Source organism: Poecilia mexicana, unplaced genomic scaffold, assembly GCF_051168715.1.
Source record: "Poecilia mexicana isolate PSO_F unplaced genomic scaffold, ASM5116871v1 scaffold_11, whole genome shotgun sequence".
NCBI classification, from domain to species: Eukaryota; Metazoa; Chordata; class Actinopteri; order Cyprinodontiformes; family Poeciliidae; genus Poecilia; species Poecilia mexicana.
In genome coordinates, this window is record NW_028263380.1 from 18183989 (window position 1) to 18641474 (window position 457486).

General features: G+C 39.8%; 3 protein-coding genes and 1 long non-coding RNA gene across 13 annotated transcripts in view; 2 read left to right on the plus strand and 2 right to left on the minus strand.

Moving 5' to 3' along the window:
• eomesa (eomesodermin homolog a) overlaps positions 1-97 on the minus strand; it is a 7433-nt gene extending 7336 nt beyond the window's left edge. Inside the window, exon 1 of the mRNA XM_015013305.2 lies at positions 1-97. This exon is cut by the window's left edge and continues 393 nt beyond it. The gene's annotated coding sequence lies outside the window, so the exon portion shown is untranslated.
• A 60715-nt stretch (positions 98-60812) lies between these two features.
• Positions 60813-381870, plus strand: rbms3 (RNA binding motif, single stranded interacting protein). 10 transcript variants are annotated; one of them, XM_088010349.1, is made up of 17 exons: positions 61202-61805; positions 62408-62519; positions 63931-64110; positions 117975-118184; positions 189041-189198; positions 205585-205643; positions 223739-223830; positions 282165-282322; positions 290206-290285; positions 328299-328405; positions 337759-337802; positions 341439-341535; positions 346581-346631; positions 361608-361718; positions 368619-368711; positions 371452-371597; positions 372991-381870. In XM_088010349.1, the coding sequence occupies exons 3-17, from the start codon at positions 63937-63939 to the stop codon at positions 373052-373054; spliced, it is 1644 nt and encodes a 547-aa protein (XP_087866475.1). In that variant the 5' UTR covers positions 61202-61805; positions 62408-62519; positions 63931-63936; the 3' UTR covers positions 373055-381870. The 10 variants fall into 10 exon arrangements, with proteins under 10 accessions (XP_087866478.1, XP_087866474.1, XP_087866477.1 ...); XM_088010352.1 differs by lacking the exons at positions 61202-61805; positions 62408-62519 and adding an exon at positions 60813-61151 and having other exon boundaries at positions 371452-371601; positions 372987-381870; XM_088010348.1 differs by lacking the exons at positions 61202-61805; positions 62408-62519 and adding an exon at positions 60818-61151.
• A 13022-nt stretch (positions 381871-394892) lies between these two features.
• Positions 394893-397505, minus strand: LOC148156450 (uncharacterized). The gene is made up of 2 exons (XR_015764563.1): positions 396927-397505; positions 394893-396743 (listed from the first exon to the last, which is right to left on the minus strand). It is a non-coding gene; the product is annotated as an uncharacterized LOC148156450 (long non-coding RNA).
• A 7667-nt stretch (positions 397506-405172) lies between these two features.
• LOC106915864 (TGF-beta receptor type-2) lies at positions 405173-437017 on the plus strand. The gene is made up of 7 exons (XM_014983797.2): positions 405173-405450; positions 413768-413909; positions 415883-416076; positions 423178-423938; positions 425241-425382; positions 433618-433742; positions 434747-437017. The coding sequence occupies exons 1-7, from the start codon at positions 405375-405377 to the stop codon at positions 434924-434926; spliced, it is 1620 nt and encodes a 539-aa protein (XP_014839283.2). The 5' UTR covers positions 405173-405374; the 3' UTR covers positions 434927-437017.
• The last annotated feature ends 20469 nt before the right edge of the window (positions 437018-457486 follow it).

The following is a 457486-nucleotide window of genomic DNA, read 5'->3' on the forward strand; positions in this document are numbered from 1 at the left end:
TAACCCTAACCCCCCCTTTTTTTTAATTCAACAGCAACAATAAATAAAATGGAGGCAAATATATCACGTAAGAATCTTAAAAATCTCGAACAATTTTTTTAAAATCCATAATTGAAATAGGTTTACTCATTTCGTTTAGCAAAAATAATACATTGTAATCAAATAAGAGTGAAGCAGATTTATGTCCATGTGGAATTTTGTGCTTTTGTCGTATGACTCCCATACTTACGAGCAAACGGAAAAAAAAAGTACTTACTGAAAAAAATGGGGTTTTAATATATTAAATATCGGGAAATGATACCTAATTGTAAAAATCTGTACATAATTTGGACTACAATAATGTGGCAAAAGCAAAATTAATTTGCTTGATAAATATTGAAAAACAACAACAATAATTTATTATTATTATTATTATTATTATTATTATTATTATTATTATTATTATTATTATTTCATTATTATTATTATTATTATTATTATTATTATTTCTTCAGTACAAACACCTCCAGGTTATAAATACACACTTTCACACACTAACACTAAAATAATGGAAACGGAATTCAAACACTCTCCTATCTAGATGGGGGGGGGGGGAAATAACCAAAAAAAAAAAAACAAAGGAGGAGAAAATATTCCGTTTTCAGGCTTCATGGTGAGGGGGATTTCACAGGATTTGTAGAGACAGCGCTCTCTAGTGACCGAGCAGGACACTGGGTAATATTTCCCCCTTTACTGGTTATACTAAAAAAAAAAAAAAAAAAAAAACCCAAAGCTGTAAGAAGTCATATACTCTCACGTCTTAAAGTTGTTTCTCACTTTACATAATCCTCAGCTCAATTTACTGTTTGCATCCTTGTGTTTTAGAGTGTATGTGTATGTGAGGGTGAAGGGTGTGTGTGGGTGGAGGGGGGGGGAGGGGGGAGTTTGTGCATGTGTGAGCTTTAAAGAAAGCGAGGGAGGGGGAAGGATGAGGGAGCAGTATAAGGGGAGGTGAGATGAATTTGGGGAAAATGGGGATACAAATCTGTGAAAAGCTAAGGGAGAGTCTCGGCTGGAGGCAGATTGGCTGGTGTCATAAATGGGACAGAAAAGCTGGGCGACTGGGCCATCAGGGGACCGGAGCAACAAGCATACAGCACACGGCCTGTCAATCAGGGAAGAAGACCTCCTCAGCAGACACACAGTCCAACATCAGACAGCTGACAACTGAGATCAAGTGTATTTTCCAAAATAAACCGCAGGTTGTTCATCGAGTACTGGCAAATGGTTTTCATGCCTGTGTCATTTTGCAAAATAAATATCCAAACTGTAATCAGTTGCAGACAAAGTGCATGCACAGTCCACATTACAGGGATCCTCACAGGCTTGTGAAGTTGATTTAAATTTCGACATAACAAGAACCTGTACCTGTGTATTTATGTCCACTCTGTTTCACCCAATTCTCTGTAGAGGCGTGGCTCCTGCTATAGTAAGCGAGTAAATCTTTAGTTCAAAGAAACCGCATTTGTATTCAAACCACATTTCAGTATTTCACACCTGAGCTGTCAACACCTTATTAGTACAATCATCCCTTATAGGTTTGTTTGCTCTCTCATCTTTTTTTTTTTTTTTTAAATAATCAGCAAATTTATCGGCTAGAGTTGGTGAAGGTAGTTTTATTTAGGAGATTTTGCTCTTCTCACCCCTGCCCACTGTCAGGTTCCTCGTCCTTTACATGAGATTTCCTCGTGAGACTTTTTTACAGCTGATTGTTGTACATTACTGCTTTTATTTCATGAGCTACTTGACAGATAATCCTGCTAAAACAACCACACTGTTATTGCTTTAATGACTGCGGTCTGAAACATGTAGGTCCCCCTTATGCCTGTAAAGACCTGAAAACTAGAAAACAAAATAAAGCTGATTTATGGGCCACCTATAAATAAACTAAATCCAAATGAGGTGGATGTATAGATCTTACTCATAAAGGAGCTCCCACTTGTGACCTGTCAGCGTGTTCCTTGACCACCTATAAAAGTCCAAGTGTTTCTGAGATGACCCCGCTTGGCCCCAGGCCAGGGCCTGCGCGACAGGGGAAGGGAAGTCCCACCATATTGTTGTCAGAGTAGATCATCAACACGTCACATGAAAGGCACGCATTCCCGGTTTTATGGGCCAGGGTGGCTGCAGAAGCCTTTGCTCGGGAGTGAATTCATGTACCCCATTGCAAGGATTAATAACGCGAGTCTCATTAGAGATCCTCGCCACCGAGACCCCTGGAGGGAGGGGTGCTGGGAAAGGGACTAAGAGCAGTGTGCACCACGCCTGTGCCACGCTCCTTCGCAAATCATCATCCTCAACAAAGTTTTTATTGGAAAGAATTTATTTCACCAGCTTATCAACAATGTCCCCCATATATATTTTCCAGTGTGCAGAGATCGCCAACATTTAATCAAAGTCGTAGTCTTTAAACACGGAAAGCTTGTGTTACAGACATGCTGCTGTCTTCAAAGATACAACGGTGACAGCTTCATGAATTTCCGCTTAAGTACATCGTATTTGCCTCTACAATTTATTTTGTGATTCAAAACATGTACTCGCTTCAGTAAATAATAGCCGGGTTTTTTTTTTTTTGTATCTATTCAGGAAACATTAGATTGAACGTGTAAAGAATAACTCGTAGTGTTGCAGCAGAGAAAAATAATGTCAGAATGTTGAATTGTCTCCATCTGCAACCAGTCATAGAGCGACACCTTTGGGATTTCTCTCCGTACACATGCGTGATATTTGGATTAAAAAAAAAACAAACAAAACATTCAAATACGGCAGATTGCTTAAGCCCGTCCATTGCTATTTTTGCGTAAATCAGCCTGTCTCCCTGTCAGATGCTGCTGTGATGCATGCATGTATGCCTGTTTTGGTTGTCTTTCCTGCGGAAGAGCCAGCGGTGGATTACTGTAGAAATGTATCTGGGGGATATGTGAGCCTGATGCACAGGTTGATAATCCACTGCATTAAGACCCGTCCTACAAAAATCAAGCACACTGGTTGCATTCAGGAAAATAGGATTGAAGTTGCTTTGCTGTGTTTGATTCCCTTGACGTTAGACAACAAGATTGTTGGATTACTGCATTAAATAACCACACCAACGGCCTATTGGGAAAAAGACAACATGTACGATTATGGTAGCAGGAATCTGTCTTTTTAATCTTCCTCAGGCATTTGTAGCAGAGACAAGCAGACTAATAAGAGACATTTTCTAAACTATTTTATTTTGAATAAACATATAGTTACAGTGTCTTCCAAAAGTATTTACTAAAATGAAAAATCTTCAATTTCTTCATTTTACAGTGACAAATTTCAGGACATTGGGCATTATATATAAAAACAGCACAAAGTAGAGCATAATTATGAAGTGGGAGGGAAATAATTCATAGTTCTTAATTATTTAGGGTTGTTTCCCCGCTGGAAGGTAACCACTGCAAGATTTCCTCCAGAATGTCCCTATATTAAGATCCTTGTAAGAACTATTTGGGTGATTTACAGTGTTTTAATTTTGCACCACAAAAATGGTTTTGCCTTTAGGCCAAAAGGTGTAATTTTGCTCTCATCTGACCAGAACACCTTCTTCCACTCATTTTATGTCCCATTCAGGACACGTGTCAAACCAAGACAATTTTATGTCCAATCAATGGATACGTTTGATGGCTCCTCTAAATTTTCCAGTGGTATCTTGTCCTTTTGCTTGCCCGGCCTATCAGTTGAGGTTGATGGCCAAGTACCGGTAGGTTTAATGTTGTGTCAGACCTTTTTATTTCTGGATAGTGTTTGAGATGTTTAATGCTTTTGATATCATTTTATAACCTATTCCTGATTGCACTGGATTATAGGAGTGATGGAGTAAAGACGACGTTTCTTTTGAATTGTTAAAATGGTGGTAAACCATTTATCCTCTTCATTAAACTTCAAAGTTATGTGATACTGTGTTGATGTGTGACATACAGTCTTAATAATACATTGAAATTCGTGGTTGTAACGTCACAAAGTAAAATAAAGAGTTAAAAAAGGGGTGTGGAAAGTTTTGTAAAGAACCGCATGCTTAATTGTTTCAAACCTACACTGGTTAATTTCCCAAGTGCTATTTTAGCAAATTACAAGCAGCACAGAGTTAACTACAAACCAGTGAACTGAAAATGACACATCCACACTTTTGCTTTTACTGTTGCTCAGAGTGTCGTCACAGAACATGTGGCCAACAATGCCAAAAGGGGATGGTTGTCCATTGGCCCTTGCCTCACCCTCATCCCCATTTTAGCATCAACCTTTGTTGACCCACTTCTCCGTGCTCATCCTACTGAAACACCAGAGGAATTGACATAGCCTAAGGGACCAAAGCAAAATAGCAGGTGCTAAAAGTTTGACAGCGTAGACTGGATATATGTGTTCCCTGAAACGTGAGGTGTAAGGGAGGGTGGTGGAGTTGTATCGACTCGGCATTAAGCCTTCCAAGATAACACGACCTCTTTAACAGGCTCATGGTCGGGGACGGCTGGATTGAGCTGCTGAGGGAAGGGGATGTCTGTTCCCCACCACTCCAGCTTGTCAAGTAACTGGCAATCAGTGACATTGTCCATCAAGACGCACAAGCTCTACTCAACTCACCCCTGGATCCCCGTCCTTTCCCATAGCACTATTACTGCCAAACAAGCTGGGCTTTTATCACATTCCTAACCCTGACTCAGAAACTGCATTTCAGGAGGGCTGTGTATTTTTTGTTTTTGTCTTGCCTTTTTTTTTTTTTTTTTTTTTTTTGGACAGGGAACACAAACAGATTTACACCACAGGAGTATTCTGCTGCTGGTCCTGCCTCAATGTGGTTAAATCAGTGAGTCAGAAGTGAGAATGTAGAGTTTTAACACTTCTCTCTCCTGGTATGAAAGCTTCTAGATCGACACAGAGGAAAGCCCTAACTGACTTACTATCTTCCAGCCACAGGCATATGCTAGTGGGAGGGAGGCTATGCAGAAATGAATTACGGTTAAAGGCTGACCCCCCACACCCCCTCCAGTGAAATAAGGATGTTGCTTGAGCATCTTTGGGTGCCTCCGGGGAGAAGGAACTACATTCACAGTGTCATGAGGCCCTCAGATGTTCCAGACAAACAAAAGTAATTCTTAAACCTGCGAATCCGATTATGGTGATTTCAGAAAATTCAAGTTAGGATCCAGATGTCTTTATTTCATCATATACCAAACTAGGTGTTAAAATCCCAAGGTGCTCACATGAAAGGCTCCTATTTGTGCAGTAGAGAAATGCATCCAGCAGCCATTAGATATAATTAGAGACCACAGAATGGGCTTGTATTAAAACATTTGCAGCAATTTGGCAGCTGTATAATTTAGATGTACTGGATCATGCCATGGACATACATGGAAACACACACAAATGTGTGCGTGCGCACTCACACACAATCGTATACCCTCGTCGGCACGTGCGCTCACATGCTCATATATGCACACACACAGGGACCTCAGTGCAGCGGACACCTTCAATATTGAACCCAGACCCAGGCCTGGGCTCTGTATTTACATGTAAATGGTATACAACAATCTGTGGCCCTTTTTGTCTGCTCTGTCCCTCCAGCCGTCTGGGCCCGGGAAGGAGAGCTGGTAGTCAGATGGGGAGGGGGGGGGGACCACATCAGATGGGCTCCCATGCTTATGGAGCCAAACGCTTGGAAGAAAGAGGGACGAGGCTGACTGACTGGCAGCAACTGAAACAGCAGGGACTCCCACATAGCATGGAAAAAATCCATGGACTTGTGTCCTTCTCTGACAGGAGAGCAGGAGAGAGATGAAAAGGACAAAGGAAAAGGCCTTCCTGTCTAACAACTGAAGACCAAAACAGATGTCTCGTAAGGAGAGGTCCACTCGACGCGCTTTCTGAAAACGAGAAACTCTAGCTGAGACGGTTAAGTCTGGTTTTCTGGAGGAGGACTAAGAACCTGGTCCTTTCCTTGTGGGTAGAGGTGTCATTTTTGACAAGTGTATATGTGGATGTGGAGGGGTGGGTGTCAATGATAAGAAATTATGAACAGCAGTTAGCGTGCATATCCAAGTCACATGGTGGTGGGAAGAAGCCTGTCTGTATTTGTTCCTCATGATCGTCTGTCGAGTGTTTGTGTATCCTTCTGTGCTGGCGGGTCAGACGTGGTGGAGGTCTAGACACATGGACCAAACGCTGTGTCTGAGGAAGGACGCTTGTTTCGAGGTTCCTCTGATAGTTGTAGACCTTGATACAACAGACCAGCCGAGACGGGCTGGACCCATACTTACTGTTAATGGTCCAGACTTTGTTTTTTTTTTTTTTTCTTTTAGAAGGTCTGGTGTCTGTTGAGCTACTGAACCTCCTGAAATGTTACGTGAACAGTGTGCAGAGGCAGAGCAAAACGTTTTTTTTGTGGTTTTTTTTGGAACAATTGAAGCACAAAATGTTTCGCTGGCTATGTGAATTTGCCCCTTTTCACAATTCACACACCTGTTTTGTACCTGAACGTTGCCATTTTACACACAAATCATTTTAACAAATAGTAAAGAATTGAATAGTATTGATCTAAAAAGTGATTAAAAAGTTCAAATGGTTTGTATAATATAATTTAATTGTGAACTGTTTATGAAAACTTTAAATTGCACCGTTTCACACCTTTGTAGTTTTTCTCGTATCTCACCAAGCCTTTTCAGGCTCAAGAGACATTTTGTACAGATCATTTTAAGTATTTATTCTTTACTTTCTTCTCATACTCTAATCTCAAGATATGGTTTTGTAAGTCCAATAAGTATAATATCTAACAACAGGAGATCGTTGAGATATTCAAGTGGGATCATAACATAACATATAATCTGTCATTTCATCAGCGTTTGCTAGAAATAGAGTACGTTACTCTACAGGTGAGATTTAACATGATTGTCTATTCATCCCTATATTACATGAAAATAGTTAAACATGTATGCACTGTTGGGTACAGACCAGAATTAGGAATAGACCTTATGGCAAAGTGAAAACACTCTAACCTGCTAAACGTAGCTTAGCATAAAGAGTCACATAGAAATGAGTCGGGTTTGTCAACTTACATTTATATGAGCTTTAATATGCCACCAAAATATCTCTCTGAGAAGCAATGCTTGATGAGTTATACTTGGGCAGACCGTTTGTTTAAAAAAAAAAGCCTGAGTCAAGCTAAGGTTTATTTTACCTAAGATGTTTTTTATGATCTGAGATCACTGACCTTTTGTTGCTCTGAAGAATGGCCCCTTCTTTCAGTAACTAAACACCATTGGTATCAAGTGTTTGAGCAAATCTTCATCTCAACATTTCTGAAATGCTATTTCACTGCAAGCGTGCATCAGGTGCCTTTCTGTTACCTGGAGCAAACTGGCCTGCATGGTGTCGTCAGCAGGTGGTGGCAAAAGCTGTGTTGTACATGCTAGTAACAAACTGAGGAATTGCCAGCCACATTTTGAAGAGGAGAGAAAAAATTAGTTGTACATTTCAGAAATTTGAATCCCTTGCAACACATTAAAAGTTCCTCGAAGCTTGAAGAGTTTTTATTTCTTCCTTGTCGTGAAATCAAAAAGTTGTGAAATCGTGAACTCAACTGCAATAAGCAGTTTCATCTGCTGTAACATCGTTTCGCACATTACAGAAAAAAAAAGTTAAAAACTCTCATTGTGACATTTCAACATTTTTTAATCAAGCATTTTACGTATGTATTTTCCAGTAGATGGCTTTTTTTTGTATCTCGAGTCTTTTGCAAGACTTGAGATATGTTTTATCTCGATGAAGAGATAGCACAAATAAGCAGATGTGGGCATTTACTCAGTTACCTGTACTTGAGCAACTTTTGTTAGTTACTTAGGAGTAGTTTTAATAAAACTTTGTCTTGCTTTTGTTTGAGCATCGTCAAATATTGCTATTTACTTGAAGAACATTTTTGGATACTTTACCAACAGAGAAAAACTTTACTGAATGTAGAACAAACACGTTTCAATAGAAAATACCTCTGCAATTAAGAACAATGTAAGGGTCAATGAATGGCTACTTGCTGAGTCAAAACAGCAATTCCTTGGTGTTAATATATTTTTTCTGCTTCTCAAAGAATGCCATAAATAAGCTTTGTTGATATAGATGATATAGATATATAGATATAGATATAGCATTACTAAGAAGTGGGATTTTTTTTTCAATTGTTATAGGATGATATGAACTCTTGGCTTATAAGACTTCATTAAATATTAGATGATTCAAGATGCTTTAGGGCCTTTAACCTGCATGTTTGATCAAAAAGTATATTTCATTTGGGTCTCATCTTCTGCAAGTGTACTTTTAAACATTTTTGTAACCACAAACAGGCCATTCAGAGAGATAAGATATTTATCATCATGCACAATAAAAGAAAGTTCTTTTTTGATTATTTTTATCGATTGCATTGAATTAATTTTCTAGTTTTTATTTAATTTGTCTCTCTCGATTTGAATAAGTCATTCAGGCAAACATTTCGTATTAAAAAGTAGAGCTGCAAACCATCGGCCCTCAGAGATATTTGTCAGTGGCAGCTGATTTTATCAGTATTGACCTTCCTTGCCCTAACTGTATTTTATTTGGTTTTAAAAGTGACATAAACGAGGGCCTGCACTGTCTATTAGAATGGTGTTGTAACGAAATATAATAACATGACAGCTCGCTTTATTGGAAAATATTAAAGTTACAAAAATACATTTTAACTTATTTATTTTTATGGTTTCGAATTGAACTGTGGACTGCAATTAGCTTAAACTAGTGCTAAGTTTTTTTTTGTTTTTTTTTTTGTTTTAATTGAAACAGTTTTTACAGAAAGCAAGCTACGGATTTGCTCGACGCGTTTTGTCTTGTTCCGATTTCTAATTCCCGAAATAGAAAATAATAATAATGGAACATCCACTTAATAAGAAACCTTACAGGGAGCTACAAGTTCACTTACTAACAATAAGGACCCGTCAGTGCTTTTATTAATGCGTCAAGGGGATCCCCATGAGATGGCAAAACCTCTATTAAGATATAATTCGCAAGAGGAGGATGCACCTAATTCCTTCCACCTCTACGCTGAAGAATGTCCCCCACCTCCTCATGGGCACAACGAGCGATAACACCTTCAGTGCAGAGTCAGACAGAAAGGGGAGCCCCAGGCTGATGTGGTCTTCGTATACAAGTGTGAGCGCGTGTGGGTCTCTATGTGTTTCTTGCCATGTGCCTGTGTACGTGAATAGCTGTGTGGGGGACAATGCGACACGTTAAACCAATGTGGGAGGTGTGAAGACAGGGGATCTGCTGCAGTCAAAATGAACAAAGAGGAGAAGTGCTTCTGCTTTGTTTTCTCCTCTTGCGAAGCTGCAGCTAATTATGTTTATTTGCTAGTTTTGTCCTTTTTGGAGGGTTTGTTATTTTTGTTCAGAGCTGTTAATTGTCAAATGCCTAGAATAATAGTCCACTGAGAAAACAATCGCAGTCACATGGAGCAGTCAAAACAGGGGAGCAGGGAGAAATCAGTGCTTAACCCCACAAAAAAAAAAAAAGAATTTTTTTTTTTTTGTTTCTTTTGAAGCAGATCGTGTAGGCGTTTGGGACGGAGCTACGGTATTACCTTTGTGGTTACTTGGCAGTGACTCACCCGGAGCTGCAGAGGATGTGAGTGGGTGGTCTCGTACGATGGCAGAGCTATTTTCTCTTTCACTTTTTCAACTGGGTTTCACTGAATCTGGTCCAACATCAGCAGGGAGGGAGTTGTGTTTCAAACTCGGATGATAGTGACAGTTGACCGTCGCAGTTAACAGCTGTATTTTAAACATTTCAAGAACAGATTGCTCTGCTTCAGTGCGACTGCCGTGAAAACAGTTGTGTGAAATTGGCAATGAGATCTTCATCCTTCTGTTATTGGCAGAGATGTTCACAAGTCTTTTTTTTTTTTTCCCAAGTCCAAGTCAAGTCTCAAGTCCCGAAGGGTCTGAAATTAAAATCCTCTCACTGTGTGCGTGCTGTAGATCTCCAAAGTGCAAACACCCCTGTAAATTGTTGCTTTTTTATATAAAAAAAAAGATTTTGAGCTTTTGATGTAACTCATGTCTTGTATAATTCTACTGAAAAACTGAAATCCAGGAAAAGTCACCCTTTGTTCAATATGTTATTTAAAATTATCAATCAATTTTCAATAAAAAAAAGACTACATTAATTTTCTAGTCTGCATTTAGGAAGTTATGGTCAACTGTGTCAAACACAGCACAGAAATGCATTTCTTAGCCATTGCTTTTGAGACAAAACCATTCAAAACCTTTATAAATATGGAGTTGTTTTATGTTATTCTATTTTAATTTTCTTTTATAATTTCTCGATAACGTTTATATGGATCGGCAGTTGCTTATTTCTCTAGTTTCTTCTTTAACCCAAAAAACTGAGTCAGAATGTTTGGTTAAAAGTACCAAACATCCGTCCTAGAAGCATTAAACCAATATTTGCACCAAAAAAAAAAAAAAAAAAAAAGAAGAAAGAAATAAAACAGTTAAATAAAACAAGACTGCATGTAGACAGAGACAAGATCAAATGAAACTATAAAGACTTTCCATTTCCATCTTTTCCGTTTTCTTTTCACTGAGACGTGCGTTTAATCCAACTGAACCAGTCATGGTTTCACAAACTAAAAGTTGAACCCAGCTAGCATGAGCCACAACATTCTGCAGTCATGAGTCAGTGCTCAGCATACGGATAAACAAGTATCAGACAATTTGTGCCAATTTAACAGCATTCCACTCCTCTCACTGCTCTTTGATTCCCACTGTAAGGTGGGTAACTGGCTGTGCTACCTCCCACCTTTAACCCTGCCAACATGTGAGCAAACTTAGCCATGACTCTGATTGTAGGATGGCGTGTGTGTGCGTGCGTGCGTGCGTGTGTGCGTGCGTGCGTGTGTGCGTGTGTGTGTGTGTGCGTAGTGCTTCGGCCTGCTGGCCCTCCTCCCTGCCGAGGCCAGAAGGCACGGTCCCAAAGTCCTGCCAGCTACTCCGCAGTCTTAGGCCACTGATGTCAGAGTGGCAGGAGCTTGTAGGCGGCTGCTAATAGTGAGTCCTCTTCACGCCGGATTCTGGACTTCCATCAGCTGCTTGTGTAACTTGTTTCTTTTGGGACAGAGAGGGTGGAAAATGTCTGCATTGCGAAGAATCTTTAGGAAAAAGGGGAGCTGTGATGAGTCTGGGGGGGGGGGCGTGCGGGGACTCTTGGCTCCAACTGGTGGCGACGTGAGTCGACGTTAACGTGAAGCGAAGTGATTCAGTGATTTCTGTGCTGGTGGTGCTGGCAAATTGAAAGCCCTGAAATAAAATAAAAAGCAGTGGCGATTTCTTTTTTTTTTTTTTTTTTTGATGAGAACACCTCTGAACAGCTGTCCTCCCTGTGTCTGTGTTTATGGTTCGGTCCCGTCTCCAGTACAGAGCAGCAGCAGGGGCGAACCATCACATTTGGTGCCCAGCGTGGGGGCGGTTGGTGAGCTGTCGAGCTCCAACTATCCCATGGAGCTTTTCCTCCGTCTTTTCAGTGCAATTTTGACTAACCTCATTTGCATCTGCTAATTAGATCCTGTTAGCATAATTCATACACATGACACCCTTTTGAAGCTAATGAATAGATACATCTCTAGACAACTCACAAAGAGCATATAATGAGACTCAACTTACGCAAGAGTGCCTTATATCCAGAGAAAGAAAGTTGAGGTGGAAATTCAGACGTTGCAGTCTCTACCTTTAAAATCAGGTGGGAGTTTGGCATGAAAACCCGCTAATGCAGTAACATTTCCAGCCTAATAAATCTCCTGAAACGAGCCGTACATACATAAAGCTGCGTGTTCACTTCATTACAACGTGCTCCCTCCATTTCACACTGAATATGATTTCAAACAGAAATTGATTTTGTACTTACATGAAGCGCTCCGCAGATGGAAGGCCATCCAAATGGCTTGAGTCTTCGAGCGGCCATTTCTATTTATAAACTATATGCAAAACATTTAAGTTATGAATATGCATTGGCTAAAATGTAAAAGATGTGATTCATCTTATACAGCTGGCTATTATTCACAGACAAAATGTGTAGAAAAAGAGCAGAGCCTTCCTGTCAGGTTGTCAATAACAGGAAAAAAAAAAAAAAACTGGCACAAGCGTTAGCATATCTAATGTTTGGATCGTTTTATTTCTTTAAGCGTTTTTAATCATTTAATCAAAGTGCTTTTCGTGTCAGAGCTTTGCCGTGACACACAATATCTGTTCCTCAGAGAAACATTTTAAATCCACTCATTCACAAATATATTTTTAATGTGCATCACGTTTGTCTGAGAATGTTCTCATCCTATATTTACCTATAAGTTTTACAATCGTACACACATTTATGGTTTTGGTTGGGAATATGTGAGCTTCTCGGGAGTTTGCTAAAAGTCTCCATTTGAATACTCTCATGTTCCATTTGACTCCAACAGAAAGCCAAAGTTAAAACACTTTACTGCGCATTTTGAGAGAGCTACTCAGTGAGAGCGACTCTGCTAAACGAGACAAGCTTCTCTTTGGAAAGAAATGTGATGGTGTTCTGATATTACAAGACCTCGTGCTCTTCAAAAAATACTAGAAATGGGGAAAGAACGTTTATAGACGGTCTTTAAACTTCCAAGAACACAAAACGCTCTTGGCTCCCATGCAGGTGCTCGGCTACCGGAGGCACGTGGGATGCTTAGCACACTGGGAAAATGACAGATCGCAGAGGGTATGTCAGCAGGCAGCCCACACCGCCTGCGTGTCGCTGTCTTCAGGGCCTCGGCACATTGTTACACATACAGGGAGATTGATTAGAAATGCTCCAGCGCCGCGCTAATCAATCACACCTAATACTGTTCCCTGAACTACTCTGATCCAACTGCCCTCCTGACAGAGAGCCAGATCTCACCGAAAACAGCTTCGCTTTTAAGCAGAAACTTTCTCATAAATCACATTTCACGTTTTCTGGTGAAGGGAATTTTTTTTTTTTTTTTTTTTATATAAATAGAACTTAAAAATAAATTCTGCTCATATCGTTTGAATTCATTTCCACACTCAGCAGCTTTAGCAGGGAGTGTTGGAGTTGTGCTGCCACTCTGCTACTGCGGAGCTCCACCTGGCTGATGGAGTGAGGACTCAGCGGGGAGCCTTGAATCATCTCAGCTGAGGCCTCATGGCTTGGCCTGGCTGGAGCCCTCATGATGTGATAGGACGATGAGCCAGGCCTCAGTGTGTGTGTGTCGGTGTGGGGAGTGCGTCTGAGTTGAGTGTGGGTGCGTTTGCCTGTTTCTGAGAGGTGCCGCGCGGATGAATTCGGTCTCGGCGAGTCAGTGTGTACGCACGTGTGTGTGTGTGTGTCATTGAGCGGTTGAACAAGCGTGCGTGCACTTGAGTGTGTGTGATTGCTCCCGTCTGCTCCCTCCAACCGGTTGATCTTTCACATTTTGCACGGGCAGGAGGGACAGGAGGCTGCCAGGCTGCGCCCGGAGCCTGGGTACAGTACAGTTAGCAATGCCCGGCATTCATTAGCACCTCCCAAGCTGTCTGCACTTTTACCAAACGTTCTAGCTAGCTAACACGCACTGGCTCCCTGCACCCTGCTCTTGTCACCCCGGCGAAGGCCTTCACCAAGCATTGGCTCCACTCAGCCACAGCTGAGGCCTCCGCTCTTGGCTCGGGCCACTTCAACTTTGTAACAGTTCAGCGTTGTGACACAACAGCAGCTACGTCCGCGTTCCTAAAACTTGACAATATCGTTATAGATGCTAAATATCTTTATTATTTTCTTATAGAAACATATCCGCAAGAATAACTTCACAAATTCAGTCGGAACTGCATTCATTGGAAACGCACAAATCGAGGGGTCGAATCTGCAGTAAGTGAGGTAAAATAGCAAAGTTGGAGCTAAAATTGATTTCGGCCTCCTGCAGCAGAAAAATGTATTTCAGAGAAAATGAGCTTCGTTTAAATACAAAAAAACCGCAAGAGTTTGTCTCCAGAGTTACAACCGTTTTCTGCTCTTTCCAACTGTAGAGCAAAACGTCCTTTTTAGACCAAAAGTGTCTCTGAGATCTGCGCAGGCAGTGCACAGTTTCAATTGTCAGAATACTATTTCTTATTTTTTTCCCCCCCAGACTTTATATCAATTAGTTGCAATACTGATTTGCTGTTAAAAGTGATGTTTGCTGGTGACAAATGATCAAGATAAACAGTCCAGAAAAAATAAGCTAATTTAGATTGCCAGTATTTTAAAAACTTGTAACAATTGCAACTCAGTTGGTGGAAATGGAACACAGACTAGTTATATGACTCAAGGAGCAAAATGCTCATAGTCTGAGTAAATTGTAACATGGAAACAAAACTTAGAAATAACAATTCTGACTAATTCTTCATACTGAAAGCGTTTATTCAGCGCGTGCAAGTATGATATGTGGACATTGACCAAATTATAAATCTGCAAATGATACCAAGTGATTATTTGTGCGAGTGAATTCGTCTCGTTACTTGCCGCATACAATTTGCTTGCAGATCTGAAGGTGTTGTTTTTTTTTTTTTTTTAATCAGATTTAAAAAATTGTTCTAAACTTTGATTGGACTGTTATCCACCAATGTGTACAAAATCTTAGAAATCTACTCTGTGTACAAAAAGCGGGCTTGCTGTGTGTAAACCTTTCATCCGGCTCCTTGCCTCTTTCACTCCATGACGCTTTTCTGAGGATCTTTCTGCTGTTTTCACATCACTTGTTCCTCAATGAGTGGATAAAATCAGATATTTCAATGTGCCTTAGTGTTTGCATTCTACCTTTTCTGGTCTTTAATGTTTTTACCAGGGAACTTTATCAACACCTCAAATTTTGCACAGTTGTAAGAGGGACTTACTTTGCATTGTTGCTTGTACATATTAACATCATCTATAAAAAGATTTGCAAATATTTAAAAAAGAGAAATTAAGCAAAATGTGTTCTCAATTTAACGCAGGACATCTCTTATAAGTGTGAAACACAGGATGCTTACGCATTTTAAGGAACAGTCGATGATCCTACTTGCATCCCATTAGCCTACACTCCTTAAAAAAAGCTAATAGATTTGCACCGTAACAACCTGCATGAAAGATGTAAACACACGATAACCTGAATTTTTCACATTTGACAAAATTAGCTACAAAGTACAAAAATAAATCATGCAAAAACAACGTAATAATCTTTTTTTTTTTTAATTAAACATTTACCATGGGGTTTGACTTATTCCTGAGGTATAAAAGGAATTAAAGGAACAATCCAGGATTTTGAGTTGAAGTTCTGTTAAAAGGCTATCAGATTAACATCTCACTGTGGCTGTGGATTAACTCACTCGGTGAGCTTTCTTCCACAAGTTCCTGACTTGTGGAAGAAAGCTGGAGTGCCTGGAGAGAACCCACTCATGCACAGGGAGAACATGCAGATTCCTCAGGCCGGGATTCAAACCCAAGCTCGTCTTGTTGCAAGGCATCAGTGCTGCCAACTGTTCCGCTGTGCAGCTGCTTGTGTGCAACATTAAAATGACACAAGAAAAAACCCAACACACAAACACCCAAAGATCATGACAAGTGAATACGAACATTGTTTTATGCACCTTTAAACCACCGTCACATTTGCATTGGGTGGTTATTTTGCAGAGATGGCAAAGATAATTGAAATGGGAAATGGAGGTAAGAGAAGGTTTGCCACCAAGTGATCTTCCTGTGTGAAACGTACCGCTCACTAGACATGTAAACTGTTTCCTGTCACAGAAACTGTCTGGTATAAAACTAAAGTAGTGTAAAATCTAATAGAATAACATTCTCTTTGAGCTGCTGGAACATTTTAAATTCCAACAGCCAATCGCACAAGCACATCTGTTGTTATTGTACGTTTCTCTTAGAAGAGACTGAGCAAAGTGCTTTATAAAGTTTATATTATTTTGTTCATTTGAAAGCTTACTTGAAATCTTTAGCCTTTGGGATCATCTAATCTGGAACTGAATGAAGATGATGGAATAATTATCAACTGCAGTAATACTAAGTAATTGCTGATATGGAGAAGAACTCTTTCATTCTTAGCACTTGTTTCACACAGGAATATAATTGGTGCTGCACCTCCCTCTGCTTCAGTTGTCATGTTAATTATCAGCTTCGCTGTAAGTAATGAAATGGGAGTCCGCTTCAGTTTTGACCTCTCTCAGGCTTGCTGTTAAATTCAGAAAATCTCCTGTAACTTTAACCGACCCATAACGCAACAATTGGTATCTAATAAAGTAGTAATTAATAGACTCAACATGCAAAAAATGAGAGCTATTATCTTCACATTTACATCATTGCCGTTACCTTTGGGTTTTAGGAAGTGAAATTGAAATGATCTAACTTTTCACTGCAAAATAAATAGAAAACTTTTTTTTTTTTTTTTTTTTACAAACACTGTTATTAATCGATATTATTTCAGAAAACTGTATCCTGGCTGGGTGCAAGCACTGCTCAGAAGTTAAGTGACAAACCCCAAGGAAAGTGTTTTAAAAAAAAAAAAAAAAAAACCTTTATAAAGCCAAGAAAACAAATATTAACACAGCTTACAACAAATGTGTTTTCTTAAAAAAAAAAAAAAAAAGAAAAAAAAATTAAGAGTCTGCTTTTCTTACAAATTGGTTCTCATTTGCACGCGGTCACTGTTGGCATGTTGGCATGCTGCTGAGTGGGTCACTGCATCCCTCTCCCCGTCCCCACCGTCCCTCTTTACACTTTACACAGTAATGTGCCTTAATGACAGTTCTCAGAGAAGGAGCGAAAAAGCAGGACAGGAGTTCAAAATTCAGAGCTGAGGGCTGAAACGACAGCAGAAAACATACAAGGTGTGTCTTACTTCATCAAACTCAGCTGTTTCTTTTTACACTTGTGCTGCTTTTACCCGCACTCTCTGGCACATCATATTATCTCTCTCTCTCTCTCTCTCTCTCTCTCTCTCTCTCTCTCTCTCTCTCTCTCTCTCTCTCTCTCTCTCTCTTTCTCTCCTTTGGTCCTCACTTCTTTGCTCACAAGTTCAACAGGCTGGGAATACCTCTGAGAGCTGTGACCGGAGTGCAAAGAACACAGCAGGAGTGGTATTCACTGATCCTCACAGTTTTCCATGAAGCATGAATATGCTCATTATGAAATTATATATATATATATATATATAAATGTTACAAACTCTTTAACGCTTCGATGTAGATATTATTGAGTACGGTGATAAAATGAATATTCTGATCTGACTCATTTAAGAATAGACTTTGGCAAATACACTCCTTATTGAACGATAATGATAAGTATGTCGTAGAAGTTCTGTTCATTGTTGTGGCTGTGAAAGGCTTTTTGTCAAGAACAATAAGGCACATCCAGGCTATACATCTCTTAAATTTCCTGGACAAATTCAGCAGTCTAGCTACTTAAACATTTTTGTTGCTAGATTGTGCTGCTGTAATGAGGATGTGTTGCACATAAAAAGCTTTCATATAAATTAATCATTAATGTAGCACCATAATCTCCCAATTAAACAATTAGACAATTTAATTTGGGTGTGTTCTTTCAGTGGCGAAAGCTCTTTACAATAAATCACTCTTGATGACAAAACCACACAACTGTCAGGAGAAACGTTTCAACTTTTGCTTTACATTTTTTATTTATCAGAAAGACCTTTCAATTCGTTTTTCTTCAAGGATGAATAAAGCATCTTTCTACTCTTCGCTACGAGGAGAACTATTTGTTTGTGAATGTTGAATAGTTCATGTTTTTATTTCAGAGAAAGCCTTATCTTACTGCTGACAATCCACCAGCATAAAAAGCCAAAATACAAGGCACTTAATATGACTTTGCTCATCCGTAACGCTTGTAATTCACTCTCAACTGCTTGTCGTCGGTGTCCTTCTCTGCGTCACAGCGTGCGCCTGCAGGCTGACGTAAATGTCGCGTTCATAATAATATGGACTGAAGGTTTTTGCCGTGGGACCAGGGAGCTGCCAGTGATCAGTCTGCTCCCTCATGAACAAATCCATCTGTTACTCAGAGTCTCTGCAGAACGCCAGTCGGCCTGACAAACACTTTTAAAATGTAGTTTGAAGCTAATCATTTCCAACGGAAGACAACCCGAGAAAAGCTGCTCCACCACATCCTGCAGCAGCAGGACAGGGGGGATAATGACATATGAAAGGGAATGTATTTAACTAGTGAGCGCCGTCAGTCTCTATATACTCACGACGAATGGGGAGGGAGGCACGCAATCTGAAAACTAATTAACACTTAAGTGTGTAACAAGACTGTCACGTCTCCAATGTTGGAGAATTTAACAGATCAGCTCCGATTCGATTTTTTTTTTGTAATTTTATTTTGTTTACTGAATTAATTCTCCAGATTTCTCTGCTGAAATTTGCAACTTATCTCCATAATTCTTAGGCCTCCACAAAGGCATCCCATGAATAAACCATAAAAATCAGAAAATCTGTTTGAACATCAACAGTGGCATAATCTGCAAGAAAAAAAAAGGAAAAAAAAAAGAAAAGAGAGAGAAAGCACCAATAACTTGAACTAATTTTAGGTCGATGCCATGCGCAGCACAGGACAACCTGCTGGGCCCAAAAATGGGCCTTCGCCATCCCCCGTGACAAACAAGTGGTAGGCGGAAAAAAGAGAAAGGGAAAATTGATAAATGCAGCAGCCCACGCCAGGTTTTTTCTTTTCCAAGTGAACAATACCAACATTGTTCAGCAGGGGCTCTGGCACGACTCTGCACGGTGGCGGCTGATTGTTTTGTAAAATCAACAACTTGGAAAATAGATTTCTAAGATTTCTGGCTCCGGTCTTCAAGTGTGGGAAGAGCGCATACATCTTTATAAAACTGTGTCACCTCACCACACAAGCTGAAGGCTGCTTATGGTTCAAACAAAAATAAGGTTCGGTTTGAACAGAGAGGCGTCTCTGGGAAGCGCAGGGCCTTCGGTAAGCTGGATCTACACGTCTACAGGCCACGTCGAATCAATTGTTCTCCTCCTTCGGCTCCCCGTGAGCTTTTTGGGCAGATGCCAAACGTGATCCACCCCTTCGCTCCGCATTGAGCCCATCGGCTTTTGTGTGCTTTAACTAAACCCCTCCACTCCATTTAATGGCCTGTTTAGTACTTATTGAAACAGAGCTAGTGCTGGAGGTTAAATACATCTTAATGCGCTGCATTAATCCTTTCATTAAAAAGAAATGTAAGGCTGGTTGAAAGCTGCAAGATTGCCTCTATTAATTAGGGGGTCTGTATGCCCTGTAGCGATGCCCGCCAAGCCGTGTGTCACCACCTTAGATGGTGGGAGTAGGGTTGTGGAACAAGGGGGCTGTTGGTCGTGCAAACTGCTAATACAACTGGCAAGAACGGATGAAAGAGGAGCCAGTTTTATTTAGTGAGGCATCAAAAGAAGCGCTGCTCACAGTTGTTAGTAGGAATGAAGGAGGAGAAAACAAATAGGAGAGGATTAAGCTTACGCTTCTTTTCCTTTTGCAAAATTTCAAACAAATTCACACACCGGTTCTGCTCCCAGCGAAAAGGCTTCGTATTCCTTCAAGTTTCTCACAGTTTGTCAAATAACAACAACAAACTTCATTGAATGTTAAAGGGATTTTACGTGCTAGAACCAACATAGAGCTGTGCTGTGGCTTTATGTTGATGTGGCTGCACGATGAGTCGTTGCAAAGTGAACATCTGTCAAGTCTTTTGCAGCCTTTAAACAGGTATTCTTGCAGGACTGGCTTTTATTTAGTCCCGTCCTTCTCATCAACTATGTCATGTCTGTCATGTCTCGTTGTACCAGAGCTCCGTCTCTTGCATGTTTTCTTTGCTCCATCACGCTTTAAACCAGACTTCTTTCAACTTTCTTTTCCTACTCTAGCTTAGAGGCCAGATTTCTAAAGTGTGCAGTAATGGACAGTTGTTCTGCCACCAAATCCTCCCAACTGAGGTGTTGATCTCTGCACCTCCTCCAAAGTTGTAATGAGCCTCTTGGCTGCTTCTCTAATTGATCTTTTCTCCTGCCCAGCCAGACTGTTTAGGTGAACAGGCGTGTCTTGGTAGGCTTCGAGTTGCGCTATACTCTTTCAGTTTTCAAGATGACGGATTGAAGAGATCCGTGAGATGGTCAAAGATTCGGAAATTGCTTGTAACCTTACTCCGGTTTAAGCTTTTACACGGCTTCCAGTGCAATCAGGTGACTGATAGCACAAAATACCAATAAAATCCATTTGCATGGAGAAACAAAATGCAGAAAAGGGGTGTAGATTTTTTGCAAGGTTCTGTATGTCTAACTACTTGTCCATAAAAGTACCAGCCAGGATATTTTGTCTGAGTTGGCAAATGCAGCTTTTCTTTTTTGACCTCACCCTGCTGTTCATGACTCTTGCACAGAGCGGCCCCTTTCTCCATAGCCCGGCACAGCCTCATCTGGGCTGCAAGCCATGCTCGACGGGTGAGGGCGTGTGGTCGCAGCGCTCCTTCCACCCACTCTGCTCCCTTACCCCAAAACCGACCTCATCTCCCTCAACCTCCCACCCTTTTTCCTTCCGCCGTGGTTTGGACAGCCTGAGTGCTTCCCCTCCTCACTTTTTTTTTCTTATTTTCATTTGCCGTTCATGAGGCCTCAAGAGACAGCCTCCTGCTGCAGAAGAAGACGTTACAAATCCCGTCTGAGGTCCTACTCGAAGACTTGTCGAACGACCGCGAACCTGATGCATCAGGAGCATCTTGAGACCGCCGAGGACGACTCCTCTCCAGAGTCAGCCACAAGCAGATTGCAGTCATCTTGAGCACCGCTCTACCACCACCCACCGACAACCAACCAACCACCCCACCGCCACCCCTCCACCCGCGTCCCCCGCCCTGCTGCTGCACTCCGCTTTAATTTCCCAACACTTTGAAAGCTTTTCTCACTGTATATTTTATCACTTTTTCTTAAGACTTGCGCTCAGCTACGCCTCAGCTCCTTTTAAAATACAGAGCCAAAAAAACAAGACAATTCGCCTCTTGGATTCTCTCTCTCTCTCTCCCTCTCTCTCTATGTTCATCTCCCTCATCTCATTGTGAACAGGCTTACTGGAAAGAGCACACTTAACAGAAGAATTTCACACTGTATTAGAAAAATGCATCTTTTCACACCTGTAAATATCTTGTCTGATCTGCTTGGTTACCAGCCCCTCTGAAGGAGGGCCACATGCTGTACAGCAGAGGGGGAGATGGCGGAATTTGCTTTCACTGCCAGCAAACAGAAAAACAGAGCAGACAATAATATTGCGCATTGTAATTCTTAAACTATTTGGACCAACATTCAGATTCATAAAACACTTCCAGGGTACTCTAAAAAAGAAAAAGCCGAACAAATAACAGCAAGGACCATCTATTAATTCCCAACATGCGGTCGAGTAATGTTATGTGATTGAAGTGTGACAAAAAGTTGTGAGGTTTATTTACTTTGTGTGTGTGTGTGTGCGCGTGTGTGTGTGTGTTGTTGCTGCGATGGAGCTGGTAGATCTGTGGGCGTGTAATCGCACCGAGGTAGAAAACACTCGGAGAGAGACACACATTGCATCTCTCCGTGCCAACAAGTTCAGGAGTGAAATCCTGTGGATGTGAGCACATGTAAAGTCATCATAACATTGGAACAAGGTTATCTGAGAAATGGCAGTTTATGTGGCAGTTTATGTTTTACCTTCATGAATAGAAAATATGCTGACTGATTTGGATGATTTTGCACTCACACACTCGCCGCACACGCACATGTGTGCAAGTAAACAAAGCTCGTCGTGTCGCAGGCAGAGACTGTCGAGCACATCCTAAGAGCCGGCAGTGTCCATAGCCCCCACGCCCCACACTGGATTCCCCTTTTGGACGAGCCGCGGTGTCACAAAATCAAAGTTTATTACAAGCGCAAACAGTCCCAGATTCAATTTTGAGTCGATCGTCAGCACAAGTTTTAACTTGAAGCCGATCGATTGTTGTCTTGATCAATGCAACGTTTGCTATGATGCTGATGAACAGGTGAAGTCTCAAGTGGACAAGTGTCAGCATGCCCCGCACAGAAAGCTAGCGCCTCAAAGCTGCCTCTTTGCTAACGAACCCACCTTATGGCTCTCACATCCCCCTAATTGCCAACAGGCTGCACTCCCCCCCCCCACCACTCCTCCTAACTCAACCTTCCACCCTCTTCCCGGCCAGAGCAGGGCCACGGCCAGCGGCCGGCGGACCTCGGGAGAGAGTGGTCTCGGCTGGGGCCCCCTCACTAACACTCAGGCCGATGTGTTAATAGATCCAATGCCATCTTATTTTCGCACTTCTGCGAGACGGCAAGGGGCGGCCAGGCGGGATCAGCAATCTGCCTCGCTGAAAGAGCTTGAACAAGAGAGAAGGAGGCGGTGGAGTGGAGGGAACGATGGCAGGTTCACAGCACTCCACCAAGGAGGTCAGCGAGAAGGCAGGGGGCACAAGTTCAACTGAGCAGCACAGAAAGATCGGATCAGGAGGGGGGTGGGGGGGGGGTGCGCATAAACGAACCCGCATCGGTGTGGATGGGTGGATGCACGGGGACTGTGCTACATCTGCAAGGTGTTTGGTAAATGTACATCCGATAAAAAAAAGATTAGTCGAAGCATATAACTTCAACCAATGTGTTTGCTTCACATCCGTGCGACGTTTTTATCATAGATGATGTAATAAAAAAACACGTCATGTAGTCTCTTTTATTAAATATTCAGATGAAATCATAAGGTTGCAACTAGCTCCCTTGAAAGAGAATTTCAGTATTTCCAGCATTTGTCATTTTTTTAGTCAAAGTGCTCAAAATTATTGCTTTTGAAAATCATTTTATTTTGAGAAAATGTTTATGATTTTCTTTGTCGTGAAAACTAAGGAAATGGAAACAACTTTTTGTGCTTTAATTGTTCTATGATTGGGGTACGACAGCTGTGACTATTACGCAGCTCACACCATCTGAGTGTAAATGAATGGGTGAATGACTGAATATGGTGTGAAGTGCTTTGGAGTACTCTAGACTTGATGAAGTGCTATACAAGAACAGGTCATTTTCTATCTCCAGAACATCCATCTTGACTTCCATCAGATGTAATGCCCCTTTTCTTGAAATGCGGTCAGTTTGAAACCAAATGTAACGGGACATCAAATTTAAATCTACAGAATATTTCACAAAATATTTATTAATTAATTGTTTTCATGTTGCATTTTGCATCAAATCAGGTTCAGATTAAATTTTAATCTGAAGTATCTTAAGTCTGACATAATGATAATGGAGCAAATCCTTGATTTTTCCCCAATCTCTCCATATTTTTTCTTTTTTTTTGTCTTTTCGACATGTGTCATACAACATCATAAGCAATAGGACGTAAAATTAAAACATGGATAATTAGGTATAACTAATGGATGGTTGAATATGTTTTTGTTTTTTTTTATTCTGTGTTGGTGTCATGAAACAGTTTATTTTGGTAAAGTATTTTCAACATTCAAACTCTTTTCCTGATGGATGATACACTATTTTATCTCACAAGGAACCTTTTACTGCTTAAAGAGGATGTCAGTGTTTTGCCAACTAATCATATTATTTTCACATATATATTTTTCAAGAATTTCAATTGAAAGTCATGTTTTTTGTTTTTTTGGTTTTTTTTTTATCTTTGCCTGAGCAACACCAAACATGTAATGTGTTGTACTTTCAGCAGCAAGTCATATCTCAACCAAAAACGACCACACACACTCTTTGATGATCCACCTACAGAGTTCTGAGTGTTTTTGATGAAGATGTGGAAGCCCTCAGGCAGTTAGAAACACCCACACAGTACGAAAACATTAGTCACTGTCACAGGTTTTGGTCCTGGGGGCGTCGCTTGTTGTGATGTTACAGGTGACTTCATTCTGGTTTTTCACGTGATTTCTTATAAGTCACATGCTGCCAGAGGTGTGTTTCTGAGTGCAGATTGCCTAAAGTGCGCATGTTAATCTATTTGAAATTATTTATTTTCATATCTGCGATAAGACAAGACTGATTGTCTACTGAAATTTTTGGTTACTCACAAAATAGTTGTACTTGCAAGAATTAAACAAAATGTTTGAGGACTGAACACTGCACCACTTTAGGCAGCTATTTACGAGTAGATCAATTAAATTCATTTTTATTGGGATTTTATGTGAGCAAATGTGAAGAAGAAGGAAGTTTAGGCTTTTCATGTGTCTTAAAAATATGTAGAAAAAAAAAACCCTTTACTTTGATGCCCCTAAATAAAAGCAGCCAGTTGCTTTCATAATTTACACAACTGGCAAATAGATTTGAGGTGTGTGTGATTTTATCTGATTATGAATCCAGGCGTTCTGGATGATTGGTGACTCTTGAACAACAACATCATAAAGACCAAGACACACCGACTACAGGTCAGGAAAATAGTTCTAAAGAGATGAAATTATAGGACAAAATGTCAAAGTTTGAGCATTCACAGATCAATCTTCCATCTGAAAATTACAAACTTACCCAGACATGACCATTCATCTAAACTGGCAGGCCAGGTGAGGTGAGAAATGCAGCCGGGAGGTCCAGTGGTAAATGCAGGAGCTGCTGAAAACCACAGCCCACGTTAGAGCATGCATGGACCAAGTAACAATGAGTAATAACACAATTCTGGCTTTTATGAAGACGTCACTGTTTCCTGAGAGCTACTCACAGGAAGTATTAGGGCATCTTACATGTGGGAGAAGGTACAACCATGGTTAAATTATTTAATCTGTATTTGTGTACAGAAAACTAATCCTGCACATCACACTGGAACATGGTGGTGGCAGCATTATGCTGTCAGGATGCTTGTTTTTAGCACATACTTTGAAACTGGTTGGAGTTGATGGATGGAGGTAAATAGAGGGGAGTTCTGGAAGAAAGCTGCTAGTCTGCAAAAGACTCAAAGCTGATTCAGCTTGTTGCAGAACAAAGATCCTAAACATAATTTATAATTATTTGATGGACATATCAATACATTGAGCTGCATACAATTGCATGCAAACTAAACTGATTAGTTTAGTTTTTAAAAAACTCTTATTTTTGTTTCCTTCCGCCTCACAATGAGCACAATATCGTGCTAACTTGTGTGGGCCTGTTACATTACTTTCCAATGTATTACATTTTTATCTGACAGTATTTATGTTTTTTTTTAATTTTTTTTAGTGGATATACCATTCAGAATAAGACTCTTTTTTTGGGGGCTTTGAAAGATGAATCCAATTTTAATCCCATCATGTAAAGGCCAGAAAGATCACGAAGTAAAAAAGTTCATAAGGATACTCGGAGGTGTCAGAGAGGGTGGCAGTAGAGGAGGCGGGGGTTGGGGGGTGAAAGTGAAGGAGGAGCAGAGTTTGGCTCTGAGCCAAGTGTGTCTCAAGCATTTTGGCTCCTCACCTTCTGCTGCCCCTGTCAGCCTGCTCATGGTCTCCCTCTCTAGGCGTCAGAGATGTAAAGTGACAGCCGGGGTGGCTTCCATGTCAGTGAGGTGAGACCAGGCTCTCCGGCGAGATGCCCTGACCAGGACCACCCCTTTGGGTCCACATCGTGTGAAAAGAGGAAAAAAAAAAAAAAAAAAAAAATCCCCCCTTCTCCAGTGTCTGACCATGATCATACTGTCAGTGCCCCAGTCCTAACCTGTAAGATACCCTAACCACTCCCCCCCCCCCACCCCCGCTTCCCCCTCTTCTTTCGGTGATCCAACACAGGCAGATTAGGATGCTGTCATCGAAGTGGCAGAGTGCTAAAACATCCATTAAGCTTTTAATTGAAGAGACGGAGTATTGGGCGGGGGAGAGGAAAAGGAGCACGTGATGTTGTGTGCGCTGGTATGACAGAGCTTGTTTTGGAGAGGTGAGAAGTAACAGAGACTTGTCAAAGGTCAGAGCCGGCCAGAGGCCTGCCCTGCCACGCTGTCAATCTGTGCTGCTCTTTTCAGGCAGCGTTCATTGATGCAAAACATATCAACACACAGATATAATGCACTCATGCTTCTCTCGCGCCTTGCAATTGTCACCACACCTTTTATTTACACCTCGCCCTGCGTCCATCTATTTTGGTTTATATGCATCCGTGATATGCATCACTTCTAACCGCGTCGAGGTTAGAAGTGATCTTGATTAGTATTTGCGATTAATTTTTGTTTAAGTGCGGGAAAGGGTGAGTGTTATTTACTGGCGTTCATCCAAAACGATCTTTGAGGACATCGAGGTCCTTCTTAATGACGGTTTGCCGTTTGCTCACGTTTACCCAACCGACTGAAAAAAGGGGTTGCATCTGCATTTACGATGTTATTCCGGAGGCTTTGGAGACTTGGAACAAAATGTTCCTAAATTATGTCAGCTCTTGGATCAGCTGTGTTAAATGTGGAATAAAAATTTATCAATTTCGACGTCCGTTTAAAAATGGAGGAGTTTAATTTTTGTCTCCAACATGAAAGTACAACTTAAACAGATGACTATGTTTGGTTTTCTTGACTTTTGTTTGAGCAAGGGTATGATTTTTTTTTTGTTCAACAATTACATCAAGAAAATGGGATAAGCAGTTACTTGTTTGTTCTTGGAAGCGAAATTCCTTGGAAGCGACTACAAATCTAGCGCTTAGACGCATCCCTTCTCCGTTACACCCAAAGCAGGGATGCTTCCACATGTTGTAAGATTGTAGCTCTTGAGGACTGCAGTTGTTTTGAGGGAAATAAATAAAAACAAAAACTGGTCAAAACTGGCAAAATCTGCAAGAGAAAAGTCACACAAGGTGTTGCAATGACCCAGTTAAAGTCCAGACCCAAACCAGGTTCTGGAACATTTCACGAGATGTGCATGAACAACAACCAAAATATCAATGGCAGTGAAGAAGAGAAGGTAAACATTCCTCCACAAGATCATAAAGTCATACAGAATAGGGATGCTTGAAGTAAACGCTGCTGAAGTTTAGCGCTCATCGTATGGGACGTCTAGGGTCTGATCCTGCGACATCCTGACGCACTCTTCAGTTTCTGACACATGTATACATCCATGACACACACCCACCCACGCACTGCCCTTCAGAGTTTTGTCTCCCTGCTGAGAGGCAGTAATGTCACTGTTTGTGTTGGTCAGCAGGGTTTCTGTCCACACAGTCAGTGGGGTCAGTGGCCTCCCAGCATGACCTGGACGCTGGGATGGGTTTTTGGTTTCTGAGGGGTCCAGTCGTCTTCAGATCCAAGCCGTAGTCTCCAATGCCAAGCCAGTCTGTCAGGCCCCACCTCCCACCGCAACTCTAACCTCAACACCTTGCAATCATAGAGGCATGAACTGGCATAGCGTACCAGAAGCTTCCTCGTGGCGCTGCATATGATTAACTGGACCATTGGGCAACTTGGCCTTGGAGAGGTCCAGGTCCTGGGCATGGGTCCACAGGGCATGGACAAGGACAAGTGAGGTTTTGGCAGCACAGAAGAAGATATGTGCCTCTGTTTATGTTTCACTGGGATTTTGTGCTGACTTTGAGCAAAGAGTACTTTCCTCTGATCTGAATCAGACGGAGCCCTTTGCCAGTATCAGTGTCTCACACTTTGAAAGACTCGTGCATGTATGTGTAAATTTCTTCAGATGCTAGCTAGTCAGGTTTTTACAAGTAGAGAAGGTGCCAGTGAGTCAGAGAATGTGCCATTAGTGATGGTTAAGGTGTTTTCGGTGTCTAAACAAAATCAGCATTTGCAAAAAATGGACTTATGATAAAAGAAATATATTTTTCTGCTTTTCTGATTGGTTACTGTAGTTTTGCACAACATGAAGGAAATGCAAACTTTAATGTTTTTTTTTAAAACAGGTGTACACAAATGTTTGATTAATACTAAAAAATTAAATATTCCTTACATTTATTTATTGTATTTAAGTCAAAATATAAAAATTGCACTGTTTCTGATTCTATTTCAAACACGAGTCCATAAAGCTGCCTTTTAAACGTGATCAAGACCTCACACCTTCGCAAGTGTGACTTCCGTCTGTTGCATCTCTCTCCTTCCATCTTTTTTCTCCACCCCTCCTCCCTCTCTTCTCAGTTCACCAATGTTTTCTTTCTATCACCAGCACTTTCACTTGCAACACTGGAAATCTCTAATTTCCTCTAATACCCTCTACTATCTCAACATCCATCCTACAACTCCTTGGGATGTAGACCAAGATCACCTGAAATAAACCTGAGAAATCTGTTTATTTAAACCTACAAGTGATGCTCCTCGTGGATAACTGAAATGATTTACTTGGATTCTGATCTGACACAGTACTGGAACAATAATGGATGGTTCTTATGACGAGATATTTAGTTGCTTTTTTTTTTTTTTTTTTTACATCTTACTGATGACTAACTTTTGTCAAACGAAACACGCTCTCAGTCCCATCCCTTCCCCCGCACCCTTCTCGCTCCTCCACCTCCCTCGCTCCTTTCCCTGAGGGCGATGTGGCATTTCGCCCCTCAGCCGGCCGCCTCCTTGGTCCTGTGCTGTCACTCTGGATGGCTCCTAGCATGCTGTGCCCTACTGTGATTGAGCATTACGATGTGTTTCACGCCTCTGTGCATTAGGCAAGACAGCTGGAAGGGCAGTGGGTAAATGATACATATGGATTGCAAGGGCAACGAAGTTCACGACTAGGTCAGGCCGGAGCAAGCGACACGTCTTCCCATTGGTGGACCCTCGCTTCCACCTCATCATGATTACCTGTTCTCAATGAGATATCCACGTGAGGTCCAAATGAAGGTTCAAATGTCGAGACTTGAACATGCACGTTTGCGCAAGAAGTCTGCCACATGGATGAATTGTTATTTGGAAAAACTCACTGACATTTTCCTTTAGCTCACACCACCCACAGCACTAGTATTCAAAGTATTTAACACCAACAACCAACACATAACCCCACTGTGAACGTTGGGTCTTCTTTACTAATAGCTATGACGACGTTCACGGAAATATAACAACATTTCATATCAACACTTCACCTTCCTTTCATTGGACCATTACAATGTGACTGATATGATAGAAAGGTCGTCCTGCTGTAAAAAGATCAGTTCTTTAACATCATATTTCTAAGGGTGTATTATTTTTTACAGCTTTCTCTGAGTATTTGCTAAAAATCAGAGTACAGTCAGAGTGCCATAGCCTGCTGGGGCATCGTCTAAGTATGCGGTAACGGTGAAGGGCTCCGCCAAGTTTAGGGTTAGTCTTTGTCGCAAGCAATGGAGTTTAACCGTCTTGATGTATTGTTTATGAGTGATTGTTTAATGGAGCTGGTTATGAATAGAGGAACTGACGCCTTGTCTGCAGACAAAGCGCAGTCCTGATCTGCTGCTGTGATGGAAAATAAAAAAAGAAAAACAAGAAAGTTGAACCAAGAAACAAAGCTCTTGATTTAGTGATGCATCAACTTTTGCATCAACTTTCCCCAATCATCAGCCACGATTGTGAGATGTGGGTGATGACAAAAGCACATGATCTCAGCTACAAGCAGCTGAAATTAGCCTCTTCTTTGAAACAGTATGACTCAGTCTTAGTGATATGGTGTGAAGTCACTTCTCTCCTCTCAGGAGTCAGCTGAGGTGGTTTGGGCGTCTGATCAAGATGCTATCCGGAGATGCCTGGTCCAGAATTTCCAGGCTCATCCCACAGTGAGGTGACACCAGGGAAATCCCAGGGATGTCTAGGGACGTCAAGAAGACACTCGGAATTGTAGTAGTAACGGTCAACGGTTTTCAGAGTCAGATCAAAGTTGTGGTTTGTGGCTTGTTGATTTTTTTTATTATTATTATTTTATATGTTTCAGTAGTATACTTAATAAAATAAGGAACGTTTCCTAATTCATAATCAATTTTGTGCAACGAGTCAATATCGACTTCTTCTATCTTCTGACTATCTGCCTCTACACCTTTCAACTTCTGCTTTCAATCACACTTATATTGACATAATCTTGCGGTTTTAATCCAAGACGGTTCGTACGAAGAGCTGATAGGAGAAAATAATCTTGCACTGTCGAGTTATCGATGCATTCCTGCAGAGTTGTAGTCTGTCATTGGTGATGAACACATACTTCATTTGCTGGCTTTCTTGTCATAAGATATGGTCTAAATGTTTTCTGACCCAAAGAGGCTGCAAGCTGAAGTGATCTGGAAATAGTCAAGTGAAAAACATTTATAAAATATTTCTATTTAACCCAAATAAAGTAAAAAGATGTTGGTGGGGCCTTTTTACTGTTAACATCCCACGGATCTATTAACTCAACCTTTACCAAAATGTATCCACTTCCATTAGTGCTAACTAACTCATGTGTAAACAGGACAATATATATATATATATATATATATATATATATATATATATATATATATATATATATATATATATTTTTTTTTTTTTTTTTTTTTTTTTTTTTGAGAATGTTTGGGTGTAATTAATGTGTTGTGACTTGAGGCTTCTGCCCACTGACAGTAAAAAGACCACCTACTGGCTTTTAATACTGCCTGTCAATGCGGATGCAAGGAACTCAACACAAGCCTCCGAGGGGAAACCGTCACAGAGACAGACAGGCAGAAAAAATGAAAACAGCTGGACAGGAATGACAAACAACGCTACCAGAGCAAAATACAAGTTGCGTAAAATGAAAACTGAAATAAAAGACTTTGAAATTAGAGTTTTCAAGTCGAGCAGCTTCCATTTACTTTTACAGAAATACTAAGCAGTATGGAGTGCAATTGTACTTCAGACCCAGTCATACTTATAAGTTAGATGTCAAAATTTGTGGGAGAAATACATTTTAAAACTTTAAATGCTTTATAGAACTTTAGGTGTAATTGGCATGCTTTTTGTGGGGGTCTTGCTGGAAACAGGCTTTATCAGCTGAAATAGTTTAATTATTTACCAATAAGTATTGAGGCTCAAGTGAACATTTGAAGCCATTTAAACTCATTTCAAAAAGATAAAATACTCTAAGAGGTGCCCTGAAGCATGACCAATGTATGGAGGCCTTGCTGCATGTCTCTCATAACCCATCTTCCTGTCTGACAACTGTTAAATAAAGGCCACTAGAGCTGACAAAACCATAAAATAAAACAAAGAATAATAATTTGAGAGGTTTTAAGACAATCTATTTATTGTTATTTTGCAATCGACCTCCATTCTGTGGATGTGTATCTAGAAACTCCAGAAAAGCAGCACGTCTGATAGCATTTGTTGTCATGTTATGTAGAATTTTCAGTTTACTTCTTTAGAGTAAAGTTATATAAAAGCACAATTGTTACTAAAACTATAAAATCATATTTTTATTGTGTGTAATGACTTGAGAGTCATTTGGCATGCGGTTCAAAGCTAACCTCAACATTTCCTGTATAATTCCCCTACATGTCTTGGCATTAGTCATGGGGTCGCAAAGCGGTCTGTCTGTATCAGGCCCTCTACAGTTTTCTCTGCAGTTTTATGAATTTGTCCATTTTGTTGTTGTTGTTATTATTATTATTTATTATTATTATTGTTATCATCACAGATATTTATTTTACTTCTGTCTGTGTGATTTACGGGCGTAATTGTCACGATCTTAGTTTTTGCCGTTTGTGAGCCTTTGTTGGTTGCTACGCCTGTGTTTTCTGTTCTTTTGGTAAATCCTCTGTTTAGTTTGGCTGTCGCTGCTCTTTGTGGCCTTCCTGAGAGGCTCTTTGGGTTTTTGACCACATTCAATTATTCCTTTATCACCGGTTCTGGGTCTTCACTGTGACGCCTCCTCGTCACCGAACAGTGATGGTGTTTCTCTGTTGGACTCGGTGATTAACTGCAGCAACGAAGCAAATCTTGAAGTGTTTTTTTTTTTTTTTAACCAGATTCCTTAATGTGAAAACCACATCATAGTCGACACTAAATCAGCCCTTTTCCATTTGAAGAATTTTAATGAGACCAGATCCTGTCCCCTAAGGATTTCATCTTCTTATCTTCTTATCTTATCCCTTTGTTTCATCACAGACTATTGTAACGATCCTCCATCAGGTTTATCTACGAAGAGTTTGCGATGTCTTCAAGTGGTACAAAATGCAGTAGTTTGAGTTTTGGCAGTTAAAAGTGAATGTGTATGAAATTACTAAAATACTGACCTCTGTTCCTGGCCTCTAATAGAGACGGAGCAAGTTTTAAGGTGTTGGTTTCAACATATAAAAATAAAATGCACCATTTTATTTTTAAAGCTGGTGATACTTTTGGGGGCATTTTAAGTGTTGAGATATTAATCTGTTGTGATGTGACTCTACTTTGTTTTCTATTTTAACTGAAAAAAATGTCTTTCTCATCATTTGGATTATTTTTGTTTATCCTGTTTTTGTTGGGTTTTTTTTTTTTTTTTTTTTTTTTTTTTTTTTGATCGCATATTTTTTCAGTGCAGCCCTTAAAGGAAGTGCCCCTTTAGTATAAGTATTGTATTTCATGTCCGCAGCCATCTTGAAGAGCCTGTTCTCGCTGCTTCGGGAGTGGAATGCATGTTCTCTGCAGATCAATATGTCCGTCCAACATCTCTGCCTGTCAGTCTGCCTCTTGGCTTGTCACTGGCTCTGGAGGGGGATTTTAAAAATCTCTGCTTGTCACTCATTTCTATTTTTTTCCTAATTTTCTTTTCTTGTTACACGCACGATCTTGTTAGACCCTCACTCTCATTGCCATGTTCTTTTTCTATCTTCTCCTTCTGTTCTTTCTGGATTTTTTTTTTTTTTTTTTACCATTCACTCCCTTTTTCTGTCACTCTCTTTGAGTCTCCCAAGCCGAGACTGCAACCCTGGGGCTTGACAAGCTGGCCAGTCCGCCGCATCTGCCAGCACATCTTTAGCAGCTTGGCAGTGAGGAACGTCCGTCACAGGTTGTAATCAAACCTGCCTGGAGACCGAACGAGGAAGAGAGAGCAGGGGGAGGAGGAGGAGGAGGGGAGTGAAAGTGAGGGGGAGGGCCCCTCCTTCTGCCTGATTAATCATAATGTAATTTTAATTAAAAAGCACAGTGTCAAAGGGTTTAGCTGCCTGAGAAGTGAGCCCAGATTGCCACGCAGCAGCAGCCCCCTCAGTCTGCAGGCAGGAAATGCGTCCTGACAAATCCAGGCACCCGGGCCAAGAAAAACAAAGGCCACCATTACCAGGATATTGTCGCTGAGAGGAGGGCAGGGGAGCGGGTGAGAGTTGGGGTGGGGGTGACATGGATGGAGGCGGAGGACAGGGAAAGCGAGGAGGGGATTGGGATGAGGGGACAAGTGGAAACAAAGGTTGGGGGTCAGACTGTCATGCCAATTGGCGCTCGGCGCAAACACCCGTGTCACGCAATAAGAGAGAGCGGAGGCAAAGGAGAGGTGCGAGAGATCCTGGCATCGTCTTTAGTCAGGGGTGGATACCGTAAGCTTTTCTGAGCGATGCTGCGGGGCGAGGGCTTTTTCATGCTTTACCGTGTTTACATCTCAGGTGCACAAAGTGTCCTCTCAGTGTCAGGCCCCACTATATTTACTCCACCTGAATCGGGGTTGCAGCGTGCCGTGGTGTCGGCTCCGGGCCAAACTGTGCCTGAGACAATGTAGCTGCTTGAGACAGGCCAGAAGGAGCCGCCGCGTCACCGAGCGAAGGCCAGAGGGCGGCAGCCGGGGTCAGGCAGAGTTTCTGTGGAGACGTGGCATGTCAACATGGCTGAGCTGAAAGCAGAGCCAGGCACATGTGGTGACACGGCATCACCCTGGGTCATGAAGACAGGTTAGGAGGGTTTCAGACGCGGAGAAGAAGATCAGGCTGTGGTACGCGTCACCCTGCGTGTTTGGTGCTTTACCAAAGTACTCCAAAACTTTTTCATATATATATATATATATATATATATATATATAAAATAGAAGCTGAACAAAGATGTTTTTTTCTTTCTTTTACAAAAAATGTTTTTAATGCTTTTGTATTCAGGCTCCTTCACTCTAAAACACATAAAATAAATCCTTCAGAATGAATTTAGCATAGAGACCAGAGATTTCTTACAACACAAGACATGGAGCTTCCACCTTCACTGGAAGGCTTTGCAAGGAGAGCTCCAATCAGATAAGTAGCCCAGAGACCTTCTGTGACTTTGGCAGAACCTTGGATACAATGAGAGAGTGGCATCAAGAAAGCCATTGTTGAAAAAAAAGTCATACGAAAACATATTTTCAGTTTGCTACAAACCATTTAGAAGGAAAACATGTGAAAAATGGGTTCCAACTGTTGAATGTGTTTTGAAAAACTTACAGAAAATGGGCTCAGACTGTTTGAAACTTTAAAGGGAAGGGAAAAAAAAGTCTTACGTGAGTTAAGTTTTCAAAGTTCATATAATTTGTTGTGATGCTTGTCGTTGCTTTTGTAGGAGATGGAGGAGGATCAACCCTGGATGACCTTTTAAGAAGCTAGGAGGGAAGGAGGCGACCGGGTGGGGAGGGGTCGGTGTCATCAGGGTGGGGCTGGTGGGTCTCCGGCTGAGGTTTTTGGAGGTGAGAGACCATGAAGGACCCTTGACCCAGACCTAACAAGCATTTGATTTCTCCCTCCAGGTTTACACTGCTCAGATGAGTGGTTTCTAAGCAGCATGAACTACTCCGGGGCGATCCCTCAGTGGGTCGCCGGCGCTCAGGCGGAGCTACGGCAAATCTGCCGCAGTCCGAGTTTAAATTCAGATTTTTACAAAGCAATGAGGTCTGGCAAAGAAATCACAATGGGTTTTGTATAAATGACCACTAAAAAGTTTAAAACACTTTCCAACCTTAATATTAATATTACAAACTATTTTTTAATCTGGTGTAAAACCAGTAAAGGTCTTTATAAAAAGGAAAATTCAGGTTTTAACGTGGATTTGTGTGCAGATTAAACACTTTGGCCTGACGTTAAAAATGACCATTTATGTTTAAAAATCCTCCATTGGGATTTAAAAGACTCAATGCTTGATGGCAGCTGTGTCCAGGCGTTTGGTCTCTTTTCACACAAGGTTAGGTTGGTTTGGATAGTGTGTGTGTGTGTGTGTGGGGGTGTGTGCGTGTGTGTGTGTGTGTGTGTGTGTGTGTTTCTTTTTTTATCTCTTAATGAATTAAACTGTACATTTTTGGTAGTTTCTCAAGTATATTAGTCTGATGTAAAACCTTACATAACAATCTGAACTATTAAAATGTGGGGGGGAAACAACAATAAAAACTGAAGAAATGTGTAAGGCGATAAGCTGATTATTATCGCAGCACTGTATGTGGCTGTGCATGAAAACGCAAAATATTACCAGATAAATATACATTTTTAAATGACTTATCCATATCTGCCATCACACCCAACAATTAATATCCCTCTGCAACAATTATGTCCTCTCATTTTATTAACTAAATCTTCTTCAGAAACCCAGCTGAAGTTCCTCTCTAGTCCTTTAAGATATGTCTCAGTTAAGATCCGGTCTTTGGTTATATTCACTAAACCAACCAAGTCTTACTGATCAGCCAACGCCACCAACGAGTGCAGAACTCACCCAGAAGTGCAGTGAGATTAATGAGGTCTCTGTATGATCTGATGCAGTCCATATTGACCTGTGATCTAGAGACGTGTTCCAGCAGAGCACACACACACACACACACACACACACACACACACACACACCCTGTCTGAGACACTAACGAGGGTTCAAGGAACCTCCTACAACTCCAGGGGCCGCAGATACAAAGCGGTACCACCGACCTCGCTGAATGGAGAGGCAAAATGAGACAGATGACATCTTAAACAAGCTTTAACACGCAGGTAGCTAACAAAGCCAGCTTGCTCTTTATTTACATGTCAAAAGGCGCGTACACGCCTCGGGCGCAGGCATATGCACCGAAATGTACAAAAGCAAAGCATGAATGCGTTACATAATCAGCAGTGCACATATGTGTGGGTGGGATGCAAAAAAAAAAAAAAAAAAAACAACCCTCAAACAAAGACAATCACACTCCGTCGTACAAGTGGAGACCATTATGGTGAAGAGTTTCTGCCATTTGGACCGAGAACTAGAGGCAGGGCTGCATCCTGTCAGCCTGTTTTTTCACCCAGAGCTCCTGGCGCTCCAACTCTGGTTCCCTCTGAACGAACCACCTACTGGCTGCCTTAACCGCCCTCTAATAAACCCATCTGTTGGGTCATTATTGCGTCCGAAGCCATCTGAACAGGGGGAGCAACCCTGCAAAGCAGAGGCTGAGCTCGTGCAGAGAGGGAGAGCGATTTTACTTTCATTGTCCTTTTCATAACAAAAGAAGTGATGTAGTTTACAGCTACAGTGTACGTTTTAGCAATCTGTGCCAAGGCGATAAAAATTAAGGTTAACTTGTTTTTTTTTTTTATGCTACTGTCCCTGGAGCAAATTATGAATTTGAAAATTATTATGATTTTAAGAAGTACTGAAATTCTTTACAGTTTTTTGTTTTTTAAACTGTTGCACCAAATTCAGGGTCTGATAAAAATCTAACATTAAATGTTAAAATTATGAATAAAAATCTTCAAACTTTTGCTTATATTTGCATCACGTCCCCCTTCATCTGACACCCCTAAATACGATCCAGAGCAGCTAAATTACGTTCTCAAATGCTCATTTGGTAAACGGCGCTCCACCTGTTTGCAGTGTAATGCTAACATGTACAGCTGTTGTGTGAGTCCAAGAGGAAACGTCACAAACTTCACTAAGACCAAAGAAACACACCAGACAGCTCAGGGATAAAGGAGCGATCTGTCTAAAATGGTCACAGTGATTTTAACTATAGTTGCAGTGAAAGTGTTGACTCTGTGTGACTGGATAGAAATATAGAACACACTTTTGTCGTTTCTCTTTCATTATAAAAGTTGATTACAATCAACTTTGTGTTGGTTTTCCAGAGGAGAAAAAAAAATGTATTCCTAAATTTAAAAGGTCCAAAGGAGTGTTAATGTTTTTTGCAAAGCACTACATTTTCAAATGAAAGCAGGAAGTTAAATAATATATCTATTGTTTTTTCCTAAAGCTATTCAAAAACCACCTATTGGTTCCTACAAGTCTGCACAAACTCTATTACAAAAAAACGACTAAATAACTGTGATCTCAGGGGTTTTCAGTTATTCCACGGTCAGTAGAGGGGCTGTCACTGGCAGTGCAGCTGAGTGTGTGCAGGTTTCTCCGCCCGTGTGCGTCGTGCGTGTGTGTGTGTGTGTTTCTGTTGGCACACGCAGCCAAGGAGGGCTGGTGAGGCTTTAACTTTGCTAAGCTTTTCTCTGCCAGGTCCCCGGGAGATCCCACTGTTCGTTTATATTGAACTTTGTAGGCTGGCGGCTCTGCCAGGCTCCCCTGCCTGCTGCTGTAATATCGGAGCTGCTGGGGACCTACACAGTGAGCAGGACCTGGAGAGGAAGACACAGCTCACACCGGCCCTGTGGTTATTACGTTTACCTGTGGGCATGTGCCTGTGTGTGTGTGTGTGTGTGTGTGTGTCTTTGTAGAGCACATTGTTTATTGGGGGAATTTTTTTTGCATTGCACTCCAGAGTCCTGCCAATTGGAAGTAGATGCTTGGATGAATTTGGTTCAAATAGGAATATTTTTAGTTCAAGTCAAATTTTTTATTTTTATTGTGTGTGTGTGTGTGTGCGTGTGTGTGTGTGTTTTTTTGCAGCTGGCAGTGCTTCGCTGTGTCCTCTCCAGCTCACACCGCCAGTGTCATAAACAGCCACAGCCTCCGGCAGGTGTTGCCCAGCAGTGCACAGATATGTGTTCCCCCAAAAAGTGACACACACACGCACACACACGCACACACACACCTACACACACACACAGCTGTGTATGTGTGCAGTCACAGACATTAATGAACACAAGTCCAGGTACACACCCCTGGGAATCCCCACAGGTGAGTCTCGGAAGGCACAGTCAACACCTTATTATTAAAACGCATAGACATTCATATGTGCACGCACACACACGCACACACACACCTACACACACACACAGCTGTGTATGTGTGCAGTCACAGACATTAATGAACACAAGTCCAGGTACACACCCCTGGGAATCCCCACAGGTGAGTCTCGGAAGGCACAGTCAACACCTTATTATTAAAACGCATAGACATTCATATGTGCACACACACACACACACACGCACAGAAACAGCTGTTCAGGTCCTCTCACACACACACACACCCATGCTTTTCTATGTTACTAGTTTTAGCTTTAGATTAGTGAGGTTGTACGTCCCTGAAAATATCAGTACTTCACAGGAAATTTGAAATTGGTAGGAGACACTAAAGCAGACAAAGAAGGACAACCTCCTTCCTAGACCATCTAAAATGGTAGAACGGCAAAACTGTTGCGAAATCTTCTCCTCGGCAGTGGAGAAGCATTTGTTTAACCCGTGATTAATGAGCAAGAACTCAATTTCTTCCTTAATCTCATTTTCAGAAAGGGGCGCTGATGTTTTCATTTTAAGATATTCATCGGTTACCTTCTTAATAAAAACTTATGAAGGCTTTTTCCACATCTTTACTGGGAGTGTTATTTGTCTAAACCAATTTTCATCTGAATGTCCACACAATAATTAGTTATCTATGATCATTTTGATTCATGGATTTGGAATTATATATATGCACATATAAAAAAAGCTTTATAAATCTCAGTTTTTCTACCACAGATTGGCGAGATAATCCCTACAAACTACTGTGTTTATCCCCTGTGCAGAAATGGCAATTCATCGGTGACCCTATAGTGCTATTCTCTGTCCAGGCCCAGCAAGACACCACTAAATGTTCAAGTGGAGGTAAGTGCCGGCAAGTCCTCTGACAATACAAGCATGGTTTCAAGCTCCCGCTCAATATTGCGCCGCTCCTTGGAGGGTGCAAGGAGCAGAAAGTGGGGGGTCGAGGGGTGGATTTTGGGGCTGAGTGTGTGGCTGGGGGATTTATGTGTGTGTATATGCAGGATGTTTCCTCTCTGAGCTTCGGCAGAGGAACATGGGACTGTCTGTGCAGGAGGATGTTGTCTCCTTGCTTCAGTGAACCCCGCAGACCTGCAGAGGCCGCGGCTAACGGAGGAAGGTCTCTCTCAAACTGTTGCAGAATTTAAATCCCCTGACGTCAGCCGAGACAATAGGAGCCACCTTTGAAAAAAAAAAAAAAAAAGAAAGAAAAAGTACCACTACAAGTCAAGCTGAAGCAAATATTAGTGTAGTTGTTTGTTATTTTAAAAGACAGTGGCATCATTCATCTGGAGCTTTAGTTCAAATCTCCTTTCTAGTTGATTCTCAGGTGGGCAAACTCTAAAGGACTGTTTGCCTGAATATTAGCCTGATGGATTCATGCTTTTCATGCTCAGTTAAGCAAAAGCAAAGCAAGATGAAGAAATGCAAACAGCGGAGTGAAGTCGTGTCTGTTGGACAGAAAAGAGAAAGATAAAGATAAAGTGCGCTCGCTCAGCCTCAGGAAATAATAGGCAGAGCCGACTACCTACATGGTGCTCTGGCAAAAACGCAGAAGTGAAAAATGAAACTAGATGTCTTAAGAGAGGCTGTGTTCTCAACATAAAAGAGTCGTGTGTGTGTCTCTTGAGCAAGCGGTGTTGACCGATTGAGAGCAATCGGTCACAACACTGCTAGAGGCCGAACACGCAAAGTGTTAGAAAGGGCCTGCCTTCCATGTCATTTTCAATCAGAAATATCACCCACATTATTGAAAAAAACAGTGATGGCAGCGTCATGCTGTGGGGGATGCTTTCCACCAGCAGGAATACAGCAAAGCCTATCAGAGTCGATGGGAAGAAAGGCTAAGCTAAATACAGAGCTATCCTGGAAGAAAACATAGCAGACTTGAAACTGAGGCTGAAATCAGTTCAAAGGCTTGTTTTTTTGTGACTCAGTCATGCGGCTTGGATGGAAGCAGCGTTCACGGTGGAGGGCGCGCACGAGCCAGGCTGCCACTCTGTGCTACGCTAACAAGTGTGCAGCGTCTGCCCTGGTGGAGAAGATATGGGGCGCGGCGCCCGTCTTCTAGTCAAACTTGCCAGCATCCGTTTGGATTGTGGGAAATGTAGAAATGTGGCAAAATTAGAGAAATAGAAACAAAACAATAAAAAATAGTTCCAGAATTAAGATTTCTTTTCTTTTTTTTCCCTCACCATTATAATTTAAAGAAGGTATGCTGGCAAAAATCAACCCAGTATGCACAGGTTTTGCGCTGTGAAATATGTTCCGAGTGCACATGCTGTATACAGTGACTGTGAGTGAGAAGACATATGGAACCGAGAGAAAAGTGGCTGAGCCCGTGCGTCTGCACAGAAACAGATCCTTCCACACCTCTTCTTGTTCTGCCTGGAGGTTTCTCACAGGTATGATTTCTTGCCCCGAACTGAAAATGAAAATCTCCAAATTAGAAGTCAGGGAGTCGTGTCGGAGCCTGACCTTGGATTCTCACCTCCGATGCAGCCGGACCTGTGAATTCTGGATCGTATCTACAATGTGGCTCTGTCATGCCTTTGCACTCTCGTCTGAACACTTGTTGATGATCCCTTTGTGCATTTGTGTCGCGCTCCCGAAGCGTCTTGTCCTCTTTTGACCCCTCTGTGCTCCGATTTGCCTCTTTCAACTACTCAGAATGCAGATTTAGAAAATATTTTAAAAAAGATATATGCAGTTCAGCTTGTTTTGCAGAGATGTGATAATTAGCCCCTGTTGTCTCAATGCGAATTGGATCCAACTTGCAGCTGTGCAGATATTCGTATGTTCTCCTTGTGCTTGCGTGTAAAACGATGTGCAAGCTAAAATTGTTCTCTGTGTGCAAACCTTGGCATAAACATAACCTTGATCATATTTGTCTGACGCGCTTTATAGAAACCCATACCTGGAAAAAAGACAGGCGGGACTGGTCCGTGGTGAAATCGGCACCAAATATGAATAGACGAACAAGATATGATGCAGTTTTGTCTGCATTTTATGAATGCCCTGAGCTATTAAAGTGTTTGCCTGCTTAGAGACCCAGAACACACAGATTTTTACAGCAGATGGAGTTGGGGCACATGTGAACGCACCCTGCAGAGTTACACCGCGACAGGTCTGGGATCTAGCAGCCCATTACCACACATGTCCTGTCAGGGAGGGGGGCTCCAGAGTCCAGCAGCGATCGGCGAGGTTGCAGTCCGAGGCCTTTCATCCCTGCGCTAGAAGAAACTGCCGGGGGACCCTGCGGAACATGTTTTTTTTTTATTTTTGTTTTAATGCTGTTAGCGCAAAGGGATGAGCGCGGAGGCAGTAATGCTCGATAAAGCCTCCGCCGGCCCTTTTGCACCATGCGGAGATTGAGCAGAAGTAGCCCGGAGCTAAACGTAGCACCTCTGACAGTGTTAGGGTGCCACTATGGAGGCAGGACAGCCAGAGGCTTCTTAGTCATCCACAGATTGGATTGGACTCTCGCTGCCTTGAAGAAAACGGGAGAAAATCAATGGCAGCTGTGATCAATATACATGAGGGGAAGAAACAAAAACAAGCAATTTGAAACAGGAAATTAATCATCCCTTATCTTATTTGTGGCTTAAGTTTTATTGTCAGAGCTGAGAAATTGGAAGTCTAAAGGAAAACCAAATAGAAATAAGAACAATGACAATGTTCACCCCAACCCCTAGTTTTCTTTAAGTAAGATGAACTGCTCTCTTTGTTAAACTAAAAAAATCTGGACCATCTGCAAACTTGGGAATAACTTAATTGTAATTTAGTTTTTTTTAAATGTAAAAACATCTTTTTTATTATTTCATTATGTCTTTTATTTTGTTTGTATTACTTTACCACCAATGTTTCCTCCTTCGATATAACATCACAATTTATTGGGTATTTAATTCAGTAAAAACTGGCTCCTATCAGTCGCTCGCCTTTCAATTACACACCAACTCCTGTCTAGTCACTGCTTGACATAAGCTGACTATGACTATAACTATGCAGCACCTTCCATACCTTTTAGCACCTCCGGTGTGTTAAGACTCACACCAGAGTTTCAGCACAAATGAATTTATACTTTTCCTTCGGTAGCAAAAATTTCATTCTAAGAAACAGTCATCTCTTCAATTGCTGTAAACGTCTTAATTATTCTCTCCAGAGTTAATTGCCTGAAGGTTCACCAAACATTGAATGGCATGCTCTCTTGTCTTTCCTACTGCGAAAAGAGGCCATACGACAGATATGACACACATTTGTTGTTATGTGATTTATTTAAATGCCTACATCAGTCCGACTATTATTAAGCACAAAGCAAACTGGCAGCATCCTTCACCGCTGTCACTGACAGACATCTCCTCTGAAAAGCTGCGCGCAGAGGGATTGGAGGACATGAAATCACTTTCTCCGGGACATAAAAAGGCATTGTGTAGCAGTCTGCTGGTAATTACACCACACAGACTCGAACTGAAGGAAGCTATTTAGCAATATGGCCCTGGCCTGGGCCTCTGCTGCTGATCTCATTTGGCTGCATTAATTAGCTCGCTCAGAGCCACAGAGCTGGGGTGTCGATGCTGCAGCCCACTGATTTGCTGGTTGGTTGGTTAGTTGGGATGACTAACACAACAGTCTGTTCGATTTTCTTGTAAATCTACAGACCTCGTGAACTTCCTTACACCTCACCCTCTCCTCCCCCTCCTCCTCCTCCTCCTCCTCCTCCCCCCTCCAGCCTATCAGTCAAAGACAGCTGGGGCTGCGCAGAGGCCACGACTGCTCCCTATTCACCGCATTCAGCCATCGTCGCATAATGGGCCGCGCAGCCTGCTCCGCTTGTGGAGGCAAGAGAGATCCCCTCGTCTTGTTTGTGCGCGCAAAAGACGCGGATGGTTGCACGGCGGAGCGAGTGTGAGAAAGTTCAGGTTGTGTTGTTTTTGGAAAAAAATAAAAAAATATTGGCAATAAATTTTAGACAACAACAGGAGCTCAAGAGGAATCTGGAAAAGTTCAGAAAGGTTTCTGAAGTCTTTACAAAGTGAACAGAGATCCAGTCAAGACTGGGTTATATGAGATGTCTGTTAAAGAAGAGGCAACATCAGTTCAGGCCTTCAGTTTATTAATGCGTGCAAGATTCACAAGTTGAGGTAAAGTGACTCCAAGCGGAGTTGAAAGTGGTCGACCCCTGACCTGAAAACGAATGAACAAACCTGTCAAAGTTCAAAGAAACCCCCCCAAAAAAACACTTTTAGTCTTCTTCTTTTGCATGCTTTTGTTTTAAATGTATTCTTTTCTTGTATAACTTTGTTTATTCATCTGCTAGGCTACGTTCAGTAAAGCCGAACTCAAACTCAAAACACCACAGCCGCTCTCAGAGAACGTTTCAAGTCACTTAAAGCGCTCTGCTCTTTTCACACAAGAGCCTTTCTGAAGAAGGTGTCAGCTTTTCAACTACAGGATGTTTTATTTTTAACTTGACATTCTCCTCTGCTTGTGAGACTTTTATTTTGGTGCTGTAAACTTCTTTGGGTTTATAGTGAAATCACACAGCAGTCACAAGCCAAACACAGGCGCGTTTCTGAGGCGGGCTCGGACTCGAGACTTGAAGAGCAAAACGAAAAGACTCTTCTCACTTTCCACTTTGCTCCTTATGTAGAGGTGCAATAAATGTGCTTACATCAGGTTTTATTAATGAGATTTTGTAAATAGGACGAAATAAAAAAAAAATATATCCCGCTCATTGACCTTTTAAACATTTTGTTATGTTTAAACAACACGTTTCAATGTATTGATTGAGAATTTTTATCCAATAGAACAAAACAAGGTGTCTCATAAATGTGAAGTAGAAAAACATAATGAAGTTTCCGTCTCCAACCCAAAGCTATGAAAGGTATCAGTGGTTTGTAAAATATGTGTAGAGGTCACAGCACACATGTGGACGATTGCGCTCTGGTCAGATGAAACCAAACCTCAAACCTTTTTGTTTACCCTGCATACAAAATGTAACGAGTGGTGAAAAAAAAAACAATCTCATCTTGAACAAGCCATTCCCTGAGTCATGACGGCAGCATCATACTGAAGGAAGGATTTGATTGGATGTGATTGGATGAGATTGGACGCAATTACAGGACATTCTTGGAACAAAAACCTTGCAGAAATCGCTAGAATCCTTTTGATGTTTGCAGCTGTACTTTGACAAAACATGAAAAGCTAAAAAATGAATTGAACACTTTTGCAGGACACTTACACTTAATAAAAAGTGAAACCTATTTGAAGCAACAGCTTTACGTTATTTATCCTGACATGAGACAATGCAGAGGTCATTTCTCCACGTGCAGAGAGCGATGGCCGCCATGTCGGGCTATTGTAGGTAATCCTCATAACTTGCCAGAGGAGCAGGTGATTGTTTGAGCCTTGGCATGACTCGGACAGAGGTAGTGGGGCAGATGGACCTGTCTTGCACTGACCATGTATTCCTGCACCCTGCTGGGGCTCCAGGAGGGCGGTGAGCAGGCTCCCAGAAAGGAGGGTGTCCCACTGACACCCTGGCATCGAGCCCTGCCAAGTCTTGGCCTGCACCCATCTTCAAAGCATGTCCCCCCACCCCCCGCTCTCTCACCCAGCCCTCCCTCTCAAACAAACCCCACCCTCCAAAACACCCTAAACGCTGACCAAGCCCCGAGGGCTCAGGCCTGCCTCCTGGGCTTACAACGGCTCAGACAACAAGCTGGTCCTTGGAAGGACCATGCCAAATGAGAATGCAAGAAAAGGGGAAGACTCTCTCCTTGCTTCATTCTAAGTTGCCGCGCGTTCGGGGTTTCGGATGCAAAGCGGCTTCGTTCTCACCTGCAGGGAACGTTGACGCTCCGCAACGGTTAATCATGCGCAGGACCTACGACAGCCCCCCGCCCCCCACCTCAGTATTTATTTGTTTTTGATGTGAAAAAAGTAATCTGTTTGTGCAGATGTAACTTCTCATCTTTTTTATCTGCCTCTTTGGAGGTCCAGTCATTTTCCGTTATGTGGCAAACACACACAGCTTGAGCTGCGAATTTTCTTTGCAAGGTGATATTTCCTGGCTATGTGCAAATAAAGCACACAGAGAAAAAAAATACAAATACTGTCACAGACAAAGACTGGGGTGGCTCATTAGCATGAGAAAATACATCATGTAATTTTAAAACATGTTTTTTTTATGTAACGTATTGGAAGCAATGCATTATTTAACACATATATAAAAGTATCATTAGGGAAGTGATTAAATTAACCATTTGCTTTTCCTTTTTTTAGTGTAGGCACTTTTGGCAGTGTGCACTAACTTAAATTGCGCAGGTGGGGGGTCTGAGAGCTCAAGTAAAGCTGTTCAAACTATTATTCTCCAACAGAAACTCAATTTGCACCACACCGGATTACAAGTCGTCTTCATCGACCCGCAGCTTCCTCGGCGCGGCTGCATGAGGCCTGGTTAAATCATGAGGGAGGAGGTTGGTAGGGGGTTGCAGAGCAGTAGATTGGCGATAATTGGTTGAAGGACAGTATACAGTGATAAAGGGTCTAAATAGCCGGGCTTGTTCCTGTCATTTTTCACCACTTCTATTTCCATACCAATTAAAGCGTGTTGAAGCCGCCTCGAAGAGAAAAGGGAAAGGTGCAAAGGATGTGGAATAACTGAACACATCAAAGCAATGCTGCAGGATTATTTATACAACTTCCTTTTTAGGATATTTATTGGCAGTGCAACAGCTTTGTAGCCACTGTGTTCAGACTGCCTTTATTTTTGTACCACAGCTGCCTTTTTTCCATTTTTTTTCTTGTCAAACAAGGGCGCCCTGTTCAGAATAACGCCCCAAAGCTTATGGATTTTGTGTGAAATCGTGCTTCTGATTAAAATATGGATTACCGTATTTCATTTACCTCCATAGGACGCCTTCGAATAAAGGGAGCAAGGCATGGACAGGGAGGCGGATGAGGATTTGAACGGAGATGGTTCCTCGGAGACGTCCGCCAGCGCTTTACGTCTCACGATGAGGCGCCGATAATCCACAAAGACGACCAGGCCTCATTTCAAAGTAAGATCCCGGCGTCGCATCGATTCCACTCTACTGAGACGGGATCTGATTTGAGTTTGAATATGTGAACCGGCGCTTCCCAATCTCACCATGGATGAAATTGGCTTTGTGCATTACGTGTCCCTCCGCTGCCCAGCTAAGCGTGTCAGGCTCAGTCACCCCGTGACAGCGACACGGAGCGGACTCGGAAGGCCTTGACTCCCGAAAACTGAACTCACGACAAGCCGAGTCGTAGCCTAAAAGAGGGTTGTTGACGTAGCGACGCAGCTGGATTTACAACAACATCGGAGCTGATTGTACAAAAGGTTGGCAGTGTTGGGTAGTAAGAACACTCCGTTTCCATTTGACATCCTGAAATAACCATTTGGCAATGAAAAAAAAAACACTGAATGTTTGTTTTAAGTTACTTATTACATTCTCTTAAGACTCTTTTACTCTCAGTCCGTCTCTGTTGCCTCAGTTCCAGCTATATATTTTTGAATCTATTCTTCCATTAAACAGTTGATGTCTGTCTGATCACTTTGACTATTTATATGAGGAAGTTAAACAGAGTAGACAACGTTAATGGCAGCTATAACGGTCATTGCTTTCATGCTGGAGAGAGACGCAGCTCGACACCAAATCTCTGAGTAAGGAGAGCATTTTATGGCGAAGGCAAACGTCTGAACACAGAAGCACCGAATAAAGATTATTCTCAACAGAAACGGAAAAAAAAGAGAGAGAAAGAAATTACTTGCAGCCCTGATACAAACGTGGAGGAGGCGGATGAAGGTGTTTTAAAGGCCTCGAACCGTTATCTCAATCCTAGCTTTCATCAAAATGATAGTTTTATGGTTGTGTCCATGAAAGCTTTTTTTTTGGTTACATTTAAGCAACTTGTTGAGCTATTTTTTATTTTTTTTCCACATTTAATTAATCTAGGTCCAAGCAAGATAATGTGAGAACACATGGGAATGAGAGCGGTGGTGTTTAGTTCCCTACTGTGCTCCCTCTGGCCCAATAATCACAAAAATATGTTAATGTTTGTGAAGAGTTATTATTCAAAGTCTTTTGTGTGCATGTATGATTATCAGTTTTTAAAGTGGCAGACCCACGGAGCCTATCTTCCAGGAAGGACTTTCGGGCTGTTCTTTGGTTCAGATGTTGCATCCGATCATTTGGATGATACCTGATCGACAGTATCTGTGATTTCTTGGCAGATTGTCCGTGTGAGGCCTACGTATCATGCTATATGCATCTGTAAACGGTAAATAAGACTGAAAACTGCTGATGTCTTCATCTCGTGTGAGTTGCGTGAGGAGGTGACGCTGCAGAGGAGAACCCGTCTGAGGAGTCCGGTTCCTCCTCTCTGACGAAGCGTTGTCCCTCCTCCGGGTCACTGTTTACGTTTCCCCCTGAGTGTTTCCCCCCACGGCTCTCCATCCAATTCTCCTCAACAAGGGAGCACGAGGGATCGGGGTAAAATGAGAGTGGGCTCATGAATGGAAGAGGACAAATTGACATGTGGCGTTTTGTGAGGTGAGTGCCCAACCTCTCGACCGCTGATTACCATTCGCTAATGAGCGCTCCTGTTTGTGTGTCTCCTCACTCCTCTGTCCTCCGCGTCTTTCTCCTCTCCAGCTTTGTGCAAGCCCGGACCGCTCGGTTGACCATAGGTGTTCTGTTAATAGGGAGGCGCTCTCGTGAGTAATTAAAGCAGCGGGGGGCCTTGTACTATACCAATGGCCTCCAATTCTTTCCCCCAACCTCTTTTTGAAGGCCTGCCCCCCTCCCCCCGTTATAACTCAATCCTGTCTGCCGAATTGATCATTGTTCAAGGCCAGTTTCGCCCCTGGCAGTTCTGTCACTTTCTAATGATGCCTTTCTGAGATGCAAGGCCTGCTTCCTCCAAAAGCCAGGGCCAATTGAGGCCAGTTGTTGTTTTCACGCCAGCCTCACTCCATCCTATGAAAGCTCCCTGCGTTTAGCTGCAAGAAGATCTGCCAATAAGTAGAGAAACACACATTACAGACTAACTATGGTCGTGAAAAATGTACAGCTCTGGAAAAAATGACGAGCCCACTGCACTGAACCTCATTGAAAACCTGAACTCTTCTTGAGTTAAAACATTAGAATTGTTGTTTCTAAATGAATATGAACTTGTTTTCTTTGCAGTATTTGAGGCCTGACAGCACTGCATCTTTTCTGCTATTTTGACCATTTCTCATTTTCTCCAAATAAATACTCAGTTTTGCTTGTCATTTCAGAGACATGTTGTCAGTAGCTCATAGAATAAACGAACAACATTCATTTTACTCAAACATAGACCTATAAAAAAGTAAAATCAGAGAAACTGATTCCAGAGCTGCATATTACCTTGAAAAAGTATACTTCTCATGTTGTTCCTTTCTGCCACCTTACATCCGCAAGCATTCATGTGTTTTATTGAGAACAATGCGAAATCTTGCATATTTATGCAATACCAGAAAAATTATACGTAATTTTATATATTTTTAAATGTAATAATTCTGGAGTGATAAGGGTTTGGATTGCATTTGTGTGGTTTGTTTCCTTGTTCCTTTTTTTCTACTTCTGTTCATCCCTTTGTATTTTGGATCAAAGTTTATTACATTCTTAGTGCATTTGAGTTTTGATCAGTGTTTCCTCCCTGTCACATCAGCCCTGATTTTCTATCTTCTCTTGTCTTTCTCTTGGTCAGTAACGAGTCCCAGCTGTTTCTCATCCCTTTGATTACCCCTGTGTGTGTGTGCATATAAATATTCTCCGTCGGATTCCTGCGCCGACTCCTGCTCTGTCCTTTCGTGTTCGTCACTGTTCCTCTGGTTTGAATATCTTCTGGTCAGAGTTTCTGTCCGGCTCTTACCTTACAAATCATGACGGTAAATGTGGTTTTTAAATGCTCATGAAAACACAGGGGCACAAACATGAAAGCCAAGCAACACAGCAGGACAGATAAGGAACATAGTTGTGGCAAAGTTCAAACAAAAGCATTATTCCACACTTTGAAAAAGGTGCACAATGCAACTCTAGAAATGTGGATGAGTCACAAAAAGAGAAACTCTCAAAGCGTCGCAATTAGTGACACTGCTCATCAACTTGAAGATGTCGTTCATTTGGTGAAGCATGGTGGTGGGAGGGTCATGCTGTGGGGATGGAGAAGCTGTTCTAAGTGGAAGGAATGACTGATGGACCGAAACAAAACCTGCTAGAGGTTTGACACAAGAGGTTCACCCAGCCGCAGGACGACGACTCTAAACATGCAGCCAGAGCTGCACAGAACCATCCAGATCAAAGTTTTTAAAAGTTTGAGTTCCTCAGAAAAGAAGAAAAAAAAACAACTTTGTTTGTAGCAGGACTTCACACATGCCTTTTTTTTTTTTTTTTTTAGCAATCCAAACCTACCAGATTGTCACTGAAGTGACAAGCAAAAATATGGATGTGATTTCCAGCTGTGAGAACAGGTGTTTCCTCCGTAAATCAGCCATGGACAAGAAAATAAAGGAGCATTGTGTACAATAATATTATAAATACCTTTATATTAGAAATAAATGCCAATTTAATTGCATTCGACAAGCAGAAAAAAAACATAGATCTGTTGCTCTTCATGATTACGATCAAAACTGCAGCCGACACATCTTAAACGTTTTTTAGTACGGCAGTCTGTAATGTGTGTGTCAGACACACTGGGACCCCAGGGTGCCCCTCCGTTCTGCCACAGAGTTTGGCCCCAAACTGTTTTACTCTGTTCTCAGCAGGCTATAACAATCAAGTCTCTCACTTTGGCTGGCCATACTCACTCGTAGTGAGCTATGACAGCTGGGGATTACTGTGTCAAAAGTCCTATTTTTGCTGGTAAAATAGAAGACAAAACAATTCATTTTTGTAGGAACAAATGCAGACGATAGTAACCGTATCTGCCTCGTTTACGTTCTGTTTGCCTCCCCTGTTAAAAGACGTGGAAAAAGTTATTGGAGTAAAATATTCCTTTATTTCCACATCATCACCTCCCACTGCATAAGGCATTAAGGCTTTAATCAAAGTGAATTTGTTCAGTGATGGGGGGGGGGACCCCTACTCCGATTCTTAGTGATATGTTCATTTAAAATAATACAATTTTAATCAGAATGTTTTTATTTTCGATTATCTAATTTCTCTCTTGTCTTATCCACTCATCAAAAGGGGGAAAGACGAGACCGTCCAGTTAAGGAATATAATACAAAACAGGAATACTGGAAGTAATACAGATTCACCAGTGAAATAAAAATTTTAAAAATGTAATCATCAATGTCAGACGTGATGCTCAGTAATGGTTACGTGTTGTTTGTGAAGAAGCTTTGATCAGAATTTAGATAAAGATGTTGGTTCAGTCAACTTCTGTTCTCATTAATTTTATGTGGCCTATCGCCTCCATAAAAGTTAAAAATTACTTAACGATTTGCATCACGTAAGAGAGGAATAATGTCTAATCAGTCTTAGCACACCTAAACTGTTAAAAAAAATGCAGTCACCTAACTAAATAAAATAAATTGAACCTAATTAATAATTTGTTGTTCTGCATATTAAAAAGAAACAAAAGCCATAATACATCAACAAACCAGCACAAAACTCCTCCATCCACAGTAAAGTTTTTTTTCCTTTCTGTCTTTTAGCAGTTGCCTTGGGGATAAGAAGTTCAGATTGGAAGTGAGTTTAACTTTAGCAATAGTTATGTTTTTAAACCAGATACAGTTGGATACAAACAACTTTAAAAAAAACAAAAAAAAAACCTTACTGCAGTTCTTAAGGCTCAAGTTCTAATAGTTTGTTGTATCACAACAGATCTGTGTTGGTCACGAAATGGTTAAAAGAGGTGCCTCAAGTTTAGCTGGAAGAAGACGTGCGTTGATCTTCATAGGTCAAGACGTGGAAATAAATGCACAGCTACTCACCTAAACATGTCTTCTTGCCCCTTTTCCTTCAACAGGAAGTTTTGTGGCATAATGTATATTCCTTTCAATCTTGGAATAATGCGGCGTTCTTTGTCTCTATGAGGAAAAGCATTCTGGGTCTGCAGCAAACTGAGAGATTAACGGAAGCATAGCGATAAACTGTGGCAGCTAGATCCAGTTTACCAACTTTCAAAAAAAGGTTATTAACTGTAACCTCTACTGTTTCTGAAGATGCACTTTTGAATTTTCCTCTGAATGGGTTCTGAATTGCCCTCTCCTTATTGGTTTTACACTAATTAAGACAATGAAAATACAGTCATGCTGTTAATCAGTCAAGTTTATTTCCGTAGCACTTTTCAGCAACAAGGCAGTTCAAAGTGCTTTACGTCATAAAAACATTCAAAAACTTACAGAGTTGTAAAACACACACAAGTGCAAGTCGTTACACGTCATAATGCTGATTAATGTTTCGTTTAAAATGTTTCAAAAGCGACTCTAAACAGGTGGACTTTAAGTCTAGATTTAAAGGCACTGCAGTGTTTCGGCCATTTTACAATTTTCTGGAAGTTTGCTCCATGTCTGTGGTGCACAGAAGCTGAATGCTTATCAAAGCCCGTGACTGCGGTATTGCGGTGGCTTGCTTTTCTTAGCATTGGTACCGAGTTTGAAATTTGAACATCATGACAACTTTAATGTCCACAAAGCAATAATTAGAAAGTTTACAACAACCTGCGACTGTGACAACACGGTGAGAACGATGCCAAGGGAGATAAAACATCTGTGATGCCATATTAGTGACGTGAAAAATAAGTTACCCTCAAGGCAAATCTTTTTTTTTTTATGGCATATACGGCACTAGCAGCCATATTCATGTCATCCTGCAGTGTTTTTTCATCTGGCACAGGAGCCACACTGGTAAAAGTGTTTCCTTGTCTTACGTAATTAAAACAACGAAGTCAGTGGGTTTTAATGAGACTTCCTCTGCGAGTCTGAGCTGCGCTTGTTCCGCTTCCTGCCCCTGTGCTTCTCCCCCACCTTATCTCTTGGACCCCCTTGAGCATGGCGTTTTACATTTCTGTTTGTAAAACTGTCAACACATCCACTGGCTGTACTAACGTGTGATTTAGCGCCAGCAGAGACGAGGGATAGAGAGCGAAAGAGAGGCAACTGCATGAGATCTTGCACATTCTTAAAGTGGAAAACATTTTCCGCTGTTATCCTGTTCAACCCCCCCGACTCGCCACGGTCGAATATGCCTGGTGCTTGATGCTTCTTTAGCGCAGCAATAGACACAACTGATTTCCCTTACTGTAGTAGTTTTTAACGTTACTTTGATGTCACTTTCAAAAAAAAAAAAAAAAAATCAAAAAAAAAAAAAAAATCAGGTTGTCAGTAAAAAGTTCATGGTGTGATGGTAAATTTATTACATTATATCATTAGTTTTACATCATCCAACATGTTAATATTGGAGTTATAACAAAGGAATCTAAAGCAATTATGACATATGAGTTTGATATGTAGACTTGAAGTAATAATCCGAAATAACATCTTCCAAAAATGATATTTAACAGCTTATTTTGCGGCATTTTTTTATTACTATTTTGCTCTTAATAGAGAAAAAAAAAAACTGTAGATATAATGAGCTGATACTAGCTGGTAATTAGCCCAGCTGTCAGCTGCTGAACCTGCAGACATGCAGCTTGGAGCTGGACAATGCAAAGCAGTGTTGGCATACAGAAACTAATGATGGGTTTTGGAAGGTCACTTTGCAATAAAAACAGATGCAATGAATCAACCGATAAATGATGAGAACATTTGGTAGGTAAGGAGGAGCAACGCTGTGAATGACCTTGGATGTGTGCAGAAAAGTACTGAGGAATATTCTGAATTTACCAGGTGACCAATGGGTTGAGATCCTAGGAACTGTGGGAGCAGCCCTGGATCCGCACCACAAACGAAGAGAAAAGGAGGATCACAGGTGTGACGCCAATAACTGCAAAGGTACAAGCAGCCAGTCAACTCTGGTGTGAACATCAGCGGATGATTGGGAGGACAGGAGGTGTGCTGAGCAATCTGAGAAGCCGTAACTCCATCAACTCAGGCAAAATCAACGAGTCACCACCATTTCCTTTTTCAAAAGAATTAAAAATCGGCATGCAAAACAGCGCATCATGCACCTACCAGACAGACAGCAGCAGAATCATGACTCTATAAACAATGACACCAGAGAAAACACTTGCGCACTTTCTCTGGCATCTCATTAAAAGCACTTTAGATCGTGTATTTTATTTATTTTTTTGCCCGACACCTAGTCCAGACACTCGGATTGCACCGATAAAATGAAATTATGTTGTTTACAGAGAAGAAGGTAGCAACATCTCGAGGCCTTTTCGACTTTGTTCCACTGGCAACAAAACAGAGAACTGGAAGACGACGCTAAAATTTAATTGGATTAATAATGTGTGGAGCCGAATTGTGTGTGTGAAATTTGCACCCGCCTCACTGCTGTCAAATCAGAAACCGTTCTGTCAATGCTAATAAGTACCTGAGGGAGGTGATTGGAGAACAAAACAAATGAGCGGCTTTGAAATGAACTTCTTCTTTTTTGTTTTTTTTATAAATCACGCAAAGATAAAAGTGCAAAAAAAGGGTTTCGATTTCGGATGGAAACTTTGCACGAACGCCAAAAAATTTGAAGTTTCTAGTTGAAACACGGGAATTTCTCGTTTCAATCACAGAAATACGTGTACGGTTACTCAACTTGATGCTGGTATTTTCCCCCTCTCCCCCCCCCCCTTTTTTTCATTTTTAACTTTAATTTACACCTCTGCTCTGCAGCTGGGGGGGAAGGCAAACTCGGTTGTCGTCCCTTCAGAGAGTTGCACTGGAAGAAGAACATTAGCTCATTTTAACGGCTGCTGTAATACTCTCTTCACCAGAGGGCCTCTGTTGGAAGCGCTTACTTTCCTGCTAAAGCCTTTAGGAGGCTCCCCTGTCGATAACAAGACAGTCACTTCATTATACCCTCACAAGTCACCCACTTATTATCTATTGTCCCCCCAGCAGAGAAGGGAAAAAAAAAAAAAAGTTAAATAAATAACAGCGCGTGGAGTCAGAAGCTACAATTTATTAATCAAAAGACTCACCATTGTGTCAAAATGTAATTTTCTGCTCCAGGACTGCAATGTGTAATTGTTTGATTTGATAACTAGAGGGACGCGACGCACCCAGGGATAACGCCCATCTATCTCCTGCCTCACACAAATAGCCCAAAGCTGGTGCCTCCTCTAAGGTTTAAATTTAAGACGATGAGCGTTTCTTTGAGAAAGACCTGAAAAAGAAAAAGAGAAGTGAGAGTGCAATTGGTTGGTTGTTTAAAAAAAAAAAAAAGAAAGAAAAAAGGGGATGTCAGAGGTGGCAAAAGACACTACCACAACTATTACCAAATGTTTAGGCAGTAAAAGTAAAAAAGCAAAGTGTCCAGTCTGATGTGAATTAAATCCAAACCGGGTTTATTTGTAAAGCACATCAGCCAACCAGCACAGGAAACACACTGCTGTTCGGGTATGTAAGTTAAAAACAACAACGAATTGAAGCGTAATACTTTGGAGCTTTAAAGGATGTTTATGTGCATTCTTTTAGTATTTACTGCTGCGTTTACTGCTTTCATCGTTTCTCATAAATCCAGTTATTAAAAAAGGATTCTGTCCTGCATCTTCCCTGAAACGCTTCTCAATCTGATTTTCTTTGACTTTCGGTTGCTGCATGCTCCCTTCCTCCGACTTACAAGAAAAAAAGAAAAATGTAAAGTTGCAACTTGGGAAAATAAAAAATAAAAAAAGAAATGGCACAACACTTCTGAGGGCCTTCATGTGTGAATCCACAGACACTTCTGCATGAGCGTAGTGGCTTGGTGCCGATTATAGTTGCACCAAATGTTGAATAGGACTTTCAAAAAACACATTCACAAGAAGCTGTGAGAAATTCAATCACACCAGCGAATGCAAAAGGCTGACCACAGCCAACTAAATGAGTGGAGCAGAGAAGCCACACAAGCAAGCGGGCAACGGTAACTTCAGAAGAGGAAGGAGGACGCAGAACAGCCAAACAAAGACAGACAAAAATAAAGATGCATGACTCTCATTGTAGCTTAGCCGCTTTTATAAACAGATTTAAGAAATGAGACGTTTCTGAAAAAAGGAGGGGATGCAATATCGTGAGCATTGAGAATTCCAACATAATAGTAACTCCTTTTTATTTATTTATTTATTTTTTTTAAAAACGTCAACTGGAAAATTTAACACGGTTAGAGGCAAGGAGGCAGAGAGAGAGAGAGAGAAAGAGACAGCACAAGACCCCGGCAACCCCCTTTCACATGTAACGATTACTCCCCTTCATTAAAACTGCTAGTAACCCTGTTAGGCTGGAATAGACTCACTACGGGTAATCGTGAAAACACTTTTAATCAACGCACAGCAACAGTAGAGACCTTGCTAGAATGCATTCACTCCAAATAAAGCAGCCTCTTTATAAACAGGCGCAGCAAAACAGCTAAGACCCTGATAAGACTCCTCACACTCTCCATGGCGAAACCTGCCTGTGAATGTCTCCTGACAGCTCCTTTAGCCCTTGTTAGAGAGAATCACTTCCTAATGATTCAACCCAAGCCTGGAAACATCAACAATCACAAAGTAACACTTGGGCGTTTAGTTTTAGACAGAGATGCTGTGATTAACTGGAGTCACCGATGTGCAGGAGCCAGACTCAAAACATTCAAAGGAAATGTCAGGAGTCTGGGACGTGTAAGATTAAAGCATTGCTAACGGGATACGTTTTATAGACGAATCAGGAGCCAAAAGCTGCAATTATTTTAAAAAATAGGCCTCAAAATGAATAAAACGTGGCTGAGTTTATTAAAACATATTCTGAACATCTGCTTTTATTAGGTTTCAAAATATGACCATGTTTAAAAAAAATGCCTCAAAATATTCAAAGTAATTTAAAAAATAACTTGATGTCATGTCAGAGTTAATGTATCGTTGAGCAGATATGTTTTGCAAATAAAATAGTGCACTAATTGTATATATTTAAAACATAACATAAAGGGGTAAAAAAATACCGCTTTCACAAAAAAAAAACATTCTAAGCATATTTTTCTAATATTTGAAAACCGGCCCAGATAAAGTCATGTTGTTTACCATCCGATACCTCCGCACATCATTTTTAAAAGTCATTGCGCTCAATTCCTTTCTCAGCTCACCCCCGAGAAAAGACAAAAACTGCCACCTCTGCACGCTCGATGGATGACACAAATGTATGCATGTTCTCGCTCATTGGCACCCACACTTATCGTGCACACACACACACACACACACACACACACACACACACACACACACACACACACACGAGCGCACGCCGGCATGCATGCACGCAGACACACACACATCCACGCAGACACAAACAAGGCAGATGACACATGGTATGTCAGCAGGCGCAGTTCTTTTGTCCTCTTGCTAATTTTAGCAAAACAACTACTCTTGGAACACGTTTTGCTTTTGTTCGAAAGATGTATGAAGCCATTGTAAAAATATTGGTAGCATGAGGGTAATATTCTCCACGTTGTTAGCACTGTCTCGTTAAAACAGAGCTTTCTGCTGCGGTTGTACCATCCCAACGACTGAATTTATACACGGGACAAATGTAAAAGCAGAACAGTTGGACGTCGCTGCATTTTCTTGTGAAAATGTAACAATTTTCCAGTGGCCAAGGAAAACTGTGACAAAAATCAACCTGCGATTTAAACTGTTCTGAGTCCCTGTCTGTGACTCAGAGGGGCTTGCTCTTACTCACAGCCGCAGTGGCTGTATTTTGGCAAATATCTGGCTTTGGGTCTTTGAACTTTGCCTGAGCTTTCAATCATTCTCTCAGCAGGCGGAGTTTGAGTCATGGAATTATCATTTTTTAACAGGTATGATTCAGTGGCGATGAGCAGGCATGCATGTGCAAAACAAGCGAGCGCAGAAATGAAAGAAAAATTAAATGTTCTCTTGCATATTTATGCAATAGGCATTCTTTAGCTGCAGAAAAAAAAACATGACATTCTAATCTGCTCTTCTGCTTGTTTAGTGCTGCGTACAAATAGATCTCATCCAGCAAAGTCTGATCCTGCAGTTGCTGTGACTTCTTCATCCTGGGTGTGAGAAATGTGCAGCTGAAGGTGCTACACTGTGACCGGCCCGGACTGTTGTGCAGCTTCCCAGTAACTGCAACAGCTTCACAAAGCGGCCATGTGACCACGTTGCCCATTTGTAGCCACGGCAGTGGTGGAAGATGCAATAACGTGCTGAAAATGAAACATTAAAAAAAATTCTTACTATGTCTGACGTAGATCATGTGCAGAAAAATAAGACATTTTTACCCGGAGGGCAAACAGATCTTTATTCTCTTTATCTTTTGACAGCAAAGAAATGTCACAGAGCAGATTCAGCTTTTATAAATATTCTGGCTCTCAGCAGCACAAGTTGAACGTGAGTTCAGATCTTTAGATATTACCCAAAGAAAGCAGAACAAACTTGCGTAGCTGTTGCATCAGTCTTTAAAACTGTTGACTCTGTTGACTCTATTAGTGAGGAATTTTAGGTTCCCTAGAGTGCAACACGCCATTACAGCAAATAGAAACCCTGGCGTACCTCAAGGACTTTCTGTTTGAATCAACCTTTCTTTCAAGAAACGAATGCGATCAGCCGTAAAGATAGTTCAGATTTAGGTTTAAAATGAACTCTGAAGGTTCTCACTGTAACACTGCCCTGATGTCCAAAAGCATTTAGGTATGATAGAGTGGTAAAGTGCAAAATTGGGACAAAAAGCACCAAAAAGGTTTATAATAATCAACATCAAACTGTTGAACAGTTTGCAAGAACGGCTCTGTTACTCTTACTCTTGATTTAAAGTCTCAAAGTGCCCCCTAGTGGGCGTTTCCTGTCTCTACCCTGTGCTCGAGGCCTGGTGGACGTCTGACCTCACAATAAGGTCTTTTAAGTTCACCGTGCTAATTAAGAGGCCATTTTCATGCTGGTATTACAGGTTAACACTCAGTGCCTAACACAGTTTGAGTGCATTAGTTGTTCTTTGTGCCGTAACAAACAGCTAAGGGTCTGTGTGGGCAAACTGACTTCACAAATAACAAAACGCTCCAAAATCACATTTATTAGCTGCTGCTATGCACGCCAGAGTTAAATTAGGTGGTAAAACTCATACTAAGGTAAAACTAAATAAACAAAATAAAAAATTCCTAGTGGAAGTCTTATTTTAGTTCAGAAAATGCTTTGGGGAATTTAAAGTCTGTTCCCATATTTGAGGCCACAGTGAAGCCATAAATACCTACACAGGACTGCAATGCTAAATGCAAAGTGGATTTGCCATATTCCATTTGGAAAACTGTACTTCAAGCCACGCGGAGCACAAAGAAAGAGTTGGACAGCCCGGGCGAAGCAGCCTGATGAGACAGCGTGTCGCCCCATCTTTCCATAACTCCTTCCCACAACACAACCTGGCACCTTGTTCCACTGGCTGGCCCTGAAGGAAAACAATTACCAGGGAGGCGGAACAACAATAACCAGAAAACATCTGCTGGTGCCGGCGGGGCCCCGTCAGCGTGCCTGATTGTTTGTCCCTGCTGGCTTACACAGAGGACACATGCCTGTCTGGATATGGCTGAAGGGGCCTGAGTCTCCCTGCTTTAACCGGCAGCCTGTCCGCCTGCCGGTGCACCTGCCTCTCCCGCTGCTGGTCTGCCTGCTCTGGCAGCAGCGGCTCTGTCAGAACAGACGAGGATCGGCCTGTTGGAGCAGTTGTTCGTTTGGGTGAGGTCCCTCCTGCTTGGACGAGACGACGCATCAGAATGCTTTCCGCTCTAAGACGAGGCACACAAAGACAATGGAGATGACCAAATGGACCAGCATCCTTATGATACTGTCATCGTGTTATATCTCAGAACAACAGATGGGAATGCTCCATGTTTGGGGTAAACAAAGAGCCAAGTCAGATTATCAAGCAAGGAACAGAGAGCGGTAAATGATCCATTCACCATAAATAAAGGTGGAAACATGAAATAAAACACCAGTATCTCAACTTAAATCTTTAGTCTGCCTTTAAAAAGTACTATCAAGCAGGATTTGTCAGACATACTCTCGACTCTGAGCGTTTAATGAGTTTATGTTGCCACCTGGTGGCCATTACTAAACCCCACTATAAATATCCCACCAGTAAGAACAATAGAAAGCTGCTCCTTATTATTATTTTTTGTTTGTTTGTTTTTGCCAAACATATGCTACGTCTTTTTAAAGTTAAATAAATGCTTTCTTTTTATTCTTGCATCGTCTCGTATCCACCATTTGTCTCCATAAAAACAGGTGGTATTACTGCATTTGTTTTTAGAGGGTGAGAAGGAAAAAAAGTAAACAATTTCTAGTCATTAGTGGATGAACGACATGTCAGTGATTTAAAAAGCAGGAAGTAGACACGATGTACTTTGCAGAACAGCATAACATTAGGAATGTTTTCCTCATTAAATTTTAAAACCAACAACTTTAACTAAAGGAAAGAGTTACATCACTTTAGGCAAGATCATGTTATTGTTGTATTGACCTTTTTTTTCCTTCTTACTTCTGGTTTTACAATGAACAGCAGCATTCGATGAATGCTGCTGTTCATTGTAAAAGTAAAAAAAAAGACTTTTTTACAATTTCTCACATTAAAACCACAACTTCATTGAACCCCATAGGTAAGTAGTGCATAACAGAGAAGCTGAAGGAAAATGATACATACCTTTCAACATTTTTCACAAGTAAAAACTTTAAGTGTGACTTGTATTTGTATTCAGTTCAATTCAGTCCAATCCGCCTAAAAAAACAGAGCACCAGCCACATCCGGAAGATATGATAAAAATCTCTGTTTAAACCATTTTCTGAAAATGAAAAATGTAAGAAACATCAGATAACCTTCAGATATTTAAAGCTCAGGTGGAAAAAAAAATCTGCTGATAAATGTTAGTCGTGTCCTACACAAATATGGCCTCAATGGCACAAAGATACAACAAACATGTGGATAAGAGTGCTCTGGGCAGATAAAATCACAATGCATCTTTTTAGCTAACCAACAAAAAGTCAAAATTTGGTGGCGGCAGCACCTTGACGTGAGAAGGAAGGGACATAAAAGCAGCTCAGAGTTAAAAGAAAGATGGATTTTGCTTAGTACAAGGTAATCCTGGAGGACAATCTGATGAAGTCTGACATTGGTTGACCATCAAGTAGGATGTAAGTGTAAAGAAACAGCTACAATTGGATCAAACAATATTCACTCAAGTCCACACCTGAAACACAGGCATTTCTTTATGTTTACAGAAACCAAACCAACCCTCTTGGTTGAATAACATTTGTAATTTAAATCTTCCAAGGGTATGAATAACTGGATTAACTTTGTACCTGCGCTGTCCTGAGCTTCACCTCAAGCCCCTCCCACTGCCCGGAGCTTTCGCTACCTTTAATCACAAGAACTACAACAGGAAACAATAAAAATACTCGCGCAGAAAGCCGAAAAACACACGAGATTTTGCACTTTTATTTGACGCAAAAAAAAAGAGGGAATAAAAAGTGTTGTAACGCAAACTCATTAAAGACGTGCTCGCTCTGATGGTGGATATTCCAGAGAGCCCCTGAACGCAGCATGCTCGACACCAGCTCGGTGTAACCGGGGAGAAGGAGGGATTGTTTAGTGACAGCTTTCGGGGACACGCCCGCCGTGACAGCGGCGGCAGCGGCGTCGACTTGTGCGGCTCTGACAACTCCCTCCGCTACAAATAACCCCCCCTTCCCGAAGCATAGCCCATTAAAGCCTCCCGGCCCGGCTCTTTTTGACGGAATAACTTCTCACACAACTTAATGAAGTGCTCGCTCATTGTTGTGCCCAGGACTGCTACTGTGGCTTTCCGCGTCAGAGCAACAACAGAGATGTAAACGCCAAATTGCACTACCGCATCTTCCTCTTCATATGCTTCTGACATAACGAGGAGCCGAGAAGTGACAGAGGTATTTTTGGGCGTTCTTTTTGGTGACTTGTTTATGTTGCTGTGCCTTTTGGAGCCATTGTAATAAAACAGAGCTGCGCTTAAAAGCAGCGGCAATGATTTTCATAAAGTCGGTGCAACCTTAGCACCCACATCGAGTCTTCCTTAAATGTCTCGCACTGGGCCTCACCTTTTAAAGACCTAGCAAATGTCCATGTTTTTTATAGGTCACAAAACTTTAAAAGCAGGTCTTTCTGCGTGGCTTTCTACCATTTCTATTTCTACCCCTCTGTAAATTAGCTCATCGCACGTATTGCCTGGCAAGCGCTGATTAAAATGTCCAACAGGTGCGTTAACCTGCGCTGACATAAAGGTTCTCAAGGTGCCGCAATGTTAAAACAGTAAGTTAAAACTCATTTGAGGCCTGTATTTATGAGTCTAAACTGACCTTTTTAGCTAATTAATTGCTCCAGAATGCAGACTGAAGTTTTTTTTTTTTCTTATTTTATCCGGAAAATTTGACCTGAGTATATTTTATAGACCGCTGCTAAAACTTAGAGTTAAATTATAACTAAGCGAATAAAGCTATTTTACTTTTTTATTTAAGAATATGATGTTCCATCTGTGCTGGGACGTTTTGCATTCAACTCTTCAGCTCTAATGCACACATCTTTTGGTAAGGAGTTTCTTAAACATGCTTATCTTTGCTCAAAATGCAGTTTATGCTTCCTGAAGCGATAGTGTGGCATCACATTTAATGCTGCAGCTGCAGCATTGTGCCTTCGAGCTAGTAGTGAATCATTTGGTGCCATGAGTTGAACCTTCTTTTAGGGTAGCGGAGTTAAAAATGAAGCTAATCTAAAAGTGCAATTAGTTGCAGTCCCCTGACTGTCCACTAGAGGCTGATTAAGTGAAGTAAGCCAGTTCTCATGGGTAGCAGTTTGGAGATTTTCTTGATAAAAACATCAAAGGATTCTCGTGCTTCTACTGCAGCCTTGCATCTATTAAGGGCTTGACAAATTAGTAATCTGATCTATGACAAAACATCTACTTCAATTCTGATTGGCTGCTGCAAGAGGACAGAGCAGTTAAGATGGATTTATACAGGACAACATCCATACTAGCTGTTTCCACCCCAAGACAATTAATAGTACACATTTGCACACATTTGTGTGGTGATGTGAATGCTGTTTTTGGACTATTTAACTACTAATAAAAACGAAAGAACATTGCCTAACATTTTTCCTTAATCATGTCAGTTTTATTATTCCCTCTCAGACCTGTCAGCTGCAGCCCTTTGTGCTGATTCGTTTCCCTTGCGGCTGGACGAGACATGAATGGGTTTATTCTGCAACAGACCCTAAAGTAAAGTGAAAACATTTTATGTGCGGTGAGTCTTGCGCCGTTCAAGACCAAAGGTGGATTGTAATGCGTTGGATTTATTACTTTTAAAACGTACTTCTAAAAGTAGTTTAACAGGACCGTACCTCATAATACGACAGTTCTAATTAAAAATAAACATTTTGCAAATTAAAATGAATTTATTTTAGTTACTCCTCTTACCTTTGTTATTATATTAGGTAAAAACAAGCATGTTTGAACCAACATGCACAGAAGGAAATAAACATCAACTTAAATTATGGTACTGATTTGAAAAAATTTATGTGGTGAAAGTTTGTTTCTTGCAATCTAATTTATCTTGTAAGAATGTTATTTATTGTATTATTTAAAAAAATGCCAGATTTTGTTCATTTCATAATTTTGTGTCAAATTATATCTCTTCAAAAAACTAAACCAAGCAAGTCTTTTCATCAAATAGATTTCTTCCTTGTTTACATTTTTTTTTAGATAGCTATTTTTGTAATTCTGCACTCAAGTCAGAAACTTTATTCTCACTCGAGTGCAGTTTTTAGCTACTCGCCACACTTCGGTTCAAGACTTATTATTGCAGAGTTATTATAGAACATTATCCTCTCTCATTCTGAAGATGAAGAATATGGCACAACAAACCTACCAGAACATGACCACAAATCTGACCTTTGTTGAAGAGTGCCAAGACGTTTGTAGGTTTGCCACAAGCTGCTTCAGACTTTATGCTTCCATGCAAAACACTATTTGCTAGCACTTCACATCAACACGCCATCTTTACTTTGAAAGATGGTCATGGCACAATCATGCTGTGGGGATGTTTTTCTTCAGCAGGCCCCAAAGTATTTTGCAAAGGATGGTCTAAATTTCCAGTCTGTAGATGTGCAGAGAAACGTTTAACTTGAAGAGCTGCTGCTCTATTCATCTCTCCCCTTCACCTCACGACTGTTACTCAGGATACATCTTAGGTGTGAAACGAGGTGACCTCTCTCATTTAGGCAAAGGCTCTGCCTTTACTCTCAGGACAAATATCTTTCTGTATCCTGACTGTGAGTGCCACTTTCTTTTCTGCTCTCTTCGTCTTTTCTGATCCCGTTTAAAATTCATGGAAAATATGAATGTGTTGTGCTCTCTAACGATGATGGCCACAACCCTTTATACGAGCACGTTGTCCTTGTTTTCATGCGGAATCTTTCCGAATGCGTCACCCCTTTCTTTGAGTTCTAGCACGGTAAAGGTCAATGAAATGTTTAGTTACTCGGAATAAACAAGCACGAAAGTGGACTAATTTATCCAATCATTGCAACTCGTATACAATTTATAGTTCTTAATAGGAAATGAAAAGTTCTGCTAGAATTCTGGAATAGTGAACAATCTTGTTCGCCTCTTTCATCTGCATGTCTGTAGCATGTCATCTTTTATTGTTTATGCAGAGGAAGATGGAGGTCCAAAGTGGCGTTCAGGAGCCAGAGCCCTGCCCACTGGACTCTCCTCAGTCGGTGGCCAGTCAGCAGAATGAAGCGAAAGACGGACAGATGGATACGAGTGGCCGGACGTCCGCTGACGACCAAAGCAAGGACACACACCCGGCAAGCCAGAGAGATGACAAAAAAGTAAGTTTACGACTCCCCCACCTATGCACATCTGCTGGGCCCTGTGCTGCGTCTGGGTGTGTACGTGCATGCGTGTTGAGTGATTACATCCTGTCTGTCCTCCGCATCCCCACTGACCCATTCAGCATGTTATCTCCTGGAGTGCTGAAAGGCGAAGCTGCAATGAGAGTGGTGTGTTTTGTAGTTTTAAGCGATGTCGAGCATTTTGTGCGAGAGTTACCAAGTGCTGGGAGGACCTGCTTGCACACTGCTGCTGTTACAAGAAAAGTGAAACTGTCGCTCTAGTGGCTCAGCGGTTTCAAAGGAAGTAGGTAATGTGTTTTTATGTTGCTATAAGAACCAATCGGAGCAAACTCAGAACCACAGCCACAGCATGCATCTTTTAAATTGCTTACTTTTACATGCAGACCGAAGTGGCTTTTACAGTTGCCACATGCGAGCACTGACTCACATTCTTAGACGTATCAAGGCTCTGCCATCTTGGAGCCCTCGGCACATCCGAGAGTGACAGTGAAATCCTTGCTGGCTGTGCTCCATCTCAAGGGCATCAATCATGCTTGCCTGGCAAGAGCCAGAACCTCTTTCCGTCAATCAGCCCAAGAGGCTCTGTACGCCTCGGAGCAGAGAAGAGACTGAGGCAGCATAAACACAACAGATGTATGAAAACATTCTTGAAGGCTGGACTGAATGCGTACCAGCGGCTCTGATTGGAAGGCTTGTCATGACTTGCATTCTTTCTGAATCTTTTAGCAGTAATCTGTTTTTTTTTTATTTATATATATATATATATATATATATATATATATATATATATATATATATATATATGTGTAGAAAAGTGTTTAAGAGCTGCAACCTTCATACTGTTGAAGAAACTTTTGGTCTCAGACATTCTCTGGCTTCCCATTCAAAGGACTAAATCATAAGAAAAGTTATATACATGCATACCAGTTATACAACAAATTATGCATTATATTAAATTCTTTTTCTCAGATCCTTCCTTCTGTATTTTCTACCATTAAAGTCTCTTCAATAGGTTGTATCATAAAGGGAAGAGAATTGAATCCTCAACTTTGTAAATACATTTTTTTTCTTTCAGTGCTTATTGCTTGTTGGTTTGAAAGACTCATAGTTTCACTTTTTAAAAAAAAAAGTGACTCTTTGTGTCTGTGTGTGTTCAATGCCAATGCATCCAAACCCAAGAGTGAAGAAGTAAACGATGAAAGCTGTGGTGATTGTTCCAGTAGGAGGTTTTGTGCTTCATCCTGGGTATTTTTCCTTTGGCTGCTGGTGCTGCATTGTGAAGCAATGAGACATAAAGGTGTTGGCCTTTGAAATTTAAGAGTTCCTAACAAGCTCAAGTGGTTCTGCCTCTGTCGTTAAATCCATTTCTGGCTGCGTGAAGCAAAGTGGTAGGGGTGCTTTCTCTCTCTCTTTGTTTATTTACTCATTTTTTTTGTTCTTTTTCTATCTTTGTTGTTAATTAGCAATGCAGCACTTCCTCTAAAGGTTGCCCTGGGAATGCGCTTCCCTCTGTCACTGCCAGGCCAACTGGTTGGCAAGCTGGCTGCTGCCTAATTCATTTCTGTTTTTAGTGTGTTAATTTATCAAGGCATCACCAGTGGAAGTGGATCACTGCTCTTATTGCACTGAAATGTTACCAGCATCTCGTCTGTTTTGCCGTGCATCAGTAATGCATCGTAAAAAATGAGAACAGTTTGACCTGTGGTGGTACAAGGCCGTCCTGTGCTCACTCAGCTGTTGTGTAAAGGTTAGGAAAGTCATCCGGGAAAAGTTAATTTGCTCGTTTAAACCCCCAGGCTGGCTCCTGTGTCTGGTTTACCCAGGGGTAAGAGAAATGAAGTCAAGGCTCAGAATTCATTTTACTCTCAGATATGTGCTGATGAAGTACTCTTCAGTGAGCAGTTAATCAGCTGATGCTCATCGCTATGATGTCTGCTTACAGTAGAAGTCGGGGGGCTGTGCCTGGGCTTCAGCAGTTTTTGAACCAAGTTGGTGTTTTAAAAAAAAATCATATCAGTGACAGTATTGCCGCCCTAATTTCGAATCCACACATTTGAAACCATTCAATCGATTGTGTAGAAAAGTTAGATTAGTTCTTTTTTTCCCCCTCACTTATTAAAGAATTAGTATAAGGCAAATATGGCAACTTTAATTCCTTTTGGCAATGATCCTGCAATCTTAACATAGCTTTGCATCTGAGGTTTTTTCCATATTTTTGGCAGAAACATTTAGGCTCCATTAAGCTGGAGATGGAATGTTAATGCACAGCTATTTTTCTAATTGCAACCTACTCTGAGCCGAAACCACTAAGAAGAGTTGTGCTGTTTGTACAGCTATGCTATTGTATTGCTCTTTATTTTCTTACAATCTTATCTTTTCCTACCTTAAAAATTCTTGCAATCACTGTGTCAATAGACCAGTTTGATAAAATTATTGGTCCTGTACCATTGTAGTTATGATTGTTAATTGGGGATCCACCAGTGTGAACATTTTGGCCGATATTTAATATTAATCATACTATTACAGCCCATAACTGATATTTACTGTATTTATTGTAAATCTCAGTCCGCTTTGAAAAAACAGTCATGCAGCTGAGATTGCGTCTTTGCATTAAGAAATGTTTGTGTTTATAACACAAACATAAATAGCGACAAGATGAAAATAAACATCCAATTTTCATATCAGACTAGTTTTACGTTTATTATGTTAGAAATGACTACAATAAGCTGATGCCAATGCTGCTGTACTGTGCAGTTCTGATTTTAATGGATACTACTTTCATTCACCTGTCATGTATTGTGCCCAAATATTTTATTTCATTTTTTTTTTTTTTATCATGTTGGTCCGAGAAGCAGTTTTAAACTTCCATAGAGTTGAATAGTGACTGAAAAGCTAAATTCTCTAGTATTCCCCATTTAAAAAAAATAATATTTCAAGAAACAATTTCTTTAACTAAATATCCAAAAAGGTGAAATGCGTCCACACATCTCCCCAAAGCTGCAGGTGAGTGACATCAGCTTACAGATAAATGAACGACAGATATTGGGAGTTGCGTTCAATTGGTGATTTCCATGGTGATTGACCTTAAAATGCCTTAATTGGGACCCAGATTCAAAATGTGGAACAAGGTCATGATAGTTCCACTATAATAACCCAAATGAGTTAAATTGTTCTTAATTGATCCATTTTAGTTGTGCTTGCCTCAGTGTTTTATGGAAAATACCTTAAAGGATCAGGTTAACTTGCCCTTTCAAGAACGAAGCTTTGTGAAGATGACCCTGCTTTTAACCCCAACAGGATCTCTGCCACTTCTGACCCCGACCTCGCGCTGATCCATGACACCCGCTGGAGTGCGGTACATAACCTTTACACCAACCCGAGGGAGTGCTTCATGCGTGTGCCTCATCATGATGACATGAGCCTCTGTGCTTATTATTTTGCAATTAGCTTTGCTCAAATCTCCCAACATCAGCCAACCCCCAATGTTGATGAGCTGCACTGCTGATTTGAAGTGTTGCAGTAATTGGTGTTATAGCGGCCCAGTGACCTTTAACTCATTAACTTCACTGAAAGCAGAAATAAGTCAGCGAGGAAAAAGCCTGTGGCTGCATGTAGGAGTTGGCTTGCTGATCCTGCAGTTTTTATAATTATTCGCTGCAGTTCCCTATGAAGAATGTCTTTGTGAGCGTGTTGATGTTGGTGCTTGGATGCACTGTGTTGCTGCAGATGGCTCATTTTTATCTCTCATATGCATGTAAAACAGAATCATCTTTTTTCTCATGGTGGTAAATTGTGTTTTCTGTCCATTAGAAATGAATCACTGAGGACTGAGCCTTTACGCATGCAGCGAAATAGGGGGACTAGTGATTACTGTGGTTATATTTGATTACATAAACGAGAAACATTAAAAAACAGAGAGAGATTATATTGAATTGCTTTGACTATGTGTGGATCTTCAAATGAGTGATCAGAAAACGTAGCTGAATAAAAGTTATTAACCAGTTAAATCAACTGATGTCAGGCTGAATCGATTATAGGGAACTTTGCTGACTCTGCGGTGTCTTGTTGTCCAGATGGTCTTGAATATTTTCTTAACAGCGATATGCTCACCATGATTTTTAAGGCAAGTGTAAAAGCAGATGGTTTCTCACCCTGCTTAGCAATATGGCATCAGCTGCACTGTGGCAGTTTTAGCTCTGATTCACCACAGTTCAATATGTAGCCCATAAAGTCTGAACCTTGTCAGCAGTTTGACCTTTTAAATTTCTTATCCAACTTCCCTACTTAGGATCTTTCAGAAATAATCTGCATGTGCACGAATATAATAAAGATCTCGTTTAAAAAAAATACTAAAAAATTGTCACTGTTTAAAACCAAGACCTGGTCTTGTATGATAATGCAATGATTTGACAAAAATATTGCCCCTTTTTGTCCTACACTTTGCAGATTACCTTTGTGGTAGCTGGCAGGGCCCAGATAATTAACTTTTGTCATTTCTCCTCCCACACTTTGCTTTTGAAGTTGTAGCCGCACGACCGTCTGGCTGCAGGAGCTCAAATAGCATCCCAGCATCCCATCGATTTCAGCCTCCATCTCCGGATATCAGTGCCTTGAAGGAGCAGTCCCAGTCTGCCTCAACTCTCCACAGGTTGATCATTACACCAATATACCTGATCGACAAGTGTCCAGTTGGTTATTAAATTGGAAAAATAAAAACACCCTGTGGACATGTCGGTGACTAATTTTATTGTATATTATATGTAAAGTCCTGGGTCTGTCTCTCCAAGAACTCTAAAATCGGTACTGAAGACACGAAAATGCATAATCAGTGCATGGGGGAAAAATTTGTTTTTTTTTTTTTTTTTACATAAACATGAAGACCAGACTGAAGTTTTCTTAAGAAGAAAAGTCCAAATTGATTTTGACATTATAAGACGTTTCTACAAAATGTTGCTCTGTGGTAAGACCAACAATGCATCTAGCAAAAGCAACATAAAAACATATGCAACACAAAACCTCATCTGAAACTTTGACTTTCTAAGTTTGGGAAAATGCATGTATTAGATTAATTCATTGCATATTGCAAAACGTAGTGCTTAGTAGGTCGTCTTCTTATTGTGGGCTGGAGGATTTGCAAGATACAAAGGAAAGTGAAAGTGAATTTAAAGCTATTTTGATATGAAGGCTGAACAGTAAAATGAAGTCGTCTTGCTCTCCAGACCCAGGAGAGCCATGGTCTGGAAATTAACTACATTTTCTTATGAAAATATTATTTCATAAATAAAATAAATGCTACATATTCCTATCAGAGGCAGTTAATGTTTTGTCTTGAGTGTTGAGAGCAGGGTGTAATTGGGTTAACTCCTTGTTTGGTGACCAAGGTCAAGTCTTAGTGTGAGATCTTATGTATTAGGGACAGACGATCATTAGGGAGGACGTGGAGCAGAACGAACAATTTATGTCACTCCAATTCTGAATATTATGTGCTCTAAACATAAGCTGGCCAGAGACCAATGTTGAAATGCAGCTTTATGTTTTGCATGTAAAAACGATTCCTTTGCAGAAAAAACCCCATACAGAATTCAGCTCTGATGCAGACGGTGAAGAATGCTAATTAGCTATTTGTGGAGACTACTTTTTTTCCCCCAGCTATTTTAGTCTGCTTTCCCTTTAATCTGACACACTAAAGTACAGGTGGTGATCAGACTCTTCAAATGTCTTTTATCAGCAGTTCTATTTTTTCCCCTCATACAGCACATTTACACTACTTCTGTTCAGAGCACACACTTTCAACATAAACATGGACAACACAGAGACCCTCACATACTAACTCGAGCAGATCTACAGTGTCATAGCATCAGCAGATCACGGGACCCTTATTAGCTGCTGTCACAGAACATTTATGCCTCGTCTGTTTCTGAGAGCTGTCATGAGCAAAAGGTTGCTCTTTGCTACAAAGTGGCCACCCGACTGGGTTTTTTTTTTTTTTTTTTTAACTTCGTTCTAATGGAGAGCAGTGGCTTGGGTCATCGCTATCTGTGGCTAGGTATAAAGAAGGGTGATTTCTGTCTGAAAATAGCCCCACTGTCAGCTCGCCTTAGTTGCCGCGGCTGCTGAGAGAATCAGTTAAGTGGATCAGCACTCACTGGAGAGTCTGAGTTTGTGGCAAGACACGGTGCTTTGATGGGATCAACAGCTGCCCCTAATCTCTTCTCAGTACAAATGACCCGAAAGTTACTGGCCACTGCCTGACTCTAGCATCAGATTCAGCCGATTGTCAGTTTTTAAACACATGTCAATCTTTTCTGTTCTTGGTTAGTGTTTTTGTTAGATGTAATACTTGAGATCCATGGATTTAAGTGACTCTTTGACCTGTGTATTTTTTTTTTTTTTGCCGTCGTACGTTACTGGGATCTTGTGTGATGTACTAACATACAGCAGTGTGCATTTGTGAGGAGTAGATGTAATCCATGTTTTCATTCTTTCTTTTTTCTTTTTACAAATTAAAATTTAGTCGTCAAATTTGCCTTTCACTGCAATTAGAGCTGCAAGTAATTTGGAGTATAGTTTTACCAGCTGTATAGAGCCTTATAATTTCCCCATTCTTCTTTCCATTTACATTAACACATTAACATCCTTTCATCTGGGACATTGTAGCTCTAGCTGTTTATTTAGGGTTGTGATGATGCTAGAATTTGCACCTCCAGGCTTTTGCAGCCTCAAACTGATTCCGTGTATTTCCTTATTTTCATGATGGCTTTTCACCGGTGTTTTCTACCAAACCTTTGAGCTACATATCTGCTCATTAATCGATATTGTACAGATTGTTTACAAAGCACTATTGTACAAACTGTACAGATTATTAATTTTCACTGTTCATACTGTACAGAATCTTACATCTTACATTTTATTTTATTTTTTTTTGTCTTTTTATTTTATTTTTTATATTGTAATTTGATCTGTGTGTATGTGAATGCTGCAACTGCACAGTAATTTCCCGGTTGGGATGAATAAAGTACTTCTAACTATCTAACTAACTAACTTACAGAGCAGCTGTAGATTAAATTCCACTCATGTAGAATCTACTAAGCAATTAAGTGACATGTGAGTGCAATTTAAAGTGTTAGATTTTATTTAGGGGTAGTGGAATGAAATGGTAATAACACAAATGTGTGCATCTTTTACGTTTTCGATTGTAGACAAAATAAATCCACGTATCATTTTCTTTTCCCTTTACATTTCTGAACTACTTTGTAATGGTCTATCCCACTAAATCCTGGGTTTGTGGTTGTAATATCACAATATATAAAAAAGCTCCAGGGGTGTAAACATTTTTGCAAGACACATCATGTGTTTAGACAACCATGTGGTGATTAAAAAAAAATTACTCTCTCAAGTACATGGAATGGAGGAACTTCTGAAATATTAAATTAGACATTTATCCCCTTGAGTTAAGACATAAGCTGTATAAATTAAGAAAAAAAGTGGCCATGTTATGAATTTTCTTGGCTCATAATGAAATATTTGTTGGACGTGCATCTTGATTTGTAGGCCAGCAATTTGGCTTGGAAACATAAGCACAAGAATACCCCATTAAGGGGGCCATCTGGAAAAATCCTTTGCTGTGATTAAAAGATAGAGAGAAAAAAAATCATCCTCTTGCATTTTTTAATGAATTGTTCGCCCCATGGATGTTTGTTGGGTGCCTGCCACACCGGAGCTGTGTTAGTGGTTTGTGTGAAGGCTGGAAAGTGTTCCCCATCCTGTTTTTTTTTTTTTTTTTGATGACTTGGCACCAAAGGAAAGGTTAAGGAAGACTTGTGCAGAATTGCCAAATGTGCTACATTAGCAGCAGTCGGTTCTGGTTTTTAAATTCTCCCGAGTTTTATCTATTGCTTGAAAATCTGTTTAATGATATCATCTGTGGAGTCGAGCCAATTCATCATTAGGCAGAATGTTTGACATACACTTTTTGTGTTGAAGATATAAACACAAACTATTGCTATTAAAAATCCCGGAGTCTTACCGGATTATCTTTACAAACTCGGATCGCACGAGGTCTGTTTTTATTACTGCTATGAGTCATTAAAGATGGCATTATTTTGTAGAAGGAAGGTATAAAGGAGATGAACTTTTTTTTACAGTTCATGAGTACATTGCAGAACTTTTGTGTTTCCTCATTTCTGGAAAGAAATCTTCTCGTGATGCACTCTTGGATGGGGATTGCATTCAATCTTTAGGACAAACTGCAATGGTCCAGAAAATAACACTACAAAACAGCAATAGCAGTCTTGAGGTTTAAAATGAGTAAGGGAAAAGACCCTATGAACTCGGAGAGAAAATAGTTTTGAGGGCAATTGTTTTCTTGGACTATCTTCATCAGTAGGTTATTCTTCTATATTACAATTTTGCTTTCCGTACTTCTATAATATTTCCAAAATAATGTTTCAATTTCCGGTAATATTAAGGTATTTCCTCTTTAGTTTTTTTTCCCAGTTAACTAAAATTTTGATAATTCTATGAATTAATTTACTGTTTGGCACTGAGGTGTACACAACTGATTCGGAAGCGTTTACTCACTTTTCTGACAAATTCAGATAAAAAAAAAGAAACCACCATCACTTTTGAAGTGACAAAACTTTGAAAAATCACATTTCACTGAAAGAAAAAAAAAACAATCAAACAAAGCTTCTGTACTTTGTTTGAACTCTTTGTGGTTACAAAAGGTTCTGCCACTTCCTCAGCTTTGCGCCTCGCTCAACTAAAGCTGCACTATATGCAGAAACCAAGGACAGACATGCTCTGACACCATCTGTTGTGCCCTAGTTTTATGAAACATTGTCCATAAAAGCTGTCACTTTAAAATGGTGATTGTCTATGTAAATTTGAGACGTTTACTCTTCAGTGGCTTAACAGACTCAAGAGTTGAACCCTATTGATTATTATTTGTAATGATCTTTATATGAACAATCATAGAGAAGCCTGAAAAAAACTCTCACAGAACTTCACGTAGGTGGGTGTAAGATTGTGAGACCTTGTTTAACTCTGTTTGTATATTTGTTTTTAAGCACTTCTTGCAAAGATTATACTGTTCAGCTCTGTAAAGTAGCACAAGTATAACAAGCTGGTGTTTCTGGTAAATTCACTCGGCTATCAGCTTTGATGGCCAACCTTGAGTTGGCCGCTTGACGAACAGACCACTTGGAGTCTTAAAGCACAGATTTTTAGGCTTGTACCCGTTTAAGAAAATTCCCTTTGGCACTTTGGTATTATTAAATCCACTGGAATGGCATCACGTAAAATATTTGGCAAATTTACCTCAGAAATGGTCACAAGGAAAGGAGCCACAGCCAAATACCTCCAACGAATAAGGCAAGTCCTGAGAAGCCAGCTCAATGGCTCAATATATATATAAAGTGCCTGCATCCATCTAATGTTAGCAGAAGAAGTTTCAAAATTTTTTCCAGTCAAATCTCAAATATTTGAGGATAAATCTAAGTCAAGTCTCTAGTGACTGAAATAAACAAATTTAATGAAATTACATGACATCGAGTGGACCTGAAACCCAGCATCGCCATAATTTAAGATTGTAAACCTGGACTGTTTCTTCTTAGGTCTAAAGTACAACATGAACATTTAACACTTATCTCTAAATATTTTAATGTTTAACAGCTATCTTTTAATCTTTTAGCATTTAATATCCCATCAAAAACTACTAGAAGTTAAACCCTGATAAAATTGGGTTCTGAATAAAACAAAATGCCTTTTTGTCTTGATCAAGTGAACATCTATTTATCCCTATGTTAAAATTGTTAACTCCTTCAATATATATTGTATTAAATATGATTTGGAGGGTTTTTTCTTACGATGGCTACCACAATGGGATTAAAGTGTTTGACTTGAGTTGACTTGGAAAAATGCAAAGCTCATACTTTAATGATGTGACCTACCATAACCCAGAAATACACTGAGCTTCATGCAGCTGGAGAAAAATTTAGTTACTCCAGCGCTTTATCTGACCTCCTGTGAAAAGGGCATCAAGACTGAAAAACTGTATGTTGAAAATTTTTTGTTTGAAACCACAACTTTTTTTATTTACAACCTTATTGCACCTTGGAAATGACATTAGGCATAGTCAGAAAGTGCAAAATACAGTAAAAAAAAAAAAAAGAAGAAACTAATAGTACTGACCTTTAAACTGGCTTTGGGAAATGAAATGCCAGACAAGAATAACCTATTGGACTGGGCTTTGTCTCAACTCCATCATAAATATATTATTGCGTTTAAATCTTTTAGCAAATCTTATTTCAGTGCAAACACACAGGTCAGCAGTCTGCTCTGTGCTGCTGTGTAAATGAAATGGTAATAAAGGGTTTCATCACCGCTACTAATTACTGAATGACAGTTTTCACACCAGCCTTTAAGTCTGCATGTGCATGTGAGCATGGCTGTGTGTGATGGGCCTAATTAAGTAAACTCCCATTACACTTAAAAGTGCATTACTGCGGCTCTGTTGTAAAGGCTATAATTAGAGTGCTGGGGAGAGTGAGCTGTAATTAAGTTATTTCTCAAGTATTATTAGTCCACTTGTTCTCTGAGCTATTTGGATTGATAAGGATAGAATACATATTTGGCCGTGTGCCAGAGCTTTGTTAACTTTATAGTTATTAAAGCAAAAGAGCCATTACACACCGCAAGATTTAAGTGCCGGCATCATCTCGTTCGCTTAAGAAATTGTGGCTGATGAAATTAACGCATCACAATAAATTTGTAGATTTGCAAAGTAGTTGGAGGAAAAAGCAAGTGGCAACATGAATACAAACATTTGCAGGCATTTTCATACTTGCATCAATTGATGTTGGCAGTAGGAGTATTCTGGTCTACAGATTATTTGACTTAACCGACTATTTAGTCCCAAAAACATCATTTCCCAGTAACTGACTGAATTTGATCTATTAAAATACACCCATGCTGGCTAATTGTGCATGCTTCAGCCACATTTCACTCACTTTTTGCTTTATACAGTTTATTAAAGCAAAAAACAAAAAACACTGATTAAAAACATACATACACCTACTTAAAGATTGATCTTTTCATAAGGAGATATGTCATTGTCTGCTATAGGAAAGCTCAAAGGCCTGATCTCTTGGTCACAGTTGCTCTGGTTGCACAAATCCCATCGGACGGGGAGTGGATTGAGAGCACAGGTTCTTTTCCAGGAGAGCTGTGGCACATCCTCAGTTTGAACTGTTCTGAATGGGACTATTTTAAACCTAGTGTGCTTTTCTTAGACTGGCTGATAACTCTCTTTGCTGCACAGTTGTTCTCTGTATTCTTGACATCACACCTGCTGCATTTTGTGTACTGGATGGTGGCTAACTGATAAGATGGACATTGAAAGACGAGTACTGTGAAGCCTAGCTCAGATATAAACTCTGTCAGAGAGGGTGTCCTGAACTTTATATCTTAGCAGCAGAGATCTGTGAACAAGCCAATCAAATAACACCTTCATGACATCAAAACCATCCACGACCACTTTATCTTTCACAACAAAATGTGGAAGAATTGCAGGTAGCGACAGGCCTGGGCAGGTATGGGATTCTCACACTATCATTTTGTGTAAACATGTTACAGTTTGGTGTTACCTCAGTGTCTGCATACAAATATGGAACAGAAATGTCTAATGCAGGGCTCAAAATTCACAGCGAGATCGCAGGTGTTGCACATTATACAACCGATTCCCTCAAATCTAGTTTTTATAATGCCGGAAATTTCCAAACACAATTACGGTGATTTGTTACAGCGTTTGGACGTTTGCATCTCAACCTGAACTAAAACAAAGAGCTCTGTCCTGATTTCTGTAAAGGTTCATATCCCTCTGCTGTGCCAGTATGTCCTTTGTTAGCAAAATCAATAGTTGTCAGTTTCAACACATTTAATTATATGGTACTCAAAACACGGATCGCTCGTTAAAATGTAAATTAAACTATGCATCAGCTATAGGGGGGCCTGCTGCTGAAACACACCACAAGAAGAGTTCATTAAGAGATGACAGTCAGTTTCCAACCTTCACCACATTTTCAACTTATAATGAAAAGTTAGCTTGTTAAAACGGACAGTGGTGCAAAAGCAACAAGAAGCCAAATCAATAACTTATTGATTTGTTAAAAAATTAAGATATTGATACACAGACTGAAATAATTTGCACCAACAGCAGCACTTAACAGCTTTATGTGCCATATAAAGCATAATGCATGAAATGTAGAGTAATTTTTGTGAAAAACAGAAATCTTCTGCGCACACACAAATGTTTTTATATATATATTTTTTTCTTTTATGTTTAGATACATGCACACCACAATGGATGGATGGATAAATTTGTTGTTCCACATAAAACGTCGCTCAAAGGATTCTATTATGTCCACAGACGGGATGTTTGTGTCTTGGTATCTGGCAAGCTTGCAATTTTTCTAAGAATCCATCTGCAGCTTCAGTATAACTAAGGATAAATATGATGTAATTATAGGGAAAAACAAATGATCAGAACATGTATAAAAACCATGTAGGGTTTTGCCCTATTTACCATAGAGCCATTTCATAAATTACTAAAGACTGAAATCAATAGCTTTTAGATTTCATTCAGTTCTGCCTTGCTTTAGTAGAGTTTGCCTGCAGCTTTGCCACTGGTTATATGTAAAATAAGTAATCAGGCTTTATTTCATGTGACATTTGAATTTTATTATTAATGTGCATTTCTCCCTCTGGGTTTTGAGAATAGATGACTAAAAGAACAGAGAGGAATTCTGGGGCAACACCTATCAAGGAGTGTAAATGGTGAATCACCCGCAGGTCCTCAATGAGTGACAGGGCAGCACAGAGGTGGCACCTCATTATCTGCCTTATTTAAAGTGTATGGATTTTAGAGAATTTTAGGAGAAGTAGAGATGGAAATATTTATTTTCCCAAGAGGGGCATTTCAGAATGAATGTCATGCCCGGGGTTAGAAAATCTCATTTACAAATTTAACTGGGAGATGTGGCTTTCTTGCACACAGAGGCTCTCATCTGGCAGAACAGTAAAGGTGAAATCCACAGATGTCACATCCAAAGCTATTGTTCGTCCTTCTACAATAAATGATGGACTCTGTTTAGAAGACCTGAGATGTATTTTTCATTTGTACATGCATATAGATTTGCAGAGCAATGTTTTTGTGCATCAGCTGAGATGATAGGCGCACATTTAAAAGTGATGCATCCAGGTAAAATTAAATTGAAATTAATCGCTTCTCGATAACCCTTGCATACTTCACAATGCACAATACACGAATAAGCGAAAATTTGTCTTGAACCCAAATATTGTCAAATAAGAGGAAAATTAGCTCAAAATTGTACAATGTACGCCCATCTTGTGGTGGTAAGGAAGCCTAGCTTAGTTTAATGTTAACCTTCAGCACTTCTGCATTTTCTTCATCATTTCTCTATGCAGGTTCGCTGGCAAATGCAGCTGCGATCTCTTAGTAATGGCACTTATATTAGTAGCTCTTTATGTACAAGTGCATTGTTTCCTTCACAGTCCTTTCAAGTTATTTCAGTTACTTCTGCTCCTTTTTCTCTCTGTTTCTTCAATTTATCTTTCTAATAATATGCTTCATACCACTCTAAATATTTATCTTCTTTAGTTGCAATCTTTTGTAACTTATCCTCCTTGTTGAGTGTGACGGAGACTAATGGACGAAACTGTTCGACTATCAAAAAATTATGTTCTGTAATTTAGTACGGAAACTAAATTTAGGTGTTTTAGTTGATAATGAATGGATAGTTCTTCAGAAGATGGCTTGTAATTGGTCTTTGTACAGCGCATCTAAATGAAATGATTTGAATTTTTTGAAACTGAATAAGCAAAATAACTTGTTTCAGTGATATTGTAACATTTTGAAATGTGCCTGTAAAGCACCTAAATAAGAATTCCCTGTTAAAAAAAGATGCGTCTACAATATTGTAAAGTATTACATGCATGATAGTCAACATCTGCAGGGCACATACTTATGAGGATGCATCGCTACTAAGCAGGAATGCATCCTGCTTCTGTGTATGCCGTTTATGCAGGGAAATGGAAATGACAAACTGCAATTATCTGCAATTTATAGCTCCCCAACAGCTTTGTTTGGATCCAAGCATTCCTCCATCTTATTTTAAGGCATGTTTGTAACGGAATGAAAGGAGTGTTTTGAGAGATGATCACAGCCCCTCTCCCCAGAGAAATCTTAAGGACAAGAGTGAGCCTATTTTCAGCACTGCAGCAATGGAGAGTGGGATTCATTATGACTCACTCAAAGCTGAAACGCTCTGGATGATGTCTGAGTCAGACGAGAGGGCCAGTGTCCGCTGCCATGGTGATGCATAGCCAAATGTAACTAAAGTTGGTTAACAAGAGAGACGGAAATGGAATGAGGGGAGCTTAGAGTGCCTGCGGCTGCTTCTGTTTTAATTACAAAGGTTTCTAGACTAATATGAAGTAAAGTATTACATCACAGTAGCTCTAATTTCAGTTTATTGTATCATAACTTCCAACCTAAGCCAGCAAATTAAGGGAAGATTTTAAAAGCAGTGTTTCTCACATACCGCCACAAGATATGGCAAAAATATTTAACTGGATTGTAAGAAAGCAAACCTGTCCTTTCTATCCTGACTTTTGGTCAAATAAAACACTTTTGAGGGATTTTTACCATGGGCCTTGCTTGTCCAGATTTACATGCTGCCAGAGTTGGTGATGTATATATTTTTTCATATTTAACACTTTTTTTTTTTTACTTTTTAAAATACAATTTCTGATGTAAATAACAGCTTTAGCACAATCCCACTGTCCCCTGTCTCTCACTTCACAATTCTCATTTTCACACACAGTGTGATGGTATTGCGGGCCTGGATGTAGGTTGGGAAAAAAAACTGGTTTGTTGTATGTTTGCAATGTACATGAGTCTAGAAAGAAACTTAAAGGTTTTCTTCCAACTAATTCATGTTCAGCACAAGGCATATAAAGAGGAATAAATAAAATGATCGCTTATCTAAAATTGTGGCGTTTGTACAAATGTAGGTATGTCAAACATTTTTAAATTGCATAATTAAGTGACATTTTTGACAAAACCAAAGCTATAAGTACAGTGAGATGTTTGAGGGGTTTCTTTCCATTGAGATCTGCACAATTAAAACAAACATTTTTGCTTTTAGTATTATTTTTCCTGTGAAATGACATATTGGTTAAGTTTGCTCAGAATATTAGCGAATACACCATCCAATTCTGTAGCATTAGTTTGAAATCAACGTCCCAAGGACTCAATTAAGGGCCGTGCGAATCGGCACATATTAATCCAACTTGCCTAGCTTGGCCCTGGCACATATAAATACGCTCAGTTTGCTGAACATGCTAATGCAGTTTATTTACCATTTCAACATAAATGTCTCCAGTGATTCCTAGCAAAGAACTGTAAATTCTGCAGATGTCTCAAGATTTTCATGACACATTTACAGGGAAAGCTGATTTCCCTTTAACAGCATTCCCATTTCTTTTTTGCGGTTGTGGTAACATATGCAAACAGTTTTCACTCACAGCAAGGAACTGATATGCATAAAGAATATCTTGTCAGTTAAGTATGAGTTCTTGCGTGGAGGTCATTTGTTTCAAAGGAGCTTGTGCGTTGATTTGAGAATTTGTATCACAGCTATGTCTGTTTTACTGCAAAACCTTGCTTTCTATGTATTCTTTAAATATCAGTGTAGCCCAAAATAGGTTTTTGAAGCTTATGAAAAGAAGGGTTTGCAGTGTATGATTTGTAGAAAATGCATAGTATTTCCCTCAGAATAAGTGCAGTGTTTCATCTTCCTTTGTTGCAAAAACAGTTTTTTGCTCATACTATATAGAAAGTCAAAAAACCTTGTCCAACAGGCAATTTTAAAAGAAAATGACTTCTCACACACTTACAAACACCTCTCTCTGATGTGGTTTTCATCCCTGTCAGTGACATTGATATCATCATCTTGTTGGACAAGTGGAGCGTCTCTCTCTTTAACAGAATTTTTATGAGCTGTTCTCTCTGCATTTCATCATGCGGGTTTCTCACACTTCCCAGAGCATGTTCACATTTCAGATGTAGTAAGATTCCTCTTCTAAGAGTGTTATTCAGAGTATATCATGTGCGGGCCCACATTCGGGTGTTTGCTTGCCTCTGTATATGTGTCAACAGGCTTCAGTGGCCTGTTGAACCACTTAAAGGATTCTATTTAACGGGTCAGCCGAGCAATTAATCAAGGGTTTAATTGGAATCCCGAGTGGAGTGACATGATTTATGCAAATAAGGTCATTAATATGCAGGCCTGCATTTGACGCCGAAATTAAAATGGCTCATCCGCTAGTGCAGGCTAGCACTTTCATTACGGTAAATTAGAGTGTGATAATAACTCCAAATGCACATATTTATTTTCTACAGACAGTTTGAATAAGACATGCCCACAGCAAGAAGAATGTGCAAAAGAAGGAAGTTCTCATAAGGGAGACAGTGGGGAGTAGGCAATGCTAATGCTGTTAATTTTACCTCATTAGAAAAACACTGCTATCTGCAGGGCTCCAGTTTTAATTGGATCACCAAGCAATTTAAACCACATTTGGTTCCTAATCACCCCCCCCCCCCCCACACACACAATGTTTTATAAATGATATTGCAGGGGTAGTTTGAAAAGTGCCAAAATCATTTGCTTGGTCAGTACAGGCCATCTTGATACCAGTGTCTTACCTTTCTTGCTGCACTCGGTGACTGTACTCCAGTGGACATGTGAGGGAGATTACTCACCCTCACTAACTGGAATAAAAATGTATCATTGATTACAGTTCTCTAGAAAAATAAAATAAAAAAATCACTGCTACAGATTTTTTTTTAAATTGAGTTTGTGTCAAAAGCTCAACTGTTAAAGTAATGAACAAGTAATATTTAGTTACTTTTATGAGACTGTATTAGTTGCTATAGTTACGGAGTATTTGTTGTAATAAAAATAATATTCTGTATTAGGGATGTAATGTGATGGCATAATTATTTAGTATAATAGTATATAATGCATGTCATTGCCAGAAGAAGTTTATTAAATTAGCACATTTCTTTTCACAACAGAAAGTCTATCTTGAGGTATGTATGTAAAAATTAAATGAACCCAAATCTGTCTGGTTTAAATTAATATATTTTTTGTTATTGTGATTGATTTCATTGTCATTCATCCAGCATTACGATGGTTTCTCATGGACTGGGAATCGAACCAGGGACAGCTACAATGAGAACTCCAGTCTCTGCATATAGTGTCTGCTCTACCACTGAGCCACAATGTCAATATTTCTAAATCCAAAATATTCTGTGAAAATAGAAGTGTGAAAATGTCATATGAAATGGTTTCCTTTTAAATAGTTTCTGAAATCTCTGTGTTTACTCTGACTTCCATTTGTAAACCGATTGTTAATCATGAAAATAGCTATACAAAGGTATTCTGTATTACAGAATTTTGACCTGGTGGTATTTAACTTTAGTACGTTAATCAGGAAAAGATATGATTTTTGAGTTTCCAACTGGCCCAAAACCAGTGAGGGCTGAGCGAAACCAGACACCAGCTGGTTTCTCTGTGCATTTCTAGTTTCATCCCTTGTCCATATAGTTGTCGATCTTGAATGACTATCAAAGGTGAACGCCTGTTGATTAGTTATTTTGCCCACTATAGTTTGAAATGATGTTCAGAACATCATCACTTGGAGACAAATTAAAGTCACAACTGTATGCAGCACAGAACCCTTCAAAGAAGTTAGTATTTATTAGGTTTTTTTTAACAATTTCAATAATAAGACAAATGCATTAACTCCATTAACATTAAATGCTGCATTTGTAGCACTGCTGGTTTTGCTGTTCTATGATACAATTCATGCAAAATGATTGATCATCAGATATGTCTTTGGTTTTAGGCAATAAATCACATTGTCATGGAAATATAAGCCTCTCTGTTTTGCAAGCTAGGAAAAATGAAGGCTTAGTATGTGATTGTCATGTGGGGGTTGTAGCCGCAAGGTTGAATGCAAACAGCCAGTGAATCATTTTCTTCTTGACGCTGGGTGGAAATGGAGAAATGAAACACTCTTACAGAGTTGTTTGTGCTTTGGTTATCATTATCATCCCTGCAGAAGTCATCTGTATATTTCAACAGTTGTTCTCGCAAGGACAGAACTATCTACGCAGACTGATGTCATTAGCTCAAGGATATAGTTTTTAGTTTTCTTAGAATCTATTTATGTAGCCTGATATGCATGGACTTAAACATACAATGCTACATTTCTTGAATCTGTTGTAAATTAGCGATTGCAATTCAATACCAGGTCTTGCGTTTTACAGCATCTGTAGATCGTTTTATTATAAGGGATACTATGCTGAAAAGTATAATCTCACTACATGAAAAACAGATGAAACCACTTGAAGTGAATAATAAGCCCTCAGTATGATGGAGGGGTTTTTTCTGTGCGTTTTGGTGTCACAACAAAACTGAGACTAATATTTTCTTTGGTTCTCCCTTTAAAAAGTCAAATTAATCACTTTTAGTAATTTACACTGTGTAGGCTCAAATATTCTTTACAATTCTGTAAAATCCATCATGAATATTTCTCACCGTAGTTAAAAAAAATAAATCGGGTACTCATGGCACAACATTTTTAATAATTGTTTATTTGAACATTGCATTTTCAAAAATAAGAAATTCATTCATATGTCTATCCAGTCCACATGAAACTAGATAAAGTTTCAATCATGCCTCCTGTTATACTTATGTTTTCTTTTTATGTAGGTCCCTTACAAAACTCTAAACATAACTGTTTTCTTTAAAAGGAGTCTCTAGCATTTTGTCAAAACATCATCAGTAGTGCCCAGTTGATACTGGGAGAGTGCATATTGCACCATCAGAAGACATTTCAAGTTTGGTGATGCTGCTAGAACGTTCATTGATCAGACTTTTTTATTCATCACGTTCCTCTGTATGCGTCTTAACCATACAGAGGTTAAATGTATTGAATCATTTGGATTCAATATATTTTTGTAAATTTTTAATGCATATTCTCTTCACACAGAGTGATGCACTACCTGTTGTTTCTGAAAATTGACTCTGCCTGGGTTTTGGGAATCCTTTCTGTAAACAAAACCTAATGCCTGCTGTCAGTGTGGATATCATTAGCAGAAACCTTTAGCCACTGTGTATCCATTTGTGTCCTTCATGGTTGGCCTGCTTTGTAACAGAAGAAAAAAAAAAAAAAAAACCTCCAATGGTGTTTCCATAAAGCTCAATAGGCATATTTGGCAGCTGGTTTATGAGGGGCACAATAGGTGACAACAAACACAGATATGACCATGGAACATGCTTTAAGTAGGCAATACTGTGGCAGCATTGAACAGGCTGCACTGATTGGTTGCTGATGTCTTGTCATTAGACATAAACATCACCATTTTGTTTAAAAAGATAGAGGGGCTAATGGTTCAGTTTTTGTTTTATACACAAGCTCTCAGCTATTTCTCCATTTTATTTATTTATTTTTTACACACACACACACACACACGGCTTGTCCTCGTCCTCGTGTGCTAGGGCTCACTGGCTGCGTAGGGTTTCCTGTAATTACAGCAGTGAGCAGGGAGCTGTCTTTTGCATGGCAGATGGTCCAGCACCATGCTGCATCAGGTATCCGTGACAACCGCCTCCCTCCTCGCAGTTAACAGCACCATCATGGCTCTTTAGAGTGACCAAATGTCATTACTGACTCTGTTGAGACAGACAGAGCAGGAACAGGGGCTTGGAAGAGTGGCGGGGGAACAGAGAGGTTATAGTGGGGGTGGAAGGAGGGATTTGTAGCTGTGGTAGAGAAGGAAAAAGATTAAAGCTGATTTTTTTTTTCCCAGTTGAACAAAGTAGCTACAACAGCTGATGAGAAAACACTTTAGTATTTTTTTTAAACTTGCATTTCAATGCAAACTCAAGCCTGTAAGCTTATCCCTACTACATTTTTACTGTTTATTCACTGTGTCCTTTGATCAGTTTTTTGATTGAGATTTTATGAGATGGATATAATAAAGTTGCACATTGTGAAAATGAAAGAAGATATGTTTTTTGTAAACATTCTGCAAATTAAAATTGGTAAATGTCATACTTGCATACTATTGAAATGTATTCAATAGCTAAATCAGTACATTGTAGAATCACCTTTAACTTCTACATTTACAAGATCTTAGGGAAATGTTGTAGAAATACATTTTTGGCCATTCTTCATAAAAGATCTTGAACACGATCTCATTGGATGGAGGCCAGTTGTGAGCATCAGTTTTTAAGTTTGGGTCATTCTAAGACATTATTATGATTTATTTTAGTCACATAAGTTTGGCTTTACATTTAGGGTTTTGGTCGTGGAAGGTAAACCTTTGGGTTTTTCATCCTTTAATATTTTTTCTTACAGTATTACCCTGTATTTAGCTCCTTGTATATTCTCATTAACTCTGACCAGCATGTTCTATGGTGCAAAATGTTTCATGTTTGGTCTTCATGTCTTTGTGCTGGAAAAGAATCAGCTTTATTAACCAAGATGGTTCACACAAACAAATAATTGACTTTGATGTCCAAGTGCTTGCAGCATACAGGCATCATGTGTAGACACATTTTAGGATAAAATGTCCAGTATGTATAGTCATTTTTTTTTGAAAAGAAGAAAAAGGCATGTTGTTGTAGTGCAAATATGCTTATTGTGTTTCAGAAGCTGACTACTCACACCACTGGATGAGTTGATCCATTTCCTGTCAGGTTCATCATTTTCCTGACTCTCAGAACAGTGGGCGTTAGCACTGATGCTTCTTAAACAGGAGAAGATGCTTCCCACTCAGGAAAATGGTTTATCTAAACTTCTGCCATTCTCTGATGTTCAGGTTTGGGTCATTTTGCTTTGACCTTTGAACGACATTTAGATCATAATTCCCATTCAAACAGGTGACACCCTAAGTTAACTGACTGCACAGGTTTTCATTTAGGGGTATCGGCAAAAGCCTGGTGAAATTCTCAGATTTTTATTTATCAAAAAATGTCAAGAACTTCAGGGTGTTTTGGGAAACCTTTTATAAGGTGGAATAGCTCTCTATCCAGTGCGACTCTTGGATCTTGTATGAACAGCTTTTTTTGTGCCTTAAATTCAAAGTCGCTGGTATTATACTTGCAAGATATTGGTACAATGGTAACTAAGAAGGTCCAAATTATGCCTGTCGATTTATCCTAACATAAGGGAAGTGATGTAATGTCTTTTATGTTAACTTTTATAGTTGTAGAAACAAATCTTAAGCCATGGTACTCAAACACAATGGCCAGTTAAGGTTTGTGTGCATATGCTCTGAACTGTGCAGGTGAATATGCATACATTTCTGAGCAGCAAGTCAACAAGTGCAAAAGGCTCCCTTCTCCTTGTCAAGGTGTGTGCTTCCTCGGAGTACCAGAGGGAGGCAGTGACACACCTTGCTGAGGCAGGAGGTGTTTGAGGCATGTTTTGTTCTGAGCACAAAAGTGATTTGTTCATTCAATTAATCACTTATTCACCTGCTCAGATGGGTAATGAACCAAACAAGTCAATCTTGTTTTATGCAAAATATCACTTGATGTTCCTTGTGTTGGCGTTTCAGTTGCTTGAGAGAAAAATAATTTGAGTCGGAGTCATTGCGAGGGCCCTTCATCATTATTGGCATATCTTAAAGGCTACTACAGCCTGGACTTCATTAAATATTAAACTCAAAATGAAATGCCATTCTGAGGGTGCCTTTTAGAGTCCATTTTTCTGTGAAGAGGAGATGCAGTGCAACACTTAAACATTTTGCGCATGTTGTAGAAATCTTAATAAGCCTTTGACTGTTGCTGTATGATTTTATAAAGAGTATGCAGAGTTGACTTTATTGTGTTTCTTTTGAGGAAGCTTCCTTGCACAATGAGCTTTGGAGACTTCAGAATAGAAGCAAGAATTTCTTTTGTCAGCTTGTTGGGTCATTGGTTCTGATGAGAATATACTCTCCACAGCATCTCCAGAACCTGCAAACACTGAATAACCCAAGCTTCTTCAAGAAGCATAATCTGCTCTGTCTTTTTTAGTAGATGGCTTCAATAGCTATGTTTCCATCCAAATGCAAATTTTGAGTGGAGTTTTAAAATATCACTAATGAAAACAAGACGGAAAATGCAAATTAGATGCGTTTTCCTCTACTGGTTTGGAGTAAATCAACCAGGTTGTAATTTGTTGATGCAATACTTCAAAACAGGCATAAAAAAAACATGAACAGAAATTCGATTATGGTTGCCTTTTAGTCAAGGCTGTTCTCCAGGTGAACAGAGAGGTAGTTATACTCCACCACGTCTCCTCCCATAATAGAAATGTCATTTGACATATTCTTTTTTTTTTTTTTCCTAAAAATCTACAGTCGTCTTGTTTATCTTGGTCTGACTCAAAATAATATTTTTGTTTCTGGACCATGATCACAAAGTGATCCATATGTTTGTAAATTGAGCTGAATAGTGTTAAAGACTCTGGGAATCAAAGAACCAGATCCTGTGTAGTCCAGATTACAGTGGGTTTGTTGAGGCAGGTGTATAATTATGTCTTACACTCAAACTCCATGGCGATAAGGCAACAACAGGGCTCCTGAGAGGTGATTGTTTGCTTATTCATATTGGAGTCTGTCCAGGACTTTCATAATGTGGGATCCCAGGGCAACACGTCTGCAGCCATGGAGGACTGCTGAATGACTTTCTTAGGTAGTGGAATAAGGCAAAAAGCCCTTTTTAGGCTAAGGTTGTGCATGTGTAGCAGATTCTTGGATTTCTGTTCTGCAGAGTTTAAGACTGTTGGACATAGAAGTGGGAGAGAGGGACAAGAGAGTGAGGAAGATGGGACATTTACAATATTAGTTAAACTAGGAACTCAGAATGCAAAACTAAGAATTTATAGACCAATAAAAGGAGAGATGGTTACTGTGAATGGTGAGAATTCATCAGAACTGGACTGGTGACCTGTCCAGGTTGAAGCCCACCTGTTGACTAATGACGGCTGGAGATGAGCACTGACCTATGCTGTGGACAGATGGATGGATGTTTCTGAAATGGCTTTAACATCGTCATGTGTTCAGATCATTACATTTAGTGATAAAAGTAAATGGATGATAAATGATTCAGACAATAAAATAAAAAAAACAAACATGCAAGCCACTTGTTTTTGTTTTAATCACTGCTATAGTTATTTATTATTCCTTTAGCTAGTCAGTGGTTATTTTCTGCAAGTGTTTGATTAAAAGGTGTTTTCTAAATGTCATTTATGAAAGCTACATTGGATATAGTGTATTGCAAATAAAATAAAATATAGAATGGTTATTGCCTTATTCGGTACATACAAAAAATCTTCTTTTGAGTTTCAGCTTTTTCCAACGTTACCTGCTGCATGTCCTTCCACTCATCTCTGTCTCTTAGTATTGTTCTTGTTAGCATGTTTACAGCTGCATGCAGATGTTGTGCATCAGTCTCTGCACAGGACTTCCCTCTCAGCGCCCTCAGGTCGTTAGTAAGCACAACTAACAGCTAGATGGTGACTAGAGATGATGATTATGTCAAAAAATATCAGGCTAAATCAGTGCCTCAGTATGAAGTGAGCATAATTTATTTTTATTCCCTATTATTTGAAGGGTTGAGCCTCGGTGGACTCTTATTTTTGTTTCACGTTAAATTCAATTCAACGCTCTTTTCCTTCCTTCCCTTCGTTTTTGCTCTCCACCCAGGATTGCAGAACTGCACACAAAGGTTAGCATTTTTAAGAGTTCACACTGTGCTTTCCAATCAATGGTGGGTTTGTGCTATGGTATAATTTCCTGCACCCTGTCTGATCATAAATGTACCTCTTGATCTGTCACTGCTGAGGAAAATCAATACTAGCTCAGAAGGCCAGCTGTTAGGATTTTATTATTACTTGAATCAGTCAAGTCTGCAGTTCAAAGTTAGTGTAGAGGAGACCTAAGCAACAGCGGAGGTTTTAGTTCATAAAACTAACGTGTCTCTGAAACCTGTATATAGGCGATATTGATCCTGTGCTTTGAAAGCAAAAGGGGTTTTCACCCAGTGTTTCAGTATCCACAACAGTGGTGCTTTGTGTAAAATGGTTAGCACAGTTTCAGTTCCTGGTTTTCTGCAGGATTAAAGGGGGCAAAATGTATGCGTGTTGCTCCCCCCCTTAAAAACACAACGTGGAAAACGAGACGTCAACAAAGATTTATCAGTCTGTTTATATTGAATTAATAATTCTCACGTTTTTCACAGCAGAGATGATGGGATACTGATAACAGCCCTGAAAACTAAACAGGAAACTGGCTTTTAGTGGTTTCTAAGTGATCAGCAGGATGTAAATGCAGGCCTAAAATCCACTGGATATGAATGTGTTGTTTTTTTTTTTTCATTTTAGATCAGATTTAGCTAAAAAAAGATCCTCTTATTTGTCACTAACAATATTCCCATCTATTCCCATTGTGTGGGTTTCAAACAAGCTGATTAATTTGATGCCTACTCTGTCATGTGCACATTTTTTAGCACCCCTGGTAAATGTTTGTAAAAGCTTTAAAGTAACTGTCGTATAAATATAGCCTTTAATTTGACTTCATTTAATAAGTGAGGAAATTTGCTTTTCACTCAATTGTTCATAGGAAACTTACTGGCACAATCCCTGTAGAATAAACACTGAGAGAAATTAAATTAGACTTTTGCTTTTATAACTGGAACTTTGTGATGTGAATGGAGGAACATTTTGGTTTTTAGCCACAAACTGTAGGCTTTGTGGAAATTAAATGAACATAAATTATATAAATTATGATTATTTGATATTTCAACTTTTTTGTTTAATTTTATGGCCCCAATTGATGGGGAATTTAATTTGCCAGCCTAAGAATGTTAAGTACTCCTCCCCAGTATGCCTTAAATGTTAATACGAATCCTCCTCATGATTGGCATATCGTTTTGGTATAGATATTTGTGTTTTCAGTCAAGATGCATCAGCCGTTTAATTAATTTGTCTAGGAAATGTTTTGAGTAACTTATTATTTAACATTTTCTTCAAGTAATCACCACAGAAATTTTTTGCAAACAATACTAACCACAAAATAGGATAAACATAGATCAACTTGAAAATATGTAGCAACATAAATACAACAAAAGGAGCAGTACGTCAAAAGTACTTCACATATCCTGCTGTCTGTAGTTTGCCTTCTGTTCTGACTTGACTGACGAGCCGCAGATCACTCCTTCTTCTGTGTCTTGGCCTGCTCCTGGGGCCATACACCTCCTGAGTTTTTGTCTCAGAAAGCAGTATCTCGGTCTCCTGCGAGATCCCATATAATCCACCAGTCATCCGAGTCCAGACCCTCATCTCGCCAAGGTCGGGATGAAAGAGCATCTCAGCGGAGCCGAGTTCCGTCCGTGCGTGGCAGGAGAAAAGGGAGATGCCTTAGTGCGAAATGTCAGTGCTTTTCCTGTGAAGCTTGACTCATCAAAGGAGGATTAGTGTCAGACCGATGGCCTCGCTGGACGAGGAACCTGTGATGGGGTAATCTAATGCATCAGAACAGATATGAGACCTGGATGACACTTCAACATGTGTACACACACACACTCACACACACATATATACACAGAGCTCTGGAAAAAAATTGAGACCACTTAAAATTATCAGTTTCTCTGATTTTACTTTTTTATAGGTTTATGTTTGAGTAAAATGAACATTGTTCTTTTATTCTCTGAACTACTGACATGTCTATGAAATTCCAAGCAAAAATTTAGTGTTAGCAGAAAATGAGAAATGGTCAAAATAACAAAAAAGATGCAGTGCTTTCAGACCTCAAATAACGCAAAGAAAACGAGTTCATATTCATTTAGAAACAACTTGGAAAGAGTTCAAGAATCAATATTTGGTAGAATTACCATGAGGGTTTCAGTGGGGTTCGGTGCAGTGGGTTCGTATTTTTTTCCAGAGCTGTTCATGTTCTTTGGTTCATACAGAACAGTTAGCCAAATTCCCACATTAAAGTGGTAAAAAAGTTTGTTTCAAATCACCAAATCAATCACTTGTGAGGGCCATAGAAGCTGTTATGATTGGTTCAGGGTCATGATAAAAACGGGAGACCAAGCTGTAGTAAAGGTGCAGGAGAAGTAATTGACAATAACTGCAATGGATGGTGAATGTCTGTATCAGTGGCGTAACGCAAATGCTTGGATGTTTTGCGTGTGTGCACATGGAAATGTTGAGGTGCAAAAGCAAAGACAAACTCAAATGTGCTTGAAGAGGAAAGCTGAGGCAGAGCACCACAAGCGACCGGAGGCAGAGTGGACGCCATGCAGGTGGAGACGGACAGCTTTACATTTTCTGTGCTCTGAATTAACAGACCAGACCTGTAAAGAGGACAACAAAAACCTCTGCAGCCCAGCTCAGAAGGCCCAGGGCCGTAACATAAGTGTCCAGTTATGGACAATTTATGTCCAGTTTATATTAGTTTTGGTCACCAGACCTGTTTGAAATTCATCTGTAATGTATGAAGCAGGACAGGTAATGATGTACCTGAATATTGTTCTTTTAGAAATTTGTTGTTCAGTCATTCTAAAAGAGACTGCCCAATTCTATTACTTTTACGTCAAATACCAAAGGAAGGACATTGTTCAGTGTTTTCCTCATTCTGCCCACCTCGCTCTTATTTCTTTATTTCAAAAGCACCTCTCATCACTGCCTTGGGACTCGTGGGAGGAGCTGCACACACTGTGTTAGTTTGAGCTAAATCAAGCATTTTGCAACAAATAAACTACAAGACAAATAGGAGCATCATTCTTAATTTGGAAAGCCGACAGGCCAAGAAATGAGAACAATATGAAGGCCCTGCCTCGTGCTCTTCATTAAAGTGTCTGCCCTCCACACATGACAAAGCGGATTGTGATTGTGGCACTGATGGGCTGTGGACAATTACAAGTGATGTATTTATGGATTTACAGTGTGATCCACTGTGAAATATAGCTGCTGTCAGTGCTAAAAACTGAAGCATGTAGAAATGAATTACCAGAACTCGACTCGGTCCATATTCTGTTATGAAAACTACAGTCAATGTTCTATAATGAAACGCAGAATCCGTTTGTAAAGATGTAATTTATTTTTATTAGCCCTTCCTGGGTTTGTGTATTATTATTAGTCATTCTGCAGATTTATTGGCATTATCTGAATTTTTTTTTTATTATTCTGCTAAGAAAATTTTGGCTTCAGTGGCGCCAAGGCAGAAATGTGGAATGCGGTTTCTTTGATGTTTAGTTCTTCCTGTTTTGTAAAAGATTAAAGGAAATTGCGAAATGAAAACTTGTGCAGCTGGAAAACAGAAACGGATCCCTAAAGTAAACAGCCATAACTGCGGCTAAGAATGTCTTTTGAGTGTTGGGTCTCACCACTGTTAAATTTTGTTTGGAGGCAGAGTATTGCTAAAATATAGAGCGGAATAAAACGAGTAACACTACGGCTACATTGGTGACCAAAATATAATGGAATCAAATGTATCAGTAAAAATGCCCACCATATTATGTATGCCAAATCTGATATCTGGTTTCCATAAGCATTTTCTGAAATATACTTTTGATGAAAGAGTGCAAGTGAAAAATAGCAACATTGTTTCAATGTTGGCAATTTGTCTCTCCACTCAATGAATTTGACAGGCAGCCAGTCTTCCTAATGTTTGGTATTTAATTCAATTATGAATCAGATTATTATGTTTCTGTACTTAAACTAATTAGGTGTAGCCCACATTTCTTAAGTTCAAATCTAAATTGTGTGTATAATTGGATTTAATTTACTTTTTTTTATTGTAAAATGACCTTAGATGACATCTGTATGAATTGGTGCTATATAGATAACCTGAACTGGACTGAATTAGTTTGATACTACGCTACCTAGATTATTGGTAATGCTGAACAGAGATTCTTAAAAACATAGAGATTTATAAAACCTAATTTTGATTTAAAATACGTTTTCATTTTTTGTCATTAAGACAACCTTGGAGTAATGCAAAAGTTAAAATGGCAATTTATAAACAGATTTAAAAACAAATTAGAGGATTTCTATGTTACATCAGAGAACAATTAAAATCTCCTGCTTAGAGTTGTCTTTATGAAAAATCATTCAAGTTGTAAAATAAGCATCTTTCTGGTATTAATCAATTGTTGGGGACAAGAATCCAACAATAATCCACTTTTTTTTTCTTTTTCAGATTATTTAACCCCTTTAATAAGATTGCAGAGACATGCTGGAATAAACAGATTTTTTTGGCTTCATGAACTATACATTGTCACTTGCTATATATTGTCAGTAAACCCGGTCGTGACGACTCCTATGTGTTTGTCTTACAAAAAGACAAGTTTGATAAAAAAAACAATCATAATTTGTCAAAACGCACGCATATTATGTCTGTTAAGCAATCATCTGTAGCCTGTAACTGAGCATGTAGCAAGAGTAATGAAACGGATATCAGCTCCTTGTAAATGACTAATAATACCTCAATACAACCAATATTAGAATAAATGGTATAGATAACATTACGGCTTTAGTTTTTTCTGTTTAAAGTGATTGATTTTTACCTCAAGATGATCAAACTGCCTTCTAGCAATAAAATACTCCAGACTGACTTGGATATGTGCACAGTGTCCAGTAAAAAAAAACAAAAAACATTTAGTTCTGAATGCATGAGCTATAAACTGAAATTAGAGAGCCATGCGATGGCTCTCTCTGATGGTTCTCGGAGAATGCGCGGGCATGCACAGAATCAGAAATGTTTACGGAGATCACTGAGGAAATGAGGTAATTCTGCAGGGCCACTAATGGCAGAGTCTTGACAGAGGATATGTTTCATTTATCCTATCTGCATCAAGGTCGACATGGCAATTACTGTGGCAGGGGAGAACCTAAAAAAGAAAATCTGCTGGTCCATTGGTGAACATACAACAAATCGCCTCTGGCATAGAGGGCAGGGGATTTCTTTTAAAAGGATGATGTAAAATGCGACTCAAAGACAGACGGTTAGGAAGGGTTTTTAATATCGTCTACATTTACATGGCTACATTATGTCCTTCAGACCATTTTTTTGCCCTATGGGCAAATCGAACGGTAGCATTTAGTTAACAAGCTTGATAACTGCACCTGTGTTGAACACATATTTTAGTATTTTCCACACATTATGTGCAAGATTAGACATACATCAAAGGTAAATGGCAGGAACTATTACCACCCTATTAGTATGGTAAACCCTGGGAGCATTGTCAGTTTTCCAGCAGGCTCTCGTCACCCTCGCCCTACCTTCACCTGAATTGCTGCTCAGTGTCTCATTGTTGTCCCTCTTGATCCTTTTAGCACAGCCTTCCAACTTGCCATCATCCTTTCCTCATCCGCCTTCCTCTTCTCCAGGCTCGTTACAGACTGTCAGGCTAGCGGCACAGCACACTTGCTGTGTTCACGCCAGTTGGTCAGCTGAGATTGGCATGCACACTGTGTCTCGAGGACTGACCTGCCTGCTTGCGCTACACTCCTATTAAAATTCCTGTGCCAGATCCCCGATGAGAAGAGTGTAGCAGGGTCAGCCTGTCTCACTGGCCTCTCTCCCCCTGTCTGCCTAATGAAGAGGACGCCTGCAGGGTTCATTATTAAAGAACTGCTAATAACAGATGGAGAAAGAAAACTGATGGAGTGGTGGGGGGCTGAGCTAAATGGCAAAATAGAGACAATGGAGAATCAAAAGAGAAACAAGCCTTCTAAGTCACTTTTCCTTTTGACTTTCACCTTTAATGGCAAAATTGGTTTATGATTTTGAGCTGCATGATTCTTGTGATTCTCTTTTGAAATAGATTGACTTAAAGTAAAACTTACTACACTTGAAGAAGTGTTGGTACATAATATAATTTGGGGTTCTACTTGTAATGTGTGGAACCAGTCAGTCACCAGTGTCTAGTTAAACTGGTAAAATAACTGCGCAGGGACACTTTCTTTTAAAATTAGGACCACATTTTGACCTCCAGGATGTCAAAAAATGAAAGTTCAAATTTGAAAACTGGATTCTGGAATGAAGGCAGACTTTCCAGCTCTCATGCTACTGTTCTGTTTTCAATCTTTGGACATTTGCTATACTGCATGCAACAATGGTTTCTGCATCTCCACCATCAGTTTCAGCCTTGTTGTAGATTAAAACAATATTTTCAAAAGCCTTTCACCAGTATGAGAAAATAGAGATTGGGTGGCAGATGGGGCTGGGGTTGTGACATAGTGCTATGCACAGCCAAGCATGCTATCCTGCCTAATAGCTCTTATTGGGCACAGCGCCACTTTATTTCTTTTGCCAAAGGTTTTTTTTTTTTTTCCTACCTGAGGTATGTGCAGGTCTTCTGGACCATTTATCTAAGTGTAAAGAAACTGTGTCTCACAGAGTAAATATCTAAAAAAAAAAGAAAAAGGGATTCGAAACAGCAGCTTTTACACTTTAAAAAGGATAAAATAATTACACGAACCTTCATTTAAATACAAGAATTAACTGCAGCCTTTGTACTGGTGTCATCTACAGGAGAAATACAGACAACTGTCTGCCTTTGTGTTGCAAGACCAGGGCCATGTTCCACGGGTGATGATGCAACATGGTGGAGCGTTAAAATACAATTTAATTCAATATTGATCGGTTGCTCTTTATGGTTTTAAGTCGGCTGAGAGCACATCAATTGGGAATTTGGCTCTTTTTATGGGACGTTTTTCTGTTGTATTTGTGGTCAAGAATGAAAAGACTCGGATATAACTGTTATTTATTAATCATGAAACCTAAAATAGGACCGAATGTACATTGTTGTTAATCTTTTTCAAAAGTTTCATTTCTGAAATTCAGTCATAACCCAACAACTAGGATCAATTAATAACCGACTTGTCGAAGCCACAATCTAAGGTTTGAACTTGAACACAAATGACTCTACAGCATCAACAATTGGAATAAAATTGGTAAATTGGTAACTTAAAGCATACAAGGCACTGTTTGCGCTTTTATCTTCTAATCATCCATCTTCCTCATCACTAAATATTATGCCAGGACATTTCTTTGTATTTTAAATGTGCTTTGAAAAACAAACTTCTTTCACTTTCTCATTTGCGCATTTGTCCAATTAGAGATGTGCATCTTTCTTCCTTTCTGGGAGCGTTGGTCAAGAGGGAACCCTGCACATATGAATATCTGTACACAAAGTGCCTTATCGTTGCACTGTATTTATTGGTGTGAAGTTTGTAAATTGTTTGGGTTTTTTTATCCGCTTTGTGAGTTTATTTTGGTTTCACCTCTAGCAGCGGTGGGAAGGAATGTACTTAGGAGCCGCGCCACCAAGGGCATTGCAATAAATCACTTGGAGGACTGCCAGCCCATTTTGGGTGTGATGAGGTTGTTACCTTGGCATAAAGCCAGTGTAGACAGTCTTCCTTTAAACTCTCTGATATCCAATCAACCACAGTGTGCACAGGCCACAGGTGATAAGCTGCCACTGCTGCTGCCAGGCTCTTCCATGCAGCATCCAGATATGCTGCAAACTGAATAATGAACAATGTGCACTGCAATCTCTTCGCGGAGCCATTGTGCATCCTCAGAAGCATCGGGGGAACTCTGATGCACCTTCACTTGTGACTTCTCCAAAGCCAGACCATGTGTGTTTTGGAAGATTGTCGATGTGTTGCAGTGTTGTTCTGCCTTGAAGAGGGACTAACAACCTGTTGGATAAATTAAGAGTGCACTGTAGGAAAGCCAGGCTGCTAAGCTACCCATAATTAATATTTAAAGTAATTGGTGTTGACATGAATTGAAATGGCAATCGGTGTTTATCCAGGAAATCAAAGTTCCTCGTCATTTTAAATTCATGAAATTGAAAAATATCTTTTTATGTTATTAAACTCGGTGCCAGTGAATAGTGCTTGTAATTTAATCTACCTGCAGTTTTCACATCCCTTGGAGCCTTTCAAAAGAAAACATGAATATAGTGTTGCGCCTCTTAAAGGCTCGGGGAGATGTGACATGTTTACCCAGATGGCTGTTAATTATTCAAATACTTAGCTAAGTATTCATATGCATTTATTGCCTGCTTCTGCAATAATCTTCTCTATTACAGAGAAACCATTAATTACACCTGAATTATCATGTAACAATTCAGCAGACCCATACATTAGGCAAAGAAAAATTTCCATATAGATACTTTTTGGTGAGCAATAATTGAATTCCTTATAGCTGCCTGAAGCACATCCATTCTAAATGAGTCTGTCTGCTGCAAATGCTCTCAGTAAATGATGTGAGGTATTTTACAGGGAAAATACTCCTACGAGGGCTCACCCCCTTCTACAAAGTTTTTGTGTTCATTCGTGCAATTGTTGTTTTTTGTTACAATATATATTGCAATTTAGCCCTCATGCCTCTCAGGTGTAATGCGTCTCATTAAACCAGGATGAAGTTTAATGCAAATCACCGACCATAAACAGACAAGCACAACTTTGGTTTAGAGGCCATTGCAAAGGTATTCTATAACTTGATTATTTCTGTTTTTTTTTATCATATTACAACTGAGGTCAGTTTTATTGAAAATGTTAGATCAATAAAAAGTAACTTATATTTGTGCTTTGGAAGGGGAGGGACATAGTTTTTACAAATAAAAATCTAAAAAGTCAAATTTATTTTGTATAGTCAAGCTTATTTGTATATCGCAATTCAGTAACAAGGCTGTTCAGAGTGCTTTACATTATAAAAGCAGAACACAATTAACAAAAACAAGAAAAATGACAGCATAAAGGGAAGTAGTGAAAAGTTTTAAACCAGACCATAATAAACTATTTTTCAGTTTTTAATCAAAGGCAACTCTAAGCAAATGGGTTTTTAATTTTGATGTATAGAAACTCTGTGTTTATGCAGTTTTCTGGAGGTTTGTTCCAGAGTGGAATATCATAAAAAACTGAATGCTGCTTCTCTGGGAATGCAGAGCAAATTTGAACCAGAAGACCTGAGAGGTGTGGAAGGTTGGTGCAACAATACCAGGTCCTTAATGTGTTTTGGTGCAAAGCTTTCATCAATTTATAAACCAACAAGCATATTTTAGTTTATTCTGTGACCTACAGGGACCCAATGTAAGGAATGTAGAAGTGGGTTGATGTGCTCCATTTTCTTAGTTTTAGTGAGGATGCAAGCAGCAGCGTTCTGGTTCAGCTGCAGATGTCAGTAAAGACAATGCTGGAGTACTCAATGCAGCTAAAGACAAGTGAATGGATGAGTTTCTCAAGAGCTTGTAGGAACATTAAGCTTTTAATTCTAGAAATGTTCTTTAGGTGAAGGAGGCCAACTTTGTAGTTGTCTGTATCTGAAGGCTCAGGTCTGGATCAGTCACTACGCCTGGATTTTGTTCCTAACCACAAGTTTCTAGCTGCAATAGTTCAAGCTGTGTGCCGATTGTTGAGCGTTCCTCTTTAGGTCCAAAGATGATAAAGAGATCCAAGCAGTTTTTTTCAGCCTTTATTACTCTTATGCTCCCAAATAAAATCCAGTGCAAACAACTGTCACCTGTTCGGTAAAGTCTTCCCAGTTTTCAGTTCAGTCTTTGCATAAATACAGTTTTGTTGAGAAGGTCTCAGACCTTTAACATTAATGAATGATAGGGTTTCCCACAGTGTATTATGAGCATGGTGAACCACCTGGTTTCACTTGAAAGACAATAAAACTTGCAGCTGTACATGTAGATTAATTTAAAGTACTGACAGAGGCGGAGCTGAATACAAATGCACACCACACTTTTTAGATTTTTGTCTTGTGTGCTTGTATGCATGTATGCTTTTCCTTTGGTGGAAAAATTTAGATCTGCCTCTTTTGGTCTACCACATAAAATCCCAATATAATACATTGAACTCTGTGGTGATGTGACAAAACGCGGATAAATTAAACCCATTCTGCACCGTCTCGCTGGTGCGTTTTGAAATACAAAAGCAATGGAATGCATGTATACGTTTCTGTTAATCAGGTCAAGGATGTTTATAGTCTTCACACAGTGTGGCCATGACTATTCATTTCTCGGTTCTGCAAAGAGGCACAACAGGAGACCTATTATAAAAAGAAAGTTTGCCAATTAATTTAAGCTGGATAAAGGATCCAGCTGCACACAACGTGTAGCAGAGAAATGCATTTAACAAATTAAGATGGGATGGAAACAAGAATGCATAGGCAGCATGTGTCCATTTGAAGCATGTTTTATTCAGTAACGAGATTAGAATAATTAAGTTTCTTCTCAGATCCTTTTCTTTCTGATGTTGACAATCATTAATGGGATAACAACAAGCGGGAAGAACACAGAAATCCTGGTATGAAAGCTTTATAACAAGGCAATTCTTAGCTATTACGTTCATAGTGCAGACTTGTAAGATTCTGTGCAAAATTATTAGAGGTTTGTTCAGATAAATCTTTTGTAATCATTAGAAAGAAAGAGAGAGAGCATGTGTTTTCCCACTTTGCGCCTCTAATCTAGGTCACAATTGGATGGTTCATCCTTGCGAAGGAAGTAAATCCACACAATGATCTTAGAAAGCCTTATCCTGATGTTTACAACTGGGCCAGGTCGATATCCATGGGAGGCTTTCAAATAAACAAACCATAAATGCCCGGGCTCATACTGGCCTCGAGATTATGGCCGTAACAATGATTAATTTTAACAACCTGAGCTAATTGTCTCTGAAACTTTAGTTAACGGCAAAAATGATCTAGCCTTGGGTGCTTTTCTCTTTTATAATGAAGAATAACGAGCACTGGAATTACATCTGGCTGTGTTTTTTTTCTCTCTCTCTGTCAGAGATTTGTAGAGAGCAATGGGGGCCAGCAGGATGTAAGTCCAGGAATCAAGAGATGGAGTGTGTGTGCACTGCTGTCTGTCTGGTAGGAAACAACCGAGGAAGGAAGGAATAGAGACTTGTGTTTGGCTTGGAATCCAACCTGAACCTTTTGATAAATGTGATACACTTACCCTTTTGCCTGTGTGTTTTCTATAAGCCTTTTTTCTTTACGATGCCCTGTTTGCAACCGCTCTCTTTTTAGGAGGCATCGCTGTGAAGTCCCATCGTTTTTGTGTTTGACAGATGAAATGATTGTCCTCTTCTCACTCTCTCTCTCCTCAAAACTCCTTATTCTTATCTTTTTTTTTTTCATTTTACTGCCCTCATGCTCTTACTGCTATTTCTTTCCCTTTTCCCCTGTGCCTGTGTGCATAAAAGTTCATAACACCAGTTCGGCTGCAGAAAGCAACTTGGCCTCCAGCGGTTTCTGTGATTTTCTGCCTTCAATCTTAGAAGTGTGCTGTAACTCTACCTGGGGCTGGAGATGAGACCTCTCCACAAGCGGCAGAGCTTTAACGTCCTGCGTTATCGACACCATCTCTGGCAGAGACGGAGAGGGGAAGGACCCGTCTGATGTCTTTAGCTGTATTCAGTCAGACAAATATGCACATCGGGTGTGTGGATTTTATGCGGAGGTGGAGACCTTTAATACACATAGACCAGGTATGCGGTATATTCCATCGTCATAACAGCTTTCCACTGAGGAGAAATCCTATCGGTCTCAAAATGCTTTTTTTGTTTTCAGGTTTTCATGCTCTACAGTAGAAAATAAAACGCTCTATTCCTCCCACTCAGTTTCTATACTTTCTGCTCTTTTTTTCTAACACCTGAAGGAGAAATGCGCACCATTGGTATGGTCAGTGTAGACCTTCAGGGCATTTGTATTATTATCACATTCCTCCTTCACTATGGTGCGAAAAGGACCTGACCTTTAGCATAAACACTCAAACCCACACAGTATTTGACACAGTGCGAAGCTTATTCATATCCTCTGCTGGGAGTCTGTGGACACCTTGGGAGAGTCAACAGATGAATGAGACCCTGTTTAAGCCATTAGGTCAAATGTGAGACGGTTTAGATGGAGAAGCCACAGGAACATAATCCAGTCCCCTGCTCTTGAGTACATGTGTCATCATAAACACCATTTCTGGAGGCATCGAGGTTTCACAAAAGTGAAAGTTACTGGCTTTCCTGTTTGTTTCTGCATTTTAGAGTGGAGAGGTTAAGATGCCACTTTAATTCACAAACTTCAAACTAATTACAATTTATGAGGCGCTATGGTCTGGTGGTTTCTTAATGTTTGAGGGAGGAAGCTTTCCATATATGTAAACAACAACTTATCTTGCATGAAGGAACCTATTTTCATTTCTTTGCAATTTGCTTAACAGGCACAAAATATCCATTCTTTTATATCACGTACAGACTTGGGTGCCTTTCATAATGAATCGAGATGACATTATGATATACAGCATCTCAAAAAATATGCAATATATACTACAATATTTCCTAAAATATGCTCAATTTCCTTGTAAATATAAGGGTTCTGCATAGTCAATACCAGTTTCAGCCTTACTCTGAAAGAGAAGCATTCATATTTTGAATAGTTGTCTTGGCAGCATGGCAGGATGGTGGACTTGCTGGTGCAGAACACACTTTCCATATCTTGGTGAGTGCAGAATGCATCGTGCATAGAGAACTCAAAATCTTGGCTTTTTTTTGTGTGTATGCTTGTTGTTGACCACAATAAAATCTAACATGAGCAGATTTAGTGATGAGGTTGGGGAATGTGGGGAAAAGTGGAGAGATCCTTTCCGTGAAAGCCAAGCAGTAGAAAGATCTAATGCATCGCCAAGCTTTGGTCCTGACATTAATGTAATAAATATGGCATCTTGGAACCTGGTAGCCAGTGTATAAAGGATAAGATTACAGCTTTACATGAGGAAAAGTTCTGCTTTTAAATTTTTTCATAATAAGTTATTATGCAGGGCCACATTTCATTGATGAGAATCCACTACTGCTACCAGGGTTTTCCTGAAAGCGCCCGGGAACTGAATAAGCTTCCATCACGATAATGAGCAAGAATCATACAAAAGTAATAAATATGCACTATAACAGCCACAGTTCAGCTCTTGAACAACACTTTCACCTTGATCCACCTTCTTTGAGCGATAGAAACCCGGTCAGGTTCTTTAAATAGCATGAAGTACCTGGTTAAGCAGCCATGTGTTCCTTCCAAACATGTATTGGCTGAAACCAATAACACAAGCAAGTGAACAGCCAAACAAAGCTGGTATCTTAATCATTTGAGCTGAAACTCAAATGTCTGCTAGCTCTGATTTACTCTGTAAACTTGCTGAATTCAAACACAAAATTTCCATTTTAAAACCTCAAAACTCATTATTTAAAGCATGCAGTTTTGTCTTAATGACTTCAAATTTCGTCTCTAATTTTTTGTTCCCATTTTCTCAGAAACTGGTGGGTTTTCTGTTATTTTTTTCACATTGACCTCTGGTGACTTGTTTCTGGTTTTGCTTGGAGCATATATGCGATTACCGGAGAACTAATTATTAAATGCCAGCATTGTTCATATATTTAGTATGAAACATCCAATCAAATGCTGCAACACATTTATATGCATATGGGCTTTATGGAGCTTGAGATGGACATAAAGATAGCTGATTATTATGCAGTTCTGACAAAAAAAATCCTCCTTATGTAATGTCATGTCAGGATTTTTTTTTTCTTTTTCACTGAAGAGTATAACAAAAATAGGTCAAAGTAATGAAAATTATTGTGAAATATGAAAAACCAAGTTTTGCAAATATAACATCATGAACTGACATCCACCCATCATCTATCCTTACTCTTTCTTTTGTGGATGCAAACCTGCAGTGAAGAGTTTGGACCACTGGATTTGGCCAGTAGTCTTGTAGAACCCTCTGGGAGGAAATGGAAAATTAAGACTGCTGATTAATCCAATCAGGCTGTTCACAGGCATCCAACGCAGCTATGCTGAAGCACTAAGCAGTGCTGCTCAAGGGCTTAATTACAGTGGGTGCTTGTGTATTGTTTATTTTCAGGCATTAGTAAGGCCTGTGTGTCCTGATAATGGAAGTGAGTGGGAACAGGAATTGTTTGGCCCTGCCTTCGTGTTGCTAGGTCTGATATTGCTTGTCAACAACGTTGTTTCCTCACCCTCCAGTGACATCCCTATCGATGTCAGTAATTGTAGACGGTTCTGCAGCAGCCGGCAAGCCCTTCGGCCAGAGTGCTCATGTTTGACTGCAGCCTGACGAGGCCCTCCACGTTGAAGAGCCTTCAGTTTCCATTAATTTCTTCCTCTAACTAGAGAAAATCCAACCTCAAATACTCCAGTTGGTGCCCATTCTTGTGTTGTGCAGTTCTTGAGCGCTCTCTTTACCGAGATGGTTAGATACGTGAATTTCCACATCGATGGGTAAATGGAAAGATGGATGGATGAATGAACGGAGAAAGGGAGCAGATGGATGGATAGAAGGATCAATTGGGTGGAAAAATGGATGATAGATGGGCGAATCAATCGGCGTGTAGATTAATTGATGGATAGGTGAAGGGGGTAGTGGATAGAGCAATAGGGTGAATGAATTGAGTTTATGAAATATATTCCTTAAAATAATAATTGGACATTTGAAGATACAAAAGATTGATAATTTAGGGCTAAAAACAATTCCCAGTTTGGGAGTTTTGATATTGTACCTGAAATTTTATTGAAACACAGCAATTAAAATGTTATGTAAAAAATAAAATAACTTTTATCATGAGCTTCCTGTAAATCTTACTTGCAGAGACAATCCCTAACCAGCTGAACCCTCCTTAAACGGGAATAAGTGAAGCTTAGGAATTCCTTCCATGGGTAAGGCAGGAATTCAATCAGACTGCAGGGCCTGGAAACCGGGCTTCCGACACAGATATGCTTCACCACTTTTCAATTTGTGCATCGCCTGCCTTCAGCTTCTAGCCTGTAGCTCATCATTAATGAAAGTCACATTAAGCACCCCTGTCGTCTTTAGTCGTCCTGCTCAACCAGTAGGAGTCTTCATAACTAAATGGGAGGTTAATGCGTTCCACTTTATCCATTATAGCTCTTCTTGTCTTAAATTGTTTATTTCCTTCTCCTTCTGTTGGGTTATAATGTCACCCACCCAGTGGAAAAATTGTGGGAATTCTATGATTTTAAAGAAAACCTAATTTTTAAAAATGTATTCACATACATTGATCTGAACTTTCCCTTTGCGGTACAATTAAGGCCACTTCTAGTCTACTTATCTGGATAGGGAGTAGTGATTTCCTTATGATGCTGCTGTTGTTGCTCATATTGAAACTCTGTAAGGCTTTTGTAGAGGGCGTATGTGACATGCACAGCGTAAAGTTGTATGAAAAGTGTTTTTTGCATTGGGGGGAAAAACAAAACAGAACAAAAAAATAACTTTTTATATTATAACCAAAACATTCATTATATTATTTTGGGTGTTTTACAAGAGAGAGCAAAACAAAATGGTATCGAATTATAAAGGCAAATGATCTGTGATTCTAAAATCTAAAACATATTAAACATTAAACATCCCCCATAACTCTACCCCCTTCTCGGAAGGCTTTAGACGTGTGTTGGAGAACATTAATGAGTAAACAGCATGATGAAAATCAAGAGTGCACCGTTTCATCAACCATTCAAAAATGAAGAGTGTCACATATGCATCCTACCAAGTTATGACTGCCCACTTAATCTGAGAGGATGGGCAAAACTAACTTTAACTTTAATTAGAAAGCAGCCATGTGGTCTGTGGTGACTCTGGAGGAGCTGCAGAGAAAAAAATAAATACATCTTTTGGCCAGATTTGCAATTATTAGCAATGCTGTTCTTCAGCAGGCACAAGCACAGCTGGCAATAAGAATTGAATTAAAAAACAAAAGTCTTGACTGAACAAGATCTCTCTGATTCCAATTCACTCTACAAGATTAATCAAAAAGTAAAGTAAAAACAAGCATGTAAAAAGTCTTTTTAATTTTCGAGGGTTAATCGTTACATTATCCAGACCATGAACAATTTGTGCACAATGCGAATTTTTTTTTATTATACTTCATAGTACGTCTTTGTAGATCCTTATAAATCTCCTAAAATTGGAAAACGTCAAAAGTTCCCCTGCAAAACCATTTATAAGGCTGAGCTTTTTTTTTTTTTTTTTCTCATGTTTTTCTATGTCGGGTCTTCCAGAGTTCTGTACATACAGCCAGAGCTTCAATGAAACCGTTTACATGAAACTAAATTCATGTGTTCACATTTGGAAATCTAACCTAACCCCGATCTAAACCCAACTGAGAACCTGCGGTGAGACTTCAAAATGGATGTTCGTTCACAGACCCCCTCAATTCAATCCCACTAAGCTTTGCAAAAAAAAAAAGGAAATAAATGCAGCCGCTATAGGTGCTCCAAAAGACTTGCAGCTGTGCAGAAAGGTCGTTTTACAAAGTTTAGAGGAAGGGCATCTGACCACAAATGGGCACAATGTTTTTCCATATTTCTTTGGGAAAAAAAAAAGTGGGAACTTATGTATTTTCTCATAGCACAATTATGCATGACATGACGTTGGTTTATCACAAAAAATAAATGTGTGGCCATAATATGACAAAATGTTAAAAAGTTCAGGATTCAAATTGATAATATTCATAAAACATGTCATGAAAAGTACTTGCTTGATGTATTTTTTTATGTCATTCCACGTTAGCTTCAGTTGGACAAAACTGACAGCAAGGGTCTTGTTTTTGGATCTTGCTTTTGGCTCTTTTTGTTCCCAGCATCTTCTTTCTTGCCTTTGCTGTCGTTAACTTGTCATCTTAGCCTGCAATTTCATATCCATACTCAAAGTGTCAAAAGAAATCAAACTCATTTATCTCTCTGATGGGCAGGGTTCAAGAGAGGGGATCCGAGCATGCTCTAATGCATGACACTGGTATCATGATTACAATTTTGACTAACAGAGCATCAAGGGAAAAGATTTATTGCCGCAAGTACACTAAATGCACAGAAACAAGAATGGCCCATGCATGTTTCTGCTCTGTATTTGTGTAATTACTAAGTAATTCCAGCCTAAATGAGGACTACAGATTGAGAGGCTATGTAAAACAGGGTGTGTAGCAGATAGAAATTGTGATCCTCCATCTGCAGTTGCTGCAAGCCCCCTCTCAGCCCCAGAGGACAGCATGCTGCAGTAAGAGGATTTGTGTTGTGCAATGCAGTTAAATGCATCTTACCAGTGAAAAAGTTTGACCACCGACCATAAACCAAAACCTTAAATGATAGTTTCCTTAGATCCTAATAACTGAAGGAAGATTTGTGGTGTGGTTTCGGAGGCTGTTGCTGTTTTTTTTTTTTTTACTGACAGAAGTTTAAATTGATCGCCCTGACTGGCATAAATCATGAAGTTTCTCAAGCTGACTCAGTAGCTTTAGAAACTCTGTAGTCCTGGATGCACCCTCCCTTCTTCTTCCTGATTTACTGTTAGTTTATCTATTTGCTGAATGTTTGTAAGCCCCTCAGTGTTTGACAAATTGTGCTGAATTCTAAAGAAAGCAATATTCATTAGTTGACACTCTATTTTCCTTTCTACTCTGTGCCAGTGCACCTAGAATAAAATATCCCTTAGGCTATAATTAAAGCTAAAATTAGCATCAGAATTAAAAGTGCAATTTTTGCAGTTGGTTAATAACATTTAAACCAATTGTCCCAGAAATATATTTGTACCCTGTCTAGTGTTTGTTCTTTAACTTTCTAAATCAGTAATCCGGTTTTAAACCAGTTTGAGATGCTAATGATGTGCTCAGCTGTTTTTAAAGGCATGTTTTCACATGACCACTAGACACAGGGCAACATTTGATTACAGATGAATACCAGTAAGCAGAAAATAATTACTTTGCAGCACATAACTGCCAGACATTCACAACTGCTCTCACCTAATTAACTTAATTACCAAAAGCCCAAATATTCAAGTGGTATTTGCAAGGTTCACCCTGATTTTGGGATATGTGTGTACTTTTTACAACTTTTAGTGACTTTTTGCAGTTGATGGTTTGGGATGGTGTTTGCAGTCAGAGATCCAAGTTCTTAGTTTTCCATGAACCTGTTTAACAGGCGCCCTTATTGGAAGTCTACAAAAACTAAAAAGAATAAGCTGTTGTAATGGCTTATTTTTGTTTTTGTTTTTCACTTTTTGCTGCAACTCTCGGGACCTAACATCTGTCTTAAGCAATCATGTCTGGACTCCCATAAATACTGGTATGAAGGAACTCGATGCATTACGGTTTGCTTTCCCTCAGACGGCCTTCAAAAGTGGTCTGACGTGCTTGTATCTGTGGTTTAGAGGCAGCCCACTCCGGGATGGCGCGATGGACCAAACACTGCTTGTTTTGATGCCAAACAGGTACTGTCTTCATATTTTTCGTTACAGTGGGAGAGGATCTGAGGGATTCTATTGTGTGGACACAATCACGAGTCTGATGAGACAACAGAACCACACAATCTGCAAGAAACAGAAACTCTCAAACTCTCACTGGAAATGAGTTTGACGAATTGCCGGCGTTACTGACTACACCCCAACACTGGTCATACAGTGACAGACGGAGTGTTTAGTCACACTAATAATATCTTTGATTACTTTATTTGCAGTTTAAATTTACAAAGAGAGGGGAAAAAAAGGGGAATCATACTATTATACGCAAAGCTTTCTTTGTAAAAAAAAAAAAAAACAGAAATAAAAAAAAAGACAACGGAAGAAAAAGGACACATTTATCTGACAGGTGGTGGTGCACTGATGTCACAGTGCAGTGCTTTTAAAACAGTGGCAGTATGGCTGTCTGGTTTTCTCAGGGGGCTGAGGACTACAGTTCTGACATGTCCCTGTGTCAGCGGTCTAGAGAGAAGCTGGAATGTGGTCATGACTCTACATGTGTATCCTGTTATGCTCCGCTGGGGTGCAGAGTGGCGGGATCTCTCTCTCTTTTTTTTTTTTTTTCATCACACCCCCTTTTGCCCTTTCCATCGTTTGTTGGTTGAGTGAGATGGAGAGATAGTGGTGCTAAAGATTTTAGTGTGAGTTAAGAGACATTATACAATCATTAAGCATTCAGCGCCTTGCTTGTGATGTGCAAGTTCTTTAACAATGTATACTGATTAAAAAGAAGTGTAAACACTGAACTGAAGTGGTTTGCTCTTATAACTGATGAAAGTACTCAGTCTCTCCTCAGCAGACTACATGATATAAAAGCTACAAAATTTGAGTTGATCCTGAACATTTGATGTTTCATGTTCTTAAGCATTGCAGAGAAAAGTGTCACCCAAAGCTTCAGCTACTGTGAAGAAAAAAGGTCATCTGAGTGTTCACTTTACAAAGAAAACGAACTAAAAAAAACATGATTTTTAAAAGCTTAATCCAGTTCTTTTACAAGGGAAATATTTTGTTTACTTTGTTTGTTGTTTTTTTTGCATTAACACAAATAAGTACATTGTTTAATCACACTCTTATTTCAAAACTGCATCCCTACACCCTCAGAGTTTTAGCAAGTCATATTGCAGAATCCTGCCCGATATGGGAAAACGCGCTCTTCTCAAAACTGTAGACTTTTCTTTTGAGCAGAGAGAGAGAGAGGAGTTTATTGAATTTAAAGAAAAATGATAACATCTTGTGGAGACACTGTGCAGAGAAAATAGACTTTTATCAAGAAGTGTTATTGGAAGACGGCCGCATTCACAGGCTCGGTTGCAGCTTTTTCGGCTCTTTCCTCATTTCTTTATTTCCAGGCACAATGGGACCAGATGAAACCAACAGAACAACAAAATAAAAGTTTCAAGCATAAATGGGGGGTAAAAAAAAGGAGTAACTGTACTGGGGAGTTTTTGACCTCGAGTCTTTCATATGTCTGCATTTTGATCTGAAGTTTCTGCTCTGTGCTCTAAGAGAAACTGACAGGCACCCTTCACTTCATATTCCCTTTATATTCTTAAAAATGATCTTTTCAAGAGCAGTTTTGGACCTTTTCATGTAGGATCCACAGAAATGAAGAGTGTTTTGCCTTCGCCTCGCACTTCAGACTCTCGGTACAGTTCATGACGCTTGACAGATGTGTACGTTTGAAGCTGGTATCGGCTTCCTTCGAGGTGGAAGGCGGAATAAGCAACGAGAAATAACTGTGGCCTGTCTGCCTTAAAGGGATCTGAATATAAAGCCAACATCTACACCATACAAAAAGTCATATAAACCTTTGTTTTCTCACATTTTGACATTAAATCAGATGTTTTCCTTTATCGTTTTGATAAACGGTAGAACAATTAGAGATAACATACATTTGGTAGCTTTTCCTTTAAACAATCTGACCTGGGTCAAACATTTCGGGCATCCTTCTACAAGCTGATTACAATACAATGTATGAACAGCACCAATACTGTAACTCCTGCAGCAAAATATCACCACAGTATGATGCAGCCACTACGTCACAGTTGGGATTTCAGGATTTCACTCTTTGCCCATTTTTCCTCCTCATGTAATGCGATCGTGATGGCCAAAGCCTTTAATTTTAGTTTTATCAGACTGCCAAAATAACAGAACATTAGAAGAAAAGTAGAACATATTTGAAATAAACTTGCTGAAGATTACTTTAAGAATCTTCAAGAATGTCTGGGTGACATGAAGAAAACTCTAAAGGATGCAGGGATGATTCAGGACTCTTGTACTTTACTGTATATGAAAGTTTTCCTGCACCATGGTTCAATCTCGCCTCTTCTTATCGAGTAATCCTGGGCGGCTATTTCTGTGTCGTGTAGGTGTTGTTGTAATGGTGCAGCGCTCCACTTAGGATTTAGTGTGCTGGACTCAGAGGCCTCTAGCCATCAGAGGCATCCATCATACCTGAAGTTTATAGAAAGATGAAAGAAAAGTGTGTGTGTGGGGCAGACATAAAGGGACAAAAAGACGGAGAGACAAAAAGGAGACAGTGATAAAACAAGGCATCCAGACAGGGCGATCGAGGCATCGAGGTGGGTGTATAAAAGCGTACATATGAAGAATCCTGAAATGTCAGGGTGAAAGCATTTGCCTGGAGGTGAGATTCACTTGGATGTAACCCTGCTGCCCTGTTGGATGAGCAGGTGTTACCACAGTTTAGCGACAGTCATTACCGACCTGTCTGCATTATACTGTTACGTTGATGAATTACTGCATATTACATTTTGCAGTGCTGTGATTTACTTTATTTCCTTTAAATCAGTTTGACTATCTGTTATTTCACTGCAAATTAAGATCAAGCAGTAATAAATTAATGGTGATGTAAACAATCACTTCATAGCATTTCTGGAAAGTTTAAAGGAAAGGGTGTTTTTGTTTTTAACCATAGCAGGGGTAATTTGAAACTTTTCTTCTTATTGCACCAAATTACATTAAGAATATCTTCATAAGAACTTTATAAATAATTAGCATTACCAGTTATTAACTGAGCAACTATTTAACAAATAATTTGATAGCATTTATGAGCGATTCTGCACACACTGATGTTAAGTGACTGTTTTACAAGGCATGGGTTTCTGACCTTTCCATTTAAATTTTTATATCCCCTTAAAATGGTTCATTAACTATTTATTTTTATGAAAGCAGCATTGTGTTGGTACACAATGTACTTTGTATGCAAAAAAAATAAAAATAATTGAAAAACTTAGTTATTGAAGGGAACTTTTGTGACTTTTGCAATGGTAACTTCACAACTCAACATTACCAATATTGGCACTGATCAGAATTTTGCGATTGATTTGAAAGGTTGATTTGTTGGCTGAAAATGTGACCATGAAGCAGTAAAACTTTCTCTGCTGTGAAGCAGATGTACATTTTACCTGTGGAAGCAAATAAAAGAATATGGGACATTTTTAGGTTTTGATCTAAAGTAAAAACCTGGGGGTCCACCCGGTGAAAGAAGCAGCAGAACTGATTAGATGCTTGTTCGTCCCAGCCTTTCTTCTGGTGGAAATGTTAAACATACACTTTCAATCCCTTCCCAGCCATAAACGACTTTTTCGTAATGCACATCTAATTAAAAAGGATCCCACACTTTGCCAAAAGAATTCTGTTTAGACAGTCGGCAACAACATTAAAACAAATTTATTTTGCTTATTTATGATATTGATTTCTTGTCTGATGTTGTAGTGGTGAACTTTAGATCCTAGATTACAAGGAGAGAGTCAAAATAAACTGCTTAGGAACATCGATTTGTCCTGGAAACGGTGTGGATCGGAACAAGTCTCTTCCTGATTTCTTGACATTTTTACAATTTCTACATCCAAAGAGGGAATATTTGGCACTGCAGCAAATGGATTAGGTGGTAAGAAAGACGCCAAAATGAAATGTGGCTCACATTTATTGAAGCTTTAGATTTAATCCAGGCATCAGATTTATTTTGGTTTGGGGTAGATGGTTGTTCAGACCCTCTTTTCATGCTGAGGTACCCCTGTGTAAATGTTAGCTTGCCTTCTCTAGTAGTCTGATTGTATACCTCTTCTTGTTCGTCCAAGCATAAAGGAAACCAGGGTAAAAAGGCCTCTTTCTTTTCCTGAAAGAGGTGTTACTCTTTAGCAAACCCTAACAATAGTGTCTGTTAGTCCGATCAACTCTCATTTCCTGTCATTTGCTTTCCACAGGAGGTAAAATGCGCATTTACGGCTCTGCATCCGTTTCACAGCAGCAGTTGGCTCAAAGTTAATCAGAGTGTAATCATGTAAATCCAAAGAAAATATTTGCGGAGACAGATGGCAAACAAGAATATTGTGAAGTTTATTTAAGCCTCCATGTGCTGAATGGTTATGTTTTGACCTGGTAAGGATTCTCAGAGGTCAGATATGGATGGAGAAAAATAAATGTCAGTCTGGGATTGTTTGTATTCTTTCTCTCCGATTGCTCCTTCTAGGCCGCTACTTTTTATGTGGCTCCTTCAGCCTCTCATCAGTCTGTATTTGGTCTGAAAACAAGATTCTTAAAGAAACAAATATAGTCAGCTGGAAAATATAACCATTATTTTTTTTCCCCTATTAACCTAAATACAGAAAAAAAGACTATTGGAAGATTATCCATGTAAGGATACAATATCTGCACCAAGTTTCAGTATGACTACTTCAATAATACCACATTGAACTCAATGCAAAACATATATACTTGCATATTCTGTATAAATTCTTTGTTTAAATATCCAGCTACCACTCCATGTATAATGTCACCCTTTGACCTAGTTGCCTTAGTTACTGTCCATTTCCCATCGCCTTTGACTGTCAGCTTGAATCACAGAAGTGTTTTCTTAGAGCAGCATTAAAAGAGATGGAGAGAAAGTCGGAGTGAGGCAGGCAGAGGTAATACAAGAGGATGAGAGGTATTTGCCCAAGTGGTCAGAGAGGCCCATAGAGGGGTAATCTCTCCCTTGCTTATCTTCTTCTAGTTCTTTAACTGAGAATAATCTGAATCCAGACTAATATCCAACAAGATCTGCATATACTCGGCCAGGGCTAAGGTTGCGCTTGAGGCTCGACTATGGAAAAGATAAGTAGGTGCATGTAAGTCGGTTTGTTTGGTGACCCATGGATCCTAAATGGTTTCGCTGGGAGTTGATCCGAATATTCAGGTTTGGTGTCAAGTAGAACAAATGACTGATTCAGACAACATATTCTGAACAGTTTTCAGAAACGTCTTTCTAAAATATACAAAAAAAAAAGTCAAACCGTGGAACACATAACATTTTTATTTCTACCCACCTATTGGGTCGTCAATGTCCATATTTCTGTATTTGCACAGTGTACTTTAGTGGAATGTTGTCACATGTCTCCATTAATCAATATCTACCAGCAGGGTCAGTTAGTTAATTAATTAGGTTAATTAATTAGGTTAGTTAAAGTGCATCTGGAAAGTATTCACAGCGCTTCATTTCTTTTTCCACATTTTGTTGTCTGACAGCCTTTTTCCAAATTGTATTCAAATAATTTCCTGATTCTCAAAATTCTACACACAAATAACCCATCATGACAATGTGAAGAATATTTTCATTTTTTTATTTTTTGTTAAAAATAGAAAACTATCACATTACACATAATAACTCGCGGCTTCTGCTTAATACTTTGTTAAATCTCAAAATCGAGCCGTTTCTGTAGTCCACTGCATTCGTTTGGACCTGCCATATTTTAGGGACTTGCGTTTTTCTGTTGATGTCTGCTAATTAAATCTTTGAATCCATTCAGCAACCTCAATTGGTTTTGTGTTAAAATAGAAATATGGGGAGGCTAGAAGGAGGATCAGGTTTTTCTTGTGATGCTCAGAGTTATAGCAGGAACAACAGGACGCCAGGGCATTTCAGCTTAGATTCCTGTTCTGCTAAATCATTTTTGTTTTTTTGTCTTGCTCCGTGGCTGTGAGGCACAATGTCTGCAGGCTGATCCGATTATCAGAGAGCAGTGTTGTTTAATGCTCAGAGAAAAGAGAAAACACACCGTCATAAGATGATTTATCAGAGGAGGAAGCTTAAATCCTGTAATTTAAGGTACATTTTGTTGTCTAACTTTACAATAAATATTAACACATTTATAGCAAAGACAGTCAAATGAAAGCCTTCGGAAGTTTAAGAAAGGAGATCATTATTTTAAGTATTTGTGTTTAAACTTCTGTTCCATCTTACTGACCTCCTGCTGCCACAAGAGAAAAAAAAATATTAAAGGGGTAGTATTGGGTGTTTTCCAGCCACACAATGCCGTTTAATAGCACAATCAAGTTACCGTTAGCTTCCGTTGCTAGAAAATTGCTGTCTGTATTAAATATGACTTAAAAGAAATTTGACTTTGCAATTTAATGTGAAGTTTTATTAATACTTTATGAAACTCTTGCTCATTCTGACACTCTGCCTTCAGGAAGTCATCACAGCATCACTCCACTATTAACCCTTAAATGGCGTTTTTACCAGCGTTGCACTGAGAAGTAGCCATGTAAAGTTCCACTAAGTGTTTGCTAACTGCTGCTGGCTAGTCTGAAGGAGCTGCTTTTTGGAGGCGGGGCTTCTGGAAATAAAATGAATAGAAAGCAAGATTTTTTTTTTTTTTTTAACTATACTATATTATTTAACAGTGGGAAAGTTTCATTCCAACTTGATCAGTGATCATATTATGTCATTTTCTCACGGTAAGATTTCTGAATTCAAAAATGTGATATTTTCAAGGGACTCCTTCAGGAGCTTCTATCTGCCATTGCTATTGCATTTGTGACGACCAGGTCAGATTTATTTTTAGTATTTTTAAATCTGCATTGTATCCCCTATGCAGAAGTGCACTGCGGTATACAGAGAGCCATTCTATGACAGCCCTAACTATGCATGTGTCACCAGAGGGAGAGGAGAGATGGGAGAAAATCACTTAAACACAGACAAATGGACTCGGGAGAGCTGCCATGCTCTGGTTCTCCTCAGCGTGTTAATAGAGTCACAATGTGCTGTGGGTGAAGCATTATTCAACATTTTCCCTTACAACTGGCACTGAATTTCAATTTTTACATGCACATTGAACCAAATAGCAGTTTTATAAGAGATGTGTCACCTACAGGTTTTGTGGCCAGTTCTCATGAATTCTTTCTGTGCACTTCTGATTTTAATTCTAGACATAATTTAAAATATATTGTGATTTTCAGATAAGGTCCATGTTTTTTCAGCGATCATAATATTATGCTATTGAGCTTTCTCTCCGTGTGTGCTAATAATATCCATCAGAGCATTGGGCAGCATTATTTCTCTGAACAAAACCCATGTTTTTTTTTTTTGTTTCGTTTTGTTTTTTTACCTTGCATACCTCAAAATATTATTGCTCAGTGTCACAGCAAATGTTTCCTTGTGTTTAGATCTTTTTGTGTGTAAAATTTTAAAATCTATGAATCTATTCTTGTTGCTAATTGTGTTCAAGGTTACAGGTGGTGGTCGCCGACCCTGGACAGTCGATCACAGGGTTCAACATGAATAACGGAGACCGCCATACACACACTCACACACCTAGAGGATTTTAATTAGCTGAAGATGCAATTATTTCCACTGTAGAAGGAAACCAGACCAAACAAAAAAAAAAACATGCACAGGGTGAATAAATTTTAACAAACACCCAAGATTTGAACCTAGGATTCCCATGCTAAATGCTGTGGGCATTTGTTTTTCACCCGAGTATTAAAAATGTTGCTTTACCACAAACATCATCCATGATTTTTGAAGAGATTCACTAGATGGTGTTCGTTTATAAAACTTAAGTATTGCATCAAGAAAAAAAAAGTTGAAGAAAATCTTGTTCAGTTCTGATGATTGAATTTGTCACAGTTCACACATAAGAGATTTTTTTTTGTTTTTCGGGCATCATGTGTGTAAAGCATTCTGTCATTTTGATGTGTAACAACAAAAAAAACAAAACACTGATAATTTCAGGTTGGTTTTGACAAACTATACAGTCCTGGAAAACCTCTGCCTGTCTAAGTGTTGCAGAATATGATTTTTATTAGGTTACTGTGTATCCTTCGAGGGCATGGGCTGCCAGTAAGAGGGACAGACTGAAAATGAAGTTACTGTCACAAGCAATACATAAGTGCACACTGAAGCACAGGCACACATGCATCTGTTTGCCTAATATGTAAAACATTCCCCCTTAAAGCAAAAAATAGCAAGTGTAACCATATCCTTTTATAAGCCAGAGATATATGGAGCGACTGCAGCTCTCTGATGAGGTGTTGAAAGTCTGTGACATGAATTTCAGTCTGGGGACCAATCATGCATTCTGGTAGAGGAATGTTGAGACCGTCAGATCTCAGTGTAGTGTAAAAGCATCACCCTGCCCTGTGATTTAAAGGCTGAATATAAACCATGCAGCCTTAAACCAGTTTCACCAATGACCCCCCCCCTCCCCCCCATTTTTTTTTCTGTGCAACTTGGGCATATGAAACATTTTTTTATAATTTAGTGCCGCCTTGGGATGGAGTCTTCAACAAAATACCTCTGCATACAGTGTGTGCATTAGTTTGAAATACCTCCTCTTTGGCTGAATGATCCCCATTTATAAGGCCACTGGAGGTTGTTGCATGACTAGAGGCAGCACTTAAACTCTATGAACTGGTGAATAGTTGCGTTAAAAAGCGTATTTGACCATGCAGCTTAATGTACCATACTCAAGGCTATCCTTCCCCTCTGGCTTTTACAGTAGCAGTGTCTGAATGTGTAAATGCCTTTGCAGCTCTCAGTAACCTGATTCAGTGGGATCGAGCTTAAAATGATGATGTGTCCTTCCTTCCCACACAGTTCTCAAATTTGACCCCATGACTGAGCCTTTGATTGTGTTAAAAGCAGGGAAAATGTTCACCTTCTCATTTTTTGTCTTTAGGCTGATATTTCCTATTTTAAACCGGTTCCTCACAGAATTTTGTTGTTCTCCTCACATTTTATGTTTTCTTTATTATGCCACTGGGACTCCTTTTTAACCATAGATTCTATGTGGTAAATTGGTTTGCGCTGCTTTATGGGAAGCAGACTTGTCCTGTGTTATATTAACATGAACCCTAAACCTGTCGTTATATATTTTACTTATTATGCAACGCTAGCCCTTACATTTTTCCCTATGGATCATAAGTGATGAAGAATATGGGCCTGCTTTTGTAAGCACAGCTGCAAGTTTGTTTTACTGCCTTAGCTTTTCTTTAACTCGTGTGGGATAACCTTTGACCTCAGTGAAAATCTAGCAAAGGCTACCATCAACTGTACATCACTAGTTAGAAGTAAATGGTGATGTACAGCTGTACTTAATTCAAAGTTATTTGTGTTTGCTCTGGATGTAATGTTCACTTGTAGTTCTAGATCATGTGCAGTTGTTGGATGTTCAAATAATGTATAATTTGACTCCATTGTTTGAGTAAATGCAAATAAAAAAAAAATAAAGCAATCTATTACAACTATACTTTTACTTAGCATGCTGCAATTTCTGCAGTTGAATCGAATACTAAAAATGACACTATTTACACAAGAAAAGTGTAGTTTTCACCAATAAAGTGGTTCTTAAATTCTTATTAGTTGAAAGTGTGGTCTCCATGGTCAGCTGAAGGATGGTGTATTGATCAGATCAGGTCTTGGCTGTTTCTTAGAGCTGATTTTTGGATGCTGTAGATGGTTTAGCACTCTTCACACTTCTCGGATCTCCCCTGGCTCACATTACTCACAGGAAGACATTATCAATCAGGACCCCATCCTGATCAGTGCATTAATCAAAATCAGAGTCACTAACTATACTCTCCTTCTGACTGCTGTTGCTGGTGAATGTGTGTATGAATTTATTTATGTATTTTTATTTTTTTTGCCAGTTTACTAAACCATTAAGTTTTGGGTTTAGCAAACTGGGTAAAACCCAGTTAATTTTTAACAATCGCAGGATGCTTTGTGTATGGGGGTCTTGTAAAAGTGAAAGTAATTATGCCTACAATTATTCATAACTGACAAATTGGGCTTTAACATATTTTAGTTGTACCGACATTTTTTTTCCCTATTACTAGAAAAAACATATAAATTTCAAAATCAAAGTATTTTAGTTTGAATATCGTTTGAGACGTATCGTCAAACTTACTGACTTTAGGCTGAATTTGAAAGGTATTAAAATAATTTTTCAAATTAGTCACCATTGTTTTTTCTTGTTTTGCATCACAATAAGAGACACTATATTGTACAGCATTCTAACTTTCTCTGCCATGTGACATACTGTGTCACACAGCTGTTGGAAGGAGCTCTGCAGTAGAAGCCTAAAACACAAGTCATTAAATTATGTGATGTTTACATTGTTGGGGTTTTAAATGCAGCCCCATTCAACTGATTTGCTGTTTGAGCCATTAGATGTCTCTAAAACCCACAAAGTAGATCTAAAGTTGCCCTCTGTGTCTTTAATTCATCTTTGTGATGAATACAAGAACGAGGAAGCTTCAAGTTCTTTTGTTTGCAAACTGTTTTTTATAGAATATTAACTGCAGCATCTACCACTTAACATGAATTAAAGTGGTATCTGTTCATACGAAGCAAAAATATTCAATAGTGCTTTCATTTGTTTTACCAAAAATAATCTAAAATAGCACTATGTAACACTTAATGCAGTAATACATGCTGTTGTAAAATGTTTTGCAGAGTAAACAAATACAGTTTTTGCAAATACTAAGGTTTCTGCACAAGGTTTTGTTAAAATACCTTTAATCAGTGTGTGCATGTGTGTCCCATATTTTTTTTTTCCGTGCTCCAGTGGACATGACAGCCACGGTGAGCCCATCTCGCAGCAATTTAAGTCAGAGTGTCAGCAGCTTCAGCCCCGTGTTTCCTGAACCCTGTTGATACCTAGCGCATAATGGCACACTGAGAAGCCTGTTGCCTGCCCACAATCCAAGCATTTTATCAAACCAATCAGCATTTTTGCAGAAAGAACACATCTCAACCGTGACAGAAGGGGGTTTCACAACATCTGGTGCTCCCGGAGAGAACCGAGGAGGGAGGGAGCAAAAGAGAGCTTGCGTGAAAAGAACGTGTGAGAACAATCTTGTTGGTCTGGCATGGAGATTTCAGATCAAAACAACATCCTGCTTTCTCTCCTAACACAGGTCACCAAGAGTGCACGTAGCTGTCAGCGCTTGCCTGTTGCAGAACCAGGCGTGCTCGCTGTCGTGATGGTGATTTTTCTCGATGTGAATATTAATTGCTGCTCTCCCTCTTGGTTTCTCTTCTGCACGCTTCCTGTCTCGGTCCGTCAGGCCAGCGCAGCAGTGAGAGGGTACCACAGCACCAAGACGACTTCCATCAACTCCGGTTGGGCCTCTGGTGTCAGTGGTGGTCAAGAAAGTTGGAGCAGCCACTTCACTCACGCAAGTCTTCAGCAATATATACCTCACAATCAACAACATCGACATCACCAAACTCCTTCCACGCACACAAGCTACTCCTTCTGCACTGCCCATACAGCTGTGAGTAATGCTTTTAGCCTGTTTGCTGGAGGAATACATCAGTGCTTTTCCCTGCCTGTCTCTATTTTTCCTCTTTCTGGTAACCATTAGTGGCTTTTTCTATAAGGGTAAAGTTGTTTCAGTATGCACACATAATGTACTCTTCTTGCATACCTTTTGTTATTCTTCTTTGGCTTCTTTCTGCGTTTTTGTTTCAGGCTTTCCTTTTAAGTCCCCTCCAGTTTTTTTTGTTTTTTTTTATCTCCCTCCTCCCTTCGCTTGTCTTCTCATGTGACTGCTAATTTTCCTCCTCCTTTCTGCTACTTCATTTGTTTTCATTTCATCCGTCTCCTGCACTGACCATGCTTAAGGAGGCGAATTGAGACAGAGACACTTCTGTGCCGTTTCGCGTGTCATTATCTTAGGAATTTACTCCTTTTTCACAGTCTGACTGGTTTGACTTTTCTGGTCCTGTTTCCTTTTGCTCATAGTTTTGGTCATGAGTAGAATAAACTAGAAATTGTGTATGCAGTGTATTTTTGAGTTGATACTGTTGTTTTTTTTTCCCTCAACACTTGTTCTTGAAATTAGGAAATTGATAAGATTTCCAAGGACTTGTCACATAATGTGAGATTCAGAATCCCTCACAGTACCATCTAAATGTTTAGGAGAAGAAAAAAACATTTCCCTCCGTGTTCCCCAGAAGCAGAAAGGGAAGTAGTAGGTATGGGGGATAATATTAAAAATGACATTGCAATTTAGCCAATTTAGCTCCCTTTCCTTTGAATCTTTGAACATCTGTTGAATCCTTCACCTGAGGAAAGAAACGGCTTTGCGCTACTTTGAACCACCCAAGTCTTGTTTGTCTACCGACATGCGGAGAACGGAGAGTAATAACCAGAGCATTAACCAAGAGGCCCGTGGTAACTGTGGAGGAGCTGGAGTGATGCACAGCTCTGGTGGGAAAAATTAGTCAACTAAGTTGACTTTAGTCATGATCTGCAAAAAATTGGGCCTTTATGGAAGACTAGCAACAAAATTGTTATATAATAAAGGAATCAATGAGTTCTATTTGTAGTTTGTCACCAATCATGCACAGGTCACTGGACATATATGTGGAAGAAGATGTGCTGGTCAGATGAGGCCAAAATGAAACTTTTTAGCCTACATATAACACATATTATGCCAGAACCTTTGTAGCACTCCTTCACCCTCAACACACCATCCCATAGTAAAACATGGTTGCATTAGGAAAACAAGTAATTATTCTATTTCACGAGTTAAACAGTGTTGTTATGCATCTATACACAAAGACATCCTCTGAATTTCTGCTAAAAAGAAAAAAAATACAAATGAAAAGCATGGAAGCAAACCAAAAGTGACTTAAACATTTTGGGAGAGGAATACAACCACAGACCGTTATTGCTCTGTTTTTCTTTCTGTAATAAATGATTTTTACAAGCCCTCACACCACGTTTCTCAATTTTCCAGCTTTCCACGACCACAATCGCATCTTAAATATGCTCCACCTTAATTCCCATCTGCTTATCTCTGCATGTTGAGACTTCCCTAAAGCACTCGCATGCACGAAGGGAAATTGGACTGGATTTAGATATGATGGATTTAGATACGATAACCATCGCTGTATGTTAGCTCCATGTTACACAACTCGTGCCTTTTATGTTGCCTGAAAGCATTCTTTGTTTCTAGAAAGCAGGAGAAGATTTCCATTTTGTGGCTGTGGAACAGACGGATTCCTCTCCCAATCCGTTGCTTTGCACAGTTGTCACCATTACAAACACTGCAATGCTGCAGACTTTTAAAACTGGGAAAATCAAAGAGGATCTCTGCTGTTTGGTCCCTGTCATGCACAAAAACAAAACAAACAAAAACCATAAAATTTCACATGACTGGCATAAATGCTGCGGTTGTGGTTGGTATTGTTGTAGTGCTCTGTCATGTATCATGATTTTTGCAAATGTTAGTCTTTTTTGCTTTCACTGCCAGTCTGTCCCCTAAAGGGCTTAAAGTCATTGTAATTCTCAACCATCACCTGGACATTTGATTGACTAAAGTTACTTCAAGTTACAGATTCTTACAGAAACTCAACTTAATTTGTCTTTGATTTAAAAGTGTACAGACTAACAACCTCAGTTGCAGCATTTTATTGTTTCTTTTGTCTTTCATAGCCTGGACATAATGTAAGATTTGTGTGTGCATGTGTGAATTTTGCAAACAGAAAAATGACATTTTATTGATTGCGAATGTACACTTTTCATGATGGTAAAACAGGAAAATGAGGGCTTATAAAAAAGAACAGTATTAAAGTGTTGCAATGATCCATTCAAACTCCAGATGGATGATCAATCTCCTTTGGCAGGACCTTAATAGAACTGTGCAGAACTAATAGGAGAAAACGTTTGTATCGTTGGAAACAATTACTAAGAGTAACCACTCCTGTATTTAACGCTATAAGCTTTTAAATCATGGCATGCATTTAGGTCTACATGACTGTAGGTCTGAAATGGTTGAAGGAGGCAAGAAACCGCCAAGGAGAAAAAAATAAACAAAATCAGATACTTAAGATAAAAACTGGGCTCTTATTGGATAGTATAGACAGTCATATAGTCAACCAAATATTTGACATAAATTCATTTCAGTGAATCGCTTCTACAGGTTTATGGTTTGAATATTTTTCAATTTTCTTCATCTGAAGGGTTGTTGTGTTTTTGAAAGCATCCCAGCATTACTGCTTTTGGTAAAACTGGGAAAATACATGTTGCATGCAGCAACAGCATCACTTGAATAGGGATGAAAAATCCCCGAAAGTATTCCCAGTCGGCAGGACATTCTGGAAACGAGACCGACATTCTCAAGAACACACACACACACACTCCTCTGTTTGCCCTGAATATGCTTTTGTTTTTGTGGGAAGCTGGTAAACCACACATCTTACAGTAGAACCTGACTGGTCTGGGACGCAGATCACTTTGGGGTCAACAGACTCTTACCCTCTTCCTCACCCTCTGCTCTTAAGTCAGTGTAAAATCTGCTGGCTTCGATGTGCCTGTTTAAATGCAAGTGTATGGATGGTGGTTTTCTTTATTCCTTCTCTTTTAAACCCTGCAGAAACCAAAGTTTCCCCCAATGTAAAGCCTTCCATGCAGCTAAAACATGCTTCAGTATTTGAGTGTGTAATGTTTGCTTTATGTAACTGGGACGATATTTGCAAAACATACTGGGCTGCATATGAACCACAAATCCCTCAGTTCCCATACAGGCTGACGCAGACTCTCTCTCATTCTACAAACTCCTTCAGTCAAAAACCTTTCATTTTTTATTGCGTCGTTTTATTGCCTCCCTAAATGCTGTTTTGATTTCAAGCTTATTAGATGTGAAAATGTCCTACAGAAAGAAAGGAGAAGAAAAACAAAACTGATATCGCAGCATGAACGTGTCCTGTTGGTTGAGAGCGGCAAGAAAAGGCACGGAAAAAGAAAAACAAGCAAGGATCCTGCAGAGATCAAGAAGCCTCGCCTCCAGTGGGTTTGTAATTACAATAGAAGCGGATACATTTCCACTTTTAATATGGCGGGATGAAGTTTGCTCAAGGGGGGGAAGGTGGAGAGACAAAACAAAAGTGGAGAAAGTTGTGTCTGGCAGAAACATAGTGAGTCATGTACAGTTGTTTTGAAAACGTAGCCAATATTTCCACAAATGATCCTTATTGAGGTAACACAGTTGGAAAGTTATGAACAGTTTCTGTTCAGAAGCTCTATCTATACAAAAAGGCAAAGTGTTGAATAGGCAGAACCTGTATTTAGTCTTATGTTGCTTTTGATAAAAAAGAAACTAAACAATTTCATCATTCTGCACATTTTGTTGTTGTTGATCCTTGTAAAATGTTAAATGTGTTTTTCCTGGGCGTTTCTTTTGTGTACGTTGCAGGTGAAAATGAAATGCTTTCTTCTTTGTGACCGCACACCGAGAAAAAAAACTGACTGCAAAAATAGAAAAATACTGTTGAGTTCAATGTAAAACAAAATAAAAATAATCCAGAAAAGGATGTCGATAAAAAAAAAAGAGGATGGCTAAAAAGAGGAAGCGAGTGGTTCCTTCACCTTTCTCACAAGCTCCTTTTTTAATGTCTACTATTAACCAAAGAGCTTAGGCGACATTTGTGGAGATTGTAACAGCCCTCAGCTGATTTAGTGTAATAAAACATGACAAGTCACTGATTGCACATGGTGTTATTGGATTCTTTACTTAAAGCCACATCTGCTGCAGCGACTCTTAAAGCCTCGACTAAACGCCAAGCTATAGATTTTCTGGCCTGTTGAGAATCGGTCTCTAGCTTATGAGAAAGGGAAAGGAAATGTTTTGTGTAGGTACTCTCCTCTAATTGGTGTGACAGAGTCCATGGCTGGCAAGACAAGTAAAGGTGGACATGCTGCAGATGGTATGTGACGGGTGGCTGCTGGAGGTGAAGTTTGTCTTCAGCAGCATCTCTCTTTGGGCCATTACAAAGATGCATATAGTTTATAGGATTGAAGCTGTCAAAGAACAACATAAAGGAGATTATCTCTACTTGTTTATCTCAACAAATGTCCCAAACATTTTTTAAATATCAAGCAACATTCTGGTAAAATTTGGAACCTTTTCAGTTTTGATTAATTTATTATTATTTATTAGCTAGGGAAATGTTTATTATTATTATTACTACATCAAAAGAAAACTGGTAACTGATTTATAAAATTGTTGACAAATTAATTTGTGCATTGTTTTGACTGACTGCAGAGTTGATGGTAAACGTCTTTTTGAGAGGTTAATTCTCGGCAACAGACGCATGGCGAGTATGATAATCATCACAGTAACAGGTGATCATCATTGATTTACTGACATTAATGCTCTAATGCAAATAGGTGGAGAAATGCATGAGGAAGATAAATCCTTGTTTAAATCATTTTCGTCAGACTGAGACATGTTGAAATGACCTTTTGCTCCGTTACGTCTTATAAAAGGAATCATCGCTTTAAGTTTGACCACTGCTCTGTGCCATTTAAAGGTCTCCTTTCTTTGTAGAATAATTTCAGGTGTTGGATATGCACATATTTACAGATCTCATTTGTGTCTGAGAGTGTTTCACTATAGTATAGCATGGATTAATAGCCGCATGAAATATTTATAAGAGTTAAAATGAATAGTAAAATTTCTAGCTCAATCTCCTGCAGCCAATTGCATCAGTGGTGTGTCTTTGTCGGAACGTGAATCTGAGATTGTGAAAAATGGAGCGTTCGTGTGATCTCACCAAAACAAACAAAAAAAGAAGCAGAAGCCGTTTGGGTTATGTTGTGTTATTGTGACATGATGTATGTGACTCTGCAAGGGAGGAATTGTGAACTCTGAGCCTAACCCGCATTGCGTCTATGTGGTGCTGCAGAGTTCATCTCTCTTCATAACATATAGAGACACCTACACGTATGCTGCAGAGGACAAAAGGAACTCTCCCTTTCAGCAAGTTTTAAATACTCCACTGGAGAGGAATTTTTATAACAGTTTTCTACATTTTGTCCTTTGCAGTCAGCTTTTCTCAACAGCACATGTATATAAAAAAAGATACATCATCATTTAATAGTATTTATGTGGATTATAAATCTTAACTGATTCAATACATAAACATCCATACCCATGGATCAATTAAACTGTGTTAATTTAGACCTATAAAGTATTTTAAATGCTTGGATTCACATTTTAAAGATAAAAAGACCATGGCAAGTAAGTGAGATATTATAGAATTTCATTAGTTATTTGAACCAGCATGACCATCAAAGGTTTATTGTTTGGTTGCTTTTTTTTTTTTTTTTCTTTCTACAGTCAGGTTATATTTCTGCATGCAACTAACAAAGCTGTACTACTGTGATTGTGAGTTATTGTGAGTTATATTATTTAAATACAACATTTTCATTCTGGGAGACCTTTTAATAACTTGTAGTTACAGTCAATTCAGAAATGAACCAAGTAAATTGGTTTGAAAGCAACCAGCTCTGTTTCAAGCTCAGCAAAACTAAAATCTTGTATATGTTGGAAATGTAAAAAAAAAAAAAAAAACAAAAAAAAAAAAACAGATGTGGTGAATCATTAATAATCTAGGTGCAATACTAAGTGTTTTTAATTATATAAAGTTAGTAGACCCACAGTCTGGTTTTTGTCACTTCATAGAAAAAGCTACAAGCTTTTATCTGCTTGACGTGTGAAGGGTTCTTCATCTTTTTCAGACTAAATAGTTAAACTGAATGGAAATTGAAAATTAAATGCAATTGATATGTCATTGTTTTGCAAACTGATGGGTAAAATAGATATTTTTTTTTTACTATCAGTTAAAATGACAATGAAAAAATACCTCTGAGATAATATAATTTACCATTTATATGTTTTAATAAGTACTTCACAGAACAACACAGTTAGAAAAACAATGTCATTTTCTTATTGATGTTTTGTTTCTGTTTGGGTTGCTGCATGCTCCTTTGTCTGATAATGTAACACAAGTAAGTTATGCACATGCTGTGATTAAAGTATCAGTGGGTGATTCAATATTGGAAAAAAAAAAGCATTTGAAAGCAGTTGTTAGTTTTCATGCCCAAGTGTCATAAATGCACACATTGCACGCTGAACAGATTTCCAACTTGTTGGATAAAGTGCTAATGCAACTCATGCATGATTTCCAATTGCTGTTTTTATTTGTTTCGTATATTAACGCTGCTGGTTGACAATGACGTACTCGTGTATGGACTTGTATTTTATGTATTTATTTTTTTTTGATACACTTTATTGTCTTTAACTTTTTTATTTTTGATTGTTTCTTAGTTTTCATGTGTTCTGAATATATTTGACTGTTACCAGCAGCTGTTTGAAAATCATATTTGTATTCTCATAAATGATCCAACCCTCAACACCAATCGTAGTTATTCATGTGTCTCTTTGGGAAAATGTACTGCTCTGTTAGGAATCAAATGCTGATTTTTTTAAAAGAAATTTTGCATTTAACTGTAAGCTGGATATATTGAGGTGTTTCTGAACGTGACTATAATCCCTCTGTGCCAGTTGACCCGCTAATCTTTTTCTTTGTGGGGTCTGAACTCTGGAACAACTCTCTGTGTTGGGATTAGTTTAATTAGCCATAACTCACAAACAGCCTTTTATACAGGATGACAAATGATACTGTCACGCAGCTGAATGGATGGTCTGATTGCTGGCAGTGGGTGAGGGTACATCTGCTGGCTGATGGCCTGCACAACGTAACTGAGCTGAGATGAGTTATCTGTGCTTCCCCCAGGGAGGCACGATATTTGGACAACCGAGAGTGAAAACAAAGAAGTAACAACGGAAAGTAATGAGTAGAGAGAGAGAGAGAGAGAGGATTTCATGTACAAAACTGATTACGATCCACTTTTGAGCAATCCCAGTTTATCTTTTCATGATATGTTTTTCCAAGCAATGTTCCACCGAATAGAATCAGGATTTCCTGAAAGTGGAGACGGCAGATGCCAGTGTGTGCTGTAGATGCATGATGTGGCTCAGGGAGCCTCATGGAGGCTTTGTGATGAAGTACATTAGCTTACATTTTAGAGCCCGAGTCTCTTTCATCAGCCCTTGAATGAAGAGCATTGCTCATTTCCCAAATACTGCAGTGATTCATCTTTGCCATGAGCCAGAATGGGCTTTGTCTCAGTAATTAATTTAGCTCCCGGGACAGCAGTTGGAATGAGTCGTGTCTTCAAGGCCTAATTAAAATAAGATTGTCAAACATATTCTAGGTCACACAGCTCAGAATCTCAAACAAGTTGGGGGGAGATTTTTAGGCACTGCCACCATGTCCTTGGTGGACTATTATGCCATCTGATTCAGTAGTAGGTAGGAGGGACCACAGACTGAAAAACAAATTATTGTATTTGCACAGTGTATTTCTTGAGGCAACTCTTAAAAAATTGAGACACTAGATATTTCATTAATAATTGGCTGGTTCAGTCGATATCTCAATTTAGCTATTGTTCTGCACCCTGCTTGCCTTTGTCTCCGTTTGAGGTTGGTGTACTGGAATAACTGAGAAATTGGAGGCTTCTCCTTGTGGAAAATAGCCACACAGTTGCGTTTCCGTGCCCCTCTGAATCAAAACGTAACTGTGCGTGAATATCGTGGGGTTTCGTGTAACTTTCTCTACAATAACAGTCAAACTGTGGATTGAAACCCCGATATCGGCACCACATTCATTTTCGGAGTTGTTATTCTATTGAAGCCGCCAGACTGACAGTCGGGATCTTATCTTTTCTCATAATGAGAATCATTGACTTTGGTTGTAGGCTCACATTAGCTGTGAAAGTACACACACAGACACATGCACATGCGCGTGAAGGTTCTAAACAATTAAGCACGAGCTGTCGGGCTTAGTGCCTGGGTCCATTGTAAGCCCTCTAAACCTGTTAGACTGTGACAGACCATTAAAAGGCTGCCAAGGCTTCCTTAATTTGCTTCAACAGTGCATACAGAGGCAGAGTGACTCAAGTGCTGTGCTGCCTGAATGTGCATTCCTTTGACGTTCCTTCACTCAGCCCTTCACAGAAACATCTACACATACAGTGAGACACTATAAAGTCCTAATCTGTACGTTGAAGTAACTGCACAAAGGCCCTTTGCTACTTATTTAAGCAAGTTTATCTACAGATTAAAACAGCTGCCAGCACTAATGTAATTCACAGTCTGGAAATTTGCATGAGCACAATGCAAACAATATTAATTATTTTTGCATTGGAGCCATTGCCTGTAATTCCTGTGAGTTTATTTATCATTAAATCTCTGGTGCACCTGCTGTGCATAAATGTTCCACTGTCATCTTCGGGGATGTGCTCTCATATTGTTGTTTTTGCTACACAAAAACCCAGTTGACAGTGTCAGGGAAATTTAATAAAACTGTCAGGGAAGTAGGAATTACGCACCAACAAATTTTACACCTTGTTTGCATTTTCACGCATTTAAATCAACAGCATAAGCGCAGTAAATTGCACCTTTCTAATTAGTGTATCAGTGAGAATAAATGAAAAAAAATAAATAAATAAAGCAGCCCTCTTGATTAAGATGTTCAATTACACTGCAGGAATAAGGAATTCCCGCTTTAGTGAGACTTATGTGAATTTAATGACGTTTACATTAGATTTAGTTGGTGACCTGCAGGAAAACATGTCATTTTTTTCTTTATGCATGAATCTGACCATACAAAAAAAAAGTTTTTGCATTTATAAAAAAAATACACCCATGTTTGTATGACCTTCAATTGGAATTGTTTATGGCTGCATGAGTGTGAAAGTGTGTATGTAGAATATGTGTGTGCACTAGTTTGTCACCTGAAATGCCAAAGATGTTATTATGATGAAAAGAGTAGTAACCTTGCAGTACTTGGCACACAAGATCAGCAAGGGGTCGGTAGAGTTGGCAACTGAGTTGGCAGCAGTCCCAGTTAGGCAGACTCGAGGGAGCCCTGCATAGTTACCATACACCAGACGTGGCACCAGATCAGCAGTGAAGCACAGGAGTGGCAGTCCATAAGGTAGAAAGGCACAGGAAGAGACGCATAACCCCCTTCTCAACTCAGCCACTACTTCCTCCAGTGCATTTCTAACCTACAACCTGGTCACCTTGGCAACCAGGTGTCACTACAAAGTCCCAAGTGTGCTTTGAAGGGAAATGCAGCTGCATGCAGCTTTATCTCCAAGAAACATCCACATTAAAAAAAATAAAAAAAGTTTAAAAATGTCCATCCTTTGCTACAAATGATCAAGCCTACACTAAAGAAATACTGTTATTGCATTTCAGGCAGTAATATGCTTATTTTGGTATTTCAGAAATTAATTATTTGCATTTTCCTATGCATTTCTAATATTTTATAAAATAAGCTTAAGCGGTGCAGAATGTGTCAGTTTTTTATCAAAGTGCTCAATTATTATAATTAATTAATCGATTAATAAAACAATTTACCTGCAGCTAGTACGGAAGCTAACTCTGGCTCAGAAACATAAGACTGAACCTGTTGAATATTAACTGCAACTCAAACACTTTAAAACCCACATAGAACTTTTCTAAACTCACTCATCTGCCATCTTGTTTTCTAATGCCAGCTTCTGGCTCTTATGATGTGCGATATTTGTCCATTTTTTTATTTTTATTTTTCAATGGGCTTTTTTTAAAACGTTTTGTGGGAGATCCTGCTGGTGAAATGCACTCTTCATTGCATTGCTGTGTTTTATCAGTGTACATTTGAGAATGCAACGTATCTTTAAAACAAATCCCATCGGATGAACACAGTCATCATGACAAAGCACATTATTTCACTCCACTTCATAGGGAACCCTTGTGTATTTGACAGTTTTAAAACAAACGGCTTTTTGGGTGGATGTTTCACCTAGAAGGTATTTCCTGTCGTGACCAGAGCTCGGCTTTCTCCGTCATTAAGAATTAAAGGCTTGGGCCACAGGATTGCGAGCACCAAACCACAGGAATATCCAGAATTTGACAGTACTTCCAGGCCTCTGTGTGTTTCATTTCCTATTTCGCAACAGTGTGTGGTACATGCAAATTCCTCATTCTGGTTTGCTACCAGTCTTCATTTAGCTGCACTCTGTGTTTGATATTGGATGTTGGACACAATGGGAGATGTTAGAGGGCGGATTAGGGAGGGTGCTGGCAGATCTTAAAGGGATTTAAATGGGTGTCTTCTCTTGTTCGGATCATGCAGTCTGTCATATTTACATGTCATTGCTGGCTTAGGGCTGTTCCTTGCTGGTGCTGAATGGTAAATTTGCAGCATCTCATCTGTGAAATCACTCTTCAGCAAATCAGTTTGCACCTGCTACTCTATTTTAAGGTGATTAGTCAATGACAGGGCAGGCCAAGGGAACATAAATCACACATCGTGCAGAGCTGTAGATGTGACCTTAATTTAAAATGTTTCCCTCCGATCACGAACGGGTTTTAGCTACACATACGAACACATTCACACTCTCATGCATCGATATCTGTGCACAGATGGGTTTTCGTACAGGGCCGCCTGGGGCTGTGGTGTTGGCTTTAAAAACCCATAACATCTGTAAAGCATTATGGTTGATTATGCTGGTTCTTCGTTGCAATCATGCAATATGGGCTTGAGCGATGGCTGAACATGGACTGTACAGGGGGGAAAAAGGAGACTGAGGCCTCCATGATTCTAATGAAACACTGAGGCCCTCGGCTATCGAATTCGCCATAACACACAGCACAGTAACAGACAAAACTTTCTTCTATACTTTCAAGGAACTTCCTATATGTGTGTTCGAATGCCCATTTCCTCTTGTATAACAACACAGTGTAACTTGAATAAGGTTAAAAAGGTTAGTCAACCAAACACTGCAACTCAGCTGGATCAACATTTTTGGTTTGGGTTTGAGTGAGTGCATCAAACATGACTACAAAAATTGTGTAATTTTCTAAGCCTCGACAGGTACAACATACTTTTTGCCCTCATCCACCTATAACCTGCTATATATTATTGAGCTAATGTAAAATGCTGTCCAAAAAAATACAAAAAAAAAAAAAACTTGAAAATGACGATGTCTCTCAAAACATCAAAGAACTAACCCTTTTGTCTATCAAAAGAAATGAAAGAAATGGCTTTTAATAAATGTACGAAGGTAATGCGGTTGTTAACTGTTCAGTTTTGAACCTGATTTCTCGTCGCGTACACGAAGACCAAATGTTTGGAATAAAGCCAAACATTTGCAGGTTTCTGTCCACAATGCCTGACTGAAAACAGGTTTTTCTCATTGTCTCACTTTGAATCGGGCATAAATTTTATGTTTTTGATCAGGTTTGCCAAAAAGTATTTCTACTTGCTGTAGGCAAGAATAACTGGAGATTATGATTAAATTCTGATGTTTACCTAACCCCACAACATCATTGATTTCTCCATTCACAGTTTGGATAGTGTTGTCTGGGTTGCGAGGTTCACAAGACTACAGGACATGTCTCTAAGAATTACGATCTTTGTTCCCTCACCAGACTGTTTTCTAATGTTTTATCTTTATGTCACACTTTTCTCTGCTTTACCCAGGACTTTCGAATCATCTTTTGCTTTTGCTTTTGCTTTGGTGTTCACATTTGTCTCTTTTCTGAAAATAAAAAAAGATCTCGGACATTCCCACGAAGTGAATACTTGCATAAGCATGTTAGAATATAGTACTTTACGCATCTGAATGTAGTATCCAGCTCTAATGCATCCCATGATGGTCACAAAATGAAAAATAGTTAAAATACCTTGCGCTTGCCTGTAGTCCATGCTAATATTCTGAATTAACCAATCAGAAGCTTACGTCATCATGTGAGATTTCCAGATTGTCTAGTAAAGTATTATCAGAGTTTATACAATTTTGAACTTTAAGAAAGTAATGAAACAAAAAACATTCTGGCAATTTCCATAATTCTGACTTGGATCAAACTAAATACTTTCTATTCTAACGTATCACACTGATAAAAGGGTTCTGCGTGATTTTATGCAGTGCATGTAAATATCTGACTCCATGTCCTTGATATAGGTTTATCTTTGGAGTGATGTTATCAGATCATTGCTAAATAAACATTTAGCAAACTAAAAAGAGCTGCTTAGTTTTGGGTTGAGGTCGTTTTCGAGCGTAACGTCTATGTTTGCACCTTTCATTTGCAAGCAACCTGAGATTTTAGTGAAAAAACTGTTAAAAACGCCTCTCAAAAATTTTCATTTAAATGCCACGTTTGGAATGTCTTAGTTTACGCTTGATCTGTGGATATTATTGGAAGCGATCTCTTAGCGCTCCACTTTCTCCACGCTCACTTAAGCACTCTTACATTTCTATCATTCTGACTGGTAGAAACCTGCCATGTCCACTTATTTATATTACACATACTTTTTAAAGTGCTTTTTCAGGTAGTTTCATTGTTTGACTTTAATATATTTCTGGATCGACACAATACAATAGGTTGGCCGGTGCTTAAATGGGGATAATCTCTAGAAGAAAATATTATGAGGCAAAACCTTCAAAATTCTGGTTTATTTACCATTTAAGTCTTTGCAGCAGAGTTGGATGTGTGAATGTTTTTAATTTTATATTTCAGTGTTGTTGTTTTTTTTATTCCATTGTGTTGTTCCGGCAGCCAAATTACACAGTTTAAAAGAGACTTCAGCTGAAAGGAGTTTGATGGTTCATTTCTCTGGTGGCTTTTCCAGGCCACATGCAAAGATGGATGCAGAAAGCTTCTCCAAACAATATTATTCCTGTGAATTTGTGAAATATACATGGAAAAAAAAACTATAAAATATTCAAGTTTGCTCATAAAAAAATGCAACCAAATTTGCTCCTTTTATTCCTCAACTATACATCAGATTTACTTTAAGACTATTCTGTGAAATATTATGTGACACCCGACCGCTGTTTATCCTCTCCCAGCAGTCTGAGTAGTGTGAAAGGTGGAAGGTGGAGCTGCCATGCTCCATTTAGTTGGTGCATTTTGATGACTTCAGTACTAGTGGTAATTACAGAGGCGCCACAAAGGAAGTAATCTTGAAGTGCATCACCTTAAAGTCGCACACTCCCTGATATCTAAATGTTACCCAGTGGAAATGCACCATAAAGTGAATGTTTTTAATCATCTGCTGTATGCTTTTTAGTACTCCGTTTCCATCTGGCACTATTAGAGTACACATATCCCATGACGATGTTTAAAATAACACACTGTGTGCCAGGAATATGTTTCCTATTGTACATGAAGCATGCCAAAAATATCTTAGGAGAAAATCAACAAAAAAAAAATCACATAATTTAACCTGCACATAAAGACCATGGCATAAAATAACTGTTATAGTCTTGTAATTCAGTTATTATATTTATAATAATAATTATAAAATTTGATTAACCTTTGAAGCAGACTCAAAATATATTATTGCAAAAGATGAATAACAATATTTGGTATACAATTTATGTTTTTGAGAATAACCCAGTCACTTTACTATAAATATGGAGAACAGCTTAGGTCCATAATTCTAGTCTTCTATATTGGCAGAAAGGACTGGAATCCTTTATTTAAGGACTTATAGGTTTTTTCCTTTACGTTCAGCATCGAAATTATATAATGTTCCAAATGCTGCAGTGTCCGTTATTCTCGACAATGCCAGATGTCTAAACCCAACGTGAATTTCTGCAAAAGTGGATTTTGTTGCTTTAGATATTTATCTCAACAAATATGCTTTTGACGTCAGTAGACTCATGGTTCGATTCGTTTGCAACATAATTCCAGTGAGATGTGTGCAGACAAAGATGTTCAGAGGTTAAAGGTTAAAGTACAATGTTGAACATTGTAAAAATGTTCAGCCTGGAGTTTTGGCTGTGCTCTATGCAGGTCTTCCTAACCTGGCACTTGGTTCCATCAAAACATCTTCTTAAAAGCATTTATCTTCTCATCCAAAATAGTGATGTTTTTCTGACATTCCAGTGTGTTGCTGTACTGTTCTGTTTGTATAAAATCACCCGGAGCTACATTTGATTCTCTTATAAGAGGCCAAACATAAATCATCAAGGTTAATTAACTTGTTCCCATTAGAATAATCTATAATTAATCATCGTAAGGCTTCAATGCTGAATGTTCATTTTCAATGTTCAAGTTTTGTGAAACTGTTTTTATGGTTTAATGGTAAATGGCCTGTACATGTACAGCGTTTTGTCTAGTCCGAAATACTTCAAAGCGCTTCATGTTCAATTATTCACACACACATTGACACATTGATGATGGTGGGCTTCTCTGTAGCCACAGCTGCCCTTTGGCAGTCTGACAGAAGCAAAGTTGCCATCGGTGCCCAAAGACACAGATGGACAAGAGCGGGGGCTCGAACCAGCAACCTACTGCAGCATTACCCCTCATTTATCTTATGACAATATTATAAAATATCTTTAAAGCCGACAGTGTTTTTGTTACCTTCATGTTACCCTAAAGTCCAGTTTTGAGTGGTGGATTGTTCCTTGGTTGATACTGAATATGCATTTGTACCTTGGTAGCAGTTCCTGGAACTGGACAAAGAGAAATGAAGCTTTTGTTATGAAGCCTGACCCCATGGAGTAAACCAAGACTGACCACCCTGTGGACTGTGATTGCAAAAAAAAAAAAAAAAGTGTTTGCTTTGTGGGGCCTATTAGTTAAACCTCTGTTTTCCTTCATTTTGGATGCGTGCTGAAGCCTGTTGACACTTTTTCTCGAATTAATAGCCCACTGTGATTCTAAAGTGAAGAACCGTGGTACATTCCATGCCTTTAGCTTGGCACAAATGACACCACTGCGCCTGTCCTGTCTGGGTCTGACCAAAGCAGCGCTGTCTAAATGTGTATCTAAGCCAAAGACAGTCAATGAGGGTACAGTTTGTCCCCGAAGCAAAGTGTTCCCAACCCTGCCCTAAGCAACTGCTGCTGCTGCTGCAGCAACAAAAGTTGGACCTAGTCCCTTGTTGTGCTGAAGAGACATTGAAGGGAATGTGGAGGATTGTCTAGCTATGAACTTCTCCCTTGCTTCTCCTTTTTCCCTCTCACAAAGTCTTTCTTCCATCAAAATTAATGTTGGGTCGTAAAATCCCTAATTAGACCCTCAAAATAATCTTCCTTTTGAAATATGACTTAAACAGAGCAATTATTATGAATGGTCTGGCATCAGCTTAATTATTATAGAATAGATTTTTTATTCGATTCTTCAGGACAACATGCTGGCGGCAGCAGGCGCCCATCCAAAAATATGCCTTTAATATCTGTTAAAATAAAGTGCAGGATGCATAGAGTACCAATGTATTCCTTCTCATGTAGCTTCTCTTAATCTGTGCTGCTCTGATGGTTCTTTTATAGGTTTGCAGTTATTCTATTTTTATAAGTAGTGAGTGTTCACAATAAAGTCATCTAAAAGTGGCTGATATTTACGTTGAAATTGTGCATTAACAACGTGACAATCATGGGTGACAGTCTGAAGCTAATAATAAATAAATATGAAGATTACTTGAGCTCAAACCTTTTTGTCTTTTCTGCTTGGATGATCAGCAGGACTTGTGCCAAATCAAAGCATTAAGTGGGAGTTCTGCAGAAGCTAATGTCACAAGGTTTTCCATTTTGCTTCAGAGGGGGAACCTTCTATTTTTTTTTTTTTTTTGTTTCTAAAGGTGAAGCCATCACTCCAGACTAGACTTGCTAAGGCCACTTAAGGGGAATATCTTAAAATCTTCTCACAGTTGGTCGACATTATTAACCCAGAGCTTTTGATAGTCTAGTCAGATTATATAAAAGGTGTGATGGCTGTATTGTTGAGACGTACAGATGAACAAATGCTCTAAAGTTTGTGTAAAGCCACGGAGTATGACAAAGCTATGAATGCAAATAAAGACTTGGATGCATGAGTACATAAGCCGCAGGTCTAAAGTTAAATGTTATTTACAGTATTTCTAATTCTTCTCTTATATTCCCGTTTCTTTTTTTTGTCTCCTGGGCTTTATACTTTACATGCACAAGATGAGGCAGTGAGTGAGGTTAAGAGAAGAGCTGGAATAGAGTTCTGCTCCATTTACCACCCTGAAATATTCCTCTTAGAATGACACACTCTGTTTTCTCTCTCTCTCTGCTCTTTCTGCCGTTTCTCACTTTGCCTGTCCTCTCCCCTCTCACTTCTCATCTCTGTGACATGTGGTCATTTCACTTCATTCCAGGATGGCTTAGCAGTGCTTTAAAAATTTGCTGCTGTCCTCCCATCTCATTCTGCTCTGTTGCAGGAAGCATTGAGCTCCATAGGCCTACACAGATGTGTTCCTGATGGATAACTTTTTTTCCCCCCCTCCTATCTCCAGTTTCTTTCTGCTGTGGGAAGAGCCTTTATCTCTCATATTGCTTTACAGTTTTGCTCTTCTCTTTGGTGCGTTAGTGCACACAAGGAGTTTCTGTATCCTGCATTAAATAAACCTTTCACTTTTTTCCCAATTTTGTCATGCTACAAACTCAAACTTTAATATATTTTATTGGGATTTTATGTGATTGACCAAAACTAAGTACTTCATAATTACAAGTAGAAAAGTTGAGGTTTTTAAAATTATATACTAATATAAATATTAAAATGTGTTGTTTGCTTTCAGTCCCCTGAGTCAGTAATAATAATAAAAAATCCTTTAGACATAATTAAAGCTGCAAGTCTCTTCAATAGGCAGATTTGTTTGCTCAGTATGATCTGACAGAGCTTGAATTTCCTGATTGAATAGAAACATTTGTAAGTCTTACTCCATGTTCTCACTTAGCTTCTGTCATTCTAAGACATAAATATGTTACTCTTGTAACCAACGCCTGTGGAAGAAAACATCTCAAGAACATGGTGCTGCCACTACCACCTTTCTGTGAAAATGTTGTATTTGAGGTGATGTGTAGATTTTATGTTTTGCCAGATATATCAACTGGTTCCTCCTTTCGCAGGTGATAAGAGCATAGTTTAGAGATGCTTAGTCAACAAACTGTCCCACCTGAGCTGTTGGATCACTGTGGCTAAGAGTCTTTGCTGCTTCGTTTAAATTCCTCTCCTTGCCCAGTTTCAGTTTAGTCGGATGTCCATGTTGTTAGGTGAACATTTCCTTTAAGCTTCATTCAACTTGAATTTTAACTGTTGTCTTCATGATTCAGCTTTTTCTCTTAATATCTTCTGAGAAAACCCGACAATCTGTTGTATTTAGGTGGCACACTGCATTTGTGTTTGGGGAAAAAAACAAACGAAAAACAACAAAAAAAACTTGTGTCCTTGTACATGTAAACTTAAATGTGCTGTGCAAAAGTCATAAACGGTCAATCAAATACATCACAATTTGTGGTTTGTGGGGTGCCATGTGGCTCGGTGGTTTAGGAAGCACATCGTATATAGAGGCTATAGTTCTTGTGCACAGCTGTTCTGGGCTCGATTCCTGACCTCAGGGCATTTAAATCAGTCCCCCACCCTCCTTCTTCCTCTCAAGCTACTAATGAATAAAGGCCACAAGCATCACATAAATCTCTATTTGAATATGCTCAGGCATGCTCAAAGATATAAAAAGATATAAAAGAGCACAAAGCTCTCTTTGAAGTATTTTTAGGACATTAACGCCATGAATAAAAAGAAAATACACATCGCAGCTCGAGTGCTGCAATGAAACTTTGATAGGCTTCTTTCTTAATTTGTGCATTGAGAGAAAATTGTCTCTTTTTTTCCCTTCAATTTGAAGGACGGTTACCATTGTTTGTTTTTTTAAGTTCTTGGCAGCATTTTGTGAAATGTACACTCTGGAAATGTCTATTGTTTAAACTCACATATTCTCTGTTTTATAAATAGTTAAAAACACCTCATACTACAGAGATCATCTAGATGTAATCTTTTCTGTTTTATTCCAGACCTAGCTGTGCTCCACTCTCACAATGGTCATCCAGACATGACCAAGTTTCATTTGCATTCTACATGTTGGATAGGAGTGCAGGAAGTCTGAACTCCAACCAGACATTTTAACCTTAGCTTTCAGCATAACCTGACCCTCCTGCGATGCATCGGCTTGCACAGTGTCATATATATATATATATATATATAATATGCATATATTTGCAGCCACCCTGACTATGGGCCTCATTCCCTCCATAAAGCCATTTGTAACAGCTCTGATCTCCCAGAATCATGTTAACCAGGAAATGAACCGCTTGGCATTACTTGCATATGCATTTCACATTTGTAATTGAGATCCAGTGACTGTACACTATTAACTCTTTTGGGTCTATTGCCCGTCCCTTACTGGCCACGCTGTGCGTCATTTTTACTCATGCACATCTGGTTTCATATTTCCTCCCCATTAGGCCTTCATCGCGCTCCTTTGTGTTGTGATAGAAGCTAATGACTCACTGGAAATCTGCCTGGTGTTTATCAGATGTCTCTGCGCAGGCCTGGTGGTCCAGATTCAGCCCTCCTCGTTTTTACAGCATTTAGATAAGCAGCCAACACCATGCCATGACACCATCCTGTATAGAGAAATCACATTAAAGAGAAGTACCCTGCAATAATATCTTGACTATATCACCCAGCTCTTTGCGTGGTGGAAAATTATACTCTCAGATGGGGAATGTGCCGCATTACCTCGGGCTGTCATCTGTTAGTGCGCCGATAAGAAGCTATTAAGACACTGTATATATTGGAGATGCAGAGAACTTGCATAATACTTGCATAATGTCCAGAAAGAGTTTTGACTGTTTGAATGTATTGTTTTTACAAAAGTGCAATATGTACAGTGCATATTTTCTTTTACTACGGTTGAGTGTCATTTCTCATACTGACATGTGCAAGTAAGAGCTCTGAAATGGAATGAAGACTTTAAAATGGAGACCAGTGCTATGTTTTTAACTTAGATCTTCAGTAGTCAGGGTTGTTGGGTATTACCTTTGCAGGATGCTTGTTTGCAGTGTCCATTAGGCAAAAAGACAGGGGACGTTCTGTTTAGCAGTGTTTCCCAAACCGGGTCCTAAAGGCACTCTGGCCTACATGATGTTTCTCTGCTTTACTTTGCCTGATGCAGCTGACTGCAGTTCAGCAATCACCTGTCGATTGAAATCACCTGGGATGAAGCAGGGAAACATGGAGGGCAGTGTGCCTCCATGAGGACCAGGGTTGGGAAACGCTGCTCTATAGTTAATGTGTTTTCACTGACAATGTGTTGCAATCATGACAGAAGTCACTTTAAGGAAGAGTTGACATTTTAAAATCCCTTTAGCCTCTCATAGTATTGATGAGCACATGGTTTACATCACTGCAAACACCAATTTCAGTATTTATTTCCTAGATAATGTTAGACCCTGAGCTTATGGCTCAGACTTCCACAAGGCCTCCACATTTCCAAATCCAGTATGTTCATATATGATATGATATTTTGTGGCTGAAAGCCACAAAAGATCATCATCCTCTGTGATATACTGAAGTTGGCTCAGGGTCAATTCCTCCCAGTCAATATCTCATTGAATTGGACTTATTGAATATGTAGGGCTTTGCAGAAATCCTGTCCACTCTGTCAAAGAATCTACCCACCCAAAAAAATAAGAAAGATTAATTGGTGGAGCTAAGCAGCTAACTTTGAGTCTCCTTCCTTCAACACCAATTTTGACACTAAAATGTGTTGTTGATGGTTAGGTATGGTGTATTCACTGATCAGAAATAAACTTGTTCCTTTAACAAAAAAATATCTTGAATCTACTTCTGCTGGGTTTAGTTTTTCGTTCTTTGTCTGAGGTGTTTTTATTGAGCTTGTGTGTTTATGTTGCCTCATTTCGAATCCATTCGGTCATGCTCCAATCAATCGGTTTGTAAAATGTGTTTGGTTGTTCAGACATACACCGCCAAATACAACTTCTGCACAATTTTTTCTCTTTTTTTTTCCAGGAATACTAGCGCTCGCTGTTCCCAAACGTTACATCTCTCCTCTTCCCTCCCTCCTTTCTTCCAGCTCTCCTCCCCCTTTTCCCACCACCCGGTTCTGGCACAGGGCCAATCTTCCTTGAAAATTCCTTGCATCTGGTCATTTCTGGGAAACACCCACGACAGGCCTGTCCAGCAAGCCACAGGAAACAAAGCCTCTTGGTTTTTTGCCTTTTTTTTTTTACAGAGGCTTGATGAAGGACAGTAGTCACCAAAAGGAGAAGGGTCTCATAAGGGTGGGATGTTCCCGACTTTCCAAGAATTTTTATTTTTGAAAGGAACATTGAATCGTGCCCTGATGTTTAAAGAAAGTTTTTGCTTCTTATATTTATATTGTCACCAGAACTGTCAAACTTGGAGCCATATCAGGGTATCTACAAAGCAATACCATCTGAGCGATATTTATAGTTTTCTGGTGCAACTCACTGAAGAGAACAATGGCTGATAAATGTGAGATAATTAAAAAGGTACGATAAAAGCTTTTCCTGAAGTGCTCTCATTATGTCAAAAAGCCACTGTGTGTCTTTTTTTTTTCCTCATGCCTCATTTTTAAAAAGAATGTGTCACTTCTTTACACCTTCAAGTGAATACTACACTCTCTGCTGTCTATTCCTGCCTTAAAGACTTGTGAATGACTCACTCTTGCCCTCAATTTAGAAAGTGAATAAACAAGTGCTAGAGGAAGACCTCGGAACAGAAGAGCAGCAGATGGGCCTCTGCTTTGATTTATGAAAGCATTAGGAAGGAATGGCTGCAGAAAAAATTAGCTAATATTTCTCAGTCGTGGCTTTCAAGTTTCTGCGGCGTTTGAAAGAAACCATTTCTAGCTTGAATCTGATTTAAAATCAAACACACTCTGGGCCACTGTGAACACACATGGGTACATCTCAATAAAATGAGAACATTGTGAAAAGGTAGAATTTTATTTTTCACTGACTTCAGAACGTCAGCCATTTTGCATTTATTACATTTAGTGAAATATTTCTAGACTTTTTTCTTACAACTTAATAAAAATGGCTTGCATATGATGAACACACAAATTTAATATTTCAGAAAACTTGAATAAAGGGATATTTCAAACAGAAATATCATGCTTCTGAAAAGTATGTTTATTTCTATGCTCAATATTTAGTAGTTCTTGCTTTTGCTTAGTGCTGCCTAGATGTGTAGCATAGAGTCTGGTATTTCTCATTTCTCTCTTGACAATAACCCGTAGATGGGGTTCATGTCCAGCCGGTGTGTGGATCTAGTTCAGCAGAGCAACACCGTGGCCTTAGAAGCAGCTTTTGGTAACTTTGATGGTGTCGTCAGGTGCTAAAGCTCTGCTGTAAAATGATATTAAAGTCTTGGAAAAAGATTGTCACCAGAAGAAAGCATGAAATGCTCTAAAGTTGTGTTGACTATGCACTTTAGAAAACACAGTGGACCAGCAAACACCTACTCTGAAACTTTACACTGGAATTCAAGTACAGTATAAGCTACTCTTCCTAAAGACTATGGAAGATTCACTTTAAAATGAAATGGAAACTATTAAAAAAAAACAGATTTTAAACTACTGACTAACAGTCCAGTTTTTTTCTGCGTAGCTCAAGTAAGACACTTCTGAGCTTGTCTTTCATTCAGGAGTAGTTTGCTGTGATGAATGTTAGACTTGTAGATCGTGTGTAGGATTCTGCGTGTGTTTGCTCTCGAGGCGCGGACTCTAGCCTCAGTCCACTCTTTGACATGTTGACTTGGGCTCCAATGTCGTCTGATCTCAATTCAGTCGAGAATCTGAGATGTTAGAAAAACATGGCAACTCTAGGATGGCACACCTCACAACATAAAACGCTTAAACAATCTTCTGCCAAAATCTTTGTGCCAGATTTCTTTATTTATATGCCGCACTTAAGCCTCCTCTACAGACAATGCTAACATTGTATTGGAAATGTCTGAAAGTCCTCATCTAGTGGTAATGTGATTTGCGTTGTTGAGCATTGGAGCACGGGTTCAGTTCTCTAGTTTCAAGAGTCGAGTCTCAGTTCTCAACTCTTAATTCTTAATGGAGTGATGAATAGTAATGGTTTAGCTGACCAATGTCTTTCATGGTGCTCTGATGTTTCAATTCTGTCTCAGCTGAGATGAATGACATGCCAACAAAACAAAAATAATTAAACAAAACAAACTGAAATATGTGTTTATAAAAGGAAAAATTAGTTTAGAAGGAATAGGTTTCCTATTAGAGAAACCTACTGACTAACATATCGGTGAGTGGTGGGGACTTGAGGATGGGACTTTTACCTTAATACTACTTTTACCATACAGACGGCTTGATCGAATCCTGATCTTTGCTTGTTTTTGCACTGCCCCAAATAGAAAAATATTTAGTGTACAAAAGTTACATTTTGTACACTATTTGGTTAGACAGTGGCTGAAACATCATCTCTGTGTTTAAATAAAATTATCATAAAATAGGAAACAGCTATGTAGTGCTTCATATTATGAAACACATTTGTTGTCTCATGCATAAATTGCATTTACATTTTGCCGTTAAAGATGCTTTTGTTGAAAACATAACTGTTGGTTAGATGTAGGGCTGTAGTGATACAATAATCTCACGATACGATGCATATTGCGATATTCAGCAAACGATACAATTTAATACACTTTTGCGATTTTCTGAAAGATTTTAGAGGGACAGAGTGATTTTGGTGACATTTTGTGACTGTTATTGAGTTGGATTGAATTAATTTAACTGAAAACTGATTAAAAGCACCAACTACACAATACCTGGCTCTGGTTGGACATGGACACAGACTTAAAGTCGACAGCTGGACAAATTGAATCAAAGAAGTGGTGAGAAGACATGTTTCTTTTAATTGAAACAGTACACACTGTAGCTTACATGCATTTGTAAAGTAAAAGTGCACCAAGTACCTGCTCTGAATAGTTTGATACCTTTTAACCTTGACACTTAACATCTGAAGGAATCACTCTAAGCCTGATGACCTAATCACTCTCCTGGTGAAGCAAGCAGTGAGTGAGCAAGGTGACAGTTGGATGTTACGATACTCGCGGATGAATATCAATTTTTTCTAGGAAAGAAAATATCGATATATATTGCAAAATTGATATTACACAGCCCTAGTTAGATGTTGGGTAAATAAATCTGTGTGGAAATGTATTGCTCTGCCGGTCTGTTCCACACCATGTAAAATATATTTAAAAAAAAACAAAAAAACAAAAAAAAACAGAAAACAATCTTGAATTTGCATAATACAGAGATGACTTTACCTCGCTCAGTGTGTACACTGGTATAAAGAGATATGGATCTGGTTTGGATCCGTGCTTACGTCCGACTTTAGCTCTCTGCCTTTTCTAATTCACCTTTTCCATGGGTCTCTGTCTCTTACAGGCTGTATTCTAGACCTTATGCCTTTCCACATTTACTGAGAGTTTGTGTCAAGTTGAAGCACAGGCTGTTAATCTGGTAATCCTCAATCAATACCAGCCACGTCTCTCTTCTTCAGATAAAAGTGGCCTATCTGATAATTATATTTCCCTCTCCATGTCTGTAAAAGGTTGCCCTTTCCTTCTGTGCTTTGTTGTGGTCCTTGGGATTCTTCTGCAGGAATCAATTCTATCTGATCACATTTAAAGGCCCTTTTATGCACACAGCACTCATTGAATAAGCATGTAACATTTGCACTACATTATGTGTCTTGAATCTGAAAACGTGCTTTAAAAGTGATAGAAAAACGTGTAGATGTGCAGAATGTTTTAGCAGCGCAACTCTTTCATCGTGTAGATATTGTTAAACACGCACATGCGCGCACACACACACACACACACACACACACACACAAAGCAATTAATCCATCTTACCATAAACAATGCAACAAGGAATTTTGTTCCCAGTATCGGAAAATCTTCAGGGACAGCATCCGACTTTCAGTTTGTAAACTTCCGCTCAAGCGTACTTGTGGGAGTATAAAACACACCGGCAAGTTTACTTTTGAGTGATTCAAAAACAACAAAATGGGAGGCTCTTGAGCGGTCTAGTCAAATTCTGAGCCTAAATACTTCTGAGATATTATGACATTACCTGACACAAGTTTTACATGTTTAAAGACCCTGTGATGTAGCTAACTTGAAACTATTCTCTACAGAGGAGTAGACCCAAATTACCTTAAGGTGAAGCAAAAGGCTCATTGCTAGTTATTGGACACAACTGATGGCAGCTGTTACTTAAAGTTTAGTGTCATTTTCACACAGAGCCAGGTAGATTCACTACACAGCTTGCTTTCCCCTTAAAACTCTTAATTTACTCAGATCATCTTTGATTCATTTGAAATTGCTTTGATCTGAAACATTTAAATGAGATAAAAACATACAATTCAATAAATATGTAGGACAAAAAAATATATTGCAGCACTGTATGTTAGTACAGTCTAATCCTGATTCTTCATATTTAAAAAAAGACAATTTAGTTCTATTTTGCAGTTTTTGGTGTGCAATCCCATTTGTCTTATCTTTGACTTTGCAATATATGAACCCCTGGCCTCGACTATAATAGAAAACGTTTTATTTAGCAAACTTTTCCAGTTTTAAGAATAAGCTTAAAGAGAGTGTTAGAGACGATCGGTGTAAAGACACTGTGTTCCATGTGGCAGCTCCCTGTGCAGCCAGTAGGGGGAATCGACTACTTGCACTGGCGCCAACCCCTCTGGTCTTCGCTCCTCTTCCCCGTGTTCTCTCAGGTTGTGGAAACGCTGCAGCCCGCTGGTCTGTGTCTGGATCCCTCACTCGCACAGAGCTGCTCAAGACCCTCCCACCGGCTGGGCTGGGAAAGGAGGAGGCAGTGTGTGCTCTGTTTGTAGCTTCGAACGAGCCCCCTTTACCACCCTGTCAGTGTGGAGGAGAAGGAGAGAGAGAGAGGCTTGGATACTGAGTGACAGAGGAAGCACACGCGAGAGAGTCGGGCTGCTTAGATGAGCGAGAGAGCCGAGGAAGAATAAGGAGCACGTTTTATAGAGGCAGATAACGGGATCACAGACGAGGGACTTCAGGACACAATCGCTCTTTTTTTTTTGTAATCACTTGTCTGCTGACTGGAACTGTGTGGATTGGTTAACCAACCAGTGGATTTTTGAATATTTGCCTGTGCCACATCATTTAAAAACTGGGATCTTTCTCTTTTATCTGTGCTCCTGCTGGCGCCTCTGCTACAGACTGTGATTGCTTTCTGTGTCTGTGTCAAGCTCTGTTGTTGTGAGACAAAGTGCATCTGTTGGCAACTGGCACTGACGATATCTTCTTCTGTCAAGCAGGACAGACATCGTCAAATCAGAGGAGAGAGAAAGTGTGTGTGTGCGTGAGCGTGTGTGTGTGTGTGTAAGAGGTGGGAAAGACAGAAAGCGAGGGGCAGTGAGAGAGTGCGATTAAAGCCAAGCCAAAGGACTGGAGTGAACAGCTTGAATAGAGAAGTGAAGCCTATACGTCCTAACCCGTTTTTCCTTACCATTCCTTTCCTCCTCCTCCTCTCCTCCTCCTCTCCCTCTCCCATTCTCAACATTCTTAGGACTGCCAGAGCTACTGCCACCTGCACCTCCTTGCGTCTCCTCTTTCCTCTTCCTCTTCTACCTCACCCTAACTGTCCAATCGCGAACTCGCCGCTCTCCGTTCTGGCACTTTAGAAAATATCCCTGATCCATCAGTAAGTGGGCACCTTCCTGTACCTGTACCAAGTGTCTGGAACAGCGAGGCAAAAGTCATCAGGAGCTCCCTCATCAGAGGCGGACCTTCTCGGAAGCCGAGTCCGACACACAGATCTTGCCTTCTCCCCAGAGGACCGGCTTGCAACACACTGGTGCAGACAGCAAAGCCTGGAATTGCACAGCCCCACCGTTGCCTCCACCACATTTCTAGCTACTTGGCAGCTCCCGCCCCCGTGTCACCATTCCCTGCCTCAGTGCTAAGGATTCCAGCTACATGGGCAAGCGATTGGAGCAGCAGCAAATGTACCCTCAGTACACCTACTACTACCCCCACTATCTCCAAACCAAGGTATGATGCTCTTCGGCTGTTCTTTGATACCCGCTCATGCGATGCACTCTTGTCCAGCCTCCCTCCCACTCTTCCTCATCCCTGGGGGCCCCTCCCTCTTCTTCCTTCCTCTTCTAAATTCACCCTCCACATCATCCCCTCATCCCTCACCAGAGATGGGATTTGGTGGATAACTGGCCTTGGCTGTGATGGTTTAATGGCAGGCACTTCTTGGAGGCTGGACGTCTGTGTTAGTCTGTAAGCTTGTGTGTGTGTGTTTGTGTGCATATATATCACTGAGTGAACAATCAAGGATAAGGGATCAAGGTTGAATGCTCTAGGCTACTGTTGGTCCACGCTCGCAGACCGTAACTGAGAGCTGTCCATTCTTCACCTGCAAGCTGCCGAGCTTCTGGTGAGATTGTTCAGTCTAACGCGTTCGATAATGTTCATTGTAGATTCAGTCATTTAATCAAAACTGCCAAGCGACAGCCTTTTTTGTCCTGTCATACATTAGGCAAATGAAAAAAAATTAGGATCCAAAAATTAATTTGCTAATGAAGTATTTTCAAGCTTAATGTAGGCCATTGTTTAAAAGCTTAACTGACGCTTTTCTGCGGGAACTAATTACAGCATGAAGTTGATGAATCACATAAGAGCTGAAATGTCTTTTTGCAGCGTAGGTTAATGAAACTTTTTTCTTTTTTGTTCTTTCTTTTGATGGTTTGCTTGTGACATGGAGCAGACATGGGGCAGGCTGCCCGTGTTTGTTCAAGCTGTAGCATGCATCAGTGCTTTCGGGATGGCAGCCCAGGCCTGGGTCCTGATGGCCGCCAGGACACTGGCTGGGCACGCTACCCAGACATCATCAAGGGATTAAAATGGAAGCCTTTTGGGGATTACTCGATTTGTTTTTCCACCACAATACGTAACACTAACTTCTGTCTGTTTTAGTGGCATCGTGATTTATAGCAGTGGTCGAAAAGCGTGCTGCAGGTGTGCACTTAAACAATTAAATGATCAGGTCTCATTTCATTTATTTATAGTTTTTGTTTTATGTATTTATTTTTTTTGCAAAGTCACACATTTTTCCACATTTCGTGTCATCGCCACTACAAGTTGATTGTGATTTTAATTTTTAGTCCACCGCAAAGAAGTCCATAATTACAACGTGGAAGGAAAATGATGGATGGTTTTGAAATTTTACTCAAGCCACAGCTGCAGGTGCTTAGAGGTATGTCTCTCCAGCAGTTGTGCAGATATAGAAACTGATATTTTACACATGCTTCTTTGGAACATGACTTAAACTCCAACAGACGGAAAGAAAGGCATTTATAAAGATACATTTTGAATTTTCTACAACTTAATGGGATTTCCGTGGTGAAATAAAGGTTAAATAAGACAAGTAAAAAAAATAAAATAAAGTCTGGACATTGCTTGGACCACACTAGATAAAGACTATCTTTGGATCTAAATAATTCCATCACATCTCCATTATAAATTAAGGTGGTAAAAATCATTCCCAAACCACTATATTTCACTGTGAGGATGAATTTTTCTGTCTTTTGTGAAGAACTGAAATCATGTATCTTTTCTATTCCTCTTCACCATTACATGTTACTTGGTGTTTGACTCATCCTTAATTTATTAGATTAATTTGGTATACATATTCTATGTAAGGGATCCTTACCTTTTCTCTTTTTTTTTTTTTTTCCTTTTGAAGGCATCACAAATATTTACGTTACCACTTTTCTGTATCATAACTGTTCACACATATATCCCAACCCACCATCTATGGGCAGCTTAGTTCCAGGACATTCTCCTTTAATAAAAAGCGTCATAATTCTTAAATGCTTTTGTGCAGGGATGAGATGTAATGGTGTCTGACGTTTAATCTGGGGGATGCTGGTGTCTCCAATAGTTGTGTGCAGAGAGGAAAACTTATAACTCGGTGTCAGTTTGATGATCCAACACTTTGTGTTGTTTTTTAAAATAATTACTTGACTAAGCTCTTTGTAGATATTTTAGGATAGAAATGTGGAAGTCCTCCTACATGTGAAACCAGTCGTACATTTCCTCCCAGAGATTCTAGGATAACTGAGCATAAAGATGCATATTTAAAGTGTACGACTCGCTGGCAGTGGACACAACAAAATATGACCCCATTATTTCTATTTTTGACTAAACAACCCACACATCCAGCTTCTGGTCTGTGACTGATGTTCAAGCCCCAGACTAGAAGTTGCTCATGGATCCTTTTTGAACCTGTTCTATGCAAAACCTTTTTTGGATGCTAAGAAAACTACCCAAAAGCTGTCAAATCTTGGAACCCTCCAGCACAAGAGGGCTCCAGATTTGTGTTAAATACATCTATTGATGAGTAAGACCACATTGTTCCCAATGTGGGGCCAAAAGTGCATAATAGTTAATGACATGGCGTCTGTCTGTTGCTCTAAAAGTAAAGGCCGGTTATGCCTGCGTGTATCATCGTCTCAATAATTAGATATGCATCAGTCATTGCCGACGTCATGCTGTCATGCAAACCTGATTTTGCTAACTGGAGAATTCATTCTTTTGTTCACAAACTTATCCCGTCGTGAGTCTTATTCTCAGCGTTTTGTCTTTGCATTTCCCGTCTTTCTCCAACGCACTTACTACAAACACGATCTGCGATGACTGTCCCTGTGAAACGTCTGACCACTGAAGAGCACGTAGTCACCAGAAAATAAACAAAGCGATAAGCCCAAGATTTTGCCTTAAGGATTTTTTTTCATAACACTTGTGCGCTGAATCTTTTCAGCCCTGCCCAGAAGATGTAAGAGGCTGTTTGGGTTTGATTACAAAACAAATCCCGGGCTTGATTGCACGCTCTGATCTTTTTTTTTTTTTTTTTTTTGGCGTCTGCTGAAAGTAACTTGTATAAGTCATTTTCAAACTATGCTCAACAGGAGGAAAGTTTCAACATTTCAACCTTGTGGTATGAACAATAAATAAAATAAAGTAAAACTTGATAATGATAGTTTCATCCTTTCCCACATTAGCATTTCAACCTCCAACTGGAAGGACCTGACTGCAGCCCCACCTGGCAGTCCACTAGCTTTCCCCCCTGATTTATAGTTTAATACATTTGTACTGCTGCCATATGGCTTCCCTCTCCCTCTCATCCACGCCTTCGCTACTCCCTCTATCATTCCCCTCTCCTTCCCTCCCTCTTCTCATATCTCAGAGCTGCTCATCTCAGGGGCCTCTCAATCAAAGCATGCCCCTTCATTCTCCCATGCTCTCCCTCCCTCTAGCTTCTTCCTCTCTGCTCTCACTCCCTGCATCCCCACTCTGTTGCAACAAACTCCCCCCCTTTCCTCCTTTGCCCGTGCTGCAGTTCACTCCCAAGGTCAACGCAGATCCAATCTTGCAACAGTCAGCATTCAATGTATCCTTGAGGAAGCCACTAAGGTCTCGTGTCACAAAAACCGCACCCAAAGTGGGCAGCACAGAGCAAGAAAAGCACGCATTCTTGTGTTGGAGATTGGCAGGGAGCGTTCATATTTGTTTTTATTATTAGACAGTGCGGCCTTGTAGGTTGGAGTCGGTAGAGAGGAAGGGAGGCTGGGAGAAAGGCCAGTGGATTGGGCAGTGTGGCCAAGTGGGCTTTAGAGCACCATGTCATGCTCTCATTAATGATCATTGATAGCCCGATTACAGAGAGGGGAGACGAGCCTTGGCTGGCAGGTTAAACCACTTGACATAATCACATGGTAGTCACTACAGCCCTACGTTTATGTAAAATTTTACAGCATGAACACCATTTATAGAGCCATATCCTTGTAAATCGTCAACTTTTCTGGTCTTTGTTGTTGCTGTGTTATCGATGTATTGCCCAAGTTCCCCAAAGACACAAACTAGGGAGCATGTATATCTTGCTTAGATTGCAAGAGAACAAGTAATATCTCATCTTTTTTTTTCTTTCTCTCCGCTATTTATTTTTCTGTACTCGCAAAGTTTTGCTAGTCATGGTAGCAATTTTTAAAAAGTACTTTGTCTTGCTGCTACTAAAGTTATTAAATTAAATGTCTTGAAAATTTCAGGATTAGAGAATATTTATGTCACTCAAATTTTGTTTGAATTTAGAAACTGTAGTGTTAAACTTTAGAGTTTGTTCCAAATCAGACAAAATATACCTATTGGCCATTTTATTAGGTACACCTTGGTTCCTCTTGGGACTTCAGAACTCCTTCAGTTCTTCATGGAATGGATTCAACAAATTATCCGAATAATTCCCCAGAAGTTTTGGTACATGTTGATATGATATCACTAACTGAAAATTGAACAGGTGTTGGTGATAGAGTTGATAGTAAATGTTGGTGTTGGTGTACACAATGAATTTGTGTAAGTCATGTTTTTTTTGTTGTTTTTTTCTTTTTTGTATATTTGTTTTGGAAACAATTTGAACGTCTATTAGGCGAGTATGAGATCACAGACAGACTTTTCACTTTGATAAAAAATACTGTTTTTCTCTTATGAATACCAAAATGTATAACATCAAGTATGTTGTAAATGTTGTACTGAATATTCATAGTGCTGCAAAAATATTAGAATTACTACATTTATAATAGTGTTATCTATTCAACGATCTGGATCTTTCTAGACTGGCACTGATTTTCTTTTCGACCCAAGAGCTGACGATTGTAATTTTGAAAAACTGTTTTAATATTTGATTTGGGAAATCTGTCCAATTTTAATGACATTTTGAATTGATTGGTGCATTTCTATCTATAATATTTATTCAATACTAATTAAATATTTAAGCACAGACTAAAGGAAAAGCTAGAATAAACACTCACAAAATGTAGAAATAATTTAAAACCTGCTTTTTGCAAAGTTTATCAGCTTGATACAACCTGCTTAATTAGTAGAACTCTTTACTTAAATATGTTAATTATTAACTTGCCATAATTAATTACTATATTTCTAAATAGGCACTTTATTTATTTATTTATTTTCCTGTAAGTGAGGGAAAAGCATAAAATTATTTCAGCCAGGTCACCAAGAGTGAGCAGCAACAAGTAGTGAAGGGGGAACTCGGTTCTAATCTTCACACCGCCGGAGAAAAGTGAAGATACTTCTGACATTTTCCTGGTAATTCAATAGAAGGACTTTAAACAGTAGGGAGAAGATGGGGTATTTTATCAATTCTCAAGATGTATGTTTTACAAACCTATACTCTGATAACCAGTAACCCTAATAAGTACTTTGCAAATGTCTGACTTATAAATGCATTTTAATTTTTTTGGGCTATAAACATGTAAAGTTTAGAAGCTATTAAAAAAGAAGTGTTTGTTCAACTCGCACTTTTTGAGCCTGTTTGGATTTTATGTGATATTTTAATTTCCTTTCGGGTTCAAGGGATTGGTGTCAAATAACAAACAAATGAAATTAAATGAATAAAGTCGTAATACTCTCAAAGATTACCTTGAGGCATCTCCACATTGTCGTCTTTGTGTATGATCTGGTAATGTGATGTACGTCCAGCACGTCTCTTTTCGTCCATATTAGAATGTAAAAGTCTCAGAATGAGATGAAACAATAACATTTGGCTTCCTATTGATTAGTGCAGCAGGGCGTAGCATGTGCTTCTCTTTAGCTGAATTATTGATTCCTGAAGGAGGATTTGTGTGTTTGTTTGTGTGTGTGTGTGTGTGTGGCTTTTATATGAGGTTATGGCTGCAGGGAGCTGGCAGGATGTTGCTTTGATGAAAGAATCCTTTCAAAAGGGGCCTATTTCTATCTATTCCCAGGATAATCACTGCATGGAGTTATTTGCCAAATTTCAACTTTTTATTCACCCTTTTTTTTTATTATTGGCCTAATGGCACGGGCGGTTCACAACTTGTCGTAAATTCAACTGTAATGACAGGTAATGGATGGGAATCCTAAATGAGAAAATGACTGTAAAAAGTAGTTCATGCAAGTCTCAGCACAGCATTCGCTCCTCCTGAGAACTATTACAGCTGTCGGTTATTATTAATAAAACCATATTCAATAATTTTATTTTTTTTTTTTTTAAACAAAACCTGTGCCTATTGTTGTTGACGAGTGTCTCATCAAGGCCGCGGCCTGTTTGGGAATTTCATTATACAAGTATCTTAAGTAAAAATATCACAGTTTCATAGTGTTGCAACAGTTGTACACAATTTAAAGACTAAAATTAATCTTTTCTAATTGAATTTATTTGAAACTGAAAATCTAAAATTCCCACTATATTTACTTGTTCAATATGTCACAAATTAAAGAATAAACACCAGCTAAGTTTAGATATGGCTTTCAAGTTCATATTGTGCAGAATATTATACAATTTCTTTCCCTATTCTGCTATTTGGAGAATAACACAAATGTAATAAGTGAATATTTGCTAGTTAATTAAGCCTTTATGCTCAGGTAGCCGGCCTGCCTGCAGAGGGCCACCTCTTGTAGTTTCACAGCAGCAGTCTGAAGCTTGAGCTTTTTAGTCTCTCCATGTCTGTATGTTGTAACTAGAAATATTTACAGTCAAATTTGTCTTAGTTGTGAGAAAAAGAAAAAATCTAATAAACTTAAACGAGCCAGAAGAATGGGTTGTGGGATTGCTACTGCATATAGCAATAAAAGAACCTAAAATATTCACAAAACGTTGAATGTCGGTTTTGTTTGCTGCGATTTACGAAATGGAGCAAATCATCTGGTAATTTTTCAAAAATATTTTTTTTTTTCTCTGATTAGATATTTGTCCAGTCATGGTATCTGGACAGGTCGTCATTTATAACATTTAGTTAATATTACTTTGATGTTAAAATATGGACTAAAATAAAAAAAAAGAATAAAAACTCCCTGAAATTATTTGGAGTTTGAAAATAAATGTGCCTATTGCAAAGTTTTTCAAGCTGACACTTACTGACTTAATACTCTTGATATCCGCCCTGTTAGATGATGGCAGCTTGCCATGAGTAACTGTAAAAGTTACGATTTTCAAAAAAGCTGAAGTAGGTTTTCAGTAATTGAAGGAAACGTTTAAGTAACTTTCTGTCAGCCAGTTGAGCAGCAGTGTGCAGCTACAGGTAAAGGAAGAACAATGCTGGATTTGTCAGTACTCCACAGTGTCATAGAAAACAATAAGGATTTTAATGGAAACAGTTAATTTTATGTTTGCCCTACTTTCAGCCAACAGATCAGCAGCAGAAGGAAACCCTTGAACTACTGCAGATAACCTCCTCTCATTTGTGACGCTCGACTGTCGCTGAATTGTGTGTGTGTGTGTGTGTCGTGCCGCCATACCTTTTCTGCTGTTACACTGCTGATAAGCTAGGTCATTACACGCCTAATGTGAGGCATCGCAAACAGCCGGGAAACGCTCACCGACAAAGGGGAGTGTGGTTGAGATGTGGGAGCGGAAAAGCTGCGCTACAGTCAGAACAGAAGCCGAGAAGAGGGGCGGATTGAGGCAGATTTAGCTGAGGCCACTGTCCCTGGCCTTAAGTAAACACAAGTCAAGGGAGGCCTTTGAGGGGATCCACACATGTCTGCTCCTGCTGCATGCACCACTTATACATCTAATTCCTTATAAACATAGGAGGCAATTGGATGTTCTGTGTGTGCACCATGGTCTGGATCTTATAGGGACCAGTTAAAAGTGAGGGAGATTGTTGGCTTGCATTACATGGGTTGTTCTATTGTGCTACAGACATAACAATGGAGCCTTCTAAATCTCCCTTTAATGCCTTGATAGATGAAGGGAAAATCTGAGACAACAAAGAGAAGACAGATGTACATAGACATGGAAAGGCAAGTAAAACCAACCAGGAAAGCAGCAGTGATTAGAAAAGCTTCTAATACAATACATAATGGCACATCTGACAAATATGTGTGAACAAACTTAAATTTATATTTTATTGAAGTAGCACAATCAAAACATAAAAACAACTTAAGTTGAGTACATTTATTCAGTATGGAAAGAAATCCCTAAGCCTTGTTGGCTCACTGGAATAAATATAACTAGAGGATTTCTTTAACTTCAACACATTCTAGGAAGTTCATAGTGTTTCCTAACTTTCCATTTTCCTGAAGTATAAACGTTATAACACAGAGCTCTATTTCTTTTAGTCATTGGTCTATGAAAGATTTTTATATCATCTGGTAAAATAGTTGGCAAATGTAAAATTATCTCAATGCTCACTCTTAGAAATCTTCAACAAATGCTGCCATCTTGGGTTCAACATGTCTCTGCAGTCACAAAGATCCTGTCCACTTGCCAACCAGTGATTTGGCATAGCCGCTAAGAAAATGCCTTACCATCATAAAACTAAACATGTGGAGTTTCTGAAATGGCACTGGGACTTAAACTTGAAACATGTGCTTGGTTATGAAGTGAATAAGATTGCAAATATTATTAGGATTGTTTTACTGCGCCGTCCACATCTGTTGGTTGTCTGTGGCATGAACTCAGCTAGAACCTTCGTTTCCTCTCCTTAATATCCCTAAAATGTTCATCACGCACTTTGATTGCTGCAAATACCCAGGTTTTAAATTACTTCTTCTTGAGCCCATCCCTGTTTGGAGTCGGGGAGAGTATATTTTCATTATTGCTGGGAGTGAGTAATTCAGCTCATTTCCCCCTCTTCTGATTCCTAATATGTTCTTTGTTACTGACTGAAACACAATCCCGCTGCACCTTTCTGTAAGTTAAATCATTGTCTTCTCTCAGAGCTCCTTGTTGGAGAACCAGATATGTATTTAAATATATATTTATATAAAATACATTTTTCATTTTTTTTTTTTTTCCAATCCTTCACTTCAACGGATTGGTAAATGTTGATAATTGACCAGTATGTGCTTGTATCCTGGTTTGGCTGAAGCTTTTTTTTTTTCTTTTGTAAAATATCAGTTTGTGAGTCAGCGGAGCAGACAACTCAATTTATTTGGTAGGGCCTCCTTATTTAACTACATGCACAGACACAGAAATGCACTTTAAACACTTCTCATCTGTCGACGGCCAAGCCCCGTCTCCACACCCATACGTTAAGATTGTGTTTGATTTGCTGCTTCGCATGGCCTTTCATGGAGTACACCACAGAGGCTGGTGCCAAGACCTGGCCCTCTGACACACATTTCCTTAGCTGTGTTACCAGATTGCTCTCGGGACATCGTTGCATATTCTCAGTAGTGAAGACAACCACAGAGAAAAGAGAAAATATGTTTTCTGTGTTCTATGGAGCGTGGCTACAATTATTTAAGTGTGAACGACCTTCAAAACTACGTTCACACATCGCAGTAAAGTCTGACTCCTTCAAAGAAATATATGAATGAATTTGGAGTCTGTTAACAAAAAAACAGTGTTCACAGAATTGCAGACTGAAAGGATATATCTGGTTCATACGTTTGTAAAGTTTCCACAACCTCTGTGCTTTGTGAAACACTACAGTGCTCAGAGCTGAGGCCCAAACCAGGTAACAAATTCTCCTCAGCTTGTTTGCGTCATTGAAGTGTCCTTGTACAAGTCACAAAACAAAATACTTGCTCACAGACTTGGAGGTTAATACAGAGGGGGAGAAGCATCAGAGATAAAAGTATAAAATGATGTGCTTGGTGGTGGACTTCTAGCCCAAGGGAATCGTGTCTCTGAACTCACCTTCCCTGACCATCTGGAGATAACTGGTGACTCAGGTCTGCACTTTAACATGGAGGAACTCACGCCTGTGGAGAGAAACGAGGAGAGATGGGGCTGGAGAAGTTATTTTTAACTTAAAACCCCAGGTTGACGTATTAAATACAACATTTAGCGTTTTTTCTAGCAACTTTTTATTTCTACATTATTATATTTTTTTTATTCGTTTACACATATTTTTCCATAACATTTCTTTTAAATAGGAAAAGAAAAAAAGCACAGAATGCACTGAACACATACAACTAAACACAAAAACAATCTACTTGGTGTGTTTAATAAAATACTCTTCAAAATAGAAAAGACAGCCAAATGTGGTTCAAATTTAAAAATGTAAAAAAAAAAAAAAAAATATATATATATATATATATATATATATATATATATATATATATATATATATATATATATATATATATATTGGGCTCTGAACGTTGAGATCTGTCCTTTTCAGAAGTCGTGCAAATCGCACTTAAATTCTGACGACGTCTGATGTCTGTGTGTTTGGAGCACAGAGCGACAGAGTCACGCAGAGACGGGATGAAGGGAAACTGAGCGACAGGAAAGACGTTGCTTCAGACTTAGAGCCAGATGAAACGAGACGCATGATGTGCCCCTCAAACCCAACAGTGCAGCAGGACTCTGCAAATACACCTGCTTTTTTCCCTCTTTTGTTTTTACTAGCCCTTTCTTTCCGAAACAGTATCTGCCTGGAGCTGTCTAGCCTGCCCCTCTGTTTCACTCCACTGCCTTACTGGCAAGGGACCTGCCTTGTGTTATTACACCTGTTATTACTACTTTATGCCTCCCCTTTTCAAAGTAGTGGGGTACAGTCTCAAATTGTTTCTCTTTTATGTTGAGTGTTTGTTTATTCCCGTCACTTTAGCTCAAATGCTCGTTTTTTTACTCTTTTTTTTTTTGTGCCAAGCCTGCCTTAATCTCCAAGTTTTCTTTCATGTTGTCCCTCTGTATAATTACCCTTTTCCATCCTCCATCACTCTTGCAAGCGTCTTGCTCTATTTCCGGGAGCCCCTGCTGTCTGTTGGGCCTGGTGTCCTACCATCTGTGCAGTATGCCAGAAGTGGTAACCTCTTTAGCAAAGGCAGCTCTCATCAATATGGGGAATTAATCAAATGAAAGTCAGACTTATCAATCAGCTATGCATTGTTGGATGGAAATTCCTGTGATTTTTTTTTCACATGTGTATATGTCACATGTATTAGGTCAGAAGTTGATATGCAGCCAGAATTGACATGAATCTTTTTTATATTTTTACACATAGTCAAAATTACACATTTGAACTCAATAATTTTTTTGTGGTTCCGGCTATTTATCAAGTTTTCTATAGAACATAACTCAAATTAGTTGTGGAATACCCGCCTATTTGCAGATACTTTTGTAGTGCATATCTAAAATATTTGACTGAAAATGATGAAGCGTGATGTTTGCAAAGCAGCCAATCAAGGAACTTCATTCATTTTCCTTGGTGCTGACTGTCTCTAATCTAAGAGTGAAAATAAGAAAGACTATTTCCACTGTGCATATTAAGGTATACTTGGCGTTTAAACTATTAAAATAGAAAGTTATGCGTGTTCTTACAGGGAGTCTCGTGAATTGGCTTATTTTAGATATCAGCAAGTGCGTGTGGTCTCCAATTCTGGGGGTCCACTGTAAATGCAAATCCTCTAATTTTTAGTCAGATGTCTCACAAACACTTTGTGTTTCCATCACTCTCGTTACTCTGACCTGATATTTCACAACTCCTCTTGGCAGAACTGGTAGTTTGTTTAATTTGGTTTGTTATATGATCACCTTGGTTGGGGTCAGGGCTCTGGGGTGGTTTTTTAGGGAGATTATATTAAACTTGTTTGCTTGAGATAATTTTCCGGTTTGAATACCAAATTGTGATCAATTTTTTTCCCGAATGACTCAAACTTTCCATCTCAGACAAAATCAGAGGAGTGAGGATACTTTAAATCAACCCAATGAACGCTCTCAGTTTATAGTAAAACTGTTATAAACTGGAACGCTCATGACAGAAGAGCTTCCTTCAAATTGGAAACAACTTTTTAAGCTTCACTGAAATATGTAACTGCCAACATGGAGAAGCCAAATGGCTTCATCTGAAAAAGTTTGAGGCTCTGTGATGGTGGTTGTATCATGCTGTGGGCTGTTCTGCTGTCAGTGGCACTGGTGGGCACATCAATGCAGACGGAAGTCTATAACGTTTTTAAGGTTGCCTCAAATTACCTTCAGGCCAGTGTAAACATAGACATAATTGGGTGTTCCAACAGGTCTGTGATCCCAAACACCCACTGCATCTGGTTCAGGAACGGATTTATAAAAAAAATCAACTTCCAATTCTTGTTTGCATTAAAGTTGTGTGTCGTGCTATTATTTCGCCCCCCAAAAACGAATGCTACAGAATAATACAATAATAATTTAAAGCCCCAAAATCGGGATGAGTGTATGTAAGTTTCTGGGCAGAACTGCAAGCTTTATTCTTTACCTTGTTTCTCATTTTGTTCCATCTTCCTTTGAGGTTGTCTCTCACTCTAAAATTGTGATGGTGATTGCACATGAACTGAGAGACTCTCGGGCAAACAGTGCTTGCTTAGGCTCATACCAAGGGTGGAGAGCGTGGATAAAAAGGGCAAATGAAGAACCAGGTCAAGACAGCAGAGCAGCGAGGGTGAAGGATGTGAGCCACGTGCTGGATGAGGAGGAGGAGGGAGGCAAATGCACCTCGTGAGAGACAGACGAGCAGTGAGGTAGAGAAGGGCTTTTGTTGCTCTTGTGTAACGGTAGCTTTCTTTTTCTGCCGTCTCTGCTGCCCTACCTTTGGCATGCCGGTTCACATGTAGATTACTCGGGTTGCCGCTTTAGGCAATTCAAGGGTAAGAGGAGGTTGAGGAGGTTGGGGTGGAAGCTCGGCATGGTAGCATTTACTGAGTCAGACTCGGCCAGCGTAATTGCTCCTGCATTTTTAATGAGTGGCTGCTGCGCACACTTTAAGGGAGCAGTGCGCCACAGGATCCCTGCATGGTTGCATGATAGTGCAGCAGAACTCCCTGTCCACCCTCCAGTCTGAGGGCAGATCAAAAAGACGCATCAACCCTATATGGTTTTTCGCTAGCAGGCTTAACCTGCTTTTCTAAAGTATTCATACCTCTAAACTTTTTCAACAACTTGTGAAATTATAGCATGTGTTATATAATAGGAATATTGAAATAATGGAGAGAAAAAACAACAACCATTTTTAAAAATTTATTTCTTGTATTCAGATCTGAAAATTGTGGCATATAAAGATATTCATGTTTTCATGAAATCCACCTATGTCTACTTTTAAATGAGTAAATACATCCTTAGAATAAACTGGTGAAAAAAACGGCAACACGAAGACATGTTGCCTTGTACCTAATCCCTCGTTTTGATCAAAGCACATTAATCGATATAAATAATAAAATCACCCAATGGAGTTTATTGTTGTGCCACAGTAAAATGTGAAAAAAATTCTGGTAGTAAAAATACTTTTGCAAAGCTGTTCTTCAAAAACTCCTGCTTCTACAAACTTTACTGGAACTGAGTGCTTGTCTTCTGAATTTAGTTCACCAATCACAGGAAAACCCCCTTTGTCTCGTTTAATGCTTTGAAAAACCGATGCCCCACGCTGATCCAAATAATACAAGCAGTCCTGTCATATGTTTCTAGCCAAGAACTGGGCTCACTTCCTAGTATCTGGGCTGCCTCATTACCAGACATGTTATGGTAAACCGCAAGCACCCTATGGTGAAGAATCCATGATCAGAACAGTCTCGAATATGCATTTCATTAGTCTTTTTCTTCAAAGTATTGTAAAAGGAGTGACATTTTTCTCTTCGTCTGCAATCAAATGCAGGAACACCACCTGCAGAGATAAACGCAGTCGGGAGGATTATTATTGGTATTATTTTTCACTGGTGTCTTTCATTTATCTAAAGATGTCGTAGTCGGGCCAAGAATAGTAATAATAATAATAAAAAAAATCTTGACTTTCCACATGTCACTTAAAGGAATTAGCTTTTCATTTCCTTGTGGCCGCACAATCCGATAACCAGGAGTCATCGCCCACATTTGCAGAAGTGGAAGTGGGAGGAAACCCTGACTACAGACACGCAAATGGTAGTGTAGCTTTACCGCTTTGATTACAGTAGGAGGCCCCGGTCTCTCCTCTACCAAACACACACATTGGCTGCCTGCAACATTTACTCTACACAGCTGCATTAGCAGTGGCAGGCTCAATGAAAATACCGTGTCATGCATAGCTTGAAAAATGGCTCCGGAAAAAGCCAATTCTGCCATGAATGGGGATAAGCAAATAGGCATGAGAGCTTGAATAGCTGCCAGTCCTGTTAGATCCCCCCCCCTCCCCCCCACCTCTCTCACCCGACCACAATGAGCTCCTAAACAAATAAGAATATGTGCACCAATTTAGAGCAGCAGATGAACCTTGCAGAGCCTTGTCGAGCAAGTGGGGGGATTACCAGGAGCAAACATTCCTTTCTCCCAGCTTTATTTGAGTTAAATGACTCAAGCCAACCTCTTAGACGCTGCCTGAATGGTTTCTTTGGCAGACCCTTCCACTGCTCCAGCTGCTTTGGAGGCCGCGAAGTGTACACATTAGTCACTGTATGGAAAAACACAGAGCGGGACAGGTAGGCGGCATGAATTAGATTGCAAGGACACTGATGTAGAGAGCGAGCCCAGCCAGCGGAGTGCCCAACCAAGAAATAAATAGAAAGAAAAGGCGGGTAGAAAGCCCTGGGCACGATAATACTCCGAGTGGAGGAGAGATTATTTTTCTTCACCAGTAATTAGTAGCGCATAAACAGCCTTTGGCAAGAGAATTAAAAAGTGCCATCATGATATGTGATCTCTTTACAAGAGGCTGGTTTTCTTTCTCTTCTGTTGATAATCAGGTCTAATCATGAGCACGGAGGGTCCGCAGATTCTGAAGGTTTGTGGTTAGCTTTAGGTGAATCTCTGAACATAGGAAATGTGTTGAAAAGTTTGACACTGAATACATCGTTGTGTTCAGGGCAAGTTGAAAGTCACCTGCACCCGACAGAGGAACAGGTGTTCAGAAAGAGTGTGAGGAGAATAAAAAAAATATATATATATATATATATATATATATATATATATATATATATATATATATATATATATATATATACATATATATACATATATATATCAAAGAAATCTGAGAAAAATCTTCCTTTTTCTATTAAAATATGTAAAGTATTACTGGTTTAATTTTTGAAGAAAAATGCAAGTGTTAGCATTTATTATTATTTTTTTTAATTCCGTATTTTCTTGCCTTTGGGCTACTCGGAAAATGTTCGAAAACAGCCGCTTTGAGAAACTGTTACTAATTCTCTGCCTGCTTTTTCTCTCTCATTAGCTGTCGTGAGTGCCCTGTGGAGGACTTCTATCCATTATTTATCTCTAGCCCCCAAAAACAACAGCTGCATGCTTGTGTAACCACCATATGTTATGCTTCCCCCAACATATTGGGAAGAACAGCGTTCTACGAAGAGCTGTATGTCAACCCACAGAGATCTGTTTCCAGTAGTGTTCAGACGTGCCGCACTTGAATAGTCTTCTAATCTTTTTATTTATTTTTTTTCTCAAGCACAGAGGCTTCCTCCAACAGTGAAGGGCCTTTGCATTTGTCACGTAACCACAATGCCACCTTGCAGAGTATTTCTGGATGCGCCAGCATCAATGGAATTGTCATATGGGGAGAAGAAGGTCGCATTAGGATTTAGCCAATAAAGCAATAAACCCTTGTTGAAGCTGCAGTTGGCGCTACAGAGTAAATTCTGTCTCCTCAGCACTTTTGAGTCTGCAATTAATCACTAAGCTGACATTAGCCTGCCGCCTTGAGAACGCTGGATAAACACCCCGGCAATGGTAAGCCAATGTTCCCCAACCCAGACCCATGGCAGTTGTGAAGACATCTGTTGACACTTGTCTCTCTCAAAAGTGTTCAGAGACTCTGTGGCCTGGTTATATAGGATTCCAATAAAGATCAAGGTGAAGTGCTGGTTTGCTGCTCGCTACTGTGCTAAAGTCTTGAGTCGCTGTCCTTTTCTCTGTATTTATTTTTCAGTGAGTCAGACATTGCTAGGATTTTTCCGCTTCGAGATTCCCTACCATAGACTATGGAAGTCAATGGTACTCCAGCATTGCCTTTATTTACATTTCAAAATTGTAGCATCTGAAATGTTATCACTATGTAAGCCAGGTGGTTATAGTAACGTACCAAAACGTTCTGGTGCTGCAGAAGAGATGCAACTTCAATAGATGATACAGGCACACCTTAAAAAATTGGAATATGTGTTTCAATTTCTGTTTGTCAGATTAAAAGCTACCGTTAAGGAGGTATTGAACATAGTTTCTAATGTTCACATTTCTGTGTTGATTGGTGTGATGTAATATTCTAATCTTAGAAATTGAGTCATGTTTTCATGCCTTAGTAAAGGGGGAATTGTCAAAAATAACATACATTAAGGCAACAATTTGTGTGCGAGTTATGGAAATAAATCAACTTTTCAATCATCAATTTTTTTTAAGATGCACCTCTATATTCATTACATATGTGCCACTGCTACAGAATTAATGCTGTTTTTTCTGCTTTTCTGATGGAATAGTAGCTGCTTAAAGCCTCTTAGCCTTTTGAGGCTTTATTAAGAGGATTTCCAGCAAGATGTGCTTTTCTTTGTCACTGCAGTGACAGTTGGCATTCGGTGTTGTGGCTGCTTGCCTCTCGCACCGAAGTAGCAGAAAGTCTGAAAAGGTTACAAAAGCATCTTTGCTAAGTGGAGTTCTGTAATTTAACTTTTTTTTTTAAGTTTGTCCAAACTGCAGATGTTGTTCTACCAAGTAGAACAACATCTGTCCCTCTCTTCTTTTTTTAGCAATTAATTTTATACCAACCAGCATATTAAGGGCTTTTTGTTTAGTTACCTTTTAAAAAGTGGATGCATCTATTAGCCTCAATCTTGAATTTTAAGCAACATTTTGCATATTCCAAAATAAAATGAAAACATGGTGATCAGTGCAATTCTGGATGAGATTTGGACTTTGTGACAACCTTATAGTATTCTTTTTTCCAATCTTTTGGTTTGCTTACTGCAGTGCCCACATTACACAGAGTTGCATGATCCTTTCGAAAAGTCCTAAGATGCTGAGCAGATACCAGCATCCGCTCAGCATGTTAGGATTTAGATCTGACTGTAAATGAAAATAATTGAATATTTAGGGGAGTTTCTAGCTGTAAGTTGCCAGGCTCACATTGCTCTTGAGCAGCTTTAAAACTATCAACAAAGCAATTCCTTTTACATTCCCCCCACAGCCGTGTGTCCATGTTTTCATGGAAGAAAGTTCTATTTGCATTTCTTTCAAAAATTTGTATTTGCTCTGTTCTTTGTAGTTGGATTTTAATATCTAACATTCCTACTGAGACATAATATAGCTTATGTTTTTTTTTTTTCTTCTAGTTTTTCTTGGCATTGTACAAACTGTCCTTGAGTTGAACTGGCTGAAATGTATTCTACGTGCAAAACTGACATGTGTTGAACCTCTTCCATTTGTGTACAGTCTTTCTCACAGTAAAATGATGAACAACAGATTGCCTCTAACTCCCCTTCTGGGCTACAGAAAAATCTCTCCTAACATAATCTCTGATAATTTAGCTTTTTAGGATACTGTTGACATACTCGAAATGCTCCACACCAGCACACTGCCAAAATTCATCTAGTCGTTTCCATTCACAGCCTACGGGTGCTACTAATAGAAAACAGGGATACTGTCTCTAATATTGTAGATTTCTTGTACATATTAAATAGCATGTTTGACTGCAATTGACTGTCAATAATTATGAAAATAATCAGGAGATTTTTAAACCGGATTTGATTGTTGAAGGATTTCAAAGAGACGTTTTATGCTGCAGCCAACACAATATGTCGACACATTAGTTGTTGCATGCATAATGAGCAGGAGAGAAAGCATGAGAGAACTGGACATTTACTGTCGAGGAAGGAGGAGGGGGTGGGGGGAAGCCGCGTGTGAGGAATGGTGGGAGTCCTGTTGAGTTCGCCGAGTTCACTGGAAGGGAATGACACACTGCTCACCCTCCTGCAGTGTCTCTCTTCCTCTCTCAATCAGGGTGGATGTGAATAATTTATCACATATAATTTATCTCTCGAACTCTCCACCTCGTACACTTTAACACACAGACGCGCTCACACATACGTGCAGTTTTGTCCTCCTTCACTCACTCGCACACAGGCATGCCTCAGGGGGTTGGGTCCCGGGTATAGTGTGGATTGAGCGAGCTGGAATCTGCACACAGGGAAACCTGATAGGCCTTCACTGTGCCAAACACATGAGGTCACCCTGACTGACTGATCCCGCCTGCCAGCTCGCCTCACCTCCCTCCCCCCACCCCTATCCCCGCCACCCTCCCCATGTTAAATCCCAATGTCTGAGAAATTATCGGGAAGACTTGAAAGGTTTTCCTTTTGAACTTGATGTGTTTCTGGAAATGCAGGAGTTGTTTTATATACCCCGAAAGGCTGCTAAAGCCTTTATAGGCGGAAATTCATTCTTTAAAGAGTAGTTGGATTTATTACAAGTTGGGTTTATTTTCATAGTTTTGCCATCAGTTAATGGTCAGATCAGAAAGAGTTCAGGCTTGGCAGAAACAGGACCATAACATAATCAAAGAGCCTTTAAGGGGCCTGTATGACCATTTTTACCTTTTGTCCTTGTGCTTGTATAACTCATGACAATTGCATTTATTTTCACAAATATGTGAAAGAAAAAAAAAAGCGTATATAAGGGGGGGGGGGAAAATGGCTCAAGGCAGTTGAGAGTTCTGCCAAAATTCCCTGAAAGATGACAGCATGGTGTCTGGAACATCAAATTGCGGTATCAATATATCACACAATCTTGAATTTTGGATGCGAGTTCATAAAATAAATTATATGGAGATTCTTCCAGGGATAATAGGGATAGTTACCTCTATAGCAGTAACTCGGAAACCTACATAGCTGGCAAATTACACCGAGATTTAAAAGCTCTCTGTGGTCAACCCGGTTTTCCTGTAATTCGTCACAGGAATTAATTACGACCTGTGACAATTAATGGAATCTGCAACACTCAGATAAACACTGCAGTTTCTGCTCTACCCCTGACTAGCATTGAAACTCTGTTGTGCCAGCACAATGATGTAAGAAGAAGGGCTTTGCTTATTTTAGGGAAACCCCGCAGTGATTATGCCAGTCTTACTTTTCTGTTTTCAAATTTATGCCCTGCATTTAAGAAACATAGGACAGGACTTTTGAAGTAGGGTAGAGATATGTATTAAAAGCCAAAATACACTAAAAATCAAGCTACTGATAAATTGTTGCATCAAGTATTATACACAAGCATCAAACCATTTTCATCTGAATTCAAATTTGCACACTGGGATGAGTATTTAAAGCTTTGACAATGGCTCCCTATCCCCCCAAAAAAATGGTTGAAAGAAGAAACTTTGATTTCTGAAAATGATTGATGTCTAATGTTGGTATGTTATTGAATGCAAAAAAAACTTTCTGCTAAAGCATGTATCATTTAGATCTCTGTAAATTTACAAGTGCTTCTGTTAAACTGTGTTTGATCCTTTCAGACAAATACAGTTTTGAGTTAAGTCATCTTAACTGAAAGCTTATGGCCCCAAACTAACAACTTGCCTGACATGGACACAAAATACACCAACATATGCAGATATTCAATATCGAATGCATTGTGAGAAACAAAACAGTCAAAACTGTAGCAAGTGCAAACTCTAGAGTCTTGTCTTTTATCCCAAGCAGCCCTTTGAAATGTTCTCCCCAACCCAAACAACGCTGTCAACTCAAAGCACAAAAGGATCCTAAACATGTGTTCTGTAGATCCCCGCTCCTGTTCTCTCGTCACACAAGCACGCAAGACGGACATTCACTTTCAGTCAGCCACACACACGCAACACGACTCGGACAGACGCGCGTCCACGCACACGTTCACGCGACCGTGTCCGCGCGATGACACAATTATACACAAGCTACCACCCCCACGACAGAGCAGTCACCTCTCGCTCCCACGCATCTCATGTTCTCCCAATATTATGTTAAAACAGACACGCATAATTGCGCTGGCATGGTTCCTTGTTTTTGTTGGCCGTTATCGATGGCCTCGGTAATGTCTCTGACAGAGGTGATCGCTGCTGCAGGCACCACAGATCTACATCGCTGCACATGCAAATACGCCGTTTCCATGAGGTACTGCTTGGAAGATTGTGAGCGGTAAAATTATTTTACTTCTGATAGCAGTAAAATGGATAATTTCAAGAGGAGGATAAATGTTAATATGATATTTAAGCTGTGGTGTTTTTTCTTTTGGTAAATAGTTTCTTTGTGGATCTCTTGATGCATGCCATGACTTAATATAGGATCAAACGGAGTAGAGAGGAATATCTAAAGAAAAAAAAAATAGACACGTGAAGGAAAAACAGAAAACAAAGTGCTTTTTTTCATACATTTGTCTCTATACATTCTCCTGTTTTTTTTTTTTTTTTTGCTTTGTGTTTTGAGCTCTTGGCAACCCTGAACGCCGTATTCTGTACGAGTCACTTTGAGGTTGGCTTAAGTTTTAAATATATCTGTGGCTTGTGGTTCCCAGCTGACTCTTTATGCTTCATCTATGCTGAACATGCTCCTTTTGTCATCCTGAATCCAAACGATGTGCATCCTGTAGACGTAACATAAAGCAATGTGGCGAGACGTTAAAGTTTGCATGGATACTTCAGATTTTTTGAGGTTGGCTTTAGTTGAGGGAGCAGGAAATGTCTTACTTGTGGTTGAAGAGCGTCGTAACTTCTCCAGTGTCTTCTTTTTAATGATCAATCATGAAATGACTTTTTCAGTCAGTAGCTTGCCAGATAAGTGTTTTTCTTTTGCCCTGTCGAACACAACTCTAAGCTAGCATGCAGGTCATCAAACACTGCCACTGCAGGAAAAAAATATTTCCACAATGCAATTAAAAGCAATTTTCCTTTTGGTGGTTGATTGTACTTGACATGAACGTATTTCACGGTTTGGCAAACTCGGGCTTAAAGAACGCGAAAGGTTTAGGGTCCAAATTGAATTAATTCTCCACCATTATTTCTCAGGTAAATATTCCGGAGTGAAGTCACTGCTTCTGAATGATCTAGTTCTTGCTCTTCATCAATTTTATGAAAATACAGTCTGAAATGACTGATTGTGAAGTTATGCTCCGATTAGCAATTACATGACTACAGTTTTCTCTTTTCTCCCATAAAGTGCCGTTAATCTGACTCAATTCTTTTGCAACATCGGCCCTCTTTAATACATTCTCCAGGTTTAATTGTTGGAAGGCAAAAAGTGTTTTTGACTAAAAATGATCCATTTAAACGGATCACAGTCCTTTCAAAACACTGCAACCCTGTTTGACAAAAATCCCATTTGTTTAAACATACCAGTAGACAAAACCATCACTTACAGTGATAGAAATAACAGAGCTGATCATATGTGGTCTGGGAGAAAAGATGGAAAGGACAAAGTACAAAAGGCTGTTGGTTTATTCCTGATGATTTGGTTCTGGTGACCCTGCCACCAGAACCTGTGCCTCATCGTTTGACACAGCAACAACAGAAGCACGACGCAGACACAGCCCTATTAGTTTAGTCTAAAATATATATATATATTTTTTTAAATCTCCTTTTATTCTCCCTTTACAAACAACCCTCCAACTCATTAACAGAAATATTTGATTCAGACTAGTTGTATAGATTCAAAGTGAATTCCAGTTCAATCCCAGTTCTTAAAAAAATATTTCTTTTTAAAGTATTTCTGTTGAAAATTTCTGAAATGTCCCTTTAAACTTAAAGCTACTAAATGCCTGGGAATGCTGCAAATGTTATTTATTTAAATTTCCTGAAGCAAATTAAATGCTGCCCACGCAGCTTTCCCTGGAGTGTGAATTGATGTTTCACCCATAAATTTTGTCTTCATTTTTATTCCTGTTCTTCCTAGATCTATGGAGCGTTACTTTTTTTCAGTTGTTTTCATCTCAATAAATTTATTAAGTTTGATTTACCAAAAATATTCCGGGTAATTGTGTGTAGTAGTCGCCCTGCTGTTTGTTTTTTTTTCTTTTTCTCCCACTTCGCTCCCTTTAGAATCTCAGGTTTATTTTGCGGGTTACCGAGGGTGAGTTAATGGAGAACGTCAAACCAGCTTGTAGCGCTGCCTTTCCTGTGACCCGTGGAGATTGTGGAGTGACCTACGTGGTGCTGCCCTGAGCCTACGTTTGAAATCCAATCTCCTCACAGGGATATGCTGCATGTTTTAGCAGTCTGGTTTGATAACTTCACCCTCCGCCTCCCCCAAAGTGTCTATCATTCCGCTAATAAAACTTGCTTTGTTTTCACCTGCGATGACCGGGGTTAGTCGGGGTTTTATGGGCCCGCAGGTGGGAATAGAACATTTGTTTAATCACATCGGTAGCTTCTTCCTGCTCTCTGCTCTTTGACTTGACGGAAAGAGAATAGGCAATCAGCTTTGTTCTGCCTGTGCAATGGAAATTAATTTAATTTATCTGAAACACCCCATCTGCAACGTCAAATAAATCCATGCAAACTGACAGGTTGTGTTTTATTAGATCAATTCCAAGTGTTAATGAAGTGACTGAAGCATCAAACATAAAACCAGTGCTAATCAAGTTGAATATGTGCTACTCTGAATCTCTTGAGTTGCAGTTTAATCAATGCTACTGTTTTATACCTAAATTTTCATTACATATCCAACATGGCTAAAAAGGGGACAGTTTTATCATGCGAGTTATCTAGATTACTCCTGCTCGTGCTCTAATTAAAAACGGGGAGGGAGGAATCAATGTACACAGATGAGCCGCGTTGTTAAGGTATTTTATCGAAGAACAAAAATTACACAGCCCTGATCTCGAAGTTGTTAAATGTGTCATCCAAAGGAGTGCTTCTCCATGGCTGTTTGTTTCTCTCCCCATCCCGTAATGGAGAGAGAAACAAATAGTATATTGGTAATTGTCTGCAGCTACGGCACCCCACACTGAGATCCATTAGTGCCATTTAAAACGCAGCACAGGGTGAGACTGCTCCTCTGTAATTCAATAAAAGCGAGGCACAGAGATGGAGGGGGATGAAAAGGCAGGAGGCTCTCCAAAGAGCTTGACGGTGGATCATCTGCAGTCTTTCAAGGGGTGACGCATCAGCTGAAGGTTTGTCTTTTGTTTTTACTTTCATGCTCGCCCCATTTCACTGTGCTTTGGGGCCCAAAATCTACCTGGAAAAAATGTGATTATGCAATTTAACTTCCTCACTTTGGAGTTAGTTTGGCATCTTGGAACAAACCAGTTGATTTCTTTGAAAAACTATTGTATAGATGTATCAAATTTCATCACATTTAACTGAAGTCATTTTTAGTCCGATGCCATCTTTGAAAATGCATCTCATGAGGATGGTTTAAAAACTGAAATCCTCACTGTTCTAACCCTAACCAGGAAGTCGAGGGTGTCGTGCAGAGATCGGGGAGCTTTTTGTAGCTCTAACACAATGCAATTAAAAGTAAGCTGGAGAATTTCTGTTTGAGTCTCGGGGTAGAGAGACGTGAAGATTGCAATCAGACATCAGCAACCTGCTGAGTGTCTTTGGTCTAATTACTAAAAACACTGAGTTAACTCTCCTGCATATCCTATACCAGCTAATGACTTAAAATTAAAAAATAATTAGTCAGACACAGTAGAAGTAAAAAGAAAAATAAAACTGGGGATGAATTAATGAATAAAACACTTTGCATTCATCTTTGTATTTGTTACTGGAAGGTTAAAACATGGAATCATTCACATCCATCCATCCATTCATCCATCCACCCTCCCTCCCTCCCTCCCTTATCCGGGGTCGGGTTGCAGGGGCAGCAGCTTCAGAAGGGAGGCCCAGACTTCCCTCTCCCCAGCCACTTCTTCCAGCTCCTCTGGGGGAACCCCAAGGTGTTCCCAGGCCACCCGAGAGACATAGTCCCTCCAGCGTGTCCTGGGTCTTCCTCCCGGTGGGACGTGCCCGGAACACCTCACCAGGGAGGCGTCCAGGAGGCATCCTGACCAGATGCCTGAGCCACCACAACTGGCTCCTCTTGACGTGGAGGAGCAGCGGCTCTACTCTGAGTCCCTCCCGGATGACCGAGCTTCTCACCCCATGTCTAAAGGAGAGCCCAGCCACCCTGCGGAGGAAACCCAGTTCGGCCGTTTGCATCCGTGATCTCGTTCTTTCAGTCATGACCCAAAGCTCATGACCATAGATGAGGGTGGGAACGTAGATTGACTGGTAAATCGAGAGCTTCGCTTTTTGACTCGGCTCTCTCTTCACCACGACGGACCGGTACAGCGCCCGCTTTACAGCAGACGCTGCACCAATCCGCCTGTCGATCTCCTGCTCCCTTTTCCCTCATTCGTGAACAAGATCCCCAGAATCATTCACATTTACATGATAATTATCAATTTTAAATGGATAATACAAAGAACCACAATAATCATCACAATATCGATGTTGGATCAGGAAAATTCCCTCATCTGACATGTGGTGGGATTATGATTTGCATCAGATGCTTTTAAACTTGCTACCCATTTCTTCTGTTATCAAAGGAAGAGCTGAGTACATATTTTAGACACAACACTGCAGTGTATTGTAGTATACGCTAGAATAGTTCACGTTTTAAAACTATTGCCTCCCATCAATAAAGTCATAGGTTTATTCTGTGCGTTTCCTCCCACAGTCAAAACACTTGACTTTTGGTTTTGGTTGCTCCTTTGGTTTGATCGGTTGCACATTTGTTTATCCTTTTATGGGCTGATAACTTTTGTAGGATATACCCCGTGTCTTTCTCAATGGGGTCGTTAGGATGATGGAAAATACGGAGAAATTTAAAACAATTTGGGTTGTCAAGGCAGTACTCGACTACAATAGTATTTGCATGTCTTTGTATGTTTATGCACTGTTAATGTTGAGATTTATACATAGAGTAAGTACATGCAGGAATTTCTTGACATACATGCAGTTCAGTGTTATACAGACAAACAACTGTGTCTGGTTTCTCTAACTACCAACAGGTGTCGGTGCTAAATTTTCCCTTTTATTGTTGTGTTCTACTTCTTTTTTTTTTTCTGAAGCAACTTCTCCATCATGTACTGATAAATAAATGTATAAAACATTTACATAATGCATACAATGCAAAATGTATTCCCTAAAGCCTGATCCAGTGATTGCTGACTGGCGAACAGACGTCAATGAATTATGCAGTGGCATCACTGTCGTCGCGAATGCGCTCTTAAAGGTGCCCTTTTTACCTCAGCTAGCAGTAACACGTCTTCCTGCGTAAAGTTTTAGCAGGAGGAGAGACAGTCTGGTTCAGAGGAGCCACGTTTCAGTCTCAGAACATGCAAAAGTCGGTCCTGACTTTCCGTTCCGTTTAGTCCCGCCCCGCGTGGATGAGCGGATGTGCGTGGAGGTGCGCTTGTTGAATATCTGGAGGGGCCTTTTAACTTGAAACCCTTGAAGACATGTTAGGTTTTTTTTTTGTTTTTTTTGTTTATTTTTTCAGGTTGCTTGGGAATGAAAAATTGAGTTGTAAAAGAAATGCTCTCTGCCTTTGTTTTCGAGCAGCGCAGCGAGAGAAAGCCTGCCCACCAATTAGGGAATGCCGATTCTTACAGCCCATGAATTATTAAGAGCAACCCATCGACTAGGAGCAGTGACGGAGGGCAAGAAGCAGGGCCGAGCCACCTGAGCACCAAAGCTGCATTCATTAAAGCGCAAGATGACTTTCCACTTCGCCAACACCGTGATAATTAAAGTACAAATAACCTTCGCAAAACAGAACCCTGCTAATTGTTTGTGGTCTTCCATTGTTTGGAATCCATAAATCTTCTAAAAGTATTTCTTAGTGGGCCACGTGGACGGTTTGAGGAAGAGAAGCCGAGACACAGGTAGGATAATGTACGGTATTACATTGCAACTTGCAACACCAGCTACCCTCGAGGTCAACCAAATCATTCCTCTTGTGAGATTTATTGCCCGGTTGTAGCTAAGGCAATGAGGTGCTGTGAACCTTGAGCCAATGTCGACATGGAAGGTCTTCACGGCCGTATATAGGGGCCACAGGTGGAGTCCGGCTTGTTAACTCTGAATTCAGGGCTCCAGCTAACACCTGAAACATAAACCAGGGAGGGCATCAGTTAAGAACTGCTAATGTGTCTGGTGTTTTTGGAGAACACAATGCTTCTTTTTCACCACTGTAGCCTCGTCGTGAACCCTGTAAGCCTATAAAATGCTGGATTGGAGCAGCTTTGTGTGGAAAATCTTATGTAGCCATCATTGTGCATGAACAACTAGATGGATTCTTTCAAGTTTCTTGGTGCCCTCTTCAGGGTTGCAGAATTGTCAGCCGTGTCTCAGTTGAAACAAAATAAGAGGCTGATTTCTGTTTATGATTGACTTTTTGCTCCCTTAGAATTGATAAGTAGGGAAACAACTATAGAGCACAGAGAAATGGGACTCTTAAAGAAAGAGATGTATGGATACTCTGACATTGTGCTGCTTTTAAGTGTTTTCCTATTTACTTATTTAATGCTATGCTGCAGGGGAACAAAGGAAGAAGAAAAAGCTTTTTTTTTTCAGATGTCTTTAAATAGAGATCCCGACAGCCTACTCACTTTTTTGTCGCTTGTACTCAGAAATGGCTGACTCAATCTTGGCTCGAGAATATACATTAACAATGCCCGTGTTTGTCACTGAAATGGCTTAAGTGCCCTTTGAATGGCTTTAGAGCCAATGTTTACCTCCTACCTGCCCTGTTATTTTTGAAAAACCACCAAGCTGAAGTCGTTTAACGCTGATGTGACTCAGGCCTGGAACAAGACGCAGAAATGATGTCCTTCAGTATGCCTCACTTACTGTTTTTCTCCCTGCTGTGAGGATATTACCATCACCACCTGATTTAGTGGCGATGAATGGATAGATGGATGGATCACTGACAACACGGGGAAAGCAATTCTAATGCAAACAGATGAGTTGAAATTGTATTACTCCTCGGGCTTATTGGATGTGAATAAGCCCGAGGATAAGGAAAGTGTAAAAATATGAATAAGATGTAACCCACTTCAGGTTGTAATAAGAACCGGAGATAAGAATAGATTTTCTTGGTAATCAAACTTTTATAAGTTTCTTTTTTTTATTCTAATTTTAGCTGTTGGGAGCAAAAATAGTTTGTCTTGGACGTGATATTTTTCCATTCGCTTTCTTTTTGTTTTCCTCTGCAGTCTGAAATAGAAGAAGTGTGAAACATCACTGACTTAACTGTAGATATGCATTTAGTCATTTAGTTACCCTTGTCAAGCACCAACATCAAACTATTCTTTGTCAACCTTTTTTTCAATTTTTCACACGTAATATTTGCTTAAAATAGCCTCATCTTATTCTTATGAGAACTCTATTTGTGCCTGATGTAATTATAGAAATTGCACAAAACTGAGCAGGTTACCATAATAAACATCCACCCCCCCCTCGCAGGGAGATATTAACTAAGATTGAGCAGATGGAGCTGGAGGAAAATAAGTGAAGTCTCTTGTGGGATATCAAGGTTCCTGTAATTATTTCAGCATATCCAGAAAATTCCTTCTTGACCAAAAACCACAGAGGTTCTGTTCAGCCATGTCAAGTGCTTTGTGTGTGGCAGGCTGAGCCTCTCCCACCCCCAATTTGCTGGTCAAAAATAATTGGAAAAAGATGATAATAAAAACAACATGAGTTTCATTGTGATGGTAATTGCCCATTCACAGAATCTGGCAAGCCTCTTCATATTCAGTCTCGGTGATGCTTCTGTATTGGATATTTAGGGGACTGCTTGCTGCTGTCCATGTGCTAATCTGTGCCTTTGTGTAATGGAACAAGTACTTTTTTTTTTCTGAGATGCTATAGAACCTCACTTTAAGGATAAAACAAGAAAACTGCAGAGCCAAACAATACTGCTATCATCTCATAAAACGTTTTTACTACATGATGAATACAGGGCTTAGAAAATACAACAAACCAGACCACCGAATATTCTTGTAAAAGTAAAATCTAAATCAGAACATCTGATTTCGTCAGTTGTTAGAAATCAACTGAAACCATTTTTGCAATGGAGGATTTAGTGAAAAAGCATGAGCTATGTGATTAGAAAATAAACCAATGAAATGCATACCTTACTTGTGCATCTACAAAAAGATAAACAACCAAACCCTAATCTAAAGTAATATTTACATTTTACAAGCACATTTCTGCAAGCTGAAAGTGATCTTAATGCTTTGCAGTGCTCCAATCAGGGTCCTGATAGGAATGTAATAGAGGATCTGTACAAGGAGTTAAAAATTAAAGAGATGTGAAGGAGGGGTCTTCTCACCTCAAAGAGTGGGAGATCATCACCAAAATACCAGTGGAAATGTAAAAAAAGCAGGTCAGTATTTATAAAAAGTATTTTTAAAAAGCATGTGATCCTTGCTGGGATCAAGAACGCAGCAACCACCTTTCTAACTACATCTTCCAGTAGATTATGACCAAAGAAATAAGGAATTGCATTAAATCATTAGTTGTCAAAAGCAAGTAGAAAATGTCCCCCAGGCAAGTATGACTTGAGACTTTATTGTTCTGAAAAAGCTTGTATTTTACCACCAAAATGTCAGAAATTAAACAACCAAAACTGCAAAAGTGTGAAATGGTGAAGGACCAGCAGCTTCCCTCTTGTTGAAAATGGGGTGAATAAATCTTTGACGGGTAATCCTAAACGTATGCTAACACTTGAAAATATTTATAATTCTTGTTTTTATGTAAGAATTTGCCCTCCAAAGTAGGCTAACACTTGACAATTTTGCACGCTTTTCGGAAATGTACTTCCGTCTACCTTTGGTGTGTGAAGCCGACTACCTACAAGTTATGTGAATAAATTCAGCCTAATTTGGGTAGAAACCTTCATTTATGCAAAACAGTTTTTTCCCCGAGCCTGAAGTAGACTGATAAATATATGAATGTGCTATAAACATTGGCTTTTTTTTTTCTTTCTCATCCTACCATGAAGTGGAAATAAGTCATAACTTCAGTTACCTTTGAAGATCCAAACGGACTGATTGCGTCAGAGTTGGGTTTGTTTTAACCCAGATGGCCTGTGTTTATGTGTACTGGCTGTGATCCATTGCCGTGTCCAAGTGTTGCATGCATTAAACTCTTCCAGCAGCCTGGCAAGGACACAGCAGACCAGAGTCACTGAGGCAAGCAGTCAGGATACGTGGAAACATTACACCATTACACTCACCTACTCCTCAGACACGGTGACTTATCTCATGAATAAATCACACTATCAAGGTCCGAGTGACTCAGACACTGCATCTCTTCTTCTTTGGCAGTCGTCTGCTTCCCAATTCATCTTTTTTTTCCCCTCTCTGCTACTTCTCTCTTTCTACTTCGCATCGTTTTTTTTTTTTTTTTTTAAGTCGCTCGCTCTAGCTGGCTGCCCAACTGTGCTCACTTTATTTATCACGCAATTGTGACATTTTTTGGATAAAGCTGCACACTCGCTCTGATTGAACTCTGCTTGTGTGAGCAGAAAAACACTTGGGTTTCCAGTAAGTCATGCGACTGACAGACCAGGATGGCCAGCCCAGTAGAGGCTGTCTCTTGTCCTTTAAATCACTCAGAGATGCTTCTAAAAGGTCTCCAACTCGAGCATCATTCTCTCATCCAAACCAGTAAAACAGAGAAAACATCTGTTTGTGGGAGGGGAAACGATAACCTAATAGTTCAAGAAAAATAAATGACAAAATATTATTTTAGTTCTCTCTTTGATATAAAGTCTACACTTTTTCCCAATATTCCTTTCCGGATTTTGTGACATTTCCAGGTGTGTGTGCAAAGGCAGAATGTTAGATGGCAGTTCCAAATATTTCACAATGCGGCATTGTTCTCAGATTGAACTCGAGTAAAACAATCCCCTGTGTAGTCCCGATGCCGGCTGCTGACAGCAGCTTTGCAGTACGCATGCATCGGCCCGAGGAGGCGGGCGGATACAGGTTATTTTCTGTTGAGTAATGCTGTTATTCCTTGAAAGGGGGGGGATACTTGCTTAACTCAGTGCGAGATCTGGCACAGCGAATTCTTTGCCCTACTAAACTCTTAACACTATGTAAAAACTCCCCAATGGCGCTTAGACTGGGAGGAGAAAGGGGGTTAGGAGAGATTCAGAGAAGAAAGCACAAAGGAGAAATGGAGGACGAGCAGCCAGATGAGGATTGGGATGGATTTAGAGATAGATAGGAGCTGACTGAACGGATTGGGAAAGGTGAATAGAGGATAGAGGGAAGACTAGAAAGGGATGAGTTCTGTTAGGGAGGAAAAAGGGGGCAGGGAATGGAGGTTCACAGAGTTTAGTAGTGAGGATAGCTTGGTGTCTGTATGTATAAAACAAAACACTTAGGCTGTCAGGAGTTTTTTTTTTTTTTTTTTGTCCAATGTCAAAATACAGGGCTTGGGATAGAAAACAGGTCTATGATTAAAAAAAGGCTTTGCATGGTGTAATGTTGAAGCCAAATAATTCAGATTTAAATTCACATAAACTTGTCAAATGAGAATAATAGGAAACATGTTCCCAGCCTGCACAAGTGGAAGCTGGTTTTCAGGTAACAAACCAGAGTGTAGAGCACCATAAACATTGATGAGCAGATGATGTAGCAGCATATACTTATACATATAAGTATGTAATAAGTACAGGTACATGCTAGTAAGTTCTTGTAAGGCCAGGTAATAACCCAAGTATTTAAATGTATGAAACTCGGGAGAAATCTACAATATACAGAACACACGGCTCTCAACAACTGGGATCGGACGCTGCTGCTTTGCACCATGAAGAATGGAATAAAGACCCATGTTTTCTGAGAAACCCTCCTCACTCAAATACATTTATCACACTAACATGCCAAACTTGCTCTTAGTGCTTCAGTGTAAGCAGTAAATACTTACATTAGGGTTTCCTACAAGACTTTTAACCAAAGCAGTTTACAACTGCTTTGGTTAAAAGCATCTGTTAAATGACTGACTGCAATTCTAAATACTTCTGACAAAGTAGGAAAAGTTTATATGAACGACACTGGAACAAACAATGTTGTTTTTTTTGTTTTGTTTTGTTTTCTGCTGGCTGCAGTCAGCTTACCAGCAGTTCCTTTAGATCCAGTGGGTTAAATGTGAAGTATTTAGAGACTCGACTTGGTTGAAGGTTTCTTGAGGTATTCAAATTTTGATGGAAACAACACCAAACTCACAAAACCTTTGGGTTGTTGATCAACTACAACACATTTTCAGTGGTGTTAAATGTTGCGATAGTATTATGTGAATACACAGTGTTTGATATATCAAAAATGACCGGCACTAAGTCTCTTTTTTTTTAGATATGCTGTTCAGTTTTTTGATTGCAAAAATAAGTTTAACTATGCCAGATTTGCATGCACATTACGATGAGGCATTCTTTTCCCTGCTATGGTTTTCTTTGTCTAAAGAAAGCAAAAGCATTCTCTTTGCCTTGATTGCCTGCTGCCTCCATGACCTTTTGTGAAACTCATCTGGAAGTTCACATCCATCAAAATCTCATTTACAGCCTGTCTTGCAATTAAATAGTGGCGCCATGTCAGAGCCATTTTGCTTTTGTTTAATGCACTGTAATATTTTTCAGGCATAATGTTGTCATTTTTTAGAGCAAACTTGAGTTCCTGTGCTTCATTTGACTATATCCATGTGTTTAAAATTTGTCAGAGTACTAAAACCAAAAATTGTGGAGTTAAATAGCCATTACAGATGTGGGCTTTTTCAATTCTACGTTGGTGTAGCGGCTTTCTTTTTGCTTCTGCTTACACACCTGATATTTCTGGCAGGGATGAAATGGGAACTCGGGTTGGTTAAGATCCCTGTGTGGAATCTCCGGATGGCTTTTTCAGATGTATGTCATAAAATAACTTTATAAACCACCTCAATCCAATCATTCTTTGCTCTCTTGCTGATTGTTATGGCTGTCTCCAGGCTTCCTGTCACAACAGTGGTTGGTGTTTTGTGCCAGTATTTAGTCTGGCAACTTTCAGGATGCTTCAGTGATTACATTCCTCTGGAGGATAAAAGTGACATTGCAGACTCTAACCCCCTCCAAAAAAACAGAAACATAAAAAAAATGCATTTCAAATGAACTAAATATTCAAAAACTATGAAGATATGTGTTCAATCTTGTGACTATGCATGGATCTTAACGTTTCTTTATATACATTGCATGTTCTTGTCAGATATATTAATGGCACAAAGGAACCCAAATGGCTAAAGTATATTGGACCAGCATATATGCTATAAAATTGTTGCATTGAGTTTTCTCCATATCCTGACTGGATTATGAAACAGTGTAAAAGGTTTTCTAATAGGTCCAGCTTCATTCTGTATTATATATATATATATATATATATATATATATATATATATATATATATACATCAAGGACAAAGCCTCAACGGACGATGTGCTCAACGAATGTCTCAGGCAATGGGGAACAGAGGACGAGGTGCTGGAGGAACCATCATGGGAGGACAAGGCCCTACATGGGATGTACCACCGACAAATAACTGAAGTGGCTGATATCAGGAAATCCTACCAATGGCTGGAGAAAGCTGGACTCAAGGACAGCACGGAGGCCCTCATCCTGGCCGCCCAGGAACAGGCCCTAAACACCAGAGCAATAGAGGCTCAGATCTACCACACCAGACAAGACCCAAGGTGTAGGTTGTGCAAGGAGGCCTCTGAGACAGTCCAGCACATAACAGCAGGGTGCAAGATGCTGGCAGGGAAAGCGTACATGGAACGACATAACCAAGTGGCGGGCATAGTGTACAGGAACATCTGTGCAGAATATGGACTGGAAGCCCCGAGGTCAAAATCGGGGACACCCCCAAAGGTGGTGGAGAATGACCGAGCTAAGATCCTGTGGGACTTCCAGATCCAGACAGACAAGATGGTAATGGCGAACCAACCGGACATTGTGGTGGTGGATAAAGAACAGAGGAAAGCCGTTGTGGTGGATGTAGCAATACCAAGTGACCACAACATCAGGAAGAAGGAGCATGAGAAACTGGAGAAATACCAGGGCCTCAGAGAGGAACTGGAGAAGGCCTGGAAGGTGAAGACCACAGTGGTGCCTGTGGTCATCGGGGCCCTCGGGGCAGTCACCCCCAAACTGGAGCAGTGGCTCAAACAGATCCCAGGAACAACATCAGACATCTCAGTCCAGAAATGTGCAGTTCTAGGCACAGCCAAGATACTGCGCAGAACCCTCAAGCTCCCAGGCCTCTGGTAGAGGACCCGAGCTCAGAGGATGAAAGAGACCACCCACGGAGGGTGAGAAGGGAATTTATATATATATATATATATATATATATATATATATATATATATATATATATATATATATACACATAGCCACGTCTGCTCTTCTGTAGTTCACTGTTGACATATGTTTCATCCTATCTTCATCATCTCATTACTGTAAGAAACTAAAAATCTAAAAAAAACAATATATCTCATGTTCTCACTCACAAATTAGCAAATCTAGTCCTGACATGGAAATGTATTTCTTGAACAAGGTAAATTTGGACTAGTCACGTAATTATCTGCCGTTCTCCCTTGTCCAATCTCTCTGCCTCTCTTTTTCGATTACCCTGACTGATAAGAAAGGCTTTTTAAAGAAAATTCAAGACCGAACATCTGAGGGGAAGATCTCTTAGGGATTTATAACCTTATTACTTTAGCTTTTTATTGTGTTAGCTGGCATGCGCAGACCTATAGATGTTTATACTGTATTGTGCTGCACTGCCTTTTTCACAAGTCTGTGCCGATATCGGGTTGTGTTAGTGAGAACGGTGTTGGCATCATTCAGTTATGCAAACATTACATAGTTCCTTTGACTTATGGCTGCTGGCACACAGTCAAACACACATGCAGGTCTGAGGTCAGTGTCGGGCAGTAACTCATGCACAGAGCTGTTGGGGAACTTTCAGCCTCTCTGCACCTTCTCTGTCAATTACAGGCTTATTTATGAATTTGAGCAAAGTTGACCTTCTGGAAGAGTGGACCTAAATTTGTTTGTCTGCAGAATAGCATGACAAATGGCTAAGCGTCTCCGATATCAATCTGTCTCCCGTCTCCCTCTCTCTGCCTGACATTCTGCTATCTATAGTTGTTCATTCAAAATCTGGCAATTTGTCAAGCAATTGGCCCTGGATGTCAGACAAAGACATGCACACCTAGAGCTACTGTAGCATGAGAGACTGATATATTCCAGAGTAGATGAACGTTTAAAGGTGGGAGGTAAAGACAGATTGAGCTGAGTTTCCATTACGCGGACTCTTCTTCTGTTTTTCGGGATGCGAGCGAAGCCTTGGCGTTCCAGGGCCGGGTGCCAGCCGATGTGTGTTCCTGCACTGCTAGGCATTTGTTTCAATGAAAAACAGCTACACCATGTCCTCCGCCTCCTCCACACAGTCCCGTGTTTGTACTTAAACTTCCTGTGAAAAACATAATTGACTCCTGAAGAATGTGTCCAATTAGTGGCGAAGAATAGGGTTGGGGCTTAGTGACTGCTTCTGGGTTTTGTTTTTGCTTTTTCTTTTTCAATTGAAACTGAACTTTCCACTTTCGCTCTTCTGGGTCCAGAGCTATAGTTACCCAGCGGTCTCCAGTTAGCGTAACGTTCAAACATTATAATTGCTCCAACCTTCTCAGCTTGTCATAGTTTTTCAAAGTTCCCTACAAATTTTCAGTTTCTAATCAGAGATGGGGAATATTGTTTAGCTTTTGAATATATGGTGTGCACTATAGATCAGGTATTCGAAAGCTTTCTTGTTCAACACATTGATTTTGATGGTACATTTTCATCACTTAACTGCTCTAGTATGCCATTGCTAATGCTGTAAACAACTTGCAACTGATGTAAATTCACAAAAGATTTCTTAACACAGGGCAAGTTTTCAGACAGACCCCTCAGGATCCTTCTATTATATGAAACTAAAATAAAATGGGGTAATATTCAAGTGTTTAAAATATGGTTAATCTTCTGCCGGTTAAGGCGGATGTCAGGATTTAACTAGCTATATTTTGCCAATTTATTTAAAATTTTCTTATCAGCACTGGCACTATGCCGTTTCTGAAAAGAAATGTGTAATATTTCTCTGATTTATTTTTTCTTTAATTATTTCTGCAACCAAAACAATATTTTTGCAAATAAGTTCAGTTGCATGAGTTAAAGATACTACCAAACAATCCTGGATTACATTTCTGCAATTTATATATATATATATATATATATATATAAATATATCTATTTTGGGGAGAGGATGCAACCAAGTGGATTCAGTTGGTGAACAGATTTAGAGCATTTGGTTTCCTAATATGTCCCTCTCTTGGTTGCCTTGCCTTTAAATGAGCATCTCTATCTGCCCACTCCTTCATTGCAGTCATCCTGCAGTCTCCACTCCTACACTGCAAAGCTTGCAAACAGACCCAGCTGGCTATAATGATGACAAATCAGCCCAAATATTTATGTCCATAGAGTTTCACTTTGTCTCTGCCCACGGCTCGCCCAGTGCTTTCTCTTGCAGATTCCTCGGCGCTGTACTTCCAGCCAAGCCGTCATAATCTGCGCAGCACAAACACACTTAAGCCCCAGTTATGTCACCTAAACATTGGCTGACTCTTGATGTCCACAGAGAACCAAGTTAAGGGTTGCTGGAGGACTGGTGCATGCAGTCCAGCTCCACTTTTAGGTTGTGTTTGAGGACATTGTTGCCAACCAACCTGAAAGTTGAAGTGATGTGTATTTCATATTTCGTGTAAGGGGGAAAAAAAAATGTTTACAACAGAATAAAAAGCAAAATAAGTGTATTCAGTTTGTTGAACATTACAAAAATATTTAAGCTAAACATTTAAATAGAGATCCCAAGCATGCACTAGGGAAATGTGCAAACTCCATGCAAAAAAAAAAGAAGAGCCCAGGTGAAGATTTTAACCTGGACCTTCTTGCTTTAAGGCAATGGTACTATTAATGAAACGGCATGAAGGCCCGTATCGTTTAGCTGCTTTTCAAACTGAGAGACTCCAGTAATTCCTGAATAGCAGATGTTTGTAGCTCATACTTGGAGAACTGTAGCAAAGACCCTAAAAAGCATTTAGGGTTGGTGTGAGATTCATGTTGGCTTATGAAATACGAGGGATTATAGCTCTCGGTCAAACCGAAATAAAAGAGCGACTTCCCGCTGGTCGACACTGTTTGTTGGAAACGTATAACCACATATCTTGAATTATTTTAAGAGCATGTTAATCTTCAGGTGTTAAAGGAGGCAACGTTCCGAGAGAGAGGTATGAATAAACAGTGTCGGTACGAAAGGCTGCTAGTTTTCATACCTAAAAAAAACAACAAAAAAAAACTTTGGTATGAAAAAGCAAAAGGAACAAAGTGAGCAATACTCCATAAAATATGAGTTGTTTTTCACACAACTAAAAGTCATGGGCTGAATTTGAAGGCAGCGTTTCTGTATTATGACACATGGAAAGTGGAAGCTGTTGAAACAAAGCGAGAACAGAGAGCACATAAAAAGAGAAAATAGTTAGATGAAAGAGATCTTTAACAATTTTAACAGAGTGGGTAAACCTGTAGTTATACTTGTTTTAGTGTTTATCATCGTTAGCCAACCAGTGTGTTGTGTCAGACAGCCTGGTTGACTTCAGATACGTTAGCCTGTATGTGTAAGGTTTGTTCTTTTCTAGCTTGTCCCTCTTCTGCCTCTTATAACACTCTTAGACCTTCGATTTAACTCTGGCAGTTAATGGCTGTTATATATATATATCTGTCTTAAACATCTTTTTTTTCTTTCTTTCTTCTCCTCATGCCCCCACATACAGAGAGCTAACAATCTCTTCTGCTAAGATGCATTTGGCTGTAGGATCAGCAGTGCTGCATTCCCAGGTGAATTGGGGATGATTTGCTATTCACTCCTCTGGCTATGCTTTACCAAGAGAGGGCCGTGGACACACACTGAACAAGTAAAGAAAGGACGACAAGCAGGTTTCCAGCGTCCCTTGCTCTTCTTTGAGCATTGAGATTCAGTCATGGCTTCTAAAGCACATGTTTTTGAGCTAAAGGTTTAGAAGCAGCAATCCAGGATGGATGGGGGATTTGTGTTCCTTCCGTGCTTTAAGGCTGCTGCGAATGCAGCCGACCGCCGAGCAAACCGTTAGTTCTGGCAGTTTGGAAGGGATGCCTCTGGGAGCATGCTCGCCTCTAAGAGTCTTTGCAGAGACTTTGCCAGCATGAATTAATGGAGAATGAGTTGGGAGGCTTTTTTCCTCCATTTTTAAGAGACTGGGTGTAATTTTTTATTTTTTTATTTTTTTTACAGCAGTGTCTGACTTGGACTGAGGAGAAATGCACAGAACAGGAAACGCATATTAACACAGTAACAGACGCACGTGTGTGTGTGTGTGTGTGCGTGTGTGTCTGCCTGGCGACCTGAAATAGCGGTGTCATGACCGTGTGCAGGCTTGGGCAGGGTTGTGCTGGCTTACTGATGATATTGACAGTATGGCCTTGTCTGGCCCAGTTCCAGTGTTGAGTTAGATCCTCTGGCCTCCTATAAATCAGGCCCAATTACTACATTGGTGTGCAACCACCTCATTCAGCTCTGCCCTGCACTGCAGGGAAACACAGAGGAGGAAAATGATGTAAAAAAGAAAAAAAAAAAAGTCTTTGATCCCACTTACTGAAACAACTGACTGTGATTTGTAAAGGTACTTATTGTTTACACCAGAATATGACATTTTCTTGTTTCTAACATCTTTTGAACAGATCAACAAATCATTCTAGAGTAAATTTAAAATGTTTATCTTTCATCCTCTATAATTTCTTTTTCTCACCTTTGTTTCTCCTTTTGTTTTGTTTTTTTCATTTATTGAAAACAAAAAAATTGCTTAAAAATGAACCAGGGACCTTAATAATGTTGTAACTTCCTGTTTTTAATCTGTTTTTTTTTACTGTTTTATATTATGTCCAAATGTTCCAAATAACTTTCAATTAAAATGCAACATTTTATGACTGAATCATTCCTCGCCTTACAGGACTTTGCTGTGTATAAAGGTAGCTTTTCTAAAATCATTTACACTAAATTCTACGTTCTGTTACACTAATCATATTCCCTAAAACTACACAGATTGACTAAAGCAAGTCTCTTATTGAAATGAGATTTAGCTACCCAATCAGAGTTGCATATAGAAACAAAGATGACTAAAAAAATGGCCTCTCATATGTGGATAACTGTGACCACACCTGCTTTGCGGCACCTGTTGGTAAGAGACATATGCTGGGCAGCAACGAAACAATGTCCCTCATCTGTTAGGAACAAGACAAACTGGCAAGTTTAAAAACTTGAACTTGCTTGACAATGTCCAAATTGTGATGGCTAGGTGATTGGGTTAAAACCTGTCCAAACCTGCATCTCAGGTGGGATATCTGCAGAGATCAATATCTATCAAAAGAGCCCCAAGGAAGGAACAGTGGTGACCCAGTAATAGAGGTTATATCTACCATCAGCTCAATGACGCAGGTAGAGAGAAAACTCCCTCTCAGATTGCTGAAAAATATAAATGCTGTTTTTACATAGAAAAAGCTCACAACATACAGCATTAGAGTTAGGTATTTAAAGGACTACACAGCTGCAAGTCATCAAAGTGGCCATGCCAGCCACTGTCTATATTTAAGGGCACCAACAAGGCATCCTATCCGAACTGGATTTTCGATAGGATGCCTTGTTGGGAATCTGGAAAGAAGTTGGAGATTTTCTATTTATCTGAAGCAGTTGTTACTTTGACATAAACCACTTTCCTAACTAACTATGCAAAGTTCATACATTTGTTCATGGAAACAATATTTGATTGCGACTGGGGGGTCATTTTAGCTGGTTAATGCACTTTACCCCTGAGGCACAAATAATCCATGAAGAGTTGAAGTACAACAAGAAGTTTGAAGTGTTGAAAGGGCCTGCAGGTTCCACACATTTCAATTCAATTGGGCAACAGTGGGGATGTACTGGACTAGCAAGTCAAATTACTACTAGTCAATGTCCTTGGCTTCTAAATGCATCTTTGGTCTAACACACCTGAACAAAATGTCTGAATGACCTCCTTAGCATGCAGTCAATATTTCATTCAGATGTTCTTAAAGTAGCAGAACATTGCCCCCCCCCTGAAGTTTCAAATCCCTGCTTTAGATCTTAGGATATTAAACATCACTCAAGATGGTGCAACACTTTTTACATCTCTAGATGCCCCCAGCAGCAAGGAATCGGTTTAAGTAACGGCAGCATTCATCACTTTTAAGTACATCCAGCTGGATTCAGAGATGTTGCACTGGAGTCAGTTTGAAATAAAAAAAAAAAAAGTCATTTGCCAATTTTTGTACATGCTGCATTTGTTCTTGCAGCTGTAAATATCTCTGCCTTTTATCTAGGTGACGAACATTAGAGGGAGACAGCAGTAATGTTAGCTTTAAAACTGCCCAACCTCCATCTCCACTCACACTATTTTCCTCATATTCTGCATGCATTGCATCAGCAAATGTTATCCTTATCCCCATCAAAAACTGTAAAGCCTCAAAATTGCATTGTAATTTTCTGCATTGTAGTATTTTGAGCCAAAAAAAAAAGAAAATTCATATAGCAAGAAAGAAAAAAAGACTTAACGGGTGCAGAGCCATTCTGCATTAAAAATTTTTCCAAGTAAGCCCATAAACTGGTGTTAGATTTTTATTACGTGTTATGTTTTTTTACTTTTTCAAGATTAGGTCAAATAGGAGTCTGTTCTCAAGAGAACAGTAAATGTGCTTCATTTACACATTTTTGTGTGTGTGTTATTGATCTCTCACTGCACTTCCAGCTACATTCACCCACTTAAATTCACACATCAGTCAGTAAATTAAAGCCATCATAGGATTCAGACTCTTGCTTAACAACACCGACATGTGGGGTGGGGAAGCTGAGATTTGACTCCAGTTGGCAGACGACTGCTTGCGTTCAGCCAGCAACGAGATTTTATTCTTGTATCCGAATGATTCGAAGCGCTATAAAAACTGCATTGGCCATTGTAGCTGAGTTCGCCTCAGAAAGCTGGGGATGTAAAAAGTTTGGGAACAAAACAAAATATCTAAACTGTTAGAAATAAAATGGATTTTTTTTAAATTGATTTATTTTATTGAGCATTAAAAATCTTTTTTTTTTTTGATATGATGGAACACATATTAGGTTCAGGCTGTTTTTAAATGACATTCCTGCTTTCAGTAACAAAAGAGGGCTACTAGCTCTGTTAAAGAAATGTGTGTTGTCCTTGTGTGGATGTGTGAATATACATTGCAACGCTGTGTGCCCTCAGCCTTTGCGACGCACGCTAGATTTATCACCCTCACTTAATACACTCATAAACATTCCCTGGCATGTCACACAGGCTGCGAACCCCCCTGCACGACTGGCTCGGTAAATTGGGCCTGTGTAAACCATTTTGCCTGTCTGAAATACAGTGCAGCAAATTGAAATCCCCAGTAAGTCTGCGTAGCGCCATGTCACAGCTGGGTAGGGAGGCGGCAGAATGGAGGTTTTCTCATTTACCACCTGGAGTTTAACCCCCCCACCCCCACCCCCACCCCCAAGTGTCATGACCAGCTTTTCTCCCGCTCTTCTCCGTTTCTCTTTTCAAGTCTTCCCATCAGGCTCTTTTTAACTTTCTGCTTCCCCTCCCTCCCACCACGACCCGACCTTCATCTCCCTCCCCCCCCCTCTTCGTGGAAATATACTATAACTGCTGCGTTCAGTCCTCGTCACTCTGACATGAGTCCAGTATTTATTGTATATTTGGGAATCTTTTAGGCTGACAGGTTGAGGGCAAACTGCAGTCATTAAACTGTCCAGGAAGGGAAACAAGCTTGGTTATTAACCTCAAGGGTGGCAGCAGAGAAGCCCGCAGACAAGTGATTTTTAAAATGGCTGAATTATTTGGCAATGACCTGTGTGCCCACTAAATTTCTCTTACGCCTTTACAACCGACTGCAGAAGGTTCCTCTAGCGTAAGTATATTAACTTGAAAAGTCTTTTTGGATCTTTTAAAACATAACATGAAAACAGAAGATGGCTATTGGTCACTATTTGTTTTCAGCCATTCAGAAACGTTCACTCTCTCGAGACCTTTGGCGCCCACCTTAGGCGCACCATTCCTCATCCCAGAGCACTTCTCCAGCCTTTTTTCTTTTCCCCTTGGATAACCTCACTCTGTGCCTCTTCGCCCAGGACTGTAAGTAATGGGCTCATTTTGACCCTCCATGCCTCATTGTGTAAGATTTCAGCTTCTGACCTTAAAAAATGAAAGCAAATCGATGGGGTGGGACACATGAATTCCAAAGAGTAAAATTCAAGCCAAGCCTGGAGCCTAAGAGGAGGAAGAGAGCTGTGTGGATCACTGAAGAACTTCACAAAAGCCTGAATGAAAGGAAGGAACTTTTGCATTAACGCACAGCTCCTAGAGCAACTGTCTATGTAGTGAGATGACATTTGCAACACTCTGTGAGTAAATTAGGCTACAGTGAATTTGGACAAAGCAAAATGAAGAGCTGAGAGTAGGGGAGACAAAGGTAAAAAAAAAAAAAACAAAACCTCAAAGTCGAGGCTTGAACTGCAGCTGTGAAAGTTCAAGGAACCCTAAGAAGGTGGAAATAACTCAATAGAGCATTCAAGGGATTGAAATTCCTGTGCACAGCTGCCAGAGCAAATGTTGCTTAATTTTGTTCTTTCTCCTTGTGGCTTGTGCAACTATGTCCAGAAGACGAGACAGAAGGCATTTAAGTGAAGATATAGTGTTGATTTTAAAATCTTGAACTTGTTTTAAGTCTTATGAGTAGCTGCGTTTTCATTGCAGATGTGGGCAAATCTTTGTCTATGTTCTGCTAATGTTGATAAAACACAATTTCCCAATTGCAGTGTCATACACCTTTAATCAAAAGACCAGTTTATTTAACATCTTCACTGGTTTCTGCTTTCTATAAACACCTACTTATGCCAATAGTTGGTAATTAATTTACTGAAATATTACGTACCTTGAGTTGTGTGCATTTTGCTCATCTTGGCCATTTTAGTTTATTTAAACATGTTATTAGGTAAGGATCCAAACATTTACATATCAAATTCTATCATGTAAATGAAGTACACCCACTGGCCACTTTATTAGGGACACATAGATGAATTGCTCAGCAAAAACTATTTGTGTTGTTGTTTTAAAACTTGAGTTCATTCAGGGTTTTACACATTGGTCACAGCATTACTTCTTTCCGTTCCGTCATGACACCTTTTTTTTTTTTTTTTTTTTTTACCTAAACGTAATGATCTCATTAACATCTTAGTCTGAAATGCCAGTGTTCAGTGCCGCAAGTACCTAAAGTGGTCAAAAAATTACACTGTCATGTCTTTCAATACAAAAATTCAGCATGCTGAGGTGAGTTGATCTTCATCAGGGCAGACAGAGCTACTATGCAGTTCATGGCATCACATGACTTAATTATGGTGTTCTTTTTAGGAGATTTGAATAAACTTAATCACTGTAAATAATGTAGTGGTGGGGTATGTGTGCTGTCACTGTGAGTTGCAGTAGGCTACAGAATTTTTGTACGTGTGAAAAATATCAAATGACGCATGCTAAGATGGATAATATGTAAAGAAAAGAAACTTACTTAGACCCAGATATCTTCATACGTTAGTGTGACGGGGCTATTAAATTGCCTTCTGTGCCGTTATCTTTAGATGATCTCAGATCACATGATTTGGATTTGAACTGGATAAAGTCTTGGTTTGTTACCGACATGTTCTAGGTGGCTGTTTTTTGCACCTGCATCGAGAGAGAGCTCCTTCTGTGTTCTCACACTGCGTGTGTGTGTGTTCTCATCGGTCTGATTGTATTCCAGCATACAGTGTGTGTACGTGTTAGCATGGCACAGAGAGTGGCTGCCCATCAGTTCCATTTAGCTCAGCGTGGTAATTGGCCATCCATTGATGGACGTGGCTCCCTCTTCACGCTCCAGGGACCCCGGCTTTTTGTCTGAGAAGTGGGAGTAGACACGCTGGCATGGCACACACGCTTAAAATAGCGCATCAAATCAGCCATGCTCCAACAGTCGCTGTTAACGTGTGGTGCAAATCGGAGGGCTAATGGTGTGTGTGTGTGTGTGTGTGTGTGTGTGTGTGTGTGTTTTCACAGCATGTTTTAAGGTTTTAAGGTCCTCCCCTGGGAGGATGAGGGTTAACCTGGTTAACTAGAGCTGTAGGTGGTATTTTGTTATGTCTTCCTCTCTTCCTGGACATCATCTTCTCTTCTGCTTCATCCATCAGTATTTTATTTCTTTCTTTTTTTTTGCATTGCACATAGTCTTTTTCTTTTTCCATGTTTTTTCCACATTCTTTTTCCCTCTCCCTCCTTTCTTACCCACTGGGCTTCAGCTCTCCCTCGCTGTCATTATGTGCAGTGTCCCTGCAATAGAGATATAAATGGTCTGTGAGCAGGGGGCCCTGACTCCTGTACCATAAATCTACACAAACAGAACAACAAGCAAATAAAAGGAGCCAGCGATGGAGGGGGGGGAAGTTGAGTAGGAAAAACAAAGGTGGAATCAAATTTTGAATAAGTTTTGCGAGCTGAGGATTACACTGAAAAAGACATTCATATGTAGATGGTTATAAAATATACTGGAGTGGATTATTGCATCAGGATCACACACTCTCGGAGGTGAAAATTGTTTCGCAGTGTAATGAAATTGGTTCTGGCAATTTCAGTAGAGAGCAGGATCTTGCCATCATTTAAAACTGTTTATAATCTGCTGGAAGCCATATGAAGTCTAATTTGTGAGAGCCTCCTCAGTGAACTGTTTACTTAAAACATAATGAAGTGGACTGGAAAACAAAAATCATATGCTGCATTCAAGATCTCACCTGAAAGCCCTTTTTGGAACGCTGTTATTGTGGAAAGCAATTTTATTTTATTTTTTTTTCTCCCTGTTCCCGATTAAAGGGACGGTATTAAAATATGTATTTATTACGTGCTGCTGTGTTTTTATCTCTTAGCAACAGTGATTTAATCTCTTCTCTGTCTCACAGCTGCCCTAAAATGTCTTGTCTTTTAATTTGTAGTGCTTGCCGTTTCGTCAAAAGCTGTATTTTTATTTTTTTTTATTATTGTTTCACACATTTTTAACTCCCTCGTGAAACATTGTTCCACCTCATCTTAGTGTCTTTAACTTTTTCCTCTTCTCACATAATAGTTTTACTGAAAATATATTGTATCAGTTGGTGCTAAATCATTGTTTTCTCCTTGTGTTTCTTCCAGCAGCCCTATGCTCCACCCCCTCATCCCATGGCTCCTCCCAGCCCCAGCACCAACAGCTGCAGCCAGGGAGGGGCGGAGCAGCTCAGTAAGACCAACCTGTACATTCGCGGTCTGCCGCCTGGAACCACCGACCAGGACCTTATCAAGCTCTGCCAACCGTAAGGACGTCAAACCTTAATACCAAATTCACGTTTGCAAATGTAATCGGCTTCATGTTGGATAGCGCCTGCTCAAAAAAAAAAAACCAAAAATGTATGCCATCATTTCAGAAGGTGATGTCGCAGGTAGAGAGGTTCTGTTAAGGATGTTTTTTCTTCCAAAGATGTTGATCTCGGTCAATTAGGTTTGGACATAAAAATTCAGTACTACATTGGTTAATAAATTTCATATATACTTAAAAATTCTTGACATAAATATTTCATTGATTGGTGTGAAAAATCGGATCATTAGGTTAGGAACTGGTAGTTGCCTTTTCCTGCCCAGAAGTCAGTCAGCCCAGAAGAGGCTGAAGATTTTCTCACAATATTTAATTGCTTAGGACTCTTATATTTGTACTCCATAGCATTTGTTCTCAGTTTGACTCGAGGCTTCGTGTCTATTGAGTGCCACTCTTTAACTTGTATAATTTTGCTACATTTATTGTGCTTTGCTTGGGTTCAATTTAAAATGTGTTTACATCTTCAGTTCCATAGCTCTCCATTTAATACGGGGTCATGTTTTTAATTACTTACTTTTTTGGAAATAATTTCTAACCAGTCCTTTATTTTAGAAATAGTTTTTTTTTTTTTCAGTGTATACATGTCTGCTTTTAATGCATGAAATAAATTACCAGTAGTCCTCGGTCTATACAAATGGTGTGATTAAACTAAGCAGTTCACCTCTTGAGCAGACTGCAGCATGAAAAAGGTCCATACCTTGCACGCACTATTAAACTGCTACCAACTGAGTGCATTTTAAAGTTCCACACAAAGAAGTACTTAGAATGCTCAGACGAATGTTCTCGATAGAGAAGACGCACACAGACCTCCCTGCACACAGCTCAGTGAGGCCTAATAAAGCCTAGATTGGACCACATCCCCCAGGAATCACAGACCAAGCCCTCATCAAGCTGTAACACACAGTCACATGGGCCTTCCTTTTCCTCTTTCTCTCAAACTCACACACGCACAGTCTCTCTCTCTCACACACACACACACACACACAAGCAGCTTTGTTCAGCTTTATTAAGTCCTTTTCGCTCCCAACATGGTGAAAACGAGGTCAAGATCATTAATGCAGACAAGGCCAGCAGATTGTGAAATGCAGGCTATGAGTGAATCTGTCTGGTTGCATAACCTTTTCTTGGCCATTTTTCCAGAAATGTCCTGGTCAAACGTGGCCAATTATTCAATGATGTTTTGGAGACGGGAACATGCCGTCCACTATATTGGGTAATTCTCCCGGTAGTTGTGTCATAAGTCATGCATTTATTCTTGAAACTCACCATCAAGATTCCATTAGGTTGAGAGGCGGCCCGATAGGATTTGGAAAAGCACTCAGCGTTTTGACATTGGATATCTCTGGTTTAGGCCTTTCTAAATGCATTCCGCCCCCCGTTGTACACAGTTGGGCAGTTTCAGTTTGATTTCTAATTCTATATGATCTTAAACATTTCGAGCACCACAATTTGAAAGGTCAAAACACATCAGAGCTTATGCAAAATACTCTGGGATTGTGGATTTGCATTTTAATGTTTTTTTTTTTTTTCTCTACATATTATGGAAAGCAAAAGGCTTTTGTCTTTTCCTGCATGGATTTGCCGTGCTGTCCTCTTGTGGCTGTCCTCCTGTTCAGCTGCTTCCTTGGTTTTTGCTCATCCTCTTGTCTTATATCGCCCATCTTTCCCTCTTTGAGCCCCCAAGGTTGCCCGAGGTTTGCTATGCTAGTGAAAATTCAATGCCACTGAAACTTTAATTAGCCAGACTGTGTTTCAGTGGCAGGCGGGTGGCAGCATTTTAGAAAAGGTCATTCAACTGTTCTGCAGAAACCAGCTCCCTGGGTTCCCTTCAGCTTTTTTTTTTTTTTTTTCCTTCCCAGATGCCCTGGCACTTTTCAACACACAAAGCTCCTCCTCTCATGGCTCCCAACCCTGGCAGCTCTCCCAGGGAGACTGAATGTTAGACATAAACTCTCACTAAATATGGCAGCTTTATTTTAAGGATAAAGAAAATTATTTTAATCTTGTTAGCAGGCTTAGGTAATTTTCATAATCATAAGCAAGGGCTGGTAAGCTTGCTCAGACAATTTCTGTCATTATTTCTGTGGTTTCTGGCTGCTCTGTCACACGCAAGCGCCGCTCGAGTCCTGGTTCACCTCTATATGGAAAGCAAAACCAACTGCTGCCAAACTGCTGCATTCTTGTCAAGAAGCCATGTTGTAGCTGCTGATTTGACGCCGCAAATTACAATAAAATAAAGTTGCCAAAATAATGGAAGATATTTTTCTGTTGCTGTGCTTGTAACCTTGCTCTGTGGAACTGAAATTTCATTGCCAAAATTCTGTTAAATTCACTTCAAGCAATCTTCACCACAGCTTTAACTTATCTCATATTTGTTCATAAAATTAAAAAGTGTGTCAGAAATGGCAGATAGCTTATCTTCCATAGTTATGCATTTTCTTATTTATTTAGATGCTGTGGACCTTTCAATTTAACTTTACACCTTTGAAGACTGGGCACTGCTGTGAATGTCAAAAATAACACATTTGTAGGTACTTGAGTTTTTGAAAGTGTAAATGTGAATAAGCCCTGTAAATATATTGAACAGAATTCTTTGTCTGTTTGACTTGAACCATTGACCCATGTTTGACCCGTCTTTTTCATCAATTTTGATAAATAGTAGTTTTTCTACATAAATACCCCTCAAATTTCAGTTTCTTAAAAAGTTAACATGGGAGTTTTCTGCCGGATGCTCTACTAGGAAGTTTAAAGGCCATTGCTAAAGTTTTGAGTAGTTATTTAATGGAAATAAAAAATAAAAAACTGATAGAAAATTGTGCAAAAGTAAGAAAAAATAAACCTCACAGCACATCCTTAAAAGAATTGTGAACACATTCAATAGTTTGACAGAATCATATGGAGTGGTCTGCAGCTTTAGTTGGTGCCTCAAGAGCTACAAAGGTATTCAGGATGTGGGCTGCAACGATCACATTCCTTGGACTAAGCCACTTCTAAACCAGAGACTACCTTACCTATGCCATGGAGCAAAAATACTGAGCCATTGCTTATATAGTGTAACATTTTAAATGAAGGGCTGCACAGTGGCGCAGTTGGTAGAGCTGTTGCCTTGCAGCAAGAAGGTTCTGGATTCGATTCCCGGCCCCGGCCCGGTCTTTCTGATGGAGTTCCATGTTCTCTCCCTGTTTCCTCCCACAGTCCAAAAACGTGACTGACAGGTTAATTGGCCTCTCCAAATTGCCCATAAATGGATGGATGGATGAACTTTAAATGAATTATCTAAAATAAATACACTTGTTCAGGGACATATCAGTGTGATGCATACTGGCACATTTAAATAATCAGTTGACCTTAAAAGATGAAGTAGCTCACATAATCTGCCGAAATATTTTTCAAAAATCATTTTAGATCAACTAATAAATGATGATGGATGAATTGTGTGGTTTTCTATGTTCATTCAGAACGCGATGGAGGCTAAAGGTGTTTTGTTTTTAATGTGCATGTCATTCCTTACAGTCTATTTTAGTTTTCTTTCATCAGTCATTGCACCCTTGTAACTGAACCTTGCTTCAATGCAACAACAATTTTCCTATAAAAACATCTGGATGTGCCATTATGTTTTATTAATGCCAACATTTTTTTTAGAATCACTTTTCCTTTAATGTCTCTGTTGTCCATGGGAGTAAAATTAAACGCTAAAGAAAACCAGCCTTTCAACAGTGGTTAAGGTTACTTGCCGCAAGCTGTTAGATGAGTTATTAAATGAATTTGGGTGGGTACTTAATCTCTGCTTTATTCATCTGGCTGGATGAAGAGTTCTTCACCAACCATCAGCCTGATAAATGGCTGCAGCAGGGAGGCCAAAGGAGTGGGGTGGGAATAGTTGGCTGAACACACAGTTCGTGAGAGGTCTTCCCACTTGCCTGCCTGGCTGGATGACTGGATGAATACAGGAAAGGAGAGGAAAAAAGCAGCGGCTAAAACAGCCGTTGTTGTCTTTTTCTTTAGCCTCACCAGCTATGTTGAGGCACCGGGCCAACCCGTAAGTCCAACACCAACTGAGGGTTGCAGCCAACATATTCAACCCAACCATCAAACCCAGCACGCCCTTGAGTCGCTTTGGTGTAAAGTAAACTTTCGAAGACCTTTCGTTGTTAGTGACCGAATCTAAAGCTGTGACCCCACCCCAGGCCCCTCTAGGGTGGAGTTGTGCCCTGAAGGTCTAAATTAAGAACGATCATTAGAGCCGAGGCCAACACAGATAAAATAGTTCAGATGTTTTTTTTTCCAACAATAAGGAGACTAAAATTGAAACCACCACAAAAACAAAGGACCAGAGTGGGTTGAATGGTCCACACTCCATCATTTCAATGCTTTTATTTTTCCTCACCCTCTCATCTTCCTCCTCCTCCACCACCCAACTCCCAGTCTGCTTCTCTTCAGCCATTTTCAGTCATGGCTGAGCCGCAGCTGTGCCCTCGGTGGAATTGGTTTCTGCATGCATGCACCGACTTGGTCACACAAATAGAACAAGCCAAATCAAGAGCTAATCACCACCAATTGTGCAAATAACCTTTCCCATGTGTCTGAGGGAGTTGTGGAGGGGCAGCTGGAGATTACGGCAGGAGGGGCAGGAGGTGGGACTGGGAGGTTTGTTTAGTAGATTAGGTGGATTGCAAAAAGGTGACCCAGAGACCACCTGTTTTTATAAAAGGGAGACCCCAGCAGACACAGAAGCCAAATTAGGCCTAATCCTCCATCAAAGCTGGCCCATCCCGTTCCCCTGGCTTTTCAAAAAGTGAAACCAGAGGTGAAAAAGTGACTAAAGATTATTCTAGTTTCAAAGATTCCCCAGCACTAAACCCTTCAAATAGCTTGTAGCTTCCAAACCCGAAACTGTTTTTTTTTTTACAAATAACCTTACAATATTCTTAATATTCAATCATCCTCACTTTCATAAACGAAGCTGCCGTGCAAGAAACGACTTCTCTGCCTCCTGATTGTCTACAATTTATCTATAATAAAGCTCATCTTAAATGCTTACAACTCTCAAATATATTTTTCTTGCCAACACAGCCCTCATAAAATACCAAGAAATCCTTGTATTAGTCATTTTAAAAACTAATTACTATTTTGTTTGTTTGAAGGTTATTGATTTATGATTTTATTGTGAATAGTTTTAACAGATTTTTTTGGTATTTTATTTACAGCTGTGGATAATCTTATGGACATGCAAAGATTTGCATGTCCATAAGATTTAAGTTTACAACTTTGTTGTGTGTTTTTGTCAGTGCAGCACGCATAGTGGGATTTCCAAACAATCTAGATTGCAACAAAATGTTTAATGTAGCTAATGTTAATCTGTAACTAAGCCACGTCTTCTTTCATTCATGACTTGAAAGAATTGTGTTGCTTAACTTTTTTTAAAGTATATAAGAAAAAAAAATATTTCAATGTGCTCAACTATTAATAGCTACATCCCCAAACATCAACTTTAGAGCAGGGATGAGAGCGCCAGATTATTCAGCCCTAGGCTGCTTTTTGAATTATTTATTCCCCATTACTGTAAACATGACACATGGACTGTTTGCCTATTTAGAGCCTGACGAGTATTCCCCTTTCACTTTTAGACTTTAGTTAACTTTGCCGATTTTTGTTGTTGTTGTTGGTGGTGTGTGGAATTGCTTCTTTTTCACTTCTGAGTAGTTTCTGAGATGGAACGTCCCCAAGGAAACAATGGAACGTCACATTGGCTTGCTGATATGGAAATCATTTCTTTACCCCTTTCGTTCTACCCACCTCCACCACAATGCTTTGCATTTTACGTCAGTTCATCCACATAGAAGGAGACAGAGTTTTAAGCTGAAGCAGAAGTAGCATTAGAGTGCAGGATACAAAAAGACTGATTGACGTCGGGGACAAAGCCAGGAATTTTGCGACTCTGTCTCGCTGTCCTCCCTTCCAACATTTTCTGTTTTTTTTTCTCCTCCATTTCTCTTCAGTGAATTTTCCTCTAACGCCATATCTAGATAGCGAACGCAGCTCCATTGCAGATGAGATGTGTTCATTTGTGCGTATCAGACAGCAGTACATGTTGTGCAGCTTTGACAGGTTGGACATTTCTGAACAAACAGAGGCAATTCTATAAAGCTGGCTCTGAAAACAACCAGCTTTGTGTGTAAAGAGGAAGAGTGCTAGAGAGATTTTAGATACCTACATCGTTTTGGCTTTTCTTGATGGAGACTCTCAGATTACACATTTCCCAGTAATGCTGTAAAGATGATCATCCAGCATCTATATTCCACTGCATGTTCTGCATTGTCTTTTTTTACTATTATCTGTTCAGTTCAATCAATCAACCTCGTACCAGATGCATTTACTTAACTGCAAACTAAGCTTTAAAATTGGAAAGAAAGTGGATTTAAGTGACTCTGGACTTGACATGGTCATCTGTTCATCTGTGGTGGACAGGCTGATCTGAGTAGATCAGAAACTTCAGATCACCTGGGAATTTTTCACACAACCATGTTTGCTTTACAGGGAATGGTCTGGAAATATCAAGTGAGTTTTGTGTGGTTCTGTGAGGCCGGAGAAGAATGGCAAACTGGTAGGAAGTCTTAGTGAGGTTCAGCATCTGAAATACCCAGTAGTTACAACCAAGTTGTGTGGAGTTTCATCCCTGAACTCGGAATACACTGAACCCTAAAGCAGATGGTTCAAACCGCACTTTGTCCAACTCCTGTCACTCTCGCCAAGGACGGAAAACAGACTACAATTTGCACAGGCTTAATATTTCTGATCAATAGAAGATTGGAAAAATGTCACAAAGTCTGATTGATCTGTATTTCAGTTGCAACGTTTACATTGTTGGGTCAGAATTTAGTGACCTAAAGGGATGAAGGCGTCCTCCTTCTATCACTTTAGACTGGTGGTGATGTAAATGTGTTTGGCACACGGCAAGTAGCAACACGTCCTTCATTTTATGACAGAATGTGGAGTACTCATCATCTACTTCCAGCAGAGGTAAACGTGGCAAAGCTTGAATCGTTCAAACTTGTTTTTGAACATAATGCATTTGGCCATTGTCACCAGATCTCATTGCAATAAAACTCCTTTAGTATGCAGTCAAATGTGAGATCTGCATCATGGATGTGCCTTTGAGAAGTCTATCGCAGACGCATGAAAGCATCATGTCAATTTGGACCAACATCTTTGAAGAATGTTTGACACCTTTTTTATTGATTGTTGGGATGAATTGGGGCATTTAACAAGGCAAAAGATGGAGCAACCTGGTATTAATAAGATGTCCCTATTAATTTGGCCAGTGAGTGTATTTTAGCGATGTATGATGTCGACTGCAGGGACATATAGAACTACATTAGTGTCAGGAGTGTAATGATTCAGATGGTTCACAATATTTAGTTTGCAAAAGTCAACATGAGACTTGTTCCTTTTGGGAAGAGCAAAAGAGATCTGAAAGATCTCCCATCTAGTCTCATCGAGAAATCGGATCAAATGAATTCAGGTAGAAATGTGACGGACTACATTTAGAACTAATAACATGTACAAAAGGTAATTCTACAGATTCACAAATCTGTGACTTGTCAAAATACGTAAAATTCTAATTGAAATCATTTTTAAATAAATAATTTATTAAAATCTGGCAGGAAGTTAACAGTGGAAGAAAAAGATGAACCATCAATGAAACTATTTTATCAACTTGACAGACTAAATTATAGGAAACTTAATCCAAAAAAAAAAAAAGAAGAAGAAAGAAAAGAATTGTGTGATTAAGAAGCTTTCCTGGTGGGGAAAAAAATATGAAAATTATTATAAATTTATTTAAATTTTTCCACAGTGAATTGTGACCACATAGTTAAGAAAATAAGTCATTTGCCTTTTAAAGTGCCTGAATCACTGCAGCTACAGAATATTGCTCATTGCAGAACAGTTCCTCTTTTCTAGGATTCAGGACATTTTCAATGTTTTTTAATTAACTTGTCATCCACCTCTAACTCTGCAGGTGAAATATTTTTTTCCGTAGAATGGAAGCGCATTAGTAGAGAAGAGAGGGAAAAAAAAAAAAGAAAAGACTGGAATGAGACTCTTTGATGACTGCAAATAACCACAGTGTGTGTGAAACCAGAGCCAACTTTAACAGATGGGTTTGATGATGCACACCGGCCAAGATACTGTAGCTGCACAGTTATGTAGAAGATGAATGGACCTTGGACAGTGCATTGATTTTTATTTTTATTTTTTTCAATTTTCTGTTTTTTGTTTAGCAAAATATCTCTTGGTGATTCACCAGTTTTTTCCTTTTTATCTGGGGTATTTCCATTTATGGAGGCAAATGAAGGCCAAATTAACATCCACCAAAACTGCATTAACTTTCCACCCCGGCAGTCACCTCGTTTATGTCTTTGAGTAGTTTAAGACGCGAGAGCAAACATTCGTCAGTTTACAGCAAACCCACCAGTCTCTAAACTCTTCTAGCTGCGCATTCATTTGAAATCTTGGATCGCCACAGCCATTTTACTGATGTTACAAAAAAAATACATCTTCAACTTCAAACTTCAACTGTGCAAATCAGTTACAGCAGTAAATGTTTTATTAGACTGTTTATTTCAAATTAGCTTTCAAGAATCAGATGTTGGGGGGGTGATTTTAAAATTGAATATCGTAAACGATACATCTCGTGTTGTTTTGGTAATAAAGGTCACACAAAGGGCCTTTCCGCACCAGATTAGGACCACCTTGCAAGCTCCAGGATCTCCACATCTGTTGGAACATGCCGGATCTTAAAAATAAGTAAATAAAATGAAAACCTAGTAAAGGCAAGGATGATCCGATTATGGTCTTGGTCCCACCACCATGAGTACATGGCATCTACACTTTGCATCAGTTGTTAAATGCTGATACTGGATTAGATCTTTTAGCGTGTGGAACAAGTAGCCCATAGCAGCCGTGATGCCAATAGAATTACAATAAATTACTTGGACAGCTCCCAGTAATTAGGTTGCAGCCTTGGTGCCTCTCTTTTAGGTTCTCTAATGAACAGTCAACACTGCATGCGCTTCCCACCCAGCACCAAGATACGCCACCATGATAAGCGACCGGCACCACCACGGCATCAACGTTCACGTTTGCAGCAGTCTATAAACTCGTGGAAACGAAACCCTAACCCCTAACATCTTTGGACTACACGAAACCTCCAATACTCCACAGAAAACCTCTATATTCTGACTGATTTTTAATCCCCTGTTGCTGTCAGTTTGTTCTGAAGGAGTTCTCTATTCCTGAAAGACTTTGACAAAAGCCTGTCAATAATAATGATTTAAAAAATATATATTTGGATATATATACACAAAGTTTAGGTAATTCAGGACAGAGGTTGATGTGTTGAGGTGGATTAAAGTGTCATGTTAACAATAAAAATATTTATCCGAAGTTGCAGATTAGCTACATCCACCAGTCACTGAAAACTCTTAGGACTATATTTCTACTTGATTTTTCTTTACAATGGATCTTGATTTTTTTTTTTTTTTTTCTCAGGCACAGAAAAAAGAGCAACACAATTTTATTTTTGCATTACATTACGGCATGTAATGTTTGATTAGAAGAATGGTTCTGTACGTGTGTGTGTGTGTGTGTATTCATCTATTTCTTGGTTATATTTTGTACTTTGTTTGTTTTGCACAGTCTCCCTTCCATTTCTTCCATCCGTCTTCAGATGAGAAAGTTTAAAGTGTTTTTTAATCTTTTCCTCCCTTTGTTCTCCATGTGTGTTTGCAGCTGTCACATCTGTTTTTTGGGCGAGCATAGAAAAAAAAAGAGAGTATAAAACTGGAGATAATCTGAAGTGTTTCCCTTTTTTGCACTAAATTAATTCTTCACCGAATGTAGCGTCTGATTTTGAAATAAACAAGTAAATGCATTTATCATTTAACACTTCATTTATTTTTTACGCAGAGTTAATAAGAAAACAAAACAAAACAAAAAATAACATCTGGAACATTTTCATTCTTATTTCACATTATATCTGAGAGCGGTTACATGGTGTACACTTTCTGGTGATATGAAGCTGCTGAGCAGCTCGGAGTTCCTCCTCAGCCTAAAACAAATCGTTTTCTGGGGCTTTTCTCATTTTGCAAACTTCAAGTTTTGCAAAACTGTCAGAACTTCAAGTTCTGACAGTTTCTTGTTATGATATTAAAAAAAAAAAAAAAACAACAAAAAAAAAAAAACAACGGTATATTAGGATCTTTCCCTGCACCGCAGCACTAACATAATCACTACACCTTTTTTAATAACGGAGCATGTTTTAAGCTTATGAAATCCCACAGGGTTGGATGTGCTGTGCTGAACAAACATTAAATCTGGCTGGTTAGAGTCATCCCCATCCATATGAAAATAACAAATACTCAGTGGATATAGTGTAGTATTATCTTTTTTTTTTGCTTATTGCCACGTTATAGCAACTAACTTTAATGAATTTTATGTGCTAGACAAACACAAAACACCATATAACTAAGAAGCTGTTGGGAATGGATGCATGGTTTTACATATTTTTTCAAAGATATAAATCTGAAAAGTATGACAAGAGTATGTATTCAACATACCTTCATTTTACCTCTTATTAAAATCCAGTGTCTCCAAATGCAATCAGAAGTGGCCGAGAAGATGATCAAGGAAGGAACTTTAACACCCCTAATTTAGATAAAATCATCTGTTGAAATGGCCCAGTCAAAGTCTAAATACAAGACTTGGGAGGGCTAAATACAAATGCCCCGCATATTTTTTGTGCTTTAGAAGTTTCTCAAACACAAATGTATGTCGAATTCGAGTGAAACCCTACTTTGTAGTTTGTTGTGGCGAGGTAACAAGATATGAAAACATTTAAGAGTTACGAGTGTTAAAGATACGCCGTGTCTCATTGCAGTGATATTAACCTAATTACCTGCATCTTAGACTCTCGTCTTCATCTGCAGGCATAGATGAACTGCAATATGTAAATGTAGTTTTAGTCTCATGTATAAAAAAAAAAAAAAAACCCTCTCACCTCCCCGGACTTTCTTATGAAAACCGTGTTGAGTAATTACGCAAAGATGTAGCCACAGGCCTTTGGCGATGCTGACTAGAGCGTTCGGGCAAAGTGTGTGCGGAGCACCTGGGTGGTCCTTCCATCGTTCTGCTCTGTGCTTTGCTGCGTACCAGCAGCACCACAGTGACGTGTTGCTCCGCTCCAGCCTGGTTTCTCTCACTGCCCACATGCAGCTAAGACCCACTTCAGCTTCCCAGCCCCAACGATAGAAATGGAAAACGCCTGGATCCTTTTATCCACCGAGAGAGTGAGAGAAGAAGGAAATGCAGTTCCGGGATTGTCGCTCACGCACTTGCAGCTGCTCTCCTTTTTAGAAGTGAAGCCGAGCTCGATTTTCATCACATCTCAGTGCCCAGACAGCTGTCGTATGAATGACATGTTTTACATCCAACACAATTTGTAGGTTTTCATCAGCTTAAAATAGCTCATAAAGGCTCTGTTATTTATTTATTTTTTTACAAATTTCACCTCTGGCATTATGTCGGGTTGATATGATATTGCATCAGAACTATCCCTATGGGATTCCTACACAGAGGAAGAGGGAGGACAAAAGCAAAGAAATTACAAAAAAAAAGAGAGAGAGATGTAGAAGTGGGTAGAGAGAAAAACGGAAAGAAAAAGAGAGGAGATTTGTAGGGAGAGAAAGGGCAGTGGGCCAGCAGAGTCAGAGATAAGAGGCTGCAAGAGTGATTGAAATAGGATTAGTGGAGACGGGCTCTGAATCCTGGCCACAGCATCAGTGTTAAACCTGCGCTTCACAGGGACTCCCTCTGTCACATCAAAGCCACCCCAGGCCTGGCTGGCAGAGAGGCGAAGGAGCCTCCAGCAGGGTCGTTCACATCTACACACGCATCTCATATATGATCACCTCGTCCGTCCATATCCAGCATGTCTCCTTCAGCTGGCTGGAGCAAGCTCCTTGCTGCTAGGCCTTTTAATCTCCCCGCAGCATCTTTGTGGTGTCTTTTTTTTTTGATGGGGACAGAAGATAGTGTGCATTGATGAGCCATCTTTAACATTTAATGAGGCTAGCAGTGATGAGTTGGCATCAACAAGCTACTGTCTCCTGCTTCTGCAGGGTCCAAACAAAGTTTTAATGAGAACTTTTCCCCCGATTTATGCCAAAAGCACAGCGCTTTTTAACTACTTCCCAGACTGAAAGCACACATTTCTCTAAAGAGTACAGTGAGAATATACCTACGTGTGTAGCAAAAAAAAAAAAAAAAATAGTTTGCGTCAGTACACCAGACTATCAATGAATTGCTGATTGGATTGTTATATTTTGGACACAGACTGTTTTTCGCTCTTTGCACTGCAGTTTGTGTGTCGCCATTTCATAACATTTAGTTTTGCTTTGCCTACGAAGACATTGATGGTATTTCTTGGGTCCATATATATCAAATTAATTTGGTGATTTCCTGTGATTTGAATCCAGATGAGAGCCAATTCTTACCTGTGCTACACTTTATTGAAAGCTCATGATTAATGATTAATGCACATATTTTGTCTGTAAACTAGGGTTTCCTTTCTGACCTAATGCAGGTTTAAAATAAGTTTTTAAAAGTTGTCTATTACCTGTGATGTGAAACCCAATCACTTTGGCTTCACATCACTATGTGAAACTGTTTCCCATCATGTTTCTCATCATTTGCTAATCTGGCTTATCTTGTCATTTTCACAAGTGAAAATAATTTAGTCTTATAGAAAATATGAATATTTCATTTTATTTCTTCAGTCATAGAGCACATTTAAAACTGAGCTACATGTCCAGGAAAAAACAACAACAAAGTATAGCACAGTATTAGGAGCTAATAAACAATAACTGTGTACAGAAATCAGCTACAATGGGAATCTGTTGCAGAGCTTGGTTGTGTCTGAATGGGACCCGTTTCTTTTCTCTGTAGCCTGAACCTAGCCATCAGCTAAAGTCGCTACAAAGAAAACAAAATCGTTTATGAAATTGGAAGAATATCAATGAAATAGTATCTTTTTTTCAGATTTTAGGAACTGAAACAGTTGCGTCTCTAGACAAGACATCTGTAACCCCTTGGTCAGAAGGTGACTCCCCCAGCCAAGTCGGCCTCCATGGTGACCAGCTGTTGTCGGGTTGTGGTACCTGCTAGGACGCTTATTATTGTCCGGTTTTAACTCAAATATGTATGACGGCATCAACATGTAGATTTCAAAGCGTGGAAGGATTCTAGCAGTCAGTCTTCTAGTGCATCGAGCCTGATTCAGAGATAAACAAGCCAATAGCAATGCCATCAAAGGTGTTTTATCCATTAAAAAAAAAAAAAACATTCTTTTATTGTTTCTGTTTAAAATCTTCTTAGGCAGGTTTGTAGTATTTAATTTGTCGATGATGTGTGCGACACGTTAACCATAGTCTTTACTTGTAACAGTTTCTCAGTTGCGTCTCAGAAAGAGTCTGACTCCCAGCAGCCGCTACTCAAGCTCTGATTGTTCTCTAATCAAATGAACACTCCTTGCTCTGTGTTCATTCTGTGTACTTATGCTCGAGAGTATCTCAGTATGATCAAATACTGCACCTTGGGCCTTTTTCTGTTGAAGTAGATTATGGATCCCTATAGCTAAAATGGCCTATTTTATCTGCCGAGGGGAGACAATGCGCTGATTGGTGAGTACTCATTGTGTATGCGTGCGAGTTTATCCCTGTATCGGCGCGTGTACATGCGTGAGCTGGTAGTTTTCCTCTCGGAGCTCATCAGTTCATATCCACCACCCATCCCACCGCAGCATGCAGTAAATAGAGTCTCTGGCACTCGTTGAGAAATGGCACAATTATCCCCTGCTGGTGAAATATGGGCCGGGATGCACCACTGCGTCTTCCCTACAGAATGTGTGTGTGTGTGGGTGTGTGTGTGTGTGCGTGAAGAGCCTGCACTTTCTCTCTTCATTCATTGTGATGTGGATTCAACACACAAAGAACTGCTTGACTCTCACGCCAAATGCGCAAGTGTAATTGTATAAACAGCTGCACAGACACACACACACACACGCAGACGCGCAAGTGCTCATACTCTGAAGGATGTATATTTGTTTGCACAAAAGAAGTTCAGGCACACACTTTCTTTTCACACTCCAAACAATGCAGCATGTTGCACTTTTGAGATGACACAGGAAAATACAATAACTGACTGTCATTCGATTCATGTTTCAAAATTTTTGTTGCACACAGAGATCTGGGATAAATATTTATGGGTCTAGAGCTAGTTAAATTTTGAAATCCCCCCCCTCCCTTTATTTGATCTTTAGCAAAAGTAAATGTTATTTTATAGTATTTCAGAGTAAGGAAAAGGGACACCATGCAAACCTTTCCACACATTAAGAGAGCTCTCATGGTTTCTACTAGACCTTAATTAGCTTGTCAGGTCTCTGACTTGTTCACATTTATCCTCAGGAAAGGTCAGCTGATGCAAATCTTTTAAGCTTTGGAGATTCGCTTACACATCAAACCTTCACCCAACAATTGGTGGCCAAAGACTCCTTTAAGCAGATTAATACTGTAAGTTACGCTAAGAAAATGATTAAATTCAGTTGTTTTTAGATTAACTTTGGACGCGTGTGGAATCTAATTTGGAAACTGAAACTTTCAGGGCCATTAAAACGCCTTGTGAAAGTTTTCACACCCGTGAGCTTTTTTACTTTTTGTCATCAAAGTACTGAGATGTTGTGGCCTTTTTTCCCAATTCTTGTAAATCATAAGAATTGATTGTTCTTTAGACACTCAAGAATATAACTAAACTACTTTGGTATACAATTCATTGTTATATTTGAAAATATTGTGAACAATTTGGCAACTTTTAGACGATTCCCAGTCACAGAAGTTAAGACCACACCCCATGCTTTGACAAATGTTGGGTTGGATGACGGCAGATTTTAAAATGCCTTTTTACAACGTTTTGAACTTTTTGGTAACCGATTAAGTGAACTTTTTACTTTGCCTGAATTCTAAGAAATAATTGGTGAATGTTGGTCTACATTTTTTAAATAAATTGTCATATATAATTTCCAAAAGATCAAGTTGGAATCCATGTAGGAACAAACCGCCTGTCACTGTTGGAACATTTTTGTTTTTGAGCATAAAAGCTGTGACATGTTTCTGAAGTTGTACTGCAATCAAAAAGTCTGTAAAATGTGGCCTACGTACGTATCCAGTTCTCTTAGTATTTTGTTGAACCACCATTATTTACCCACCTTATACTTTAAATTTCACACAAATACGTTACATTTACGAAATACTTTTCCGGGCCCCAGTGTGAAGACGGCTGGATACAAATTCCTGCAAAAAAAAATGTTTGCATCATTTTCCTCCCACTTCAACAAATCTGTTGTGGTTGCAACATGATGCAATTTGAAGAAGGTCACAAGCTCTTAACCTCTGTTGCATTCTGGTTGGCTGTTCGCTCTCTCTCGAGCAGTCAGAAGTGGTGTTCACTGGGAGTGAACAGACAGGATTTTACTGAAGGTAATATTTGATTTTAAGAAGTAAAATTATGACGAGCTTTGGCCTTGAGTGTTGTCCTAATCTGATTTAGGAGCTTTCTTCAAATAATAAATCGGTTATTACAGATCCAAGATTTGGAGTCCAAGAATTTTGCACATCACCCAGAGCTCGACTCATGTCGGTGTTTGAAGTTGCTTGGTGGACGTCTACTTTTTTCTCTTTGCTTTCCTCCGTGGTTGTCAAGGTTTGCTGTCCGATCCAGCAGACTGTTTGCCTGACCTCAAAAATACAAATTGGAAACAATTTAACTTTAAGCAGACGGAAACCTTAAAATAACACTTACAATGCCCCTTTCGTTTGCTCTGTTGCTCGACGTGTTTTACAGCTTTATTATTTAAAGGACATTAGTCGGGATTAAATGTACTCTATACACTATGCAAACACAAAAAAAGGCCATTTGCAGCATTTGTGTTCTGTCAGACCTTTTGAAATTGTCCGATGGCTCTCTAAAATGTCAGAGGCTTGCTCAGTCATTTGAAGTCGGTCACACACATAATGTTATTAACCTCGAGTGATTTCTCTTTCCAATGGCTTTTGACATTTGTACGGCTCTGAAAATTGCTTGTTGCACTTAAATGGCAGATAATACGAAAAATAAGACATGACTGTGACCACAGGTTGATGATGTGAATAAACTGCTCTAACATTTCAGTGTCATGGGGTTTAGTAAGCTGACCGCTCTCTCTCTGTCTCTACAGGTATGGAAAAATAGTGTCAACCAAGGCCATTCTCGATAAGAACACTAACCAGTGCAAAGGTAAGTTCTTATTTTCTTTGTTTCATTGAGTATGCCATCAGTCTTTAGGGAGCAATATGTGCCTGTGTATAGATTGAAATTGAGCCAAGGAGTCTGCAAGCTGTAACTCAGTGATTTAGGGAGCCGCTGACTTACCACTGCAGGAAGAATTTATGAAAACCACCTTATCTTGGTTGATGCTACGCTGCTTCACAGGCAGCAGTGGCCCCAGGCCCTCCATTTGTACTTTTTTATTTCATGTTTTTTTTTTTTTTTTTTTTTTTTAATTTTTAAAATAACTGGATATACTTTCTTGAGTAATTTGAGCACTAACAGGCTGGATGGGACTAGATAAACCTCGGTTAATATTTCTGTCACCCCCATCTTCTCAGTGCCTTTGCTATAGGCCGTGCACGGCTGCAGATAATGCAGTTTACATGTTTTTAGGCAGTCACTTGTTAATGATAAAGATCAGCAAAGATTTAAGCGGAAAAGCTGTAAAATAGTGGGAATTAGAGGAATGAGGAAAAGAAAAATAGCGCGGCGCTCGCCTTAAGGTGTCTGGCAGCACTGTTAAAGAGCTATTGAAGTTTCGTCAATACTTTTAATTGCTTTTTGTGGTTTCCCAGTCTCTGAAGCATGGCCTTTCTTCTTTGCCGTACAGCACATTTGACGTTATCCCACCAGGGCAATTCACAGGGTCAAGACTCTGGTATTTAGTGGATAAAATATAGTTTGATCATCTTGACAGGTCCTGCACGACAATAAAGACAACACAATGAATGCCTGCTGGTAGGAAAGTTCTGTGTGTAGAATTCAGATTGAAGGGGATTATTGTAAAGTGCGGCGCTATAAAACAAGGTGACAAACCGCTTTGAAGTTCTGCGTCCGAAAAACTGAAGAAATGAAATGTTTACAACTCTCCCTGCCCTCCTAACCGGAGTTATGCACAGCACACAGTACAAAAAAAAAAAATCTAACTAGTTTAGTACGTTGTTGTGTGGGATACAACAGTTGCCATAACTCACCCTCCTGGTATGCAACACTACTGAGATGCCAAGAGGCAAACATAAGCAAGCATATTTTATGAGTGGAAAGAGGGCGGCGGATCGACACGAGACTTGTAGGAAGAGTACAAAAAAATTAATGCGAGATGAAGGATTTGGCAAGCTTGAAAGGAAAATCTCAATTCTTAAATTGAAAAACAATTCCATGTAATGGAAAACTTCCCAAAAAATATCATTCAAGGTCAAGTTTTTTTTAGTCAGGAGGAAGAAGACAAAGTTAAATAACTGTCCTAGTAGCAAAAGAAAATTTAAACGGTTAGCAATGCAGTCCTTGGCAGTGAGTCGTGGTCCTGTGCATTCGCGGTTAGGATCAGATGTGCTACTGGGAGGACAATCTGAATTATGTCCATTTTATTTTTTTTCCATTTCTATCTTTGTGTCCATTTACTTGCTTGTATTGTTTCCTTTTACAGAAATATGTCAATGTCAAAGTAAATGCTTGTTTGAAGGAACGTTTTTCAGTTAATATTTTTGAAACAAAAGTAAATTTTCAGATCTTCCTGATCTGCTGCTGTTTAAATAGTGTTAACTAACCACCATCAGACAGTGTGATCTCTTTCCTCTGTCACTTCTGTCTTGTGTGTTTTTGCAGCTCAAGTGAATGAGTTTTGCCTTTAGAATTAAAAATTCACACAAGCTCCTCTTGAAGAAGGAACATTTTACGTACTTATTTTTACACGCAACATTGGCAGTACTACCAGGGCAGGTCTTGGCAGAGCCACAACACACGTTTTATGAAGTTGCTGTGGGAAAATTTGCTATTCTCCCCAATTTTCTGAATTTTTACTTTTTCTTTTTATGTCTTGATGCTCAGGATTTCTTACCTCATTAGTCACATTATTAGCAACTCAGTGTTCAGTGTATGTTTTGCTGAACACACACTAACCTTTTAACTCTTTAACAGTCGTCCATGCACACAGAATGTTTTTGCGAACAATTTTGTCACGTTTATGGTCTGATAAACTTGAGTAAGAATGCCATTTTTTTTCTTTGATATAAGCCAAGATGTTTCAAATAAGTATATAAAACATCACCTAATCTAAACATGAAAGCAACATCTATTACTTGCAAGTATAAAAAAGAAATATTTCTTCATTAGTATTGCAGCTAATACTTAAAGAAATATTTATTTCCTGTTACTTTGACTTGGATGCATATGTATAAATATGGCAAATGAGAGAGCACAGATATGTGTTGACAAAAACATTTGTCACACATCTTACATTTTTATGAAATTGTTTTATTCAGTAAAATATCCCCTGCACCTTCCATAAGTCTGAACCGCAAAAAATGGAGAAAAGATGCACGCTTTCATATTGCTTATGCCAAATTTTTGACCTACCAGCTGAGTATAAAGGCTGAAACTTCAAGAAATATGTTTTCAAGACGTTATTGTCCAATTTTGGTTAAACTGTATGAATCGTATCCTCTAACTCTGTTCTTGGTTAATATGAGTCGCACGCTTTGTGGTCCGCTTCAACATTTTACCTGCTGTGAGTTCGGAGATGGTATTCTCCTTACCTTTGTCGTAAAATGTACACCTACTTTTTTTCTTTCTACCACTTCAAACCAGTCTGGTTTCTCTCTTCTGAACTCTTATATCAGCTTGGTAGTTTTGTACGCACAGCTGTAGTAGCTGGATACTTTACCTTTTCCATATAATCCTCTGTAAAACCTGAACGATGGTTGTGAGTGAAAATACAAGTAGATGAGCCCTTTCTGAACTTGTCAGAGCAGCCTGTCTGCCAACAACAATCATGCTACTTTAAAGTTACATAACTCTCCTTTCTTAACCCATTCTGAGTGTGAACTCTATTAAGTCTTCTTCACCACGTGTAAATTATTTCAGTTGCTGCCATGTAATTGGCTGATTTGCCATTTGAAATATCAAACGATTAGAAGCATTTTCTAATTAGCTGTACCCACTAAAGCGTATTTCCTCTATGTGAGCATTTTAAGGTTGTGTTATAGTGGAACCTTTGTGTTTCGCCAGTAAAAAAGGCTATAAAAGAGAAATAAACCGAACAACAATAAAGATGGAAGAAAGGATACTGGGTGAGATGTTTGGTAGAATCATAGGAGTGGGAGTGTTTCAGAATAAAAAAAACAAGTGTCGATGCTTTCTGTGCTTGCAGGTCAGGTGTATTCCGGAGCACAAACAAACAAACAGACCGTGACAAATGCCCACGCACCAACATGAACATGCATTCCTCTTTTCCTCTACCATACATCCGTCTGCTACGTTTGCCCTTCAGTAGCCGTAGAAGTACTGTAAAGCCCCGTTTGAAGTACCGCATCTCCAGCACTACACTCCAAGACCGTGTAATACAACTCTCCCACGCACTCCAACACAAAGGGCACACTCGCAGAGATTAATCGTACCCCCACACGCACTCCCCATCCATCTGCCCGAGGTGTGTTCTGCTCTTGCAGCAACAGTGGCCATGCAATAGATCTATCACTCTTCCTCCTAACATCCCAGCATGTGAGCCTGTCTGCCTGCTCCGGCTGCTCTCCTCCACCACCGCACCACGCAGGCCCTTCATTGAGCCTCTCTGTCTTGCCAGTTCTGACTCACTCGCTCACTGCTGCGTTACTTTATTGCGCACACACGCACACACAATATCAGTTGCATGTGAACAGTGCATTCCTACTTACACACATGTGCTTTGGATGTTTCCCAGTTCAGAGAAAAACAGGAAGTTATGAAAGGGCTTTGGGGCTGTAGAGGGCTGTGGATGAGAGGAACCATTCAGCTCTTAATTTCACACTGTCGCTCTCATGCTCCTCTGCAGCCTTGCACATCTCCTCTTTGCCTGTTTTTACCTACTCCCTCTCATGGTCTGTCATCTGTATATCTGCCCCTGCACTTTTACACATACTTAAAAAAAAAATAATACAACCATGATTTTAGGTTTACATCAAAGACGAAGCAGAGGGGGGGCTGAAAATGGTGAGAGGAGTGGGGAAAGAGGGGATAGATTGCGACGACACAAAAGTGCTTATTTGCCCACAAGGGCCCTCTTAAACGGCGGTGTCGACATTTGAAATAAAGCAGGGCCGACCGAATGAAGACATTAAATTTTTTTTCTGTCGCAGCCATGAGGCACAGGAAATGACCTCAGCCCTTTGAAGGACCCTTATTTTCCGCCTCCTCTGCCACTGGGAGATAAAAGCGTGGCGTTTCACTGGCCGGACTGACACTCCGCTGTTACGGGCCCACCACCACCACCGCAGTGAACAGTGGGGGACAGATGAGATGAGGAGATATTCTCTAGTATGCTGTTCATTTCTTTGCCCTGGAACTTCTTGTCCATTTTATACGAGGACGCTAAAAACTCTCAAGGGCATTGCATAAAAGTGCATCTTGAAGGAGTTGCTGTTGCATTTGCTCTGCGACGTACTGACAGCCTGTATCAGATGTTGAGAAACTTTAATGTTTGACACAAATTTATATGTTTTCAAGTCAAAAAGTCACTGCGTGGTGTTTTCTCCCCCCCCCTCATTTGGGATATTGATCCAGTTTGGTTTTATTTGAAAGTAAATGCTGCCTCTTTTCTGCATCCTAAAAGGCTGTCAAGAGTTTGACTGTAGCAGTTTGAAGACCTCCTGCCTCGCCCAAGGATCAATCTGATGGAGAAATACAGACACATTCTGTAGGACAGATTTATTGCTGCATCAGTGGGTAGCCTAAGTGGAGTATTCCAGAACTGGACATGAGGACTATTGATGAATGAGGTGAAGTTCTCCAATATGGCCTGTTTCTCATTGTCATGTCCATGCATACCCGTGGGGGGGCTTAGAATGCTTTTCGCATCCGTTATTGGTTTCTCATTAGCGGGCCAAGATATAAACATTTGTCTATGTTGGACACTGTGGCGGCGCAATTAAGGATTCTCTTTGCCGCCCTCTCTGCCCTTTGAAAGTGAATTATGTGCAGATGAGAATCTCGACTGAAGTGTGGCCAACACACAGACCTTATCCAAGAGGCTGTGCACACTCGGAGCCATTTCAGAGAAAAGCGAGATCAGCCAAAGGAGAAAGCGAAAGTAAGTGTGTGCTGTTTCCTGCTTGCATTGTGAATTAATGACTCTAATTAGCAATAGCTGAGAGATAATCACATTGATCTGGGCAGATGCAGTGTGCAGAACCTTACTGGATAACACCAACAGCCTTTGTTAACATCTTCTAATCACACAGGAACCCACCATAAGTGCCTCCCCCCAGTCCCTGCTCTATCTCTGCCTCCATTCTTGTAAGGTTTAAAGCTGGCCATTCACCAAGTAGACATCCGAATGGCTAAGCTTGTCATAAATAGACGGAGCCTGGCTACGAGCAGCACATTCCTTGAGTTCTGACCTTTTGTACTCCATCCACTTCCTGTGCTGTTTTCACATGCAGTGCGGTTGTCTCCTCTTTTTGTTGATTTCCAATTCATCGTGTCAGAAGTAGTGGCCGTGGTGAGGTGAAATCGGAAAGAACAAGCACAGTTACAAATTTGGAGAATCCGTCAGGGAATCTTACATTTTGAAGTTTTTATCAATAGAAACATGTTTAGTTATATGCAAACCAATCCAAATTATACTATGACACAGAATCAATTCACCATCATTTATGTCATTCAGTAAAAAGATGAGATGGGAAATTGGAATAAAAGTAAAAAAGATGGTTTAAATTTGAGTAAGACTCAAAGTTTGATACCCAAGTTTCATAAAGCTTGTCTCATGTAATCAGGGGTTAAGGTAAGCCAGTATGTGTAGATCATTTGAGTAGCTCTAATGTATATAATGGATGGTCATTATGCTAGATAAGGTTTTCTGTGATGTTGGTCAGCAGGTAAAGGCCATTAAAAGGAGCTAACTGCTGCTTCCAAGTTTGTCTTTTAAGTTAATGTAACAAATGTGCAATTATTAAGACTGTGTGCATAAGAATTAGGGAAGTTGTTTTTGTGAGGAATAATTGATTAATGAACAACTGCAGTGCTATCAGTTGATCCTAAACATCAATAAAATTTAGACTTGAATGTCTAAAAAAGTAAGAGGTGTTGGATTTCTTTAAAATATTGTTATATATATTAATATTTATTGTGCTACTATTAATTTGAAAAAAATATTCTGCTAAATTACCATCGCATATGAGAATATAATCTACACAAAATATACAAATAAATATTTGACATTCTAAAAAAAAGTCTTGACCAAAAATTCATTGATTTTCCTTTTAGTGACATAAGCCTTACATTCTGGCCTAGTCTTTTGTCTAACAACGAAACCGCAACCAATTCCTGTTTTAAATTAAGTTTAATAATAATAAACCATCCATCAATTCTGTATTTTAGGGAGACCAGATGCATCCGATGTGACAATATTAGATTAATCTGTGGAGAGTAGAAACTGCAGTACAATTTGGCCTCATTATACCTCTGATTTGACTTAAGTCTGACTTGGACAAAATACTTGTGAACAGGTTTTGCAAACAGTTTTTTTTCTAAGAAAGTCTAAGTCCTGCAGATTGCATCATGACTTTGCAGAAATCCCCCATCCTAAGGAACAAAGTTCTAACAGTGGATAAAAAAAAATCAACCCAGTTGATTATGAAGAAGTCTTTAAAAGAATATTGCATTTTAAACAAATTTCACAAAATGCCTCGGCAAACACCAGTGAGCGGCGAGGAGGTGTACCTGCAGTCATTTCTTATCCCTAACCTAAGCCATAAAATGGAAGAGAAACACTGTATAAGATACAACTCTCCACCTAACTGCCATGGCTTTCACCCTCTGCACATCCCCTGACTAATGATCATACCCTTGATTAGTTAAGGGTGGCATAAATCATAACTCCAATGAATAGGAATTCTAGCTGTGGGCGGCAGAGCAGTTTCTCATGAATGACTAACAGATGCAAGACCTAAAAAATGAGCTGCATATTCATTTGGATCCAGTGGATGATCCGTCTTTGTCCAGAGTCTAAAGTTTTACCTCTACTTGGAGATTTCCTCCATGATCCAATCCAACAGGCAACTCTGAGATCTGGCTTTGTTCATATATTTAGTTTGTCACCTCATCTTTTCAGCTTGGTATTGGACTGGGCATGATTATATTATATATTAAACTGATGCTGAAGGATCATATGGTGCTGCAGGAGATAGAACCACGTATGAATGCAAAACTTAGCAGTATCCAGGTATAGGTGGAATAAAGGAGAAGTTATTTTAAGACATTCCATATGTGAAGTAAAAGAAGTGTGAAAGAGGAGCTGCACTTGCTCAATGTATATTGCATAAATGTTGGCTATTATTGGGTGTTTGAGAACGTGTAGATTCTCTTGTTTTTGCCACGGGTCACCTTTTAACAATCTCTTGACAAATAAGCCCACCTCTCAAACCTTCTCGAGTGCTCTTCACATGTTGCACCGAACACATCAGTGCTTTTGGAATTAAGTTACCAAGCTCAGAGGCACTCATAATAAAGCAATATGTTGCTGCAATTCAACAAATCGCTCTTATGTTTCTCCTAAGGTTTCTATATCTTCTATAGCTCAAAGATTAAGAGAGATTTGGAGATAAAAGAATTAATTTTAATGTAATATGGCAATGCTGAATATATAAGTTTTTGAATGAAGACATCATGGATGGCAATATAGCTGTTAGCATCTTTTCTTACAAACATATTCGGTGAAAACAACCGTTTAACTGGTATTCTGATTTTATATTTGGAAATCTTCAACATGCCATATGGTGCAATGCTGTAGCTAATGAGTGTGAACAGATATGAGCTAATTAAGGAACGATAATAAGACAGAACAAAAGAGAAACAATAAGGGAAATGGAGAAAACAGATGAAAGTCGCTCTGACGGAGTAAGGAAATGTTTGTCACTATGATTTCTGTTGTGTTCAGTAAAGAGGGAAAACTATAATGTGAACCAGTTGTCTAAATTTATATCAAGAGAACTGTCAAATAACAAAATAGTTTGAAATTGTGATGAAAGGAAATTGAGTGTAATCTTTAAATCACATAATTTCATAAAAAAACTTCATGTTCAGCATCTGTTTCCACACATTTTCATTAAACTTGATTTTGAATTTATATATATATATATATATATATATATATATATATATATATATATATATATATATATATATATATATATATATATATAAAAGAATACCTTAAATGCTTTTTGTTGTATTTCCCTAAACTTAACTGATGTTGCATGTTAAAGTGGTATGGTGGAATTACTTACCAGTATTTGGTGGCTTAGTGTCAGTTGTTTTTCCCTCCTCTGCTTAAGATTCTGACTTTATCACAGAAAAACAAAACATTGTAGCTGTTAGGGGCAGAGAAGAAAACCATGTTGATCATTAGCAGAACTTCATAGGAATTGAAAACCAATCAAAGTTTGTGAGTGCTTCCATGAAACGGTGTGAGCAGCTCCTGTTGGTATCTACTGGAATAAATGTTGGTCAAAGAACTGTTCTAAAAAAAATCAGCTATTTAATTTTATGAATTATGCAGGAAATAATAAAGCATCTGTTTGCATAGATACATATATAATTTGTAAAGTTTCTCTGCAATGTGCTCCTCTAAAAAATATATAAGAAAGGCAGGATCAGCATTCTGGAATCGCGCTGCTCATGGTGACATGTTGGAGTACTCGTGTTATTCAGATTTATTCGTTTTCCTGACTTTTGTTCATACGTTTTTGCTTGAGCCATTGCATGGTTGGACAGTTATGTCCTCTGGTTCTGGATGTTTTGCTCTTACTACTTTATTTTTAGACCGTTTTATTATGTGCAACCTTGTCAACGAGGTATTGTTTTTAAAACTGGGAGCGACTGATTAACAGATTACAAGCTCAGATAAAACCTGAGCTATCATTTAAAAAAAATCCAGAAAAATTGAAAAGGAAGCTTTGTGGATACACAGTAGGACCAAAGAGCAGAGGGAGAATGAAATTCAAAGCATCTAGATCATGATGGGTAAAGTTCAGATCCCCAACTCCAACATCTCTCTGCTTGGCTTTCTAATCATACGGCCAGGCAGAAATTTAAGGCAGAGCGGCGAATGCAAATGAGGGGGATTAGCGATGCTTACCAAAAGCTAATGGTGTCACTCATGGCATGTTATTGTTGAATATAGCCTCTGCACCTGGAAATTGAGCTGTTGGCATGTCATGACGGCTATGATACTGTCATACAGCAACAGCCTTATGAGTGATTGCGACACTGGCTGCTTCCGGAGATCCTTTCTGCCTACAGCACTATGCTCCACAAAAACCTGGAGGATAGGAGTTATGACATCAAATTTCCCTTTGAGATAAATACGGTTTATTAGAATTTAAATTTAATCGAACTGAGCTCATTTTTTTCACAAAACATTAAAATGTCCCTCTGGCTGGGGAAAGCCCCATTGTCTCTCTGCTATGTTTCTATAGAACCACTAAAGAGCTCGCTCTCACGCTGCTTTTGGTGGGAGGAAAAAAAAATAAAAATCCTCATTATTTCCCAACACAGCTAAAATACCTCCTTGGTTGTGGTCAGGGGTACAGCTGCAACATTGTGAAATAAACTGCTGCAAGTGGAAAAAAAGAAAAAAAAGTTAACTCCAGCAATAATTGTTAAAGAAGTGATGCTTTCTGAGAAACTCTTAGCCAGTTGGGTTATTAGATTAATTGATTGTGGGCGGCTGTGACTCGAGAGGTAGAGCAGGGTCATCATCTAATTAGAAGCCCCTGATGTGCTCTTTCCCCCGAGTGCATGAAAGAGAAATTTACTCAGTATGCACACCAAATCCTTCAGTAAATCTGTGTATAGGTGAGGAAACATGTTATATATACTGTACAGCTGTTTCTACGTGAAGAGGGATTTTTAAATGATACATTTACAAGAAATTAACTTTTTTTTTTTTTACATTCAGTCGTTAAATATTTAGCTGTGTGCTGCACAGCTAAAGTTTAAACTGTATTCCTTTGTGTAAATGTAAAAAATGTTACTTACAGATTCACCACCACATAAAAGCAATACATTTGTTTCATTCCTATGTAAAATCCCTCCATTATTCCCTGAAGGGCAGACAAAGTTGAACATGTAATTTAGGCGCCTTGCGGTTATATAGATCCTATTTATATCGCTTGCACAGATATTGGATGAAGAATTACTTTTTTTTTTTAAGCATGTGCTCAGTTTGTCATCGTCACAATGAGCTGCCAGTGGCCTCTTTGGCCCCGAGCCCTGGCTCTCTGCCCTCTGCAGATCCAGACTGCGGCTTCCTGACAAGGATACTCCTACACCTGCAGAGGAAAATGACAAGAAACACAATACAGCCAATAACCTGGCTGCTTTGGGCCAAGATGTATGCTTTAGCTATAAATCCATTGGAAGGTTAAGTTAATTGCCCCTGCTGCTATCTTGTCACCAGTGTCTAGAATAGAATAGTCTTCTATGTGAGTTATTCTACAACAAATGAGTTTTCTCACCAGGCACAAGGACGGTAGCGTTTGGAGCACTGGACAAGAAAATGAGTGCCCTCCAATTTGTGGAGCAGCAGAAGCCGCACATGTGTTGGAAGCTGTTTTTCGATCTGAGATTGAAGCAAAAGCTGTTTATTTTATGAATGTCAGATGGAACATTAAGCTGTAGTCTGGCGGTGGAGGGGATCGGCTTGCGTCTTGTCACTTCTCTGCAGTGTCGCTGCGCTGATGACAGTCATGTGGTCAGAAGTTTTAAATACTCATGGCTGCGCAGCTATTTGCAATGCAGATGTTTCTCTGCGGGGCGCTGCAGCAGAAAGATAAATGTATCATCTTCCTTTGTTTACTTGCGTACCTACACATGCACGCTACATGAGCACGAGAAATGTGAAGGTCACACACGGGCGTTTATACTCGCTCCACAAATACTCATGGTTTAGTAGCCACAGAATTTATCCCAAACTCAGCTGCTGGGGTTCAGGGTAAACGGAGGACGGAGGAATGCGTCCCAGTCGGGATGCTCTCCTTTTGGTTTGGAGTGTGACCAAGGCGGTCTTGGCTTGGCCACAGTTAGTCATGGATGCCTTTTTCACTTTTGTAAAACCACTGGTCTCTGCCTCAGTGTTTGTTCAGCATACCACAGCCCCCCAAAATTCAGCACCCACCCACCCTGCAAGGCAGAGAGACTTGTCACAACTGCACAAAGACGAATAGCTTCTACGAAATGAAGGTTTTACTGAATGTGTAAACGGATTACCGAACAAATATGACCGTGTTTAATGTTAGGCTCTTTCCTTTCTAATTAAATATATTTTTTTATGTTTAAACCATCTTCATGCTTTACTGCATGCCGGTATCCAATCAAAAGGCATTTTTTCATTTCTTTTACCCTTTTCTAAATTTTCTGCTTACGTTTGATTAAGATTATAAATACAGATCTAACAAACATGCTGACTTTACCACATTAGTGTGTGCTTTATTTTGTTAATTCTTTTAAAAACGAGCTAAAAAGATTATTTCAAGAGGCTTTCAATATAGTTTGGGCTTTTAGTTGTAACTGTTGCAGTGTTGTATGTTTTTAACTAACATTACCTCATAACGCATAACTGCCAAAACAGGCTAATATTAGCTGATATGCTAGCATTAATTCATTTGCTAATGTAGCCTAGGTATAACATTTCATTTACACTTAAACCTAAAATTTTCATGACATTAATTATAAAATTATCCTTCAACCAAGAGCCTCTGATATGAAATGAGACGTCTCTCAAAAAAAGACAATCTAAAAGGAGTATCACTTCAAAACTACATATACTTTAAACCTAAATATGCTAAATATGAGCTTGAATAGTTAAATAAATTGTGTTCCTAAACAGACATATTTAGGCAGAATCAGCTTTAAACTAAACTGTACTTCAATTCAAAATAACATTCCTGAATTCTCACGTGTATTGCAGTCCATCCAACGTTTGAGTTATTTGCATACATGTAACCAAAGTAATTAATAACGTTCTCACAATGGCTACTTCAGAACTTACTTAATGGTTCACAAACATGTAAACAATTGCCTGGCAGTCCATTGTAAGTCTCCATAACTTGACATTGATTCATTATTCATGCTTGGGGCATTATTATTCTATTGTATGGGGTGTAAAATGGGATCATTAGTGCTGAATATGAGAATGTGAAAAATTGATATATTGGGGAGAATAATAGTGAATGTTGTAGGCAGGAAACCCCAAACAATCCTGACTATTAGCAGATAAAGAATAGTCATTTCCCCAGAAGTAATTAGGATTAGCATAATTTGATGGTGAATGCAGGAATGATGCAACGTTGATTGATACGTCGATTCTTTCTGTAATGAGTCCCTTATCTCCGCTCTCTGCCGAAGACTGCTGTGTGTGTGTGCGCGTGGCTCGAGGTGACATCCACTATGGTACAACACCTTCTTAAGGAGACTGTGTTATGGAGCATCTTGCCTCCTGAACACACACGCACGTCCACAGAGCACAGAGTAAAGGCAAGGCAAGGGTAGTACAGCACTGTCATGTAGTAACTGATTGAAGATGGTCCTTTTATCTTGACAGGCTACCAGTTAGAGCCAGACCAGGAAATATGATATGGCAGCTCATGTTCTCTTTATTCCTCTCAGACTGTCTGTGTGTCTGCACATTACTCTCTGTTTGTGTGTCTGAGTGAGAGAGAGAGAAAGAGAGTGAGTGTGTGGTGGTGTCATTCTGCCTGTTTGCACGTGTCCTTCAGCGACTCCGTGTGCATATTGGTGTGCAACTACACAATATTATCAGCAGCCACGCATGTAGTCCGTCACTTTGAGCTGCTTTTAAGTGACAGCAATCGATTGGGTGTTTGTGTCTGCGCGGAGGCTTCAAAGCAACACCTTGCCCCCTGCATCCCTCTTGAGATTGTAACTTGAGAAAGTGTACTTGCTGAATACAGAGGCGGTGCGACATTGACTTGGGTTGAGAAACCTTTCTTTGTGGCGACATCTGCACACATCTTCATGGCGATGTGTGTCTTTCTTGGGTGTCTGGCATGGCGTTTTAACCGTTCTTCTTTTTCTTTTTTTTTTTTTACAACCTAATTGACTTTTTCTTCAACTTTTTCTCAAGGATCAGCGCAGCAGTAAACATGCCTGCCATAGACACTGTGCTTGGCTAAAATGCATATATTTAAATGTTGACAGCTAGTAATTTTTGGGCTATTTCACAAAAAAACATAATATTTCTCACATCTGCCTTTATATTTTTTGTAATATTTCAAAGATTGCGGACGACCTGACATATTCCCCTCTGGAAAATGGCTATTTTTCAATTGATCAAGCATGCTCTTTCAAATGATTTTGTCAAATTTGTTGAGCACTTAAAAAATCTTTAAAAATGTACAAATGTAATTTTTCCTGTTTTAAACCTTAAGATTTGTAGCAACTTTAAAATACAAATTCATAACTTTGCCAGTTCGGGGTTAGGCAATCAATTTTAATCATCTGAATATGCAATATTTTCTGTTGCTTACATTTATTTTTAAACCTGGATTTCATATCTGCAAGAAAAATATAAAGACAAATTCAGGTTTTATTTAAATCGTCCTGTGCTGTTATCCCACTGATGGTAAACAAGCACATCTTTAATTAGTTTTTAATTATCCTGGTGTCGCTTGTGCTAAAAAATCCACATGCACCAGAGCACATGTTGTTCTTGCAAAGGTGAGGCAAAGTGTTAATTGTACTTCTGTAATAAGTTTACTTGTATAAGTCAAGAAATGAACCAACCACTGAGTTTTGACTAACAACCAGATTTATCTTTCTTAATTTTACAGCCTAAACCTCATATAAACAATCATAGAAGCAAAAGTACTCCTGGCTTTGTGCAGCTTAACTAATGTTGGTTTTGTCTGACTTTATCAATAAAAAGGCCTGAATGATCATAAAAGTGCAAGATTTGTGTTGATGCACAACAAAGCAAGAAATTAAATCTCCTGTCTTTACGTTTGTCCAGTAAATGCTGGCTGGGAACTTTTTAAACACTAAAAATGTCTCCTGCTGTCTACAACAAAAATAGTCACGATAAAAAGAAAATAAAAATCCTACTTTCTGCGGAGGCACATTAAATAGTCAGGTTCTAACAAGCGAAACTTTGTGGAAAAAATAAATAAATCACAAAAGCTTCAGATATACGAAACATATCTATAAAATTCAAAAGTATATAGTATTGAAAACTGAAAACTGTATATTTATTTCTTTGCAACATGTTAAATAACCAATATTTGTTTTTAATGTTTTAAATAATTTTGTCTCTATACATTTAAAAATCAACGTAAAATAAGCACAATTAAATTTTAATCTTAATCCTCAGTCTAAGTAGCATAATTATTTAATATCTAACCGTCATACTTTAAGCTTTCCTCGAAATCCTTTGGATGAGTCAGAATAATTGCAGATTCATTCAGAGAACAATAATGATAATCACTCAACCATTCTGTCTGATAGAAGCATAATTTGATGATTTTTTTTCCTGCATCTCTTTCAGTTATGAATCTCTTTTCTATCGCGTAAACCTGTAATGGTTTTATTTTGTGGTTAGAATATTACACATCATGGAGTCATAATGCTCAAATTAGCCAGAATAACTGCACAGTAAAAGAGCAAACTGGACCTACTGCTGCTGCCAGTTCACATAGTCAGTTGGGTCTTCTTCCGCTGACCCCAGAAAACCTCTTTCTTCCCTCTGTGCTCTTATTCTCTCTCTCTCTCTCTCTCTCTCTCTCTCTCTCTCTCTCTCTCCTTCCACCTCTCAGAATATGGGTCAGCGTTTCCAAAATCCTCATTCTGTTTAAAGTTTGATAAGTGCACTCCAGGTGGTAATGGGGTGAATATTAAATTTGTAATCAGCAGTTTCAAGTGTTCACCATTGGAATATTCTGATTATTAAAGTGAATCATTTCCCAGAAGGGCCTCAGTTACATTACATGCTTCGCCTAAATGCGGAGTTAAAACACTAATGAGTGGAACTAAAGGGGAACGTGGCTTTATTTATATTGTCACCTCAGACAAATTAAAAACGTGTAAATTCCATCGTTAGTGGAAAGAATGAGAATACAGTCATCCAGAGTCTCTGTATAAAAATAATGTGGCGGGATGTAACCTTCAAATGCTACGGTTGGAAAATGCTATCTGTCTGGAGTGAAAAACGGATATGAAAGTTTAATTAAACGGAAAACGATTACTGAATTAAAGGCACAACTGAATATGATCAGATAATGTAGGATGCTGCACTCGAAATGCCAGAAGACACTCGGGTAACGATCAAACTTAAATTTCATAAGCTAAGAGCTGTGGTGTCTAAGTTTAGCTTACAGTATGATGCAGTTATTTTAGAGCGCTAATAGGGAACCAGTAAGCCTGACAGTACCGCTGAAATTTTATGCAGTGCTAATAAATTCACAGCATGTAGACAGAAAGAGATCAAGATGTCTGAAATTATGGATTGGGTTATTTTGAAAAGCTATCTTATCAAAAACGCCTGGGTTAAAATGCCGTTTTAAATCACTGTAGCCGTTTCCATCATCTATAGGCATTTCCAAATGATTGATCACAAACACATATTCTCAAGTAGTTTTGCTTTGCTGAGGCTTTCCATTTTATGTTGTAGTATGCTTCAATTCCACAATATATTAAAAGGAATTTGTTGTAATTTCTCAGTTTGTTTGACTGCTTTACTTTAATATGTCAACTTCTGCTTCCCGCTGTAGTCATCTGATGAGGGACAAAATGTCCTTTAGCCACCTTAACAAAATTAAGAGGGAAGGTTTGATTGTTGGGAGTCCTTTGGTAAATGTTTTTACTTCGACTCAGGCTAATATTTATTACTAGTATCTTATAATTCTATTAAGTTTGACATTGCGTGGGTCACTTATCACATTTCACATTTTTTCTTTTTGACTCTTTTCATGTAGAGTTTAACAGTATCTTAGGAAATGAGAAAGAGCTCATGGTTAGCAGACTTTGTATTGTCATGCCATGCTGTTTTATTTTTCTCAGCTGGTCTTAGTTTGACAGACCTGTCACATAAAGCCCTAATAAAATACATGAACATTTTTCGCTTTAACATTATGTGTGCCTGAGTGAGAGTTTTTTTTTTTTTTACCCAATTGTGGGACTGTGACGTAGAGATTGACCAAGCTGTGCAGTTGTAGCCAATAGGAAAATTCAACTGCAGTGGCCACCCTCCAACCCAAAGAGGGCAGCACTGAGATGATTTTAAATGTCATAATTTGCACAGGAACATAAAGATATCATTCAAGGCCCAGTTTATATAGTTTACCTGCAAAAACAGTTGATTTGGGGTTTAGCTACTCTTTAACATCCAGTTGATTTAAGTATTTTCAGATTAAAATGTTCCACAAAAGAGGAACTTTATATATATATAAATATATCACCAATATTTTTTGTTTACAGTTTTTAATCAAACTCCACCACACACGTTTATATTTGTCACGTTCTTGCCACTGATCTTAGTCGTCATTTAGTGTAACAGAACAGTTGGATGCGCTGTTTAATTACAGGTACTTGAAAAATAACACTGGATGAAAAATTACCTTTTGTGAAAAAAAAAAAAAATCTGCCTACTTGAATCAGGACATATTACTCTGGCTCTTCATATTTCCACAATTAAAGAGCCACCCCTCCTAGAGCCACTCTAACAGCTGGCCATTAATCAGTCCTCGCGCTCAATTTCTCTTCCACCACAGGTTATGATTTTCACATTACCCTGCTCTCCCCAACGGCCATCCAACAAGAAAATGACCCCTCTCCGCCACCGCAGCACAAATGAGAGAGAAAGTAACAACGTCTCCATTTGTACTCGCCGTCTACATGTATGACAGGATAAAAGTAAGGTTTCACGTGTACTTAAACATTTGCGAGTTTACGCTTAACCCCCTCCGACGGAAAATCTTGCGGCCATTATCCTGTTCTAATTACACTTTCCTCCTGAAACAGTGGATCAGAGGGCACCATTGACTGCTTTTAATCCGCCACCAAATTTTAATTAACACAGACGTGACCCCCGTCTCTGATACATCCCGCAGAACGTCGGGATCACAATAACTCATAAATCACAGTCACAGATTTCATTCCCCCCCCACCCAGCCCCTGCTTCCCGGCTTTGATGAATTTCCAGATGGGGGCTGGTGACTGTTAAGGTCGGCAAAAATATGAGAGACAGACAGAGAGGGAAAGTGTTTTGGAGAAAGAGATGGATAGAAGAACGCGGTAAGAAGATGAACAGCGAGGTTAAATTCTGGGAAATTTATAAAGTGTGTCTTTATGAGGATGAGAGAGGGAGAGAAATGGCAGCTGCTCTCGTACGCTGTCAAACTTTGGGAGATTTGTTACCAGGGAGAGGATTATGGAGGCTGTGAAATGGGGTTGAGTTAATATGCTGGCCATTGAGGAACACGACATGGGTCTGCCAGCGTCGGTCTCCAAAAATCAAAAGGCTGAACGGGAGAAAAGCGTGGTTTTGAAAAAAAAAAATTAATGAAGGTCTCTTACGTTTATGCAAGTATCTCCGATATTCTTTAATCAGTGTTTTTAAATCGCAGACTTTTCAGAAATGATCATTACCTTAATTGAAATTAATGCGTACGAGGTGTCATTAAACCACAGCCTGCCACAAACAGCTACTCAGTGCGCCTTTTGTTTATGGGTGTTTGCTCAAAGTGTGTGCAACTGTGTGTGAATTACTGGATCAGAGCGTGTGGAGGTAGAGGTGGGCAGGGTGCCGGGGTTTGTTATTACTAAATCGCTCAACCATGCTACTAATTAAGATGCATAGCATCCCCCTATGAACGTCAGTGTCACTAATTATCAAACAATGTAGTGCTCACCAGATATGAAAACTGGCAGCCTCTGTAGTCATGTTACCAACCTATTACTGCTACAATTACCAAGTGCTCGTCATTCTCCTTGTTAGTCATCTGCACTCATTTTTTCCTAACTAATGTTCATCATTTCTCATTTCTTTGCCTTTTTTTTCCCCCTCCTTGTTTCTAAAGGTTATGGCTTTGTGGATTTTGACAGCCCAGCTGCAGCTCAGAAGGCCGTGTCATCTCTCAAAGCCACTGGGGTGCAAGCCCAAATGGCCAAGGTAAGGAGGGATTTATTTATTTTTCACAAGACACTGAATGGCCATGTGTCGGTACGAGGTTCTCGCATTTTAATTTTAAAGAAACATCACAGTTTCACTGCATCTACACATAAAATTAAAACAACAATTTTCCGTTGCATAAAACTGAAAAGCAACCGTCGTTCAAATTGTTGGTACAACCATCTTTGATTTGTCTTTTGAGATCAAGTCAAAAATGAATCTATTTTATAGATGTTGTATTAGAAATAAGAGCACTACGGCCATATTTGTGACATGCACATCCCTTATCAGAACAGTTTGGTTTTGTTTATATGCATCACTGTAATCCATCCATAGCTAAAGCAGCTAATAGACGCCAACCAATGCAGTGACTATATATCAATGTGCAAAGTCTAACATTCAGAGTTTTGCGATTCTGAAATCCCCAAACTGACAGAATTATGCAGAATTTATATTGATTAGTCACGCGGTCTGCTCAGGTTGAGCCTGCAGTTGGCTGCTTCACAGCCATGCTGCTGATAGCTTAGGTTTTTTTATTTTTTTTTTTAGTTAAAAACAGCGCTACTCCAAATGAGTGAAAGTGGGCACTCCTTCAGTTTCCACGCTCTTGCTTTTCAGCTTAATTTGTATCTACTGTAGGGAAGAGAAATGTAGAATCATGAAAAATTGTAAAATTTGACAAAATTTTGTAGACTCTTTTTAACCGTAAACTTTCGTAACTCTTGTCACTTTGATGCTACGAACCGACCGATGCCTATTCACATCTCCATCTCATTTATTTTCTGCTAAAACTTAAGTTTGTACATTTAACACGTTTAAAAAGTGTAGACGGATCTCTCTCAGGGTCTTACAAACATTCAGCTTCACACAATAAACACACTTTTCCTGGATGTAATTATCTGCAATATGTTGCAGTTTAGTGACAACTTTTAATTTAAGAAAGCCTGTTTATCGTGGCCTGTAAGCTGCTTAGTCTTCCTTTGGCGCGTTTAAAGGTGAATGTGGAGTATGTACATCTGTGTACTTCTGATGCTTTGTGAACGGACAGGATGTGCAGAAGTAAGGATGTAGTTTGTTTCAGAGAGGTGATGTGGGCTGACTGTTGGTTTGCGTGTCTGCTTGTGCCTGAACTGGATCTGCTCTGTGAACTTTGACCGGCCTGTTTAGTTGTGTTGTGCCGCATTAACAAAAGCGTTAAAGTAGAAGCAGATGAGACAGGCTCATAAAGACAGCAGTAAGTTGTTCAATGAAGGCCATGTCGGCAAGCAAACCTAAATGGTCAAATTACACACGTGATTTAATTTGCATCCTAAACCTTTCTGACACGTTGACGTGACTATAATGTGATTGTCAGCCTGACAAGAAATTAAATTCTACAGTTTTTTTTATTTCATTTTTACATTTTATTTAGGGGATGCATGTCAAAAAATTAGAGCACAGTTAATCATTACATTTATTACAAAATGTTCACCTTCAATTTCAGTTTTTCCTTCCATTAACTTACTTTGACACAACCAATTCTTCAGAAGCAATATGCTTTTGGTTTTCCCCTCTTTGTTGAGGGTATCGGTGAGCATCTGTGGTTGGTTGATGTTTATCATGTAGGTTATAACATAACTTTGTCTTTGAACAGTCGTTTTTTTTAGTTGTCAGTGTAAAACTAGTTTTCTGAAAAAAACATTTAATTGTGGGTTTCATTAGTTTGAAGTCAAAATCTCTAGAATTAACCAAAAAGCTTGAAATATATCACGCATCCTATCACCATCTCATAAAGGACGTTTGACTTATCAAGGATATTTTAATTTCCCTAAAATTAGAATTTTAATGTTAGTGGAACAACAGTTTGCTGTTAAACAAAGCCCAGCAGGGGCCTCCCTCTGTGCTGCCGCGGCACCAATCAACAATGTCCGAATATCTAAATAGGTGGGGGAAAAACGTCGGCAGCACTGAAGCAATAAATATGGTGATGACTTTGAGAGGTGCACCATGAGTGATTTTCACAGATGAGATGTAAGCATTTGATCTGATCCCAAAAATCCCCTCCCACCCTCAGCCCCTCCACTCTTGAAGCCAAAGAAGGGCTGATGAGATGGAGAATGGCGCCAGTGAAGATGACAGAATTGATGATAACGATGAAGGTGGCGATTATTTTGATCAAATGGGATGGGATCTGACAGGGGGGAGATGACATCCCGCGTGGTGCTCAGGTGTGCCATTTCTCAAATGCACCATTTGGCCGTTTCCTCTCCCCACCAGTGTCCTTCTTCCAATATTTATAAGAGGGCAGGCTCTCAGAATACAGATAGGATCTTTGTCCATCTCATTTTAGGCCCTTTCTTTGCATTGCTCACCCATTCTCTGTCAATATTTTCATCTGAGGGGGTCCTGTGTCCCAAAACAAAGGAGCTGACCTTTTTTGGAGAACCTTTGTTTGCATGCGTGCGTGGGTGCATTCATGAAATCATTTTTTATTAGCATTTATGTATAATAGTTGAGCTTTGAATGCCCCCTTGCTCTGTTCATTCAAATAGAAAGGCCAGCATTCTTTTTGTGCTGCAACCCTGTGCTTTTATCACACTTGCGAGAGACATTAAGGAGTAGTTTGCTTTTATAGACTCCCTCTGCATCTCTCTAATGCCTCTTTACCAGGTATCACAGCCATCACTCTACCAACTCTACCTCCTAATGCCTCCCCTCTGTCTTTTTTCTCTTTGCCTTTTGTTTGATGCCACTTTTACCCTCTGGTGTACACATTAATACCCATCTTTATTTTCACATCCACCACAGGTTGCCCAGCCAACATCCAATGAGAGTAATTTATTCCCATCAATAATTAAGTGTGCTGTTTCTGGCTCTGCCTACCTGCCAAATTGTCTATGACGTCATCCATTTTCTGCAACAGCATTTTTTTTTTCAATATTCATAATTTCATTAAAAAGGGAAGAGAGCTCAGCATTGACCTTCAGATATAAAACATATTCAAATATTTGTTTCCTGTTTTTTTAATTGTAAAAAAGATTACTGAGAAATATTACCAAAGTTTAAATTTTAAACATTTTTCAAAAGCATAAAATTACGTGTATATTTTTTCTCGTTTGTAAAATGTATGAATTTGAAGTTCTCCCACTTAGAAATCATGTTGCAAATAAGTAACATACAAATAAATTATTTTAAAATATCATACATCCTGATTTCCAATTTTTTTTTTTATTTATTTATTTATTTTTTAGATTATGTCTCTCACAGTCGACATGCACCCAAGATGAACATTTCAGGCCCCTCCATGATTTCTAAGCGGGAGAACTTGCAAAGTCGCAGGGTGTTCAATATTTATTTTTCTCACTGTACAGCAGTATTTTGCATAAGAGGGGGGAAAAAAAGGCATATAATTTCTGGATTGAATCTAAATCAGGAAAAAAAAAAATCACGAATGCCACAACTTCCATATGAGGAACATTCTTCCCCATTCTCTCGCTGCTCTTGCTCCATTTTGTCACATATATCTCCCCACAACAAAGTAATAAACAAATACCAAGTTAGAGCCAGAGGCTTTGAGCTCATTAAATAAAACCGTCACAGTAATCAAGTTGTGCCTCTTTCTCCTGCTTTGACGCCATTAAAGCTCTTTTATTAAGATGCCTTATTTTAAACACAGCTGCAAAGGAGGCAAGAAACGGAGGAGAAAGAGAAGCCATCATTTGATTTTCCTCTCTCCCTCCTTTCCCAAAGAAATGGCTTGCTGTCTCTCCTCCGACTCCCCTCGGAATTTAAAATACCAAGGCAGCAGAGATGAAACATTGCCTTCTTTTTGTCTTTCTCTCCCCTGGGGACGGTGACAGTGAGAGGGAGGAGAAGAGCCATAATTAAGACACCTACAGGACACTTCCCCCTGCACCTCCCTCCTTGTCACTCACCTCCACACAAGCCACAGAGAAGAACACGTGGAATATGTTGAGGGGCGCAGGTGTGGGGTTGTTGGTATTTGGGTTTGCCTGTGAACCCGACACTGTACAGTATGAGAGCCTGCTTGGATGCTTACATGCACAGTAAAGGTAAAGTTAGGTTTTTATCCTAATTACTACCAACATATAGTTTTTCTGGTGATCCGTGTGTGAAGCATTATTTTTATATTTGATGAATGAAAGTGAAGTTGTGCAGTTCAACAACGAATCAAACATGTTGCAGGAATCCCAATTATTATTGTTTAAAAGTTGCTCTTGCTTGCTGTCATAAAATTTTGTTAAACAATTATTTAATTATAAAAATTAATATTTGGAAGATAAGATATAACAAATTAACATGGAACACTTTAAACTGGAGTCAAAATTTCATCAGACTGTTGGATAATTATGTATGCAAAATAGAAATGATTTGCAAAGTGGATCAAAGGGAGGAAAAAGCAAAAGTTCATAATTATTTGCACTTGATGAAGAGACCAAACAGATAGGTTGGGTGTACTTATTTTGTAGAAAAAAATATACTTGTTACTTTTCATGTTGTTGATCACTCTTCAGACCCGAGTTGAATGCAGCTGCTGACTTCTGGTCAAAATGGTTCTGGTTTATGTTCAAAGCATTTCAATCTGTTTTGTGCAGGGTGGAGTAGTACACCGCCTTTGCTTGTTACCGTCAGTTGTCAGTCAGATGTGTATGGTGGAAAAAAAAAAAGTGGGACAAATCCTTGAAAATTTTAGTTTTTAAAATGAATGTCTAGCTTTCCTTGTTTTGTCTGGCATAACGCAACAAGGTGCGCTAGCTATGCTACCGGAACAGCACCATCCCCAGTGTTATCCTTTCCTGTTCCGGTTGACTGGCTTGTCGGGGACACAGAGGAGACGCTTCCTGCAGGGCTGACGTTGTCCGCTTCGGAGTTGACTCCCATCAAGTTTCCAAAGTTTAGGGAAAAACGTTTACAGAGAGGTGAACTCGGAGGGCCTTTTGCAGCTACCGGGCCTGTGCTACGTCCCAGCCTCTCTGCACTGCGGGCTTGGAGCTAACTGAGCTGGATACAAATGTTTGCTATTGCAGAATATATTATCTGACATTTGGAGTTTGTTTGCCCCCCTATGTTACTTCTTAGCTTCACTGCACACTGGACAGATTAATATTTAATTAAAAACAGGCTGTCCTGCATGGCCATCAGTTTCGCTGCACTCGTACTGCAGACTATAATCAACCAACTCCCAATATGGAAAGTATACAAGAATATACACATGAAGAAACAGTGGCTACTGGAGAGGAAGGCAGTTGGTTATGTCAAGCACTTCAAAATTGTGAAAAGCTACTGAGGTCATTGATTTTAACACCTGTTATGTAATGTTCTGTTAATTTTAAATACATTTACATCCACTTTTTTTTTTTTTTAAGAAACTGTGGACATATTTTGTTCTTCACAATGTAGGAAACTTGTCTAAAGTAAATACAGTAAATTGGACAAATGTGAAGAAAAATTACATTAATTAGCCAGAAATTTGAATTGCACTTTTTTTTAGTTTAAATACTGAAATTTTTGACTTTTTTTTCTTTTTCCCACCACCAATTCATGAAATGCTTTAAAACCAAGAACACATGCAAAAACCTACTGTGAATAAAAATCACATGCATCTTAGCAACAAGTGTTAAGATTTTTGTTCAGTATTTCAAAGCTCTAAAATCAAACATGGCTAGAAATGTGTAACAATACGAAAAAATGGCAGTATTTCTACAAAAATAAACTACCATGATTAAGTTCCAAAACCTTCTAAAACGTGCGATGTTAGTTATTTTCTTCATCACCTTTTGTGCAAGAGTCTCGATAAACAGAGCACAGGCACCTATTTGCTTCCTCACAGCACGGACTCCACTCTCCGTGCCACTTTGTTCAGGTAGCTATCCGAAGTGAGAAAACTGACACGTCGAGCAGACAAAATGATAACAGGCAAACGCCGCATCAAGCCTCGCAGATGCAAACCTGTCAACCAGCCGCTCGCCTCGCTCTCCACAGGCTGCCATTTTCCCCTTGAGCCAATCAGACTGAATTATGGGAAGGGCGCCCTCGATTGTGGTGTCTGTGTCGGAGAGGTAATTCCGCCTGACAGCTGCTTGCTTTCAGACAACAGCCAGTCTTTATGGAAATCATCCCTCCCCGTTCTCGCTGCAGTCGGCTTTTGCTGATAACGGCCTGGATGAAAACAAAGCTGTCCATTTTCTACTTTACTTTTTCCAGCGTGTACATCTGAGAATTAGCAAAGCAACGCTAATATCCCATGGACATTTCTTGTTTCTAGTATGAACTTTGACTAGAAATCCTGTGATACTTTTAAAGATGAAAGAGCATGAATGCAAATGAGTTAGCTTTTCCACACAAAATGTCCTGTTTTTGCTTCAAATTATTTATTGATGGCATGTTGGGTATTTATTTATTCTAGTCGAGTGGGAAAAAGAGATATCTGGAAATAATTACATGTGTATGGCTGAGTTTTGTTTTGTGGCCCCATCCGTGGGGACCTTTAGACAACATTTATAAATGGTGTTACATGAAAAATATAATTGCTTATGTGTAGCATATTTTTTGCAGCTGCTTGTAAAAGATAAAAGTAACAGTGATGAAAGGATTAAAAAAAGTAATACTTTACTCTTTTGCAGATGTGTTATTTCTAAGCTAGAATGGGGTTTCATTTAAAAGTTTAATTCCCAAGCAGTACGATTGAAACCTTTGGTGCATTATTGAAAACATTTCAGAGTTCAGCATATCAGCTTTTCACAGAGACTGACAACTTTCTGTCATCCTTTCCTACAAAAAAAGCTTAAATGTGTTTCAAATTGAACTGGGAGCATCTGCATAGAACAATTTTCAAGTCTTGTCACAAATTGTGAAATTTGATTTAAGTCTGGATTTCAGACTTAAGTAAGATTTCACAATTTCTAACCTCTTTGGAAGGTTGAATTTATTACAATCAACTCTGAGCACAGCATGAAGCTGCCACCAACATGTTTAACATCTTGTGTTCAAGAAAATCTGACGGCATTCTGTCTGTTTGCTGGCATACATAGTTTTGCCACTGGTTTTAAAAGATAACCATAGTACTAATTAATAGGTTTTACAATTGTTTATTTGCCTTTATAGTATCATGCCTATATTCATTGACTTACTAGCCAAGCACTGGCTTACATTTGAGTTCCTTTATGTGCAATAGTTAGGGTTACAAGTGTGGATTAGAAACTAAATTGTCTTGGTTCTGCCAGTCTGAATGGTTAATCATCAACGGGCAGTTTCAGTTCTGGACCCGTTTCCTTCACTGTAAACAGTAGTAATGAAGCCTTTTGTGCATCACTGGCAATATTTATAGGCTTCTTAGAAGTAAGGACGAACAGAGGGGTGCTACTTTCCACTCACTTTGCAACTGGTAGGGGAAATTGTGTTAATGGCATCATTAACATGTGTCCTTGAAGTGAATCCCAAATATTTACGCTGAAACCGAGAGGAACCACTGGTCCATCAAGCAGTAATGAACAGCAGAAACCACAACAGTGCGAAACAAAGTTGAGTGATCAGTCCTGCTGTCTGTTTCTCATGAATTTTCACTTTCACTTTGTGTCCCCCCCCCCCTCTCCCTCCCCCCCATGCAGTCTCTTCTGCTGTCTGTTCGCTTCTCTCTCCTGGGAAAAATTTCCTGTCAATATCACATTTATATTCATGTGGAAAAAGCACGAATCCTTCCCCTCCCCCCTGGTGGTCTGCAGTCAGTCAGCAGTCCTCTTATTATCCTTTAAAGGTGACTTCTCTGACGTCTCAGCTCAGCTGACACACCGGACCGCCGCGGTTCGGCTCAACACAGGGTGACCTCTGGGCGGTAATCAAAGGGACGGCTGACAGTGCTGTTACAGTTGGTTGCTGACGACAGCCAGCCTGGTGAGGCCCGCGTCTTCCCGTAGAATGGGTTAAATTTTGAGGAAATGCTCTGGGAATACAGCGTATTCTTTATACAGCGGGATAATTGGACAGACACTGGGGGATTCGGGTGCTCACTCAGCAGCATCGTGCACCTTTCGGAGCGATGTGTGCCACTTTGAATGTAATGCCAATTCCCCTCTGACATCTGCCTCAGTATTTGTTGGCAGAGCAGATGGTGTCAGTGTGGTGATCAGCATTTTTCCTCTGAAGCTGCCATCAACATTGGCATCCTAATGATCATGGCTGCTCACAACAGCTCTGGCTGCATATTTTATGCTCACCATAGTCACCATTTATACACAACTAACAACAAACCTGAATGATTGTGTCCACCGTTTGCGTTGGCATGTGAATATTTCACTTTAAATGTTATCCCTCTCCAGCATATTTTTGTGCAAAGGAGGGGGGGGGCTCTTAGATTTCAAAGCAGCCTGAAATGTATGCTGCTTTAAAGTCAAGACCTTATTCTGACAAATAAAAACATATTTTAAACTGTTATTTGAAGAATTTAGAAATTAAAATAGTCAATAACTGCATTACTTTCAAAAATATCCTTCTACCTTGGCTCTTTTTTTTCTCATTTCACCAAATTACAACCATAAAGTTTTGTGCATTTCATCAGGTTGGACCTCTGGAAACCAATTGGATCAGAAGCAGAATATCTGTTAACAGCAGGTCTGGACTTTGACTGAGCCATTCTAACATATTTTTGGGTCTAATGTAAGCCATTCTAACGTATCACTGACTGTAAGGTAAAACTATTCCTGTCTTCTTTTTTTTTTTTTTTTTACAACTTTCCTGTTCATGTTGAAGTAAAACTTGCCACTGCATGTTTCCACCGCAGTGTTTTGCCGTGAGAATGGAGTGTTAGTTTTCTGTCTCACTTTGGGGCTTTTTGTATGGAAGCAACAAAAGATTGTGTGATGTTGTCTGATCAGATCACCTTCTCGGTTCAGTGTGTCTCCTACATGACTGGACCTCTTATTGGAACTTTTCAACGACGACTTCCTTCTTGCCACTTCCTTCTATCATAAATGCCTGATTTGTGATTTGCATAACTGATGGTTACAGCCTGGACAGATTCTCCCACATGGAACTCCTCCAGAGTTGCCATGGGCCTCTTGGCTGCTTCTCTGATTATTTACACTTCTTGCCTGGCCCGTCAGCTTAGCCAGACAACCGTGTTGCGTAGATTTGCAGTTGTGTAACTTTCCTTTTAAAAGAGTTCTGTGAGATGTCCAAAGCTTGTGAGATTCTTTTATGACATAACTTGGCTTTAAACGTCTCCATGACTTTGCTCCTAATTTGTTGCACTTGATTTTATTTAGGCGCATTAGAGTAAAAAGGGAGAAAATTCATTTTATAACTATCCATTTTCATAATAAAGCACAGCTTTATTTATATGTACTACAAAATATTTATATGCAACAAAGTGTAAGGACTATGAACACTTTTTGCAAGTCATTGCAAACGTGAACAGTGTTGGAAGTATCTTTCGATGTTGGGAGATGATTTTACTTCCAAAAGAAAAGATAAACTTTCCTCGCTAATGTCTGACTTTTTGTGCCAAAGTTAGCTCAGCAGTGGCTCATCACAGCACACCCTCCCAGCTCCTGCTGCAGAAGTGATAGTTTTGAAGGGCAAAGCCAGTGAGAGTGAGACGGACCATCTGACGAGCGCTGGCTCCCAAGCACCTCTGCTGGCTTCCCTGCCTCCGCTATCTAATTATGCTTCAATCATACGCGGGAGCACTGCGTGTGGTAAATTATTTCGCAGAGCAACGCGGAGACGTGCCGAGCTGAGAGCGTGAGAGAAAGTGAGAAGCAGAGACGCGGCTAGCCGGAGTGAAAGAGACGAAGTGGAAAGACAAAGGTAGAGAAGGGTTGCAAGAAAAATGGAAGTTGAGAGGGGGACACAAAGTGAGACCCAGTAGAGAGAGAGAGAGAGCGATGGCTGGAAGGGGAGAGCCAGAGGTTTGCCACCCATTATATCACCTCAGACAGCCTGTACAGCAGGAGACAGGCCCACACTAATGAACAAAGTTACAAACTTATCACTTATCAAGCAGAGAGAAGCAAGTGAGAAAGTGAATCACGAAGAGGAAGGAGATAACTGGCAAGAAACAGCTTTAGCATAACTGATGCTTCTGTGAATCCGTGGTGTCCTGGACTTAATGACGAAGCGCTTTTATTTTTCATGATGCAATATGGATTAGGTTTACCGCTTTCAGGAAATAGCCATGTACTTGCACTAAAAAGTCGTCTCCAACACGCCTGTTTGAAATTACTGAACTCCCTCACTAGCAGCTGATCGGCTCTGCGGTGGCACCGTAATGATCCCCTTTGTTTGATTCAGGCGTATTGAAGAGATGCATCTAAAAGTTGCAGGAAGTTGACTCTCAAGGACTTGACTTTGGCATTCCTGTTCACGACAAAGTTCACGTTGTATATCAAATGTTTTGAATAGATATCTATGATCCCACTTCACCTGAAGTGCTATATATTTTTTTAACTGCTGCTGTATTTTAGGTGCAGCCGTGTCGATGCGCAAATGTTTCTTACACAGATTTATTTCACCCCAAAAAGCTTAGTGAATTCCCCCTTCGTGTCATAAAACATGAATACTAAGTGGATTATTTAAAGGAGTAGTCTGTGGAGTATGGTAGAAAGATGGGTCGATAATATCAAAGTGTGGTTGTGTGAAACATTATAGCTCTTCTTAGGAATAATCAGCCGATCATCAGGGTGTTTTTGCAGGTTTTATGACTCTCCACTCTCGCTGCAAAGCTGCGCCTAATTAAAGCACAGTTTAAATGATTGTATTTATGCATATGTGAATATTATCTATTCTGCTCTCAAATTGTTCCAAAATGGCCTTGTGTCCAATCATCTGCTCAAAAGAAAAAACAAAAAAAACGAACACTCAAGGCCTCCTTTCTCAGTTTGTTCACTGCTGCCAGGCTGGCTTTGAAGCAAATATAAATATGGCTTTTTCAGGCTTAGTAATGGCCACAGTGTGCAGTTATTAGAATCTCTTTGATGTGGCAACTGTGCCAACCTGCTTGCTGTCTCTGTGAATTGATCTGGCTCAATTAGTGGGCCCACAGAGACGGCGTTCAAAGGACCGGGCCTCCACGCTCGACGCTGACACACATAGACCAGGTGAAACGCTTTGCATTCATTTACTCAGCTGGCCCTGAGAAGACAACCCAGGAACAGACGCCAGTATTGGAAAATCAATCGCACACCTTTAGTGTTAAGCAAAGCTTTCACCGAGAAAGTTTGGTGCATTTTTTAAGGAGTTCTTCCCCCCCAACCCCATTTCATTACTGACAACTTTAGGCCCAAATAGGATTTTAAAACTTTCTCCTCGACATCTCAGCTCAACATTTGCATTTGCTTATTTTGGTTCTTTTTGAAGCCATGTCAATTTTCACTCCTCGTTTCTCTCCTGACTCAGATAACCCATTTCAATTTGTCTTCATCAGTCATGCTAATTAAGTCATTGATTGGAAACCTCTTTACCACCCACCCTGAGACTCTTCCTTATATATCTATGCATTCCCTTTAGCTGTTTCTCCATTCATCTCTACATCCGCTTAGCGATGTTAGCTCCACACACCTTTCATGCTCATAAACTGCAAAGAGCCTCCCAGCATATTTGGATTTAGTTACAGATTTTTCAGATAAAGGAATTTGGAGTCCAGGTTGAGTTTTTCAGAATCAGTCCAGGTGATGGAGGTCATGTATCTTTGTACATTAGAGTAAGATCAATATAGTATTTAGTATTAGTATTTTTTTAAGTCATATCAATTCTATCAGACACAAACCTTCTACGTTGTTTTTCTTTACCTCAGTACTTCTTCACACATTTTTACTTTTCACAATTGTCCCTCGTTCCTTTTACCTTCCTCTCATTGCACCACCTTCTCTTGCCCTCTTTTTCCCCTCAGCATCTTCCCCTTCATGAATGAATTCAGCGGGTATGCCACGTTAAATTACCCTGACTGTATCCATTTTCAGTTGCCTCAATCATATGCGAGTCGTCTGTAGTAAGACGGAGCTTTGAGTCCAGGCAGAGCAGATCGGGGCTGGAGTTGCTGATCAGCTCTTTGACACAAAGTCAGCCGCTCATCCCGCCTAATGAGCAGGAGGAAGGCTGGACTTAACGGGCCTCTTTGACTTTTTTCTCATCTCACTAGCTCTGCCCTCGAGAGCATCTCTGTATGTGGACAAGGCTGTGAAATACAAAGTGATAAGAAAAGCAATAAGGTTGTGATAATCCAACACTCAATAAAAATTGACACCTATTTTTTTTTAATTTTTGTACATTTTCAATTGAGACATTATCTTAAATTATTCACCTTTTTTTCTGTGTGCAAAAAAAAAGGATTGAAAGATAGGGGTCATTGTAGTTTATCTATGATCAGAAGGGCCAAAGCACTCAAGACATATTCTAGGAGTGTTACTTTGCAGGAGAGGAGAAGAAATAGATGAGGGGGAGAAAAGGAAGATAAAGTGTAGATCTTAAAGTGGAGTGAAGTAGGGGATCTTTTTCCTCGCACAGTTTTCTCCAGGGTCTGGATGTAGTTAGAGATGGTCAGCAGTCTGGACGAGGAAATCAAATGGGGAGAGGTAGACGTATGGCACATGGGTGTCTCGGGCCCCTGTGAGGTGATTTTTAGATCATTGGCTTTTCATCAAAGTGTATTACAAACAAAACTAAACATCAGCACATTCTGCAGCTCCAAAGATCCCAAAGTCTTTCAGGCTGGGAAAGAAACACATGTTGTATATTTCTTCAGTCTTATTTTAGAATTTCTCTCCCTCCCTCCCTCTTTTTTTGTTAGTTACCATCTAACAGCCAAGTTTCAGTCCCATGTTAAAGACTTCATACCTCCTCAACTTTTACTCATTTTGTCACATTACATCCACAAACTGAATTGGACTATTCGTGTGATAAACCAAAACAATGTAGACCATAACAGAGAAGTGGATAGAAAATGCTGCTTAAAACTGCTGTGTGCATTTGTATGTGAATCAACACTTTAAGGATTTTTTGCTATAAGTACAACTGCAGGTCTTAACAGTGCCTTTGGACCTTTGGCAAATGTTCCCTGAACATAAATTCTCAAGTCTTGTCACGTTGGATTTAGGCAACAAATGGTCAGCAAACTTTCTTGACCGTAACCTCGTGGAAAATCTATGGGCCAGATTTTCAGATTCTGATCCGAGTAAAGGGCACTGAATATATGAGCACGCCACACTTTTCAGTTGCTATTTGTAGAAATACAAGACATGTTTTTCCGCTTCCGCTTCATAGTTATGTTCTTCTGTGTGTCGATCTATCTCACACACTCTCTCCCTCAAAGACATTGAAGTCTGAAAGTCAGTTTCATTTCACTGCTTGTTGGCAAATGTCACATTTTATAATAGCTTGTCATTCAAACTCAGCTTTTCTGCACATGTATTCAGAGAAACTCTTATCTAGAACTTCCAGGATTCTCTGCTGCCCTTTGTCTGCAGTGCCAGTTGTTTTGCATGCATGCATTGTAATGTCAGTCTTGTGAATGCATGCTGACTGGTGTTATTTCCCTTTTCGCTCTATATCTTCCCTGTATCTCTATTTGTCTTTGTTATGCTTGTCAATGTTTCTCATAGCTCCTTTACATTCCTAAAAGCGAGTATGCTCTTTTCTTTCACTTACGCTACGCTTGATGTTCTGCCTTGCTGCTGTTTCTCCAACATTCCTCTTTGATACATTTGTTTTCCTTGTTATATTCAGATTCTTTTGGTTATCGCTGTGCTGTTGGTGTGTTGTGCAGAACGTTATTGGTGCTGGTGTCTCGCATTTTATCTTCGCGCCATCTTTCGGGTTATCTCAGTCCTGTCGTCTCCTTTTTATCACACGACACAGTCAAGGAGGTGACCTTTCTCTTGGACCACTCTGAGATTTCTTAGCAGTACCACAGGGTGTAATCTTGTTGGCAGCGGATGGTGTATGTAGTTTTCATGCATGTTATCCGAACGTACTTAAAGTGTTATTCTTGTGAAATTGTTTTAGTTTTACTTGAATGCTTTTTAAACTGTTTTATTTCAGAGCCTTCTCCTTCAGATGTGGCTTCTCGCATGTTTCAAACCTGTTCAGCTCTGAGCGATGTCTTTCTTTTTTTATTTTTTTTTTTATTTTACTGCAACTGTGATTTTTCTGCTGCCATCATTTGCGTACGCCTGTGTTTACATGTCTGCAAGTGTGCGTTGTTACATTTGATTCAGAGCATGACGTGATTCGTACCAGATGGCTGCTTTCTTGCAAAGGAGTCTGACAGCAGAAGAACGTTAAAATTGAGAATGGTAGACAAGCTAGGAAAAGGGATGGGGGGGAGGGGAGCGGAGATGTGATTACCATCAAGCCACCGGCTCAGTAGAGCGAGCTTCCATCTGCATCTTCCTTCTCTGCTTGGTATGTGACATAGATACAAAACATCTCCCTGGTTAATTTGCAGAGTTAAACACACTTTTCACAAATTAAATTTGAAGCAAGCAGTCAAACAGAATCAGCTCTTTATCTTCTATGCACTGCAAAAAAGACTCTTAAGTATCTGCTTGAGGTTGTTTGTACATTAGTTGATGGCTAATGCCTCTCTTCCTTCCTTTTTCTTTTGCCCCTTATGCAGAACATCACTGAGACAGCTGCTTTATCAGATATATAAACGGAAATGCTTAGTACTCATGAGAGCAAGTCAGAGCTGTGTACACAATATGTTTTTGGCAGTGTTATTCCGCCCTATAGCAATGCAGGAACCACCGAAGATCCTGCGCACCCTTATTAAAAGGCTACGAACACCTCATAACTGTCAGAGAAAGGCAGAGGCAGCATTGACAAACGAGCTGGTAGGGAGACACTGCCATGTCCAATAATGATCAGTCTCCCAGAGGCGCCTCTGCGAGATTAAGCCAACATATTGGGATGTTTCTCTTCACGATATCCCATCACGTTAGGAAGTCGATCTCAGTGTTTTTTGTCTTTTTCAAGTTGCACATTTAACAAATCATTTTCACAATGCTTCCTTTTTCGGCTCTTTTATAGGCTGATGGCTCAAAGGAGCTATATTAAATTCCATCTTTGTAGTAAGGAAAGATGAAAAAGACTGTGGAAGAACAGATTAAAGGCTTCTTGAAACTCAAAAAGTCAAAAGTTACCAAAGACTGATGCCTTTTAGGGTATGGATCACCAGACACAATCCAAGTCCCCAGATTAAAGAAGTTGAAGCAACATCTTCAGCTCATATTTAGTTTATCCAGTGAATAGGTCAGAAGAAATATTAACTTATGAAATGAGTGAAAGCAGTTGCTAATAAAACTCTCAATGTTCAGCTTTGTTCACCTCAAAATCAGTGACTGATAATCACTTATGACAAAAAAGGAAAATGTCATTTCTGCTCTACTTCTCACGAGCATTGTTGCTCTAAGAAAAGCATCTTGGAGCATTCACTAGTATGAATACTTCATACTCGGGGATTGTAGAAGTACAAGTCTTCCTCTAATCAATCTGTTGAGTAAATGGTAAAAATAAAAACATGATTTACAAACAGAATGTATCTGCAGTCAAAACCTCAGTCATTCATTTGGCTCAGACATAGAAAAAGAGTGACCTTCATAGCTATACATGATGGAGGATAGTTTGATGAGTCATGTTGGATTTCACACAATCTGCAGATATCAGCATCATTTTATAATAGATGATATAAAAAATATGAAACATGTTAAATTAAGGCATTTATTTATATTTTTCTTTACATTTGTGTTACTTTTTGATGCTTTAAAATAGACCTGAAGTGATTTATACAACAGTGTCCTGCTGAATATCATGCAGTCAGCCAGGCTCTTTTGATCAGTGCCATAAATGTTATTCTTCGCTGCTATTGTTAGATGATTTGCCTTTTTTAGAAGATGGATTTATCTCAGTTTCTCTTTTTTTTGTCATTTCACAATTTCAACATTTATTAGCACTGTGGCTGTCCAGTTGTCTATTTCAGTTTAATTCTAGATGACTTGATGAGTATTCATGGACACTGTCATAATACATTAACACAAGAAACAAACTTGAAGCACATTATGTTTTCATAAGAAAACATGACTTTGTTTAATACTCTAAGGGGGAATAGATGGATGATTTTTTTTTTGTTTCCATTAATAAATCAGTTTAGCAATCTCCATGGAGACAGTCACACCCATGCTTCAGAAGCTGACGGTAAGGCTGCTTGTTGCCTTAAGAAACAGGGAGAAGAGGGAGGAGGAGCAGGAGGAAGCAGTAGTGAAGTCAGGGTTAGGCAAGATGGGATCTGAAAAACCAGGAGGGGAAGTAGAGATGTTACCCCAATCAAATTATTGGCCAATCAAGTCACAACGTGAGTAATTCAAGGCTTACATCGACAGCCATAATCTTATTGCTTGTGCATTAGGGGCTCAAATGTGGGCTCCTAGTGAGCATGCTCAGTGGGAGGTCTGTACGATAAAGATGCTTTGATAGCAGACGAGAGAGATTTACTTTTGATGTAGTGTTTATATGTGCGACAGGCAATCTGTTGTTCTGCTGACATAGAGGCTGTCTCTACGTTTTGGGCTAAATGTAAAACATTTTTAAAAGCCAAGTTGAGAGAAGTTACTGTAATCCTCTGCTTCAGGTTTGTTTCCAATGGCAACATTTCTCATATTCCTAATTACAGAGAAAAGTTGTGATGTACTGTTCATGCTCCGCCCTTAGGGTCCTTGGCCATATTTGACTCGTGTATTAAGGAAAAGTACCATCTATCCTCTAATGAGTCCTACCAAGGACTCATTAGCATTTTTTTGTATATTTAATGTGCGTATAGAATATGGTGAAAATAGCTGACCTCTACATGTCAGCAATCTAAACTGAGGGAAATTGTCTGGAGAATATTTTGGTGTGTATGAGGCCGGTGTGATGAAAGCGGATCACCAGGAGAATGAACACCTGGAAAAACAAAACAATGAGGCCCGCCATTGGGATGGAAAGGGATCCAAGAATAATAAGGCCAAACCCTCTGAAAGAAAAAAAAAAAGGGTTTCCGGCTTTGGACACTGGTGCTGAGTGCTAATTGTGTTCAGTTTCAGTATCTCAGTGCTTTGGAGAGAGGGGGGTGGGGAAACCTGGCATGTTTCCACACTGATTTGCATAAAGAGAGTTCCTGACCCGTCTCCCTCCGTCGTACGTGGACGTTTACAGGCGCATATCCTCCCTGATCTCCTCCCACGGATGGGGATTGACATTGTGGAAACACCTGCCAAAGGAACAGCTTGTCGCTGAGAGAAAGTAACTGGAGAGAATGAAGGTAATCAGTTTTTGGAGGAAAAAAAATACTGCCTTTCCGTCCCCTGCCAGGAGTTAGTTTGTGTTGTGGCTTCTTTGTGTGTGTGTGTGTGTGTGTGTGTGTGTGTGTGTGTGTGTGTGTGTGTGTGTGTGTGTGTGTGTGTGGGGACAGTGCAGGCCTGGCACTGTGGCTTCAGCCACCCACTCCTATCTGTGGGGCTAATTCAACAATGGAGGGTTTAGGTCGTAAACTAACAGCAACAGCCAAACAGAATGAAGTTCTGTTCCTGTGTGTGTGTCTTTGTCTGACTGTGCTCTGGGAGTGCTGACATTTTATTTTTTTTATTTCAGCCATATGCTTATTTGTGGATGACAGTCAGGCTTATTGTGATACCATAACAAGTCCCAATAAGTGAGCAATCACCTTTTTTTTTTTTTTTTTTTTTTTTCTTTTGAGCGCTGGCAATCTGCCTTCCCACAATATTGTGGCATGTGTCCCTGTTCTCCCACACACTCATTCTCAGGAACAAATCTGATTCCATCACAAATGACTGACTAAAGCCATTGTAGCAATGCAGCACAAGTTGAACGGATGTAACAAGCTTATGCACGGTGGGTCTAGTTTGATGCATTCCACGTGCCGCAAAGTGATCATGAATAAACAGGAGGATCCTTACTTCCTCTAATAAAGCCCGTCAGCTCAAGAGGAAGTGACAGGTGCAGCAGCGTTTCTGGTTCGCAGCAGCTTGTGCGTAGCTTAAGCTATATAAAGCAAGGAGAGCATATACTACCTGTAATTTAATGTACCCACATCTATCAGTTAATTATTTAGAACACATGCATTTTTTTTTTAGTCCTTGCAAAGACAAATTTTATGTGGTAAACCAGGACAAAGTAAATAATAATTCATAAATGGAAGGAATGTGATGCATGATGTTCAACATTTGTGTCTAACCCCATTTACTCTAATGTCCCTAAATCAAATCAGTTGCATCATATTGTCTTCCGGTGTCACCTAATTGATTAATAGACTCCACCAGTGTGGAATTCAGTCTGTTTAAATACAGCTGTTCTGTTTCTGATGGGTTTGTGGGCGCATCAGAAAACGAACAGCCTCATGAATGCCAAGAACCACAGCAGACGGGGCAGAGATAAAGTTATGGAGAAATTTAATGCAGGGTTACTTTATAAAACAATATCCCAGCTTCTAGTGGACTACTGATCAATCCATTATCTGAAAACGGAAAGAGTATCACACTACAACACGTCTGTTCACCTAAACTGGCACGCTGAACAGGGAGGCATTAATCAGAGAAACGCCTAGAAATTCCTCATTTTAAAATATCAATATTCAGCAAAACGCTTTGACGATAACTGCTCTGCAGAGTCATAATTTTCATCAATACAACTTTAAACCACCGTATACTTGAACTTAAACACTTACAGTTACACCCTTTGATCTAATCGCCTTCACCGACATCTAGATGTCGGTGAAGGCGATTGGTGGTCTTAATTGTAGCAGTTGATGAGACACTATGGGTAAGATGGATGTGCAAAGAAAATGTAGCACCTTGTCATTTGCTAGAACTGAAACAAGAAGGGTAATATCACGATGTTTATCATCTAGTGGAAAGAAAATACTACTGCAACAAGAATATTTGCATGATGATAATAGACTCTTTACTGAAAATGCTATATTTGAAAACATGATTAAATGCATACATTGTATGACATCTCAGTGCAGTGGCCCTTCTTTACTGATTCTGACACTACTTTTCTTGTGATAACAGTAACAGACCATGCACCATATGGTATTTTTCACATGTCAAAATATGACAATATTGATCTGTTTGGAAACAGACCAATTCAACAAAATCATGAATCACAACATGGACTTCTATATATATATATATCTGTGTACCCAGAAATATACACTTTTGGTATGTTTTTGTTAAGGTAATGACATTGTAGAATGATATAAAGCTCAACATAAATTATGCATGATATCCTCCTTTGTCCTAGGAGAATTTTCATGAAATGCAAGAAATTACTGTTTATCACTTGGTAAAAACAGTTTTTTTTTTTTTTAATATACTAAAATAGTATTCCATCTTGATTATTACATCCAAGATGTTTCCCTGGATGTACTCTGGGAACCACTCCAACATATTTGACTGAAAAATCCAAGAGCGAGAGTTCATCGATGGAACATCAATTTATATCCAGGAGAGGATCGATTAGTCCCTGAAAAAACGTAGAGAAGCCAAACGAACTGCGTGAACCCTGAGCATTTCCTCCAGCTATTGGCTTGGGAAGATGCACAAAAATCCAGCACCAGAGCAAACTAGTTGTTTACATGCTATGCAGACATATACAAGTGTGTGCTGTCACCCTTTTAATCACTTAGGAAGCATTTGAGACGCTGCACAGCAGCTCGGGGAATAGCTTTCACTGTTTTGGTGTTTAGGGAGACAGAGAGGAAGGAAGAGAGGAAGTGATATGCCTCTGTTGCTCCTCTGGCAACTATTCACTCTCCTCTTTTACTCCATTTCCTTCTCTTCCGCTTATCCAACATGACTTCAGTCTCTGCAAACTTATGTTTTTAGCATAAAAGGATAATTACAATTGCAGCTGCAGCTCAAACAGTCCATCTGAGCTCCGAAGGTCTTTCAGGTCCATCTTCAAAATGAAAAAAATAGTTTATTAGAAGCACTAAAAAATCATCAACAGGGCACACAGTTAATAGTTTGCTTTAACGTCATGATTTAATCCATTTGCTCTTTCATACTGCAGATGCCGTTGACAATAACCTGATATTTTCCAGTAATAAAGGGTTTCTTGGTAATTCACCTGAATTAAAATTGGGAACTTAATGTGTTACTTTACATAAAAGTAACACATCCATGTGTTGTCAAAACTAGCATGGCTTGCCAAAGCAGGATTTCTATTTACCTTAGAGATTTGCTAATTTATGTAAATTTGGGGTGAAACGGTTTGCTAAATATACGATTTGGTTTGTGGTTTTTGGCCCAATGCAGATTTACATTACGGGGTCAATCCAGTGCATAAGAGTTGTTCCTGCTGGCGTATGCTTTAGACAGGGGCCCCTTTTGGGTTTTGTGCTCTAATAAACAGAACATGCACATTGCATAATGAAACAACCTGTTTTTTCATAGGCTCTTTTATTACCAATATAAATATCTTAACATAAAGGTTGCAGAGAAAGTAATTGGCCGTTTTTGCCAGCAGCTTTTGGGCTTTTCATGGAGTGTGACTGGATTTGACCAACCCTTCTTGTATCATTTGGAAATAAAAAAAGTTGTGAAGCCCATTTGCAAATTAAATAAATACTTTTGGAACCAATATGTAAGAAACTAATGGAAGTTTGCTGTTTTATTTACTTCATTTAATCAGTTCTGCTTTCTGAATTTGATCTGCAAATAAAACGGTAAGTTGGGATACTCATACGTTGTGTGTTTGCGGTGTGAGGAAGATGCACTAAGCGCTGGGAAATATTGCCCTAGATGCAAACTTATCAGAATATAGAGCAACCCTGTCTCAAGTTGGCAGTATAACTTGGCATTTAATCACAAATACAGCAGTGAGTCGTGCACAATAAACCCTGGGAAGCATTGTTCCAAATAACACAAAAAGCTTTGGGGTTTTTTTCCCCATTTGCTTTTTGTGAAAAATAATAGTATCGTTTTATTTCAGCCAATAATATTTATCCTGGATTATAATGTAGTGCAGTTTTACCTGTCTAACCGGTTATTGTGGCCTGACCATCATTTTTCAACACAGATTTTCATCACCCAGCTTCCTCTCACCTCCTCCAGATGAAACACGAGGCAGCTTCTCTCTCTCTCCCCATTTCACTTCACTCTCATGTTCTCTTCTTTATCCCTCTGCATTAATGGATGCAAATGGAGGCGTGTGCGAGGGAAAGGAGCTGACATTTATGCCTCTGATTAGAACATGCATCCCCAACGCTTTGTAATTGATTGCAGCCATAGACAGAACACACTCACACCCAAACCTGCTCTTAAAGGCTTGTACCACTTTCTGCATCCTATTAGCACTTTTGTGCGTGTGTGTGTGTGTGTGTGTGTGCGTGTGTGTGTGTGTGTGTGTGTTTTAACTACACACTTCCAAACACTCACATGGGAAAGATCCTCACACATGCACACGCAGTCAGTCAGATGTTCATACATTTACAGTATGCACACACACTGATGTATCCATACAAGCCTAATGCATTCATTTGGGCAAAATCCTTTACTTGTTGCATGCTTTAGATTTTTGGGTCCTTGCCAATCTCAACATTTCTAAAACTATAAAACGGCTTTCTTTTTATTTGTGTACAAGTGCAGTCTGTGAACTAGCATTTTTTTTCTCAGAGTGATGAGTTTATTTGCATCTGATGGTGTAGATTTCAACCCTGAAGGTAAACGGTCAGAAGAAGTTTTTTTTCAATTTTTTTCAGACCCAGTGAAAAAGCCTGAAGGATAGATAACTGTCTTTGACGAGAGCAATGTGGATATTTTTGTATTAAGGAGTTTATTTATAATGCATAGTGTTTTAGATAGTAGATTAAGCTGCTTTCTTTCATCAGCCGCCTGAAGGAAAACCAGTAGTTGTAAAAATGTCAATGTCATTGAACAAAATCAGGTCCATTCAATTGTAAAACTAAAAAATATAACAGATTTCACAGATTTATTTATTTATTTATTTTCAAAACTAACTCAACATCAGATTATGATAAAACCTTAAGTTAGGCAATCAAGATCACAATGAAATGTGGATGTTTAGCATTAATTCAAGAGGCTTAAAACAAATGTAATAGTTGTTGGGGAATTAAAGACATATTTCACATAGTCATGGAACTTGATTGTGACACTTCAGACTATGATTAACTCAATTTTATTTGCATACAAGAATAAAAGAAAGGCTCCTGCATGTATCACTGTACTTCTTAGTACAACGACTTTCAATCTCTGATTGGTTAGATAATGCGGAAACATTTAGCTGCCAGACCTTGGACATAAATTCAGGATGATTATCTTGTTATAACAAGAAAAACCTCATTACAACAAGATTCAAAATTTGTTAGAATCGTAAACTATCTTGTTCTTGCCAACGTCACCATCCCCTCATGCGCTTGTCTGGTGCAAATTTGGGATTTCAAACATCTTTTCGGCTTAGCTTGACTGTTTTTTTTTATGACTTGAGTTCAGTTCCTAAGATCTATAGTAATTTTAATTGGCACCAGAGAGGGTGAGTGAAGTTCCTATCAGCTATACCAATCATAGAGTAACACAGTACTGCCCTTGTCCCACATGTTGCTCCACACTGCAGGTCAGATGACCAAAGGCAAATTCAGCTGTTTAGAAAAGAAATTTGGTCGGCTATAGTGTGAAAAGGGGCACCAGCAATCACTGGCAAGTTACCATGCCACCGAAGTAGTTGAACAGTTAATATCATTAGTTGTTCTGGGTAATACATCCATTCTTCCAATCTTGCTCTGTAAAGACGTACAAAGAAGTATCAAACTATGTGCAACAATCACTTGAAAACTCCTACTGATACCTTTTCTGTTTTTTTTTTCTTATATGTATTAAAATAAGAAAACTTTGAATAATACTAACTGTAATAAAGAATATATAAATAGTCTCACTAGCATATGAATAGGGAATGTCTTTCTCTTTTAAATAAAAGGGAAATTGGTCATATGATTTTATTTTTCCGTTTTAAATATTTGTTAGTACCATCACAATGTGAGATGTTTTTTACTGAAGGTTAATGTACATAGGATCTCTCACTTGCTTTATCCATTAAGTACTTTGACCTGAAGATAAATTAAGAATCCCCTTAGGGACTGAAATAAGACTCAATACACAATCCTTTCTGGTTACTTTTCTCTTTGGTGTGTGGTTTTCCTGTACAGCCACATGTACATATGCAAATGTGAGTTTACCGTATTTGTGAAAGGATTTGCATGTCGTTGGCTACCTAATGGATGGATCTTTGCGGTGCCAAGGCGCTTGGATCTATATTTGCAGATGCACTCGTGTATTTTTGTGTCACTTTGTGATAAGTAGCAAGAAAGAGTCACAAGGTGCTGCACGGTAATTAACATCACTCTCACCAGGGAGGCGCTGTGTGTGCAGCGCCCATTAAACACATTGCAGGGACAAACAGTGAGGCGCAACCCTGTTCTGCTGACTGTAGCATGCCTCTGCCCCTGTGACACACACACACACACACACTCTAAATCACCTTGGCCTAAATCAGAAACTCAAGTGTGATGAAGGACACAGTTGTCATGCACCCACTTGCAATCAAAAAAGTCATATTCAAATGTGCCACACTTGCCAAAAATATGATTAATAAATAAACTGAAGCAAGTTATCAGGGAATAGAAGTAAACATAATTCAATTACACCCATTATAATGTTGTAGAAAACATTCTATTAACGTTCATGTGTTTGGAATTGCAAACGTATTACCCTTAAAATGCATATCCAAGCTAAGCAATGGGTGAATTTTCTCCCAATTGGATATTTGTGTGAGATTAAATCCATCAACTATATTCATGAAAATATGTCAACACACCTTCAAAGAGCCTCCGTGATGCACACACACACACACACACGCGCACACACACACAAAGGGTGAGAGGGGGTGTAAAATTATGCAGCGTTAGCTGGCAAGCACCGTTTGTGCTAATGAAGCTCTCTGTCCATATAGGCTGATAAGTTGCTGATGACTCGATATGTCGTCCAGTGAGAGATTCCCAGTGCAGCTGAATCCTGAAGCAGGTGTAGCATGTGTTTTATTAGCTTAGGGAAGATTTCATGCATTCAGTAAACCTAAATAGGTTCAGACTAAACATTTCCCAACCATTACCATTTATTAACGTTTATTCATTATCAGTCTTGCCAGAATAAGTTTTTCTTTTCCTCTTAATTAATCCAAATATTACTGTTTCCATTTATTCCAAATGTCCCTCAGTGGAAATATATTGTCTGTAGTCTCAGCAGGTTATTTATAGCTGGAACTCAAAATGTTGACACTGTAACCTGTCAGTCAGCAACTCATGAGGATGTAAACAGAGTTCACAGGTCATTCCCACTGAACAGACTCTTCACTGTGAATCACGGCAGGGGCTGTGGGGCTCAGGTGGATTGTTCCTTTTTTTTTTTTAAAGATGGTGATGATATAATACCGACTTGGTAGTCAACACATATCAGTAACTGAATCCCAACACACCTGTGTAAAACATTGCCTGAATCTTGATTTAAATTTTAGATTATCGTTTCCCTACAGCTGCTGTGGAGAATCATCCATTCTCCATGCTAAGTTCTTGATGTCTGAGGTTGACAGAGTCAGTGAGTTGAATTCCTGAACCCCATTTATTAGTACCACAAAAAAAAACAGCTGGTCCATTCCTCATGCTACCTGTAGGAGCTAGCAGGACAAAATGGCAGCCAAGAACAGTTTGTGATCTCCTTTTGGCCTCTATCTAAGCTAACCTAAAGAGGGCGTTACCTAGTGTGTCACATCCTTTGACCCTAGCGTTGAGGGCGTTTCCTAACATGTCATTCATTTCCTTTAGCTTTAGCTTTGCAACAATCTAAAAGAGATGGAGGAAAAACACTGAATTATTTATTCTCAACACTGTATACCCTCATATGCTAATAAAATAAAAGCTGGACATATAAGATAAGATTTTATTATTATTATTATTATTATTATTATTATTATTTGGCTGTTGGGGAAAAAAATAAAAAAATCACATAAGAACTTCCAGTGTAGTTTCCATAAACCTCTATTTTATATGTGTTTACAGATACCCGGTGTTTATTGTTGTCTTGGCTGCAGCCCATCTGTTCACCAACTAATAGAGAGCTGATAAACAAGTAGAGTTTGACCTTACAGAGGTCTATAGAAGATGTATAGAAGAACAGTGACTCAAACATAAACAAAAGATTAAAGTGACATCTCACGCACATACAGTAAGAGCATGTATACGCGCCTCCTCCATGTTGCCAACCCAGCAGAAGGAACAGTAATTAGTCGGTGCCCTCAGGACTCGACGAGCTCTCTTTGACAAAAGGAAAGGGCAGGGTGACATTTCTGGTCAGTGAGCTGCAGTCATACTGCTTTCTTCACAGATTACCAGAGGGGTTGAGAGTTCAATTCCCTGAGCTTGTTGTGGGGCTCATAGATCCTTCAACTCTCAGACTGACAACACTCTGCACACAGATGGCATGCTGGCATAAAAGGACCAATGGCGTATGTCCTTTGGGACGCCATCACATCATCTTCGTTGTTTAGACATTAGCAGCTTTAAGTGATTTGAAGGCCTCTTATATAGCATTTAGAAAGGGTACTTTCTCCACTCGAATGCCCAGAAGCTGATGAAGTGTCTTATGGTACTGTGCACATTTGTTTTTTATGGCGATAATGCCAGACACTTGCATTCTTCATTTTGCAAACTGAACAGTCATTTTAGTTTGATGGTGATAGTGGTAGAAGCCAACAGTATTCCTCATAGAAATAAAAGGACAAAAAAAGAGAGGAAAAAAACCTCCTATAAAGGTTGAGAGCAGCAGTCTGTTAAATGTTTCACTTGTCTTTAAAGTAATATTATTTTTCTGTGCAAGTCACTGCCATGCAGGGCAGAATTGATGCTAAATCTCTGCTCAAAAGGCTCTAAATTCACAGAATCTTCCACACCTCATTGCCTGGCCCGTTCTGGCCAGTCTTCTGTTGCTCAAGCGGGGTGCTGTTGACCGTCAGTTAAGATTTATTATCTTAACATCTTTGATGGATGGACCGAGATCCTGACTGACTGACTGCCCACCAGCTCGCCAATCCTACAACCTCATCATTGCAGGCTGGCTGGGTCCTGACTTTCCATCATCCCCGACCACTTATTATGTCTCTGTGACCAATGTTACAAGGTCCTCTGGTACCACTCTTCTACTAAACACAATTTTTCAGTTGCCTTTCTCTCCCTCTACCTTTTATGTCACTCAACTTGTTTGATGACCGAAAGTTTCAATGCAACTTGCCTTTTGTTGCAAAGCTCACTTTGAAGGTTACATTTCTTTGAGAAGTTTCAGAAAACATTGATTTCCTCTGCCAGGTAGACGTGATTAAAGAGTACATTCCCTCCATACGGCACGTTTGAGCCTTCGTCGTTGCGTTCCTTCTGTTGAAGGAACGTAAATGCAAGTATGCAATTATTTTGAAAGGAAACGCAGAGGACATGAGAAACTGAAACACATTGAAATGGTAGTACTACCATGCTTTTATGTCAGTTGTACTGGTGTACAGTATGACACCAGTACAGTATGACACTGTACTGGTGTGCAGTGTCATACTTCTTGTAAGCATTATAGATAATTTTGCTACAGATGTTTCAATTAGTTTTTTTCCCCCTTTTTTTCCTCCCAGCAATAACAATAGGAGTGATTAAAGAATACACATTTCCTGGTACCGAGTCTGAACATTGCCTAAAATCATGAAACGATATGTGACGTGAAATAAAATGGTGCATTTCCTCAACCTGCCAGCATTACCAATGTATATTACTTAAGCTGTCCACTAATGCTGTTTTTGACGATGCAGGTTCCCTAAGAAATATTTTACCCTGACGAGGCAAATAAAGAGAAGTACAAAGCAAATTAAGGCTGATTTAAATAAAATAGAGCCACAGCTGACAGAATCAAACGGATTCTATAATTTCTGCCAGGGACTACAGTGCTAGAGAGGTAAAAGAGCTTTGAGCAGCAGGACCATCATTTGATATCTGGGATCAGATCTGATCAAGACATCACAAATCCTGATGAATTGCATCGTTTTCATTCATTAAATTTGATTAAACAGTCTGCTATCATGTCCAGGGATTCGCTCTCTATGTCTTTGAGGCGGCTCTGTTAAATTTGGATGCTGCGCCAGTTTCACAAGTTCTTCACACATGTTCCAGTATTTGTTTTTTTTACAACATATCTGTTTGGGAATACAATTTTTCTTTGATATGTTTGCAAATTCTTGCACAGTTAGCCTCAGTGAAAGGGTTACCGTGACGCTCCCTTTCTCCCTCCCTGCCTCCAGAGTGTTTTTCTGTCATACATCATCTGTCTCCACCTCCCCAGCCCACCCCCACAGCTCCATCTGGCTTTGTACTGTCTACCATCTAATTCTTTATCCTCCTTTCAACCTGTCCCCTATCCCTCTCTCTATCTCCCTACTGCATACCACACCCTAGCAGCTCAGTGTGCATATCCACCGCTGTCAGGCAGACTCATCGCAGCACATGGCAGGTTGGCAGCCTGACCTTGTCCTGCACTTCCTGGGATCCATGCTGCAGCCCAGCTAATCCGGCTAGCGTGCCTGGCCACAGAAACATCTGCTCTTTTAATTACCAAATGATGTATTTTAATCCCACTAACTCAATCCGACTGTGGGAAGCTATCGTTATTTATGATATACTTTATGCGCATGTGCATGCATCTCACCATGCAGCTGCAGCAATTATGTGGCTTTTCTTCACTGCTGCCTAGAAGTTCTTATTCCCTAACAGATACATTAACTATTGGATCAATTATTACCCATTTGTCTGGAGCAAGAACATTTTTAATACACATCTGTAGTGTTCGGCTTGTCTTAATAGGGAACATAAGCAGTGACAACAGACATTCACACACACACACACACACACACATGAGCAAGCACATTAAAAAGACTTCAAGTCTCCCTATCTGGTCTGTCTGTCTTTGCTACTTAAACTGAACCCAGATCGAAATAAGCACAGGAAAACCAGATGGTCACTGCTCAAAGCTCTGCCAGCGGCAGCCAGGAAAATGATCTGTACAAGCAGGCAAAAATTACTTGCATACTGTATCTGTCTGTGACTATATTTCTGTACATAATGTGTCAGAGTTGAGGGATGTTATATGCCTGATCAGCTTAGTTCAAGTGTTGAGGCAAAAGGTGTACAACATCCGTCTGTCTTTCTCTAACAAATTGATTTTAAAACTCAGTTGTTTTTTTTAAATCTAACTACATGTTGTAACCACGTTTAGTTTTGCAGCAGATTTTACCCCTAGTGCTCTGTCTTCCCCTCATCAAACCTTTTCAATTGCGTATATCTTTCAGTGCATGTTAAAAGCAAATATTGTATTTAATCTTTTAATGTTATGTTGTGATTTTATATTGTTTTTTTTTTTTTTTAATAATCCAACTTATTTGAAAAAGTTCAATAATTACTGGCATTCCTACTATTAATTAATTCCCCACTGTCAATAGCACATCGCTTTGTCTCCCCCTAAAGTATTCGACAACATTGGAGCGTAGAGAGAGGGGATCTTTGATAATTGTTCTATGTACATCTCGTCTCACTGTCCTACCACTGAAAGCATCATTGAACAATACAGATTTTGTATTTGGCGAACCATTTCTGGGTTAATTTGGTCATATACTTTAAATCATTCCCCTGCTAAAGATTGTAATTATGACTCAACTACAGTTTTCTACAAGACTTCACCAATTTATTTTCAGTCTATGATGCCATACACTCCAGAAAGGCTCCCAATGCTTTTGTAGCACATTCACATCACGTAATCATGGCATTAGCTGCCTCAAATTCAAACTCATTCAGGCCTTTTAGCACATGAGGTTGAAACTAGCAGATGACTGTACAGGTCGTCTTACATTTCCATGTGGAACATTCTGTATGGGCTGCATAATTTTAGGTTAATGACCCTGCCTGCAGTTGATTGTTTCCCTTACAGTCCAACTCAGCCTCCGCTTCCCCTTTTCTGCTGATCAGCTAATCCCACTTTCCTTAGCTGTTCCGATTTAAGATTGAATTTATTGTCATTCCAGCTTTTACACAAATAAAGCAAAACAAAATGCTGTTTCTATTGGCCAGGGTCAGAGAAGAATAAAATAAGGGAAACAGAAAAAAGATGTGGTATTCCAAAATGTCAATATTAAAATATGAAGTATCGCTTTAATAATCGTACTCCTAATTAAACTAGGATTATTTTCTTTATTCTTCAACAGCAGTTTATTTTTACATCTATCACCAAGTGCATGTTGTTGTGCACTTTTAGCTTTGGACTTTTTTGATTGATGATAAATCAAAAAGTTTACTTGTCCATGCTTGCAGGAAAAGTTTAAACTGCCATAGCCCTTGTGATAACTCTATATACTCCTGTCTCTAAAGGAAAAGCAAAATGTGTTGTATTTTTGGTCTTCTGTCTTGCTTTGCAACACCTTTCGAAATGCCCATATTCCTTGGTTTCTCCATTAATCACCGTAGGGGACCTGTTTCCGTGTCCCAGACGCCATTTTGGCTCTGGCCGAGGTTTGTGTTTTTCATCCAAGTGCGCTGTGACACAATGTAATCAAATCTTGGCCTCCTCCTACACAGGATGCCAGACATCTCCTTCTGTCAGCCGCAGGAGATTTGTGGGCTCATCATGTTTTGGTCGAGGCAAGTTTTTCTTTCTTTTTGTATACCCGATGCTTAAGAGGAGGAGAATCGGATGTAGGTACATTCTAGAGGGGAGGGGGGTACTTAATGCAACCCCCAGCAGTTTTCTTATCCCCGTTGTTTAGCTTGGATAAAACCCAGAACAGTTGACACATGTCGGAGTGAAATATTTACTGATTATATCCATCAGGTGAATCACCTAGTGGTTCTCAGGAATGTGTTTCTGATTGCTGTGCTTTTGTCAAGTTTTCAGCCACGTGTTTTTATTGTTCACCCACAAAATCTGCAATTTAAAATCTATCCCCGCTATGAGTCTGTCAGTTTTAAAATAGAAATTCTTCTCATGCAGAGGTGCTTCGGAAAAAGCACTTGCTCGAGATGTTTCCTGCTCTGCCTTGCAGGTCAGGGACGGTGCATCAGAAAGACTAAGAATAGTCTTGACTAATTGGTCTGCAGGGGAGCCTGCCACCTAAGTGTAAAATAATTGTTTTGCTGGAGCAGTGCCTGCGTTTGTGTCGAGTCATGGTGTATTGTGAACGTTTTTTTTTTGTTTTTTTTTTACGTTCAGGTATTGTCTTTTCAGAGGGTCGTAAAGGTGAAAAATGTGGCCTGACATCAAAAGCTGAGATTTCGTGTTGGAACAGCTTAACTCGGGGCACCGCTCACTCACCAAATTTCTCAGCACCTTAGCTTGTTTACAGTGGCACATGCCAAACACTCCCCTCCATCTGAAAAGCCCTCGGCATGTCGTTAACTCCCTCCCAAAGGGAAGCTTCTTTCTTCACTCCCCTCCTGGGTGTGCAGCCTGTCAGAAACACAATGGGAGAAAATTGCCATTGCGTTGCTTTAGGAGGTACTGAGCGAGATTCAGGTTCTCTGTAGTTTGTATTATTTTTCAGAAAATTGACAGACTTCTTGTGTGTTTAGCTGCTGGCTTGCTGATGGAGCCTCTGTGTGCTGGGAGATTAATAGATTTTCTACTGTATAGTCTGAAGGTGTAATCATATGCTAAGTCCATTTGTAGAAAATGAGGATTCACAAGCTAAAGACAATAAATACGTGAACAGGAGATAAACGGGGGAGAAGTCATATAAAACAAGTTCAGTCTAAACAGTAGAGACGCACCTTTCAGTATTTCATGGCCAGTTATCTGGTCTGGTGTTTGGAAACTTTTGACCTAATGATACGAATTCAAATTGCCTCTATCCTTCTATCCTTTACTGTCTGGTGATAAATTATTTATATCAGGAGCAGAGGTGACATTGTAGCTGTTCTGTGTGTGACCTGTGAATTTAACAGGATTTAACTATTTCAAAATGATGACAAAAAAGGGTCAAAGTAACCTCATTTATGAATCTCACACTAGTGACTAGTCCACCTACCTTTGCAAAACAGGACTCTGTTTATTCCCTGGCGAATGTCAGTTCGGCCTTCTTCTCTGCTGTGAGTCTTCTTCTTCTTTGCAGACCTGTCTTGACATTTACCAGAAAATACAGTTTCCTTTTAAATTAATTCTAATATCTTCTTACTCCATCTGACTTAATTTTAAGCCCCTCTATGTTCCTGAAAACGGCTAACTTTATGCGACTGTTAGGGAGCATTGCTCATGCTGGCATTAGAGATCCCCAGACCTGCTGGTTATCCAATTTTTCTGACTAATGGTATCCAGGAAGCTAAAGAACATGATGGGGTCAGTGTCCCTCTGCCAGCATACTTGCACAGTTGTGAGGACTGAGAGCTGGAAGAAACGGAGAGGCAGGAGAAGTCATTAACTGTGTGGAGGTCCTATTTAGATGCCTCCAGGGGATTACTGGATGTTCGAAAGAGAGGAGTAAACTGCTGCGCCTAGATTTTGGATTTCAGCAACAAAAAACAAAACTGCTAACCCTAGGATAGCTGCTTTCTGCTTGATATTTACCTTGTATTTTAACCTTTATTCATAGAAACATTTTCATACAATTTCTGTATCTGGCATTGCAAGAGTAGAAACTGAATGGTGATGCGATTCATGCAAGAACAAATTCAGGCATGTTCCTTTAAAAACAGATCTCGGTTTTAGTCTGCGGAGGCTCCCCGATCGGTCTCACTACCTGGAGGGTGATGTTTACAGCTTAGGACTGAGTGATCATGGTAAGAATAGAGGGAGACAGGGAGAGAAGGCACATTTCCTACCAGGTGCTCCCTGATGCCTAGAATGCAAGACCTGAGGGTCACGTAGCAACAAAGGCACACAAACAACTCTGCTCACACATAAGTAGAACAAGTATGTCTGTCTTTAACAGAGCTGAAATAGGGGGAAGGTGAAACGTCTTATATTGCTTAAATATCAGGTCTGTTTTTTCTTCTGGGAAAAATATATATATATACACGAATTATATTCTCGTATATTCTTGACCATTATTTGATGGTTGGAGGGCCTTGTTTGGCCTGGGACAACAGGCAGCTGTACCTGAACCACCTCACCTGTCTGCTGTGTGTGGATGAGCAGTAACTCTCCTCTGAGCTTCCCTTTGATGGTCCCGTCTCCCCCCTTCTTCAAGGCTGAGCCTGACTACCCTATGGATTACGTTCACTCTCAGACATAAATATCACACAGCATTCTGAAGGTGAATTGTGTTTCATCCTATGCTTAGCCTTGCAGGCTCCTGCCAAAGGATGGGAGCGTGCTGACAGGGTTTTTAATGGCAGGGACGGGGTCAAGTTGGGCTATTTAGCCTTCAAGTTTAGTTTTTACTCCAGTGCACGTCTAACACATGTTTACAAGCTGTACTAACAAAGAATCATTTTTATTCATAATTACAATTTACTTTTCATATCCAAGAAGTGTGCATGAGGCTGTTTATTGAAACTTATGTAAAAAAAAACAACCATCAATGACTTATGCATATTGGTTTCTTGAAAAGATTCATACATGTATGAGAATACATGTGTAATAATAGTGTGTTCTTGTTTCAAGTAGCCACACCTTATTTGCATGTAAAAAAAAACACGTGACAAAAAACTGTTTGTTTTTTTTCCAAATCCTGCCAAATATTAAACATAAAAAGTGTTTTTTAAAATGTTGGCAGTGTTTTAATTGTACTACCAAACAACAGCTGCATAGTTTCCAGTTAACAGCATGTTTTTTTTGTTGGTTTATGACATTTATGTCTCATTTTTAATACCTGGATGAAGAAACGGTACAAATTAAGTTGTGCAGACCACACACACACGCACACACACACACTCCTTTCAGAACCTTACATGTGTAGTGAGACTGGCATGCATGTTGCTGTGTGAGAGTAATCCCGAACAGCTTGACTTTATCTCAAACAGCTTCCAGGTGCAGTCAGATTGCACACATTCCTGAAAGACCCTGAACATAAACATGCATGCGTATTTTCATGGTAACCCCCCCACCCCCACTCAAATACACAGTTGGATCCGCATGCATGCCCAAGCAGACACGCATTACATGTCAGTTAAGGAGCAACTGCAGGCTTTCTTCAGTTTTCCTAAAACGTCACATCACCGAGCTCCCGCATGTCATCCAGCGGATCTGACAGAAGGACGCTTTTGTCACTGAGAGAGCCTGCTTCTTTCATGATGCCTAATGATGTTTTATCACACTGTCGGCATTGTGCTCACATTTCTGTGCATATTTTAAAAAAAAAGATTAAAAAAAACATCTCACTCTAGAAAACTTGTCAGTTAAAGGAGCGATTGATTTACCGTCTTCTCGGCGGGCCCCTCCCCCTCCCGTTTCTTCTCCTTCTCTTCTCCTCATCTCTCCCTCTTTTCAAGATCTTACATTTTCACTAAAGTCCCCTTCTCTCTGTTATCATTCCACCAGAGGCTCTCAAAAGGAGCTTTGATATTGAAAGTAGGCTTGGAATGAAAGGCAAGGGTTTAGGGGAATGTAAATGGTGGGGGTCTTTTTAAAAAAAAAAAAAAAAAAAAAAGCAGAGATCTTCCAGTTAACGAACACCTCACTCTTCAGCATTTTCGCACTCTGCTGATTTTTATTTTCTTCCTTGATGTGACAAAGTTGAGATGGAGATTGATTCATTCACGTCTTTTTAGCATTTCGTATTGATTTAGCTCAATTGGGGATGATGAAATATTGTGACACAGACGGGAAAAATTCAATTCGTTTCAGTTCAGTTGACAAGAAAACAGTACATAATTTTTCTCTCTTAAAAAAAACTGTGCGAATACTGAACAATATTTCAATAAGCGGAAGAAAGTAAGCAGTCAGTAGAGCAAGTTTTTATTATAGTGAAATATTTTTTTTCAAACTAAATATTTGTGTGTGACATTTTGGGTGCAAATGGCAATCTGGTGTGAGAAAGGGCTGCATTGTTTCTAAAAGGGGAACAGAGGGTATGTCGCTAGATATCTTCATGTAGATACGTTTTCATATGTCCCTTTTTAACCGCACACGTTGTTTAAACAGATTACAATGTCATCTTTTGCATCATTTTATATAAACACTCATAGTAAAGTCAGAAGACTGTGAGTGAGAATGGATCGACTCGAAATCTATCCAAAATTTCGAGTAAGAGTAAGTTGTATTTCTTACCGTGAAGATTCAGGAGAAGCACTGTTGCAGTAACCGTGTCGCCAGGGATCAGAATAACTAAAAGTTCCTCTCAGCATGTGCTGCCCTGGAACATTTGTGACGGCCCCCTGCTAAGACTCTTGCTGTGAATTTGTGTTGGAGCTAACACTTGGCATATCACACCTTTCCCTCTCTCTCCCATACTCTGTTTTTTTAGCCATCTACCAAACAGAGCCCTTTATTCTATTTCTTCTTGTGGCCTATGGTGATATTTGAGCTCTCCAGCCTTCTTGCCAACTGCTACTGCCCACAGTGATTGTCAAAGGGTTTGTCCTGGTCCACCAGTGTTCAGCTTTCTTCAAATAACTCCACTCCTCGCTAATGAGTCCCTGGAGGGTTGTACCCTGAAATTGCTCTCTTCAGACACCATTACAGCTAGTGTGTCTTCAAAGACTTGGGTGAAACCATTACCATAACTGGGGACTGCCACCTGCCTGGATAGCTTGAGACATTAGCAAAACCTGCAGGTTGCTAATGGGTCTGAATGGACCCGTCTTGAGAACTGGAGCCGTGGGAGCTGTAGAAGTTCATACTCTGGAGTGCGGTCCTGCTTTTACTCAAATATTTGCTTTGATGTCTCACTTGATGAAGATAAGCCGCACTCTGTGGACACAACTAAGCAGTGTTTACTTTCTTCAGCCCTTTCCTTTTTGTTTCTGTTCAATTCTGCTCCGTTTTTTTTGTTATCAGCCTCTGCCCTTCCAAGGTCACTCCTCGTGATGAAGGTGATTATACACCTAATTAAAACACATCATTGGAGTGATGAAAGGATATGATTTTTTTTTATTTTTTTTTAAATTATGTTAACTATGGAACCTCATATCAAAACTTTGTGCCACCGTAGCGAGGCTGCTAATTTGCTCATATCCTCTGCCAACTGAAATGATGTGCAGAAGCAAATGTCAAGTGAATGCAGCCAGTCACCCATCAAGTAGGTTAAATTAAATGCTAGGCAGCGGTGTGGAAGTCCCAGAGGTGGCTGTCTCCCCACCAGCCCAAGTTAGATTTGTCTTTCTGTGATCGCTGATTGAGGGTACAGGGTTCAGATACCCCCGGCTGCCACCCCTTATGTCCATCTGAATCTGGCAGGTGTTGGACCCATGGGAGCGCTGGCTTTTTTTTTTTTATGCTGAGCTCAAAACCCATGCAGATGCTGTCAGCTAGCTCAGCTGTATCTTAACTCTTACTTTGACTGTGCTGTGGCTTCAGAAGTAGTTGAATGGCTAAAGTCATACTTGTATAGAAAGTACGTTATAGAGAGCAATAGGTAAAGCATGATAGTAACACCCATGATATGCAAATCATCATGCACTAAAATACGGTTTTATGAGATCTACTCTTAATCTGGGCGCCTTTAGTTGTTTTTTTTATCATTAATTAAAAAATGTTCAATAGTTACTACTTAAGCAAAGATCCTACCCCTTCATTGTTAAATATGTCCCTGAAAAATGATTGTTTTAAAGGTTTAAACTCCCCGTATCGCTAACCCCACTTCACCGAAGCCATGAGGATACTTTTTTCTCTCAGAAACGTAGGGTTAAGAGCAAAGACTGAGGAACAATAGATCAAATGATATTTAGGTTAAGGAATTTATTGCAGCCTCAAAGACATCTAAGTATCTGATGACAAATATAAACTTTATGGAAAGTAACGTAGAGAGGCTTACTGGCCGTGGTACCAGTGGGCAGATAAGTCATCAAAACCGCCTTCCTCCAAATCACCCAATCTGTTTTCAGACCTCTTAAGCCAGGATGTTGAACAAATACTGCTATTTTCCAACAGTAGGTTGGATATTTTCTACAGTACTGAAGAGGTAATTTTCCTTGCAGCTCAAGTGGCAGTTGTCTTCTGCCTCTTTGTTCAATTAGAGAGGAGAGAGCTTGAGGGTTGCAGTAATATTTCTGGTCAAAAATAAAAGCATCATGTCATCCATTTCTCTGTAAATGATGCATCTTCCTCTTACAGCCGCCTCACTGACCCTGTTTGTGTGGCCCTGTTAGGAGTGAAGCGCTTTTGGGCAGCGAGATTGGAAATGAGCCTGGTCATTGTCTGAAGGTCCAGACAAACACAAACGGGGGGCTAAAATTATTCATATCCACATGTCAACCAAGTATTTTGTTTGGATTTTAGGAGATAGACCAACAACACACCATTGGAAATGATTGTGGAGGGAAAATGACGTGGGGCTTTCAAAATTAAAATAATAAAAAAAAAAACATCCTATTTCTTCCAACATCTCATAAAAACTGAATTTCAACAAGATGCTACCGTGTTTCCCCGAAAGTAAGACAGTGTCTTACTTTCTTTTTATCCCCAAAAGCCCCACTATGTCTTACTTTCGGGGTATGTCTTATATTGGAAAAAAATTGTCGAATTCTTTTGTTTTAACCATAAAATTAACGGCAGTGACGAGTGCAGGGGACGGGGCGGTAACGTATGGAGAGGGGGACGGCGCGGTGACGTATGGAGAGGGGGACGGCGCGGACGTGGGCAGGAGGCGGCGCTCATTAAGATCAGAGGGAGGTGGCAGACGCGGCGACGTATGGAGAGGGGGACGGTGCGGACGTGGGCAGGAGGCGGCGCGCAGCTAGATGAGCGGTGTTACCCCGAAAGTAAGACATATGTCTTACTTTCGGGGTACGGCTTATATTAGCCAACCCCCCTGAAACCCCTTGATACGTCTTACAGTCGGGGGTGTCTTACTATCGGGGAAACACGGTATAAGAATTTCATTAATTATTAAACAGAGTCCAGCTGTGGATTAAAATCCATCAATCCGTCAACTAAAATTTGCACGACGTACCACAACTGAAAGTCTACAGAAGTTGTCGTAGAACAACTTACAGAACAAATTGAACAAAGAACAAAGAGGTTCACGAGTATCTGCGTATCTCGTGAACCTCTAAACTAATGCAGCAGGCTTAACATGAAACCAGTGCATTAGCGAGTATCTCTGGAGTATCTGTGGAGAGCCACAACTCAGGTGTAGGCGTCTATGAGATGTCTTTATGGAATAGTGTGAAGGAGAAACTGCACACATGGTGCCCCTGTTTTTAAAAAAAAATAGGCGGTGGAAGCTGTGAAATGCTTTTCTTCAGCAGATAAGAAAACAGGTCAGAGATGGGAAGTCTGATGGAGCTAAGTGAAGGGTAATCCTGGAAGAAAACCTGTTTGAGGCTGAACTGAAAAATATCAGACAGTGGTGGTGGGTCACCTTCCTACAAGACAGACAACATAAATATACAACCAAAGACACAATGGAACGGATTAAATTAAAAGTGCAAACCTTAATCCAATTGAGTATCTGTACAAAGACTTCAGAACATTATGTTACCGATTCCCTTCATCTATTCTGACTAAGCTTGGATTTTTCTTTTTTCTTTTTTTTCCAAGAAAGAATTGACAAATTCTAGACGCAAAGCAGACTCCACAAGACTTGACTCATAAAGTACCTTATGTACTTTAAGGGCATCAAAATTAAGGAGCAGCACTGGTTTTATGTAAAGCCTGCTGCATTAGCTTAGCAGGCACCGTTGCAGCTGATTAGCGAGACCCTTTAGATACCATCGTTACAAAACAGGAAAAAAAAAAAGAAGCTAAGCAAGTAGGGAGAGTGTTATTGCATGTGCAGGTGGAAGTTATATAATTCCTCCCATAAACATTTTCTCAGAGAATTAAAGTTTGGGTTGGACGGAAGATTAATATGGGGCGAGGGGAGTGTGCCAGCAAAAAGAAGTCTAGTGAAATTTAATGAGTTTGGTGTGTCGGCTGGGGAGCCCGCTCGCGCCACGCTAATTACGCTCTGTAACGAACTGAGATCTGGGGAGCATCGCAGAAAGACAAAGGCTCTGAGCAGTCCAGCAGCAAGTAGTGAGCAAAACAAAAAAAAAAAAAAAAAAAAATGCTGCATGCACACATTTAAAGCCCACATAGACAAACACAAGAGAGAGTGGGAGACTGAAAGGAAGGAGATAGCCTTACAGATTTTTCCAAGCCCTCCCTGGTTGCCACCCCCATGTTAAGCATAATGAGATGTAGCAGGAGTTATAGAGCTTAGATCCGACAAACGAACCTATCCATCAGGATCTCCAGGCAGAGGTTGCAAACTCTGGTGACGGAAAATGAGTTGTGAGGAGACGCTGAGACATTTGGGATAACTGAATGAACCTCGGGTGACATCTTGCAGATCCAGCCCTTTAACTCAGTAAACAGAGTAGATATGCACGGTTTCCCTCGCAGAAAAGTTGCGTGCAGTGCCACCTTTTGATAAGGAGGCCAACTTACAAAATTGGGATCCCCCACGTGTGGGTGTGGATGAGGAAGTCCCATCTCTTGAAACAGGAGTGTGTCTCTTTCCTTCATTAAGCTCCCAGCGCCTGCAGGGAGTCGACTCGTCTTATGCATCAGTGGACTCAAACAGCAAACAATAAAAGCTGACTTTCAGTTGTGCCTTTCAGTACAATGAAACCACTCTTGTTTCTTTCTTCTGCTTTTCTTACTGTCATTCTCCTTTCACTTTCTCTTTCCGAGTCTCATACTTAGAAGAGGAGTTTGCTCCCGGCTCTGTTTAAATGAAACTTGCCCTCTTACCAATGGATTCTAACCTTTAATATTCTTGCCCTGTGTTGGCAAGTGTCTATCCAGTTTTCATCATGCAATATGTGTTGATCTATCCCTGTGGCCTTTTTACCCTTATTATAAAATGCTTGAGCACTGCCAATACCCAAAGCTTTAAAATGCCGCCAGATTGAAGCTCAGCATTTTCTCATTACTGTGCAAAACGATGTTGGTGTTTATTTGAATGGCTTGTCAAACTCCGTTTGCATCTATTACATGTACCTGACAAGCTCTAAAAAATTTCAAATTGTGCGGCCCTCATAATTTGTTTGTGTGTCTAACTAAATCCTGACACTTTTATCTAAACCAGAGTCCAAATGCATGACTGCTGACCCTGTCCTCCGCCTGTCCCTCTCTTCTGCCTACTATGTTTTTCTTTTTTTTTTTTTTCTCCCAGCTGATTTTCCCGTGCGGAAAAGCCCCAAATCCCCGTCTGCATTCCTTTCCAATTAAGCCAGCATCATCTGATTCCAATTACTCTAATTATACCAGCTTGGGTTGTGAGCAGGAGGAGAGCAGGAACCAGAGAGAGACAGAAAAGATGGAGTAACCAACTGAAAGCGGGGAGAACATGGCAAGTCTTCACACTTAAGAGAGCAGGAATGCAAGTGTAGCCAGAAAGCCTGGAGGCTACTCCGGTGGCAACAACAACAGTAACTAACAACAAAAAGTGCTTGCAACATCACTGCAACAGCTGTGAAGACTCGCTGCAAGTCGATAATAGCAGCCAAACGCATGATAGTGGCAGTCATGTGTAATCGCGCCGCACATTCTTAACAAGGTCAAACTAATGTAAGGACACATTATGTTTTTAGTGGGACTGTAATGGGATGAACAGTAATCTCCCTGGTTTGGCTTGTAAAAGAACACCGTCTAACAAATCCCTTTTTTACTCTGTGACGTCATGTTTGATATCTCCAAGTCTCCATAGCAATCTCTGGCAATCTCACAAGCATATTTTACAACACTGAGCTAACAGCGCTGTAGGTAATCTTGAATATTTTCACAGCTGACTGCCCACATGGAGAAATGAGACCACGGGACTGCCTGGTTTTGTAAAAAAAAAAAAAAAAAAAATCTGTTCACATAATAAATATATCTCATTCTTTACAAAAGGCAGAAAAAGAAAAAATAAGTACATCTTTGTTGTTTCCATAAATTTTCAGGGGACAAGAAATGGCAAGTTTGCTCTTTTGGAGCACACAGCCTTGTGTCAAAATAATGCATAGAGGAAATGCATCAGTAGTGAGCATAGATAAGCAGATGTTGGTGACGAGCAATATGAAGAAATGGTATTTCCCAAATATCCACCATGTTCCATGAAATCCAAACTCACACCAGCAAACAAATCTCAGTTTAGCTACAGCTCTGTGTTGGAGAAAGTTTGATTTTGGGATCATTTTCCAGACAAAGGATATGAACATATTGAAAATCATTGATGAACAAATGCATCTCGGACTACACATCCTTTAACTTGCATTGTGACATTAAAATACTGAACAAGTGGAGCTTGCGTGGGAATGCTCTTTAAAGATAATATGGCAATGCAATTATCACTAGGACCTCTAAAACCTTTAATATATCTGTTTACATAGACGGGGCCAAAAAAAGATGCCATAATGCACAGTCCAATGTTTGATCAAAACCTATCAGCATAAAATATATTCCAGCTGTCAAGCATGCTGGTGGATGAGTGGTGATTTGAGCTTGTTTTGGAGGCATCTTATCTGGTCACGTTGCAATGGCAGAGTTGACCATTCACACTCAACACCGCGCTCCCAGGGAAACCGTCCAAAATGCATTCGAAACTGTTCAACAAAAGAGGCTGAAAAGAAAAGAGTCATGGTGTTGCAACCTGTCTGAAAGACTGTGGTTGGACCTCAACAGAGTTCTGCCAAAGCAAATGTCTTGAAACAAGTCGGTGAAACAAAGCAATGCATTAAAAGCTGATCATCTGAAAAGCTGAGTTATAGCTGCTGAATGTGGTTCTACATCTTAATGAAACATTTTGTGTACGGCTTCATTTGTGATCACGTGTTCTGCTACATAAATTACCTAAATAATTTATAAACCGAGCGATTCGTTAAACTCTTACCTTTTTCTCATGTTTTCTTTCAATCCAGACTATTTTAAGTTGACATAAATAAGATGTGCAAACACGCATTTGCCTTGGATTCGACCCACCCCCAGCCCCATCACGTTAAAATGAAAGTTTTAATTTACAGCTCTGACACCAACCAAGATACGCTCTGGAACTGAGAGCTCATTAGATGCTGCACAGACAACACACTGATGAGCAGAAAATGATTGGATACGGGCTTTATGAGAAAGGTTTGTGGTTCTAACTTAACGGTGCCGTTTGTTGCACAGCCTTGTGCAGTGAAGCTTTGCATCGCCTCTTGACTGCTTATTGATTTGTTTTCCGTGTCTATTAACTGAATTTGGAATAGTCAAACACGTTTAATGAAGCCAAAATCAACTTGGGGACTGCAATAACAATGTCATTTACCATGATGATATCCTCTGAGTAACAATAATAATGATGGGATAATTATGGAAATTCTCAAATGAGAGCATATGTGATAATTCATCTGAAGATTTGTAAATGTGCTTCAGATTACAAATCTTTATTCAAGCTTCTTCTTGTCCTGTTTTTTCGTGACTCGTAGAGGATATGATCCTTTTTCCATGTTTGCAGCATGTCTGTCATGTCACCTCATTTCTTTCAGCTCTGACATATGAACACTTTTATCTTTGCCTCGACTGCCATGACCAGTGGTTTCTGTCTGGGAGTCATAATGTTGTTGCCTTTCAAACCGCCAGACTTCCCCTCATGCCTTTACTATTTTTCAGTTTAATTTTTTAAGGAGACCTTCATAATCTACTTTCAGCAGTGTTGCTGATGAACACGCCCATCTGAACATGTTCTTCAATGACCTCCTTTTTTTGAAGGACTTTGAACTGAACAATGGTGATTTTACCTGAAAAATTGCAACTCGGCACATTTCTTCTTGGCACCATAAACTAAGCTCTGAGAGTGAATGAAAGCTACTATCCCCTAACCTTAACTGTACCGGTTTTAGACTTAAGGCCATAACTTTTCACACTTGATGGACTATGCCGAGTTATTTATGCATCCGAGTTCTGTTACTTCTTGCAAACTCGCTGGAGGCAGGGAATGAGTCCAGCTATAAGGATGAGAACTGCATCAAAGATTCCTCTTATTGCATTGTCACTTTTCTATGACCAGGTAAGCATAGCTGAAATAAAATCTTGATCTTTACATAAATCACAATTTTGTCAGCAGATGGACTTTAACCAATCTTGACAAAAGGGGGATTTTGTCAAGTAGGAAACTCGTAGTGCAGGACTCTGATACGTGCAGCACCAGAGTCACATTTATTTATAAATGGAAACTTTTTAAAATGTTTTTCATTACCGAGATAAAAAGCTTATTCTTGTGTTTTTTTTTTTAAATTATTATTATTATCATTCATTTGCATATAAATTTTTCAGAGTGGCACTAGTGACACAAATATTTTTTTCTTTTTTTGATTATTTTGTTTAGCCTTTAAGCTGCAAACTACTTGTTTGTTCTTACTTTTCTCCAAAAATATAGAACATTTTATTCAAGAAAATTGCTTTTTAGTTTTACATTTTCCTTTGTTCAAAACAGAAATTAGAACAAAGAGGTTTGACAGAGTAGGTGTTAGTGAGACTTGACGAGCTTGTTTGTTTGAAAGCGTCTCATTGGTTTTATGACTCAAGACAAAGAATGAGAACAAAATGTCTTAAAATCAGAACAGCAAACCAAATCAAAATCGAGTGGATTAACCCTGCTTATAGAAGCAGCTAAAATGGCACTCAGAGGGAATGTGTGCTAACAGCATATTGTTACTTCATTATGTTTTTTTTAATCTTATTTTACAACACCTGGTCGTCAGTGAAAGCTATATTATTAAATAACTATATTTTTAAATATTCACTTAAAGAAAAACGGCACCGGATATGTTTTGTTTCCATAAAACAGAAATGACGAATTCACTGAACTCTACCGAACACGCCGGGTGTGTTTTTGGTTTGCCTCCACGATGTCGTTAGTGTCCGTAACCAACACATCATCTCCCGCTGTACCGCCACACTTCCAGGCCGTTTAGAGTGATAATTAGACTGTAACAAGCAGCCGTTCCTTTTATGTAGGTCATGAGCTGCTAATGACACTCACTGGTGTACAACTTGGCATTTTCTGTGTTTTACATTTTATTTCCTCGTGTTTTTGTGGCACTTTTAGAAGTGGAAGCTAAAAATCTCTTAATTTGGTTATTCAGGCTGAGGCACCTCATGTGTAGAAAATGTCAAAAATCTCTGAAAGCTAAAACAATAAGGGGTATTAACACAAATATGTAATTACCAATACATTACCACCAGTATAAATCAACAGTATTTGCTAGAAAAATGGTAAGAGCAATTATGTTTCCATTTACTTTCTACCCAGGTTAAATACTTTGAATTATGTAGCTTTTCAAGATGTGTGACATATGTTAAGTTAAAGTCCTCCTGAAAATATTTAATATTAGGCTTAATAGCAATTTGAACTATATCACAGCAGGGCAGAGAGGTAAGTGCTATGTGCATAATCATCTGAACTTTACAGTTTGATGTACAGCCAGGAGACGTTTCCATGACTGCCACTGCAGTGGAGGGAAAAATTAGGTAAACTCCACATTTAGACAGCTTGTAGAACCACCTTCAGCATCAATAAGTCAAGGTTGTAATTTTCTGTATGACTACGTCGGTGTCGCACCATTTTAGGAATTCTTGAACACTGTTCTTTCCATCGTTGCTTCAGTTGCTTGCAATTTGCAGGAATTCATTTGTGGACAGATTTTTTTTCCAGAATCCCAGCACAACAGTTGAATCGATCTGAGGTCAGAACTTTGTCAGGGCCAGGACAACTTCTTGGTCACAGACAAAATACGCACAGACATATAGCCGATCTTCAAACGGTAAAATCTTTAACAACAGAGCTACTTATTCGTTTCACATTTCAGATATTTAAAACATGCTTGGAAGGAGGTTCTATTATGTTCCGCTCAAGTCATTGAACTATTTGTGTGAAATATAATAAAAATAAGTAAAATATGAAATGAAGGTGCATGCACATAAGAGCTCATAAAAGCTTGTCCTCTGATTGAAATGAAACTAATACTCTACATCATTCTTTTGTAATTGAAAATCAGCTCCACCGCTGAACCTGACTGATTTCACATAAATGCTGATTTGTTCCGAGTGGCTTTCCCCCTGCACAACACTTCCATTATTGCTTTTTTATTACTTTTGTTGTGGCTGTTTTCCATTGAGAAATAATTCTGTAATAAATATTTCAATATTTCCGTGGTTCTGTGCTCGGCTATGCATTTATGTCTCTGTACAGACGTTGCAGAGCTAAGGAAAAATATGTCCTCCACAGCTAGACATATGATGTTCAACTTCAAAGTGCAGTTTCACGTGCCAGTCGTAGTGTTCCCTGGTGAGCGGTGTCACATTAAGGAATAACAAATGAGTCCATGACCCGTGGTGGTTATCCAGGATGTGTTTGTGCAGAAGGAAAACAGCATATGTTATTTGCTTTGCAGTAGCTTCATAAGTGAAAATTGCATTGTGCCTCCATTTGGAGAGCAGGTGTTGGAGCACAGAGGGAAACAAAGCGATTGTCACTCTCCGGGTTCCTGATGACGGTGTACCGCGCTGCTGAAAGGCTCACACGTTCTGGCTGTCATCTTAGCAACAAATCTGACTTGTCAACATACTGGAAGTGGCTGCTTTTAAACACAGTGGAAGACGAACTAGAAACGTGTGTAATTCTGTCCAAAGATTTGTCTTTCTGAAAAGCCTTGATCCGTCCTTTCACGCCGTTCGCTCTCGACTGCTTTTCTAAGGTTGAGTCATGAGGGCAACGGGTCCGGGAGGGAAACCCACGCATCCTTATATTCAGTGACACTCTTCGGGTCATTCTGGGGGATCCAAAGGCATTCCTGTCCCAGAACAGAACAGATTCTAGGTGTGTGCCAGGTGGTCCTATCCCAGTAGGAGTAAGTCTCGCTCTAGCCGATTAATGTCTGGTTCGGGTCTAGCCAATTTTTCAGTCTGTTTCTCACTATCGTGGGTGTGAATATGGACAGGAATGTGAGCATGCAGGAGCTGCGGTCGTTGCTCCGATAATGTTTGTAGCAGGTTTTGGTCTTAAAGTCCTCAAATAAACCCTTTAATTTCATTCTGTCTCATAGAAATTTATTTGCCATGCAAACATAATGAAAACAATTTAGCAGATACGTACAAACATATCTATATTCTGGCACTTTATTTTTGTTTTTTTGTGGAAACTTTGGATTTGGACGCAGTCAAAAGATATCCACCAATATCAATGCGATTGAAAGGAAAAACCCAAACATAGGATAATATGGACATCACGCCAAACTATTGTCCTGGTTAGAGGGTTTGAAATCGAATGACAATAGAAAGTCCAATTTAAGGACTGCAGAACTGATCACATACTTTTAAAAGACAAAAGCTCTCTGGTAGCAATGACCAGAGCAGAAAAGTTTCTCACTACTTCATTGTGTAAATGGCTGCAAAATCATAGACATGCTGCTCCAAAAGTTGAAACAAAGCCAGTCATCAGTTTTCTTTGCAATGCTCAGAGGTTAACTTTGCCAGGGAGGCTGGAAATGTAATTTCTTGATAGTTTGAGCATACTCTCTGGGTTCTTTTCTGAGAGACTGTCTGCGTCACCCTAGCCTGTCAGTCTGCAGTTGTTGTTTCAGTCCCACACGAATCACTAAAGAAGCATGTTCATCAAATGTTCAGAGCTTTCAGGGCAAACCTCATGAACCCTGGCACCATTTTTTGTCTTTTAAAAACATGCGATCAGCCCTGCAATCCTTAAATTGGACTTTTCATTCTCATTTGACTTCAAACCCTCTAACCAGGTTTATCTGCCAAAAGCACAATTCCCCCACATAGACATTTCCAACCTTCTGAAACCACTTAACATCCACTGCCATGGCTCATTTGACCCATGCACCATGGCGTTAACACGTATGACAATTTTATGATGCAGTAAAACCCATTGAGGGCACTTCTGGGGAGCACATGTGGCTCTCAGGGCTGTGCTGAATGAGACAGCTTCTCTGAAGTGAAGATGAGAATTTGGTATGCTGGGCCACATGGGACTTTTTTTTAGAGAGTTTTCAAGTGTGATGCAGTGAATTCTTGAGCTCCTGGATGGTTAGTGTTTGTTCAAGAGATTTTTCTTTATCTTCCTGGTTCAAAACATCTAATTTTGTGTCAACAACCTGTCAGAAGGGAACTGTTTAGTTGGCTTTTATGGCAGACGAACCGCATTTACAAGCGTAGCATTCTATTTAAAGTGGTCTTGGTTGCTTTATCTTTTATAATGTCAGTTTATTTATGTTGCATTATGGATCCATCAAAAACTGTCTCAAGTGTCAAGATTTTTCACTTTCATTTGCATTTCATTCTTAATCTTATTAATTATGTATGAGAATCACTTAACTAAAACAGATGTAAGCTATCAAGATATCTCATAAAAAAAAACATAAAAGTGCAGAAAATGGTTTTTATTTTGGTGTTAAGTATTTACACAAAATACACCATAATAATACAAAGTAATGGGCCCTAATTTACAATGTGTGGTAGCTTGTCAAATTTCTTGTCTTGCCAAACTACTCTGCTGAAACAGAACAGATTAATTTTAGATTAACCAAACTGACTTTCCTGAATTGAAAGTCAACTGAAACTGCATCATTATTTCATATATAAGGACAGTTTTCACCTATTCACATAGTAAGTTATTTTATAATGAAAAAACAAAACAGATTTAGCCCAATTTAGAACTGTTTATCTTCTAGCTATCTAATTTAAACAACTAAAGAAAAGAAAACGTTAAGTAACTCGTAAAGATGGCTACTAATATCAGCTAAATGGCAGTTCTCTTACAATTTTTAAATGTCCGTTGAAAGAGATTTAAAATTACAATCTCCCATTTGTATAAATATGTTCAAAATAGTAGAATTTTAAGCTACTGCATACCGGCCCTATGTAGTCAGAAGGGCTGACCTCCTGGGCGTGAAGTGGCTAATTGCCAAGAATAACAGCCGTTCTTCTGTTTCACTAATGGAAAGTGTTTTAAATGCTTGCCCTTCCCGTCTCCACTGAAAATCAGTAGACCCAATGAAACGAGCTTAAGTTTTTCTTTCCCAATCACGTATTTCTATTTCCTCAAACACAGAGAATTATACGCAGAAAACCACTGCAATATTAGAGTCATAGCCCTTCATAAGCTTAAAAAAAGTATTTTCCACCAAACAACTTTTTTTTTTCTTTTAGAATATGTCCTACACAGCAGTTACTGAATGTCATTTGTTCAGTTGAGTATTCTATTTCCTCTCAGCCAAGAGTAAATCAACTGTTATCAAATGCGTGGTCTGTGTAAGAAGATAGGAATTATTCATATAGTGCAACAGTGGTTCAAAAAAGAGAAAATGAAAAGTAAAATATTTGAAAGACATCTGATGTTGACAGACGAAGCGGGATGAAGAGAGAGGCTCTGCTACAAACTCAACAGACATCCATAATTTGCACAAACTGTATTTTTCCTGCTTCTGAGCTCTTTATATTGGTCAGCTGCGGAAATCGAAGCGGTTGCTTTTAACACCCCCACATAAACACCTTCTCAACCCCACAAACCTTTTCCAAAACTAAAACCTCCCGCACCACTATCCGCCTTCATATGATGTCAGCCAGGAGGAATTCAATCTCCGAAATGGGATATCATGAATGATGCATGAGACGGAAAAATGCATTTACCCAGGCGACAACACAATAAGCTGTTGTTGCAACCACCATAATGTAAAAATGCGAAATTTATGGTGACGAAAATACATATGGAGCCAGGAAGACATTTGTGAATGTTGTCAACTTCCAAGCTGAGGCAGAACTAGCAAGGGCAAAATGTCTTATATGGAAAATCCTCAATTTTTCAACAAAGTAAGGATGAATTTGTCCTCAAGTCTACAGGGAGCAGAGCAAAAACTATCTTTGCATGCAGGTCTCACTGCCCACTTATGCGTGCATTAGTTTTGTCTCCTTTTTGGAGGAGCACCGTGCTAAGGCTGACATGCCCATCTTCCATGTTAATAATGGATTTTTGATATAAGCTCCACATGAAATTTTAATCTCTGGAATATTAGCTCACCGAGGGAGATACAAAATCAAATCACGGGGTCGTGATTAAGCGGGCGTAGCCCATATCGACCCATTTAAATTCATATTAACCTAGCATCAAAATGTATGAGCCGTGACACTGATGGCAGACATAATTTAGTGGTGTTATGTCTGTTTTGCAAAGCAAAGGTATGATCAGTTCATCGCGTATCTGAAAAAGAGTGAAAATGAGCCTGGATGTGGGACTTGCTGGATGCAAGGAAATTTTAAAAAGGATGCACCTTGGGGCATTCAAATTTTTTTTCATGTCAGCAGTGTCGATGCCAAAATAACATATTGTACACACTGTACAGCAAAAGTTGACCTTATGTAGTTTATAATTTTGAGAGTATATACTTTCATTCCTGTTAATATTATTAAAACACACATCCAACCAGATATGCATTTTGATATTGGCATTGACCAGAGAATTGTTAAAATGTATAGATAATGTAAGTTTAAATCATCAAGCTTCCATTTCTAATGTTTTCTCATTTTGAAAATGTGTCCTTTTGTCTAGCCATGTTCTTTTATTCCGCAAAAATATTTCTCATATTCTGCCTCATAGCTGAGGAATATGAACATTTTGCTCAGATAAGTAGTAGTCACTTTTGATAAATCCAAATACTCCTTACTGTGAGCCTTGTTAGTCAGAAATGTGTGAAAAGACTTAATAAATAGGACCTCGCCGACATTGAGGGATTGGACAGCGATCGTTGAAGAAATTTGGGAGTTGGAAAGGCTCACCTTCTCCATCAGACTTCAGGAAAACAAAATTAAAAAATTTTGGTCGAAATGGTTAACTTATAGGAACTCGAGAATAAATTGAGTTCCATTATTACTTCATCAGGTGCGGTATGAGGAGCCAGGTGTTGAGTAGCCTGGCAGGTCTTGGTAAATATGGAAACAAACTCCCACCCGCCTGACTCCTCACAGAACTTTACATACACTGTAACCCGTTTATCAGTTATCAGTTATTTGTCAGTTAAGTCTTATCTTTTTGTATGATATAACTGTTCCCCTCCCTTGGTGACCTCTCTGTTGTTTTTTTTTTGAGTGTCGATTACTGTCCTGGTTGTGACATTCAATTTTATCTATTTGTATGTTTATTTATTTTATTGTTATTTCATTGTATACTGTTACGGCTTGATTTGTATAAAATCCTTTTCAAAAATAAAGTTTAAAAAAAAGAAAAGACTTAATAAATACTTTTTTTATGACTGCTTAATTATCTGTTGAAAATTTGAGAGAGCACATTCAGAGGGGGGGATGCCAAGTTTAGAAAAACTGTTTTTTCTACCATTACCAGTGCAAACATTTGACATTTACTAAACTTTTCTTGGACTTTAATTGGAAACGTACAGTATATTGTTGCTTTGCTTCACAGCAAACACGCACGCTTGCTACGGTACATGATTTCTCTTCCTCTGTCCTAAAGTATTTAAATATCTCTTAGTCATGAGTTGTTTGTCCACGTATCTGTCTGTTGCTTTGTCATAAAATGATGACCTGACCCAGCTTCCTGTTAACCACTGCAGATTGACACCAGCCCCCCCATTAACTCCCCCACTGGTTTGTAAAAGGGAAGATGGATGAATGAACATACCAAAAACTAGTTTTGCACCATAGCTCTCCCTATGCCTCATGTTTGATGCATATTTTACTCCAGCAGAGAGCAGACCCAGCTGAGAGAATAAGTGAAGCAAAGCACCACCACTGTGTTAGCATTCTCAAAGGCTCAATAATATATCACCTAGTTTCGTTCCTTACACAGCATCTATCATCACAGTGTAACACGGTGGAACTCAAACAGCCATTTTCCATAGCTGTTAATAGGACAAAGATTGACAATGTGTGAATGTTTGTGTACAAACTCGTGTGTCTGTGCGTCTATGTATGACTTTACACTCACGGCATAGAGCTCCGTGCAGGAAGGTATTATCTGTAAAAAGTGTGTGTGAATTGGGTGTGGGCCTTAAAACCAGACTAAATACCTCAGTGCCTTTGGGTGCCAGGACACACGGCGTTGTCATTGGCTTGGATTGCACTCGAGGGATGAATTCTGTGGCTGAATGATGTGATATATTAAGGTGTGCTCTGCGGCAATGTATGGTAATTTGTTAGACTTTTATTTAATCAGGTACCACTGAATACTAGCCAAACGGAACGCTGCGTGAGCAAGGTGAGCTCTCAAACTCGGGTTTTCCTGTATTTTGTCTGTTTTAAAGAAATGTGCTTGTTCCATGTGACGGATTTTAATCTGCCTTTTTGCTGTGAAAACTGTAAATTAGGTTATGGGTGTTTCGGTATCCACCATCTGTTTGTGAGTGGATAATCCTGTTGCTGCCTTAAAGGCTGATTGATCATGGCAGCGTCCCAATGTGGTCCCAGAATGATCGATCGGTTTAGTATCTTACAGAGACAGATAACAGGACGATAGAAAAATGTATCAATCTGAAATGGGACAGATGACAAGATGTGATTGATTTTTTTTTTGACACATAACTAATTTTACAGACTGTTCAAACGCAGTAATAACTATTGCAGTATGTTTCATCCATACTTCGTAATTATAAAAGATGCAGCATGCACCTTAATTTCTAGCTATTTGAAAGCTTAAAAAACTGTAATATTGAATGTGGAGAGTGCATTACTTAGTATTTTAAGTTCATAAGTCTCCCCATTGTGGGACAATAAAGGATATTTATATTAAGTTATGAAATTCGCTGCCTTTAAACATTTGATTCTCTGATTAGTTTTTTTGTTGATTCATGGAAGATTAAATTGTCATGTTTCAGTAAACGTGTGTAAAATTAGAGTAATCTTTTATTGCACATTTATGATATCACACTTAAACATGAAACCCTTAGTTTTTAAAACAATTAAATAGGGAAAAAGTTTTCACCAGAATTGCTGAAATTTGAGGCTGAAAATCAAAATTTTAGTCTTTTCTGACTGAAAAACGGCGGCAAAGACTTCAGTTGGGTCAGCTGTTAAGCAAAAAGTGAATATGTGGAAAAGCACTTCTTGTTATTGATTCAGTGTTGGTTGGACATATAAAGCTCTGGGCTTGTTTCTTAAGGAACGTTTGCACTGTGGGGAAAAGCATCTCCACAGCATGGTGCTGCCACGTTTTTTTATCCTGAACATTGTGTGGTCAGGGCAAAGTTCAACTTTATTTTTCTGAGAGTTTTTTAAATATGAGCCACAAAGTGTTAGTCCCAGGCTTACAATTTGCCTTGCACTCTGCACATGGGAACTGCAAACAGTGCTGTCTGCAGCTTTCTGTAATCTGTAAAAATGGCTTTTTCCTTGCCATGTTTCAATAAAGGTCAGCATTATTAAATACAAGACTATCATTTGCTGTATTGGCAGAGTCAGTCCACCTGAGCTGAAGCTTCTCTAACGAACCCTAGAATGTTTTACAGAAAAGTTGTATTTATTCTAAGTTTAAAGATTAAAATGGCCTTTGATTAAAATCAGTGGTGCTGGATTTCATTTAAGAGGAAAGGGGGCTAATTCCAAATAAACACTACTGCTTTCACTTATTTAAAATAAGAATAGGTTTAATTTGTACTTCCGCTTTAAAGTCACAAAGTCCCTACCTAAAGCGTTATATTTGTGTAAAAGCTCAGTCAGTATGAATATGTGTACAAGACACTGTAAATAATATGGATTTGGGAGACTAGCCAGCCAACTTCATTGTTTTTGCAGTGGAAAGACTCCAGCCTGGCTGTGCAGTAAATCACTACCACCAAAATAAGCAAGCTGTAATGCAAAGTTTTGGGAATATAAAGCGTCCGAGTCTCACAGCGGCAGAAATGTAGAGTGTGGAGGAAACATTGGACAACTGCTTCTACAGGAGGTGATTCAGCCATCCGCTGACAAGTGGAAACAGAAACATGGGGAAGCACTCATCAAAGGGCAGCAAACCGTCCTCGTGACTTTGCCTGCTGTTGTCTGACCACCGGATTTACCAGCTGACAGAATGGCTTATAAAACTCTCGCTGCCCTCACATCCCCATACCAGCTTCTTCTTGGTTGGACTTGTGTCTTTTGAATGGATTTTGTGTAGCAGGGCTTCCATAGTATGTTCTTAAATCCTCAATCTATATACAAAAAGAAAACATCTCGCTATAGCAGGAACACAGCAGCTACACCATCCTTGCCGTTTCCTCCAACCACTTGACTCATTGCCCATTGTCTTTGGTTTTATTGCTCTCCTCCAAGCCACTGCTTAGTCACACACCAGGCCAAACTGTTATACCTGAGGGTAGTGACTAGTATGCTGTTATCCCAAGGATTGACAGCCTGATACACAAGAACACACAGACTAGTGTGGTTGAATGTGTGTTTGCACACAAGAGAAGCAGCCAGGATCCCCTGTAGTGCCAATTACACATACAGCTCTAATCTCTTGAGCAGGCTGGATGCATAGAGAAAGAGAGGAGACAGAAGCATGGATAAAGGGCTGAGGAGATGAGACGGCAGCAGTAGTAATAGGAAGGTTTGGCAAGATGTGTGTGAACTGACGTAAAGAAGAAAGAAGCAAGGACGAGGAGAAATGGATCACAGATTGCCAGTGAGAATAAAAACCTATGGACGCACATTTCCTCGCAAATGTATTCATACGCCTCGAACTTTCTCACATCTTGCGTTGCAAACAAATACCGTAAAGTGTCCATTTGCAGTTTCATGTATTAGAAAAAAAATGAAAAGGTTTGTTTATAAATGCTGTATATAAAATACTTCTCTCTATTGTACATATATGTTTGTTCGCTGTACTCTGATTCCACTTTGCTTGAGATAAAGACACAATATTGTTATGAATGTTGGGATGTTGAAATTTGTGGCCTACATTGGTCTAAAGAGTCTTGTCAAGTATGCATGATACTTTTAAAAGGCTTTCAGTTTGAATAATGCATGTGTACTAAGATCATGGTTGTGAAAGTCAATGTTTTCACTGGTTTACAATGGGGTGCTTTTTCCATGATATCATTGTCTTCTTTAATTTTTGCTATATTTAATCATCCACTGGCTATTCAGAGACAAACTGTCAGTGCAGTTTCAATGTCACACAGGTGGTTGGGTCATTGTGAGCCAAATTAATAAGTAGGTCATGATGTTAGTTTAACTTTTAGCTTCAAGCCCTGTACATCCCGATGTGAGTCAATCTTTATCAGTACAGATCAAGTTTCTGCACACCGTCGCCTTCAATTAATGCTATGACTAATGTAAATCTGTGAAATCTGAGTAGCAGTTGCATCAGTTCTGTGGCAATGGTAAATATGGTATGTGATGCTGGAACATTTAACTCAGGAATCATTTCTCCATATAAAGAATGGTTTTGAGAGAAGCATATTCTGTAACACTTTATTTGAAGGTTGTGCATAAGACTGGATTGACACTGTCGTAAACATGATATAACACCTGTAATGAACATGAAGGAGCCTTCATGTATGTTTATGACTGTTATGAAGTGTCATTCGGTACATAATGACGCCTTCAATTCAAGGTTGACACTTTTAGTGAAATTTTAATGCGAGTTTTAGTACAACTTTGAAATAAGTGTCATTATTTACCAAATGACACTTTATGATAAGTTGTAAACATTCATACGGACTCCTTCATGTTCATAACAGGCGTTATGTCATGTTTATGACAGTGTCATGTCAGTCTTTCGCACAATGCACACCCCTTCAAATAAAGTTTTACCGCATATTCATCTGGTAGAGTGCCCCAATCAAAGTTTAGATCTGTGGCAAAGCTTAACATTTGTTTGCAGATGCTCCCTATGCATTCTGGTTGAGTTTGAGCCATTTTATAAAAAAAAAAAAAGGAATCCTCAGAACCTCAACTACAGATAAATACAACTGATGGAGGCATGTGCCAAAAAAATCGCATTACTTTCCTGTTCTGTCTTTCGAAATCACAGTAAGCACAATGGAGAATGTAACATGAAGAAATATGAAAAACTTCAGGATGAATACTTAACATTGGTACTGCATGTGGCGTGAAGAAAACTGGGAAAGAAGTCGAACAAATGCGAAGGAGATGTAGAGAGATAAATGTGTTGACAGGAGAGTGAGGGCAGCTCCCTTACTCCGTACAGTGTTGCATGCAGAGCCCCAGGTCAAGACACGCATCCGTCTCTCTAACTTTTATCAGTTAAAGTGATACAGCCCTGAGAGCCCCATAGGCACAGCAGGAGACTTCTAAAGCTTGATGTCTTTTTTTCCTCAAGCATTATCAAAAGGTAGCAAGGGCTTCCTTTAATGTGTTATATCTGCCTGTCATGTCAGCTCCCTCCATCTCTTTCTTTTTTCCCACCTTTTATTATTCTTTAACCTCCTGCTCATAATCAGACTGAAAAGTCATTGCGCTTTTTCTGTTTTTTTTGTATTTTCCACTAATACTCTCCCTCCCCCTCACCGCAGCATGGTAATGTTCTCCGAAATTACAGTGAGGTAAACAGAGCAGGGGAGTGGAAATGAAATAACTGCTACAGGGCTGTCAGGTCTGGCAAGGGAGCCATCCGTCAGCAGGAAATGACACGTCGTTCACCCCCCACCCCCATCATGTCACACACACACACACACACACACACACACACACACACACACGCACAGAGTTTGATTCCTCTTCTCCTCCTGGTGGCAAGGTGAAGGAATTATGCTCATCAAAGCCTGAGCGCAGCCTGGAGCCTTTCCATTAACCTTATACAACACTGGTCAATGGCGAGGGGATGGACACACGCAGCAAGGGGGGCTTTTAAAACCATACGCGCTAACACACACACGCACAAGCATACAGTATACACTGTAAACTGTACCTTCAATGGAACAAAAGCCCCATACATAATCGCATCGAGATCAGATACACACACCCGCGCGCACGCGCACACACACACACCTCAATTACCTTTTCATTCATAGCCTGACAGCAGTGCATGTGCAAGATCTGACATTAAAGGAAATTAAATCTCCTTGTGGAATGGGCCAGCCCATCTCACCTCGCTGTCAAAATACTCCTATTTCCACTCCTCTCCCCTAACCTTCTCATCTGGGTATTTAGAGCTTTGTGGTGCGGAACGTCATCAAAGAGGAAAAGTTAGTGAGGCAGCCGCGCTTAAAGGAGGCCTCCCTGCGATAATACCCGCGCAAACGGAGCCCCTCTACAATTAGCCCACGCACCCAAATTACCGCTTCACATTCTGATGCTTGCACGCACGCACGCACGCACGCACGCACGCACGCACGCACGCACGCACGCACACACACACGCACACACACACACACACACTGACTTATCATTGGCTTAGCCCAGTGAGTGAGTCACTAAGTCAGTTAACTCTTTGATCCAGACCTCCTTTCTGCTTTCAGATATGAAGCCTATCTGACATAATCCTGAAAAACATTGGCTCACGCAACCAATGAGACTCAAAGAAAAGTGCAGCTGCAAGGCTACACACTCTCAAGGGACTTAGCTGGTAGAGTGACACATGTACAGTAGATTTTTTTTTTTACAGGCAGATTTAATTAAGCCTCATTGAGATGACTGATCCTGCATCATACGAACTCATGTGATATTTTTTTCTCACGCGTCCAAATGCAGCAAACCTGCAGAGGAAGGAGTTTGCCTGATAATTCACTTCATGTTTGAAGGGGGGAGGGGAAATGCTGGGATCCTGGGCACCAGCCTTTTCCCGAAGGTTTTAATCGGATCAAATATGGCTTGTCAGATACATAAGCTAATTAATCGGGGGAGAGACCAATCCCCTCTTTTAGCAAATGGAAATACGGAGGCAGGACATTGGCGGAGACACGTCCTCTCCTCCTTCAACTTTTCTCGATCGAGATGCAGAAAGAGACCAGCTGAGAAAAGATTGCCTGTAGTGAATCATACAGTCTTTAAGGATTCTGTCTTTAGAGAAAAGACATTCATACTGCCTGACGTTTTTCCACAACCCCAAGCTGAGAAGATGATAGATTCTTGATTTTAAGACTAACCGGAGCTGCTGTTTACAGAACCTATGTATATAAAATATCTTCTTTGACACTAAATCAGCTATTAAAGCAATATTTCTTGACATGAAAACAAACTCGACTGCAGTGCACGCCGTTTACGTTAATTTCTCGTAGCCAATGCTCTTGTGTAAGATTTTGTGCCTGAAATTAAATTTTTAGACCATTTCTTTTCTATTAATATCTTCAGCTTCTGAATATGTATAGAGTAAAGCACATTTATTATCACTACAAAAGATGTGTAAATTGTCTTAAATGCAGTTCATCTGTTATTGCTTTGGAATAATCTTACAGTACAAAAATACATATATTTGGCCATATTTTTCTGTTGTAAAATGTCCATACTAAGAAATTATTGTTTTAATAATCCTTGATACCAAAATAATTGGAAGCATGATCAATTAAAGGAAAAAGAGGCATCTGAGTCTCTAATTCAGTCTCTAAGACATTGTCCAACAATCACAAATGTAAATTTTGGGACTTAGATAAATGTTAGGACTTTAGCTAAAACTGTGTGCTTTGGTCAGAGGAGATGAAATTGAGATTTTCAAAAAAAAAAAAAAAGAAAACACTGTGAAACAAAAAACTAAGACATATAAAAACTCCTCATTGTTGACGTCTAGCAATCTTTGATGCATTTGGCCTATTTCTCTACCAAACAGCCTGGAAACTTTAGGACAGCACAATATATCAAATACTCTTTACAATGTTGAGATATTTTAAATGTATTTTTTAAAAATGGAAAGCAATGATCATTGGCATAATTATCCAAAACATATTGCCTAATCTTCAGAGAAACGTTTTCATCAGACACAAATATTTTTTTATTGTGTTTGCTCATAATCTTTCTCCCAACTATAGTGCATCGTAAACACTAGATTTTTTTTTGTAAATTTTTCACACATTTTACCACGATCATATAAAATGATATGCTGTTTGAAGGGATTAAAGTTTACAATCCGTAAAGAATATTTTTAGACTTATTCAGGTCGTTTAGACAACAAAGTTGCTTTATTCTAAAGATTTCAGATGTTTTTTTTTTATTATTATTATTATTTTTCATGTTCTAATAAATTTAACCTCCAAACAAATAACTCAAATTCAAAATAAAAGAGGCCATGGCACAATGTAGCTGCCGAAGTGGGTGTAAAGCTCATTAAAACCTCATCAAGTCTTCGCTCTCATTTTATTTTCCTGGCTTTAACCACGCCATAGTTGGCCGTCTGTAGCTCTGCATTGGCCTCTGGCATTTTTAACTCATGATGGTCTCAACTGCAGTTCAATAAAGGGTTCAGCGATGTATCTCGCATACAGGGAAACTCTGGACGGCTGCCTGATCGGATGAGTCACTTACTACCTGGAGGAAGGATGCTATGCTAATGTGCTTACAGCCTACACAACATCATAAATCCATAATTAGCACTGAGGATGGCATTTCATGCTTAATTTAAGCACTGAGCCTTGATTTGAAACGTAGATGGTATAGTGAGTTACATTGTGACTGCCTGCCTGACTCAGTGGATGATTGACTGGTTGGGCGGTCTCAAGCTGTTTCATGAGGGAAACTCGCAACTTCCTCAGGCTAAGCTCACCACCAGCTGCGCAGCTTCCCCCAGCAAAGAGCTGCTTCTGGAAATATTGAAATCTCTGTCGCTCAATAATACATTTCACCCTTTTCTCTGATTTGAGCTCTAAACTTGACCATTTAAACAACTGCTCTTGTAAATATATGCGTTGTGTGAGACGCCAATACAGGCTTGACTGTCGTACCTGCCACTCCCGTGAATCCCTTAAAATGATCACACACATGCGCTCAGAGCTTGACGTCTGTGAATTATTGATGTAGTCACCGAGCATTTGATCCGATAAATGTGTTTGTGTCAGAGGACAAATGCTTTTTAACCAGAGTTTGGTTATAGTTTGCCATATTTCAACCTATCTAGTGATTATCCATTACAATTATGTCATCGACTGACCGATTTCCATTTTTTTTCCTCTCCCCTGTGTCGCACTTTCCCCTTTCTGTCGTTGGCAGCAACAAGAGCAGGACCCCACAAACCTGTACATCTCCAACCTGCCAGTGTCGATGGATGAACAGGAGCTGGAGAACATGCTGAAGCCCCTGGGTCACGTCATCTCTACAAGGATACTTAGAGATGCCAATGGGGTCAGCAGAGGAGTCGGCTTCGCCAGGTAAATAAAGACCATAAATCAATGGGCAAAAATTGACTTGTTTGTCCTTGCATGTTATAGGAGAAACAGTTATCCTAAAAAAAATCTATAAATTCCTGTGACTTGAGCTCTACATTGAAAATGTTATGTCTCTGGAGTAAGTGGAGGTATCTAGGTGGCACATACTTATCAAAGTAATGGTTCTTTAAATTCTGAGAAGTTCCCAGTAGAGCCATAAAAGAAATTGCACAACTGTTGTCTTGGGTTGAAACTATTACTGAGGATTTAAATAAACGTGGGTATCCAACACACAGCGAGAATCTGTGTCGACATCAGAAAAGTGCTGTTAATCTCTACAAGACCAAGACCAACAGCTTAAAATGCTACGATCAACATTCAGATGTGTTGATCACAGCAGCTGAGTGTAACTGGAAGCCATACTTTTCAAATTCTCATTTGTAAAAATAAAAAAAGGACAAACATATTTACGTTAAACTTCACAATTGTACACTGTTTGTGCCGGCTTTTTAACATATAGCTCTCAATAAAATAAATAAAGTTTGTAGTTGTAAACTGATACATTGTGAAAGGTTTCAAAAGGAGTGGATACTTTTATAAAGCAAACGCAGTGTCCATGTGTTTCACAAGCACGGATAGCGGCTATTGCATCACTGTAAAGTCACTGCTGCTGTTTTTCTAGAGCCAAGCCTGTCATTTAACAGGTTTTTTTTTCCATTTTCTACTTTGGAAAGTTTCTTCTACAGCTTATTAATCCCCCAAAGTCATAAACCACTCTGTCCTTGTCCTCGACAGCAGCCACCAGGCTCTCATTCCTCCCTGTTTACCCAGAGGAGGCCGGTGACGGCCACACCACCGCCATCTTGCAGGGATTTTTCTTAATCACCTGCTCTGGCTAAACTCCTCTCCTATTCCCTGCTCTATTACTGAAAGGTTAAAGCAGGATAGATGAACGCATACACACCAAATAAACAACTGCACAAATAAGCATATGCGCAGATAGATCCCACGTGCAAGCCGTTGTGCACACGTAACAACACACATTAAAAACTAGCCTCTTAGTTGCGCTCCCTCAAACAGGCAGCCCTCCTGCAGACCAGCAAACAGAGCACAGCAACAACCTGCCACAGGCCACCTGTTCAAGCAGCCTCAGTGGCTGCAGGAACAGACATGATGGAAAGGGAATCTGAGAAAGCGGCTACATGAGAGGGACGCGGGTGTGACGCATCGGTCTCAGAGAAACGAGTAACTTTAGAGGTCACTATGAAGAGACGAAATGTTTTTTTTTTGTTTTTTTTTTTTTTACTGAGATGATCAGAAATCTTTACAGAAAGCGAAAGGAGTGAAAGAGGCAAAGTTTAAAAAATTATTATACAGGCACGAATGGCTGAAGAAATGATCGATTATACAAAAAAAAAAAGTGTCCGTAAAAGAAGCCAGAAGGACAACTGTCCACAGAAGACAAAACAGATCAATAGACTACATAAAATGTAGACCTCCCATTAGCTGTGTCAACAGACAGACAGACAGGCAGCTGCTGAGGGCTGGACTGTGAGGGGCATTAGAGAGAGTAAACTGAGCTAAGTGTTTGTGGGCTGATCCATTACTGTTATCAGAGCCCATTACTCCAGCCCCAGCACTAATCATTGCAGACAGCAGCACCTGATGCCATTAACCAGCAGCATACTCAGAAAACCCAAACCTGCCTCCCCGTCTACCTGCCTGACTCTGCAGCTGACTGACCAACGCTCAGCCTGGCTCACTGGTTTGTTTCTCAGTGGCTGCTTTCCAGTCTGCCTGCCTCATTTGCTCCTAGTATTCTGGGCTGATTTCTGCCTGCTGTGGTGATGGAGAGACAATGACAAGAGATGGAGTTTTTACAAAACAAAACAAACAAAAAAAAGTCATTTTTAGAAAAGGAACAAAGGTGTGCTCTGCATTAGCAATTCTTACCATTTAAAAAAAAGGAAATATGCTAAAATGTTATTTTTTTAACAGTCATCCACTTTTTAGATGCAGGAGTAACGCGCTTAGAATTAGTCCCAAATAACCTCAGTGCTGTTTTTACCATACCATTCACTTAACCCAGAAGTGACTTGATCTTAATGAGAGGAAAATACTACAATAAAATGATTACTCACCTACACTGGCTCATATTTGGGACAGGTTGGTGAGTGGGACATGCTGCTGCGCCCTGGCAACCCGGTGGTAGGAGATGCCAAGCAGACGACGACAACTGACCGGTTCATATTTATAGTCAGTTTACCGTAGCAACTAGTCTCGTTATTAGTTCATAATAAACTATTAATATTGATTGTGATAGGAATTAACCAACTAATACCTAAAATCAAAAACTCAATTGTTATTTATGTTGTGTGTACATCAGCTGTGGGTGTGTACGTTGGGGTAAAAATAAGACAAAGGATTCTCAAACATGGTCAGTCTGGTCTTGCAACAAGATGGCTCCTGTGACAAAAAAAAAAAAAAAAAAAGAAAGAAATTAGTCCTAAGATGGGGGATCTAATGAACCACATGTTGCATGATAGACTGTTCTCTGTTACCCACAAGTATTCCAACACACATGGTACACAGGAGAGTAGATGTTGGAGGGAGTGATGTATTTGAATCTCTCTTGAGATCCAGTCCTGGTTCATGACAGGCTGTGGATTACTTTCCTTCAGTGATGTGACAGGTGGAACAAATGAGGCTCAGTTCGCATGCAAAACCTAATGCTAACACATTTATCACACAAAAAATTAACCATAAAAATAAATCATGAAACATGAAAATAAATCAAATCAAAGAAAACCTGTTGAATTAATGATGTGTCTTAGTCTTATGCTTAGCTATATATTATCGCGCTAATGCTATCTTGCACCTGGTTTGTCATTGTTATCTTTAAGACAGATTTTTCCTCTCTTGATGTAAATGTTCTTTTCTTATGGAAGAAGAAGAGCTCAGCACAACTTTTCTTGTCTGGTGTTGTGTTTTCTTCTCTTTTGGTTCTGTGGTGTCTGAGAAAGAAATCTGGTCAATTGTTGTCCCGGAAGAGTTAACCTCTGGGTTAACTTAGTCTGGTCACTGCGTTTCCCCCATCCAGTTAGAGCTTGATTTGTGTGGTTACTAAAGGAATGGTCTCAAACCTTTGCTGCTGGTTTGAAATTGAAACAAAGAGATGACTGCACTACTTCAGGCGTGTCTTAGTTTCTGAAAGCTGATTCAGGAAATTCAAGGTTTGCAGTGGAATTCAGAAGCAATTTCTAGCATTGGAGGATACTGGAGCCACACTTTTGTCCCATGAAGAGAAGTAGGGCAAAATGAAAAATGGTCTCCCTTAGCAAGGAAGGTTGGATCTAAAGACAGTTGGTAAAGGGATGTTAGAGGCCCTCCTCATTGTTGGGAAATTTAAAAGAGAAGAAGATGAGAACCTAAATCCTTTCTTTACGTTCACAGAGCTCTGGGTGTGACTGTGTCCATTGTAAAGCATGGAGGATGGTATGTGATGATGTAGGCCTGTTTCTCTCTTTACCATCCTGGAAAACGTGTGGAATTAAAGGACTTTTAGATACATTTAAAGACACATTTATCCATGAGTCAGTCTATGTAAGTAGACTATTCAAACTAGGTACTGAGAGTTCTTTGTTTGCTGCTAATCTAAACACACTCTTTGAAAAGGTTTGAGCTAATTGCTTGATTCTGAGTGCTAGTGAAGTGCTCAAGGCCACCAACCATATTTATTGATCAGCTAAGCTGCATTGACCTCTTAGTAGCAGTCAGGGCAAAGTGGAAGAGGGTGGTTACAGGGTCAATAGGAAATCATACCAGGAAGTGTGAAAGATAATTTATTTCGAAAGATAATGGTAATAAGCGAGAGAAAAGAGAGACAGATGTTGATGTTAAGTGGCTGCTATACGGAAAGAAAGGAATGCGCAGATAAAGAAAAGAAGGGCACGGATAGTAAGAGAGAGCAGGCGAAAAAAAAAGAATGAGCATAATGGTGAACGATGGAGAAAATAACCAAGGTTGAAAGACAGGGAGGAATGAGAGAGAGACGTCAAAAAGAAAGGGTGTAGATGGGCTGGGAGTAAGATGGATGGGACGGTGAGAGCGATAAAGAAGCTATGGTTTGAAAAAAAAAAGAAGAATGAGGGTTGCGATAGGGGAGGGATGAGAGACAAAGGACAGAGAAGTGAGAGGCTGACAGGATGATATGAGTATTTCAGGAGGTGTGGGTGAAAAAAGCATGAAAATGTGGAATGCAATGAATTCTGCACATTCCGGGAGCATATTATAATAAAGGCACTGCAGTCGCTGGGGCCTGCATTGAAAAACAATCTCATTTTGATATCAGGCTTTTCTCTGTAAGGAAATCTGAAATGTATTTACTGCAAAGGTTTTGCAAATTCATGCATATAAATGTTTGTTTTTAATATGTTACTGTGACCTAACTTTATTTGGCTTTTTGATAGCAATTCCTTATGCACAGAAAAGCAAATCCAACTGTTTGACTGGAGTTGCTGGCTTTTCCTGTAGCGTCTTTAAATTTAAATAGACTTTGGAGGTTGTGGTGTAAGAATTAAAATCCATCTATTCCCACTCATTGTATTATAATATAATCTGTTTTTGTGAAGTGTCTAAGCACACCAGAGGCTGGGAACGTTTTGATTTGGCTGAGTTTGAATTCAAGATGTTGTGCAAGACTTGCGGCAGGAAAAAGCCTTTGTCACATCTACATGAAGTCCATGCTGACCAGCATTTTTAGCATTCAAACCATTTTGTCCCCAAACTCTTGCCAGCTTTGTTTATTTCAGTGCGTTATATTACAGGAAATCTTCCATGCACCAAAAACAATGGTATCCTTCCTACTTATAATCTGCATAAGAGCCTCATTTTTAAATTATATCGTGTGTTGTACACACCAAGCTTTCTACACACACATCAACAAGCACGTTAAGGTTAGATCACCCTGATGGAATCGAGGTGATCTAATGTGACTGCACTGCAGTGAGTAAAATGTCAGATAAAATGGAGAACAGAGTTGGCAGGAGTGGGAGGCCACTGTTCGCACAACCAGTTGGTTGTGGAACCTCCTAAGTACAGGATACAAGCAGCGATTTATTCTGAATTAGAGTCAGACAGAAGCTGGATTTTCTCCTGGGGCAATTCAGATCCCAGCTGTTGTAACTGGCCCTTGAGTGCTCGCAAATCAGTATTGTGTCAGAGTTGACATTCAACTTGATCCTATTTTTGTTCATTTGGAGATTAAATAGGGGCCTGGTTGGAAACAGAAGGATACAGGCATTGCATAGATAGTTTTTTTTTTTTTTTTCCACCAGGGAACAACCCTTGAACATTTGGAAGATCTCTCTAATCAAGTTTTCTCTGGTTTTCATCAGTTCGTAGTCTTTTTTCTGAGATCCTGATTGGAAGCGAGTCAGCTCTTTGTGAGATTTACAAGAGACACCAATGGAGGGAACATCCAGATATTCTCATCATGCTCTGCCAGTGCGGCTTGCGTACCCCTTTCCTGTCTGTCCATCTAGTGAATGTCTGCTCACTGGCCTGCAAAACGGAGAAGCTGCTCTCCTTTACGAAAAGGTGGCTCCGTTAATATATATGAAACAAAACACTTCTGATGCCGGGCTTCCAGTTGTTTCATCTCGGAGTGAAAAAGAGAGGCGGAGGAAACTGCTTTAATATAAATGAAGGTTGGTGTACTAATGTCACTGTATTACAGACATATTCCTCACCTGGAGTCATTTTTTTTTATGAACTGTAATCCCTCTTATTTGCCAAGGGAGTTTTCCTCATTTGTTCTGGTCGATGTTTACATCCCACCACAGGCCTGAACATCGGAAGCTGAAAAACAGATCACTGAGCTGATAACAGGTCTGGAGAAAAAAGCAGCCAGACTCTCCCTTCATTGCTCTTTGGGATTTTACCAGCACACACCTTTCTAATAAACTACCAAAATAGAAAAGGCATGTAAAGTGTCCCACCAGAGAGACAAACAAACTGGACCACTGCTACGCAGTCTTAAAAGAAGCACAACATGCTGTCTGTGCAGCATTAGGACGCTCTGATCTTCGTCTGCTTCATCTCACCCCAAAATACAAGCAGGAACTGAAAACGTCTAAATCTCTTAGGACTGTTGAGAAAGACTGATGCGTTAAAGTGGATGTTACAGGCCTGTTTTACGTACGTTTTTGTGAGGCGTGTGTACTGACTTTCCGCACATATAACAACAACAAATCATGGTTCACTTCACATCTGAGGAAGTTGCTTTGGACTAAAGAAAATGACTGCAGTGGTTTGGACCAGGCCTTACATAGACAAGAAACGAATTAACCAAGGAAGTCAGTGCAGCAAAGAGAAACTGTCCGACGTGTTTTCAAAACCATCACCTTTCTACATCCGACCATCATCCCGGTCCCTGAGAAACGGAAAACCACAGGTGAAATGACTGCAGATCTGTCGCCCTGAGGTCTGGCGGATGATGTTACCAGCTTGGCATGACACTTCATGTTGCACCACTTTGACCATCAAGAGATGTAACACCAGGATCATGTTTGTGGACTACATGTTAGGCCTTCGACTCCATTAACCCAAATGTCCTCCACCAGAATTTGGTTGACTCGTCAGTAGATCGTCTGCTTCCACCAGGAGGGGGGGGGGTTAAGCAAAGATTTAGGAAACAAATGTTACAGAATTTCTTTTGTTCCACAGAGAAGCGAATTGATCATTTATTGATCAGTTTTTGACTTGCAGGAATAAGAACATTTTTCTCACATTGAAAAGAATGATTTGTATAAATAATGGAGCAACTTTTAAAGCAAAGCCATCCTAAACAAATCTTAAGCAACAAAATCATTCAATTGCCAACTTTTAAGTGGATACAAAAGGGTAATGAGCTGTGATGCAGCTCACAAAGAGGGAGGAGAGAAGTAAACAAGTTTACTTTGATCAATATATTTTTTTTGTCAGTATTGCTTTGATTTTTTTTAAAAAACACTTGATACAAAATATTACATTCTCTGAACTTGTAAGTAATGTCTTATCTCTTGGATATTGAATGATTCATATCCAAACATTGCATAAAACTGTCTTTTAAAACATGCATGAGGTTGAAACTTGACATTTATCGTAACACGACAGTTCGGTGACAGGTGATGTCTTTTTTTTCTCTGCATGCAAACAAGCTGTGCATTTGTGCAAAATGTGTTTGATTTACTAATACACATGTTTTATGTAATGTCTAACAGAAGAGCGTATGGGCATGTGGTGTGAAAGATCAGAGCCCTCCCACTGGCCAGCTGTTTGACTTCTTCTCAGACTTTGATCGAGTGGCTGGGAGAGAGAAGATGGGTTATTCAGCTTGATGTCTTTTCTCTCTCAGTACACAATACATGAGCTATTGTTTTCACAACATTTTTACACGTTGCCCATAAGTAATCCTGCGTTTTCTGTTACGCCCGTGAAGGCTTTTAAGTATCACTTTTGGTCCTCGTTTGCCTTTAAGTTTCGGTTATGCAGCACACAGGCTGCATAACAACCTTTTCCATTAAAGGCCCGAATTTCATTATCAGCGTCTTACGCATGCAGACAATAATGTTCCACAGTAGAGAGACAGGCAAACTCTTGATGGTCTCACTGGAGACCATCTGTCTTTTTTGAAAGAACAGACTGATTCTACTCTGCCAAAGGGAATGCGGTCGTCAAGTAGAGTGCTTTGCAGAAACAAGGACAGGTCTTTCTAAAAAAAAAGAAAAAAAAGAAAAGAAGTCGCATGTTTTTGTAATAAATATGAGGTTACTACAGAATTACATAGCAGTCATGTTGAAATTGAAGCTTATTTAAATTTTGAAATTAATGTTTTTCAATTGCAGGATGGAGTCAACAGAGAAGTGTGAAGTTGTGATACAGCATTTCAATGGAAAATACCTGAAAACCCCACCAGGAATCCCAGGTGAGTTTTCTTTCCAAACTCTTGAGCATTTCCATTTCTTTCAGTTGTAAAAGAAAAAAAAATCCCACCCTTTCAAAAACGACTCCAATATTTAATTCAGTTGCTGTAATTTAACATCTAGATCAGACGAATAGCGGGGTACACACAGTGGTTTCTGACACCTAAGCTGATCATCGTGGCATTTCCTCAATAGCTGGTGATTCTGTAGGGCTCTTTTCCTCTGCCTCTCTCAATTTCTGTGCCACCGCCTCTTTCTCTCTCTGGTGGTGCACTTGCTGCAGGCTGGGACTTCTTGGTCAGGAGAAAACCCTCTTAATATTCACACTCATGCCTCTGTGCTGTTCTTTGCAATCTACTTAAGAGCTTGCACTCTCGCCTCTTTTCACTTCTGCTCCTTCTTTCTGTTGCAGTGTCCTCTTCCCTTCCCGCTCTGCTTTTCCGGAGTCACCCTGTAGAGAGCAGTGAAGGAGAAACGAAGCACAAGTTAGGTGTGTTAGCACAGAGATTTCTTAAGTGTCCAAAGAAGGATTGGAATTTAAAGAAACAATGCAAGGAGAATAAAGATACTGAAGTGTCAAACAAGAAGGATTGGAATTTATGGAAACAATGCAAGTATTCAGGCTTGGAAAAGCTTTTTAGAAGCAGCAGGCTGACAAAAAAAGTAAACTGGGAGGAGAAAAAAAATATACTGAAGTGTCAAACGAGAAGGCCCAAGGAAATGAAAAGTGCTGCTTTAGCACTATTGAGTCCAGGTGCTTCGGTATTTAAATATCCCTGAGATGTGCTGGCCAGATAGGCCGATGTGCAGAGATTTCCTCCTCAGCTGTCAGGTTTTTATTATCACTCACCTCATCAACCATAGGCACAGAAACACATCCATAAATTGGTCTCCACTATCCAGTGATATCGGAGAAAAGTGGACTTAGAATGTCCACACATGCTCAGCCAGTGCATAGCCAGCAGCCATTATAGGCGAGCTGAGCGTCTATATTGAAGTTTATCTGTAATAGGAAACCTTTAAAGCCGTAATATGAGGTTGACCTTCGCCTTTAAGGGTCGATCTCCCTGCTGCTCAGGCTTTATTATTGTAAATGGATTGTTCAGGCTCGTGCCAAGCTCAGAGATTTACTACCTTCATTGAGGAAAATCCTTCTGTGAATTAGGAATGGCTATGTTTACAAGTTTTGCTTCGCAGTCACCGAGGGGTGCTTGGATAATCTAGTTTTCCCACAATCCCTCAAATAAACGTCTGTTAAAGAGAGCCGCTGCCTTCTTCTGTTGCAGCCAGGTGTAATTTGAGATCTTTTTTGGAGTAGATATATATTTTTGATTCTTTACAACTTATAGTAATTGCTGAAGGATGTGATTCTGATGAAGTGCTACTTTGACATAAAATTTATCCTCAGAGCAAAGATGCACAGACAGACAATTTAGAAGGAGCCTGATTTACAAATGCATGAGCATCAGAAATGACAATAACATTGCAACATGGACACTTCTAGTCAAAGTTAGATGATTTCAGTATATTTTTAATATAATTTGTATGATTTTACACACACACAACCTTAAATTCCTGAATGATGTCAGGAAAATTTTTTATTATTAGTGTCTCAAAATGGTTTGCACAGATTTTGTCAAATAAAATTGCAAACTTCTATGTATCTAATCAGCATTTTGTTTGATAAAATATGTTTCCTGACACCATGATGCTGCCACCACTCTATTTTACTGTGTGGCTTTCAGGATAGAAATGTTCTGTCAATCACAGCATTTTGCACAAAACATAGAATTTTGGTTAAATCTAACCGCAGCGTTACTCTGTCAAACTGAAAAGCTTTCTTATAACTATGGCTTACCAACTGTCACTCTTCCATAAAGATCCAAAATTGTTTTTTTAATTAAATGCTTGTTGGATTTTATTTAGGTGTATCAGAGTAAAATGATCTAAAGAGAAATGCATGTTACATTTTTGAGGTTGTATTTGTTTAAAAAAAATCAAAAGTTGTGTAAGATTTAGCTTCTTCATTCTCCACTTTGTGTTGGGCCAGCACGTGGAATTACAACAAAATACACTGAAGTTCGCTGTTGTGTTGTGACTAAATTGGGAAAGTTCAAGAAGTATGACTAATTTTGCAAGGCGCTGTACAAAAACAAACATAGGCTGTCTTTGCCTTTGGTAAGTAAGTGTGTAGTTTTTTTTTTTTTTTTTTTTGCTTCCTGATATAATCCATGTTGACTGGTGCTCTGCTGCACTTAGATTCCTGGACTTTCCTCTTTTATCAGACTCAGATGTTGCAGAAGACTCGAGGCTTGTTTCTCTTTCAAGCTTGCAGAGTAAACAACTAATTTTGCATGCAAGTGGACATGCAGATTACATTTTCACTGCATTCCTATTTGTCTTTTGTCCAGATTGAACATTGCATATTTATATTTCGCAAGTCTAAAGCAGATACATCTACTTCTTGTCTACTGACAGAGGCTATGCCACAGTGTGTGTGTGTGTGTGTGTGTGTCATGTTGGTGGGATTTCCCCCGAGCCCTTTGCTATGCAGGCCAGCTTCTTCATTCATTGTGCTTTGACAGCTCAGCGGCACCCCTCGGGGTCCTCTCACCACACACAGAACAGCAGGATCGTCTGTGTGTGTGTGTGCATGTGTGTGCGTGGTTTTGCTACACCCATCATGACTAAATACAGCGAGCCTAAACACCAACTACAAAAATGCAAAAGGAAGGTCCAGGAGCCATGACTTTGACCTGGGTGGAATGTCACCATCAACTTAATGCTAATGAGAAACAGTTTTTTTCTCACTGAAGAATATATATATATATGTATATAATATTTGTTTTAGGAAATAATCGTCTCAAAAGTATGGTATGCATCCTCCAATATCCCTCAATTAAATTCAGTGAAGGCAGTTTTGCCTGCAAAAATTATCTTGTTAGTGAATATCCCCGTTGTGTTTGATTTTATCTCATTTAGAAACATGGTCATTTTTACATATACCGCACCTACCACCGATGAAATCACAAAGTGCTTCACAGAGTAAAAATGTCTTCATAGCAAATTGTTGTCAATTGCATTAATACGCAGAAACGTAAAAGCCACAGTGCTGCATTTCAAAAGACATTTTTAAAATCTTGTTTCATTAGAAAGTCTGCTTGTATGTGTGCTTTTCAAATGATTTAACAGAATTTAGGAAGCAAAGTGAAAAGTGTTTGGGTGCCATGGTCTAGTTGTATTAGCCTGCTCCAGTTTTTTAAATTATTATAGGAGACAACATGCAGGCTTTTCTTGACGACCTTTAATAACCTGTTGGAGGCTGACAGTGAAGTAGTTCAGATCTACATGAAAAAGATCAACTACCAAAAAATGCATGATTCTTATTACTCTTAAACATTGTTCCCTACATAGAAACACCATGATGAGCAGAAGGAATAAATAAGTGTTCACTTCTTCCTAGTCCCTTTCAAACAGAAAAGTAGTGATAAGCAAATTATTTTGTTCAAGGTAATGTATGCACATGTTTTCTCTTGTCCTTACTGATGTCTTATGTTCTTGTTTTTAAAAACCTGTTTGGAATAAATAGATAGATGGGAAATTAAACGAAATGGTGCTGGCAGCATCATGTTGTGAGGAAGTTTTTGTTTTGTTTTTTTCCCAGTGTGGACAGGGAAACTCTTTTAAGTTGAAGGGAACATAAAGGCAGATAAAAACAAGATAATCCTGGAAGAAAACTTGAGAAGTTTCAAAACACAGGGGTCGAGGTTCACCTCCAAGAAGAACGAGTGCAAACATACAGCCAGAACTAAAAGGCAGTGGTTTAGGCCAGACAATATTCATGCAATACAATGACCCAGTCAAAGACCAGGCATAAATCTAGTTTAGAATCTACGGCAGATTAATATGCACTTCAACTATGGCTGAGTGCAAATTATTATGCAAACTAATTGCAAAGCTGATACAGGATCACTCAAAAAGAACAGCTGTAATTTGTGCAAAAATGAGTTTAATAAATTACTGATTCGGAGGAGGTCAGCGCTCAGAGTTTTATGAATAAAAACATGTTTTTGTTTGAAGTGGAACTTTGCTTTTGTAAGGCACAGTACATAACTCTTTTCTACGTTTGCATCTTCTCCGCCCTGTCACTTTAACACATGACGGTGTGCAAGATAATGCATGTGTGTGCGTGTGAATGGAAATGGTTTCTTTCTTCGAGCCAGGTGTGTTCTGTGCCAACAAAGGGATATTGAATCGTAACCTTGCTGTCCCATAGTAGGAAATAAATATCTAGATGTCAAGTGCCAGGTCATGTGTTAAATTCAACCGACCATGGGAAAGCAAATAAAAAGGAAGCGCCCGTATTGGCAGGAAGTTAACGCTGAGTTACAGATAACGCATCAGCAAAGTGGAGCATGGACATTTAGAGCAGAATATTGTCGTGATTCAAGCAGATGGCAGCTAATAGCAGCACAGAAAACGTCCATGCATTTCCTATTTAAATTTTAATCCGAGAACATCTAACTTCCTTGTGATTACATGCGATACTGAGCTGAATTACAGTGTAGAGACACAATAGCAGATGGCAGCTAATGATACTTAACAGCCTCCATTCTCCCAGTGATAAGTTTTTAATGAAATTATAAGCATTTGTCTGAACAGATAGTTTCTCAAATGGTGAGCAGTGCCTTTATTTGCCTTATTTTAGGATTTTGTTTGAAGTGATCTCCAGTTAGAGCCAGGCCTTTAGTACTGCTTTCCTCTATTTGGAAAGTATAATTGGTAATACAGACGCCTCGTTTTGATCCACTCCTGTTTGCCCTGCAAAGCTGTGAATTTCAAACTCCATCCCCCTGAAAAATCAATGAACAGAAACCATTTTCTTCTTAAAGTTTTTTACTGTGGCACATATCCTCACACGCCATATGGGGGAAAAGGGCAGAAAGATTGAAGTTCAAGCAAAGCAAATCCAGATTTAATGGATTAAACCACACCTTCGTCCGCATGTGAAGCCTGTAAACCATCTCTATACTTATTGAGAAACATATTGTTGGAATTGATTCAATTAGGAACAACATATAATAGTGTATAATAACGATCTAAAAAAAAAAAAAAACCCTCCCAACAGTATAATGCCTCCTTAAAGAACCTTTTGCTGTGGAGTTGGTGCGTTAAAGATGATGAACTCTGTACCTTTTTTCACTTCAAATAGCGTTTATATAGGTCAAAGAGTTCAGTTTTGATATCATCTCACTAACTTAATTTGACTTCCCTAATGCATTTTTATCAACAATGACTGTTTTTGTATTTTTTTCCCCCTTATATATATATAAATAGTTCCACCAGGGCTTTGGGTCACTTCTGCTCCTCCAGAGTTTCTTTTAGGCTGTCCTGGCTGCTTAGCTGATCAAAGCTCTCAGCCTGTAAATGTATTTCGATGTCCTTATTTTGTTTGGATACTGGGTTTTTTTTCCCATACTTTTGCCTTTTGCGCTTAAAATCTTTGAGAAGTACAGTGCTTGGAATGTTTTTAAATCTATTTCCGCTTCAGGCTACTGTACATCGTTATCCCTTACCTGTTGTTTGGACCAATCTTCTCTAACAGGACAGGTGTGTTTACATTGAAATTAAATTGCGCATCAATGGGCTCTTTTCTCTTTTGGTGACTTCTGAGTTATACTTCACAGTAATTGGGACTATTAGACATTCATTTAAACTACAGCCTAAGTGACACATGTATTAAACATGAGGCAACTTCTACATTCTGTCAGCGTCATTCCAGTGAACATGCGTTGCATGCCAATAGCTTCAACTAAATCCTCGTCTGTATAGAATATTTTCCTCTCCCGACAAAAATGTGTACCGTAAAGATGCATCCAATCACTTATCCCGGTCAGGTTTGTTTGCCGAGGCCTGGTTGATATGAGAGGTGCGTAGCAGTTGTCCAACAAGCCAGTCACAAAGGCTCACGCCAGCCGCTGCGCCTCGGCCCACGTCTGATTGTGATTCAGAGAGAGAGACGTGATCGATAGCCCTGATGGAGCACTACAGCTGTTTAGATATTCTGTGCAATGCGGCAGCCGCTCTCCCTGTCGCTGCGCCCTGCCCTGAGCATGCATCCACCCATGCACAAATAAAAACTCATGCATCATACATGCCCCGGAAATTTCTGCACCATGTGTCGTTTCTAATACAGCTGTACGCGCATCAGCTTTTATGCGGGACCTTAAACGTATAAATGCTCATGTCGTTGGCGGCACTCAAAGTTCTTCCCCTATATGAGACGAGCCACTTTGTATTTGGGTCGGTGGCGGTGGGGGGGAGGAAAGATTCATCCTTGTTTTTAGTGAATGTGAATTTACTCAATGCACAAAATAAATAGAATTTATGAAACATGTCTACAGCTATAAACTATACTGAAGTGAGCCCTACAGGGATGCATTATGATTTACATTGCAACCCCTGTGCACAGGGAAAGTCAAAGGAAGAGCAGATAAAACGTGATTTAATCCGGTGCCTCCACAGAGCCCTGCTGATTAAAGCCCTCTGTCCCACAATGCATTTAAACAGCTTAGAGATGACACCCTATGGTGAGTGTAATTTGAACCAGAGACACGTTAGCCTTTGTTTGGTAATGGCAGATGAGTTATCTTATGTAGATAACGTCCTCTCCATTTGTAGAGTAAGAGGGAAAATTGATAACTTTTAGGAGACTGCTGGTGCTGCGCCTCTCCATCATCGTGCAGCTTCTTTTCATCCAGGCTTTGTTGCTTGAAGGCACAGGCGGTCTTGGAACAAGAGGAAAAAATTCCCAGACTACAATAATAAAGTTAGCATTAGTCTTAATGTCATAACTGTGCAAACAAGGATTCAATCCAGACTGAATGTGCACCAACACAGCTTTTTCTTCCCTTTTGCTTCTGCTGCCGTTGCTTGCTCCAAAAGCCTGCTGCCAATATGGCAAATGAGTTGAGAGCTGGCTCCAATATTGTCCAATGGATGTTGGATAAATAATAAAAAGTACATCAGGAAGGAGCCGCACTGGCCCCGAGAGATGGAGCAGAGCGGAAACATGCGATATGTTCAAGCTTTCAAGCCTCTTGTTTTCTCAGTACATTGCTTTGGCATTGTTCTTTTTAACTTTATCTGTTTTTACTATTGTTCTTTTTTTCATGCCTCCTTCTGTTCTCACTCACTTTTATCTATTGCTGGTCTTTCAGACCATGAAAGGAGTGCTTTTTCTAATATCCCGTTCTCTTTACGAGCATAATTGTGCTTTTAAAATACTGATTGAATTTCCAGTTTGATGATTTAATTTTTCCTGAGATCTGTACAACACAACAAAACCCATTCATTATGACTTCTGAGACATAGAAGTTCAAAAAAACTGTGCGGAGATGTAGTCACTAGAGGACTTGTGGGGGGTTGTTGCTGGGGGTGCCGTTGTCGAAAGAAGAAAATGATTCCCTCCCTGCTGGCATCCTCACCAAGGCAACGGCACCAAGACAGCAGCGACAGCCCACAATATTAAAGCGTCCCTTGCTGAAATGAGGCTTGTCCCAAATCACTTGGTAAGTCCCAAAAAGCCCCTCCGAAACTGTCAGTCATACTCGAGTAATCTATGTTAATGTCTGCCATCCCTCCCACAATCCCCTGGCTAATAACTGGCCTGTCGGTGGGCCCATTTCTGTTCCCCCTATGGCGTGTAGATTTAACGTGCAGCCAAGTAGGTTGGTAATTTGGCTGTCAGTGTTACTCAGACCTTCCTGCCAATGGAAGTATTCAAAGTCCTATTGTTCCTTATGCATGTGTGAATAAATTGTATTTGATAGATGTTTATTTTTAAGGTAATAAAAGGTCAGATTCATACGTCACTGCTTCTAAAGAACATGCACGACTCAGTTTGTCTCCGTCAGTGGCACTTAGGCGGGTATTCAGCATAATCAGTCATAAATATGGTGCAGGTCAGAAGTTTGCATTCATTCATTTTGAATTTTTGGCTCATGTACGTGAACGGCTCTTTTCTCCGGCAGGAATGATAATACAACACACATTTTCTATCATTTTTAAAATCAAGTATTGGATGCACACACATTGATTTTATTCTGGCTACTCTAAAATACGTACATATTCCTTCACTAGTAATTTGTTAGTTTTCTGTCACAGAGGGGTTTTCTTTTCTAAATCCTGTTTTGATATGTGTTTTAGCAGTTAGAAAAAACAATCTAATTGTCCAAGTTTCAAACCTGCTGCTCAAGAGCGGGCAATCCCGGTTCTTACGGGTCGGTTTCATTTGTGGATTAGATGTTTCCCAGTCTGCTATTTTACTTAAACTTGGAGCAAGGAAACATCAAGATACCATTTGTATCTTGCAGGTTTGTACCAGTTTGTATTAAACTTTTAGGTTTAAAAGCCTCACCTTAGTTCACCCAAAATTTCTTCTTGACACTGTGGCCAAATATTTCAATCCTTCTGATCTCTGACAATAAAACGGTTTCTATTAGGCGTTTGGTCTTTGGTCACCACTACTTCAGTCCATGGTAGTGTAAAAGTCGCCACACTGTGGCCAGTGAAACTGGTCTTCCAATTTCCCAGTTTTGGACAAAATTGAGTCATTCATTGTTCCTGTATGTTCTTGGTTCCATCTGAAGGTACCATATGGGATAGAGGAAAATCACAAGTATTTGACCCAGTTCTTGTTTTTCCAAAATCGACAGCATTGAAATAAATCATTTTGGGGCCAAAATCCAGACAGGATTACTCCGCGTGATGGGTGTGTGTAAGCTTCTAGCTGGGATTGTAAATAGAAAGGTGCAAAATAGCCTTTATAAATGCACTTACCAGGATATTGCAACATAATAAAATCTGCCCTCCTATCATGAACACCCACAGCCCCTGATTTCTCCTGCCTCCCATTAGAAACGGAGCACACAGGAAGTTATTATTGGCATCCTAAGTAATTCAGACAGCTTCCTGAGAAAAGGATCAATTTCCGCCGATGCACTTTCTCATTATAACCTTATCTTGCCTACAGACAATAATCTGGATTTGTTACGCTTTGTTTGCTTTGCCACTGAGCTGTATGATTCACGAGTGAAGCCAACGGTTTGAGGCAAAAACAGGAGGAGCTGGGATGGGGGGGGCTCTGTCTCTGAAACAGAAATTATTCACCTACTGCGTTCCCCTTCTGCAGAAAATAATATAAGCCCTTTGATTGGCTTCAAAGTTTGTTTAGGCGGAGAAGAAGAGCTCAGACTCCTGGAGGGGTTCAGACAGGAGCGATTAACTTTGCTTTCCACTCAACCGCATGTAATATAAAGACAAGCAGACTGAAGGACAGTTGCCATGAGAAAAAGATGCATAACAAAGGAGAGAGGAGTACAGTGAGGAGGCGATGGAGGCGACGGTTCAGGAGCCGAAGAACTCTGATGGGAGGAAAAATGAGGAAGATAAAAGGGAACAGATGGAAAGAGGCAAAGAGGGGGAAAAGGATGAGGGTGGTGCAGAGGAGAAAGGCATAAAAGTTGGATCAACCTGTGCTTTTGGAAGGTTAACCATGAGCACAGTTTAGGCTGCTACGTCTCTAACAGATGAGATGAAAGGATGACATTGACTATACAACTGCTTCCTGAGCTTAACCCCTGCGACACGAGACCAGCTGTTCACCATGTTGATCCCCGTCTACCTCCGTTTTTTCCCCTCACACATGCACCTCTCCTTGCACTTTTTTGTTGTCCTTGCTTTTATGCTCTCCCTCCCTCTCATCCATCCTGTTTCTAGCTCCTACCTGCCCTGCCGCCACTGTGCTTCACACTTACGTTTTGCTGCACGCGTTTCCCTTTTGCTCATTTGTGTTGCTGGACATCTGAGGCTGCTTTTGTTTGTAACAAGCATTTTCCTCTCATCTTTGTTTGACGTGCTCTGCCTGTTCAGATATGCGTTTCTCTCTAATGCTCTGGATTTGCTGACATTTATGATGCAGGTTTTCATTTTTTCACGCATCATCAAAGCGGATCAGGAACAAGGTTGAGATGTAACGGGGGGGCTTGTCAAAAACTATTCTTGATTGTAAAATATTCATGATTTTTCTCTTAGCCAGTTCTGAAGAATTTGGTCTTATTATGTTGCTTCATTGCAGAATTTGCTGTTTTTATGCACATTGCTCTGTACTCAGTACTTGTCAAGATCCAACCATCTTAAATTTTCACTTCTGGTCATTGTTTATAAGTAGCAGATGTAAAGTTCGGTTTGCACTGTAAAGACAGGTTAAACCCTAAAGAGTGTGAATGTGTGGGTTGTGATTTGTTTGTTTGGGATAGTTCAGTCAGGAAGGATCATTCCAGACTGAACATTAGCTTGCTTCATCCAATGTGGTCCTTCGCCTTCTGGTGTTTTTCTGGATTTATATGGATTGGAGCAGCACAACTGCAGTTATCAAAATGTACAATATAATAAGTACTGTTTGAATGCAGGGCTTTGTAGGCTGTGGCATAATTGCTAAAAATATTGGGCATCGACCCTCCAATTATTTTGTTCCAACCACATCCATGGCAACGGTTGCAGAAGACCAAGTACCTAGGCATACAGACGGCTTCTATGAAGCATGGCAGGATGCCGCCTGTGCAAGAAATCCAGTTGTGAATTTTCTCTGCTGCTAAATATACCAGAGTCAACTGTTTGTGGTAATGTAATGAAGTGGAAGTGATTGGGGATGACAGTAATTCAGCCATGAGGTGATAGGGTGATAGGCCACGTTAACTCACTGAGCAAAGTCAGCAGATGCTGGGTCCAGTAGTGTGCAGAGGTTTGCCAATTTTCTGTCAATCGCCACGGATTTCAAATCTTAGTGTGGCCTTCTGATTAGCTCTAGAACGTTGTATAGTGAGCGTATTGGAATGGGTTTCCATGGCTGGAAGGATTATGGTGTGGGGCTGTTAATCAGAAGTTGGGCTCAGCCGCTAAGTTCCAGTGAAAGGAGCTGTCAACACTGCAGCATATGAAGACATTTTGAAAATATGTATGCTCTCAACTTTGTGGGAATGACTCGGAGGCGTTGACTGTGCTCCAGCTTTGCCCATAAGGACATGAAATGATGGTTTTTGTATAGAGGACTCTCGTGACTCATGCCTCAGACAAAGAATGCGCCTTTGGGAAGAATTAGAAAGAGGACTGCAAACTACGCCTTCATGTCCAACATCAGTGTCTGACCTCAACCTTACAAAGCTGAATCTGACAACAAAGTGCAAGGTCGTTCCAAACAGCTCAAAAAAAATATGTCCCTCTTAAAATATCAAGGCAAAGTTGTAATGAGGAATCTTATTAGCTTACTACTGGAATTTAAATATCATTCATAGAAATGTATTTATGATTATTTTGTCTTTCTCCTCTTTAAGTATCTTTACTCAGTAACCATGACAACCTTCAATGTGATACCATTCAGAGTTCAGCATCTATGTGAACTGCACAATAATCCTTTTTGAAACATGAAGAAGCTGTTTATCATTGAACTGCAGATGCTCCAATCAGTAATTCTTTGGCCAGTATAGATGTGTGGGGTTTTTTTAAGGTCAAAGGTCACTGATTATTTGGATTCTGGTCAAGGGAAAAATTTTCATTTTGAAGCCATGTCTTTGTGATTGGAACTTAAAGTTGTTGAAGTTTATCTTGGGAACCCGTGAAGGCAAAATTTATGAACCTAAGCAAAAGTATCGTTATTTTCTTTTTTCTTCTTACAAGCACAACTCCTCTAGAAAAGAGGCCTTAAAATGTGTATGCTACACTCCCAGATCCGTAGACTCGAAGTTTTAAGCTATCAGTCAACTTAATCTAATGCTGGACCCCAGGCAATGCATTTTTTATCCAAAGAATAATATGCAGCCTCTCAGCAGATACTGTAGGTCACTGAGCTCATAGCCCTCCGGACAGCCTGCCCGTCCCCCTGAATGAAGATTAAGTTTGCTGAGGAGGATAATCAGGCTCCAAGGTCTCTGCGGTATGCAAGCAATTCAGCAGGGTTGCTTTCTGTGATTCACTGCTGAGCTCTTTTTCTCTTCTCATCTTTTCTTATAAGAGATAAGACTATCAGATTAGATTAGAACAAAGTGCAGCACGGCTTTCTATTTTTAATATGAGTATATTTTTAGCATATATTTAGAATAGATTTGAAAAATTAACTGAGAAAGCGAGTGGGAGCCAGGTTGTCTGACTGCTTAGAATTGACTTATTGTATCCTGTATGTGCGTGCGTGCGTGCGTGCGTGCGTGCGTGCGTGCGTGCGTGCGTGCGTGCGTGTGTGCGAATTTGCGTCAGGGAAGCAGAGAGGAGAGAGAAAAAAAAAAAAAAACAGGCATCAGTTACACCCTTCCACGTCACTGTCACCAGTCAGGACACAGAGGGCAGCGAGATAAATCTAGCTGATGCCCCCAAAATAGAGCCGGAGCCTCCATTAGAACAGGACGCAGGCTATGTGAGAACAAGCTGAGGTCACTGTGGTCAACCGAGTTATTTCTGTTGTGTCACCAGACCTCTGGGAGCACACTTCCACCTGAGAGCCAGCCAGCAGGTTAGCAGACACAAAAGAATGTGCGAGCAGCGATGTTGCAAGATCTGCACAAGTAATCGCATCCGCTAGAACATGTTTACATTTTGTCACGCTGCAGTGGGTTTTATTGGGATTTTTAGGCAATGGACCAAGACAAAGATGCACTGTGAAGTGGAAGGAAAAGAAAATGTGGTTGTCAAAAATGTAACTGTGAAAATGTATATTGGTATTCAGCCTCATAGGTACGGAAGAGGATTAGGGCCACTGGGGGAAAAAAAAATAAACAGTTCTGACTTTAATCTCAAAAATAATAATTCTGACTTTAATGTCAGAATTCTGACTTTTTTCTCAGAATTCTGAGATTAAAGTCAGAATTATTACTTTTGAGATTAAAGTCAGTTTTTAATTTTTTTCCCCCAGTGGCCCTAATCCTCTTCTGTACGGGCTTAGTGTTGGTTTTTAATTGTATTTATTTATGGCGTTCCACTCAACAACAAATGTTGCCTCAAGATAATTTATGAAAACATGAATTAAATCATTAGGTCAATCAGATGCACTTAACTTTTTACCACATAAATAGCTACACAGGTGAATTCTGGTTTAAGGTAGACACTTGCTCTCCGTATTTTCTTATGCCGAACAGGAACTGGACTATTAATTTCTTTCTTTCAACGATAGCTTTCTTCTTGCCATAAAGGTCAGATTTGTGGAGTTTAAGTTTTCACCTGAGCTCTTGGTCTCTGAAGCAACTTCTCTGGTTAGTGCTACATTTTCCTAGACTGTCTGTTTAGATGGATGGCAGTAGGCTTGTACATGAGCTGTTCTTTCTTCCATTTTGTGATGACGAATTACAGAATCCGCCATGAAGTGTTCGAATTGTTTGATGTTGTTTTGTAACCTAACTCTTCTTTAAGGGTCTCCCCACTGAAATGCCAGATTTTCAGGTATATTCCTCGTTAATTACACAGGTGGAGTCTATCTACTATTTAGATAACATCTAAATGCAATTGGATGTCCTGGATTTTATTTAGGGGTCTGTGAGTAATAGGGACTGAATCAGATGCAAGCCACACTTAAAAAAAAAAAAAGAAAAAAAAAATCAAAATTCATGAATATGTTTTGTGTTTCATTCATCACATAAAATTCCCAGAAATACATTGAAAATTTGGAGGTAGTGATACTTTTATTAGGTGCCGTTCTGTGAAGTATGTGCAAATTAACCATCTGCTTGTCAACTGAGCCGATTTGTGTCATTTTCTTTTCAAGTGGAGCTTCGGCACGATGGAAACACACCTGGTTCCTAGTGACTTCATGTCTCAGACACAGTGTCTCTGGCTGCCTCTCTTTTTATTTGTTGGCAGTACGGTGCATTACTGCTATTGGATCACACTTTTATTTTATTTCTGCCACTTTTACTCAGCCTATATAAATGATTTACAGTAGCTAACAGACATGGATGCTCCCTCTTTGCTGCTGTAAAAACAGAGCTAAAGAACACCAATTTGCCATCAGAAAGATTTCTTGCATTGTCTCCTTTTCTTCTTTCTCCTGTTTTCGTCTCCCACTCATACGCACACATGCACGCGCACACACATCAATAGCCCATTAGGACAGTGCTGCTTTCATTACCTCGAGCCTGGCCCTGAGACAGCCTTCATAGTGGAGCACAGTGGAGCGGAGCTGGCTGGGTTTGCAGTATATACAGGGAGAGGAGTCTGGTAATTGCCAGCTCTCTGTTCTCTTCATCCTGTGCGTCAGGTGGAAAGTATGAATCTGTGGTGTCTGGGGACCACCCCTGCAGCGCTGCAACGCATCTCACCGCAACTGCTTGTCCCCCTACTGGCACAAGTAATAGAGGGAAAACAGGGAGCTTAAAGGCCTCAGAGAGTCCAACAACTGTCACTCTGACAATGCACACAGCCGTGGGAAAGCATTAAAAACGCAGGCAGGACACGGAGAAGCGCCGAAAGTTATAGCCTTCCTGCAAATCTAAGTTTCTTTCTCATGCTTGTCACACAGCGGTAAGTGTTGTTGCTAGAGTACAGCTACTTCAGATACGTATTTAGGGTTTTTTCTGTCATATCTCTGCCATGAGAAGTACAAAGAATGAGGTAAAAGAAAAAAAAAGTTAAAAGCAAAGGCAGCTAGCACTTAATGTCCATACTTTATGATGTCATAGAAGTAACTCTTGTGGTTATTTTATTCACATTTTATGTAATTGTCCAACACAAAACAATGCACAATTTTAAAGTAGAACAACAATTGTTTGTGGTTTCACAAATCTTAGACAAAACATATCTTAAAGTGTGAAGTGCATTTGTACTCACTTTCCTTCACCTTGATGCCCCTAAATACAGTCCAGCAAGTTCAATTGATGCATTTGAATTTAATTCCCATCCTACACAAATAGATTCTGATTAATTGTGGTTTCATTAATATAAATTAACTGCACAGGCATCGTCAGTAATACTGCAGCTGGTTTTTTCCCCCCCGTATCTTCATTTATATTTATATTTACAGCATTAATTTTATACACATATATCTGAAAATGATTCTTTTATCCTCATTTTTGCATTCTTGTCAGCTGCAGAGCTATTAAATCTGAACTGCTGCTGTGAGTGGAAGGAGGTGGAGGGCACAACATCTGTTTATATAAAATTTATGGAATTTCTTTGTACATTATCCAAGCGCGCAAAAGTTGGCAAAACGTCATCTGCAGCAATACAGAACCCTGGTGTCTGGATCGAGGGTGGATGGAGAGCCTCAGGCCAAAACTGGATCCAACACCGATGTCGGTACCAGGTGTGATAAAGATATATGATCAGAACGGTCCCATCTCTGAAAATGCAACACATACCTATTGATGGCAATGTATTGGAAAAAAATGCTAAAAGCTTTATTAGTTTCTAATATAGCCCTTTGTCAGCAAAGATGTCTTAAAATATGAAATATAGCATTGCTTGGGGACAAATTGGACTGCAAAATTTGTTTTCCTCCAACAGCTCTGAATTATACCTTCACCATACAGTTTATACTATTTTTCAACACGTGGCCTTTAGTAACATTTGAAAAGGTTTTGAATTAACGATCCCCGTTCAGCAGCCGTTGTAAAATCAGAAGAAAACACTGCGACAAGGTTATTTCATTCGGCAAGTCCTTTTTTATTTTTTATCCTCTTACACATGAACATGGAGATTTATGAATTATCTTGAGCCGGTTATTGCTGTTTTTCAGCCTAAGACACAATCTCGCCACAGTTGCATCCAAATCAATTCTCCAGGATGTCTTATTTGAGTTGCGAGCACAAGGCTCCACACGGCGAGGGACACGCGAAGAGGATGCTGTCGGAGTATATCCAATTTCAGACAGCAAGGCAAATGGCCTTGGAGATCCAGGATTATACAGCTGATTTCTAAGCCGAGCTAATATTGATTTGCTGTGCCCCTGGTGAACTCCAGGTTGTACCTTCCCAGCGTAAGCTTTTAAATGTTTCAGTCATAATGGCCCCCCTTTGTCAATATATTCCCTAATCTATAAGGCCACAGTAACTGACCTCTATGAAACGGCCTTTTGTTTTTCTAGACATTACTGTAAATACAGGAAGCAGCTCCAGGTTAATTCGTCCCTTCAGCACATTTTCTTTTTCCATTAATTTCTTTTCATACCTATAAACAAACAGTTTTACCCCATGTGCTTAATCACAGCCTTTCCGTTTGTTTTCTATTTTTAATGAATTGTTGCTTGGTAATAAAACAAATACCTAATATCTCACCTTTTAAAAAAAAATGTAGTTTGAAAATCTAGTATTTTCATAGTAGACCAGCCTACTATGATTATCATTATTCTACTCTGTGGCATAGTGAAGTAGAAAAATGGACTCATCACAGGGTGTTGATTACCCATAATGCAGTTTGATATCCTGTCCATACTGAGAGGTACTCTTGGCATCCCTCTGTGACTTCATAGTTTCTGTCTGCAGAGTTTGTTGTCCTGCCATTTGGCCATCTGCTCCTAAACTTCTTGTTGTGGTCTACTCTTCTTCCTTACACACTTTGTCCTCCACCTTCTCTTCTTTTTTTCATTCACATTGTAAACCTTACTGAAGAGCTCCCTATTTGAGGTTTGGTAACCGCTTTAGGAAAAGCTGGAGAAAAGAACTACAGACACCCCCCACCCACCGCCCCACCCACCCGTCTTCTCAGAATAAGAGAAACTCTGGCGTGCGAGACGGGTGTTGGGAATCCGGCTAACTCGTCCAGTAGACACATTATAAGGTAAAATCAACAGTGGGAAGTGTTAGATTTATTCTAGCAAGAGGGAAAGCATGTCCAAATCCTCTCAGTTCGAACAGCCATTATAAACAAGAGCAGATTAGCCAGCTGCCTCCTGCTGGGACAGTGAATGGATGAGAGTGGGAAAGATGAGGGGAGGCCGTTCCTCTCCTGCATTATCTAAATAACAGGCCGGGGAATTCAATAAGTACTGGCCTCATCAGACCTCATCAGCCTCCCCAATTAGGCTGCACATCATGGCGGCTAGTGGGCTCATTGCTGCTGGTGACAGATGAGACTCTGCACGGCGGTGCGCTCGCCTTTGCAGAGGTGCTGTTGCCCCACATTCCTGACATTGTTCTATGCTTTCTTCTTTTCTGAGAAGCAATAGCTGTTTGTGTCTAATTGCTCAGAGTCCGTTCTGATGACCTGGTTCATTCAAACTGCACGTCTGTCCTTGATGCTGCATTAGCAGAATACCAAGAGTCAGCCTCAGTTTTAAATAAGGACTTGCCATCAGCAGAGGGTTGCTGCTTTTAAAACCCCTGGTGATATTGATGTTGTCAATATCTTTCCCCTCCCACATCGCCTCCCTGTGTCTCCCCAGCGGTCAGGACATGTGAGGAAAACACACACAACCCTCCTGCATTGATTGCAGCCCATTAATGCGTACTGAGAAAAAAAAAACAAAGCCTTTCATCATGTCTGAGATGTTTAGGCAAGGTCTTACCCAAAGTTGTTCTGCACCGGTCAACCTTTCTTCGTGGTTATTGCTCTGATTGCTATCTCGAGAGACGAAGAGCATATCTGCTGGAGCTGTTTGGTCTGCATCTTTTTTTCTTCACGTAAAAAGAGGAATCTGCTTCAAACTGCTTCCATTTTTCACGTTGCGTTTTTAGGGAGTTGGAGTGGGTGGAAGCAGAATACATGGAGTAAAGCATTAGTCCTGAGAGACAGGAAGCAAGTAAAGTACGGTCCTTATTTAACTTTATAGGACTCTTAACAGTTTGCGTCCCATTAATCAGCCAAAACCAATTTTTGTAATAACAAACATGTCACAATTAAAGAGGATGCAGCACACAATGCATAAAATATTACAACGAGGCTATTTTTTATTCATTTAATCATCTGACATTCACTCTAAAAACAAAATACATTGTACATTTTGAATATTTAGTAACACTTGCTAAATCAAGTGGGATTTATGTATTTTTACAAAAAGCAACGAACATTTTGTGAAGAGGATAGAAGTTACTTTATTTTCAAGGATTTCTTTTTTTTTTCCAATGACAGCAGAAGATTATTGTCATGATTGCTCGAGAACAAAGCTAAGACCCAGGAAATGAATGAATTATTAGGCTTGTGGATGTCTGATACATCGTTTGAAGTTCAGATGTTACATTTCTTTCAAACGGAGCTCCAGGCGACTGAGACGTTGGGCTTAACTGACTGTTTTTTTTTTTCTTCAAGATCCTGAAACTGTTTCCACAGCATGGTGACTTTGGGTTGATATTTCCTGATATCCTAGTCCCACATCGTTTTATGTGGACCCTCCATAGATGTTGTAACGCTGCCTCAATTTTGGAACTTCTAATTTCATATACTTGCAGCTTTGGCCTCTTCAAACTGAACAGCCATTCACTCAGAATGTATTTGTGGGCCACGCACAGTTTTTCCATAAACGCCTACATGCACATGCATCAGCTATCATTAAACCAAGCATAAACTGTAAAGGCAATAGACCATATTGTGTACAAAAAACATGGAGTCACATTATACTAGTCAGCCAATATGAAAAGTTGTCACTTATTTCCTATACCTATATTTAAAATTCTGTGAGAGAAAAATGTAAACCGTTTATCACTGTAGATAAAATACTTTCTTCCTGCTGAAGTTGTTTCTCTGTCAGTTTCCAACATGTCTTCATTCACTCTTTTAAATTAACTGTGGATTATTTATTAAGCTCCAATCAATTTCCAAATGAGCAAAAACAAAGTGATTTACCTAGGAGATAGCTCTTCTTCTGGGTTGTAACGTTGTCGTTGCATTTAGAAGATTCAGTGATGCCACTGTCTGGGTACAGGGGTGGAGGGGTTCCTTAAAGGTCCTTCAAGTACATTTTAAAAGGTCTTTGAGGAAGTAGGTGAATGTTTGTGAAATATGCGATTTTGTGTGTTTGCTATACAACATGAACAATCCTCTTCATTTCACTTAATTTTATCCTACTTGCACAGCTGTACAGTGCAAATCAGCGACATGTAATATTTAGTGGTCTCTGAACAAAATATTGTTTCTTTATATTCTATGCCCTCTCCCTGTGCCTGTGGCAAAGCAACAGTTATTCTTAAAACTGCTTCTTTAACAGCCCTTAAACTGAATATGACTGGAATCGTATTTTCATTCTAAAACTGGAATTCTAACTTCAGACAATTTTACCAAAGTAGCTACTAAAGCTAGAACCAGTTTCATCCCCAAGAATAAGAAGTCAATTTATCAAAACTATCGAAAGCAAAAGCAGGAAAATAATACTGTACAAACAGGAACATTAACAGAAGACGAAATGTTTCATTTGGACACATTCCTGTCCAAATGAACCAAGTTCTAAAACCGAGAGCTGCCCTTAAAGATGCTTGCTAGTGGACTGCACAGTGTCAGTCACCTCTGATTTGGTTTGGAAAACATGACTTTCCTACAATTTGGGTTCAGTATATATTTCCGTTAATGCATACTTGAAAATGTATCCTTCTGTGTAAAGATGAAACTAAATCTGCATTCTCTAACTCTTCAAATAATTTTGTACTTTATGTTATTTTTATGCTACAACAGAGTAAAGAAAAGTCCAGGTCATCATGAAAAACTCTTAAAACCTCTGTCAATGAAAAAAATTCAGCACCTCGTCAACACTTTTTAATCCTATATGATCTAATGTAATTACTTTGCCCACCTCTATTTTGGACTACTGGAAGAAACCGGAATGTCAAGAGAAAATCCACATGTGCACATGAAAAACTGCTTTTAAGTCTTCATCATCTTCAGAAATTGCTCTCTTTGGGGCTAGCTGCAATAGCCCCAAACTCTAATCATTTCTCAAGATGTAGAGAAAATACAGAAATAAGATGTCAAATGGAGTTTTGCAGGCACGATCTGAAAACGTTGCAGATCTCTCAGCATTGTGCATGTCTGAGTGGGTTTGAGTGTACATAACGTATTTTGGTGTGTAGTTTTGTGTCTTTCTCCAAAAGTGCAAAGAGAGCTGCACCTGCAGCTCCTATCAAACGGTGGAAAGCTCCTTTCAGCACGTTTAATTACCGTCTCGGCAGCTCCGCTTGGCTCAGACACTGCTGCTCCGAACGCAGCCAAGCACATCTTCTCACACATAGCTGCTTTTCCTCTGCCACAAACTCTGCTGATCCCTAATCAGCCATGATGCCACCCTTCATTGATCCCCAACTGGCTACTGCAAAGGGGACAATATGGACCCTCAGACCCCCCAAACACCCACCACCCACCTCCAAACCTTTCTCCCTTTTAGTCGGGTGCCTTGCTTACATTGATCATAAATCAGCGTCACTAGCAGAATTGATCGTCAATCACGCTCAGTGACATTATCGATGCGGCTGCTCCCTCAGTTACGGTCCTGCCCTCAGCCAGGGGTTTGCACTGCGGCTGCGGCTCTGGCGTATCGATCCTCCTTCAGATACTGTATTGAGGGCCCTTTATTGATAATTCATTTATTGTGCTGTAATTTCATTTTCTTTCTTGTCCATTACATTGTTACTGGAAGCTCCTATGGTGGAAATTTAGTTAACAAACACTTCAGCCTTTGTTTGCTTTACATTGCTGTTCTGACTTGCATGCCTCGCTTGTAAACAAACGTATACATCCAACTCTCTCTCAATGTGTTTATTCATTTCTAGAGCTAAAAGTTTTAACAATTTTTCTTTAAGCAAGTAAATAAGAAGTTTTTTGGTGTGTCGCGGTCCAGTCGCGTAATTTGTATTAAAATATCTGCTGATACCAATATATACTGATCCAGAGTATAAAGACTTTTAGCTGTAGGCTGCATAAAATGTATTATTACAGTTTGTGCACCTTAATTGACCTTGGTTTTGATCACGTAGTTGAAAATGCATTCAAGTCTCGAACCGCTGCACACAGACTTCTGGTGACTGTCATATCACATTTGCAGAGAAACATTTGCTTTGGGTTTGCTAGATGGGCCGCCTTGCTGAATTACAAAGCGTCGACCTGCGTGATTTATCTCTATAGATGGGAGGTTTCATGGGTCACTGGAGGCGTTGGCAGTGCTATAATGCTGCGCTAACAGGGACAGAGCAAGCTTTGCTGTCTGCCCACACAGGCAGTGACACACACACAGTGGGAGCACAAGTCAACCCCCACAGGCAAGGTCCAGCAACAGCCACTGTCCAGTCCCTCTGACACCGCTGGAACCGTTTGCCATGAAAGGATAGCACCGCAGGCTACAACTAGTTTAACACCACGAGGTCATCAAGAGCCAATGACTTGCTTTTTGATTGATAATGTATTGCGAATGTAATTCATCCATGCTAAAATTCACTGCAGGTTTTTTTTTTTATTCCGAAATTAATAACAAGCTGATTTGTGTTGCATGTTGTCGTATGCCCAGTTTAACAAGCTGCGTCTCGACAGGAACACTTACTGCGTCTTTTTAGATATTAATCTCTTTGATGAGCTTGAAGCTGTTTGAGGATGGCAAATTAACATAACCCAAGCATAGAATTTATGCGGTTGGACTGCAATTACCTGTCACACACATTTAGCGAGGAGCACATATGGCTCGGCAGGCTGTTATCGTTTTGGTACATTTTAAATCGTGTACTCAGTTGTGTCTTTTCAGCCAAGAGAGCTGAATTATCAAAAGCAACAACAGCTAATTAGTGAGATATTTCTTTTTTGCAGTTAACAGGTATAGTGCATATTCTTAGCGTTAAAGAATACAATTTAAATTTGAGAAACTTTAAGGTTTTTGCTCCCTTTTTCCTTATTAATTGCTGAAATAAGATGCAGGCTTCACTGTTTTCCGCCCTTTAAGGTATTTACTTATTTAGGATCTTTTTGGAAGCCTCTTATTGCAGAACACTGTTCTCAGGCTCTTACCATCATTCAATTTCAAACAACCACAGAGGAACCACTTGTACAGTAATTGCCGTCTTGGGCAGCTGCATAAAGCACCCGGTGATACTGAGACCCTCTGCAGCTACGGAGACGTTGGCAGTGTGCTGCTGCATCTGTGGCTTTATCATTAGAAACATCTGTGGCTGCCACTTTAGGACTGCCACTGTCTGCAGAACCCAGCAACACTCAGGCCTAACTATTTGGAGCGAGTGCGGTAAAGATTGTCTGCTAGTGTAAATGTTATTTTAACATATAGATGCTGGATTGTCAGCCATTTATTGGAGTTGGCAAACACAGCGAAGAAGAAATTCCACTTACTTGCGCTCCCTTTTGCCTGCGCCGGTGTTTTTAGTTATTTGTCCAATCCCCATGGCAATGTTCGAGTCTGAAACGCTGGAATTAGCTGATTTAGCTGAAAATGAAGATCTCATTTAAGAGCCGGTATCCCACGGGTTGCCTGGCAGTTGGAAACTCGCCGCCGCCTGCTTGACACTAGACTGCAGTTACAGTATTTAAATTTTGTTTAAGAGCACATTAACTCGTGACTCAGCAATTGAATGTGCAATTATATCCCTGCTAAAATAATTACACGTCCTCTTTTTTTTTTTTTTTTAACAGACAGTCCTTTGTCTGTCAGATTAAGTCATTGATTTTTCCCTTATTATGTCTGCATGAAAGCATATTGAAGCCTTCCAGTTCCCTGAAGAAACCCTCCTGCTAATTTAGGCTGTCTGCTGTTTTGGACGAGCTGAGAGCCAGACACACTGAGCTCAAGTCATCCATCATTTTTGTTTGTGCAGAGGTGGGATAGATGGATAGATAGATGGATAGATGGATAGATAGATAGATAGATAGATAGATAGATAGATAGATAGATGTGATAAAGGGGGAGTGAAAGATGGATTAGCATGCCACAGACTCCCTACATAACATTACTCTTGTTAAGTGTGCAATAGCTCATCGATCAGACTTGTGCCGCCCGCATCCAGGCCTCTTTCCTGCATTTTCCGTTAAGTAATCCATAATATAATCTCGGGCCTGAGCCATCCAGCCTCCTGCATGAACCCAGTGTGAGAAAAGTCTGGCCAGGAGCTGATCAATAGCCATGGAGCATCTGTAACAAATGCAAGCAAAGAGCTGTTGACATCCTTCTCCCTTTGGTCGTCACGCTCATGTAGATGAGCTTGACAGTACAGATTGGAAAACTGGACTTTACCTGTCACTTATACCCCCTGTGAATCTCTCGCTTCACCTCCCACCCCCACACCCTTTCCTGCCCATTTCTGTCAATGTCTCTTCCTGTCTCTGTCCGTCCGTCTATGACACCGTATCTGTCTTTCCGTCTATCACGCTCTCCCTATCCGTGTCGCTCCGTGCCAGTGCCGGCTCCATTTATTGGGCTGTATCGTTGAGCCATGTGTGCCGTCCCTGTCAGCAAAACGGCTGGCAGACTGTCTTCATTTTCATGCTGAAGGATGTGAAGCCAGTGTAGCAGTTGTGAGAGCTATCGACTGGGATCCGTCAAAGCCCTCCCTGTAGGAAAAGCTGCTGCCTCCTGCCTTTCTCGTTGGCAGCCACACTGAGCTTGTTTGTTTGACTCGGAAAATGTCGACATGCATTCAGCACTGCTGTGGTTTTGATTCCATAATCCTCACCTGACATATCCTTACTATTACCCCTGTTTTTTTTTTTTATTTCCTTGTATTTATGTGGATGTGCCACACTGCCCACTGCACTTTGTTTTAGTCTTTCTCTTTCAGCCTCCATCTCACTCTTATTCTCTCTGTTACCCCCAAGATAAATTCTCCTCAGTCTGGGCAAACAGGTCAATCCGGCTGATGGGAATCGGACAGTTGTTGATCCAATTAGAGATCCCCTCAAGCAGCGTCAGAGCGCAGCAGAATTCCAATAAAGTAATGTCTCCTTCCCTACTTTTTCATGATCTCACTCAACATGTCCTTGCAGCAAAACACAGTGCGATATCCAAGGACTTTTCAGAGACACTTAGCTCATCACACATCCAACTAGACACCCACAGTACTCTATAACTAAAGTGACAGAGAAAATGAAAGCTTCTTTATTCTGTAGCTTCTTAGACTGAAGCTATATTTTGGGGGAAGCAACTGAACACTTCTCTCTGTTTGCCCTTTTTAGCTCTGGACGCGTGAGGAGTGGAGCAAGCCCAGCCCAGTTTGACTCCAAATGCTTGTGAGAGGCCTCCTTTGTAGCTGTCATGAGATTGAAAAGCTGGCCGTTTCTTTGCGCAGAACCTTTTATTCGGCCGCTCCGCAAATCTGGGGCATTCCTGCATTGATTTCACCATTCAGGCCAAACAGATGTACAGTCCTATTGAGAGCGTGCGAGTGAATTTACGGCGCCTCAAGTGATGCGTTATAATTGTCGAGAAAAGTCGAGCTCATCCCACTTCCCCATGCTGGAGATTTTAGTTTAATAATAACAATAAATAAAGTTATCTTTAAAACTGATTACACAGGTGACATCAAGACCCAACAGTAGAGTCAGATGGTAATAAAATTAATCTGGTTGTGTGTGTGTTATTGTGTCCTGCTTTAATTCTACTTTTTTCTATTTAATCATAAAAAAATCATAGTCAGACAGAAGGAGTTATGCAACAGGAAAAGCAGGTTTCCTGAAAAAAGAGGAAGTTTCCAGCCTGCAGTGATTAAAAATAGTTCAGACTGCTCATTTTGAGCTCTAAAGGTTTAAGGAATAAAATCTAGACATTTTGAGGAATTGGATAAAACCCAGAGTAAAATACTTAAATTAATAATGATAACTTATGATTAAGCTAATAATTAATATTGGTTTAACCGGTGGTTGATGTTGGTTTGATTATAAGAATATTTACACTTACTCTTATACTTATTGAAATACTTACAGGTGAAAGAAGTAACTGTAACATGGTGTCAAATGATTAGAATAATGAATTATTATTGGTTTCTTTTCAGAAATGTCTGTAAGAACTCACATTATGATTATAAGAGTAACTAATAAGTAATGGTTATTATAATATTGTAAGTGAATGCTAAATCAGAGAAACTAAAAGGTTATAAATGTGATTTTGACATTGAACTGGAAATGGTGTAAAATGTGTAACTGTAACTAAAGGTCACTGATGTTGTGTTAGAGGTAGATGGTAGGTGAAAGGTCAGGTGGAAAGAGGAACTGATGGGAGAGCGGAGGTGTCCAACGCCTTATTGCTAAACTTCAACTTACCTAAGAGAAGGTTAGACACAAGAGGGCTGTTGAGCAACTCGGGGACATTAGAACAGACATCAGGTCATGTCCAAAGATGGTGATGGATATGAGATTATCGGTCCAAGCAGTCAGCCAATGAAACAGGCACAGCAACAAAGCTAGCCAATGCAAATGCACCAAAAGGGTGGATAAACCCTATATAAGGTGAGTGCAAAAGAGGAATCTTTGGTTGGATCCTTCAGGCAGCTTCGAGCCAAGATCGAGATGGACAAAGAACTCTGCAGCTGAAGAAGAGCCGGGGCCACAGAACCGAAGACTGTTCTGCACATGGGGACCAACCCGTTAGCCCCGCAACATGTGGCTTCAAATCGCACTTTTCTCAGCTGGGTTCGAGACCCCAAAGACAAAGCCAAAGACAAAGACCAAGGCAAAGATGAAGATAAAGACAAAGATAAAGAACAAAGGCAAAGAGGAAGAACTGGGTTCCTTCCATGAGACCAGCCCTTCTACATCTCGAAGGACCAGAAAGATGGTGAGACGAGGAGAAAGGAGCTACAGAGCTGCAAGACAAGAAGGAGAGGACCGCTATGCGCATGAGGAAGTCACCCTGAGGCCCAAGATCTGCCGCTCTGACTCAGTACTCTTCCTGTACTGGGAGCCTCCTGCTGCTGCAACACCTTTTTCATCATCAGGCCAGTTCTGGGGTTCAAAATGCCAAACTCCGTCCGTCTCTCTCAAAGTTTTTCTTTTTTAGTTCACAGTGTCAGCATTAGGGAAAGATAGGCTAGATTATTGATTTTACTTATTTGATTATTTCTGCTACTGATTTAAGCTGTACTGACCCTTGCAAAATTGCCTTACTAATAAAATAATTAGCATTAAGAAAATCTAAAAGATGTTGTGGACATTCAGTTAATGAGTCACCTTAAAGTTCTTTGATGGTTGTAGAATAGCTATGAAGTTTGATTCTGGGAGGAGAAAGTGGAAAATGTTTTATAGGTTGCTTTTAGCCAAAACTAAAACAACACCCTTGGGACTCGCCCGAGTCACTAAAACCAACCTGGTTCAATAACAAGTGCAAGTTGTAATAAGAGAAAGAGCGACCGTTAACAGGTGTGCTCTGTGAAACTAGCTGATTCTGGGCTGCTCTATCTGGCTAGTTCACAGGGTGAAAAAGGGTGGGACATCTGGATGAAGGTCGTTAGAAACCAGGCTAGTCTTTCTCGCACCCAGCTTAAACAGAGTTTACTTCAGTTCTGGGTAGGGTAAATCTCGGCAGATTTAGGAAACTCAATTCACCCGTTAGACGGAGAGCTGGGAGCAACATCTCCCTCCTCTCAGAAGAGGAAGTAGAGAGAGAGAAGGGGGGGGGGAGGTGTTGTGCAACAACAAGGTGGCGCCCAACGTGGGGCCACGCCCCTTGAGAAGAGGTGGGGCACCGCCCCTTGAGAAGAGGTGGGCCCATTTCAAATGAGTAGGAAGGACCTACGTTAACCAAGTCAGTAAAAACAGAGAGGCGAGTATCTGAATAGCTCACTTGGAGGCTAGCTCTTAAGGAATAGAGTTAGTGGTGACTGATCCGGCTGTCAGTCACAACCCTCGCAGTAACTGTATGGCATGCAGGTGAGGGAGAGCTTCTGCTGAGGATAGATTCGAATATCCGGACGAGAAGCCAGTAGCCAATAGCCTGGACCCATCCCTGCTCGAAGGCTAAAGAGAGGCTTTGGGGGAAAGGCGACTCGAACACAAAGACAAGCAGGAGAGAAGATGAAGATTGATCCCTGTCTAGATCCCTGTTCCAGTCAGCCCCAGTGAGAGTGATTCTGTATGGAGAGGGATTTGAGACATGGACTCGAGTGAATCAAAGGAAGGTTGTCTTTGTTGGAATCGAGAAGTGGGACAGTTCTCCCAGAGGAAGGGAGGTCCCAGAAGAGTACGGGGACGAGGTCGTGCGGAGCGTGCATGGGGCCTTAGGACATGCAGGCGTGCGATCCACCCGTAAGGAGCTGGAAGAGCATGAACTTTGGATCCCACTGAAACAAGTCCAATGCGTGCTGAGGGACTGTGAAGTGTGTGGAAAATACAACGCAGGTCGCCGAGGGCAACGGTTGGAAGGGTGTTCATCAAAGAGCACATTACCCAGGGCTTCAGTCTGCATGGATGTAGCAGACCCCATGGATAACAGAAAAGAGAGGTCAGGAGTACCTCTTCGTGCTGATGAACATGATGTAACAGTGACAGCTGTAGAAGAGTAGGTCTTCCCCTGCAGAGAAACTCCGTTCACGTCACGGAAAGCAGGAGGGCAGAGGCGCTTCTCCTTTTGGCCCAGAGAGGGAAAGGGGAAGTTGCGGTTTGCAGTGTCATTGAAAACAGGGCAGAAAGTTTGGATTAAAGCTCAAGATCAGCCTGCAACAACGGTGATCAAGCTGAAATTCAACGGAAAGAATTTTGTGAAGCAAGTACTGCACTGCAAAACAGTACTATTAATGAGGAAAGGGGTCCACAAGGTCAGTGCTCAAGCCAGTTCTTAGCTAAAGCGAACCAGAACATTGCAAGAATCAAGCAACATGCCATCCTGTGTTAGATTTTCCACTATTACAGGATGATTGCCATTCAAAGAACAACTTCAAGGCTTTGACTGGGAGGGCCCTGAAGAAATTGGATTATGCTAAAGAAGAACTCCTGTCACAAACGGATGGATTAAAATGGAAAAGGGACTGAAGTCGTGAGGAAGGAGTGGCATCATAGAGAACCACAAAGATCATCCTGCAACAAAGCATTGAACACCTGGAAGGGGAAGGGTCAACAGTTTCCTCCCAGGACCTGAACAACTTCTGATGCCTCCGACAACTCCAGTACCCCTTAACGACCTCCAGCGACGGAAAAGGATTACGATTGTGGATAAAGCATCCTGCTGCTTATGCTTTTTGTGTTGTTCTGCTGAACTTCCAGATTTTTTTTTTTTGTGAAGTTTCTGCCTCAGTCCGTCAGCTCATCAACCTGTCCTTAAGGAATTGCCACATCCTGAAGAATCGACAGTTCATCCAGCTGAGGATCAGAGCGACCTGGGTTCTCTTCGACATTCGTCACTTCCTGGGAGGCATCAAAACTCCAAGGAGGGGGTGTCAAAGAGCAGTGGAGTTTTGAGACTCTGCATCTTCACATCACAAGCTGCTGTGGCCTTGGTGACGACTGAGGATCTGCATCTTCACATCCCAGAGGACCATCTTCTCTTTCCAGAGGATGACGACGCAGACCTGAAGGAGGGTGTTGGGTTCCCAGCATGTGAAAGGTCCGACCTCGAGGAGGGGGTGTCGAGAAAAGTCGAGCTCATCCCACTTCCCCATGCTGGAGATTTTAGTTTAATAATAACAATAAATAAAGTTATCTTTAAAACTGATTACACAGGTGACATCAAGACCCAACAGTAGAGTCAGATGGTAATAAAATTAATCTGGTTGTGTGTGTGTTATTGTGTCCTGCTTTAATTCTACTTTTTTCTATTTAATCATAAAAAAATCATAGTCAGACAGAAGGAGTTATGCAACAGGAAAAGCAGGTTTCCTGAAAAAAGAGGAAGTTTCCAGCCTGCAGTGATTAAAAATAGTTCAGACTGCTCATTTTGAGCTCTAAAGGTTTAAGGAATAAAATCTAGACATTTTGAGGAATTGGATAAAACCCAGAGTAAAATACTTAAATTAATAATGATAACTTATGATTAAGCTAATAATTAATATTGGTTTAACCGGTGGTAGATGTTGGTTTGATTATAAGAATATTTACACTTACTCTTATACTTATTGAAATACTTACAGGTGAAAGAAGTAACTGTAACATGGTGTCAAATGATTAGAATAATGAATTATTATTGGTTTCTTTTCAGAAATGTCTGTAAGAACTCACATTATGATTATAAGAGTAACTAATAAGTAATGGTTATTATAATATTGTAAGTGAATGCTAAATCAGAGAAACTAAAAGGTTATAAATGTGATTTTGACATTGAACTGGAAATGGTGTAAAATGTGTAACTGTAACTAAAGGTCACTGATGTTGTGTTAGAGGTAGATGGTAGGTGAAAGGTCAGGTGGAAAGAGGAACTGATGGGAGAGCGGAGGTGTCCAACGCCTTATTGCTAAACTTCAACTTACCTAAGAGAAGGTTAGACACAAGAGGGCTGTTGAGCAACTCGGGGACATTAGAACAGACATCAGGTCATGTCCAAAGATGGTGATGGATATGAGATTATCGGTCCAAGCAGTCAGCCAATGAAACAGGCACAGCAACAAAGCTAGCCAATGCAAATGCACCAAAAGGGTGGATAAACCCTATATAAGGTGAGTGCAAAAGAGGAATCTTTGGTTGGATCCTTCAGGCAGCTTCGAGCCAAGATCGAGATGGACAAAGAACTCTGCAGCTGAAGAAGAGCCGGGGCCACAGAACCGAAGACTGTTCTGCACATGGGGACCAACCCGTTAGCCCCGCAACATGTGGCTTCAAATCGCACTTTTCTCAGCTGGGTTCGAGACCCCAAAGACAAAGCCAAAGACAAAGACCAAGGCAAAGATGAAGATAAAGACAAAGATAAAGAACAAAGGCAAAGAGGAAGAACTGGGTTCCTTCCATGAGACCAGCCCTTCTACATCTCGAAGGACCAGAAAGATGGTGAGACGAGGAGAAAGGAGCTACAGAGCTGCAAGACAAGAAGGAGAGGACCGCTATGCGCATGAGGAAGTCACCCTGAGGCCCAAGATCTGCCGCTCTGACTCAGTACTCTTCCTGTACTGGGAGCCTCCTGCTGCTGCAACACCTTTTTCATCATCAGGCCAGTTCTGGGGTTCAAAATGCCAAACTCCGTCCGTCTCTCTCAAAGTTTTTCTTTTTTAGTTCACAGTGTCAGCATTAGGGAAAGATAGGCTAGATTATTGATTTTACTTATTTGATTATTTCTGCTACTGATTTAAGCTGTACTGACCCTTGCAAAATTGCCTTACTAATAAAATAATTAGCATTAAGAAAATCTAAAAGATGTTGTGGACATTCAGTTAATGAGTCACCTTAAAGTTCTTTGATGGTTGTAGAATAGCTATGAAGTTTGATTCTGGGAGGAGAAAGTGGAAAATGTTTTATAGGTTGCTTTTAGCCAAAACTAAAACAACACCCTTGGGACTCGCCCGAGTCACTAAAACCAACCTGGTTCAATAACAAGTGCAAGTTGTAATAAGAGAAAGAGCGACCGTTAACAGGTGTGCTCTGTGAAACTAGCTGATTCTGGGCTGCTCTATCTGGCTAGTTCACAGGGTGAAAAAGGGTGGGACATCTGGATGAAGGTCGTTAGAAACCAGGCTAGTCTTTCTCGCACCCAGCTTAAACAGAGTTTACTTCAGTTCTGGGTAGGGTAAATCTCGGCAGATTTAGGAAACTCAATTCACCCGTTGTGCAACAACACCTCCCCCCCCCCTTCTCTCTCTCTACTTCCTCTTCTGAGAGGAGGGAGATGTTGCTCCCAGCTCTCCGTCTAACGGGTGAATTGAGTTTCCTAAATCTGCCGAGATTTACCCTACCCAGAACTGAAGTAAACTCTGTTTAAGCTGGGTGCGAGAAAGACTAGCCTGGTTTCTAACGACCTTCATCCAGATGTCCCACCCTTTTTCACCCTGTGAACTAGCCAGATAGAGCAGCCCAGAATCAGCTAGTTTCACAGAGCACACCTGTTAACGGTCGCTCTTTCTCTTATTACAACTTGCACTTGTTATTGAACCAGGTTGGTTTTAGTGACTCGGGCGAGTCCCAAGGGTGTTGTTTTAGTTTTGGCTAAAAGCAACCTATAAAACATTTTCCACTTTCTCCTCCCAGAATCAAACTTCATAGCTATTCTACAACCATCAAAGAACTTTAAGGTGACTCATTAACTGAATGTCCACAACATCTTTTAGATTTTCTTAATGCTAATTATTTTATTAGTAAGGCAATTTTGCAAGGGTCAGTACAGCTTAAATCAGTAGCAGAAATAATCAAATAAGTAAAATCAATAATCTAGCCTATCTTTCCCTAATGCTGACACTGTGAACTAAAAAAGAAAAACTTTGAGAGAGACGGACGGAGTTTGGCATTTTGAACCCCAGAACTGGCCTGATGATGAAAAAGGTGTTGCAGCAGCAGGAGGCTCCCAGTACAGGAAGAGTACTGAGTCAGAGCGGCAGATCTTGGGCCTCAGGGTGACTTCCTCATGCGCATAGCGGTCCTCTCCTTCTTGTCTTGCAGCTCTGTAGCTCCTTTCTCCTCGTCTCACCATCTTTCTGGTCCTTCGAGATGTAGAAGGGCTGGTCTCATGGAAGGAACCCAGTTCTTCCTCTTTGCCTTTGTTCTTTATCTTTGTCTTTATCTTCATCTTTGCCTTGGTCTTTGTCTTTGGCTTTGTCTTTGGGGTCTCGAACCCAGCTGAGAAAAGTGCGATTTGAAGCCACATGTTGCGGGGCTAACGGGTTGGTCCCCATGTGCAGAACAGTCTTCGGTTCTGTGGCCCCGGCTCTTCTTCAGCTGCAGAGTTCTTTGTCCATCTCGATCTTGGCTCGAAGCTGCCTGAAGGATCCAACCAAAGATTCCTCTTTTGCACTCACCTTATATAGGGTTTATCCACCCTTTTGGTGCATTTGCATTGGCTAGCTTTGTTGCTGTGCCTGTTTCATTGGCTGACTGCTTGGACCGATAATCTCATATCCATCACCATCTTTGGACATGACCTGATGTCTGTTCTAATGTCCCCGAGTTGCTCAACAGCCCTCTTGTGTCTAACCTTCTCTTAGGTAAGTTGAAGTTTAGCAATAAGGCGTTGGACACCTCCGCTCTCCCATCAGTTCCTCTTTCCACCTGACCTTTCACCTACCATCTACCTCTAACACAACATCAGTGACCTTTAGTTACAGTTACACATTTTACACCATTTCCAGTTCAATGTCAAAATCACATTTATAACCTTTTAGTTTCTCTGATTTAGCATTCACTTACAATATTATAATAACCATTACTTATTAGTTACTCTTATAATCATAATGTGAGTTCTTACAGACATTTCTGAAAAGAAACCAATAATAATTCATTATTCTAATCATTTGACACCATGTTACAGTTACTTCTTTCACCTGTAAGTATTTCAATAAGTATAAGAGTAAGTGTAAATATTCTTATAATCAAACCAACATCAACCACCGGTTAAACCAATATTAATTATTAGCTTAATCATAAGTTATCATTATTAATTTAAGTATTTTACTCTGGGTTTTATCCAATTCCTCAAAATGTCTAGATTTTATTCCTTAAACCTTTAGAGCTCAAAATGAGCAGTCTGAACTATTTTTAATCACTGCAGGCTGGAAACTTCCTCTTTTTTCAGGAAACCTGCTTTTCCTGTTGCATAACTCCTTCTGTCTGACTATGATTTTTTTTATGATTAAATAGAAAAAAGTAGAATTAAAGCAGGACACAATAACACACACACAACCAGATTAATTTTATTACCATCTGACTCTACTGTTGGGTCTTGATGTCACCTGTGTAATCAGTTTTAAAGATAACTTTATTTATTGTTATTATTAAACTAAAATCTCCAGCATGGGGAAGTGGGATGAGCTCGACTTTTCTCGACACCCCCTCCTCGAGGTCGGACCTTTCACATGCTGGGAACCCAACACCCTCCTTCAGGTCTGCGTCGTCATCCTCTGGAAAGAGAAGATGGTCCTCTGGGATGTGAAGATGCAGATCCTCAGTCGTCACCAAGGCCACAGCAGCTTGTGATGTGAAGATGCAGAGTCTCAAAACTCCACTGCTCTTTGACATAATGCATGTGCTGATTTGCATTCGCGGATCAAGATGGTATTCAGCTGGCCTTTGTGAGATGATCCAGAGCATATTCCCTCTTTATCTGCCAGAGCCGAAGAGAAAAGTACTGATTTTGACCAGATGCCGGCCAACGGGAACCGACAGTAACAGCAATACTTATAGCTTCACCCTGTGCAAACAGGAGCAACTTAAAATAAGATTTCATTGAAGTTCTCATTATAATCTCATTGTTTGGCAGACGTATATCGGTGCATACTTTGTGGTTTGTTGTGCTGTGTGGTAATGTTCCTTGATAAGCGGAAAGCCTATCTCTTCAAAACCACATGCACGAGTCTACAGTCACTGCATCTCAGAACATCTTATTGTGGCTTGCAAGCCTTTTCATCTGTGTTGTTGTTAGAACCACAGGCTACAGGGTAGTTTGTTGGGATATCATCTGAAATGTGGTGACTTTGTAGTTGGACTTTCTGAACCATCGCTTTGTAGAAGCTCTTTTTTTAATGCAATTAGAACTGTTAAGTATTTTGGAGTAGATCTGTTGCAGCTGCGCACATCAAACGACTTGACAGTTTTGCAAAAATACCTCAGGTTCAGTCAAATTGGATGGATAGGATTTGTTAGCATCCATTCTCACATCTTGCCACAGATTCTCAGTTGGATTTAGCTCTGCAGTTCTGTCCGTTTGTTTAGGGTCGTGGTTCCTGTGGGAAGTTGAACCTCTTCCCCAGTCTCGAGTCTTTTGCATCCTCTTGCAGGGTTTCTCCCAGGATTGCTCTGTATTTCACCTCATCCATCTTCCCATCAGCTCTTAATTGGATGGTGCGTTCAGGGTGTTGAGCAGGATTAATATTCGGTAGTATCTTGGCGAAAAAGTTTTTTTTTCTTTTTCTTTTTTTGGTCTCATGTGATCAGCATACCTTCCTCCACATATTTTCTGTGTCCCTTACAATAATTTGGGACAAACTTCAAAGCCCCTCTGAAACATTCTTCAGAGATTAAAACCACTGTTAGATATAAAGAATAAAAAAAGGTTTTACGTATTTATTAGCAACATAGTTGGTTATAAGTACAACAGCTAAATGAGAGCAAAGTCCTCCAGACACACTACTTGGTATGTCAACTGTCATTCGTGGGACACATATGCCACCTTTGCCGCATCAAGACCAGAACCAGTTTGAAATTAAAACGCAACAATATTCTATGTAGGAATAAAAGTAATAATTTTGAAGTGTGTGACAAATAGTAGTCCTGATAACATTTTATCAGGAGCTACATGCTCCTTCCAGTTCTACTTAGAGCTGTAGGCATTTAAAATGCTCTTCAATATTTCTCTCTTTGCTTGACAGTATCAGTGTCTGATGTTAAAAAACGGTAACAAATCTGAAAAAAAAAAAGAATAGTAAGGGGGTGTAAATACTTATACAAGACACTTTGAACCCCTCCGCCATTGTGTGCACGTGAATAGTGGTTAGTGTTGCAGTGGGTTCACCATGACCCAGATGCCAATGTTCGTGTTTGTGCTCACTCATTAATTTATTTACAGGTTCCTAAGGCAACCCTCATGAAAAACAATTAGGGCTTCCCATGGAGGACCTTGTTAGCAGTAGTTGTTAACCTCCAACCAAAAGTACTTCACATCTTTCTCCAATGATTTAAGATCGTTAAATGGAAAAAAACAAAAAAAAAGGGCCCATAGCAGTTTTTTAAGCAGCCCCCTCTTGCACCTCTATTTTTTTCCACTTATAAGGTGAAATGTGTTCCACTTGAAGGTTTTGGGCCAAAGGCACAACATCAGCAGCATTGTGGCCCTGCCTCTGCCAACGATGACTTTCTGTTTTTTGTGTGGTGCTAGTTTTTGTGTGCTTCTCTTACTGTGTGTGTGTGTGTGGGGGTGTGTGTGTGTGTGTGTGTGTGTGTGTGTGTGTGTGTGTGTGTGTGTGTGTGTGTGTGTGTGTGTGTGTGTGTGTGTGTGTGGTTGCAGTACAGAGAGACTTTAAGAGCAGAAAAAGAGCGTATGTACGTGTAAGTGTGTGTCAGGGCAACAGAGGGGTGAGTGTGTTCACAGAGTGGGTGGGGTGGTGTGAAGCTGTTGATCTTGGGCTTCAGTCTTAAACAAATTGGCCATTCCTCTGTGGGAACTGGGAATGCAGTCACACAGGGAAGGTCAGCCTGCTCTGTGTCAGATTCTCTAAATTTCTCCAATAGCTAATTATCTCCCAGAGTGCCAGAGGAGAGGTTTGGAAAAGCTTTTGTTGTTTTTTTTTTCCTGAAGCCTCTTCACACTCTCCCTTTGTTGCTACATTCTCCCAAGCTGACTCTGAAAAGTTTCATCTTGATGAAAAACTGGCTGAGGGCTGCATTGACACATCGGTAAGGATAGTTAGTTTTTAATTATTGCCTTGAATGCTACAACGAAACCCCAAAAATAATTAAACGTACTCTGCAGCTGCAGGTTCAGTTCTGACATGCAAGCGTTTCGATGCTCAAATCTCGCACTGAACTGTAAAAGTCGCATGCCGTTTAATTCCATTCCCTTCATCCGCATCGCTTTCTACTGAACAAAACGTCTTTTACTGCAGTCATATGATGCAGTGCTTTTACTGAGGTCCAGCAACCTTTAGCATCTGCAAGCAAAGATTAAAGTGACAAACACATTTTTTTCTCACTGGCTTGACTTGATGAAAGGTTGCATTACCTCCTGCAGGCAGACCCCTTCTTTTCCCTACGTCGTCACAATGCGGCCACATTATGAGCTGCCCGGCCTATAATGTGAACGCGATGACAGGAAGGTTGTCAGGCTCCTCCTATAGGCCACCAGGTGCTGAGCAGCAGTGGGTTAGAGTCTGGACAAGCTTGTTTTCCGTCTAAAACTGCAGTCACACTATTTCTCCTCTTCCCTGGTATGTAGGAATATCAAAAGCACTTTTTATGTGTGTCCAAACAGAAACGAGGAGCAATTGAAGAGCTACAGAATGTGTTGTTTGTGATGCATCCTGTTGCATAAAACAAATCATTCGATGCATCCCACTACAACCAGGGTGGATCTTCTGTTGCCTTTAGAGATGACATAGTTTGTTTGTGGCACGCATTTGACAAGTTGTCAGAAACGTTCCTCAGACATTTTGGTTCAGATCGACATGCCATGTAGCCGACCCACATTTGTTGGCTGCACATCCACAATGTGGTTGTTCCATTCCAGGTTCTGTCGAATTGAGATCAGATGTCTGTGAACGAACTGCATGTTCAAGAAGCCAGTTTGATGTTGAGGTCTGTGGCCTGGTGCATCATCCTGCTGGACATAATATGAAGTAGATTAAAGGCAATGCTGGAGTGTCGTTTACTGTATATGTAATGTTTTTTACTGGTATTGTCAAAGTGAAAATGTACAACAGGTGAAAAGTGAAATGCTGAATAATAGTACGGCCTTTGTAACCATTAACTCTCCACCTTGTGATTTACCCTGCAGTGTTTGTACAAATGCAGGTATCAAGAAATGCCATGTTTTTGATCTAAAATGTTTTTTTTTAAACAATGTGGTGTGTTGATTCCACTTGAAAAGATTTCTACTCTCTCTATTAATTGTTTTAACATTTGAAAGCTTGGGATGCATCTAAAATCTGCTCGAACGTTTATCCGCACATAGACATCGGTTACTTTTGCCATGAGATAAATAAATCTAAATCTGATGATGTTCATCCAACTGTCCTAAATGAAGCAATATGGTTACAAAAACGTTTTCTGTCAATTTCTTTTGAATAATTTACTCTGTTTGAATTGTAGTGCATTGCAGCTTTATCAACTTAAACTCGGATGTCTGAAGCGTTTTCCCCTTCCTCATAGTTTTTTCTTTTGGATCTCCTCGATCTTTTTTCTCTGTCTTCTTCGTTTTGTTTTATCTTTTCTGTCTTAGTAACTATACATTTCTGTTGGCTTTATACCACGGGCTCGTGTCCCTTCTCTCATCTCCACTCTCGGCCTCTAAAGGGATTCTGTTGACACACACTGAAATAGGGGGACGGACTCTGTCGGGACCGTCTGGTCCCCAGCCAAGAGAGCTGCTAGTTTCTCATGCTCCCCCATCTCCTTCCCAACTTTTTTTCTTTCCCTGAGAATGTCTTTCTTCAGAGTTTTTTTTTTTTATGCTATCTCATCTACCTGAATCTAATTTTGCCTTTGTCAGTGCTCACCTGCAGCACGAGCGTGAGAAAGTGCCCTTTGAGAGGGTACTTTAAAGCAGCATAGGTCATCATTTTCATTGACCTTTTACTGGTAATTATGTGCACAAAAGGCTGGTGATGGAGAGACAACAGTACAATTTTTTTGATTTTTTTTTTTAGTTTTCAATAAATTAACTCGAGCTTTGTCATGGTTTCCTGCTGCTGGTGAAAGACAGCTGCTGTCTTGGAAGGAATTTCATATTACAATAGTTGTTTGTTTGTTTTTTTCTCTCATAATTTTTAAACTTCATAGACGGCCTCTAGGGTTAGCAAAAAGAAAAGCTGAGTTAATCAGTACAGTGCAGTGCAGTGAGGTCCTGAAACTGAGTGGAAAATACATAAAATTTCAAAGAAAAGAGAAGACTGCTGTTATGGTAAAGCTAGCAGCGATTATGTTTCAAGAACAAGGACGTCTTCTAGAAAAAGAAAAAAAAAAAGCTTTGGCTGACAGAGCCGTCTTCCATTACCATCTAAGAGGTATTTACAAGCGCGATTACTGTGATTATTATTTCAACAATACCCTGCAATGCTCTTTCATGGGCTGCCAGCCGGAGCGAGGACAGGGAGGGCCTGCCAAGCTTGTCAACCTGGGAATTTGTCTAGCAGCTCCATAGGACACAGAAAAGAGGAACGGAATGAGCCAGAAAAAGAAATGCCATGGCAGAAGTAGAGAAAAGGTGTTGCGGTTCAAAAGGGTTTTCGCCTTTCTGCAGGGTCACAAGATGCCACCCTTCTAAAATGTCTTTGACCTTCATTTTTCTTTCTCTGCAGCCCCCACGGAGCCTTTGCTGTGCAAATTTGCAGACGGAGGGCAGAAGAAACGCCAAAGCCAGAGCAAGTATCCTCAGAATGGGAGACCGTGGCACAGAGAAGGGGAGGTGAGATTTTTGGGACAGTACAAAACTTTACTCTCGCTCACTGAGAGAAAATCCTAAATGCCGAGTGACCCTGAGCTTTTCCCATGTCCGTAGAGTCGAGTCTTAGGAGGAGTGAATGTGAAGAAACGGAATCGTTACATCCATTATATCTTCTCTGTAGTTGTCCACAAATGGCTTCAGTGCTGTCTGTGCTCTGTAACCACAGACAGAATTACTGAAACTTCTTTGTGGGATTTTTTTTCCAAGCACTCTTGGCGTGTTGGTGGTGACATATGAAGACTTTTACAAGGAACCACATTTCATTCACAAGTAAAACAAAAGTATTTGCATTCAAATATGACAATAATGTTAGAATAAATGTTAAGATTTACTGCTGTAAATGCAGGCCTTCCAAAAACCCAAACAAGTCTGTCCGTCATATCTCGTGTTTTTGCGAACAGAAATGATTTGCCATTTGCGTCCATTTTAAGATATGAGGGGAAAAATAGAAATAAACAGCAGGTTGAACTGATCCTGGATGCACATGAGCTGTCGTGTAAATTGCACCTCTAGCCAAATGCCTCACTGAACACACGTTCCCTCCATACATCGGAATGGCAGGAAACCCAAAACCAGATTCACCATAACATGCGGATACAAGGTCACGGCTAACAACCGTCTATACTGGAAAGGACGCGGAGAGGACACAGGCTGGGGAGCCTTTAAACTGGAATATACAGATGAGGAAGAATGCGAGCACATGCGTAAGAGCCGGCACACACGTTTAGTGAGGCTGACAGTTATGCTGAAGCAGCAGCGTGGGAAGACCCAGAGAGATGAAATGTTTGTCCTTCAGAAAACAGTCTCTATGTGTGCATTTGTTGTTGGTTGTTGGACTATAAATTGGGCTCCGCGTCTCCCTCAGTACTTCATCACATGATTAACTGCACCGAACACATCCAGTTAATTATGGGCTGTGTTTTATTTATTTATTTATTTTTATGGTAGAATAATTCCACACAAGAACTTTTAATGGGTTTTAAAGATAGCATCTGTATGTTGAGACTTCAATTTATCATGGGATTTTTCTAATCCTCACAGGGTCAAACGCATGCATACATCCCCACGGCTGCTTGCGTTTCACTTAGAACGTCAGACCTAAACTACATCGTTTTTGCAGCCATCAACAAGCTTCTGGTGTAAATACTGCTGAATATTTGGACATTCATCTTAGTTAAAATTAATGGAGTTAATGATGCTTCTCTTGCATGACAACTGGAGCGCTGTTTTTTGGCTTGAAAGCATGACATTTCCTCCTGCAGTCGTACTTCTGTTATAATATTTCTTCAGAGAGCATGTGGGCAGTTGCAGATTGATTTTAGAGCAGAATGCTTGTGTGTTAACATCATGTTTTGTTCAGTTGCAATATCAAAAGCGATCCAGACTTTTCCAGTTCATGGAAGGCCAGAAATTCGGTGGTTCCTGAACAACCTCGCCGGTTATCTTTCATCTGAGGTCGACTGTTTGTGCACGCTCCCAGAAGTCGGCACAGGCCAGATACATCTGATTACCATGACATTCACTACAACTGTTAAAATGAATGGTTCTGCATACCTCAGCAGTTTAGAAATGATTTCAAAGCACTGGAGCAGCTTGTGTAAATCTACAGTTTTCCTCGGAAACTTATTGCACTTTTTATCTGTTCCAAGTACGGGTCAACCCAATACGATGTCAAATAAATCATTTTTTTAAGTTTCCAAAGAGAAAATATAAAAAGTTTCTCTTTTTTTTCTTTTTAAGAGAAAAATGTGAAACAACAGAAAGAATTCTTTGTTGGTTGTTGGAGCTCTACAGCGTCCCTGCAAACCTTTAGCGTACTCCTCGGTTTATTTAGAAGAATTTCAACTTTTCATCGTGTAAAGAGGCTCTGCTTTAAGTTACCTTTCTGTGGGACGCACACGGTGATTAAAGTAGAGCTTGTCCAGGACGGTGCGCTCTGACGCAATTTACCGTAGCTGTGGGAAGTTTCATCCAAAGACAAAAAATAAAAAATAATGTTCACCTAGATTCTATAAACATACAGAGACCAGAGGGGAAACAAGAACGACTGGGGAGAAATAACAGAGACCCAGAGTTTGTGCACAGATCTGAGTTCAGCCAAAGGCTGAGCTGAACAAAAAAAAAAAAAAAAACATTCAAGCACATTATGATAAGCTAGCTAGCTTGAAGCTTAATTCAAACGTACACTGAAGACCCATTTAAACCTCAAGTTTTAAAATCTCAGAGCAGGGATTTTGTGTCTCAGTTCAAAATATTTTCATGTTCCCTGTTCCTGGTAGCCATCTCCTCTTCCCCTATGATGGCCTCCACTCGCATTGTTTCACGTTACTTTGCCTTTTACAAAATGCTTTTATTGTCAAAGTTCAAGATCAAGTGCCAGGAGCGAAATCTGTTGCCGAAAGCTTATATTTTTATGCCGGTCGGTTACTTCAGATCCACATCCCTGCTTCGTGTTATTTTAGAGCCAAATGAACAGTGTTTTGGAAAAGTATTCTTTAGCTTTTTTTTTTTTTTTTTTTTTCTATTTTGCTACATTCCAACCACAAAATAAAACGTTTTCTTTTATTGAGGATTTAAAGTTCAACACATTGCAGCTCATAACTGCAAAGCGGAAAGAAAAAGGGTACATGGCAGAAGACCTTTTAGAAATAAAACGGAGAACACGACCATAAACACATAGCCTGACCTACAGTGAAACGGTTCTGATCAAAGTTTAATTATGTGTTAGAAAAGCCTGGTCAATGCAGACGCCTACGTAAATCAGGAATATGAGTCAGTACTTGAAACTAACTCATATTCACAGACATCCTATCTCACTGAGCATGGGGTTAATGGGGGAAAAAAAAAAACACACATCTGTAATTGCAGCAAAAGGAGGCCTTACAAAGTATTGTACCATTTTCCTTCTGTTTCACAATTATGAGTTACTTTGTTCTGGTCTACAACTTAAAACTCATAAATTATGTTAAGGTTTGTGGTTTCAACGCTACATCATACAAAAAAAAAAAAAAAAGTCCTCAAACTAATTTACGACCTTTCTATTTTTTTTACACAAATAAATGTCCACTCACCTTATTTAGCACAAGAGTGTAATAATATATGTGCCCACTCACCATGCTGCAGGACGTGTTAATGAATCTCACAGGGAGAAGCCACTTCAGGTGGGTCAGTTGACCTTCAAAAGTGAGAAGATTTGCCTGCACCTTGTTCCAAGTGTGTGGCCATGACCCGTTCCAAAGGCAGTCAGCTCTAGCCACATCCTCAACACTTCTCCAATGTGTTTACATCTGTATTAAAGGCTTTCACTGGATCTCCAACGATGGAGTTATTGCTGGTGCTGAGTGATGCATATTTGGTATGATCTTAGTATTATTTCAGGCATAGTTTAACAAGCTTTAGTTTTGTTCTTGTGTGAATAATAAAGTCTCTCTGTTGTCATCTCATAACCATTTTATTGTAGAAATAAGATCAGTAGATTTGGCCTGAATGCAAGTACTTCACAGTAAATCCAAACTTCCAGGAATAAGGACTTTGAACTTCTCGGAAAAGCTTTGATATTTGAATTTATTAATATATGTGTTCATTTAAACCTTTTTGCAAACAGCTTTTTAATGCACATGTCTGTTGATAAAGCCAGATAAGTAGAGATGAACAAATTATTTTATTCTCCTTTCAGGTATATTGCGTTTTGAAACTGAGTACCCGGTTTTCCAACAGACTCAGATTAACACCAAGAAGAGTTTGATTATTTCTTTCCTGCTAACTGGAAATCTAAAGAAACGGTTACCATATTTGTGTATTTGTGTCAACTATTGCTTTCTGTAACACTCATTCAGCCGTCAGTAGTTATCAAAGTTAAATAAGATTGTGCCTTCTGTGGGACTTCTTGATCAGCTGCTTTCACATGATCATGTAAAGAGCCGCCATTTGTATTTTTTTTTAGCCCCGTCAACTTTTCAATTCCTGCCAAGAAAGAAACTTTGTACATATATGTGTTCTGAGAGCTCACCAAAATGTCCTTCATTTTTGTCGATGGCTGCATGAGATCGGGCTCGGCCTGCCGCCCCGAACACCTTTGCTGAGGGAGAGATAACTACGACCGACCCTCTGTGATACGATCCCCAAGGCCGACTCAAAGGACGTCACGCGAGGATTTCCCAGCCTCTCGACACGATGCTAAGATACTGGAAAGTGCTGCCAGTGATTGACGCCTGGTTGAAGGACAGAAATGTTTTGCCGTATCAGTGGGTTGTTTATACTACTGACCACAGAGATTTCAAGGTCACTGAATGCGCGGTGTTGATCTGATCCTCCTTTTTCCTCCAACCCAACTATCCCACGCAGAGACGAGGAGCAAATTTTAAAGGTTTAAATTGGTGGACTCATGCAAACATTTAGCTACATATTAAACCTCTTCCATGTTTCATGTTGGTATGTATTTTTGATGAATTAAGCAGATTTTTGACATCTGCATCGGGTTTGTACCGGCTGCCTCGTCACTATTGAAGGCAGCTCACCTGAAGATGTGATCTAGTTGAATCAAACGCATTTGAATGGGATAATGAATAGAATGTCACTCACCCTACGGTCGTTGATCAGGTGGACGGTGGGCATTACATGTCGGTCTGTTTATCAGAACTGGAGACATTTCTCACCACGCATACAGATGAAGGGGAGAAAGAGTCCAAAGCATCCATCAGTCTCTTACTCCTCGTCTGCCTGTACAGAATTTCCCGTGGCTTTTTTTTTTCATTTTTCTTAACTCTTCCTTTTATTCTGCCTTTAAGTGCTTTCTGCACACCTTTCGCTTTTCTTTTTTTTTTTTTTACTTTCACTTTGTCTCCCTGCGTCTTCCTCCCTGTGTTTGAAGTCTTCCCAGACCCCACAGCAACATATGGAGAGAGAAAGAGCAAGTGACTCACTGAGACGGAGACAGAGAAACAGAGAGGGAACACATTGCATGATCAGTCAGGAGTTGCGAGGGGTTGAGTGCTGCAGGGTGGCTGGTGGCAAGGATTGAGAAATATGACAGATTTTCTTGTAAACTACCCAATGTGGGAGCCTCGAAAGTGCTGTCTCTCGCTGTCTCATGCTGACAAACATATTAGTCACTGCATTTTTTTTTCTTCAAAACACACACACATGCTCTGTAGGTGCTCATCCCCGTCCCTTCCCCCATTTTTACTCCTTCCTTGCATCTCACACACGTACACACACACACACACACACACACACACTATTACAAAAAAAAAGAAAAAAGAAAAAAACTTTTCAAAGTCACACTTCTCAAGCAGCTACTCTTGGGGAATGCATGTAGATAAAAAAAAATAAAAAAAACATCCGGCTTTTCTCTCTGTGTGAAAGCCTAACAGATGTCCGTGTGTGTGTGTGTGTGTGTGCGTGTGTGCGTGTGTGTGCGTGTGTGTGTGTGTGTGTGGCCACCAGGCAGAAAAAGAACAGAAAGCAAATTGGTTTCTGAATGGAAAATACAAGCAGGCATGATGCCACTCCCTATTCGGACACAGAGATTTTATAAGTTACCAGCTTGAGTATATTTTTAAAAAAAATTCAAACTCTTTTGGGAGTAGAAGGATCATTAAAAAAACAAACAAAAACGATTTTATTTGCAGAACACACAGAGAGAGGAGGTTTGAAAACTGAAAACAAACTGCTTCTTTTCTGAAGGTCACGGTGGCGGCTGAGCTCTGTTTGATTATTTTTATTTTATTCCACACAGTTTTGGATCCATTTCAGATACCCCCGGCAGAGTAGCTGCCTCTTTTCCTTTTTTTCCAGACGTACCAGCCTGCATCAGCAATCAGTTTGTAGCCCTGCAGAATCGCTGGTCAGGAGCTGTGGAAGTCATCAGCACATGGAAGGAAGCACAGCACCGAGGGGAGATATCGGCATCGCCAAACAGCTGCTCATGTCTGCTGCTGCTATTAGCACACATGTAAAGACATGCTCACCAACAAAACATGTCCGCAGTCTCTTCATTTCAAACGGGGCCTTGCAAGAGTGTTGTTGGGGGTTTCTGCCACCTGTGCGCATTCAGACACGAGAACATTTACCCATCCGCCCAGTCAAACTGAATGAAGAGCATCTGAGAACAATCGTGCTTTCTATTGCTGCATATTCTTATTTCTTGGTTAAATTTAGGTCTGGACATTGTCTGCTTTGACCTAAACCATTCTTTTGACCTCGGGGTTCTTATGCAGTAGAACCGTCATCTGTACTCATCTTTTGCCGCCTCTACCAAATGTTCTTCTACAGTTGCTCTGTTTTTTAGCTCCACTTAATTTGGACAAGCTTCCCTGACCCTGAGGAAGAAGAAAAATATCCCCACATCATGATGCTGCCAGCACCACCCCAGTGGTTGTGTGTTCAGAGTGTTGTGCAATATTAGTTTTCTACCCCAAATAGTGTTTTCTACTTGGCTTTGGCAAAATAGACTTCTAGTGGTTTTATTTTGGATTAAATTACACAGAGACACTGTTTTTTTTATTAGTTTTTTTTTCTAATTAGAAGACTAATAAATGAAAGTAATAGTTTAAAAATAATCTGCCAGTGGAACTAGCACTATTTGATCAATATAGAGGAATTGTTTACTTAAAACAAGTTCCTATATCTTTCTGATAAGTTACGTTTGTCTTACTTCAAATGTCTAGAAACTAGATTAAAAAAATACTTGGTAAGAGTTTGTGGTTTTACAGTGTGAATAAAAGTTAATTCTACAATTTCTGGATTTTCTGTATACATTCTGATGTGGAAATCTTTTCCACTTTGCCATAACCCGTTATATTTATTCAGTCACCTAATATGCTGATAACTGCCTTAAAGTTAGTGACCTAAAAAATGGTCAAATGTCCAGTGGGTACGAACACTTTAACACAATATTATGTCGACGCATTCGAACTTTAAAAGATGTTTAACACTTAAATGTTCACAGAGTGATGCAACTAATCTTTTAAAATTAGCAGCTACTGCATTCGTTTCGAACAAGTTTTCCTTTTGAGTGGATATGCTAAAACGTTTTCACAGACAGACACACGAAGCCACTTGATTGCACGTCATCGGATCTGCTGGAGGTTCGATGTTTTTGCTCTTTCTCAGGGTTTTGGTCATAGGCTCGCTGATCCCTCTGCTCTTTTGAGCCGCTGCTTCTTGACCTGTGTGTGCAGGCAGCCGCCGGTCAGTACAAGGGCGAAAAGATGTACAGGAAGAGGAAGGAGGGAGGGGGGTGGGGGTTCGGAGATGAGGAGGGGGTGGGGTGAAGAGAGAAGGAAGGAGAAAACAAGATGTTGAAGAAAGAGAAGTAGAGAGCACAAAGTGAGGGAGAAGATGGCCAAAAAAGTGTGTGTGTGTGTGTGTGTGTGTGTGTGTGTGTGTGTGTGTGTGTGTGTGTGTGTATTCTGATGAAATCTGCCATCCTCAGCAGCCTCCTGTTAAAAGAAATCGGATTAGCTCTCCTCCGGGAGGGAGCCTTCAGGAATGCAGATGAAGGATTGCGGCACAGGTTCCTCTCCTGGACTCTAAAATGCCCTTAGCCACACACACCCACACACACACACACCTTCTCAGTCTCCCTTTTCCCTCTAAAAGGCATGTCTTCATTTCCTCCTATTCATAAAAGCATAATTGTATGTGATTGAAATAGAAAACGAGTGTCTTCGATACTAATTCGGTTTGTCCTATTGACTGAGTTTAGTCCCACCTCAACTTTGGCACTTGTCAGTTTTTTTCCAAATTTAAACGAGCTGATACACGTTTGATTTAATTCATTTTTAGCATAAAGAATCGGGGCTTAGATGTAGTAAATGTGCAGCTGCAAATGATCTATGTGACGTTGGCAACTATTGACAGCTTCTGCTTCAGCCTGAAAGGTTGGCAGCTAAACGGGGTCTGTATCAACGGTTTGTCGTGTGTTATGTGGCTTTTCATTTGTGTTTGAACTACTTGTATTTAATTACAATACAACATAAGTATGGTAAAATCCAGGAATCCAGCTGAGAATGCTGAGAAAAGCTGGGGAAGAGTCGTCCGATTAAGATGGTTATTTATAAATTTGTATTATATTTAATGTATGCCGTGTTATGCAGTGATTTCTCCAGTAAGGCTGAGGGATCAGCAGCAGCAAAACAGGGGACACTTACAGACTGCAGCCCTAGAGGTAGATGTGGAAGCACTCTATAAAAGTCCCAGTTTGATGGTAATTTGCCACAGTGGTGAGTGATTGCTTGAGACAAAAACTGTCATTAAACGAAAAGCTAAAATTTTGACACTATTTTTGCCAAAATGCCATTTTTACTCAATATCGGCACAAGTCTGTTTGGAAACTTCATCACCATCTTAAATTAAACTACAGAGCAGCACAGTGGGGTGTAGCATAAAGCATCTGTGAATTAAAATAGCTGAAAGTCTACAGCGCAAAAAAAAACAAAAAACAAAAGAACGAGTTGCTGCTGCTGCTAATTACTCTGGGTAAATGTCCAGATTGTTGTCCTGAACTTTAATGGAATAATTTCCATGGATGCCAGTAGATGTTTTGGACTGACAGAGGTCCAATAAAACCCAAAAGTCGCAATACAACAATACATTTCTTTTACTTGAGGAACTTTATGCTCACAAATACTAACCACAGTGCCGTTTCCAATGGAGCTATTTCTTGCAGCTGGACCATGTAATGATGCGTCTTTGTTCTTTATAGTCTTGAGTTGTTCCTTCTTTAGATCTAAGATTCCAGTTGTTCCAAGAGACAAGTTTTTTTTTGTGTGTGTGTGAGGAAAAATACATCCTCTTTGCTTATTGACTTTCAAAAATTTCATCAAACTGATTGTCCTGCAAAGAACATCAATGAGGAAAGTAAGAATAGCAACTCCTTCCTTTTTTGTTTCACATGCCACACCACTTCGGGTCTAGAAACACGACCTCCTCATTCACTTGAGTACAATATCTTGGGTATAAAATCTAAGGATGTAATTGGAGAAGCACCATCATACGTGTATATACAACAGAGGTCTCTGTAAAAGTCTTTTTTGGTGTCAGAAAAGTGCATTTTAATGCCACTTACCTTGGACAAACACAGACTGTGATTTAGTTCTGCTTCATACTGTTACGGTTTAATGATTTTTTTGTCTCCTTAAAAATATTTGTAGATTAATCGATGTAAAATGAAGTCAAAGTCAGAAATCCCATTACCTCTGCAGGAACAGCTGATAAACTGAAGAGGCTAATTACCTAGCGATTGACTAAATAATTATTCAAATATGAAATACATTTTTGAACGTTCTTCTGACATCCCTTCTCTCTTTCAGACTGGCATGGCGTTAACGTACGATCCTGCTGCAATGCAGAATGGGTAAGAAGTCTATCTTTGGCACCAACTAATGCACTCTCCCTTCCTGGCTCATAGAAACCAAGTCAATATCACTGCCATACATAAAGATTAATGTAGCGTCTGCACTTTGTTACGGTTTGATTAGGGGAATCTATACAGACTCCAGGTATTGGTTTTCAGTGGATGGGTTGGATGAGAGATGTGGGGCACAGAGGGGAGGCCGTGCGAGCCTTCCTGTGTGCGTCTTCACGTGTGCTTTTGGTCTTTATGTCATGAATTAACGGTAATCCGGAAATAAATGACCAGAGCGACACATTTAGTTTTTCCAAGTTCCTCTGAGACAGGAAAGAGCCTGCTGGGCCCAGCAGCCCTCTATCTACCCCTGACCTCAGTCATTCACAGGAAACTCCTCACTCCCACTTCCTAAACCACTTATCCCCCAGCGACCACAAGTCAATCTCAACCAGCAGCCTACACAAACAGCACCACTCGCTTTACGCGGCCTGCAATGTAAACGCTCCATCTGATGGAGCTCTGCAGGCTTGTAATCCCACGGATATATTTTGTGGGAAAGTAATGTAGACATTTTCAGACGTTCCAGTTTACATTTAGTCCGACTGCAGAAAAAGTGAACATACAGAGCAATCGGTTTGATATCGTCCTAATGTAAAGTTTAGGAAGAAATGTTTTCACAGACAGATGCAGTATTGTTCTAGTGTATACTCAAGTTACTATATTAAATATTTACTTCTATTGTAGTGTCTGCAGTATATGCAAAAGTTTTAAACTACCCCTGATTTATTTTACCAGTGGAGCTGCATGCTTTCTAAACGTCTTTAAAATATTTTCTTAAAAACAAGACTGGGAGATCCAATGTCCTTGGGAATCAGCATGTTTGCACCAAAATACACTTTTCACTGATTGTTTTTTTTTTTCTTAATTCAACTTAACAAAAGGGAACAAATTCTGTCTTTGGACAAACTTGTGGTTAACTAAGCATGAGCAGGTCCAAGATTGTCACAGCATTGAAGCTTTGATCACTCTGGCACATCTGATTTAAAGTGCTCTAAACCATAGGAATGTTATGCTGGAGCATTTTTTTGTGGTTTTGGATTCTAAGGACAATAAAATCAGTGTTTTGGAGTGGTCATTAAAAAGCTCTAATCCCAATTCACTAGTAAACTTCTAGACAGAGCTGAAAACAAATGGCTATCAGCTGCTTTGCCGTTTGATAGCACAACACCTTGGTAGAAACACCTCTGGAATTATCTAATAGAAGCGTCATTTTGCAGCCAATTACTTTGGGAGATTTATAATGCGAGCCCCTCCTGATGTACAAGTTGTACATGTAGATAGGAAGGCCTGTTTTGCAACACTAGGACTTGGATAATCAGTGAGATAGTTGGAGTGAAATCATCTATCTGGTGATCTTCTGAGGTCAGATGTGAGGCCATTTGTTAGACAGCTGAGATTTGTCCAGAACTGGGTCATGCAACAGAGCAATGATCCCAAACACTGCAGAAAATCAAACAAATGGCAGGAAAAGAAAAGCATCTTATTGTTCCAGCGGCTTAAAGTCCAGACGTCAGTCTGATTTAAAAGGCTTGGCTGAAGTCACGAGAGAGCAGCGAATAAACAAACATCCTTCAAGATCAATATACTAATGCAAAACTATAAATAAGTGTTCTTTGATTCTTTCATAACAATCTGAGAGGCAGAGAAGATCACAGAGAACATGACTGCTACGTCTTACCCTTACTTAATGTGGTTTAGGTGAGGGGAAGATCCTCTCTTTAAAGCCTTTGAGAGTGTCAATCGTTTTGGGTTAATTTTAGAATATTAAAACATAATTTAACACATTTCAAATGACTTCTTGATAACATGCGATCTGACTATTTGGCTGGCTCTTGCACATGTAATTTGGGTGTCAAGTTATCAAGTAATTATTATAAGTGAGTCTGAAAACATTTTAGCAAATGGTTTTTCTGATCTTTAGCTACAGACCATGCACACAACGACTAATTTTGTTTACCTAGACAAGAGCCATTTAAATATAATTTGTTATGCTCCAGACCGTTCTTACTCTGTGGCTTTGAGGAAATGACACAAAACACCAAAATAAATAAACCTGCAGTTTTACGGATGTGTTTAGCTCAGGAACAAAACACTGCAGCGCATTTGTGTTGCATAAGAGGCATTTGTTTAAACTATTTAAAATGGTTAATATACATCACACTAAATTATGGTAAAATTTGATTTCATCCATTTGGATCCACAGATTTTAGCAAATCTTTACCATTTAAAGAATGATAACAATATTGTATTCTGGCCTCAGCTACAAGATTGATGACTGTTTACACATCTCACAACAAACCCATGAATGCATTTTTGTTTTCCCAACACTGGGAATTTTCTCTGTGCTCACTGGAATTGTCTAAGCGCTAGAGCTTAGCAGCAGGAGGAGAGGGTGGATGTAAGGTTAGGTCGGTCTGGAGAAGTTCAGGAAGAAATTCTCCTTTTTCTAAACTTTCTAAATGTTTTCTGACTGAACCACATGACTTCGAGCAGACGAGGACAAACGTCTTGATGTACATTACCTTGTTTTAAGAAAACCGAATACAGTGAACCCCTGCCTATTGGCGGTTCAGTATTCTTGGAAAACATGTCAATTTGTTCAAATGTTCAACAGAAAATTCAGATTGGGAAGCTGAAAGACTTGGTTGCAATCCCACTTGGCAGGTTATTGGCTGGTGTTTGGAAAGCAGTCAATCCAGGAACACAATTTATTTTCCTTTTCGCTGATTGGCAGTTCCCCCAGGAGCGGAAATAAGGAAGATCGTAGATATAAGCTTCCTAAAATGGTTTCCACTGTGAATATCAATGCATATTAAGGTATAATTGGTATTTGAGCTGTAAGAGCTGGTAGTTAAACGCTATTAGGCGGTCCAATTCAATCCATTTCAGTAGAAATACTAATAATACTCAACAATTAGATCCTCTGTATGCAAAAGTATTCTGGAGTCAAATGTCAGTCCCACCGTCTGACCACTGACGTTTGCTGAAACTGGGTCATCAACAGGAAAATGATCCAAAACACAGTTGCACAACTACAGCAGAACGGCTGAAAAGAAATCAATCAAGGGGATCCAGTGTCGTAGTGAAAATACAAACCGCAACCTGATTGAAATGCTGCGATGGGACCAGAAAAGAGCTGTGCAACAAAAACATTTGTGTCCAAAACTCAATGCTCAATAAGAGGGGGCTAAAGTTGGTTATTTTCTGTGCTTTGGCTTAGATTTAAATCATTTTAACGGCAGATGATTTTTCACGTATTCAGAAACTGAGATTTGAAGCCAAGTCAAGTTTTCCATCATTATTGTGGGTCTGATTGCGTATAAACATAAATACAGAAGTACAAATGTTACTGTCGGGTATTGCCAAAGTTCAACACCTTTGCATTATTTCATTAATGTCAAATATATATTTTTTTCATAATTGAGGAATAATTGAACTGAAGTATTTTCTGCAGTCTCAATTTTTAAACCTTGTAAATCACGGCATTCTTCTATTAGGTTACATGACGTAATTAGAACAGCTTTTGCTTGGTTTTAACTTTTTTTTCCCCCCATTTTGGCTCCTTTTGTTCTCTCTTCTCAGTTTCTACTCCTCGCCTTACAGCATCGCCACCAACCGCATGATCGCACAGACCTCCATCACGCCCTTCATCGCTGCTTCCCCTGTTTCCACATATCAGGTAGGTCGTAATGTGCCACTTTATGGGTGGATCGGCTGCCTGCGTGCGTTATGGAGAAGTTTTCTTTGTGCGCGGGGATGTTAGAAAGGAAATGAGCTGCAAAACAGCATGAGGTCCTCGTCTCTTCTCTGGTTATCTCGCCACTGTCCCAGCTGTGCTTGATAACATCTGCTGTGCGCATGGGAATCGCTAAAACAAGCAACATAAAAATCGGCATCAAGAAAAGGCTGAGAGAGGAGAGAACAAAAAAACGTGCACGTCCACAGTGTAAAAATTTTAATCTGTATATATTGTTTTAATGCGGCTCTCTTGGATGTACCATAAAAATCAATGGGTTCTTTGTAACTACTCATTAAGTGATCTCTTTCACACAATTGGATGTGAAAGAGATCTTTTAGATGTTTCTTTAGAAAACATCTAAAAGCATTACAAGATTTCATTATTATAGTTTAACAATAATTAGCAATCAATTTGAAGCTTTCTGAATTTAAAAATGAATAAAGTCAGATCATTCGTATTAGAAGGACTTTCACGTTTAATAACTCAACCATTTTGATTGTAGCAGCTGACGATGCTAAATACTTGAGATCCTTGGTGTTTGGAGGCAAATTGTGCTTTAAATAGAGCTAAAGTCCTATAAGAACATATAGAAAGCGTCTGAGGGAAAAAGCTGTTGGCGAAATTGTGAAAAGTATCTAGTTTCCTCCCATTCTGACTTCTGCCGTTGCTTTTTTTGTTTTCATTTTATTTTATTTTCTCTGCCTTCGCCACACAATCTCTTCTTCTTTCAGAGTAAATTTTCCACATTCCCCGTGGCTGTGATGTGTGGAGTAATGCAACAGAACAGAACAGGAACGTGAAAATTGGCTCTGTGATATGCTGGGAGCATCAACCATTTCCCGTCGCTGCACATTTCACGCAACACCCTTTTTCCTAAATCTAAACATCAAGAGGCTCCGCCGCCATGCCCTTTCGCTCCGACGCTATCATTTAACATCGGCTCTGTTTGGTATGCAAGGACAGACGGATGAGAACACAGAACAAGAGAACGGAGATAAAGGAGAGGTGGGAGCTTTTTAGAGGAAGATAAGTTGGGAGAGGAGGAAAGGATCGCTCAGGTGGCAGCGATGGTGGTGCTTCGGTGGGTGGGCAGAGGGAAAGGTGTTCTTGAAGGTTGCTGTGCTCGTCTTTGATGCACGGCTGATTAAAACTGCGGTCCGGTACCTGCGGTGTAGGGAGAGAGGAAGAGGGGGGGAAAGCGGGCCGTGGCACGTCTCTAATCCGCTCTCGGAAGGCTTCCCAAATTGATTTATCAAAAACAATGGGCAGGCTTTTGAGGAATATTAATCCTCACAGTTTCAATATCGGCCAGCTCTGCCACCGCTCCTTGTAATATTGCCCTTCAGCCAGGCATGGCGGGAAGGTGAGTCCTTCATCTTCCGCTAAAGTACAAAGAGACGCAGCAAGAAGAAAAGGGAAAAGAGACAAGGCATGCAGTCATACACAGCATGGCAAACAAAAGGAAATCATTTCGTTTTATGATGAAAAGTATTACCTTTAGTAATGAAAATCTCTAGGTGCATAGATGTTATGGCGTTTGCAATTCCGTCTTTTATGTTTCTGTTGAGGTGATTCTTATTTTCGGCGGCATTTATCAAATTGGCAAATGGCCCATACAGCTCCGACAGCTAGGCTCTGGTGTTCTTGTAAAACTGCCGTCTGTGGGCTTCAGCGACGACTGGCTTTGCAAGACGGGGGGAAAAAAAAAAAAACAAAACGCTTTGATGATACACAAGACAGGAGCCGGTCCAGACCAGATCACTACCAAGATTTCAGCTGTAGTGTCGCCAGTCAGCCGTGGTCTGGTTTCCATCACCGGCTCTACAGACTGCTTCACTGGCCGACTAAATATGTGGCTGGCTGTTTGAGAGTGAGGCTGGCTGCTTCACTAACTAGCTACCTGGCAGGGTGTTTGGCTTTACATGTGACTGGTTGGATGGGCTGCCAACTGGCTAACCACGCTACTGAACACCCAGCTGACCAGCTTTTTGCTTTATTGGCCCTTTAAAATTGTAAAACAAGCTGTGAAGTTCAGCCAGGGGTAAGGCGCTCTCTTAGGTTGAGCACATTTTGCCATTCATATTGACTGAACCCGGGGTGGTTGTATGGATGTACCCCGGTGCCTCCTGTAATACAGAAGCAAAGCCACTTCGTTTGAGCTCGGTTTTGTGCGTTTCGGTTTATAAAATTAAACCCGGTTACCAAATCTTCAAAAGCAAAGACATTCAAGTTCAAACAAACGTGAGAAAACATGATGTGTTAAGGGGGCACATGCTATTATCATCACCATTACTACCTTTTCAATTTTCTTGTGCATGTAGCTTGGAATAGTTATATTCGTCTCAACGTTTGAATTAAAAGTAAAATGGAACAATCAGTTAAACACGAAAAGAGAGATGGAATACAAATGATCTTCAATGATGAAAGTCGCGAAAGAAAAGTTGGCAGATAGCAAGTGAATTCATAAGGTAAATATTTTTACGGCTATATTTCCAGTGAGGGGAAAGAAAAACACCAGCTTAAAAACTTAGTAGACCAGCATCCAACCCAGGAGTTTAGAAGCTCTTTGTGGTTAGGCCAATCTGTCTTTACATCCACACAACACTAGATGACCATTTGTGACAAAATGTTTGATATGAAATCATAGAATATCGTGATGATTTTGTTAAACAGTAGTACTGATGGAAATTGATACTACTGTCAGAATGTTGGCAACTACGTTGGCAACATTCTGACTCTACACTGAAACTCTATGGACACGTTCACACCTGAGCTGTGAGATTTTGCTTTCTTGAGGACAAGTCCACCGTCTCCGACAAGGACGAGGTGGTTTAGGCAGGTGCCTAAACCACCTGCTTAAACTGCCTTTTTAGGCAGGTGTGAAAACTCATCAGAAACTTGTGCAAACCAAAAAAGCTCTGGTCTTCCTCGAAACGGGGGTCTTGTTTGGTTGGATGTGAATCGTGGTGCAGTTTGCTAACAGACTGTATTTATTCTATTTGGTTCATACATAGAAAGTTACAGGCTGGATAGATCACTGCCTAACCTGCAGCTCATACTGGGTAGCTCATTGTGATGTCGAGCCAAACCAATTGGAGAAGAACTGCTAGCACTTTCATTATTCCCCACCAAGTCTCAGACAAAATGCCCCACACTATCCTGCTATGAAAGCAGCCTTTAATATTGTACACAGTTAGTTTTTTGACATGTCACATGACCGTAAAACATATTGCACACTCTGTAGTTCATGTTGCTCAGACACAGAGAAAAAAATCAACTGGAGCTGATTACCCTGCAGGAGTGAAGTTTGGAGAGTGTGGGTGTTTGTATTTGTGTTATAATAACTCCTGAACATTAAAATATTGGGGGGGGGGAGGTGTTTTCAAAAGTGTTGATAGGTGAGAGGAAAACATCTCCATTCTTTTTTTTTTTACTGTAGTCCTACTTTAACACCGTAGCCAGCAATTCAGTTAAAAATTAAATAAATTGCCACTTCTAAGCAAAAACATAATGGTATACTTGCAAATTAATTGAACATGTGAATGAATTAGAAAGACCTCATGATTATTTTTCTTTGATAAAAGAAAGGTGTTTTATAAAGTGGTTGTGATTCTGGGCTTTGAAAAACATGGTAAAGAAAAATGGCCAAGTGGGTGTTTTTATTTTTATTTTTTTGTTGTTTTTTTAAGTTGTCCCATTTCATTAGATCAGCTCAGTGGTGTGTTCGTCTTGCTAAATGCTTCTTTGCTTTCTGGAGCCCTACATCAGCCTCAGAAGGACCATCTCTCCCAATTTACTACTACCATTTTAATTAGCAAACAGAGATTTTAACCACATCTCTCATTATTTTCTTGTTCTCTTTGATCTTGTACAGCCAAACCCAAAGCCCCAAGTCTTATACATATTAGTCTCAAGACTGCAGTCCTTTTATCTCTTAAACTAACAGGGAAGCCGGAATGCTCTTCCTCTGCCAGGGCCTGCACTCTGTCTCAGTTTTAAAGAAAGTGGCTGAGATCCGAATGAAAGCTTTTATGAATTCCTCGTTTAGTTTCTCATAATTCTGGCCTTGAAGTTTTCCTGTGTTCCTGTGTACAGACAAGCAAGTGGCACAGAGAACCCTTGTTGTGGTGGCACTGCAGTTTCTTACTTAGAAAATGCTCAAGAGAAGCGATCAGAGATAAGCTTCCTATGTGTCAATCGGCTGTCCCGTTCAGCTTGCAGAGAACAAACAGTGCCATGTGTAAACAAGCCGACTTGGCTGCACGTTGCCGAATATCAGCCTTGTTTAGGTGCGCATCCAAATCACGCATTTGTGTTGGCTCAGAGGATTGATTGCTCTTATAGCAGATTATTCCGTGTTTGTCTTTGTTTAATCCAATCGTTTTACCGAGATCTACGGCCGGTCTGTGTGTTTGTCGGCTACAAGCTGTCCAATTCTTCTCTCTTGCAAATAAAAAAAAAAAAAAAAAAAGTTCTGTTTGTTCATCATCTATTCGTCCAGTTTCATAACTGTCACTATCAATGCTTCATCATCTCTAATTTTCCTTTTCTAAATGAGTTTGTTTCTGTGAGTATTTCTCTGGTAATTGCTTGGCATGTGTCTCCTCTGTGGCAATTTTATTATTAAAAATGTGATGTTGACTTGCTGTTGTCTTAATTTAAAGCCTGTTATTGCAACAGGATTGAATTGGAGAACAATAAGAAATAAACACTCCATGCACAAGCCAAACTTTTGGCAGTTATGTCAAAGCAGGCTGCCTCCAGATCTCTAAATTCTTGCAATAACTTTTTTTTTTGGCATAGCTCAATCTGTGTGAATCTCAGCCATTTTGGTCAGTGTAGTAATTTCAAAGCCATCAGACAGGAACATTCTTCGAACGAACTGCAAATACGCCAGCGTCTTGTACTTGTTTATGGTGGATATCGTTTAGATCCAAGACTCGTAAAAATGTACGTCACCACACATTCTGTCTGTTTCTCCTCAGGTCCAGAGTACGTCATGGATGCCTCATCAACAATATGTTATGCAACCGACAGTAAGTATACTCCAACACACTGGAGCTGGTCTTTATATCCTATTTTCAGACCAGCTTCTGTTTGGTATTCTTTTTTGACATCTGCTGGCTTCTGTTTTCCTGCACATTTCATCCTGATCAGAGACAAATTTGTTGAATCCAAAGCACCCAAAGCAGTCCAGAACAAGATAGAAATAAATAACAATATATTTATAATATCATTTAGTTTTCTAGAGTAAGAGTTTGCCTTGTTTATTCAGTGAAATATTTAATGGAGGAATAGTTTTCGATTAATCTTCAGCATCTCACCTCAGTTTTTGTTTTGACCCTCCTTGAATTGAAATAGAATAACTTCAAAGTCAAGAGACGTTTTCAACATTCAAATCTGTTAAGAATCCACAGGGATTGTGCTCGTTTTTATTTGTACCGCATACATTGAAAACCCTGAAATATTAATATTAAATGAAAGAATTATTGCTCTAATGTTTTGAGTTTCTGTTTCTATAAGATCAATATTTTTAGTAGTTTCAAACACCGGATACAGATCCTGTTTGTCAGCCAAAGCAAATTTTTTGATGGCTCCACTTATTTTACCATCTGTTCCTTTTCTGTAAAATTTAAGAAAATCGTGTCCTCCGAGTTTAGCTAAGTTTTCCTTCCATGTGGACGGCAAGCCATGCATCTGAGCGGAGGAGATTGAGTGTCTGCGTCTTTTTCAGAAATGATGGCGGGATGGAATGGGAGATGGACAATTGGATTGTTGCTTCATTTGCAGTAATGAGACCGTCGGTTCGTTCTTACCCGGAAAACAAAGTGCAGATTCGAGAGGTGAAGCTCTCGCTTTACTTGTCCGTCTCCTTTCCAACCATCACGAGATGCGGATGACGACGGAAAGAACCCGATCCCGGATACAACCAGCTGAAAGCAGCAGCAGCACTCTGCAGTAGAGATGAGATGAGGAGCTCTGTCGTCAAAACCTCTCTTCACTGCACCTAACGGAGTCAGTTGAAGTGGTTCAGATATCTTATTATTATGGATCTTGGACAACTGCCCGTTAAGGTTTTCTGGGTGCGCCACGGTCATTAGAAGCCTGGCGTTACTCTTTGTGGAGAGGGATGTCAGACGCACCTCTGTTACAGGCAAAATGGACGGATTTATGGACACTTAGATAGATGGATGGAGATATAAAAAAAAATCATGCAAAGCTTAAATGTCATATATTATTCCAACTAAATGTATAAATAATTCATGACGCCCCGCGTACATTAAATGTGGTTCTTATTCTTATATCGAGCATCCGACGCTCATAAAAAATGAGCGATTTCGACTCCTGGTTAAAACAAAGCTGCTATGAGTGGCATCATGCTGGTAGATATGAGTTAATGGAGCCATCAAAGAAAAGACTCGGTAGATTATAGGCGATTTCTTAAAATCACAAGTTGAGCACATACCTTGTGGGCCAAATATTCATCTGGATCTTATTTGCATTCAGAGAAAGTCGCAAGTCAGCCCAGTTAGCAGAACAAGAAATGTTTCATGCAGCGTTGGTGCAACAAGCCCGTGTAAAGTTGAAGTCTCTCTAGTTGTTTGTTCCTGCAGGAAAAGCTTGATATAGCAAATGATTTCTGTCCAGATTAATCAGTCTGGTTTTCGGTAGCTTTGTTAGGGCCTCTCCTTAGACTTTGTGAGTTTCGGCCTCATGAACTAGTTAACGCTGGAGTCCGCCGCTGATGGTGCAGTACTCCCTCACTGGAGGGGAGCTCAACCAGCCGTGCGACTCCCTGCTAGGGCCATTTACCACTCGGTCCTAGCCGTCTCACTTCCCCTCCCACTGTGGGACAGTGAACATGTAATCTGGTCACAGCAGGCCTCCAGGCAGACACACACACACACACACACACACACCCTGAGGTAGCTTTCCTCAGAGCTTCTCGGTTTCCCTTTCAGCCTTACAACTTCCAGTTTTTTGTATGATAGCAAACTTGACCTCTTCGCCCAACTTGACCTCTTGTACCCTCCTACCTTCTCAACCAGACTTGCCATTTCTTGATGTTTCTTGCTTTCTGGTAGCTTTTGGCTTGTACTGATTTGTCATGTTATAAATATGAATTCCTTGACTATAACATGTCTACTATTATAGTACAAATATGTAATATTTGTAATATTTAATGGCAGAATTAAGGTACAGATCAGCCTCTCACTACATCCCTGAAAATCTCTAAAGAGTAAAAAATTTGCATATTTGGAGCTCTAATATCTGTACAAATACAACCAATTATGACTAAAATGAATTTCTTCTTTACAAAAAAGAATGAATGTGTTTAAGTTTTTTGTGCGCTGCTGAAAACATAGAACATATTTTCTATAAGTTCAAGTTCTCTACAAAAGGATAGAACAGAACCGCTTTGCTATGATGTTTTCTAAAATTTAACCCTCTGTTTAAGGCAACACAAAGGAAAACCTACATGAAACTGTGAACAGCACAGTTTCTCTTTTTCTTTTTTTTTTTAGTTGACTCAATGACTGTGAAATTGACTGAATCTTTTTGTTGCTTCCACACTGAAGAGTGTTGTCAGTGTTTCTTGCTATGGTGCTTTCAATGGTCAGAAAACTGGGTTTGACGAGCAGCTCAAATGTTTCCAGTCGCCACCCGATTCCTCAGAACACCTCTAACTTTAAATCACCACTAGATATTAAGTTTGGTTTTCAATTAGCAAGATTTAGTTTTAATGTGGTCCTTGTCGGACTGCCTTGGGGCTTTTAGCTGGTCTTTGGGAAATAATGTTTGCTTTTGATGGCTGCTTGTTTTCTGCTTCTTAGTTTTACAAAATATTGTGCACTGAGAAACGTAGCAAAGCCCAGAGAGATGCCTGTATGCTGGGTTTTCACACAAAGTGCTTTGGAAATCACCTAGTTTAGCCACAAATAAGACACAATTTTAGTTTCTGACAAACATTTAGCTTTCGTAGAGTTGTCTAAACATTTTTGTTTAGTATTGTCTTTGCCTTGTCTGCTGTGTGATGTCACGACGTTGGTTTTTAACCAACCTGAAAGTCTAGAGAAAAATTTGTCACGACCGGTTTGGAAAAAGTACCAGTATCTCTCGCACGTCACAATTGAAACATACTGAACGACCGTCGCACAGAACTGTGTGTTTGTGTAATTGGTCACGTTTGCCATCACATTCTGTGCTTTGTTTGTGTTTTGTTTTACCATATGTGAGCTCCATATTGGTTATTCCCGTCGAGCCTGTGCGACGCCTGATGGTCATCCATCTTCCGGCCCCTCTGTCACAGGGCCTCTCAGAGTGCTTGGCACTGGCCATTAACCAGCCGCTCTGCTCTACATCCCATCAATCGCTCATGCCAGCAGTAGCCATGTGGCCATATCTTTCCCTGTGGCCCCGTCCCTGTTGTCTTCCAGTGGCTCTTTCTGTAACCAGACGGCTGCTTGGAACTAACCCCAGCTGTCACGGCCGTCAGTGGATCATGGCGTCCAATCTGTCCCCCTTTATGACTCGCGCTCGTATCGACTACCAGTTACATACACAGCAGACCACCCTTTACACACTCCGTGTGCCAGCAGCGCAGTGAATCACAGCAAATTAGCTAAGCACCCCAGCTTTAAATGCTTGAGGGGCGGGGGCGCTCAAAACATTAAAAACCAATTGATTGCGTGGCGGCTTGGCAGCTCCTTCCTCGTGTCGCGTGTTAAACCAATGGAGCGTTCTGTGATGCTCCTCGTGTTACGGGGCAATATGGAGGCACCTGAGCGTGGAAGAGAGAGAGGTCACAGGTAGCGAATTAAATCAATTAAAGTAAATTGAATTCAATTAAAACACAGTAAAATAAAATGACGTACATGCAGTTAAATAAAAATAAAACAGAATAAAAAAATCGAAATCAATCACAAGGTAAATTTGTTTCATCATAAAATATTAAAAATGAAAAAATTTATGTAATATAACAGATGATAAAATAAAACATATGTTCTTCAGCATCAACCTTCCTTTTTGACTTTTCTCCTGCAAATCTAGGAAAACACTAAAAATAAAATTTAGCAACCATCTGAGCTGTGATGTGGCTCATTTTGCATGATTGTTTCAGTAGACGCAGCAGTGAGTCCATTCAGAGAAGCTATGGGGATAACTCGCTCCACCCTAAACACAGATCCAACACCGTCCGCCACACGCAGCGCACAGAGCAGTTCCTGGTGCCAAATCAAACATCAGTTCGTTTTAAAGGCATCGCCATCAATCATTTCACACGGTTCCCTATGCTGACGACAGAACAAAATCATAAATGGAAAAGCAATGAGCGTTATCCTCTAACAACTTGTACAAGATTTTACGAGCTTGTTTGTTTCTGCAAATGACGAAACATCACACTACGGACAACTGACTGTTATAAAACTGTGCTCCTGCAGGCAACAGAAAGTTGAACTGAAACCAAATGTTTGTAGAGACTATCTATTCATCAAAGAAGAAGAGAAATTTCTCTCCAGCTGTAATAAATCTGGAGAGCTGACCATATCCTGGCTCTCTTTCAGTCCCCCATCTGCATTACAACTTTACATCATGTAAAAAGGACAGGTAACCCATAAATAAAGCACATCTTCTGGAAGATGATTCATATTTAACAAACAGAGGTGACTGATCTCAAAATGGAAAAGATCTGCAGAGTCCAGTCTCCGGTTGTAAACGGAAAGGTTATACACTTGAAACGGTCTCCGCTCCCTTTCATGTGTGTATGGCTTTGTTTCCGTTCGGTTAGTGGAACCTACAAACGTAGGCAATAAAAAGGTGTGTTAGACACTAATGTGTGGAATAAATAAATGGTGTGGTGTATCAACAAATCAAGCTGCTTACACTGAAGACTTCATGGGAAACCAGAGTTAGTGGGCAGTACTGGCTACTGGATTGTTTGGTCTTATGAACAAGTACACCACCTTGCAAGAAATCCACAATTTGTTACATTAGAACCACAAATTTAAATGTATTTTAACTGGTATGTTGTACACCGGATTAACAAAAGTTGATAATTAACATTTGCCTCACTCTCCTTTGACGAAATGTTGGAATTCAGCCACACTGCAGTATCTGGGATGGATTTATACTCAAGATTTGGGAAAGCTACTCCAAAGCCATTTTTATAGAGTTGCAGCTGTAATTGTAGAGAAGGGTGGAGGATTTACTGAAGAGACGAATCGTATACACACATTTTCAGATCTGTTTTTAAGCATTTTGAAGACATATATCCTTTTTTTCCACTTTTTACATACAGTCCCTAAAATGTTTAAGGTCGTGATTGTAATTTGACAAAAACCTTAAAGGATTTAAATAGTTCTGCAAGATAATATACATACCTACATTGTAAAAATATAGGTATATTTATACAGTAGAATCCACATGAATATGATAAAATCCGTGTTTATTTGGTAAAATTTTTGCAACCGCGGCTCCCAGTACTTTACCTTAAACTAGGAACGTTTTTTATACAGCGTAGTGTGGAAAAACTGAGAATATTAATAGTTTCATTCTCAATTACTGTGCAATATGCAGACGACGTGAAACTCATTCCTCTCCTTTTTCTCCTGTTCATCATTTTTCTCTTCCTCTATGGGACATGTGAAATGTCTTCCCTTTTTCTTCCTTCTACTTTGGTCAGCAGACCTTGGAGAAAACTGAAAAACTCAAATCTCCAAGTGATAAATTCATACACACGGCTCGCGCACGCACACAACTGCCTAAAAACACATATTGTCTGAGTGCAGAAACTCATTCCACATAATGGTAAATCTCACTTACGAACAGCTCATCAATCACACACACACACACACACAGACTCTCAAATTCACTTCACACTGCCTGTGAGAGCCGCGGTAAGTGCAGCACCAGCCATGCACAGCAGTGCTGTCTTTTCCTCGTGACTTATCCGTCCTCCTCCTCCTCTTCTTCTCCTCACTCCCGGCTGTATGTGTGTCAAGTGTGCATTTGCCAGCATGCACTGGCCCTTACATGGATGAATTATCGAATTCCTCTCCGTTTCACCCCAGCCAATCCTTTTCTGGCGCAGCCTTTGAGTAGACATTTACCGAGCCCCTACTTTCTGCCTTCATCGGATAGGGGTGAATCAGTGCACTGTGTGATACCCATCTCCCCGCGTGACATTAAAATCGCTCCGCAGATTCATAGGGGGGGGGGACATAACGTTGGCCTCATGAATTTATCTGCTGAGGCAGAATTTGAGACGGGGCTACATTCGTCCTTGGGATGCTCCCCTCTGTTCTCTCTTGTCTTTCAATCTTCTCATGCCCATTTCCTGTACTCGCTCTCTACTCCTTTATAAACATCTCACTCATTATTTTCCTCTTTTCTCCTCTGTTTATTTCTACTCTCAAGCACTTTCAGAGGACGATTACTTATGCTGTGACAGTGTCATTTAAAATATATCGTACGTGCATCTAAAAGCATGTTGCTGCACGCTCCCACTGTGTGGGAAAAAGATTGAGCAACTTTATTTTTTACTTGTTATCTTTGACAACTTTTGCAGTTTCAGCAAAATACGATTTGAGACACAAAGCTGATTATGTTTGCAATTTTTACTTTCCTTTCTGCATAGTGAGTACTTTTTTTTTTGAGAATCCTTTTGTGTGAAATGATTAATTTGTTTCATATTAGGTGCTCGGAAAACTCTTGATAAATGATCCCAGTCTGATTGCAGAGAAGAATAGATCTCCCATGAAGACATGACAAATGCAATTACATGCTTCATTATCCACCTTCATCCTTTAATATGCACATTTGTACATATTTAAGCACACTACAAATCAATCAAAAAACTATCCTTCACCATAGTTTTTCTTGCAGCCATTAACACGTTTCATAGTCATAAATGGATGAATAAAAAGGTTGAGAAAATGCACATTTAAGCTTATGTTTAGGCTAACATAACATATATAACATATTTCTTTTGTAAAATCTCCTTTTGAACTTCTTGCCTACATTGTCTTGAAAGAAAAACCAGCAAATGGGTAAATGGGTACATGTATGTATAGACTGGATATGTGAAGATTATTTTAAAAAAAAGACAATTCATTGAAATATATCAGGAAGTGGAAGCATTTCTATAGCAAACATTTTATTAGCAGCAAACAAGCTTTAAAACTCAGTAAATTTTCCCTCTGCACCTGCATCAACCGTTTATGGTTCAAGGTGGCCAAAAAAGTCCAGCAAGTGCCAGCACTGTCTAGCAAAATGAATTTAGTTGAGAATTTGTGTTGCCACTTGTGGAGAGCTTCCTCAGAAATAGCAGCAAGAGTTCTTTTTTTTTTTTTTTTTTGCATGCATGGTGAGGCAGAAATTTTAGAAGGGCAGCAACAAAGTCTCTTCACTCCATGAAAAAGATCTTGGACAAATTGACTGCAGAAAGTACCAGGATTGGGTTTCTTGCATTGTTTCAGCCTTTACTTGATCATTTTCTTGGAAAGACTGACATATTCTACAGGAAGTACAAGGACTGGTGAAGCCCACTCCGACTAAAAAGCATCTAGAAAAGGCGGAGTGTCAGAAGGAGCAGGGACTTCTTAAAGAGGCCGATTTCAAAGCGTCCAATTGCAAAGTCAAATTTTTTATAAGTCATATCTGATACATGACATTTTTAAAACGACTAAAGGGAACATAGTTACATGATTGTGCTATAAAATGGCACTATCTGCTTGGAGAATACGTAATACTGCCCCTTTAGGGTGTGTCATGTTATGCATTCAGAGATCATGATAGGTAGATAGTTGCATAAACTTTGTATGTGTTAAAAATACATAAATTCATAACAAGAGAAAGCAAACAAAGACACAATATAATAAAAACCCACATTCATACCAAACAGCCAACCTAAATATCTTAGGCTTTTTGTGCTACCTTTGCCTTTTGGTTACCTCAGACCATTCTGCTCACAACCTCCGACATCAACAAGGCAAATTCATCAGCTGTCACTCACTTCCTCTGAGCATGCTCAGTAAGTGACCGAGATGATCAGCAGCTTCTGAAATACCCAGACGAGCCCAACTGGCGACATCAGCCGTGCTACGTTCAAAGCCACTTCAGTCCTCTTTCTTCCTCGCTCTGATTCTCAGTTTGAAATTCATCACGTTGTCTTCATGTCAATAAAATGGCAGCAGCTCGTTGCATTCAGGCATCCAGAAACTATTTGTGTTGACAAGCAATTGGACGGATTCTGCCTCACAAAGCGTCCAATGACCTTTGATCTCAAAGCCTCTCATATGTTCCTTATTACCCTTTCTTTTTTTAAGAATAAGTTTTTGAAATATTAAAAAAAAAAATTCCTGGGATTTCTGTCAGCTTTGGAAATATCCTAAATGTTGGTTTAATCTTCTTTATCTGTGGCTTCTATTAGACAAAGTCACCAGCTTGCCTCCATTGCTCATAATGTAGCAAGATATTTCTTGTACGCGGTCCAGGTAATGGCAGGGCAACCCTGGAAATCTCTTTGCCCCAAGGAGGGATTCATTCTGCAGACCAGAGCGAAAGACTGGGGCAGTTGGCTCCGTTTACTGGGATTACCCCAAACATGAAAGGCACCTTAAGGCTTTCCGTAAAGGAAGCTTTAGCGTAGCAGAACAAGATAAAGTGTTGCATTCCACGCAGATTCATATTCAGCTATTAGCTCTGGGCTCATATGACAAGGTTTCATTTGGAAAAACACAAGTGTTTTTTTCTTTTGCTTGTTTTTTGGATTGATTTTATTTCCTGCTGCTTTGAACCTTCAGGAGGGCCATCCTGCAGACTCGGGGATCTGTACAATCCTTCAGTTTTTAAAGTATCCTCTCAATCATCAGCAGATGTGTTTTCCACACCAGCGCGACTGACCAAACACGCTTTGTCTGCGTGTGTGTGTGTGTGTGAGTGAGAGAGATTGAGGAGCAGCGCTGTCATGCTAAGTTTTTAGCAGAATTACTTTTGTACCCTGCAGTGTTCTCACATATAAAGCCTGTTGCCTTCACACACACACCAGCAGCAGTATCCTAACCGCAGAACCTCACACACAGAAACCGACTGTCAGTCGCTGTGTGGAATGTGTCGAGTCGGGTTTCCTTCATGGAGCCGCTCACAAGAGACGCTTTGTTTAAACAAACACTAGGGAGGACAGACTTGGTCACTATTTGATGTTCTCGAGGTTTTTAATGTTCCTCCTTTCGGGTTGTGTCTGCCCTCCTAACATTCGTGTTCTGTCTGATCTGCAGCACATTCGGTTCTTGCGAACGCATTACCCGAGTGTGTCAGGTGGTGCTGCACTGACATCACTTTCGAGGAACAGTCTAGACATATTTGAAGTTGGAGCTGTCATGCATTGAGCTTTTTGCCCTGGTTGAGGTGGGAGTGAAACCGATCTATTTATTTTATTTTTATTTTTTTTGTATATTTATAACCCCTTATTTAGATTAAATTAACTTAAATCCACTGCAACAATTTGCTAACAGAGGCAGAATTTGGAAAAATATTGGAATGCTATCATGTATTACCATGATTATAATTTGAATAATCATCTCTAAGAGGTATAGAGAAGCATAACAAAGAGACATTTTTAGGTTTAACACCCCCACATATGTTTTCAATGTTGTATCTATCTGTAAAACTTTCTATATGTCCATCCATAAACAAAACAGTGTTAAATGTCTGACAATCCGTACAAACACACAGTAAAATCCAAGTTCAATAAATTAGAAAATTAGAATTAGAAAATTATTACCTATACCCTGTATACAATGATTTTTTTTATTCCAGTAACTAAGTTCACAAAGTGAAAAACATCATATAAATAACTTCTTGTTATAATGATTTCCCACTTACAACTAATGGAAACACATTGAAGATTACAATATTACACCAGACCAATAAAAGCATTTTAATACAGAAATGTGGGCAAATGAAAAGAATGTTTACTGCTTGTTAAAATGTATTTTCAAAAAGTATTTTAATCTTGCAAACAAGCTTCATCTATATCTGTATTAGAATTTATTGAAAATGACTGCATACACATGCAACCATTTGTTCATCTAATCTCTATATCCATGCATGAGGCAGCTGGTCCAATAAACCACCAAGATGATATTGAATTAAAATAAAATGTATTGACTTTAAAGTAATCGGAGTCCCGCCTCAGTGTGTTTTCATACAAAACTTTTTTTTTTTTAAACCATGAACTGTTTTATTGAAAGGATAAGCTCCCTTTAGTTTGATTTTTGTTCCCTGAGCAAATTCTCAACTAACCTTATCTGGAGTCTGTGTGACACCAGGCCTGAATGTAAATCACTTTAACAGCCCGTTGAGTGTGCTGGACATCCTTCAGCCCTAATGGATCCAGCAGTAAAAACACTCGCTATTTGTTTGACATTTATGTGTGTGTCCCACCTGTTCTGCAGAAATCATACAGAATCAGCAAATTTACAGAGCGAGTAATGAATATTAGCAGATAGCGATCAGGGTTTCGCCTTTCTGAACGATTTGCCCAGAAGGAGCGCTCATTAAACTGTTTTTATTATTATTATTTACTGTATATTTCTTCTGGTCATTGAGTCTTCATCATTGTATTTTACTGCCAGAAAGGGGATATTTTCTCATCTCCGCTCTTGAGCGGGATCAATGCCTCCGCCGAATCATGTGCATACACACTGAGGAGCTCAGTAAACATCACCTCATACATTTGTAACAGATCGTGGGTCTGCAGGATCCGTTATCTCCCTCCACTCATACGCGCGCAGGACAAATCTGAAACATATATTGTCTATTTGTGTCAATCTCCCTTTTCGTTTTCTTTCCGCTCAAGCTTGTCAATGAAGCAACACACACACACGCGCACGCACACACACACACACACACACACACACACAGCAAAAACCAACGCTCGCACAGTCTCACAAACACGGAAAATCGAAATCACAAATCGGCTTAACTCTCCCTGACATGTCTGTGAATTAAGCCTTTCCGTTGCTCTCCCTTTCCCATTATAAAGGCATTGTCAAACGCTGAATCGGTAACAGGTAGCCCACAGCTCCTGCTGCTGCTTTCTTACCTTTTCCTTCCTATTTCCTTCTCTCCCTGTTGTCTCCTCTTTTGCTTTTATCCCCCCAGATTTTCATCCCTCCATTTCTTTCCTCTGTCTTCAGAATGACCTCCATCAGTTCTTTCCTTAATAACTTTCCCCTGTCCTTATGCAGTCTTACGGTTTATTCCCTTATTCTTTCTTTTACTACTAATGTGAATGTGTCTGCAGATATTTTCCATATTGTGCTATTGTATTCTGTGTTTTGCTGTCTAATTATAATTATTATACATTTTATTAACTTCAGTCTTTCACGTTAACTCGATACACTTGGGTTGTTTTGGAAACTGACAGATTAATGTGAAGCACTAAATTCCCAGAAACATATAAAGTATTTAAATGCACCCCGACACATACCTAATGTTACATCTAGCATAGAAATTGTGACATAAAAACTCAGCCAGCTTTTCTACAAATTAACTTTACTGGTTATGCATGTCGTTTCATTTAAATCGTTTAATTTGTTGCAGTGATTCTGACAAGAGTGACTATTCTTCCATATGTTTTGGCTCCTGCATAATGAGAGAAACTGAGTTGCCTCCAGTTGTTGTTGTTTACAGTTGCCATTTTTAAAAGCTTTAATAAAATAAAATAAAAAAAAGCCACTCTTGGGAACTTCCTCCAGACCAATAAAGACGGGTACAGAGTTATACTGGGCACTTTTTTTTTGCCTCTCCTTTCTTCATACTTTGCTCTCAATGAGTCAGACTTTTGTCTGATCCTTTTCTAGAGGCTTGTTCAGCAGTTCTTCAGCCAGTTCTGTTTGTTTGCTTTGTTTACCATGACTGACAGCAATACTGTGCAGGATGCAAGACTTGCTCCGTATTATTATTATTATTATTATTATTAGTTTATTTTAAGACAAAAATAAGGCATTCTTCAGGATTTCTTTGGTTTCTTGGTTTTTCCAATGGTTCTTCCAAATTTTATATGTTTTTACCCTAAGGGGCTGACTATAAAGAGTATTTGTGTTGACGCTGAAATTTGACCATAATCTTTGATGATTAAAAGAAAATAAGAACATTTTATGCTAAATTGATGCTGTATTGAATAAAATAAGAAAATATGATGACCTAAATAACTTGTTCACATATACGAAGGCAGAAAAATCTCATTTAAAGTCGAGCTCTTCTGTTTAAAAAAAAAAAAGTTTGGTATATTGGCAATTAATGCTAGTTTAGATTAAGGTTTGTTATGTTACTAGAAAACTCCCTGGTGCACATTGTTGCTTCTGCCAAATGTCAGCTGGGACAGCCTCCAGCCCCCTGCAGCCCTCTGCAGGATAAATAGGCTGTGGATAATGGATGAAAGGAAGTTAGTTTTTTTTTTTTTTTTCCCTCCAGCGCAATATTCCAAACAGCTACTAGCATTTGCTCGGTTGTATTACATAGAAAGAATATTCTTGTTGCCTACAGCAGAACAGTATGTTCAGTGAAACCAGTGTTGTAATTATTTGTGAAAAATTAATGCATTTTTTGTTTAAGAAAAACATGTTTTGTGGTGTTGAAAATATAAATATTTCAGGTCCTGTGCGATTACTCACCATAATATGATAGTGGAGGGGTGATAATTTGGGCTTGTTTTGCAGTAAAAGGACATGAACTAATCCACATACCATTTTTTAAATACCTAAATGTTGGTCCAAATTGGGCCAGCAACAGAAAAACAATCCCAAGTACAGTAGCAAATAATTTTGAGTGTAGACACGGCTGTCTGTGTTAACCGCAGCATTTTTTTTTCTCCCCTTTCAGTTTAAAAGATTGAATTGCTCAGCAGTGAAGTTTTAATGATACATGTTCAGTCTTTTTCACAGCTAATAATTTCTCATATATTGCATTTCAAGAGAGGGAAAACATGCACACTGTTCTGATCTCAGCGTTCCACCCAGTGCGTTTGATATTTGCAGTTGTAACTCCAAGAGGTATCACAGAAGGTTTGCATACTGAGAGGCAGGGAGACTGAGGAAGAGGAGGAGTAGGAAGGAAACGGAGTCAACTGGCAGCGTTGTGAATGCAGGGTGTAGACAAGCAGAGCGATTCTGACAGGCTGTGTCTGCACAGTTTGTTCTCCAATAGGCCCACACAGAGTCACCAGTGGGGTGCACACATGCACACTCTCGCAAACGCGCACTATCGAGTTGAACGCTCACGCACTCACAGGCGCTGTCAGTCAAGCTACACGCGGCGTACTGCAGACTTATCGGCACACGCACACACACACACACACACGCACACACACACACACACAAGGCTACGTTTTTAGCACAGGCACACACAGACAAAGTGGGAAGAGAGGCGAGAGGAACAGTGGAAAGGACCGGTTTTGAAACGGTCTCCTCCCAAAGCTTCAGTCCCGGGGAAATGGAGCTATCCTGACAAGGGATGAAAGAGCAACAATAGTTTCATCACTTTCTCTCATGTTTCACTGCACCATGAAAAAGAAGCTTCCGGCAGCCTCATCTGCCCATTAGGGAAAACATGATGTGCATTATACCAAGAAGAGGATGCTGAACAGTGAGCGTATGAGAGGCGGTGAGGACGAGCAGAGAGGGAGAGGAAAACCCTCAGCAACAGTTATGGATGATTCTGAAGGCACTGAAGGTGGCAACATTGATCTCAAAATCTACCCATTTACCTATCAATACTGTCTCTCTTTATTTAGTCTGACCTGCCTGAAGCCTCTGCTGAGAAACATTTCCTCTCATTTTCTTTAAAATGTACCTAGCTTTACTGTTAAACAACTCAAAAATGGTCATCCTATATAATAAATGGATAGATAGATAGATAGATAGATAGATAGATAGATAGATAGATAGATAGATAGATAGATAGATAGATAGATAGATAGATAGATAGATAGATAGATAGATAGATAGATAGATAGATAGATAGATAGATAGATAGATAGATAGATAGATAGATAGATAGATAGATAGATAGATAGATCTGGAGACCACTTAAAATGATCAGTTTCTCTGATTTTACTTTTTGTTGGTATATATATTTGAGCAAAATGAACATTATTCCTTTATTCTATGAACTACTGACAACATGTCTCTGAAATTCCAAGTTTATTTGGAGAAAATGAGAAATGGTCAAAATTAAAAAGAAGCACTGCTTTCTGACCTACAATAATGCAAAGAAAAATTTATTTAGAAACAACAACACTAATGTTTTAACTCAAGAAAAGTTAAGAAATTAATATTTGGTGGAAAAAACATAAGGTGTTCAATGGGGATCATCAGTGCAATGGTTTCTTAATTTTTCCTGTATATATATATATATATATATATATATATATATATATATATATATATATATATATGACATACACATATATAACATACATATGGAAATATCTACCAATATTAGCCATAGTTAAACTCAGTTAAAATTGTCAAAAGAGAGACCACTATTGTGTGTCCTACTCCGAGCTCATGCCAAAAAAGACAAAGTATTTTATTACTCTTTTTGAAAAATTCTACGTTTAATGGTATGCAAAAACAGGTTATGTGAACAACTTTGGCAACTTCTTGCACTGTTTTAGACCCTGTAAATTTAGAATGCCAAAAAAGCTGCATAAATTCGGATATGTGTAATATTTTGAACTTTTTACCAACAAAGCAGAACATTTGCAGAATAAAGTTTTCAGACTGTCATGAGCACATCAGCAAACAGCGTTGCTTTTTCCAGAGAGAGGTTAAAAATATAAACATGAAGCAGTGCAAAAAAGAAAAAAAATGAACGTGAAAATTCCAACTCAGTTATCAGGAGCAGATGATTTTATGATATCTAAAAGTTTCCACAGGTCAAGTTGAAGGGGAAATGACTCGCTCCTGATCATTTTGTTCTTATTATCTTTTCTCCTCCTTCTCCAGGGTGCAGTGATCACGCCAGCCATGGACCACACTATGTCCATGCAGCCTGCCAGCATGATGGGCCCTCTCACCCAGCAGATGAACCATCTGTCCCTGGGCACTACAGGAAGTGTGAGTTTCCCTTATTGTGCCGTCATGAATCACACACACAAAAAAAAGCCTCAAAAGAAATTCTGAGCTCACAAGAAAACTCTGATACTCAAGGGCAACTTCAGCCACGACTGTGTGATCACAGCAGGGAGATTTATGAGCAGCTTTGTTGTTTGGTTTAATTTAAAAAAGAAAAGAAAAAACTGCACTAACTTTACCCTCTGCTGGATGTACTCCCAAAAACAGTTTTTGTCATTTCACTTTATTCCATCCTACACTTTCCTTCACGGTTTACTTTTCATTCCTGAATGGATTAGAAGGAAAAGTTTAGTTTAAGTGCACAAACACAACAATGATCAGTTGATGAAGGTTTTTGTACTGAACTGAAAGCAGCCAAAGAAAAACGTGGAGACGTTCAAAGAGCCTGGAAAACAACTGATTAGAATCCCTCCAGGAGATAACAACATAGTGTCTTGCCAACAAGATATTAAAAAAAAAAAGCAAAGGAGCCTGGATTTTATGCATGACACGTTAGTTATTAGATTTTAAACATTTGATAAGAGATCTGACTGCAGCTCATCCAGTGAATGATGATGAACCATATAATAATTGGTTTAATGTAGTTGGACAATGTATTAGTCGCATATTGACTATAATTTTTGACCTAAAATAACTTTTATAACTTCAAATCCTGCAAAGCAAAGAACTTGTAATTCTCAATATGTCCAAAAATACTGCATGAGATAAGTATCTGACATATTACACCGTGACATAATTTTTTGATAAACGCTGGAAAACACAGTTTGTGTAAAACTAACCAGTCTCTTCCTGCTTCATTAGAAATTAATGCGCCAGTAGCTGCCAGGAGCAGTTAATCAAATGCATTTATTATTTGATCATCAGGAAGTGTGACCATTGCTCCAAAACTGCACTGCTGACGGGATTGAAATTAGGTCGACTAATTTGTTGCCATTTTTATCTTTGAAAACATTTTTGTATTATTATTTAGTTCAGAAACTCCAAAGTGAGTTTCTGAACTAAAGTGAGAGGTTTTAACGCTTCCTCTCAGAAAAGCCAAACAGCCTTAGTCTGTCGCCACATGTTCTCAGCCATAAATCTGTCATATTATTTAGTTTTAAACCGCTTGCATTCACTGCGAGATATTGAGAGAGCGTATTTCCTCCCTAATCTTCGACATTAAACAGATTTCCTGTGGAGCTTACTCCCTCTGCTCTCCACCCTTTTCACTTTCACCCTCTGATTTCAGATTCTTTCTCACACTTTCTAAATCACACATCAAACATATCTCTCCATCAGTGGCACTTAATGTGCTCGTTGGCTCACTGTACAGTTGCCGTCCCCACATCAAGAAGACGCCCCCTCCCACCTCCGCCTCCACATTTCAGGATCAAGTCGACTTAGAGGTGTCACACCGCTCTGAAGCTTGACTGTCTGCCCTAACCCAGCTGCCTGGGGGCAGACAAGCAGACAGCTTTGCTCCGGTGCTACGTTTGATCTCTCTGTGTGAGTTTGATTGAAACAGTGCTGTATTGTACAGTTACCCATGTGTTTCCAGGTGAGCTGTCAGCGACTGTGACGCCATGTTGGCTCTGTCAGGAATGCCCCCCTCATCCTAATCTGCCCCAGCTGTGCTAACAGGCAGGATTAGAGACTGGCTAATCTATGGTGATGGGTTCTGATGTCTGATGGGTTCTGTTATAGGAGAAAGTGGGTTACGGTATTTTTCCTCCCTTTTTCCCTGTCTGGTTTTACCCCCTTTCTGCCTGCTTGGCTTTCCCGAGGCGATGTGCTGTGCAGCAGAACTCCGCTGTGGCCGAGCGGCTCACGCAGCACGCCACGCTTGATCATCAACGGGGATTGAGACGCGTTTCCTGTGAAGCTGATTTTTAAGCCAGATGTGAAAAGCTTTTCATTCAACCTAATTGTGAAAGCCTGTTACAGGGGCTTATAGCCCAGGATGTTCAACTGTCCGTGTAGTAAACCGGAGCTGACGGCACATATTCTTCAAGCGCATTCCTCGGATGTAGTTGCACATGTGGTGGTGGGGGCTTGTTTTGATGGCCCCGGCTGGTCACATGACTTTGTCCTGGCCACAGCAGAGCACCTGCAGTGAGTAATGTCTCCAGAGTCAACAACTTATCCTGACTGGCTCTGGCAGGAGAAGCCACACCTCAGAATAATCTTGGCTGTTCCTGGGCTCGCTGCGGCTGTTTTTCTTCCTTCTCCCCTCCAAAAAAAGAACCGAATGTTCTCCGTCCGCCCAAGCTGTGACACTCTGATGGTGACCGGAGCTTTCCGAGAACGCCGTGGTATTTTGCTGTGTGGTTCTGGAGGAAAATTGTACTTCATAACGAGCGAGCGTGGATTACCAGCTCCTAACGGTCACTGCCTTGGAATTTTAGTTGCTTCTCAGGAAAAAGTTGGGTGTCTATTTGGCACAAACAACTTGATTACAGAATACTGAAGAACCTCAGGCTTTCTGTTTATGGATGGCCCACATAAACATGCCATCCATGCTGCTCGCTGATTTATGACACCGTGTTTGGTGCATATTGCTCCGTTACTGATTTATTTACGGTCTTTGAAGTCTCAGCACTTAGCAGGAGTCTATCTGTCATGCCAGTTTGCGCCTGTTAGTCTGTGGAAGTGCATATGTTCCCTTTGTCATTTTGTCACTGGTGTCTGTGTGCGTTTGCATGGCTGTCAGTGTCTGCATCTGTGTGTGAACTACTTGATGTTTGACATGACAAGAGGTGACCTTCCCTCTACGCTCTTCATCCTATTCCCGTCAAGGCGTGTACAATTCAAGTCCACGTTGTAATGGTGGTGATTGACAACTTGCTTCCCCGGACGACGCACAAAGCAGCTTCTTATTTTATATCAACTGTTCTCCTCGGTCCTTTAAATCTTTTAGGACATTACCCTTTTCTTTATTTCACCAACCTTCTCCCGCACTGACGTTGTAGCATTTCTCCTCTGTCCTTACACTCAAATGGGCAAAAAAGGTTCCAATCTATTCTTTACAACATTTCCTTATTGCTGGACTCTTGGAGTCAGAGAGTCAGCCTTACTTTTGACTCCACAGTACTTTTGAGTTGATTGTTGAAGCTACAAAACAAACTCAAAGCATCAGCCTCCACTTGCCCGTATAGCTCATATGCCGTGTTGGTTTACTCCAAACATCTGTTGATTCGTCTCGTCCATCCATTTTTCATAAAATGCATGGTTCACTCAAATTCAGTTTTTCACTCCTAAGCCATGATATTGTGTTATTTTATAATTATATCGTTAAGAACATCACCTGAGCATTGCACAGTCTGGTTTCCCAATTGTAAATAATTTTTGCCTCTGCAGAAAGAGACTTCAAGTTGCTTGGATTTTTGCCGGATTGATTGGCAGCAATAATTGATTTTCTAAGTTAATTTACCGTCCCATCTTTGCTTCGTATGAACACTCACCTGCATCAAGACCAGCAAACTGCCAACCTTAAACGGACGTCTGCACGCTGGTGATCGGTAACTGAATTGCATTGGCATCTGGTGGCTGATTTGCTTTTTAGAGCTTGGGAAAGCAGCAAATGTTTACTGGCTTTAACCTCATTCAACATGTAATATAACAGCGAAACCTGTTGTTTGTTTTTGTGCATGTTGGTTTGGATTTGAATAATTTTACAAGCTGGCGAAGACTAGGTCTGTTGTTTTGATATATAAAACCATAGAAATGAAAGTGGGTGTTTCATTACTCTTTATATTCTGCTGAGACTGGCAGTGTGGACGAATGTTACTCCTTTTCATAAGTTCAGCTACTCCTTAGAGCTGAGGAAGCAGGAACACAGACACTTAAACGCACTCATCTGTGCCTCGTTTCAGGTTTCCTGGGCTCAAATAAAACCTCCACTGCTCCACTGATGGTTAGAGTTTGAAAGAGGCACTTTAATATTAGGCATTGGAATATAAGGGATTTATCAAAATGATTGGTTTGGATTTCACTTCAAAACAAAAACAGATAATATAAATTGTAATCAGAGCCTATCCCAAAAGCTCCACCGCCTTCAGTGAGAGATTCCAATACATTAACCTTTTACCAATTTAGATTTTCCACATGTTGTACAGTTGCAAACTCTGGGTTTTATGTGACCAACACAGTGTAGATGGCTTGTTTGTTTTGGAAATGAATAATAATAATAATAATAATAATAACCTGAAAAGTGTGCACGTTGTTTTGCTGCAATTACAGCTGCCAGTGTTGTTACGGTGATGTCTCCACTAGCTACGTTCACCTACAGACTGAAATGTTTGCCCTCTTCTTCTTCACCAAACAGTTTCAGTTGAGTCAGGTTGTCTGGAGAACATCTGTAAACAGAGATTTTCAAGTCAAGATCTGGACTTTGACTGGGCCACAGTGATGCATGATTTTTAAGGTCTAAACCACTGTTGCTCTGACCATATGTTCAGGATTGTTGTCTTAATTATTTTAGATTTCTTCTATTTAGCTCCCATCCATTTTCCGCCTTTGACAATCTACTCTGCCTTTTCTTAAGAAAACCATTTCCACAGCATGATGCCGCCACCGCCAACGTTCACTGATGTGCAGTGCTAGCTTTCTACCATGCATATTGTTTTATACGGTGGCCTAAAAGCTCAGTTGTTGGACATCTAGCCAGGCTGCTGTTGGTGGTGAGCTAACTGCTCTATTCACACTCCCGCTTCACTCCTTGCTCCCACCAAACATAAATTGTGATCTAAGTCATTTTGGTCCAGAGTCCCAAACCACTGTGGCAACAGTGTATTTTAGTCTATCCTATGGATTTTCATCGTGGCATTGCTGCATTGCGGTCCGCATTTACACAGGAGTCATGAGCATGTGTCATGGAGAGTGATGGCAGTGGGGAGGCTTAAGGAGTCTACTCACACCAGCCTCGTTAGGGAGCTATTCAAGCCTACCGTTCATCAAAAATACACACACACCATCTGCTCCGGGCCCACGTGTGTTCGTGCATAAGCATAGATGTAAATGTGTGTGACCAAACATTTATCGCCAATTAGGGATGCTTTATATTACCCAAACTTGTCCCCTGACTGGACAAGGAAGAACTAAGAGAGCTGAAATTGGAAAAAAAAAAAAAAAAAGTTAATCTCCTCGACTTGCCACACAGGCGGCTGCAGAAATATGACTTACTCTACCTGCCGTATTAAATAGGTTAACTAACGGTCATAATAGAGGAAAAATCTTATCTTATTAAATTTTCCTGCTAAATATATTCTAAATTCCTTCCCCAGTCCTGCAGAGAAATATCACATTTCAAACAGACATTTTCCCCATGACAGGGAGATTGTGATAATGGCTAATTATCTCTCACTTTCCTTCATTTGCTTTCATGCAGCCCTTGCAGGTGAGTTGACTGAATAAGTTAATGAGGAGGAGAGGCGAAGACCTCAAGTCCCAAGAAGAAATTGGTATGCATGGTTTTGATTCAACGGGGAGAAGGTCACTTCAACAATCTGATAGGCCCCCTTTGAGAAGGAGGGAGGAGTAAGAAAGAGACCGTGACAGCAAGGTGAGAGGGAAGAAGGGAAGGGAAGATGTGATGTGTCAGGAGGTCTGGATACACTGCCTCACCCTGTCCTCAGTGTGACAGCCCCGGAGGTGTGATAACCTTAAATTCATGTCCAAAGACCTGTGCGGTCACGCTCGCTGATGAACACAGACTAACATCCATCCCGGGGCATCCTCCCGGCTCCGCGTAGCGACGGTGGGGGAGTTAATCACCCGTGTCCGTGGCCTTTAGCTGCTCTCATTAGCGGTGAGCGGTGGAGCCGTACCCGATCCATTAGCAACGCTGCCGGTAATGACACTCTACCAGCATCGGCGGGCCCGCAGCCAAAAAGGGCCTCGCAGCCCGCTGTAAACCCCTCCATTACCGCCTCCTGCTGCACGTCGCCGCCGTCCAACAAGGACGGAGAGGCGGAGGGGGGAGATGGTGGGGAAAAAAAGAGAAAGAAAACAAATCGGACCTCCCTTCTCCCTCAGTCCGGAAGGCAGCAGGAAGAAGAGGGGAAGCTCCCCGGCGGTTTTTTATCTCGGATCACATCCGTTGGCGCTGCACCACAACATTATCGTTCCAAGCCTCTTTGTCTTTGTCGTTCTTTCAAGCACAGAGAGGCAGGAGCACGTGATGAATGTGTCGCGCATCCAGCTGCACACGAGAACACACGCAGACACTGATACGCACAGTTGCGTTGACGAGAACTGATGAAGGCGTGTTCCAATTAAAACCGGGCCCATCTTGAGGCTTTCAGCGGGAAAAGCCTCCTCTGCATTGCGTGTGGAAGCCCCGATGCCTGACATGTCAGCAAACCCGGGTCATCGCTGTAAAATGCCCACCGTACAGCGAGCCTGTTTAAAACCAAGGCAGGCGTGACTAAAGGAATGTAGGCCACAGGCTACAAACCTCCTGCTCTCCTTCACAAGCAGTTAATTCCTTTTTACTTTTATTATTTTTTTTTTTTTTTTTTATCTCTTACCCGGTGTATTTGCTTGGCCTTTTGAAGTTGTGGCGGGACAGCAGGACATCTCCCCCTCCTCCTTTTCCTCTCTTTCCGTTACACACTCTTATCTGATCTGCTACGCTCGCCTCTTGGTGGACTCGTATTCTCTTAGCGCCCTCTGAAGGATTCACAGAGCATAGCAGTGTGGGCTTTCCTAATAGTTGTGGGAATAATTACGTTGAATGAGTGTTCCGGGGAAGTATTACGATCTTCTTTTGATGTCAGGAATGTATTTCAGCTCTAATATGTTTCTGGGATTTGGGATTTTAATGAGTGTCTTAGGAATTTTCTTCTGAAAGGATTTTGTTTAACTACATGCAAGTTTTTTTTAATTTTTTTGTTATTGTTTCAGTACATGACTGCTGCAGCTGCCGCCGCTGCACCTATGCAAGGGACCTACATTCCCCAGTACACTCCTGTGCCTCCAACAGCCGTCCCTGTCGAAGTAAGACCCACACACATGCTTAAAAACATGAAAAGCAACAAGGGATAACATTACATAACCCTGCAAAATTATACACTTAGATTTTTCTCACTTCACTAAATAGTTTTTTTTTTTCTTAGCATATTTTACATTTTGAAATCGGAGGCATTTTCATTTAGTCCTCTTTACTCAGACTCCTTAACATGAACTCATATAAACAGTAAATACAGTCCACTATGTGTAATGTGTTCTCAGCTTCAATATACACAAGTTGTTCACTAATTTTGTTTTCTAACAAAGCAAAACAGCACCAAGAAAAGTAGGCAACAGGTGAAAGAAAAAGACTTGGAGAAGTTTAAAGCACTGTTGTGTTGTCAAACAATGTCTCAAGCTTTGGACTTCTTACAAAGTCCAGGTCCATCCAAGAATGGAAAGTACATGGTACACTTGCGAACTTTCCAAAACCTGTTTTCTTAAACTGGCAGTGCCAGCGAAGGAGAATATTAAACAGAGAAAAAGTAACGCTGGAACAGCTGCAAAGGTCCGACGCTCGGGTGGGAAAAGGAAAAGTACAAATCTGGCTTTTAAAGAAGGGCATCAAGAGAACACAACGCACATGTGGAGGAAGTTCATTTGTAGCCTTCATAGACAATGTGTGTAGCAGGAAACTAACACAGCAGATTCTGCTGAGCAGATCATCCCAAATGTGGAATACGGGTGTGGCAGCATTATGCTGTGGGATTACTCATCTTTAACAAGGTGAGACTTGATGGAACGATGGCTGAAGTCAAATGTGGCAAGAAATGAAAGCTGATAGACACGTACTCTGAAAACCATGCTGCTGTAATTACAGAGAATGAAAGTTCTCACATTTACGAGCTGACACAGATCGGGCCAGAAAAATATTTCATCACCACACTATTCTTATTGTGACTTGACATTTTTCCAGTTCACAAGCGTGCACTACTTTGTTTTGATCTCTTTACATAAATTCCAGATGAAGTACATTAACATTTGTTGGTGTTATGTGGAAAAAAAAATGTGAGAACATAAAGCAGAACAGTCATCAAATGAAAAGTGCCGAATTACGATTTTATTCCCCACAGTATTTTCTAACCGTTTTCCCAGACCAGAAAATAACAAGTACAAAAAGTGCAAGCAAAGCAGAATGAGTCAGAAGTTTGATAGTATTTGGGGAAAGGCATTTGAAGTGCAGCACAGACTTCCTCTCCTCCTCGGTGGTTGTCTGAGCTCCTGGCAGGTTCGGGCAGTCTGCTCTGAGAAATGATGAACGTGTAGCGCCGGCAGGCGGGCGGGCAGCGGGGGAGAGCGGGCGAGCTGTCTGGCGGCTGACAGTGCGGTCATATTCAGATGGACTATCAGTCGTGTATCAGATGACAGGAGCTGAAGTGAGACACAGCGCCGGCGGAGCGGCCTCTCTCTCCCTCCCGCAGCCGCTTCGAGCCGGTAGCTACCTGAAACATCCGTCAGCCGCAGAGGCCTGGTTAGCCCCCGCCAGCCACCGGACAATGACAGTTTCCCCTGACACATCCATTAGTCGCCCCTCTCTTCTTCTATTTTCTACCCCTTTACACTCCCCACCCCTCCACCTCAGAAAGTTGCTGCCTTGGCTTTTGAAGGAGTCGCACAGAGAAGAGGGATGTAGATGTAGCATAGCCCTCGGCGTCCTCTTCCTATTTCATCCGCACCGCTGTCCTCTCAGTCCCGGCGTCGGCAGCGGGGTGTAGATCACTGTATCGGCCGGTGACTGCAGGGCTGATGTATGGACAGGACATCGTATCCTTGAGAGCTTGTTAAAGGTGATCGAGATGACTCGGTGATGGGCTCAATCAGTAACGCTCGACACATACAAAAGGCTAAAAGGGTTGTTGTGATGGATTTAGAGCAGACAGCCATCTGTAAAGAAGTTTTTCACCCCAAACACAAACTGAGCCAAGTCACAAACGTCTGTTCAGCCAAATAAGAGAGAATTCACATTTACGAGTGGTTTATTTTGTAGTTTATTTGATGAACAATGAGCACAAGCTCTACTTTCCCCAGAACTTTCCCCAAACTTACAATGTATGTTTTTTCCAGAAGTTAAATGTCGCTTTCTGAAACCTCACGGCTACTTGCCAGAACTTTCCCCAAACTTACAATGTTTTTTTTTTTTTCAGACTTACTAGGTACTTTGAGGAACTTGCAGAATGCTTACTCTGAAATTTTTTCCAGGTATATTTCCTACGACACACTAAGTACTTACCAGAAACTTTCTAAGTACCAACCCTTTTTAGTTGTTGGTAACTGAAAAGGGACTGAAACCTATACTCACCATATTTTGCAAAGGATTTCAAGAAAATATCTAATAAATTCCATAAAGAACCTTAGTATGTGGTATGTTTTTGCAAGCATCTCATGGAAAAACAACTCATAGTTCATCCCAGATGTTGAAACTATCCACTAAGCTTCATGAAAGTTCTAGATAACTTGTTGGTAAATTCCAGAAAGTACCTTGCAGCATCCAGCTTACCTTGAGGTTTTCTAGGAAAGGACCTGGTAAGAAAAAAAGACTGGTGAATTCCAGAAAGGTTTTGAGGAAAGCACCAGGTAAATTCCCACCTGGAATCAAACTCTGCCATGTTTGATTGTTGGTTTGTTTATTTGTGTTAAAAAGACAGAGGAAAAAGAAAAAAGTAAAAATACACACCACACACACACAGAGTAGCCTGATGCTGTCGCACAGAGGTCTTACTCAGCCCAGGAATGTCCTGTGCCGCTCTTCCAGGGAGTGGTGACAGATGCCTCACCCCAGACGGTGGCTCCTTCATCACAGGAGGTGGCTGGCCAGCAGCAGCAGATCCAGGTGGACAGTGCCGATCACGTTCCTGCTTACTCATACCAGTCCAAGTGAGTAAGTCAGACAACGAAGGACAGACGTTTTTGAACTTTAGAGCCAAAGTCACTTGTTAGGTCTTCATCCTTTAAAGGAAATACGGCATCAGTGGCAGACATTTTATGTAGCTAACATTAAACTGTTATTGTAGACTGAGCTCGACCGATCTGGAAGTGTTCTTGCCTGATTTTGATAAAACACAAGCATGAAATTTGACCTTTTTGATTTCCAGAGTGGATGATGATGCAACTTTAATGATTTCAAAAAAGGGAATTATGGTTGAGTCAGTCATGCTGAGGTTTCATTTTGCCTTTCGCAGCGTTTGTATTACAGTTCAGCTTTACTTCCGAATTCATGTCAACTGCAACCTTTACTACACGTTGCACAGTGGAAATAAAGGTGAAGAAAACACTTTGCTGTGTTTCCTGGCTTGTGGGGATCAGTTATTATAATTCACAGAGCAAGGAAGCTGCTACGAAATGCCTACGGCCACCGGTTGTTGGAACAAGCTCTAGAGTCTCTGTAAAGCTTTCATTCATTATGAATTTATGTTCCGACTGGCCTCTTCAGAAAGCAGCGGTGAACAAGACATTCAGTTAATAGGCTAATTAAGCCAAACTATTTTGTGCTTCCCGCTTTTGTTTTATGCATCTTACTTTTCCTTCCACTCTAGAGTCAAAATAATTTGCATAAAGTATTGTGGGGAAAATGTCAAATTAGTTCATGTTTTATTTAAATTTTCCTAATCATAAGCCCTTTTTCATAGAGCAATGATCTCTGCATTTATCAGCGCCTCTTGTCAGTAAGTGTGAAGAGCTTCATAATATCCTTTTATTGAAGTTATTCTTTAATTTAACAATTTGCATGTGTATCCATTTGAAGATTTCTGAAGATGAATACTATTTGAAAAGCAGGTTTTCTTACGTTGGAGTAAAGTGGTAGAAATAAATGAATGAAGTCGTGGATTACTAAATAGAGATACGTTGATGAAGTAAAAATATATGCTTTCTCTTTTAAATTGGCTTTTAAAATGGTTCTCAATCTAATTTTTAAAAAATGTATTTAAAAGTCTTCGAGGATTCATATAAATCTTGACAGTGCTGTATTCCCTTACTCAAAAGAACAACAACAAAAAAAAGCAGCAAAGTATTTCAGTCTGAAGAATGATTTCTTGAACAGAACAGGCATTTAATACTGATTCTAAAATAAGACATTAAGACATTATTCATTTTATTCCAGTCTGCTGGTGTCATTTTTGGCAGCTTTTTAATTCTTTATTGTGCCGTCAGCTGTCATCTCTGTTGTTCTGTTGTGTTTGTAAAAATATTCTTTAATTCCACCAACTCCAAACCCTTTTCTCTCTCCTCTCTCTCTCTCTCTCTGCTTTCTCATCTTCTTATCAGATAGCAACGGCCTGAGCGAATGTTCCTGTGACAGCGTTGCCTTGAGACAGAGGGTGGCTGCACTGTGAATGTGAGGAAAAGAAAGAGATTACTTCCAGATTGCCCAGGCACCAAAAAAAGAGACACTTTTTTTCATTTCCTACCTGGCCTACAAGAAAAAAAAAATCAAGACTGAGGCAAAGAGTGCTGAGGAAAAGGGGGGGATGTGGGGGAAATTACTGGGCACAGTGCAAAGAAGTAAATTGTTTTAGTCTGGGAATGAAACCCGCCTAAAGGGCTGGGCTGAAGCTTGAAAAGTTTCTCAAAGAAAATTCTCAACTAATAAAAAAAAAAAAAATAGTAAAGGCAAAAAAATAAAATAAAAAGAGAAAACTAAAAAAAAAAATAAACGGTTGAATGCGCTGGTAGGTGATGAAGTTTATTTTGTAATTAGAAAGGGGGAGGCAAAGTTTGAGATACACACAGAGATTGTCTTCCTCAGATATTAAGCTACAGTTTCTTTCCAGTCTTTTTTTTTAAGTTCTAGTGTTAAAGCTTAGTTTTCTAGATGTATTTCAAAAAAAAAAAAAAGTTTTTTTCTTCTTCTTTCTTGAATCTTCATGGCCTTAATTTGAAGGGCGCCAGAAACTTTTTACAGAGTGAAAGTCTGACGTCTAGTTGGGAGGGTTTAAAAACAAAACAAAAAAAAAAAAGCAAACCGTCTCTTGGACCTCTATGGGGAAGGGGTTCAAAATGCTGAATGAGTTGCTCTAAAGAGGAAAAAAAAAAAGAATCTATCACATAAGCTGTACAGATTTAATAGAGAAAAAGCTTTTTTGTTTCATTTCTTCGTTAGAAGAAAACTTTGATAATTATTATGTCAGAGGTAAACTACGTGTCAGAAGTAAACAAAATGTCTGTTGTTGGGACGGGGTGGGAGGGGTGACGCATCGAAGAGATTTTACACAACGAGAAAAAGTAGAAAACATAAGAAGACGCGCTGCGCTGTGGGTGCAGCCTGTTGCGAATGCTGAACTTGTTTTTTTATTCTCATTATCATTTTACATGCCGCTGTCGATGACATTAGTGCTTTTTATCGGCCACATTTTACCTTTTTTATGAGCTTTAAGATGTTTTTAGCCTGCTTTGCTTGTCACACTGCAAAAAAAAAATAAAAATAAAAAAATAAAAAAAAGAATAAAACAGAAAAAAAAAAAAAACTTGGGAAAAAAAATTCAAATAACTTCTGGCAGTGAAATAAAACAGTAGATTCAGTAGGAGCTTATGGTTTGAACCAATCAGTGCAAAAGCAATAGAAGAAATTGTTGACAATTTCTGTAGTCTTTCCTAGTTGTGGATCCAATGCAGCCCATGGATGGCCATTTTTATACCAAAGATGAAGAGACACTCTGAACCAGAGTTTTGCTTTTGTTTATCGTTTTCCCCCCTTTTTTCATTTTTAAGTTTGATTTTCTTGTTGTTAATGTTGATGTTGTTGATGTTGATGTTGTTGATGATGCAGTTGTTGTTGCGGTTGTCGTCATTTGTTTGTTTGCTTATTTTTCTTCTTCTTTTTTTTGTTTGTTTTTTTTTTTTACCTTAATGGCCGGACCAGTCCTACAATCCTTCTCAACATGTTGCTTTATTCAGAGTCGGGATCATTTTTCATGCTTGTCCGATCTGTCTCTCGTTCTCTTCCACACATCCACACACACACACACACACAAGCAAACATACAGCATATATACTCACAGAACACACGTACAACCTCAATATTAATCGGACAGTATTTAATTGTGTGATGTTTTTTTTTTTTTTTTTTTTTTTGATGCTTTGGAGGCGTGTCTCACCTCTCGCTCAGATCCTGCAGGGAAAACGTTGGCTAGAGCAGAGGAGGAAGGTTGCTGGAAACACTCTGAGGTTTTTCTTTCCTCTCTGTGGTTTCTGTTTGTCTCTTTATCTTGTCGATTCAACCAATATTAACTCAAACATTTCTCAGCGAAATAAGCTGCAGTTAGAATCAGTTTGCTGCTATGTTTTTTTTTTATCTTCCTCACTATACCATCCCAACATTTAAACAAACCGAGTGACATTTGCTGCATCTTTTTAAGGCAGGTAAGTTACTGCTCATAAAGAAAATTACACAACACAGGCTTTGTCATATCAAGAAATGATTGCATAAACTTTGACACCGAATGGCACTCTTCTTTTTCACCTTTGCGGTATATTTCTGTGCATTTACTCTCTTTACCTTCCTCATGCCTTCAGTAAGGCGGCATTAGGAGGCTGGAGGACAGGCAGTGACTGAAACCACTTTCTATGCTTCTTATTTTCTTTTAGCTTGCACTCCTTTGTTATATTGTTCAGTTTCAAAACTACTTTGAGGTCTTCATGTAGAACGGAGCACCAGGAATCCTCATTTATCAAACGTAAACTTCAGTTAATCAGATTCATGAAGGGCTGCAACCAAAAGCTCTGCTCATGTACTCTAGCAAGCCAGCGCTCGATTTTGTTGACTTTCGTTACACCTTAAAGGATTTTTTTTTTTCCTACACTTTTTCTGCTTTTCGGTGAAGCGTCCAGCTGTCGATTATCTTAGTTTGGAGACCGCTTGCCCTTCATCTAAACATGTAAATGTGTTGGAAGTGAAAAGAAACCCGTAGCGTCAATGTCTGTTGATGTCTAAACGTTGTTGTGAAGTAGACAGTAAAAGTCGGGCTCTGATGGGGTTTAATTAGGGTAAAAACACGTGAGCTAACAAAGTTAACTATGTAGCTTATTTTTGTATTGTAAAAGTATTTTTCGCCTGATCAAGATGTTGTAAAAGTCTTTTTAAGAAAATGTATCTTTTATAGCACTAGCTAAACTTCACATTGAGATTTGGAAAAATAGAAGATTTAATTTGGGAGCATTGTTTGGAAGGGGACACATTTCATGTCATGTTTGACATAATCACCAGCATAACAATTGCCACCTTGCAATGCATTTTTGTACGATAATTCACTTTAAATATTCCAGGCCGTCTAAGGAGGGTGTTCCGTACACGAGGTTATTTCTGCTACCCACTGCTCCACATGGGCAACACAAGAAAACGTAATATTTTAGCGTGATCACTTTTTGCTAATTTTCAGAAAATCCTGCTCTTATCTTCAGCTAAAGCACCATCAAAATGTTTAAAACAGCAGGAACTGTGGCAAAAAAGGCTGAACTAGTTTATTTTATCACCATGCACAGACGGTTACAGAGCCGTAGAGGCCACCAAGTCTGTCTTTAAGAGTCGTCACTGCAGACAGTGCTGGACGGACTGGAACTGGCCGACCTGAAAAAGCCATAAAAATGTCCATGTACGTCTAGTGTTTGGAGTAATAACTAAATATAACCCCAGATTTGATTGTAGAGCATTACTTTAACACCAAATTCGATCTATTTAAAGACGCTGAAGCCATACAAATTTATGAATCCTATAAAATTTAGTAAAATAGCAACCCAGCTGTGGAAATTTTGCTGGCAAAATGTTTCAAAAATGCAGTTCACAGCTTCGAATAGGGGAGAAAACGGGTTATTAGTCTGATGGTTGGGGAGGGGGTGGAAAGAATTAAAGACTTGTACAAGCTTTTTATTTGTCTGCTTATAATAATTCAACTGCCAACACAGAAAGTTCATGACCTAGCGAATTATATTTAGGTTTTTTTTTTCACTAGAAGCTGTAAAACCCGCTTCCCTGCAGTATGGGACTGTAACCGGTCCAAAAGTGAAACGTTTGTACAGAGAAGAGGCTGGCTGAAACCAAGCGACGGTGCCTCGCTGCCATCGGTTCTCCTCTGTGACACTAACGAGCCTCGGTAGAAGTGTGTTTAAAGCCAAAAAAAGGACAAATTGTCCTGAACACCTTCCCTGATTATGTGCCCAGCACGGCGGATCTGTGGGAACTAAGTGCGCTCCTCACCAGCCATATCCAGTCACTGATGGCAGCTCCTCGGTCGCCCTCCACTCCGAGTGCCCGTTACGCCCTTCGTTATCCCACCAGGTTGCACAAACGACTCCCTTTCCTCTGATCCTGTCTTTCCATCCCCGAGCTGCATGATGTTTGCAGTGACTTCACATTTGTGGACTTGTCCCCGAGGAAATTGTCTGTGGGAGAACAGCAATTTCTGCCCAGATTACAGCAGCCTGTTTGTGTTTTCAGTGTTCACCGTCCTGCTTTGCCCCAACTGTGGTGCCGCAGCTATAAAGAAAAAAGAAGAAAAAAGAGACAACTGGCACAGTTTATGTGCCATGGCGAGGCCAGGCTCCTTTCTGCTCTGATTTTTCCATCCCTACCTCGTCGTTTGCCTCCTCCCTCTCATAGTTTCTATCCGAGGTCTCTCGTCTTTATTAGGTGGTGCAAAAGCAGAACCGCAAACCAATTTCAGTCACTCTTGCAATGAGCCTTGACGGACCCAATTTGTCTCCCTCTGGGGCAATAGGATCCACTCCAATGTCCCTCAAAGACCCCTATTCTTCCTGAGAGAGGAGGAAGAGGAGGAGGAGCTTTTTGTTTGCTAATGACAATATTTTATTTCATTAGTGCTACTGACGGACTGCACATTGCAGACAAACCGTCATCGTGCACGACAGCGTTTGTACGTAACAATCAAATTGAACATTTAGTGCCTTTTAACAAAGCTTCCAAATGATTCCACGTTCTCTCGGTAGTGAAGCACATGGAAGAGCTTTAGGAAGAACTTATGGAATCTCCTCAATGGTGCTAAAGGTGGAGCTGCGTTCCATGACTGGACCTCAAACAAACTCCGTTGACTTGACGTTGCACAATTGAAGCTGGTCCACAGGTGTGTGCTTAAAGCCATATATTTTTTTTTTATTATTTATTTTCCTGTGTAGGCCAATATTTTTATTTTTTTTTTTGGCATCTGCAAGACACAGTCAGATCAAACTATCAGTAATTATTCCAGGTCATTTTGCACTTTTTTGCACCCACCTGTTTCCATTTGTATCCCTATTTCCACAGTAAACAAACCATTTCATACCTACTGACTTAAACTGATGCATCACTTTATTTTTCTTAGTAGAGATGTATTTTCATGAAAATAGATATAATCATAACAAAGCTCACAATTCTTATCCTTTAGTTTTAGTAAAGCATCCTTCTGTAGATGGATGTTATTTATCTTAGGCATGTAACCACGTTTCCTCAGAGAAGACAATGGCTGCGTTTCCATTAGTTACGCAAATTGGAATTACAAAAATGAATTTGCTTAATGCAAACAAGGCAATTTTTCAATAAAGTTGGATGAGGTGGTTTTTCGTCCGTATCAAAATTGGTGTATTTCGCAAAACTGCTGTGAAAGCACTTTTTTTCCCGCATCACACAAGCCATGCGATAAACAACCAGACGTTACTACTGCCGGAAAAGAGGAAGAAGACGACAGGAAGTGGTTGGAAGATGACGCCGTGACATGTTTTTTTTTGTTTGTTTTTTTTTTAACGACTTATTGCTTAAACAAACACATTCACGTGTGATTTCATTTGCATTTCTTATTTAACGGAAATAATTCTGAAAATCTTTTTTCAACACAAGCAGAATGTCAACAAAGTTTTGATCGCATCTGTAATGAAAACACAACAAAAGAGAACATCAGCAGAAATGACTGTGATCTGTTCCTAAGGCAGATATGAAGGGTTGGTAAAGTGGACGTGAATTGGCATCTTGTTGGTACTAAATCTGCGTAGATTTTCAGAAAAAAGTTTTGTACAAATCAACCCAAATTATTAAAGTAAAACATGTGGGATTGATGAGATGACAGGGCTGCTGCCTATGGCTGCCAAACCGTGATCTGCTGTATGTCATTTGTTCCTACTTCTGATCTGCCGCTCTACATTTGCCTATAGTTAACTCTAATCTCTCACTGTATCTCACCTTCTCTCATACTGTTGTGTTTAACAGGCATTACTGGGCTGTAGAGTTTGACAGATACACTGAGACTCGGATCTCAAGCAAGTTTGCTCCGTTGAATCGGTGTACAACCAGGAAGAGTCCCTTTGTTTTTGTTCATTTTGCAACTTTCAGCAGCGGTATACCAGAATCCGAGTCGCCCAGCAGCTTTACAGCTTCTGTTCTTATAGAACAGAGAATATTGTGAATCCTAATAGGGCTCTTAATGCACGAGTTGCACATCAGAGCACAGAGTGTCCTACAAATGGCCCAAGATTCAGTAGTAATAGCATTATGAGAAATAGGATTACAAATAGCCAAGAGATTATGTGTGGGGGGGGGGGGGGGAATGCACAACTAAGAACATCAGTTCCATTTTGCTAATGGAGACTCAAAGAAAGAAAAAGACATTAAGGCAGGTGTTTTGCTACCAATATTTCACATAGATCTGAAAGATTACCCAACAAGCAGAAATGGCTTTTCTCTTAATAGCACAATGGAATAATGCACCTTCTCAGAATACAAATACCTTCTTGGTAAGTCTGCGGAAGGCATGCCTGAAATTTTAAGGAGGCTGTTGCAGAAATGTGCTCCCAGTCAGATCATGTGTCAGCACAAACCTGGAGCCAGCAACACCGGGAGAGAGAGGAGAGGGTGATCATTAGCTCTTGTTGCTGGGCAGAAGCAAAGTTTAGAGAGCAGCAGCCTCCCTGTTAAGGACTTACAGAGGTGACTAATTCGACCCCTCGCAAATTAGGAGTCTTCTCTCCGCCTCGCTTGCTCCATCACACTAAGTAGCTGTTTCCTTTTAGGCAAAACAACTGATTAATTTGTACCCTTCTCTGTCTGCAGTTTTCTGTCTCTTCACCTTACTGCCACTTAGTCAGAAGTCCTTTTACCTACATTACATTCGTTTTTCTTTTCTTCATATCGACGTCCTGCGTGTTTTACATATTTCCACAGATCAGGATGCCTGAATCAGGTGAAAAGTTCGTTCATTTTCCAGCAGAACTTGAAGAAAAACAAGGGAGCTAACTTACCCGTTTCAGTTAGCTGTCTTATAGCAGGAACAAAGCTAGCAGAGTAGCCGAGGGGTGCAAGTGTGGGTTGTGTAGTGCAGTCGTACCGTTTAGATCTGCAGAACACATACATCTGTGTCCTCTGAAAAAATATATCTGCATATGAGGCAGCAGGGATGCGTTCAAAGCGTATCCGGTCCTCGGACAATCGAAGCAACTTGTCACCGATTACTTTGATCTCAATAGAGGAGGTAGTCTGATGTGGCAGCATCAAGCTTTTTGCAGATGATGTGGATGAATTGACATTTTGTATCAGTGACCTTTGTTGTGAACAGTTTTCAACGAAGTTATAAGGAACTCATGGGAAAAGATGCAGCAGCCTCACTGTCTCTCGGTTGGAGTTAAGTCTGTTTGTCAAGAATCTTGATTCTTGTTTAAGAGTAAAACATGGTAGGTAGAGCAGAGGTGGGACAATCTGGTCCGCAAGATTTGGCATGCTGCAAGTTGAAAGCTTGCTCTTCAAAACCTGACTTATAAAACTATAATTAGGACTTGACTTCTTCTGTGATGGCGTGTTAATGGTCTCTTCATAGCCGGGTCCATTTATATTCCAATGTTTTTCTATGGTCATGAGCCGCAATCAGCCTTTTTTTTTTAGCTTTGAAAGGAATCTGTTGAGGGGATGGAAATCTGAATGTTCCACTGGAAGATCCACAACTTGCTGCAGGAGCTAGAAATTCATTCTGGGAAACTATCTGGGGTCCTGTGACTCGATCCCCGACAATCGGACTGGCTGAATAATAGACGCTGTTATTGCTTATTCGCTGGGAGTGCTGTAAAGTTTATGCAATCACTTTTTCAAGAGATATTGCATTTCAGATCATAAGTAAAGGATCCAACCTGCTCGAATGCAGTAAATCTTACTCACCCACTGGCCTAAAATGAACTTCATAGCCAGAGACGAAACAGAAACAGCAATATTAGAGCAGATTTTTGATAAAATCTTGGGGCCATATTCCGGTCTTCTCCAATGTGTCCGTCCATCAAGGCAAGGTGCTTTTTTTTTTCTCTCCCCATACCCCCCCACTGCCTTTAAACACATTCACTCATTCACTTCCTCATCTCTCAGAACCACTGCCACCTCAGTGTCACAGCCATACTCTATTTCCATGTCCCGCTCACTTGTGAGGCTCTCCTGGATTCATCTGGTGTGAATGAATTCGGAGCCGTCCCCCCATTGATCGCCATGTGTTCGCATAAGCAGGAGTTCAGAGTTCCTCTCGCTGCAGAGTGTCGAGGAGAGCCGCGGCTCAATAACTCACTTTCGCACAGTCACACTTAACACATAATGCAGTGGGAAAATTGCTCAAACGAACCCCCCCGCCCCCCATGCTGGAGCGAAGCCCTGGGCTTTTAATTGATGCTTCGGTCCACCTCTGATGAGAGCTATCGATTGGCTGCAGAACCCCTGGAGCTCCAGGCAGCCTACACACACACACACACGCACACACACACACACGCACACGCGCGCGCATGCATATATCCACACACAGGCCTCATGGAGTTCCAACAACTCCACAAGAAAGGTAAAATCTGATAATACTAGGAAATAATTTTAAGGAATCCAGCAAAGAGAACTATTTATTAGGACAGCAGAGCAGTTTTTCATAACTTTTTTTTTGCCTTTGTTTTGGTTACATTTTCTGTTTTTCACTTTTTGTTTTTTTTTGTTTTGTTTGTTTCAGCGCTGAGGAGGATACGGTCACGCCTCTCACACACGGTCACACACACACACACACACATGCGCGTGCACACACAGGCGTTGCTTGGTGTGTGCAATCTTTGAGAATTTATCTGTACATCTGTGGATGTTAGGAATTGACTTGGGTTTTATGAGTTGTTTTTTCTCTCTCTGATGAAGCTTTCAATAAAAAAAATGTGGGAAAAAGCAGAAGGGGTGCACGTTTCCTGTGTTTTGTGATGTTTCGCCGGACCAAGAGTCCGTTCAAAACAGTTCATGCATGTAGCGTCTGAAAATTTAGATCTCGATTTAAAAGAGGAATGTGAATTCATGAGTTATGCTCAGAACGTGTCAAAGTTTGTGCTGTGCTGGTTTTGAATTCTAGGGTGCCTTAAAATACTCCATGCAACATTGATTGTTGACATTATCAGTCAATAATCAATAGACTGAATGTGGTTGTGTCCATTATTCAACAGAATGACTACATGTTTAGAACTACGAATGTGAAAACAGGTTCAGTTATGAGAATTTTATTATGGCTTTAAGATTCATTTCATCTTTTTAAAAGAATTTAGTTTAATTTTGGCTCTTATGTCCTTTGTCTCTGCTTCTGATTGGTTGAGCGATCCTTTTTGACGACTCCTTCTCCAGAAGCTCATGTTTACAGTGAGCTTGATTTCTGAAACTGCATTAAAATGTCATTTTGTTTGAATTTTTGTTTATTTCATAAACTGCTCTGCAGTAATTTTATTTTTTTAATTTTTGGGGAGGGGAGGGCGGGGATGGGCTAAAGTTTTCCAACATTTTGTTCTGCTTTTCCTACTGCTGCTTTTTTTTTTTTTCTTCCTCTCCATATAATTAATTTTATTCACTACTGAAAGTTGGGAACATCTAAAGCCTGTGTCAGAGCTTTGGACGTGGAGGAACATCCAAGCAGACATATTTCCTGTTGAAGCAAAGACCGACCGTCCCTCCAGCTCTGAGAGTCCAAGGTGCAAATCGAATGAGCAAATGGCAGCATGTTCTGTGAAGGTAAGCAGCCATGTCTGAACCAGTCATTCACTCATTTATTTATTTATTTTTTTAGTTCTGGTGCCAAAAGTTTACAGATCATGCTCTGATCCCTTCTCAGAGTGAAGTAAGTCTGAGAACTAAGAATTAGTTGGAAAAAAAAAAAAAAACCTTTCTTTTGGTTTCTGATAACCTCAAAACTTTTCTTTTGAGCCAGGAATCCCAAAATTATTTGCACATTAATTTGTTTCTGTTCACTGTTTGAAAGCAAACCAAATAAAAGCTGTAGTTTCAACAGCTTTCCATTCGGAGCGCAAAAGGTAGCCCAGAAAAGCAGCAGCTACATTTGGTATGCTGTATTAACGCTTATTCAAAAAGTCAAACCTATCTCTCATTTTTAATTGATTTATAAAAATCTCACATGAAAGTTTGTACTTGTAAGAAGTGAAATCCAGCCATTGTGCTCAAATTGTTCATTACAGGCAGCAAGAATGCATTTGTGGGTATGATCTGCTGCAAAGCGAATACTTCAATCAAAAAAGATTTGACTGAAGCTATGCCGAGCCTAAAATAGCTTCAGTATGTCATAGATGAAGACAGAGGCCACTCTGTACATCAAATTAAAATTTTTACTGGGAAGACCTGATTTGAAATAACCCCACCTGCCACCAAAAGCCATTAAAAGTTAAAGAAGCAGGAAATAAACTGGCCTCAAACAGACAGGATTTCAGTTTTCAGTATTTATGTCTGCAAATAAATTGTTAGAGACAAATCATTTCCTTTTGGTTCCCTTCCTGCGTTTGTTTCGTAGTCCCATTGCTTTCTTCCTGTAATAATCCATGTTTTCCAGTGGACCCGTGTTCCCTTTGTTTGACCCGTACCAGAGTTCAGATGAGCTTTCACACCTGCCCAGCTGAACCGGACCAGATGAGGAAACAAATTATTTCTTACTTGAAACATCTCTGCGTAGATTTTATGGGAAGCAAGACGAAGGCCTGTTATTATCGCCCGAGCTGATGGCACCTGCTGCGCGCCGACCTTGGGCCCTTACATCCTCTCATAATTACAGGCCTCAAAAATGCAGCTAATACATTTCGATGGGATTTCCTCCTTGCAGCTCACTTAGGCTCGTGTGCAAGTGACGTGGTCGTGATCAAAGATGAGGGAGAGTCTGTGTTAGGGGGAAAAAAAAGTGGATCAATGGCAATCAATCTTCCTCCTCACTCTCATTTAGGCCCAATCAATTGCTGTCCTTGTCACCTCCTTGGACGCTTGTACTGTCAATGCTTGCAGCTGCACAATGGCCGCTGTCTGGGAAGTCTGCACAAGATCAAAGCAACAAGACCGGCACTCCGATACGGCCTAATGGAGAACAATTGACTGGCGAGCTTGGATTGGATGTCAGGAGCTGCTGCTTCCTCCCTTCCTCTTGCTAATCTGTGGATGTTTAGAAGAGCCTCGATCTTTGGCAGAGATAATCGACCGTGTTCTGCATTTACAGCAACATTTATGCATCTCTTGGAGAGACCTCTCTGTGTGCCGTGATTTTTATATTTTTCACCTCCCCCCTCCCCCCCTACTTCACACTTTGTGGCTGCGAAAATGCAGAGGGATCCTTTTTTTTTTTTTTTCCATCAAGTGAAATGCCACAGATTGAATCTCGCTCGCCTCCCTTGCAGCCGAGCAGCCTGCGTCCTTATCGGGGCTTATAGAGATGTAACAGCAGAGCGCCACAAGGGTGCAGCATACCAACAGAGATGTTATCTCGCATGTGCATTTCACAGAGGAGGCGGGAACCCTCCCTGTCTCCGGCAGACACACGGAGGCACATCCACACTCTGGATACGGATCAAGGACATATCCACTGGGGTAAACTCAGCACAACAACACAGCCTGTCATTCCATTGAGCTGAGAATATATAAAGATCAGGAAGGAAGAGTCTGGACACATTAAACATCAAATCTGCCTGAATGATGTGAGCTTCATGTGACGCGCAGGGAGGAGATAATTCCTACTTCCCTGGTTCTAATTGTGGCAAATCTACAATAAAATATAAAATATTTTTGTTTTATTTGAGGTGAAGAACAGAGACAAAAGTGCATTAGATTAATTGCCTCATAAGATTTTTAGAGTTTCTTTATCGAAGAAACGTAATTGCAAACACAGCTCCCTCTTGTGCATCGTGGTCCTGATGTAATAAACATGACCAGCATGATGCAAAACAAGCAACAGTAATTAGCTGGAAATGTTACTTTGGATGTAAAGGTAATCAATTTGCCTGCGCAAATGATCTATACGGACCTGTGGGACGCAGAGATTTCTGATCCCAGTGAGCTCGAACACAACAGATTTAATTACACCCCAGCATAAACTGGTTATGTTTGCTGATTGGAACTGGGACCTGTAATAACCCTGAGTGCGCGGCAGCAAATTGAGCAAACGTGCTCATCGCCAGCCGTGGACACACCTGGTGCTTCCCTGTGCTCCACTTACAGAGATGTAATTGAGGAACAAAAGAATTAGCAGTGCTGGGCAAAAAAAAATCTGAGAAAACCTTCCTATGAAACTGGATTATTGTTAAATCTAGAAAAATTTTAGCGGAAAGTCAAACTGATTGCACGAAGCAAAATGAGATGCTCTCAAAGTTGGGAGAAAACCATATTTTTGCTTTTTACACATTTTAAGTTTAAAATAACAGATGAGCAACATCTGATTAGTTTACACCAGCATGTGTGCCAAAAATCTTTCAGTAACAAAGTAGGTGGTTTGTGAAATGAATAATATTGCTTAAGCGTTCACATTCCAACTACACACTTCATTGTACAGTTTTAATATTTTATTATATAACTGAGATGGGTAGTAAGTAGTTACATTTATGCAGTTAACTTGAGTATGCTTCAAGAAAAGAAATACATAGGAGTAGGCTTACTGTATTGTAATTTTTACTTTTTTTTGCTTTAGTAATACTGCTATGAGGTTCTTCTTACTTCCATAAAATCTTTGCCTACTTTACCCACCAGGATTAAATTAAACGAATGAAGAGTCAGGATGTTTTCTCCCAACATGCAGCAGAAATGGATGCACAGCAACAGTTCATGTTGAACTTATTTGAGCACAAACTTTGCTGGTTTCATGTTGTTTTCCATCTTCTGCGCCTGCTGCATCGCTTGAAGCTCAAGTGTAAATCGTCACTGGCAGAGCCTGTAACATCCAAATGTTGGTAGGTATTGGTTTTATAAGTTAGCTTTATGCTGAAGTGTTTTTTCTACCCTTTTTTGTTTGGTTTTAAAAAAACAAAATTTGCATATAATTTTATATTTTTAATCTTATTTTTAAAAGATTGTATGAGATATTATGTATGTATTTAAGTAACCTTTTTACAAATTACTTTTTTAAGCCTTTTTTTTGTTTGTTTTAGCCCATTTCTTGGATGACTACTTGAGTAAAAATGTGATGAAGTCATGCTGCTCTTACTTGAGTAGTTTTTGGGGACTCTACCCACCCCTGCTGACCAGTATGAAGTAGTGCATGACTGTAAAGAAAAAAAAATTAAAAAGTTTTTAAACAGCTTTAAATATGTAAATTTCAAAAGTGTTGCATGCCCTTATTGCAACAATTTTAACTTTGATACACCTGAAGGCAATTTGGATTTAGAGAAGAAAGAACAGCCTTCTTCTTCACTCTTTTTGCCCTCTAAATATTCTACAGTTTCTGGTTCAGTTAAGACAATATTATCACCAGTACACATGATTTTAAACTTATTTAGCCGTCAAACTACATAAGCTCTAAAAATGAAGGGGGATTTTTTTTTTTTTTCATTTTCTAATTTTGATCAAAACGTTGTTCTGACTTTATCAAAGTTTCTATTTTCTTTAGTGTTCAGACAGATTTGACCGTTTCCTGTCCTGCGGTGTTCAGATGTATTCCTGCCTCAACAGCCTCAGCGTGTCGTCGGGTTCTGCAGGAGCCTGATGATAAATTAACATGTGGTGATCTGTTCATTCGGCTGTGTTGAGGAAGAGATGCATCTCATGCAGGACACCTGCCTTTGAGAACTGACCTTGGACACCACTGTGCTAAATTAATAGCACAGTGGTGTAGATTACCAAAAATAAAATAAAAAACTAAAAAGTCAAGAAACTGTGGAAGAATCGGCGCCGTGATTTTTCCACAGCGCTTGTTTGCTCTGCCTCCAAGCTGGCAAAACATCTAGAAGCTGCAGCTTCAAACCTGCTTATTATTTCATCTGTGTTGAGTGCATGTGTCAGGAAACAAGGTGTGAGCGTGTTTGCCAGATGTGCTCCTGCAGCCAGCAGAACAACAACACGGATCTCTTGCCCTTCTTCCACAATGGAGTCCCATGTGGCGACACACTCGTTCAGACAGCCGCTCCATTTCAATATTTGCAAGATGAATTACTGTCATTGTGTTGTGGGAATCTGGCGGCTCAGCCAAAGCCTATTGAAGTTCTCAGCGACATTACGGGAACAATTGTATCCCAGGAGATGCGGGCGGAGGGGGGCCTGAGCAGGAGGTGTTGTTCCCCAGGTGGCACTACGGCGGGTCTGTGGCGAGGTCCCGGCTCGGCTCAGCTCGGCTCCCCGCACGCTGACGGCAGGGTAAAGGGTTTTTATTGAGGATATGAGGAAAGCTCCGGAGTTTTACATGAGCTCCAGGGACTCATGTAAAATGCATTAGTTTGAAAATACTGTTCAAATCAAATAGAGGCAACGCTGATTTAGCATCTGATTCCAAGTTACCATTATTATTAATAACTATGTAAGCTTTCTGTTTTGTTTTTTTTTTTGCAACTTAAAATGTCCTGAGGCACTTATATGCGTCTACCACACCTGATTTAAAGAGCTGGATTATCTCTCCATCACGCAGGCGGTTCTGGAGTCCTAATGACCCATTTCTGTGGGTCAGATGTGGTGAAACAGCTGCAGGCCTGCAGTTTCAGACCTTCCAAGGACATTTGGGGTTCAGGTAAGTTGATGAACTACTTCCTGTATTTTGATTTTAAATGGTAAAGTTAAGGTTGTTGTTTTTTTCTTTAGATAAATCCATGGTTGGACTGGTTTGATTGGAAGCTGTTTATTCTCTATCCAAACATGCTAAGCTGTTCAAAACTTTAACTTTGAAAGAATGAAGTACGAAAACTCTTTTAATCTTCAGTTTTCCCTTTGAAAACTGCCTGTGTGGCTGTTTGGACTTTCAACACACCAAGTCATAACAGCCCAGTTTTCTTCTGAGAAATGCATAACGGCACATTTGATGTCACTTCCAGGCTCGACGGACCAGAACCCTCCTTGTTTCCGACACAGCCGTCCTCCAACGCAGCTGATTCAAATGAACTCGGTGTGTCATCAAGTTCTGCTGAGTGCTGGTAACGCAGCACTGATTCGATTCAGATGGGTTAAATCTGAGATTTTGCTCACACTGCAGGTCTAAATGCTCAGTCCCAACTGTTTTCTGACATCCAGTTGTTTTTCACGCTATAATTTTAATGCGGCCGCCGTTGGACTCCACTCTGAACAGTCAACAGTGCTGAAGTTCTGCACCACCACTGGTGCAGGGGTATTTCAGCAAGTCTGTCGTTGCGATGACTTTGAAACTGGTTTAAATGTGACGTGACTGAGGACCCATGGAGGGGAACAACTCAGAAATTTTCAATTTTATAGCCCTCATTCATGACTCGGTAGTATTTAATTTAACGTGGTGGAGTGTCGGTTTCCCTGATTTATTTTTTTTTTAAATGTGAAATTCTCAGAAAAAGCTGATCTCTCTCTGAGTCAGATCGCCTCTGAGAACTGATTTACCAGAAATTTGGTCAATAATTTCTCTAAAGCTCACAGTTCCACCAGATTTTGCTAAACTGTAGCAAAACATCACTGGTGTTTCAGCTCTGCTTCATGGTATCATTTCCAATCCAAGCAAACAAAATACACCTCAGTTTGTGGTTAAAATGTGGAATGAATGCTTCTGCAAAGAGCTTTAATTAGTTTTTCCTCTCGCCGCAGTGAAATGCATTCAGATTTAAAAATGTCTCAACTAGCCTGGATGAACTAGTTCCTCCAGATGATACAGTGTGTAAACCGCAGCGCGAGAGCCACTGCTGAGGGCAAAACTCATTCCTTAGCAACCGAAGATGTTCCTCTACATAGTGCAAAAACAAATCATAAAGCAGCTCTGCCTCGCCCTGTGTTTCGGGGGCAAATGAAAAGTTAATGCGAGTCAATACACAGTATTCCAAGACGATGAAAAATGTATGCCGAAGCAGATGAAAGCGAAACGGGAGAAGAAATGTTTAAGAGAAAGGAAACGTGGGACCATGAGGGCTGCAGGATGAGGTCAGCGTCACTTCCAGGCGGGGTGCAGGTGGATAAACAGGCCTCGGGCAAAAGGAGGAGGACCACACATGCTGAGTGTGGAAATCTCCGAAGATCTGGAAATAAGCTACCAACATGTGAGCAGTGAAAGTCACTCCCTCCGGTCCTTCCAGATGTGATCTTTCCATGTTTAGGAAATATGATGCAGAAAAAGATTAATGTTTCTTGTCTGTGCAAAATCTACCAATGTTTCATTAAATGATCCTTAAATTATAGTTTAACAAGAATCAAATCGGGATGTAAATTTCAATCTGAATTGATGTCTGGATTGACTCGATCGTATATTTGTGTATACCTGAGATCTGATTATATTGACATTACATTTGTTGTGAATGGATTAGCTGAACTTATTCATTTTTTTTTACTATTAAGACTACGCTGCGTTACTTTCATGTTGTTCAGTAATGTTTCAATTGTAATTGCTTTCACCATTGTGTTCTCCTCATCTTTCAGATGGGTAACCTTTTGCACCTTTTGTTACGAAGTCTCGGTGAAAGAATGGAGTGCATAGCCCAGATGTCATGCCCTCTGCAGCAAAACACAACAATGGAAGCTGTATGTGGATAAGGCCAACAAGCAGGGGAAATACCGCACTATAAATACATTAGAGGTGCTGAGTGTGAGGTTGGTGTTGACTGATTCTGGATTGAAAGCTCTGCAGAAGAGTGAAGAATGTAAGCAGAGCGAGAAGTAAGTGCTGTTTACGCTGGGTTTAGTCCACTTCCATAGTTTAAGTGGGCAAACGGAGTGAGAAGGTTTTCCTTTCTGTCTTGACGGACATCTTTATTGTAGAAAAGTTTGTTGGGTAGTAAGAAAGCAACACGTGAAAGCCCTGCATGACAGGCTGGAGGATATGGTTTAGCTACAAACTCCAACATTTCCAGGGTTGAGGTGAGAAAATCTGAGATTTCTAATTTACCCCAAACGTCAAAATTCAATATGGTTGCTAAAAAAATGTTTTTGTACTTTTAGTTTCTCATTTAATCTTCCATAAAGTAAACCCTCTTTGGTTAGCTAAGTAAATACAATGTTCAAACGATCAATAGGCAGAAAATCTTAATTTGTCACAGCTTTGTGTTGCCAGTATCAGTTAAGCCTAGTTACAGGTCGATGAGTAATCCTATCGGTTTTTGGACTTTGAACTGGATTGCAGCTAAACATGGCTTCATCTTAATTCCAGAGACTTTCTGGCACTTTTTCCACAGGAGTAATTCGTGACGAAGCAAAGATCAGTGTGCTGTTCTGTTCTGTTGTTGAAGAGGAGTCAACAGATCCAGAGAAGAGGATGGTAGTTGCACGTTGAAGGGTATTTCTAAAGGCAAAACTAAAAAAGCAAACGAAGAAGGAAAAACAGAGCGCATACTTGGAAGTAATACAAGAGGTAGAACAGAAATCTGGCACGGCTTTGGAAGGATTTGCCAGGGAACAGAATGAACAAGCAGTGCTTAAATGTTGGAAAGGTGAACACTGGGAAGGGGAATGACGGAAATTCGTAATGGCCAGCAACTATAAAATCAGTAAAGTGGTAAAATAAAAAAACAAAAGATTATAGAAAATACTGAGGTAGCAGAAAAGTCCGCAAGTGAGAAAATACACTGCAATTAAAAAAACAAAACAAATCCAATATTAGAAGAAAGCTGACATGAAGCCAACGTGGGCAAGTCCTAGATTAACTCATCTGTAAGCTACCTGTTCTCATTGGCGCTAAAGCATAATGAACTCATTCATATTTATCTTTGGCACTCAAATTGGTGAAGTTATCGTCGTCACCTTGGTGCAGGAACCTCCTGGGTTCAAATTCGGGTCAGGGTACTTTCTGCATGGAGGCTGTGTGTTCTCCCTCTGCATGCGTGGCGTCTCTTGAGTCCTCTAGTCGTTTCCCAGCCCAAAACAAAACATGAAAGTTGGGTAAATAAGTCTTTAAATCGTCACTATGTCTCATGATCCGAGTGTGTGTTCGCATGGTTGTTTGTCCTTTTGGGATCTTTTTGAGAAACATGATTCCATTTGCTCTAATCTCAATAGACTTACTGTATGTTACTCATATTCTGTTTGGTAATGACTCACCTTCTGTTGAACTATGAAGATGGAGGTGAGGCTGGAGTCAGAAAGGGGCCCAGACTCATTTAAGCGCTTCCGCTTCTGTTTCTCTGTATTGTTGTCCCATGGAGATGGAGGCCCAGTTTCAGGACTAACCTTTGTGGACAGGATAGTCTTAGGCCTAGAACATTATCAGACTTGTCAGATAGTCACATCTTTGGGTTTTACATATGGTGTAATTATGTCGGCATGTTCAAACCGTGACCTTTAGGATGTGCTGAAGTTGTGTGTGACCCAAACAGGAGTTGGCTGGGTGAGGAATTGGCTCTACACTGGAAGAAGGTGGACAACCATCGCTGGGTCAGGATTTTAGTCTTTGCATTTTCTATAAAGCATTTTGATTCCATCTACAGGTAACATACTTGGTTGTGCAAAAAAAGTGGCAATACTTTCCTGGAAAATACCCATTTCCCAGGCAGTGCCTTATTTTAACAGCACTGCGACCATTAAAATAAAGCTACAATGCTATTGCCTTCAAAGCAGGGGAAAAAAACCTCTATGTTTCTTTTTTTTTGTGTTTGTGAACAAAAGTTTAGTAGATCCACTATTTGTCAGAAACATTTGGAAAATTTTAAATTCTCTCTGTTATATAATTTATCGTTTTCTTGAACTTGTGAAAACAAAACTGCTTTCAGGGTAATTATCTTTTCTTTTAAATCTTCCATGACAAAACAAGTGACAAGTTTGCAAGTTTTTTTTTTTTTTCAGGTCAATGTTCTTAATGGGTCTCTACAAAATCAAAACACTTTCTACTTCACTTTGTGCATTGCAATGGAAGACTTTAATCTGCGCCACATGAACTGAATGAGCTGAATCCTTCAGCTCCCATTTACTGTAGGAGTCCTGCATGTGTAAGAGTTTTATTCCATCTGTTTGGACCAGCGCCTTTGCTTTGGTGCCCCAATCAAGCATTTTTGATTTTTATGAAGCTGATTTCACGGTATATATATATATAATTATCTTTATTATTCCCGACATCTGCCTCGTCTCCAGGCTCTACTTGTGAACGACTGATGAGAGACGAACAGCCACAGACAGGTGAACTCTGCCAGAGCTGCCCGGGATGCCTCATCCAGACGGCGTTTAGTGTAGGTTGTGCCCCAGCGCTACCGGCTGTCTTTATTTGGTTTTACACCTCTCAGTTGGTCTGTAAAAATCTGTGTTTGCGTGTGTTTTGAGGATATCATAGCAAAGGACCAGTGGAGCGCAGCCTCGTTCCCATGGTACCCACTGGACAACAAGTGTACACACTGGTGGAGATTAAGACATGTAGGCTGAAATCTGACAGCAAGGAGGCGAAACGATGTGACTAATGATGCTGCTTCACAGTGCCAGAACATTCCTCGCTGTTTTTTCCATTATAGTACAAGAAAAGGTTTCATAGAGCGACTGAAAGACTCAAATGATCATATTTATGTAAAAAAAAAAAAATAACTGAAATCATGTGATTTTGGATGGGCATATAATAAGTACATACCTAATGTTCTTTCATATCTTAAGAAATTCTATGAACTGTGTTGTATAGAGCAAGACTGGTTGGTTTCTACAACACTGTCCATGCACAAGTTAATTAGAAGAAAATAAAGGAATAAGAAATGCATTGAAACAATAAAAATGTAAGCAACACACACAAATGCATGAAAATGACAGCAATCAACCGATGGAGTAGCTTTTTTTTTTTCCAGTTCTGATGTAAATGGGAAAATTGTTTCTGCTTGTTTCAGGTTTAAGGAGGTTGAGCCAAATCTGAAGTGAACAGATCAAGTGGTGCCTCCCTTTGTTTAGTTTTAATCCTGCGAAAACAGACTAAAAACGTTTCTCTATGACCTTAAGGACAGTTTGTGCCTGATGGGTAACTCTGAAACATTTGGACCCAGGTGTCGACAACACGATGATGAATTAAATCCCTTTACAAACTCGGAACCGTTGCGGTGATTTAACAACCAGTGAATGTGATATAATCTAAAGTTTCTTAACTTGCTCTGGACTCTGGCATTAGTATTTTGGACAAGCTGCAGTTTGCTTCGTGGATTTTTGTTTCGGCCAGAGTCGAAAACAATGACCTCTTTCTTTTCTGCATTAAGCTGAAGGAATTTCGGACACAACTAGCCATTTATATTATGAACAAACAGACTTATTGACCATAAAGGACTGAGATCGTGTTGTGAGATAGTAGTGTAGGATTGTGTGCCATATTTTCGATAGTAGGTCTGCGTGCGGTGCTCCATAATCTGAGCTGGAAAGGCGTACGGTACCTCACAATAGTGACTTCATTTCTCACATTTTTCTAAAACGTATATATTTTTGTTGTTGTTTTCATGGGACGACGCTAATATGGCACTTGGTTGCAATGTAAAGGACTCGGTGTACAGCTTGAATAACAGTGTATATTTGCTGTTGCTTCAAAATAATTTAACTTACAACAGATAATGTCTAAAACACTGGCAACAAAAATAAACAGTCCTTAGGGGAAAATATCTAAATTGTGCCTGAACTGTCAGTTTTTTGGTTTTGGTCCAGCAATGCCCAGGCACTGAGTTAATGATGAAATCATACATCTTATTAAGGCAATATTTAATCATTTTTAATCATTTTTATTCTGTATTCGTCTTATTTTTTACGAAAATGTTATTCTATTTATTAAATCAAATCTTAAATACCAAAATAAAAGCAATTTTCATGCTGACTATTCAGTGGAATGACTCCAAAGGCATATTATCTTTGGAAAGTGTGACAGATTTTAAAACTCTGTAGATTTTAGGGATTTATAGCAGTTCGCCTGCATGCTGGTGCAGTTTCTTACTTTTTTTGCATTTCATCAAGAATTGTTGTTTGAGTTTTTTCTGCATGGAGTCTCTGTTTTCTCTGGGTTCTCCTCCAGAAACCCGATTGCCTCTTCCATCGGGCATTAAAACTAAAACGCCTCTTAAAGTAAAATCCTTCAGCGAGTTCAGTTTTATTTCTGTCCTTCTGACCGTCGGTAGAAGCAGCAGTTCCTGTGCGTACACCACAACAATTCAGCGACACACAGCCGCTGCCGTCATTGTTCTTGTTCCGTGTCCAGCGGTCAGATAATGCAGAAAGGGTCGGGTCAGTTGGAAAAGGTCCATACGATAAGGCCAGATGGACCAACACACACACACACATACACATACACACACTCCAGCTCTTTACCACCCTCTCTCTCTCTGTTATTTTTATCAGATTGGGATCATAAAAGCTTTTCATCTCATGTGCCTTGATCAACATCTCCATGCTGAGGTCAAACAGAGGAAAAAAAACCCCACTTCAGTTCGTATGCCAGCTGAGCTCGAAACAAAAAGGTTGGTCAGCAACCAGAGGTACAAGTAGTGCTATAATGGCAGTGGGTTTTATTAGGTCTGGACCACAGAGGATGTCCTGGAAATAAACCCTCCATGAGCTCCATTTCCTTTGCAGAGGTTTTTTTTTTTTTATTAAGATGGGGGCCTGCATGAATGAAAATGGGCTGCTGTGGAGAAAACAGTTTTTACTTTGTACAATGCATAATAGCAGAATATATGGTGCAGAATGGACTGCTCTGCCCACACCCACACACAGCTTTTACTCTTAGTACATTGAAAATGCATTTACTGAGTGGTCTGCTGCTTTCAAGGAGACGTATAAATGTTTAAAAATCAGGAACATTTCAGCTGAATTGAATTCTCTGGTTTCCTCATTTCCCCCCCCAAAAAACTGGAAAATTAATTCCAATCTTTCTTTTTTTTTCTGCTAGTGATAAAAACTGCTTGAGAAACGGAGCGCAGAAGCAAAGACTCATTCTGTTCTCCTCATCAACAAAGAGCAACACATCTCTGACTGTGCTGGTATTATGCACAAAGCAGCTGATTATGCTGTAAGACCCACTTTTCCTCTCTCTCCTATTCACAGTGATGAACAGAGGCAGACCCAAGCAAGACAGATTGGATTTTAAAGTCTGAAGACCAAATAATTCACTCTGTAAATAAAGGTTTAGGTGAGCTCTGCTTGTTCTGATAGTGCAACCTAATAAAAACTGAATCCCTGATAAGTTTGAAGAACATAAACAACTTGAAATAAAGATATTGCACTTTTTGAGAATAATTAAATTACTTGACCACAGGAAGTAATGCATCTTCTTGGATAAGTATTAACACCGCTTCAAGGGTTTTCTCATTTAATCACATTGCAATCACAAACTTTTATGATTGATCGTCACACAGCGGCAAATAATTAGGAAGGAGAAGGTAAATAACCGGTTTGTCGTCGTATAATAAACCTCTTTTTAATCGGACAAACCAAAATAAAACCAACACAGAAACACTCTATTCAGTCAGAGTTTGAGCTCTTTTTAGCGAAGAAAATTTGAGCCAGATGTCAGTAGAATGTGCAAAGCTGGTAGAGTAATGGGGGGGGGAAAAGTCACCAGAGGGTATTTCCTCAAGGGGAGTTATTGCAAATGCAAGCCACACCTTTCAGATTTTTATTTGTAAAACTGATCTAAGAAAACCACCTCTTCACCTCTTCATAACACAAGATAAACCTCAAGCCCTGAAATTTATCTTATGATTAAAGTCCTGTTTATTGCACAAGAGCTTGAACCTGATTTCCTGAGATATCTAAATCATCCTGCTGTCAGGAGAGAACGTAGGAGTTCTCTGTGAGGAATTTCTTTTTGTGAGATAGCTGGCAGCCACTTCGTATAAGCAGACTGAGATTTGGAAACCAAAGAAAAAAAAAAAAAAAAAAAAAGAAATGAAGCAGTTAACTCTTGACGGCTGAGGTGAACTTTATGAAATCACATTTAAAAAAAAAATGTGTAAATGTGAAACTGATGCCTTTGCCCTGATGGAAAAATCCATTTATCTGGAAGCAGATTACTCAACAAGCTCAGACATTAGCATTCAGCCATGTGGGGAATGTCTCATGATGCTCCATCAACAGTTTGCCCGAAACCTCATTAACTGATAGCTAAAATACAGCCGTAGCAGACTGCACGAAACCCCGCAATAACTCCTGTAGAGGGAGGCTTGTAATTTTCTTGTCATCCAACGCGCTGCTGGGTTGATGTGCAGGGAACGTTCAGAGCTCAATCTCTTTCTGTCTCCTGCAAAGTGTGTTTAAGCAGGAAGGAATGGAGAGCAGGTTCTCGGTGATCAAACTCGAGGCGAGAGGAGAGCAGTGCTTCAATTTCCATTGAACGGCTGGAGGTAAATGTGTATGTAGAGTCATGGTGCATTTACAGAGCAGAGTGGGGGTGGAGGTCTGGCGTGGCTGAGGAGGAGCCTCACCGAGTCGGGGGATTAAGTTAACTCCATTTCGACTGGCGACGTCACAGCAGAACGACGATACAGGTTTACATGTTTGACTACCATGACAAGAGTGTAAAACTCTTAATTTGTGATTTTTGTTTTTTCTTTTGGTGGCAGGGTGTTGAAACGCTTTCATTCACTGGATCGACACAGTCAAACTACATACACATTTTTTTTTTTTTCTGTAATGTCATCAACCAACAACCTTTTCCAGGGTGAAGCCAAACTGGCCTGATGGGGATCCACTGCAGCTCCTCCAGTCCCTTCAATCTTGAGCTGGAAGAAATGAATACAGATTGTTTTAAAGTCTTGGATTCACAGGAGTTGATCCATGAATTCTTAAAAGTAATAGATCCATGTAATTTTTTTTGACATGTCGAAATATAATTCTGACAAAATGTGTAAAATTTCAAAGGATATGAACACTTTGCAAAGTCACCCTGCATAAACCCCACTTACAGAGTCCCAGACTTCCAGCTTTTCTTCTCCGCCTGCGCTGGTTGTAAAAAGTATAGTGTTACCAGTGTTGGTCACATAGCCAGCTGTGTAAATCTCTCTCTTCCTCCCTTTCGTACCCGCATAAACGCAGAATATATGCTTCTGCTGCTGTCCTGCAGTGTTCACCACGTGGCCACGGTTCAGCTCTCCGCTCTTATCAGTGTCGGCTAATGTTGGTATTTCCTGCCTGCAACAAGAGCAGAAGGTGGCACAGGATGAGCGCTGCTTCCTGTGCTGGCACACCCAGCGCGTATCCAGCAGCCCCGTCCACTCGGCCCGCTGGTGAGGGGAAGTGTTGCAGAGTGTGGGGGTGGCAGTGGGGCTCATGGAGCTGCACCCTATTCACACTGCAAGTTCTCAGCCACTAACTCATGCATCTGTTTGGCTGAGATCAAAGGTAGCAGCGGCACGACAGAAAAGGTGTTTGCTGGGAAAAACGTGTCAAAGCCAGTCATTTCTGTTTTTAAGTAGTTAAGACACTGTAATTTACAAAAAACACAAGCTCTTCATCTCTATGCAAAATTAGCATGGACCTTATTTGTGTAACACCTTTTGGTAAAGGGATAAATAAGTAAAAGCCAAAATAAGGATCTTCTCAGTAAAGGAGTCTCTGAGACATTAAACTATTTTCTGTTTCTATTTATCCTGTGGAGACTTTGTTCGTCTAAGATGTCGTTTCATCCCCGTCTCGGCTCAGCCTTTTCCCATGGGAAGCGCGCAGATGAAACTTTGGTCTTGACGAAGGGATCTGCAGATATTTGTAAGTACACATGCACGGCTAGGAAAGCCCAGGAGGACCCACCCTTCAGACATCTCTGATGTTGAGTGTTTATTGAAGTGGGTTTCTTTGGAAACCGTGATCAGTGGGCTCCCGCTCTGTGGACGTGTTTTGGAGCGCAGCCTATGGTATTGCATCAGATCTGAATCTTTTTTTATTATCCCCCATCTGTAAGCTTCAGCCTGGCTGACTAATTATTTGTAGATGGTGAAACGACATCGTTATTCCTGCTTATCGCTGGATGTCTATCCAAAAAGCAGCCATGCCCAAAGGACCATAAAGCTTTGACTGCTGACTCACTGGTTATCTCACTGGGAACACACATTGGCAGACTTATATTGAGGTATTAAGTGAAGAAATACAGTAGATTTTATAAAACATTGAGTCTGGTTACACCTTTTAAAGTGTGTGAGACACATTTGATGTTCCTCAGTCAAGACTGCAAAACTAATTAAATCAGCACTTTGGGAGTTTCTGCATAATGTTACATCAGGTTCCCTTATGTAGAAAATGGCGCAGGTGTGTGAGAGCTGCAGTGGTTTTACGGCAAAACGTTTTTGTTTTTTTTGCTTGTCCAAAAACATTTTTAGCAGCCTTGATTCGCTGTTGATTGGTTGTGTATGCAAGGATTAAATAAATAAATAAATGACAGTAAAAGACAACTCAATCAAAACATAAAAAAAGAATAAAATTATTTTTTTCTTTAAAACAGAAGAAAAATATAAATGTAAAAATTATCTGAAATTGTGTAGCTTTAGTTTAAGTGAACAGAAACTTTACATTTTATTGCCTTATATGTGACATTATCAATGTTTTCTGTTTTCTCTCAGTTAAATGCCAATTTACTTATGATTAAATTACTAAAACTATAATATGGTGCAGAAAAAGAAACCTTAGGACTGTTCTCTTCAACAATGGGACTTTGCAGGAGCTTTTTGCTGATTACTTTGTTCCACTTACACATTTTGTAATTGTTAAATTACTGACCAGTAACTATAAACCTTCATTGACTGAATCGGAGCTCTTTCAAAATAGTTTTTTTTCTTTTATGTCTTTCTGGTTTTGGTTTTCACTTTAAACCATTACTGCTTGTTTTAGCTGAGCAGTCCACCATTTTCTACACATGTTTATATGCTGTCTCTTCTCCAGTCAACTTTTTCCTAATATCTGATCACTGTTTTCACTGATTTTCAAGCAGAATAGTTGATCACCAACATAAAAAAGTTGTGTGTTTTTACAATAAACGTGACGAGTTTCGATTGATTTATCTTTAACACTGGGATAATCCTTCCTGAACACGTTCCTTTTAATAACCGACTCATTTACAAAGTCTGCATCATGCATGTCACGACTGCTGATCCTGCTGGTTTTCTATTACTCTACTACACATTCCAGCAAAGCCAATTCTATCAAGAACAAGTCAGTCATGTTGGACTGTATTAATTTTGACAGCTGTATGTAATGGCAGGAGACCAGAAGAAACAAATATGAGACACACAGGCAACAGGATGTTGATGATGCTTTACATTTTCTTACATTTGGGCCCATAAAAAAAAAAAAGATAGAGAGATTGCTCGATATGCCACCAATGTTTCAAAAGCTTTGGAAAGTTATTCTCTCTCACAAGAACTGACTCATTTGCAAATAACACTAAGCATTGTCTCCAACTTGTGTGTGCATTTGCAAAATGGGTTTGTATACATTTTTTCCTCCGTATCACAATGTGAGATCGGGCTGCTACTTTCCACACCTCCGTGTTTCTGTGCGACTGCCAAACATTTGTGATGTGATGAGGTATCCACCCACACAGGCTTCATTAGTGCAGGGATCACTGTTCTCTTTTTAGCATGCGTGAAATCCTGTGATTTACTACATTTATTCCGCCTCAACATCAGACAGCTTCATTACTCTAAAGTGTGACTGTGTCCTCGGCCACTTTAAGTCAGCCATATTGAAGTATTTATTGGGGGGCCAGGCCAGTTAAATCTTCCCCCCTCGCTGGAAGAGAACCCAGCTTGCTCTCTGTAATCTGGGCTCGGTGAATTGCACGGCCGTAATCTTCGTCATCTTCTCTCTGCTCTGCTGAACCACAGAAGTAGTTGCAGGCTGAGCACAAACAGCCGGGCGATCTTCACTGTGGTAAAGCCCCGTGAACTTATGCTCCGTTCAAAACCTTGGATTTGTGACCATTTTCAAAGTGATGGAGGAAGTTTCTTGGTATGCTTACAGCTAAAGACACGTTTTTGCCTCCTGTATCAATGAGCTCTGTGGACGCACAAGGAGTGGGCTGCATGTTGCGGCATTTGATCGGATGTTTGCCTTCTCTTGTGGTGGAATCGCTCCAAAACAACCTTGGCACAGTTTTGAACACCTATTTATACTCTTTCTGAGAACAATAACCATTAGTTGTGATATCAAAGGTTGCTGGTCTGTGAAGTTTTGAGGGCAAATCCTGCTTTCCCTTTATGTCTCCAACTAATCCAAGCAGACGAGCGATGGGGAAAGGAGATAGAAAGGCTGTTGTGGCACTAAAATAGCTGTACCAGTTTATTAAACGGGGATGTGTGTGTGTATGCGTGTGTGTGTGTGTGTGTGTGTGTGTGTGTGTGTGTGTGTGCGTGTGTGTGTGTGTGTGTGTAGTAGTGTTAGTGTGCTGGGTGTTTGCCCAGCAATGGACACAAAGTTAATTCTATGAAATCCTGAAGTCATACGTTAGGAATTTGTGGCAGGCTGCATGCAACAACATTCAAAGTAAGATGTTATTCATCACTACTCTGTTTATCATATTTGAGGAAATCATAGCATTTCTGTGGCTTTGTGGCTTTAAGACGACGGTTGCATGCACGCAACGCTGAGATACATTTCACACATGTTTGAGTGCAGTAAAATGTTGTCTTGCAGATGTCTTTTGGTCCACAGTTTTTGAACAGCTTTCGCAGCATGAACTCCGATAAACGGAGTCGTTTTTGGTATATTACAAAGCAGCGTGTAGGATGTCGGCGTGTATGTCGTTCAAAGCGGTTGTAAAACGAACAAAGAAGCTTGGTCAGCTCAGAAAAACTGAGAGAGGATTCAGTCAGATTCAGTGACGGAAAGAAACAAAGTATGATCTGATGCGTTAGGTCAATGAAAAGTGTTTTTATCTTTAGCAAAGTGTGTTGATCAACACAGTTCAGGTGAGGCAAACTCTTACAACCAATTTCTAAAATACGATAAATGCATCTCTTTCCTAAATTCTGTCCTAACCACTCGGCTCTGAATTCAGTTTATGTTGTGACTGTATAGAGACAGGCAGGCAGCCCACATCCTTCCAGAGATCTGCAGTGTGAAGGTCTCAAAAGATTTACACATCCTGACAGAGCCAATTACTGCTGCAGAAGCTACACCAGATGAGATGTGCTCAGCTCAGCTTCCGCTCTACTCCTCTCCCAGCTTGATTTCACCTTTCAGTTTCCACACTGTTGTTTTGTGCTGTCTTTACTCATCTTCAGTCCTTAGACGACCCCGAAAGCCGTACTCCACACCGTGTCTTGAACAGTTTGACTCTAACGCCGTGAGAGCTAACTTAAGCTCTCTGGGGCAGAAGTAAGTTTTGAAGGATTGTGGAGGCACATCCTGAGGCAGGTTCACTTTTCAGATTGACATATTAGAGGAGAAGCATCAGTGAGGGCAAAGACGGGCCTGCAACAACACACACGATAAAAAGCAACTATATTTATGTGATACAAGCACACACAGGAACAAGAGCATTTTGTCTCGTAACACCACTGATTGTCTTGTTTTTAAGACACAACATGCCAAGCAAAACTCTGTAATTCACATTTATATTATCTGGGTTTGATTGGATACATTTTTAAAAAACTTTAAGATATAAGACTAATAAGATTTGAGTGGAAAATTTTCAATAGATGCTTTCCATCAGGGTGGCTTTCACTGGGATAGCAGAGGATTTTAAAGAGGGTTCAGTGGGGTAATTATCAGCAGTCAGTATGTGATCTACACTAGACCATGTTGAGCAGTCAATTATAATCCGTTTCAGATTACAGTTTTGTAAACACAAGCCCATCTGTGCAGCTTACTTTGTCATTTAGTGCAAAATACAATTTTATCTGACGAGATCTCAGGCTTATTTGGCTCTCTGAACATCACCACCGTCATCACTGCAGTACATAAAGTGTATACTCCACGTATCGTGTACGGCAGCCTCGCTCCTGAGGCTACAATGTAGCTTACCACCATCAGCGTGTCTAAACAAATCCACCATCTGTGGACTAGATAAACCACTACCGAAGTTCAGGCCCTTTACAGGTATTTCCCCTAACATGGCTGAACTCTTTGTTCTTTTTTTTTGTGGGGCTGCATTCAGTGCTTATAATCCAACGCTGTTATTTATAATCTTCAAATTGTAGTTCTCTACATCAAGTGTTTCACCCTTTCTTTTATAAGTGTAAAAATTAGGAATGTAATGGTTAAATTTGACGCATGGACGCATGTGTATGCAACATGAGTGCGTTTTGAGAAGCTAAGTCGATTGAATATAGATTCATCTGTTTGTGTAAAAGTGGATCTGTTCAGATGAAAGCTGCCATGCTGGTGAACTCTTGATTCGCCTTCATCTGCTGCTCTTCTTGTGCAGCAGGAGGATTTTGTTGCTGCTGTTCTTCTTGCTGTTTGTAAATAAAGCTGCTGCAATGTGGGAAAAGCAATTTGCTTTTCACTGCAGCTTGGCTCAGTTGTCAAAGTCACACTCGACCAAACAGGCCACTAAAAGTCACAGGTTCTCGACGGATCGCTGTATCCAAAGATATTAGTGGAAGGTTGAGTGGAAGGAAAACTTTTAGTAGAAAACGGTGCACAAGTATGAAAAAGGTGACGCAAAGTCCAGTCAAGAAACTGGAGAGGAGATTATCTGGGTTATGAAAAACAGAAAGTCAAACGAAGTCGTCTTGGGGCTCTAAAAATAGAGCAACCATGTCAAATTTAATTACCAACAGTCTCATCGTGTCACCAAGAGGGAGGGCTGGAGGAGTGACGTCTCTTATCATCTTTAAAATAGCAGAAGTTGCCCGTTTGCTGTCAGTGTTATCTGAAGGCATGCGTCCAGAGAGTTGTTGTAAGGGTCACTCTGTTTGCCGTCCAACTTGACCAAAGCAGTTCACAGGAACACAAGGCGTCGGCTTTGAGCATATTACCGCTCAGGATGTTTGCCTGGTTCTTGTTTATCTGTGTTTTGCGCAAACACTGTAAGGCATAAGTAGCTCAAAGGCAAAAAAAAAAAAAAAAAAAACCTCTGTGAAGCTTGTGCAGGAGGAGGAAGCTGAAAGTAAAAGAAAATGGCACGTGGACTAAAATAAGCCTCCCGGGGTTATGCTGGGGGTTCCTGTTCAACTGAAGCAGATGAAGCTGTAAAGTTAGGTATATATTTATACAGAAGTTTTGTTTGAATGTTGTGGTCATTGAGCAGGATGTTGAAACCCTCACATGTGCTGAGGTCTGTGGCCTGTTTGGGCCTTAAAATGCTTTCAGATCTCCACCTTGTGGCTTGAAGTCCACCTTGCAGTACCTAATGGCTGCACACGTCTAAAACAGACACCGAGACATAAACACGACTTTCCACACCCGCTGACTGAGAGCCAAGAATGAGGGAACACAAAATAACGGAGGCCAGTAAAGTTTTTCCTTTCAGAAAAGTCTTTTAAATATAGTTGTACAAATAAAAGTATGCACAAGTATGCTAACAAGAGCTCCTCTTTTAGTTTGGCAACATGACTTTTTTTTGTTGTTGTTTTTTTGCTGCATGTATGTTAAAAAGTAACCCAACAGCTGATGACAGAGGAAGTTAAGGGAGCAATCACGTTTTTTTCTAAAGAATCATAAGCCTTTGGGGTCACAGGGTCAGAGCCCCAGCCTGACGTCACTTCTCGAGCATGCAGAGCAAAAACATGCCAGAGAAGAGCTGCAGCAGATGAATAATTTCTGAGTGTTCCAGAGCGTAAACTCCTCTCTGCGTGTCCTCAACTATAATAACAAAAGCAAATGAGAGTTAGACAGACCCTGTTCCTTATGCGGGCCTTGAAGGAAACAGGAGAATTTCCAGAGGAGCATGCCAAGCAGCACGCTCCTCTGGCCTAGTGTACGTACTCCAAGTCAGCAGGATTCCTTGCTTTTTTACTTGTCTCATTCCCTTTCATAACTACGTATTTAAACTTTTGCTTATCTGTTTATTCCTTTGTAACTGTGCACCAAACATACAGTTTTTGATGCACATTTTCGAGATGTCTCGGGGTGCATCGATCCACTTTTTCGCTTCCAACACCTACACAGATATCTGAGGTATAGTATCGGCCGATACCGATCAGGAAAAAAGTGCAGAATTGACTTAAAAATTTTTATGCTCTTATTTTGAAGTACGATGGGACGTAGTTTGCAAGATGTTCAGTTGTATGGCCAAACTGATGTAAACAGACTGCATGTTAGTTTATTCAGTGGTTTACACAAACACTAGAGAGACACTTCCACCACATTTACTTGACATGGTTAAAGTTAGCATTGTATTTGTATCCATTAGTAGTTTTTTATATATGAACAATGTGGCTTTAAGCACAGGGCACCACAAGGGAAAAAAGTGATGTTGCACCCAGAATAGTTTTTTCTAATGTTTAGCTGGAAGTTAAACATTCAGAAACCTGATGTTGGCTGGAGTTGATACAATATTAAAGGGCTGCTTTATTTTATTTTATTTTAAGAAGTTTAACATGTATTTAACTATTTATAATTCAAAATCTCAACATTTTCAGTGTCTGTGGGGTGACTGAAGGGAGGGTTGCCCTTTAGTTTAGGGCAAACTAAAGGGAGATTTCACAGTTTTATTCGGGGAGATTTGGGCTGCGGTTCTATTTGAAAGTCTGTTTTGTGTGGGTAAACTTTAATTGCCTTATTTCCACTGATTACAGATTCTTTAAAGCACCATTTGAATTCCGATAGCCATATTGTTTTATAGACTTGCCATCCAAAATATTAAGATGTCGTTCGAACTTTAAATCAAAAAACTAAGTGTAGCTCTTTAACGGGAATTGGGTTCTGATATCCATCTTCCCAGGGCCTTATGTATCTTTGAGTGACCCTGTTACAGAGTTTAAAAATGACCATTTCACTGACACCTTTAAATGAAAATATGAGTTTTCTTAAGTAAATCTGTTTGTATATACGTGTGTAGCCCAGAAGTGAAGTCTCTAATTAAGCAAGTATGGAGCGTGTAATTTCAAGCCTTTGCTCTACTGGCTCTGAGCTTCTTAATGACATGCTTCAAAACTCTGTGAGCCACAGAAGCATGACTGAGAAGAAGAAGAAGAAGAAGAAAAAGAAGAGAGAGAGAGAGAGAGAGAGAGAGAGGGGAGAAAAAAAAACCGTCCAGCCCCTCTGAAGATTTCCTGTCTCAGGAAAGGCGCACATACTGTGAGTCATATAGGGCAAGTCCTGCCTGGTGTTTACTCTGCTTCTACACCGAGCTGTGAAGTCGCTGGTTTGTGGAGGAGCAACAGGCGGCTGGATCCCAGAGAAAGTCGGATATTTAACTCCTCTGTCCAGGCTCAATTAATGAAAAAGAAAGGGGGCGTGTGGTCCGGTTCTACATGGAGCTGCTTCGGTTTTCCGTTTTCTGCTGCGGAGCGGTCCTGTTCGGTGTTGTGCTTCTGCCGGTGGAGACGAGTGAGTTAAACTTATTAAAACTTTGTTCAAGGGGCGAGTTGACTCAGAGTTTCAACAAAGAACTTCCTTATTATTATTTTTTTTTAAAGAAAGGTTCAGTCCACTGTGCCTAATGCAGACTTTTATTACAACCGTGTAAATTAAGTCGGAGAAAATAAAGTAAACGCAAAGGTAGCGTAATTCGGACATTTATTGTCTGATCTCAAATCTGTCATCGACTTTTAAAAACTAATCAAATATTTGAGCTCCTTAAGATGTCTCATTTTGTGTGAAAAATGTCTTAATGCCTTACGAAGACGTGACTGACCGTATTTTACGAGACAAAGCTAGTTTTGAGGAGCACGTTTGGTTTGACAGTTTTATCGTTTCCGAAAGTTGCGGTCTTGACAGCCTCCGAATAATCAAAGTAAATACCAGAAATAATTGCGGCAATTGATATGTGTGACCTAAATAGATAAAAATCACGACAATGAAAGGTCGGTTGGTACCGTTTTTTTGAGTATTTAAATCCCTTAGCAGTGGCGTTCACAAAGGTGGGTTTGGGGAGCCTGTGCTGCAGTCCCCTTATGCACGCAGTGGACCTGCGGTGTGTCACCACAGCTGCTAGCGAATTGCTTGGTAGTTTAAACTCCCTCTGAAAACCACCATAACTGCCCTTTTTTAATAATTTAACCAGAAAATATACCTCAGAAGCCATCTTAGCACTACCCCAGGAACTAATATCTACAGTCTTCCTCTGGGGTGTAAACACCAGTCAATATGTCAAGTAGTAGTGTATCTGTGTATTTCAGCTTCCTAAGCTGTATTTCTTTCAAATATTTTAGATATTTTATGCAAAAAAGGGAAAAAAATAATATCTGCAAGTTGTGAAAGTTTCTGTGAATTCTCTGGAGTTATGTTCCACAGAAAAATCTACAAATGATCTGTGAAAAGGTGGGAGGTTTGTTTTATAGCTATGGCTAGTAGACAAGTTTAGATTAGTTGCAACTACAGTCCAGTATGAAATACTCACATTGTGATACTAATAAATTTCCACTATCATGACATTTATGCGAACTTTTAAAGTAGAAATGTATAAGTTATGCTGTAACATATTTTTTCCTAGCTAATAATATTATTATTAGTCATAATATTATCAATAGGGCTAACATGCCTTGTCTGTCCATTGTATTTGTATTGGGAAATATTTGCAAACAGTTGAATTGTCTTTATTGTAATCAGTGTAACAGTGCAGTAACCCTCTTTCATCCAGCTGATTGGCAGTGTGAAGCATCAAGTGTGGGAGTGTTTTGCTGTGTTGATATGCATCCTAAAGGCGGAAAACCCTCTGCTCACTCTCGCGCGTTTGCAAAATGTCTTTAGGCTATGGGACAGTTATGGCAAAAAGTTTTGGTATACTTTGATATGTCTGGCTGCAGCATCTATAAACTTATTTATGCTAATTTTATTGTCTTATTTTGGGTAACAATAATGAATGAACTCTCACCCACCTTAGACCTTGTTTTTAATTATCATTTATTTACATACTGATTGCAATATAGCTAATCAGCATTTGTGGTTGAGTCTGTTCCACTCATTTTCCGGGTCAGAAGCTGGGAATGTACTAGTTGTAGCATGACATTATTCTTTTTACGTTCATTAAAACATATTGAACAATAAAATCAACCATTTTCACTCCTTAAGTTTCTGTATGTTTTAGTATGTCAGAGTTTGGACCGCGGAGTTTTGTGCATCACTTTGTTTCTCTTTGAGCTATTTAAACATTTTAAATACCGTAATAAAGTTGGATTGGAATGGTTAAATTTTAAGAGGTACAGTGCCCCAATTGTTTCCCTAAATTAAAGAAAACGATGGTTAAAACTAGAGATTATACAGCTGCACAACTGGAAACAAAGCAGGGATTGGTGTGCTTCTTTAAACACTGAAAATTGTAATTTTTTTTTAATATATATATTTTTTTATTTTAAATGTACAACATCCACTGTGAGGTCCAGCATGTTGCCTTCAGTATCGATGTTATTGTTCCTCAATATAGCTGCACCAAAATAGATATTTTTTGCAGTCTTGAAAGGCTTACCTTCATAGCATCCTTAATAATAATGGGAACTTTTAGCAATGCATTTTTTGTTTGGATTTTCAAAAAGCAAAGGGTGTATTTTTTCAGTTCAAAATGTACTACAAGAAGAAAAACAGACCTGGATGCTTCCTCAGTCTCATCTAGTTTTGTAGAAAAATTAAAAAAAAAGCAAAAGCGAAAAAAAAGTTACATGAGGGAAAACAGAGTCTCTTTGTTTGGTTGAAAGATGAGCTGCAATCGTGTGTCGAATTTTTGAACTTTTGAACTTTCTAATTTCTAACTTAGATAAATTCACAGATGGGTCCTTAAAATGATCGTTTTCAATTGGGGGAAAAAAGGAGGTGTCCCACAAAGCCAAACTTTCATAAAAAAAAAAAAGACTTTGTATTTCTCAAATTAAACTGTTTGTATCTCAGTAAATCAGAAATATGCAAACTCCTTCAGCAAAAACGTTCATGCAGTGCTCAGAACACCTTTGTTGGTTTGTGAAATTTGTTGTTAGCTTTTATTACAAACAGTAGTTATCACTGAGAACATCCGTTATCCGGTTTTCCAACTTAACCCTGAGACGAGGTTCAGTTTGATGTGATTCCCAGATTGACACGTTCAGAGATCAGTAGAGCGCAGCATCAGAAGCCATGAGAGTTTGTTCCTGGTTCACTGCTCTTCACTTCATCACAGACAGTTTGATTGTGTTTACCTTGGAAATAACCAGAAGTTATTTTGAGCCCCTCTAAAGGAAGCCCAAGTACCACATTCTGAGAACAGCAACCCTACTGAAAAATAAACAGTATGTATAGTTTAAATTTGGCTAATCATGCTTTAAGTGTGTTTAAAGATTATTTCACTTCATAAATCTTTTGCTATCACAGTTTGACAAGCAGAAATACTTGTCAAACATCTGAACCTGACTTAAATGCTTCAAAATAAGTTGCTATCAGTTGCACACAGTATAATATTTTACTTATTTCTCCTACTAATCAGTAAATGAGTCCACATGTGCTTCAAAGTTCTGTGTAGTATTTTCTAAAGACCAGCTTCTGATTAGGTTGTATGTGCGTACATCAAAAATGGATTTCATCATCAGTTTTGGCAATTTGGACAAGATCTAAATCTGATTTTCCAAATACAAAAAAAAAAGATTTTACATATTTGTTAAAATTGTCACCATGTCGTGAAAGTATATTATGAGACAGATAATCTGTGAAATCATCCACCTCCTTCCAGTGCTGCTACTGCCATCTCTGTCAAAAACAACTAATCAGAGCCAGGAGGAGTGTCTTCGTGCTGTCAATCACACTCTTGTACATGCTGCTAAATGTGCTAATGGCGGAGAAACGGCATACTGTTACAAGAAAGACATTCATCTGTCAACAGTGACCATGCTAACTAGCCTGAGCGGTCAGAACGGGCTCCATGTTTGGTGGACCAGCTGTGAGCAGCACATACACAAGTTTGATTGACAGCTCTAAGACCTCCCTCCAGCTCTGACTGGTCATTTCTGATTAATTTATGTAGTTAACACTGGGAGAAGGCAGAGGAACTCATTTTATTTTCACAGATTATCAGTATTGTAATATACTGTCATGACATAGTTTCAGTTTTCACACATATGTAAAAAAAAAAAAACACACAAAAAAACAGATTTTTATAAAAGTTACATACTCCAGCTTGTTGTGCTGGCCACAGCCCTCTGCATGATAGGTCATCCACTACAGCGTGTGGCTTTAGGAGTCTGCTCCCAAGCTCACATTTGCTATATAATTTTCAAGACAAAGGTGAAATTCTCTTTACTCATCATGTCCCAAATTACCTAACGTCCTAACATGCCAAAGTTCACACTGCCTAACCGCGTGCTAGGTTCCTCAACTACACCTAAGTGTTACACCAAGTGAAATGTTTGTGGAGCCTTTCTACTCCTCCTCATCGTCCTGTCTGTCTTATCTTAACCAAGTCGCCCTGCTGCCAGGAAGTTTTACCTTCATCTCTCTCAGACTCAGTCCCAGCGGCACCAAGTAGCTCTGGCTGCTACTAATCTCCTTTCCCCCCCACTACTCTGCAATTATATGCAGCCCTGGGTGACAATTACCACCATTCATCCCTTCCACAGCCCGCCTCCTGGGTTAAAATGACATGCTCTTTGAGAGGAGCTACTCTAATGATATAATTACTTGAGCTCAGCCACCTTCCTACTACTCAGGAATGGGCTTTCATCCCCCCCTTCATTTTCGTTGCTGATGCACTTAAAAAAAAAACACTTCTCGAAGCCCACGGGGCAGAAATTTAAATTGCTAAGTCATTTAGTTTAGTCTGGAGTTCAAGTGATGCTTTTTGACTTTGGGAGTTTGTTCAGTAGAGATGAGCTCAGAAATATCTCTGCAATTTCCTGAGACAGGTTTTTTTTTTGTAAAACATGATGTCAGGATGCATTTCAGTGCAAACTTTCCTGCTCTTCCCTTTTTTTTTTCTTTTTTTTTTGCAGAAGCTGTGCTCTTTTACCGTAAGCCCACCCTGCAGCGTGGCTAAGCTGACACAGAGAGATTTTTGTACCACGTTTCAGGAGCATATTCTGAAATCGGCGTGAAGACATTCGGCTGCCAGAAAGCATGCTTTCGCTTGCACTTCCCAGCCTGAAAAACATCTGGTCATGTGATCAGCCATGTATGCTTTGCAACCTTCACATGGAGCTCTTAAAAACCTGCACGTAGATGGAAACAAACCTACTTATTCTCGGTATGGCTGCGCATCGAACTCATTGGTTCGTGAGCAGATAGTTTCCTGTACACAGAGTCAGGATATAGCTGAAGTACCGTGGTTGTGCGAATTTCCTTTAGCAGACAGAGCAGTCACATGCCGCAGACTTTTGCCTTTTAAATCGTCTGTCGATGCGTCTTACTTCCCACCACAGACTATAGGAAGTAATATAGCTTCTCTTCATGGCTTGTTTTCTCACTAATTGCCCTTTAACCTGTAACCTGGTAAACATTTCTTTTACATTTTGTAATGTTAAAACCCCAAATTTCGATGTGTCGTATTTTTGACCATATGAAATTAAATACAGTTGTGTGTAATTTGGAAAGAAAACAATGCCTTGTTTCATTTATTTTATTTTTTTATTTTATTTTTTCACAAATAGAGTGAAGTGTTGCAGTATTTATATTGTGGCCCCCTGAGTCAGTACTTCCTTTAGTCAGTACAGTAACATCAATGAGTCTATGCAGCTGTAGTTGCAGCTGCAAGTACAGCTGCATAGACTCATTGATGTTTGTTTCCGTCAGCTTTGCTCATCTACAGACTGACATTTTTTTTGCTTAATCTTGTTTGCAAAATTGCCCAATTTTCCAGCGTTACCATCACTTCTCAAAGAGCTCTGGCTCCTTTTTTTTTTTTTTTTAGCATTCTTCTCATATCAGAAGGTGATGGTGTAGTCCAATCTCAAGTACTTTTCAACAGATTTTCTTCCAGTGTTGCACCGTATTTAGCCTCATCCATGTTCAAATCAGCTCTGACAAGCTTCCTCATTTTTTCTACAGAAAACCACTCACTCAACTGCCACTAACTTGTTTCACAATGGCAGTGTTCACCTCCCTGATATGTGTTTGTGCTGGTTTAGTTTTTCTCTACTCATCAAATTTTGACTTCTTCAGAATCGGCTTTGTTGGTCATATTTGTGTGGCCAAACAATTCATTCGACTGTGGTTTCACCAATCAGTGTACAGACATTAAGTATAAATATATAAACTTACATATGAATTAAACATAGAAAATATTAATGGAAACACGTGTACAATGTGAATGTACAGCTAATGTTTGTATGTGTTAATAGTGCAAATATGTCTATTTTTGCACAGCTGACTGCTCAAGATGGTTTCTGTTTAATGTGTTCGTTAGAGAAACAGCCTGGGGGAAGAAACGGTTTCTGTGGCGGCTGGTTTTAGCAAATAATCCTCCGTAGTAGCACGAAGGTGAAGGTAAAAGTCTAAGCAGTTTGTGTCCAGGATGTGTGGGGTCTGCAGAAATATTAGCTTCCCTTTTCCTGACCCTCCACTTGTACTAGTCCAAGCTGGCGATACGATCAGCCGCAGTGATCTCCTATGGAGATGTGATTGCTCTTTGAAGTTTGGGCCCGTCCTGTTTTGTAGCTGAGCCAAACCACACAGTGATGGATGAAGCGGACACAAGTGTAAACGTTGGTTTCATCTCACCAGAGCAGCTCCTTCCACATGTTTGCTCATAACCCCTGAAGGCATGTTGCTTTCAAACCTAAGTTTAGAAAGCAGTATTTTATTTCCCTGCAACTTCACAAATATGCGTCTCTTCGTGTTGGTCTATCCTGTAATAGTCCAATAAAATACATTTAAATTCCTAGCTGTAATTTGACAAAATGTGACAAAGGGTATGAATATTTATGCAAGACGCCAAATCACATTCTAAAATAAGGGAAAGTCATTGAAGCACAATATATATATTGCTCATGACCTTCATTGGCACAGCAAACTGAAAATGTTAAATTAGAAGCATAATCTCATACTAAACAAATTGCTGCAGTTTGCTGATGGTGAGCTTTAGGGATTCTTTGACCTTTCCATCCAGCATCGTTTGTCACGAGGCTGGATATTCTGTTTTTGCTCTGACTGAAGTTATAGACAACTATAGTGTGTCATTGCAGGGGGGGGGGGCTCCGGAAGCCGTCTGGATGAAAAAAAAACAAAAAAAACATAAACACTGTATGCGCTGGGTTTTTACCTTAGAATGGCCAACTCTCTGTTATTCCTATGTCAATTTGATACAGTAGAGGCTTCCACACTTCCCATATTTATGTCCTCTGTCACTTTTATCAGCAGTTAAAACTGTTTAATCCGTTGTTAACATGTTGTAACCTGTTTGTCCGAGCCGCCTTTAAACGCAACATGAGCGCTACGACGCTCGCGCTGGGTTTCCACCTGTGAAGGAGACCTGCTGCTGCTGTGCGGAGCTACGTAGGTTTGTGTTAGAATCACGGCAGCAAACCAGCAAAACGCAAAGAACTTTTCACAGTTTTTCCCTCCAAACTAACCGACTGAGTTGAGTAAAGCTGTTGGATGCAGGTAATGTTAGCTAAAAGATGACTAGCTAATATCAATACGGAACCTTAAGCTTAACAAGTAGCCTGTAGGCTACCGATGTTGGTGTCTATTTTCAGCTACGTACATTCATTTTGCCGCCAAAAATGTCTCATTTCAACCAGACAGCCATTTGTAATGCATAGGAGGGGCGCAGAAAATGTTTGGAAACCACTGGGGGGGCGCAGAAGAAAAAGTTTGGGAACCACTGTTCCAAGACATGTTCTCTTGTCTTGTTCGTTTTGAAGCGAAATTGGACTTTAAAATTGAAGTCATGGTTAGCAGTCTTCAAAAGCCTGATCATTTTATAAAAAAGTAAAGTATACCAAAGTCTTGTCTTATATAAGTTGTCATTAACTGTGGCAGCAGTAATTAAAAAAACAAAACATTTAGTTTTTTCTGAAAGTACTCAAATTAAGGGCTTTTCTACATTTTTTTGTGAGATTACTCCAGTTTAGTAGAAGATGAAAATAATTCTAAGCTTTAAGAAAAATCTTTACCTGCGGTTGCAGTGATTATTAATTAATTAATTTTGTAGGGATGAGAGGTCTTTTGATGACCAAAAATCAGGCTATTTTAATGTTTTTGTCTTGGAAAAACATGCATATTTTCCCCTCCTTCCTCCAATCACTCACGATCACCAATTACATTCTTTTGTTGTTTTTAATAGTTCCTTGGCACAACACGTATTTAAATGGGGGAGCCGACTCATCGGAATGACAAATTAAAGGCTTCCCAGCCAGCAGATGGCTTTGCTATTCCTCTGTTTGTTGTACTTACCCGTCTGGCAGTTGTCTCAGGTCTTAGGTGATTATCAAGCCCGCAGGCGCTCATCACACAATCCAGTCTGTCTGACTGATCTGAACGTGCCTGCTGGCAAAGTCAAGTCCGGACAAGATCAACAAAAATCTTGAAAGAATGCGCCCGCCACCCTGCGATTAAATATTTTGGATTTTCTTCTCGCTCTCTTGAATGACACCACTTGAAGACGAATACCGTTTTTATTTTCATTGCTTTTTTTTGTTTGTTTGTTTTGTTTTTGCTTGTAAAACATGAATGCTGTCGTCATTTATTATTTGTGTGTCATCTGGTAACCAATCCAACTTTCTCCATCTTTTTTCCTTCCCTCTCATTTCAGATACCTCCGCGATCCCTGTAAGGCAGCTGTGCAGGTTTTGTGATTTGCGGGCCACCAACTGTCCCGGTAGGGGAGTCTGCAAGGTGGAATGTGACATTACCTCCATCTGCCCCGAATATAACGAAGTGTGTGTCAGCATCTGGTAAGCTCCGTTTTCATGATAACTCATCATTTGGGATCTGATTTTCATCTCGACTCAGTTTATCTGATGTTCTGATATTTGAATCCAAAGCATGTAAAGCTGACAAAAAGCAAAAACAGGAGAATCCTGTAAGGAGTCAAGATACTTTTCACAGCACAGTAAATGTCATACTTTTAAGGAATATGCAGGAGCTCTACAAAAGAGCGAGTTTGGAATAAAGTCAAGCTGGACAAATCTACATGTTGCCCGTCTAAATTCCTGCTGAGTAATTCTGGATTTGTGATTTCTGAAGGACAATTTAAAGAGGCGCTGCTATCCGTGCACCATTAGCTTTCTGCTAACCTCAGCTCATATCAAGACTGCTACATTGGCAATGTAGTGAGAAACACCAGCGTGGCCTTAAGCTTTTAGCACCAATACAAACCTGCTTCCTGCTGCTTTGCACACCCAGAGTCAGATGTGAGGTCATTGAATGGTCAGTATGCTTTCACATTCCAGCTTCTTCAGCAAATTGTCCTAAATCCTCTGGATAAAAGAGAAATTCAGAGGCTTCAGGGTGAAAATAAACACTTTTTTTGGGTATATAAAAACCAATTATTGCTTCTTAAGTTTGTTTCTTCTGAATCTGTGAAATATTAGCTTTTTGTGTGGATTATGGAAGACGTTAATGCCATTTCCAAGGCTGTCATTACCACACAATGAGACAAACGTCATTTTATGAGGGCAGGTGAAGATCGTTTCCTGCCCAGCTTTCAGTTTTCTCTTGCATAAAACCAACACAGCATTTCGAGAGAAAACCAAGATAATCAGAACAAGAACAGTGATGGTGTAGGAGTGTGTTTTTCTGCATCAAGACGAGGAAAACCTTTTCACAATTTACCATAAATAAACCATGAAAAGGGCCTCATCTTCCCTTTAAAAGTTGGAAAGAAGATGGGGGGGGTGAAATGCAAAAATAAAATAATTGAATCCTATACATTTTTAAAATCATATCTATATATGTTTTTCAATAAAATCTAATGTATTATTCAACAATTATTGTGAAAAATAAGATGAAATAATTTCCTGAAAGGCTATTTGACATGCTTATCTTTCATGATTGGCTGCCAGTCATCCACAAGCTACTACAGCAAACAGGAAATGAATAAGTGAGTTTCTGACACAAAGAAAAATATTGAAGGAACTGTCCAGCAGAAAAACCCCTAAGAGCTGCAGTGCATAAAGTAAATGTGTGACTGATATAAAATATTGCACATGTTCTTATAATTAAAAGAGGGGATTGTGGTGGAAAAGTTTGATCATCAGGTCATATATTATGTCAAAAACACCAGATTAATAAAGTCATTACTTTTTACATAATAAATTTTACTCCCCAGGATTCATGGCCAACTAAAATCAGAAGGTATGAGGCAACGTTTATGCTGAACCAAAGTAATAATTATTGAACAGTGAATAAAAGTGAGGAATAAACATTAAAAAGGTGATGTTTACATATTCTGAAGCACTGTCTCAGAGGGGCCATGTTTGGGGGCCGATGGCCTGTAAAAGTTTTGGACGCCCCGCTCCAGCAGAAAATTAGAGTTTTGTAGTGGCTTAGTCAACATCTGGACTTGCATGTAATTTAAAAACTGTGGGATAAATAGGCTCAAAAATCCTCCAGTGTGACAGAACTAGAACAATCCTGCAAAAAAAGAGTGGACCAAAAAATAAAAACTCTGTCCTTCCCTTTCTTGCCATCTCTGTTTTTCCTTATTATTTTCAAAATGAATTTTCCCTTTTAAGAAAAGACAAAGTGACAACAAGGTAAATTTAGCACAACATCTCAGCCCCTTTCCAGCAGGGACACAAGCTTTTTTTTTTTTTTTTTTTTTTTTTACACGATGTGAAGATGTTTGCGAAGGCATTCAGACTCTTTAAGGTCATAGGTCACAGGTAATCAATATGCTTTGCTGTCTCTGTTTTCTCTTTCCAAGGCGGAAGAAAGACGACAATGTTACATTTGAAACGGTTTGTCACGATCCAGCTCTTCCCCTGTACGGCCTGTACCTGGACGATTACAACAACACAAAGTGCATTATGAAAGAGAAAAAAGCCAAAGACTCAAAGTTTTTCATCTGTTCCTGTTCCAACGAGGAGGAGTGCAACGATCACATCATTTTCAACCTGAGTGAGTTGGACATTTTGTCTTCTGTTGTTTTGTATTTTTAATTTGCAGTTTGCATGTTTGAGATCCTGATGTTGTGTTTTTTTATTTTTTAGTTAGATCTCCATGGACACATTTTAAGAATGCTTATTTGTGCTTTCACTTTGCCCACAATATATCATGATTCGACTTCGTTTGGCAGCTGAAATAAAGACACTACTAGACGGGGCAACAATTTTCCGATTTAATATTCTCCAATTTTGGTGAACATGTCTAAATTTTAGTTTTGGTTTTCTGGTTTCAGCTGGCAGGAGTGTCACCTGGTGTGATCTTTCGTCGTCGTCGTCGTCGTAGAGATGGTTTTCTGCCTTCTGTTTTCAATGAACCAGGAATGTTCCACACAAAAAAAATCTCAATTTATTCTATTTTTCTTTTGTGGAACACTCCTTGTAAACCTTTAGTCAATTGTATGTAAAAAAAAAAAAAATCTCACTAGGTCATAAATTGCTAAAATATTTAGACCACCAATAAGGATGCCACATCCAAAGTCTTTCCAATCCTCCTCGTCCCGGTTCTGATGTCTGGCTTGAACAAGTTGTCTTCACCACGACAGGGTGAAGTAGCTGGAGCTCTTATGACGAGATTAAAACTAAACATTAAAATTGTTAGCTGTAAAGCCGAAGCAATTAGATGGAACAAGCTGGGAGCTGCAGATGTTATAACTTTAAATTAGTGTAATGAGTCAGTTGGCGTCTACCCTGCAGATTAATTACAGTAATCTGAAGAAGGGTTCGGTTTATAGGGTTACTTGTTTTAAAAGTTATAAAACACCCGTACGACTTGATCTACTTTGCTCTTCTGATTGTAAGTGAATCATCTTGTAATAACTCAATAATTACAGCAACAGGTAAACTGATATATTCGTCACTGTCGGCTCGTCGTGTAAAGTGTCACGCCAGAATGTCAGCATGTTCGTACTGTCGGGCTGCGTCTCTCTGCTTACAAACCGCTTCAGGACACACCTTTCCTTCTTGTCTCCGGTTAGCGCTGGAATCTCCTGTATTTTTACCGCAGTAACAGCGTAGCGGTGGATTTCTGAGACCTGGCTTGGAACAGCAGAGAGCACAAATTAGAAGCATCTGTGGAGTGCAAACCACGTCATGGAAATGCGTTTGCGTACTCTCGAGAATGTCTGAGCAGTCTCTGTAACGTTTCAGTGAGTAAAGATGGGTGTTGCTGCAATGAAGGCTGCTGTGATTAAATGCGAGTTAGTAAGTAATGATTCCAGTAAGTTTCAGTGAATCTGGCTTGTTATTTTTTAACCAGTGGTTAATTTTGTTAGGCATCCACAGAACACAGGATTCTTAAAACCTTTATCTCACCGTAGCCTTTGGGTAATGTTTGTTGTTCTCAAAGAAAAATACAAGTGGAATATTTATTTATTTATTTTATATATATTTTTGCATTTAATTTCAATTTAACTCCTTTTAGGTGCTTTTAGGTGACATCTACAGATAGTTTGATGGTGTATAAACAAGAAAAGTGGACAATTGAAGGACAAAAATGCTTATATTGTTGTTTGTCTGCCTCTTGTTTCAATGATGCACAAAAACAGAATGCCTCAAGAAAATAATATTTCAGCATCTATGCATGGGACACTTTAGCACACACTGTTTGATTATCAGATAAACCGAACTCTTGATTTTTATTGGACTTATATCCAACAGAATCAACACAACTTAAATTATCACAGCAATATGGCAATTTTACCGTTACTCCATCTCAATGTTATGAAGATGCTGTGCGTATCTTTAAATTTAAAATACCAGAAATTGACACAATCATAGATCATTGTAATTTCATCCCAAGATGGCCAGTTGATCCTTAGATATGGAAAAAGTAAATAGAAATAAAACAAAACTGTACAATATTGAAGCAGCAGAACGTTTGACTCCACACCACTGATCCCAACTCACAAGCACTATTTGGAATGGGAGTGCAACTAAAGCAAAATACTTGCTGTAAAAACATGACTTGACTTGAAGACAATTGACTTATAGCTCTGCTTTCTGATATGTATAGACACAAAACTGGTTCAGTATAGGAACCTTTTAATGGCTGAATGATTCATAAATCTCAGATAACTGGCTGAACATGTGAGGGGAAAAAACTGTCCTGTGAAAATTGGTGCTGGATTACAAATGAGAACCTTCAGAAGGCCAGGAGAAAATGAACATTGTTCTTCATCATTTGGAAAAAAAAATTTAAAAATACCGTATTTTCCGGACTATAAGCCGCACCCCCAAAGTAAAAAATAAATAAAACAGTAAACATACACATATAAGCCGCACCGAGCTATAACCCGCATGGTTCATAGCTTAGGAAAAAAAGTAACGGCTTATAGTCCGGAAAATACGGTATTACAAATGCAAGATTCTTGAAAATAAGATTCTGAACATCCAGTGAAAGTGTATTCTCCCGATGCAACACAAATAGCTACAAATGAGTTCAAGAGCTCATAAAACGTAATCCGTAACACAAGTTTGTCTGCGTCCTTGTTAAAGCCCTAAACAGTTGAAGAAGTTTAAACGTCAAGGGGGAAGTTCTCTCAGCAGACAGACTGCAGGCGGGTGGGCTTTTTTCATGAAACTCCAGAGCAAACATGCCACAACACATCCCTGTCAGACAGCTGATATTCTAAACAGTTGTTCCAGAGAAAGAGACAGACATGCTTCTTTTGTTTTTTTTGTAGATGTGGCATATTGGCTGACTGAACTGAATGTCTACGCTCATTATGTTCTGCGAGTTTGTCTTAAATAGCAGAGTAGGCGTGGCAAACTGTAACAGCTGCATAGAGGACGGGAAAGAGCGACATTGGAAGTTCAAAGTTAATTTATTAGAAAATGATGAGAAAATTATCGTGGAAAGGTCAGCCAAAAATCTGAACTTATTCAAACGTGGTTTAATGGGGGAACTGCATGTCATTTAAAACACAAATAAAAGTTAAATCTGGTTACAAGTTGTGTGGCAAACACACAACAAACAATGACCATCTTAATCTTGTCAGCAAATGATTGCTCTTGAATTGGACTACTTAGAAACAAAAACAAAAGGTTTTTTACCCCACTGTTAGCAAAAGGACATCACAACGAACTTTACAAAAGTATGCACAGAATAGAATGTAAATAAAACTAAACTATCCAGAACCACATTTTGTTTCTGCTTATATACAAACTAACGTTGGCACTGTAGAGCAGCAAGCTACTACGGGAAGTAAGAAAAGCTGTAGTTTAAAACTCCCTTGAAGGAGTTCTTCAGAAGTCACGAGACTGAAGTGAGAGAAGCAGAAACGAAAATAAATTTTTGCCTCAAAAGTCCTCGGAATTTCAAAGTTATGGACGTTTGTGACGTCAAACCTGTTTGTGTGGCTGAACATTGTGTGTTTTGTAGTTTTAAGGATTGATGTGCAATGTCAGCCGTTAAGAGCCACCGTGACGCTCCTACAGCAAACACCGAGTATTCTTATAATACAATGCCGTGAAAAGCTGCAAAATTAAAAAAGAAAACATTGCTCTCTATTGTACAATCATTAGATTTGACCACAGCCACACCTGGAAAGATTACCGCTGTCAAATGGCTGCTTTCTTGCAAACGTACTCACCCAGTTTTAAGCTTGTTTGGGGTTTTTGTGCATCATGATTGATGAACCCTTATTCCTCTAAATACAACATCCATCTTCTCCCCTATTCACCTTTTAACTAAGTCTGCATTGTGCCTTTTATAACATTTTATTGTCAGCATTTTCCATTGAATATTTTAGCATATTTCTACTAGAGAGGTCAGTTCCCTTCTTTTTTCATTTTGGAGATTTCATAACTTCAGCTGTTTTTAATCAGCCTCTGCCTCAAAGTTAAAGTTAACTAACAGATCACTGTGGAATGAATTAACTACACCAAATGTCAATTTTAAAGGTCAGATTACCAACCCATAAACCATTCCTTTTTGTAGTGAAGGCTTTTTAAATTAGCAAGCGTAAACAACTTTTAATTGAAGGTAAAATAAGAATTTTATGGCACCGATTTGATCTTATGTAACATTATGTAACATTAGCACGCAGGCCTGCTAACGTCGTAGACAACAACTTGAGGGTTTTTCTCAAATGTCTGCGTCAGGAGGCACAGTGACAACTTGTTGTGAAAAAAAACCTTCTCACTCTACGAAAGTCAAAACAAACTGTCTGTCTGGGGCCCTGCAGAGGATTTCAGACATGCGGTTTCCTGTTTAGAAAAAAGGAGAAAAAAAATTATAGAGCGCTCGAGGGCTTGGTCTGGGGAGTCAGAGAGATGAGTTTTACATTAATATTACTACCTTGTTCAAGACTGACTCCAGGCCCTTTGTCTCACAGTGTCCTCCATAAAAATGTATTCTTATTGCAACAAGTGGAATATGTTAAGATATGTATTTTATTTTTATTTTTTTTTGCACTTTATGTTTGCAGCAGTAAAATGTGACGTCCAAAACATGAAGATCTCTTAATGTAAAGTATCAAAAGCCAGTTTGAACCTGATCAAACTGGAAAGGGTTGCTACTCCTTACTTGTACTGATGTAAATGTGTAACTATAAATGCAGCAAATGGTGCCGTTTGCCAAAACAGTCGCAGGTTCCAGACACACCCTCTCCTCGCGTACAAAAATACAACAAATTCTATAAAGAGGCACAATATGCGGTCGGCTGGGTCGGGGTTTGGAGTTGTTTTTGGATCTGTGGTCCAGACGTTAATTTAAATGGACATTCCACAACCAAAGAGCAGTTCCTCCGCTGACCTAAGAGTACTGTCGTGCTCTTAGCTGGACAGATGAGCATACCGCAAGCGAATCTGAATTGGCAATTTGTAATCTGTGTAAAACGGATGATGATTGTGCTAATCAAAAGAAAAAAAGGGAAAAGCGGGGGTTGGTAAAGAGTCATGTTTTCATTACGATCCCCATCAGACGGAGTTGCAAAGATAAAAACCTTCTCTTGCACTAGTTAAATGTCCATCTTTTTCAAGCGTTTTAGAGAATATCCATCCCGATGTATTCTCTACTGATGAGGTCTAAATTAACCCACTTGGAGGATTATTCATGAAATGTTCCTGCAACCAAAGGACCATCAGCTGCATGATATATTAAGTCCATACAGAAAGAGCTCTTATGCATACATACAGTATGGGGGGGGGGAAATCTGCAAAGATCAAGGAGCCTGAGGGGACGACAAAAAGAACTGTGTCTCAAATTGGGACACAATTTGGATGATTAAAGCGACAAACATAAACATCTCCAAACGCTCCAAAATCCCAGTGTAAACAGTTTAGCCTCTTTCATTTTTCCTCTTCAATTATATTGTCAATCAAAACAGACATGTTTATAAAATACAACTTTTCTGCAGTAAAGGCAAAGTCTGTGGCCAGATTAGCAGAACTTCTCGGTAATAACTATTATTATGGTTTGAGAGTATGTGCACAATGCCCCAACTGCTGTTCTCCACTGTGTACCAATAGAAATCGTTACCTTGTATTTAAAGACGCATAACAACAAAGATCACAATATTTCACATTTGCATTCTACAACACAGTAACAGTAACTCTTTTTCTAGTGACAATTCCTTTAAGTTTGTGTTATGAAGTTATGACGCGCGTCAGATTACTCCCTGAACATCTTTAGTTTGACAAAGTGGAGATTAACTTTCCAAGCTGCAGCTAAAAATCAGCACTACCCACAAAAACTGTTAATGAACAGAAGAGGTCTGTGTCAGAAAAACTGTAATTTTACCTTAATTAACTGATAAAAACGCTCGTTTAGGAAAAGTGTCATTTACTATAATCAGTTAAAAGAAAGTGTAATTATTTGTAATTAATTAGCATAAAAATATTACATTAAATACATTTCCAAAGTTAATGAACCCAAGGACAGAACAGCAGTATGAATGAACAGTAGCACCAGCATTTTTCTGAAAATAAGAGCCAGAAAAGAACTTAAAAAAATGCAGTTTATGATAAATTTCAGGGAAGTTAGTTAGCTGAATTGCTGTTCGCACAAGAATTCATAGCTGTTTACACTCAAAAAACTTGTATGAAACCATTTAGTTGCCTTTATGTTGGACAGTATTGGTAGAAAACTATTTTGTCCTGCTTGTTATTCATGGCATATGGAGAGTACAGCAGGATATTCTCACAAGTAGCAGGAAAAGCCTGACATTGGGCTTGTCCCGAAGAAGATAGAAGTTTGAAATAGATTCAAAAGGAGACTAAAACAGTATTTGTCTAAAGGTGCGCACTGTTGCAACGTGGTTAACAAGCTTTTTCTGTTTTTACATTCGCCCTCCCTGATGATATTTTTGCTTTTCAGTTGATTTGTTAAGGATAGACACTGCACATATTTCACTGAAAGTGGAAAAAGGTTGAACAGGCTATGATCACTTTCTGGAATCTACAGATCAGCTGGTAACGCTTTATCTGGGTTGTGCATAAGACTGACATGACACTGTAATGAACATAACACTTGTCATGAAACATTTATAAAGGAATGACTCTTTATAAATGTTTACAGCTGTTGCCATGAAGTGTCAGTTGGTAAATAATGACAATTTCAGTGCAAAGTTCCATTAAAACTTGCATTAGAAGTAAATTAAAAGTGTCAACTTTGCATCAAGTGTCATTATTTATCAAATGACACTTCATGACGATAGCTGGAAGCATTCATGAAGACTCCTTCATGTTCATGACAGTCTCGTGTCAGTCTTATGCACACCCCTTCAAATAAAGTGTTACTGATTATTTTATATTAATGCTTTAATGAAATTATATATTTATTTTTTATTTGATTTTATTTTTGTGGCACTAGTGGCCTTTATTCATTAGTAGCTTGACAGGAAGAAAGGCAGCGAGGGAAGCAGAGGATATGCAGTAAATGGGCCGGGAATCGAACCTGCACACACTCTACCGCTGACCCACCTGGGGCCCTTTGAACTTAAAATTTTAAACAAAAAGTTGACACATTACTAAAGTGTAGTTATAAAGTCAGTTTTATTATTTTATTGATTCATCCAGAGTATTGACGTGCTCATCCTCTCTGTCTTCGTCACAGATTCTCAGGTTGGGCCCGTCATCCTGGTCAGCCTGGTGCCTCTTCTGGTCATAGCCATTTTTGTCATCACTTCGTTCTACTGTTACCGGGTCTGCAATCAGCAGCCAAACCCGCGCAAGAAGGTCAAGCCGCTGGACAACACCGACAAGCACCCCATCATAGACCCTGAGGGTTCGGACAGCAGCTCCACACACGCCAACAACCTGAACCACAACACCGAGCTCCTGCCCATCGAGCTGGACGTTCTGGTCGGCAAGGGCCGCTTTGCCGAGGTCTACAAAGCCAAGCTGAAGCAAGGCTCGTCGGTCCGGGAGGAGCACGGCTTTGAAACGGTGGCAGTCAAGATCTTCCAGTTCGAGGAGTACGCCTCCTGGAAGAACGAGAAGGACATTTTCTCAGATGCGGACCTGAGGCACGAGAACGTGCTTCACTTCCTGACGGCCGAGGAGAGGAAGGGGCAGAGGCAGTACTGGCTGATCACGGCTTACCACCCACTGGGGAACCTCCAGGAGTTCCTAACCAATCACATTATCTCCTGGCAAGACTTGTGGCTGCTGGGGAGCTCGCTGGCCCGTGTGGTGGCACACCTACACAGTGACCGCACTTCCTGCGGCCGCTGCAAGGTTCCCATCGCTCACAGGGACATTAAAAGCTCAAATATACTCGTGAAAAAGGACATGACCTGCTGCCTGTGTGACTTTGGCCTCGCACTTCGACTGGACAACTCTCTGTCTGTGGACGAGCTGGCCAACAGCGGACAGGTAAGACCTCCTGCTCCTTGATTCATCGTTTAATTTCAGCTCCAAAATATCTCACTGTGCTTAGTTTTGCAATTTAATGTGATTGATTGGGTGAAGAAAAAGCAGTGCATAATTGAAAATTATGTATGGCTTTCAAAATTAAAGGGAATCAAAATCTGAAACTTGTGAATTAATTAGTTTTTCAGCCCCCTTTACTCTGATTGCCCTAAATAACATCTAGTCATAAGAGCAAGGAACACGGTGGAGACATTTAAATTAAGGCTAGATTTCAGGATGCAAACAATTAATAAACTTACAATTAATTATCAATTAATGGTTTATTAGACTAAAATTTCTTCAGATTGATTAAATAGTATTGTCACAGTGAAACATAGTGAAAGCAGTATCATGCTGTGGGGAGCCTTTTCTTTAGAACTGATGGATAGATGAACTTTGCAAAATGGGCGATAGAATTGGAAGTGTGTGTCCAAATAAAACCTTATTAAAAAGTATTTTTAATTAAAAAGCATTTTTAAAAAGATCAAATGTTGATAAAACTAGATATTTGACTGAGTTTGAATTATTTTGCTACCGATCCACAAAGTTCTGCAGAAACGAGTCTGCAGAACTAATAGGGAATTATCCATAAAGCTTGCAGATGTAATTGCAGCATTGTTTACTAAGTGTGTTTCGAAACCAAAACACATTTCAGATCTATATTTGTAAAGAATATAAAAAAAGCATGTATTATTCCAATAAAACACTAAGTTTTTGTTGGTAATGTAATAAAATGTTCTAAAAGTTCAAGGAAAATAAATGTTTTGTTTGGCGCCAAGGTAGTTTAGGGAAAGAAAATCGACGTTCCGTATCTTAATGAGCGGCCTCAGGCTGTTTTTTTCCTACCACAAGGATTTGAGCGTAATGGACTCAATTTTCTGATGCAACAGCTCACTCTGTTTTTAGAATGACTCATCTTGAAAAGGCCTCATCATAGGCTGCACGGCACGGCTAATGCATTTTAATGCTCCTAATGCATGTGAAGGATTCTCTTTTCCAAGCTGATAATGAGGTTATTAAAGAGAAGCGTCGCATTGATGAGCTCAGGGACACATTTACTTTCTAATTATTCTTCACATCCATCATGTTTTGATTCAAATAAAACTTGTTGTGACAAATGCACAGGCACGGAGTGACCGCGTGTCACCCAATTACTGCAAGTTTGCTCCTTCAGTGAGACAGTCGTGTAGAGGGTGGCTTTTTTTTAAGACAGTCGTGTTAAGTCTGTGTGCTTGTCTCATTTCTATCTTATTTATTTTTTCCCAGGTGGGCACGGCCAGGTACATGGCTCCCGAGGTGCTGGAGTCCAGAATCAATCTGGAAAACATCGAGTCTTTCAAACAAGCAGACGTTTACTCCATGGCTCTGGTGCTGTGGGAGATCATCTCCAGATGCAGCGCGATCGGAGGTAAGATGGCGGGAAGTGCAGAAACTCTCAGACACCCTTAAGAGATATTGCACTGCAAGTAAATTCAGGCATTAAAATTTGATTATTTCTTTTTAAAGGTACTTTGTTTTGCAACTGAAGGCAAGATTTGTGGATTTTCAGGGTTTTTTTTTTTTTTTTGACGTCTTGATTTGTTTTGCTTTGTGGTCCTTTCATGCAGTTAAATCCTAAACATACTCCAGGTGTTTAGGATTTGTGTAAAAGCACAAATTAAACCATCAACTTTGCATGAAATGGTGCTTGAAATAAGAGCAGATGCTTGGTAATAACTCATGAAGCTTTTTCAACTTGCAGTGTAAAACCTCCAGGTTCCTGCGCCTCTTTGGTACCGAGTGCTTGTCTCCTAAAAAGATGTTTGATATACACTGAAAATTATTAGTGAAAAAGAATCAAGTAAATTGAGATTTTGAAAAAAATTAACATTTTAACCTAAAAGTTGTGCTGACATGTTTGTTGGTTGCTTCATTCTTTGTTTTTATTTGATCCAAACCAGATCCTGATTTTACCCAAATATCTGCTCTCATTAGTTGAGAATCTTCAACTGACCTGATAGTTTAAGCTTTATGTGAATTATTTATCACTCATTCGATGTTTGTATGCTTAGTTGCGTGAGATGTAGCAGTCGGGTCTGGCTTGCCAATCTGCTCCATGTTATCACACAGGAAATCATAAGGATAAACGGACTAACTTATTCATTTTGTCTGGACAGAGAACAGAAGTTCTGGATTTGGGACTTACTCACTGCTTCTGTCTCCTGTAAATATGTGTTTCTCAGGAAGCTTTCCCACATTTTCCAAACGATGGAAGAAATAAAAAATATTCTTAGAGCAGACAAGCATATAGGAAAACGTTTTACTTCCTCTTCTTTGCGAAAATTGAAATAGATTTTTGTTCCTGGTCGCATTTAATCACGTGAAGATGGAAACTATGCAAGCGTCTCTGTCAGAATAGAAAAGCAATGCTTCGCATCACAGAACTCGTGGTTGGAAGTATAAATACGGAAATAGAATCGTACAAAACGGAGCGGAGCACGGACGTAAATAGGAATGTTTTCAAGAGCAATATTTGTTTTTGTGGCTCTATGATTGCTGCACCATGCAGTCACATTAACAGAGTTACCTAAAAAATAACATTCTTTAAATCATATGCTTTGTTGTTATAACTATAGCGCCACAAAATAATATCACAAAAAAAATTCTAAGTCCATATCGCTGCTGGAGTTCGACTGTATCCCTATCTGTTAATATTAAGACACTTTAACACATTAAATTTTAAGGTAACATGAAAAATTCCCTTTGGCGTCTCGAGACGATTGCATAAAAGTCCTAAAATTACACAAATAGAAGAAATAATCTGCCTAACCTCATATTCAACACAAATACTTCTTGAAGGGTACAGATATGCATGCGTATGCACATGAATCCATTCATAAATCAAAACCATTTTAGAAAACTACATTTATCATTTGAGCTTGGTGAAAAAGAGACATCCGTTTGTTTGCTAAGGCCGTTTTTTTTTCTGACTCATGAATCATTCACGCATTAAAAGTCTCCTAAACTCGATGAAAGAACCAGTGTTTTGACTCGCATGATAAACGGCTTAGCAAAGAACCAATTATATATAAGATATTTAGATACTTTTTGCCTGCAGCCTGTCACAAAGGCACTCATTTATTTAACTATATCCATAAAATACCAAATATAGCATAGTTGTCAGTAAATATGTTTGTCGTTATCTGAAATTCGATGATGTCCGTTTTATCCATAGTTTTTAGTCGTTAGATTAGCTGTTTTGTTCCCCCAATCAGGAGGAACTAGATAGTATATGAGATAATAGAACTATGGAATATTACCAATTGGTTATGAAACAACTCTGGGTGAATTAAAACCTTTTCTTTTCAGTATTGTTATTGTATAAGGATTTTATTTTTATTTTTTTAAGCATTGCATCTTTCTGCCAGAAAATGATTCACATAGCGTGGAAATGAAAGAACCCTTTAAATATATTTCCATTGTGGTTAATATATTCTGCAGTGGGTGAACAGAGGTTCAACCAAGAGTGCATCACAGAAAGGTCAGCAGTTCATCCACAGAAAACAAAAATCCTATAAAAGGACTGCATGTTCGTGTTGAATCGGTGCCAGAAGGGGCAGCATGTAAGAGAGGTCCAAATTTAGCCCCAGACCCGTTTGGCCTGTGGAAACGTTTAAATTGTTTTGGAAATTAAATTCTCTGTCACATCTTTGATATTAACATAGCAGAACAGTAGAAGATATTTTGCTGGAAGTAGTGAAGAGCAACATTTCCTGATTCGTGAAGATAATTTCCACAGTTTTTGCAGAAGGACTTTTTTCTCCTGGATTTTTTTCAGAATTTGTCACATTGCAAAAAAAAAAAAAACAAAACATTGTACTGATGTTTTATTTCAGAGACTAAAACAATGTTCAGCCTCCCTATGCATACTTAGTAGAACCACCTATTGTTACAATTAAAGTTTTTAGAGTATTTCTATGCCAGTTTTCTTTCCAGTAACATCCTGCGTCCATCTTCCCATCAACATTCCAGCTTCTCTGTTTTACTGTTGCCAGGATGTGAAGTCCCGTTGGCAGCGGGACAATGGCTTTCTTCCTGCTACTCTATCATATAACTAGATCTGTGAAGGCCACCATTGTTGTCATAAGCAGATTCTCACTTGATCTGTGAATCTCTGCTGCTCCCCCACTTCCCTCGTGTCAGTTTAGGTTGACCTTCATGTCTTCGTAGGTTTGCCATTAAAAGTATTTAGATTAAACTGTTCTCTTTGCGATGTTCGAGGTTTTGAATATTGTTTTGTAACCCAGCTGTTCCTAAAAGGGTTTTCACAATTTTCTCTTCGACTTCTCTGGAGTATTTCTTGGTTATCCCTTGGGTTCCTTGGCATTCATGAGGCTTTTTGTTCACTAATGTTCTCTAATTAACCCCTGAGTCCTTCACAGAACAGCTGGATTTACAGTAAAAGACGGTTATTATTTTTCCCCCAAACTAAAAGCAGAAGTGAAACTGTTATGTCACAGTTATGTGACCCCAATAGATACCATGTAGGTGTGTCTACAAGTAATCTAGTAATTTATACACACTGCATTTGTTCACAGTGACAGGTTTTTGTTTCCATTGACTTGATGCTAAGCATTGCAAAAACAGTACAAGCACTTCTTGATAAAATTCCCTTTGAAGTCTCTGGAAATTTCCTCTCAAGTTCCACAGAAAGATAAAGGTTGGCCTGTAGAGAATGGCAGAGTGTTATCTTTATGCAGTCGGAGTGCAGCGTTCGGCTCCCCTTTGTGTTCATTACAAGATGCCGACAAAAACTCCATCAATGACCCCATTAGTCACGACGGGAGCCAAGCCTGAAAGCGTCAACCAGGCGATCTGTCTTGCAGCGGAGGTGTCAGGGATCAGCCCACTGCCACCCTAATGTGCCGTAACTTCTGTGTGTGTGTGTGTCAAGCAAGGTCAGAATGTGTGCAAATCATAGAAATGAGTGATTATCGGCAGTTCAAGCATTGTGCGGGAGTTCATGTCCATGCTCGACCGTTTGTTTTCACTTCCCTCCGAGGTCTCAGCGGTCCCGTTTCGGTTCTCCGTCTCCATTGTGTCAGAGCAGAGATGGAGAGCCGCCTTTCGGCATGAGCGCTCCTGCTTTGGTGCTTTCCTGTTTCCCCCCCACCATGACCCTTCTCCATGGGGGGATCTCCTTGAAGTGCATCAATGCCGTTGCGCTAACCAACAGTGTGCGACCCATGTGACCCAAACCCCCTCTTCCTTTCCAGCTGTAAGACTATGTGAGCCCTGTGGGTGCATTTGAAAAGAAAATAGCCCATTTCCTGTTTTAGCGAAAACTATTCCAAGACAAACTGTTTTTAGTGTGAGGTTTGAAACAGTTTGGAAATTTTGGATCTATCCTTTCTTTAATGTCTTTTGACAGTGGGCCAGGCAGAGAATAATGACAGAGGTTAAAGACTAAACTTGTCGCAGGGTTCCTACGCCGTCTGGGAAAGTCTGGAATTTGATTTCAGTGTTTTTCAGATCTGACACAGTTTTCCCTGTCCTGTATCTAAATGTTGTGGGGTTTTTTGTCCTACCCTGTATCCCTCTGTCCTTCAAGTTCTTTCTTCTTTACTTTCCTGTGTTCTTCTTTCCTTTCTTTGTGCGTAGCACAATATTTTCCTTCTTTCTTTGTCTCCTTCTTCCTTTAGTCTATCTTTAATCTTTCATTCTTACTTACTTTCTTTTATTTTCTCATCCACAAAATGTTTGCCATAAATATTAAGGTAAAATTTCATAATTTATGTTTTAAAATAAACATAAAGGACTCCGAACTCTAGAAAGTTGATTCTGGAAAAAGCTCATATCTTTACATATACTGTATACTATCAAGTAAAAACCCTGTATACTCTTCTGTATTCTCTGAGTCCGACTATGTTTATCTTCATCCTGAACAGCTATATCAGTTACAGAACCAAATAACGACAAAACGCAAATGCAATCCTTCAAACCTGAAGGTTTCACCTTGTTTTGCATATTGTCCTGCTTTTTCCTCATCTGAGGCAGGCAGCCGTTAAACAGTTTGCAGCGCGACATTTATCACAGCCCAATGACTTCCCTAATTCAGCCACAAGCAGACAGACAGGGAGGGAGGATGGCCAGTGTGCTGGACTTTCTTGTCGGGGGAAGCGCAGGAGTTCCCGTCCCACCTGTGGACTAAAGATGAAAGCGGCCGGGGCAGTTTGTGTGTTTTTCCTGTCTTCTGTGTCTCTGTTCCCATTTCTCCAGAGCTGGCAGCTCTCTGGGACAGACAGCAGGGTGAAGCTGATTAGGACTAAAATCCAAGAAAACATCCTTGTGCTTATCGATAAAGTCTTTGTACAAACAACGGATGGGCAATGCGATATTGCTCGTCATATATGAGAGAACCTGTGATAATAATGTGATGTTATACATCCCCAAGAGTCCATTTGATGAGCAAATGTTTGCTCATTCATGGTGTGTTTCCAAAAATAATGCATGCTGCAGAACACAACAAGTTACCTGTGGCACCAAAATAAAAAAATAATAACAACTTACTTGGCCTGTGAGAAAGTCTCAAATATTATCTAAGTTAACTTATTTTTAGTAGCACAAAAAACACAGTTATCTCGCAATAAAGTTTGAAGTGTTTCGACATACGTTACTTGTATAAAAGTAGCAAAGATCAAACATTTCCTCATTTGAAACGAGCATTAAAACAGTTAATCCCTCTCCAGATCGTGATAAATACACAACCGCAAACCAACCGATTAAGAGTAATTTAGTTGTTTGACGTCGTACACGCTGATTCATCAGTATCAGTGACCTTGTGTCCTCAAACGGCACACGACGCGACTACAGATCCAAAGAGTCGTGACTTACAACTCACAAAGTTAACCTGAACTTCATATAAGATGTGCTGGGGATTCCCCAGCTGGACGTCCCCAAACCACAGCGTCTTGTTCTAGGCTTTTCTAAGCTATATTTAGATTTTTCTTTTTTTTTAAACAAACTCGGCGGTTGTCTACCATCCTCAAGATGTTTGAAACAGCTGCAGCTTGCTCAAATCAGGCCAAGTCTTCGTAGCTGTGATTATCTCATAACCACTGGGGTCCAGCAGCGTTGGTGGGTCGAATCAGGACCTTATGGGTTGGAAAGGAGTTCCAGATTATATAGTTTAAATCCTCCCAGTTCTTTCTTTAAAAAAGGAGAGACATAGCCATGTGTGTTTAAAATATATTGTATGAAATAAACTGTAAACCAGCCAGTCACTTGTGTAGAAATATTCCTTTATAAGTTAGCAATTTTAGTAAATAAAATTGCAATTGCAATCTTTATAAGTGTTCAAATGGACAAAGCGCTGCTAGACTGCAAATACACAAACTATTTAATTTTTTTTTGTCTAGTTTTGAGATCAAATATCTTGAAATAAGACAAAATCAACTTAAAAGTAGCTTTTCAACAAGTCGTAGGAGCAGTGACAGTAAATAAAGGACAGTGGGAGGTTGAAAATGTGTTAACAGTACCAGAACTGGCTCCAGTTTAACCAGCAGTTAGTCGGGTTCTCCAAATGTCCTTCTGCTTCTGTGAGTAAAACACTGGCGGCTGTCAACAACGCCACAGAATCCCTGTTTCTGAAAATCTGCGCTGTTCCTTTGAGAGAAAGCTAACTCTGAATGCATGCTGTGCTGTTAGCTGTTTTCTTTTTGTTTGGTTTTACTGCGAACTGGACGTCTTTTCACAGCAGCTTCGATGCCATATGCTGTATTTATTCCTGAATCAGAAGTAGCATTAAATTGACATGCAGAGCGTAATGAAAAGGAGCTGCATGCTTTCATGCTCCACCTCTTGTTTTTCTAAATTGTCCCAAGTGCCGAGTGAATCATCCATGACTCAACTCGCTTAGGAGAAAATTGGAGCAAGAATACATGTAAACTAACACGAACTGAAAAAGACGTATCACAGATTCTTTGTGACCCTGTGGCGCCCTTTCTTTTGTCTTTGATGCCCTCTGCTTGCGTCCGGTGCCCTAATCTGAGACAAGGAGAACCAGCCAGTCAGGCATCAGACATGGCTTTCCTGTCCTTTTCATCTTCCACGACTTTAAAGTCGGGGAAGCTCAACACAACGCCAAGAAAAGGAAAAGTTGGATTCGACTCTTAGATCTTTTATATCTCTGTCTCTGTTTCTTCGAATGTATAATTTACCCGGTCCAGATTTAGGGCTTGAAATGACTACGACGGCGTTCCTTGGCGGGGTGGGGCCAAGAAGGGGGATAATAGTGGAGTGAGGCGGGTTGTGGAGCTGCAGACGTAGAAATGCTTTCATTCCCCAGAGGGAGAGGCAGGCCCAGTCTGGAGAGTGGGCGGAGAGGTTAGAGGCAGCTGTTTTCCAGATGTCAGAACTGTGAGATGTGTGCGACCGTAGCGGCCAGTGGTGTTGTACGTACATGTGTGTGAGCAGAGAGATTGGGTGTTGGCGATAAAAACTGCCCAACTGCACACTGGGGTCAAAGCTTTTGCTCTGACGACCACATGATCTGCGAACGTTAAGGGGGAAAGAAAAAAAAAAATCCCCACCAAGTTTGGTTTCACTGAAGTGGCGTTATTGTCTTTATTGAGGTTAGGGCCTGTATAAGTTATAGTTAATGGTAGGTTATGTCTGTGCCATATGCTTCAAAGTAAGCTCCTCTAATGTCATAAACATTTATGCAACTGCATCGCATGACTTTCGCTGCGCAAAACAAGTGTCGGTGCCGCCACAGCCTAGTAAAAGTCAGACGGTGGATTAGTCAGGCCTCCGAAAACAAAGTTATCTCCAAGTTCGTGCAAGAAGTCTGGCTGCAACTGTGTTCTTGGGACTTTTCAGACTGAATGTGAACTTGCAGAATAACAGAAAAGCAGACAGTAGTCAGCAGGGGAGCATTAATCATGGAGAAAGAGAAAGCGGGGAGTTTGGGGGAAAGGCAGCCAGGTTGGCAGTAGATACAAAACGCAGAGATTCTCATATGGAGTCCGCAGACATCTCTGACAAATGTTTCAGGAACAATAACAAAAAAAAAGACCTGAAGATGGGGAAAATATGTGCCAGCCTTGTAAAGCAGTACAGGTGTCTGAATTTTGAGGAAATTCTCAAGTATACCATCTTGTGTTTTCAGTTTTTGAGTCCAGATTTTGAATCAATCTTGTTTTCTGCTTTCCTTTAATGACAGTCAGAATTCCCACTGTCTTTAGACAAAGCCAAACATAACAGTACTGTGTGGAGGTTACCTGAAGGAGAATTTCAGGTTAAGTTACTGTAAAGGTACCTGAGTTTTGGTTGTCTGCTTTTTATTTTTGCGTTGTTTATTGCTTTCGCTTGTTGTGTTTGACTTGGGATGTTTAAAATATCTTCCTGTTCCAGTGTTAAGAGTTCTTTACAAACTCAAAGTTTGTTGGTGTTTAAGAAGGCGAACTTGTGTTATTATGCCATTATCTATATTAGTTTATCACAATAATTACTGGGACAATTTATCATCCAGAAATGTATTGTGAGTTTTAGCAACCGACAAAAGAATCATATGTTGTATCTGCCAGTTAAATGTGTCCAAATTAAAAATTTTGATGCTAACCTTTCGGTTCTTGTGCCGTGTTTTGTATGATCTTTCATGCAGAGGTGAAGGAGTACAAGCCCCCCTTTGGGAACCTGAGGGAGCACCCATGTGTGGAGAGCATGAAGGACAGCGTCCTCCGAGACAGAGGAAGACCCGAGATCCCCAACAGCTGGACGAGCCACGCAGTAAGAGCCACCACTCTGTCCTTTCCGTATGGCGATGTTTGAAAAGCTGCGTGCTTCTCTTTGACTTATCTTCAAATACAGAAGCAGCGCCTTGCAAAAGTGTTCATACCTCTCAACGTTTTGTCACCTTAAAACCTCAAACCTCTGTGTCTTTTTTTTTTGGGTGGGGGGGATTTCATCAAATACAACCAGTTGCCTTCAGATGTCACATAATTACTAAAGTGAGCTGCTTGTGTGTGATTTAACTTCAGTATAAATGCAGCTGTTCCATGAAGTCGTTTTAAAAAGAGTTTGGTTTCTGGAGCCGCAAGAAAGATTTTTTTTTTTTTTCTTTCTCCGGTTATGGAAAAGCTTATAAATCATCCTCAGCAAGTCCTTTTAATAAAAAGTGGATTAAAAGCAGATTTTATTTTTAATCAATGCTCCTTTCATGTTGTTGTATTGTAAGGTGCAATTTTTTCTTTTTCATTCTTTTCCAAAGTGTGCATCGCTTTTTTCTCAACTTTTTAGTTATTTACGACAAATGGATTATATAGCACTTTTCCAATCATTTGGGCCACTCAAAGCACTTTACGCTAGAGTCACATTCACACAATCGTATACGCAGATCGGTAGGGAGGTCTGGGTTAAGTGCCTTACCAGGGGCACAGCAACATGTGACAGGAGGAAGCTGAAATCTGACCTGCAAAACTTCCGATCACAAGACTATTATTGTTGGTACTGATGGTTTTCCTTTTTCTTTTACAATTCAAACCTTTTTAATAAATGGTGGCAACCCCTCGAGCTTTTTTCCAACAATTGAGAGAATTGATTTCTCTCAGATTTAATTTCTCCAATAAAAGTAAAACGGTCTAGCTTTGTCAGAGAAAGTAAGCATCTCTGACAAAGAATAGCATATTTTCTCCGTCGTTAGCAGAAGTAGATAGGAATGTCAGGGCAGTTTGTTAATCGGTCTGGAAGTCCGTCTCTGTGACTGACCGTCTGACTGCGGTCCCCCTTTGCAGGGCATCCAGATGGTGTGCGGCTCTATAGAGGAGTGCTGGGACCACGACCCGGAGGCCCGCCTCACCGCGCACTGCATCGCCGAGCGCTTCGACGACGTGGAGTACCTGGACAAGCTGTCGGACTGCTCCGACTCGGAGGAGAAGATGCTGGAGGAAATCATTGTGGTGGACGAGAAGTAACCTCTCAGCAGAAGCGCTGCCCCCAGCAGGGTGAACTGAGGCATTACAACCAAACGGCTTAGAAAGGAGGGACTTTCAAGTGGACGGAGTTGTTCAGTCCACCTGATGTGTGACAGAGGAGACAAACTGGAAGATGACAGTGATTTTCCATTTTTATTTTCTACCAGAGAAATCATCAGGAGCAAAACACGGGAGATCAAACTATGCATCAGTTTTAACCAAGTACTATTTGCACTTTATGAATAAGAATTTATACAGTATATATGCACACCAAAGTGGAGAGCGGTTTCAGTTTCACAGAAACTTTTCAGGTATAGAAAATAAACGGAGCTGCACACAGAAGGGAGCTATGTAAATTACAGAGGAATTTAATACACTAATATACAGCTTATTTTGTATTCAAGTGCCTGTATTGTTTTTTTTATGTTTTATGTCTGGCTTTGGATGAATGTCTTGACCAAAAATGCAAGGTGGATTTCTGTGTATTAAAAAAAAAAAGATAATCTATGCAGAGATGTAATGTGCAAAGATAGTTATTATATCTGCAAGGACTATAAGCTGTTTCACATGCAGCCTGGAAGAGGAGCAGAGGACGACGCAACTCTGTGCAAAACTCCTGAGTCACTCTCATCTCCTTCTGTTCAGAACCCGCTTTCAACCAAACTTTTTTGAGAAGGTCGTCAACTTCTTATCCCAGTTTGATTTAATTTCACTCTGTTAAGTGAATCCAGTGGAGACGGGGCTTTTCGTTCAGCTGCAGATGTGAGGCATCAAACTCGCATTGTAAGAACGTTGCATCGTTTATGCTTATTTTATGCAGCAAGAAGTGTCAAAGTTGGCGTCTGTGAAAGCACAGCAAAGTATTTCTGCATCAGCGTGACGTTTGCTAAAAGGAGCATTTAGCCAAAACATGGAGGCAAAGCGAGACTTTACAACTATATGAGGAAACTGGACAAGTAAAACTAATGAACTACGCGGATCTCTGGCTGGTAAAGATGTGTAACAGCTTCAAAGTGAGCTTACTTGTCTTAATGGCTCTTTGCTGCAGTTGTCTAAAAGGAAACTCTGCTTTAACGCCCATGTATTTACCCCTAAAGTCTGGATTCACACGTTGAAGTGGTCTTTACCCCAAATGTAACATCCACACACCCTTTTGAGGCGAACGTAGTCTGATTTAAATCTGATTCAAATATGCCGATTGTATTGAAAACAATTCTTTATTAATATGAGATTCAGATAAATGTTCTCAAATTAACGCTGGAGTCGCCACCCTTCAACTCCTTCAACACAGCTGAGTCCAATGAATGGCTCGTTAGCGGGCCTCTGCAGAACTTGGTGCAATACTGAGGAAGTTCTGGAGTTGGAGACCCCACAATATAAGGTTGGATTTTTCTAAAAGTTTCAGTCTGAGATCATGTTGCTAAAATAAGAAGAAGAAGAAAAACTCTTTCCCATGTGCTTTACACATCTTTATTAGTGGGGCCAAAAAGGAGGAGCATTTGGATCTACAGCAGGATATGAAAGAGAATCTCCTTTTAAATTGGAAGCTCTGAGAAAAGGCGTCATCATATGTTTTACCAAAGGAATTATCAAAGAAATGCATCTTTGTTTATGAATATAGTGTTTGCTTTTAAAAAAAAAAAACCTAAATGTTTCTAATCTAAAAATATAAATTCTTAGAATAAAAATAGGACACAATATGAAGGAACTTGTCATTGATGTCCTGAGGAAAAAGCTTTAGATAAAAAGAGACGTGTTGGAATAAGAGTGGTTCAGGAGTTTTCACAGAACTATATTCATGTTTGTATTTGTGTGTTTGTTCTTCAGAGGACTTTGATGTCAGATTATTAGGTCTGTTTATTCAGACCAAAAAGAATAAGGAAAGCAATATGTTAAGGATACTGGTCTGGAGGAGAAGCCCTCTTCTCCGTATTTTATAAAAGCTGAATATGTAAGGTGTTTTGAGCTAATGTGCCTTTTTTTTTTCATACAGAAAAGCAATGTCTCAGCAGATCTCCAAAAATATTTTGTATCAAACTTTTGTATAAAAGTGTAAAGTCAATATTAAACAATTTTTCTATTGTGTTTTAATATGATTTCCGATGTTTAAACATTTCTGAGCTACACTTCATTCTGTTTCAGGTTATTTTAATACACGTCTTTTTTTTTAGCTATTTAGTTTTTCTTTTATTATTTCCGTTACTACAGCTTTGAACTTATTGTTTTGACTTTATTCCTATTTAAAACTTTCATCTCCAGCATATAAAACTGACTAAGTCATCAGCCGATGTCCAAAAATGGTTAAATCCTAAATTTGTATCAAAGTTAACAGTTGCATGAAGCAATCAATAGATTTAGCTTCTTCATGTCGCTCTGATGAGACGTTAACGTAGCTCCTCACGGGCGTGAAAATGCTTCCAAACTGTCTTTTTATGATTTATTTAAATGTTTCCCCAGGGAGGGATGAGAATAACAGAAAATAACTTGAGTTACTTTAACAAGGACTCCTCAAATTTGCATTTATTCCACATGGGGTTAAAATTATACATCCAGAATAAAGTGTAAACATCACCCAGCCACTGGTGTAACTCTGGCTGAATATTTATCAGCTCGTTTTGGGAAAATGGGTAGATACTGTTTAAACTGGTTGGGTTGCAGATTAGGTTGAGGTTTTTGCACATAAAACATACATTTTAATTAAATATCCCAGCATGTAAGAATAAGAATATGTTTGGGTTTTTTTGCTTTTTTTTTTTTTTTTGCAACATGAAATCAGACAAATCTGGCTCTTTCACAAATAAAGACTTTGCTTCCAAGTGAAGGCAGCACATTTAGAGACACTCGCATTACTTTTCTTCGCATGTACACAAAGACAACCTCAAGTTGTGACTGTTGGCCCATATGTAACAAACCTCAAGCTGCTTTTGAAGCATCAGTTCCTGCGATGATGGACGGACATGGCGTGTGTTTTCACACTGACAGTTGGCTGAACGAGCCAGAGATGAGATGAGGGCTTCAGCAGGTCCGCTCTCTGTTTGCTCGGATGGCCTCTGCAGCGTTTGACAGCCCTTTTGATCCTCTGCCCATATATCTGACTTAAGCTGCCTCTGGCTTCCTGCCAACACATCTGAGCCGCTGCTTCACAGTTTCTCCAGGTTGTCCGGCTGCTGGGGTCTGTAGGCTTTTAATTCACTTACTCCCAGAACGTCGCCCGCATTGCTTTTAGCACTCTGCGTAAACTGGCTGGAGAACTTCAGCTGAGAGCGCAGAGCCAGAGGACAGCCGAGACGGTTTCTGTCTGACTGAAAGTCTGAAGGTCGTTTAGGTTTGAATCCACCTTTAATGTCTGCATGGTTCCCTTGGAGGGAGACGGGTTGTCTTCTAGTCTTAAGACGAATCAGTAGTTCTCCTTTCTTTGTTTTTCTTTTGACTTTGTTTTTTGTTTATCACATTTTCTAACGATTAACTTCATAGTCAGGCATTTTGATAATATTTTATGTTACTTTATTGCTTAACTGTGTAGCACAAACGTATCATTTCGATGCATTTCTGGGATCTCGGTTGGCGCATTCCTCAGAAATCTGATGCATCAACCATCCACTTGTTTTATGCCCTCTGGTGGAGAATCTGAGTACTACGTGAGCTCCTTTTCAGTATGGCTAGGAGTAGTTCTGTTAAAAGAAAGATTGTTTCAAAGAACGATTGTTTAGTACGGTGATACTGCAAACAATCACAAAGTGGATACTTTTATTGTGGAAATGTGCTGTATCAAATCTTATACTTGTCCTATGCCCTCTGTTGGAGGCTCTAAGTACTACACGTGGCCTGTGCCTTGTTTAATTACTAAGATCTTGGCTTGAAGCTGCTTTTGTGCTAAAGTTAGAAGGGAACTGTAGAAAAACGTTCCAGTTTTGAATGAAGTCAATCAGCAAAAATATATGATTAAATTATATTTCTAGAAACACTAAATAAAATTAGCTGTGATGCTTTAGGAACACAGCCTATTCATCGTTCTAATATTGTCTTGTTTGATTTTTTTGTCAATGTGATCAGTAATTGTGTCAAGGAATGTGATGCAGTGTTAAACAAAGCTGACAATGGTTTAAACTCCTACTCAAGGACAGCGACGTATTGGACAATTGTGACAGAATTTCTGTCAGCATGTTTTTTGGTGGTTTGTTGTTTTTGTACTTAATAGGAACATAGTGTTTTAGAGCAGAGGGTTTTTTATTTCAGATTGGATCCTTCTGTTGTTGGAATCCAGTCTGCAACATGTTATTATACATCTGTTAGCACAGCATACAAATATAACCAGCCGCCTCTGGTTACAGGGATATTTTATGGATCAGTTTCTAGAAAATTTCTGGACTCAGTTTGCACCTTCAAAACCAAAGTTAAAAACTCTAATATATTTAGACTTTATCTACAAAAATGCCTTAAATCAAATTTGATATTCATCTGTGGTTTGTTATAAAATATGATGAAACTTATAATCAGGCTCTTTTTTTTCTTTCCTATAGCATCTAATTAACAGTTACATTTTGAAGGACATGATACTCTGGCTGCTATTTTTATTTTACAGGGACATCATGTTCATCATCTTGGATATTTGTGTTGTGGTATCACTCGACACCTGTAGTACATGGATCCTCCACCAGGGGCGATGTGACAAATATAGGACCTGACCTCATTTATTGGGGCTTTCTTGTTAAAGAGAAAGCAATCTCAGAAAATTACATTTCAAAATTGACACGTTTTGCCATTTATACGCTTAAGAAAACAGAAAAACACGTGTTTGCTCTGAGGTATTTACAGATACACGTTGTGTTGGTCTGCACTTACCACTAAATACATGTTGTATTAACTCACTGTACTTTTCTGTGATGTTATTGTTGCATACACATGCATATGTTGTTTGTTGCTATGGTTTCTTGATTCTCTGTTTGTTCTCTCCAGGTATAGATGAAGACTTCTGTCTTGTATTTTCTCTATCGTTCCTTCTCTCCACTTCTCTTATTTATTTTTTTCTCTTTTAGACCTTTTTCCACACCGTTCCCCTTTTCCATTCCCATTTATTTTCCGTCTTGGTGTCTATTCCATTTAAAACAAACCCAAATCAATTTCTAATGAAGCTCCAGTGGACCCTCACAGTGAAAGCCATAATGTTCCAGTTGTGATGGTGAATCTATTGGGTTTTACCTGAACAATCAGACAGTTTTCAGGCTGCTGGAAAAGGGACAAAATAGGAAAACATTCAATGAATGTCTAAATGAAAACCTGGCAGTTGTGGCATCTATGTCACACTTTTAGCTTAGTAACTGAAAAAATTACTATTTTAATTCGATTTTATTATTTTTTTAACCATCAATTTGTTAGCCAGAGTAAATGAACAAAGTCAGTCATTTTCCTCCACCAGCAGCCAAGGGTTAAAAAGCAAATTAAGAACAAAACAAATCTTTGAAGGCCTGAAGAACTTGTTTATTTCCTTTTAACTTCTTCCAGTTTCTTTTTAAAGTCTGTTTGGCTGTGAACACAACAGTTTGACCTCAGTCACATGAAATAAGTCTAGATTTTGCTATGATTTTTATTTTTGTATTTTATTTTTTTTATTTATTTTTTATTTTCACAGTAACGCCTGGAATCTAAGAAATTCATTCCTGAAGATTTGTACATCATTGAACACCTTCTTCTTCTTCTTCTTCTTCTTTTTCAAAGCTTTATTTTCCAAGCCTCATTCTGTTATATCAAAATGCTCTTTGTTTGATACAAAGCATCTGAATGAAGGCGCCATTCTTGAAGATTGAAAATCCACCAACGGTGGAAAAAATGCACTTGGGAGCACTTGGAAAGTTTTCTCTCTTTTTTTTTCAGCTTCAGTGAGCCGAGTTTCTGTCTCACAGGGAGTTTCTTTGATTGCCCCTTCCCACAGTTCAAATGCTCTATTTACATAAACTGTGCCACAGGCGTTCATTGCGTGGGCTGCACCAAATATACACCACAGATCCTGCTGAGGTTTTTGTATGCAAGATGATGATGGATGGTGTATAATCTCTGCATTATAAGCAGATTACCATAGGAGAGTCAATGAGAGTATTTCTTATAATTCTTCAGCATCAAATAAGTTTTCAAACGGCAGAGAGGCGCTCGCTGGGGAGAAGGAGATGACAGAGAAAGCCTCCAGGAGCCCTGTGGAAAACTTACTTTACACCGACTTAAAAGAGGAGAGTATATTCTTAGCTGCAGTTTGGCAACAGTCGACTGTTTGAATAGATTACCAAATGAATTCTCTGTTTCCGTCAACATTCCTGCATAATTCAAATAAATCTGACCAACTTGTGATGATTTAAAAAAGAGAAAAAAAAGCAACACATTGTCAATCAGTGGAAATGTTTGCCTGTGATGTTGCTTTAATTAAGGCCTCCGAGAAATCGGATGCGTCTGAATCTGCCTGCAGTTGGTGTTCTAACCAGAAGAGGGCGTAGTGGTTCTACTGGACGCCGCAGACAAACTGTGTGGCCAGTGGCGCCTCAATCAGCCAGCTGAAGTTGGGAACGCCAAGATTTTACCGGCCACAGCTTCAAATCCATCTCATTTTATTAGCGTGTCATCAAAACTTATGGACACACGACACAAAGAGGCATATTTTTCTCTTTTACGGTTTCTGTTGCTGTCAATAATTGTGGCTTTGGGCAAATGAAAACACAGCATCTTCAAAAACAGGATATTGAGGCCAATTAAAAAGGATTAATATAACACAGGAATGTCAGGTTGTGGCTCAGACTGCTGACTTCACAGCTGTCCTGCAGATTCTCACTGACCAATAAAGCATCTTCATTAAAGAAGCAGAATCTGTACCCAGGTGTACTGGAAGGTTTAGTGGAAGGAAAAATGGCCTTGAGAGGATTGTGAAGATTCTGAGAGGCTTTCAAACAGAAAGTGCTGCAGCTGGAGTCGGTGCCTTAAGAGCCACCACATGCAGGCATATCTGGGTCATAAGCTATAAGTGTCGCTGTTCTCACGTGAAGCTATTCCTGATTATAAGACGGCATTAGGAAGCATCTTACCTGGGCTAAAGAGAAAAAGGAACAGACTGTTACTGGTCTGAAGTCGTCTTTTCACACGAGAATCAAGTTTGTACTTCATGAGAATCAAGACTTTAAGGTTTAGAGGAAGAAATAAGAGGCACAGGATTCAAGAGCGGTTTGGTGTGAAGTTTCCACAGTGGTTGTGTGGTTGTTCAGTGAGTCACGTCGTTTGCTGGTGTTTCACTGAGCTTTTCTCATCAACGCAAACGTCAGGGGGAAAAATAACAATGCACCACGCTTCTGACTCTTGGCTAAATGTTTTCTTTTTGGCACCACCCTGCTAAAAGTACTACAAGCTGCTTTAATGACCATTGTGTTACTGCACTCGATTGGCCAGAGAACGGCCTGCCCTGAACCAAACAACGCAGACACTGAATGCTGCTGTAAAAGCAACCTGAGCTTCTCTAACGACTCATAACAACCACAGGTTGACCGCCTCCATGCCACACTGTATGGATGCAGTAATCCATGCAAAACATGAACAAAAGATGCATCAGCTAAGCACTGACTGCAGAGGCTGAATATGGACTGTATCTTTTTCCTTTTGTTGATCTGTAAACTTCATAGAAAACTAACAGAACCAGACACTTTGAACATATAAGTGCGAGTAATGAACGTCTGTTTCATACAGCAAAAACACAAAATCTTACAAAGTTTTTTTTTTTTTTTGCTCTAGTTTATAGAGCAAATATCTTAGTGCAGTTGAAATATAATGAACTTACGCATAACCTTTAAGTAAGATACGAGCTTGCTTTGACTAATTTAAAAAGTATCAGTTCTACTGGCATATTATTTCCTCCATAATATAATAAGGAGTTATGGGTGTATTAATAGCTCCTGTATCTTGCTGAAAAGTTACTTGTAAGTTACTTTTCTCATTTCAAGTGTACTGAGATATTTGCACCAGAAACTAGACCAAAACTACTTTTAAGATTTGGTGTTTTTGCAGTGAAGTTACTTTTTTTTTTTTTTTTTTTTTTTTTTTTTACAGTCTTCTTTACTGAGATGCACTTGAAAATGATCGATTAACTGTTTTGTTGTTTGTTTGTTTTTTTGTTGCTGTTCATTTAATCACCACTAAGCTGCACAAATGATAAGCTTTAGACATGTTCAGCTTCATGTTGCTCAGATTCCACACCTGTTGAGCAGCATGGACGCTTGTCAGCTTCTCTCTGCCAAACCCGATTAACCCTTGGAGTGGGCGGCAGCATCGGCTGGCCGAAAGCCGTCTCTGCTCTCGAGTGCTCGCGAAGAGGCGAACGCCGACACAGCCATTAGGTGGTCCTGATAATCCACCAGGAGATGATCTTCTGCCAAAGTCGCTCATCCTGCCAGCTTGCTGGTTGCCATGGTGAGGCCTCGTGCATCAATCAAAGCTGCTGGGGGAGTGCGTCGGTTGATGAAACCTATAAACTATATTTTAGGCTCCAGTGAGGAGGTGACAAGGAAGACGAATCGCGTCTCGCTCCAATACGAGACGATCTCTCGGCATTCTGGGTCCGGTTCACACATCAGGAACCCCGCCCTCCACCTGCCTCCACCGGAGCCACCAGCAGCAGCACCTCGGTGTTTTACAGATCGCTTTCCGCTCTGCTGCGTATGATTTGGAAGCTCACTTGACACATTACCACGCAGGTTCAGCGTTTTTCTTCTCCTTTCTTTTCAGGGCGTGCAACTTTGAGATTGCCATCAATCGTGGCAGCAGCAGCAGGAGCCGCAACTCTTGGGGAAAATTTCAGGCTTTGAGCTGCAAATTGTACACTGCAATTGTCCAGAGGGATGATGTGCCTGCCAAGATAAGAGCAGCAGGCGAGGAGATGGAGAGATGAAGAGATGAGGCTGCCGGAGCATCAGGAGCCATTACCCCCGCTGTCCTCTTAGATAGTTCTGTTTCACGGCAATGGGCCTGATAGTTCAGATCTAACTTTAATTTCTTTTATGCCTGAATGAACTATTGAGTCATTACACTCACAGCTCTAAGCTCCTCAGAGTGCGTAATGGGGAAAAAAAGAACAGCACCTGAAGGACAAACACAGCTGTGTCACAAATGACATTATGTTGGATAGGAAGGTGTTTCTCATTGTTGTGGTGTTTTTTTTCTCTCTCAGCGCACATCGTTTATTTCTCAATTTTCTTCCAACAAAAGCTGGAATATATATGTATATATATTTTTTATTTGAGCTGGGGGGAAAAAAAAAGTCAGAGTCAGTCTGCTCAATCTCCTGTTTGCTTTTTGATATAAGTGATGAGGGTTTAGGGCTTATTTTCTTATTTATATCCATTCATATCAGGATTATAGATCAGGATGATGCATTCCAGTGGCTTTGGACTGAGAAGAAGGCAGACATGCAGAGAGAAGTTTACATACATTCACTAAGGGGATCAATGTCCATTCATTTGGGACTTCTAATTTAATTTTTACTTTTTCCAGAGTGAAATGACCTTAAAATGAACAAATTCAGTTAACTTGTCTTCTTTTTGAAAATACACGATTTTTTTTATCTATTCAAGTTACAATACAAAAACTCCATCTCTAATATTTGGCTACATGTCTCTGTCAGGTTTCCCACCACATAGATGCTGTAACCATCAACAGGTTTCTGGTGTCATTAGCTTCTTGGCAGAGTTGGTGGAGATCATTTAAACTGGTTGGTTCTTCTTGCACAGTAAAAGACAACTGAGGTTGAAGATTTTCAAAAACCCAATTTTTCTTAGACCTGTATCAATTTCTAAGCCAAATCGAATTTCCACTGTCTCCTTCCAGACTATTTTTTTATGGTCCTGCAGTGTGTGCAGCGTGACTTGCAGTTAAACTGATGTTTAATGCTGCCACCATCATGCTGTGTGACTTCTAACCTGGACAATCAGAGCTTTCTATACGCATGACTTCAATAACCACTTACTTGATTATCCAAAAAAGTGGTTATAGTGTTTTGGTGCACAAAATGCAGAAAAATGCGTTTTACGCTTTAATTACTAAAAGATCCTAACCTGTCAATGGCTAAAACATTGTTTCTGTTGTTGTTGTTTTTTTGTTTTTTTCATTTTGCTTGCAGCTGCAGGACAGTTGGTTCCGATGTGACTCGATTCCCAGATCCAACTTCTGGCATCTGAGGTGAACAGATCACAGAAATCTATCAAAGGGCTCCGAGTCCCTTCATTCACTCAACGTATCTAGTATTTTTTCAGGTTCATCCAACACCTATCACTTCCTCTCTTCACATCCCTTCTCTTCAGTTGCCACTGAGAAAGGCCAGCTTAGTTTAACTTTATATGAGAGGTGTGAATAGAGCTCTGTTGGATGGCCGATCAAGGGCAACCAGGAGAAAAATCGATCGGTCTCAGACTGAGCAGAGATGCACACTTCTAAATCTGAAGCCACTTGGTGTTGAACAGCAAAAAAATAGATCTGAGCAGGTTTGTGAAGTAAAATATATTGCACAATGTGCTTAAAAGAAGAATAGAAAATGGTAAATTTGTTAAAATTAGAGGAATTATAATGTGAAAAGTTGTAGGGGCGACATTTAACACATAATGTGGAACATAACTAAAATAATTAGCCGGGCTTTAGGGGCATGGGTAAACATGATGATGGGAGATGTGGACAAAAGGTTCGACATTACTTGGCAGAGTTATTCAAACATTTTTAGAGTTCTTGAAAAGCTCAGTGGGGGAAAATGGAAACATTGATTCTGTGTAATCTACGGACCCTTAGGCAGAACTGAGTTAAGGATAAGAAAAGACTCCATGAAAATCAAACCAAGGGCGAGGAAGTCTTCTAATAACCACCATCGGGGGAATGTAGTTCACTCCCAAATATGTAGTTTAAACAGGTTGCCAGAAAAAATAGATGAGAGAGAGTTACCAATGGTACCATCTGGACCAGATTTAGGGTCGGCTGAAGCACAAAGCTCAAAAGGAGAGTAGCTGATGAAGATATAAAATTATTATTTTTTTGGAACTGAAAGAAGCTAAAGGCTCTGATATTTAAAAGGAGGAGAGCATTTGGCTCATTATTTTCATTAGTGTTAAAGAGGGAGAGTCAGGACTGTTAATGCAGATAAAAATTTACAACCTACATATTCAGACCATTCAAGTTTTATCTTAGTAAAATTGTGTAAAAGCACATCAATTCAACTCGACTTTCTCATTCTACTGAACATACTGAGAAATATCCATTGTGGATTCCATTGTGCAGGTAATAGGTGAAAAATCCGCAATGCAATGGACTTGATGGGATAACGTGTAATCTGACAGATTTTTTTTGTTTGTTGTTTTTAATCATATCAACTTGCTTGTGAAATTCGGTTTTCAAATTACCTCTTTTTTTTTTTTTTAAGAAAACGTAAAAATCTCTCAAAACCAACCTGGCCCTGTGTGTAAAAAATAATGGCTATGACCTCTGTGTTAAGGTTGTGAACTCTGACCTTAGCAGAGACAACTGAGGTCTGCAGTCCCTTCAGACTGCGGTTTCAGTTCATTTGTGATGCCAATGATATTTTGAGAGTAATTTTGTTAGGTTTCTATGTTTTTTTTTTTTTTTTTACCATTCATGGTTACTGTTTCTCAATGACTTTCTGAACTCCCAAAATCTAGCATCTTTTCACCCATTTCATATAATTAGACAAGTTCTGGTTTAGGGATTTCTTGACCCTACAGGTCAGGTGTGACTGGTGTATTTCTGCGTTGTGTGTGTTGTGTGGTGATCAGACAAACCACAAGAATTCAAGTCTGGGTTCGGAGGCAGTCTCCGGTCATTTAACCTGACAACTGGGAGATATTAGCATTAGCACATAGCATGTGCTTCATTCCTCCAGCCCGAACTCTTCCCAATGGAACAAACCACAAAAATAGAAGAGGAAATGAATAACTTAATATTTATAATAGTCCTGGAGGACACAGAACAAAAGAAGAAGAAAGTAAGGCGGAGCTGGAGGACCAAACCCCTCATAATAGACACAGAGGAACAAAAGGACAGAGAGGTACAAGCAGACAAATGCACTAAATATACAACTATTTGTATAGACCCAGTTACACAAGCAGTAGTCAAGTGTAATAGAATCCAAAAATTGAGGTGAACTAAAGAATTTGAGTTTTGACTCTCATTTTTTTCCAAGACCAAAGATGAACAGGGGTGAGGAGGCCATTTCCATAGACCGCTAGCCATCTGTTCTGTCTTGTCATAAATGATTGTAATGATAAAGTTGTATTCAGAGTGCTTTGAAATAACAGAGCAGAGCGAGCAGCAGCGGGCTTAATGCACGCCCTTGGGGAACACCTGAACCGAGCCTGATGGGATCTGATGTTCTGCGGTTTGTGAACAGCACATCTCAAAGTAAGAAAAATCCTGGGCAGTAGTACACTGACCTGCCTGCAGTCAAGACTTGTCAAGTCTATATCTGACCACAACACCAGCGAAAAATGTCAGAAGAGAGAAAAAAAAAACCTCTTGAGATGCTGAAATTCTTTATCACATTTCATGTTAAAAAATACATAAATATTTAGAAAACCCTCGCAGTGTGATGTTAAAACATGAAGCAATGCTTTTTATCTGTAAAGACATCCGTCTCAACTTGGAGAAAAGAAAGTATTTATCAAGTAGGAAAAAAACTATTTTTGTGCAATTTTCTATCTAATGTTTTTTTTTAAAGGTGGTAAATTTGACCTTTTTATTTAGTTTAGATTTCAAGTTGAAGTTTCATAGACATGTTTATCCAAAGCACACAGAAATTAATGAAAAGCTCCTGCTCTGCTTCACTTGCTCCATAATTCTGCCTCAGAGGTTTCGTCAGTCATTAAAGTAATAAATATATATAAAAAAATAAAAATCTTGTGAACTGAGAAACGTTCACTCAAAGTCTCAGGATTTTTCACCAATTTTTGCAACAAAATGTCTCTTATATCTGAACCGCAAATGCCTCAGAGGAGGTTGGTGCTGCAGAGAGCGTGCTCGCACCGCACCGGAGCCGGAGAAATGGTAATAAAGCAGCCGTTACTCTGAACAGGCAGAAATGAGAAATACCTTCTCAAATGATTGACATTATGCCTGCAGACAGTTCAGGCTTTGCACCGTCTTATGTTTTCCTTATCTATCTCTATCTATTCCTCTCGCTCTGTCAGCTGGAACTCTTATGTACCTTTTTGCAGAGCGTGCCGACAGGATTTGAGGCAATGCCGCTGGGGGGTTTCTGCAGTGTCACCAGGTCAGGGGGAAGTCGGGAAGTTTTCGATCAATTTCTTTGCCCACGCGTTTTTGAAAGTTGTTCTCCAGGAGCTGATGACGCTAAAATTAGATATTCAGATTTGTAAAGTTTTCTGCTATCCCATGTTTTTTTGTTTTTTTTTTCTGGTGAGTTGTGGAGTTGAGTCCAGCCTCAGGCCACTCCTAATGGGCTGAGCAAAGAGAGCATTAGTAAAACAAGTAAGCATTAATCTTGCGGTGACTCTAGAGGAGCTGGAGAGATCCACAACTTAGATGGGAGAATCTAGGAGACCCATTTGTCATCTGCTCCTAAGTGTCAGATTGAAGCATATCCATATATCAGAATGGCCTAGTCAAATTCCATGTCTTGTTATTGTTACAGAACTGAATGTGGTCATGTTAAAGGGGTATTAGTACCCTTGTAAGATACTCAAAGTTCGATTGGAAATTAAAGTGATGGATTTTGTAGTTGTCCTGCTGGAGAATTGTAAACAGAGACATTTTCAGTCAGAATAAAAACCGAGTTCACTGACGAGGCTTTTATCAAAGCTTCTCTGGCTGTCTGCTAGATTAAGGTTTTCTCGCAATCATAAAAAGTATGAAAAGATATTATTAATTGAGCGCCGTCTCTGCGGCTCACATTCTTTGAGGAAGAAATAACTTCCTTAACGCTTTGAAAAATGACAGAGGAATCCGATGTATGCAAAAGCATCTCGAGTCTGATACAGAAGTTCTGTGATCTGCGAGACGATGGCTCACGCTTTATTATGTACCAAAACACAGAGGCTTACTGTGCTATCTCATATTCCATCACAACAAACAAATTACTTTAAAGATGTCGTCTGGTGTCTCGACTGTGCACTTTGCATACGAATACCCGAATAATGCAGCGCCGTAGATGATCACGGCGGATAGAGATTAACAGTTCCGTCACATCACAGGAACAGAAACGTCTGAACGTTTGCCAGCACACCCTCCATCAAAGCCAAGACTTACATGCTGAGCAGAGTTGTGGAGTATCCGGCAAATATGTAAAGAGGGACTGAGGCGGATTCACGTCTAGTAAATTTAACCGCCTCTGCGTGCCGGACCGGCTGTAAGACAAATGAGGCGTGCCCGGTGTGAAGTGTTGCATCGCTGATGAGCCTGAACAGGTAACCCGGTCTACTTGGCGAGAAACTCTCCATCATCAGGCCGACTTTATCTCGAGTCATTATGCTTCCTCTTCATTATGCCTCCTAATTACTGAAGATCTCATCAAATCCTCTTTGAAGCTGAACTTTATAGACTGAGATTTTTAGAGAGCATTTAAGCAGACTGCTTGTACATGGCTCTGTCGGCTACAAGTAAATAAATAGTTCACAACACTTGGATGCTTTGGGATTCTTACAGTTTTCTTCAAGAGCTCTAATTTGTGCTAATGACTGTTTGGCAGATCAGTGAGTGCAGTGGCATTCCCTGGGCTAATCATCCTCTTAAACTGGATCGCCGCAGAACCGGAGTGAGAGAAACATTTCAAGCCTTCGGCACTCAAAATGAGGGAATATCTTTTTATATAATGCTTTTTGAAATAACATGGTGAAGTTCCCCTTGGGTTGCATGTGTGGATGATGGCGGTTAGCGAGGTGCAATGCAAAGTTAATGAGAAAACAATAAATCGGCAAACATAATGTCAAGACCTGCAGTGCTTGGGAGGAGTTCAGGCCCTGAGTACAGACACTCATAAGGCAACGGTATAAAGTCTGTAGCATAATTCAAATATGCACTCAACTGCTACTTTATTACTTATTAGACTGAATCCCATTTTGTCTTTGGAACTGCCTTAAGTTCTTTTATCTTGTGTCAAAGATATGGGAAGCATTCATCTGAGAGTTTGGCTCTTTTTGGCACTAAATCATCATGCTGCTTATTTGCTGACCTCACATGTGAATCTTGCTCCACTAAATTCCAATTGTTTTGAGATCTGGGGCCGTGGAAGCCTTCAGGGTGTGATTAACTCAATGCCAAGTTCAAGAAACCAGTTAGATATAATCTGAACTTTTTGACATAGAACATCATCCCTGGAAGATGAGTCCACTGTGGTCCTAAAGGGACAGACCAAGAAAAGAACCAGGTGACAGAGAAAGATAATTTTTTTTTAAAAAGTGATAATGGTGAGTTTGAAGGTGAAGGAGCTAAAAAAATATATATATTTTTTTAATTATTCAGTCACCCTTTCATGTTGATTAAGCATTTGCTGCTTGCTGCAACAGATTTTATTCCCCCAAAGAATCTCAGATAATTTTTTCCACTTTAATTGGTTGGCAGAATGAGGGATGTTGCCTGGGCACCATTGATGCGAGTACTGAGTAACTTTGAAAGTTAACAAGCTTCTGACGACTAAAAGTTTCAGGAGTTTAGCATCAATGGTCAGCAAAGTCACAGGTGCTCCTCTCCCCTTCCTGAGAACGATTTTAACCAGTTCTGTGTCTTCAGAGCCACATCCATCATTTCAGACCGTCACCGTCCTTCTCACAGCTTGTTCTGCCTCATGCCTTGTGGGAGAAGGTAGAAGAGCATCTGCTGCAGGTCCACCAGGATGTTAAACAGCTTCTCTCCACAAGCTGTTAGGATGATTAGCAAACAGTGACCATCCTCACTGGCAGTAAACAAACAGGCTCCTCGTTAATACACAGAATTATTTACTGAATGCCTTCCACCACATATACACTTTCAATGCCTACTGCTTTAAAAAAAATAGATCCATGTTTATAGCTTGTTTTTATTCCATTGTATGCATTTGAACAGAATGTTTTTGTCTTTTTGGATGGAAATGACAGTAAGTTGAAGGTTGAAAATAGCATCCAAGAGAAGTACGCACTTGTTTGACATCAGATCAAAGTTGTCCTCTCCTCTCAGTTTAAATATGACCTTCTACTGCAAACACAGCCGTCCCAAAATTGAGAGAAAAATGTTTCGTCGCAGCGAGCTTCAGGGTCTGTCTCGTAAAGCACAGAGTTGCTCGGTAAAATTGTAAGAAAAGCAAGTTTGTTTGTTTTTTTGTTGTTTTTTTTCTGCAAAGCTCCGTCTTAGCTTTTGTGAAAGTTATGCTGTTTGTATTGATGATATATTGCAAATGAGATCTGGATCTCAATGGGGATTTACCTGGTTAGATTGCATACAAAGTATTATTGATTCATGGACCATAAAGTGCATTCCGTTGTTTCCACTACATAGAGGCTTCCTTGGTTTCTATTGCAAACGGATTGATGCACAGTGAACTCTCTCGGTGTAGAGAGAACATCGGGTCTCTTTTTGCCCTCAGAGCAACAAACAGAGCAAGGCGATCTGGGCTTGGGTCGTGAGCAGTGTACGCTGGAATGTTTGAGAAATATGTTATCAGGTTCTGCATCATGCATGGCAGATTTCAAGCTTAGCATACTATTTTATTATATGTAGATTGGAGAAAAACAAGCCAAGCAGTTTGATGGAAGTTTCCACCACATCTCTGCAGACACACAGTCATATTTTAGCCATGCTGCATGAACATGGGCAGATTTTAAACTAAACATATAGATAGTAACTATCTTAATGATTCAAAATAACACTTAACTTTGTGCACATTTAAAAACACTATAGTTCCTTCAACTGAGAAATCGGCTTCTGATTCCAAGCAAGAACGACAAAAGTCAAATAAATTGAGGAAATCCTCAACAAACCCCGTAGCTAATAGCATAAGAACAAATCCGGAATGTTAAATATCTACTCAGGCTTTGGAAAACTTATGACTGGTGAACTGAGAACTAGATAGCTGGCTGTGTTTGGCCCAGTTGGAGTTAGATTGGAAATCAATCAACTTGTTCTTCTGCCTTACAGTGATTCCTGAGAATGACCCTCAGAGGGAAGAGCTGTGAATGCAAAAAGATGAAACATAGATATATTCTCCTTTTGGAAATATGTTCAGCTTCGCTAGCATTGCAGATGTGTTGCCAGGGATTTTGACTCACAGGCATCTCTCAGCTTGCAGTCAGTGCTTTTAAAAACATCTTAACCATCACAACAGACCCATCTCACGGCAGACGTTTTGATTGAAATAGACAAGCACAGGCGTGTTAAAGAGAGGATGCATAATAATTAGAAGCATTTGGTTTTCTTGGATGTCCTGGAAATAAAGAGTATAAAGCAGCTTTTAATGTTAATACATGGCAGTATGAAAAAAGATACACTTCATTACAATTTATTTTTCCTGTATTTTGCTTTTTTTCGCCATTTCAAATAAACAAAAAAAAGGCTAAAATAAAGGCAAGTAAAAATGATGTTTTCAAATGAATAATTTATGTTAGACAAACTCTATCCAAACCAACTTCCCCCTTTAGAAACACAAAGACCCTGCAAACATTACTGGTTTTGCCCTCTTTAGCTGCAACATTTGTCTTTGAACGTAGCATGTCATAAATGCCAATGAGTTTTCACAGGACTGTGGAGACACTTTAGCCTCTTCTTTACAGAATTGATTTACAATTCATTGATGCCAGACTTTAAGTGGGCATCTTAAATTCTGGAAAAAATAAAAGCTTCCTTAAACCTTTATTTATTTACTTTTAGCTATTTAACGACATGGCGTTTTGCTTTTTGAGACTGTTTTGTCTGCCTCCTGATGCCACCAAAGTTCTGTCTAGGTGGGATCTTTCTTTCACAGGTCTGGCAGTAATCAGGTCTGGGTGATACTTATGGAACTGAACTCAAAGAAATCTGATTGATCAGTTAATTTGTAATTTCAGAAATTGTTCTTTCCAACAGAGCAAAGTTGGTTCAAATAGCTTTTAATCTCCCTTAATTAATGAAATGATATTTTCAAGACGCCTTCTGGATTAACCCAAGTCGCCTTTGTCTGATATTTTACGTTTATTTGGTGTCCTGAACAATTTATGTGGAGGAAAGAAAACAAAACCAGAAGGAATTTATAAAGCTCCAAAAGCTTTTCCATGACATTGGACCGAACAAGTCATGCTATTTCAAAATGTCTCTCTACAGATCAGATCAGTCTGTGTTTCCTAAGGTCACTTCATGCATATGGTAGAATAGAGGCTTCTATGAGTCTGCTCAGCAGTCAGAGAGAAATCCGGCTTTTGTCATATGGTGCATAATATGCAGAATTTAATGAGTCATTTTGAGCTTTTTTGCATTTGAGAGAAATTACAGAAGTAAATGCAGCCTTTTCTGCCAGCACAGATGTTTTTTTGTCTTGTTTTTTTTTTTTTTTCTTTATAATTAAAATATTCATCATCTGCCATAAAATCTCTTTTTCCCTGTTTGGTCTTTCAACATGCAATCAAAACAAACAAAATTATAAGGGAAAAAAATATTTCTGAAGATTTCCTTTCCGCTGCTTGGCTTGGTGTTGGCTTGATTTAAAAAATGCAGATGTCTAAGAATGCAAAGCAAACACTCTGGAAATCTGTTCTGTTGTCTTAAGGCGGGGGTTGGGGGGAAGCAAAAAAAGATTCAGAGCAAACACAAACACTGAAGTCTGGCCTCAGAGATGGAGGAAAAGCAAAGCTGCCCTGCCTGGCAACAGCTCACTTTTTTGGCTGGCTTTCATCAGGAGGGGGCCGGCCGTTTGACAATAGATGTGACCAAAGCAATCTTCGCAGTCTGCATTTGTGTTCGCTTCAAAGGTCACAGGTTCAGAATTTGCAGGTGAAGTAGAAAGTGTGGAAACGGTGGCACGCTGCTCCTAATGGCACAAGAGGCTTCTGACAAACGAGTGCGAAGAGATGCAGGGACGTACATGCGTGTGCATGAACACATGGTTGCGTGGCCACACCGGGACGCAGTCGTCAGCATTCGTCTGTTAATGTGTGCTGTGGATTACGTGTATTTGTAAAACACATGCTTCGCACTCTGCTGACTGTCTTGTACTTCCAGCTGAGGCTTATGTGCGCAATGTTGTTTGTCTTCACCGAGATCCAACCTGTGATCCCTTCTTGAACTGAAAATGCTTATCTATATCTGCCACACCATCTATTCTCCCGTCGGCGATGACTTCCATCAGTTTTCATAATCATCCCCCCACGACTCTCCTTTATTACCCAGGAATCTCTTCGGCTCTCCAGATCTTTATTTTGATCTCGTTCTTATCTCCTCATTGTCTCTGCAGAAGGCTGTGTAAATCCACTGCTTTGTAAATCTGGCTCAATCTCCCATCCAATCATTTCACATGGATATCTAATTTGCATTTTGAAAACGATGGCCTTGTGGATGAAATGAGAACTCTACATAATGACAGAGCACAGCACAAATGGGAACTTTGGTACATCTTGTTCGTCTGCCCGTCTACCTTATATGTTGCAGAGGTAACAGGTTAAATTGTTACGCAACATAAAACAACTTAACAGCTGCTGATGTTTTGGGAAACATCTCTACCAGCTTAAAAAAAACTGACATTTTTGTTCATTCATTTCTGCAAATCGGCACAAACTCAGATTGGCTCTATAGGATCTATAAACATCAGATTTGCAGTTTTTACATTCTCAATTAAATGTAAAGACTTCAACGATGCCTTTCTAATATATACATTTCTTTTTGATTAAACTTTACCACTGTACCTCTGGTTATATGTTCAGTTGTACACATCAAAATGTAAAAAAAATAAATAAATAAAAAAAATGAAGAGAGCAGTTTTTATAACTTGAACTTCATATGACGTATTGAGGTAAACAGCTTTTTGTTTACCTCATAAAATAAGTAGCATTGAGGATTGTGGCAATAATTTGACAAAATGTGAAGGTACACATTTGCAAGGCACTACAGTCTCAACAAATTCGGCCTGGAGAAAAAAACAACCTCTGAAGGCAACATCTTGATCAAATAACTAAACCATGTTAGCTGCTTTAATGCAGAAGTCCCACTCTAAATTCTTTTTAAACTATCTGCTCATCAATCAGTCTTCATTTTCAACTTTAAATAAAGTTTTGAAGGTCAGATTGAATTTATACAGCTGTATATTTAAAGTGAATCCTGTTTTTCATATTTTTGATGAAATATTCCAAATATGTCCTTGGAAGAGAAGAAAAACTGCTGTACTGTACTAAAAGCTGCACTCATACGAAGGTGCAACGTGTCCTCCAGCTAAAAAAAAAAAATCCAAGACCTGGATGTCTGTTGCATGTCAATAAATTTTGTTTGGGAAGAAATTGTTTCTGAATAAGATATTCAAGTTATACAGAGGAAGGTTGGCATACTGTTCTTTGCCAATAAATCCAAAATGCATCAGCATTTTATGATTGCATGATGCCCTACCAGTACAAAACAAATGTCTGCAATAAGTGTAAAGATACTATCCATTTATTTCCACCACCAAATGTATGGTGACTTTAATACTCCACTGGGGAATGAAGGATGAATTTCCAGTGCAGGATTTCACATTATGCATTTCTTAAAAAGCCCTTTGGAGGAATAACAGTTATATTTTGTGTAAATGTGCGTCTATAGAGTCATGGGAAGCACAATAAATAGAAGATTCAGACGCTTTTTACCAGATTTTAAAATGAATCATGTGTTTGATTTGGGCTTAAATTGCGTTGGTCTCACATATATTAGCTGGAATTTGACTCTATGTTCAACTTGAATCACTTTACAATAGAGTGACAGTCAGTGAATGAGTGTCTCACTTCTTCCCTCAAATGTTGACTGGAGTAGCAAAGATGCTTTAGGTTGTGCAGGTGCAGTGAAAGCATCCATCCTCCCTCTGTACCTGGTTATTTATGCAGGGCTGTAGGGGGATCGGTCTTTATCTCCAACATTTGTTAAAAGAGTTGGGGTACACATTCAAGAGGTTGCCAGTCCATCATATGATAAACAGGAGATGCACGGTACAAAAAAACAATGCACAAACACTCAGGTAAGAAGAGATGTTAGCAGTAAATTAATATTATTGTGAGATAAACAGTGAGGACAGGGACCGTATACTTAAAGCTATTTCATCAAAGGCAAGCCTGGGAGCTTTATGTAATGAAATAATTTACACCAACACAGCAAAACACATAGACTGATGATGACATGTGGTTCTATAGGTGGCAATCCACATCTAAAGTAAGTTTAACTGGTTTCCAGGAAGGTCTGACCAGGAGCTTCAATACAGAAGCGATTATTTGAAATGTTAGGGGAAAAAAATGTCTCGGCTCAATAAAGGCTTTCAAGGGTTGATGAATGGTGCGGTTGTTGTCTTTGCTGTGGGACGCAGAATGATGAAACACATCAGTCTTTCTCACCTTCCAACCACTCACTCCTGAACATCCATGAGCAACAGAAATATTGCTCTCATGGAGACGATTCATCTTCACACACCTGCCTATTAATGTCAACACCAAGGGAACTGTTATTCGGAGGGTTCTGAGCTCTGCGGACTGTATTAAGCCTCTTGATTAGAAACTGCATCAAAAATTTGTGTGATTTGGTCAGGATTCTCTTTATTATAAGCTAGAATATTTGTTCTAATAGAGCAGTTTAACACATGCTGTGAAATGTCCAGCCTGCTTCGGTTGAGGTAATATGCAATGGGTTTTAAGATTTATTTTTCTTACTTTGCCTTTACAGCACCACCTTCACAACATCACACCCCACCTCATATTTATGGACTTGGTATAATAAAACTCCTTTAATTCTTTTATGTTTTTCAGTTTTAGAGAGCCACCCGAGATAATCAATAGCCCCTATCTGGCCACTGCTTTTCAAAAAAGAAAAAATAAATATAAGAAGCTATCTTTGAGTAAAGTTATGCATGCCAATCCACAAATGGTCAAAAGTTGTAGAGATGATAATAGAATTCTGAATGGGGTTATGGTCTGGAGTCTTTGGTGGCCAATTCATGTGTGAAAATTATGTGTCAGGCTACATGAACAACGATTGCATGAATTAAATCTGATAAATCCCAGCATTGTCATCTTAAAATATGCTCATTCCCACAAGGAAGAAAAATGATTAATGAAATATCCTGGTCATTCAGTACGATCAGGTGGTCTGATTACCTCAGGTTTAGGTTCAATGACGTTATATCCCCAAAGAACACCTGTGAGGTAAGTGCTATTTTCTAGAGTTGACCCTAAGCATCATACGTGGGTCACCTTATGCAGAGGGAACAGGGTAAATATTTGATCCTCAAACCACATGACCTTCTTCCATTGCTCCAAAGTCTAATCTTTATGCTCCCTATTAAATTTAACATTTTCTCCCCAGGAAACCCAAACCAATCATTATTTTTCTCAAGGCAGCAAAGCAGTTTATTTTCAATCC

Coding starts and splice junctions, on each gene's coding strand:
- rbms3 (XM_088010348.1), top strand. CDS start 63,937: ATGGAGGTCCAAAGTGGCGTTCAGGAGCCAGAGCCCTGCCCACTGGAC. Junction 290,286..328,298: donor AACCCCACCAGGAATCCCAG/GTGAGTTTTCTT, acceptor CTTTCTCTGCAG/CCCCCACGGAGCCTTTGCTG. Junction 337,803..341,438: donor CCTGCTGCAATGCAGAATGG/GTAAGAAGTCTA, acceptor CTCTCTTCTCAG/TTTCTACTCCTCGCCTTACA.
- LOC106915864 (XM_014983797.2), top strand. CDS start 405,375: ATGGAGCTGCTTCGGTTTTCCGTTTTCTGCTGCGGAGCGGTCCTGTTC. Junction 423,939..425,240: donor AGCTGGCCAACAGCGGACAG/GTAAGACCTCCT, acceptor ATTTTTTCCCAG/GTGGGCACGGCCAGGTACAT. Junction 433,743..434,746: donor ACAGCTGGACGAGCCACGCA/GTAAGAGCCACC, acceptor CCCCCTTTGCAG/GGCATCCAGATGGTGTGCGG.